At 38.2% G+C, this 576716-nt stretch overlaps 3 protein-coding genes across 6 annotated transcripts; 1 reads left to right on the top strand and 2 right to left on the bottom strand.

The window, feature by feature from the left end:
• Window positions 1-4531: 4531 nt before the first annotated feature.
• INKA2 (inka box actin regulator 2) lies at window positions 4532-74223 on the bottom strand. 3 transcript variants are annotated; one of them, XM_088153268.1, is made up of 5 exons: window positions 74043-74223; window positions 57321-57375; window positions 52944-53083; window positions 46304-47631; window positions 4532-9861 (listed from the first exon to the last, which is right to left on the bottom strand). In XM_088153268.1, exons 4-5 carry the CDS (start codon window positions 46352-46354, stop codon window positions 8824-8826), a joined length of 1089 nt encoding a protein of 362 aa, XP_088009394.1. In that variant the 5' UTR covers window positions 46355-47631; window positions 52944-53083; window positions 57321-57375; window positions 74043-74223; the 3' UTR covers window positions 4532-8823. The 3 variants fall into 3 exon arrangements, with proteins under 3 accessions (XP_088009394.1, XP_088009395.1, XP_088009396.1); XM_088153269.1 differs by lacking the exon at window positions 74043-74223 and having other exon boundaries at window positions 57321-57487; XM_088153270.1 differs by lacking the exons at window positions 52944-53083; window positions 57321-57375; window positions 74043-74223 and having other exon boundaries at window positions 46304-48848.
• Window positions 74224-74247: 24 nt separating this feature from the next.
• On the top strand, window positions 74248-87871 carry DDX20 (DEAD-box helicase 20). Its single transcript, XM_007437840.3, has 11 exons — window positions 74248-74540; window positions 77233-77327; window positions 77830-77998; window positions 78681-78795; window positions 79704-79846; window positions 80072-80210; window positions 80955-81013; window positions 81603-81685; window positions 82272-82377; window positions 82465-82566; window positions 83909-87871. Exons 1-11 carry the CDS (start codon window positions 74345-74347, stop codon window positions 84976-84978), a joined length of 2277 nt encoding a protein of 758 aa, XP_007437902.3. The 5' UTR covers window positions 74248-74344; the 3' UTR covers window positions 84979-87871.
• A 9015-nt stretch (window positions 87872-96886) lies between these two features.
• KCND3 (potassium voltage-gated channel subfamily D member 3) lies at window positions 96887-395483 on the bottom strand. Of its 2 annotated transcripts, XM_088153402.1 has the most exons (7): window positions 394378-395483; window positions 161971-162133; window positions 122031-122132; window positions 109994-110086; window positions 104367-104423; window positions 99856-100103; window positions 96887-97088 (listed from the first exon to the last, which is right to left on the bottom strand). In XM_088153402.1, the coding sequence occupies exons 1-7, from the start codon at window positions 395481-395483 to the stop codon at window positions 96887-96889; spliced, it is 1971 nt and encodes a 656-aa protein (XP_088009528.1). The 2 variants fall into 2 exon arrangements, with proteins under 2 accessions (XP_088009528.1, XP_088009529.1); XM_088153403.1 differs by lacking the exon at window positions 104367-104423.
• Window positions 395484-576716: the final 181233 nt, after the last annotated feature.

A 576716-nucleotide genomic window follows, 5' to 3' on the forward strand; every position in this document is an offset into this window, starting at 1 on the left:
CTAAGCCAAAATGTTATTGGTTTGATTTTGGTTTAAGGTCAAACCCAGGTATTATGTAAGTAAACTTACGTTTATAGCTTTTGGTATCATGGAAACCTAAGCAATTATGCTTTAATTAAAAGAATGCTCAATGCATGCCTGTGACAGAAAAAATGGAATACGTCTAGAGGCCTGCATTCTTTATTATTCCACATGAAGACTGTGTGAAATAAGTGGATGAGAAAGGGAGAATGCCTGATAATTAATGGGATAGGATGAGAAGTAATGGTGCTATTGTATTGCAATTCCCATCCAAGATGCAGGAATCTAATGGTGCTTCATTAAATACTTCTTTCAGCCTAATTAGATACCTCCCATTCCTAAAAATGGCAAATCATTTTATATCAGCAGGCAAGCAAGAAAAGAAGGCCATTATTTGAATTTCAGAAAAAGTCACTAAGGCAGCAAGACAGCAATTAATGGTGCCTTTGAAATTCTGACTTGAACAAGATGGTCTGGGAGTCTGGATTAGATGGAATTTGCAAGCATGGCTGCAGCTTGCATTGTGTTCCTCATAATTTGCCTGCACAACATTGTCAATGTTGACTTTCCTCTTATGGGAATACAGCCAATAGTCTAATGCAGATTTTGCCAAAACTGTAACTGTGATTCACAAACCATACCTCCACCAGGACAAGTTCCATGTATTGTAACAATTCTTAGCTCTTTTAATGGCTTAAATGATTGCATTTCTCCTAAATATATGATTTCTGATCATTTGGGAACCAATTTTCATAATCCCCAAATCAGTTCTGAGCATGTGGCAATTTAAAATACATTATGGCAGTCCATCTGTGAACTGTATCTGGTTCCAGCCAGGTCAATTTTCAGTGGGAGATGGATTGAGGAGGGTGCGGTGGGGTTTAAGATTTTTCATACTTTCCTTGGTCATGTGATGGAGCAAACAGATGGCTAGTTTTGTTTCATAGTTATCTGCAGCAGACTTTGAAGCTACACCTTGTTTTAATGTCCACGTACATTGCTCTTAGGCCCATTAAGAACGCTGTAAAGTGGATATTAAAAGAAGTGACCTACTGTTTTCTAAATCTAATATGCTTGTAGCCTTCCTGGGTTCCAGACTTATTTTTAACCTCAGAAACAAGTGGTAGGATCCTTACTGTATTAATGAGGGACACATTTGGAAAAGTATTTGTGGATTCCCCGGCTTTATTTCTCCTCTCAGAGTTACCTGCTGGCAGGAAAGGTGGGGTGGGGACGGTCGAGTGTAACTGGGCACTTAGAATGGCTTGTTTAACCATCTGTCAAGTTGCCAAACTAAGTTGCAGGCATAGAAATGTTCTGCACTTGTGATCTGTCATTTTGGGCTCTTCCTAAATGTGCTTTTAAAAACATAACTATGAGGACTAAATCTGTATCCAAATATAACTCAACTGAGAGATTGTAGGCATGGAGGTGGAGTACCGGATGAAGTGGGAGGGATTAATAAGAAACAGACTGTATTCTCAACTAGTGTTGCAAGGGAATGGTAGAAGTAGACTGTGGAATTGGTAAAAGAGCATAGAACTAAGGAAATTAGCAGCATTCTCCACCAAAGTAATAAAACTGGTAAAATGTATAGCCATGTACTGTAAAAACCTCTCATTAGCAGAAGCAGTGGAAAAATGGTGACAGAACCAGGAACACACAGCTGGTTCTCTTTCCTGATTCACACTGTGCCTCTGTGCAGCGCAGGGCTAGTGTTCTCTCAAGAGAGCACTAAGCCTGTTTTTTAGACACAGGTCTAGCACTATTTCAAAAGATTGCTAAACCTGTGTTTAAAAATTTCTGCAACAATAAGAAGTGTAAGGTCGGACAAGCCCTTCAAAAACTGCTTGTCAGGCATTGCATGGATGGATCCCTCTCCAGAAGACAAGTGTTCTGTCTCTCCTGGAACCCAAGCAAAAATGCCCATAAGGAGCAGTGCCCACTGACTGGAAGGGAGACGTGAGCCTGCTGCAGCCTCATGTTGGCAATAGGAGCTGGGTAGATCCCAGGCCAATTGCATCAACAACCATATCACTGATCAGTTGTGCCAGAACATTCCCATGACAAAAAAACATGTTGGGAGAAGAGGGAAAGTACTACTTAAAAGTTGGATGGCTAAAGACCCATTCCCTGGAGTGTAGAATGAGACATAAGTAATATCATGAAGACAAGTGTCATCAAAAGAGTTACTGGGCAAGTTGCAAGTTTGAGCTACAATTAGGGAATGCGAGGATGAGCTCTGTGTGAGAAATAATGCAGCAGGGATCTTGCATGCTTTTTGTTTATGATGACTACATAGAAAGTTTGGGGAAGCTGCTTAAATAGTACAGATTTTATTCAGACCAGAAATGAAGAAATAATTCAGATTGTACTAAGGGAAATTCTGTGCAGTGTTGAAGAAGATATGCCAGAGCTCATTTTTTTCTTGCTAGCTTTTAATATTTTCCCATAGCAAAGGAAAACGTCATCATTATGGCTCTTTTAAGGGTCTCCACACTGAAACATGGAAATGAGAAGAATTTCTGTGTGAACACTTTTCTCTTTTTAATACCTCCCTTTCACTTATCTCTTTACTCTCCCATCTCATATAAAGGGGACAGTGTTCTGATGCCTTCGGTGCAGCTGTCAGGAAAAGGCAGAAGGGCCAAAGGTCTCTTTCTCAGGACATGTTCCAGTTGGTTTCCTTGTCAGACAGCAGGAAAACAGGGCTGTTGACAGCTGTTGTTCGGGGGGGGGAGCATTAAACCATTTGCTAAGAACCAGGTGTCATGGCAAAATCAGCTCATATTACCTTATTTATAAATCCTCAAGTAGTGAGCTTGAACAGGGCTCTTGTTGCTTGGGTGTGAACAGGCAGGCTGGGGGAGGAGTTTATAGAGATGGAAATATATCAGAAAGCAGCTGTGTGTTGCATGCTTTGTGTTGCAGGATCCTCACATGCATTTGCATGCTGCACATATGGCTCAATAGCTTTCATTCTCTTAGCTGCATTTGTGAATATCTGCCACAACATTATCTTTTATTATGCAGGTAGTCCTCGCTTAATGACTGTTCATTTAACAATGGTCTGGAGTTACGATAGCCTTGGGAAAAATGTTTTATGACCCCTGTGGTCACAATTGCAATTTGTGACTCTTTTTACGATGGTTGTTAAGCAAATCACATGGTCATTAAGCAAATTCTGGCAAAAAAATGTCCATTGGGAAAGCTAGATTCGCTTAATGACCATGTGATTCACTTAATGACTACATGATTCACTTAATGACTGTGATTTGTTTAGTGACCATCATAAAAAAGGTCATAAAATCAGCTCCGATTTGCTTAACAACCAATTTGCTTAGTGACCTAAATTCCAGTCCCTATTGTGGTTGGAAAGCAAGGACTACCTGTATCTCTCAAAGTTTAGAAGTCTTATATGAAGAGATACACCCTCCAGCCATATATTTCCTTCTAATGTATATGACTTACTTGCATAATAGGACAGTTAGTTTCTGTCTGTCCTTGAAATCTTTTCCATTTTTACTAGACTGCCATAGGGGCTGAGGGCACATCCTCTTGCTGCATTTGCACATCACCCCAATAGCTTAAAACTGACTCCTCTTTATATAATCCTCTTTAATGTGGATTCACCCACCACACAGGATATCTACTTCTTTTCTGTTTCTTGGCTTTAAAAAATCACACTATCACACTGCATATTTTGTCTTCTGACTTTCTTTTGAAAAATTATTTTAATTGGCAAAGGACAGGGAGCCATGCAATAGCTGCTGTAAATGTCTGCATTAATTTGTCAAGGATCCAGGATGCCTCCTGTTGCCAATGGCAAATCAATGGGCTTGCCCATCAGATTGTTGACAAAATTTCCAAGTGCCTGCTGGAAACCATCTAGATCCATGAAGTGCCTGGGTCTAGCCCTGTGGAGATTAGGGTGATCATCAATTGCACCTGGCCCAGGAAATGTTCTGACCATGACAAAGGAGTGATGAATAAAACTGAAGCATATGGGAAACTGTGAAATTGCAGTTTGCAGCAAAGAAATTTCCTGAAAGACAGGGCATTTACACATGGAGTTTGGCCACTTTGTATATAAACATGGCAACAGCACACTCAGGAAAGAGAAGAGAACCACCAGCATCAAGGTGGATAAACTCAGTTACAGTGGTGATGGAGGCACTGTTGGAAGAGCTGAAGGACCAAGTTAGGGACAAATCATCATGGAGAAAATCTATCTATGTGGTTGCTAAGAGTTGACAGTGACTTAATGCAAATCAATCAATCAATCAATCAATCAATCAATCAATCAATCAATCAATCCCATGTTCTACATTTGCTTCTTGAGAAATTTTAGAAGCATCTTCTCTTTCATCAAATTGTGCATGTGGATCCCAAAGATCCCTCTGGTTCTCAGTGGCAGTCTGCATGAAATGGCACAAGAGATGCCTAGAGCATTACTGGAGGAAGACAAAGAGAGATTGAATTGAGCACAGATAAGAGCCTTTATTAGGGATTACCTTGTGGCAACGAGGGTGTTGAAATGCACTTATTTCTCTGCTCTTATTGTGTCCATGGAGAGCTGGCTGGTGATCCTATTCCAGATGACTCATCCCTCCTTGGTAAGCAAGGGCCTGGAGGACTTCTGCAAGGTTGTTTTGAGGACTCTTCTAGGCATCCGTTGGATAACATTGCTCAGATTCACTCAGAATTAGATTCTGGCTGGGCAAGTCCTATGGAATTGACTGAGGTATGGCCTTGTCCAATTATCTGGGGAGAGTTTGAGCTTGTCAGTCCTGAGGAGGTGGACAGGGTCCTTGGGGCTTTGAGTCTCGCCATCTGTGTTTTAGATGCATATTCCTCCTGGCTGGTTAAGGTCTCCAGGAGTTGGATCCAAGCAATGGTGAACACTTCTTTGCAAAAGGGGATGGTTCCATCTGCTTTGAAGGAAGCAGTAGTTCACTCTCAAAAAGCCATTGGTGGATCAGTGGTACCAGATAATTTTCATAGTGTCTCTAACCTTCCCTTTTTTAGAGAAGGTTGTTGAGAAGGTGATAGGCTTGCAGCTCCAAAGGGCCCTGGATGAAACAACTTATTTAGACCCTCAAGACAGTTTTCAGGCTGGATTATACTACTAAGACGGCATTGATTGCACTTGTGGATGACCTATGGTGGGATGGAGATAATATATCTGTCCTAGCCCTCCTTGATCTCTTGGTAGCTTTCAATACCATTGATCATAGTATCCTTCTGAACTGCCTCAGAGGTTTTGGAGTGGGGGATATGGGGTTGTGGTGGTTCTCCTCCTTCCTCTGGGGTTGGTTCCAGTTGGTATTGGTAGAGAAGGAGAGGTTGAGTCCTAGGCCTCAGTCTTACAGGATCCCTCTGGGCTCAATTCTCTCCCCACTCCTATTTAACATGTATAGGGCAAGATCATTCATTGGCAAGGAGTTAAGCATCATCAGTATGTTAATGATACTCAGTTATACATCTCTGTTCTGGGCTATCCAAGTAGTGCTGCCAAGTTTCTTTCCCAGTGCCTGGAGGCTGTGAGGCTCTGAATGGCAAAGAATAGGCTGTGACTCAACTCTAGCAAGACCAAAGGGCTGTAGGTCTTAAAGTTCCCTTGATCTGGATCTGATTTTTCCATTTTTAACTGAGAAACACTTCATGAGGAGCTTTGGTTATTTTTAATTATATGTTGCCTTATAGACAGAAAAAAATGCTGGAGGATTTTTCTGCATCATATTTCCCAGGCCATTTGGGGACGGACACACATTTTCTCCCCAACAGATGAAAACATAGGGTGGTGAATTGGAAAATGGGAGCAGCAGTAAAAAGAGTGAAACATGCTTTCTTTATACTCTTTTTCTCTGTTCAGAGAGGCAACCTGTTCAAGCTGCTATGGTTTAAAATAAAATGCAGGAAAGCATGTGTAACTTCTATTGGATTTGTTCATGGAATCTGAGCTAGCAGCCATCCTCTTAACCTAAATCCACTTATCATTATCAGACTGAATTTTGTTGATTTTGAACAAGTAATTTGGTTCTCCTGTCCACAGGAATTGCTAAATCAATGACTGCAATAAAGAAATCACAGAATTATTTCCAGTGGCTTCATATAAATGTTAAATACCGTAACAGAAGGTTCCTCAAAAGCTCTGGAGAGGGGGAGCCAATTCAATGCTATTTACAGAGAGTGCCCTGAGAGAAGCAAAATTACTTACAAAGAATTACTTCCACCCCCAGCTCCTTAAGCACTTCAATAGAATACAGTAGTTAATAGTATTGAAAACTGCTGTTAGATCAAGTAGTATAAGGTCATACTACCCTCATGTCTGTCCATCAGGTAACCAAACTATCTCTGTACCAAAGCTGAGTCTAACCTCAGAATAGTTGTCCACAGGATCCAACTCTTTAATCAAAATGACAAAAGCAGCATCATGCTGTCAGGTGTCAAGTTCTGACTATTTTGTATGTGTATATGACATCATAAGGCATGCACAGAAAGGGCAGAACTGATGGCGTGATGCCGCTTTTGACCCCCCCCCCCCATCCCAACATGCATACACATTCTTTTTTCAACAAAATGATTGTTAACTATCTTCTCTATTAGCTTGGATAAATATGAATATTGGACATCAGCCAATACTGACTACTGGTCTTATAAGCAAGAATCTCACCAACGTTAATGGGGAAGAGATAAAAATAATCTTGAAACTCATTGGCAGGCCAGAGTCCTTTGAAATTCTTTTAAGTCTTCAATTATTTAGCAGTGTTAAGATATAGTTAACAATCATTTTGGAAATATAATGCGATCTTCAATTTACTGGGTAGCTATTCAGAGAGAATAAGGAAAGTGCTTCCAAGTTTGTGGAAAAAATAACGTGTATGCTTGCTTCTATGCCCACGGAAGATCTTTCAGCAGCTTTTGATTCCTTCTAAGGGCAAAAGTAGTGCTTGGGTTATGCCTATGTTTAATTCATTTGCAGGGGTAAAAAAAAACACACCCAACCATCTCCAGATAAGTCTCCTGATGGTCTTTCAAACTTGACTGTTTGTTTTAAGGTAGCTGAAACAGAAACATATTGTGTGTAATTAGACAGCACTGGCATTTATGTTTTTACTTTTCTCCTCCTTCCATGAAAATTATACAGTACCTTAATTGTCACATCCTGAATTATTAAAGGAAATCAACATTTAAGACAGATTAGAGGTTGCATAAATTAAAGTGAACTGTGTTGCAATTTTTTTGAGGGGGTGTTAGATTGTTATACATGCAGGTTTTCAAATTCAGGGTGGGAAAGAATCATAGACCTATATTCCTTTCATCAAACTGGCCCCCACTGGCAAAAGGTTACATTAATTCCAGAATAACTAAAGATTGGGTATTTATCACTTTGATAGGACAGAGTGGTTCTATCAATTGAAATAAATAGGGGCTCCATGGGCAAAGATCTATGTGCCTGGAGAAAGCTCACCCACACAGATCTCTTGATCATATCTACCTCTTGCATTTATATCTCGGCTTTCCTTTCAGAGCTCTGAGTGGAAAGAGTACAACCTTTACTTTATCTCACAACAGAACCCTGCATAGTCTAGTTTGAAATACAGTAACTGGAACAAAGTCACCAGTAAGTGCCATAATCAAACAGGACTCAAACCTGGTATAAAAGCTAGCTGTGGTCATGCAGCAGAGTTCTTATTGTGTTACATTATTTTCAGAATATAAGGGTTCTGATTTGTTTTTAGTGTCTACACGTTTATAAGTATCTCCAAGAAATTAACAATAAATACAAATGTCTTTTGATGTGTATTGCAGTTTTGGACACAATACTAATAAAAGAAAGTCTCACTATATAATTGCCATTATGACTGGGGTTAAAGGTTTCTCAATTTCCCTATGTAGAGAATATGCTAAAGAATGTACAAATAGTCCCATTTGGAGAGAGGAATGTCACTTTTATTAATAAATTCTTGGGGAGATGATCCCTGGAGAAAACTACATTCTTGCAAAACTATGTTCAAACACAGTAAGAAATGCAAAATGAAAATACAGCATCAGGGAAAGGTCTATTAGAACTTGGGACTTCAGTGTGGCATCTACAGTTTAAGGCTTTGAAGACAAAATGAAAGATGAATAATCATTGCTCATCAGGAGGCTGGAGTGATGAGAAGGCTACTAGTACACAGCACTCCTTAGACACCTTCTAGTACAGGACTGATTATGGTGGGTGACCCAGAAGTAATTATTTTTAAAAAGAACAGTTAAAACCAAAGGGATAACTGGCTGTACCAATTCCATTCATCTACGTTCAAGTCCCACAGTCTGTCTCTTCTTACAAACTCACGTCTCATTTTTAACTTCATTGTCAAGTGCTTATTCATTTGCCTGGTGCATAATCCAGGAATTAGTGCACACAAGAAAAAGCAGAGTTTAAAAAAATCCAATAACAGACATACATGTAAGTGCATGTAACACACACTCATACTTGTGACCTAATGTTCTGTTGCTACCTGACCTGGAGATAAAGTGAATACACTTGGCTAACTTGAAGCTTATCCAAATGATCCATCACTGGCAAGCACTACCTTAGAAGACTTCTAGTTCCATTTATCAAATACATTTTGTCATACAAATTGTGCTTGTGGTGGTAATATGTATCTACTTATATGTGTCAACCTGTTCTATAGAGGCCATCTTCTTCACCGTTTCCTCATCCTGGTCTGGGTATTTCTTTCACTGTTCTTCTTTGTCTCTAGTTTGGGGCAGAACAGTTTTGGCAAGTGAGATGATGAGTCTTGGAGTTCAGACCCAGACTGCTGTGTTAAAATCAAACCCCGACTGAGTCTGTTCTATTGTGGTGTGGATCTTCTTGGCACAGGGTTTGGGCTTGGCTTTCCTTCCTTCCTTCTTCTGGCACCTGTCGGCTTTGTCTTGAGAGTCTGGTGTGCTCCCATGAACTGGGAAGTAAAATAGCCCCTTCTGTTTGTTGACTGTTTTGGGCCTTTTTAAGATCTCAGTCTCTTTGTCCTTTGTGGGCAGCCAGCAGGGCTTCTCTTTTAGCAATCTGTCTCGATCTGGCCGGACACTCCTTAAAAATTTCTTGAAGAGATTGGCTGTGAGAGAAAATTTCCTATAGATTTCTTGGGACTTGCTGCTTGGCCGAGATGCTTCATTCTTTTCTGCTTTTCTGTCTATCTCGGGCAAATCCAGCCAGTTCCCAACTAGATCAGCAAAGATGTTATCACCCAGAACCAAAGGCTGTCTGTTCCTACTTTGAGACATTAATGAGGAAGTCCAGTCTTTGTTCTCATCAGCAAACCAACAATCCTTACAAACTGACTTATTCTCAGATAAGCTGCTAGTATCTTGAGAAAGCCAACTGCTAGTTGTGTTGTCACTAGATGACTCCAGCATTCTTGGTGAATGATAATCTGTTGTGCTCATAGTTGAAGAAGGTCCACTGTCATCCTCACTGCCTATGCTGTTCAGGGATGAAGCTATGTGCCCATGACTACTGTCTGGCAAAGAAATATGGTAATATGAGCTGGTAGAGTGTGACACAGGAGCTGAGCATAAAAAGGCTGAAGATCTGCAATTGTCCAAATAACGTTTTCCCAGCAAGGTCTCACTCTCTTTGCTGGCATCATGCTTTGCCTTTGGCATCTCCTTACTGTTTTGACAATACTGATGCTGGCCAATTCCTGAAACTTGGTTTGGGTTACTTGAAATCTCCAGCTGTTCCAAAGCTGTCTGGACCTGGAGCAGTTTCAGTTCTTGCAGAGCACCCATCATGCAGTTCATCTGTTCATGCAGCCCGTCCCCAACCTCCTTCATGGATAACTGTTGTAAAAAAAAAAGACAGAGAATAAAAGGCAGTTTACTAACATATGCAACTGAAATATTTGTGAAATATACATGAAATATATGTGAACATAACTGAAATCCACTGTTATCTACTTGTGCACGTTACATTTACCATAATATTTTCCATTACATTCAACTTTCTTCCTGGTTTTTAAAAGAATGTATAGCTGTAAAGTTCTCACATTATATACTTCTGGTTATTATTATTTTTAGCTGCTCATAATAGATAATAAGTAACATTTTTTGGGAGAATTTGATTTGATTTCATTAATTGATTGCATCAATTTTAGTCTTGTCTTTTACCATGCTTTTTATTATACAATAAAACAAAGTATGTTAAATAATAAGCACATACCACATTCTATTCCTTTATTTTCTCAGAACATGATATATATATTTAATCAAACATCAAGAAACCTTTTAAGAAATTACTCCTATTATCATGTGAAATTTGATTATTTCTTATCAACAAGAGATTGTTAAACTTGTCTTAGTTCTCATGAACCATAAATATAATAGCAAATCCATCTATGGACTCTACCACTTCAGAGTTCAAGAATCACCTCCATACTCCCCCACAAAAAACAAGAATCATTCCATGAATTTTGTACATAGAAAGCAAGAATATGGGGGAAGGCTAGTGGGAATCTTTCTCTCCAATGTCAGCAAGGAATACATTTGTAATGTAAATAACTGAATAACACAGCCTGAGCCTGAATGATGTAGTATATATATATATAACTGTATTTTATCTGCTTTATCAGAAAAAGTACCTTCTCATCAATTCAGGACAAGAAATGTACAATCAAATTGAAAATCGTAATAGTGACTTAACTTAAAAATGAATACAAATGCATTAATTAAAACAACACAACGGGGTTGTTTTTGTTTCAGGTTACAGTATTATTGGCAACATGTCTTTTTGTAACCTAAATAGCATGTTCAGCATGCCAGCTCTTCCCAACTTTTAAATGCTCCACTTTGTTCTTTCTCTTCTGAAGGAACCAGATCTCCTTCCCAAAGCAGCTTCACAAAACAAATTGGGCATACTGTACTTCCTAGCAGCTGTCATTACTCACTCTTTTCTCTCTCATTTCTACAACCGAAGGGAAAGGTGGCATTGTTGGATGTTCTGGCATTTTCAGACAGGTTTATAAAGACACTGAAAAAAACCATTGGCAACCTTAATCTGCATTTTGGTCAAGCTCACTGCAATCTCTTCTGCAAACTTCTGTGGAGTGCTGTTGTAATGCAGCTATACATTTAACACCTGTATGCATGGATTGCAATTATACCTCCAGGCATCATCTCCCTTCATGTTACTAAGTATGTTCTGCAATTTCCATGTCCTTGGGAGCAGAATCTCACTGGCATTGTTTTTCAGGAACCTATGGTTGTATGACCCTGCAGCTATTCCCAACTACATAAGAAGTTTCAAATCTGGATTCAGAAACAGCTGAAGTAGAAGCAAAAATCCACCCTGCCTGACAGAATGTATATATAGCTGCTGAGCACACTCCCTAAATTCAGGTTCCATTTTGAAATTCTCTCTTTAGCCATTTTACAGCTAAATCCAAAGTTCAAATCAATCAACCTTCTGCACAAGCCACAGCCATCTTCTTATTATAGAACAGCTATTATGTTACTCGCATGCAGAACCTCCTGGGGGGCCATCTGTTCTCTAAGCCTCAGAGAAAACTATCACCTTACCTCTTTCCCAGATTTGCAGTACTCTTCCTAATCTTTTCTGCCTTGTAAGTGGAACCCCCCACGCTTTTTATCTGAAGCTTTGCAAAACTGACTTTGGAAACAGCTTGGATGCCCTCATTGGACACTTCCCATCAAATCCCCTTGCAGGCCAAGTGGTGTAATCAAGCCATGATGAGTGACAAAGGATCCTGCAGTAATGACTGTGGCTGATAGGAAAGTCAGCATATGCTGGATGGCTGGGCTGTGCAGTTCATTGATTCAATTAACTCCCCCTTTTGGGGGAAAGGAGGGAGCATCCTCCTAAACCAGGTCTCATGTGACAAGGAGCCATTAGGAATTATTAATATTTCATTCTCTGCTTCTACTGAGAGAGAGAACTGGAAGAAACACAAGACCAAGAGTCTTCCCCAGAGGCTAAGATTCACACTCTTACCATCATGGCCTGAACTTCATTCCCAGCTACAGATAAAATTTGCCTCCAGATTTTATGCCTGGCATATTCACATGAATTATCTTAAGCAGCAGAGCTACAAATTGGGTTTCTCTTCATAACAATCCTGTGAAGTGTGTTAGGCTAAGAGAGAATAAATAGCCCATAGTTATCTAGTAATCTTAACAGACGCCTGGGGATCTGAACTTGGGCCTCCCCAGTCCTAGTCCCACACTCTTATCTACTCTACCACACCGGAAAGATCCTTTTATTGGAAGCCTTACAAACAGTGGGGTGGGGGGTGGAATAGTATTAGATTATTATTAGGCAACAATGGCATTTCCAGGTGAAACTGTATCCCATGAAAGCCCACATTTTGCTTCCACCACTTTTTTTAATTTCCAATTCACTGCTCTAAGACAGGAACAATTCTCCTCTTATCCAGGGAGGACTGGAGAATGGCAGGCCTTTGGATCCAGAGTTCCCTAAACTGCTCCAAGGTATCCTGACACACTTCTTTTCAATCCTCCCATCAGTGACATGACAGCAGTGAGGTTTTCAATGGTGGAACCCCTCTTTCAATTATGGAGAGTGAAGTACATACTGTGATCCAACAGAAGCCACCCAGGGCCACAGAACTATGCCAAAAGTATGCTGTGAACACTTGCTTATTCTTACACATATTAAGTGCTGGCAACTGCACATAAATTAAACATAAGGCAGTAAATTCAACTATTCTTGCAAGAAAGCTTTAAAAATCTAATGGAAGTCAGAGAAGACTATAATTTAGCAAAGGATGTAAGACCATGATGAGACAAATGTCAGTAATAAAAGTGCCCTGTAAAGATTCAGCCTGGTTGGCAAAATATACTGCTATATCACAAATCTTGCTAATGGACACAGGCATCTAGTATAAGCCACAATAATGTCATCGGCATCATGATACTTATGCAAATGACAGAAATTATGTAATGATATCATTTGTCCCCATCTGACCCTCTGCAGACATCCAAGCTAATGACTTATTTGGTACCTAATACCATCCTATGTGCATTTTCTTAGAAGTAAATTAATTCAATAGTACTTACTCCCACATAGAAGCATAGAAACAGTCTTGCAGCACAATATTAACTATGCTTTCTTAGAAGCAAGTCCCTCTAATGGGTCTTACTTTCCAAAGTAGACTTTCTCAGTCTACACTATTGCTGGCATAAGCTCTATTATCAGGAGTGGATGAGTGTTTAAGCAAAAGCATTCGGAAGGCCCAAGATTGTTCTAGGGTACGTATGTTTAGTGTTGTTGCCTTAGTCTAGGGCTATTATATCTACAATTACAGAAAACTCAATTTTGTTGCTGCCATCTAGCAGTTACCTTGATTTTTGCAGCCTAGATTTTTTTATTAGTGAAATTTAACAGATAAAAATGAAACAACAGTGATACAGTACACACACATGCACACATATATATTTTAAACTAAAATTTTTCATCCTACTTCATCAACATTTCATATGGATTCTCTTTGTATATACTGATTGTATTTCAATATTTTTAGAAAACAGAATGGACATGATGCTTCTAGTGGTGCTGTTAGCAAAAGTTACGTAAAGGGTTGTTACATAATCCATGCTGCAGCTGGATGTCTGACGTTACCAGATCTTGGTGTTTCATTTATAAGAGGATTGTGCTGTGAAGTCAGTTAAAACAACACAGTAAGTTGTAAGGAACCTGAAAACAACAGCCAAATTAAAACACATTTTGTTCTTAGAGGCAGTTAAAAAAGATTAACAATTCCTCATGGTTTATACAACCTGAAGAGAAATCAGAATATATGGTGCATTATATAGAAACTTCTATAGGGTTACTGAACTCCAGCATTCAGTTTCAGTTTTGGAAGGACCTGTGGACAAATTGTCATTACTAGGCAGTTCTCCTTGAGATAATCAGTCCTCCTGATTTCTATTTGCTTCTCCCCATGGACCTCATCCCCATCACCTCATAGAGATGTATTCAGATGCTAATGTGTAGATAGTTGGCCACTGTCATATGTGCCTTGGTGATCCACATTTGTGCACTTCAGCACACCAGTCTTTGAATACTGTGCCTTTATATTATCTCATTATCTGTGGTTTCCGAATGATTTTTGAACCTATTGCTTTTGAGCAGCAAAGTTCTAAAAAAGAGTGGGATTGAAGGGATAAGGCACACAGGTCAACTGGTCAATATTGTTCCCAATACTGTACTTTACTTTCTAAGTTAGAGCCAATGTTGCTAATTTTGTCTATACCAATAAATGAACATATGTAAATATCATGCAAATCTATTTTTGCCTTCTTTGATAACACATTTTGTCTTCTTTCAGTATGTAAAAATTGTTACCTTTTTAATACACTTCCTGCTTTTCTGTTTTAAATACATTTTATTTTCAGGTAAAGAAATCACCCAATTTTACTTGTTCGTTCTATCTTCTTTTGGTTTAATTGAGATCCCAGTTTAAGGGCACACAAATATGGAAAGCTACTTTTGAACAACAACAAACCTATAATACAGACTTTAGGCCAGAAAACAATACATAGAAACATACACACCTCCAATTATTGTTAAGACTAAAAAGTAACTGCAAAATATAATAAATGTATGTAACAATAAATTAATATAATAACAATAATCCAAACATGAGTGGTAGTCACCAAGATCAGTGCTAATCTTCAGTTATAGGTGCGACAAATAGAACAAATACTGACACAAAATCAAGCAACTTGAACAGATACATCAGACACCTGGTTGGATAGAAGAAGTGACAGATAAACACTGTGTTCTCTACCAGGGTAGTTTTTTAAAGTGGGATAGATGAATGTCTTCTGAGATTCCCTGTAAAGAGGGCCATAAAAGAGCATGTAGCTTAGGGACTCCACTGAGCCATCCCCACATGGGCATATACAATGCTGAAGAGGAATGTTTTTATTGTCAGGTTCGGTCAGCACGAGGCTTCAGGGAAGCACGGGGCTGCAGGGAAGCTCGCAACCAGACCACGCGGAATCCACCGGCGGTAGCTAGCGGGGAAAAGAGGAACCGAAAGCGCCGCTAATTAACGAGCCACCTGCGGCCAGCTAAACAGGAAAACCACAGCGGAAGCTTTTAACTATGAACTGATAACGGCGCGAGCATGCAAGGAACGGGGCCGCAGGGCAGCGAAACAAGATCGCAACGCAGCACAGAACCCGCGGGTCTGCACGTAGCAGGGAGGGACCAACCCGGCCGGAGGGGGACTGGCAATCAAGGACAATGGACTCTGACCGACCCTGCCATCATGAACAATCAAGGGGGACATTGGGGGGCCCAATAGTCCACAGCTGCAACGTGATCACGAGGCGGGAAAAAGCGCGGGAAGGGGGGAATATAACAAGTGATGCAATTGTACCAAGCCAGTCCTGGCTTTGCTTGTGACTACTACGTTATGCATGAGTAAACCTTCTTTGTGAACCACACGTGTCACGAGAGTTTCTCTGTCGAACGGGGCAAATCTCACATAAAGCCAGGACTCACCGCCAGCGCTACCCGGTACCACCGAGGAGCGTTTTCTTTCTCAATACAGGCATGACCAGCGACGAGGAATCTGTGGGTCAGCTGGAGCGCGAGGGATCCAGGCTCGCGGAAGGGCGGTCAGAGCCGCCCGGGAGCGACGGGGCAGCGGCCAGGGCCGGGCGCACTCCATCCGAGCGGTGGTCGATGGGCGTGAACCAAGGACCAGACGATTCAGGCGTTACGATGACCCGGGGTTCGGGGTTCCGGAACCGTGAGTGGAGCGAGAAATTCGCCCGACTAGAGGAGAGAGTCGAGCGACGCCTAGACGCCGTGGAGGCGATGCTCCAGACCCTACTACAGAGAGTGGGGCCACCGGCGGTGAACGAGGAGGCGAGCGACAGGGGGGGCGGTCCGACACCCCCGCCGGCACCACCCACGGCGCCCCGGTCGGAGGACCAACGGGCGGCAGACGCCCTGAGACTTCGAGGTATCACTGGGAAGTTCTCAGGGGACCCCGAACAGCTGCCGCACTTTCTGACGCACGTCAGGGGGTTCATGCAGAGGGGTGGTCACCTATTCGCTAGAGACGAGGACAGGGTATCCTACGTGGCCGAGCTGCTAGATGGCCAAGCAGCCAGCTGGGTGATCGGGCTGTACGATGCCAACGCGGCGGAACTACGGAGTTTCCCGGACTTCATGCAGGCGCTCCGGGACCGATTTGAGGACACATTGAGCGCCAAGCGGGCAGAGGACGACATCCTACAGTTCAGACAGCGGGGCAAATCGGTATCGGAATATGCCCTGGAGTTCCGGAGGTTGGCCGAGAAGCTCGCGGACTGTCCGGAGTCCCTGAAGGTGAAGTATTTTAAGAGGGGACTCAACCCAGAGATCCTGGAACGGGCACTGGGGCGGGACGACCCGTCCACAGTGAAGGATTGGATCTGGCTGGCCGGAACGGCGGAATCGGCGTGGCGGCAGATCCAACAGAGCACAAGACGACGGGACCAGACGAGGGACCGGCCGAGGGAGAGGACCCCCGAGGAGAGACGGAGCGGTCGACGGCAGTCCACCGGGAGGCGAGAGGCGACCAGAGCCCCGAATCTGTGCTTCCGATGCGGAGGCAGAGGCCACCGAGCGGCGCAGTGCCCGACGGAGCGGGAAGGCGCCCCACCACGGCCCGAAGTCAAAACCCCACGTGCGAACGGGAAAAGGACCGGTGACCGACCGCGGAAGGGGGCAGTGGCGGCGGTGACCGAGAAAGGACGCGGGGGGTGGTCGACCCCGGAGACAGCATCCTCCGGAGAGGACTCGGAGCCGGCGGGAAACGAGGCGCGCTCGCACTGAACGGCGTCCCAGTGCGAGCAGGGGAGTCGAGGCGCGCGGACCCAATAGGAGACGAGGACTGCCCACCGTTCCGGGTGAGGATACACGTCCGGGGGGTGAGATCCGGAGGGGAGGCACAGCTACGGGCGCTACTGGACTCGGGCTGCACCCACTGCTTGATGCACCCAGCGGTGGTCTCGGGGCTCGGGCTACAGCTGAGGCGCCTCCGGGAGCCCATTTCATTCAGCCAGTTAGATGGCACGCTGGCAGGGGGGGGGCCAGCTCAGTATTACACCGAGCCGGTCCAGATGACGATCGGGAGTCACCGGGAAGAACTGAGGTTCGTGGTGGTCCCGGTGGCCGACTACGCGGTGGTACTCGGCTTGGCGTGGCTGCGGCGGCGGAACCCACGAGTCGACTGGACGGCGGAGGCAGTGCGGTTCGGGGTCGATAGGCCGGCGAGGGGCGAGAGCAGAGGGGACCGAGCCGTGGAGACGGAGGCAGCCGCAACCACCGGCGGGCAAGCGGAGGGTCCGGGAGACGGGGCGAGAGCAGATGGGGCCCGAGACCCGGGCGGCAACAGCAGCAGCAGCAGCGCCGGGACCCCGGAGACCCGCCACGATCCCGAGGCGAGGGGAGGCAGCGGCGACTGGCGAGGCGACCGCAAAGCGAGGGGCCGGATCCGGGGAACCCCCGACGGGCGGCGGAATCCCGAGGCAGTATCGAGACCTGGCGGCAGCGTTCGGGGAGAAGGAGTCCGACCAGCTCCCACCACACCGGCCCAGTGATTGCGCCATCGAGCTAGAGCCAGGAGCGACCCTGCCTAAGCCGAAAATGTACTCCCTGTCGAGGAGGGAGATGGGGGCCCTGCGCGAGTTCATAGACAAGAACCTAGCGCGGGGATTCATCCAACCCGCGAAGTCACCATTAGCGGCCCCGGTGTTATTCCGGGAGAAGAAGGACGGCGCGCTCCGTATGTGCGTAGACTACCGGGGGCTGAACGCAATCAGCACGGAGTACAAATACCCCCTCCCCCTGATGAAGGACTTGATGTCGCATCTGTCGAAGGGGAGGGTGTTCACAAAACTGGACTTGCGCGAAGCCTATTTCAGAGTTAGGATCCGCGCAAAAGATGAGTGGAAGACGGCGTTCAACACCCCGCTCGGAAGCTACCAGTTTTCCGTGATGCCGTTCGGATTAAAAGGGGCCCCGGGGGTATTTATGCAGCTAATAAATGAGGTGCTGCACGACCTACTCTACCGGGGCGTCCTGGTCTACCTGGACGACATCCTCATCTACACCGAGACCCTGGCGGAGCACGTGAGCCTGGTGCGCACGGTGCTCCAGAGACTGCTGAAGGCACAGCTGTACGCAAAGCTCTCGAAATGCGAGTTCCATCGAGAGCAACTAGACTACCTCGGCTACCGAATATCCAGCCGGGGAATTGAGATGGACCCGGCGAAAGTAAGGGATGTCCTGGGCTGGGAAGCGCCGCGAACCCGGAGGCAACTCCAAAGCTTCCTAGGGTTTGCGAACTTCTATCGTCAGTTCATCCCGAACTTCGCCCAAATCGCCCTTCCCCTAACCGACCTGCTAAAAACCAAGGGCACTGGGAAACCCCCCAAACCCAGCATGGCACTCGTGTGGACTGCAGAATGCCAGGGGGCGTTTGAGGAACTAAAACGGCGGTTCACCGCGGAGCCGATCCTGCGCCATCCCGACCCAGACCGGCGGTTTATAATCCAAGTGGATGCATCAGACGTGGCAACGGGAGCAGTCCTGCTCCAACCCAGCCCGGAGGGGGCCATCCACCCGTGCGCCTACGCCTCCCGCAAATTCACCGAGACGGAGAGGAGGTGGATGGTGTGGGAGAAAGAGGCGTACGCGGTCAAGTGGGCGCTGGCCACGTGGAGGCATCTACTGGAGGGGGCAACTGAACCGTTCGAGGTGTGGACGGACCATAAGAACCTCGAGGCCCTGAAGACCCCGCGTAAGCTATCCCCCAAACAGGCACGGTGGTCCCAATACTTCGGGAGGTTCAGGTTCACACTGAAACACATCCCCGGGAAGCGCAACTTCTTAGCGGATGGACTGTCTCGCATGCCCCAACACGCCAGCCTACGGGAGGAGATCGTGGACTCCGTCATCCCCGCCAGCAGGCTGGCTGCAAAGGCGGTGACCCGAAGCCAGACCAAGGGGGAGCGACGGGACGCAGCGTCTGAAGTAAGGCAGGGGTTCGCGGAGGCGGCGGAGCGGGACGCTTGGCTCAAGCAGAACCGAGAGGCGCTAACCGGCCAAGAGGGGTTGTGGTGGCACGAAGGAAAGCTGTACGTGCCCGAGGGTTGCCGACGGGAGGTCATGGAGAGAGCCCACGACAGCCGGAGCGCGGGGCATTACGGCTTCATAAAGACACTCCACTTAATCCGGCGGCAGTTTTGGTGGCCCACGCTCCGGAAGGACGTGGAGGCGTACTCGGGGGGTTGCCCGGTGTGCGCAACAGCGAAAGGAGCCAAAGGCAAACCTAGAGGCCTACTCCAGTCGGTAGCGGAACCCGACGGCCCTTGGCAAGAGGTCGCCATGGACTTCATAGTGGAGCTCCCGGAGAGTAAGGGGAAGACCGCCATTTGGGTGGTCACGGACTTATTCTCCAAACAAGCGCACTTTGTAGCGTGCCGGCGAGTCCCCACGGCCGAGGGGCTGGCGAGACTGTTCGTGCAACATGTCTACCGACTCCACGGCGCACCTCGACGTATCGTCAGCGATCGGGGCGGCAACTTCATCGCGCGGTTCTGGCGGGAGTTCCTGAAGCGGGTGGGGACGAAACAAGCCCTATCCTCCGCGGCGCACCCGCAGACGGACGGAGCCACGGAACGCCTGAACGGGGGCTCGAACAGTACCTGCGCTGCTACGTGGGGCACCAACAGGACGATTGGGCGGAGCTACTACCATTCGCGGAGGTGGCATACAACAACGCCGTCCACAAGAGCACCGGGTTCTCTCCGTTCAAAGTAGCCACCGGGAGAGATTTCGTCCCCATGCCGGAGCTGCCTCAGCCGGAATCCCAGATCAACTCCCTGGACGCCTGGTTCGCCCAAATCGACGAGACCCGGCGAGCGGCGCACGCGGCATTGCAAAAAGCCAAAGCCGACTACAAGAAGCACGCGGACCGCAAGAGGCTCCCCGAGGAAAAGTGGAAAGTGGGGGACCAGGTGTATCTGTCAACCAAAAACCTAAAGACGCACCAGGCATCGAAAAAACTCAGCCCGAGGTTTGTGGGGCCGTTCCCCATTTCGGAGGTCATCAATCCGGTGACCGTCAGGCTGACGCTCCCGAAAAGCCTCGGGAAGATCCACCCGGTGTTCCATTGCAGCCTGCTAAAGTTACACCAGCCGGGGAACGCCTGGCACAAGGCGGAGGGAGTACCACCACCCATCATGGTCGGGGGGGAGCAGCATTTCGAAATCAACCGGATACTGGACGCCCAGAGGCACAAGGGGCAGACCCAGCTCCTAGTGCAATGGAAACATTTCCCCAAGTCCCACAGCGAATGGGTGAGTAAAACCCACATAAGGGCACTGGACCTAGTGCGGGACTTTTACAGTAAATACCCCGGGAAGCCGAAATAGGACCGAGGGGGGGGAGTTGTCGTCAGGGGGGCGGCATGTCAGGTTCGGTCAGCACGAGGCTTCAGGGAAGCACGGGGCTGCAGGGAAGCTCGCAACCAGACCACGCGGAATCCACCGGCGGTAGCTAGCGGGGAAAAGAGGAACCGAAAGCGCCGCTAATTAACGAGCCACCTGCGGCCAGCTAAACAGGAAAACCACAGCGGAAGCTTTTAACTATGAACTGATAACGGCGCGAGCATGCAAGGAACGGGGCCGCAGGGCAGCGAAACAAGATCGCAACGCAGCACAGAACCCGCGGGTCTGCACGTAGCAGGGAGGGACCAACCCGGCCGGAGGGGGACTGGCAATCAAGGACAATGGACTCTGACCGACCCTGCCATCATGAACAATCAAGGGGGACATTGGGGGGCCCAATAGTCCACAGCTGCAACGCGATCACGAGGCGGGAAAAAGCGCGGGAAGGGGGGAATATAACAAGTGATGCAATTGTACCAAGCCAGTCCTGGCTTTGCTTGTGACTACTACGTTATGCATGAGTAAACCTTCTTTGTGAACCACACGTGTCACGAGAGTTTCTCTGTCGAACGGGGCAAATCTCACATTTATAATGCCCCCGTAAGACTGAGGAAGGTGGTGTGTCCAACCTGGCCCAAGTGAAGGCCCAGTGAAATTTCAGTTAGAATGGAGGAGACATAGGACAGTGGCATGTGCCCATTTGAGAATAATCCATGAACTGTGGGGCTGGATACTAGACTGGATTGGATATCAATATCCCAGATATCCTGCCTAAGATGACTCTGGGCATTTTCAAACTCTGATGGGCAGAGGCTGCCCAAAGAGAGAACTAAGGACTTGTGATGGAATGTATCTATGAAGAGGAGGAGGATGTGAGAGACCAAGGCTATCAGGAAGGAGGGGGTGCATTCCAGAAAGGGAAAGGAGAAAAATGACTGTCCTCAGGGACAGTGTGGGAAGTGAAAGAGGTTCCGGATAGCCACTCCCTAGAATCTCCTAGGATATATCCACTTGTTGGAATAGTATAGATTTAGTCTGGCAAGATTCTGTCTATAAGGTGTAAACAAATAAAGGAGCTTTACTCAACTGGACTGTTTCACTATTGTTCTTGGGCTGGGCCTGACAGGACAAGAGTTTGCTATTAGCCCTTGGATTTTTTTTTTTAATGCCTTTGAGTCAGTGTTGACTCCTGGTGACTGCCTGGACAAGTCCCTGCAGTTTTCTTGGTAAGATTTTGGAAGTGGTTTGCTATTGCCTGCTTCCTAGGGCTGAAAAAAATTGATTGGCCCAAGGTCACTCAGTTGGCTTTGTGCCTGAAGCAGGACTAGGACTCACAATCTCCCAGTTTCTAACCTGGTGCCTTAACCACTACACCAACCTGGCTTTCATTAGCCCTTGTTAGCTAGGTTGATTTAAAATGGTCTCTGAGAACAAGTGAAGCCAGACCCACAGGGAATAAATTTAATTTGGACCAGAAATTAATAGGATAGTACCAGGCTCTGGTACCTGTGGAAACCAAACCTGTCTCTAACTGTAAGGCAGCATTTTTTATGCATCTTGCAACTGCAAGTATAGCTCTTCTAAACCTGGACTGGAAAGCTTCTAGGGTAAAAGTGCAAATCTGGACACCATAAAGATGAGAAATAACCTTAGCAGGAAAGTTTCAAATTGCAGGAATAAAAAGTACCACCCTTGAATGGAAGAACTTAAGACAGCTGAGGAGCAATGGTGGTCCAATAGGAGAAATGTGTGCTCCAAGAGAAGGAAGATTGGAAGTACCAAGATAATGATAAGTTTGCACCTGCTCTATTGGAGTCCTGTTAATTTGCCATTTATGCATCCTATAGTTGTGTCATGCAAAAACTAACATTTTAGGGTTTTGCTTTTTTTAATAATATATTATCAAATAATAATCTATTATAAGTTGTTCTTTTAGGCAAAAGGATGACAATGCCCTCAAAACTTTCACTACAAACTCCCGGTAATGCTTTTTTGGTAATATTCATTACTTGTATCAACATTTATAAGGGTACTTCAACTTCTGATTCACCTTCTGTCAATATAAATGTCAGTAGAGAGATGAATTCAGGCTCTGCTTTTTGAAATGTTAAAGATATACAGCTCTACTTGCAAATCTTTAACATGAGAATAGTCTGCCTGAAATTTAAACTAGAAGCCAAATAAATAAACAAACACACTGCATCTGAAGAAATCATGCCATATGTAAATTCATGAATTGCACTTTTGTTCAAACACAGCAATTCATTGTATATTCTAACAATTAAGAAATGGAAATAGATGCAAGGAAAAAGGAGAAAAGGTTTAAGAATACCTCTATAGAAAAAGACTATGGTAGAGAACAGTGTTATGCAGGAAAAAAAAAAATCCTGATTTTTTTCCTACTGGTTCTTGTTCAGTTTGAAAGAAAAATTTCATTTGAAGAAAACTGCTTTCAAAATTTATTTCAAAGGAAAAGAGCATTTCAGTGACATTCTCAGACAGGTGTACCAGCTGTGCAAAACCAAACGTGCACTTAAGCGTGCTGGTATTGTCTTGAGCCTTTAGAATCTGGCAAGGTAATATTGTTTAAAAAAAGACACATAGAATATTAATGTATAATTAAAAATGATAATTTTTTTCAGACAGTGTTTTTTAAAAAGTATATGCCCAAGTTTAGCCACAAGTATAACAGAGCTTAATGTCCTGGATGAGAGATGGACTATCCGTTATTTCCCTGTCTTACTAAAACATTTCAGGATATGGAGACATGGTTAAAAGAGGATTAATCTAAATACACTCCATTTCTCCCTCTCTCTCTCTTGCTCAGAGTCAGAGTCGGCAGGGCTCCCCTGGAATTCAGTGCCATCCAATCCCCTTGGGCTACACTTGTTTTCATTTCTAGTTTGTCACCACATCTGCTGTGTTAGAGAGTATGTCCATATTTTGGTACAGACCAGGGTAACGACGTGATAACATAGCCCAGCTGAATGAGAGGCCAGAAAAGAAGCTTCTCATAATTGGAAGGAAGACAGATGTCCTTCCCCTGAATGAAAGAGGTGTCGTGAGGGGAAATTGTTGTTCAGAGAAACCCTGAGAACAGGAAATAAAGGATTGCCACAGCAGCTCTTAACAACAAGGGGGAGGAAACAGAACCTCCAGTGAACAATATTTGGGTTATTGGAAGAGGATGCAATAATCAGCACAAAAGGAATGTATAGAAATTACATCAATACCACTGGGATTCATTCTTTGATAAAAGGGGGAGGGCTGGATGTTAAAGTAATGAATCCAGGTGTTTCTATTCAAGCCATTTTTCCAAGGTGGAAATGCACATACTGCAAAGTTTTAAAAGATGCCTGACGTTAAACATTTTAATACAATATAAGAATAAAATCATAAGACTGAGCATCTTAGACAGAAGGCTGTTCTGCTACAAGGAAATCCCACTGGCCCATTTTAGCTAACCCTCTTCAAAATGGTAGATGTGCTGGAATGTCCCACATCGAAGGTGGCTTTACTCCTGCAGATAATACTGACAATGAAAAACAAGAGCCAGCATATGTTAGACACTTTAAGCTGAGATGGTCACTTCTTACCATTCTTCATTGGTAGCTTTGCTTCTCCTCTCCCTTGGCAGCAAACAGGAGATTAAAATATCAGATTTGATCCTATGATAACTGAAAACCAGACTCTTGGACAGGCCTTGAAAAGACTTCTGATCAAATGGGGATTGCGAACTACCAGAACCATGTGCCCCTCCCCCCATACTACATTTTTGTACCCTTGTCCTAGTGAGAAAATGAATGTAAGTTGGGACTCCTAACATTTTCCTAGATAAATGATCTAGCATAAACTTTAGAGTTCTTTGGTAGGCAGGGAAGAGGTAAGTCAACCCTTTTCATTTTAGCTGTAGTTAATCCAAGTAACTCCAAATGTGCAGAAGGCCTGCAAACCAGATCACTTGGCAGCGCTGCAGAAAATAAAATTCTCCCTAGAGGAATATTCTCTCATTGAATAAATAGGAGAAGAAATACACATTAGCAAATCTGCTCTCTTTTCCAAGCCTTTCCAGATGCTATTTTTTGTAAGATGGTAGAAATGTTAATAATTTATCAGCGGTTTTTATACGTTATGATTAGTTGTTGTACCACATGGCATATTACTACTTGCAAAACAGAAATTAATAATGGACCCATGCTCCCAAGGATGGAAAAGTGGATGCAGCAGACCTGTCTTTCTATGGGGTGGGGGGGTGGGGGGGAGGAGGCGAGGGTTGTGTCACTGTAGGCCTTCCCAGAAACTTACTTACTTTCTTTCTTTCTTTCTTTCTTTCTTTCTTTCTTTCTTTCTTTCTTTCTTTCTTTCTTTCTTTCTTTCTTTCTTTCTTTCTTTCTCTTTCTTTCTTTCTTTCTTTCTTTCTTTCTTTCTTTCTTTCTCTTTCTTTCTTTCTTTCTTTCTTTCTTTCGGGTGCCTTCGAGTCAGTGTTGACTCCTGGCAACTGCCTGGACAAGTCCCTGCAGCTTTCTTGGCAAGGTTTTTCAGAAGCGGTTTGCCACTGCCTCCTTCCTAGGGCTGAGAGGGAGTGACTGGCCCAAGGTCACCCAGCTGGCTTTGTGCCTAAGGCAGATCTCCTGGTTTCTAGCCTGATGCCTTAACCACCACCCCAAACTAGCTCTCTCCCCCAAAAACATACTGGGAAGTTTTGCTGTTGTCACTGATGGGTTGTGGGACTGAAAATATTACACATAGGGGAAGGCCTTGGATTTTCTGGATCCAAAACTCTCTTTGTTGCCCCAACACGTCCCTAAGAAGGCCAAAATATGAGCTTGTCTCTTTTCTCTCTGTCGCTCTCATTTTCTATTAGTTCCAACAGGAAATATTTCCTTTGAAACAGCTGGAAGGAATAGGAGTTAGAAAAATCATGAAAAGGTTTTTTTTTTTTAGTCCTAGTTTGCTCTTTCCTTAAAGGTTTATTTACCAAATTTGTCACTGCCCATCTTGTTTAAACAACTCTGGGCAGTTTACAGCAGGTTTTGGCTAAATAAATAACTCATATATTTTATTTATTGATCAATTATTTCCTGGATTATTACCTCAATAAAAACAGCAGCTCTTTTATTTTACTTATCTCATATTTGCCACAGAAAGCATCATGCTATTAGAGATAATTCATGTTGCATGAAAGAGTAGAGGGAGGGATACTTTAAGATGGAACCTACATCTTCAAATACTTAATATTATTTTAGTCTGCTGTTTGACTTGTTAAAATCTGAGTGAACGAGTTAATTAACAAAAGATTACACCTTTTAATTTTTTTATAATTGAGTTTCCATCTTTTAAAAGTTTGGGTAAAACTACCAAGCTCCTACTTGACACTACTGAAATGTACATCTCTTAGGATTTTCTTACTTTTCTTTTGACAGAAAAAAAAAAAAGAAAGAAAGAAAGAAAGAATGCTATTACTGTATTTTCCTTGTTCCTAAATTCTGTCTTCATCATTGCTCCTGAAGATGTAACAGTGACAGGGCTGGTAGTGCTAATGATTGGCACAGAGGAAACCACAGATTCTTAAAAATCCCCTTCATGAATATTCTAAGGCTAAACTAAAATGTTTTCTGATCCAACCAAGTCACTTCACAGTTCTACAGTTACCCAAATCTGGACTGGTCAGGGAGTCATGTTCCATGATTTGTAGAGTGTTTAAAAAAATAAAATATGAAAGCTATCTCTTGCATGCATTGCTTTTGAGTAAATAAGAACTAGTTTCAAACTGTTTCGGACTAAGTATACTTTGGGTAATTCTGTCAGTTTGTACAGACCAAAGGAATTTATCCAAATGGTACTAATCTGATTTCCCTGCAGGGTAATCTAGCAAAACATTTACCTTTTAGTCATGTGTAAAAGGTATTCTAAAGTTGGCGCCACATGGATAAGCTACAAACCACATTTCCATGTCCTAAGGAAGAATGGCAAAGGCGGAGTCAGTGTTCCTTTTTGCGGCCTTATCCAGATCTTATCTAACTAAATATGCATGCAAAATTTCTACCTATCACTTTTCTACTATTTCTAGTACAAGGGCTCTGAGTTTCCATTTTAGTTCTCTATGTGTCCCCCCACTCCTCCCAGCAGTATTGAATTTCTGTTAGGAAATTGGGGATAACTTTATTTAGAGTGGAACTGGGAGATTTGTATCCTTGTCCAGTGTTTCACTTTGCTTGCTTATTATCCCTACAGCCATCCTCAGTTTGCTGAATATCCACCTTTAAAGGCGCAACTTCTTCATGCCCTTTGCATGCTGGCTTTAGCATAAAGATCAAACTGGCTGTTTTGACTAAGCATGAACACTGTATCTTGTAGAACTACCTAGAATGGTATCTCATTTATAGAATCTATAATGCAATGTGTCCATGCATTGTGGCCAATCCTTTGGTCAGGAGTTGCTATTGATGTCTTTTCAGAGAACAGGTTAATGATACAAAAAAGTCATAATCAGAGGCATTTGATACAAATGATAAAGATACAAAAATGGCAAAACATCTACTGTGATGACGCAAACCTCAGTCTTTCATACTTGTGACTTGTGAACACAAGTATGCAAGTCATGTGGTTTGTAATGGAAGATTGCAACATTTATTTCATTATCTCTGTTCCCTTGGACTCCTACCCCCCCTCCCCGGATACTTATGATCAGTTGTAACTCATACAAAGGTGAAGCCATTTGTGTGTCTGTGTTTGCTTATGAGTTTTTACCGTGATAGAGCTTATGCTATAGTTTCCCACCTCAAAATGGCAAGAAAGCATATACCAATTTTTGTCATTTATGGCCAGAATGTTGCCTGCCTCTGTTCCACAAAGCAAATATTTGGTATGAGGAAAGCTGCTTCTACAAAATCTCAACTAGTTAACTATGGCTTATTGTGAAAAGCTATTTTTCCTTGAAGATGTTCTCCTCCATTAATTCTTTCACTATTAGCCATGTTCCCAAGGATGCCAAGACTTGGATCTCACTTTTGACCTCCATAAGTGCAAATGAAGGCCTGAGAACAGATATGGTGATAGCAGTGGTACAGATGGGGCCATCCATGCTTTGGGAGGCAAGCTATTACAGAAGAGGGGAGCTGCTACACAGAATGCTGTTGGGCTCCTTTCCACCATGACTCCTGGTAGTGGTGGGGAACCATTAACATGTTTCCTAGCTGTTTGGTAGGATGGGCAAACTGTTGGAGAAATGCGGTCCATAAGGTACCTAAGGTCTGTGTAAGGCTTTACGTATAGTGACCTGCTCCTTGAATTGCACCCAAAAACATATTGGCAATCAGTGCAGATTGTGTAGCAGAGATGTAGTTTGGCAGTATCACAAGTGACTACTGAACATGTGTGTCACTGCAGCTAAAGTTTCCATATGGTCTTCAAGGGCAGCCCCATGGATACCAAATTACAGTAATCTAATTAAGAGATGACAAGGACATGAGTGACCATCTTCAGCACAACCTGTTCCAGGTAAAGCCATCACTGGCACACCAGCCAGAACTGTGTAAAAGCCCTCATAGCCATGCAGATTGTAAGCTTGCTCTTTCTGCAGGTGCACAACCGCATCAAGAACCAAAGACGGTAGAGCCTTTGAATCAATAGCCTCTACTTTATTTGGGTTGATTCTGAGCTTGTTTTTCCCCATCCAAACCCTGACAACTTCCAGACACCACACTTCTACTGAATCTTCCAATGAGCCTGAGGTGGAGATACTTCATCCTGAACTCCCTCAGCGGTTTTATGGAGATATTGAAAAGAGTAGAGGGAAAGACTGAATCCTAAGGCACTCTACAATCACACTCTGGACCTGCCTGCTCAGGAAAGAGTGGAACCATCATAATACTACGTCTCCAACTCCCAAACCTTGCAGGTAGTCCAGAAAAGTACTGTGATCAACAGTAACAAAAGTTGCTGAAAGATCTAGGAGAACAAGGATGACCACACCACTTCCACGCAAACCCTGTCAAAGGTCATCCATGAGATTGACCAATGCAATTTCTGTCATATGCCCAGGACTGCAGATTGCCAAGGGTCCAAATAACCAGTATCCTCCAGAGCCCTCCACAACTGCAGCCCTGCCATTTTCTCAAAAACCAGAAAGGGAAGGTTAGCGATAGGCTGACAGCTGTCCAGTTTTGTTGGATCCTGCCCTGGCTTCTTAAGAGGTGGGTAAACCAGAGGCTCTTTAAGGATCTCTGGCATCTCCCCTTCTCTTAAAGGGGGATTAACTACAGCCTCGATTCAACGCCCAGTCCCCTCCCTGACTGCTTTAATTGCCATGTGGGCTGGGTCTAATCCATAACTAAGATTGCAGAGGATTCTGTCCACTTGGGATCTGCAGGCTCAAAAGCCTCCCAGTTGTGATGGAATGGAATTATGAAGGCCAAGCTCAGGGAGATAAACATTTTCTTAGCTCACCAGAACCATGTGGGAGGAACAAGAGGATGAGACTGGCACCTCCTTGAGGAATTCACACTGTTGTGGCTGGAGGACTTTGGGAACTGGGGTTTTAGTCTGGGAAGATTCTTGCTAGAATCTAGAGGTTGTAGCTAATAAACATAGCTGAACTGAATTGGCATTGTCTCTTGGAGTTCCTGGGGCTAGGCCTGACACCAGTAACTCCATAAGTTGTCACCTTTGTGATGTCAATAGATTCTGTCCATCCAGCTTCTACCTCAGAGCAAATGCAAGCGATTTTACCTTCAAAAAGCTCACCCAGATGATCATACCTTACACTGACTGTGTCAGCTGACCCATCTTTCCCCAAAAGTATCTGGGATACTTTAAGCAGCATAGCTGGTTGGCATTCCACAGATGTAGTAAGAATAGTAGTTAGGTTTGGTGCCTTTATCATCACAAAGTAGGCTCAAACTGGTTTCTTACTTGTGCTTGGTTGCTCAGTTCACTTCTTGTTTTCCACCAGTGTCACTGCAGGTATCTCTTCACCTGCTTCATTTCACAAAGCCCCTCAGTAAACCAAGGAGGGCTCCGAAGTGAATACTGTATCTAAAGTATGGCCAGCCATGTGGATTGGACAATGATGAACTGTAACAAGCCATGGTTATCATGGAGGACATGAACTCCCAAGCCACCTCCAATCCCAAGAAGGGAAAGTTAAAATCTCTGAATAGTAAGAGTCTGAGTGACCCCACAACCACCTCTGCAATTAAGTCAAGCAGTCTGGTGCAGGATGTTGCCAGACAACTGGGAGGATGGTACAAAAGCAGCAACAGCCAGCCCCCCAATGATTCATATAACACCATTCAGCTTTCTCTATAAACCGTTATTCCGCCATTGATTGATTATGTGCCATCAAGTCATTTTCAAGTAAGTTATCAAGTATTCCTCAATACTGCCCTCTAAAAGCATTGGACTCCAGCTCCCCAAATTCCCACCAGCATGCTCACTAGGAGTCATGGGGATTGAAATCTAATGGTTCTGGAAGGTATTAAGTTGGGGAAGGCTTTTCACAGAGATGCTCATCATCCATTTTGGGGAATTCAATGCCTGGGGGGGGGGGGACTCCTGCTATTAAGTTACATAAATTGCTGAGAGCTATAGCCACAGACCTGCCAGTACCTGTATTAATTTGTTCATTTTGAGAAATGATGTGATTATAGCAGCATCGGGCAGCCTTTTTTGGGGAGGGGGGGACCTGAGCTCCCTTTGATTCTAATTGACTAAAGTCAGTGCAATGGTTCCTTCAGGAAGTACACTGGAATTATAGCATAACCCCCTCTTCATACATTTAAAAAACAAAAAAATGAACCTCACCCACAAATCTTGATTCTGCCTACATGCACAACATAACCCTGTGCATTTTGCATCAATTTACTCTTTCTTGTCTTCAGCCCCCAGAATGTTGTAATGGCGGGAGGGACACAATTCTCTGGTAGGACATGTGAAAGGCAGGCAAAAAGGTTCCAATTTGATCTACACTTAAAAGGAGCTGAAATAACCCTTGAACCACATGCAGCCCCAACTCAACTTCTGCAATCTTCAGTTCCTTCAATAATCCCAGAGTAAAGGCCCCCAAATTCCCAGGTCTTTTGGAAGGGTTTATAAATGCTTAAGGGACAAAGCAGGGATACCTTCCCTGTTTCGGTGTTTTAAAGGGCAAGGTTTTCTCCCCTTAATCCTTCAAAAAACCTGAAAGATTGCCCCACAATTCAGCATGCCCCTGCAGCCCTCAGAGACTGCCAATGAAAGCAGTAATAGTAGTTGCAGTAATAGTAGTAGCAGCAGCTGCCACTGCCATTTCTAGTTAAAAAGTTCAGAAAACAAGAGATGGAAAATACTTCCACTTGGCAACTTCAAATAATGCTGCTTTTCAGAGAAGACAATATCAACTGAGTGTAAGGAATCTTTCTACAGTCTTCAGGTTATTACAAATGCCACTTGGGCATTCTCACTGAAAACTGGATCAAAAAGTACAAGTTGCTACAAGCCAGTTCCTTAAGGGTGACTAAATCATTCCTCCGCATGCTCCAACTTCTAATCACACCTCTGTAAGTTTAATTTTGTTAGCCTCAGCAACAGGGATGGGCTTGAGGGCTGTACTTGGCCTTGGTGTGCCAGGAACTCATGTGATTACCTATATATTACAAAATACAATTCAGTGGCAACTTTGAAGGGCCTCCAGGGCCACATCCAAGCCTTGGAGGAACACAGGTTGTGTACTTTCATTGTACAATATAGCACAGGATTTCTCAAACCAATAATCTTGTGTAGGACACTTCCATAGGCGAAGACTCCTGTTTGTTTTGTAAATAGGTGGAGAACTTGGATGGACTGTGCCTTAAGCATTTGTTTTAATCAGTTGAGTGGCATTCTCAGGTATCTTGAATAGACTACCCTGACACCAAGATTGGAGCAAGTGTCTACCTGGGGAAAAAAATCTTTACAGGCATGTAGATGTAGCTCATAAAACATTTCAATTATTTTGCTTCATCCCTTTGAAGATGGGGGGGGGGAAGGGAGCAAGGAAGCATTTAATATAGTAACAATCACTTCTCCCTATAGGCACATTTATCCCAGTATTTTCTAAGAGCACATGTCTGTATCTCATGAAGTTTCATGAACAGTGAAGGACAATTTCTATTCTCTGAGTTTTCCCTCCTCTCTCATTCTGTGGTTTCCACTTTGACTGTGGAACTGATTACATTTCAGCTTCAAATTCTGCCAACTGAGGCTGGGATGGTAACAGGTGGTCAGCAAGATAATGCATGGGACATGCTAGAGTTGTGCTTACACACTATTGACAGAGTGGTGAATTTAACAAACAAACCCTTTTGGAACAATGCCATTCAGATAATGTCTCCTCAGGAAGTAAATATTAGGGAGTGCTTCATGTTGTAACAATGTAACCCAGAATGAAAAAAGAAGGTGGCAAGGTGGCAAAGACACTGTTTCTCTGTCACCTGGAAACCCATGCAGGGTGAAAACTAGTGTTTGCAAAGTCATCTTTCTGTCTATCCTGCAGAGAATATGGATGTGGCAATAAGGGTACATCCCCTTAAAGCAAGGGATCAGCCATTTGTACATATAAAAGTTTCCAGGCTATTAACAGAATATGCCTCTGCTTAGGATCTCAGCTTTTCTTTACTCTCTTCTTAAATCCTATGAGATTAAAAAGAACTCACTATGCTTTACCCATCACATGTATTTTAACCTGACTCCTTATATCTATATCCCTTCCTTCACACCAGCATCTATCTAATCACTACAGTCAGGGGAGGCCAAGCCTCTGTCCCTTTATTAAACAGCTACTGATCACTGTCTGTTTCTGAACTTCAGCTCCAACAGTTGGAAAGGACACTATTGATACCCAAATTACAGTTTATTAATAATCTCAGATTGCAGTTCTCATCCTTCAATCACAATATTAAATATTGTTCAGCATTATTTTAGTATTGATTATATAAGTTATCTATTTGTAAGTTGAAAACCCATGCCCTTCCTGGCTGGTGAAAGCAGCTCGGGAGGTGACATGTGGTTGGATCCAGGCAACGGTTACTACATCCTTGTAGGAGGGAGTGTTTCCGGCCGCCTTTAAGGAGGCGTTGGTGCACCACCTCCTCAAGAAACCCTCCCTGGATCCTACCGTACTGGACAATTTTTGTCCAGTCTCCCACCTCCCGTTTTTGGGGAAGGTGGTTGAGAAAGTCGTGGCTTCACAGCTCCAAAGGGTTCTGGAGGAAATGGATTATCTGGACCCCTTCCAGTCAGGTTTCAGGCCTGGTTATGGAACAGAAATGGCATTGGTCGCACTTATGGATGATCTCTGGCGGGAACGGGATGGTGGAAATGCGACCATCCTTGCTCTCCTTAATCTCTCAGCGGCTTTCAATACCGTCGACCACGGTATCCTGTTGGGACAACTCAGGGAATTGGGGGTGGGCGGCACAGTATTGTGCTGGTTCACCTCCTTTCTTCAGGGCCGATCCCGATTGGTGTTGATAGGGAGTGAGAGGTCCCATCCTCGGCCCCTCCTTTGTGGGGTGCCGCAGGGTTCGGTTCTCTTCCCGCTCCTTTTCAACATCTACATGAAACCGCTGGGTGAGATCATCTGCCACCATGGGATGAGGTATCATCAGTACGCTGATGATACGCAATTATACATCTCCATCCCAGGTGAAGTAAGTGATGCCGTGACTGCCCTCTCTCGGTGCCTGGAGGCTGTAAGGGTCTGGATGGGGAACAACAGGCTTTGGCTGAACCCTGGTAAGACGGGATGGCTGTGCGTTAATGGCTCCTCTGTGGATGAGCCAATCCGGGACTTTGTCATCTTTGGTGCTCGTTGGGGTAGCACTACCCCAGACAGACCCGGTGCGTAATCTGGGGGTCCTCCTAGACTCACGGCTCCTGCTTGAAGAGCAGGTGGCAGCCGTGGCAAGGAGGGCCTTTGTACAACTTCGGGTTGTGCATCAGTTACGCCCTTTCCTGGATCAGGATGCCCTTCGAACAGTCACTCATGCCCTTGTTATCTCCCAGATAGACTACTGCAATGTGCTCTACATGGGGCTACCCTTGAAGAGTATCCAGAAGCTACAGCTGGTCCAGAATGCGGCTGTGCGGGCTATTTTTGGAGCCCCAAGAAGGGCCCATGTAACACTGTTGCTCTGCATTGGGTACCAGTTTTCTTCTGGGTCCAATTCAAGGTGTTGGTTATTACCTTTAAAGCCCTACATAGCATGGGGCCAGGTTACCTAAGGGACCGCCTCTCCCCTATGACTTCAACCCGTCCCACCCGATCACACAGAGAGGGCATGCTTCGGACCCCCTCAGTAAAAGAACTCCGATTAGCGGGGTCCAGAAGGCAGGCCTTCTCTGCAGTAGCCCCTGCTTTTTGGAACATTCTGCCCCCGGAGATGCGATTGGCACCCTCAATCCTGGCCTTCCGAAGGGCTTTGAAGACCTGGTTCTGCCACTTGGCCTGGGGTGGGGAGGGAATACTTCAATCAGGGGAATGGCTAGCCTTATAGTGGCCAGCTGTCCGCAGCCTGATTTTCCATCTTCTTGGATTTTCCTTTTTAAGTATTGTTCTTAATTCTGGATGTACTATGTATTTTATATATATTTATAGTTTTAATGTTTTCTGCAAGTCGCCCAGAGTCCCCTATTGTGGGGGAGATGGGTGGGGGAGAAATCCAATGAATGAATGAATGAATGAATGAATGAATGAGGGATATAAACAATTACAATTAAAACAAACCACTAATATGAGTTTGCTATTATGGCTACCTATAACTATGCACTTAATGCTGTTCTAGCTGATTCAGGATGATAACCAGTGAACTCTCATTCTGTCCATCAATGAAAGGGTTGTGCCTTTAATGAAACAAAACCAAATAACAACAACAAAAGCATGTACAAAATTCATAGGGTATACATAGCATGCTTCAAAGCCTTTCTCATATAAGTGACCTTGATCTCTTAAAAAAAAAAATTGTAGGTTCCTTGAGATTAAAAGACAGCATCTTTTCCAAACCTGCAGGTTTATAACAAATTTTAAGAGAAATGTCAAAAACCATAATGGGTGTTTCTGTAACCAAACCTACAGATTCTTTCACAGAATTCCATCGGCACCCAGGGGAGATAAAGGTGGACAAATTAGGACATGTATATGATGATGTAAATTATGGTATGTATAATAGATATTATGCAATTTTCAGATCCTTGCCAAATTATGTACCAAATCCATATACTGAAACACAATGTGCATGTTTTTTGTAAACACTTAATTCAATGGACTTTGTACATTTTAATGTGCATTTTTCTTTAATAAACATTATGTTTAATTTTTACATTGCTATAATTTAGAAATTAGGAAAAGACATAATTTAGGGTATATGTGTGTCTTCAATCTCCTATAATTCCTCACTCTGTGTACATGAGACTGGCAAATATCATAAAATTTCAGTTAGAACTAATTTTTCATCCACACACATTTTCTATTATCATGTAAAGGGTATTTGCCTGTTTTACCAGGTCAGAGAGGGGGAGCATGCTCCAGGTCCCTTCCCCTAAATGTTGTCATCTGGTGAAGAGCTGGCTGTTTCCCCAAGAGTGGTGTTAGGGCAGTTTAAAAAACACTGGGTTAGGGTGAGGCTGGAGCCCAGTGAATCTAAATGTTGCTGTATGGAGTATTTGTTTTTGGAGCACTGGAAGTTTTTGATGCTGGCTTTATTGCCTTTTTATGTTTTTATGGCTGTTTCTGTGAGTCACTCAGGGTTACTGTATATAAGATGAGTGGCCATATAAGTCAAATAAATAAATAAATAAATAAAATTGCTGCTCTTTTCCTGAAGCTTTCAGAACACATACACACACACACACACATAAATACTGCCTCACCATTTTAATTCCAAGCACACTCCAAGCACATAATAAAGTTTTCCAATACAGCAAATAGTGGCATATAGTTATTCACCTGCAACAGTGCTAGCAAATCTCTCTTTTCTCTTGCTTCACATTTTCAGTATTTTCAAATTATCAAGGAAAATTAATAAATTTCCATATGGTACAATAGGTCAAATATGCTGGCTTTTCATCCACTGAGCTTCACGAGTCTAACTGTATCTTTTTTAGTGAATGAAAATGCCAATTGAGAAGAGCACAATTTATATTTAGGCAGTTCAAATTATCTGAATGAAAGCTGTCCCGAAAGAAATCTGAATGCATCAATCATTATTAGCTGTCATGGAAAAAAATTCTCTCAGAATATGAAAGGTATTCCATTCATTCCAGCTGTATTTATTTTGACTAGATGTGATCAAGCAGGTGTTTGAGAGGCTAAATTTGAGAGTTGCTATGAAACTCAATGTTAGTATATTTATGTTTAGGGTATATTTATATAAGCACTGGTTAACTTATGGTTCAACACATATTGTGTGAAATTTATATACTCACAGATGTTGCCTTTAAGCCACTCATATGCATGAACAAAGACCGTCTTTGCAACACTCTAGGATGCTGAATGTACCGTAAATAAGTCAGACTGAACTGTAATAGCTTGTTTTCACAATTAGTTGCTCAGGAAAAGCATCTGACATCATAGAATAAATCCAGGTCCATTCACAATGCACTTTGTTAGTTGCGTGTTTCAATAGGATAGTTTTCAATCATCCCAGGTGTGACTTAGCAGCATGAGTCAACAGCAATTTCCATGATTATGGTAGCTGTATTTTAGAAAAGTAGTTCAGGTGCTATACTTTTCCATGCAGTCACATAAATGAAAATTCTTGGGAGCAGCTGCAGTGGAATGTTAACTAATAAGATGAATGCATGTAACAGACTTTGGCTTGTGTCATGATCAAAAGTGAAATATTAGAATGATGGGAGATAAGATAGAAATCATTAAAATAAACTGGATGCTTGGTTCAGAACCCTTCATTCCAGAAAGAATAGCTAAGCCAGAGATATGGGAGATGGCTAAGAATGTAGGATGCCCACTCTTAAAGTGAGATGACCAGAACATTTAATTCACCAATTATATATAAGATTTGGAAGGTCTGCACACCATTAATTTATAACACAGACATGTGCTCATGAAGAAAGCCTATAAGGAGGATGGAACTATATTAAGGTAAACATGATTACAACTGTCAAGGTGGGTGAACTCTTGAATAACTGGGGATTGTACTCCCATGGAGGGTCGCAACTACTTCCAAACATATAAGATAATATACTTCCTACAGACTTCCCTTATCAAAATGAAGTTTGTGGGGAGGAGGTACAGCCACAGAACGCATCCATATGACTTTCATTTCTTCTTAAAATATATACGTATATCAAGGAAGAGTAATGAATCACTAGTATGCTACTAAACAGTAATTCAAAGTGTGGACCTGTGTGTGAGTATGCAGGATTTGATTTTCCTGGAAAAGAATATTTCCAAAACTGGAACTATTTGACCACTCTAGATCACTTTTAAAAAAAAAATAGTTCAAAATATTTTAACTTGTTGAGTGGAATACTCAACCAAGTCCATGTTCCACCAGAGTTGAAACAACAGCCAGTTCTTAAAGTGTTAGCTAGGACTAGAGGAACACAGGTTCAAGTCTTCCCTCAGCCATGGAAGTTCAGTCATGAGTTTGGGCCAGGCACTGCCTCTCAGCCCAACCTGCCCAAAAGAATAATTATTGTGGGGAAAAATTAGAGAAGCAAATGCACTCCTTGAATTCCTGGATGAAAGGCAGGATATGAAGCTAATTAATAAATAAACAGCAGTGACCATGGGGTAGACAAGAGGGAGCAGACTGGTGTCAGCACTGTGATGTTGCAATGCCGCTTTTGTCATTCTGATGTTGCTCTAAATAAACTATAGCCTATTTGCTATTGAAAGAGCAAGGTTCAAGGTTTTAGAACCTTGGAGAATAAGATCAAATTTCCCAATATAGATCTGAAAATATGTATGAATATTTCAGGAAGTCCAGCATGTTTTGCTAAACCCACAGACTGCCATCTGGCAGTCACACATAAGGAAGCTTTTGTTCTTCCTTCTTACCATGTATAATTCCACCTCTTTTCCCTCAATGTTTTAGTTTATTACAATCCCATTTACTTGTATTTTAATAATATTTTCTCTCTTATTTTAATTGTGTTTCACGGATGCTGCTTTGGGATGTTTGAGATGTTTGAACATAGGAATGCGATAAAATAAAATAGATAAAAAGAATGAATAACCATCTAATGTAAGAGTTACCAAGACTGACAGTGGAAAAAGGTTTCATTCAGAACTAATCCCTCTATGTAAAGTGCAAAAAGTGCAAGTTTCATCTCCACCATCATCACTATATGATGGCTGAATAATAAAAAGTTGAAACATCCCATAATACAAAGGGAAGCAAAACTCCTAAAATTCTGACTCTGATTAGCTGTCCCATTCTTTGCTTTGACAGCCATTAAGATTTGCCTCTTTAAATGAGCCAGCCTTAGATCTTATTGTAATGTGACATTTATTCTCTTCTTGTTCACAGGGAAAAGAATCAGTTTTTCTGTGTATATTACGCAAATCAGCATTTTGTTCAATGCAAACTGAGTTCTTAAAATCAGACTCCTACTTAAACTGTGCACAGACTGTTTATTGTTATCTGGAGATACAGAGAGAGGGCTTTGGCCTATGGCACATTCATAGCTTAAGTCACGATAGGGCTGGTCAAGAGGAAAATGCTGAAAAAGAGTCAATCCTTCCCCCGCCCCAAGATGCCCAGAAAATTCCAGCTGTCTATTATACCACTTGCCCTTTTTCATCTAAAGCTTCATCTCTTTTAATGAAGGAAGTATTGATTTAAAATATTTTACATCAAGACCTGAATATAGGACTAGAGGTGAATGTAAGATTGTTTCATTTAATTTATTTCTCCTGTCTTGGCAAATTTATGTTGCCACTCAGGTGAGGTATGATTGATATATACATATACAGATGATAGCCCCAAGCTTAAATCAATGCTGAACATAAATCAAGCACCATATCCTGAAATTCTAGAGCTTTTATCTTATCTAAAGCAATTACACATGTGTTCCTAGCCTTCATTAGCAATCTCAAAATTTAATATGTGCTTTAAGTACCAGGCTAGATATTAAACTTCCAGAGCTCCAGCTTTAGCAGAGAGGAAACACATATGCCTAAATGTTAAAACAGACAAAGAGAGAAAGGGAAGTGTGATAGGGTGGCATTCTGGAAAATTAGACCATGATTAGCTAGATTACCCATGACCTGATTGCTCGAGGTTTGATAAATGTATTTTAAATTGATCCAGTCCTAGAAAAATCAATGAACAAACTTCCAAATAAATGCAGTTATGACTGGATGGTAAGAACACAATTAAGTTTTCACTAAAATAATGATAACATTTTTACAGAATGTAATGATTTGAGGTTGCGCTCTCAGCTCCAGTTTGCTATACTCTTTTTTTCCCCAGCAGTTCCTGGTGCACATAACATTTGCGTAACAGCGGCTAATATTTCAGTAAGTGAAAGTTTCCTTATCACTGCATCTCCAGGCTTTCTGTCTAGCCTTGTCTGCCTAGCCCTGTCTCGTCCTATAAAGAGAGTTGGAAATTTAGTTTAAGGTTGTATTTGCTACCCTTGAGTACTTCGGCGTGTCAGTGTTTAAATGAATGCACAATGATGTGAGTCCAACCTGCACACTTTGAACAATGCCAGACAGCTAAACTTCCGAGGCGAGGCTATAGGGTTGGGTGTGGTGTTGGCAGATAGCTACACTGCAGGAAGACATTTTCCTACTATCAGTCAGGCAAAACATAGACATAAGCACAGACAAAACCTGATCTACTGTCCACAAGTCCTGTCAGAATTTATCTGAAATCTTTCTTCCATATTGAAGATTCTTGAGTAGTTTAAAAGATGCAACCTCTGTTCCATTTTGAAAAAAGCCACTTAATTTCATTGAGTCATAGGGATTCTTGAAAAATAAGCATTGAAAGCACACTGTCTGAATGGATATTATCAAAAGTAAGCAAACATACAATCTACTGACAATTTACATCAAATGGCAAAACTCCTACCGATAGCTATGACTCATGGATGCAAATTAAATGTTTTCATATACAACTACAAGAAGAATTGGCGAATAAACAAACATACTTAACCTTATGTAAACCATAAAGTTAGCCCTGTTGGATCAGGCCAAGGCGCATCTTAATTTAGCATAGTGTTTTGAATGCTGCATGCTGGCTGGGGAATTCTGGGAGTTGAAGTCCACACATCTTAAAGTTGCCAAGTTTGAAAAACATTGATCTAGTACAGTGGTACCTTGGTTCACGAACTTAATTCGTTCCGCGACTCTGGTCGCGACCTGAATTGGCCACGACCCGAATCAAATTTTCCCATAAGGTTCAATGTAATTACGGTTAATCCGTTCTGAACCATATGTATTTTTTTTTTTAAACCACAAAAATATGACACAAAGTACAGTACGAAGAGAGAGAACGCTAACCTTGCTCGACGCGACTTCTGGCGTGGAGGACAGGAAGGCGGGTGGGGAGGCGGTTATTGCTTGGAGGGAGAGTCCCCCTCCCTACAGGAAGCCATGACCACGTGTCACAGCAGAGAAAATGGCTGCGGATCCTGTTCGTCACCCGATCCGGCGTTCGTGAACGGAAGCAAAATTTTGCGAATGGTGCTGTTCGTGACCCGAATTGGTCGTGAACAGAAGCGTTCGTGACCTGAGGTACCACTGTACTTTGTTTCTTCCTGTGGTCAACTTTAGTGGATATCTATCCCTTTCAATCTTTTCCTTTAAGTCTTCCCCCCAATTCAATCCTTATAGTCTACATGGATTTGGAAACATACATCTGTGAAGACCATACAGAGTTTTATCTCCCATAGAATTTAGTCATTTAAACCATAAAACTGTTAGGTACTTCAATTTCTCTTTGGCTTTTGTCTTCATCAAGGGGGGAAGCTAGGATGCTTTTAGTTAAAACCAAGACATATAACCTATGGCAGAACCACTGGGCTTCTACTTTTAACTATATTATCCAAGAAAATGGAATTTATCTTTTCTCAGCCACTTTGCTGTTCATCAAGTATGACATACCAGGAACAGTCAGATGCATTAAAGCAATGAAAGGTGACCTCTTTTATTCTGTTTTTATTAGGTACAGAGTAAGCTTACTGTAAACATGACTGCAATTCTTGAATGTTGCCCCCAGTTAAATCCAGGAGAACTTATTTCTGAGTGAAAAATGCATTCGCTCAGGATTCACATTAAATGGCAAAGGATCTGATGATTTGCTAATTGTGGGAAACACTGGGGGATGGGTAACAACACTTTAAAACTTTGGCAAAATATTTGTACCCTTGTATGGTGAATAGCAAAAAGTGGCAATTCTGGCTGTCAGTTCATAAACTCTGCATTTTCTGTTTAGAAAAGCACAATTCTACCCATCACCACTATTGCAAAAGAAATTCTCAAGGTGTGATGGCAATGTACCATGTCAGAGGAGATATGAAATAACAATGTGTATACTTTCAGAATAAATGCAATCTTAGGCTGACAAGTAAAAAGCAGGCAAGAGTTGTTCACATCTCTTGTCTCATTATTTCATACTTCGATGCACAGAGTGGACTTGATTCTCCTCTTGCACATCTATGGAATCATTGTTTCTCTTCCTGACACTTTGAAACAGCTGTGTTTCACTGACCTGTACCACCTCTGCTATAGCAGAAATTCTTCTACCACATTAAAAATATGCTAGTAGAAAACTCTGGATAGATAAAAACTAATTATCATGGAAAAGCTAAAATGCACACAAGCAGCAGAGATGATGAGCACACGTGTTGTATCTTTCATTGCTTCAGTCTATAACCATGTCCTACTCACCATATCATTCTAGATCAGAACTTTCTTCCACTGAGCTAATAGCTTAGAATTCAGTTCCCTTTCCCTCAGTGCTGGCTCAAGGGTATTTGGCATCCTAGGCCACATTGACTGATGGCGCCACCTCCCACCAATACAAAGATTTGCATTTTTTGAACAATTTAGGAGGGATGGGGTTGATGCCCCCTAATCTTTGGCACTTTAGGCCAGTGGCTACTCAGCCTTAGCCTAAAGCTGGTTCTGCTTACTCTACCTGATCAGTTCAGCTGGCTCCAGAGAGGACTCTGCAGGAGGCAGGCATGAAGGCAGCAGGCCTTTCTATCTCATTAGTACCCAATTATTACAAAATACCAAGAATACTTGGGAGGGATGTTCCTGCTGGGTTTATGAGACTGTTAGTTATTGAGAGAGAAAAAAGTAAGACAGACAGAGTAAGACAGAGGAACAAGAAACTCACTGGGTCACTGTCCAATAGGATTACCCCATTAGGTAAACTAGTGTGACATTGATCATAATGTTGCTGGAGGGAGAGAAAGGGACTGGTTACCTGAAGCTGGATCAGGGTGACTGCTTTTCCTGATTAGCTCAGGTGTGTCTGGATATATGGAGGAAATCTCCTCACCTTTTCTACTGTCAGATGAACTCAGCACCCTGGCAAATATATGAGTTGTTCTTGGCTTGAATTCTTCCTGCATCTATAATATGGCATTGGAAAGATAATTACCTGATGATATATTTAATTCTTGTTTGCTGATGAGACTGAATGATTAGGCTTCTGTGGAGTCTGCAGGGCAAATATTCTTTCTCTTAAGAACATAAGAAGAGCCCTGCTGGGTCAAACCAACAGCCCTTCTAGTCCAACATTTTTGTTTTGGTGGCCAAAGGCAATACCTCTTTTCCTCAACAGAAAATATTCAAAGTATGCTACTTGTAATTCTGGAGGTAATCAGCAATCATCAAGACTCATAGACATTAATAACCCAGTCCTCTATAAATCTGCCCAGTCCTCTTTTGCAAGTGTCTCAACTGGTGTCCATCTCTACTTCTGATGGAGTGAATTCCAGCTTATTCATTGTATAAAGAAGTGCTACTTTGGTCCCATATTATGAGTATTGGCTCACTCCACAGTTTTGGGAAGTCTGAGTGCGCACGCACACACACTCAGAAGGAATTATGGCCCTATTCACCCTTTTACATGACTAGTTAGCAGAAAATAGTTTTATGGAAATGGAGATAGAAGTCCTTGTGTTCTAACATTGTAGGAAGAGCTACAGATAGGAAGAGCTACACTGTAGGAAGAGTTTTACTAGTCATGTAAAAGGGTGAATAGGGCCATAATTCCTTCTGAGTGTGTGTGTGCGCGTGCACTCAAACTTCCCAAAACTGTGGTGTGAGCCAATACTGGATGATGCTCACAGTATAAGTCTGTGGCTGCCCTTTAGGTGCCTCCTGGCCCCCCCACTAAGCATTCTGAGGACATCCGGTCCAGGGAGCCATGTAGGCGTTTTGTTGAGTGCCTTCTTCTTTTCCTTGGTACAAACTATGTTCATAAAATGGTAGTTGTGAGAAGTCCACAAAGAATCGAATCATGCTAGGACGATGGCCTGGGAAATGGTGGCAGCAGCAGCAAAATTATTACTGGCCACACTGTTGGAAAAAATGGAATTAAGATGCGATGGTATTGTTCTTTGTACACATGAAGATGTGGCAGGAGTGTGCCAGGAACTGAAAGACCATCTCTGACATAGTTCATTGGCTGTCTCTGCATGAATGGCACGGGACAGTTGCTAGTGGCACCTACACTTACTGATGGCTGTAAAGATGCCTCGACTAACACAGTAGCGGGTCACTTTTTATTCCATTCTTGTACATCCTCATTGGGCATTTCCCACTTCCTTTCCTGGGTAAGCACACACACATAAGGATAAGGAATTTGTTCTGCTAATATTCTGTAACTCCAGCCCTAGAGTGAGCTTAGAGTTGCCCTATGAAGGCTGGAATCCTTTACATTCCAGGATTTTGCACTTCTCCTAAGTAGTATCATGATTTTTTTTTTTTTTTTTTGTAATGGCCACTTCAGTTGTGCTGCATCTACCTTATTTGTTTTCCTACTGGAAACTGACATTACACTGAACAGTCCATATTCTGTGATATGCTCACAAATTTCATGGCTTTATCCCAGGGATGTTAAGAACTGCAAAACAGGAGCCCATGGCCTGTGAATTGCCCACCTCTACCTGATATGCTTACTTGGAAGCAAATCCCACTCTGTTATAGGCATACATCACAATCGGTGGTAAATGGGCCTGTAATTCTTTTGCACCCTTGCACAAAAGCACCTATAGACTGTGTGTGACAGAAACACACTCTCAGAATCACTGCTCTGAAAGAAAATTACTTTTATGGTCTACGATACAATTAAAGCTGTAGCAGCTTATAGTCTTAAAGCACTAAAATCCATTATGAATTCTAGTTTCATCCAGCTCTGCTTGGAGTTGTTCTGTGGTGATAGTAATCTTTTGGATTGTAAAGCTCTTCCTCTCATGACTCCTGTGTGACCTTCTTTTAAAAAAAACAAAACCTGCAGTTGCTATTATTTATTCATTTGTGACATATACTTCCCATGCCTCTTCTTCGTCATCATTTTCTTTTGGACTTGCAAATGCTTTATTTAAAAGCATCCTGAATCTTCATTACTAATCCATTAGAACAAAAACTAGGGCACCAGAAGGAAGCATCTGCTGGCGGGCAAGCCTAAGCCTGTCACAGCAAGCAAGGCTTCCGTCTGAGCAGCAGCAGGGAGAAAGGGTAGAACCTTGACAGGCAGAACAAAACATCACATTTGCCGGACTCTTCCCAAAGGGGCTCTTCTTTCCACTGCAATGGAAGCAACAACTGGAGCCCAGGCAGTGCAGTCAAGTAACATCTGTATGCTACTTGGACTAGGAAAGTGCCTCACTTCCACTCACTAGGTAGATATCAATCGGTACAGCAGCCTTCTCCAAAGTGATGCTCTCCAGGTGGACTAGTCTTCAACCCATCTGTTTCCAATTAAAGTGCCTGACAGGTTATGGGAGTTGATGTCCATGACATCAGGAAGTTATCAGACAAGGACTTTTGTAGGTGGCAATAATGTAGAAGTGATCTGCCTCACACAGTTATGGTGAAAGGGCTAGGAACAAGTGATTGTAAAATAGTATCTACATCAGAAGTGTTATAGAAACAGCACTATGACTGTACTTCAGATGAAGATGTGCAAGATTTTGCAAAGCAAGGTAGGCAAGCCCTTAACAGAAAAGTCTGGGTGGAGAAAAAATTAGTTGACCGGCTTCCCTTCAGAAGAATAAATCTGTCTAAAAGAATATGGATGAAACAGGCAAGAACAAGCCAGGTAAGAAGTTAAAAATGATTGTGGGGAAGCCAAAATGCATTGTAGGGTACAGTGATGAGTTTCGAGCAAACCTCTTTGCAAATAACTCATCATGTATGCATCTTCCTTTTGTGGAAATTTACTGGCATCCCAGAGTTCTTTCATTATAATGTGTAGCTGGATTAATTCAATGCAGTTGGATTAATTCAGTACAGATCAACGTAACTATTTTCAAGTCTGTTAAGAAGGACTTCAGCTATGAAATGGAAATGCAGCCCACTGCAAATCTTAGAAGATTACACTTCAATATTGTATCCAATTTACTGGGACAATTCAGTTTTTCATCTATAAAACAGGATCATAATAAAGCCAACTCAAATGGTTGGGTGTGGGATAATGAAATTTACCTTTTTTCAAAAGTGCAACTGAGTAGAGGCACTTTCTAAATATGTCGCAGGATACCAGTCAAGTGGTATTTTGTTTCTTCCAGAATGGGTACTTAAACAGACTTAGGTGGCTCCTTTGCATAAAAATGACACTACAGAAACCGATGCAATATGAAACAAAAAAGGAAACTTATGAGAGGCAGCTAATAATGAGAAAACATCACCTGGATTATGTAACTGTCTCAGAAATGTCTATAAAGGATTTGTAGAAACCCCTATAATTATATGAAGTGTCTTGCAAAAAAAAAAATGTCTGCAAAATATAAGCAGGCATATCTGTGCCCTGGAAAAAAAGGGTCATCTGATGCAAAGAAAATTGGAAGCGGGTGTTTTATAAACCTTCATAATGCATCCATATCAGGAAGAAAGGAATGAAGTGAAGTAGGGTTATTTAGAGAGATGCCTTTTTCTTTCTTTTTTTTTTTTGCTTCGAGTAGAACTGCTTGTTAAACATGCACAAGACTCAGAAATGACTGGGATATGATGTCAATTTATCATCCTAGTCAGATACTTTCCAGTTTACGACTCATTCAGTATCTGAATGGATTACCAAATCAGGCAAAGGGTGGGGATGGTGATTATACTCTGAACAGGAAAGTTTAGGATACTGCCTTTTTGCAGAATGCTAACACATTTGTGCACTGCTACCCACTCCCTCCCCTGCTCAATACGGTTCACCAAATACCTATCAGGGGCAAATAGATTTAGTTTTCATGTCAGAGGAAAATCCAAAATGTGCAAATAGATTTTGAAAAAAAAAATCAGTAATGGGGTTGAGGATGTACCCCTCTTTGCACACCTGAGATAAAGGACACTGGAAGGTTTTTCTAACAAAGCCTGGAAAATATGCATTTTAATGAAAGGTGTGCGTGTGGAGGGGGGATTTACAGCATCAGCCAACTATTGTTGGCCCGATATAACAGTAATTAAAGCAGCGTTTCTACTGCCACAGTGTTGGCGTGGCTATTGATATTGATCTCTTGTCAGGAAAGTGCCTGAAAGTTGCGAACCCAGGCGAAGAACTCGGGGGGTTGCGCGCGCCAAGTTTACAACATTTAATCAGAATCTCCTTCCCTTATTTCCCCCTTAATGCCTTACCAACTCTTGCTTCAGACGGCGTAGATAATGATCCATGTTTTTCTTTTCCATCCTCCCATCCGAGTGCAGCTCACGAATGCTTCAGCGGCAGCGCAGACGCCGCGCCCAGCTCTTCTTCCTCAGCCGCGGCACTTCTTTCCCGCCCCGCCGGCTTAATCCAACGGCCCCTTTAAATGCCCATTTGCCGCTTCACCGCTACGAAAGCGCTCCCCCGCAGAAGATCGTAAAAACTTTTTTCCGCGGGGAAACCGCGACCGTGGCACCGACATAAACGAGGAATCAAATCGCTTTCTTGAAAAGTTCAGTGTGCACACAGGAATGTCAGGGTCTGGAATGGCAAGGCGCGGAGAGCTGCAGACAGGCGGGCGCGTTTGCTCTCTGGCGCTGCTCGCGAGTCCAGCCTGCGTTAGCGTTTAATTGCAAGAGACGCACGGAGAACCCTTTGCTTGGCAAAGCGCCAACCCCAGGCTAGAGAAGCCGCGAGCGAAGCGACGGGAAGGATAGCGCCAACGCGCTGGTCGGCAACTCGAGGCGCTCTAGCACGTGGTAGCAAAGGCGAAGCCTCGAGGAGATTTGGCAGCCAAATTAAAGGAGGTGCTGCTGTTTGCGTGCACCGGCGAGGACGTCCCACCCCGGAGGGTGGATGGAGTTTCGTTTGCAGTCCCGTCATCGTTGGGACCCACGTGCAACCGGGAGGCTGCTTCGCACGGACAGCACCTTCGCTATCTGAGGGGCAACTGGCTGATTTTAGATCCCGGACTTAAGGGCGTTGTGGTGAAGCGCTGTTATATGGTCGCATAGATCACTGTGAAGCCTACAACTGATTTTTCCCCATTCTCCCGCCATGCCAGTCTATTACCGCTGCTTGTCATTATTTGATATCCTGGGTTTTCAAAAAGTACTCTGAACAAGTGGTCTTTGGCATCCCGAATTCATCGCACAGCACCGTGACAACAGGAATAAAATGGAGTCTGCTTCTGCGGTTCTCATGTTAGAGAAATTTACTTGGGTTTTGTGTGTACATATACATCATCATCATCATTAAAAAAAAAACAACTGTACCAATGTCCAGCCACCTTCTGGGGTGGGATGTCCTTGCCCCAAGTCTAATGGGTCCTAGGCCTCCACTGCGAGGTCTAGCTGTAGCTGCGCAGAGGGTCAAGTCCTGAGGATTGCAGACGTTCCACTTCGAGTAGCAACTTGCATGTGATCCAGTTTCCAGGACCAGGGCCATCCTCACAACTACTGTACACCCTCCAGCACTGCCCAGCTGACACCAAGGACATTCTTGAGGATATAGACACCCTGGTGCAGGATCAGTTCTCACACTAAAGTAAGTAAGTAAATAAAATACAGTAAATCTCACTGCTACTTGTTCTTTTTATTCAAAGTCTTAGACACGTAGAATCAAATGCAGGGTTATAGTTCACTTTCTGAATTAAAAGCTTAATATTTGTGCCCTCATGCATACCTATACCCAACTCAAAGTTTAACTGGCCGGGCTAAGTTTGAGTTCCAGAAAAATTGAGGTGAGATGCCCATCATGCACGGTTCCTCATTCCATCTGATGGCTCCAAAGAACTGGCATACAGCTTAATAACATACACCTCAGTAACAAAAAAGCTTGGTTCATCCCACCGTGGGCTTTTATTCTAGTACTTGTCCACAGGAGTGCCATTGCCTGATCTGTGGGAACTGGCTGCTGTTTTGGGAATTGTCTTTTATTGTAAGAACTTGTCTTTTGTTGTCTTTTATATCTTGTAGTGTTTTTTTTTCCAGTCATTATGCTCCACATGTTGTACAAACTAAATTCTTCCTAAAACCTACATGGACTGTATTAAGTGAGTCTCATGGCCTTTCATGCCTTTGCCCGCATGTCAATTCATACCATTCAAATACGTGGTATAAAGCTCCACCCTGGCAATATATAATTATTGACATTACTCACTAGTGGAATATATTGTCATTAATACGTTTATACATGGTTAGCATATGATCTTATATCCTTACTGCATTCTTTAAGGGTCCACACAGTTTCAGCTCTTATAAACTATTGCAAATTTGTTTCTTGGTTTTCAGAAAAGGGATCTAGACTCTGGGTGCACAGTTCAAAGGAGTTAGTTTGGCATTGGGATTTTACATTGAAATCTACTCTAAAGCACAATCAGGCTCCAGTCCCTAATTCCCAAGATACTACTAGTTTCTTGGCCCTGAAATTTCTATCCTTAGAGTATTAATTATCTAGATTTTTTTTTTTTTGGTCTGCGCTCAGTCATTGCTGACCCTGCAGTGACTGCTTGGACGAGTCCTTGCAGTTTTCAAGGCAATTGTTTTTCGGAAGTCGTTTGCCAGAGCCTCCTTCCTAGAGCAGAGCCCAGCTGGCGAGCGCAGGAGGCGGGGTTTCCGTTGCTTCGCGCTCTTTTTGGGCGCACACGGTTTTTCGCACTTACCGGCAACTGCTCCCGACTCCTTTTTGCAAGGCGCCGCCAGCATTTTTCCTCCCACCGGAGTGAGAGTCCCCATTTATCTACTCACGTAAGTTTTCGAACTGTTGGGTTGACAGGAACTGGGGAGGAAACAGGAGCTCACCCTGTTTAACGCGAAGGCTGGACTCGAACCGCTGAAGCGTCGACCATTTCTGGCAGGCAACTTTCAGCTTCATTAAGCCACTGCGCCACCATGTCCCCCAATTATCTAGATTAGTGTTTCTCAACCTTGGCAATTTTAAGATGTGTGGACTTCAACTCCCAAGATTCCCCAGCCAGCATGTCTGGCTAGGGAATTCTGGGAGTTGAAGTCGATACATCTTAAAATTGCCAAGGTTGAGAAACACTGATCTAGAAGTATCTTCCTCAGGGTAGATTCCTAGACCAACACCCAACAGTCAAAAAAGAAAGGCAGTCTAGTAGGCAGAGGGAATCTAAATATGTATGTAGGCAGCCTGCTGTTACTGTTAGCAGAGAAATACATCAGAAACAGTCACTTTATCAGACTGTGGCAAAAGGAGAAAAAACAACAACAGTCAGATCTGTCAGGCTCCTCCTTCCAACAACTGGCAGCAGCTCATCCATCAGCCCAAGGTGACAGGAAGAAATAAGAGAGCCACACCATTAGTACAACTGTGAGCTCAGCAACTTGAACTCCTCTTATCCTTGAGCTGTTTTAATTGCTACTTCTTTGTTGTTTAAAAAAAACCCTTAAAACTGAGAGTTAGTGTCTAAAACTGCTTTTAATTCTGCCCTCTCTGTTTGTCTTGTATGTTTGAGGAAGAAGTCATTTGATCAGAGAGATTTGTAAGTTGCTCTGTGGATCTTTTCAGCTGAAAAACAGCAAAACCGCTTCAGCGAAGATAAATCTGTCAAAAGACATGATGCTATATCACTAATCTTCCACACGACCTCAGACAACATTTCAACTGGGAAATAGTAGAAAATTTTAGTACAAGCCACATCAAAAATGCTAGAGAATTCTTAAAAGTGTGATCTCCAACCAACCTACAATCAACAGACATATCAATGTTTGGTTGACTCTAACGCCACTGGCCTTTAGAAAGGCTTTAAAAACATGGTTACTTACCCAAATGCTAGGGCTGAGATGAATATTGAGCCAAGATGCATATTAATGACTACAAATGTTAATGGTGCTGTTGGTAATTCTTATTTTGATTGATTTTGGGGTGGTTGGGGTATGCCTTACAGAGTCACAAAGCTGGATGACCATATACATTATATAAATAAATAAATAAATAAATAAATAAATAAATAAATAATGTTTAAAGCCTATCTATGAACCTATCAAAAAATACAACCAAAGACTTAATTCACATGCAAATTAACACCCAGAGAATTCCCTCTCCAAAGCATGGACGTAACTGACATAATAGAAAGATACATACAACCCTTGCTAGCCGAGGAATCTCACTTCCCCACGTCTCCAGTACTGACAATGTTATCTAGCATAGTAATGAAATGTTTGCAACCTTAGAGAATTCGAACATTATGCCAACCCTGAGCTACACATATTCTCTACTATCACAGATAATACATAACTAGAAACAGTGATACCATACTTGTTAAAGTTTTCTCCTCTGTATCAGTAGATAGGAGACATGTTGCATGTTAAACTGTAATCAGTAAGATAATTTTAGATTCTAGTTTTAATAATCTTCTAGGGTCGTCTTTGAACTGGCAGTGGTTCACTTGTGGTAAACCAGATCTATAGTATTGTTGGGGGACCATTCTGATGAGCACGGCTCTGGATATCCTGTCACTAAATATCACAGCATATTTTCTGATATAAAACCTCTGGTTGCTGAGTGTTAGGAGTATGCCTGAATTTGTTAATGGTAACCTTCCATTATTTATTAGCAGGAAATGCATGCACTAACTTTGAGTCAAAGAAACCAACATTCTGTTTCAAATGGTGTCAAAGAATTTGTGAACATCAGAGAGAAAAGGACTACAGGAACAAGAGGAACAAAGACCAGCCATGGCTTAATGCTATGCCTTATCCTCTTAGGCATATGAAACAAGAAAGAATCTTGCTCTTGTTTTCAAAGTTTGTTTATTTATTGCTGTTAGAAATAGAAATGTAAATATTTAAGAAATGAATGGGTATACAGGCATGCCTTTTACTTGAGTCCTCATCTTGCAGTTGCACAACTTTCAATGTTTCTATTCTGAGTTGATAGTCCACTCAAATTTAAATCTTTAAGCTAGAGCTACCACATCTGGGCTACAAAAATCCAAATGACCACTAGATGGCAGCAAAGCTTAGGTTTTATCTACTGTATCTCTTTGCTGCCATCCATGGTAGTCTTGTTTAAGGTACAACAAATCATTTCCTGGTTTTTGCTATACGAAACTATCATGGCAACTCTGGAACTTGCTCAGTCACCCTTACTAACTCACGGCAAAATATATGGATTCCCTCTGTCTGAGGTGATACAAGATGCTCTATTGTCTTTGATCTAGAATGGCATATTGTACAGCAGCCCAGTTATTTTAGGTACTAAAATCATTTTACCGGTGATTTAAAACACTGAAATTATTCTAGGACTTGTTTGTTTCACTGACATGCTCTTAGTCTCTTTTATCTAAGCCCACATTTGCCCTCACAGCTGGAATTATGTTTTGAGAGACCTACATCTTTTCTTTTTTTAATGATCTCTTAAGGGAAGGGAGTGGGAAACCTTCTGACATTCACAGCAGGTATTGTCTTTACCAGTGGCTTTCAAATAGGAACATGCTGTGTGAAAGCCTTTCCTTCTTAGATAATGGAAAAAAATCTTATCCAAGTCATCTCTTTGGCATTTTTTCTTAAAATCTGAATGACAACACAATATATAGATTCAGCATTATATTCATAGTAGAACTTGTTACTATAGTAATCAGTGAAAAGTAATATTTATGTTTGTGAAACCTGAAAACCTGTTGTGATACACACAATTCATAGATCTGGCAGAACAAAAGGATGACTGGATGATAATAAATAACAAGGTAGAAAAATACATCTAATTTCTATTTGATTCTCTAATCCTCTGGAGCAATATCAAGGTGACACACAGATTTGGGGATTTGTACTCCACACACAGAAAACGCCACATTTGGGAAGGTTATGCTATATGGTATTGTTTTAAGTGAGATGAAATCCAGCTGTTGAAAAACTGGGTTCTAGCAGGGACTTCACGGATACACATACCTTGCTTGTAGAAGCCAATTACTTCTTTGCCACTATCCCTTTACCTAACTATAGGAATAAAGAGAGGCTGGTTGACATTCATTGACATTTGCATGAACTTACTCAACTGATACTTGGGTATTTTGCAGTGGTGTTCAAGATAGCAACTGTGCTTTATGGTGAATGGCTACCCATTTGCTAAAAGCAAGTTGCTGCAATGGGCAAACAGGAAAAAAATATGTTACCTAAGGGACCGCCTCTCCCCTATGACTTCAACCTGTCCCACCCATTCACACAGAGAGGGCATGCTTTGGACCCCCTCAGTAAAAGAACTCCGTCTAGTGGGGTCCAGAAGGTGGGCCTTCTCTGCGGTAGCCCCCACTCTTTGGAACACTCTGCCCCCAGAGGTGCGATTGGCCCCCTCACTCCTGACCTTCTGAAGGACCTTGAAGACCTGGCTCTGTCACTTGGCCTGGGGTGGGGAGGGAATATCTCAAGCAGGGAGATGGCTAGCCCCATAGTAGCCGGCTGTCCCCGGCCCGATTTTCCATCTTCTTGGATTTTTCCTTTTTAAATATTGTTTTAATTTTATATATATTATATATTTTATATATATTTATAGTTTTAATGTCTTTGTAAGCCGCCCAGAGTCCCCTATTGGGGGGGAGATGGGCAGGGGAGAAATCCAATAAATAAATAAATAAATAAAATAATAAATAAAAATGACTGGCACAAGCAAAGCAAGTGGGGGCCTATGATGTTTGTACTGATCTGACGTGGATGCAATGCTGCTGTGTTCCCACAGTGTTGTCCTCCTTGGACAGCCAACGTAATTCTCTCCTGGCTAGGTTGAAAAACAATTCAAATTACAAAACTTTTATTTTGCCATTTGCAGTGCTGGAACTCTGTAGGGTTTGAAAGTAAGTTAATTTTCCCTTTGCAGAAACCCCTACTACCTTACCCACTTTCCACTGCTTGAATTTGGAGCTTTATAGTCAATTTCAAAGGGAATCTTCACAGTGAACCTGATCTCAGTTTTTCCTGCTTGTGTAAGCGGCAGCACCTCATCAGATGGCAGCAACTGGGCCAACCTTGTGTGGTCTAGAAAGCAAAGTAGAATAAGATGTGGTTAGTACTTGGATGGGAAACACTAGGCACTTCCAGGGCTATAGGCTAGAATGGGAAGTTACAGAAACATCCTGAAAGAAAGGTATGGCAAGACAAGAGGGGTCCATGAAATAATAAGTCAAATTAATTCTAAGGACTTAATTTATATAAGCAACAATTAATCAGCAAACCCAATTTTAATCATTCTAATCAAATCCTAGCCAGGTTCACAATTCCATATAAAGCATTTTAGCTTGCCTTTCTGAGTTACATCCACAGCATGCACTAACTTCCAGCTTTTATGATGGCAGGTTTCATAAGAGCATGGTTATACAAGGGATCAACATGTGCTGAAAGGTTTTAAAGATTTTTGGAATAATAACGTTTTCAAGCTTTTGTGCAATGTTTGCTACACTATGAATTAGTTAAAGTTGTATCTTGAATAAGAGCCAACACCAAAGAGTTTGCCTCCATTTATGCAGTTTTAAATTTTACTTTTCCCATGGATGCTTTTTGATAGAGAGCCTGTCTTTTTATTTTGAACTTGTGAATATGGTTATTGTTTAAGCTTAACTCTGAAAGGAGGAATCATGAATGGATATAAATATTAAAGTGAATGAGTCAATTGGAACTATTGTAACATTTCGAGACCCACTGCTATTACCACGATATGGAGAAGACCAATTGTATGGGCCTATCTCTAGACACTGAAATGCTGCTGATCTTAAAAAGAAAGCTATCAAGGTACTAGCTAACATATTAAACATATCCAGTATGGCTCTGGAAAGAAGAAAAATACACAGAAAAGAAGTAGTAGCTGGATAAACTTTCCATTGTTGGCATTTCAATATCTTTCAAAACCTGCCTATTTAAAGATTATGTCTGTTCATAGGTGCTCATTTGTAACCACAACAACGCCAAAATATACATCACAACATTTTGACATAAGTTTTGCCCTTTCATACTTGCATCACAACTTTGTATGCAGGTATTGAGGGATGAAGTTTGCTTCATAAAGTTGCAACACATGCTCTGTCTCTGCCCCCCCCTCAAACACCTATGCAAACACATTTAAAACACCTATGATCTTCTTCCCTACTATTTTTATATATGAGTGAAAGATAAATATCAGATATTAGGTAAGTAGATAGGTGGAGCAGAAAAGTAACTATGGAGACATATTTCAATGTTCTTGTTTGTTTTAATACTAGTAAATAAATATGTGGCATCTGGAATGGGCTGCAGCTATAAGTTACATATTTAGAAATGACTCCCACATACAAGGTATTGTGGTATATATGAAAATGTGATGGGAAAACCTGCTCTCACAGTCATAACTTCCTAAGCTGCCTGTCTGTACTCTCCAGTGATGTGACAATGATTTTCCTCAGTTGTGTCAGTTTCAAAAAAACAGGGTGAAGGGCACTGAACAAAATAGGCCCTGGGCAGCCTAGGATTCCTTTGGGAATGAACCTGGAATAACATGGGCCAGCATCTTGGGTGGGCATTATAGCCTTTTTTCTCACATTAGCAGGAAGGTGGGGAAGACATTTAAAACAAGAAATGCATAGCTAGTGAGTAGTGATAACTTCCTTGTGTAATAATTAACAAGCTTTAAAGTGCATGTGGTTTTGACTGTGCCTTCCACTTGGACAGTAGAAGATGAAGGAATAGCAGAATGAGGATGGAGAGCTGGAGCCGTTCATCTTTCTTAGAATACAGATTTCAGAATTTTGGCATAGAATCCTACTGCATATTTAGTGAAGCAGTTTATTCACCTGAAACCATTGGGGCACACTTGGAAGCATGTATATGGCTTGATACTTTAATTATGCTTTAGTAAATGCCCAACCTCCAAAGCCTAAGGTTTTCCCTGATTCCTACTTTCTTTCTATCTCACAAGTGGGAGATTTCCCAGTTTCAACTACTGACCAAAAATCAAAGTGCAGAAGCCACAACCCCACTTCCAGAACCCATCTGATTTTCCTGGCCAGCTGAGCTTTCCCTATAGTTCATTCAGATTTGGGTACGTATCTTCCCTGGCTTTGAAAGGATGTCAGATAGAATGTGGCAACTTTGAAAAGCAACTAATTAGCTGCAGTCACATGATGCTTCGCTTAAAGACCACACCGCTTAATGGTAATTTTTTCAGTCCCTATTGTGGTCATAAGTCAAGGACTACCTGTAGTGAAAAAGGTGAAGTCTGTTCCTCATATTCTGAAGCTGTAGCAAAGCATGCTAAAGGTGAAAGTAAGGCCCAACCAACACAGTGAACTCACTACTGAGTAAATATGCATATGACTGTTACTTTCTAGAAAGTGGTTGTGTATGCATACTGTATATTTTCTCTGTATCTTGGATGATAACTTCTGAGGATGAGGCATTTATTTAAAGAAGGTATATCATGCTGAATGGCAATATTTTTTAGTTTACTGAACAATTTATCCTCCTCCTCCTTCTCTTCCTGGCAGACTTACTTTACACTATTCTCTGTGTTGCTGAAACCATTACTCATAAATTTCATCCTGAAAAGCACTCAAGATTCTGATACAAAAAATGAGGAAACAGATGGATATGTATAAATTGAGGATGCACTGAACTCATGTTCTATATTGAGACCATTAGGTAGTACCTCTTTAAGTGAAATTCATAGATATCCAATAGAGGCCACCATGGCATCATGTGAGTGCTGACTTCCCTTGATCCTCTGTGGACACCCATGACACAGCTCCCTGAATTAGCAAAGATCCTGAAAGTCCAGTCCTCTTTATATCAGGAACTTCATACTCCCCTGTGCTAGGCAGCAATGCAGCCAGTGTGGAAGGTGAGAGTTAAGAGGGGACAAAGGCCTTTAGGATTCTCTGGTTTCCAGAAAGTGGCAGAATCTGGGAAAGACAGTGCATCTTCCCCTGCCAAGGCATATTATTTGCTGGGAGCTGTCCAGTGTCCTGCAAATCCCACCTGAACCTAGTTGCCAGGCTAAGTCAACTTGGGCTGAACATCTGTCATGGTCATGGTCATGTGATGTCAGTATTATCTAGTGGATCTATTTCAGACATACTCATTAGCAGCAAGTAGGAGAATGTGGCTGAGAACAGAGAGAGAGAGAGAGAGAGAGAGATCCTATTGCGTTAGGTAGGGATTCTTGCATTTTATGTTATAAAATATCAAGGAATTTGATCTTAAAATATACTGGCCTAAAGGTTCTTTAAAATATGCTTTAAAATGGTGGTATGGTCATCCTAATCATTAAAGTGTTTATATGATGATCCATTTTCCAGTATCTTCAAATACTTGGATTTGTCAAAATATCCAAATGATACAGAAGGGAAAGTGGTAATGGATAGAAATCAATGGTGACTAAGTAATACGGGTGGCTATATTCTTATTTGCCTGCCCCAATAAAGTTCTTGGGTTCCTATGGAATAATAAGGATCCTATGGGGCATCCTATGGGCTACTGAAGGCAGGCTGAAATGATGTCAAAATATCTGTTTTTCTTTCTTTAGAAAGAAGAAATGAACCTTTTCTCCCTTACCTTTACAGATGAAGAAAGGAAGGTATAGCATAAAGCTACAGCAGAGGGAGAAGTGGAGGGGCTGCACTACGCCTTTAGATTTGCTGAGAAATCAGTTCCATTTTCCTTCACCATGAATACTTTAATTCAAACTAGCCATTTGGAAAACTTCTGCAGGTTTAAGGATTAGCTTCTTAAGCTCACTCTCCCCCTCCACCCATTTCTTTCGCTATTCTTTTTTTTTCTATCATGTAAACTACAAGCAAGGGCTACTGTATTTTGTGCATTATTCATCTTATCTAAGCAGCTTTGAGAGTTTTTCTGGCAAAAGAGGATGAAAATGTTTTTAACACTAGGTAAAAGTTTGTCAGTAAATAAATAAAGGTGTAGCTTGAATCCTATTTGGATTTCTATAATGGCAGATTGAGAAATTATGTGCAAAAATCGTTCCTGAATAAAAAATATATTTTAAAAAAGTACAGACACATAATCTGCGTCCCTGGCACATGAGTCTTGATGCAAAAGCACTAGCATGACTGTATCTTTATGCAACAGTGGTGTTTGCCATGCTGCTTTTTTAGTTAAAACATTTTCTATGAAAGGGCTGTTCTCTCTGGTTCCATCTCCCACAACGCATATGGGGAGTGGCACATGGATTAAAGGCTGTAAAGGTGATCGTGCAGCTATAGATGGGGAAAGGCAATTCTTTACATACTTGGATCCAAGCCAGATAGCTACCAAGCTGTTGAGAAAGTGCAGCTGAGAAAAGCCTGAAAAAAATGACAAAACATTAATCAACTATAATTTCTATCATGCATTGTTAAGTCTTATAGTCTGAGTTTGACTGTCACAGTCTGACTAGTGATATAATTAACTGCATAATTATTAATCCATTTTCTTGCATTTCTGTGGAATATTAATAAAATGGAAATTGGCTGCTTACCAGGATGTTAACATTTCATATTCAAACAACACATATTTATTCTAGTGATTGGCCAATTTGCATTTTAGATTATTGTTATTTCATTTTACATCCCCCAATTTTGCTTGCAGTGTAATTTCAACCAGTACTTGGCTTTCATATTTAAAACTATTATCATTAGTTGAATCATTGCAATGTTTTTGATACACATATCTTTTACGTACAATGTTCTAAAGTTTTCAAAGTTGCTGCAAATTACCAGTCATGACAGAAATAGAAAAGCCATAGATGAATAGTAGCTCAACAAGGCAAACTGTGCAAAAGCAAACATTTCTAATATTTTGAAACATTTTCCCAAAATTAAAAATAGACTGTTGCAGGATTTTATCACTTCCAGAGGAGTTTTTAGTAGAAATTAACATTGGACACAAAAGTTGTCAAAACACGTATGCTTTAATTAGTTTGAGAATCGGACTATGTCCAGACTTTGGCTTTCTTCTACATTTTTTTTTTAATTTTCAAGTTTTGTTGTCTATAGAACATTGATGTAACATCACAATTTATCTGTATAAACTAGATTACTGCAAAGAAAACTTACAATTTAATCTAGTAGGCAAATTGTACCTGGATGTCCTCTAACTTCTACATGTTTGTCCTGTCCATCTCACCTTCATTTCCCTTCTATCTCTCTCCTGTTCTCTCCTCTTAACTCAGTGTTAATAAGCAATTTGTATGCATTGCTTTATTCACCTGTATGCATATTTTTCCAGGAATATGAATGCGCGCACACACGCGCACACACACACACACACACATATATATAAAACACTATTGTGTGTTACTTGTTTAGTCCTTTTGGTATCAGCATTCCTGTTTAGGTTGTGTTTTTGTTTGCAGTTTTCCATAAAAAGAATAACTTGGACATTATCTGCTAAAGATGGGGAATCTCCTACTTATGGGTCTAACACAGCCACCAGGAGTCCATTCAGCCTGCAAGCCAGACCTCAACCCAGCCTCTTTACACCCAGACCAGCAAGTATTATTTGTTCTTTTCTGTGATAAGGGAATGGAACTCTTGAGAGAAGTGGTTTCTCTCCTTAAAGCACTACTCCCTGACATCATCCAACTCACTGGAGCAAGTGTAGAACAGAATTCTATCTTTAGATACAGTTCTCCATCTCTGATAGAAGACAGGAGATTTTGACTGATTATAGATTTTGATACTACCCCAGGATACTGAAGAAACTAGGAAAGATGATTGCAAAGACTGCTGTCAGTAATCTTTGAGAACTCCTGGAGGACTGGTGAAGTCCCAGAAGACTGGGAGACAGCAAATGTTATTCAGATCTTCAAAAAGGTGAAGAAGAAAACTACAGATCTGTCAGCTTGACAACTATACTGGGAAAAGTCTTCAGACAGGTTATCAAGCAGGATGTTTGTGAGCACTTGGACAGGCTGGAGTAAGCAGGAACCAGTGTGGGTTGTCACAAACAAATCATGCTTGTCTCTGATAGAATTACTAGCTTAGTAAATCAAGGGAATGCCATAGACAGTGTACTTGGACATCAACCAAGATTTCACCAGAATCCCTGATGATATTCTCCTTTATGAAATGGTAAAATATGGAGTATATGATACCACTGTTAGATGGGCTCACAGTTGGCTGAATGATTGCATCCTAAGAGGGCTTACTAATGGCTCCATTTCATATATGGCACAGTGCTATATCTTAAGCCCTGTGCCTCCATTTTTATCAGTGACTAAGATGAGGGAGTTGAGAGGACACTTATAAAGTTTGAATATGGCACAGAACTAGGAAAGGCGGCTAATATTTTAGATGAAAGAAACAAGATTCAAAAAGTTTTAGATAAGCTTAAGCAGTGGCCGATGTGAATAGGATGGAATGAAACAGGGAGAAATGTAAACTTCTGCATCTGAGTAACAAAAATGTATGGCATAAGTATAGGATGGAGGAGACCTAGCCTGGCATTAGAAAAAACAAAAAGGATCTGGGTGGCCTTGTTGGCCACGTTATACTGTCTTGAAGTGCATTAACAGGAGCATAAAGCCAAATCATGAGAAGTAATTATTCAACTCTGCTCTGCCTTGGGCACATTTCAAAAAGTTCAGTGACAAATTGGAGCAAGTTCAGAGGAGGCTACCAAGATTTTTAAGGGTCTGGAAACCAAGTCCTATGAGGAACATTAAATTATCATGGTATATTTAGCTGACAGAGAAGATGACTAAGGGAGGATATGCTAGCAATCTTCCATAACTAAATCCAGGTGCCCCCTCCATACTAATGTTTTTTTAAGTTCTCTTGACTGCATTCATATTTATATTTAATTTTTTGTGCTGTTTTAAATGTTGGCTGTTTTTATTGCTGTTAGCCGCCCAGAGTCACTGATCTGAGATGAGCGGCTATAGAAATTGAATAAATAAATAAATAAATAAATAAATAAATAAAATAAACAGCTGTACCATCAAAGAGGGTGTGGACATTTTATCTATTGCTGCAGAGGGCAGGACAAGAACCTTGTAAACCTACAAGGTAGGAGGTTCAGGCTAGACATCATGAGGAACTCCTAACTGTATGAGCTGTCAGCTGGTGAAACAGGCTGCTACCTGACATGGTGAGTTCTTTGCTAGAGATTGTCAAAAAGAGGCTGAATGGTTTATCAGGGAGACATGCTATAACAGATCCTGCTCTGAGCAGATTAGACTAGATTCTGTCCATCTCTTTGATTCTATAGTACCACTTTTCCTTTCTCAGACCTAGTACATTAGAGCAGTTTCTTTCAAGGAATAATTCTAGCAACCAATGTGATTTTACAAATGTGGGCTTTTTGGGATGCATATGTCATCATAGGAGAAGAACCATTCTGTTTAAAGAATCAAAAACCATTCTTAACCAAGATAAAGAAAAAAACAAATCAGGACAAGCCTTTTCTGCCTCCTTTGGGAATATGGTCCAGTGCAACAACAACAAAAGAATCCATTGAACTGTTCATTGGACAGAAGGGTGGGTTAGCTCTGCTTCTGGAATATGTATAGTGGGCAAGGTTCATTCCAGGAAAAGAAGAAACAAAACTCTTTCTTCAAAGAGACCCTTGCTGCAGTGGGCACATAAGTCATTTTTACAATTATAAGATGGACAGTTGCCACCTTAAAAAGCAAGTCCAACCTCCTCTGTTCCCAATATAGATTTTTTGCTACCACTGGAAGATATAGCATAGCAGAGGTCATTCCTAACTTAGGCTCATCATAGATTCATTGAGACTGAAAAACCCAAATTCACTTACAGCAGTACCTATGGCAGAATTTTTAATCTCCATTTAGGATGTGACAATTCTCATCTCCAGCATTTTTTTTTTTTTTGGGTGGGTGAGGGGATAATCTGCCTTCTGGGATGGAAATTCTAGCAACTGTATTTCTAATTCAAGTTAAAGCTGCTTTAGAACCTAAAATCAATTGTATGATTCACTGCAGTCAGATGTGAATATATTTTCTACTAGCATAACAGCATGAATTCTGGGGACAGCATTTCCTTCTGCTGCTACTGGAATTTTAAAAAAATTGTAATGGTTTTTCCTTTTTTATTTTTATTGAAGAGTATTGATGTTTGCTTGTTTTTGTTAAATATAAGTAATACCTTTACAATAGAGTTGTCATCCTTTCCCCTTTTGACAGGTGTTATAATACTATTAGTTCACCATCTTATATTGTATTATTGGGTCAGTAGAGTTATACTATATGTAAAGCTCATTGTTCACATTTGTAGTGCCCCTCAAGAAGGATATTAATTAAAAACACTTAGGGATTATTATTATTACTATTACTATTACTATTATTATTATTATTATATTTTTGTGGACCCTTGAAATTTCCTTCCCCGATTTCCTTCCCTACCCCCTTCTCTCAATGGAAGAAACACACTTCCAATGAATGCCTAAGAACCTATTTATACTGTAATCTGTAGCAGTTCGTTGTATCAGTCCTGCTGGGAAAGATGAGATACTCGGTCAATTATCAAAGCAACTAGGATGTTAAGTGCTGCCCTAAAACCTTGTCAACTGATGGGCAAATTACAGTCTTTTTCACATAAAGAAAATGGATGCCAGCAATGCTCTAAGATACTCATTTTGATGATGAATATGGAGGCAGCCTTCCTGCCAGAGTCAACAGCCTCTCTTCATTCTAGTGCTTTGATTTAGGAAAGCAGAAATAGTCACCATGGAGATATAAAAACATATATAAATACTGCTGCCCTGTAAATGACATCTATCAGCTGAAGAGGACTAATATTCAAGGGTGGAGACAGTGGCAATTAACTCCCTTTAAAATATACGCTTAGGGTTACTATAACCAGACTGTAAAAATCCTGAGGATCACTAGATAGCTGCCAAGAGATTCAGAAAACCCAATTTCTTTGTTGCCATCTAGTAATCTGGATTTTTGCAGCCCAGATCTGATAGTACCATATATGCCAACCAAATAAACCTAAATTCAGGAGGTACAAAAGGATAAACCTCTTGATGCTGTGCATGCCGAGCAGATACCAGATGAGGAAACCCACAAGAATTGGCTGTATCAAGCTGGGGGGCCTTGGTTTTTACAACTATGAAATTGTGAAAGCAATATATTCTAAAGCAAAGAGGAAATTATGTCTGCAAACATAAATGAAGAAATTCTTTCCAGAGGCACCTACACATACTTGAAAGGAGCCAAGGATAGTCACACCAAATATTGATTTGATTTAGATTTCTCTTCTGTTCACTCACTTTGCATTTTGTAAACTGATAAACATAAACAATTACAATATATACTTCTGAAAGCATTCCTACTTTACAGCATTTTTTTCACACCTGCCTAAAATTTTTGCACACTACTGTATATATATTCGTAATATAATTATACATATACTGTTTAATTATATTAAGAATTTTGATTATAATTGTAAAATCTGATACAAACTAAACTTAAAGAGGAAGCGAATAGAAGTAAAAAGTGCAAGAGAAAAAGAGAGAAGAGAAAAAAGTAAGAATATAATAAAGAGAAAAGAAATATATAAAGTGAGTTCTGACCTTCATCACAAGTATAAATAATTTTAGTGACTCTTCACCTCCTCTCCCATCCCTTATCTATAGACAAATCCACAAAACATCATCTTTTCAGTCCTGGTGTCAGCACAAACTCCATAAAGGATTGCCAGAAGTAACAACACATCCTGTTTTAATCAAATAAACCAACTTTATATTCCTTCCTTTTACTTCTAACAGTCTTAATCTTTAGTTCATTCAAACATTGTCCTAGGATTTGATTTCTGTTCATTTATTCTTTGTCCCATCGCACAGAGTTCTTCAAGGCTTTAACAAGCCTCTTTTGTAAATCCAGTAGGAAAAAAAATTGTCCTGGATACTCTCTTGGTTTATCATTTGTATTTCCCTTTTGAATTTTAAAACATCTTTTAAAATTTTTCTTTTGTAGATCCAGTGAAACATCCTTTTTCAAGTCATTCTCCTGGCCAGGCAGTTGTAAATCTACTTTCAATACCATCTCTATCTTGTCAGATAAAATTTGTTCTACATCCGTTATTCCTTCAATAACATCTTTTGGACATAGTCTATCTATAGAAGCAGACATCATTACTGACATTGTTGATACTGTGGCTACTAATTTCTGACTCCATTCTTCAAAAGCCGCCTTCAGTATTTTCATTATTAACATTTTGCATTTTATAGGCTTTTTTCCCCTCTACCTAAAACCTTTACACCCCTCTAGTGTCCAGTTTTTAAATCATGAACTGCTTTATCTATGTTGTGTCTTCCAAAAACCAAAACAGATCTATTTCCCATGAGAAGCTGTTGGTTCTTTATAATTAATTCCAAAATCTTATTGTAAATGTTTCAATATTCCAAATTTATCTGGACCATTAGTCCGTTTATAACTTTCTAAGATCAAACTCTTATTTAGCTTTTTGCTGTTTATTTCAGATTCTTTAAGTTCTTAAGCTTATAATTAATTTTTCTTTTGTTCAGAATTGAAGATAAACTCACCCAATGAAGACTTTTCAGACTTGTTGTTCTGAAGGTCTCAGACAGCTTTAAAATGATTAACAGGCAATTTCTGAAAGTGATTAGAAAGTGAGGTTTGCAAACTTAGTGTCCTTTAAAAGGCTCCACTGCAGTTGCGAGCAAGTTGGCTAATCCTTTAGTCTCCTGGTGCTCAAATCTGTGGAAAATGCTGTCCTGGGTCTCCTCACAAGCAGCAGTCTTCTGAAGCACATGTGGGCAATCTCCCACCTTCTCCTTATCCAGAGAGGTTCTAAGGAACCAGTCTACTCATCTACTTGAAAACAATGACAGTATTCTTCAGTGAGTATTTGTAAGAAGGTTGCCTCAGCAATTTGATCAAGTTCTCAAGAAAGCCTGTTAAAAAAACAGCAACAACCCTCCCTCCTCCCTCAGTTCCCTCATATTTCAAGCTAACACTACTGTTCCTCACTGTGTGCAAAAGCTGTGCCTGGAAATCTCATCTCAACTTTTGTATACTTCTCTGTAGTCTCCCTATGTCCAGAACATCTAATTGATTTTCATGGGGTTCTTTGATTATATAGATTTGTGTAAGCATAGATCAATCAGGCATCTGGAATCAGCAAAAAATAAATAATAAACCCCTCATAGTTTTCTTTTTACTGTGGTATAGAGACAACTGAAGAATTTCTAGTCTGTTTTATTTTCATTTAAAAGCATGCTAACTTTAAACAAATACAAATGGACTGACCTGATTACTAAGATTGATTAAAATCATATTATTTTCATTCTACCCTGGGTCAAAGCATTTTCTTTCTTTTCATATTCATAGCTTCTACCCAGCTTTGTGTGCAGAAAACTTAATCACCTTAACCCATTATCTAGCCCCTTGTTGCTCCCCATCCCCACAATAGTATGGAAATAAACAATTTGTTCTGCCTTGGCTCTAATGTTAAGAACATTTCTTAATAACATTAAGAAATGTTTTCACACCCCTGTCCCTCCAAAGCAGTTCAAAGTTGATCTGTGATCATCTTAAGGTCTGCCAACCATGAAATGCCAAGAGCATGCAAAAATCACATTCAGTGTTTCCTTCAGCTGACCAATAGGAGACTACAAAAAATATCCTTAAGTCATTCTCAGTTGCTGCTGTTTCCTGAAATAACAAATATCCTTTAGTTACACTCCACAGAAAAGAGGAATAAACTAATGGCTTGTGCTCCCCATCTGTGTTTTTGAACTAAAACTGTTTTGCATTGGAAATTAAAGATCTTGGAATGTTTGCTACAAGGGCAAATTTTCTGACTATCAAGCTAGTCTTCCTTCTTTATTTAATAAGCTCTTTGCAATCTGCAATCTGCAGTGTTAAACTGACAGCATCACAGCAATTTTGCAATATGGTACTTTGTCCAATAGCTGGGCCATGGATTCATGATGCTGCAATGGCTAGAGCAGAGAGAGGAAGATACATTCTAGACAATACCTACAGGTTTTGAGCCAATGAGCCAGAAAACAGGGTGTAAAGGAGTGCATTTCCATATTCAGATATGGGGATTGAGTGGTCCGTGCCTTGGTACTCATGAAAGGGGTCTCTAAGTCCTTCAGCCACCACCCTCCTACTGCACCTCCCCATGCACTTGGGAAAGCTGGCTAGGTATGTTCTTACTATCTATTCTATTCCAGAGCAAGTAGTACCAGTTTAATTCAAGAGGAGCAGAGTGGCCGATCTCTGATTTTCCTCTGTAGCTTAGCCTGAGGAGGAAAAGTGTGCTAAAGTTAATCATTTCTAAATCAGTGTGCTGATTCAATAAAGAAATGCAAGCCCTTCATTATGTATATATCAAGATAAGGGTATTAATGGGACTGAAAGACAAAGAGAGAAGAAAAGAAAAGGGTAACTTAAAATGATTTAATGAGGTTTCTCCTCGCTGGCTGTTCCCCAGCCAGAATTACACACACAAACAAGATAAAATCCCAATAACTCAGATCTGTCTATTAAAAAAAATCCCAAATCCTAATTCACATCTATCTTTATTATTCCCTAGACTGCTTTATTTGTCCTGCTTCTCCAGTACTCAGTTCTCCAAGAACTGGAGCATGTTTAGCTGCCTTTGAACTAGCTGGGAGAGATGTTTCCTCCCCCCATGAGAAAAAAGCCCAGGACAAAGACAAAATGGACCTCCCCAACTGCATTTTAAAAACTCCCCTGAGAATTTTTTTCTACCAATAGGAGAGAATATAAAACACATTCACTGACCCTCAGGATTGATTCTTAGGCTGCAGGAGGATAAAATAATTTGGGAACTACAGTAAGGAAGAAAAAAAGAATGGTATGTATAATAGCTATGTAGAAAGCCAGTTTGGTGTAGTGGTTAAGGCACCAGGTTAGAAACCGGGAGACCTTAATTTCTAGTCCCATCTTCAACATGAAGCCAGCTGGGTTGCCTTGGGCCAGTCATTCTCTCTCAGCCCTAGGAAGCAGGCAATGGCAAACCACTTCCAAAATCTTGCCAAGAAAACTGCAGAGACTCATCCAGGCAGTTGCCAGGAATCAACACCGACTCAAAGGCGCACACGTGCACGCACACACACACACACACATACACACATAGCTATATACTTCTTTACAATGGACATTTTTCTTCATTGTAAACAGTTTGGATGTAAAAGCTCTATAGGATTGCTGTCTTTTTAATATAATATAAAAGAATAACCCTAGCTGATTAGAAATAATCTACTCCATGTGAAATAAGAAATCTCTTTCTCAAATTTCTCTCTTTCTCTCTAAAAAAACCAATATGACTTTCACAGGCCATGTCTTGCAAAATGAGGAGTGATAAATAAGAGATGAAAGCAATCCATTTACAATCTATTGTTCAGTTGATCTATAACATTCCCTCTACAAACAAATGTGGCAGGTGAATGCCAACAGAATTGGAGCCAGACCACACTTGTGTCTGTTCTCTAAGTAGAATTAATAGGAAAAAAAAATCTTTCTGTACAAATTTTTCATCATGGGAGTAATATGCTTGCAGTATGGTCCTATGGACAAACATTTCAACATGATCAATGATTCAGAATTTAGAGCCAGGTTTGGTGAAAAGTTTCAGTAATTCAATGTATTCACTGCTTCATTAGTAAGTATCCATAATGCACTATATAGCCAAAGCCAACATGTGTTAGTTAACAGAACAGGTATAATAAAATATATTACCTTTGCTATGAAATGCTTTGAATATTTGTTAATGTTAGACATTAGTGTTATGCAAACACAATGACAGATGTCATGAGATTGTAATCAGCATGGCTCCAGCCATTAGCCAGATAAGGAGCAGCTACAGGGAATTGGTGCTCTTTTCTCTTTGCCAGAAAGAATGTTAGTTGCCTGGGATGTGAACTCAAAGAAGGAAACTATGGGCCCATTTTTCAGTGGACGGACATCCCTCGCTACCACTCGTCATAGCAATTTCTCAGAAGGGTTTTTTGGGAGGAGGGCAAACCTTAGAGAAATATACAAAAATACATGTAGGCAAATATACTGATCGTGCGGAAGGCAAGGCTAGCAAGATGTTAATGGAGAAAGTGTGTTTATGTTTTGACACATGGAAGCTCAGAAGTTAAGACTTTTAGCTATTGACCTGTTTGGAGGCAGCAAGAATGAGAACTGTTCGGTCAATGTTCTTTGTAAGTTCTAACTCACAAAGTATAGCACAATGAACATTGGCACAGATTGGAATGAAGTAAAGATAACTTGGAAGTTTTTTCTTCTGATTTTGTTGTAGTTGTAAAATATTAGAATACTGGAATACTTGGAAGCCTGATGATCAGTAAATCCCCACAAAAGAGAGTGAAGAAAGAAAACACAAAAGGACACTATTTGGGGACAAGATGCCCCTGTAAGTCAGAAGAAATGTCAAGACAGAATGAATGAACAGTGAATTGTAAAGCAAATACAGTGGAACCTCGGGTTACGAACTTAATTCGTTCCGTGACTCTGGTCGCAGCCCGAATTGGTCTCAACCCGAAGCAAATTTCCCCATAAGGTTCAATGTAATTACCGTTAATCCGTTCTGGCGTGGAGGACAGGGAGGCGGCTATTGCTTGGAGGGAGAGTCCCCCTCCCTTTCTGTGTCAGGGGCGGAAAATGGCCGCGGACCACGTGTCAGGGGTGGAAAAATGGCCGCGAACCACGCTTCAGGGGCGGAAAATGTCCGCAGACCACGTGTCAGGGGCAGAAAAATGGCCACGGACCACGTGTCAGGGGCGGAAAAATGGTTGCGGACCACGTGTCAGGGGCGGAAAATGGCAGCGGATGTGTCAGGGGCGGAAAAATGGCTGCAGATCACGTGTCGGGGCGGAAAATGGCCACGGACCACATGTCAGGGGCGGAAAAATGGCCGTGGACCGTGTCACGGGAGGAAAAATGGCCGCGTATCCTGTTCGTACCCCGAGGTGGAGTTCGCAAACCGAGGCAAAATTTTGCGGCCGGAGCTGGTCGTAACCCGAAAAGTTCGTTAACAGAAGCGTTCATAACCCGAGATTCCACTGTATATGACAAAGAGTGAGAGTGAAAAGCAAAGGGAAGATCAAGAAAGTTGTGATTGGATGGAATTGATGAATTCCTCAGAAAAAGAAAGGTATAAAGAATAAAAGGCAATGTATGAAGTAGTGTATGGGTGCAGTGAAAGCATGGATGGCTTGCAAGGAGAGAGAGAGATGCAGAAGTATAAAGAATGGTGCTGGTATAAACTAAAGTTTGTGGTATTTCCTTTTCTTTTTCTCACCTATGCTTTAATTCCTTTGCTTACTATTTATTCTTCTTCTGCGACTTGCATAATGTCGCTTATCTCAAAAAATAAATGGTGTAATAAGTAAATATGCATTTATAAAACTTTTCTAAAAATAAAATCATAAAAGGAAACAAAGTTGACTAAGAGTCATAGAATGTTGTGTAGGTGGAAAAGAAATGGATTATTTTGGAGTATAATATGCATGGTGGTGTGAAATCCTGAATGAAGGCATCCCTGAGAGGAGATAAATATGCATGTAACATTTTGTTGTAGATCTGGTATGTATGTGTAAATTAAATTAAATTAATTTTTTTTAGGAATTCAAGAGGGAATGAATAACAGCAGTGATTAAATTTCAACAGATATCCAGAAAGTAGTATGCAAATGTCGTGATGGCCTATTAGTATGTGACCAATTTTGTGATTGCCCATTAATACTTATTGAGGAATACTTCTAGATAGGCTTTGTTACTCTACCTCAAGTAGAAGTATAACTAGACAATTAAACTAGAAAGCATGCATTCAAAGGGAGACAAAACTGGGAACTATAATTCTGTTCCCAATTCTGGAACAAACCTTCAGTTCATTGCCTCACATGCTACCTATTAGTAATATGCTAAAACAAGTAATCTGAAAGATGGAGGAAAAGTTGAGTTAAATCCATGCCAAACCAATATATATATCGATTCTATTCATATTTACTCAGGAGTAAATCCCATAAATAAAATGCCCCAGTGAAATGGGACATTCAGGTAAATCATATGGGAATGCAGCTTTAACCATCACTACCACAAACCACCCCAAAACGTCATTGTTCTGACAGTGCTTTCAAAAAGGTGGTGATCAGGCCCACATTTTGGTGGATCGTATTAACTAGAGAATATTGCAGGGAATACTATAAAGACATCAGTCCATATATGTGTAAATATTATTGTGCTGAATTCTAGCTTCTAATGCAAGAAGGAAACCTTTTTCATTATATTTCCAACAAGTCAGGCAGACAGTTATCCAAGTCAGAATATCTTCTATTTTTTTTTTCCTTTTCATGATCCACAGTATTTGATGAGAACAGAGTGGAATATATTTAATAAATTATGGAAATTAGAGAGATTAATTCTGTACAAATAATTTGCTAGATTACAGTATTTGGAGTGTATATTAAGCAAAGTATGTCAACTGGATTTGAGGAGTTACGATTTGGCAACCTTGTTTAAGGAGGAAGCAATTACTTGAATAACCCCCTCTAGGAAGTCTGCAGGGTTGCCCGGCTGACATCAGTGACACCTCCAGTAGAATATCACAGTTACTAAATTAGCTGTAATATCACATGACAGTTTGGGAATGATTATCTTTGTCAGGGCTCACTCTGGCTGCCAGTTTTCTATCACTGTGTCACCATCTCCACTGCAGACACAAATCCATAGACAGAAATATCTGGGTTTAATTTAAAACCTATCTATTAAAACAACAGTTGCCCAGAAATCCAATCTATCTGATTATGGATTTGGATGAAGGGGATCCTTTTAGACTCTCTGTTCCCTATTCCAGTTCTTTTTTTGAAGCTGAAATTATGTTATACTATAAAATGAAATTATAAGAATAAAATTATGAAATGTCAGATTAGGTTTAGTTGTAATACTAGAATCAATTCCTTTCTTAGACTCTTCTGTTCCACATTACAGATTCCTTCCTTTTCTGCAGCTGACATTATGTTATAGTACAATAAAATGTCAGAGTATGTCTAGTTATAACAGTAGAATCAATTATTTTTTGCTGTTGGTTATTACAGCACACTATATTGTATGCGCATACATACACTGCATCACATACATGGACTGGTGAAACATACAATGCAACATATTCTATAATTAATTTCATAAAAAGAAGACTGTAGGACAAATGGAGACACACTGCCAAATATAAAAAAATGTGATGAGGAAATAAAGTAACTCTGGGTTACCCAGGCATCTTCAACATTATGTCTGAGACCATCTCAACTAGCACAGGCAGAACAGCAAGATAAAAACAAAACAAAAAAACCCCCAAACACTAACAATCTCTATCTGTCTATGATCAAAAATCAGGTGCAGGGTTTGTGCTGTATATTACCTGGAACTATAACATGAAAAGAAGGATATCTATTCCTTTGACCAGGTACCAATTCCCTCATTTAAATGTCTCTCTCCAAAGCACCAGTTAGACCCAAAGGAGCTTAAGAATGTTTCCACATCCTGCAGTCAATAATTCTAGCTTTGGATGAGTGCTTTTTGGCACATCAAAGCTCCTACTCCTATCAGTCTAAATTAGAGCTCTCTCACGGTTGCTTTTTATAAGACAAAATAAACGTTGGAAGTCCATGATGCCCCAAACAAGCTAAGGTTTCTTTACTTTATGCTAGTTTAAACTACAGCAATGTTTCTCAACCTGAACAGCTTTCAGATGTGTGGCTGGGGAATTCTGGGAGTTGGAGTCCACTCATCTGAAAGCTGTCAAGGTTGAGAAACACTGGACTAGAGTTTCATCCAAAAGAGTCTAAAGACAATTTTACTATACAGCCTAATCCAATTTCCTGTTTATAAGAAATTAAGTGTTCATTTCTTGATATAATCAGTTCAATTTGTTACCAGAGCATGCTCTTCCTTGTGATTCATTTTTAAGGTTTTGATAAGTACTCCCTATTGTGGGTTTTTTGGATGGGAGGAAGAATCTTATTTGCTTTAAACAGGCGTAATCAGCACATGTATTTAACAGTATGTCCCATTGAACTCAGGGTTTTCAGTATACATAATATTCCTTTTTACTGCTTTTTAAAAAAAATAAAAACACATGTTATGGTCAGGTTGCACTCTCTTCTGGTGAGAAACAGAAAGTGCAATTGATATATTTAAACTGTTTTAGGCCTTAACCTGCTTAAAATGCTTTCCACCTGTCCTTGAGCCATCAGAAAACCAAACCAGCACTAAGTTAGCTGTCCTGCTGTCAATCCCCATCCTTCCTCTCCAGACCCTGTTCTAATTTGCCACCAGATGGTAATATTCCAATTTAAGGTGTATAAGGAATGTTCAGCAAAGCCATTGCCCTCCCCATATTTCTCAATATCACCAGCCAATGGGAAACCATAGCCTAATCACAGTGTTGCTGTGTCTGGCAGACAGTTTTGACCAATGGCTAGACTCACAGCTTTAGCCATCTGTCAAGAAGCAGCCTTTTCTGCTTCACTGGCAGACCACCTCCACGTATCGGGCACAAGGGTTGTAGCTGATCCATGGAATAGCAGGGGCTGCAGGAGAGGTGGCAGCTTTTCCTCTCCTCAAAGGTCACACGCTGCATTTGCAGCCTCCTCCTTAGTGCATTAGTCTGCCTGCCGACAGCTATGGGAAGCTGCTATTCAGTAACCCTAAATCTAACCCAGGGAGCCCTCCAACCATTAGCAGTCCAGCAGCTTGTTTCATGATGGGGGTTGTTCTGCAGCTCCCTTGCCCCAATGATCAGCTGTTCAGTGTACCAAGCAGCCAGTAACCTGCATGTCCTGCTCTTTACCATCCCAGATAGGAAAAAAGAATGGGCCCTGTTGAATGAATGAGCAAAGTTACTAAAAGGTTACAAGCTTCCCCACTCCCCGTCCCTATTAGTCACCTGACTACACTGCTGCCAACTTGGACACGGAAACATGGCAGATGGTCTTCACCTTTAAACTGATGCTAGCTGCTGTCAGTTTTGGGAGAAATACTGCTGTAAAATTAGAACTTCAAAGACTTATCATGGGCTGAGGATGAGACAGAGGCAACATAAGGGGCGCTTGATGGAATAAAAAGGTCACAACATGTTTTTATCTTGGATAGATGCAAATGGGGAAAGGCCCTTTATTAACCAAGAATTCTGATTAATCTCATTTACTAGGGAAAGCAAAGAATCATGTTTATTTTAATTTTTTTTCATATAGATGAAAAATTGAGCACTAACTGGAGATCATTACCAACCACTTTTTTGAAATATTTTTGCTATATGAGCTATGATTAACTTTCATATGATTTTTCACAGTTTAAATAAAATGTGTGAATTTTTAAAAATGTAATCAGCTTTTCTTAAATCTTTAAAGCAGAGTACAACCTAATTGGGACGTGGTGGTGCAGCTGCTTAATGACGCTGAAAGTTGCCGGCCAGAAATGGTCGACGCTTCAGCGGTTCGAGTCCAGCCTTCGCGCTAAACAGGGTGAGCTCCTGTTTCCTCCCCAGTTCCTGCCAACCCAACAGGTCGAAAACTCACGTGAGTAGATAAATGGGGACTCTCACTCCGGTGGGAGGAAAAATGCTGGCGGCGCCTTGCAAAAAGGAGTTGGGAGCAGTTGCCGGTAAGCGCGAAAAACCCCGCACGCCCGAAAAGAGCGCGAAGCAACGGAAACCCCTCCTCCTGCGCTCGCCAGCTGGGCTCTGCTCTAGGAAGGAGGCTCTGGCAAACCACTTCCGAAAAACAATTGCCTTGAAAACTGCAAGGACTCGTCCAAGCAGTCACTGCAGGGTCAGCAATGACTGAGCGCAGACCAAAAAAAACCCAAAACCTAATTAGACATAACTATTTCAGTTTAAATATTTCAGAGTAATCATGCAGGATCCTATCATTTACATCTTTATGAAGAAGTCCTAATAATTTCCATGGGCTTACTATTAATTAACATTTAGGGTTACTACTTGATCTAGCATGTGTTCACGCTGAGCTAAAAATCAAAGGGCAAATTAAGTAAATTGCAGAGGACTTTATGCAATTTCAACCTTTATTTATTTATATTATTCTTTCTATGCCCAGGGGGGCTATACAAAGAATAAGATGAGAGCCCAAAGGTACCTGCAATCTAGAAACAAATACAAGAAGAAAGAGAATGGACATAGAAGTGGGGGCATTGGTTGAATCTCTGATTATTGCAATTTATATATTCAATACTACTTACACACATATAAATTTGTAGTCTTATTAAAGTTAGTTCCAGCAACAGGAAATCTAAATGTTGATTTAGGCCCCCCTTCCACTAGATTAACTAATTTTACAAAATCAATTTTATTCACATTCCTTATTTACTACATAAATCAAAAGCTGCAATCCCAATTTCTTGCCCAAATGTGATTTCTTTTAAAAAATATTATTAAAAGTGTTTTTCTTAAAAAAAAAAAAAAAAGGAAGAATCAAACAACTCTTTCTAGTTATAAAGCTAATGACACAACACCTATTTCCAGGGGAGCCTTCTCCCACTTTGGATCAGTGATGCATTATGTTCTGTGTCCTGCATATTAAATCACTTGCAGTTATTACTTTTGCCTTAATTAATTTGCCTACTCAGGCCTATTTTTTAAACGAGATAATGGAGAAGGAGATAAGGAAAATGTGCAGCCTCTGGCCAACTACGGGTGACCTCGAAAAGCCAAGCAGGTTCGGGCTGGATGAGAGACCACCAGGAAATCCCAGCAGGGCAGGCTAAACTGAGAAGTTGAGAAGATGCCCAGATGATGGCATTGACAAAACACTTCTGTGTTGTTGCGTAGTAAACAACACCGGCAGATCTATGGAGTCTCCGGGAATCGAGGTCTACTTGACCTTTACGTTTGCTTGTGTCAGAATGCATTACTTGTCATTGCGGTGGAATATTAACTTCACGCATCATCAGCACCGTATCTTCTAATTCGATATCCGGCCTCTCTCACCTCACGGTCCTGCCTCCGTTAAGCTCTTCGCGCCGAGCCCTCATTCGATGCCCTTTCTGCAGTTTCTTTCCACCCACCCCCTCCTTTTTCCGCCTTAATGGTTTGATCCTCCTTGAGCGGTGCGATCATTTCCAACCCTCCGCCCTCCCCGCGCCCATTTCGCCTCGTTCTTCTTCGAGCGTACGCTTTCGTCTCTCCTGTTTGGTTGGCGCGCGCATTCTACAGTAACCAGCGGCCGCTCACGTCTTATTTCCAACTCCCGCTTGGTTTCTCGCGAGATATTGAACGGCTCAGTCTCCAAGATGGAAGCGCCGGACACAGTTCCTCCGACGGCGGAGAGCTGGCTGCGTACTCGTGATGTCCTTCTCCAGGAGGGGCCTGAAGATTTTGGGTCGTTGCTGCTCTCGGCCCCAGTTCTGGAAGGGCTGAAAGCGGCGGGGTTCCTAAGGCCTTCTCCGGTGCAGCTCAAAGCTATTCCGCTAGGCCGTTGCGGCCTAGGTGAGATGGGGGGCTGTAGCAGTAGGGCTGTGGAGAACAGCCGCAGCCTAGAAGGGAGGCTTGGGGCTAGAGTGATGCTGCAGCCTAAATCTCCGGGTGGGGGAGCCGTATCCCGTTGTCCGTTCGGATGATGGAAAAAACTTAGGAAATTTGAAAGCTTTTGGTAGAGAGCCGCGCTTATTCTTGCAGGGGGGCTCTCCCCCGATCTCTAGAAAACCTTTATCGTATCAAGGAAGCCCTATCACTTTTCGGATAGCTGGTTGGTATTTAGTGCAGCCTAATTCGCTGGGGGTGTTGTCACCGTTTCCTTGTGCTTCTGCTTGTGTGTTACACTTCCAGAGTTCAAGAGAAAGTAAAGCAGAAGGTGGGATTCAGAGGTGCCAGTGTAGTTGGCGATATGTGACTTGGTGTCTCTTGGGTTTCTTGTTTCACTGCCTGTTTTGAATTTTTATCCTTTAAAAAAAAAAAGTGAGAAATTTGCATGAGGAAAGCAATGCACTACTCTCCACTTTAATCTTTATTTCCCAAAATGCCAGTTCTTTGTTTAGAATTGTCTTGACCAGCCATAAAACTACTAGAGTGAAGCAACATTAGTAGGGAGTATCCTGGGGAAGGAGACAGAGTCTAGAAATCATATTGAGTAGCATACTGGTAAATTGGTGCTTTGTAATTGATTGGGTCCCCTGGGCCAGACATATTGTGAAATGGAAATCCAGCATATGCAAGAGCATTCTTTTGTTCTCAGCAATCCAGATGTGCCAAAATTGGTGCTTTTTACTCATTGTAAAAAGAAAAAAAAAGAATAACATTCTGGTATTACATTTGATTTGTTGTCTGAGAAATTTTAAAGGTCTTGTATTTACCTGCTCAGCACAGGTGGCCAGTAATTCCTCACAAGTGGAATTCCCTCCAGTGAAGTAAGTTGACTTAGGAAGGAGAGAACAATCATTTCTCAGTCAAGCGTATTTCCAATATTGCCTGCATAGAAAGGGCTTCATTCTTTTGTGGCTTGCATAGAAGCAAACTGGCAAAAGATGGGTAGATTATAGTATTCTCCTTCTCCTTTGCCTATAAGTTCAATTTGTAGAGAAAGGTGGTCAAAGCCTTTTTTCATTAATTTATTATGCTTCTAGACAGCAGTTTAGTTGCTACTGAGTAGGACAAATGCTCATCATTTTGACCTGTCCCTAGTAATACCTTGCAGCTCTTCCAAAGACAGACTATAATATCTTTGAGCCCACTGATCCAACTTATCAGTTTTCTTCCCCTTCTGTTCTCTTCAACCTTGTTAAGGATAGTTATTTTTTCTAGTCCATTAGTTTGCTCTTATTCCTAAGAAGAGACCTGGCTTAACAAGCGCTTAATACTTGGTGACATAATCAACTCAAGAATGTTTTAACATCTGAATAGGACCTGGATGCTTTGGCTGCATCTGAGAAACCAAAGATGCTATTATACTTGATGGAGTCGATGTCTGAAATTAAACCTACATCCTTTTTGAATCAAAATTAAAAAAAAAATTAAAGTTGACATTGATGGCTCGTGGATTAAAGAATGTGAACACCCAATAATGGAACCTCAATTGTTGCAGGATTTAAAATTAAAACTAATTCATCAAAATATCTTATTTCAAGTCTACTTCACTCCAAAGAATGTATTTGAAAGGATGAATGTCAGATTTTCTCTGTTGGCAATGTAAAAAAAAATTGAGGAGTCATTGACTCTTATAATTTGGCCCTGGAAATCATTGATACCTTTTTGGAATAACATTTTAGTGTATATAAGTAGATTTTGGAGGGCATTTTTTTAAAAATCTTAAGGATGTTAATGTTAAATTATGTCCCAAAACTTTGGAATCTGTCTATTTTTGAAGAGCAGTAGTTTTATCAGGCCTGGGTTGTTGCTGAGAATTATTGAGAAATTGGAATAGTATTCATAATATTAAGGATTAGATTCAAGAAGTGTGCAATTTATCTGTTTTTAAAAAGGCAGTTTTATCTAATAATCAAAAAATGTTGCAATACGTTATTTTATGGGATGGATTTTGTGATATCTTGTAATGTTTATAAATAAATTTTAATTTTTTCATGTAGATTTAGAAATTAGTTTGACATTTGATTAATATGTATAGTTTCCCCCTTTCCTGCTTTTTTACTTGCTTTTTGTTAACTTGGATAGCTCTGTGTGTTGTAATTTTTCGTGTTTCTCTCTTTTTTGTATTATGTATTCTTTTTTATTCTTAAACCTTTTTAAGATAAATAAAAAATGAAAAACTGAGAAGTACTTAATTTTTCTAGTATTCCTACAAACTTAATGGAGCAGTTCTTGAAGATTTCAATTGTGGTTTTGTTTTTGTTTTTTGTTTTGCTTCAGCAGATTAAGACAGCTAGTCTTCTTGAAATTTGTTTTAGGGTATATAGTCTGTTGCCTGATTCATTGTCATAGGGAATGAGATGACAAAGCAAGCAAGTACATTTATGGCATTTTATTGCAATTCCATACAGAAGAGAAAGATTAGTAAGGGTTCTTATTAAGGAAAACTGGTACACTATGAAGGAGTCCTGGTTGTATCCCCTGTTCCAAATACTGATGAAGGAGCACTGTCCTAATTTATGTACAGTAACCTTTTTGTTCTGACTTTCAAAAGTTATCTTGGCTACTTTCTGACATGTAGCTTTTCTTTGTATTTTAGACCTTATTGTGCAAGCAAAATCAGGCACTGGTAAAACCTGTGTTTTTTCTACTATTGCACTTGACTCCCTTATCTTGGAAAGCCCAGTGACTCAGGTAAGGGCAATAGTGTTTAAATTCTGAGAACAACATCCATTTCCAAAGCAAATTCAACAACCAGCTGTAGTGATATAGCTGTTCTGTATGCTTCTGTTCAAGAGTATATTTCTAATGTGTGTATTTATGACAAAAAATCCTGACCTGAGTCTGCTTCTAGCTGACTATATAAATGTAATTAATTAATTCAATTGCTGATTATCTGAGCTCTTCTAAGTTGAGGGTTATTATTCTAGATTATTAGTGTTTTTGTTTGGGGGTTTTTTTGGTCTTGGCTGATCTCAAAAGCTAGATAGTGTTGGACCAAAATTCTAGAACAATTGGCTAGATTAAGAGTAGACAAAAACATTCAAAAGAAGGCGATGTTAAATAATTTCTATTTTGCCAAGAAAGCTGCATGGATGAATCCATGAAGTCACCAAAGGTTGAGCTTGATGTGGTGTGAAGGATACTTTATTTTTAGTTTAGTTTTTTTAAAAGCATTTAATTATATTTGTTTCAGATTCTAGTCTTGGCTCCTACCCGAGAGATTGCTGTGCAGATACATGCAGTAATTACAACTATTGGGATCAAAATGGAAGGTTTGGAATGTCATGTCTTCATTGGAGGAACTCCTTTAAACCAAGATAAAATGAGGCTGAAAAAGTGTCACATAGCAGTAGGCTCTCCTGGTAAGACAATATTGCATTTGAGATGTTTTAATCCCATTTTTTCCTGTGCTGCATAACTAGCAGATGCTATCCTCTCTGTGTGAAATAAAAAAAGTGTTGATATTCAGAAATTCCAGAAAACAAAAATACTTAGACTTTCAAAAAAAATTTTTAGGATGACTTAATGTGATGTTTTCTTGGATTAGATCACGCAAGTTCAACTCCATTCTTTAACAGTGGAAGGTTGCTATGTTATGCTAGTCAGTTGCTATCACTTGTCCCAACCTACCTCCCAAGATTATTATTTTGGGGAAAACTTGGAGGAGGGAATGTTATATATGCTGTCTTGAGCTTCTGGTGAAAAGGTGATATATAAATTTAGTGAAGGAACAAATCAAAAATATTGTAGACATTTTTTGGAGAGAGTACAGGTAACTCGCTTAGTGACTGCCTTGTTTAGTGACAGTTTGCAGTTACAGTGGTGATGAAAAAGTAACTTTATGACCAATCCTTGCATTTACAACCTTCACAGGTCTGTAAAGCAAAAGAAAGCTGAAGTAAGATCATAAGCACAGCTGCAGTTTCACTTAGCGACTGCTTCATCTAATGACCGAGTTGCTGGTCCTAATGGTGATTGCTAAATGAGGACTACCTACCTGTATATGTAGTTTACACGATAGTGCCTCTTTTTTCTTCATTGAAGGTCGCATTAAACAACTGATAGAGCTAGACTATTTGAATACATCCAGTATTCGTCTTTTCATTCTTGATGAAGCAGATAAACTTCTGGAAGAAGGCAGCTTCCAAGAACAAGTCAAGTAAGTATAATTAGTTACACATAATTTCTTCTTTTCATATGTAACTTTGCATAAATATAATTGGGTCTGAGAAATTCATGAATTGGCTTGGAACAAATGTGGGAGTACAATCTAAAATGTAATCCTGGAAATGCAGAAGTTCTGTGGCCTAGGGATCCATTTATTAATTTTTCAGTATTTGTAAACTGCCCCAATCAAAATAATCCTGCCTAGTAAATAATGAGGAAATATAAAGCCCTTCCAGAACGCAAAGAGGATTGCGGCCAGGTCCCTCTCGGGGCTGTATATTCCACAATGTGGGAGCCATTTCCAAGTAGGCCTGCCTTCTAGTTCACAGCCCTTTTATCTCACATTGAGGTCCTCTCTCCGTACCTGGACATAACAGGATCCTGGTTAGCAAGGTAGCCAGTGATATTGATAATGTTGCATAAATTGTTCTCATTGGGGTTATTGTCTTTCTGAAGAGCTGGCCACAGTATGAGAATGTTATATGAATGACCACCTTCATCAATACTGCATCTGTGCACATCATCTAGGGAGTCTTTGTTTGCCTGTCAGGACTGGTAAAATTGGGGTGCAGTAGAGTCACTCCTCAATAGTTGTTTTTTTTAAAATTTTTTGAAATTTTCTAGTATTTTTACACATTGCTGGTCTACTTTAGTGTTTTGCTTTGAAGATCTTTACTTGAAGCAACAAAGCATTTCATAAAGTAATTGTCAATGTTTCTTCTGATGTGAAGCTCTCTTATACTTCCTATCTTCTTAATTTTTGTATGTTGCACTGGAAGTGTTCATCCATAAAATGCTACTTATCAATATTTGAGGCAATTGAAATTACAGTATGTATACATTAATTGATACAAAATATTTACTGTGAATCATGTTTTCTTTTTTCCACATCTATCTTAGTTGGATTTATTCTTCTCTACCAGCCAACAAACAGATGTTGGCAGTTTCAGCCACCTATCCTGAATACTTAGCTAATACTTTGACTAAATACATGAGAGAACCCACTTTTGTGAAGCTGAATCCTACTGACCCAAGTCTTATTGGTAACTATAATGAGTTCTTTTCATTTTTGCACAAATATCCAGTATTTGTGGAATTTATGATTAATTGTGCATCATATAAGTTATATATTCTGTGCAACTGTTTTGTGTAGTAATGCGTCAACCAGATATTGTGTTGCAAATATGTTAATTGTTAAATTTGTATTCTTCTCTACAAGGCATTTTTGATTTTGCATATGATATATAAGCCTATTCTGTTTTGGTTAGGATTGAAGCAGTACTACAAAGTTGTGAATTCTTACCCATTACCTCATAAGACCTTTGAGGAGAAGGCTAAGCATTTACAGGAGCTGTTCAGCAAGATACCGTTCAACCAGGCCTTGGTTTTCTCGAATCTACATAGCCGGTATTTTGAGGTTTTTTTGTTTTGTTTTTTTTTAATCTAGAAATGCTCAAACAATAGAAATATTTGGGGATTGGTAGTCATATGCATTACATGAATGTCAAAATGCATATGATACTGAGGGACAAGGTAAGAATTAGGGCTCTGCATTCCTAAAAAATTATTTGGAAGAAGTGTCTTAGCCCTCACCCATGCACAGCATCTCTGCTGTTCAGTAAAGCAGCCCACATTTTTTCAGGCTTCTATTTTAATGAGTAGCATAGAGGCTGTGAGGTGGAAGCATGTCTTCCAATCATTTTCAAAGCATGCACAGCCCTAGCAAGTATGGTTAAGACCATTGGGTCCATTAATTTATAGGATTGAGATGTTTGGTCATTGAAAGCTAAGCACATTGCATAAGACTGAATATTCTTCTCTAGAAAACTTTGTTAATGTTTTTTTTAAAAGCCACTTGCTTTTAATAAATTTTTAAAAATCAAGAGTTTATTACTAATGGAACAGATGAAGCAATCAGAGGAAAAAAGTTCACAGTGTAATAATGTATCTTCATAAAAAGCAATATAGTTTTATATAAACATAGCCATTTTATTTAATATTCTGCCACATATTCTTATAAGGCAGTTTGAGTAGCTGACAGAGGCAACTAATAAGATGAGGGGGAGGTCTGTATACAAACACACACGCGCACACACACACACACAGTCTCTCTTTTCCGGTCTTTTTATTTTTGTGTCTCTCATTTTAAAGAGCTCAACACTTGGCAGATATATTGGCATCCAAAGGTTTTCCTGCTGAGTGTATTTCAGGTAAGCTTGTAGGTCTCTGTTGTTACTTTGTTGAGTATTGTATACATAACATTTGTTGTATTTAAAGGTACGTGCATGTGAATTCAGCAAGTTTTGCTCCTGAGTAAATATAACAGTGTGTTTATTTAACTGGTATTGAATGATATTGTACTGTTAATGAATGTAGTTCTCCAGTTTTAATCCCATTCCTATTCTTGTGCTCACCCCTCTCTCCCGCTGTTCCTGGAATATCTTCCTGAGATGGGTGCAGATCTGAGGCATGTGCAAGGCGGTGGAAGGAACCCAATGACAGGAAATTCCAGTGTGAAATAGAAATCTACTCATGTAATGTTTTTGTGTACAGTTTTGTATATCCTTAATTTCTAAGGCATAGCTGAAATGTTATAAATTGAATTCTGCTCTCAGCATTCTTGCCGAGGAATTCTTGCCTGAGAGTTATATGTAAATTCACTGAAATCTGCTGATGACTAAACGTTATTGCTTTCTTCAAGCTTGTGTGTCAGCCAGGTTTCATAGCAATTCAGCTAGTAGATTTCATGTTTTTCTTTCACTTCCCTTTTGCATTATTTATTTATCTTTGTTTTTCTAGGCAGTATGAATCAGAACCAGCGACTTGATGCCATGGCTAAGCTCAAGCAGTTTCATTGCAGGGTGTTGATTTCAACAGATTTGGTTAGTTGTCCTATTTAATCTTAAATAGCTAGTAAAAGTACTTAATGCAAGACTGACTCAAGGAACCTAGAAATGTTAACCAAAGCAAACATACTCTTGTAGAAAACAAAGCATTCCTAGAATTGCCCTTTAACATTAGAGCACCATTATATAAAGAATTCCCTATCAGAAGCTTTGCTATTTATTCCTGTTGCATTTTATTGTACCATGTTTCACAATATTTGTGGGAGAAAGATAAAATACTGACTTTAGATTTAATTCTAATTTATATTCCAGAAAAAATAAATGTATTGAATATTTTTGAATATGCTTGATTTTTTCTGAATTGTGCCTGCTGCTTTAATGGAATTGTTACTAGCGTACACTTTCATAGAGTGTAGCTTGTTGTATTAAGGAAACTCTCTTTGAACTGGAGCACAGGGCTCCCTATTGTAATTATGTATTTGAACTTTCATTTGACCAAGCCATTAAGAATCTTCAGTGTTTTTCCTTTACAACATTGGAACAAGTAGGAAAAAAATCTAGGAAGTTAACTTCTCTAATTTGCTTGGCTCATGAGCACTTTTTGCTGCTGCTTTTGTTGCAGACTTCCCGTGGAATTGATGCTGAGAAGGTGAATCTGGTTGTTAACTTAGATATGCCTTTGGATTGGGAAACATATATGCATCGGATTGGTAGAGCTGGACGCTTTGGTAAACGCTCCTTTGAGTTGTTACTTTCTAGAAGGTAAATGGATCAATAGTTTTGTCCAACTGATTTTCATCTCTGCTTTATTATAGGAACTTTAGGACTAGCCGTGACATATTGCTGTCGTGGAGAAGAAGAAAATATGATGATGAAAATTGCACAAAAATGTAACCTTCAGCTTCTTTCTTTACCAGGTAGGAATGTCTCTTGTACATGATCATAATTTTTTGAATTTAAGAAGTGCCTTTGAGAATGGTGTCCCAGAGATAATCACAATTAGATCACAATTGTGTACTGTTGCACTGTTAATCATGCATTCATAGTCCTATTACTCAGAATCCTAATGTTTAATTAAAAGTTTCTGAATGGAGGAATTATTTCTGTGAAGTTATAAATTTCACATGATGAAGAACTTCAGTTCATATTGCAAATAATTGAGATGTGAATATTTTTCAGTGTCACAAATGCACGATTGTAGAATACGCTAATCATGACCATTCTGGACATTTTGCATTGGTGCCAGGGAAACAGATTACTTTATCTGCTAAAAGTATGTTCAGAAATGGTTTAAAACAAGGTAGAGAGAAATTTAAAGTTGAGTTTAGCAACAGGTGTACTTCCTAGAAGATGGAGAACATCTTCTTTTGGATGAAGTCAGAAGAAAATGTCAGGACTCTTTTGGTTATTCATTATCCTGCACTTTTAGAGGCAGGAGGAATTGAACTGTACCATTGTAATTGTTCTACAGCACTGTGTACCATCATTTAGCTTATGGCAACACTTTTGTTTATCTTTCCTCCTTTTAAAATGAATACTTGTAACAGTTAAAAATATATCTGCTATGTACAGTGGTACCTCGGGATACGAACTTAATCCGTTCCGTGACTCTGGGCGTATCCCGAGTTGGTCGTAACCCGACGCAAATTTCCCCATAGGGTTCAATGTAAATCCGGTTAATCCGTTCCGCCCTCCGAATTTGGTTGCACCCCGAAGCAAATTTTCTCATAAGGTTCAATGTAATTACTGTTAATCCGTTCTGGCGTCCGCGGACCACGCGTCAGGGGCGGGAAAATGGCCGGGCGCGGCGGGGCAGGAAAACGGCCGGGCGCCGTGGGGCGGGAAAATGGCCGGGCGCTGCGCGGCAGGAAAATGGTCGCGGACCACGTGTCAGGGGCGGAAAAATGGCCGCAGACCACGTGTCAGGGCGGAAAAATGACCGTACCCCGAGGCTGAGTTTGCACATCGAGGTAAATTTTTGCGGCCGGAGCTGGTCATAACCCGAAAAGTTCGTTAGTAGAGGCATTTGTATCCCAAGGTACCACTGTATTTGTATTCAAAACATGTTTCATTTAAGCTTTGTGTTTCCAGGTCCTAAATTTAGCACTTTTCTTTACTTCATTCTGGAGGATAGTAGAGCCTGAAAAATAAAAACACAGATTTTAAATAATTTAAACATTGAAGTTATGTTATGCTATTATGTCCCTTAACAGCTGATATTGTCATGCATGGCTGATTTTGTTTTTCTTTTCTTTGGAGAACCTTTGCCACCGGGGCTGCTGGAACATTTTAAAGGAGGGGATGTAGAAGTTACTGCTGTCCCATATCCCAATGCATCTCTTCATACATCTCTGTTGCCAGCTAAAAGGCCAGAAGGGACAGTGCAACATCCAACAATAAGTGCTAGTACACAGATCATTGTTCGTGAAAATTCTCCAGCAGCCAAGCCAAAACAAGGTCTCAAACAAAAGAAGCTTCTTAAAAATAGAGTAGAACATGCGAAAACAATGATAAACAGAAATACACATGATAATATCCCATTGCAAAAACACCAAGTGGAAACTGATTGTGAAACTGCTGTGCATAATAATGAAGAAGTGGACAAAGAAAGTTTAAAGAACATGCTTCCTAAAATCCCTTGCTTGTCTTCTTTTAAGAACCAGGATTCTGTCTGTACATGGAGCATGGTTGAATTTATTGATGATTATGAATATTTCATTAAGGAAGGATTGGAGAGAGATGTAGAGATTATAAGAACATATGTAAATCCCAGAAACCAAAATAAACACTTAAATTCTTTAGATTTAGTCGGGATGGAATCCAGTAAGTATGTTGCAACATCAACTGGGACATTGACTGGGGAATCTGATAATGATAGCAGTTCTTGTAGTTCTGAATCATCCATGTGTAGTCAAGAGAATCAATCCTGTATCAAGGCCTCTTCAGATGTGCAGGAAAGAGATAACAGTATACTGTCAACAGATCAGATACTTCATCAGCAGTTCAGTGCTGCCCTTAAACAAAAGCAATTTCAAGAGGCTTTTCTGGTCCAAAAGAAAATGAAAGAGAATGTGAAACAGAATAAACTGAACAGTCGTAACCACTATTCTCACACCATCCACCCCTTCAAGACCGAACGTGCTCCTTTTCCTCACTATGAAAATCTAAGTCCTGAGGAATATTGGAGAGGATATTACCGGGCATGGCAGAGGCATTATACGGAAGCTTCTTATTTATACTATCAAAGATACCAGAGGCCATTAAACACACTGACTGCTTATCATGCCAACGCAATCTACCTGGAAGAGTTGTTGAAGAGAGATAGATAATAATAAAGTAGTGTGAGTCTCTCCTCATACCTAAATTATATTTTATGTTTAGGTATCTTATTTGTACCTTATATAATTTTCATTTGATATGCCTCGTTTTATATTCATTTCAGTGAAATAATTTTGCTAATAAATGGTACAAGTTTGTTATATAGCTACTGCAATGTTGTCTTTATGTATTAGAATCCACCTGTTAATGTTAGCCATTGTCACATATTGTTCCTACTCCCCTCCTTTATTTTGAGATAGGCACTGGAAATATAATGGTGTTCTGCTGTACTTATAGTTAGTGTTGTGTTTGTTTAAGGTTGACATGCTTATTCTTGGGATAGTCTGTCTCTTAAACAGACCAATTTCTTGTATTTTTCTTCAGACATTTAGATAAAATCAGTGCGCTCTTCCAAAAAGTATGGAAGATAGTCTGTTTTCTCAAAAGACATATTCCTATCCTGCAAAAAATTTCATTGTTTGAATAGTGTTTTGATTGCTTCTAGAGTTCCATAGACTAGAATGCTGTTTTTTTCTTCCTCTGAGTTTCTCCAACTTGCTATCCTTAAATGTTTAGAAGAAGATAGCAGGGGCAGCAGGGCCACTTCTAGTGGGTTTTTTGAAGGTTTAGTCTAAACTTTATAATGTTCTCAAACCATTTAAAGGACTTTAGAAAGCAGTCTTTTCAGATAAGATGTAGCTGTTATGTATGATCTAGACTCTGATAAAACATTGAAGATCCCTCTCACTACAATGTTCAGTAGGTGGTGCTATTGACACTCTGCTTATGTATAGTCCTGTTCATTCTCTGTTGCTGAAAACCACATGAAATATCAATTTTTACCCTTTCTAAAAAAAAAAGCCTCTACATTAATATATTTAACTTATTTTTCTTATTTGTCACAACAATACTTGTATTGACATCTCCAGTTTTACTCTTAAAGAAATTATACATTGATTTAACCTGAGATAGTGTGTGATTCAAGTTCATTCAGTGAACTTTTAGCAGATCTAGTCACTCTACTACATTGGCCCTAGTTTTCAAAATAGTACTAATGAAGAAGCATAACATTTTTTTTTCCTGTTGTCTATTGTCGTGGCTTCTGAGTCATTGATATTGTCCCTATTGAGCTATATATAATGCTGCCTCTTATTTAGAAGTGGCATAAATAGATGTATCTCAATTAATGCATGTTGCTGATTTAAATGAAATTTAATTAAGTAGTACTTCCATATTTAGATTAAGTTAATCATGTCAGGAAATATTTGTAACTATATTAAAAACCTATGAAAAAAACCTATAACTTGACCAGATACACATATTAGATATAATAATAAGCAAAAACTTTAATTAGAAGTAAAATTATCAATTAACTCCAAAATGAATTGCCCTGCTTTGTTTCAGTTGCTTTATATCCTATCTAGCATCCCATAATGGGGGCTGAGTCGGGTGAATGTATATGTTCTGATACCCAGAGAATCTTGTCTCCCTATTCTTTTTCAACCTGTATAGAATCTGAAATGTTGCTATAGCCTTTTCATCCCTGTGCTTTTAGTTAATGCAATTAGTGGTGAAGTTAGAGCTCATATTTTTGCACAATTTTCCTATGTAAGGGTCTGATTTTCTGCTGTCTGTCGTTTTACAGAAGTGACCATGATGAATAGTTTTTGTCATGGCTATCTATGTGCATGGAGTACCATGCTTATTGTATCGAGATACAATGCATACAGTATTGAGCATTGAGAGTTAAACGAATAAAATTTACTGTTTTACTGTTCTTGCAGCTTTTGTAATTTCAGCACAATATGGGAAACAGTTAAAATAGAACCCTTTGTGCCAGAAAAGCAGAATCCATTTTCACTGTGTAACTATTGTAACCATGATATAATTCCCTTTATCAGTTCCTGTTCTCTTCCATATCCATAATTATATATAGTTTTTTGGGAAAAGACAAGACTGCAAGCTTATTTGCTATCTTCAAGGACTATGTTCTATCACACTCTACTGAGAGTTAAGAGTAATGCCATACTGACTTAGGAGTAAGCCACACTGAAGTCCATATAACTTGTGAAGAATCAGGCACAGCTTTGTACAATGCATGATGTAGGAAAAGATCAAGAGCTTTTCTGTAATGTTCATAATGCTAGAATTCAATAACCCAAAATGCTGATGGGCATTAAGTGATGGGTATCTAACGGTGATAAATATATTTCATGTAAAGTGTTTTCAGTTTGTAGAATTCATTGCTAGAAGATGACTTTAGGATGGGGTTAAACAAGATTGATTTATCAAAATTTATCAGATGTAACAACTGAATGGTGCCTCTACCTACAGAATGCCATTGAACACCACTTATTGCTTTCAGGCTCTGCTATAGATTTCCTGGAACGTTATAATTGTCTATGTTGGAAGCAGTATGCTAAACTAAATGGATTTTTGGTTATATCTGGCAAAGTTATGACTGTGATATATCTTGTCTTGGAGTACAGCAGATTATTTAATCAAATAGATGACATCAGTTAAAAAAGTCTACAGCAAGAGTTGAATGCTTTGTGGCACGTAATCCATTTAATCCAGATTGGATACATCAGGTACAGCAGTGGCACAAGACACAGTACTGTAAATGATATACAAGTTTCAACATAAGCACTACAGTTCCAAAAAAAGACAACAAGAAACTAAGGATCCTTTAGAAAGTTTTGTCAAATGAATCTATCTGCAGTTTTGTACAGTACATTTTGTTTCAGGTATGACATTTTGTAGTAAGCAAAGCCCATTTAAAGTATGAAAATAGAAAATAATACAATTGAGATAAAATTCTGGTAACAACGTAAAACCTCTAATGCAAATGTCATTGCATTGTAATGTCTCACTGGTTTATCAAAAATATACCATCACACACGTTCTGTAGTGTATTTTATTGATCTACGGAACTGCTGGAACTCCAGTCATGTTGCAACAGTAATTCAGGAAAATATATGATACAGATTATAATCTCTCACCTGCATGGCTATATAACCTAATGTGATGAGCATTGGTCTTTAAAGAAAGAAAAAGCAATGTGCACATACATGCATATGATCAAATTAAGAAACTATTGACTGCAAGCAAGACCACAGAAGAAGTACTGAATATTTGTCCCCATAACTAATTATTAGAGGATTTTTTTGCCAGATTAGATCAGCATCAAATCTAACTCTATGCTTCTTAAACTTTACATTTCACAATGTAAACACAATGGATGTTCAACTTCATTGTCAAGCCTCTAGACATGAAGATAAAGACATACTTTTTTATTTAGCAATGTTCATTTCTTAAATTGGAGGAACCGTTCAAACATTTGCCACCTCTTCATAAGCTTTAATGTAGCTTTATTGATACACTCTGGTACCTTGATAGTATTTGCATTCAAATGTTCCTGAGGATCAAAGTGCAGACCTCTAGTCCTTATTATTTAAACAAATGTCAGATTTAAGGGTTAATGTTGCTGAGCATCTTAGCATTGCTTGATTTCCAAGATTTTGCTTTGCTTCTTAAAAACAAAACAAAAAGCCCCCCTCAATTAGCAATCATGTACGTATGATGGAATCTCACATACATTTCAGTGTGAATGCTGAGTTCATTATTACTTTTTAAATTGATCACTGAACCAGAGTAGCAGTGATTTTTAAAAGCACTTGCAATTACTGATAAATGAAATGAGACACTAGAAGTAACTTGTAACGGGCTGCATGGACAGGATTCAACATTTCTGATCCATATAGTTACAGCATGATGCTAATCACATTTAATCTAAAAGAAGTTCCATAGAGTTTAGTGAGTCTTAGATAGGTATATAGAGGATTACAGCCTTAATAAATGAGCCAGTATAGGAGTTTCTCAGTTTTGACGTGGCATTTGTATATGGTTATTGCTATTGAAAACCTGGTTACAGAGTGGCAGTTTGACTTTCTGTGCCTGACTTGTTTTTGAGATGGAAGTGAACAATAATTTAATTATGAACTAATTCAAAAAGAGTCCACCCAGGAGAAATAAACCAACCACCGTTTGAACACATTTAAAAGCACTGTAAAAAAAAAAACACCTTCCCATAGAAAAAATTCTGACCATGTAAGAAATATTAATCAGAATGTTAAAGTGTTTCTCTTTTATTGCTTTTTGCAACTCTTTGTTTTAGGATGCAATTCTAAACACAGTTATTAACTGTGGCAATATTAAATTCAGTATCACTATGCTCCAAATAAACATTTATAGAATTACTTTGTGATTGTGAAGCTAAGAAAAGTGGAATTTGGCTGGAAAAATTAAAACACAGTATAGAATGATATTCTTTAATGAAAAATATGATTTCATCCAAGTCTGCTGTACTATATTAGATCAGCTTTGAATTGGTTACAAGAAGGAAAAATTGTCAGTGACAGTAACATGAACCAAATAAAGAATTAGGGATAGAGCCTTTGGTCAGATTAACATTTTGTCTATGTAGCTACTTTTCAATTGGTGGCAAAATAGCTGCAAAAATCATTAAAATAGTATCTTTCTACTTTAAAACATGACACATTTCACATTCCATAAATTATAAAGCACATGGGGTGATGATTTTTCATGGGAGAAAATGCTTAGCCCATTAAAATCTAACCTTTGTTATGCACTTAATTATTCAATAAGAGATTTGCACTTACAAGTACTTACATGATATCCTTTATTTCTCATCATCACTCCTTAAGGGTACATATAAATGAGATCATCTCCTTTCCTTCTAAAAAGAAAGGAATGCTATCAGCATGCAAAAGGAAATTCCCATGTATATTTGTCTCAGTAGAACTGAAGGGAAATGTTATATTTTGCCCACTGATATCAGCAAAATTATGTTAGAACGTGAAAACTATTAGAATTTGGCTTGTGCACATATGGCAATAGAGCAAGATATCATATATACAAAGTGATGAAATGTAAAATCTCTACCTCTAGTATTTTATAGACAGAAATCAAATCCAGTTATACTACTGTATTTTTGAAATCAGTAAGATTTCAAAAGCAATGAGGTGGAACATGAAGAGTCATAAATTATACAATGTCAACTGTTTTATAAACACTTGACATATCAAGAAATAAACGTTCTCCATTCCCAGATTGGCAGAGGGGGGCGGGCAATACATTTTGTCACTAGTTGGTGAGGTGATGGAAAGTAAGAAACCACATTCACTATGACTAGCTATGTAGGCTACATAGTGCCCCTGTTTTCATAAGACAGCCAACCCAATAATCTCCTATCCCAGGTAATTCATTCTTCTGCATGCACAATGAGTGTATGATCTGGGGTATTTGTGGCAGCCGCCATGTTTTAAGTCATTTCAACTGCCAAAGGAGGCTAAAGTTCGCCACTTCTCTCCCCAATTACTCTTCTTTCCATTTTTCCTATTCTTCTCTCTTCTAAAAAGGATTGGCATAATTGAGGTTGGCATAATCATACAGAGTTGGGAGTGTATAATTATACTCATCCCCAAACATATTTCTTCCCATTTTTCTCTGTCCATGTAGTTGTAGGTAAAGAGTATGTGAACACTGAAATGATCACCAAGATGAAATGGCTACATAGGCCACTTTTTGTGGGTGCTCTTCTAGGAATTAGTCTTGATCATGAATATAGGAAAGGGTAGTTTTGGTAAGTATCTTGAATGGCACAGACGTTAGTCAACCCGGTGTGTTTGGGGCTAGATCAAACCCCCACTGGTTTAATTGCCTGGGTACTTTAGAGTTAGCATGACATGCCCATTATGACCCAGTCATATGAAAGAGCCATCAAATATCAGGAAATCACATTTTGTTCTTCAGCCACCAGGTTTTAGAAAAAAAATTGCTTTATCTTGTCTGATTGAGGGACTGGTATTCCTGAGTAGTGGCCAGCTCTTCTCCCTCCCCCAAAAGGAACTTGCATTTATGGAAATGGAATAGAATTTAAAATTCTGTTGAAGTCAGTCTGTTCTCAACAAATTAACTGCACATGGGATTCCAGCCTAATGTTCTGTAAAAAGAAAATAGTCAGAAGTAGTAGTATTTCTGCCTGTCTTGTGCAAAAATTGCAGGGTCCTGGCCCCAAATACACTTCCAAGAGTATCCTGTTATGTTAGATGGACCAGAAGAAACAACATTTGATGACACTGCAAATGGAATGTATACTGTAAGCAAATACTGATAGTTTTACATTTTTCAGTGTGGTTCTGATTCAGACAAATACATTCTGAATTTTTCAAAGCAGGAACACACATTTAGACCTTTAGAATTTTGAAATAAAGAGCCTGCCCAGGTGGACATAATGCTAATTTGGCAATCAGACTAGATATCTCTGTATTCTGATACAGTGAAAGCTTTTTGAAATAGAGAACAGCAACATTAGAAGGGTCAGATCAAAGGAGTAGTCTATTTTTAGAGCTGTGTGGAGGGAATTTTATCAAAAATGTATTTCTTGTACTAATAGAAGAAGATATATGTGAGTTCCTTTCTAGGCATTGGTTAGCTTCAGCATTATAATATGCTCTAGATGTATGGAAATGGCAGGGCTCTTATCTTCTTTGCAACTAATCACCTTTGTTACAATTCAATACCAGTCTGCTATGTTATCTATATGCGTGGTACAATATATCTCAAGTACCAGTGTTTGCTGGATGATAATGTACTATTGGGTAGACATGTCAAGCTATCCTTTGGCTTGTTTTAATGGGATTGTTGGACAAGCCATAGTGGCCTAGTTTACCTATCACTATGACATAAACCATGTTTTAAAACCATGGTTGCCTGGTTCACACATCATTGCTAGGCTAGAGGCAGCAAATATATGCCTACTGCTACACTTTATGTAGCTACCTGCTGTACTTTTGGGGGAGGCAGTTGAAATTTGGAAGGGATGTTGCAATGGAGGGGAGGGGTTTAAAGGATCAAACATTTCCTATAGAAAGGTAAGTTACACTGTGAGTAGATTGAAACTTATTAGGACCAAACTCTTCTCCCAATGTTTGCATAACTTGCCATTTCGAACCAGATAAAGCTTATTTCTGCTAATGGAGTGAAATGTACTGGATATGAGGGAAAACCCATATATTTATAGCTATCCTTTGCACAGAAATAAAAATCAGAGCAGTATGTTAAGGAAAATGGAGGAATGTGCTTCAAATTGCCTAGGTAGGAGCTGACTATTGAAGTATAATGAGGTGTAATGAAGTTAAATGAAGCAAAGGAGAGCTTCAATAAGGCATTTCTGTAAGTTGTATGATCAATTCTCTTAGATTATGTACTAGTATCACAAGAGAAAGATTAGACGCTTAGCCTGTCTGCAACGAATTCAGTCAGCATCACCAGTGAGATTATGAAAACAAGGCAACAGCCCCTCACCCAGAAACCTTTTCCCCTATCAAAGTATATGAGATGGGTGGTACAGTAGTTATTATGCAAGAGTACGGTATATAAATATGAGGTGGACAACTCTGAGATTCAAAAATCAGTTCATGTTTTCAGAGGCTAAGCCAGAAGCATCTGCAGGAGTGGTTAAAACAAAAAAGTCAAGATGGTACAGTGGGGCAAAAAAGTATTTAGTCAGTCACCAATTGTGCAAGTTCTCCCACTTAAAAAGATGAGAAAGGCCTGTAATTTTCATCATAGGCATACCTCAACTATGAGAGACAAAATGGGGGGAAAAATCCAGAATATCACATTGTCTGATTTTTAAAGAATTTATTTGCAAATCATGGTGGAAAATAAGTATTTGGTCACTTACAAACAAGCAAGATGTCTAGCTCTCACAGACCTGTAACTACTTCTTTAAGAGGCTCCTCTGTCCTCCACTCGTTACCTGTAGTAATGGTACCTGTTTGACCTTGCTATCAGTATAAAAGACACCTGTCCACAACCTCAAACAGTCACACTCCAAACTCCACTATGGCCAAGACCAAAGAGCTGTTGAAGGACACCAGAAACAAAATTGTAGACCTGCACCAGGCTGGGAAGACTGAATCTGCAAGAGGCAAGCAGCTTGGTGTGAAGAAATCAACTGTGGGAGCAATAATTAGACAATGGAAGACATACAAGACCACTGATAATCTCCCTCGATCTGGGGCTCCATGCAAGATCTCACCCCGTGGGGTCAAAATGATCACAAGAACGGTGAGCAAAAATCCCAGAACCACACGGGGGGACCTAGTGAATGACCTGCAGAGAGCTGGGACCAAAGTAACAAAGGCTACCATCAGTAACACACTACGCCGCCAGGGACTCAAATCCTGCAGTGCCAGACGTGTCCCCCTGCTTAAGCCAGTACATGTCTGGGCCCGTCTGAAGTTTGCTAGAGAGCATTTGGATGATCCAGAAGAGGATTGGGAGAATGTCATATGGTCAGATGAAACCAAAGTAGAATGTTTTGGTCTAAACTCAACTTCTTGTGTTTGGAGGAGAGAGAATGCTGAGTTGCATCCAAAGAACACCATACCGACTGTGAAGCATGGGGGTGGAAACATCATGCTTTGGGGCTGTTTTTCTGCAAAGGGACCAGGACGACTGATCCGTGTAAAGGAAAGAATGAATGGGGCCATGTATCGTGAGATTTTGAGTGAACACCTCCTTCCATCAGCAAGGGCATTGAAGAGGAAACGTGGCTGGGTCTTTCAGCATGACAATGATCCCAAACACACTGCCCGGGCAATGAAGGAGTGGCTTCGTAAGAAGCATTTCAAGGTCCTGGAGTGGCCTAGCCAGTCTCCAGATCTCAACCCCATGGAAAACCTTTGGAGGGAGTTGAAAGTCCGTGTTGCCCAGCGACAGCCCCAAAACATCACTGCTCTAGAGGAGATCTGCATGGAGGAATGGGCCAAAATATCAGCAACAGTGTGTGAAAACCTTGTGAAGACTTACAGAAAACGTTTGACCTCTGTCATTGCCAACAAAGGATATATAACAAAGTATTGAGATGAACTTTTGATATTGACCAAATACTTATTTTCCACCATGATTTGCAAATAAATTCTTTAAAAATCAGACAATGTGATTTTCTGGATTTTCCCCCCCATTTTGTCTCTCATAGTTGAGGTATACCTATGATGAAAATTACAGGCCTCTCTCATCTTTTTAAGTGGGAGAACTTGCACAATTGGTGACTGATTTTTTGCCCCACTGTATATGTATGTGACCATGTGATCAAAGCCTCACCAGTTTTTTTTTTGTTTTTGTTTTGCATCAGACACATGTAAAAAGGGGCACAGCTCAGATTGCAAAGTCACAGTTGCCATCCTGACTTTTTTAAACCCCCTGCAAATGTCCCCAGGCTTAACCTTGGCACTGACATTTTGGGTGACAAATTAAGGCCTGCTTCAGATTACTAGAATAGTGACAGTTTTCAAGTTTACTGGCATGCCCAGCATTTTCAATCTTTTATTACAAGACACTAAAAAAACATTTTAAATTGCACAGTTCGTGATATGGTTTGCACGCTGTGTTAAACTATGGATTAACACACTTGCCTCCTTAGCACAATGCATGGACCCAGCTGTTTGCACAGGGCAATGGATAGATAATAGAGCAGCCTTAGTTGATTCCTTCAGCTGATACCAGCTCCTACGGTGCAATGTGCAGGAATGCCTTATTTTAACAACTCAAAATGGAGACATTTGCAAAGGTGGGATTCTTCTATAAGCTCTTTGAAAACCAGTTTTTACTTTGAAGCTAGCCATATCCTATTCAAAGTTTTAGTTCTAGACTCACTTCAAGATGTCTTCACATGGGAATTTACTTTTTGGTGGCTTCCCAGAACTATTCATCCAATACCTTTAAATTTAATGTGTAGAAAGCAAACAAAAGCAAAAGCCTTACAGAAGATAACTTTTTCAACAGAGTTGGGGTTTTTTTTCCTTCTGAACAATGCCTTGACTCTGCACAGTCTGTCTCCCTTCTGCAACACAATTTCTAGTTCAAAATGTCTTGGGCTATACTTTGTGAAGATATATCAAAATGAAAGCAAGGTATCAAAGGAAAGCATGATTTGTACATAAAATATGTTGAAGGTTAAACAAATCTAAAATGGTTAATAAATTGCACAATTTTGTAACAAAAGAAGAGTACAGTTCACAGAGCTCTGCAGCAGTGTGTCTTCATGGCATGAGAGTGGCCACACAGGTTTGCCTCCAGAGAAGGACTTTAGGAGAATATCGGTATAAAGCTTTAGATGGTTATACCTCACAGTCCTAAACTTTCTAAACAGTGTAACAACAGTTAACAATTGGTGAGCTATTCTGAAAGATAGATATTTTTAAACCATCTATTAACAGTATTTTATAAATTGATTAGAAATGAAATTCTACTATAAAGTAGGCCCCCAAATCTGAAAGCAACGTCTCCTCATTGAAAAGGACTGATGCTTTATCTAGGGAAAGTGAAATATTATATTGCTGTATCCATCAAGCCAATGACAACCCAGAGAGTTTCACTAAGAGCCACAGGACTGTATTACAAAATGAGATTCACTTTCAGTCCATGCAAAACTTTTGGCTCTTAAAGTAGTCCTAACAAAGGACACACCCACTGACTATTGACTATTAATAGACACTTCCGTTACTATTAAAGAAACACATATAAAACAGAAAAGAAAGCATGGGCATAGATTACACTGTATTTATGAACATCTGCAATAGCTGCTTCAGATGATTTTGCCCTCTTTGAAACTTGTTTGAATAAATTTTAAAAAAATTAAATTTCCCCTAGGCCTCTTTTTTGGACTTTAAAAAATACAGAATTAGTTAATCTAATCACATTCTCTACAAGTCAGTGATACCAAAATAATACTTTAAAAAGCAAAGAATTGTGGTGAACTACCAAAGCCTGTCTTTTTTTCCACAAATATGATTTTTTTTCACAGACAATAATTAGCAGACAAATACACTGTTTGCAACTGCAATTGTTGTTGAATTAAAGGCAATTACAGAATTGTGTTAAGAAAAAGTGCCATCCATAATGAATGTTTCATTGGTGCTTGTGTGTGTGTGTGATTGCATGCAGGCATCTGTTTTGCTACTGTGCACCAAAGGCTGAAGCCTGCAAAGACACACTCATGCAGAAAGGGATGACAGTGGGTAGAACCATTGGATCTACAGGCGTTAGTTAAAGCATGTTGTTGACCATGCAAACAGTAAGTCTTTGCAGGATTGAGCCCAGAAACAGGAATGTGTGCTCAGATCTTTCACAGTTGGAGAATGCCAGTTTTGTAGTTCTCTTGTTCGTTCTTACACACGCATGCACACGTGCACAAAAGAATGAAAATTAAATTCCTGTGACAAGGTGGATTCTTTTTTTAAATGTTTGGGTATAAAAGAAAATAAAGGAGTCCTTTTGGTTGATAAAAGATCCTGCTGCATGAAGACAGAAAAAAAAATCACAAAATCCATTTTGGTCACCTTTTTCAGTCATTTCCTCATGAATAAATATTATCCATTAAAAACCTTTAAAAAGGTGCTGAGATACACAGTGTTATAATTCTGCTTCTTTACTGACTTTCTTGTAGCTATGACAGGACTTATATACCACTACCCAAAAACTATTCTGTGCCTCATGTCTTAGAACAAGGCTTCATCTTGTCAAAGAGAAATCCTTTGGCCACTCTATTCTTTACATGCACACACCCACGCGCGCGCACACACACGTACATACAAACACAGCTTCCTGATTCTTCTGAGCTCGCTCTGCAGCATGAATGTGAGTTTGGAGGAAGCTGCCTCATTCGGCTCTCATCCTTAGTTCTTAGATGTTGGTCAGGTTGGTCCATTGTCCATCCAGCCATTCATCTAGGCACAATTTGCAGCAAAGAAGGACATGGAAGTTGGGGGAGAAGGGGAGAAAGATTGGCCTTCCAATCTACTGCCATTGTGTTTGACCAAGCCAGTCTTACAAAGCCGAAACCTTGACAATGTTGCTGCTAGCCATGGTTGTGTTCATTGAATGGCTGGGGCTGGAGGAGGAAGGCCTGCTTTCACCTTCTGGTGTCAGTGCCGGTGGTGTTGGGATGCTGATGATTGCTGTGGTTATCTGGGCAGCTTTGCAGTTCGGCCTCAGACCATCATCTGATTTCATATTTAGGCTGGAGCGACTATAAGATAAAAGAACATTTTCTTTTAGTTTTAAAGGAGCAGAAGGTAAGAACAGAGCTGCTGTGAACTTTGGATATGGCTGAAATATGGGGTGTCTGGCAAAAAAAGGAATCTGGTGAAAAAGATGACAGTAAAACTAATACTGTACCAAATTTGTTTTCTATTTTCCTGAGAGTCTTCCTCCCTTATGAAGCAGGCTTCTGTTTTTCTATCTTAGGCTCAGAATGCTTCCATAGTCATCTTTTGAACTTTACTGTTGCAAAGCAGAACAGGGCACATGTATGGTTTTCAGTTGCCATCTTCTCATGACTCTGGAGGCTCCCTTGCTGCCCTTGTTTCCTGATCTGAAAAAGCTCCATGGAAGGATTTTCCTCCTTATCTCTTCTCTTGTGATTTATTGAAATGTGGGGATTCAGAGAGTAAAAGGAAGTGCAAGGGCTCTGTACTCAGATACAGCCTATTAAAAGCTATCAGTCCAATAGACTCAGCATTACTTCTAGGTTGGGGGTAATATGTTTCCAAATACCACTTACAGAGGAACAATGGTGGAAGAAAGGTACATCTTCACCTCCTGCTTGTGGGTACCCCAGATGCATCTGGTTGGCCATTGTGAGAAATAAAATGCTAGGTTCAGATGGGCTTGTCCCAATCCAACAGACGGTTCTTATGTTTCTGGCTCAAACTTTTATCTAATGGTGGATGTGTCAAATCAGCTACACAGATGTTCCATCCCTTGTTATCCAGGTCCCAATCTAGGAACTCTCCCTTTAATTTCTCAGTGCCTCAGTGCTCACTAAATATTTCTCTGGAACTTTCTTCCTTCCATCCTGTTATAACCAGGTATGCTTCATGTCCAAGCATCACTTGATGCTAACTCACCAATTCCTTATTTGAAAATATGGCCAAAAAAACAAAGAACAAGCCATCCAAAGATCAAAGAAAACACCTACTCACTGTGGTTCCAAGCCTCCTTCATCATTTATTATTAGTTATCTATGTCAGCGTATACTTCTGAAAGGTCACTGTACTTTACTTAAAAGAGAAAGTTTGACATTACTCCCTTGCAGTCTATAAAGAGCTATTATCTGTACAAGGATATGAGAAATAAAAGAATCCATAAAGCAATATGCCTGACTTGATTTTACTAAGTAAGGTTTATAAATGTAGCTCAAATCTAATTTGTATGAGAATGGTAGGTTACTGAAAGGGGGTGAATTTAAGTTTCCATGGAAAGAGAAGATTTTAAGCAGGATTCTAATTAGCCAGAACATAGTGTAAATTCCAACTAGCAGAGAACTGTAATTCACATTGAATTTATGTGGGTAATTGTCAGGATGAAGTAAAGGCCTGGAAGTAAATGGCAGAGCATACGTTTTGGATTAAAGCCCTAATTTGATCACTACCATCCCCAGGTCAGGATTGGGAAAAAAAATCTTGAAATTTGCAAGATGGACAAAAGAAAAGACAGATTTCTATATTCTTAAGTTCATATGAACTTGATTTGAGAAATTTAGATGCTTTGTTCTAATGGTGCTTCCATGTGGGTGAGTGAGACAATTCCTATTTTTCTTACCAATACTAAGAGATTAGTGCCCTACCAAGGATCTTTTCCCAAGAAGGAAGAGATAGTAGGACTCAGTAGCAGAATACATTTAAAAAGAGAATGGCAGCTGAAGTTTCAGATCCACTAACCAAAATGAAGTTATATTTGCTGTTAACTTGAAGCAGATTTTAAAAATCAACTGAGAGAAGAACTTAACTCATTTGAAACACTGGTATATTTTTCTTTTGCCACTGAAAACTTTTCACAGTAAGGAAGAAAAAATGAATTAGAACCATATAAACTATTGTCAAATCAATATCACATTGCTTTCAACTGAACCATAGCCTAGCCAGAGAGTTTAGTCACCTTTTCTCTGCATTTCAGACAAAATTAATCAGAATTAGCTGCATCCCCTAAAATAGCACCCTGGGGGTGGGGAGGTTTGGTCTTCCAGCAATATACAACAATTTTCTTAAAGTCTGTGTTAGTTCTCATATGATTTTATATTAACAACAAATTCCAGATTTGGTTTTTGAAGGCTGTGCTTCTGTCTGCCTTCACTTTGAGCTAATTCACACTTTTTTTAAAAAAGTGCAAATTTCATAGTAAATTTTGGTTTCTTGCTATGGTTAATCTAAGTTCTGCTAGTAACTTGCCATCTAATGGGCATTCATAAAAACTCATACAACATTTCAATACTCTCTGAAGAAGGATAGGTCCTGACATTTGAGTATCTCATGTTAGTTATTTAAAAGTTTACTGAATGATGCTTGTTATTGTGTAGGGCAACTTTCCCCAATCTGATAACTCCAGAAGTACTAGGATTGCATTTCTGAGAATTCCTACTCAAAAAAGGATATGGTCTGGATATACTGTGAGTTGCAATTCCAAAATCTCGTTGTTTAAGAAGATGTTACTTTTGGTGTCTTAATCTTAGCATTACTAGCCATGACAGTGTAACAAAACACATTTCAGGGTTCCCCCATCCAGCTAAGAGGTTTCATATCTAAAGTTGGAAATGTGGAATTAAAAAATACAGATTCAAATTTTAGAATTCTCTGAACATTTTCAAAATATCAGCTTAGCTCTAGTCTTGACTTTTCTAGAAAATCATCTTGAATGCAAACTCAGCACAGAACCCAGAACCACTTGTCTTTGCTCGGGCTGGATGCCTATGTGCTAGTCCTCTTACCTCAGTGAACCCACCCTCTTCCCCACTATACCTTGTTGTGAGCGAGGGCTGCTCACTGCACTGGATATGTATGGTGCTGAGCTCCTGCATGCTCCGTAGTCGGGTTGCTGGCACGCTGGAATTGGGGAGGTGAGTTGTCTTCTTACTACGCCGAGAACAGCAAGAGGTCGTCAAGCCCTGATGACTTGAAAGGGAAGGGCTTCGAGTTGATGGGTAATTCTGCATCGAGCTCTCCAGGCAGTTTTGTTCAAACATCTGCTCATCAATGAACTCATGGTTCTGTCAGAGAGAGCATCAACAAATGTCATTAATTTCCTTGTATGGTCTTTTTTTTGAAAAAGCAAAAACCTACTACAACTCAACATCTAAACTTTCAGAGAAACACTTTTATGTATTCTCCCTAGAAATCATGGCAGCATTTCCTTTCTTTAAATGCATCTGGCTGTCATGTTGAAAAATAATTTGCTCAGAGTAATATATTCCAGTTATATCCAGTTCCATAACCTGAACATTTTCTTTGTTGCTGAGTATCAGGAGGAAATATCCCAACAGTTGAATGTGGAAGTACTTGCATATCTGATTGGCATGGTTCAGGAAAGAAATAAATCTAAGGACTCTAACCTGATGTTGTATACTTGTTTTAAGATTTTAGTGTATTTTTTAGAAAACTTGAGATTCAAACATATGGATACCATATGCAGAGAGTGCTTTTTGAATTTTTATACGCATGAAGATCAGCTCCAATATAATTGATATAGTTTATTCAGTTAGGATTACTGACTTGACCTGATTTAATGCTCATATCGGTTCAGGACACCAAGATGATTTAATTCAGTTTGATAATTTTTATCAGCTGAAGCATCCAGTTCAATATGATGTTTTGATTTGAGTTTTTGATTTTTACTTGATCAGTAGCTTTGATTTGTAGATGCAATCAAATAATCTTCTGGTTGAATCTTTGAACTTAAACTTCACTGGGCCATCTTAATTTTGTACCCTTATGTGTCCTCTCTAGGCCTAAACTGAAATTCTTTTGATGACTGCAGCAACTCATGAGTTGTCTTTCCATGGCAAATGGTACTCTGCATATATAGTCCAGAATATTTTTATGATATGACTACAGTATAGAAGATTGTTATTATTTGAGTACAAAATGTTTATTATTTAAGCTGTCTTTTAATAGGTAGGTAGATTGGGGTAATTTAAAATACTCATTGTATATTATTATAAAAATAGCTGATTATTAATTTGTGTTTATCATCATGGTTTGAATGGAACATCATTATGCATCCCAAGTCTTTGAGAAAATCCCAGTAGTCTATAAATAGGAGCATATCCAAGAACATGTTCTCCTATAAATACTCATGCACATAATTTCAGTTCATGTTTTGGACATGAGAATTAACTTCAGCAGGTTTTCTTCAAGGGATTTCTTATTCATTAGATTTGAAATGAAGAGCATTTAATTCAACTCTGGTGGGTGCCCCATCAAACTGAGGATAGTCTACTAGCTATATATAATGGCTGACTATCTGAATGTTCAGAATCTGCCCATTGGATAAATTTACACAAACTTTTGGAATGAAATATTATTAATAAGTGATTACTAGTAGTACAGAGTCCTCCCTACCTAATATTACAACATGTTTTGCATAGCAAATAAAGAACCATGTTTTTGAGATTATCTCTTTACAAGAATGCCAAAGTAATGAACCACATCAGTCTTTGTTTAAAATAATTCAGAGGTCTTCAACTCTGGGGGCTATCTAGAATGTTGTCAGCTTCTTATGGGTGCTCTGATTCTCCTGGTGACCTGTCAATTCATAGTATGGCTATCATGGTGGGACAGGTAGCCTGGAAGACACCAAGGGAATTCTTTGGGGGCATACTGGTGTCATGTAGGTGACCCAGGGATAATGCCTTTTATAGTAGTCATGCACTTGTTTGCATGACTAGAAGACTAATGAATCCCTTTTAATCTTGCCCCTTTAAATTAACCTCAAAACTCTCCCCTGAAGATACAAATGAAGGAAAAAAGTGAATTCGGTGATCACTGCATTTTGATAATTGATCCTATAAACAAATCTTTGGGTTTCCATATTTGGAAGAAAGTGCTTTGTGCCTGAGGCAAATGGCACAATGAGAGCTAGTGCAACTACATTTTCCAAGTAATGAAAATAACTTTAAAGAACTGCTGCAATTTGTAGCTTGCTTGATCCCCTGTCCAAGTCTGTCTTCCATGAACACTTCATAAGATATCAGCTCCTTTTTAAAGGGTTATAAACCTTTCTATGGAAAATTTGAGCAACTCTTTTTTTCATCCTAAGAGCAGAGCAACATATTTGTATATATGCATTTCTTCTTCTTCTTCTTCTTCTTCTTCTTCTTCTTCTTCTTCTTCTTCTTCTTCTTCTTCTTCTTCTTCTTCTTCTTCTTCTTCTTCTTCTTCTTCTTCTTCTTCTTCTTCTTCTTCTTCTTCTTCTTCTTCTTCTTCTTCTTCTTCTTCTTCTTCTTCTTCTTCTTGCAGGAGGAGGGAGTGCTAGGGCCAGGGGATAAGACTGTTTCTTGCTTTTTCAAGCTGAGAAACAAGCAGAAGAGTATGTGGGAAATGTTTGAAGATCAACAGTGGATCAATTAACATTTCCTCATTTTTAAAAAACATTATTGTCATTTTTCTTTATCCTTTTTGAAGTGGAGCCATATTATAATCTTTGCATAGGCCATATTAGAATGTTCTCCTCAGTGGAAGTTACATTGACATAAGTGCTACATTTGCATGGCTATTTTTATGCACTCCTCCAAAACAGAGGATGAATAATTTTGTGAAATAATCACAGATTTAAACTTAGGGTCTGCTAAACAAAACTAGTAGATAGAATTAATAAAGTGGCTTATGAGTTTTGACTATAAGGTACAAATTCATCATTAAAAAAACACAAATTAACCAATGCATCTGAGAAGAACAGACATGATTATGTCCATGAAGGCCTTTTGACAAAGAATTCATTGCTTAATTTTATTTTATTGATAATGCCTTCTACAAAAAAGCCTCCTGTTTGAATTACAAACTAGTGACAAACTGAAATGAACAAATTATAACACATAATGCTAATACAGACATATCCTAACTAATTTATAATACAGTACAAATGTATCCTTCTGTTCTGAAGCAAATCCCTCTGGTTACAGTGGGAATTACACTGTCAGAGAAATTGTGCAATTCACATCTATGCAAGCTGCTTTTCATAAAGGCATCTTTGGATATTAAGATGAGAGAGAGAGCATGAAAGATTAGTGATTCTTTTCTTTTTTTTCCTTTCTTTTTTTGCCTGTGTGATGAAAGAAGCAAACTACTGTATTTATCTTCTGCGTGGAGGGATGGATAAACTATAGAAATATACAGGATTATGCATTTCCTAACTGGGGTGTACCTCTCTATTTTGCCTGTTACACAGGAAGTATGTAAAGAAGCCCAGGTCAGTCAAATGTAATGTGTGGCTGCTTCTTTTTCAATGCAGTTATTTCCCACTTGAGTTGCTGCAACGCAGTACATTCTGGCAAGGGAATATATAATTCCATCACCAGTTACTGTAATGTAAGTAGCAGTGTGGTATGTCTGCTTCAATACTGTGAGCAGAGGCAGGTGCTAAGCAAGGCGTAGTTGTGATTACTATGGCAAATGAGTGGAAATAAGATATTTAGGAGAAGGATAATATTTAGCCATGGAGCAATCATTTATAATGGCTAATGAAGTCAGTTTAGTTGAATAGCGTGGAACTACAATTTGGACAGAAAATTTAAATTCTCTGCTGGGATGCAACATGTAGAAGAGCTTTAGCCTAGCACTCTGGAGATTAATAATAATAATAATAATAATAATAATAATAATAATAATAATAATAATAATAATACTGCCCAACTCTCAATGACTCTGGGCGGCTCACAACAATCAAAGAAAGAAATTGTTGCAGATACTTTTTACATGCTGCAAGTGCTTCTTGTCTGTGACTTCATCCTAAGATGAAATGTCCTCATACACTGAGCTCTACCAACTTACCATAAATTTCACCACAAGGTTGTTATAGACTATATTTTATAGCAATCCAGAACATGAAAATAGAAATCTGGAACTAGAATTGTAATGGTTTATAACCTAAAAAAGTAATCATAGGCAGATCAAGAATGCATAATCAGGAATGCAGATCAGGAATGCATAATTCAGCAGAAAGGTGGGAAATGAATGGGATCTTTACTTCTGATAGCAGTTAAAAGGAAAAAAAAATCGTAGCGTATTCAAAGCTGCCACATCCACATCAAATAATTAACATTCACATTTAGCATATTTTGTGCTAGAAAGTATTTAAAAATAGATAAAGCAGTTACTGTTCCTCATCCAATAGCCTTAATAGTGCTCAAAGCCACCAGATAGTAAAAAAGCTCCAACATGCACCATCTGCTAAGAGGATCACCACAAGGAAGGAAGCAACACTTGAGACATGGCACAGAGACTGCGGTAAACAGATTGAATTAAGAAAGAAATACCTTGAAGGTGGAAGTTCGTACAGATAACAGGGGATCATCCACAAGATAGGACAATCCCTACAGGACAACATGTCGACAAAAGATAAAAACACCATTGATTGTCCATTCCAGCATTCCAAAATCCAGTCCCAGCCTTCCACCCAGCATCACACATGTTTGAATGGGCAATGAGGCCTTTCCTTAGGCTTATTTTAGATTGAACTATTCCTTCAAGAAAGAAAATAATCTCACTGGTAACATAAGTCTCCCAGGTAGCCAGGAAAAAGCAAATTATAAGCCACTAAATTAGGTTCTCTGAAATGGAAATACTTAAGCAGCACGAACCATAGAGCTGGATTACAGCCGTTGGATAAAAATTGAGGGTACTTCCAGGCCAAGTCTGTACTATGCACGTGTCCTGCCTTATTCAAGGAAATTTTCAGTGCCAGTAATGCCATAATTTATTTATAACCCACCCATGCTTTCCCATGTATAGTCAGAGGCTTTTAACAGCAAAAAGTTGGGCAAGGACGACTTTGGGATGAGGCGAATTGTGTGGAAATGATTCTTCAAGATATTGTGATGTTGTATTCCCAGGCAATGAACACAAACAACATAAACTTTTGACAAAACCTACTTTCATTTATCAGTTATGGCATAACCTTTGTTCCTTATCTGAGCATTAGTTACAAATTATTATGTAGTGCTTTTCTTAAATGTGTTTCCAAAGTGCAGTTGCACACATAAACTTCTTAATATGATTTCCAAATGTTTAAATTAAAGGTTTAAACTAACTGCTTTCTCACAGCTCCTCCCTCCTTTTCTTTTTTCTCCTGCAACAAGAAAAAGTTTTGGTTACTTTCCTGCTCCCACCAATTTTCTTCTCTCTTTCACTTGGCATGGAAAAGGTTTAAGTTGCAGTGTGATTTTTTTCCCCCAAACCTTCTTTAATAGGTTACTTTCCCCTTCCACTTTCTTTTGTCTTTTGGTCTGCACACTGGTACAGGTTATTCTGCTAGCATGGGAAGAAATGGATAAGGGAAATTGGATACTTGGGAATTGTATTGTTATTCTTTGACTTGCTCAGTTAATTGCTTCCTTCACTAACTGGATCTTTCTTCATTTCTCCACCCCAATCCTCTTTCTGGTTTCTTCTACTCTTTGGATGCTCTAAAAGTCTTCAGTTTCTTCTCCAGGAACTCAGTGTGCTCCAGGGTGGTCCCAAGCCATCTTCTTCTAGCAGCAACCTTGGCAGCAGTAATAACCTTGGCTCTAATTGTGGTAAATGTCAGTAACAGCAATTCAAAGACACACAGAGGTGCAACCAAGGCAAAGAAAAGCTGCCCTGGATTGCCCTGTATCCTGCCTTAAAATGCCCATTCTTGCCACCATGCACCCTTGTGACCCTCAGGTATACATGCAGTATTGGACATTTAACTGAAAGTTCCCTGAATATAACAACTAGTGAGAAGAGAGCACCAGCTGCTCTTAAACAGCTGGGCATCCTCTCACAGAGGAGAAAAGCAGAGCATTACTACAATTCTTTAGCAGCTGTAGACAGAAAGCTGCGCAACTGGGGTATGTGGGAAGATTTATTCCTGGGGAAAGGTGGATAATACATTAGGGATTCTGTTTCTTCCTCTATTACATGATGTATATTTCAGCTGCAAAGCTATTTTGTGTCCTTCTGTATAAAGCAAGCCTTCTTCCTTCTTTAGAGGCTGCTCCAGTGTTACAAAGGAAAAAAAAAATCCTGAATAGTCTTTTTGAATAAAGCCTGCAATCCTCTTTTTGGAGAGTAGAGCAATGAATTAGGGCTGCATCAAGTCTTTGAATGGGGTACTTAGCAGAGCATTGGCTTGAACAAAACATCCCTCCTCCCCAGCTGCTGTGTGAGTGTACATGCACAGCAAACACTTCTGCAAAGGGAAATGGCTGTGTGCATGTACACCTGGTGCAGGCAAATGAAGCAAGCCTTTGGAGCAACTGCACTGAGCCTTCTGGAGGACAAGGATGCTTTCATGTTTCAAGAAGGGGTGCTTTATAAGGTGTCCCGTTTGAATATTTCACACTGCCCTATTCATTAGTGTGCCTTAGCTGAACCTAGCCCTGGCTTTGATAAGAGAAAAAGCTTCACCATTATGATGCATTGTTCTAACTCTATTCACTCTGTACGTCTGGCAGTTCTGGAAAGACTGAGATAAGGCTGAATAAATATTGGCCTGGGGATGAGCAAAGCCAGTATCATGAAGACAAGGATAAAACTAGTGTTCCCTGGCTATTCTAATGATGCTACAATTAACTAATGGAGAAAAGCACTTAAACTCTTGAGGGATTTTCAGTAATGGCCAAAGGCCTGCAGATTATAAACTGCTGATGGAATGGACTCCCCTTTCCAGATCTGCTCCCAATGGTTGGGAGCAGAAAACTCTGGAAAAGATTAATTTGGAATAGATTCCTCTAGACCAATGTTTCTCAACCTTGGCAACTTTAAGATGTGTGGACAAGCATGCTGGGGAATTCTGGGAGTTGAAGTCCACACATCTTAAAGTTGCCATGATTGAGAAACATTCCTCTAGACTACCAGTGGGAGTGTGTGTGGAAGAGGGACTCAGAGACAGGAAAGCTGGGAAAAGACCAGTTACAAGATACAGAAAGTTTGATGCAATATTGGATGGGAACAATGGGAATTGTGATTTTGGCTTGTATTGCTTTTCCATGGTAGAGAAGTCCTTAGCCTAGAAGTACCTGAGAGAATACAGGCTGCATATTCATATAGAAAAAGAATAGAATATTATTTGATATAGAATATTATTTATTTATTTGTTTGCTTAGTTTTAAAATTTATAACAAATCCTTCCCAGCTTTGAATTTGGAGATGATTCATCACCCCTCAGATGTTTTAACACTGAATTTCAACAGAATAGACAATACCAAGAGCATTATTTCTGATTAAGGAAAGGTGAATTGCCCCTTGAAACCTGCTAGCAATGCTTATGTATGGGTCATTCTTCATTCCACTGGCACTAGGGGGACACTGCAAAATGACTCTTTGGTGGCTCCAGAATTCATAGTCTACAATGAGACAATGTGTTAGTATGATGCTTTATTAATCAGTTAAGTATGATGGAAAGGCATGCATTTTCAGCACAAATGCTGAATGAACTGTTCTGATGAATGCACTGAAAAACACACTGAACATGCCGTATGTCAGTCCTTGAATGACAACCTCTCTGTTCAAAGTGATAGATGGCTAGATCACCAGCAGCACACCCTTTCCAATAACTTAACAGCTATTTATCATTGATTGAGATTGCAGAGCCACATCTGATTCCAACCCCATCCCCCAAGTCCTGATGTAGCATTACATGTATTTCCATTAGGATTTCAGGTAAATAGAGATGTCAGCTGAATGGTGAATAATTTGTCATCATTCCTATTCACTCATATTGTATATACTTGGGTCATCAATTATTTTTTTAAACAGTCAGTTTTAAAAGTTTTAAAAACGTATTACCCTATTCCCCACTTACTATGTTGAAAATAATTCAAGAACTAATTATCTGAATCCATAGTTATCCACTGAGTAGATTTGCATTATTCTGACAATGTAGTTTGTTCCTAAAGAACATATACAGTAATAGATAATATAGGGAGCAGGAATGATATTGTGCCCCACAATTCCATCTAAACATAGTATTCAGAAAGCTTAGTTGGGGAGAACAACGTCTTGTTACTCTTTCTCGGTTTGTTACTTGGGATGGGATTACATAATTAGTTTTTTATTTCTATATATTTAATGTAAGTCCATCTTTCAACCATGGCATCCTGGATAACACGTACAAAGATATGCCATTTAATGTTCACAACAGCAGTATTATTTATCTAGTAAAATTCATGGCTAAGGAAAACTTTGAACCCAGGTATCATGGTTCTGTGTGTAACACTTTTTTTTACAACTAGTGGTTCACTATTTATTTATAAGTATTTCATATAAATTGGCAAAACCCCAATTTAATAAACTATCATAATACGTTCAGGAAATACATTTATAAGCAATTCATGCAATGAACAATCTATTTTCTCAAGTATTTTTTTAAATCCTGCAAGGAAATCATCATCATCACCACCATCATCAATATTGGAGATGGAATATGGGATTGAGAGACAGTAATAACCTTGAATAATAATTTGTAGATTTTGTTCCGAATAGTTAAGGGACAGAATAAACCATGGTTATATCTGTGAATCCAAAGGAAAATGATTACATTTTTAATCTTTGCCAGAGTGGACTCCCTTGTTATGGTTTAATCAGGATCAGGCTGCAAATTTTATTACATACTATTTAATATAAATCTGTAGGTTTGATAATGCAAAAGACTTTTGTAGATGACACAAATTATAATCTGAAGAAAAAGCTGAATTTCCTTTACTGATGATGCAATTTCTCCAAATTATAGAATAATTACATGGTGCATTAAATTAAATGTGTATGCATATATCTGTAGCAATTTTAGGGACACACACTTTCCTCCTTTTGTTACTTTCAAATTGTCTAGGAAGAAGATACAGCTAGATAACTGTACTTGCTAGCTGTACATATTCACCTAAGGTAGGTGAATACATACCTTCTGAACTTTTCTGTTAGATCTCACCATAAAGATAGTATTCAAGACATATTTGCAGCATGTATTGCATGTGGTAGAGCATGCTTCTGGAATTCTCCTGTTCTGTGCCTCTGGGTATGAAGGTCTTCTATTTGTTCCTACAGCTGCAAGAATGATGACAAATTCTCCAAGGCTGTGCATTCTGTACCTACAAGTGACCCCCAGTGGAACTTTCACCATGTATAATTCATATATTGCTTTGCATAAAAAGCAACACAGGCAGGATAAAACTGAAAATGTTATACTCTGAAGAAGGGTTAAGACAATAAATAAAATAAAATATTTATTAAGACAATAAAGATAGGGATACTAAGGTAACAGTATTCATTAGTAAGTGGTTGCATGTAGCAACCAGGGACCCTCAATAGGGACATGCACTTCTGTATGCACCTACACTGATACATCTGGCCAAATGATCAGAGGCCAGGGAAGCAAGAGAGAAGTGTGTTTGTATAGGTACTGCTTTCATATGCACATTAATCAGGAATCCACAGAGATGGCCTTCCAGATGTTATTTACAGTACTTCCGAATCCTAGTAGCCTTACCCGGCATAGTCAAGGGGGAGAAATGAGGGGATCTATAATACTTGTAGAGGGGACTTCTAAACAGATAGAGGGCCGTCCATTGTGCACCCTTGTTCTAAATAGTATGATTTTTTTAGTAGCCAGTGATTCTCTGATTTCATAATTCCATTTCAGAACCTATGCACATATTTCCTTTTTCTGCTTCTTCTTTTTTTCCTATTTGTAGTTAACTAGTGTCTATAATAACAGGTTTGTATATTTGCAATAAATCATAATGTAATAACAACAGGGAGGGAGGAAGGAAGGAGAATATGGATCTCCAATAGAAATTAGTCTTATCAAGGCTTAACTCAATATTGCCAGGCTGAATTTAACGTGTCCCCCCTTTTTCTGTTTTTTAAAACTGCATGGATTTGAGTGAAAAGGGATTTTAAGGCACTTCCTGTTCCTACTTACAGTTGTTTTTTCCAGGCAATGCAGCAGGTGGTGGTGCTGGCTTTCAATGATGGATGTGGCTTTGCTGATATTGTGCTCATCTTCCATAGACCCCTAAGCAGACAGAAAAGGCATCCATTAGACCATTGGCACAGAGAAAATAGCAATAGCAATCTTGTTCAGCATCTGAAAATGCAATACGGAAAAGATGAGCAAGAAAAAGACAAATTAAGTACTCTTGAGATGCAAAATCCTTGCCTAATAAGAAGAAGCCCTAGTTCTGCTGCATAGAGTTACTCCAAAACATGCAGTTGAGTTTAAAAAAAAAAGGAGGAAGACAACTGGAAACAAACAGACAAACAAACTGTAAACCGGGGTGAAGGCAGAGAGAGAAAGAGAGAGAAAGAGAGAGAGATTGGCAGGTAAAGCTACAAAACAAAGCTCAGTTGCAGTCCTTTCTAATCCCCAACCTGAACAATGATTGGAAGGTTATGGGAGTTGTAATCCAGCACACCAGAAAAGCAACAGATTGGGAAAATCTTATTCCATGGTAACGAGCTGCAATAGATGTCCAGACTGCTTCTGCTACAAAACAGCAAATAATATTTTACTCCTGGATAATAGAATGAACAGAAACATATCAGATGATTTAAACATTGCCTAAATCTATAATTTAGAGGTTTTTCATTTCTCTCTCTTGATTTCTACCAGCTGCCCTAAACAGATACGAAGTCACAAAGGGGACTGGCTTGCATTCCCCCATTGTGCACCCAAAGCAATTACTTCTATATGTCTAGGGTCGCTTTGCTTCTGCTTTCTTTGACACAACCAGTAACATCTGCAGCTGTAATACAAAACACTGTTTAATTCAGGTTGCATGGTCCTTGAGGAATGAAGAGGCAATGAGAAGGGGCTCGTACACATCATTGTAACAAACACTTTTAAAAAACCCCAAAGAAACTCTGTTGTTTATAGCATAAGCAAGAGAGGATGGAAACTTAACCTCCTCTTATTTGCCACAGCTGCACCACAGCTTATTATCAGCATGGAACATCTGAGCTACTCGTAAACCAGTGACTGAAGGTGTGGACAAAAATTGTGATGGCTCTCTAAATCCTGCACATATGACAAGAGGCTTCATTTCCTCAGAGGTGAAGAGCTGCTGTTAAGCAGATACTTTATCAATAATCAGCATTTATGCAGATTTAATAGTTACTCAGAGAAAAGATTTCACACCTCTGTGCAAGTCATTGGTATTCAACCCTTTCCAAAAGAAACAGGGGACCTTTCCAAGTAATCATTTTAGAAATGAATGGCTGCTGCTTCATCATTGCAGAGAATCAAAGTGTATCTCTCCCCCCACCTACCTCCTAGCTTGTCTTTTGAAAGCAAGCTATATTTTCCCAGCATTCAGCATGAAACCGGCACTGGCATTCAATTACAGTTTTGTGTTTACAGTGTTATGTCCAAAGAAACACTCTACAGCAACAAGTCGAAAGTTTTGGAGCTGTTGCCCTGCACAAATCCTTGACAGGGTCACAGCTTTTGTTTTGACCCACACCCACCATCTGTGCTTTTATGTGTACAGATGGATGTTGTCTTTGTGAATTAAAGACAACGACGAAGCATCTCCCATTACAGTTGGCTTGATGATAATTCAGTCTTATTACTCTTATTTACCTATTGTGGTACAAGAAACACCTATATCATCTCAAAGGAAGTGGAACTTTGTTCCAAGCAGGGCTAAGTTCACAGCCCTATAGCTTTGTCTAACTATTTCCTCAGTTACTTCACTGGCATCCTATTACGTAGAACTAGGAGATGAAGATAGGAATGTGGGAAGCTTCTTATACTGAATCAGACCTCAACTAGAGTTGGAACTATTTGGATTTGAATCTGGGATTTTTGCAAGCAAAACACATGTTGTGGCACCTTAACTTTAGCCACTCTTCTGAAAACTGTAATTACAGTTTGGATTATTTAGGTCAGTGTTGTCCAAACTTGGCCACTTTAAGATGAGTGGACTTCAACTCCCAGAAGTCCCCTCATCTTAAAGTGGCCAAGTTTGGACAACACGGATTTAGGTTATGTTAATGACTCTGTGGGCCATTTTTCTTGTTTTTGTCTCCCTGCTTGAAAAGTCCTTGAAAAGCATATTTTAAAGCACACTGAAGGACCAAGGAATCAAACTCTGTAATAAATCTACTTAATTTTAAGAACTTTCTCAAAACAGTTTGTAACTTGGCAAAACAATAACATTGCATTGCTCCCTTATCTTCCTCAGTTTATTATATTTTGATAGAAATTTCAAAGGAAATGAAGTTCAAATGAAATTTGATGGGCATTTTCATCAACTTGATTAAATGCAGAAAAGGGGTCAGTTTATCTACTGTGAATGACCCATTTTTTTGGAATATAGCTGTAATGCTGATCTAATGAGGACATCACCTATTTAAAGGATGCTCAAGTTAACCTCTGTGGCTGAAACTCTTCGATATACTACAGAGGCCTAGATTTTGTGAATGGGCAGTGCACATCACTAATTTTGTGATACAAGGACATGATTTGCCCAGAACCAGATACATTAGTGACACTGAAAACATTATTTTTAGTGTTCCCTTTTCTGTTACTATGCTTTAGAAATGACATGGCTAAGTATGTGTATGTGTTTAATTTAAACTTCCTGACCCTGAACTCCACCTCAATTTCACAGCATGTCTTCTTTAATCACTGCTATCAGTTTTATTTGTGTTCAGTAGCTGGAATTTTCAAAAGCCATTAGATATGTTCAATCAGTAATTATATGTTCAAAATAGCTCCTTTAACTTGGGCTGATGTTTGACAAGGACGTATCTTAGAGAACTCCTTTCCAGATTGCCTGAAGAATCATTAAAAATATATTTACTGTATTATAATTAATATTATCATTACTGTTATTATGGCATCACTATAGATTGCTTTTATTGACTCCATTCAGATTTTATGTTTCTGAATTCTAGCAGAACAAGAAGGAGAGGATGAGCGGGGACATAATGGTATGACAATTGTGGATACAGAGTTTTTCTTCAGAAGTTATACTACTAAATCATTTAGTCTGATTCTACTTTTGTTATCATTATCCTATTTTATAGTTTTAACTTTTAAATTTTATATGGTTCCATTGGTTTGTTTGCTTGCAACCTGTTTTGGACTATTTTTTTTTTTTTAAAAATAAAATCAATACAATGGAGACATTCAGTACTGATGGAGTTATTTCTTTATACAACACATAGTTAAACTATGGAAATTAGCTATAGCATAGCTAATTAGCATTAGCTATAGCATAGAAATTAGCATTAGCTATAGCGATAGCCATCAATTTAGATGGGATTATAGAGGACTCAATTCATGGAAGAGTAGTTTTGATGCCTGTGTATTATTTCCTGGCTCACAAACAACATATCTTAAATAGCAACTGTAGGGGAGCAGAAAGAGAAGGAAGTTATTGCCATTGTGTCCTGTTTGTGAGCTTCTAGTTGGCTACAATATGACATTCAAGACCAGACAAGAGCCCTTTAACAGAGGTGTTAATCTAAATTATGCAAAAACCAGATCTACCTGAGTAGTTTATACTTTTTCAGCTTGGCCAGTCCATGGAACACTTGTCCTCATTCCCAAACTTTAACAGTGCACACACACCAAAGGGTGCAATGACTGTAAAGGAAGTGGCTGGCATGGGTACAGGCATCATGGGTACTGGAGGTCATTAACTCTTTCCTGAATCCAAGCATACTGGGCTTCAGTCTGTTCCTCAGATGAACAATTGAACAAGATTTGGGCTAAAATGGCAAGATAACTCCATTGCCTTTTGATCTGCAGAGCTCTTTTTATGTTGCTACCAGTAGAAACACTCCTATGGTTATTTTGTGTAATATGTAAAGAAGGATGCCTCAATAAGCCAAAGCTGAAAGAGAAAATTTGTTCCTGGCTTTCTTCTCTGGATTGTTGTGATGGGAAAAAGCCAGAGGTCCTGGTTCAGATATCACACTATATAAATCACAAGAGTTTCCATGCTTTATTTTGCCTCTCTTGTTACACTTGCTCATTTTGAAGAATTCTGGCTTAGTGTGATATCTGAATATGCCACTCTGTCTGCATGTTTTCAAATAAATTGTCATATACATGTGGATATTTTTTCACTTTTAAAATTTATATAGTGCTAAACAGTGCTTCAACTGCACCAGAAGGTACATCTATTAACTTTAAGGACTCACCCATGGGATCAAAACAACCAGAGTTGTGAAGTTTATTCTTCCCAATGGTTCACATAATAACTTTGTTCATAAATTGTTGTGTCATGAAATAACTAAGATGGACAGGATGAGTCTGATGCCCTCAAAGGTTTTGGAAATGGCCAACAATTGCTTGGCTAGGATGTCATGCTGCCTAATCAGATTTTAAAACAATGTTTCACACTTCCCAAAATTCAGGGATGAAACTCATTCCCATCTAGAAGACTGCATGCATTTCAGATACATGTAACACTTCTACTTCACGAGCTGCACTGGTTGCTAGTCTGCTTCCAGATGCAATTCAAGGTGCTGGTTGTTTCCTATAAAGCTGTACATGGGATAGGATCTGGTTTCTTGAAGGACTGCCTGTCTCCCATAACGTTGCCTAGCTAATTTGATCCTCCAGGATTGGCACACTCTGGGTTCCTTTGATTAAACAATGTCATCTATTAGGACCCCAGAAGTGCATCTTCTTTGTAGCAGCCACTGCCTCTGGAATGAGGTCTTCCCCCAAGATCTGGGTGGCCTCTACTCTGCTGTTGTTTAGAAGAGCCATGAAAACCTGGTGCTTCACCCAGACCTTTGGTGAGGGAGAATGAGAACCCTTGCTTCATCATATTTCCCATCAAATCAGAAAAAATGCTGCCTTTTATCTATCCAAGTATATTTCCTTTGCCAAAAGAGGTTGGAGAAAAAAAATTACTCTTCCTAGCTGTCTTGTCAAGGCAAGTTAGGCTGTAAATGCAGATGGAACTGAAAGGGCTGGAAAAATATATACCCATTTTTAGATGCTTCTTTCAGGTAGAATGTATGATAAATTAATCTCTTTACTTATTTATTTAAAAGATTTATATGGCTGCCCATCTTGTAAAACACCATTTTGGTTGGCTTACAACAATAATTAAACCAACTTAAGTGAAAACAAGAAATACAAGAAAAAACAGGCACCTGATCCATCATCTTCATCCATTCATCTATACAGTCTCTAGGCTCCAACTTTACTATCTGGGGGAAACCCAGCCCTTTATGGCTTTCCAGAAGCTAAAAGGGTAAGGGCCTGCCAGATCCCAGGGGAAGTGTGTTTTACAGGGCAGGGGCTCCTAGTCCCCACTAGATGGCAACATTTAAGGGAAGGGACCTGGAGCATGTCCACTTTATCCAATCTGGTGGAACAGGAAGATACTCTCATAGAGAGGCAGTCAAACAAATAACCTGGCCCTGTGCCATGTAGGGATTTAAAGGTAATAACTGGCACCTTGAATTGTGCCCAGTAAGAAATTGGGAGCCAGTGCAGCTCATGCAGCAATGGTGTAATATGGGCAAACCAAGGGGCACTCAGCATTGCGTGAACTAATGTATTCTTGAACCAGTAGTAACTTCTGGGTGATCTTCAAGGAATTACCAAGCTATGAGTGAACATAAGCAAGCCCCCCCCGGTCCAGAAATGGGCACAATTGGGGCACAAGACATATCTGTGCAAGCCCCATGGTAGACATTTGCTCCTTAAGCAGGAGCTGTGAATCCAAGAGGACCCCCAAATTTCACACTAACTAGGGAAGTGCTACTCCATCAAGAGTCAAAGATAACACCTTACCAGACTGCCACTGGACCCATCACCTCCATTCCAAGCCCTCTAGAGGTCATCCACAAGCGTGACCAATGCCATCTCCATTCTATAATCTGGCCTAAACCCAGACTGAAAATGGTACAGGTAATCCACTTCATCCAAGGCCTGAAATTGCAGCTGAAAGCCAACCACCCTCTCAATAACCTTGCCTAGAAAAGGAAGGTTGGAGACTGGACAAAAGTTATTCAATGTGGTTAGACCAAGGATGACCTCTTGAGAAGGGGGGCACCTTCAAGGCAGGCAGAACCATCCCCTCCCACAAAGAGGCATTAACCACCACTTGGACCCAATCGCATGACATCTCCTGGGAGGCCTTGACTAACCTGGAGGGGCATGAATCCAGAACACAGGCAGCTGAGGTCAGCCACAAGGACTTATATTGAAGAAAGACTCGGTATTTTCAACCAACCAAGTAGAATAATAATGAAATGATTAAGGTGGATTTAATTTTTTAATATTGTTTTTGAACTAGAAGCTCAGTACTTTGTCAAACAGAAAAAGATCTGGAATATCTCATCATGGAAGATTCATTATGTAGGCAAGATTTTCTCTTCATTGATTCAGAAATGTACATAGATCTCAGTATCATCAAAAATTTGGTTCATCTTGAAAGGAAAGAGCTCAGATTAAGATCCGGGAAACAGTCCACTTCATTACTTGTAATTCAAACATAAGAACTTTATTGTAAAGATTGATCATGATATAACTCTTTGAGCTTCAAAATTTCTGAACTACAAAAAAACAAAAGCAAAACCCATTGCTGATACCAGAGCAAAGCAAAGCAAAGCAAAGCAATACAGAGCAGTTATAAGAGCAAACCATTCCGTTATAGAACTAATTTCCAAGACCTGGCAACAATGATTGCTTCTAGTGTCCAAACCGCACCTACGGTTGCATGCCTATCCAGTACAAAAGGGGCTAGGGATCTAAGGAAGCCTTGACAATACTCTCCTGGTGCAAGAGCTCATGGTTTTTTATGTACCTTTTCTAATGGTAATTTTTGAGACTGTTAGAATGATTATGTGCTGCCAGAATCATCAGTAAGGACATTTGACCAGGTTTGTGTCTAATAAGGTTAAGTTATCCCATGAACAGGCTGCAATGTTGTTTCCAGATATAGCAAAGATGAATAGCTCTTTTTTGGAACTGGTAGCAGCACTTCAGCACTATTGGTGGCATCTGAAGATCAAAAAGCACATAGCAGTGACACAGCAATGTCCTCAGTGGGGTAGGGCTTATATTTTGTCAAGGATTCTATCTTTCAAATGAAGAGACTTAACAAAAAACTATTTTCCTTGGTTTTTTATGAAGGACAATACATCATGGCTTTAAATTCTGAAATTTACAGCAGAAATTTGGCAGTGCAATCAGTATATTAAGTCAATGAGCTATAGAATTTTTTTAAAAAGCATTAAGTCAGATTCAATCAACTAGATGTCTGCTAAGGCTGAGGATCTAAATGTGTTCCCTGTTCTATTAGATACTTACAATGCATGTACAGCGTTACATATCTACTCAGGAAAAAAGCTCCACTAAGTGTGCTAGTTTAGGATTATACTTTAAATGCAGTGTGGGCCTTATATCTTTTCCAAGAACTGAGATTCTTAGAAAAATTGCATTCCTACTTTCTCCTGAAATGAGTAACTTTGGCAACCTGGCAACAGAGGGCAGCATAGAAGGGCTTTGTGATCTATTGGCTTTACAAACTTGGTTGGTATACTTATTGTCTAACTGGGAAGGGGGAGCATGAAAATGAGCAAACTCAGGGAGGCAGTGAAGGACAGGAAGGCCTGGCGCAATATGGTTCATGGGGTCACGAAGAGTCAGACACGACTTAACGACTAAACAACAACAACTGGGAAGGGAACTAAGCTGCAAAATCTGGTTCTTTTATAGATGGCAACCTGAATTCAAGCAGCTGATACCTGTGTATTACCATCATCTACTAATCTGTAGCTCCCATAAAGTGAGAGAGGGAAAGCAAAAACATCTTGATACGCACAGTGGAAACTGAGAGGTAATGTTGAGATTCTGTCACAGAGGTTAGTATTTAAACCAGGTGCACTCAGGTCTCAGCTAGTGGATTCACTGTGGGCCAGTCTGTAGCCTCAGTTCAGTCCAAGACAATGGGAAATGTCATGGCAAGTAATAATGTTTGTAGTGAATAAGAAACAGAGTAGGATTGCATATCATATCAGATATGCTGCACAAATCATAATCAGAATGTATGTATCAGCTTATTGTTTTCTTCAATATTGCATGCCGTGACCTGATTTTTAATTTATATGAAACAGAAAGGCAGGACGATGATATCCAAATACCAGCAGTCCTTGCTAAACTTCATTTCAGCAACATATTTTCCCGTTTCTTTTTAGCTGTGTGTATTTGTGTACAGGGGGCTGTATTCAGACTGACACTAATTTGTCCAGCAGGACTAATGGAAGGAATTTATGAAAACAACAGGTAAAAGAAAAAAGTAGAAACAAGATCCAGGAAGTTCTGCACATCTGTTTCAAGCAACCATGATGCTATAAAACATCAAACAGTCTTGAGCCTGATTTACATTCCTGCAGCATCTTCCCCAGGGCTGCATAGTTAAATCATAGAATCTTATTAACTCATCGGAGCTGGCACTTGGAGCCAGAGCCAAGTCACGACATTACTGTGCTGTGTTCAAAGGGTGCAATGTGTTTGCCGGCAAGATTTCTAAGATGTATTATTTTTTTAAAAAAGGAAATGTGACTGTTGAATACTTTTTTCCCATTAGGTAAAAGAGGCACCTGGTTTTAATGGGCTATAAAGCTATAGACAGCAATAAATTGAAAAGATATTGATAGTGCCCCTAATTTTAATTCCATCCCTAATTGTTACGCTATCAGATGGAATTCTATTCCCCTGCTCATCCTCCATGATTACGTTTTTGCAGTTGTAAGTGAAAATCAACTTTACATTTTCTTATTATGATGGCTGCTAGCTTGACTGTTAGAGTCACAAACAATCTGAATCAAAATTTGAGTAAGTTAATTGTTCCCACACTACAAACATAGGCACAACTGTAGAAAATATCAAAACAGATACAAAAATGTGTGTGTGTATCTCTGGTGGCAATACACCAGTGTGTGTGTGTGTGTGTGTGTGTTGTGTATGCATATTCTCCCCCCTCCCCCCCTCTCTCACACACCCATGTTATAAATCTTATTAGTAAAGGCATGGTATCAGATTATAGGTATTGAATTTTTTTGTTATTTTTAGTGTAATGTGATGTTTATTGATTATATAGCATTTGTGTAACTTTCACTTTTGTTTTAGCTTACATGTTAATTTTAATTGCAGTTGGCCCAGGGGGCACATTATATTTTGTTGGTATACAAAATTTTACTCATATGTTTCAGTGATTCCCTTAGTGAATAGAAGCCAACCTAACTTCTACAATGGATAAAATTAAACATGACATCGTTTTGCAAATTTGAATGCATACTTACTATTTAGAGTAAGAGATACAACATGAGAAAAAGTACATGTGGTTTTGGAGACTCTTCCAGAAGAGTGCTTTGTAACACTTCCTTTGGCAAAAATAACAGCTTCCAAATATGTCCTGTGGCCAACTAAGGGGCTTTTTATTATTGCTTTTGGATCTTTTCCCCACTTTTCCTTGAAAAACTTTTCTAGCTCAGAAATATTCTTATTCTTCTTGTGTGCCTTGCATGTTTGAGATCTCTCCACATATTTTCAATACTATTATTTCAGTAATGTTCAAGGGAAGACCATTCCAAAACCTTCACTGGATACATATTTTGGATCATGTTATACTATTATGTAGAAGATAGGGCAGAAGTGAGTTGTTCCAGAAGACAAAACAAGAAACCATAGGTTTAAACAACAAAATGAGCAGATTTTTGTTGGACATCTGGGACAGAAGAGACCCTTGAAAAGATGGGTTTGCCGCCTTTGGATCCTCCTTGGAAGGACCATCTTATCAGTATATATTGAGATACAAGTAGTCTTCATAATCTTGCCACCCCCATTCTTAAAAGCAATAAAGATTTATGCCAGCACCTTTAAGGGTTAACTTGGTATCCAATTACTAATTGTCAGGAGATTTAAACCTGCCCTAATTTCACAGAATGTAAAAATAAGAACTGACCCAAACATGCATACTAGATTGAACATCTTTGAATTCAAATTTAGACTGCTAAGAGAATGTAATTAAATTCCCAGTTACGTTAACAAGACCAGCACAGAAAAGTATCATTCCATTTGTATAGGTAAGAATAAAGTTAAAGGTTGTGGCTGATCACATGAAAGAAGCTGAAGGCTAAGAAAATGAATGAAATCCAAATAATGTTAGCTTTGTCCCTTAAAAGTGCTATGACAGGCCAGGAAATGAGGTGATAGAATTATTTGCTGGCTGCTCAGAAACACCACTCTACATCCATAACCTCAGTATTCTCCATAAAAGTGAAGTTGCAACATTGTATATTGGGGAAGTGCCAACCAACCATTCAGGGTTGCTGGCTGGGGAATTCTGGGAGTTGAAGTCCGCTCATCTTAAAGTGGTCAAGTTTGGACAACACTGGCATAGGAGAAAATGAATGCTCTGGAGATAATTAGAATGTTCTATGCCTGCAACAGTTTTGAATATCCCTGCTGTATATTGACTGTAGCAAATCGTGAAGCAGAAGAAAAACCACAAAATTTGTAAAATAATTTCAAAGTTGTGTAGTGTTCTGAAGCCACCTGATTTGATGAATTGCTTTGAAGCATGTTCCTGGTTCAATTTGTGAATTTGCTTTGATGGGTTGATTCAATAAAGGGTTTTAAATCAAAATATTCCTTTGAAGCTTTGAACAGCTATGCTAAATAGCAGCCTTTCCCTTTACTCTCCAATTGTTTTGTGCCTGTAATTTCTAGAATTCCTGGGCAGCAAGGAGAAAGGAATAGCTTATCAAGTACTCCAATACCAACTTCTCTTCCCAAATGATTTGACTTAACACCTGCCTCCCACCCTAACATCACTATTTCATAATTAAAAAGTAGAAACAAGTAGAAAAGAAAATTAATAATTTTTAACAGGAAATCACATTAGGGTGGTAAAAAGCTGAAATCCTTCCAAAGAAAGATGAAACAAGGGGCAATAGGGCTGATTGATTTACTGTTGTTAAACATCATCTTTCAAATATTTTATTAAAAGGCAGTAAAATGAACTTGGTACAATTAATTATAGCTAACTTATTCTTTGCAAACTGAGTCTGCAACTGTGTTTTATTAAGAAACAAAGAAAACAGATCCAGTTTGGGGAAAAAAATCCATAATTCAGAAAAACACAGGGTTGCAGTATTCTGACAATGTTATCATGATATTATGTTTAAAAAAAGCCCTAAAAACCCAAAAATCTTTGAAATTAAGAAGATAAAATCCATCCATCCTTATTCCCAATCTAGTTAGTTATTAATTCTAGCAAAATTTACCTCTTAACATTGTTTTTGGCAAGCCTTCTCCTGGGCTTCTAACAAAATTGAAATATTTTTCCCTGAGGCTGATACAGAGATTGGAAAAGCTGCTGATGAAATTTGCTTCTCTAAGTTCCATCCTACTTTATCATATTTAGCTTAATTCCATTGAATTTTAGGATTCTGATTAGTCAAGATGAAATATTTCAGTGGACAATGCTAAATATTTAAGTCTGAGTCCAATCCTTTGTACTTATAAAGGAAAACTAAGATTGTTACTATTTTCAGAGATTCCAAGTAGTAGAATTACTGCTGAACCTGTCCTGATAATCTTGTTGCTTAAGGAATTTAAACATTTTGATATATAGAAATGGATCTAATTACTTAATAGATCATGTCTATACTTAAACAAAAAATAGTGGAGATAGATTACCATCCAAATGTTTAATCTGAAAAGAATGGTTTTGTCACTCTAATGGAATGCTTACTTGTGATCGGAGGTCTGAGCTTATTCTGTTAACATTAATATTCATAACTTAGCAATTAACTTCTTTTAACATTATTAAAATGTGTATGTTACAGACATGTATATTTAACATATACCATAGAATTAAAGTCTAATTATAGCACTGTTCAAGCCTACCTACAAAACTGACAAGGTAAGATACCTTCAACCTTTCTATAAAGACTCTCATTTTCCAGTTACATACCGTCAACTCCAATGCTTCATTGAGAAGGCCATTGCGCTTACTGTGAAGGTAGGCATTGGAACTTCCTGTTTTGGCCACACGAATCCTGGCCAAGCGGGCTTTCTGCAAAGGGAAGCAAAGAGGAGATAGGTTAAATTTAAATGTTAGTGGGTGATATCTGAATCTGAATGTTTAAAACTTCATTATGCTGGACGTGTAAAATAGTGGAGGTTGACATGGGCTTGCCCTCCTTTTATTTTGCTTTGCTTTATCATATAGGTCTGCAAAAATTATTTTGGGAAGAGTAATAAGGCTGAGAGATGTGAATATGTTTTGAATGATATACCAAATATTTGGAATCTTATATAAAGATTGGATTTACTGAGATAAGGTATAGCAAAAAAGCAACAACATTGTTTCATAATGGAAAGAATGTAGAAATATGGACTGATATGTGTTTACCCTCTATTAATGAATTGGATATGTAGTAACGTAATGGAGGGTTTGATCAATTAATTCACGTAATCAAGATTTAATGCTGTGTTTAAAAATTGAGCTATTTTCTGTAGGTATTCCATATTTATACTTTTCTTTCACCCCATTTGTTCTTCTTTTTATATTATTGTACTCTTTTTTATTTCTATATATTAAAGCAAATATATTTTTTTAAAAAGAACCCATCATTATTGAACTACCTTTCTTTTTACTGAAAACCATTAGATAACTTCAATATTTCATTCTTCAGAAAAGATATATTTCTCTTATCAACTGATAATTAAATTACTTCTACATTAACCGCCACCCCCACGCCCCATTCAACAGATTTTTGTTTCTGAAAAAGAAACTCTGTTAATTTTTCATTTCAATATTAGTGATCATGGCAGAACCACGCAGCTGAAACCAAGCCTCAGTATTTACTATGGAGTCAAGAAAAGTATAATATTCATGAAAGTTATTCATTGCTACTATTTGTTATTTCTATTCCTCGTTGGTTAGACCTGGATTTAAACTCTGAAGTCTATAGGAAAAATCCTGCTTCAGTTTTATATCCACTCAGGGACTGAGGTAAAAATCATAAAGTTCTGCCACACACAGGGAATGCTCTACCTCTGGAGCTTGACTCCCCGTTACCACCACCACTTGTTGATGGAGCAGCAGAGCACATCTGATGCCCAGTAAATTTCTGAATGCCGTATGTCTATGCTGCAATCCTATCAAATTAAACTAAATTCAGTTAAACTGCGTTTGGTAGAAACTACTTCCAGGAAAGTATATTTCTCTACTGGAAAAGAAAGTGAAGGGACTTGAGGAGTTTTTATACTGCAACACTTCAGAGAAAAACTGCAACATTTCAGAGAAGAGAATTTCCTGGACAGGACAGCTGAAGTTCTTCAGGAGGGGCAAAGAAGTGAACAGAACATCAGGTAACAAGAAAAAGCCCCTTTGGCAGATGCAAAGGGACAAAACAGTTGACCACCCCCAAAACACAAGTGGATTGGGGGTTATCCAGCAATACCCTCAAGAACTGGTTTTACACATTCGCCCTAGACAAAAAAACATAGCCACCTGAGCAGTCTTGCTGTGGAAGACATTTGAGTAACCATGGATAAAAAAACTCAGAGCCACCTTGAAAAAGAAGAGGTGTGGTGGGGTGGTGGATACTTCCTGCTGACAGGAATTGGGGCAGCTGTGTGTAGACCTGACATGACATCACAGGAAATGTGGTGTATTCCAGTTTTTCTCACTCAGGACATGACAGAAATTACCAAGACTATTCAAACCTAACAACTTCCAATTTCTCTTGACTATACAGACTATAATGCCTTAGGCAGGAAGGTGAAGGAGCTGAAACCACAAGTAATTTTTCTATCAATCCTTCCAGCTGTGGTCATGGCAGATGAGGAAAAAACAGGATCCTGGAAATCAAGTGGCTATGCAGATGGTGTTATCGAGAAGTGTTTAGATTCTATAATAATGGCTTATACAATCCTCACAAAAGATTCCTGAGTTTTATAAAGGCTGGAAAGAAAGTGTTTGGCAGGCATCTTGCCCATCTCATTGGGAGGGCATTAAACTAGAACAAAAGGAGGAAGGAGGCAAAAGCGCAGAATTGAATAAGCAGCCAAGAACTGGGACCAAGAAAGCAGAACACCAGGGGAGAGGCAGGAGTTCAAGACAGGGATGCAGAGTTTGGCAGGAAACCACAACATGAACCTAGTAGGTGTGCCCTCAAAATCCCAGATGTCTTGTCTCTATGCCAATGCAGAAAGTATGAAAAGTAAAGAGGGTAAATTAGGGTTCCTAAATCAGGAAGACAAATATGAAATTTAGTAAGATGATACTCATGTTTGGCACACAGCATTGGAAGCCTACAACTTATACAAAAGGAACAGACACAACAGAAAATGCATGGATATTGCACTACATAAAAGGAAAATGTATACTTGTACAGAAATCCAGGAATTAAAGCATGAAAATCCTGTTGAAAATATTTGGGTGAAAATAAAAGAAGAGAGAAAGAAAAGTGATGCCACCATGGGAGTTTATTTTAGACCACCTAGGCAGACAAAAGAGACAGATGAGGTCTTTCTGTGTTAAATGACCAGTCTTTCAGAATCGCATGCAATAATGGGATAATGGGAGATTTCAATTATCTTGACATTTGCTGGAAATCTAAGTCTTCCAAGAGTCAGAGGTCCAACAGATTCTCTTTTGCTGGCAGCTTCATCTGTCAGAAAGTAGAAGACAGAACAAGGAGGTCTGCTATTCTAGACTTAATCCTCTCCAGCACGGAGGAATTGTTTGAAGGAATAATGGTAGCTGTTACTTTAAGGAAAGTAATCATGGTATCTTTGAATTTGTAATATTCAGGGGAGGAGAAACTAAGATCTGCATACTGGACCCTGGAAGAATGATTTTTGATGAATTCTGTGGGAATGTGGGCTGGATCCTACAGGTTGAAATCCTGAAGGAGAAAAAGCATCAAGAACAGAGGAAAATCCTATAAAATGAGAGACTGCAAAAGACACACTCACAAACAATATCTACAAGGAGCAGATATTGGAGAAACCTAAAGAGGCCAGCATGAACAAAATGCTGAAAACAAAAAGGGATATGTATAAGGAATGGAAGGAGGGATGCATAAGCAAAGAAGGATATAAGGCTGTTTCCCCAAACTGTAGGAACTGTGTTGTTAAAACTGACAATGATTGAGGCTTGAAAGAGATACCACCACCACCACTGGTTCCTTTGGGTAGCTAGAAACAAAAGGAAAGCCCAAGACAGTGTAGGTCCTTTACAACAAGAAAATGATGAATTGGTAAAGGGTAATGGTGAGAAGGCAGATCTTCTTTACTCCTATTTTGCCTCTGTCTGTAGCTACTTTAAATGAATTAGATAGTTACCTCAGTAATCTGGGATGTAATCTAACAGGGGGTTTGCAGAACTGCTGTTGATAGGCTTTGAGTATTCCTGGAGGACTTCAGAAGAATGGAGAGAGAGCAAATGTCATTCCCACCTTCAAAAAGCAGAAGAACTTAGGAAACTACAGAACTACCAATTTCATGTCTATAAAGGTAAGGCCCTTAAACAGCATGCTTGTGAGTGGACCAGTTTGATAGGTTACAGCTGATTCTGATGGTTCAGAACTGCAGATAGGCAGAAAGCAGGAGTTGTCTCAAAATGTTATAAAATGCAACCTTCAAAACACTGAGCTAGAGTTTGAATGTCATGGATGTTTTTAAAGGGAGAACAGCCACTACTATTTTATCCCATAATGCTTTGCCTGGCAAAGTGACTGATGAACTGACATTTGTCCTTTAATGAGATGGGTCCCTCTCACACTTTGCTGTGCCTGGAACATCTTTTAGCCATTTATTTGTTTATTTATTACAAACATTTGTACACTGTCTATTCTCACAATTCTAGGCAGGTTACAATAAACACAATAAGCTATCTATGAAATATTAATAAATCAAACCCATTAAAAGCCAAAAAATACTATTAATAACAACTGCCAGGTTTTGGGCTCTCATCATATGAATCTGTGCTCACTTGCTCCTGCTGATTACTGGCTGAGATCAGGTCCCTCAGCCTCTGACTCTGTCATCCTGTCAAGGTAAGCCAGGTCAAGAAACAGACCCAACAGGGACTCCAGGAATGTTCTTTTTTCTTTTGGGTAGAATAACAGGATCTTGAAAGCCTGTCAACATTTTTCTTTACTCCATCTTATCCCAAGCAAAATCAAGGCAGGATTATCTTGAGTTTCTTTCTCACACTTTCCTCTTCTTCTACTGAATAATTTTTCTGAGACTCTTCCTTTAACAGTTTGAGCATTCCTTTTCCCTGTCTCAAGACCAGATGCCCCATCTCTCACAAAGTTAGAATAGCTCATAGCTGTGTGCAACAATGAGCTTTCGTGACTTCAGTATTTTGTGAAACAATGTTTCAAATTCAATCAAACCTTGTTGGGCATATGCTGTGCCTGTGTTGCCAAGGTTACAAAGCATCTATCTCTGCTGATTGTGAGCACAAGTCTCCTTTTGGAGAGAGGTCAGTTTATGTCCACTCTCCACCCTGGAAAAGTATGCAGTCAAATATACAGTACACTTAAAACAAATCATATAAACAAAAAACCCAATATTATTTGCCACAGATTAATTAATTTCAGATAGAGAAGTATATTTTTCATGAGGAAAAACAATGCGACATCTTCACGCAATATTTGACATAATAAAGAATAGCAATTAAATCTTAATATTTCCAGGAATTCATTAAAAATAATTAAGCTATTAATCCAGTTTAATATATCCATGTTGACTAGTAGATGCTATTACGGTATTACAGGTACTGATATTTCTAAAGCTGTTCAGCTTAAGATTTTTCAATGGAAGCTTGATGCTGGAACTTTATAAAAACAATACCTCATATTATACCACTAGTTCTATCCATGCAAATTGATGTTGTGGTACAGTCTCAGGGTGCTAGGCCAGGCTGTACTATTTCATGTGCCAGATGGGGGCATAACATTAAATGCTCTCCATACAAAAACAAACCAAAGAAAACAATACTGAACACATAAAAGAATTGTCCCTCCCAGAAAAAAAAACTTAGTGTGTCAGGCAGAAAACTTTTAACCAGTTCTGGTGGTTTCAGCTTTCAGGTTTAAAACAAGTGAGAGAAAGATTTTTAAAGCTACCCCATTTTAGTCTGCTGAAAGGGTTCATTTGATCATTTCAGGAATCCACTGCCTGCTGCCTCTTGGTCTTTGTTCAGTCCATATGGTGCATATCAGTATGTTATATGCTTGCTAGCAATGAAACTCAGCTTTGAAAACTTATCATGTCGACTGTTTTAGAATCATTGTGGTTCAAAGTAATTTTGTTCATTTGCAGTTAGCATAATGAGGATGTGGGATGCACTCAAACTAATTTCTATAGGCCACCTACTGGAGTTCAGTTTTTTTGTACTGCCATCCACCCCCAACAACTGACATTATAACAAGCTGGTTGCTTCTGGTTTCACAATGGTGCCTGGCATAAGAGATCTATAAATCAGCCAAGAATATACACTTGAGTCCCAGTACACTTATTGCATTCAAAGGTCCTTCACAAGCAGCAGAGATGGCATGTGAGATATCTTGCATACATACATATCAACAAATACTCATAATGCTATTCACTTTCAGGGTAAATAATGAACACCCACTCCTCGTTTAGTGACCAAGTTCTGTTCCAATGACAAGGTTGTTAAGCAAAATGGTTGCTAAACAAACACATGAGAGAGAGAGAGAGAGAGAGAGAGAGAGAGAGAGAGAGAGAGATGCTGCAAAGATCACTGGTTGCTGCTGTCTCATTCAGATAAAGTTGTCCCATACAGCTATACCAGCATTACTCTCACTCTGGCATGCATTGTTGTCAGGCACACAAAATATGGTCATAAATGCGTGCATTGGTTGGAAAATGAATTTTTTAATTGCCATTGTATTTGTGAATGATTGTTAACTGAGGTAGTTGCTAAACAAGGAGTGGGTGTAATGCAAAACGTAGAAAGTGAGTAAAAAAAAAAAAGCCAAAAAGAATTAAAGACGTGAGATAGGAAAATGGAAATATAAATATCTAGTTTATATGACCACCCTTCTCTGTACCTCCTTCATTCTATTGTCGCAAATCATCTTTGCTTCCATCACATCCATATGCTGTTTGTTTTTTGTTCTTTAAATGACTCACCTCTCCTTTTTTCAGGATTTTATCAATTCCATCCAGTCACAGTGTTCTTAATCTTGCACTTCCTCTCAGCTCTTTCACTTTTCCTCCGTTGCGATTCTATCCTCACTTATTTTCCCTATATGACAAAATCACCTATACATACTTTTTTCATTCTGGTCACTCACTTTTGCATTCAATCAACATTCATTTTGTACTCATTCATTCTTAACCCTATCACTTCTTGTTTTACCACTCACAATTCTTAAGTACCCCATTCCCACTAGATCCAGTTTATTTTTACATTTCCCCTGACCTATCCAAATCTCACTTCCATATAACAAACTGGACAGAGGCAAGTTCGTATACTCACTTTCATTGTTTTCAACAAACATTCTCTTCTTGCAACAGACCATAATTAACCACTAACTTCCTACCAGCATTTACATATCTTAAAATTACTCCATCCATTTCCTTGTCTTTAGTACACAATTAAGGGTCACAAATTCATATTCTTGCTCTACTTCTTTGCAATTTATGTATAACTTATAATTGTTCGTTCCATATTCCCTGTGAAACAGAACTCGTTTAGTCTTTGACAGATTAATTTTCAGAACCATACTCTTTTTGCATCATACAATCTATTTAACATTTACTCCAGATAATCTGAATTCTCAGCCAACAACACATCATCTGCCTACAGAAATACATATATACTCACATTCCCATCCAAAACACCTGTACACACATCACAAGTATTCTTTTTCAAACATGCCATTAATGTAATTCCGTGCACTTTCTTAGTATTCTGTGGCAAGTTCTTTTCACTCTGTTCCCAACAGCTTCTACTTCCTTTTGTCTTACATCCTCTTTGGAATCATTCTGTTGGGAGGTTAATCTATCCTCCAATATTTTTTCATACAGGATTCATGCTTTCTTTTTCTGCAGTCATTCTACTGTCATGCTAGTTTCTTTCATTTCTGTCCTTTTTTTCCCTGTCCATTTTTTCCTGAACTCTTAACACTATAAATTGTCTCACATCCAGAACCTCTTATAAGTTTTTGTATGCTTTACTAATTCTCTCAGTCTTACAACATAAACAATAAATCAAACGTGCTATCAGTTCTAGATTCATTCTTTGCCATATGTCTGTATGAATAGACCTATGTTTAAACCACATATCTGGGGGTGGGAAACAGCCCATTTTTTAAGCAGATGTGCACCAGTCACCATTTTAATTCATCCTTGGGCCTCTGGTTGTCCCAGGTGCTTTTTCTATACTCCCTCATCTGATTTTCATCAATTCATTTATGACACTCAGAATACTTTTTCCCTTGGATTATTTCATACAGAATGTTGCCAATTTTTCTCCAAACTCACTTTCTTTCATTGTCTGTGAAGTATAACTGTCAGCCCTTAGGGTAGACCAGATCAGGAAACAACTCAACTGTAAGAATCGAACTATACTTTACTTAAATAGGCTATAATAGCAAAATCTTCAAGCCCGATTGTACTTTACCTCCTAATAAATCAGGGAGGAGCCTGCCTGAGTCTCTTCCAAATACTGCCTTGTATCTCAGGACTTAAGGAACATTTCAGCCCTCTTTGCTTATATAATGGTTCTTGCCTATTACCTCAAGGTCACCTACACCAACTTTTAATTATGACCAACCAACTTCATCCAAGACCGTACAACCTTGTTCAGAATTAAAGATGAAATCTCACTAGAATTAGTAGGCCTTTGAACCCAAAGCCACTCCATATTTCTGGGACTGAATCTCAACCTGTTCTTCCCTATAAGACCTAGACAGCTTGCAGACACCTGGACAGCAGTTCCACAGCATCAGTTATTCAACCAGGGACAAGATGTACAGTTGAATTTCATCAACACACCAATGAAAACTGTCCCCATACTGATGGATAAATCCACCTAATAATTTCATATAGGAGTTGAATAGCAGTGGCCTCTGCATGGCCTTACAGATCCATGGCTATCATGGTTGCCATGAACCACCTCTGACCCTTTTCCTAGGGAAGGCAATTTGAATCCCCAAGAATAATCAGCCTCAGGAACTCTACCACCCACCCCACAATATCCTCCAGAAGCCTAGGCAAGGAAGTCACCCAGCAGCAAGTAGGATGGTAGAAAAGTAATGTCCTAACTTTGTCCTTAGAGTCCAGCTTCCCTTGAAACAAAGACCTACAATTGGGCTGGTATTCTTGAAAGAAGCCTATTTCTAATATTGGGGAATATTACATAACTCAGATGAATTGTTGCTGGTACATTACACAGCCTGAGGACCTAGGGCTGCCTAAGCCTTGGAAAGCTTTGGATGCAGCTGCAGAGACCTCTAAAAGTTGTTACCAAATTGTAATTTTCAAAGGGACAGAAGAGAGAAATATTTCAACATAAACCTGGAGAAAATCATATTATCTATTGATTATGTGCTATCAAGTTGTTTTCAATTCTTAGCAACCATATAGATTTTCTCCATGATGATCTATACGTAACCTGGTCTTTCAGTTCTTCCAAAGGTGCCCTCATTGCTATTGTAACTGAATCCATTCACCTTGCTACTGGTCATTCTCTTCTCTTTCATTCCACCTTTGCCAGCATAAGAGCTTTTTCCAGAGAATTAGGTCTTCACATAATCTGTCTGAAGTAGGATCATTTAAGCCTGGTCACTTGCGCCTTGAGTGAGAACTCTGGTTTGCTTTGTTCAATGATCCATCAATTTCTTTTCTTGGCTGTCCACAGTATTCTCAGGAGTCTTTTCCAAATCCAAAGTTCAAAGACGACAGTACTCTGGTTTAATTAAATGCAACTGAAGTGAAAGCAGATTCAGTTTCAGTTCTAGCTCCATCCACTCCTTTTTGGAGTGTGCCCCTGGCACATCAAGGTAAAATTCAACTCTTAATGCAGAAAAAGCTGCACTCCTTTGGTGCATTGACGTATATATATCATTTAAAAGAAGCTTCTCTATAGATATTTCATAAATGTATATTGTTTTCTCTTCACTCTTTAAGCACATTATTCTCTTTACTGCTAGAGCACTGAAATCAGTTTAGGGAAAGCTGACACCATGACACCGATAACTGGATCCCAACTCTGGAAGTTAGCTAACCAAATCTGCTATATCCTATCCATATCTGCGATAGATTGGGAATATTGCACACAGAAGCACTCAGGTGTTCGAACTGCAGTTGAGTTAAGGTTTATCAATGGCTCTTCATAAACATAGAACTGCACATACATCAGGCATATACATATAGAGCCGTATGATAATAGAGACTGCTTCCACAAAATAAAAATGATGTGATTCCAATTTTCAGCAAAGACCAAGCAAGTATGACTGTTCAAATATCTGGAAAACCTGTCATTTTAGCATTCTGTATGAATTACTTTCCAAATGTGGTATGGTTCATGTCAACAAGCTGTAGTTTCCTAGCAACCCTCCTTATCATTTCCATACTGACATCATATTTGCACTCATACACAAAGTGAAGTGCTCATTGTAAGGATGGCAGGAGGGGAAACATCTGTGTCAAGAAAACCTATGTCCAGAAATAGACATGGTGCTCTCTATCATGCTAGCCTTTGAGAATTACTGCCATGAAATGTTTAGGGAGAATTGGTTTTCTTCAGTGCACATGCAGCCAGTTAATCAACACACTGCTCATCTGCTGCAAATCTGTCCTTCAAGAAAATGACTAGTCACCATGACCTGGAAAATGGCTGTGGGGAGTAACACGACAGATCTAAACTGTATATAGAAGCTGTATCTATAGGTGCCTAACTTGAGGCACCAGAGTCAAATGTGTTTTCACAGATCTGTCAGTGCTGCAGCAAAATTGCTACCAAATTTAAGACTTAATGTGAAAGCAGGGGAGAATATTGCATATATGGGAAGTGAAATATGCCCACTGTGTTTAATGTTAAGCAAAGGCAGGTCTGGGCCCTGCCCACGGATGCAACCCTGGATCTCTGACTGAAATGCCAAGCCCAGCCCTTAGTCTGAAAAACATTCTGCAGCCCTGTTCTAAGGACAATAATTAAAGTTGGGCCAAATCTTGCTCTTTGCATTTGGGAAGTTTTTATTCCTTGCAAAATAAAGCAAGAATGTTTCTGCTTTTTTCTTAGGGGCTAAGCGGCTTTTAAAAATTGTGGTGGAGGCAGGAGAGATCATCTTAGCTTGCAGCTAAGAGAGATCTATCTGTTGTTTAACTTTATAAAACTCTTCACTTGTGTACTTGCTTTCGGTGATGTGGGGGATTCCTTCTGCATTTTTTTTCTTCCATGAATGATCAGGTAACAATGCAGTATAAAAAGGAGAGCTCCCTAGTAAACATGCTGATGCAGATTAAAAAAAAAAAAAAATAGGCAGCCCACCTGCTTGGCTATGATACAAGTAAGAGGATCTTGTTCTCCTGCTGTCCCCATGGAGAATTTTGAAAAGGGATTCTCATTCCTGCATTTCTGCTCACCCTCCTTTAAAATTTCCACCCTCTTTCGCAACTGGGAGTGAACAGTTCAATAGAACAACAAACTGTGGCAAATTCTTAAAGAGATGGGAATACCAGACCACCTTACCTGTCTCCTGAGAAATCTGTATGCGGGCCAAGAAGCAACAGTTAGAACCGGTCACGGAACAACCGATTGGTTCAAAATAGGGAAAGGTGTACGACAAGGCTGTATACTGTCACCCTGCTTATTTAACCTATACATGTATGCAGAGTACATCATGAGAAATGCCAGGCTGGAAGAATCACAAGCCGGAATTAAGATTGCAGGGAGAATCATCAACAACCTCAGATATGCGGACGATACCACCCTAATGGCAGAAAGTGAAGAAGAACTAAAGAGCCTCTTGATGAGGGTGAAAGAGGAGAGTGCAAAAGCTGGCTTGAAACTCAACATTAAAAAAACTAAGATCATGGCATCTGGACCCATCAATTCCTGGCAAATAGAAGGGGTAGAAATGGAAGCAGTAACAGACTTCATTTATTTGGGCTCCAAGATCACCGCAGACGGAGACTGCAGCCATGAAATTAAAAGACGCTTGCTCCTTGGGAGGAAAGCTATGGCAAGCCTAGATAGCATATTAAAAAGCAGAGACGTCACCTTGCCGACAAAGATCCGCATAGTCAAAGCTATGGTTTTTCCAGTAGTAATGTATGGCTGTGAGAGCTGGACCATAAAAAAGGCCGAGCGCCGAAGAATTGATGCCTTTGAACTGTGGTGCTGGAGAAGACTCTTAAGAGTTCCCTGGACTGCTAGGAGGTCAAACCAGTCAATCTTAAAGGAAATCAACCCTGATTGCTCATTGGAAGGATCGATAATGAAGCTCAAGCTCAGATATTTTGGCCACCTAATGCGAAGAGAGATCTCTTTGGAGAAGACCCTGATGCTGGGAAAGATTGAAGGCAAAAGGAGAAGAGGACGGCAGAGGATGAGATGGTTAGATAGCATCACTGAAGCAATGAGCATGAAACTGAGCAAACTCAGGGAGGCAGTGAAGGACAGGAAGGCCTGGCACAATATGTTTCATGGGGTCACGAAGAGTCGGACACGACTTAACGACTAAACAACAAAAAATAAAAAATGAACATGTAAATTCCATGCTGATGAGATTCAATTTGCGTCATTTGCATTTACCAAAGTATTCTAATAACACTTTTGGCTTCAAAATGGAATCCAATAATAATATTTTGCATTGGCCTAAGTATTAGACACCTTCTTTGTAGCTATTACAAAAAGGAGAATCAATTATATCATATGTGTTTGATGCTAATTCCCAGGCAGGCCGTTTTTATTACCATGCTCCAATCTATAGAATTTGATTTCATGCTCTTGGCAAAACCCAATACTCTGCATATTTAACAGCTGCTTCAGATTTTTTCTTTTGGTAATTAATATTCTGAATATCTGCAGTAGTCACATCTGCTCTGTTCAACACTGCATTGTAATTCCTTACTTATGAGTTGCTTGAAATTAATTCAATATAATATAATATAAACCACTTATAACCAGTTATATGTGGGCATTATCTATGTACATCCACTAGTTTTAGACTAAACTGGACTAAAACCTAGTAGGTACCTCAGGGTTCTACAAAATGCTTTGCATTTCCATTTCTGAGTGTCTGTTCATCACATGTGATGTTGGAAGTTCAAGTGTTTCCCTTCCCTATATTTTTTCTATCAGGAATGAAGATTTGGTTATTAATCTGTACCATGTACTTTATTTCCCTTTGTTCTGTGCCAGCATTTACAAGTGCAAGAGGCCAGACTTAGACAAAAGGTCTTTATGATGGTTGTAAATCTCACCACAGTGCGAGAATGCAAGAGTTCAGGAAAAAGAAACTATTGCATTTCAGAAGCCAAAGTTCAATGCAGACAAATCCAAGATCCAGGAATCAGAGCTAAGTGTAGTCTTGTACTACTCTAGAGGTAAAAAAGGGAATCAGAAGCAGTTCAAGAAGTCAAAACCAAGGATGGAAAGATTTTGCCAACAGAAGTCTGACTTCCAAGCCTTTATTTTATGGCCCTGACTCAGGCATCCTGCTTTTCTTGAGTCAATGCATTTTTCTTTCAAGGAACCTCTGAAGGTCTTTGTTCTGCTTGCTGAAACTTTTTGCATTTGGGAGGGCTAAGGGTATTTTCCTGCTCAGATTCTAAGTCAGCAACCCAGCCTGCTTGTGTGCTTCTACAACAGGAGGCTGATACCTGACTGCTTCAAAACTGATGGCTCATCTTCCAATCCACCGTACTCTTTCTGAGCCTCATCTGACAGCCCACTGACTGCCGACCTGTAAGGTCAAAACCTCTCAAATCCTGTTTTTCCAGTTCAGAGTCTAGCTTGTCAGATATGCCCATGACAATATTACTATTCACCAGTATGGCAATTTTTTTCACGTGGACTGGTTCTTGAACACTTTAAAAGCATACTGTGCTCTTTTGTTCTTTCATCCCATCCATCACAGCTCCATGGTTTAAGTCAACAGCAGATATCTAACCTTAATTGTATGTTAACTATGGATACTCAAGTGCCGTATAGGAGAACATATGTTTGCGTGGATCCTGCCAACTGATATACCATTTTGTGGCTACATTTGCCTCTTCTAGATCCAGAGGTATCTAAATGGGGTACTACAGTTTTGTAGTATATGAATATTCAGACATTTCTGTTACTCATGCTGTTAATATATCTAATCCAATATTATCTATTTTAATCAGCAGTGGCTCTCCATTAAAATATAAGTATACTGTATGAACATGAGACCATGTGAAGTTCTGCCAGTTTCCTTTGTTGAATTTCCTTGATGCCAATTATTGGAGCAGGGTGGTGCTATGACATGAAAAAGCAATAGAGATAATGAAAGTATCTTCTATACTAGTGAAAATAATGTGTTTGATGCAATGCAACAGCTCTGCTGTGATGCCTGGAAACAGAGAACTGCTTCATTATGCAGAGTGACATCAAAGGGACATTTCAGTGAAGGTTTGATTTAAGTAAAACTCTACTAACCAATTTTCAGAGACATTCTGCATACATAATTCTTGACTGGTATTATATGATTGATTCATGAAGGAGTAAGAGAAAACACATTAGGCGAAAAATAGCCTTAGTTAAACTATTGATTTCAATGGGAAAAGTTAACTATGAGTTTAATTACATTAGTGTCAGTCAGAACAAAGTCCGGCTAACTTAGACTGGATCTCATCCAATATATTTTGGTGAAATATTTCTACTCACTCAATTTTTAATGTAATACTTTTCAATATATTAAGAACAACTGAAGTATACTTGGGCCCAGTTCAGTATAAAACAAAACCAGATGAAGTTAGCAGCACATACAAGTTAACAATAGTAAGCTGAACTGTTTCTCTCAAGATGGTTCCTTGGTAAATAATATCAGTTCCATTATTGGCCTTAACATTTGCATTACCTTCTTCTGAGCTATCACTTGAGTACTTGCAACTAGTTTTTGCATGGAAAGGCAGCAGTTTCCATTAGTGTATGAGTGCCTGCCTGCCTGCCTGCCTGCCTGCCTGCCTGCCTGCCTGCCTGCCTGCCTCCCTCCCTCCCTCCCTCCCTCCCTCCCTCCCTTCCTTCCTTCCTTCCTTCCTTCCTTCCTTCCTTCCTTCCTTCCTTCCTTCCTTCCTTCCTTCCTTCCTTTTCTTTCCTAAAACCCATGTTTGCAAATAAATGTAGATTAACATATGTGTTAAGCCTATTTTAGGATTTTTACTACAGTTTCTGTATGTTTCTCACCTCAGAAAATTAGAAAAATGTTCTCACCTCAAAAAGTTTGAAAAAAAATTCAGCCTAAAAGGGATTAAGGAACTAAACTAGTTTCCTGATTACCACCCCTGTGCTATGAGAAGATGCTGATAAAATGTCAGCTGCTCAGCTATAGGACAAACCACTGAGCATCCAGGAAAGTTGCTGGTTATGGTGAGATAAGTAGTAACTCAGGGAATAGTTAACAAGCTTTCATTTTGTTCTCAAAGAGAAGAAGAAAAAGGAATACTGTATTTCTTTCTGCATCAAGTAGAGTGCTTATTTTGCCCATGAGAACAGTAGTATGCAGAGTCTTTCCATGCTTCATCTGCCTCAGTCAATTATAAAGATCAAATTGTCTTAGTATTAGAAAGCAGAGTAGAAGAGAATTCTGAGAAATCTTCATATGACACAAGGAGAATCACTGTGATTCTTTTTGAAGACAAAAAATTGAGGAATGCATGACTGCTCATGTAAAGGTTCATGTCCATCTCAGAATAACTAAAAATGGTAATACTGTGCACATTTGTTCATGTGCATGCCATTCAGTATCTATTAAACCACTTCCCCATTTAACAAAGAGATAATCTTGTAGTGAACTGGGAACATTTGCAGGGTATTTGTGTTTGTAATGATAGTGTAGGGATGAAGGACAAGACCGTACATTTTAATTCATTTAGAAAAAAAAAAGATGCATGTAAATTTCTCTATCAAAGTTTGCTTGTGCTCTACCTTTTGAAGAGCTGAGGGAAGATATTAATTATGCACATGGAAATTTAATTGGTTAGAACTCATTATATTCCTCCATAATTTAATAAAATTGCTAACAGTATGGAGCTACACTTTATTCCGTATCTATCTTCATTAGTTTCTGAAGATGAATGATTCCATTCTCTTCTTATATGGAATTCCTTTTTAATCTTATTTGCCCTTGGCTGGTAAAGCAACTGATCATCACTGCAAATGCAGTGTATCATTTTATCTTCTTCAACACAGGAGAACATAATTTCCAATCTATTTATAGAACAATGACCAGAATATGGAACTCAGCAAGCACAGACATACAAGATGATTAGAGAGGCAGATAGCTAGACTGGACTGGATTTAGTCACTTTTAAAACATATATAATCCCTTTCAGATATACTGCAGTGCTTCCCATTCAGTTAGATTCAAATCTGTATTAATCAAGCATGGTTTCTTCTACATATGAATTTATATTCATGTAGATTTAAAAAAACAACAACCCTTCATATATTAATGTTGGGCTAGTTTTCTCTGTGCAATACATTATTCATACGATCTAGAGTGGTACAGATGGTCCGGTAGCATCATATTCTTACAATAATAAGATCTGAACAATTATTTCTATGAAAGTCAAATTCTTTCAAGCCCAGCTGAAAATCTACCAGTTTCCTATCTGGCTTGAACCCTGACTATCGCATTTGTCTATACCTTTAATTTGCTAGATTCAGTATTGATCAAACCTCAGAGCCAAAGCAGACATTTGGATTCCTAATTTATTTGATATAAGCTATATATGTTTTCTGTCACATTTAAATAATGCAGCTGGCCAACTTTGCTAAAAGTTAGGGAGCTGTATCAGCAGCAACATTGATTGCCAGGATGTTGCTAAGCTCAAGTGAAAATGCTGGCTTTATTCTTGGAAGTCTTAAATAGTTTGGGGACATGTTATTTGAATGTCTGCCTCCACTTATCCCTTCTTGCCCACATGTTAAAGTTTGCAAATAAGGATCAATGGGGAGGGCCAGTTCCAAGAGTAGTCATATTGGTGGCATACAGGGGAGAGCCTTTTCTACAAATGCCCTTTAGCTCATGAACACACTGGCAATGGTGTTTGTTGTATAATTTCAGATCCTTAAGAAAATTCTGAACATGAACTTATTTTTATGACTCTTCTTGTTGTGATTTTACGGGATTGCAATGGTGTCTGGTCTGTAAAGGTTCTGTTGCTGGTGATTTATAGCATCTTACAGCATCACCCAGCCATTGTTATGATGATCTACAGCCTGTCTTATTAATGATTTATTGTTACAGTGATAGCCAGGTTATACTATAAATCATTAACAAGGAAACCCACTTAATATTTTGGGTAGGATTTTTTATTATCATAGGGGTTTATTAATTTTCTAATTTCCTGTTTGTATGTTTTATCCTCTATGGCATCCTGAATAGTGGCCTAAAGTGTTTTAAATATAATAATAAGCCAGTATATCAAATGTTATAAGGATTTTTCTAAAAATCTGAGTGTGTTCCTTTTTTACTTTTTATTAGTTCACAAATATATTAAGTCTATCTCTCTTAAAGATGCATGTATAACCAAAATTTTATATAAAGAACACACAACCTTATACCAAAGGCAGAAAGACAAAACTTGTCCATGCCAATCTTCTGCCAAATATGGAATAAGAATCCAGCACATTTACTCCAGTTGTCATGGAGACTTGTTTCCCTGGCTCATGGTTCCACTTAATGGCATTGTTACACATCTCAACTAGAATGGCTTTAATTTGTTGCAACTGATAGCTTATGAAGCTTGAGAAGTTTTCTTTATGCCACATGGTATGAGGCTGCCATACTAGAGAGCTGTCAGGCTACATTTTCTGAAATTGTCTCTTTGTTTTTTACTTTTGGTTGATGCTGATTTAGGCTTAAAACATCAAACATACATGAAGAAAAGGACTGCTTCAAAGACAATCTGCATGACTAAAATACTTTTGATAGAAAGACTTTTGTTGATTTTGATAGAAATTCTGGCCATGAGAAGCAGTATGTGCAGCACCAAATTTTGTGCCATTTTTGTTTAATCTTCTGTTAGTCTGTATGTGATTTTTAGATATCCCAGGACTCATGCATTTTTTTATTTTGTCAATTCAGTGGGTCTTGTGGTGGGTCAATCTTGACAGTGAAAACGTTTTAGATTGAATCATAGATGACTTGGGGATGTAAATGGTGTTCATGGCTGACACTGTGTTGACCACAGAGGCAGAACTGTGTGCAACTTTATATTCTGTGAGTGCTTAAAATAGCCCATTTTCAGACACACGGTAATCTTAGTGCACAGTGGACTAAGTGCACAGTGCTGGGTGTACATTAAAGTTATTGCTTTCAAGAGGAAGGCAAGCAACTATGAGGGAGAAATGAAGGTAAGTGAGCAAGGGGTGAAAAAATGGGACATAAAAGTAAAAAGACCTGAGGCTTGATCTCTCTTTCAAAAGAATCCTTCTTCAGATTTTGCTACATACACAAAATGCCAATGTATACAAATTAGGAGCTTATTCTCAAAGACTCCCTCTTGAGCCTCTTTGAGCTATGTTCAGATTTGCTCATACGCTTCCTTCAAAAGCTTCCGATTGGCCCATAAGCTCCTCGGCTGGTGCTAAGGCCACCTTTAATTCTTGGTTTCAGCCTTCTTACCCAGCATCTTTCTTAGGCAGTTTTCAAGTCTCTGTTTTCAGACTCTGAATAGTTCCATTTTATAATTCTACAGGCAGATTAACATGAACTGCTATTAGTTTTAAATTGATAATATGAGGCATGTTATATTTAGGTCAATATACAATCTCAAAGGTCTATCCTGGGATTTTTCTTTCTTATTAGTGTATTAGGGTGATGGAGTGGGAGTTCCAGAGAGTAAACTCTGAATTATTCTTGGCATCCAACAGTGATTGTGACAGTTTCATCAATTATAATAGGTCCCGATATTTTCAAAAGGTGAGATCTTACTTCCATATGCTGTCCCACAAAACTCTGTTTTTGTTTTGTTTTGGGCATTGATTTTTTATTAGATAAATGAATATTTTTAGAGTTTGTCAGCCTATCTGTTATGTTAGTGACATCTTTATTGACAGATGTGTGAGACATCTTTCTCAGAGGCAATATAATGCAATAAATCTAGTGTTAAACATTCATCTCATCATCACTCCTCATTTTTACCCTTGCCAGCTGCCATCTCATCTCTCCCAGCCTCTGGGGACATGGATTGTAGAGCTGAAATATTACTGGTTTTCATAATCAGGAAATAGACAAAAGGAAGAAAACACTGATGTTATTTACTGGTATTATTGTGGCATTTCCATATATCCTCACAACTTTCCCTCAGTGTTACAATATCATTTATGGTTTCAGATCCTTCTTCAACTTCCATCTCATTCTAAGAACATAATATAATATAATATAATATAATATAATATAATATAATATAATATAATATAATATAATATAATAATGTCCTTAGAATTTAATGGAAATTGGTGCACAATAGTCTACCAAGAAAGTACTACAGACTCAAAAAACTGAAGTAGCCAAAGGTTCTGCTGCTTCACAATCAAAACTGGACCAGTTCAACATTTGTTTTTCAGATGTATTGAAAAGGAGGGCCAAGTAATGCTAACAAATAAAGAGCAATGAGAAACATTTATTTGTTGTTGTTGTTGTTTAGTCGTTAAGTTGTGTCCGACTCTTTGTGACCCCATGAACCATATTGCGCCAGGCCTTCCTGTCCTTCACTGCCTCCCTGAGTTTGCTCAGTTTCATGCTCATTGCTTCAGTGATGCTATCTAACCATCTCATCCTCTGCCGTCCTCTTCTCCTTTTGCCTTCAATCTTTCCCAGCATCAGGGTCTTCTCCAAAGAGATCTCTCTTCGCATTAGGTGACCAAAGTATCTGAGCTTGAGCTTCATTATCAATCTTTCCAATGAGCAATCAGGGTTGATTTCCTTTAAGATTGACTGGTTTGACCTCCTAGCAGTCCAGGGGACTCTCAAGAGTCTTCTCCAGCACCACGGTTCAAAGGCATCAATTCTTCAGCGCTCAGCCTTCTTTATGGTCCAGCTCTCACAGCCATACATTACTACTGGAAAAACCATAGCTTTGACTATGCGGATCTTTGTCGGCAAGGTGACGTCTCTGCTTTTTAATATGCTATCTAGGCTTGCCATAGCTTTCCTCCCAAGGAGCAAGCGTCTTTTAATTTCATGGCTGCAGTCTCCGTCTGCGGTGATCTTGGAGCCCAAATAAATGAAGTCTGTTACTGCTTCCATTTCTACCCCTTCTATTTGCCAGGAATTGATGGGTCCAGATGCCATGGTCTTAGTTGTTTTAATGTTGAGTTTCAAGCCAGCTTTTGCACTCTCCTCTTTCACCCTCATCAAGAGGCTCTTTAGTTCTTCTTCACTTTCTGCCATTAGGGTGGTATTGTCTGCATATCTGAGGTTGTTGATGATTCTCCCTGCAATCTTAATTCCAGCTTGTGATTCTTCCAGCCTGGCATTTCTCATGATGTACTCTGCATACATGTATAGGTTAAATAAGCAGGGTGACAGTATACAGCCTTGTCGTACACCTTTCCCTATTTTGAACCAATCGGTTGTTCCGTGACCGGTTCTAACTGTTGCTTCTTGGCCCGCATACAGATTTCTCAGGAGACAGGTAAGGTGGTCTGGTACTCCCATCTCTTTAAGAATTTGCCACAGTTTGTTGTGATCCACACAATCAAAGGCTTTTGCATAGTCAATGAAGCAGAAGTAGATATTTTTCTGGAACTCTCGTGCTTTCTCCATGATCCAGTGAATGTTGGCGATTTGATCTCTAGTTCCTCTGCCTCTTCGAAACCCAGCTTGTACATCCAGTAGTTCTCGGTTCATGTATTGCTGAAGCCTAGCTTGTAAGATTTTGAGCATAACCTTGCTAGCATGAGAAATGAGTGCAATTGTGCGATAGTTTGAGCATTCTTTGGCATTGCCCTTCTTTGGAATTGGAACATAAACTGACCTTTTCCAATCCCGTGGCCACTGTTGCGTTTTCCAAACTTGCTGGCATATTGAGTGCAGCACTTTAACACCATCGTCTTTTAGTATTTTAAATAACTCAGCTGGAATACTGTCATCTCCATTAGCTTTGTTGTTAGCAATGCTTCCTAAGGCCCACTTGACTTCACTCTCTAGGATGTCTGGCTCAAGGTCAGTGATCACACCAGGGTGGACATCAGGGACATTAAGATCTTTCTTGTATAGTTCTTCTGTGTATTCTTGCCACCTCTTAATCTCTTCTGCTTCTGTTAGGTCCCTGCCTTTTTTGTCTTTTATCATGCCCTTTATCTTTGCACTAAACATTCCTTTCATATCTCCAATTTTCTTGTAGAGATCTCTAGTCTTCCCCATTCTATTGATTTCTTTGCATTGTTCATTTAAGAAGGCCTTCTTATCTCTCCTTGCTATTCTCTGGAAATCTGCATTCAGTTGCTTATATCTTTCCCTTTCACCCTTGCTTTTCGCATTCCTTCTTTCCACAGCTATTTGTAAAGCCTCATCAGACAGCCATTTTGCTTTCTTGCATTTCTTTTTCTTTGGGATGGTTTTAGTTGCTGCCTCCTGTACAATGTTACGGACCTCCGTCCATAGTTCTTCAGGCACTCTGTCTACCAAATCTAATCCTCTAAATCTATTCATCACCTTCACTGCGTACTCACAAGGAATATGATCTAAGTCATACCTGAGTGGTCTAGTCGTTTTCTACATTCTTCAATTTAAGCCTAAATTTTGCGATAAGAAGCTCATGATCTGAGCCACAGTCAGCTCCTGGTCTTGTTTTTGCTGTCTGTATAGAGCTTCTCCATCTTTGGCTGCAAAGTATATAATCAATCTGGTTTCGGTATTGACCATCTGGTGATGTCCATGTGTAGAGTCGTCTCTTGTGTTGTTGGAAAAGAGTGTTTGCTATGACTATCTTGTTCTCTTTACAGAGCTCTATTAGCCTTTGCCCTGCTTCATTTTGTACTCCAAGGCCAAACTTGCCTGTTATTCCGATTACTCCTTGACTTCCTACTTTAGCATTCCAATCCCCTATGATGAAAAGGACATCTTTTTTTGGTGCTAGTTCTAGGAGGTGTTGTAGGTCTTCATAGAAGCGGTCAACTTCAGCTTCTTCAGCATCAGTGGTTGGGGCATAGACTTGGATGACTGTGATATTGAATGGTTTGCCTTGGATACACATGGAGATCATTCTGTCGTTTTTGAGGTTGTACCCCATTACTGCCTTTCCCACTCTCTTATTGACTATGAGTGCAACTCCATTTCTTCTAAGGGTTTCTTGCCCACAGTAGTAGATATAATGGTCACCCGAATTAAATTCCCCCATTCCCGTCCATTTCAGTTCTCTGATTCCCAAGATGTCGATGTTCAATCTTGTCATCTCATGTTTGACCACATCCAGCTTGCCTTGGTTCATAGATCTTACATTCCAGGTACCTATACAATATTGTTCTTTACAGCATCGGACCTTCTTTTCGCTTCCAGATACATCCACAGCTGAATGTCCTTTTGGCTTTGGCCCAGCCGCTTCACTCTTTCTGGAGCTACTTGGAATTGCCCTCTGCTCTTCCCCAGTAGCATATTGGACACCTTCGGACCTGAGGGGCTCATCTTCCGGCGTCATATCTTTTAGCCTTTTAACATTGTCCATGGGGTTTTCTTGGCAAGGATACTGGAGTGGGTTGCCATTTCCTTCTCCAGTGGACCACATTTTGTCAGAACTCTCTGTCATGACCTGTCCGTCTTGGGTGGCCCTGCACGGTATAACTCATGGCTTCACTCAGTTACGCAAGCCCCTTCGCCACGACAAGGCAGTGATCCATGAAGGGGAACATTTATTTACCAAGCAGTAAAGTAGGCCTGTACTGTTCTAATTTCATTCCAATGACATTATAATTTCATTTCAATGACCGATCTTTGTTCCTTCTTCACATTTATCTTGAAACAAAACTAGAGGGAGGTATAGTAGATTGAGGATATTGTATTTACTTCTATTCCCATAGTCAACCATGAATCAAAGCATACACAGTGGAGAAGATGAATGAATGAACTATAAGTAGTTCACAAAACTATTTTACCTCTTCTTCCTCCATGGTGTAAGAAAGCATGGTATAATAAAAAGAACTATTGAAGGGTTAGCTGCAGCTTTGAGGGGGCATCAGAAGTGACATGTACTGCACCCCACACCACCCTTTGTCACTAAGCCTGACAGGGCAGGAGTTTGAACCTGGGTCTAGCCATCCTTCCATTTTCTGTAATGCCCTGGGTGACACTGGAAAAGTAACAGGAAGGCAAGGTCTGAAAATAGATTAAGGGTTCCCAGAACAAGCATGTAATAAACTTTGAACATTTTGTTCCAAAATAGTTTTGAAGAGAAGTTTTTGCAACATTTGAAGGCTGACGGGCAAAATGCTTTTTTCCTCATGAGTAAAAGCAAATGCTCAGTGTGATGTCAGAATCAGATCAATACCCTATACTGCTACCAGAGTTTCTATTCTGTACAATTTTTTAATGTTCTAAGTTTAAGGTTATATTTATATTTTATGCTTTTAAGTTCTATTTTGAGAAATGACCACAGAGCTTCCAGTCGTGAATAGCCAAAAGGTGTAATAAATACATGAATAAAATAAAACAAAACAAGAATTATAGAAACACTGTGTTAGAAAATGAATGTAATTGAGCATATGGAACAGCAGAGGCTCCTTTGCCATCCCAGAATCATCAGTAGTTTATCTCAAGTGACAGAAAGTTTTATGGGGTGGGGATGGGGGTGTGGGATGGAAGGATGGGGAAAACTCTCCATCACTATAAGTCAAGGAGACAGTTATCTGATTACATAAAATAAAGAATAGTGAGTTATGTAAAGGCTTTGCAAAAGAAAAGATATGAAGAGTACAGTGGAATTGGCCTGGTAGATAGTGTATGTATTAATCCATTTCTGAAGCTGGGAAAAAATCTATTGCTGAGCAGCTATTTTATATGTCAATTTAAATATCATCATCCCACAAGGTTTAACTTTTACTCTTTCATAGATTGACATCCAGCATGTGCAAAAGGCTTAAGATGTACTGCAAAAAAGTGAAGATGGATCCAAAATTTGTGATGATTACACCTTCAAAATCACATAAGCCCAGGACATTGACAAATAAATGGAAGCGTGCAACAATGAATTAAAAAGTGCAATGGCTGAGAAATGCATTTCATCCATGAGTAAAGAAACACTTTTTTTTTTAATAGCTCTCCAAGTTTTATGTTCATGGAAGGCATTGCTTCAATTTTGTTCCTGTAAAATGCATAGCTAAACCCAGAGTAATCCCTCAAAGATTATCAGATGTTATAATATCTTTGCTGGCATCACAAATCTTGGCATTAATCATATCTGCTTTAGCAATGTTGCTAACAAAATCTATTGGCTGCCTCATCCAAGGTTCCTTTGTGTTTCGCTTTGTAGATAAGGATCCGTTCTTCAGCAAAAGAACATCTGCTTTCCATGCAAGCCTGCCCCCCCCCCCCCAATTTGCCATTTCAGGAATATCCTAAGAGATTTCTCTTTGAAATCCTAGAGAACTACAGCTAGTGAGTGTAGGTGACATTGAGCTAAACAGTTTGATTTGGTATAAGGTAGCTTCCTATATTTGATGGTTTTCTTCATCTAGTTTAGAAATGCATAACCTGAGATCCCAGGATCCTGGAAGCTGCCCAAACTAAATTTTTAATATGACAGAAGAGGGAAATTAAGTTCAGATGGGGAGTATACTTATTTATCCTTATTTATTTAATGCAAATTAATTTTACATTAAGGTCTTTTATTCTGGCCACATCTGCCTACTTTTGGAAATTGGTCCCCAGTAGGCTCCTTATGGCCCAGTTCAGCTATTCTTCTGAAAAATGTAGCTAATCTAATCCAGCTGTTCTGAATTAATTTTGCAAATATACTTTTGCAAGAATGCTAATCTGTGTTTGAACAGCTAGAAACATTTCAAGCCAACAGTAGTAGTAATAAGAGATTTGAAGACAAAGGGAAGGAAACACTGCTTCATAATTCCTTCCCAATAAGGTTGTCATCCATATCGCCACGTCTTGCTGAAAGCAAAGAAATATCAAAGATCCCATTATAATTACTTTCCCTAGAGTTTTTTTGGCATCCAAACCCTGATGGGAAATTGTTCAGAAGTGGCAGATAACTCTAGGGCACAGCTTGAGCTGGATATTCTTCTGGTAAATAATTTTGGAATAAAAAAGATCTGTGAGATTTGTTGGGGGGTGGGTAGTTTTTTCAGGTAAAGTTATAATGATTGAAACAGGAGACTTTGTAAAACTAAACATAACATAGTGCTTATGATATTTGGAACATTTTCATTTATAGCTACTGGTTTAGTACAGTTTTCTGTTTTAAAATCATTTTACTAATGGTATTACTCTGACTGCTAATTAGATTTTGCTAGGTGACAATATTTCTGAGGTCTAACATAGCTAATGCATAGTGAAAACAATGCTTCTTAGGAATCCTGACCCTGACTCTGAATTGAATTTGTTAGACTTCATCAAATCTTATTGGCTATGTAATAATTTCATTATTACTAGGAAGAAAGAAGATGGTTTGAAACATCTTTGAGAATTTGCTGGGGGAAAAGTAATGAAAAATCATTTACAATTAAAGGCTTTTTGACATAAACCAGCTATATATTCTGAATTCTTATATATTCTAGATTCCTATGTATTCTGAAATAACTCATAACACTTAGATAACATTTTAATCAATATTTCCTTCATTGGCTGGGTTTATGCAATATGCTAAGCAATAGCTTGTTTTAACCATGATTTGTTGAATAAGCCTCAATGGTTGGATAAATACAGCATGCTAAACCAAAACCCTATAAGCCATGCTGTTTAACATGGGATTGTGATTACTTATGAGTTCACATTTCACCTCAGCAAAATTATTTATCACACAGAGTAGCTATGAAGCTACAGTAAGTTATATTATGATTGTTTCAGTTTTAAATTCATTTTTCTTGCAAGGAACTCAAAGCTGAGAAGTAACAGACTTCTCTATTATATTATAACAAGAATCCTCATGAATGTCAGGAGAACTCCTGACTAGCCCAAGGTCATCCACTGAACTTAACTGACAAGCACATATTTGGATCCAAACTTCCTGGTTTACTACAGCATACTTGGCACCTTAATGGCCAAAGTGGTAATGCCAGTTAAATTAGTTTTGTGGGTTGAATCTCCTCCTTTTCTCCTTACCTCACTTATCTTCCTTAGTCAATGAACTACTAACTAGAATTTGTCACTTACCTTGATTGACTAGAAATTCCCAGGATATCTTGCTCCAAAGTGTGGCATTTTGTTGGAAATTCTACTGCACATGGATTTTGTCTGGGAACTGTCCCTAGGCCAATCTCAATACACATCTCTGACTGGTTTCATGTATCTCTCTAAGCATTAATGTGTCTTGTTTGGTTTCAGATTAGCATGTTATATGGATTTAGCCATTGTGGTTTATAAACCATGGATGATGGCTTACTGTGATGGGTGAGCCTAGGCAGTTGTGGCCCTTTCAGCAAATTATGACTAAGCAAACTACAGCTTAGCAGAACTGTAAATGCAGACAATGTGAAACCTAATAGCTTCCTCTACAAATCTCATAAATATGTTTTTTTACACTGGCTTTTATGGACTCTCTTCTTCTGAAAGTGATTTTTTTCTCTTCAAGGAAGCAAAGCCTAGTTTAGACTTATTGGTTTGGCTGATGGACCATCTATCTCCCATAACATCTGCCTGGCCGATTCGATCCTGCAGGGTTGGTGCGCTCTGGGTTCCTTTGATTAAACAATGTCATCTAGGGAGCCTGAAAACGCAACTTTTCTATAGCAGTGCCTGCCCTCTGGAATTAGGTTCCCCCTAGATCTAGATGGCCCCCACTTTGCTGTTGTTCAGAAAATGCATGGTGAGGGAGAGTTAGACCCCTTGCTTCATTGCATTTGCCACCCTTTATTTTTTATCTTTTCTTGATTTTATTGTAATTTCTTTGTTTGATTTTTGTAAGCCACCCAGAGTTGAAAGTGTGGGGGCATACAAGTTTAAAATCATCATCATCATCATCATCGGAAGAATATCTGAAGAACAGTGAAGAAGATGCACTGAAGCTAGTACACCACGAAAGCTTACTGAATACTGAAGAGACCAAACTGGCCTATAAGAAAGAAGAAATGAAGAATAGAAAAGAGACATGGCAAGGCAAAGTCTTAAATGGCTGGTACACAAAAAAACTAGCAGGCAAAGCAGATAACAACAAGACATAGCAATAAGAGCAGGAAAGATGAAGAAAGAGACAGAGGGTCTACTTCTGGCTGCACAAGACCAAGCCTTAAGAACACATGCATACAAATCCAGAATTGAGAAGACAGCCACAGACAGCAAATGCTGCCACTGCAAAGAACCTGAAGAAGCAGTGGACCACCTAGTTAGCTGCTGCAAGAAAATCACACAGACTGACAGATCATGCTGACTGACTACAAACAATGGCATGACAAACTAGCAACAATGGTGCATTGGAATATCTGCAAGAAATACCATTTGCCCTCAAACAAGAACTAGTAGAACCACAAAACAGATGAAGTAATAGAAAATGAAGAAGCTAAAGTGCTCTGGGACTTTAGAATTTAAACAAGAGACAAGCACCTGCCACACAACACCCCAGATTCAACAATTGTTGATAAGAAAGACAAAAAAGTCTCGGATAGTGGACATTGCAATACCTGGAGACAGCAGAATAGAAGAGAAAGAACTGGAGAAAATCACAAAATACAAAGACCTGCAAATAGAAATAGAATGACTGTGGCAACAGAAACCAAAGATAGTACCAATGATAATAAGCACCTTGAGGGCAATCCCAGAACATCTGGAGCACCACTTGAACACCATTGGCACTGACAAATCACCATCAGTCAATTGCAAATTACCACCAGTCAATTGTAAAAGGCAGCTTTACTTGGAACAGCCTATATCCTGCAATGATATCTTTACCATCAAACAACATCTGCCTATCCCAGGTCCTTGGGAAGGACTTGATAGGTGGATAAAAATGCCCTCTGGGATAAACATCTGGCTGACTGTGCAATCAACCATAATAACTTTTATTTAGACTAAAGTCACTTCCTTGGGGTTTTCCTCACTTTTAATTTGTTTGCTTGTTTTCACCTTCAGGCATTTTTCTTTTTTAATTCAATATAACTTGGTTCAAAGTATTTCAAGGCTGTTTCCTCCCATTTATATGGTTGGTTGCTTGTTCTGGATGGAGATAAACAGACCTGTTACTAACCCATACCATGTTCTAAGGCTAGCCCTGGGCTACTCAGCTGGCAGCCAATTTTACAAGATAAATTTGGTATGTAGCAATTCTGAAACTCCCTCTTTTAATTTTTTTTAAAGGAGAGCAGAATTACATTGTGCTGTTATGTATACTCTGCAGGTGCTCATTATCTGCATTGCTGCACAGCTTCCTTTTGTTTTCTACCACATGAAACCCAAGTCAGTGAAATGAACTTCCAGGACTGGTTTGGTTATTATATTTGATCGTTCATATTAACTGGAAAGCAAAATAATTAATGTGTGATATCATTACTTCTCACCTTTTTCTGCGTGCATTAGAGCTTTTGAGAATTATATGGAATTATTTTAAGATAATGTAATTGATTCTTAATGTATAATAAAATTTATGGAGCTGCTCTTTGTAGACTGAGGAAATTGCCTTTTTGCTGCTAAAGATACGATAAGTCATCCTTCCTGGAGTTCCCTATGTTTGGGTTTCTGAGGCCATATCTACATGGATTTCCTAGAATACTTGTGAAATGGTCCCTGCAGACAAGAAGGATGCAAGTGATTAGCAAACAACAGATAGAGGAGAGGCATTAGAATTAAAGGTCTGGAAAAAAAAATCACTCAGCTACCTTCTTGATGAGTTGTAATTAAAATTCCCAGCTTCTTCGTTTTTTATTACTTTGTCTGTTTTGTGGACCTACTAGTTCTTACTTGCAGGCAAATGGTATTTCTTGCAGGTATTCCAATGCACCATTGTTGCTATTATTATTATGTATTAAATTTATATGCCACCAAGTCCCAGCAAGATACAATGCCACAGAGGTAGGTAGGTACAGAGAAAAAGATTGGTATAGAACAAGTGACATTTGTAGCCTTGCCACCTCCTGTTTTGAAAAAGGGTGAACATTTAGGACAGTCCCTATAAGTATTGTCAAAAGACTTAAATTTATCCTGGTCATGTAAAACTGAAATATAAAATTTGATGCAAGAGTGCATACTACTTTGATCCAGTGTACATTGGGCTGATCAGGCTTGAACCCATATAAGCAGAACTAAACTGGCAGCTGTGTTGGTAGGATCAACACAGAAGTACAACATTCAATTAACAAGTTAAGGGTTATGGCTGGCAACATTTAAGAAGCTGAGAAATTAAGGGGAAAAAAAAAGAATGAACTCCAAAGCAATTTTATTCTTGCTATTCTAAAAGACTCTTATAGTCTTGTAGACTCTTAACGATGTTATAACTCATTGGCCGATTGCTCGTAGTCAATGTCAAAAAGCCCATCATACCATTCAACCCCCCTCAGTGTCATCCATCCATCCATCCATCCATCCATCCATCCATCCATCCATCCATCCACCCATCCATCCACCCACCCATCCATCCATCCATCCATCCATCCATCCATCCATCCATCCATCCATCCATCCATCCAAATCTCACAAACAGCAGAAAAATCACTGAATCAACAAAGCACTCTGAACATCCATGTAGTCACCTCATTTTATTTATTGCTTTGAAGCAATTCCTGTAACAGAGATCTCTGGGGCTGGGGAAAGTGGGAGTATCTCAAAACATTACTAACAATGAGCATATTTCAGGGTTAGTCATATCTGGGAAAAGGAAAGTTAATCCTTTGATCTTGCACTCTGGGAGAAAATAAATTCAATTGGCTAATGAATCCACTAATAAATGGATGCTACAGTTCGGTTTCCAGAATTCTGTATGTTAATCCCTTACCTTGACAATAAATCTAACTGATGAGACTCACTGTAAATCCTCACTGTGAATCTTTCTGGATTATACTCTACTGTTAGGGGCTTGATAGATCCCCACTTAGATTTTCAAATGTGCTTTGATGGGGTGATTTGACTGTAGCTTTATTGAATTCAAACATCCCTTCAAAGTTAATTCAACCTAATGCATTATGGTTTTGCTTTCTTTCCTTTAGCTTTCTCTTGCATGCTTCCTGGATTCTGACCTTTTGTATCTACTCTGACATTGCTTTGAATTGCCAACTGTTTCCTGACTTCTGGCTAGCAAAATTGATTTTGTTTGCAATATAAATGGTAGGCTGCTATCTTGCAGACCAAAGTACAAACATTTTACCACTTGATTTCATTATGGATTTTATTTTTATTGCACCTAGCCTTAAGAGGTTCTAGCTGTCAGACAACTAATACATTTCAGAACTATATAAATAAAATGCCAAAATAATTATGGCAAAGCAGATGGATTTTCTTCTAAATCACAGTATCCCAGGGAAATGATGAAAGGTCTATACTATAAAGAAGAATGGAGAATGGGAAGCATAGACATTAGTGTATTCCATAATATCTAAAATCTTTAACTTTGAGTGTAGCAATACCTCTGGTAGTAGTAATCATCATAATGGTCTTAGCAAAGGTGATGAATTCTGCCCTAAATAATGTTGAACTGCATTGTAATTTCCTTAAACTAATGGTAAGTTTAAGCAATAACAAGTTCTCCCCCGTCATTTATTTTTACTGTCTTCTGAGAATGGCTGCAGTCCTTGCCACCAAAGTTATCTTCAGAATAGCCCTTTGAGATAAGGCTGCAAGATAGTCAAGGGCATAAATTATAATGGATCCTAGCTCTCTCTGATTCTGTTCTGACATATTAACCACTTCATTACACTAATAATGTTTGTTTTATTCAAGGTAAGATTACTGACTAAATTGCAAAAACACACCTAGCTTTTTGTATTACACATTCTACATTTCTCAACGTTAGGTCTCAAGTTTAAAAACTTCAGACTGTCCCAAAAGAGAGTGTAAATGAGTTTGTAGAATCAGAATTAGTTTGTAAACTGAATCAGCTGTGAAGGAACCCCTTGGTGCAGGGCCAAATTAGGTGAGCCATTTCAAAAATGTTTGTTGCATCCTTTCATTTCATGACATTCATGAGTAGCAAGCAATAGAGATGGTCTATATTTAACTCATACAGGGGTCCTTTGCAATCAGTATTAACAATATGGTTTTTTCCCCTCTTTCTCTTGTAAACTCACCAACCTGGTTTATTCTCTTCAGCAGTGCTAAAGAGGATCTATAGTCATTCAAAAGCCTAGTTTCAGTATAGAAAAAGATTAATAAAACAAACAAATGTGATTTGTTACACCTAACAGAATCTCCCTGCTCAATGAACCATTTCAACCTGGTTATTTTAAAAGGAGAGCAATCTAAGTAATACAAAGGTTAATATAGTATATGTATCAGTATGCTGGGGAGAAAGAGGAACCTGTTGTATCAATGGGGATTGGGTGAGTGGAACTGGGAAAAAATTCTGATAGTTTATTTACTTTGAACACATCCCTTCAATCACATGTTTCTTTATCTTCAACACTTCAGGTACAAATCCCTTGTAAGAACTTTTTCTGGTAAGGCACAAAAGTTGGGCATGTTGAAGCTACCAGGGCTGTAGAAAACCTTCAAAAGAGTTGCTTTGGACTGTATGGGTAAAACAATATTTTGGCATTGTTAAAGCACTGCATCTTCCTCCAGGCTTGCAAGCAGAGACAGAGCTGGGATCAGCTTCTGAAGCAGCCCAAACTACTTGAAAATAGGTGTTTTGTGTACACTCCTATGTATTTGAAAGAACCTCTTTTGAAGGATTTGCACAGGCCTAGAAGTTATTACAATATTCTTCTAATTTATTGGCTTAATACCAGGAGGGCAACATTGGCAGGGAGGTGGGGTGGAGGACTGGAAAACATTTGGGAGCACAACTTATGTGTGGGGGGGAGGCTGGGTTTTGAGTGGGAGGACTTTTCTATGCTTTTAAAAGTGTTCTATGCCAGTCTCAGGTCTTATGCCCCATTTTTTTCATTCTTTTCCACCTCAGAATAGTGGGAATCTATACTTTCTGCTTTCATCAGCTGGGGTGGAGTGGGAGCTCCAAAAATTGGGAGCCACAAGTTGCCCATCTCTGGCTTACCATATTGCTTTCATTGCATGTGATGTTTCTATTTATTTCCCACCCACCTTTTGTCTATGTGCCAGCAACAGAAAGAAGATATAATTTGGAATTGGTTCCATAGGAATGAATGAAGTTCCAACACAATGGTTATTATATTTATATACATGAGCAGGAAAGTAGCAGTTCTGGAAAGACAGGGAGGAGAAAAGACTTGACTCCATAAAATAATCAGTCCCACAGACTCTCTAAGTCCAGGTTTGATTTGTTGCAGCTTCTCTTTTTGTACTACAGGTTATACAGTGGGGCAAAAAAGTATTTAGTCAGCCACCAATTGTGCAAGTTCTCCCACTTAAAAAGATGAGAGAGGCCTGTAATTTTCATCATAGGTATACCTCAACTAAGAGACAAAATGGGGAAAAAAATCCAGAAAATCACATTGTCTGATTTTTAAAGAATTTATTTGCAAATCATGGTGGAAAATAAGTATTTGGTCAATATCAAAAGTTCATCTCAATACTTTGTTATATATCCTTTGTTGGCAATGACAGAGGTCAAACGTTTTCTGTAAGTCTTCACAAGGTTTTCAAACACTGTTGCTGGTATTTTGGCCCATTCCTCCATGCAGATCTCCCCTAGAGCAGTGATGTTTTGGGGCTGTCGCTGGGCAACACGGACTTTCAACTCCCTCCAAAGGTTTTCCATGGGGTTGAGATCTGGAGACTGGCTAGGCCACTCCAGGACCTTGAAATGCTTTTTACGAAGCCACTCCTTCGTTGCCCGGGCGGTGTGTTTGGGATCATTGTCATGCTGAAAGACCCAGCCACGTTTCATCTTCAATGCCCTTGCTGATGGAAGGAGGTGTTCACTCAAAATCTCACGATACATGGCCCCATTCATTCTTTCCTTTACACGGATCAGTCGTCCTGGTCCCCTTGCAGAAAAACAGCCCCAAAGCATGATGTTTCCACCCCCATGCTTCACAGTAGGTATGGTGTTCTTTGGATGCAACTCAGCATTCTCTCTCCTCCAAACACAACGAGTTGAGTTTAGACCAAAACATTCTATTTTGGTTTCATCTGACCATATGACATTCTCCCAGTCCTCTTCTGGATCATCCAAATGCTCTCTAGCAAACTTCAGACGGGCCCAGACATGTACTGGCTTAAGCAGGGGGACACATCTGGCACTGTAGGATTTGAGTCCCTGGCAGCATAGTGTGTTACTGATGGTAGCCTTTGTTACTTTGGTCCCAGCTCTCTGCAGGTCATTCACTAGGTCTCCCCATGTGGTTCTGGGATTTTTGCTCACCGTTCTTGTGATCATTTTGACCCCACAGGGTGAGATCTTGCGTGGAGCCCCAGATTGAGGGAGATTATCAGTGGTCTTGTATGTCTTCCATTTTCTAATTATTGCTCCCACAGTTGATTTCTTCACACCAAGCTGCTTGCCTATTGCAGATTCAGTCTTCCCAGCCTGGTGCAGGTCTACAATTTTGTTTCTGGTGTCCTTCAACAGCTCTTTGTTCTTGGCCATAGTGGAGTTTGGAGTGTGACTGTTTGAGGTTGTGGACAGGTGTCTTTTATACTGATAACAAGGTCAAACAGGTGCCATTACTACAGGTAACGAGTGGAGGACAGAGGAGCCTCTTAAAGAAGTAGTTACAGGTCTGTGAGAGCCAGACATCTTGCTTGTTTGTAGGTGACCAAATGCTTATTTTTCACCATGATTTGCAAATAAATTCTTTAAAAATCAGACAATGTGATTTTCTGGATTTTTTTCCCCATTTTGTCTCTCATAGTTGAGGTATACCTATGATGAAAATTACAGGTCTCTCTCATCTTTTTAAGTGGGAGAACTTGCACAATTGGTGGCTGACTAAATACTTTTTTGCCCCACTGTATAACTTTTCATGAAGTAAACAGTTTTTTGCAGCACTGAAAATTAGCATAAGTCCTTTTTTTGTGTTTAGGAAGCTTTATTTAGGGAGTAACTTTGTGCCCTCTAGATGTTTGGGATTTTCAACAGCTCCTGCCAGCAAGATCAATTGCATGAGATTTTGGAAGTCATAGAACAAAATATCTGGAAGGCATTTTATTTCCTCATCTCTATCCTCTACATCTCCACTGCATACTAAGCTATACATTCTAGTTTCTTGCCCAATTCTTTCTTTTTCCTCTCTTTTTATACCCATACTAAAAATTCAGATCCTGCACCCAAAATTAATTACCTAGTTTTAGCCTGGAAAGTCATTAAATGATTGAGCTATTAAATATATTCCACAGAATAAGAGCCTTGACATTCACTCAAAAGGAGCATCCTATCAATGTTCTATTCTTAGAAGAACATGTTAAAAAAATCACTATGAAGGGCCTTTATCCTCAATTTTACTGAACCTTATAAAAGTTATCAACCCACTGTGATTGAATGAGCATATTATTTATGTCTAAACACTGGCATGAAATTGGACAATTTATTTAATTCAGGCAGATCATTCGCTAATTTATTTCCACCGTATGTCAGTTTGGGGAATAGTCGTTTCATATATTCTCTGGATTTCCCTGACTTATCAGTGTATCAGCACTCAGTGTGCAGTTTCAAGTCTTCTGTCAGAGTAAGGGCTCCTGGATCAGGTCTTGACCCATACTGCACCCATGACAGCAGCTTATTTTGAAGGCTGAAGCAGCATTTTTTTTCCCGGGCTTAGTGCTACTTTATCTGAAACTAGAGCAACACTGGAGGGGTTGGGGGGGGGCGTGTATTTCTAGGGCTGCTGGTTGTCTGTTTTACTCTTGATTTTGCTCTTGCTTTACCAGTCTCTCAGCTCCTGGGTGCAAGCAAAGCATTGGTCAGCATTCACTGCATCCTAATCATGCTAAGGCAGGCATAAGGTAACCTATTCAGGGAACTCAATCTTAATTCTTCAAGTCAGTCTCGAATCTGTTGTGCAATTGGTGTAAAATACTATTCAGATTGATTTTTCCTGCTTATATATAAAGGAAATTATATAGTATGCAATGAACTCTTGTCTCATTCTGCTTCCCAGCCTCTGGACTCAAGAAAACCATTATCCCCTCTCTCTCTTCCCCAACATCCACACTCACAGAGGCTTTACATCATAACATCTGCACACACTTCTATCTCTCTTTTGTTTTGCAAATGGCCAAATACATATAATATGCACTGAAAATGTTGATGGTGGAGGAGTGGTGACACATCTTCTTTTTCATGGAGTGTAGGCATAGGGCTTTACTACTCTTGGAGTTGTGGTGGTTCATGGAACAGGACATTGTCTGAGTTGATTTTTAAGCTCTTCATCATCATCAGCTGGAGGGACTGATGCCCTACCCATTTTCAGAAATGTTGAGGGCTACAGAAGTGGAGGTAATCCAAAGTTAGTTTCAAAATAATTATGAGGGAATGAGAGTGTGGAAATAGAATGAAAACCATGTGGTGTAGAAATGCCTTATGAATACCATGAACTCTGTTTTCAACTTCATGATCACTCAATTGTGGCATTATGGATCCTTTTCTGAGCTAGCTTGCTTTATTGATTTGATTTGTTTTGATTTCTATCTTGACTTTCTCCTCAGCTGAGTCTTCAAAAGCCAAAGAACAGCTTCTTATTATATTTCAGCACCTGCCACTTATTCCCATTCAGAGTCCCTGCTTCAGCCCTCCCTTCACCTCAGTGTCTGGATCTGAGCATCAGCATGGGCAGTTCTTTGCTGATTTCCATTCACATCAAAAGTAAGCCCTTCTCCATTCCAATCTTGAATTCACAGACTTCTGGCTTTGCATCTCCCCCACAGATTACTGCAAAGAACTTTAGATGAATTCAACCATGAAATGAAGTCCCCTTAATATATTTAATAAGGTAAGCATCAGCCTCTGAATGCAAAATTCCTTTCAAGCTCTTCCCTCTTTCACATAAAAGCAAAATCTTTCATAAGCAAGGAAGAATTCATAGAAATGCAGAGACAAAACTATGAGATAAAGCAACACAGACTGCTTTCTTTTCACTGTAAGAACAAAACAATCCAAAACTACAAAAGAAAAGGACATCACTTCCAAGGTTGATACGTGAATAAATAATATCATTTTAAAAGTAATTGTTAGCCAACCATTCCAGAACTGGTAGCAATATGGAACTAGCACTTTCCCAGTTATTTATCAAATTCCAAATGATGGAAAACATAATCATTAAAAAGTAGTGTGTAAGATTTATAAAAGCTTCTCAACTTTCATGAGTACTCTCCACAGCATCTTCAAATAGGTTTAATGAATTGGTGTGCTTGTATGTTTAGTACCCCTGGAATATATGCTATGTGAAAATGACTTGCCTGTTTACACTTAGTATACTTTATTTAATTCAGACATTTATTTCGGCATAGTGAGAATTAGAAATTCAAATGTGATGAGAAAATATAATTTGTGTGTGTGTGTGTGTGTGTGAGAGAGAGAGAGAGAGAGAGAGAGAAACAACAACAACAACACTAATCTGGTAAGACCAGCAATAAATCACCTTAGCATGAAGTTAGTAACAAATAAAATTGAGTGTTGGAAAGTGTGTGCTGGGGGTTTATAAATTACTGACAGTTTTAGATAGAGGAAGAAGCAGGTTGGGGAATCCATTTTTGTTTCATCTAAGCACTAAAATCATATTTCAAAGGTTGATATTACTTATAAATTATATTGTAAAAGATACAGGATTTTTGCTCTGATATGTGCTGGGTTAAAGCAGTATATAGTAATACTTAAGTAGGAGGAACTGATAAAGCTGCCCTTTAAGAAATAGGGAAAAATTTTGAGTGCAGAGATCATTACTAAAAAATAATAACCTGTGGAATATTAGGACTTAGAATATTGATCTTGAAAAGTTAAGCAGGGTCATATGTGTCTATGACTTGATGGAAGACCACCAGGAAATGCCACGGCTGCATCTTGACTGGGATGTTGAAAAAACATCCTAGAGGAAGGCAAGGACCAACCATGTTCATATTGTTGACAAGAAAGCCACAAGTCCATGTCGTCACTCAAAGTAGAGTTCAACTTAAAAAAAAAGTCACCTTTCCTTAGGTAAATAGTTGCAATAATTGCTACTTTGGGGCTTTGGTGTAAATATCCTTGGATGAATTCAATGGCTCTCTGGACAGCTGGTACAATGGTATGTCTAAAATGACCTACTGATCCTGGGAAAGTAAAAGAGAACATACAGGACTAAACAAAAGATAAAATAATGCAAATCATAAGGATTTGGAGGTATTATTTCTCTAGAATAAAATTGTTTTCTGTGAAAAGTATGTGTTTATTTTTAGGGTTTGTGTGATCAATAGGGCTATTTTAAGCAAGTGAAGTGCTATTTTTGTTAAATGAGAGATATGGAGGTGTGGATATTGCTGCTGATGATAGCAGAATAAGGTTGTGCTCATGGGCATTTAAAATGATCAGAACTATCTGGAAGATAATAAGATTTTGTTGTATTTTATGAATTAAAACTGGTATACACAAAGAACTGAGATAAGAATATGGGTAAGTTTTCTTTTTTTATTGTCAAGGTTACAACAAAGGATGGTAGTATGCTGCTAGTTGAATGTGCCATTGTTAAGACAAACTAGAGTAGTTCATAACTTGTTCAGCTGCAATTTTATATCCGCATAAAGGGCTAGTGAATATCACATTATTTAATCAAGAATGATTTTGGAATGATGGAAAAAAGTACTGAAATGAAAGCACTATGTATCCAGAAATCCTATCTAAGAAAGTGTGAGAAAGATAAAAGTGTCCTTAAGATAATTCAGGGGCAAAATAATGGAGCTGAAGGGCTTTCTTCTACAGTTGAGATATCATAGACTCACATATCTTTTCAAAGTGTCACAAAATTTAAGATGTAACAGAGAAGTGTGTTTTAGGCACAAGCACCTTCATAATGATGGTTTTCTTCCAACAAGGCTAGTGAACTTCAACAGCAGGGTTGACTTGCATGTAGAAAAAGCCCATTACAAATGTGGTGTTGAACTTAGGACACAGGAGCCAGTTAATATTCATGGGTGGAATTTCATTGTCTTTAATGAGGCTATAGGCTTTTTGAGTATAAACCAGCATGCAAGTGGGAGGCAACTTGAATTGATCTTATTAATAATTAACATTATACATTTGTTAGCCACATGAGGTGGATAGGCTGCATAAACTATGCCAGATATCTGGTAAATGAAACAAACATGTTTCACAGACGGCCCTTTTAGGCCATGGCTAGATACATACTGATTCTGTATCAGGTCTACATAAGAATGACTAACATCAAGAGAACCACAGCAGCTATATTTCTCTTGATGACATATGGTCTACCTTGGTCTCAGTCTTCATCCATTCCTCATATGCTACTGCCACTAGTTTCCAAGTTATCTTCTGACATCACACTATGAAAACCTGTACTGGTCCTAGCCTAGTTACTGAAATGGAGACTCATTGGAAGCTCCTTGTCACTGAAGCTGTTTGAGTTTTCTTAATGGAAAAATGAGCTCTGGATGCAATGTTTATGTAGCATAATAGAAACTTATTTTTAAAAAGTTGCTGGATAGCGAGTGGGGCAAGGAAATTGGCAGGTGTTTTATTTTTTCACTGTTTCTTACAGCTCACTCATTTCCATTTGTTGCCTCCTTTTGTGTTTTAACAATAGTTTGTTCCTCATTCTTTGTTGCAGGTAGAAAAAAACTTCCAACCCATTATGGCTGATGTCTCTCTGTCTGTCACTTGGATTTACCAGCCAATACTGTGATGTGCAAGAGGTCTGCTTCAGCCTTTTCTGCAAAAGAGAGGGAGGTGCTGAGGTGCTATTAGAGCTAATTGACTTTCTTCTAATTACCAGAGATTTTTCCCCAGAGGCTTAAAAATGCCAGACAGCCACATCAGCTGTCTTTTGTTTTATTTGCAGGTTTACTGAGAACAACATTATTTAATGCTTACTCCATGTGTGTGTATGGGAGCTTTCTTGGGCTTTGAAATCCAGTGTTTATAGACTAGCTAGTAAAGGGCTGATTACAGTGCAATCCTATCCTCAGATGACACCTGCAGAGTCTGCTGAGGATCATGGAAACATAGAATTGTGGAATTGGAAGAGACTATGAGGATCATCTAGCCCAACCCTCTGAGTGTGCAGGAAAACCAGTTAAGCCGTCCAGCTTCTTCTCTGAAACTTCCAATGAAGGAAACGCACAACCTCAATAGGTTGACTGCTCCACTGTTGTACAAAACTTACCATTAGGATGATTTTCTTTATATTTAAACAGGATGTAAGCACCTTCAAATGTATTCATTATTTCTGTTCCTAGTTCCTGATCATTTTCCCCATGGTATCCTTTTACATACCTGATCTCATGCCTGCCTTCAGTCTTCTTTTCTTCAGACTAAACATCATGTTCCTTCAGACTGTCCTCACAGGATATGTCCTTAAGTTCCTGTATCATCTTTGTTGTCCTTCTCTGACCCTGTTCTAACTTGCCAATATCAGGATCACTACTAAATTCCAGCAGAACAAAATATTATGCCAGCAAGAAAAAGTAGCTTGAGATGCATAGATAAAGACTCTAAATCTTAAGAAAATTGGTCACACACCTCAGAACCTGAAGATACACATTTGGATATGGCATAAAGATGAATACTTTTTCAGAGTGGCCATTCAGTTACTTCAGATGATGGAAAGCCTTGGAAGAAAGACTTGAATAATGAAATGAGGGCCAGGAGGGGTGGGGGATGGATTTGATTCAGTTCTGGAGAAGCACAGTGGGACATGCATGTGAACAGAAGATAGAGTCAGATTCCAAAAAAGGATGGTACTTCCTCCTGTTTTTTGCACAACACTCTCACACACACACTTCTCATGACTAAGTCAACTGTATTTGATCTTCCTATTTATTGTCAAAAACTGTAAGGGCAACTGGAGCCTTTGGTAACCTCTACCTGTCACTAAGACAGCTCGCCTTTGCATTCACTATCTGAAAATTGTGACATTTCAGAATCTGATGTTAGGTAATTATGGTAATGATAATGATGATAATAGATGCAGGGATACAAAACACCTGAGTTCACCTTTATGAATGCCCACAGCAACTGAGGTGTTTTTGGAGATTTATTCTTCTGTTTAGGGTCTTTCTGCCTGAACAAATTAACTTAGTTAAGAGAAAAAACAAATGGAAGAGATGAAAGGGAGATAAAAACTGAATTGATAAAACATGGACTAAAGGATGATAATTTATTCTGGATGCCCCATGATATTATCATAATGAATAATGCATGATGTTCATAGAAAAACCAGTGCAAACCAGTATCAGTAGAACTGAACTAAAATATGCCCATTTATTGTAGCTTTCAATATATCTTACCTTTTGTGCTCGTCTCTTATCAGCTCTTTGATTCTGATGGTAAATTCGGCTGAAATTGGAAACAATAACTGGGACAGGAAGAGCAATGACAAGCACACCACTCAGTGAACAAATGGAGCCAAATATCTTGCCAGCAATTGTCTTGGGCACCATATCTCCGTAACTAGTATGGAAGAAAAAGGAGACAAATAAGATAGCAGTATTAGTACTAAACTGAGCATGTGCAAACACTGGCCAATCTGATAATCTAGAGCAGTGTTTCTCAACCTCAGTAACTTTAAGATGTGTGGACTTTAACTCCCAGAGTTCCTCAGCCAGCATGGGGAATTCTGGGAGTTGAAGTCCACACTTCATAATGTAGCTGACATTGAGAAACACTGATCTAAAGCGTTGTCTGGCTTTGTTTCTACTTGGAAATTATTCTCGGACTTTTTACTTGAGCCTCACAAAAAATGAAACTTTGATTTGGGGGGTTGATAACTGACTTATTTTATAACTATAGAAATACTTTGTATTAACTTTTTTTATATTTGTTATTGATATAGATTTATTTTGTAGCTTTTTAAAAATATTATAGTAAGAGGTGAATGTATTTTATATATGTGCCTGTACCAAAGAAAGTTGGAAGTTACTTTTCAAAAAAGAAAAGAAAAGAAACACTGATCTAAAGCAGGGTTTTTCAATGTGTTCCATGGAATTCTGAGGTTCCACAAGAACTTGATGGGATTCTGTGAGAGTACTACACTCAAAAACAATCTAAAGGCTTGTATTGGGTCATATTAATGCCCCAAAATTGCCTAAACTGGGTATGGGCAGCTCACTGAACACTCTACTAACTTAAAAGCTCTGCCAAATCTACTTTAAATTTCCTGCACTCCTTACTAGATCTTAGCTTCCCTTCATTTAGTGTGGTGACCGCTTACCTAGGCAACAACCTGCTTCATCAGATGTTCCATTTAGCACTTCTGCAGAATAAACCCCTGTGGCCCAAGATATAAAAGCAATCTAGAGCTCTATAAAAATGACAGATGATGCATTATCCCACGTTTGCTTAGTTTACATTAACAACAATCTCATGGTGATGGATGTGCTATTTAAGCTTTTACCTGCTTTTCTTCAAGCCACCCTGAATCTAGTTTTTAGCAAAAATGAGATGACTTTGGGTTTTGCATCAATTTTTCTAGCCTCATGAATTCTAAGCCTGGGGATATGTTACAGTTTTCAGTTAGTTTTAAAAGTCACTGGGATCAGACTGCTTTGTACCTGTAGTTAAAAAAAAAAATCAAAATCCATATGCACCCCCATGCATGATACGTACTTACCTGTCCTGTACAACATTAATCTAATGCGCAAATGTACAAAAGCAAGAATATAATTCCATCTGCAGGTAATAGTTCAATTGCATCTACTGTAGATAGTTCATTATAATGACTGTTGTAATACTGAAGTCTAGAGATAATTTTCCTATTTTCATCCATGTAGTAAACAATTGGTACTGACCGCAAAGCAAGAAATAAAACCTGGAAAATCTAACAACAGATCTAACAACTGGGTATGTATGGTGGATTTTAATTTCTATAATCTGTAGACAGTACAAGCAGTAAGGGAAATGTAGTTAATAGGAAAACTTGACAATAAAAATCACTCTTCTCACGTCAATTAGACAGGCTGTGAGAATCTTTGATCTGAAGGTAGTTTGACTGAGCTGCATCTTCAAATTGAAATTTCCAATTAAATTGCCAAATAAGTTTGCTACCTTGAATGAAATCAAGAAATTCCAAATAGGATCAATTCAATCTGATAGTTCAAGCTGAAAATACACATCATATTAAATTGAATTAATGACTCATGTAAGATTTAGGGGTATTTGCATATCCCTATTAATTACTTGAGTGAAAATAGTAAAAAATACATGCACATTTTAAAATAAATTGTAAGACTAATTCTTTTTGTTGTCACCCCAGTGTCAGCCTTCTGAGGAAGACCAGGTCAGGAAACCACAAAAATAATGTATAGATGGCATTACACCATGCTCAACTGTAATGTATTAGCTGAAATATTTCTAGATTTTTCTTGAGGGCTTATAATCAATGCCTATTTTGGCTGAAAAAATTTGGGGAGTCTATAAAAAATGTTTAATACTTCTTTATAAAAATCTAACCATTAGTTTACTGACCTCATTTCCCAAGACTTATAAACCATCGCAAGACAATTATCTGTCCATCTATAGATATTATCCTTTTTGGAAATATATCTCTGTTATAAATAAAAAATACATTTTGAAAGAAAAAAAAGAGATACACTTGCTTGTAAACATAAAACACTGTCAGGCTCACTAGCTCCTTGCCTAAAGCAGTTGGAGGGACATATTCCTATATTAAAATTTGAGTTTTTTTGGTTTGGAACTTGTATAGGAGCTTCTTTCCTGTTCTACCCCATGAAAGAGGCAATTGTGGCCCAGGGTTGCCTGTAGCCTTTGGGAACCCTTTTAGTGACTGGCTGGACCCGCTCTAATCGAAGGCATGTTTTCTTGCCATTTTGAGGTGGAAAATGTATTATAAGCCAGACAGTTCTGGTGAAACTATGTCCATCAGGTCACAAAGAGTTGGAAGAGTCTGAACAAGAATAATGCCCTAAAATAGGCATGCCATTTAGATACAAAGAAATCCTCAAAATCCTCCTGCCCTCAAATAGCTCTGGCCGTTTGTGTGATGTGGTCTCACACACTTCGAGGTTCTTATTTTCGCTAAAATATTAAGTCTTGCTCTTGCCACCAAAAGATTTGTTCAGAAGAATTGCACCCTCCCCTCAATCCTTATCTTGTACATGGAGGATCTCCAAGTATAGTGAGATATATATCCTGAGTTGTTTTGATTTCATTTTTACCCGCATTAACTATTATTAGTACCAGGACATAATGATTCACTCTATTTTGTGCCCAGACATAGTATTGGATTGGATATATATTTATGATAGAATATCATGAAAATGACTATCAATGCAAACAAGTAAGAACGCTGACATAGCAAAGGAAGTTTTCAAGAGTTCTAGATATATTGCAGGATTTTTTTAAAAAATGCAACTGACCTTATTAAAAGTTTGAAAATGAAATTTACAGAGAGGGAGACAGACTCATTTCATACTATAGAAACTGAAATATTATAGTGTTTAATGACTGTTACCTTCATCCATTCTAACAACTACTGGGGTAAAAAGCTTGTTTCACACTGAATTGGATCTTGCAAATTTTCATATGTTGTTTCTTATGCTAATCAGGTTGCTCTCACAAAAACAATTTCTTCTGCAATTATTTTAAAGTTCAACCTTACTTTTACTGAACTAAATTCAGGTGGTAGTTGATTGCTTTGATAATATTAGTGTCTATGGATAACCCTCTATTTTTCACCAATACATTAAGCAATTAGAAATAAAAAAGTAATAAAGAAGACTCTGAAAGCAGTATTTCAAAGTCAGCCAAGACAAATTTTCCATTAAACCTAAAATAGTCCTGTAGCATATATGAAAGAAGGGGACTTCTGAGCAAATACTTCATAGACACCAAGAAAACTCTTCAGTTTTCTTTGTTTCTTTTAGTGGCTTTATAACCTAAGAGTTCTGGGACATCTTAAAGTCTAATGGAGATCCAGTACGGTATTGCAACCCGAGAGGCCCAGAATTAATCTCCTATTTGACTATGGATTTCCATTTGACCTTAGTGACTGTGGGCCAGTTACTATTTCTCAGTTCATTCTATTTCCCAGGGTTCTTACTGGGAAGCTAAAATGAGGACTGAACCCATGTTTGCCATCCTAATTTCCTGAGAGAAAAAGTGGATTATTTGTGTAAGAAATCCATAAATAATAAATGAGCAAACAAATGTATTATAGCTTTAATATTCTTTGTAGAGTTTGCTATAATGGCTAGCAAAGCTACTGTTTTGGAAATGGTTATGAGCTAGTAACATTGTATTTAACTGGAACTATCTAAAGCAGAAGTTGGCAATTTTTTCAGAGGGTGGGCATCCCTGTACCCTCTAATGCGACTTGGGGCTTTTTTTTAAAAAAAAGATTCATTTTTCTTTAATTGTAGTATTCTATGTATGCTATCTAGAGATGCCATGGACAACTGTGAGTGTTGCTTTGCCACCCCTGGTTTGACATGCAAAGATCAGTGAGGCCAGATCCTCTAAATAGAAGTGTGTGTGTGTGCGTGTGCATGTGCATGTGTGTGTATTCTTTGATGGAGTAATAGGAGTATATTTTAGTGTATCTTAGTGTATGCCTCTTCCATGTGGGTGAAATGGAAATTATTTTCTGCAACAATTATTAGGACTGGGGGTGGAAGCATAAGTTGATTAAGCAGGGATCAGAGCAATCCATCTCTTTCAGAGCACCTACAGTTAGGAGACTGCAAACTGCATGATCAAGAAAGACTCAGGGAAGGGGGATATTTGAAAATTACACTTATTCTGGTATTCAGCAAAACATCTGTGAAAGGTCATTTGAGTATCAAATTAGAAATCCCCCTTCCAAAATATTCTATGCCCTTTCCTCTCTTGATTAACTTTGTAAAATGAGGCTAGATGAAGCACAATGTACCTGTCTGGAGTATATGTGAGCAGGGCTCCCTTTTGCCAGGGTTTAGCCCTATTCTATGTAGGGAATCCTAAGAGGTGTAAAAGAGTCTGTGAACATGTGCAAAGTGCTGCTCCTGCCTATACATTCCCACATGTTCAGGGGGAAAAAAAGTTTAGAAACTGGCAGCATGGATCCCATTCAAAGGTATCCCCCCAGTACTTGTCATATTTGAAGTTATGTAGTACAGTTATCTTTTTATTTGAGGCAGGGCTACACATTCTCTTGTATAGCCCTGGCTCAAATAAAAAAGTAAGTTACACTATATTCAGTCTGCAAACTCAGCCAAGCCAGCCCTTTTTTCTTGTTTTGCAAACAAAAGCAGGGAAAAAGCAGGGATAAAAAAGCTAAACTGCATCAGCATGAAACTCTAATGCACTGAAGTAATATGACACTCTACATAAATAGCATTTTAGAAATCAACAAACATGCCCACAAAATACCCAGTTTGCTAGGACAAATAACACCACACAATTTTCAAAGAACATATCAAAATAAAATCAAGACAAAAAAGAAGTCAGGAGCATTTCTAGAGAAAGAAAATGGGTTAGGTGAGTATTCTAGCATGGGAGTATATTTTTCAAAGCTCATGTAATGGCTTGGATAGAACAGGAAAAGCAAAAGATGCTATTTGTTACAGGCAATATCCAATCAACACCTATGATACTCAGGCAGGGGGAGATTGCAAAAGGAACAGAGGAAGTAAGGGAGGCAAAAACAGCAAAGGGAAGCACAGAATAATATTTCCTTGAAGGCAGATATTGTTGGACACATGTAACTTCCTTCAAATGGACAGGTTTGATGAAAGATGTTTGATCTCCATAAAACACTTTTATGGCCTAATAACCATCCTTGAAGTAATCTGGTCGAAGAATTAAAATAGTGAAGAATCAAGGCTAACTAACCATCAAACTTGCATCATGTCTATCAATAGCACACAAAAAGGAGTAATGAAAATGATTTTCAAGGTATTTCACACTAAACTGTGAACTCCTAGCTTAAAGTGCACTTGTGTGTCTGCCTATCCATATGGGTGCACATACAAATGCCTCTCAGGTTTAACTTCTAATCATACAGAGAATGGTTTACCAAAGTACTAATATTTCTGGATACTTTCACTCCCATCCTTTATGCTCTGGTGCTGGTACCAGAACATCGAGCTGCCATGTCTGCAGTCAGGGGAGGCAGAGGCAAGATACTGCTGGCTGTACTTCTTGCTGTCAGTGTCATATGTTTCCTTCTGTCATCTTGTCACTGGGGATGTTACCAGTATGTCTTTTTGGGAGAGGATCCACTCCAAACCATGACTGTCTCAGCCAAATCAGAACAGATGGCAGGTCTGAAGCAAGTTGTGCCTTTATTTTTCAACTTCTTCTAAATCCTTACCACCATTTCTAGATTCTTTATTTCAGGGTGGGGCACAAAACATCCTTATCTCTACTACAAGGAAGCATGAAGATGGCCCAATTTCCTCCTCGTGACTTATAGTGTCTTCTACTCTCACCCAGCAATGAGGTGATATAAAGCCTGTCCTCATTACTCTTTTATAGCACAATTGTGGTTTGAAGACTCTGTAAGATATTCTAAGTCATTATTGGGGAAATGGTCAATGCAAACATTCTCTGAGAATATAAACAGGGTTATGACCTGACTTTTGAGTTTTCAAAGCTACCTTGCATCAACAATTCTTTCCTGATATGGGAAAGTAGTATTTTATTTGCAATCATGAACAAAGCCATTTCTTATTGGGGGGAGGGGGGAGGGTTAAAGCTATATTCAGAACTTGTGATGGATCTAGAACTTAAACCTGCAGCCTGAGGACTGAGATCATCAAGGGGGAAAAAAAGCCAAAAGAAATATATCTTGTTAATCTTCAAAGCAGCACAGACTGTGTTTTTCTTAGACATGACTAGGCTTAATTTTAAAGAAAATGTTCATCATTGTGAAGAGTTATTGCAGAGGTAGTTCACAAAAATAAGCAAATTGTCAATAAATGGGGTAGCAGAAAATGCCAGCTCCACAGGAAATGCAATATTGCTGAGTTCTAAATGAGTAGCGGATATCCAAGAGTGGTGCCATTATTTTACTGGAATTATTTGCCCAGACAGCTAAAATGCTCTGAGAATACTTAGAAATTATCAGGAGATTAAAAAATATATATGATCAGTGTTGTGATACAGCTACCAGTCCCCCCACCCCAATATAAAAAGGGCAAGGTAAGCTAGAGGGCTTAAAAATACTTTTTAGATGGCAGGCTCTGGAATCTTGAATCTGCAGATTTTGGCTGTCTGGAGACAAAAAGTGCTTCTGCAACTGCAAAATATGAGTCACCAGATGATTTAATTCACAATACTATCAACAATCAATAGAATAGAAGGAACCAGATGCAAAAGGGGCTTTTCAGGATGCATCTTTGAGGGAGGAGCCACAGTTGGGTGTGGAGAACTTGCTTTGCAGGTAGATATGTTCATCCTCTGCTAGTATGGACTATATTTAGCTAGATGAAACAATGGTCTGATTTGGAATAAGGCCATCCTCTATGTGGGAAGGAAAAGCATATGACTATAGGCAGGGACAGGAACAGAAGCAACAGTGTAAAAATCATTTTGGGTGGAGACATTTCCATTTTTTCAGGTTTATAAGGGTGAGTGGTGATTGGTATTATAATGAGCTCTCAGAGTCAGGTCAGCATGTAATCCCAATCCTCTTTTTTGCAGCCATTGTAATCCCAAACTGTACATACACATTGAATGTTCCTTTAAAAAAAACAAGAGTCCCACAATTTACTCCCAGGCCAGAAGATCCTATCTGTCCCCATGTAACTAAGCAACATCATCACCCAAACCCAAAAAATTAAGCACAGTATCTCTTTAATACTGTTTGATTGTTTCATTTGGCTAGAGGGTTCATAAATGAAAGGCTGGCAAAGGAGAGGCTGTGCAGTTGAGCGGTGAATATTTTTCAGAGGTACTGTGAGTGGCACAGTCTGATATTTATCCTTTCCATGTGGGTAACACAACTGTTACTGGTAGTCCACAGAAATACTGTAAACCAAAGTACAAGAATGTGTGAATCAGTCCACCCTTGAAAGCTATTCCATTGTTTGAATTTTCTAACAGGATTGCTAGCATAGTCTGTTACAGTTTTAAAGGCTGTTAGTCCCCTTTTGAGCAATACATTTTTGATCACAATTCTGCTTCCTCCTCATCCTTGACATGCCACACCCCTTATGGATAGTCCCCTAGAGTGGTTTGACCTTTAGGTAACTAAAGAAACAAAACAGAACCTGATTTCTTCTTTCTCAATGAATTGTGCTAGAAATGTTTGTTTCATGAAGAAAACTTAATGAAAAGGAGTTTGTACAGAAACCCATGACATTGAGAATGGTTGAAAAAGGTAATCCCTATCAAAATGTGTGTGTGTGTGAGAGAGGGAGAGAGAGAGAGAGACAGACAGAGAGAGAGAGAGACAGGGAGAGAGAGTAGAGTGAATAGGTATACACATGTGTAAAATTGGAATGTGTATGGGCAGCTCCAGGAAAATGTCAGTACCCAATAGGATGCTTCTACTGACTTGGACATCGGAGTCCTTATCTGTAATTACTTGGAATTAATTTGATTCATGCATTAGAGGAAAGGCATACAAAAATAAGCACTTATGTTTGGACAATTCACAGAAATGATGAAGATAATGACACTGATGTGAGAACAGCATGGAAGAAATTTATATCTGAAGTTCATTCTCATTTCCTGTTTTATAATATGGATTCGGATGGTTAGTTGAATATGAAGAAATACGAAAGCTAGTCTGCAATGACTTCTTCAAGTGCTGAATATTCTGATGCAAACACAACCTGAAATTCTGATCTGTACTCTTTGCATGACAGATTCGGTCTCAGAAGATAGGTCTAAAATAGCTTATATTACAAGTTACCCAAAGATAGTGTATTCTTTGTTTCAGGCAGAAGGACTGTGGTCATAGATTGAACTCGGGCTTTTACTTAAAAAAATCAGATATCTCTGGTTTCTTTATTTTATTATTTCAAGGAAACAGTCAAGCCCTTTCCAGCCCAATTAAAACTTCTGAAACCAAGACCACAGACACATGTTTCTGTAATTAAAATGTGACTTTGTACTACTTTCTCACCCATTCCTATTATTTTGGCTTCAATTTCTAGGCTATCTGTGGGTGAAGAGCAAGTTGATTCATTCGTTGTGATAATGCAAAGCATTTGCAAGTTGACTTTGAGAAGCTTTAATTCCTAATAAAGGAGACAACCAGGCCTTGATGAGCTATAAAGCTAGTCTCCAAAGTAGATGGTCATTAAAAATTTCTTCTGTAACTGTGGATTAAACACAGTGAAATTAAAGTACCTGTCATTGTATGAACTACCTTGGGGAATTTTAAATTGCCAGCTTGCTCTTATGGATGCCAGTTTGCTAATTATCCTCAGAGAGGAAAAGCCCAGTAATTGGCCAGAACCATTTTCTTTTACATTATGTATTCTAGCAGCAAAGATCTACTGTGCATTAGAAGATATCAAGTTGATGCCAATCTGGCAATTCTTTCCAAGTCTCATGAAAGTAGATGCTTTTGAAAATTGTTCTCAGAGGCATTGGCATATAAAAAATAGGAGTGTAACTTCCCAAAAACTTCTCAACAGTATTTTTTCCGCTGTGCCCTAAATTATTCTGAAGTTTATCAGGGTGTCTCCTATGAGATTAATAATCAGGGACAACTTTGGACTTCAGAAAAAATGTAATGAAACCACTCTAGTCAATGATGGCAAATGGTAGGCACTGTTTGAGTGTCATATTTCTATGGTTAATGGTAGAAAACCTTCCTTGAGGGAGAGTATCTGACTTTCCTTATTATTTCCCTGAAAGATGAAGCCAAGAGAATTAATGGATGTGAACTATGGGTCATTCTCAGTTTCCTCAGAGGAAGAATGAGGCTCAACTGATCTAACCAGAGTTCTCTGAGAATGGAATAGAGTAAGTTTCCTTCAACGTGAGCTCAACTACTGGTGATTTCATGGACCCATTCATCTTGTTTTCTTGGAAGTAGTTTACTGTTGCCTTCTGGGACTTATTTCAATTTCCCAGTGTAGTACAGCTCTGGAATTTCCTGGTAGGCTCCCATATAATCACTAACTATGTCTAACTGTACTTAAACCTGTTGATATCAGTCCAGGTCAGCTTCACATTCTCATGTTTTCAATTATCATTTTTATTCTACTGTATATTTCACATGCTTTAGTTCTTGCCATTTCTGCTAACTGACAAGATTATATAAATGATTAGTAAAAATAATACCCCCTTGTTGGCAGTAGCACATAAAGTCAACAGGATGACATTCTCTTAATTTATTAAATAGGAACTAAGGAGACACAGTTTTTAATGACTGAGTTTATAGAATAAATATCACAGCTTTGTGGTATTCCTTAATCTTTTGAATGTCTACCTGAAAACTTGGCTGTTACACTTCTCCTAAATTCATTGATGCATGAAGATCGGGGGTGGTGGTTAACCTCTAAGAGTAGCACATCTGCAGCAATTCAATATGCAGCAACTGATGGGAGGGCATTGTCAAGATCAGTGACCTGGTGGAGGAATTCCTGTGTTGGCTAAGAGCTTTGCTCTTAAGATGCATCTGTTCAGCCAGGCATTTATTGCAGCTGATGATTCGTACCTTCTTCTGAGGTGGTTAGGCACTGTTCTGTATGGCAGTATTTAAGCTGTTTATGGTTTTAAGCATGCTACTTTTATACACTTTATTGAACTGCATATGTTTTAATTATTCTTAATGTCTTGTAAACTGCTTTTCAACTACTGTGGGTTTTTTAATGTTGAAAAATGAATTAAAATTTTATTTTTAAAAATGTAAAAAATCATAGGAGTCAGTTAATTTGCACACTCCTCCCTTGTTTTTATCTTTAATCAATTGCATTTATAGAACTAATTGTGTCATAGGACATGTATAATGAAGAACATGACTAGCGTTCAAAAATATTGTATTCCAATGAGCTTTAATTGAATGTTCTTAACCCAAATATACTCTAAAATTTTCTCTCTCCACCAGGACTTGGAGACCCATAGAAGACTCCAATTATTTGTTTTTAAAAGGTAACTAATCATCCTGAAAGTTTTTTGTTGCTGTTAAAAAAGAAACCAAACAACCAATTAATGCTTCTAATGAATGTATACTTTAAGTAATTAGTCAATAGTCTCATTAGTGTGGCTGGGAGATAAAAGAACGTCTTATGATAAGCAACCTGAGGACCTAACTAGCCCTGTCAACAATATCAAAGCAGTCGAGGGAAAGTTTTCAGTGTTCTGCTTCTGCACCCAAATTGGGGGGGGGGAGGGGGAGCAGGGCCAGGGCTAGAATCTCCTAGTTTTGTTGGGCTGGGTGAGATATAGTGGGGGTTGCCAAGTTGGCTGTTCCAGGGGAAGATAGGTCTCCAGTTTGGTGGTGGCCTCCTCTTCCAAGTCAGCTACCCCTACTTGGGGGTCTGATGGCCAATTTGTTGTGGCACCTGGCCTCAAGCTGATGCTGATAATGCCAGGTCTGTTTGTAATAAGTCCATGTCCATCCATGATTTGGTGGTGAACAAACAAGCAGTTCTGGCATGCATTACTGCAACTGGGCTGAGAGAAGGTTTTGATGTTGCCCTCTTATAGATTTGCCCAGACAGGTTTTTGGGTCCTGCACCAACTTTGACATCAGGACTGTGGAGGTGGGATGGTGATCTATTGTGATACTTTGCCTGTGGCCAGGATCACTGTTTTAGAGGTAGCTGGGTGTGAATGCCTATGTGTTTGGTTAGGCCATGGGGACAAACCAGGGATCCTTTTGTTATACCAGCTACCCTGGTGCTCCTTAGGATCCCTTCTTGAGTTTCTAGACCTGGTTGTAACTGTCTATTGGTACTGGGGGACTTCAATCTCCAGGTGGTTGAGCCTGGGTCCTAGAGCCCAGGAATTCATGGCCTCCATGACAGCCATTGGCTTCTTACAGGTTATCTCTGCTCCAACCCATATGGGCAATCATACGTTAAAGGTTGTGTTCACTTCCAAGCACTTGTATGATCTGGATGTGGAGGGTATTACCGTATGCCCTTTGCCATGGTCAGATCACTTCCTGCTCCAAATGTGTCTGCCTGCTGGTCATTTCCTCTGTAAAGCTGGATCCATTTGATGGTCTGCAAATGGAGTTTTATGGATCTGGCTTGATCTCATGGATCTTGCAGGCAGATTAGCAAGAAGTGGTATCTTGGACCTTGATGATATTACCCCAAGTGGCCTCTCTGTTGGCCAATCCCAGGTGGATAATTGGTTTTCTGAGAACCTCCAGGTGGTGAAGTGGCAGAAGTGATACTTAGAGTGAAGGTGGAGAACAATGAAGTCTGAATTTGACCAAGTACAGATATGTACCTATGTTCACACCAACCCTGTGGCAATAAGAATAGCAAAGGGCTTTCACTGTAGTAACTGGGGCATCATCTTGCCCTGTTAATCTGGTCTTCTTTGAGCCTGTTACCTCTGAGGGAGTTGATAGGGTACTCTACTAGTTGTCTTGACCAAATGTGGGCTGGATCTTTGTCCCTCCTAGCTTTTTCAGATGGGGGAGGTTGTTTCCTGGACCTGAGAGGTTGTGAACACCTTGTCGCAAGAGAGGTCAATCCTGGCAGCCTTGAAAGAGGCATTGGCTGATCCCGTCCTAAAGAGGCCTTCCCTAGATCCAGACCTATTGAATAAATACTTTCCAGTCTCCAATCTTCCCTTTTAATGAAAGTTATTGAGATAGCAGTTGAGGACTAGCTACAGAATGTCCTAAAGGAAGTGGATTATTTGGACTCTTACCAATCAGGCTTCAGAACTGGGTATGAGACAGAGACAGCATTGGTCATTCTTATTGATGACCCTGTCTGGGCCTGGATGGAGGTAGTGCATTTGTCCTGCTCCTTTTGGACTTCTTGGCAGCTTTGATACCATCAGCTATGGTATCCTTCTGGACTGGCTGCAGAGGTTGGGGATTGGAGGTATTGTTTTACAGTATTTCTATTCCTTCCTCAGTGGCTGGTTCCAATCAGTTGTAATTGCGGAAGAGAGATTAGCATAGTGGAGTGCTACAGGAGGCAGTTCTCTCTCTCTCTCTCTCCCCCCCCCCCCACATTATATAACATCTACTTGAAGTCACTGGGAAAGGTCAACTGGTGGTTCAGGGTCCAGTATCATTAGTATGCTGATGATACTCAGCTATATATTGCAAACTTGGGCCACTCTGTTGATGCTGTCCTGGTGTCTGGAGGCTGTTAGAGTCTGGATGGGAGACAACAGGCTCAGTTTCAGTGTCATCTCTTCATTGGAGTTGGTCCAACCATTTCAATTGTGCTGGGAGAAGCAGCTAGTTGTTTCCCATTTTGGGGAGGTCAGGGGACCAAAGCCTGGAGGAGTTCTTTCTCTATAATGGAGGTGGCTCTCTTGAATGGCCTCCTGTGGGAAGCTTGTTTGGCTCCAGTGTTATCTGTCTTCTATAAACAGGTGAAAATAGAGCTTTTCTTGAAGGCATTTTGGGGGTGGAGGCCAAGGTACTATTTTGAGGTTGTATCTTTTATTATGTTTCATTATGATAGTTTTGTTTTATGAGTCAGTAAGACTAGTCTTCTGTCTATATCTATCTTCTATCTATCTATCTATCTATCTATCTATCTATCTATCTATCTATCTATCTATCTGATATGTTAAACCAATTAATTGAAAAAATATACATATTTATAAAAGCATTAATACAATAATATAACTTCAGAATTAATATTTTTAATGCCCTACTATGTGAAACAGGAATGATGGAGAGGTTCTAGGTTGTGGAGAATTTTGATACTATTCAGCAGTGTTTTTCAACCTTGGCAGCTTCCAGATGTGTGGACTTCAACTCCCATAATTCCCTAGACAGCCTTGCTTGGGAATTCTGGGAGTTGAAGTCTACACATCTGGAAGCTGCCAGGGTTGAGAAACACTACTATACAGGATTCATGACTATGGTGGAAGCAGTTGCTGACTTTCAAGCATTCCTTGCTTGTAGCTGGAACTTACTCTATATTTACACTTGCCCAGATAATTTGGGGAACCACTTCCCAGTGTGTTCTTGTTATTCCATATATCAAAATTGCTGAAAATATTTCATACAGATCTGCCACATCTACATGAGTTACCTAAGGTTTTCCCAGGGAAATGGGTTTCTGGTGCACTCATTCATAGTTATTACAATGATTCCAAGTGTTTTCCTGCTGTGAGCGAACTGTGTGAGATACTACAATCAAACTGCAGTCTTTTGCTGATGGAAATATGTGCATGGAAGTGAAAATTGTGTGTTTGTGTGCAGATAGTCCTCACTTACTGACTGCTTGTTTAGTGACTGTTTGAAGTTACAATGGCACTGAAAAAGGAGATTTAGGACTGGTCCTTAAAATTGTGGCTGTGGCAATTTCCCCATGGTCACGTGATCACAATATAGGCACTTGGCAACCAACACAATTTATGATGGTCACAGCATCCTGCAGTCATGTGATCACCATTTGCAACCTTCACATCTGGCTTCCGGCAAGCAAAATCAGTGGGGAAGCTGGAAGGAAGTCGCAAGTCACAGTCACATGATGTGCTCAATGACCACAGTGATTTATTTAATGACTACAGCAGGAACTGACATTGTAAGTTGGGTGCAGTTGCGTGATATTTTACTTCATGGCCACATTACTTAGTGATGGCCTGTCCCAGTTGTGGTTGAAAAGTGAGGACTATCTGTGTGTGTGTATAAATATGTATCCTCACAGTTTTGTACAGATATGGAGTTGCGCTCCTGAGTAAATATCTCCTCAGAACTTTACTTTGGCTTAATCCTTGAAATGTGCTCTGTTAGAGATATTTCCCATGCAGATGTTTCATACTTTTATTTTTCAGTGTATATAGAATTCAGTAAAAAATGAGGGGGAGAAAAGTATTTTACAAGTAATATAATATTTATTAAAACATTAAAACAAATAAGAACATCAAGCAAAACCAGCAGATTAAAATCCCCCAGCTTGTTAATGAAGGAAGCCTTTCCAATAAAAGTTATATATTGCCAAAACCTGGAGATTTCTTGATGTGTTGTGAAGAGAGAAATATTTTGCAATCCAAAATGCCAAGTTTTTATATGTTCTGGGAGACCATGGTGCATAAATGAAAAGTTATTCTTAAAGCTTGTTAGTCTCAATTGCATGAATATCTTGCTAAATAACATTTTAAGCAAGACAAAACCTGTTTTTTTTCCCAATCTTTCACATAAGAGTCTGTTCAAATTGTTCTTGTCAATCTTTCCTCCTTAGTCTAAGCCAGTGTTGTCCAAACTTGGCCACTTCAAGATGAGTGGACTTCAACTCCCAGAATTCCCCAGCCAGCATGGCTGACTGGGGAATTCTGGGAATTGAAGTCCACTCATCTTAAAGTGGCCAAGTTTGGACAACACTGGTCTAAGCCCATTGACAGCTGGGCATGCAACTGAGAACAATACTTTGACTGGTTCTTCACGTGTTGGATACCTTTTAGATATCACTTGTGACATCACTAGTGATATGTGACTAACCTTCCCAGTATTGTTTTGCCATTTTTGTACCATCAAGCATCATTTTAAAATAACACCTCAGAGCAAGGTAGGGGCATCCACAGTAAGCCACAGTGTTTGTTACTGACAAAACATTAATTTAATTGATTTGATTTAGATGCCACCCAACTCCAGAATGACTCACCCTGCCAATGCAAAAGGGGCAGAGTTTGTGTGGCAAAGATGCAACACACATTTTGTCCCCCCCCCCCCTTGTTGCCCCCAAATGCCTCTGGAGCAAGGATGAGGAACCAGTGGTCTTCCAGTCATCACTGAATTACACCTCCCTGGAGCCATTGTCCGAATGTATATCCTGTGTAGTGTAACTGAATAGAGTGCATTTACAGCTCCAGTTTGCAGAATCATAGTAAAAAATACAGCGTGGTCAGGATATGCTTTATTCCACTGTGTTCATAAGCTACCCTCTTAGCCACCAGGCACAACTTGAGATGCCACTGCAACGTGAATGTTATCATGACTATTTCAGAAATACAATTTAACAGAGCCACATAGAAAACAATGTCGATCTATGCTGAACTGCCTGGTTGTTGCATGCAATGCATTGCCTTTCAGCTCGCAGCAGTCAGGTGGGATGAGCAAACAAACTCTTGGCTGACTGGATTGGCCCATCTGCTTTCTTCCTTTCAGCAACGCTTCCATGCAAGCCAAATATAGCACATTGTTGCATCTAAGCAGCCATATATAAAATGTATTGCTTCCCTGACAAGATAAAAACATTTTTTTTTCTGATTGAAGAGTTCTTCAGAAAACATTCTGAAGGCAATTAATTTCCTATTGCTGCATACAGCTGTAGGGAATTTCAGCTTTGTTTTGATAGATTAATATCATGCTATGGCATCAAACAAGGACCTCAGTGTCTCCAAAATGAATGCACAGTAAATCATCGGGGACTAAAAATAGCACAATAAAAATATTCACTGTTATACCACAAAGATATGGCTTACAGGTTTGTTCCCATGTGATATTTTTCTGAAGGTATGGGGTTCAGCTTAATCTCCAGCATTATTGCTATCAAGAGATGACTGCGAGAAACTGTATTTCTCTGAAGAAAACTTGGAGTAAATCAGTCATCTCTTGAGTCAAATGGGGGAAAGGTGCTGGAAGACACATTGGTTAACATTAACTGAAATTTTTTTCTTCTAATATGAGGCATAGGAAACTGCCTCGTGTCAGGTCAGACTTTGACATCTAGTCTAGGGATAGATAATTAGTGGCATTCCAGTGTTGCTCCACTGCAACTCCCACCATTGGCTATATTTTCTAGTAATGTTGGAAATGATAGCTCAGCACCCTTTTCCACAGATGAGTTTCCATATCATATACTATTCATATACTATACTATGGTGTAGTATGATACTGGGCATCTTCTGTTCCTATTGTACATATTATTTCCTTTCAGTGTAAACATCCAGATTGTCTCTGCGATTATTCCTTAGTATCCCCCCCTTTCTTTTTTTTCAAACTGCTGTAAACTTCATAAATCCACTTTTAGTGAAGATCTGACCTCAGAAGAAAAATACTGTTCTAAGGTTTCAAGAGGCATGTCATGACGTATGATTATATTGCTGATTAATGGACTTATAACTCGGTGTTATTTATTCTCTCTCTCTCTCTCTCTCTCTCTCTCTCTCTCTCTCTCTCTCTCTTTTCAGATGGAAATATGATCAGAGGGAGATCACCTCCTCAGGACTTTGAGCTAAGCAGAGAAGTTGTCTGGACAGCGCTTGAACTCTTCCAGCTGGTAATAAATAAGGTGCTGAGCAGCTCATCGGGTTCTAAAAATAGCTTTTCCAGCAGCCTTCTCTGATGATTATCTCTCTATCACACACACTCTCTCTGTGCAACACACACAGCCCTAAAAATAGAAAATGATAATCAGAAGGCTGAAAGCCCTTTAACTACAGTGTAGAGACATTAGCAGCTGCAGAAATAATGAAGATTTTGCACAGTACAGTTTTTGATTAGATTGCTGTTTTCTACTCGGTTGCTGTAATTTTTAGCTAATAAATCAAATCCATGACATGGAAGCCCTGTGCCTAATGCCAAATGTATGTATTCAGAAAGATGGGATTATTTAGCAGGTGGGGTGGGGGACCTGCATTTTCAACATGTCTAGAAGAACCATCCCTTCTCTTCTTACTTTGCAAGGCCTAGGATGGACATGAGAAACTGGTTCTGGAACAAGTTTATATTTCGACACTCTAGAAAGCCCAGGTTAAACTACCACTTGGTTGCCCTACAGACTGAATGCATTTATTTAAGAGCTTGGTGAGGTAATATATATCTTCTTAAAGATACAGTAGGACTGACAGACTGATTTCCAAAGATCTTCTTTCCATTTACATATCAATGTATGCCTCACAGTTTGCAAAACAACACATCTCCTTTGTCATTTCTTATTAGATTGGCTCCCCCCTTTTTTTTTCCTGAAGAATTTGCCATTGTGGGTAAATAGGCATTTGTATATTCTATTAAGATTTGCCTGAGATAAGTGACGTAAGCTGTTGTTGTTAGTGTTTATTAATAACGCTGCTAATGTGAAATAAATATTATCTTCTAGACTTGAATGATGCTCATTACCACTATTAGATGAATGGTGGATATGATTTTCCAGTGATGGTGTGATGCATAATGAAATTATGTTTCTCAAGATCATTGACAGCCTAACTGCATGATTATTTTAGTCCATTGCCTTGAATCAGAAGTCATCTAGTACATTCTTGGCACATTTTAACCAGACAGATGCAGTTCAAACCTACTAATGGCATTACAAAATCTCTTTTTCATGCCAGACTCTCAGAAATGTAGCTGGTCATTTTAGATTTCTCAGCAGAGAAAGAAAAAGAAGACCTTCCTCTTCTAGCTGGTTGATCTTATCTCTATGACAGAATACACATTTTGAAGTTAAGAGACCTCTCAGTTCAGTTTCTGGCATCTTGGAACAAGAGAAGGACCTTGGAAAGCAGAGATCAGAAAGATGCCTACATTTACAATCTCTGTTTGTGGATTCCAAGACTTACATGAACACTGGCCAATGACAGAGTGTTAAAAACTTGTTTTTTTATTTTATGGAATCACACTGGGACTAAAATGAGAGAGGTCCTAGTGCCTGAAGTAAAGTGTTAAGATGCTTAGCTAAATAGACTTTTTCAGAATTCTCAATATCAAATGGCTTCCAAGCAGTTCTTCTGAAACATAAATCCTGCTAATGATGACAGGTGGTCTATGTACAGTCCATTTTCTTCTTTTCTGTCATCTCTTGGCAACAGTATCTACAGCTCAGAAGAATAGTATACCCACCTTCCACAATGGTCTCTAACTGAATTTCTATCTGTTTCAGTTTAGGATAAACTTTTTAAAAGAGTTGAATTTACAAATGTAAATGTTAGAAGATAAAATATTCAAGTGATATAACCTGACATACCTTTTACATTCCAGTCTTACAAACACCTAACAGTGTTGTGATTGAAGTTTAAATCAAAAAGGTTAAATCACTTACAAGTTTTTTTCTCACTTTTAGTCACACTGAATTAAATGACAAATAGATTATATAAGCCTTGGAATATGGCAATTCAACCTTTTAAGCAAGGCAGATCTAGGCAAACCAGCATTAAAAGCTAAACTGATTTTAATCCTGTAGAAATTCCTTGCATTCTTTCTGGAATATATTTAGAAACTTTTCTCTATTTGCCTCTTTCCTAGACCAATACTTAGGGTTACAAATATTGGCTCTTAGATCTTTAATTTGCTTTTAAAGAATGTTGGGTGTTAGACAGACAGTTGCTTAGGAAATATAATCTCATGAGAAGATCACATAGATCTAAATCATATAGTAAAAGTAGTGGAACAGAATATTCTGTCTTTACATCTCAAATATCATATTTGCATTCTGAATTTTGCACTGATTATGGTCTACAAAAATATATGGCTCTAATGCACAAATTATTTATTGCAAGCAATTCCATAATGCTCATAATCTGAGAGCAGATAGCAATAGCCCAATATGTTTTGCTGCCTGTCCAGAAAACCCACATTTGCCACAACGGAAATTAAAAAAAAAGAAATGTGAAAATAATAGGGAATACTGTTATTTAATAGTATCCCTAAGTCTACTTCTCAAGTTGAGCTGCCTGCTTAATGAAAGGAACATAAAAATCTGGGAACAAAAATGACTCAGTTCATATTTTTTATTAGCTCCCAACCTGGACTCTTTTTGGTGATATGGACTGTGATCTTTTCAGGTCTCACATGGAAAGTAGAAACAATACAAGCAACTATGACGTGCCTGCACAATCTGTTTTATAAGAAGTGGCTTGGAAATCAGATCACCCTCCAAATGAGAGTAGCAGGATGAAGATTGGGATGAGGTCTTTTGACCTAGGGAAGTGCTGGTGGGGGTCAGGGGGTTGGGGGCAGGTGAAAACATAGTTGTGATTACAGACAGAGAGAGATGAGGCAGGAGGCAGGCCACACTCGGGGAGCATGGCCCTGGTGTCTTGTACCAGTTCTGTATTCCAACTGCTCCCAATCTCTTCCTCAGTGCCTGGTCATTGGACCTTCAGGGGTTCAGCTGCTGTTGCTAAATGCCAGGTCAGCCTGTAATAAAGTCTCCCTCATCTGTGACTTAATTATGAATGAAAAGGCTGACTTGGTGTTTATTACCAAGACCTGGATGGACTCAAAGGGGTTTGCTCTTTTGGAAATGGCCCCATCTGGGTTTTGAGTCTGGCATCAGGTGAGATTCCAGGGCATGGGTGGTGGAATAGCTATGATCACCTGAGATGCTCTGATTACTTTCAGAAGCACTGCCCTGCAGATTAATGTATATGAGATCCCACTTGTAAAGTTTAGCTCTAGGAATCAGTTGGGATTGTTGCTGCTGTCTACCACCCTGCTACATAGCAACTTCCATGCCTGAGCTCAGTTCTGTGACCAGGTTGGCAGTGGAGTTCCCTAGGTTTATGATCCTAGTGGATTTAAACCTGTCTTCCTTGATTTCAGATTTTGATGTGGCTTTGGAGTTCACAGCCTCCATAGCAACCATAGACCTGACCCAGGTCATCAAGGGCCCGATACCCAGCAGTGATCACATGTTGTATATAGCTGTCTTGGGGCAGGGATGACATGATTTAGTTTTGGGGGGAGGCTATTGTAGAGGGAATAGGGAATGGCCTTGAAGGACAGGCAGAAGAACTGCTACCAAGGCAAAGATCAGACAAGCGGGGCTTGAGTCCATTCCAAGAAACTAATTTGAGAAAACATCTCAGACAAGCCCCTTCCTAATTCACATGAAGATAAAGTGAGGGAGGGGGAAGTATATTCAGACTTGCGGGATTCTGTTATTATATCTGTTCTGATAAAATAGTTTTATTCCTATATGGCATTGGTTTCTTGGTCTGATCTACCTTATAGGACTGATATCCTATAAGGTAGGATCAATCCCTTGCCATAGACAGATAACTTTCTGATTGCCTTGGAATGCTCTGATGCTGCTCTCTGCTAGGGAGGGAGGACCTATTTTATTGGTGTGACCCGGGCACCTGATGGACCAAGTTGAGTTGCAGAGGGAGGTTGGGGAGGGATAGCACAATCAGACTTGCAAAATTCTGTTATTGTAGCATATGTCAAGAAAGCATTGTTCTAGTCTTCATGTGGAGTTGTTTTCTGGTCTGGTATATCTTGTGGGGCTGACAGGAGTGGGGGAAACAGTATTGCAGAGCCTCCAAGGCCAGTTCCAGTTGGTGTTGATAGGATGGAAGAGATCTAGTCCAGAACCCCTTTCTTTGTGGGATCCCTCAGGGCTCTGTTCACTCTTCCTTCTGTTTAACATGAAACTGCTGGGTGAAGTCATCTGCTGACATGAGGCAAGTATCATCAATATGGTGTGTGTGTGTGTGGGGGGTCTGGATGGGGAAGAACAGACTTCAGCTCAACTCTAGCAAGACCAAGTGGCTTTAGGTTTTAGGCCCCCCTGGATCTGGGAATTTTCCATCTTTAGTTTTCAGTGGAGAACTGGTGCACAGTTTGGGTTCCTCCTAGACTTGTAGCTCCTGTTCAAGGAATAAGTGGCAGCCATAACCAGGATGGCTTTTGCATAAATTTGTCTTCTGCACCAATTGTGCCCTTTCCTGGATTGGAAGGCACTACTTACGTATGCTAACTCATGACTTGGTTACCTCCCTAATGGATTCCTGCATTGCACTCTACATGAGGTTGTCCTTGAAGACAATTCAGAAAGTATAATTGGTCCAGAATGCACCAGCATGGCAGTTATGGGTACGCCTTGGTATGCCTATGTCATACCACTGCTCTGTGAGCAGCACTGGCTCTGAATAGACTTCTGGGTACGATTCTAAGCATTGGTTTCCACATATAAAGCCTTTTGTGGCATGTGGCTGGGTTATTTGTGGGACTGCCCTTCTCCAATTATTTCTGCCCATTCCACTAGATCAAGCAGAATGGGCATGCTTCTGGTCTCATATATTAAACAGTGCCACCTGACAGGATCCAGGAAATGTGCCTTCTCCATCACAGCCACAACCATTGGGAACACCATATACCCCAAGATTTGCTTGGCCCAACCCTGCTGATATTTTGTAAATCCTTGAAGATCTGGATGTTACCTTGGGTATGAGGAGTGGGGCCTGTTAATGTGACTTTTTTCTTAGTGTGATTGCTGTTATATGAGTTGGCCTAGGTTGTCCTCAAGTGCTAGTATGTTATTATATTATTGTTATTATTTGTGTGTTTTTTTTAAACCTAAGTTTATTGCCCAACTTTTCAGTTTGCATGATGTGTGGGTATATCAATCAATGTAAATAAATATATCTTCTTAGTCATCTTTTTTGTAGGCTAAACATACACAGATCCTTTAACTGTTCCTCATAGGCCTTGGTTTCCAGTCTCTTCACCATCTTGGTAGACCGCTTCTGAACCTGCTCCAATTTGTCACTGTCATTTTTGTAGTGTGGTGCCCAGAACTGGGGACAGTATTCCAAATGGGATCTGAGTAGGGTAGGGTAGATGGGAACAATTTCTTCTTGTGAGCTTGACTCTTAAGTCCCTATTAATGCATCCAAAATAACATTTGTCTTTTTAGTAGCTACATCTCATTGTTGTCTCATGTCCAGTTTGTGATCTACTAGAACACTGAAACCTTTTCACATGTACTATTGCCAAGTCAGGTGTCCCCCATCCTACACTTATATCTTTCATTTTTTTTCCTCCCCAGTTGCAGAACTTTGCATTTCTCCCTATTAAATTTCATCCTATTCATTTTGGCCCACTACTCAGCTCTGTCTAGATCTTCTAAATTTTTCTCTTTCTCTTCTAAGTGCTTACCAGACACTTCTAGTTTTGTGCATTCTACAAAATTGATAATCATCCACTCAACTCCATCTCCTCATTAATAAAAAATTTGAACAGTATGGAGCATAGAACCATGTGCTTCGGTACTCCACTAGATACTACTCGCAAAGGCTAATGAGAAACTGTTTACAAGTACTCTCCAGGTGTGGACATTCAATTACTCATTAATCCTTCTAACAGTTGTATCATCTATACCAACTTTTACCATTTTATTAGTGAGGATATCATGAGAAACTTTGCTGAATTCTTAGATATCCTCTAGTCTTCTGAGACCTTGATAGTTCTCCAGGCAGTTCTGAAAGATTACAGTCAGTAGTTCTCCAATCACTTCTGCTAGTTCCTTCATTAGCATTAATTAATACTAATATAAAAATGGGGTATTTGTGTCTCTGGGGATATCGCCATAATCTCCTAACTCTACATCTTTGTTTATGTTTTATGATTTATATTTCTACAAGCACTACCAGTTTCTTTCTATGCAATACAGTGGTTAGCGTGTTCCACTAGGAAGACAGAGTCAAGTCCAATTTGACCATGAAATGTATTGTGTGACTTTAGGGCATTCACTATCAACCTACTTACAAGATTGTTGCTTAATAACAAGGAGAGACAGAATATGAATGTCATCATCATCATCATCATCATCATCATCATCATCATCATCACCACCACCACCACCACCACCACCTTAATACCACATCTGCCCTATACTTAATTTCTTAGTTAATCTTCTTGGGTCATAGCTATTACTTTCTGTTTTGGAAGAAAGAACTGGTTCAACAGAAGGGCAACTTCTACCTTGATTTTGCCAGACTGGCTTGGCATCACAGCAGCCATTTGTGAAAATGACCATAACACATCAAATTCTAGGTGTGCTCATGAACCACATAAGGTTTGAAGCTTATATTCTAGAAGGTAGATGATATGTGGTCACACATGCAGCCATATATAGAGATCCCCTAATACATTGGTCTGTGTTCCATGTTTCTATAGCTTAGCCATGCACCTAACACCCAAAAACAATATAGAAAAAGGATGTGCAAATATTTCCAAATCAGTATTTTTGTTATATTCTATTTCATTTATCTTGAGCAAGAGTGAAGTGAGTCAAAATCAATTTCCTATAGGCAGACTAGGTAGATTAGGAAAAGGGCATCAGTAATAAATCCACTGAATATCAGAGCATGCTCTTCATAACCTTGGGACCTTAGAAAATATCTAGAATACATTAGGCTCCCTGTAATGTAACTATCTTTAGAGTAGGGGCCCTGCTTTCTGGCAACTGTTGCTTGGCAGTGGATGCAAAGGCATATTGTCTCCATAGTGGTGTCTCCCCTGCAGAATGCCCTCTATGATACACCAGAATGGCATACCATTCTTGGAAGTAATTCAGGCCCCCATTCTAATATGTTTTAAGGGCCTTTTAAAAATGCATCTTTTTATGGTGGCCATTCCTAGCCATGAACTTCTCCTAACACCTCTCTTCTTCATGGATAGTTTTTAGCCTGGTTGTTGTTGTTGTTATTATAAACTATCAGAATTGTCCATGTTAGGAAATGGTATATACATATTTTAAATAAATAATTGAAAAATAAAGTATTTGAGCTACTATTTTGCTGCAAAAAAGTTGGAAAGGCAAGACAATTAGCAAGAAGAATACAATAGGAGAAAAGTGAGGAACAAGTCAAGCCTCTTAAAATTAATGAGGTCCAAAAAAGCTTCAGTGGATCTAAAGAACAGAACAGCAAGAGCTATCTAAAAGTCTTGTTTTTACAGCTTGCAGAATAGCTTGCATTACTCTTTAATACTAGAAGCAAATTAATTTTTACTGGGATTCAGGAAGAAAACATTTGAAAATCTAACCTTAAGTCCCATAAGAGTCTTTTACTGTATAATTAACTGTCTTATTCATTTTTCTCCAGGTGCAGAAGAGACAAGCAGGAAATTCTATCCTCCCATTGCATACATGTAAGCAAATAAATCAGAGGACTGTTTGCCTACAACCCCACCTTCTTCTCAGGGCAAAGTAATACTATGGTCCCTGTGCCATTTGAAGCCATTGCCTCAGCAAAGTACCATCAGTATCACTGCAGTAGAAATTTGTGCATTTAATGTTTTTCCTAATATGAAGACAATAGCAGTTTAGCCTGTTTTTTCATGCTAATTAACAGACCACTGAGGGACACTGATTTAAGTATCCTCAGTGTGGCAAATCCTAAAGTTATTTGGAGTGGGAAGATTAATTAGTTCAACTGGCCAGACTGGCCATTGGGACTCATGTGAATAATCTGAGCAGTGGTCTAGCAGGGACTTTCAAACCTAGTTTCAGATCAGAGATTTTTTCAAGCAATCTGTGTGATCATCATAATGTTTGAAGTACTGGAAAAGGAACAGCAATGAATGATTCCAGGAAAGCAGAAACTCAGGATTAATTTCTCTGTAATGATGCATAGCAGAGATAACCCATGGTGGAAACCTAATTTAGCAACCCTGAATTTATATGCCTACAAGTGGGAAAGTGGAGATTGCTAAGAAGGTTTTCTGAGTCTCTTGTGCATTTGGCAAACTGGTGATCTCCATATATGGACAATCACTGGCTGGGAATTGTTGGGAGTTTTCAGCACATATGGAGGTTATAAAATTGACGATGCTTTAGCCCACTGCATTTAATCAGCTCATTCAGACAGTCTGCTAACTAAGTAGATTTGTTATAATTTAGACCACTTGAAGAAGACTGCTGCTAAGTGAAAAAACATATGATTTGCAAGTTCATCCATTATTTTGAAAAGCTTCTTATATGATGCAGTTGTTGATCAGTGTAGATCAGTAAGCAATATTTTCTGAAAGGGAAGGGAGGAGGGAAGGAAAAAAGGGGATCTTTTGTACCAGATCAAGTGAAGCTTTGGAAATTAAACATTATTTTATTTTATTTTAATTTGAGGTGGAGATGCCTTGAGGAAGCCAGGTAAATGCTTTGGCACCTCATGGGCATTGTGTGGCTGGTCCTTGGTGTAGACTATACTGAGCTAGATGGACCCAAGGACTGATTCCATAAAAAGCAGCTTCAAGGCTAGGCAGTTGTGCAAATTATTAATTTGCTTAACAAACTACAGTCTTAATTGATTAACTCTGTGTAAACATCATGCAAATTTTGTAGCTAACAAACTAGGAGTGTTGAACAAGATATTTTGATGTATGCTAATGCTTTGGCTTATAATTCCTTGAATCTTATCTTCATTAACTCCCTGTAAAAGTAGACGAGACATAGACACATGTTTTCTTCCTCTGGTCCTTTACTATTTCCAGTAGCAGCTGAGCTTCCTTATGCTGTACATATTTACTTGAGCATAAGTCCCATTGATTTTAGTGGGAATTACTTCTGTATAAAGATGTTAGGATTGCAGCCATAACCTAAAACACTCAAGCCAATAAATAGAAGTAAGATCTGTTGAAATGAATGAGATCATTTTCTGGGTAATCACATATTAGGATTAGCTCTGTTATTCTATTTGGTGTATATTTTTTAATAAAAGCCAAGGGGGAGTCATTGTAAAAATATAATATTACAATTTAATACACACACACACACACACACAGACAATTGAGTCTTGTTCAGAAATGCATTGTTATTCTTATGACTGTCTTGATTCGTACATGATGGAGACAGTCAGGAGCTTTCTATGGCATCTCTCAAACACTTTAACCTGACAAATGACAAGTAAAGAGCAAGTGAGAACAGTATCCTCAGTAAAGACTGTCAACCAACATTTTGCTTAATGGAACTGAGTCAGTTACAATTTTCCCTCCCTGTCTTCAATTTCATACACATCTTAAAATGTGCATGTGGGTGGCATGCTTTTTTATTTGTTAGTGGAAGAAGCATCAAATGAGCAGCGTGGTAGGCCAGTAAACCTTTAGCATAGTTCTACCATTTATTTTTGGTTATTAAAACTGTAATTCTCTTCACTTGCATCTGGGAACAAGCCCTTCATGCACAAGAGAATTTACTTTTGATTAAACAAGCCCAGGACTCCACCATGCAAAATTCTAATCCCTAAAACATTTGGCATGTTGTTTCAAGGGGACAATGACAAATAAGAACAACCACACTGCATAACCAAAGCCATGTTATGCTTAATGCTTTTTGAAGCTATTATAGCATTACAATGTGATCTCTATGAAAGTCTAGGGGTAAACAATGTGTTTTCCCAGCTGTGGGCTACACTTGCACTTTGAGTCACATGCCAAAGGAGCATGATGGTACTGGGGCAAAGAAGTGGGTGGACCAGAACCATACCACAGTCACCCAAAAGGAAGATGGCTTTGAACAGCCATGAAGTTAACATAGACATGGAAGAGTGAATATAAAGAAAACTGGCAAATGCATGCAAAAACCCTTTTGTGCAATTTCCAGCTTCCCCACTTTGTCAGCCTACATTACCGACCTCACCTGAAGATCCTGTAGATTTCTACACCCCATAAATGAGTGCATTTAATAGATTTGTGTATGCAGACTGTATACATTTGTGTTAGAACCCACAATTCAAGAAGAGCTAAGGCCAGGATGAAAAAACAAATTAATTCAATTAATAGCTATGGAGTAAAACTGCCTATAAAATAAAGAATTCCATTAATTTATTCCCTGTTTTCATAAAACACTTTTTCACAAGTTCACACATTTTCCTTCCTCCCCCCAGCAAAAATAAAAAAGTGGAAGACAAAACTGAAGGAAGACATAGCTATACTGGGAAGGGAAAAAAAGAGGAGGGGGGATAAATTTGGAGGAGGAGGAGACAAGGAGGTTGAAGGACAGAAATCCTGCTTACATGTTAGGAAAAATAAACAAAACTAAGCAAGCAGTAGGAAAGAGAACTGACTCTCCTATTTTAGCTGGTGACAGCTACTCTAACTATCTAAGGCAAGTGCTAATATGTTTCATTTGCACCTTCTATCCTAAATAGGATGAAAAACTAAAATGCACACAATAATGCACAAGTATACACCGAATAGACACATCATTTCTGTGCTGAAAATATTAGGCAGATTCTAGGCAGATTTTAGGCTGATTACAAAAGACATAATAAGATCCTCTATGTTGCCTTAGATGTACTGTGATTGGTCTGGACAGGGGTGATGGTAACTGCATGGTTCATTCATAGTACTTTGTGACCCTTCCCTCACTCAATGATGAGACCTTCAGAGTCTAAGTTTTTAATTTATTCTGGCCCACCTTACCAAGAGAACTCAAAAGTCCACTTTATTTTTTACTTTTCTCACCCAACACAATTACATACTTTTCTTAGACTGTTCTCTCATTTGTATGTGAATTCTGATTTTGAACAATCCTCCCTTCCCCATGACTCATAACTTGGTTTTGAATGTTACAAAATATTAGTATTTTGAGGCCTTGAGAGTTAGAAAGAGGAAAAGGTTAACTTTTATTTAATCTTATCCATTCCTTTATGAACTTTAAAAATCTGATTTAATGTCTGCAAGCCTCTCATACTGAAGGGTATTTAAGCATCTGACTTTTATTGGACAAGTGGCTATCCAAAGTCTATTTCTGTTGCTAAACGGGGATGTTCTTAGCACTAATTTAACTTATTGGATTTTGGAGAGATGAAATTTATAAAACTGCAGAAGTGAATATACTCAGAAATTTGGCATGCAAATAAAGTTGCATCATGTTACAGAAGAGCTGGCAATTTCCAAATCCATAATGTGACAAACACAGGCAATAATAAGAGAACTGTCAAATGACAATCTTAAATAGCAAATCAAGCATGTCTAGGGAAATACAGAGACCAGTTCATGCAAGAATTCATTTATATTAAGGATACTCATTTTTTATGTTCCATGCTCATAACTGTTCAACCGTGCTGAGTTTCTGCTATATTAGCTAATATTACTTGCATGGGGACAGTCACTTTCACTAGCTATGCTATCTGAAATTCATATATCAGCTAAAGAACTCATAAGAGGATAAGAAAAGATACGTCCATGTGCCATAGATATTTTTCAGAAGTTAAGCATTGCTACAAAAATATTTTTGTTCATTGTGAAGTTATGAGTAGCTATTTATTAACAACAATATATATATTGTTAGCACGCACGCACACACATACATATATTAACAACAATATATGTTTGATGAGTTTACATTTCTATGTTGCAAGCCTTCTGTAGGCATTGCTGAGTCTACACATATAAATTCATGCCCACGTATGGGAGAGAGGGAAATTGAGCTCATACCCCCATGCTGCAAATGTACTAGGTCTTCTTTGCTCATGGACAGGCACATAACAATATTTGTACTCTCTATTTTATGGAATATGGAATGTGCATAGGGAGCTTGTCCATATACATAGTTCTGTTGAAGAAAAATCTTTTATAGATAGAAATCCATCATGCTGTACTCTGCTCTGCTCTGCTTTGCTTTTTGTGTTAACACTCTGGTCTATAAGAAACTAAAGCTGTGGGAAAACAGGAACCAGTGGACAAGCAGTTGTCTTAAGCAACGTCCTTGCTGTCAGTAAATACTAGAAACTGGACATTGTTAATAAACCTGTTAGCCAACATGTTTGTTTCAGTAGACAAACATCTAGACTGTGTCAGACTGCTAAGCCAAACCCGTGTGCAGTTGTTGCCAGTCCCCAGTCAGTTAGTAGGTGATTTGTTCATGTGTGTGAACTTTTAACTCACAGAGAGTAACAACTCCAAGAGAGTCTAAAACTGGTCTTAAATTAGTTTTTGAGGAAAAAAGCTAAGCAAAATACCCATGCTTAAAATATGTACATAATTGAGTTTGTGTGCATGTTTAATTATGTAACTGGAATGAAAACACTGATGTATATAAACAGAGAAGTCTGTTAGCTGAGTCATTCACTTCACTTCTGTGGTTAGAGGTTGTTGCCCCTTGGTGCCAAGTAAAAGAGAGGTGCAGCCAGTTCTCTGTAGTTGTGTCTTTACTGGGTGTAGAAGGAATTCCACAGCAATTCCCTTTGCTCAGGGGACCTTGAACATTTGAGGCTGTACCTAGTGGACATGGTTCTAATCCTCTCTTCACACATTCCTTTCTAGAAGAGGCAATGTTCCTCACATGCATTTAATAAAAGGACTTTGTTTTTTAACTTTAGCTTTCCTTAGGAATTGTTAGAGACAGGACTAATGTGTGAACATATTTTTTTCTATACTCAATCATTTAAAGTTGGTGAAAATAGGTGACAGAAAAAGTCCATTAGTTATTCTTTTGGGGGGGATGATCCATTCACACATGTAAATTCCATATCACCTACCTATGTATACATATGTTTTGTGGCAGAACAGACCTAATCCAAATGTATAAACTATATAGATTAATAGTCAATATGACCTAGACTTAGATGTTCAAAAGATTGCTTATGCTTATGGTAGGGCAATGCCATTCCTTTTAATAACAAAATATGTGGATGCGTGCTAACCAGTCTGTAGCCAGCTTTGGCCTGCAGAAAAATAGAGTCACACCAGGCTGCTTGAGAAAACCTAATGTTTTCCCAAACAAAAAACATCTATCTATATCTATATATCTACATCTATATCATTTATATTTATATCTAAATCTATATCTGGAACCTTTCACTAGTACATTCAGTCAAGATTAAATGTTAATTCAGAATGTTAACTCACTGTTTGAAAAGAAAAACTGAAAACTAAAAAGGGGATGGATTAGTCAACTGGTACAGGACATGACTGGCTGATTGCCAGCACGTGCTCCGAACATGAATAGTTCTAATACATTGTAAGATTACATGGCAACTTCATATTGTAGGGATCAGTTGTAATATCACTATACAGTAGGCCCTGGGTTAAGAATGCCTGGGTTACAGATGACCCGTTGTTAAGAACAGAGCCTATTGTAGCAAAATTCATGTTAAATACACAATGGTTTGAGTTAAATACACAATGGTTTGAGTTCATTACACAATACTACTTATACAGTATTATAAAATAACACTGTTCCGGCTTACATACACATTTAACTTAAGGACAGACCTTAGGAATGAAACTCATTCTTAAACTGGGGACTACCTGTACAAGAAAGCAAAAAGTCAGCTTATTTTATTCTGCACAGGGGCATATAAGAATTTTGCCATGGATTCTCCACTCCCACAGAACTTCACAGCAAGACAGACACTAACATTAAATGAAGTCCAGCTAGTCTTTCTCTTTCCTGAATCAACCCTCTGCAAAGACCGATATTGAGACGAAAGTACACAGTCGAAAGTTGTATACAGACAGTAGTAGTAGGTAAAAGAGATTACCTCAAGTATATGTACATTAAAGAGCATGAGTCAGGAACATGTATGTGCCAGATAGCATTAACCCACTTTCATTTAAGCTTAGTTAGGATTTTGTTTTGGATTTTTTAAATGGAATTTTATAACAGAAACTATTTCGCTTTGGGAGGTTTGTTTGTTTGTTTGTTTATTAAATTTGTATCCTGCCCCTCTGCCCCAGAGGGTGACTCTGGGTGGCTCACAATTTCCTCACCACTTTTTTTTTTTTTTCTTTTGCTGCTATAGAGAAACTGCCATTTATGGCTTTTGTCTTTCACTCCATCTTTGCTCATCTGTAATATTAAATTAAGTAATAATTTAGTGTTCCCCCTCCCTCATGGCCTTCAGGAAAGAAATCAAATCCTGGCTCTGCCAGAAGGCCTGGGGGCCAGAGGGGGGTCCGCACCTGTGGAGATGGCTGGTGGGGTGTGGGGTTGTCCCCCCCAGCATCTTACAGGTTTTTAGGGCCCAAATTATAGGAGGTTTTTAGGCCATTTTTAATATATGTTTTTTAACTATTTATAGATTATGTCCATGTCTGGAGAGTCCTGTGTTTTTTCTTCTTTTTTATTATTGTGAGCCACCCAGAGTCACCCATTGGGGGAGATGGGTGGCATACAAATTTGAAAATAAAATAAATAAATAAAATATTACAGTAGTAATAAGGAGTTGGGTTGCTTTTTTCCCAAATCTATAACATTAAAGTGCAAAAAAACCCTCAGTTTAAAGTTGTTTCTCTCTCAAGGTATTACCAGAAGTAGTATTTATGGTCTCCTGCATCTGAAAAGTTGGGGTGGGGGGACACTTTAACTTCCCTTGAAAGAAAAGAAAGAAGCCCTTACTTGAATAGGTTGGGAACAGCAGATGGCGTGAGAATGAAGTGAGGGATTCACGGTTTGGGTTCAAAGTCTGTTAGGAATGAGCAGGATTCAAAGAACAACAGCAGAATAATCTGGATTTTTAAAAAAATGATTCTTGTGTTCCTGAACAGAGAAGGGCATTTGCCATGGATGCAAAAACAACAAACAGACCCATGCCTTGAAAGACCTTAGCAAATTTTCATCGAGTACTATTGCATGAATTTTCACAGTCTATTTTTTTTCCAGCTCCCTCTGAAATAATTGCTGAAAACTGGTGATGTATTTCACTACTATTTTGAGGCAAGAAACATGATTTTAACTGGAGAAATTGGTAGAAGATGGAAGGGGATCTCATTTGCACAATACTTTGTATGCTTAGACTGAATTAATTATATAAAATAGCCCAACAGTGTTATATGCAATTAACTGAGCACAAAAATCAGCCATTTAAGAATATATTAAATACCTTTGATTTCAGGGAAAAGAAAATAAGTACTGAGAACATTTGCCTCTTTTTTCTTTAATTGTGTACTATTACGCCTTCAAGCTTAACTTCATCAATATAAGAGTTATATTTTTTAAAAAGAGCAAAAGTATAGATATTTCCAGGATTCTATATGATCACATGACATCTGATCATTGACTGTAATAAAGAGTTTGACTGATTGATATGATCACACGTTAACTATGGTTTCCTTGTTTTTAATTCCTTTCTGGTAAAATTACAGGACTGACATAGTACTGTGGTTCAGGTCTTCCTCTCCAGTCACAGTAAACAACATATCTGATTTTTGCTTTGCTATAAGGAAGAAACAATATAATTTTAGCCCTGGCTATCACATATCAAAACATATTTTAAGAACATTTCTACAACAGGCTAAAAATATATGCCAGCTAATTTAGAAATTTTAGACATGAAATGCAGCATAAAGTGATACACACTTTTGCAAACTGTTTGTTTCTTCCTCGACCTGGCCATCTTCTCAGACTCAAGGCTCTGGTGTAATCTCAAAGAAGAGAACGCCTTCATCTATAAATGGCATTTTTCTGAGAAGCAAGCAGGCCAGAAAGCTAAAACTGAACAGCTAACAGCCTATTTCCATTCATTAAGTACAAAAGAATGAGACATGAATTCATAAATAAGGGCATATAAATGTGGGCTATGGAGTTCCAACTGTAAGAAAAATATCGAAATATAAGAAAATTAATTCATAGCCATTATAGCATTGGCAAAAAACAAAAAACAAAAGCACCAACAACCAAACACTAATATTAGATTCACATGAATATAAAACACTTTACTCTTTATAACAAAAATAGTGAGAGAAAGTCTGTCTTCCTAATTTCTTAATACTGTATATGGTTCTCATGATAATCGTCTCAGTTGCCTGATGTCAGGCTGTAAAAATTCCCAATTCCCACAAATTGCCATTTAGTCCTTGCCTGCACTAAGTAAAGAATCATTCTATTATACATTTAAATTGAAAACCTCACCTATTTTTCATGAATCACATAGCAGAACATATTTTTAAGCACTTTAGCTGGAGAACATGATTGCTATAGGACAAAACATCTCTTGGGTCTCATGAAGCTGCATAATATGCTATGTATGTTGCCAGATGGTGTCATAGTAATGAAAATCCACATTTGTTTTGAAACTCATCCTATGCCATGTGCCTTTTTTGATTTACAATTCCTCTCATATTTTTTTTCCCCTCTGGGTTTAAACTCAGGAAAACATCCTTAAAACTCACTAAAACTGGACAGTATTTTAGAATAGGTTTTCATTGCACTATTGTGCATAAAAGTATTTTCTGATCCAGCAGCAGCAACAAACAAGAGCTTAAGAGCTTTTTCAATCTGTACACTTGTGACTTTCAAACAACTGCTTGCTCCATTGAGCAACTTTATTTTGCCTGATCAATCTATCATTAGGACATTGTGCTTTTGGATGTACCTTTTTCTATAGGACTGAAAAACCAGGTTAGGGACAGATCATCATGGAGGAAATCTATCTATGTCAGTGTTGTCCAAACTTGGCCATTTTAAGATGAGTGGACTTCAACTCCCAGAATTCCCCAGCCAGCATGGCTGGCTGGGGAATTCTGGGAGTTGAAGTCCACTTATCTTAAAGTGGCCAAGTTTGGACAACACTGATCTATGTGGTCGCCAAGAGTCAATACCGACTTGATGGCACATAATCAATTTTCCTATTGGAACTATAAATACAGATCAGGGTGTTGTTGCTTACATTGTGCCACACTGACCAATAGGGCACTAAGAACTTCACATTCTAAAAGGTATGGAAATGTTATAGTGCTATAGATTTAGGCATTATTTAAAAAAGAAAAGGAGAGAAAAGAAATTTAACTCCAGGGTACAATCAATGTGAGGAATGCTGAATTGAACCTTCCAGGGGAATAATTCCTGATATAACCTCTTTATCTTCTTTTTATTCACCATATTTATTTATGATTCTTCCTTTCTTAATGAGTATTTTTTTATTTTCAATAATAGTACTTCAAATGCACCTAGCAGGGAAAAGACAGTGTTTTGTCCTGTCATATACCTTCCCAAGCAGCCAAGACCTCTGAACTTGGTGAACACTGTTCCAGTGATGATGAATGCAGTTGATGTGGTTTTACTGGACTTCTTTTCCTGAGATTGGAAGTTCAAGTAAGGGTACTTGTGTTAATGCAGAAAGAATGTCTGTGTTCTATGTTTTCTTAAAATACTTTTGACTTTGAAATGCCTGGTGGGGAATTGATAACCACTTTGGTCTAGTGGTTAAGGCACTGGACAGGGAATGGTGAGGCCTAAATTCTAATCCTGCCTTAGGCATGGAAGCCAACTGGGTGACTTCAGGCCAGTCACTTTCTCTCAGTGCTAGGAAGAAGCAACAGCAAGCTACTTTTGAAAATGCCTCAAAAACTGCATGGAGTTAGGGAGTCAAGACTGAACTGAAGGAAAACAAACCCAAAACCTTGCAACATCAAGCTGGTATTCTAAGCTGACTTAGGGGAGGGGCTAGAATATCAATAAGCATGGATGGCCATTGCTCCTAAAAGGAAATGACAATTCACCATCTGATGAATTAATTTCATAGCAAGAATATATTCACCTAGGGTAGAGGTGTTCTTGAGCAGGATCACCATAGTCCCATCTTCAACAAGGATTATGCCATCCCATCCTAACAAAATATGAACCTAAGCCCTAATTTTCATTAACAGTTGGTTTTGGAACAGGTATGACGTTGGGCTCATCTTCATGAGAGGTCATCTGTGTGAGAAGCTGTAGTGAGCAATGTAGTAGGGCCTGGGCAGGACCCATGTATGTAAAAACACCATTCTGGACTAGGGATCCCACCAAGACGCACAGTGGGAAATTGAAAACAGGAAAATGCTGCCCCTCTGAGAGTTCAGGTTTGAGCTCAGCCAGCAAGGATCCCAGATATTTTTAGCTAGCTTTCCTGAATCAAATTCAGCACACTTTGATATCAAGGAAGACTATTTCAAGAAGTCAAAAATCCTTAAGCCAGGGGCAATTCCTTAGTCACTACACTGATGGAAGAGAGCTGCTAGCATCAGCTTGATCTTTTGGCCAGCAGATACCATCTGTTTTATAGGACATGCGTAAGCCAAAGATCTGGGGATGATCAACCAGCCACAAATCAACTGCCTGCTATACAGCATCCACCAGAATGCTTCAATCAGTGCAAGTTATTACTAAGGGAAAGAATTCTTTTGCTTGACTGCCACACTATCTCACTTGCTGAGTTTGGCTTTGTATTGGACACTCTTATCATTTTACCTTCTGACTCTGCCTGTGACCTTTTGACTAACCTTGACTATCTCACTTGCTGAGTTTGGCTTTGTATTGGACACTCTTATCATTTTACCTTCTGACTCTGCCTGTGACCTTTTGACTAACCTTGACTAACTTCATAACATTTTGCAGAGAATAGTTTGCTTTCCTGAAGCTATCTGTCATAGCTGGAGCCTGACACTATCAAGGAAGCTAGTAGAAGTGAGTGACATAGACTGAAGGACATAGATAAATCTCATTTCCATTCTGTTATGACCCTTCCATCAAAACAGAATACCAGTTTTCATCTGCAAAATAGATGGCAAATCCATGCAACATGTAGACATGGCAGAATCAACATTGTGTTTACAGGCTTTCTGTCCATCCAATTTGATATATCCCTAGAGCTAGCATTTGTTTCTTCTGAAGGTAGAAGTCTGTCTGATTCTTTTCCTGTAGACTCTTGGTTTTTGATAGTTGAAACTTTTCATGCTAATACTGGAAGCAAGCATTGCACAGGTCAATATTTAATTCAGTTTAAAGTCCATTGCAAGTTCTAGCAGATAAATCCATTAGTGCAAACTGATTCACAAATGACTGTGCCTGCATTCACATGTTATACTAAATCAAAAGCAAGCAACCACATTATGCCTTAGCGAGTATTGGTGAAATTAGCCATACTTTGATAGCTGCTTCAGAAGATTTTTTAAATAGTTGCTAATGTTAGAGTTGGTAAATTTGATTAAACTGTTCTATTTCTTACTTTAAAAAAAAAAGTTTTTAGGAAGACTTCTTGTTTAAATTCCTAGGACATACAGCAAGAAACTCATCTCAATGCAGAGTGACATTAAATGTGTCTTGCATTTAGTGGATTTTAAGAAATAACATCAGGGGTGGGGTCAAATATACTTGGGGTTGCAGTTGGGATGCAAATGGAATTCAACCTTTCTTCTCTGTGATGTTGGTATTTGCTTCAAAGACATATAAAAGAAATTTGCTGTGGAAGTATTTTATTAAAAAATTGGATAATCTGCTCATATGGACCCTGTGGGGCCTGGGCAACAGTTAACACCATGCATTGCAGTTTTTCTTCTCCTGTGACAGAGGTTTTTATTTCAACATTTCAGGGTGCTTGAGAATTTCTCTCAATTTCTTTTCTTGGGGCTGTTTTTGAGTGTACTTTGTGGTTGGAGGTGGCAAAGGATGTTTCTGCTGTGGGTGCTCTTGTTTTCTCTCATGCCCATTTCTATCATTCTGAAACCTCCCTGGCTGCTGCTCAGAATTCAGAAAAAAACCATGTGGGAGGAGTTTCCTTCAGTATATTTTTCCTTGGGTCTCTACTGAAGTATGAGAATCCATGTAGGCTGCAAGACTATTGAAGAGATAATTGTATAATGAAAGAAAAGAAATTCACATACATTTCTTGGTCACTTCATATCTAAGTATGTGCAAGAACACAGAATCTGGTTATGTCTTTCATTCTTAGTTTAAAGTGCTTGATCTATATTTGTGTATTTATATATATGTATATATGTATGAAAGTGTATATTCCAGAGATAGGTATATTAGTGATTGTTGAATTAAAAATTAGATTTATTATAGAACAATCCCCAGATAATTTCACCGAACAGAATAATAAGTGTATGTTTGCCACACATATCTCTGCCAGGATCAAGTAACATAGAAGCCTTTCTCCTGAAAATTTGACATTCTAGACCAGTGTTTTTCAACCTTGGTGACTTTAAGATGGGTGGACTTCAACTCCCAGAATTCCTCAATCCACCCATCTTAAAGTCACCAAGGTTGAGAAACACTGGTCTAGACAAATAAAAGCATGTTCTGATGGTTGAACATAGCAAACCCCAGTTCAAAATCAGTCCTGCTTATAAACATAACCTGAGATTTGTAAAATACATGGCAGATTTACATATTCACATAAATTGTAATTAAATAGGTCTAGTATTTTATTATTTAGTCATCCCTTTTACTTTTTCATTAGAGAATCACTGAGTTGGAAAGAGCCATTTAGTCCATGAAATACAAGTTTCTGTTCAGTGCAGGAATCAGATGGTTATCATCTAACCTCTGCATAAACACATCTGCAGTGTTCTGCTGGAATCTATTCCCAGGCACTAGCTGAGTTTTAAGAGATACCTGTTTAGAGAAGTGAGCCAGCCCATACTTTGAATTAACTGGTGAAAGGAGGCCAGGAACCAGCAGGAAGAAAAGTATAGCACAAGGCAGAAAGAGATCCTTGCTGCCCTTCTCTGTCCTAGTGCTGGTATGTCTGAATACTTCTCAAAATGTGTGACTCAGAGTTGGACACATTCCAAGGTGGGAATTGAAAACATAAACTAAAGTGAAATTGCACTTCTATTGATCAACCCAAAAATTGCATTTGTTTTTTCTTAAAGTATCACCTAATAGTTGGAATAGCAGTTAATTACATTCTGTAATTGCACATTTGATTTCTGTTTCTTCAGAATCTTGCATTTGTCTCTGTTAGTCTATTATTTTCAGTCCATTTCTCTAACCTAACAAGACTGTTTTGAATGTTATTTCTGTCTTCCAGGGATTTAGCTATCCTGCCAATTCTGTTTTGCCTGAAAATGCGATAAGCATTCCCTCCATCTCTTCATTTAAGCTGTGAATAAAAAATAATAAAAAGTATAGGGCTCAGGACTGAATCTTGTGGTACCCTACTTAGTATCTTACTTCAATTTGATGAGGACCTATTGATGAGGATTCTTTGAATATGATGATCAAGCCAGCTATTTTCATTCATTCCATTTAGCTGTCATAACATGCAGCCCATAAATTACTGGCTTATAGTATTAATTAAAATGTAATGTCATGTGCTTTGCAGAAGACAAGATATATTATGGCTTCAATTCAGAATTCCCACAATCTACTAAGAAAGGTATAAATTAAAACATGAGAAAAGGTTAGTCTAGGAATACTTACGATATTCATAATAAAAATATCCCATTCTTATATATTTCTCCTTGTATAAGTCTATTTGAATTTTAAAAAGGAAATGGAGTCTCAGTGTGTTGTTTAAAGTATAAACAAAACAAAAGAAAGAATTATATCCCTTTTGATAGAAAGGGGTTATTTTTCTTCTGGCTGTGCATTCTGAAGGATTCTTTAAATGATTCAATCTGCTATTCACTCTGGCAGAGTCATCATGTTGGACAGAGCTGAAAACAGTCTTAAAATAGCCATCAGTGGATTCCATTTATTTGAAAACCATAAAGTGATATGTAGAAGAAATCACAGCTGGAAATTGAAAAAGGGGTGTTGATCAGTTAATCTTTTCAGCTGAAATGATGGTTAAAGGCACTGTAACCTCTGTCATATATTCTTAATTATGGTGTCAGAGCCAAGCGAAGCTGTTCTATTTTATCTCTACTTATTCTTCCCCTTATTTTTATTATTATTGATTTTTTTAGGGAAAAAACCCACAGCTTCTGGTGTCCTTGCTGAGCCATGCCACAGTTAAATGACACACATGCTGTGTATTTTAATGAGCTGCTAACACTGATTATATGAAAAGCAAGCCCTGAGACTTGTTCAGGGTCCAAAATGCTCCTACGAGGAATAAATTACCTTTTTAAAAAGTCCTCAGCTTTGAGGCAGGTTTCAGTCCTTCTGAACTATTGGATTAGAAACTGCAGGGAGTTAAGAAGACGTCACCTTTCATGTTAACAATGAAGCTGAGGAGATTTTGCTACTACCCTAGCAGTGGCTAAGGCAACGTTTGAATAGGAGAATTGGTTTTGGTCAGATAAGCCCAGGGCCTTTCAGATTTGGTCCCAGGCTCATATTTTGGGTTGCAAAAACATGAATGATCACTAAATGGCAACACGAACCAATAGCTTTCTGAATCTGTTTGCTGCCTTCTAGTGGTTGCCAGATATTTGCAGGTAGTCCTACTCCTATTGCTTCATGTTCGAATTTGGTAAATGTTTGTTAGGAAGTGAAAAAAGAAAGTTGGGCAGGAAAGCCATATCCTCTAGTTTTTGAATAATCTCTTAATATTTAAGGGAACCTTCTTGCACATAAAAGTAATACATAAAATGTGTCAGGGAGAAGTCTTACCAAACCCTTCTTTCCAACAACTAGTTTTCTGTATGCAGAGAACTTTAAAAAAAAAAATCAAAGGTCATTCTATCATTAGAAATCCATCAGAACTGCCAAAATCCAGAGGACTCCAGTTTATTACTATGCCTGAATTTGAATTTGGTAGATCTGAATGTGTGTCTGTAGAAGATTTTCAGACTTTGTTACACTAAAGGCAATCCAATAATTATTTAGTGGCCAGTGTCTTCTTGCTGGATTCAGATTTGGGTTAGCCTTTAAAAAGGTATTGTCTGTGAGACGACTGAGAGTTGAGGTCCCTTCCTTGGTCAGGCCTCAACTATTGGTATGTATTTGCTTGCATCTTCCTCTGGACCTGCCATCAGAAAGAAAGGCAGGGAAAAATGGAAAAGGGGAGACTACTATTTATTCTTGCATCTCTTACCTATTATCAGTTGAGAGGACACTGGGACAGAGATAACTGCAGGGAACAGAAGAATGGGCAGTCAGGTTGCACTGGGCTTATACTGGAGTTGGTAAGCCTTAGGCAGGTACTGATGCTGCCAGTCCTTGATAGCAGGTCTCTCCCCCTTTGCAAATCCTCACTATTCTATCTTTTAGATGAAGGGTTAAGGCACCAGGCTAGAAACCAGGAGACCATGAGTTCTAGCCCCACCTTTGGTGCAAAACCAGATGGGAGACCCTGGGCCAGTCACTTTCTCTCAGCCCTAGGAAGCAGGCAATGGCAAACCACTTCTGAAATCTTGCCAAGAAAACTGCAGGGACTTGTCCAGGCAGTCACCAGGAGTCAACACTGACACGAAGGCACACACACACACAAAACCCAAAACCCTAGAACATCATCTGTTGGCAGACTGGTAAGATCAGGAAGGGATGTAATGTTGGAGTTTCTCTTTTTAAAAAATCCTGCAAACTGCCTCAGAAATTGTAGATTAAAACTACAGTTTTCCATACTTCTTTAAATCCTGAAGTATATATGACCTTATGCTACTGCTGTCCATCACCTCTAAAGATGCAATCTGTGGTAGTTTAAGAGTTTTCAAGGCCAATCCAATATCGAACATTGTGTTACAAAAATTCCAAGGATGAAATTTATAGTTGTTGCTGCTGAGCTTGAAAGTAAGTGGTTAGAAATGGACTGGATATTTATTTGATGGCCCAAGTAGGGCCACACCGCCCTGATAGGGGTGTGTGCATATGCATCGTGTATGTGTGTGTCTGTTCTTAGTTGGCTGACTCCTCTCAGACAGATGCAGAATTTCTGCCATGTTAGGAAATCATACTCATGTCAACACATTGATCAACATCTTCTTATTTAGAAGAGGGAGAGCAAAAATACCTGCTTATTTTTGTGTGCAGGAAGAATTTGAAGGGGGTCATAACTATGACAGTCTGAAAAGCAATCAGGAAATATAAAAAGAGAAAAATATATAGAACTGAAAAATTATGTTGCCATGTACAGGATATTGCTCAGATGTAGACTAGTTTGAACTAGTCAAACAACTCTCCATTTAATCATAAATAATGTTGGATGCATCATGAAAATGAGCACAACAGGATATGGCGAAAAGCTCCAGTTCCTCCATCTTGAATAGCATCCAGTATGATAGAGGAGGTGGAGAGCTGAAAAATGCAATTTCATTTATTGCTTTCTGCTCAGTAACCTTTTTCAGTTTTCCAAAGTCAGGACAATATAAAGAGAAAAATCACTTGGCTCTAAACTTTCAGTTATCCCAATAAATAATGCAAAATGGTTCTACCTAGGGACCTGTCCTCCAAGGGAAACCAAAGTTATGTAATATCAGACCTGTCAACCCCCAGTGTGGAAGGTAGACCATGAAAGTTAGGGATAATCTAATGAAATGAAATCATTAGAAGCCTACTGGACAGGTAAAAGGGAACTCTGTAAAACCAATAAGTTTAGCTATCTTTTGAATTTTTTGTAGTTCCCATGGGTCTAAATAAATACAAAATAAGAATTAAAGACTCAGAAAATTACTTTTCTACAATTACTGCTTCTATATATGCAACATGGAGTTGGGGGAGGTCTATTCCCCATTGTTCCACTCCTTGACTGCAGAATTCAAGAGCCAACATTTCAGCAAAGAGAACTCAGTAGTCCAGAACAATAGACATACAAAATAACAGACAAGTTAGGGATTATTTTAACTGCTTTTTTACTGTCTTTCTCTAATGTTCATTTGCTTTTCAAGGGAGCATAAATTAATTCCAGAATTTGGCTAGTCAGTTTGCCAATGGAGAAATCTGCCAATTAAAAAAAAAAAAAAGCGAGATATCTCATCTACCCTAGAAATTATGCCTGTGCAATGCTTTGAAGAGATGCTTTGCTTTAATGATATTTCTTCAAAAGCAATCCTTTGAAGATGATTGTGAAGCAATGCACTTAAAAGCAAAGTGAAGTGGCCAGGTTGCTCCACTTTGCCTTCATTCTGAAGCTTCTCCTGGCTCAGGGGGCTGCGGGTTGAGGCTTCAAAATGTTGCAAAGCATCCTAGTAAGGCAAATCATGGTGCTTTACCTTCTTGAGATGAATCATGTTGCCTCCATGATGCAAAGTGCCTTGCTAAGACAAATCATGGTTACGGGGTTTTTTTCCCCCTCTCTCTCTCTGAAATGCTTACTTGCATTATTATACAGAAGGATCACTAACAATATGATGGCAACCCAGAGGTCTGTAAAATTCCCTTCCCCGTGGTTTTTAGAAAATTACTAAAGACAACTTTGCTTCATCAGGCCTTCAATCCTAGCTGAGTTTATTGATGTCCATATTGGGGGAGAGTTGTTTGGTTAGTAAAGCTGCTCTTTATAATTTTGATTTATTTTTATCACTGCTTTTTACCATTTTAACATTTTGTACTCAGAGACTTCTGATCTGAGTGGGCTATGAAAACGGTGAACCAACCAACCAAACAAGCAAACAAATAAAATGATCCAAAAGTAATTAAGTGGCCCTAAACAACAATAGGACTTACATTAACAAAGTGGGGAAAACATGAAGGTCAGGGCTTCTGGAATTCTTTCCAATCCCTTTATCAAGGGTTGTGTATGTGTGTGTGTCTAATCATGGCTGATGAATGTGTGCTTCATCTGCTTCTGGTCTTCCCTCATATTACTGTCTATGTTTGTGTCAGGGAGTACCCTGGAGAGCCCAAGGTTCAGCTCTGATGATCAGAAGGGGAGAAAGTAGGGGGCTTAAGAATGGGGCAGTTGGCAGCATTCCCAACTGCTACCCCATAGCCTCTCCTATAGGGATGCATTGGGAGACTTTTTTTTTTCTCCTCAGCTCCCAGCATGATCCAGCATGTCTGAACTTGGCCTTTCTTTTCCTGGCTTTTCCCACCATGCTAAATCTGGCCCCATTCTTTCAGAGAATTATCCTACTGATAGACAGACAGATGAACAGGTTTACATAATTTATTTCCAAAACTCTGTGGGATTAGAAAGAACAAAAAGTGAATCAGCTACCTAATTCCATGATAACTCTGCTAGACCAGGCCAAAGTCATTATAACCCAGCATTTTGTTTCTTAGAGTGGCCAACCAGATAGTTCTGTACTGCTCATAAGTAGGAGATAGAGACATTGACACTGTCATTGATCTTCAGAAACTGGAATTTGGAGGCATGCTGTCCCTAATCTAGAGATAAAACTGAACCTTCAAGACTAAAAGCTCTCAATAAATCTGGTTCCCAAAGTATATTCAGTTCCCTTTTATAAACTTCTAGATTGGTAGCCTTTGCCATATGTGGCTGCCTTGTACAATTTTCATAGGCAACTCCATCAGTGTGCCTTTTCTTTCAGAACCTCTCCACTCTAGTACTGTTCAGTAAAATCTTTACAATTACAGCTGTTGTTTCTTTGCCATTGACAATCTTCTCCAGCTAGATACCTTTGGTAATCACATGCAGGAAAAGTAGCAGACCTTTGTAAGATGCTCTCTTCTTGTGGAAAAATCCTTCTCACTATGAAATCTCCCCCTTATATGATCAACACATGCATTAAAAAGTCCAGGGGGCTATAATCCCATGTGACGTATCTTGTTATTTTTGTTATATGCTGGGATTTTCTAGTGTCAGTTCCATGTACTTCATTCATTGTCTGGCTCTAGAAAGATGGGTGTGTGTGTGTGTGTGTGTGTGTGTTTAATTTAGTTTTGCTTTCCACTGGGACAAAAGGGAAAATGAATCACTTCTTTTCTCATTATTGCTCCATGGTAGTTTAGGGACTGGAAAAGGAATTGAACAGAAGGATATTATGTAAATCCATTCCTTCCCTCCTCCATTTTGGATCCTCTGCCATCAGTCCACTGGTGTAGGGCTGGGCAGTGGTTCAGCTGGCAAGCACAGGCTTTGTGTGCCAACTTGCCAGATGAAATCTCTAGCATCTTCACATAGGGCTGGACTAACTCCTTCTTGGAATTACAGAGAATCACACGCAATCAACATCAACAATATTGAGTTAGATGGTGCAGTGGGCCACTCAGTTGAAGGCAATTTCCTATGTTCTTATGCTGAATCATTAGTAGAACTGTACTGCAAGAAACTCTGGGTCAGAGGGCTTCTCCTAAGTCCTTTTTCCCCACTCATCCATCCAAATATCTATATCTAGAATCCTTAGAATTCTCAAATACGCCTACATATCTTTAACTGCATAAAGAAACTAGTAATCCAGCAAAACCTCAACTCCTGACAGTTTTTTGAAAAATGAACACAATGGATTATTGTGCTTCCTGGTAAGCCCTACCCAGATTGTATAAATACAACTCTATGCTTGACACATCTGATCAATGAGTACCTCAATAATTCAGTAAAGTTAGAATATTTTTTTACTTCCTTAATCTACAATTATTCCGTAAAGAGTCATTGTCTCTGTCCTGTATCAAAAATGACACTCTTTTTTAGTTCTAAAGGATAAATGGGGAATCTGGGAAATCTGTTGCTTAAATAACTATTCATGATAGTTTGGATAACAGATGCACAGACTATGCCATGAGAAGATTCCATTATCATTGCAGAACCATTATTACACTTTATAAATTATAATCTCACCTGCTTATGAGAGGCAAAGTGCACACTTGTGTCTAGTTAGCAACAGACTAATTGACTTCAGCATTTATTTGCCAGTCCTATCAGAAACTCTGATCTTTGGAAGTCATATTTGTTATGTCAGGGAAATGTATAATAAATATACTACTTGGATTACATGGCAGTCACTGAATGGAATGTGAAGCCATAACATATCAGGGAGCTGGAGTAGAAGGGGATTGGAAAACCTCACTGATTCCAAGCTAGAAATTTTTTTTTACAAGCATGGATTTTTCCCCAGAAACAAATGATCTAGATCAGAGCCATACAACCTTTTGGAATGAAGGGTTACCTTTGATATTTAAATGGGCTCCCAGGGGTGGGGAATTCTAAAAAAGTAGGGATTTAAATTAGTTTAAATTTAATTGTTTTATTTTTATGCCTTCAAGTCAGTGTTGACACCTGGTGACTTCCTGGGTAAGACCCTACAGTTTTTTTGGCAAGTTTTTTTCAGAAATGGTTTGCCATTGCCTCCTTCCTAGGAAAGGACTGAGAGAGAATGGCTGGCTCGTGGTCACCCAGCTGGCTTGATACCCAGGGCAGGACTAGAACTGGTGCCTCGTTTCTAGTCTGGTGCCTTAAACCACTACACCGAACTGGCTCTCTAATTAAATTTAATTCACACTGAATGGAGACTTAACAAAGGGAGAAAGAAGAAAAATGCAGGAATTCTTAATCTGATGATTGAACAGAAGAGAGAGAAAGGTGTAGGCTGGGTATACACTGTAGTTTTGATGGGTGGCTCATTCAGGTTGGAGGGGAAAAAAATGCCCCACTCTCATCATTTCTGTCCTCTTTCCCAAGCAAAGTCTTCCTTCATTAGTGAGAAGATGACAAAACACATCTGAACCCTGGCAGCTTCTAGGTGAAAGCTTTGTCAAATCTAATGAAAAAGAGGCCAGCTTATCACTTTCTGGAAGATATGCATACATCTGAACAATATGGCTGCTTAAACTCAACAAGTAAATTAGTCAGCATATGCATTCCAACTCATAGATATTATTATAATAGCTAGGACTACTATTCAAGGTTTTCAGAAAGTACTTTTCTTTGTGCTGTATCATTACATATATAAATATGTCCTACAACTTCTGGACAGATACTTTTCTTTAGCAATACATAATTCCTGAGAATTCAGGTGAATAACATGGTCAATATGAAACTGACAAAAACAATATACTGGCATGGATAACTTTTTCAAGCTTCAGCTGTTGACAAAGATTTCTTTTGCCTATGCTGACACAATGCTGCATACTCAAGACTAAGATAAAATTATACACACTAGCATAAAAGGAAATGGAATTTTTCCATTTGTTCCTTTGTTCCTTACTATTTAGCTACCTTTTCATTTTCTGTCTTTCAAATTTCATGTCAAAAAGACAAAGTCTGAAACACCAGCTCCTTAATGTGAGATGAGGAATATTCCATTAGGTTCACAATAGAACAGTAACTTGAGAAAAATATCTATTTTTCCCCTTATACTGTATCTCTCACAACAAGCTGACATAACTGTTTCTAAAGTACGCCCTCATTTTAGTTCAGCTTTCTGTATTTCTGCATAAAAAAGAAAGCTATCAATTATTGTAAACTGCGCTGAGAGTTTAAATTCTAAGCAGTGCATGTCAAGACCAATATTAATATATATCTGATGTCTCATTATTCAGTGATTCACAGTTCTGTATAGATGAATCTCCTCTTTTGAAAACTTGATTATTTTTGAGTTTGACATTGAGAGATATGAGTGCTCTACTTGAACTGCAATGGATTCATTCACATATCACATGCAATTCATAGCTTAATTTGAATGACAAGCATGCATATGTAAAATAATCCTGTAAAAAAGAAAGACCCCCCCCCCCAATATTTCTTTACCAATCATTATTTTTTTTAGATTGTTTCTTTAATTTTATGGGTGATAGTTTCCAAAGATAAGGAATAAATGAATAAGTAGGGCCTGTTAGATCTCTCTTGGCTAGCAAGGCAAAAATATATTTCCCACAGCACAAATCTACAATAAGTAGATTTACTGTAGCAAAGTCATTAAGCCATTATGAAAGTATTCCACCAATTGTTGTGTATCAAATGTGTACTCTATTTGTATTACAATCAAGTTCAATTTTTTGTGACTCTTTTTCCTTTTTGTTGTATGTAAAGAGCTGGAAGACACAGTTTCCACTTGTTCCTTGTTCTGATAATGGCTAGATAGACTATCAGACTAACTGTCATGGTCCCCATGATTGACAGCATAATATAGAGCAGAAGCAGGAAGAACCTCATCTCTCTCTCTTTTTTTTTTTTTACCTCTGTGAGATAATAGGCAGATACATTCAGTTTGCCATCACTGCTGCATTAGGGATGAATTAGAGAAAATGGTAATTTCTTTAGTTTACACATCCATTAAGTCAACAGCATCAGCATTCTTTTCTATCACTGCCATAAGGGTATTGAGACAAACCTTATTAGGACAGCCTAGAGAGATGGCTGTTTTATGAGTATATGGATATTGCTTGACCAGATTTGTCTAAGCAATTGTTTGCTTACCCCTTGCACCTAATGAATAATCATAATAAGAAGGGCATGTCCTGAAAATATATATCCCTTTTTAAGAGAAGGTGTTCTTACCTCCTTAAAGGAGATGATAGTTCAACCAATCCTGAAAGAATCAGTGCAGTCAGAAGATCTTGATAACTATATCTAATAATACTAGTATCAAACTACCCAAATTTATTGTGATTCGGCAGATCCTGGTGGTCATAGATGAAATGAATTTTTCTGGATAAATTTCAAATGGGAATTGAATATCTCAATTTTTAGCTGTGATTGACATTTGGTGGAAGCCTTAGATTGGGTTCCAGGGGGAGGAAAAAGGGATTAAGGAAAATGTGAGATATTGTGCTGATGGTACACGTCTCCTTGATCTGTCATATTGAGAGGGGTCATTTGTCTATTATTATGGAAGAAGCACAGTTTATTATTAATATAGGGACTGGCAACTTCATCACTTTGTGAAGTGCTCATTAAACAAAGCATCACGTGACCACCCCGCTTGGTGACAGCAGTTCAGGAAGTCCTGGTTGCGATTGTTAAGCAACTCACCTGTGGTCTTTAAGCAAGACATCACATGATCACAGCTTGTGACCTCCTGCCAGTTTCCCCATTGACTTTGCTTATCAGAAGCTGGCTGGGAAGGTCACAAATGGCAATCATGTGACTGTGGGATGCTGTGACTGTCATAAATGTGCAATAGTTGCCAAGTGCCTGAATCGTGATCATGTGACTGCGGGGATGCTGCAACAGTTGTAAGTGCCAAAGCCAGTCATAAGTCACTGTTTTCAGCACCATTATAACTTCAAATAATCACTTAATGAATGGTCATTAAGCAAGGACTACCTGTAATATTTTGTGGGTAGCTTGCCTGCAGTCAGGATTTAGGACAATCCTGGAAATAGTGATTACAAAAGAATTTGGTCTCAGATATTTTTATTATACTAAGAACAGAAGAGATTCTGAATCATTTACAACAGTTGCAAGTTGCATTCATTTTAATTTATACTTAATAGTTGTTAACTGAGAAGCAGCCCTCTGGTTGGTATGAATACATTGTACAAACTGGTCTCTAAAATTTGAAATCCAAACCTCTGACAATAAATGTGGCATTCAGAATACATTAAAAGATGAATTCCTCAATGAGTCTTTCTCTGTTTCCCCCTTCTTTATAAAGTTAGTTCAGGATTCCATGAAATCACTTTCTATATTGGTGAAATAAGGGGAAAATAGGAATATAGCTTTTAAAATAATGTGAGGAGGAATGAAGCGCTATATAACTACTTACCTGGAGAATCTATCTATCTATCTATCTATCTATCTATCTATCTATCTATCTATCTATCTATCTATCTATCTTTAAAATTCTTCTCCACTAATTGTATAGATAAAGAAGTAATGAAGTATTACATGCTATTTCAAAATATCTATTTTAATATATAATAGATTGCATATTTTGTAAGGATACATATTTGTTTTTGTTAATTTATTTTCCTCCAGGTATGTGGCCATGCAGCATGATAAACTGCTTTGATAAGTACCTTGAGATACCCAAAGTTGAAGAGGAACCACCCCAACTGTTTTTTATTGCCAAATGGCTCAAAAATTAGTGGAAAGTTTACTTCTGATCATTCTAGTTCATCAAATTATGTTTGACAAGGATGAGGTCGATAGAGTCCTAATAGCTTTCCTCTAAGGAAATGAGTGTTGAAAGATGTAGATCAGTAGTCTTTAATTAATTGATTTAATTAATCAATTAATTAAGTTGAATTAATTCCTCAATGCACTTCCTTGTTAATGCATTAAGTTGTAGTGCTTAGAGCCAAGCAGTGTTTGTGTCTCCATCTGAGTGAGTAGGCAGTGAATAACACATTTTTTAAAAATCTACATTTGAATAAGAAGCCCAGATTCTGCTCCCCCACAAAAAAGCAAAATGAGATATTCCACAGCTTGTATGAATGGAAATGCATTCCATCCATACACATTACAGTAATTCTTTGTATATTTTCTCCTGCATTACTATTTGAGTATTAATAAAATTAGTAAGCCAAATTATGCTCCTATGGCAGAATCTTGAATAGCTTCTTGAATTCCAAGATTTGGAAACAAGGCTGGGGGACAGAACTGAAGTGGAGGAAAGAAACCATATTAGGGCTTTCTTATTCCCTCTATCAAAGAAAATTTTGTTCTTTTTCATCTTCCCTTTTGCAAAAAAACAAACAAACCTTCATGATACATGTGTTTTAGTCACACCTAGTCATATTTCTTTTCACTTTGGTCTAGACTAACAGTTAGCCAACTTTCTTTTCTATGGGGGGAAAAATCTGAGTAGAGATGACAGTGGCCATATGGCAAAGTTGAATTAACACAGGAAACATTGCATGCTATCTTATCAAAGCAGAAAGCATAGGTCTTATGAGTTTTGAAGAAGAAAGTGGGAAGAGGCTGATTTCTGCACAGTTAAGCAGACATCAACTATTTGGTACCACTGATGAAATTCATTGATAAGGGAACTGAAGATCTCTTCTTCCTCTTCATTTCCCATATCACCCAATAATAGGAAAAAATTGGAAACTGCCTTTATGGCTTTGGTCTGGGATGAAACTGGAGACATATATTTCCTTGCTGTGGTAGTTTTACTGAATATGCCAAAGACTGTTGCCTCAGTGATACTCGAAAACTGCAAAAAGAGATTCAGCAATAGATAGGAAGCTCTCCAGATTGCTCCCTTTGCCCACAGAAATGTTCCTTAAATACTTCAATTTTATTCATGGAAATGGAGTCTCTATCTTAGATGGATATCACCCCTTGGAAGTTAAGTATTTACATTGTGTCACTGTGTATGAGAGCATAGTGAATATATCAGATGTACTTGCCAGCATCCCATGAAGGGCAAATCTCTTTCTTCATAGAAGGTACTAGAAAATTTGGAAGAAAATATTATTCCTTTATAGAATAGTGAATGACAATGTGTTATCACTGCTGCAACTTCTAAATGGAGATACACTTCCAATGACTTGGAGATAAAACATACCCAAGCACAAGAAGCAACATTTGTTCCTCTGTCAAATCCTCAAATAAAATGATATATGTAAAAAAAAATAACAGAAATGTGCCTATATAGACAATTATGTAATACCGTGTAGATAAATGCTATTATAATGAATTATTATAGCATTGTGTCTGAAGTCTCTGGCATTTTGATGATAACATCCATCCATCCATCCATGGCCTACATTAATTCCATAACAGTTACACTAATAAGAGCTAATAATAATAAGTAATAACAAGTACATATATTTTCTTCCATTAGTTACAGTAATAATTTTATCTAAAACTTTCGATAAACAAAAACAATGTCCTAAATATGAATTATTATTAAAGTACATTGTTAAATCTGAAAAACTAAATTATGTAAACTTATGTACATTCTGTAGGTATTGAAAAATAAAGTTCTATCACAAGTAAATTTAGGAAGAAACAAAACATATAAAAAGGAGTTTTGCTGACAGCAGCAAAATCATATCCCAAAGCAATCTAATTTTCAAATTTATCTTGTCAAATACATCTTTCAAGAGCTACCCATCAAGTTGAGCCTGTAATATCTCTTCTTCTCATCAACACAAAGAAGACGTAGAGGCCAAAAATTCCTTTATAATACATGGTACGTTATATAATAACATAAAAAATCCCCAAATTTCAGCCACAAATAATTAGAATTCTGATTAGAATAAAAAAAGACATCTTGTGTAAACTACACAGGACCCACATAGGTTGCACACACAATAGCCTATTATTATTATTATTATTATTATTATTATTGCCATTTTTTCACCCTTGAGATAGATCCATTGGCCATTCCATTTAGGAAAGGGCTTTTTCCATTCATCAGGATCTATGGAGGCTTCCATTTGGAGGAAGATGACAGAGAACAGTTCTTTATTATTCTGCTTTCTCTCTGAAGCCCTCTGTGGTTCTGAAGTCTACTAGTGCTCTAGATATGCTTTTCCAGAGGCAGAGGGATCTGCAGCACATGAAGGAAGAACTGTGATGATTGCCTGTCCAATCCCATTCACCCACTCTACTTTGGCTCCAAATGATGAATTTTATAAGGAGCTTAGTTGTAGCCTAGTGTTTCACGTACTCTCCCCATTTTTCCCCTAGTGCCATGCAAAGAGAGAGAGAGAGAGAGAGAGAGAGAAGAATTTTTCAACCATTTTCATTTATTTTGCCACAGAATTATCTTTTTCAGACTTGATTGCTGTCACACAATGCAGTTTAAGTACTAGCCTGTTCACCCTTGAGGCTAGTGACCTGATAACTTCATAAATCTGCCATGTCCATTTTCCCTTTCATTTGTGCCTCTAGGTGTATATCCCCAGTCTTTCATATTTATTACTGCCGAGCAGGGTGTTCCATAGGCATACCCCTAGATCCACAGGAATACACAGGAATGCTCTGCCTGCTTTGCTCCGTGACATGTTGGAAGGGGTACCTCAGCTTTTAATTTCTAAATTAGTGAAAGAATTTCATCCTTTGAACAGTTCTGAGATCAAGCAAGTGATAATAATAGGTCATGTTAATATGTTAAGCCTCTGTGCAGGTGTACTTCTCCTTAAGATAATTGTAATGCCATTGCAATGCCAGTCTGCCACAGTTTGTGACATTGCACTAGTCTAGCAGCCAGTATAGCAAGGCACCTAAAGAATCAGAGGGTTACAGGAACTATAACCCTGGGCTATGTGTGGGGAAAACAGACTTTTTAAAATAACTAGGGGATCAGTTAGCTTAGCTTCAAACATACAGACTAAAGAATTTTGAAACCATGCTCAGTCGTAGCATGGCAACATACCTTATATACTTTCAATATTGTGAGAAAGCAAAAGAGAATAAGAACCCTACCACAAGGCAAGGCATATGGTGGATCCTTTATTTTTTTTTAAAGAAACCCTAACCCTAACCCCAAAATAGCTGTCTTGGTTCTTAAGAACCCCTTACCCCACCTTGCAAACTTACAAATACAACATTTAATTCTCAGGACCAACCCAAACATCACAAAACAGATATTTTTCATCAAGCTGGGTGAAACAAAAATTGGGACTGGGGAAAAGAAATAAAAGTAGGCTTTTATAAGCAATCAAACAAAGAAAGGGTACAGAATAGATGTAGCCCTGAAAGAACGCCCGTTTTAAGGATGACCCATAGTTAAGAATGAAGCCTACTGTAGCAAAACTCGAGTTAAATACACAATGGTTTGAGTTCATTACACAATACTACTAATACAGTATTATACAATAATATTCTTCCGACTTACATACAAATTCGACCTAAGGACAGACCTTGGGAATGGAACTTGTCCTTAAACTGGGGACTACCTGTACTGCAGATATCCAGTTATGCCTAAGCCTAAATTGTTTAAATTAATTGTGAGCCACCCAGAGTCACCCTCTGAGGGAGGTGGGTGGCATATAAATTTAATAAATAAATAAATGAATGAATGAATGAATAAATAAATAAATAAATGTAAGAGGAGAGCCATATTAATCTATGATGGCAAAAAAATCAGGAAGCGTCTGATAGTAGCTTTTTCGACCAAAAAAATTTTTTTTTTCTGATTTTTTACCTAAACCTAAATGGAGATTTTGTTACTCTAATAACAATCCTAACATTGGAACTCTCTGTTTTTTGTACCACTAGCCTGATAAATAGTTTTCAAAAACTCATAACTTTGCTTACTGTCTTTCATCATCTGAGTTGACTGTATATTTTTAAAATACATGCGAATTCTTTTCTGTTTAAAATTTTACTCCAAAAAAACTCAGCCTGTTTCTGGGCCCTGGAAAAGCCATCTCTTTCATTTGTTCTTGGTTTCAAGTGACATTCAAGATGCCCTGAACCAGAAGTTTTCTGTTCTGTTTACGATCCTCTCCTAGGGACAGGTTTCTCCTTTAAAAAATCATGTTATAGAAGATGTTCCATTAGCTTCAGAAGAGAGTTGCTGAGTTAGACCTTCTAGTTTAAAGGAAAATCAGTGATTCCTTTCTGGCAGGCATATGTTCTGATGCATATAGGAGTACAACTGATCTACTATTTTATAGTCAAGTGATGAAGGAAAGACCCCTTGGACTCAATCTTTCCCTGATTCTTCAGATAATCTGTACCTTTGTGGAAGCCATTTAACACTTCTGCTCTTCAGTTTACATATCAGATTATTTTTAGGAATTCAGGTATTTGCTAAGTGCACTGACACCCTTGACAGTAAGAGACTGTGAGGGTAAATAAAGATGATTATGCTAAGCTCTACACAACAATAAAGCAACATGTATTGTTCCACTTGCACAATATGCACATTGGCAAATTGCAGATTTCATTTTTAATAAGCCAGAACATTCAGTGTCTCCATTTTTTAAAAAAAATATATATATATATATCAGCTATTGTCCACGGTGTTGTAAACAGCGATGACTGCAAGAACAATGCTTCATCATGTATAGGCACTGATGGGAAAACTATGCAGACTTGTCTTCTTAATGACCCCATTCTAAATATTTACCCAGAGTCTTTGAGGCAGGCAGTGAGGCAATTGCCCTGGAAATGGAGGAGCAGCCATTCCAAATAAGGTACATATTCAGAAGGCTCAGATGGACTGACACTCTTCAAGGCAGTAAAATTTATCCTTTAAAATATAATTAAGTCAATACCTTAACCGGGGATAGCGTGAGTCTTTTGCAGCAAAAACAACAGTCTTGGGGAATTTAAAGTCTAACCCATTTGTTATCATGTAAATTTTCATGGATAAAGTGGATCATGACTCATTTTATCATAGATCAGATGGACACTGTGATCTATGAAAGTTTATGTAATAATAAATCACCTAGTCTTTAAGGTGCCACAAGGCTTTCTATTGTACAGCATTTTGTATACACTATTTTCTGGGTCGTTGATTTCAATTGACAAAAAGCAATAGGAAAAAAAATCATTGTATGATGCAGTGAGAAGAAAATGATGTGGGTGTGGGTGGAATCAAATGAATGTTGTGCTCCTGATCCTCTCAGACTTAAAAAAGTTATCACCATAAACAAATTCACACAGGTCCAGTCACATTTCTTCCAAATACATGACAGGAAAAAAAAAAAAGGGGGGGGGAAGCAGATAACTTTTGTTAGCCCTGGTTCCACATTCCTGTACATGCAGGCATTTTCTGGCTTTGTTGTTTAGTGAGGCAAGATCTGGCTGTAAGAAGGACTTCCATTCAGAACTTGCTATATCAAGTGGCAAGTAAGACTAGTGTACATGGAATTTAGGAGAAGAAAATTCAGGAACTATAGACATCATCATGCATTCAGGAACAGAAAATGAATAGGCCTTCAGAGACAAATGAAAATTCCCATGAAAGTTTGTTTATTCTATTTTGAACCTTTCCAGTAATTGAAGTTTCCAAATTCATGCCATAATTTTCCATTACCACCTAGCAACCTCAACGTTTGGTAGGAATTCTGGAAGTTAATGCTTGAACACATTTGGAGGGCACTATTTAGGAAAGGTCATTGAAAGTCCTTCGCTTAACTAGGATGCATGATAAACATTGATACCTTAACTGATACCATTGATACCATAAATCATGACTAATCTATAGAAGCTAGGACATGTGATTGAATATCTGAGATATGCTAGCAGTCATTTATAGTGTTAGTAATTTAACATTAGCTGTTCATTTTTGTTGACATGTGGAAATAGGTTTTCAATCCTATTCTTTTACTTTGATCTTATGGAGGCAAGTCAATCTGTCAGATGCTAAAGCCAACCTATTTGATCTATTCATTGGCTGAATTCACATATAACGCTAATCCAACATTTTAAAATTATGGTAGAACAAATGTTAGTGGCTTTACTGACTTCATATATAGGATCAAAGCAAAAAGAAGCAATATTATGATACAAAGCTAGCTGGGTGACCTTAGGCTAGTCACTGTTTCTTAGCCCTAGGAAGAAAGCAATAGCAAGCCACTTCTGAACTCTTGCCCAAAAAACTGCAGGGACTAGTCCAGGCAGTCACCAGGAGTCAACACTGACTCAAAGGCACCAAAAAAAAAAGTTTAGGATTATGTTGAAAAACCATGTTCCTCTCCTTGCTGCTCATTATCTAAAATCACAATTCCACTGTTTAAACGCCCCAGTATTGCTTTTTAATTATGAATTTTGCCTAAATAAACTTCTGTATCTACATGTATAACTCCACTTGAAATTAAAAGGCCCTCTTAAATATTATACTGAATATATCAGATGGATCAAACTCACTTGAAAATCTTAAATAAGCATAAGAAGATGACTTGGAATTTGAAATCGATGAGTTAGCTCGGAACTCCTAATGGTATGAGATTCCTTTTACATATATTTCAGCATCATACTTCAGCTATAAAACTAATTAATAATGGTACTACACCCTCTTAAAATTGGATTATATTAATTATAGTCTTTTTATATTGTGTTGGTACATATTACTGTCTCTGGTGGCAATGCCCATTTAATTACTAATTTTGGCTGAAGGAATTTGAGGAAACTGGAAAATTTCCACAACAGTTATTAATAATTAATGCCAAAGTAGCTTTATTGTCTGTTTTCCAGGACACAGAAAACTGTGCAATACAAAAAATGAATTCAGTTTTTGTTGTTAGATGCCAGATTACTCTAACAAAACACTGGAAAGCTGAAGCATGTCTTTCTTTGGATCACACATGCAGAAAATTGGCTGAAAAATTAACACAGCAGCAAAGTATCTTGAACAATCCTTTAATTAAAATCATCCAAATCTGATCTCATTTTAAAAACTATTATCAATAAGGTAATTCCTAACATATTACTTCCAATCTATATAAATATATATTTTAATAAAAATATTGAACGTTCAACTTGTTGTATCTTAGTATTATAAATATACAGTAGATGATAGAAATAGAGATAGAGATAGGTACAATAGTTAAATCTTGCTTTTGTGTGGATCCTATTTGCTGTTTTTCTTTTTTCAATGTTTTGTTGATCACTATTTGTCTGATTCTTTTTAATAAAAAAGAAGAAACTTGAGAAATCTGAAAACATGCATTCAATCTAGTTAGTGCTTCAGCAAGTACTTGGTTTTAATTCTGATTTTATGGGTCATAAAAATAATTTCTATTAAAAAAGCTTCCAAGTTTATAAAAAGTAAACAAGATTATTTTTTTCATAGCTGATACTGATGAGTAAATTGCTTAGAAGAATATTGTATCAGATTGTAATTCAGAACATCAGAGGTAACTATATATTCTCTGTCAAGATAATTAGCTGGAATAGTGTTATCATTATAAAACTATGAACAGACTTCATACTGAGTCTAATGATTGCTCTACTGTATTGTATTGGAACATCCAATTTTGAACTGGATTTGCTATCTAATTATTCTGTAGTATGTTGGATATTTATTTATTTTACAGTTTTTATGGCTGTCTCAAACCAAAAGGCTGTAAACAGATCACAAAGCATTAAAACGATAAAAGCAACAATAGTAAGAAATCAAATTATTTTTTAAAAAACCAACAGTAATGATAAATCAAATAGGAATAACACAAATAATAAATCAACACTCCCCACAAGATGGATGCCAATGAACTCTAGCTAGGTTTGAAGGCATGGTAAAATAAAACTGCCTTTAAAGGTCTTCTAAAAACCATGAGGAAGGGAGCTTTACAGGCCTCTGGGGCTAAAGAGTTCCAAAGTGTGGGGGCAGAGAAGCCTCATCTAGGCCCCCCTTTAGATAAAAGAGGGACTCCTAACAGGCCTTCCTGACTGGATAGGCAGATTCAGTTCTGTCAAAGCAGTTCTGATATCACCCAGTGTTATGGCTTTATAGGTTATTACCATACCAGCACTTTGAACTGGGCCCAGAAGCTGACTGGCAATCACTGGAGAACCTCAGGAGGGATTTTACTTTGATGGATTTTACAATGATGGGATTGATCTGCCAGTACTTTTGTGCCACATTCTGGAGCAGTCATAACTTCTGGGTCATATCAAAGGTTGCTTCACATAGAGTTCCTTACAGAAATCGAGCTAGTGGTGATCAAGAATTACTGACGGGGTCACTGCAACCCACTGTGCAAATTCTGCACCACACAAGGGCACCACATGAGGGAGGGCACCAGTAGCAAGATGTAAAAAAATGTTTTTAATGGCATATGAGTGCACATGGCCATAGCTAGAATATAAAACAATTATTTTTTGCACAAAGGTGACTTATATGACTGCTAAGACGTGACTGTTAATGCTCTGTAAATGTGAATATATGTTAGATATTAGCTTTTCCTTTTTAAAAATGAATATATGTTAGTTAATAGCCACAGTACTATCTTTCCTCTAATTCTCCTCTTCTGACTGCATAGTTTTTTAGTACAATGTTGTTGTTGTTTTTATTTATTTATTTATTTATTTATTTATTTATTTATTTATTTTAGTATTCTTCTTATTCTTGATGCTATGCAAACACATTGAGAGCTCTTTGCACTGAAGTCAAATTCCTTGTACATCTCATACTTGGCCAATAAAGTATTCTATTCTATTCTATTCTATTCTATTCTATTCTATTCTATTCTATTCTATTCTATTCTATTCTATTCTGTTCTGTTCTGTTCTGTTCTGTTCTGTTCTGTTCTGTTCTGTTCTGTTCTGTTCTGTTCTATATAGTATCAGGGTCCCTGATTAGCGCATCTTGGTCCAAGGAAGGTTGTAATTGGTGCACTAGCAGAAGCTGTGCAAAAGCTTCCCTCACCACAGCTTCCTCTTATTGTTTAAACAGTAGCTGCAAGTCCAGGAGGACTTCCAAGTCATACTTTGGGGGGAGCATGACCCATCCAGAATAACTTCTGGGAGTAATGGTCCCAGATGTTTACTGATATACAGCAACTTAGTTTTAGATATATTTAATTTGTGTGAATGTTGCCCTTCCAAAGCCAGACAGCCTCCAGAGCACAGTTCAAGCTGCTGCTATCTAGTCCAGTAATGTTTGCTCCAGAGTTTCAGACCAAAGTCTTTCTTAGCTCCTTTCAACTTAGTCCTTTATGTGGCAATTTCTCAAACCTTGGAGAGCCTGTGCTTTACTTGTGTCCTATGTTTGCTTTCTTTTAACAAGAACAATATGAAATCCTTGATTTACAATCTCATTAGTCATATGCATCTCGGAACTGGTGTGCCAAAACTCACTTGGATTATATTTTCTTGTGTTATGTGAGTGAGTGAGTGAGTGAGTGAGAGAACTAAATATTTCATTTCCACAAATAAAGTATTAGGTCACACATTAAAGAGCCTGCTGCATTTTTTCCCAAATGTGCAAATCACTTTTCCTCTTAGTTCTGAGAAAGGAAGTATCTTCTGCTTTAATGGAAATATGGTATACATTACTGTCACAGTTTTGAGCCAGTGGAGTGAACTATCAATGTGCATGAAATGAAACCCAGCAGTCAGGGCTGATGCAGGGCAAGGCACTCAGCCAGAAAATGTTCGGTTTGGTGATTGCTGTAGTCTTGCATGAAATACTCATGGATTTTCACTCTCCTTCTGAATGATGTCCATAGTTCCATAAGTCAAATAACCAAGTCACCAATAAAAGTGTACAATTATTTTTAAAGTTTGTATTAGATTAAAGACCCCAACATCTGGCAAATTCTTTATTCATTATGTTTTTTTCTCTGAGTAAAAGAATTTTGGGATGAATTTGGACAATGGAGAAAAGTTAGCATCTTATCTTTCTAACTTTATTCACAAAGCAGGTTAATCAGGTGAAAAAGCAATTACCTCACTCATTTTTTAAAGAAATGGGAGAAATGGCAGAGTTCCTATAAATTTACTACCATTTCAGAAGTAATTTCAGGCCTAATCTATGACATATTATTCCTGTTTGATTTTGCCTTATTCCTTGATGAATGGGGCTGAAATAAAGCAGGACTGATTGCTTGGCCCATAGCTAGTCCTATGTCACCTCCAGATATTTCTGTGCCTTGAAATGAATATATGATGAGCATTACTTAATCCTATTTAACATATAGGTTGAGACAATGAGGACTGCCAACTCAATGAAATTCAACTTTCTTTTCAAAAATACAGTGATTAAAAACCTTAATGGAGTGGTGAACTGTTTCTGTCCTTTAATCTGCAAGGAAGATGGGAGAAGATGAATTTAAATAGGAACAAATCTAAATGGAGGGGGTGAAAATGAATTTGGAGATTTGCAGGGTGTGCAAGAGACGTGTCTTTACATGGAGATGATTAAAGCATATGTTTCTCTGTCTGTGGGGTATTTGTTTTTGTCATTAAAAGCCTGCTGCTTCTAGGATCTCTAATATATCCAAATGCCACAAATCTCCAATATTAGGAATGAACAGGTAATCATGACACTGTGATTAGTGATCCTAAATTGTGTGTTCTTCTAATCTATGATCCTTTTGTAGATAAATGGGTGAGATTATGCAAATTGATAATGGATTTCAGTGGTTTCCATTTGGTTCTAAGGCTCAAGTATGTAAATTTAATTTTGGAGACAGCAGAAGGGGATGTAAGAGGGTACCCCACATAATGTAACAGATAAGGCATTTCCCCATTCTGTTTTATTACAATTCACCTTTATTCTCTGATATCCAGATGATTAGGAAGTGAAATTTGTCATTTTCTATTTTGGGGAGAGAGCTGGGATGGAATGAATCTGCACTTTAGTGGTATCTCAGAACAGAATAGGAAGCTCAAGGATATGGTTCATGCTTTGCATACACAAGGTTCAATCTGCAACCTGAAATTCTAGGGAGTTGCTGCCAGTTAGTGTTGACAGTACTAAGTGAGGTTGATCAGTGGTCTGACTCCCTTTGTCATTCGAAGGATGTTGCCATTACATTTCCTAATTTAAGCACTGAAGTGACAACATTCGTATATGTAGAGGAAAAGCTCCTTCACAGCTCTGAATGGTTTAGCTTCTACTGACAGTGGAATCAATCTGTCTTTGCACAGATTTACAAAAATCAAGAAATGGTGTCATCTCTGGTTCTTATGACATAATTTTTTTCCTCTAATCTATAAAATCAGTCTCTTGGCTGTAATGCTTGGCATTTTGCTTTATCTTCAAGTGTGCAGTAAGCAGATATAAAACGCAACAAATGTCATAATTATCCAAGGAAACAAGTAATTCATTAGCTAGTTTTTTCCATCCTTCTCCTTAATTTATTGGATAGATTTGATCTCCTGGATAGTTGCTTGGAAAAGCAATTTCTTTTCATAACTGGAAATAATTCTTTTCTGAGAGAATTTCATCCTAGATTAGCAACTATGTCTCATTTACAGCCAGTTAAATAAATTGATGATGGCTAGGAAAGTGTCTTGATCCCTGGAGACTTCCACTTACTTTATATTGGTTTATTGATACTGAGTATATTCTGTTTTTCATCTTCACTTTCATAACATGAGTAATAGCATTAAAAAAAAAAGTCCTCAGCAAATCATAAATAACAACTTCCAAAAAAGATTAAAACCCCACTTTTGCTAGAACCATTATTTCAAAATCTAATCTAAACATGACAATTTAGTAGGGCTATTAGAAGACTTCTCCTAGAAGCTTAAGATAGTGTACCTAGCATTCCCTCCTCCAACTTACCACCCTCCACTGAGGAAGGTCATAAAGAAAATCATTATAACACCCCCACTGCTATTTATTGTTTTTATTTATCCTGAGATTTTGGACAGGTAGAATCAAATGCAGGTTTCCAACTCATTTTGAGAGATAAAACTCAAAACAACATATCTATCATAGACACATGTCTATCCAATTGAAAACCCAACTGGCCTGGCTGGGTTTGAGTTTTAGAAGAATCAGAGCAGGACATCTATAGGCATGGTACCTCATTCTAGTACCATATTGGACACCTCAAAGAATGAAAGATATGAAATGATAGACTGTAGATTTTCTTTGTTATTGATGTAAGAAATGTGAGGGTACGTTCACTCATAGGATTTAATAATTGTTGGTTTCTTTTGGGAGTAATATGGTCACCTACATAAGTAGATTTATGAGAAAATGTTTCATGTTAAAAATGTGAATGCTGTTTTGAATTATAGTCCAAAATAATAGAATCTGACTATTTTTGAGGAACTTTGGTTATATCAGATATAAGGAACAGCCAAAATAATATGTTGAGAGACTGGGAAATACCTACTACTATGGACATCAAGGACTAGATTCAACAAATGTATCACCAATTTTGAAAAGGCATTTTTTTTCTCCATACTAATCAATAAATGAAGCAACTTTCTAATTTTTCTTTGGCATAGATTTAATAATATTTTATAAGAACAGACAAGTCTTTATGTGTAATTTGATATATAATTAGATATGTGATATATTTAAGTGATTTATTCATTTTTATTGATTTTTGATTAATAAAAGTGATTTATGCCAATTTAATATTTTAATTCTTGGGGGTTTTGTTTGTCTTTTTGTTTATTTTTCTTTTGTTTGCTTTGATAATATAGTTTAACAATTCATTAGATGATCTGTTGGATCAGTGTATATTACCTTTAATAGATTTTTTTGTTCATTGTTTTCTGTGCATTTTTTTAAACAAACATTTGCAATAAAAAATAAAATGGTACCTCATTCTATGTGACAGCCCCTAAGCTGTACTTTCCATCCACTTGTATAAGTTCCAGTAAGGAAGCACTACTTTAAGCACTACTTAAAACTGGAAAATAAAACTGGAGGAAAAGAGTAATGCTGTGAATCTAACATTAATTCACAACCTAACAATCAACCCAGTAAAACCAATATTTACAGTTAAATAAAATCAAACACAACAATTATACATATTTAAAGGAATGTTGTATAATACAGTACTGCAAAGCAAATTTACATCCATAATTAATATGAACCAAAGACTAACCTGAATACTACGAGTCTTAATGAAAATAGAGTAAAATAACAAGAGCCCTCATTAAGCTGCTAGTCAAATAAAAAGTCCTTTAAACCCCTTTTAAAGGCCATCAAACTTTCACAGAGGTGAAGGGAAGGAGGGAGCTGATTCTAGAGATGTGGTGCCAGACCCCTAAAGCTTATAATGTTGTCTGAAACAGAGTACTGACTTCTAGCTCTATCCAGTCATTGTTTTTGGACTTTAAAGTACATATGGGATTGCAACTTTCTACACTTAGACAGAGACCCTGTTGTGTATATGTTTGTATGTGCATTCTTCTGTGTCATGTTTACACGGCATCATTGGCATTTAAATGGGGAAATAACAGTGTGCCAAAGAAGTGCTAATTACATCTACCTGCCTGCATTAAAACACTTAAAAACAATATTTTACTGCACATTGAAATGATAAATTTAAAAACCAGTTCTAAAATTACAATTTTCCAGGAGTATAACAGTGTGTTGAAGTGAAGCAGCAGGGTGGTAAGGCTCAGCGTCTTCTAAAGTTATTGCACACATCAAAACAGCAATTCTTTAAAATAAGAGAGATAGAAATGAAGATGTAGAAGAAACTTAGAGGAACACAAGAGAATGAACTGATGGCTGTAGATATATGTCCATATTGGGAAAAGTGACTGAACAAAGAAAAGTAATAGCAGAGGCAAAACTTAGTATAAAACCCACTGGCAAAGCTTTTCTTGTAGATTTGTTTCATTCATATTTCAAGTGGAGAGAGAAGGATAGGGGTGGTTTAGTATCTAGATCAGTGTTTCTCAACCTTGGCAACTTTAGGATGTGTGGACTTCAACTCCCAGAATTCCCCTGCCAGTATGCTGGCTGGGGAATTCTGGGAGTTGAAGTCCACATTTCTTAAAGCTGCCAAGGTTGAGAAACACTGATCCAGAAGAACTTGAAAGAATGGCGTTTTGAACCCTTTTGATATTCCATTTCTTACACATCCTGTGTACTGTTGCCCATATTTTTTTCTTAGGTTTTTTTGCCTCACTTTCAGGAATGCATTTGGGCAGGGAAAATTGGGTCTGGAACTTCTAACTTTTCAGAAGCAAAGAATGGAAGAAAACGTAATATGCCTCTCCTGTGCATTATCTCTTTTAGTGTTCAAGTAAATGTCCCAATTTCCTGTGTGAAAGGGGGAATGACAAGTAAATAATCCAAACACTATTTTACCTAAAGAGGCTGGGAGAGTTAGGAATTGCCTGGAGGTAAAAGATCAGCTGTTTGCTTTAGGCAACCTGAGGCAGGATTAGAGGCACTGTATTTTGTGCACAGAAGTGTCTTTGGTTCTGTCATGTTCTGGTTATCTTTCTGTAAATAATTTTAAATTTGCAAAACTGTACTAAACTTCTCACTTTCTCTGATCCAAAGGATCCAGAGTTTTGTAGCACTGACCCTAGAAATGGATACTGCATAACAGCAGTTTCAGGTATGCCAAAAATGTCCTTTATGCATTCATTCACTACTTTTCTTCTTTATTTTTCAGACATAATGATGCGACTTCAATATAGAACACAAACTTAGAAAACTAAAATAGTTTAGGCCACACATATTAGGAAAAGAGTGATATGAACATCTGTAAAGGCCGGTACTGAAATTATAAGGTACAAAGCAGGAAGAAGGAAACTGATGGGCCATCACTGAGAAAGCTTTGCTCTTGGGTTAATTACTCTGTCTAATGATGGGTACATGAACAGAATCTTTAGCAATGACATAAGCAGATGGACAAGATTCTGGTATCAATGGTCCTTTAGGTAACCTTTCTCAGGCTATTTAACATGGTCAAAGTAATACCTAGCATTTTGAAATTAGCCTAGAAATGTAATTATCTTGTCCCCTTTCAGTATTCAGCCAGTCATGTTTCCCACCGATTGGAGTTTCTGAGCTAACCTCAGAAGTAATTCAACTCAATGTATTCAACATTCCAAATTAGACATACAAGGAAAGGGGCTACCAAGAGTAGGCCTGACAGATTAAAAAAAAAAGAAAAAAAGCCACAGATAACATATCGTCGCTAGCTGGCAAAAGTTGTTCTTCATAATTGCCAACATCACTGTGACCAGTGGTTGAGGTGAAGATAGAGCTAACTTAAAGAACCCCAACTGGATTGCAGTCTTCAAACCTCAGAGTAAGTCTATCAGAAGATAACCTGAAAGATTTATTTTTATGTCTTCAGCTCCTTAGACTCAAGTGTTACAGGAAAGCCTGCGTTGCACTGCTTGGATGATAGTGGAAAGAATAGATGACGTCCTCTATTATGAGAATTTTATATGGATTGGGTGAAGATGGCTTGAAGGCTTTACATTTTTTCCACTTAACATTTTCCTTCTATAAACTCCAGGTTTTGAAGTAGGAGCCAATCATGCGGATCTCACAATATTAGCTCAGAATATTTTGGTGTGAAACCACTGTGAGAAACGGTCACCTTTATTCTAAGGAAAAACTTTCAGTCTGCCTAATGGGAGAACTATATAAAGTTGTGCAGATTATGATGTTAAGCCAATGTACACTGGTTAATTGGTTCTTATAAACAATCCCTAATACCAACAACATTCTCAAGACAGGATTTTAGAGATGTGCAGCTATTCTACTCTGAAGTAGAAAAAGCATTATGTCCCCTCTTATCTGATAGTTCCCTAGGCAGCATCTCTTCCCCCATCTCCCAAGGCCATTCCCACATATTATTACCCAAGACTATTAGAGATTTCTCCATATGCATGTCATCACTGGGTATAGAGGTTGGGGCAATTAAAGTAGCCCGTACTCATTAGTAACCCTAGGTGTTCACTTGAGCTTTGGTTCAGGCTGAATCACATCCTGATGAAAAGCACATTTCTAACACTGAGACCAGATCTAGTAATCAGGAACACCTGAATCCAAGAACTTTTAGAATAAGGTTGTAGCTGTATTCCAGAGACAAATGCTTCTTACTTTTAAGGGCCTTGGTTGTCAAATTTGCCCTTCTTGACCCCTTTGACTCCCTGTGTACATGCCATTTTTACCTACCTATGGCTACCTTTGCCACACTCTAATCTGTTTATCCCAGATCCTCATGTTTTTCTTTGTTTGATACATTAAGTGGATTCACAAATCATGCTTAGCCATGGTATGTCCAACCATGGTCCTGGTTATCTGTGGGGCCACCTCTCTTCAATAGTTTCTGCCCATCTATATGTTCAGGTGGAGAGGGTGCACTCCAGGTCCCCTCAATTAAATGTCGTCATCTTTTGGGACCAAGGAAGCATGCCTTCTCTGTCAGTGTCCCTGCCCCCTGGAACAGCATTTCCCCAGACATATGCATGGTGCCTACTCTCCTGGGTTCCTGAAGGCCCTTAAGACCTGGCTCTGTTCCCAGCCCTGGGTTTAGAGTGTTTGTGGAGCCCCTGTTCCTTCCTTCCTTCCTTCCTTCCTTCCTTCCTTCCTTCCTTCCTTCCTTCCTTCCTTCCTTCCTTCCTTCCTTCCTTCCTTCCTTCCTTCCTTCCTTCTTTCTTTCTTTCTTTCTTTCTTTCTTTCTTTCTTTCTTTCTTTCTTTCTTTCTTTCTTTCTTATAATGGTTGCTTTTTAGATGGTCTGTTATGTTTTGTCATTATGTTTTTAATTGTATTAATTGTATAATTGCAAAGTTTAAACCTGCCCAGAGTCTGTTGGAGTAGGCGGCCATAACAAATTTAATAAATGTAATAATATAATTTAGCTTGCTATAATTGGCAGGATTCACAAAGTATACTAAACATAAACCATGCTTTACAAACCAGAGTGGCTAGGTTCAAAGACTAAGTCAAAACTGTACAAACCATGATATGGTTGTTCAGCCATTATTTAGGTCTGTGTATGTCAATCTCATAAAAATGCTATGCGGAATCCATGCAGTGCTCACACAGGTACAATTTGCATGATGACATGCACTGCTTTTTTTTTTTTTTTTAATATGATGCTGCTTTATTTAGAGGCTCCATCAACATCTTACAGACCCAGTTTCAGCATCTGATCTGTGCCCAAGCTTGCTATTTTGGACATGTATTCAATATTCATAAAAATCAGATCCATTCCACATCTGTTTCAGACCTAGATTCTTTTGTGATTCTTTGGGAAAGGAAATTAGATTGACTCTGAGTGGTTTTAGATGCATAGTTGACACAGAAATAAAAGGGGTAGCATTCAGGGAATTAATATTTAAAGAGCTGATTTATATTCATGAGACCTTTGATAGTATTTCAAAGCTTAGATTTTGTTTAACAAATGCATTTGAACCCGCACTCTGATTTTCAGGCCCAGTGGCTTTGTGTTAAGGACAGTTTTAGTTTCATGCTACAGGCATTTTATACTGAAGGGCATTATTTTAGTATACAATTTTATATTCTCTATATATTTTATAGAGATATAGATATGTTTCACATAATGTATAACTATACCTGTAAGAGTGCACTCTATTCTAAAGGGTTAACTTACTTTATAAAGAACACACCATTCTCCTACCCCATCTCCCTTAAAAGCAATTAACCAGAGGCCTGTAGCCATAAATTAATTCCGTACCAGGCTGGTGTTAGGCCGATGTCCGGAGAGAAAGGTTTGGGATTCCAAAGGATAGATAAGAAGGAAAAAAAGTTAAACTTAGATTCAACTTTCAGGGACCACCTCAACCCCTCCTTAGACCATCCCCAAAACCCCATGTATGGATATAGGGGAATGTATCACCTGCATACATTAATGGATGTCTATAAAACTCTGATGTTTGCTTTGTGAGGTGTGATTCCCTCAACATTCCTTTCTAATGGGTGTTGATTGGAGTCACCCAGCTGTGTCTTGATCAATATACATCTGTTATCTTAAAGAAGCCTCGTCTCAAGTCTCTTTATTTGGCTTTATTGGAACTTGGGAAATAAAAGGTGCCATACAATACAAAGGTAAAGCTATATTGACTTTTAGACCTCCAAATTTGGATTGCTTTCTGGACCCAGAACCATTCTGATTCCACTGTGATCATTTATTCTCCTAAATACCATTTTGTTTTGACTGATTTCCTCTCCCAAATATTACAATGCCATATTTATATATGTGTGGGGGTGTTTGTGTAACAAAAGTATCCATGTTGAAGTCAAAGTTCATCTGAAACATTTCCACCTTACAGAGAAGGAATACTTCTTGGTCAAAACAGCTTTCATTTGCTGAAGATTAGCCTCCTTGTGACTATGATCACAGAGAAATTCTCCAAAGGTAATCATATAACACAGCTACAATATTTGGGAAACCTTTTTTGACTTTCATTTTGAAAAGAGAATAATGCTTTTGGGTCTTGAAATTACTGGGGTGGGGGGTGGGAGTGGGGGATAAATGGTGGTTCAATCAATTTCGTTTTGTTATTATTAGTTCAGTGTCACAATAGTGAAGCCATAACATAATATCATATGTAGCATTACTATCTAGATGTCTCTTCCAATATTTTATCTCACAGGTTATTAGATTCCAAATCCCATTATTAATATTAGATTTAAACACCCATTAGTTGTCACTAACCTGGCCAATGGTCAGAAATGAAAAGAGTAATAGTTTAATAACATCTGGAGGAGGGTCACAATTTTCTCAATAGTAAATTCAGACATCATTTCTTTTCTGCATGCGGTATGTTTGATTTTTTTTTCCTCGCTCATTTGTAATGAGCATCTTCTGACTTTCCACTCACTGTCAACCATGGTATCATTGCATCCTTCTCTACTGTCACACTGTTATGTTTTTTACCTTGTTGTATTACATATATATTCATTCTATCTATCTATCTATCTATCTATCTATCTATCTATCTATCTATCTATCTATCTATCTATCTATCTATCTACCTACCTACCTACCTACCTACCTACCTACCTACCTTCTCTTACAAGCATTGCCAGAAGCACAATATAAAAGAAGATATGTAGAATTTCCCAGACATTTTATTAAGAAAGTATTTTGCAGAATGTGTCAAACCCATGAAAAACTTGGGGGACCTTTTTTAAAGGTCTCTCTCATTTTACTTTACTATTTACTAAACTCGGTTGGAAACAATAAGTGGTTTTCTTTTCAAAAACACTAGATAATCTAGGTGAGGCATGCAAAAATGTGAAGTCTAATACATTTAGATAGAATATTCTAAGAATATAAGAATAGAATTCTAAAAAAGGTGTGTGAGTCACTTAAGACAGTGATGACTCTTATTATGTTACTGTTCAATTATTTCTTTGATTAGAATAGTACTCTATTTTATACAAGCATAAGCAAGGAGATTTAGACTCTCTTCTCCCTGCTCTTAAAAGATATAAATTAGGTATAGAAGGAAAGCACAGGAATAATTTAAGTTATCTCAGAATGTAAAACAGAAGGATGCCTCTCCGATCCCAATACCATACGTTCATCTCTATTTACACCAAGGCAGGCATATGGAAGCAAACACGCTTCCCTTCGGACGTTCCTGCTCTGCTGTTTTCACACCTGAGACCTTCCTAGTCTCCAAAAGATACTCAGTAAGAACACCCAGAGAATCTTTAGGGCCACAAGTGTGATAAAACACTCTAGGTCTTCTATATGTCTCTAACAATAGGAATGCAAGGTGTATGATATCAGTGCACAGCAGGCTCGGTATCATTATAAAGGTATCACCTATCTTTTTCATCTCCAGCTTACTTACATACCACATTTCTAAACTGCCTGACAACCTCGGTTCCCTGAACCTCAGTTCATAGATGATCACTTCATGTGCGGCTGCCATCATATGAGCGGGTGTCTCTGACCTTGATAAAATGTTCTGTTTACAGCAGAGGCCACACTTACAAAGCCACCTTTCTTTATTAAAATACTTCTGCTGTACACAGCTCAATCTCTGCAAGAGATGATTTGACCCTGCTCTATCAGACATGTGCATTAATACCACTTGAAAGCATATGCAAACCCAATTTCCCATTTTGCAGTCTGATTAATTTGAGAATTCTCTTGCTGTTTGAATAGCGCCATTTATTTCAGATAATAACAATTGCCTTATGTTGAGTCAGGCAGGACAGTATTGTTTTACCTTACCAAATAGGGATGTTCCCCAGTCCAACCTGGAGTTTTCAGGAATTGAACCGGAAAGAAGAACATGTGCTTTATGACTGAGCTATGTTCCATTACACAATGGCACAATCTGTTCTCCTCCCCCACCCCCAAAAATGTAGTGAACAGTCTAACAAACTTAGATAATTCAAAGTAAAAAATTACGTGTTACATTTTGGAAGAATGCTTATGCCAAGATGACAACCATGACTTTTCTACTTGCAGAGAGTAGAAAGTGGGGGGGAGGGGGGGATGTCCTGGGTTATAAGGATGATTGGAAAGATACTAGGAGGAGAAGGCTAAAAGGTCTGCAAAGAAAATCATTGCTGAAACACATCCCTACAAAGCAAAAGTCAACAACAAATAACTTGTGACCTTGTTATTTGGATAGTCTCATTTCTTTGCTTTGTTGTTTTTAATAAACCATGACTCAGCCTCTCTACTTTTCTACAGATATTACACAGGCTCTCCATTTTTTTAATGTGACTGTTACATTGATCTAAAACTTTGCCTGTTAAATTCTAGTCTTTCTTACTCCATTATATATTGTCCCCATGTTTTTCTTCAGATAAACATCAAATTTGGAGAGGCAAAGATCCTAGACTATAAATCAACCTAATGCTATTCACGTTTATGGAGCAATTCATTCCACTGGGACCAACTGAACCCTTTGCTCAGTTGGATTTTTGTTAACCGAACTCACACCTTAGATCATTGACTGTCTTCTTGCAACACATGGGCTGTGAAGAACATTTGACACTCAAAAGAAGCTACTGTTGCCCAGTATTTTTTTTTCTTATGAATTATACTTAGAGCATATGAAAAGAGGGAACTGATGTTGCACTAATGTTACATTAAACATGACTTACTTCAGTTATCTTCGCTCTGTGTTTTGTTTCGAAGGCACTGATTTCATTTAAATCCAAGAATATGTGTGGGTAATATATTTAATTTATTTGTGAACTCCACCACTGAACTTGCATAGATAATGCTGAATGGATGGTAGCAAGATGAATCATTTTATCCAGTTAGCACCATTTCTGACTTACCTGCCCCCTTCTCCTATTCCAAGCAGAGATTTTTTTGCACAAGTATTACATTTCATTACCTAGGTTTGCTTGTTACTAGGGACAGGGTGGAGGGGGCAGGAGAATGGATGTTGATGCAAGTTCAATTAGGTTTTAATGCCAACTTTCCAAATTCACAGCTGAATCAATAGGAAGCAAACTAGTAAATCCTCAGAGAAATTTTCTTAAGTGAAGAAGGCAGCATAGCATACACAATGGTTAGAAGAGTTGGTACTTTTTAAAGAAAACATCATTAAAGCCAAGAGAAACAACAAGTGCATTTAAGATACAAGATAGGTTGTAATACTCAGTTTATTCAGTTACTACCGCTATAATATACCGGACAAATACTATAACTTGACAGCTGTCTTGTGAACTACAGCTGCAAAATGCGAAGGCATTGAGATGCATTTAAAAAGATGCATTTTTTTGGTAAACTATTTTGGAAGATGTGCATTCACAAGTGTAGAAAGATAAAAAACATTTGCAAATGGCTAAATGGCACAGTACAGTGCACATTAAGCTTATTGATATAAAAGAGAGATACTGGCTTAGATCCAGATACTAGCTTGGGGACTTGCAATACCCATCTCAATGAAGACGTGAACACTGCAGTCATCTACATTCACTGGCTAAGATCAGAGTTATTAGCACATTAGAAGCGAAAGTAAAGAAGAAAATAGATTACTGTTTTTTTTCCACAGAGTGAAATGCTGTTGCTAATATCCTGGGGCTTCTATATCTGGGCTATATCCATATGATCATGAATTGTCATAAAAGAGACATAGAATAACTCTTGGCAGCCGTGTAATTCTACCAATGCTACTTCTCCACAATGTTCATTACAGGAAATATCCAATCCATATTTCAGAATCCAAGATCCCTGTTTTCAGATTTCCCTTCATCTCTGACCAGACTCCTGTATCAAGAAGCATTCACTTATACTAGAGCAATGTTTCTCAACTTCAACAACTTTAAAGATGTGTGGACTTCAATTTACAGAATTCTCCAGCCAACATGCTGGCTGGGGAATTCTGGGAGTTAAAGTCCACACATCTTAAAGATGCTGAGGTTGAGAAACACTGTACTAGAGAGATAGATTTGTCTTCTGTAGTGCCTGAGTGATCAAAAGCAGAAATTACTCAAGACTATTATGAGGCCTCATGAAGGCAATTAAACAGGGTTATATGAATATACTAAATAATGGCATTCTGTGGGAACCCAAAATGTATTCTATTTCTCTCTTTCTGATATAGCATTTCATCTATGGATGAAACATGATTTTTAAAATGTCTTATTTCAGTATAAGAATTTATATTCTGTTCTTCTAGGGATACCAAAAGTGGCATATTGAATCTCAAATAAGGCAAGAAATAAAATTGTTATTCCTTTTAAAACAAATGGTTGCCAAAATAAGAAAGTCTCCATAAAATGGTGAAAGGTTATTAAAAATGGTACCAAAAGCAACTCTTGAGATATTATGTGCTACCTCCAAGAAGACCTTTTCTCTCACTCCCATCAATGAAGCCTCTTCTACAAGTTGGGACATAAAGATATGGCTCTCCAATAGATCTTAAATAAGTAGATGTTATACTCCATTAGCATATTCTACTATGAACCCTTCATGGTGAAGCAAGGTCACCTGGGGAATACTAGGACGCATGCCTAGTGCTGCTTTATGGAACAACCTTCCCCAGAGATTCGAATGGTCCCATCATGCTGGCCTTCCAGAGTGCTATGAAGACCTTTTCCTCCAGCTGCTGGGGCTAGAATGTTAATGAAGCCTAGCATGTGTATGTTTATTATGTGGGTCAGGAGTTTTTTACAAGGGCATCTACTTTGTTATTTTATTTTATTTTAATTTTGATTTTGACTGTGCATTGTGTTTTTAATTTTCTTTTCATGACCCTGAGTTCAGTTGGTTAGATGGGTGGCCATATAAATGTTTTAAATAAACAAATAAGTAAATAAAAATAAAAATGACTAGAAATGTTGGTTGTCTTTATGCACAACATATTCTTGCAATAAGAAAATGCTACTTTAGCTAAACGTGGTCACATTAGTTGAGTTCTGTATTCCTGATAGCATACTATGAAGATTGATGCATAATTTTGAAAAGACTTTGCTAGAAGAATTAATCTATTTTAGTACTGAAATCCCAAAAGGGGACTGATCATAGACAATTTACAGAACAAGCTGGCATACTCATGGCCAAGACAAATTCATGGAAGTCTTTGCACATAACCATAGTTGGAATAAAACAGTAGAAACAATAAATTAATGTAATGAATCAAACATGTCAAAGCATATATCATGCAAGTTAAGCAAGAGATCAGAAGAGCTTCCTTATGAGGAAAGGTTGTGACATTTGGATCTTTTTAGTCTAGAAAGGAGTAAATGAGAGGGGACATGATTGAGATATACAAAATTATGCATGGTGTGGATAAAGTAGACAAGGAGAAGCTATTTTCCTCTTCTCAAAATATTGGAACCAGAGGTTGAATTCTAGAAGACAGGACAGGATAGAAAACTGGAAGAATCAGGATAGAGAAAGGGATTGTTTTTTATGCAATGCATAGTTAAACTTTGGAATTTGCTACCACAAGATATGGTGCTGGCTACCAGCTTGGTTGGCTTCAAAAACTGGTTGGACCAATTCATTAAAGTCATGGGGATCAATGGCTATTAGCCTTGTTGGTGTGACTGCCTCTGAAGACCATCTACCAGGAGACTAGTGAGCTTCCTTGTGGCTGTAGACAGTAAGGAAGTTGACCTTGATGGAGATACGTAGGAACTGTTACCTAGGCAGAGGTGGCCGAAGCATTTTTTAAGACCAGCATTTGGAAGCAGCTCAGGCAGACACCTCCCTAATTCACTGAACTATAAGGAGGAGGAGGAGGTACAGCACAACCAGACTTGCAAGATTGATGTCAGCCCCACTAGGTAGACCACACCAGGAAATCAACTCCACAGGAAGGCTAAAACTACTTTTATTGAGACTGGCTATAAGAATAGACTCTTGCAAGGCTGATTGTGCTGTATCTCCTCCTTCTTATAGTTCAGTGAATTAGAGAGGCATCTGCCTGAACTGCTTCCAAATGAGACATACCATATTAGGACTGCAAAGATTATTTTTTAAAATATCTCTTTGGTGCCAATTAGTGATTGCTTGGATTTCTGCAGCTATATCAAAATAAACTAAACGTGCAGCTACTTACTTTTGCAGCAACTTGAGAATGGCATAGCTCTGTATTTGCTTTCATCCTAAGAAATGACCTTAGCATTTGTTTAATGCCATTTGAAATGTTCTGTCTCTCATGGCTTGGCTGCTCAAGAACTAGGCCACTACATCATTCACCAGAAAGGTGTGTTGTTCTTGAACACTCCAGAGTCCAATATGACCTACTTGCCATTTTCAACTCATGTCAAATCAGCAAGAAAGAGATTGGAAAAAAAAATAGAAGTAAATGTATGCTCTATTTGCGCATGTCAATTTGGGAAATGATAATTAACACTTCTGATTACCTGTACATACCTGGCTACTTCTGAAGGTCTGCCATAGTGGGACTGCACAAATCTAGATGACTACTAGATGGCAGCAAAGAGATGAAGAACATTCCAAATCTTTGCTGTGTTCTACATTTTTAAAGCCCAGATAGGATAGTTCTAATTTCTGCGTATAACTCAATGAATATTTCTCTCTTTCCTTTAGTGTATATAGTGAATGGTATGGAATTGTAAATCAAGTGAATCATCTTTACATGGAGATATGCCAATGACTGCTCCTTCCTTCCTTCCTTCCTTCCTTCCTTCCTTCCTTCCTTCCTTCCTTCCTTCCTTCCTTCCTTCCTTCCTTCCTTCCTTCCTTCCTTCCTTCCTTCTTTTTGACATTTCCGTAACATGTTAAATGAAGAATCACAAAACACACTAAGGCACAAAGAAATTAATGCAACTTATGCCTTATGGCTTATGTTCGCGCAAACCCAGAGAAATGGGGTTTGGCCAGTAAAACATGGTTAAACAAATCACAGCTAAGCATAATATGTAAACCTAGGCATGTGTATCTGTCATAGAAACCCTTCATATTGTAGAGGATTCTGGGAACATTTTTTAAAGCTTCTCAGTGGAACATGGCTACCTATTGAGCTTTATTATCCACAGATATGAATGGAACCTATTACCCAGATTTCATCCAGTTCTCTTCAGAATTTCCACTTTGCAGGGGAAGAGAGGTGACGGTAGGTAAATTGTATTTCAGTAACACAGTTTTAAAACTGCTAGTATATTTTAATGGCACAATCAAGAGTCCAACTGATATCTCAGGGAGTGTTTGTTTTAGAAACTTTTTCAAGGAAGATCAAAGCTGGATCTGCAATACTTCGGAACATGCAGTGCTATCATTCAGTATTGTATTTTTTGTTCAATTTCATAGAACTAATATATAGACTTCGTTAGAGTTCCAGTCATAGACAATTTTAATAATAAAATATGTTAGATCCAGTTCATTTCCCCAATACAGAGCTTCTCTATGAAGCAAGAAGAAAAATAGGCTGGTTTCTTTTTATACTGGCTGGATCTGACACTTCCTGGGAATCATAATAGCTCTATTACAAGTCTCACTAAACTGTAAACTAGTAGTCTCATTTTAATCCAGTGTGCTTGTGTGCTTCTGATTCCAGTGTGTTATGAGAATTCAAAAACATGGATCGTGAGTGTGATGCAGTGGTTAGGTCAAATTAGAACTGGGAGACACAGGTTCAGCTATAGAAAAAAAAAACATGCACTTCTAAAAATGCCACATAAGAGTTAAACATACTGAACTACTGGTTCCCTGCTTTCCTAACAGTTGAACTCCCTTGGTATCTTTAATTAACTGCTCATCACATGGGATAAGGCTGGAATTGACTATCCAGAGCAATGTTGGCTGGGGAATTCTGGGAGTTGAAGTCCACACATCTTAAAGGTGCTGAGGTTGAGAAACACTGATCCAGACCATCTAATCCAGTGTTGTCCAAACTTGGTCACTTTAAGATGAGTGGACATCAACTCCCAGAATTCCCCAGCCAGCATGGCTGGCTGGCAAATTCTGGGAGTTGAAGTCCACTCATCTTAAAGTGGCCAAGTTTGGGCAACACTGATCTAATCTAACCAGCTCACCTGAGTATTTGAACACCTTTGTGTTTTACTTATGATGCTGTTCAACCTCAGAATTGAGGCCTGGTTTATTTGACCTCCTTTGGTAAACTGTTCCACTGTTAATCAGAAAGTTGTAATACTTGCCCTTCAGTTTCATATTTACTAATGTCTCCATTCTGCTGCTACTTCTGCAATGGGGAAAGTTTGATATTACAGTGATGGAATGGTGTTTATTTTCCCAGAAACAGCAGAAGTGCTATTGATCATATCCACCTCATATTATATCAGACCCCAACAACACATTATTCATGGCAAAGTGACATTATTGGGTGGAAGAAATATTATGGTTTTGTCTCACAGCATTTAGAAGGCAAAAACTAAACTACAAATCCCACCTCTCCCCACTCCAAAAAGAAAAAAAAGGACTTGATCTAAAGAAACTCAACATTTCTGAGTTGAAAGCAAGCTTTGAAAAGAATCCTCTTAAAAATGGCAACGCATTTTTAAAAAGAAAAGCACACACCTATATTTCTTCTTATGATCATATTTATTCAGTTCATTCCTTTTGATGCTGATAAGCAGCTTTTGTGTGAAGAGGAAAATTCAGAGCTGTGTGAACATTACAAATACAAAAACATTAACTAGCAGAGTCAGTGAGTAAAGAATGTGCATAATACCCTGGATCATTGTAAAAGGATTAAAGCTTAATCATAAACTCTGACTTGAGTTTCACAGATTGGTCTCTTTCCTGTTTCCTTGCTGTGCAATGGGCCATCATTGCTATGATGCACCATTGAGATGATAATTATTTTTTTAAAAAAAGCTAAACTGGTTTCATCAATTACACAATATTATTAATTTTCAATCTGCTTAATTGAGGGAGTCTTAGAGTCTTGTGACCTAAACCAGAGAGAAGATTTTGGTTTTGGCTCTCTTTTAAAAAGGCTTATTTTCTAATCTGGCATGTGCACGCTGTGTTATTAGGGAAATCAGATCTCTGCAATGAAAAAGGAAGTTGATTTTTCTTTAAGTAGTAAGCCAACCATGATGTAGATCTAATATTGGGTTATAAGTTCTGAAGTTATTTCCTTTAATTTTAAAGTCTGATTCTTGGAGACTGGTTCATACTGTACTTCATTAACTAAGCAATAATCTGTTTTATGTTTATATATAATCTTTCTGGACTGATAAACTAGTTTATGAAATTGGAACCAATAATGGGCTCCTTGCATCACTAAGTGGATCCTATGTTAAGGAAGGAATGATGGTTTAATGCAAGCTAGGAAAGAACTGCTAAAGCTATTGTATAAGTAGATGTGTGAAATCGAAGATGAAGGTATGAGCAGGTCTGATGGTCATATTCGGCTTTTTAAATATAATATATGAAACCAAAATATATTTGCTGAGTTTGCACATCATGCTTTGGCCATTGTAGCCTGTATGGCATGGTTTATTAGTTAATATTATCCATGAACAAGCCCCTTGGCACTTATTCACAAATCATAGTTAAAACAAGATATGGATCAACCATTGTCTGAGTTCTCACTTTAGGTCCTATTGTCACCTCAAGGACCTTGCTTGGTCCTTGAAATGACAACAATGATGCATTAAGTGTACTGTGATTAATTGTGAAGCAGAGACAATATCAAGACCAGGGAACCAGGTGGGTGTGGAACAGTGCTACACTAAAAATAATTTTCAAACTATTGCTTGACCAATTGATTATTCTATTCTGCTTTGCTACTAAGAGAACTCTGGACATAAATGGCATTTTAAACTCTATTCACCAGAAATTATTTCATAATATGTTTGGTATGTACCAGAATAGATAGATGAGACAGACAGACAGACAAACAATCAAGTTGTTGTCAACTCTTAGCAACCAAATTAATTGATATTCTCCATAATGATCTGTGTCCCTAACCTGGCCCTTCATGTCTTCCAATGGTGTACCTATTGCCACTGTAATTGAGCCTGTCCACCTTGCTGGTAGTAATTCTCTTCAACTGTTCCTAGCATTACAGCCTTCCCATAATGTTTCCAAAATAGGACAATATCAGCCTGGTCATTTGTGTCTCAAATGAGAACTCTGTTTGATTTGTTCAACGATCCATTTGTTTGTTTTCTTGACCATCCATGATATTCTGAGGCATTTTCTCCAACACCATATTTCAAAAGTGTCGATATTCTTCCTATCCTGCTTCTTCAAAGTCCAACTTTCATTTCCACAGAGTGTCACAAGGAATACCATTGCCTGCACTACTCTGATCTTTGTAGGTACAGACACATCACAGCATCAGAATATCTTTTCCAAGGCCTTCATGTCTACTCTACCAAGTGCTAGTCTGCAGTGTATTTCTTGACTGTTTGTTCATTTACTGTTGAGGTTGATTGTAAGTAGTAAATGCTTTCTATCACTCCAGTATCTTCATTGTCATTTGTGAGGTTGGTTGTTATACCTGTTGTCATTAGTATTTTAGGAATTTAGGAATTTCATAGTGATCACATAGTTATCATTAAGATAATGGCTTCTGGTACTTTGAAAATAGCTATTATCAGTAAGAATGTCTGACAGACTCAAAGATGTCCATGGTGATCTTTACCCAATGCAATAAATAAGCTGAATGCAACTCTCATTTCTTGCTCTCTGAAATATTTTGGGGTCCACCAACCATGAAGAAATAATTTTTTATATGATTAAGTCACAGCACACAAAGCATCATTTTCTGTGGTGTTTTAAAATATATATTTCTGACATTTGTATTTGAAGCCTTGAAACATTCAAAAACTAAACCAAACCAAACTTTGGTATAACAAAACAATTAAGAAGGAATGTGAATTTCCAAGAGATCCATAACGTAAACAAGACATATGAGTAAAATCTAAAGAGAAATTTGAATGGAGTTCATACTTGTCTAATATTGGTGGACCACCTAGAAATGGCAACTATCCATTTCATTAAGTCCTGTGCTACAGAAAGTGATTGTTTCAATAAGCTATTATTGTCTGACATAATCCAAAACATCTAGCATGGTATACACATTACAGTATTCAAACTGCTATCCAGTTTGCTAAAAAAAAAAAATTGGTGTCTGCTCCTGAAACTCTTTGGCATAAAGTACATATCTCTAATTTGTAGATAGGAACAGGTGACTGGCAGATCCATGATGGGAAGGACTTGGTATCTAAATGCTAGTCTATCTGTGTTCTTGGCCCATTATAACAATACACATAGTAATGGTTTATTCTGTGCTGTGTTCATGGTCTTTTAATGGAGTTAATTTTATTTCTGTAGGAAGATCAGAAGATCAGCTTTTTGCTCCACAGGAGAAAAGATACAGTCATTCACGGCTTGGTTGTTGTTGTTGTTGTCTTAATCATCTCTGTTATCTGTGACAGATTCCTCAACCAATTCATGCTTTTAGATAGAGTCCTCTAAAAGGCTATTTTTCCCCTTTGGTCTACAATAGAGAAGTTTAATTGCTGCATCTGCATGGATATACTCTGCACACCCAGATGTCCAGTCATAAATACAATGAAGCATAACATCAACAGGAAATTCTCCTGAAAATTGGTTTTTGTATTTATCATGTAAATTGGAAGTTTCTACTGTCTTCTCCAGTTGAATCCAAGTGCTCTACTAATAAATAGAACTTTGTTGGGGCTTCAACTGTTTTATTTGTTTATGTAGCCAATAAGTTTGTAGTTTTCCAATTTAGGCTGCTGCTGCCTCAGTAAGAATGCAAGATCACTTCTACCTCTACCCACTTCAGCTATAATTATATTCCAAGAATAGTTGAAACTATCTGGTCCCTGCAAAGTCACAATCCTCTTTTGAGGAAATGCATTTAAAGCAATATTAAAACTTCCATTTTTGAAATGTCAAGTATTAAGACTGTGGTCCTATGCTAAAACATTTGGGCATAACTCCCACTGGATAGAACAAGACTTACTCTTTGTGATTATACTTGCACAGAATTGGCCTATAAATCTCAGAAGGGGGGCAAGAATAATGTATTGCAAATCCCAAATAAATAGCAAGTACTGTTGAGAGTGTTTTAATTTTTATTTTATGATTGTAATCAGATCAACTGAGATATTAAATATTCTAAGGGGGACCTTTTGTTGCTAATTGTATGGAGCAAATTCCTTCTGTTGAGATCCATATGCTGGTGGTTGGCAAGGTAAAAGGTAATGTCAGCCCCAGTTTCTGGTGACTGAGAAAGGAATAGATTGTTCTGGCCATAAATCTAAACTGATCCCTAGCAGAGATATTTTGGAATGAGGATTGTTTCATGTAGAGCTGGGCTTTGAAAGTTCCAGCAAATTTGTAGGAAATAAATTGGATGAATTATTTCTCAGTATTTCTCAAGGGGAAGGAGAAACTCTTCAAGAGTTTTTAAGGGCAGGATTGTCCCTTAACAGGGAGAATAGTGTTGCTATTGGAAAACCCAACAGAAAGTTTCCTCATGGTGTCTTCCCTTGGGATTAAAACAAAGAAAGCTGAGGAGTGCTTGAGAGAAGATTGTATAATGAAAGAGAGGGTATTTGTATACACCTCTTTGGTCACTTGTAACACAAGCAAGTATATACCTCTATAGCTATGAGGATGCCTTCAAAATTTCTTTTCCTTTGAAACACACACACACACACTCACTTTTTCCTTTATGAAACTAGGAACTAGTAAAACAAAAGTGTAGGATAATTTTCTGCACCAATTATAAATGTTGGTGAGTTAGTTCAATTCTTTTCAAAAAGAAGTTTGAAAAGGCATACCAGCAGTACAGTATACTGTATGAGAAAAAGAATGGCAGTAACAGCTATGAATGTAAGATGGGGTTATTTAGGGAAGGGGCTTCTGAAGAATTCTATTCAAAGTGCCTCCCCAGAAACAGTCATTTACAGTGGGTTGAACTATCAGAAGAACCAGAATTGTTTTGAAACAACTGAAGAGCTTTGAGTATTTAGAAGCATCGGCAAAACATTTTTTTAAAAAAAAAAGGTTTCTTTTTTTTGCCTTTTCTCTTTTCTTTGACATTACCATGCAGTATTTTCCCCACCCCTTTTAGTTTATGACAATAACAACAAAAATGGGTGAAGCAAGAGATGGCTGATGACATTCTGCTTCAAAGTCTATCCAAGAATTGTTCCCTGGGATCAAAGTAACACTGACTGTTTTGTAGTTACCCAGCTCCCCCTTTTCTACCTTTTGAAGATTGGCACAAGCAATATCTGGTTTTGACTTTGTATGTTTTGGAAATATAGGCATTATGGCTTAAGGGTTATAGTTTAAAGCTTAGTGTATGGTGTGAAGCCAGACTATGGTGGCATTTTCAATAAACTATGACTAAGAAAAAAATGCTTTAGTACATTATGTGAAACCACATTTGTACAACACATTAAACTAATTTGGCTAGCTAATGTGATTGCAAGACCACCTCCTTATCTCTGTCCTGTGGATTTTCTTAAACACAGGTAAATGCAAGTGTGCAGTATTCATTGTGACTTGTGCAATTTGTTTGTTTAAAGAATGTATGTGGATCAAATATTGCAATTCTGGGTGACTAATAACAAACCAAAGAACATCAAATAAAAAGAACAATTCCAATTAAAAACCAGAACCAACATTTGTTAATAAGTTACCAGGATTCATATTGATACCTATCTCCAGATGGGAACACTACTCATTCCAACCCTAATCCCTAATTTTTAATAATCATATTTTTTCAGCCTTTCTGAAGGCCAACAGGGTTGGAGTCAACCATATATTGGGAGGGGGGGGCGGTTCCAAAGAATGTAGAATGGATATGAATTCTGAGTGGTGCTAACTAAAAATCAGGAGTGTCCATGTGTGAACACATAAATCTGCACATAAAAAGGGAGGGGGCCTTGAAAGTGTAGTTATGGCCACCATCTTGGAGCTGGGTAACTACAAAACAGTCAGTGTTACTTTGATCCCAGGCTAAATTCTCAGATAGATTTTGAAGCAGAATGTACGGCAGTCATCAGCCATCTCTTGTTTACCCCATTTTTTGTTGTTATTGTTATAATCTAAAAGGGGAGAAAACAGATATAAATTATAATGGAAATGCTGCATGGCAGTGTCAAAGAAAAGAGAAAGACTCTTTCTCTTGCCTCAATTAAATTTGACAAAGCCCTCCCCACTGGGGTGTTACATGCAAGGAATTTCTTAGCAGATAAAGGACTTCCAGAGTGCAGGTAAAAAGGTTCAGTTCAGCTCAAAATTTAGCTGATTTGTTTAGTTAAACATGCAATTTTATTGTTCTTACAGAGAAGAATATAGCATTTCTGGAGTGACAAATGCTTTTTTAAAAAATAATACCCACATGATCATACACATACACCTAGAGCACCTTGGTGCCCTTTTATAAATAGACTGAAGAGGTCTTTCTAAACAAATATCATAGTTATGGTCACTGTGGGTTTTTTCTCTTTCTGTCTTTCTTTTGGAAGGGGAGAGTACTTCATTTAAATGATTCATTATCTTAGTCTCATTACTAGGATAAACACTTGGCACTAAGCTGGCAGTCTGGCTGGCCACATTCCCCAGGCCAGACAAAGAAGTTTATTAGATGGAACATATACAGGCATAATAGAGGAGCTGTTTCTACTTCATTTATACATGCCGGAGTCACGTTGTCACCTAGAAATGCTTATTAAGAGCATCTCCCCACCCCACCCCCACTCTTGTGAACATTTACTATAAATGGAGTGCTGAAACATGTATATGAAGCACAAATATATAAGTGGATTGGCTATTCATCAAAGTCAGGTGTCTCATACCTATAAAGTGTTCTCTATTTGAGGAACGTATTAAATATATGCATGCGAAGAGACAAAACTGATGTTATAAATAAACAATGTAAAGGATGCATCAGTCACCATCTGGCATACAGGAACAGAACTAAAGAGTTGAAAGGGGTCATTGAGACCATTGAATCCAACATACTCTGTGCAGGAATCCAAATGAAAAACTTCCAGCTAAAATGGTAGAGACCTTCTAAGTCAGTGTTGTCCAAACTTGGCCACTTTAAGATGAGTGGACTTCAACTCCCAGAATGGCTGGCTGGGGAATTCTGGGAGTTGAAGTCCACTCATCTTAAAGTGGCCAAGTTTGGACAACACTGTTCTAAGTGAAATACCTCTTTGAAGCAAATTGAAGAGGTGATATGGCCATCTGCTTCTGAATAGCCACTGGAGGAAATGGAGTTCTACTCATGTGCCATGTACCATCAAGTGTCCACTTGTAACAAAGGGAAGCTCTGAAAGGGATGCTTCATGTCATGAGAAATACTGGGAGATGGGTTTCACATAGTTCCTCCAGCACACAAAATGTTTCAGCAAGAGGAATCATCTCTGTCTCCAAGATGCTGATTTGCCACAAATGACGGTGCAGATGGGCAGTGTTTCAGTCTCCAAAAGGTGTTTCAGAGTGCGCAGGTACTTCAAGATAATACCTGTCTGCAATTCCTTAAAGCAGCTGCACCTTTCCGTATGATAGTTTGCTAAGGCACTATCAGTGCTTTCTTCTTGTTCCTTTCTCAAGCTTTCACGCTAGCTGAGGATCTGCTGCCGATTTATTTATTTCATCACTGGTATCCTGCCCACTTCCAAAGGCTGGGAATTAGGCTTCTCTTGACTGTGTTAGGCACAAACAGGCATTCAAGGATATGAGATTCTGATGAAGGATCCCAGGAATTGCAATGTCTCAAAAGTAAGCCCTGTTTATTATGAAATTGAGGTTTAAATTCTTGAGCACTTTTCTCCTGCCCACATGAAGACTTTGAAGCCATTCTCTTTTGGATGGGAGGAGGATTTATACTGTCCCTTGTCTGCCCACCCTCCATCCATGGCAGTTTACAAACAAATAAAATACTATAAGAAAAAAATAAAAATAAAAACAAATCTAAAGCAGTCCATCTACCACATTAAAAGCTTGTCAAAACAATATTCTTGTGAAAACTGAGTAGAGTAGGAGGCCTTCAGATCTCAAGGGACAAAGTGTTCCATAATGTGGAGATCTCAACCAAGAAGGCATGCTTCCAGGCTATCTATCTATCTATCTATCTATCTATCTATCTATCTATCTATCTATCTATCTATCTATCATCTTAAGCCATCCTTTTCAAGATGAACACACACAGAATGAGCTAGTTCTGTGTGTGAAAGATAGACCTTTAAGTATTGGGGTAATAAAGGAATGTAGAGCTTTATAGAGAACATGCAGCAAGTTGTATTGGACCCAGACACCTATTGGAAATCAATGCGACAACTGAAGAACAGGTGTAATCCTACTAAACATACTCTTTTCTGTAAATAGCCTAGCTGTGGCATTTTGGATCTATTGCATCTTCCAAGGAATCTGGATAATCAATTGCCTCTAGAATCCTCTGAAACTGAAGCCCGACAACCTTCTCCAAAATCTTCCAAAATCCAGTTTGGAAAGACTGGAGATTGGATATAAGTTATCCAAAACATATGGATCAAGAGATGGACATGTTGCCAAGTTCAGTTTCAGATCTGTGCTGAAGAAACCATTGGCATGGCTAGTCCAACATCAGCAGATACGAACTCTCTTCCCCAGCCCCGCTGAGAAGTCATTTCACCAGTAAATAACAACTATGGAACCTACACTCTATAATGACAGATACTGTTAATGTCTCTGTAATTTAAAGAAGAAATTTTGGGCTGACATTTAAATGTGTGTATACATACACACTTACTGACCACATGCATTGTTTCTTTGCTGATTTATTTCTATCAGTTAACAGGTAAACAAACAAAAAGGGGAGGTGATTGTTGCTTTTATACATCCACAGCGCTCATGATGCACTCCTACACTTGTTGACTCAGATATGAGTCTTATTATGACGAAGAGGTAGGTCTGCACAGAGTTGCAGCTAAATACGTGTGCATGGCAGAGTTGGCAGGAGTCAGAAATAAATAGAAATTGTCCTAGTTTTAGAAACTGATGTCTTTGACACTTGGTGAAGTGGTGCGTTAATACATATATATGAAGGCCTATCTGCTTAAATGTAACCCTGTATAGTTCTTGGCTGGTTCAGAGCAGTGGTTATAACAGGGTCCCTAGTCCAGAACTGTGCTGAGCTACTTGAACAAGCACCCCTGAAACTTCATGTTCTGTGGGGAAGTGTTTTCATAAATATAAATTGTGGGACTTTTGCCTAATAGTGTGTTCATAGATCAGTTTATGAAGCAGATGGTTAGAAATGCAGCTGTGCTATGTTAATTAACTATATGTGTAGCATATGACAATGCACCCTGAATCCAAGCATCATGCAGAACTGTGAGATGCAGTTAGCACTTATGCATAAAAAGTAGTGAAACAGTCAAAAAGACATATGTCATAACCTCTGTTATAAAGCCTAATAAAGGCTTCATGAACACTTTCAAAGGCCTAGAATCTGTCAGTCAGATTATAACTTCTGGCCCTTTTTATTTTGTTTTGGTTTAATTTGCTAAGAAGGATGCTATGAAGTGAAAAAATAGGGTTCAATTTCCTTTTATTTCCTTTTATATTTTTCAGATTTCCTTTGCTATCTCTACATTGGTTTTCAACCCCATAGGAATGTTAACTGGTTATAGACATTACAGCTGATGTATGGCTAAAACAGCAAGGCCACATTTTTTCTTCATTCTCAGCCTCTGCTAAAGTACAGTGTTACCACTCTGAGTGTGTTCCAGCCAGTAAAACAGCAACCAATAAAGTAATGTAGGAAGGGAGAAATATTCAGTGTGTCAGTATCTCATTATGCATTTTGCATTGGGAAACATCTTAAGAAGGGAGAAAATCTGCACATCCAAATCTGCAATGAAGATCTTACTGCCACATCTGTTTTGTGGGGTAGATATATTGCCATCACCCAGTTGATTTACAGTTATTAAACCTTACCTAGTACACAGGGGAATTCAGGTCATACTTCCAGAACTTTTCTTTTCTCTCCTTAAGAAATAATAAATATTACTTCTAGCAGTATGGTATATTGGTAAGACACTTCTCAAGGTAGGTAAAAAGATAAAGGTAAAAAGACGAAATCAATTCCAATTCCCAATTCAGTAGATTTATTAAAGAACTCAGCAGCAAGAAGTCAGACACATTTAACTGAAGTTTAAAATAAAATGAAACAGCAATTTTATTCACTTATCGGATTTAGCTATTTAATTTCATCAGGAACCTTAACCTTTGACGGTTCCTTGGGACCCCAGACAGGATCTTGTATTTCCTGTTTGCCAGACTTGGAAGTCAAACCAGCCTCATCAAACAGAAGGTTCTTGAAGGGAGGAAGGGAACTTCAGCTGATCAGTCAGAGCCTTGAATAACCTAATTAGGTTTCTTCTATGTGACTCCTGCAGTACAGTATCTGTTCAGCATCAGACTGAGTCATAGGAAAATCAGACAGGGATGTGAGTTCAAGTAGGTCTTATTCCTGCCACATTTGGACATATTCTTTGTTTAGAGCAAAAGCTTAGAAAGAGGGATGAGAAGTCTGGATCCATCCCACTACCAATATCTATTGTCCATTAAAAAAAAAAATGAAGATGCTTCCAGCTTGAACTGTACTTCCTTTCCTGAACAATTATTGTCTCATAGCCATGTCACTGTCACCATATACTTCCAACCCATGCATCAGCTCCTTCATGTAGACTCATCCAGCCACAAACTGTCTGTCTCCTTTGATACCCATCTAAATTTCCACAGACACACGCTCCCTGCCCATCATGTTATAGATCCATCATCAAAGATTTTGTCAGGATTTTCTTTCTCATGGGAAAGGATTCATCCCGTTATCTTTACAACAATAACAAATAATATTTTGACTACAGAGATCATGTGAAAAACACCTGTTATTGTGTGTTGTGTATTGTGCTATTTACTGCCACCTACTGGCGTGTGTATGCTAGGTACCCAGTGGGGGTGGCATAGAGCTATAATACAAGGGGAGGAAAATGTTCAGCTTCTCTGAGTAGTTGTTAGTTGTTTTAGTGTTAGCCACTATGTAGGTTTTATGGGCTACGTAGTTGTAACAAAGTACCAAGTAGCGTACCTCTTCTCTAAGAGTTTGTAGCTAGAGATTTTGTTAAGCTTGTGTTGCTAATAAGTCTTGGATGCTACATTAAATGAGAAGATGTGTTTTTCTTTATATTTTGTATGATATTTGCATTTTATGGAATTTTGCATTTTTATCAATAAACACCAGTTAGTATATATTTTCTGACTGGATTTCTTTGGGAAACAAGAAATGGACATTGCATTGTGTTTGCTGTCATGGCTAATATTTTCCTGGAGTTTTTGCTGCGCTTTGCACAAACAGGAGTGTTTGTGATTATCACTCTGCCCGACAGATTTACTTCTAGTTACGCTACACATATACTGATGCTCCCAGAAATGTATGAAAATAGGGAACCTTGAATACAAATAGCCAGACTTTGTAGAGTTCTTGGAATTTGAACGGAAGTGTCTTCATAAGCAAAGGATTTGGATTCTTGGGCAACTATAATCATCCTGCTCCTTTGATTGGATCTTCCCACTGCATGAATTGAAATAGTTAAGAACAGCTCAGATTTTCAGTGTATATATTTTTAAACAATCTTGATAAAAATTCTGTATAGGTTGGAACAATCTTATTTTTAATTAGCAGTAGGTTTAATCTTATTTCCTTTGAATTCTGAAACAATCTAAACCAGCCCATAATGAATCACTTTAACCAAACTACAGTAACCAGATTTGTAGAAAAACAAATCTGGATTAACTAAAATTGTTAATTTGGAAAAACAAATCCTGCTTTAGATGAACACAAATGAATGTAACTAAATCTAAATTAAAATGTTCTGCTAGTCAGATTATTTAGACCCTTCTCATTTTGATTGGAATTGCACACACTAAAAACTTATGCCAGCTAAAAAACCTGAGAACAGTAGTGCCATCAGGTTAGGACTTTAAGGCAGATGTCCAGGGCCAGAAGGATAAGCATTAAGATCTCAGATTGCATCAAAACCTCATTTTGAAGTAATTGCAGGAATATATATTACCATTTAAAGCAGGGGGGCAATTGCAAGTCCATTAAGCACAGGCTAAAAAATGTTGATTGCATCATTTTAAAAAAGTGGTTCCTTTTAGCAGAAACAAAGAAGGTACCTATAGAGCGCCATGTGTAAATTATTTTGGATTAAAAATTATAGCTATTTCTTCAAGGAAGGCAAAGATTTTCTGTCTTATTTTCTTAACATTGCAATACCCCTTCTGTTTACCTTTCTTTCCCTTTATTGATGCTAATCAGCACCTGTTTTGCATGGCCAAAAAACATCTACCCAACAGGGCCAGAAGCCTCACAAATAACCGAAGAACAGATGCACGGAAGAAAAGCCACATTTGGTCCAAACCTACACAACTTGGTGACTCCTGAAACAAAAGAAAGGCCAGCAGATGTTTCAGCCTTCCTTTGGGTTATCGATGTTTCTGAACTCTATACGAAACCGACAGTGAATCCTGTATTAACAATTCCACTCAATTACTAGGCTACATCCAGCGAGTTAACAAGCTTGCCATTTAAAAGCTCAACAGGCTAACTCAGTTTTAAAAACATGTTTAAATGAAGTCTTCTCATAGTATAGCAGAGAAATTCAAGACAGACTTGTGAGAGATATAATAGATGCAGTATTGTTGTTGTTGTTGTTTAGTCGTTAAGTCGTGTCCGACTCTTCGTGACCCCATGAACCATATTGCGCCAGGCCTTCCTGTCCTTCACTGCCTCCCTGAGTTTGCTCAGTTTCATGCTCATTGCTTCAGTGATGCTATCTAACCATCTCATCCTCTGCCGTCCTCTTCTCCTTTTGCCTTCAATCTTTCTCAGCATCAGGGTCTTCTCCAAAGAGATCTCTCTTCGCATTAGGTGACCAAAATATCTGAGCTTGAGCTTCATTATCGATCCTTCCAATGAGCAATCAGGGTTGATTTCCTTTAAGATTGACTGGTTTGACCTCCTAGCAGTCCATGGGACTCTCAAGAGTCTTCTCCAGCACCACAGTTCAAAGGCATCAATTCTTCGGCGCTCGGCCTTTTTTATGGTCCAGCTCTCACAGCCATACTTTACTACTGGAAAAACCATAGCTTTGACTATGCGGATCTTTGTCGGCAAGGTGACGTCTCTGCTTTTTAATATGCTATCTAGGCTTGCCATAGCTTTCCTCCCAAGGAGCAAGCATCTTTTAATTTCATGGCTGCAGTCTCCGTCTGCGGTGATCTTGGAGCCCAAATAAATGAAGTCTGTTACTGCTTCCATTTCTACCCCTTCTATTTGCCAGGAATTGATGGGTTCAGATGCCATGATCTTAGTTTTTTTAATGTTGAGTTTCAAGCCAGCTTTTGCACTCTCCTCTTTCACCGTCATCAAGAGGCTCTTTAGTTCTTCTTCACTTTCTGCCATTAGGGTGGTATCATCCGCATATCTGAGATTGTTGATGATTCTCCCTGCAATCTTAATTCCGGCTTGTGATTCTTCCAGCCTGGCATTTCTCATGATGTACTCTGCATATAGGTTAAATAAGCAGGGTGACAGTATACAGCCTTGTCGTACACCTTTCCCTATTTTGAACCAATCGGTTGTTCCATGACCGGTTCTAACTGTTGCTTCTTGGCCTGCATACAGATTTCTCAGGAGACAGGTAAGGTGGTCTGGTACTCCCATCTCTTTAAGAATTTGCCACAGTTTGTTGTGATCCACACAATCAAAGGCTTTTGCATAGTCAATGAAGCAGAAGTAGATATTTTTTTGGAACTCTCGTGCTTTCTCCATGATCCAGCGAATGTTGGCGATTTGATCTCTAGTTCCTCTGCCTCTTCGAAACCCAGCTTGTACATCCGGTAGTTCTCGGTTCATGTATTGCTGAAGCCTAGCTTGTAGGATTTTGAGCATAACCTTGCTAGCATGTGAAATGAGTGCAATTGTGCGATAGTTTGAGCATTTTTGGCGTTGCCCTTCTTTGGAATTGGAACATAAACTGACCTTTTCCAATCCCGTGGCCACTGTTGCGTTTTCCAAACTTGCTGGCATATTGAGTGCAGCACTTTAACACCATCATCTTTTAGTATTTTAAATAACTCAGCTGGAATACTGTCATCTCCACTAGCTTTGTTGTTAGCAATGCTTCCTAAGGCCCACTTGACTTCACTCTCTAGGATGTCTGGCTCAAGGTCAGTGATCACACCAGTGTGGACATCAGGGACATTAAGATCTTTCTTGTATAGTTCTTCTGTGTATTCTTGCCACCGCTTCTTAATCTCTTCTGCTTCTGTTAGGTCCCTGCCTTTTTGTCCTTTATCATGCCCATCTTTGCACTAAACGTTCCTTTCATATCTCCAATTTTCTTGTAGAGATCTCTAGTCTTCCCCATTCTATTGTTTTCCTCAATTTCTTTGCATTGTTCATTTAAGAAGGCCTTCTTATCTCTCCTTGCTATTCTCTGGAAATCTGCATTCAGTTGCTTATATCTTTCCCTTTCACCCTTGCTTTTCGCATTCCTTCTTTCCACAGCTATTTGTAAAGCCTCATCAGACAGCCATTTTGCTTTCTTGCATTTCTTTTTCTTTGGGATGGTTTTAGTTGCTGCCTCCTGTACAATGTTACGGACCTCCGCCCATAGTTCTTCAGGCACTCTGTCTACCACATCTAATCCTCTAAATCTATTCATCACCTTCACTGTGTACTCACAAGGAATATGATCTAAGTCATACCTGAGTGGTCTAGTGGTTTTCCCTACATTCTTCAATTTAAGCCTAAATTTTGCAGTAAGAAGCTCATGATCTGAGCCACAGTCAGCTCCTGGTCTTGTTTTTGCTGTCTGTATAGAGCTTCTCCATCTTTGGCTGCAAAGTATATAATCAATCTGGTTTCGGTATTGACCATCTGGTGATGTCCATGTGTAGAGTCGTCTCTTGTGTTGTTGGAAAAGAGTGTTTGCTATGACTAGCTTGTTCTCTTGACAGAACTCTATTAGCCTTTGCCCTGCTTCATTTTGTACTCCAAGGCCAAACTTGCCTGTTATTCCGATTACTCTTTGACTTCCTACTTTAGCATTCCAATCCCCTATGATGAAAAGGACATCTTTTTGGTGCTAGTTCTAGAAGGTGTTGTAGGTCTTCATAGAAGCGGTCAACTTCAGCTTCTTCGGCATCAGTGGTTGGGGCATAGACTTGGATGACTGTGATATTGAATGGTTTGCCTTGGATACGCACTGAGATCATTCTGTCGTTTTTGAGGTTGTACCCCATTACTGCCTTTCCCACTCTCTTATTGACTATGAGTGCAACTCCATTTCTTCTAAGGGTTTCTTGCCCACAGTAGTAGATATAATGGTCACCCGAATTAAATTCACCCATTCCCGTCCATTTCAGTTCGTTGATTCCCAAGATGTCGATGTTCAATCTTGTCATCTCATGTTTGACCACATCCAGCTTGCCTTGGTTCATAGATCTTACATTCCAGGTACCTATACAATATTGTTCTTTACAGCATCGGACCTTCTTTTCGCTTCCAGATACATCCACAGCTGAACGTCCTTTCGGCTTTGGCCCAGCCGCTTCACTCTTTCTGGAGCTACTTGGAATTGCCCTCCGCTCTTCCCCAGTAGCATATTGGACACCTTCCGACCTGAGGGGCTCATCTTCCGGTGTCATATCTTTTAGCCTTTTAACATTGTCCATGGGGTTTTCTTGGCAAGGATACTGGAGTGGGTTGCCATTTCCTTCTCCAGTGGACCACATTTTGTCAGAACTCTCTGTCATGACCTGTCCGTCTTGGGTGGCCCTGCACGGTATAGCTCATGGCTTCACTGAGTTACGCAAGCCCCTTCGCCACGACAAGGCAGTGATCCATGAAGGGGAGATGCAGTATACTATATCCTACAACAGAGTATGTTATCTGTTATTTTCTGTGGAAGCAGATCAGCATCTTTGGGTCTATCTGGTTACAATATAACAATAGAAGGAAAACTCCCAATTAGGTTTGCATTCTAGACATTGTAGCAAGAGAATCAGGGTAGTCTATGATGGCAAAAAATCAGGAGTCTGGTAGCACCTTTTTTGACTAACAAATTTCAGCAAAAGGTGTAAGCTTTCATGAACTGCAGCTCACTGCATGAGATGCCTTAATAAAGCTGTTAGTTGGAAAAGGTCCTACCAGACTCTTGACTGTTTACATTTCAGGTAACTCTTGCTATTATATTTCTAAGAGTCTAATTCCCTGCCATCACAATTACAACAATGAGACTGTCTTTGGCCTTGGGAATCATAACCTGTGTTGGCCTCCACTGATTCTTTTACTAGGCAACTAAAAAAAAAAAAAAAAAAAGCCTATTACAGTACTTGTTCCCCCACCAAAATAGCTTCTTAAATGTTTTGAATTATTGGAGAAAATTAATGAAATGTAGACTTCACACTCTCTGATTCTCTACAGCTGTAATCTATTAAAGCTGCTGCTAAGGGGCATCACAAAAGGATTCCTCTTCACCAGTAATTTAAGCTTCCAAGCTATAAAGAGGGTTTTATAGGAGATATCAAGAGTTTTTCATGACAACCCTTTTAAAAATAAATCCGTTTCCCATTCTTTGGACGAATGTCATGTAATTTTTACATTTGTGTCTGTCTGTGTGCCTTTGAGTCAGTCCCTGCAGTTTTCTTGGCAAGGTTTTTCAGAGGTGGTTTTCCACTGCCTGCTTTCTAGGGCTGAGAGAGAGGGACTGGCCAAACAAGGCCACTCAGCTGGCTTCATGCCTAAGGCAGGACTAGAATTCACAGTCTCCCGGTTTCTAGCCTGGTGCCTTAACCACTACACCAGACTGGCTCTAATTTTTACATATTCCTTTAAAAATGCTCTAGTGTTGCATATTCATAAAAATGCTGGCCTATTGACAGGGATTAATAAATTTTTCAAAAACAAATATTGAGGCTTTTATTCCTCAGTTTTTATTGTATTTAGATTTTCCATAAACCGGGCAGCTAACCAAATCTAATGACAGAAAAGATAGGTTGTAATTATCTAGCCCTTTGCTCGAATGCCATTTTAAACCTAAGAGCTAGTCATTTATCAATCATCAGTTAATCTTTCCACTGATTTACATTGGAACAGAGATTAAAATGCCTTCCATAGCAATAAGAGCTCAAGTGGGATTTTAATCTGCCTGGTTATGGGTTGATTAAATTGGGCAGTAAATTTGCAAAGAAAAGTCTCTTTTTGTTAGGGTCTGTAATTAACTTCCTCAGGCAATAGTCTGTCCATCCAAGGCTATAAATTAAAACAAAATGGTCCATCCCATTTTTCATTTTCTATGTCACTTTCTCAATATTGGTAACTAAATCTGTACAACTAAATTTTCCTTTCCAAAAGGCTGATTATCTACCTTTGTTTTTTCCCATCATTAATCTGCCCTCCTTACTTCAATAGTATATTCATTTATTAATCCCATCTGTCATTTACATTTGGTAAGAGATGGAAACATAATCCCAATGTGACTTTAATTCTCTGCATAATGGGTACTCGTATAGATTTACATGGCGTCAATTGCTCTAAAAAATTCTTAGTGAAGTTGGATGCTTAAATAAAGCCAATTTGGTGGCAGAAATTGCTGTTCCATATACAATCTGTTTTTCTGTAGCAGAATAAAACTTGTGTTATGTATCCATGTGAATATAAATCAGAATAAAAGTGTGTTCTATCCAGTTATTTACATTTAATTACAGTAAAACCCAGGCTTAATGCATTTTAGAAACAATGGACAAATTTTTTATTTGTTTACCCCATGTCGGTAATTTTTATTTATTTTTTATTTATTTATTTGTCACATTTATATAGCTGCCCATCTCACAAAGAGCAACTCTAGGAAAGTTTTCCTGCAAATGATGTCATTTATGTCTGTTATGTAATTCTGTAATTGATATAAACTGATGCAAACAATATCAATTCAGATTTAATGGATATTTAGATTAACAGGTACTTCCTGTTCCTGAATGGTCTCTTAAACTGAGATTAAACCAATATGGAAGCAAATTATGTTCTGCATTATGGGAAATGAATTGCACCATGAGAACTAGTTTGCATAATCACCACCTCCAAATGTCCTGGCCACAGATGACAGGAAGGTAAGCAGATCTTCATATTCAGAACCAAGTTCTATTAAATGATTTTCAGAATTCTTTCTGTTCCTACCCACTCACCTTTCTGGTTGTGATAGGGATTCCAATTTGATTCAAATAATCTACATTGTTTACATCAATGATGTGCTCCAGTTTGACAACCCAAACTGATTACAAAAAAAAAAAAAAAAAAGCAACAAAAACAGCCAAGTTGATTTGATTCAATACAAACAAAAAACACCTAGCCTAATAAGAGGCTAGTTTTCTGTATATCTATGCTGACCACTGAAGGATAGAAAAGCTCCTTTCTGAAATTCAGATGGATATACAGAATCATGGAGCCTTATCAAGCAAATATAGAAAAAAATGTCTTGAACCAACTAGTGGAGAGTGAATAGATTAAGTTTTCTTCATCAGTGTACTGCATTTCTGTGCTGGTCAAGAAATGCTCACTCATTTCTTTCTGTACTCACACGTATGAGATTTTTAATTTCTTACTACAGGAGTTGGACAGATACCATTATCAATAGAATTCATCCCACTGACTTATCTGATCATTAGATAAATCACAAGAGAATTTTTTGAACAAAGCAGTACTCCAGCTTATTCAAAATACTTTTCACTTTACTAACCAGGTGAAAGTTAAGGAAAACCTAAAGGCAATAAATGATCTTCACTCTGTCACTTCCTAGTAACTGGCATGGAGTAGAACTTCTATATAATCATTATAACCATTTGCCATTGGTGAAGCTATATTCAATTTGTCCAATCCTTTTTTAAGCCAATGGTGATCACCAGTTTTATGGCAGTGAATTGGTATGAATTCTTTACTGGGTCTGCCTCAAACTACCACCAATCGGTTGCTTTGGATGATTTCAAGATACAGAAGAGTTAGTGTTCTCACATCTACATTTTATCAATGTTAATGTATTTACCTGCTAGACCATTTTTTTAAAAAATGGTTATAATCAAAACACTCTACTTCAGTCATTTCTTGCAGAGGAAGTATTTTAATCAGCTAATCTGTCTGGTTGCCCTTTGTAGTGTCTTTGAAATACAATAAGTATTTTGAGATATTTGCCATCTGGACTTTCCTGGCCTATGTCATCGGAAGTAAAAGATTTCCTTAAAAATCCTGTTTGAGGTCTCTATATGCCATGGCATTAACAAACCAGCCCTTTGATACTTCTTTCCCCATATTACTCTGCTGTCTTTAACTCTTGGCAGCAGTTGAAAATAAGCCCCATACCAGATCTATCAATGTTTCTCTGGATTCTTTTTCATCCAAGCTGACTTTGAGCTCTTCTAATATCTCCCTAAATGAGTTTTTTTCTCTCTCTCCAGCTTTTATCTTGTAGAGCATCCTGCTCTCACAACCTGGCTCTTATGTTCTGAAGTTATTGAGCAAAACACCTCCTGGCCTTGAGCACCATCCACTGAGATTGCCTGCCAGATTCACTTACAGACTCAGCTTGCTAGCGACATCTGCCCATGTTCATTCAAGATGGCTGAGGCTTGCATGAATGACTACCAAGTTAGATGCCACCCTGTTGCGAGACATCTGGTGTCTAGCAGACACTGCAACCTCTCAGTTTAACACCATGCCAGGCAAATGCTTTCAGAAACCTCGAGAAAAGGGGAGAGAGGCAAAAGAAAGGCTCACAAGCTGATAGACAGTTGCTAACATATTAGCTTAGAGAGAGAGTGGGGGCGGGGAGACTGACAACCTCCCAAACTGTGCAAACCTTCTATCATTTGTGTCTGAACAGGGGCATCAGCTGAAAACTGCCTTTATTTTATTTTATTTTATTTTATTTTATTTTATTTTATTTTATTTAACTCAAGGATAGTTACTAAATCTTAGTGTAGCTCATGTTTATTCATATACTTTTGACTCATCCTGAGTTATGTGCTTTGGTGATGGTATTGACTCATTTATTGTTATTAATAATATTATTTTAAATATACTGTGTTTATATTTCCATCTGTACTTGCTGTTTTTTTACATGTCATTATCAGAAGTTGATGATATTAATATGTATCTAAGGGGCAGTTTAGGTAAGACATTTATGCAGATGTGTGCATTGGAATGTCTCTGTATCTACACAAATGACTACATGTAAAGAACCAATCTAACTGAAGATGAACAGGATAAAGTCCCATCAAAGCAATAGCCAGGCTTTTCCAAGGTGGCAACCTCCAGATCTGTTGACTGGCTGGGAATGATAGAAACATCATGAGTATCTGAATTTGGGGAAAGTTACTTCGAATTATTTTTTAAAAATATAAACTTTGGCTTTAAAAGATATATATATATATAGGGTAGCTTACATGAAATAGTACAATAGAAAATGAAATTAAAGTACAACCTAACAAAAATGATTAGGTGAAATTTCATAATTTGAACGAATGGAATATACAATACAATGTAATAAAAACTGTGCCTTAAAATTGTCTTCCTAGATTGAAGCAGAATTGAGTATAAAGTTAACAAAGGATTCTGCAACCACCATCAAATGTCTACATTACTTTGTAATGTCCATTAAATTCTTGATTCTCTGTTAGGCTGAAAATTAATCATTTAATGAGGTTCAATCCTGTCTTCAGTTATTACTACAGGATTGTTATTCCTGTTTAGAATCTATTGAAAATTAACAAAATGCTGTCGAAATACAAGCCACAGCATGCACATGTTATTTCTGCCATGAACATAGAGTTACATTAAAGGTCACCTCATCCAATCATTTTTTATTTAGATTTATCTACCTCACAGGATTGTTATGAGATTATAATGGAATAACAGATTTTTAGAGGTTGGGTAGGGTAATATTTAATGTTATTTATTAAGACTTATTTTCCCTCCTTCCTCCTGGAGTTTAAGGTAACATACATAATATTCCCTCCTCTAATTTTGCTTTCACATGTGTGTCAGATGTTAAAGAGAGCAATAGTGATAGCTACCCAATATCTTCATGTTCATGTACTGTAGGATCTTGAACCTGGATCTGCCAATCTAAGTCCAACACCACAACCACTGCACCACATTCGATTTCAGTGGGTGTATTAGCACAATATGTAATGATAAAGACTCTGACAAGTAGAGTTCTACTCCTGGGGGTTTGATATGTCCAATTAGTTTTCTTGGCAATAATACTGAATGACAAATTTCCCATCCACAATGTACCATAATGTACTGTTGGAGCTCAGTCCATGTGCTTAGGTAATATCTCATGTGAAACCAGAAGATTAGATTAAATAATTGCTCATATAACGTGGGTAATATTGTAACCACACAGCTACTGGCATTAGCTATGCCTATAATGAAGATCACTTTCTGTAATAATAGCTGTTTGTTAAAACAGTATAAATACATTATAATGTCCTCTTAATGTTTCAGGGGAAACTCTGCCCAACACAGGTGTAACTTGTCTAACTTTGCACTTGCTTGAAATGTCCAGATGTTACTATCTTTGTCAGCAATGAAACTTGTGAATTTATCAGTCCATTTACATTTGCTCCCATAAGTAGTGAATTTTGTGCTGCCTGTATCAGCACAACCTGTGAACTAGCCCAGGAGCAGTCTTCTAAGATATGAGTCATGTCCAAGTGCATCACTGCATTGCCCCTGCAAAAACTGACAAAGAATTGAGAAGTTCAACATCACAAATGCGGGTGGAAAAAAATCTGTTGTGTTTCTATGACTAATACCAATGAGATTTGCTTTTTATTCTCTATCCTGCATGAATCTCTAAGACAATTTAAATTACAAGTCTTGCTTTCTTAGTAATTAAAGTCTCATGGGGCTCACGCAAACTGATTGTACACACATATGTCACAGATGTGTATTCAAAATTGTGTTAGCATTTCTGCATATTGAATTAAAATACTAATTCAGGGACCGTATGCAGCAAATAATTGTGCATCCTATTCCTATTTATACAAGCACGCAGTGCTAAAATAAATAACATTGTAGCCATAGGCTTCTCTAACAAGCAACAATAATATGACAGTGATGACAAATGCATCATGATGTCACTGCATGATTGATGCAATTATATAAGTGTCATGATACATTTCACATTATTTGTATGATGATGTCATGATGTGTTATCATTTCCTTTCCTGCCCGCCCCCCATAATCACCTATGATTGTAACATGTGCTGCATAATATTAAGCTAATTTAGGAGGAAATAGAGAAAAAGCTAGTTTGGGAATATATGCAAGACCCACTTTGGGTGTGGCAGAAATGTGTGGGGACAGAGATCAGCAGGAGAGAGAAAGAGGAAAGGAAGAGTGAAAGTAAATGGAATTGTGCAATTGCTGCTGAAGTTTGATTTCTACCTACGCCAGAGGTATTTTGTGGTAATGAGAGCTATCTACTGGTTCGGTTCTTGCAGATTATAGTTAGATTCTGTATCCCAACTGAGCCACTCCCTGCACCATGATTACCTTTGTACTTTCTTTGATACTTTTAGTTGCAATGTTTTGGTTTGCATACTTCAGATATTTATTTATGCATGCGCTGTGTCATAAGCAGGCTGGAACTGCTGATATCTCTTTGAGTATGAGAGCCATTGTTCATATTCTATACAAAATGGTAATTTGTGTGGCCTATGAAAAATATACAGCTCAATAAAAATTACAATTTAATAGCACTAATGATCAGAACTCTACTCCATATGGTCCTGATGCAATGCCCAAGGTAGAAAAACTATAGAGTAGTTTACACTGAGGGGACAGTGAACAAATTAAAATGGATTGTAACTATTAAAATTATGAGCAGTTCTCCTTGTCAGTCTCTTTGCATATAAGCTTAAAAAAAAAATCAACATGTTCTTGTCTCCACTAGATTGCTAGAAGAAATTACCTGAAATGCACATTCAACAAATACCTCTGCTGCTAGAACAGCCTACCTGAGATACCCATCCAATTCCATAGAAAGGCTGCAATGAAATTCAGAGCACAACCATCCATTACATTTATATTTTGCTTTTGGACCATGGCCACTTTTTGCCATTATTATTATAATACAAAGCAAAAAGAGGAAAACTGAAAAAAGTGTGAAAATGAAAAGTAAACCAAGAACAATAACGAAAGGAAATAACATAAATTAAATGTGTGTGTGTGTGTGTGTGCACGCGCATGCTAACATTTCAACCCATATTCAGTATTTTCCCCAGAATGACATCTGGAAAAATGAATATTTACTCAGAAAGCATTATTAGTATAGTAAAAAAATGGCAAATATCAGCAAATATGTTCTTAATTTCAAAACTCTTTGTTGTATTAATTTTTTAGCCACAGCAGTTTCTGATCCTTTAAATATTACTTATCCGATGGAAGTTCTGGCAGCTAACAACAACTGAACCATATTTTAATGTGTTGATTTAATATATAGATTATAGGAAATTTGGACAATAGACCAACAGCAGGATTTAACCAAAGGGTGGAAAATAGTGCATGGCCCCAAACCAACCAGTGAATGTTGGGGCTTAGTGGGAATTTGGTGGAGACCTCATTCAGCTTAGGTTAATGCTCTAATCCCTTGACCCTACAGACTCTAGAAGGCAGAATGGTTTAGGAGATGCATCATAAGCTATTAAGAGTTGTAGAGTTGCTACAAGAAAGTAGGGAGTTGTGAACCAGGAATTGTGGCACTGAATTTACTCACCTCACTTCATCATTGTACTTGAGCATAAAGAACAAGGCAAGACAACACAAGAGGAGAATGGGAAAAAGGAAAAAGCGGCAATCTGTGCACCTTACAACACAGAGCCTTCCGAAACCATTGAAGCAACAGGAACTGGATGAATATACATCCAACAGGGAAGCTGCTCAAGTAACTCGACTCTAACCTCTTTCTCACATGGAGTTAACACACAGAGTTCATTGGAATAGGACTTACGGGCTGAGCTGGGAAGTTGGCAGCACTCGGAGATTTCCTCCCCCTGTGTGCGGGATGCCTCCCCATCCCAGTTTGTGGCAGCCGGCGCGACAGCGGCTGTGAGCATGCAGGAGGAGGATGTTGCAGACTCTAGAAAGCAGTTGAAGCTAACAAGAGCAAGTCTACATATGTAGGTCCAAGGTTTCACTACAGTTTGTCTACTGGAGCTGTGTTCATACAACATCCTTAACCAAGTCAAAAAAGTCCTTGCAGATGCATTTATGTATTGTACTAATTTAATTAATGCTCACTTTGATTCTTTGTGGCTTAGGATGTTGTGTAAAGCCAAACCGTTTGATAGGTTTATGGTTCAGTGTATTGTGTGGTAGGCAAGAAAGCTCTTGCATGCTACCCCATAAAAACTTTAAATGCCTGGGTTGAGTGTGAATTAGTCCAAAAAGTGTTGGATAGTATATTGAGAATCACATTTCAAAAAGTAACCTAGGGTACTCCAGTCTTATACTGATGCAGGAAGCCATTTATGCACACATGCCACCCTACCAAGGCACTCCTTCATGCACTAAGGCCATGGCTACATCCAAGGTCTATCATTAGGCAGAGTCTAAAATAGGTATTTTAGTCTAGATTGCAAACAAGTGCTACATTCAGCCTTCATTAAATTAATAGGAAAGAAACTGCTGGCACTCCATCTCAATCCTATTAGGCAATTGAAAGTATTTCTTCGTTAATGATCAGCTCTATTAGCCCTTGCCATGGTTGTCCTTGACTTTTGTAATACGTTTTAACTCGAAAGTTGCTGGGATGGTTGTAGCTAGGTCTTCCTAGAAGCATCCTAGAAAAGTAATAAATCTTCCCTTAGGAACCAAAGAGCATCATAAGACCCTTTTTCTGGTTGCTGCAAAATGAATAATGAATGTGAAAAAAAGATAAAGCACCATGGAGACAACTGCAACTGAGAATGATACTTTCTCCTCTACTTAATGATGCCTTAAGTTTTGTGCTTATAAACAAAGTGGATGGACTTGTAGAACCATATATCATGCAAACGTTTCTGTCCAGTGTTCTGGATTCCTCATGGTTAAGGTGAGTAAATTAAAGTTTTACAGGCTTTCCTGCCAAGTTGGCAGACTGAAATCCAAAGAGAGAGCAGCTTGCTTCAATAACAAGATCTAGAGGCTGCCCTATTAAGTGAAAAGAGGCCTATTTCAAGGGAAGACAGTGTGAGTGGTTGTTTATATAGCATATATGACATGGACAGCTATATAAATGTGATATATAAATAAATAAATTTTATATCTATCTATCTTATATGTCCCTGTTGTTGTTATTATTATTGGACCCCTTTTAGTCAGGATTCAGGCAGGATATGGGACTGAGACGGCATTGATCACACTCTTAGATGACCTCTGGTGGGAGTGGGATGGGGGCAGTGCTTCCATCCTTGCTCTTCTTGCCCTCTCGGCAGCCTTCAATACCATCTATCATGGTATCCTTCTGGACTGGCTTCAGGAGTTGGGGGTGGGCAGCACTGTGTTGTGCTGGTTCTCCTCCTTCCTCTGGGGTCAGTTCCAGTTGGTGTTGATAGGAGGGGAGAGGTCCAGTCCACGGCCCCTACTGTGTGGAGTGCCACAGGGCTCAGTTCTCTCACCACTCTTATTTAACATCTACATGAGGCCGCTGGGTGAGGTGATCTGACAGTTCAGGGTGAGGTATCATCAGTATGCTGATGATACCCAGGTTTATATCTCTTCCCCGGCTGTCTGAATGATGCCATGGATATCCTATCTCAGTGCCTGGAGGCTGTAGGAGCCTGGATGGGGTGCAATGGGCTTCAGCTCAACCCAAGTATGACTGAGTGGCTTTGGGTGCTTGGGCCTTCTGATACCAAGGTTCTTCCATCTTTGGTTCTGGTTAGGGTGGCTCTGCCCCAGACAGACCTGGTGCGCAATCTGGGGGTCCTCTTGGACTCACAGCTCCTGCTGGAAGAGCAGATGGCAGCCATGGCTAAGAGGGCCTTTGCACACCTTCGGGTTGTGTGTCAGTTGTGCCCATTCCTGGACTGGGAGGCTCTATTCACTGTCACTCATGCCTTCATGACCTCCCATCTGGACTATTGCAACACGCTCTGCATGGGGCTGCCCTTGAAGAGCATTCGGAAGCTTCAGCTGGTGCAAATGCAGCTGTCCAGGTTGTAAATAGTGTCGGCTACTCGGCACACGTAACACCACTGCTTCGGGAGCTGCACTAATTGCCAGTGTGTTTCCGGGTGCAATTCAAGGTGCTGGTTGCCACCTATAAAGCCCTACATGGCTTGGAACCAGGTTACCTTAAGGACCGTCTTTTCCCAGTTGTTTCCACCCATCCAATCCAGTCCGGCAGGTTGGGCATGCTCTGGGTCCCGTCAGCCAAGGAATGTTGGCTGGCAGGGACCAGGAGATGTGCCTTTTCTGCTGTGATGCCTGCCCTCTGGAACATCCTCCCTCCTGAGATAAGGATGGCCCCAACCCTTTTGGCTTTTCAGAAGGCCTTGAAGACCTGGCTTTATGCCTGGGCCTGGGGCCCCAAGTGTGTGAAGGGCCCCGTTTCGTGGTTGTGATGATACTGACAGTTTTTTAAGATCTCTTGGCTGCATCTATATTATATTTATTTTTTTGTATTGTTTTTAATGTTGATTGTTTCATTGTTGTTAGCCACCCAGAGTCACTGGTCTGAGATGGGCGGCTATATTGAATGAATGAATGAATGAATGAATGAATGAATGAATGAATGAATGAATGAATGAATAAATAGAATTGAGTAGCCTGTGATATAAAAGACTTCCTTTGCTTAAGACTCTGAGCTAAATCAGCATAGTGCTTTTGAGGCTGAGGGCCAGATTGGGTCTGCTTGATATCTTGGGAATGACATATGGATATGAAAAGAGGGAAAGTGGGTATGCTCTCTTAACCCCACCCATTTACTTTCATATATTGACTTCGCCTGTCTTACACTATCTCTCATCTTATCCATTTTCAAAATTACAAGATTTAATTCTAGTTTATAGAAAACTGGCGACAACTGAGAAGGAAGCCAAACCTGAACCAGCATAGGTTAGTAAAGTTGCTGAGAATAGGATCTGGTGCTTTTCATATGAAAAGTAGATGCTCAGCCAGGCTGTTATGGCTGCTTGTTTGCATTTGCAAACTATGACAAGTTTTATGGGAAACTGATTTCTGCAGGAACCTAAAGAGCTAAACTGCAGCCTTTTAAATAATGAGCTTATGTCTAATATGTGTCTGTAAGGGTTGCACGCCATTCCCTTCCCCATCTTGACATTTGCACCTTGCAAATGGCATTTGAGCACTGACATCGACAACTTGCCATGCTGAGAGGCTTGTCACTGACAAATATTATTACAGGACTGTGTCACCTTGAGAAAAAAGTCTCAGCTCGTGAGACAGAGCATGAGTTGCTTTTCTTGGGAGAAGAGCTTCAAATTATTAATCACCAGCCACTGCTGAGACCTTATCTATCAAAATGTGTTTATAAAATTATACAGAATTAATGCTCTGTTTACTTTCTCATTGCAAGCATATTTGGACCTCAAAATGAGAAGAATATTAGACGTATGTGTGCGTGTTATGTACATCAACAGTTAAACATCCTGATTCAGTTGTGATTGCTTAAGTCCCGCAATAGCTAATGGTCCTTGTTTCCACTAAATAAGTAATGTAATGTAAATTTAGCCTTTGCTACCTTCTCCCACGCTCAAATTAAGACATATTGATAATGCTCATTCATTATCAACATTCTTCTGACATTTTTGGTGAAGAACAGCTGTGACATTATGGCAGATTTATACTAACATGACGTAGAAGTAATAAAGACATGTGGAATCTGTAATGAACTCATATTAGTCTGAAATTTCATGCTGGGGAGAGAGAAAAGGCCAAAAAAGAAGAAGGTGAGGAAGCAAGGAAATTTAGGCCTGGAAAAAGTATCCTTGGGTAAGGATTTTGATCAAGATTAAGTGAAGGGCAAACTGCCATGTGTGTTGATGTGGTGGAATGTTAACACGAGAGTAACAAAAATGCTCAGAACGTTTCAGGATTATTTTTTGTTTGTTTATTAATGTATTGCTCAGAAAGCTAATTTCCCATTTTTTCTCCTGTTTCTCCCTCAGTCCTTCATTAATTTTCCAAAAGTGTATGTCACACCATTAATTTTAAGACTATGTTTAAGTTTACATTCCTTCTTTTCTGCTGTGTAAATATCCTTTGTATGCTGTTTGGCAAATATGTTTTCAAAGGACTCTAGCTTTTCCCACATATAATCATCTGTGTGTATATACTGATTCTTGCAGATATAATCAACATTATTCAATACTGTTTGTCATTCTGAATGCTACCTTTGTAGGAAATTGTTGCCTTTGAATTTTGAAAGCCAAAGAAATGTCTGAAGGAACTAAATCCAATCTTGGAAGTAATATGTGATTCCTATTAATGTGTGTTCAATACTTGTAGCCATAAACTTTTTTAATTATGTATTTCTTAGGAAAACATTACAATTGCACTTTTTAATTGTATTAAAATAATTAAATATTGGATTACTGTGATAGTAGTTGCTCATTCCTAATGAAAATGGAAATTCTGGAGATCTTTTATTCACTCATCAGGGTTTTGTGTGTGTGTGCATGTGTGAAGGTTCTGGTATCTTCTGATTTGCTGTGAAGATGATAGTATTTAATTATGCAACAATGGCTTCTTTTAAGCAATTTGTACCTTCCATACTCCCACCTGCATCTTCTTCACTGAGTTGTGTCTCACATTTCCCCCCTTGGTTGTGATCTCATGTTGACTGATGGGCAAGAAGAATCTTTGATTAGAACTTTGGTTTCCACATTCTGTGGTTTTTAAATGTAGGTTTTCTCTGCTTGCCGGGGTGGGGGTGGGGGTGGAATTGGATTGATTTTAGAGGGATGGGGGATATGCTTTTTCCAAAAGCTAATATTTGATGGTTTACTTTGAAATCTCTATCCCTTATCTTCAAATGCCTCTCTGCTTTCTCAGGCGCTCACAAAAGCTTTCTAGGTATGTCCATGCTCCTTAGCAGTTTAGTAATGTATAGGTTGCATTATATTTCAAACACAAGGAAGTCTCATAGTATTGGAAGCAGATTGAATGTGGTAAATAATATTGTGTGATGATGGAGACAGAGGCTGTGCCTCTGAAGGTAAAACACACCTTACTAGAAAGGAGTAATAGAGAACCTATTGTTTCATATGAGAGAAAAAGAAACTATAAAACTATACCTTCTAAAGTTTTATTCAGTTTGAAAAATAAAAATTGGAAGTGCTACATGAAGATGATAAACACCCCACCCCCCTGATTGATTTATACTTCATATTCATGCATAGCCACAGACTGACAAATTACTGAGTTAATCAAGGCATGTGGGCCAAATTATCCATGGCCATAAATAAGCTATTGGCTTCAGAGCTTTATTAATTTGTAGCAGCAGAAAACATGGCCTTTCATATCTACTGGGATGCTCCCTGCTTTTCATTTGTTGATTAAGAGGAAAGGTTAATCAATGATGTTGCTTAATCCAACTGTCCTTGGCAATGTTAGCAATCAGACACAAATGGTTTGATGGCTGAAACTGACTTTGTGAACTTGCTCAAATCCATGGATTTCAGCAAATTCTGTGGGAATCTACACATTGATTGTAAATATGTGAATACACTTATTTACTTATTACTGCGGGCCAAGTCATTAGCGCAACTCCTTTATGGGACCTCAGTGGGCCCCTCCTCCTCCTGTTTCACGCCACTGGAAAAAGTGCAAGCCAAATTTATTAGAGCGCTTCTTCATATGCCTAGATGCATGTCAAATGGTCATCTTTGACTTGAAACTGGTATGATTAGGGTTGCAGCTAGAGTGTGCTTAGCCTCTCTAGCCCTTTGGTTAAAGTTTAAATTGCATCCCCAGGGTCTTATACCTTTTATCTTTCAAGATAACTTTCAGTCATCATGGATTAAGGCCATTAACGCAAATCTACTAAAATTAGGATACTCTCCAGCTACTCTCCTGGAGATGGATTTTCATCGTGGAAAACAAGAATTAAAACAAAGAATAAAGGACATTGAGAGGCAAGAAGATATAGGAAAGACACCACTCTTCCTGTCCCCTGCATCCAAGAAATACACAGTTTTGGTCGCCAGCTATCTTGACCACCTTGAAATCACCTGCCATGGGAGAGCTTTCTCCTTAGCACGCTGCCACGCCCTCCTCTCTGCTGTCTTGGAGGGAAGGCATAAAAAAATTCCACTGGCTGCTAGATTATGTCCATGTGGCTCAAGGGAGGTTGAAACTATAGAACATGTCCTCCTGCACTGTGCCTTTTACGAAGACCCCCGTGTCAAATTTATTACGCCATGGATCACCAAGCATCCCGGATTTACAGACCACGAGCACATGCAACTGCTCATAGATGAACATCCTTCAGTAGCAGAGCAGGTAGCAAGATTCTGTGCAGCAGCAATGAAGATCTGCCTCACCAAGAGACCAAAAGCTAAGAAAGGCTATCCTCTGTAATGGCTTGTATACTATAGAAAACTTTTTATAATTTTGCCTATACTTATTTTTACATATAGCATAGTCACAATGTAGACTTTTAAGTTGTATACTTTACATTTAATATATTTTTAATCCATACATAGTCAGTACATAGTTAGTATAAACAACATAGGCTATATCCTAGACCTCACTCGTTGAGCTGAACAGATAATAAGTGTATCCTAATATATATGCCCCCCACCACAAGTTGTTAACATTCCAAGTTTGACTATGCTTGTTTTATAAACTTATGTTTTGTACTGGTCTATGACTGTAATAAAGATTGATTGATTGATACTTATTACTGACATTTACATCCTACCTTTCTCTAATCAAGGTGGTTTACAAACACTTAAATACTTTTCAGCAACAATAACAGCAATTAATTGAAACCACCTAAAAAGTGCTACAGCAAAGTTAAGAGCAGCAGTAGTGATATAAAGCTCAGGAAAATTAATACTCCAGAACAGCTATTCCAATAAAACAGTATTTGATGTTTTGTCTAAAATAAGCACAGTTGTTTCACAAAATTATTTTGGATCCTGGCTAGTCCAAGCAAAAGAATGATGTTATGACTCCAAATTCAAAATATAAGGACTCAGGGAGAAAAAGAAGCTGGGTCAATTTGGAAGTGCCACATATGGAAGTATGATAACCAACACTGAGCCTAAATCTGTTGTCTAGGAATCCTGGGTTCTTAATCTGACATTATTGAAAACTATTCTCCTGGACCCAAATTTCTCTGAGAGCTGCAAGCCAGACACCTGATCTCTGACACAAGGAATGTACCAAGTAGGAAATTCTGGAGCAGTAATGGAGTTCAGGCATGTGGGTTTCTCATTTAGGACCTTCTCACCTTAACAAAGGATTCGTGTCTGGGATAAAGTTGAAAGTAAAGATGGCCTTTAGTTGAGCTGAACTCTTGATGACTACATTCATACAGTTTTCATGACAATGTTCTGGAAGAGGTAAGCTGTTGGCTTCTTCTGGGATTTTTTTTTTTTTTAAAGTCCTAGGTTAGTCCATACTTCTGGAGTTCTCTTGTCATCCGTCCTATTAGCTTCTGAACCAAACAAGTCTGACTAGCTCAGGGTCAGTAAATATTGCCACCTCCATGGTTGCATTATAAATCATCATGCTCCAAATTCAAAAGCAGCCAAATTATACCACTTTCATGATTAATTAAAGGCTCTTTGGGTAGAAAACATTCAAAAGGTATTTCTGAGAATAACTTGGTGACTACTAGCTGGACATTATAAAGGCAGACAATAATTTCCATCTCTGTTTCCCTTTAATCATCTACAATGGCCTAAGCATGGCTGTATGTGTGTTGCTTAAGAGAGAGAGAGAGAGGAAGGAAGGAAGGAAGGAAGGAAGGAAGGAAGGAAGGAAGGAAGGAAGGAAGGAAGGAAGGAAGATCATCAAACTGAGGACAAATTTGCAAATAATGTAAATAAGAATTAAGTACATATCACTAGTGGAGAGACGGAGCTGATTTGTCTGTATTGTTTGGGTGACAACTTTTGATAAACAACTGCTGTTCCTATTTATATTTCTTTGTTCATTCCACATCTGGTTTAAAAACAATCTTTCTTTAGAGAGCTATAGAAGTGACCTTTAAGAAACTGTAATGACAGTTACAAAAGCATGCTTTAATCCCAGGAAAGGAAGAAACCACCCAAAGGAATTCAAACTGGGTCTGTGCTAACTTCCTGGAATATAAGAGGAAGGGAAGGGAAAGCACAGTCAGGCTTTCAAGATTTGTTACTAGAGCCTATCTCAATAAAGTATAGTTCTGGTTAAACTTGTGGAGTCTTGTGGAGATCTCAAAAGGCTGACACTTTCAAATAATGGATGGATACCTTTAAATTGGGATTGTCTTCTGATAGCCCTTTAAACAGAAAACCATTATCTGTTCAGTAGGACATAGAGCTATCCTAATGTTTTGGCTGATACCTAAATTTAATCCTGCCTCAAACCTGGTGTATGCACGCATCAAAATAAAGTAGTAGAACACTGTTATAACTGCAGGTATGAAATCCATTTTTCCCCATTACCATGTTTTATGTATTTATTTAAAACATATGGAAAAGGGGTATTCTGTCCCAGCCAAGTCCTTTCAGTGATACCTTTCATTGCTAAATTTCTGATTCTTTTTTTTTTAAGTATATTGCTCCCACATTTGCAGTTTTATATGAGGCATATTTTTTTAGCATTTCAGTAAGCTTCAATCTCATTCATTGCTGTGTATATATGCAGATATTAGCTTGTGCAGGAGATGCAAGATAATTAACTCTGAATTTGTAACGGAATCTTCCATCCATGTATTTCTATTTTTCATTCCCTACAGCCTCATAAGACATTCCTGATCCAAGAGCCATAAGAAATTAGCTGGGTCTTATAGACTTTTAGCTCAGATAACTTGATCATGTATAAATGTTACTGTATCTGCCTATCACAAAATTCATGCAAAGCTGATAGATACCTAAAATTTAATTTATAGGATTGTTCTAGATAGATTTTTCCTCAATCTCATTAATAATCTAAATGATTCATATCAAGTTTCATTAGTTGACTAGACCAAAACTCAGCAATCCTACTTAAGCAGGAAAATTGGATTCTTAGCATCTATTTATTAAAATAATCTTATTCCAACCTTTCAGGATAACAATCCTCTCAAAGCATCTTGTAAGCAATATAAACAAGCATAATTAATTTTGTAATGAATGTATTCAAATACAGATAATACACTTTTATGGTCCTTTCAACATGGCAGTGGTGGTAGGGAGGTGGTGTCAAACATTTTCTGTATTGCTTGTTGTCATCTTCCTCTCAAGAAGATTAGAGTATACCTGAGTGGTAAAAATTTGCTAATTTTTAGAAGCTTTGTTCACCTAAGGACTAAATGCCTGTTTGTGCTTAAAGAGAGACTAAGCATCTTTTACATAAAAACAAACCAAAAAACCAAAAGAAAATAAATAAGAAGAAACAACCATTTTGGTTATTATAACAGAGTACATATAGTCTCTAAAGAAGTAGTATGAGGTCCAGATTTCAAGCCAAAATCTCTTAAATGTCTGAAATAATTTTTTAAAGGTAATCTTCAATATCTTGACCTTTTGGTGATAGTTTCATCAATCTGGGAGTTTACCTCAAAAATCTGGGTTGTTGCATGTACGGATGGACATTTGTGGAGACGGAATATGTTTATTCCTCTCCACTTCTATATTTTTTAGAAATTATTTTTAAAAAATCTGCACCAATATGTGTATGTATTTTTAAAATCCCCTATAGCAAGCATCTGCTCCTTTCCTCCTAAGTATGTGTTTTATCTGTAACGATTGCATTCCTGTACATATTTTTTTGTGGGGGGATCAGAGGACTGCATCACAGTTTGGGAGAGGTTCAATGATAAAAAAATAACTGTGTTTCAGTTTGAGTACAAACTGGAAAGTGCTTAAATGCATATATTAAAATACAAACCAAATGATGGCTGGTGTGGGTCTTCCGGGCTGTGTGGCCGTGTTCTTGAAGTTTTGTTTCCTAACTTTTCACCAGCACCTGTGACCAGCATCTTCAGAGTGCAGGAGCACAGACAGGAGCAGTTCTCTCTGTGCCCGGAAGACCCACACCAGCCATCGTATGCCGGCCATGAAAGCCTTCGATAATACATACAAACCAAATGATTTCCTTCCCTATCTCTAACAGCTTTGCATACAAAGAAACTATGAATAGTTGTTTGATGAATGTATTGAAAGAACACACCCATTCTGATTCTCCTCAGTCTATGTACACATCCCCAGCTGGATGAAAAACCACTTTGGATAAATGATTGCTTAATTTGGTTTTGCCAGTTAATGATTGCCATACAGGAAGTCCTTGTTTAACAACCCTAATTGGGAGCGGAATTTCCATCACTAAGCAATGTGGTTGTTAGATGAAACATCATATGACTGCACTGTTCTGTGATGGCAGTTCCAATAGCCCTGGTTGCGGTCATTAGGCCAGCACTGCGCCATCATCAGGAGAGGACCTCAGCCTTCTCCTGCCTTGCCATGCTTGCCTCTGCTTCAACTCCCACCCACCCACCCATCTCCCTCCCACCTCTTCCCTTTTGGCTCCCCTGCACTTCACTGCCACCCCCAACTGACCTTCGCCATCTTCTTCCTGCTGCTGCTGCTGCTGTGTGCCTAGGTGAGGCAGCTGCTGGCCTTTCACAATGCCTTCATGAGGCCTCTCTGAAGCCTCACACAGCCTCCCCAAAGCCTCATGAGTCTTCTGGAAGCCTCGCAAGGCTTTGGGGAGGCTGCACAAGGCTATGCAAAAGACCAGCAGCTGCCTTGGCTGGCTGTGCCTTGTCAGCAGCAGGAGGGAAAAGATGAAGGTCAGCTGGAGGCAGCAGGGGTAGACGGCAGAGTGCAGGGTGGCCAAAGGAGCAGAGATGGAGGGGAGATAGGTGGGGGGTGGGAGTTGAAGTGCACACTGCAATTGTAAATGTGAGTGGACTGCCAAGCACACAAATTTTTATCATGTGTCTGTGAGGATGCAGCAATGGTCGTAACTTCAAAGACCAGCCATAACTACCGCTCATTCAGCGCTGTCATAACTTTGAATGATCGCTGAACAAATTATAGTTAAGCATGGACTACCTGTAAAGTCTTTCAGTAATCTTGAAAGACAGCTTTTGAAAAGATCATCAGGTTCTTTGAACTTAGAATTTGGAGTTTTGAAACAAGATTTCAAAGAATAAATCTGCCTTTGGTGGAAAAACACTAAGTCATGATTTAGCAATCACCAACTGTAAATGTTGCACATTGGATTATAAGGTAGGAAAGCTTGTGGTTCCTCTCTATATACTATTTTGGCTGACATAAATTTAATACTGACCTTAGCTCTGGCCATGTGTGCTTTACAAGGATTCTAAGCCCTCATACAATGCATCTGATCCTTGAAAAAAGGCTTATGGAGATTAATTTTTAATGCAAAAAGCCAGCAGGATGGTAGAGTCCATCATAGTTTTATCAGTTTCTCTTTTCTGACCGTGCTAAATGTTGATGTAGAACCAAAGCCTTTTATTTTGAGATCAGGAAGTTTCTTTTTTTTTTTTTTAAGTCTTCTCTTTGCTTTGTTAGATTTCCCTCTGAAAGTTGCAGCCTTTATAACTACAGAAAAATTATAGAGCTAAAGAGCAAATGACATCATTTAATTACTGTCATCCTTCTACAGTATGTGTATCACTGGTGAAAACTGTTGCAGGAAAATAAATCCTCTAAATCAAAATGGAATTATTTTTATAAATGTGTATCCTATGTGTAAAAGATAATTATTTTTTTGTTAAATATACTGAAGAGCTTCACTGTACCCTCTCAAATAAGAACTTCAGTAAACAGCTGAAGCTACCGGGCTAGTCCATTTAAACACAAAAAGAAAAGCCCTGTGATTACTGGATTGTAGACATCTGATTTAGAATAATAGTGTTAGAAGGGAGTCCAGCCCCTGTCCAGTGCAGGAATCCCCATACCATCCTAGACAAATGGTTGTCCAATCTTTTCTTGAAAACTTCCAGTAATGGAACACCCATAACTTCAGGAGGCTGGCTATTCCACTGCCTTATAGCTCTCACAATGAGGAAATTCATCCTTATTTCAAAAGGAACTTGATAGGCCTGAATATTGGGCCCTATCCAACAAAACGTTGTTCAGTGGTGAGAAACGTAAGGTTCCGCACTTAGGCAGGAAAAACCAGATGCACTGGTTCAATACAGGTGGTACTTGGCTTAGCAGCAGTACTGGGGAAAGGGATCTGGGTTTCTTGGTAAACCATAAATTAAGCATAAGCCAGGAATGTGCTACAGCTGGCAAAAGAGCCAATGCAGTTTTGGGCTGCATCCATGAATGTTTAATGTCAGGAAGATGGGAAGTATTATACCTGAGCATCTGGTTTTTCCTGCCTAAGTGCAGAACGTTACATATTGAATCTTGAGCCTGTCTTCTGGGACACTAGCAATCCCCACCCCTCCCAGCTTTGTTTTCTCCGCAAATTTTATGAGCATTCCTTTTATTCCTTTATTTAAGTCAATTATGAAGATGTCAAAGAGTACTAGGATCAGGACAGAGCCCTGAGGTACCCCTGCATGCCTCCTTCCATGTGGACATAAACCCATTAAAGATGGAAGTTTGTAGTTGACATGAAAAAAGTCCATGTTATCTGTTTTTATGGATTTATATATATTTGTGTGTGTATGTGTGTGTGTGTTGTACACTGCCCAGAGTCCATTGGAGTTGAGTGACTATAATACATTTAAATAATAAATAATAATTAAAAAGGACCACACACTGGCTATGGTTGTTCAGCCAACTGTGAATCAATTTGGAAGTGGGACCATCCATTCCACATTTATCAACAAGGAGGCTATAATCTACTTAAATGCCTTAAGTATACTACATCCACTAAACTAGTCACATTGTCAAAGAAAGCAATAAGATTTATTTGGCATAACTTGTTTTTAACAAATCCATACTGGCTTCTGGTAATCATCCTGTTTATTTCTAAGTGCTTGCATACCCAGCAAAGATCTATTTCCCCATAGAAAACTGGTACTAAACCAATGCAGAACTTTTTCAGCTTTTCCTCCACCAATTTAAAAAACAAAAAAATTCATAATTTGTGTGAATTGATTTTCAGGACTATATATAACATTGGATGGATGGATAGATGTGTGTTGTGTGTATCTATTACATCACACACACAAACACACACACACACACTCACTCACTTTAAACTGCTTATTCTAAAAAAAAATCACCTTGAGTTTGAAATTGGATATGTCCTTTATGTCTTTAGAAATATGTATTTCAGGTTTTGCTTTTCTGCCCAGAACTACAGTGCCAAACTTAACCAGGCATAACATCAACAGGTATTGAAGAACACACTTCCCAGTATATTTTACAGTACACATATGAAAGCATGATGTCTACATCAAACTATGTATAGTCTAGCTGCTTTAAAAGATGCTCTCAAGTATTGTTAAACAAGGAAATGGAGCGAATAATAAAATTCCAGTAGGGAAGTTGGAGAAAGTCATGCGTGATATTAAAAGCTACAACATTGCCTGTACAATATTGCTTCTTTTTCACACACATTTGAGTAATGAAATGTTTTCTCTCCCTTTCACTTTCTGTCTCATACTGCCAGAGTATGCTGGCTGGGGAATTCTGGGAGTTGAAGTCCACTCATCTTAAAGTGGCCAAGTTTGGACAACACTGCACTATGGCCACCTGTCAGGGATGTTTTACTTTGGAATTCTGCAGTGGTCTTCTCAACTCTATGAGTCTCTAATTCAATTAAAATTAGATGCCTCAGAAATGTATTGTATCTAATTCTCAAGCATCTATTGTATCTAATTCTATTATACATGACTGTAGAACAGAAATTTAAAGGGGCACTACACACTATCTGCCATCATGTTTCTTTTTGACTTCATTATTATTATTATTATTATTATTATTAGAAGTAATAGTAATAGGAAGCATTTTCTGTGTTTTAATTTTCTTGGTTTAGCATTACACCATATCTATCAGCACTGTACCCTCTGGATTTGTTTTCTTGTTAATGTATTTTTTACGTTATTTGTTTGATCTACAGACGACCTCCTTGTTTTAATGCACACAGGCACATACACATTTTCATATCATTTATTCAGGGTAAAATAAATAAATTGCTTACAATAATTTTTTCATGGTAAACTAAATATTTTTGCCTTTTTCACAATCAGATCAACAATTGTGATCTTCTTTTTAAATATTTTCCTTAATCTCAATACAATGCAAAAAGAAACTCAGGCACATTTAAAATGAAAACACTGTAAAATTGCACCATTGGATACTGGAACTTTCTACCTTTTAGAATGTAAGTTTTAAAATTTTAATGAAGAATGAGTTTTAACACCAAAAATGGCTATATATATATATTTGTCTAGTACAAAACAAATGAAGAATGTATCTTCTCATTGAAATAGCAAGTCATGTCATTCTATAGAAATTAATTAAAAATCTATCCATCTATAGTGAGTCAAACTGGGCTAGCCAAAATTAAGAATGTTACTTTGGTTCTTTCTACCACTATGAAGATGTTCAGTTATGTTCCAAAACATTTCTCCTTTTAATATCTCCTTGAAGATGACTCCTACAAAGTTAGCTGACAACTCTGTGGTTTGGTGGAGAGGGTATGGGAGAGGGAGAGGGTATGTCTGTATCACATCAAAACCCTAATAGGTGTATATCTGATCACTTCCACTATTGTCATCTGACATCATCTTTAGTGTAAGGTGTGGTGGACATAACCTCAAAATTGGCACAGGAAAATATAGGGATAAAGGGAAAAATGCTACTTAATGACAGTAGAGTTAAAAATGAATTAAGCCTGTTTTGCTCATGGGATGGGGATGAGATGAAGGCAATATTGAGAGAAAGTATTGTCAAGCAATGGATATATTATGGGTAAGAACAAGAAGGCAATAAGGCCTAAGGGAAATATGTTTTGTAAGTACAAAGTGAGGATCTTTTGCTGGTGGTACCTGGAATGTTAATTTGCAATATAGTAGTTTGACAATAACTACATTTAAGGCAATAGGATTATTTTGTATTAATAAGGCAATTTAATTTGTTTACAACACATGTGATTGGAATCATTTTGCAGATTTATGAGCTGATATTTTATCCTTCCCAGTTTTAGAGCTTCATGTATATTGTGTTTTATTATAGTTTATTTCATTTTATAGATGTTTGCTGGAGTCCATTTTCATGAATATAACAGTCCAGAATTTACAAAAATAAGTAAATCCCACCCCAAAATAAAAATAAAAGCAATCAATTAACCAATTCATTGCATATAACAATCTCCACATATACAATGTCCCTTACTAGTTCACTTTTGATATAGTAAAACAGCCCAATGGCATATCCATTCTTGTCCCATACTAAGCATTTGTAGTTTCTGATAAATGTTAGCTTGGAGAAATTCCTTTCAGCTTTTGTTACAGGCACTATTTGCTCTAGGTACACCTTCTGTTGTTCCAGTCACTCATATGAACGAGACGTAAGGGAGATTTACATGGATATGAACATTCTAATTACTTTCACAACCCTAAGAATGTCTGCCTGTCTATCTTCACTGTACTGCTGACATCCGGAACAGAACTTGTTGGACTTTTCTCATGTCAACTACAAACTTCACCTCTGCCCCTCCATTTACATTACCTCTTAATATCCTTCTTTTCTTCTGTTATTGCCCTAAAGATTAAGTACTTTAATTTCTCTACCACACAGGCCTTTAGTCATTAGTTATGTGTAATGTCCACCATTTTATTATTTTGATGTCATAAAATGAGTAGGAGATGCAATTTGGTTGAAGGATGTGCTATTTAAACATTTGTGTGATCAAGGCTGCATTGCAGAAGACTGATTATTGTAATCGAACTATTTAGGAAATTGCTTTACTGGAAGAGAAATTTTGTTCAGTGAAGAATAAGTTTTCTGTGGTAAGATACCAATTACATGAAGGTCACATGCAACTTCAGAGTGAGTTTTCACTCCACCCACTGCCTCCTCTGATAGATGTTTCCCCAGAGGAAAGCACTAGACCTAGCTGGTACGGGTTGTAGCCATTGCAAGCGGTAAGTGGTTATAGTCATTGCAGGACCAGAATATTTTTGGTGGCATGGTACCCCATTCAGGCAAGGATGGAAAGCATGGGGAAATAATTTGTTGCTCTTCCAGTGTGTCATTGAAGAAAAGATTCCATTTGTCATATGCAGGGTTAGTAGGCAACAGTCCTTTCTTGTTGAATGAAGATGGGTGATTTGTACATCAGTATTAATAATCTTCTCTATTTTATTATGCATCTGTGTGCTTAAATCACTCTCTTCCATTGAACTCCATATCTTCAGTCTCAATTCTGACTCATGTGAAATGTTCATTTTTTAAAAAAGAACTCTGAAAGCAACAATTTACTGTTTTTGAATAGTTACTCTTTTAGGGGCTTTTCTTCTTTTCTCTGTCCCTTCTCCAGTCAAACTCCATCTTTAAAGAGACATCTATCATCACAATCTATATTTAGCCTGCTAGAGCATAATGGCCAAGATGTAATAATAGTATTGTGAAGGAGATTTTTTTTTTTTTTTTTTTAAATCTCCAGAATGCCACAAAATAATTTCTGATGAATGTTCAGAAAAGCAATGGAAAATCAGTGGCCCATCAATGAATATATTCATTGTACAAATCTTATGTACAAATCTAAGTCTTAACATTTTCAGGCTTTTAAACCTGTTTGTGACCAAAAGTGTAGGAGGACCCACACACACAAGAATTAACCTCCCTGCGTCTCTTTTGACAATACAGGATGCTGTAAATACATTGTGCTTCACAGCATTTGTATCAGAATTTCTGTTTGTTTCTTTGTTTCTCCAAAAGAAATGTGTTTTTTTTCTAATAAGTATTATGGGTTTCTCAAAGGCTAAGAAAGTGAGTAACAGTTTGCAAAACATTACTAGTTTGGAATATCTGCACATTCTTCCCTTATCAAAAAACAATTAGCACCTCCCCTGCCATCAAATGATTGTTAGAAAGAGAATTCAGAAGTCCTTGGCCTAGTGAACTTAGAGAAAAATTAGTTGCTAAAGTTAAAGTATTCAGTTGTTGAGATTTCAGTAACTAAATCTCTTTTCTGTTTTAATAAATATGACTGGGGCAGATTTTGTTAGAATCTAGACAGTACGTTTTGTTGTGCTGGGCTGTATTCCTAATGATACAATATTTTGTAAAGGCCTGGTGCTTTTGAAAGCATGACTCTTGAGCATATATCCTTAGTGACCCAAACCATTATTTAGAATTTAAAATGACTAGTTAGACATCTGAACAGTTTCAGGATACTAAACATGAAAATATTCTGGATTGGGGTCTTGAATACAAAGTAATAAGAGGAATCATATGAAATGTGAGATTGCATCTATACGACAAAAAAGTTTTCTGGGGATGATTCTGATGTCTCTAGAGATGTACCATCTGGATTCCACTTGTTGGAAACATACATGTTCTTGGTACATTTTCTTATTTTTGCTCTGGTACCCCCAATACTTTAAAATCCTTCTTTCTCCCTCCCACAAAATAAAAACAAAAACTCTATGACAGTTACATATCTACAATTTTAATAGAGCTATACTAAAGCAAATCCACAAATCCACAAATCCACTCCAGTCCCAATCCCTTTCAAAAGCTGATTGAACTATAAATCATACATTGCATCAATGGATAACAAACTTAGTTAGGGAAATGCAGATCAAGCTATATGGCACACAGCCTGGTTCTCCAATGTTTTTCTATGCTCTCACAGCTCTGCCTGGAACCTAATTGCTGCCTAGGTTAATAAAATGATGCGATATACTGTAGAAACATAAGAAGCAAAACATGTCTTGGCAATCTGTACTACATGCATGCACTGACATGAATTACATCCTCTTCATTCATAATACCATTGTCTGTGATATGCTAGAAAACAATGAGCAAGAGAACCCTCAGACAAGGCCAGCAAAAGCAAGTGTCACCATTACTGGTAAAGTCATTTAGCAAAGTTGTATAGTATAAGCACCTTGGATTCAGAGGCAAAAATATTTTTCAGAGCACATGGGGCCTTCACACAGCACCTACAATCTACAGTCCCTTAAACAAAATGCATCTTTTTCTAGGATCATGCTGTAGCTGTGGAGGGCAGCTGTGTGATCCTAGGAAAATACACAGTTGCTTTAAGAAGTTGCAGACAGGCCCTACAGTAGATGAACATCCCTGTGCACTTTGAAATACAGGTAGTCCTCGGTTAACAATCATTTGTTCAGCAACCATTTGAAGATATGATGGCATCGAACAAGGAGATGTACAACTGGTCCTTGAAGTTGCAGCCTTTGCAGTGTCCCTGCGGTCATGTGATTATGATTTGGGTGCTTGGCAACTGGCTTGCAATTATGATGGTTGCAATGTCCTGTGGTCATGTGATCGCCATTTCTGACCTTCACTGCCAGCTTTTGACAAGCAAAGTCAATGGGGAAGCTGGCAGGAGGTCGCAAATGACATTCATGTGAGGTTGCACTTAACAACTGCATGGGATTTGCTTAATGACTGCAACTGGAACTGCTGGAACTGCTGTCTTAAGTCAGCATCATGTAACATCATGCTTTACGACTGTGTCGCTTAGCAATGGACTTCCTGATCCTAATTACCATCATCAGCCAAGGACTGGCTGTACCTTCTTTTCTTCAGATCTGAAGCCCTGCACAGCTCTAATAAGAATATAATTCTTGGATTAGGTCAAAGGCCCATTTAGTCCAGCATTCAGTGTCCCATAGTGCCCAATGAAATGCTTAATCTTGTGGAATTGCTATATAAATATAATACCCAATAACCCAATGTACATGCTCCTGGTATGCTTGAGAGAAGGCTAGAATGCAGTGTAATGACTAAATATGTGAAGCCACTCTTTGGAATGAATCTAACTGGCTCTGTTTCCTAGATGCCAGTGTGCGTGTGTGTGCACTGTACATGTATCTCACTTGTGTATGAATGCCCCACATTCATTGTAGATTGCACAGTCTACAATGTAGTAGATTGCACAGTCTACTAAATCTGCACAATGCAATCTTTATTCTCCTGGAAATGGGCAAGGAGTAAATATATGACATTTTCTTAGTCTATGCCTTGTTTCCTAGGGAATAGGTCATTTGAAATAAATTAGATCTGATTCTTTTTGATGGCCAGTCAAATAAAAATACAATTAGCTGTCAACCTTATAATTTCATCTTGCCTTCTTCTCAGTGTTCTAGTTAGGAGAATGAAGTCACCCCTCTACTCTGGAAAGCTTTGCTACCACCAGTGCCAAGCTGGGATATGTCTCTCCTTACAGGAGATATATAAATCATTTCAATTATTCCAAAGAAGTGGGTGGGGGGGGGCGAGACCCAAGGAAACATAATTTGCATCTCTTTCCCTTCCTCTTTTCCACACAAGTTCAAAATGTCCAATTGCATTATGAGGGAAGGCTATACATAGAAAAACAAATCTTGTATTTTTTTGAAACTTCAGTTAACCGTACAGCCATAATAAAATACCAGTCTCCTTTTCAGGAGGGATTAACTTGACCATAGCAATTTGCTCAACAAAATTGAGGATTAAATATAGCTGCTCAGAAAGATTTCCATTTAATTTATAAATCTGAACTGAAGCCCCAATCTCTGCTTGTTAATTAGAGAGAAACAATTCATGGATACTGCAATAACAGCAAGGAAATGTGTACACTAACCCTGTAATACTGTACACACTTGCCATCAATAATTCTTGATGGGATTGGACTTCCCTTGAAGCAGATGTACGATCTTCTCAACTTCTGGCTCCTGCTAGACTAGCAGATAGAGGTCATGGGCAGGACATCCTTCAGCCATCCATTAATTGTGATTCTTCCTGACCAGGAGCTGCTGAAAGCTGAAGTTAGACTATCCTTGAAGGCAATATGGAAGTTACAGCTGGCTCAGTTTGTGGCTGCTCACTTGCTGACTGACATTAACCAGTTCATCAGAGAGACAACTATATGGTTAATGGTTCTTGCATAAGTAAAAAAAAAGCTTACAAGTGATGAAACTTCATGTTTTTATCCATTGTAATATACTGATACACTGGTTTTTGTTTCCTGTTTTTTGTTGTTGTTTTTATACTTCCAAGCCTAGTAATAGGCATTTTTATTGCACATGGTAAGGAGTTTTAGGAATAGATAACTTTGTCAGTTTTGGCATACTTCAGTGTCTTAGATCTCTAGGCTTGGTATCTTAAACTTTGGTGAGAACTCCAAGGAATCCAAAGGCCAGTCAACATGAGATCAGCAGGCTTAATACTTGGAATTCATTTCCTTTGTTGAAAAGTTCCTTCTATTAAAAGTACTGGAAGGGAAATGAACTATATGAACTGCAGTGCTGGCACAGTTCATCTTCCATCCTGTCACTGTATTGAGATATTCAAGAGCTGAAGAGCTTCTGGATCTATAACCTCCTCTGGAATGTCCTGCCCTGATCTGTGCCCTTTTTATTTATTTATTTATTTATTTATTTATATGTCAAATTTGTCACTGCCCATCTCATTGAAATGACTCTGGGCACTTTACAAAACAGTTAAAATCAATTAGAATTACACCATACAATACTCTTAATAAATAGAAAATAAATAGATCCAAGAATAGATATAAAATTGGCAGCCACTCAGGGAGTGTCATCAAGGTTCCAGCCACCCCCAGGATTGGGTAAGATTGTTAACACACTACGCAAGCTGGCAGAACCAGGTCTTTAATCCTTTCTGGAAGGCTGGGAAGTAGAGGCCTGCCACACTGCTGGGGGAAGAATATTCCAAAGGGTGGGGGCAATGGCAGAGAAGGTTCTCCTCCTGGGCCCCGTCAGCTGACATTCTCTCGCTGATGGGGTCTGCAACATGTCCTCTCTGCCTGACTGGGTGGGATGGGTTGATGTGGTGGGGGTGAGATGGTTCCTCTGGTAACCTGGACCCATGCCATTTAATGCCTTTTAATCTCTTCAGTTAGATGGAAAAAGGGATGGTAAACAGCTGGGAGACTACCTATGAAGGTGGACTTCTCTCTCCACCTTTGTTTTATCCTATTTTTACATCAGTTTGGTAACTGTCTTAAAATATCAGATGAAAGCTCATTCATCTTTGCTTGCATATTTCTGTTTGCATCTTTTGCAAGTAATTTTCCCAAGATAATGTATTTTCATAGGTTATTTTTCCTATCTATATTTTTCTATGCACTTTCCCCTAATAAATGCATTTTTTGTGCACACCTTGTGATTAGAGATCTGCATTACAAAATTGAGAAAACTATTGAAGTGTAACCTCATTTCAGTTTGTGTACTGGCTCAATAAGTGTGAATTAAGTAACTGTATTAAAATGCTAACCAAATTAATTTCTTCCCTGTTCCAAAGTAGAAATAGTAATGGTGCCATGTGAGATCTGAATATCAGATGTCAGTGCAATCAAACAGCTACCATGGTCTGTTGGTGTGCAACATCATGATTATTACTGTTTCTGTCAAAATCAGAAAAATAAAACAAACCACACTGTGGTAGCCTAATCTTAGTGAGTTTCATGGTTCTAACAAAGATACTTTCTGAGTGTTTTATAGGTTCATTAAAATGAAGTTAAGCTATGCTCCCTAACCTCACAGGATTCCTAAGGCCTTTATTCATACATAGATACACACCCATCATGCTATTCCCTCCGGGTAAGCAACATTATGCAAAGCACAGAAAAGGAATAAGAAATAATAAGCCAAAGAAAGTAAAGGTGCAAGGTAGGAAAAGAAAAGGAAGCATATTTAAAACCAGTTTATACCAACACTATTTACTACAGCTCTCCATAACTTTTTATTTTTGCAAACCATCTGTACTTCCTCTGTGTCAATACATTGTTTAATACATTTCATTTTGTTCTTTAAACTTCTCACCTCTTTTTTCAAGGTTTTCTCAACTCTATTCAGTCATGACTTCTTATGTCTTCCCCTTCCTCTCAACCCATCTAATTGTCATTCAATCCCTTTCATACTCTCTGCATAACCAAAGCCACCTTAATGTATTTGTTTTGTACCAGTGACCCACTTATATATTCAGTCCTTTGTATCCTTCATCCATTCAGTCTTCTTGTTTACTACATATATTTCTTACCTACCCATCCCCACTGGATTTAATTTACCTTTATGTTTCTCATCATATACCCAGCTCTCACTTCCATATAATGAAGTGAGCAGAAGCCTGCTGTTACATATAACCATTTTTACTTCTTTCAACAAACATTCATTCCTCGCAACAGACATTTCACCCAATGTCTTCTTACAGTGTTTGCATGTCTTAAAATTTCTCCATCCATTTTTTCATCTTTAGTAAACATTCCATCAAGATATCTTCCTCTAGTTTTTCACAATTTATGTATAAATTGCAATTATTTCATTATTTCAATCTAGCATCTTGGTGTAGTACTGGTGGTTCCACCAGAAGATTGGCAAAAAGGAATTAGATAGTGATGTGTACCTCTCTCCTTTAGGTGTATGGTACATAGAATTCTACATGATTTTATATTTTCATATAATAATTCAGTATACAATGCAGAATTAAGCAAGCATTTATTTTACTCACTAAAGGTCATACTTGGGTCATGCTTTATTTTGCCCTGTCCTTGATAAGGCACCTGTGCAGAATAGAATGAACTTTCTCATCTTCAATTCCAGCCACCTGGTATAAAATACTCCTTAACCTTGATGGTTTCATTCTTGGCAGAACTAGACAAAGTATTCTAAGCACAAGTTAAGATAGACTTGTCCTTAGCAAACTCCAGTGAGATGAGAATATCAAAAATAGATGTCAATAATGGTGGTTCATAGCCTGTATAAGCCAGTCAGAAACCTCCACAGGATGGAACTTTGATGCAAACCTAACCAGGGGGGTGTTGCATATTTGCTGGCTTTGAAGGAATCTACCTGCTGTCATCTCTTTGGGGTTCCCTGACTGGTAGATGGAGCATAAGGTCTTTCTTTTTTTGTCTTATTGTCTTATTGAATATTCTTTGATTGCTGTCTTGTGTTAATATTCTTTGATTGCTGTCTTGGGTTATGTTACATTCGTCACTATTGCTGTATGTTCTTTTATTGTTGTCTCATGTTATGTTATGGTATGGTATATTTTCTTATACCAGTTTAGAATAAAGCCTTAAGTACTCATACTAGTGTGGTCATTGCTTCTGAATTGAAAAGAACCTGTGACCCAATCCTGCTGGGCTGAGAACACAGCAATACACTTAGTCAAATGTAACTATCTTGATCTTTAATACATTAATTTTCAAAACCAGGCTCCACATTGTATCATACAATTGGTCTAACATTAATCTGGGGTTTCAGCAAACAACATAGGATAATCTGCATACAAAAATCCGAGTACATTTACCGCCCCCCTGTCACATCTTTATCATCACTACAAGCATTACTTATATATTTATCCATGAATATATTAAATAAATAAGGGGACATCATCATATCTCCTTATTTATTTTCTGCTCAATGTTGAACTATTTACTAGGCATTCAATTTATTTTCCCACATGCTTTACTTCTGTGTACCCCTTTTTCCCATTTAGCAATCATCCTTCAACTCAATATTCATACAAAATGTTCCACTGTTACCTTTTGTACCCTTTTGATCAGAATTCTGCCAAACATCTTCCCAGACACATTTAACAAAGTCATCTTCCTGTAGTTTTTGCTACCTTTCTCTTTGTATAGAGATATAATAATAGCATTTTCCAGTTCTTAGGCAAAGATGCAGCCCCCCCCCACACACACAAACACACACATAGAAACACAATTGGTTACAACAAGGCATTCATATGTAAACCACTTCCATATCTTTTCTAATTCCCCAGTTACACCATCTACACCTGCAGCCCTAATATTTTTCAGCATTCTCACAGCATTTATGACTTTCTTTTCATCAATTTTTTTGGACACTAATAATTATAGCATTTGTTTCAGTTCCAGTCTTTGACACATGACTGTCATTCCTATTATTAATCTCTAAAATACTACTTTCAGTATTCTCTTGCTTCAGTTTCACCCTACCTCATTTTATCACTTTAATTTTTAATTCCATTCAGTATGCTGGAGGCTCTTTGTTTAGGCCTCTTGATCTACCTCCAGAATTTTATATTTTCCTCAAAATCACTCTGCATAGTCTCTCCTTTTTAATCTTAACTAGTCCTTGCTCTCATTCACTATATTGTTTGCAACTCTCTTCTTCTCTCTATGCAATTATATTTCTGTCGACCTCATTTTTTTTGCAGCAACTATTCTCTTATATGCATTTTCTCCTAATCCATAGCCTCTTTCCCTTCATTATTACACTAAACAGTGTTTTTCCCCATTAGTGTCACTCTGCATACTTCTGTGATACAGTATAACACAATTATTTTCACTCTGTTCCAAGTACCTTCCATAACCCTTTTCCTTATATCCACTTTCCTTTAATTTTGTTGGGAGTGTGATCTATAGCATCACACTATAAAAAGAAAGTGAAATAAATTTTGGGAGACAAAAGTATGAGTCCTGTATGAAAAAGTATTAGGATCTATAGCATCTTCTAATACTTTTTCATACAGAACTCATACTTTTGCTTCCCAAAATTTATTTCACTTCTTTCTTTTTCTTCCATGTCTATTTTTCTCAATGGCCACTCTTGAACCTACCAAATAATGATCTATCCCAAAGTTAGAAGTTCTCTTCAGCCTTATATACTTCACAAATTCTCTGTCTTTTATTATAAATAATCAAATTAATTGTGTTTTTAGTTATATATCCATCCTTTTGCCATGTTTACATATGAAATATATTTACACTTAAACATTGTATTTAAAGCACACATCTTTTCTAAGCAAATATCATCAAGCAAACATTCTTAGATCTTCAAATAGACCAGTAATTGTTTCTGTATGCTTTAGTCTTGTTCCTACCCATCCATTCCTGTCACCTAACAAAATATTTGTTTTCCCCTGGAACACATTTATTTAGAGTGTCGCACAATTTTCCCGCAAACTGATCTCTGGTTCTACTATTATCAACATTCACTAGAGCATAATATGCAACTATCATCAATGTGTGAAATCTTACTTTCATATACACCCCCCCCCCAACAACCTAGAAAACATTCATACTTTTTGACATAATTTTTTGCTCTTTTATTCATAATTAAACCTACATCTTCACTTCCTATAGAGGAGTATAGAGATGGCATTGGAGAAGGAATTCAATGACCATTGTAAACATCACCCAGATAGACAGAAGGGGGCGAGGAAAAACTTGCCCCATCTTGATTGCCTTTGGTATAAGAGTGGAAAAGGATAATTTCTGTTAGGCTTTCAGGATTCTGTTGTTATAAAGTAGCAATAAAGTAGTTCGTGTACTGTCTTCAGGAATGCATCGTTTTCTGCATATATTCATCAACTTGAACCAACAATTTCAGGCCACTTTCATTCAAATCTATCATACTTGTCACCTTTCTCTTATTTTCATAGATACACAAAATATTTAATTTCATTTATTAATTCATACTTTTTGCCATGTACTCGTCTTCTAATCCATGTTGCAGTCTTTTATATCTTGTAGTCATTGACAGATGAGCCATATATATTAACTTCTACTGCCCATCGTGACCTTGGTCAATGAAGGCATTCACATTATGCTTTTTAGTAAGGAAAAAAAATAGGTCTGGACTATGTTACTATCCTTAGTTGAATCTGTGCTACATGCAGCATTCCCTACTAACATAAATTACAGTATATGTGATCAGTTTTGACACATTTTGGCCAGTATGTCACAAGCTCAATCATAACCTAGGTTTATTCCAAGCATGCTCATATTATTCAATGCAAGCCCTCTAATTTCGGAACTAACTTGCAAGCCAACATACTGTTGCCCATATCTCACCAGCTCAGAGGTAATGCAATGTACTGAAACATTCAGGATGCCTAAGTCAGTGTTGTCCAAACTTGGCCATTTTAAGATGAGTGGACTTCAACTCCCACAATTCCCCAGCCAGCCATGCTTGGACAACACTGGCCTAAGGCAAGTAGTTCATTTGTCATTAATTGTCAATTCCGGGTAGATTATTCTTTCCTGACCTGTCCCCAACTTCCTTCACACTAGCCAGCAGAGCAGAAGCCTGGACAAGATACTCTTAATAATTCTTAAAATATACTAGTAGCATTTTACCTGTAAAACAGCACTGCTATAAAAAAAATATTGAAAACAAAATATGCTTATTTTCAAAAGTGAGATTTAGTTACTTCATCTTCTCATTCAAAGGCATTTTTCCCAGTTAAAGATCTCTATAACTTATGCAATACTCAGCATACGCTGAAATGATTTGTATTAGTACTTTCTATATCCCCTGGCTGCATCTCATTTTATGTCATTTTACATACATTCTCTGGCTAAACCTTAGGAAGCACTGAGTCAAGCTGTGGCAAGAATAGTAAAAGATAGTAGACTGAAATATTACATTCATTTAATTTTCCTGCACTATGTCAAAAGCAAAGCAAATGCAGATAGTTTATGATGTAGTCTCCCTAATGTCTAGTAAATTATTTTCCTGCAACAGGAGTCCATTTTCAGCCCAAACTGGGGTGTTTAAAAAACATTGTAACAAATTGCTGAACGTGTCATGCAAGTATTTTGTTGGTTCCCTGGATCTGCAAGACTGGCTTCATATTTGCACAAGTATTTGATTAATAAATATATATGCAGCTCACTCCCACTTCATAGTCCTAAGTGGCTTACAACATTTAAAATTCAGTATAACAGATAAAGTAATTAAACTAGCAGCATGAAAAACATCTTTTTAGTGAATGCAATATTTAGTAGTGTAGTGGTTGTAGGACCCACAAAAAGAGGCTCAGGGAATGCGTACAGCCCTGAGGACACAGGTTTCCCACTCTGGGATATATCTTGAATAAACACACATGTGATCATGCATAGAGTGCCTTAAATAATGAACAGATCAAAGCAATATTCTATCATTTAAGCCTTATTGGAAGTTCTATTGCACATTCATCTATATTTATCTATATTTTTTGCTTAATGGGGTTTTTTTTGTTTTTTGTTTTGTCCCCCAGGTGACTGTTTTTAAGAGATTAATGCTGATGCTGAACAATATCAGATTGCTTTCCAATGGCTAAGTAATTACAACAAATTTCAAACTAAATGCAAATAATTAACTGCTACTTTTTAATAAAGGAACATATTTCCTTAAAGGGTGTTTTAACAGGATCTCATTTGTCTTACTTTGCAGCTGAAAGGTAGAAGTGCCATTGATTCCCCTCATTGTTCCAATTACTATTTCTTTCTCTACCCACCATTACAAAAATCAAGTAGAATTTCAATCCCTTCAAATACATTGGCTATAGCAGTAAATATCTGAGACAACTATATATCTGTCTGCACTAGTTACAGAAGCAGACAACTCATTTTCTGCATCATATAAGTGTTATTTTCATGGGTTTCTCTCATTTATCATTATTTTTCTAACATAAGTGCTGACATGATAATCTGGCACACACTCCAAAGCTGGTAATATGAAAAATGCTTCTTTCACTCATTACCACCATATGATCCTTCAGTTCCTAGGAGAGGAACTGCTGTAAGTGTAGGGTGGTGTTGGCTGTATCTGCATATAGCTGCTGAGAGTCATTAGGTTACAGCAGGATACAAATTGAATGAATGAATGAAATGTCTTTGCTAGCCATTCTATAATATGCAGCAAGACAATGGCTGGAATCACAGAAACATAAAACCATGACTTATTTATCCCTGGTTTGCTGAGCTTCAACAATTATTGCCTGGGTTCACACAGCATACTAAGCCACAAGAAGTAAGACATTTCATAAAAAGTATGTTCATGATGCTTACAAAGTTAGGGAGCCATTCGAGTTTGTCAGTAAAAGAAAATATGGATTACTCTATATCAAGACAACATATTTTGGCAACATCCTCATAGATGCTTTGCCATGCTTTCCTCCTTTCTTAGAGCCATCAAGAAATCATACTACCCAAAATATTCCTTACTGCACATCCAAAATGGGTCTGTCCTATACTGCTGGCCATACAGCTTTAACATGCAAATTTCCAAGTGCTTTGGTGGTTTTCCTGGCTGAAATTCCAGCCCCACCCAACATTCACCCACAGGAGAAGCCTCCTTCAATTGGCAGAACAGTGCTCTGGTTACTGCATTTTTTTTTTCTTTTGAACTTCCGTTTATTCCTTGAAACTATGGCCATTCAGCCTATTGGCCAATTGGTGTGTTTTGTAACTCTTGGCTACCATCCAGTGGTTGTCTGGATTTGTGCAGCCCCTGGATAAGTGCTATTGAAGACCTGGAATCTGAGAAAGAGGTTTAGCCTGTGGGGATCAGTGTGGGAGCTGTAAGCTACCCTAAGAACATAAGTGAGGAGAGGAAGTGAGATGTTTGGGCTCCTGGGAGTAGCTGCTATTGGGAAGGGAATTCCCTGCTAGATACAAGAGACAGGTCTTTTCAATTACACTTCTTATTACATGCCTTAAGCTGGAGACAGGCTAGTCAGTTTCAGGCTGTTGCACTCTCTAGACTGAACAGTCAAGAAGAAATTTGGGTTCCAGTCTCATTCACAGCCAGCAGAGGGTTGAGAGACTGGGTGGATGAAGATGGTCATACAGGAAATTGGCAGAACCAATTGGAGCCACAGGTTTGCTGATTCAGAACATGTTATTTCAAGTTGTCTCCCCATAGGCATCAACCAAGCCTACATAGCTGGCATGGAACATCTGGAGACAAAATAAGATGGAAACAACATTTCCAGAATGGATCACCTAAAGCTCTCCTCAGGCTGTCTCAGCTGTGGGTAGATTATGAGAGGCAGGTGGTGGCATGAGGACATGTCCTCTGGAAATGGTTACTGGCTGTCCTCATGCCAGAGCAAGGAGGCTGGTAGTTTTGTTAAATTGCACACCATTCTGTGTTAGAAAAGAAAAAAGAGACTGCAAGACAATCAATACACTTTACACATGGTTTTGCATAATACACTATTACTTATATGCACTTTTCCCATATTTATCTATATCTACATCTATATATCTATTATCTCTCCACATGGTAAAATCTTTCCACATTTTATAGTTTCCTAAACATGTATTTTGTACATAATTTGGAATTGTTTTTAATTATGAAAAAGCAAACTAGAAAATGTATGAATGTATGCATGAATAAATGAATAAATGTTTGAATTTAGAAATACTCCAAGATAGAAGCTGGAATTATATGACTATCCATACCACAACTGATTCGGTACAACAGATCATCCTATTATGTTGAATAGAAAATCAGGATGGATTCCTATGACATTCCTAGAAAGTATGGCAGGAAGATAGTAATTAAGCACATTTTTTAATTCCTTGTTCTTACTTTCTTATTAAATCTGTATCAAACACAACTGATTAAAAAATCATTATACTAAAAGATGTGTTGTGGGAAAAAGCAACTATAAAATCACCAGAAAATTTTGCTTTATTTTATTGCTACCTGCCACAAAGCATATCTACTGCTGGATGAAAATTAAAACTGGATCTTTTATTCCACATTAAAAGTAACCTTTATGCCATTCAACAGAACCTAGTGTTGATTATGAAGCAAGTCAAAAGCAGCAGAAAGAGTAATAATGCAGAGAAAGGTGTTGATTAATTCATTATACTGGATAATGTAAATAGCAATCTTAGAAACTTCATTACTTGTGAATTGGTTAAAATGGGAAAATGGTAATGAACTCTCTGGAAAACCATAAAGCTTAGAGTTAAGTATTTTCAAAGTTACAGTTGATATATGGAGAATTAAAAGAGGAACATATTCAAAATAAAAATAGAAGAAAATCTTAGATAATAGATAAGCAATAATTGATAAGTTCCTTTTATTTGAAGTGGACTGTATGCATGTGTGATAAATAGGACACTTGATTTTACATAGATCCTTGACAGTATAGAATTTTAAATTCAGTAGTAACATATGAATAAGAAATGCCAAAAGTAAAATACTGATTATATCCATAAAGCTAGAGGTTTTCTTATAAAAGGCATTGTACTTTTTAAAAAGGAGGTAAAAATCAGGAATTTGGTAGCACTTTTTCTGACTAACAAATTGTATTAGAAGGCATAAGCTTTGGTGAGCTGCAGTTCACTTTATCAGTTGCATAGAGTGGCTAGACGGCTGCAAGATTTAACTTGGATTTGGGGGGAAGTGGGGGGGGGGAGAAAGGGAGGGAGATAGATCAATCTAGCCCAGTGATTCTCAACCTTTTTGAAGCTGTCACCCCCCTAAGGAGCGGAAAATTTTCCACACCACCCTTTGTGAAAATCCTGTAATTTAGGGTATGGGGGGGGGGGGTTACTGAATTATAAAAGGCAAAAATTTTAAGTAATTTTTTTCAGTAGACTTACACACCAAATTTGTTCCATTTAACTCGATACTTTTGCCCCGGAAGGTAATTGCATTCCTTTTATTAAAATTAAAATGACTAATGCAAAAAAAATGAAGCGAACGAAAAGCAACTCAAGAAACACGGGTCAGATCAAACATTCATATTGAAAGGATGCTCAATGCACACACTGCGATTAATTGCGGGGGAAGACAGCTGATGCACGCGCTGCGACTAATCGCGCGGGAAAACAGCTGACACATGCGCTGTGCTGGTTGGGATCGGAGAAGAATTGTAGTGTCAAGTTCTTCAAGGTCATCCTACCTAGAGTACAAATTTGTCTCATCATTCTTAGAAGTGCGTGAGGGCAGCCATTGCGTAAGTTCGTTTTATTGCTGGTACAAATGGTGTAAACTGGATAATCGATTTAATAAATTTTGGGGGGAGTTTTAAAATTAAGTTCGAATGCCAAAACATGCTCATCGCCCCTCTACCACCCAAAACATGCCCACCGCCCCCCTACCACCCAAAACAAGTTCACCGCCCCTTAGCATCCTCCCACCGCCCCCCAGGGGGCGGTACCACCCCCGTTGAGAACCAGTGATCTAGCCAATCTATGCATCTGATGAAGTGAACTGCAGCTCACCAAAGCTTATGCCTTTTACTACAATTTGTTAGTCAGAAAAGATGATTCCTGATTTTTTGCCACTATAGATTACTATGGTTTTCTCCTACAAAAAAGGGGAAGAATTCTAAGGAATTATGTGAACACCAAAATTCATATAATTCATTTTGATGGATAGCCAGTTTCTATCAGTGGTCCAACCTCAGAGTAACTAGTACACTTTGATGCACCCCACCCTATGAAGCTAAAACAATAGTACAACTTGTGAAGTTATAGCAACATCAGAACCTGGCACTAATCTAGCCATTATAAGGGCACCCAGTTTCAAAACTGCACATCAGTTAACTGTCTTCAGAACTAGGAGCTGGAAAGCAAGGTCTGAGATGCAAGATGCAATTTTCTGATATTATATAGTTACTGTACAGAAATCATTAAGTTTAGTTGTTTTTTGCTCTGCATTGGATCAAAGTGATACTGTTAGAGTTGCTTGTGGTTCTGTTTTAAAGATCACCTTTTTCTCAACAAAGAAGGCTTGATTTCATCAACCATTAAAAGCCTCCTTTTCTGTCTCCAAGCAGGTATTAGCTAAGTTAGTCACTCCTTTGGAATGTAAATTTCTGTTATCCAGCTTCTCCTGACAATTCTTTTTTCCTCTGATTAAACTTGTAATGCTTTCTTCCTCGGTGTAATTGATAGCTCATTCCTTTTAAGCACCACACTATTAAGTTTCTGCCAGACAAACTCCTACTGAGTGGGGAAAAAGGTGGGTTACTGTCTATATTTTCTACTTAAGTCTTTTACACATAGCTAACTGATTTTCAGGCCTCTTTTGAAAACTAAGAATTCTTAAGAATTCTCCAACTCAATTGATTTGCTTTTGTTCAGGTTAGAAGTGGCATATGGCATGTACCCTGTAGGTTTCAGATCCCCAACATCTTTGGGCTCATGGATATACTTGGGATTTTGAAAACATGTTGTTGGAATTCTAAGTAGCTGCTAGGGAGGTTTAATAATTCATAAAATTGCTGCCATGGGGACATAATCAGTTATAAAGCAAGTACTTACACTGATGTCCCACTTTCTTACAGGACACTTACTACTACCTCTATTTACTGTGTCTTTCCTATTTTTCAGAGCCATCGTTCCAAACACATCACTAAGCTCAGTGACCTATTATTTTCTAAGAAAGCTAAAGAAGCCTAATTTATGCCTGGAGTCATCTTTGGAATTCATGATGATTCTGAAAATTGATGCTTTGTTTTATAGCATCCCAGCATTTCTATTTTATTTAATGATTATTTTTTTAAATGGGAAGTCAGTTGAAGCTGGGAAACTGATGGACATGAAGAAAGTTGTTTGTGAGCAAGCTGTATAAGCTCCAGATCTTATACAGTCCTGTCCTTACATGACTATTCTGTATTATTCAAATCAGGTTCCTTCAGTCTGTGACCTCCAGATGTGTTAGGGCTACAAGTGTCACATTTCAAGCTAACACGGTCTTTGGGAATTCTGGAAATTGTAGACTCACCAGGCTTAGAAGGCACCAAGCTGGGGAACACTACTGTAAAGAAAATTTTATGCAGTAAAATTTATCCAGCTCTATAGATGTGTTTGATCACAACTGTCATCATCTGAACCATGCTGGCTGGATGTGATGAGAGATACAGTCAGCATGGCAAGATGGGGAAAGATGAGTCTAAGGACACAAAAATGTCAAGATACAGTCTCTAGATATTTTATGCATTTTCAGTGGAATTAAGTCAGATGATACAAGTACATATCCAAACCACATTTCTCCATTGCCCTTTAAAGACTGGATTGACATTGGTACAAGGGTAAATAATCCATCTGATTACTCTTCCTAAAGGTATCTTTAAGTTTCTCTGTAAACTAGTCATATAACTTGACTGAATGTATTTATTGTGAACAAAATACCAAAGGGTTGTTTTCTCAGTGGTTCTGTGGGAATTAAAAGTTATTTGCTGCAATAAACAATTATCTAGAAACAACAGCCAAAGAAGTAAATCTAGTTAAAAGTTACAATGTGATAGCTTTCCTCATGAGTTAGGTAAGGTTGCCCTGCAGGGTTGCACAAGATTATGATGTTGGCATCCAACAAATGCTCATTAAATGGCAATATTTGCAAAGGAACTTCTGGAACTTGGCACCCTCACAAAGCTAACTTCCTAATTCTTTTAATTGTTGATATTTTACCCAGGGTTGAGTTATACAGGTTATGAGACCCATAGGACCTATTTACCCTTGAATATATAGAAAGAAAACTTTGAGAAAGGGTAGCAGCAGTTAGGAAAAAAGCCTACATTTGCATAAATCCATAAAACAACCCAAATACTCACATACGGTATTGCCAAAATTAATAAAGACACCTCTACTGTTTAGAATGGATAACCAATCAAAGACTCCTCCTTGCTAATCAGTTACATGTTCATTAATGTTATTAATGAAATGAAAAACAACAATGAGCATGAATGGTGTTTATTTAGTCCACAATCCCCAGTCTCCATTAAAAAAAAAAAACTGTAACTTTGCTTAAGTGATTGAAATAAGAATAAAACCATTTTTACCCAACTGTTACGCTTTTTGATTCTGAACATATTTGTACATGCTTATGTCTTTTAAAAACCTATGTTTAAATAGTCCTTTCAAGTATTTCTCTTTTTCTTCTTTTTGAAAACATTTAATAGGAAATTGATTCTGGATGTGACACACTAACGTGTGTGTGTGTGCGTGCACACACATTCTGATTGAGATTTAAGGCAAAGTCATAGGTGATTAGAACATAATGTTAAATACAGTGTGAACAGATAGTGGTAAAAAGGTACTTTCTATGGGAATTCAAAGTGAAAGTTGCTCTGAATGAGTCTGCAGAGAGGGTCTTTTCCTGAGAAGATTCATTATTGTTTTTTATTAAGCTTTAACTGCAATAGGTCAGGAGGAAACAAAGCCCAGACATGTTACAGAAATAGCAAGCATGTTGAGAGTTCTGTTTAACAAGGGAAAATACAGGACAAAAATGTACTTTTAGGTTAGCTTGGACATGACTCTCAGGTGCCAAAGAGAAATTAGAGCTGGCTGTAAGAACCAATTCATGCTATGTGAAAGCTTATCCTAAATGGTGCCAGTGACAACTTACTTTATGAGGACACATGCCTAGGGCACATGCACATATAACCCCTCCCCTCATGACCAAATTTGTTTAACAATACTTGTGCATGCCAGAAACATTGCTTACCACAGCATACTTTCTGTTTTATATATTTTATAAATATTTCATCATCAAAGAGTGTTTGGCTAGATCAAGCAGAGATACTTATTTTATTGTTTTTATTTTCAAATTGATTAGTATTTTATGAAATAAAATGATGCTTATTTTCAGCTAAGATGCATAGCCATCTAAAGCAGAGGTGGGTAACCTTGGGCTCATGTAGCCCTCAGGCTAATTGAATTTGTTTTGTTTTGGAAGGACCAACACAGCAGATCAGTTCAGGTCACTGGTGACAGCTGTCTGTCCTTTCTCTGGAGCCAACTGTTGGTGAGGCAACAGTGAGAAAGGAAAGAGAGTGTCAGTGTTGGGGGGAGGGGCAGGAAATGATAGACTGCATAAATGTCCTCACCTACTTTGGGTTTGGCCATGACCATTACTGACTTATTCCATACATGGCCAAAACTTTATTTTTGAGAAGAAAGAATGAGCAATTCCTGATCTAATGAGAAGATCACTTAACCTAAGTTTTAAAATGGTCTAACTGCACCATTACTAACCTGTATGGAAAATGATGCAAAACACAGAGGTTTGCTCTTTTATTATAGCAGAGGAAGATATAGATACATGTATTATTTCTGAAATAAATATTTGCAATTCCTCCATCAAGATTTATGGTTCCCTGTACTTTAGCTCACTCAATCTGATCTGAGATCTGAGATGTTATCTATCTATCTATCTATCTATCTATCTATCTATCTATCTATCTATCTATCTATCTATCTATCTATCTATCTATCAAATATATGTATGGACTGATCATTGCAGACTAAGGGCTGTGCTATGCCAAGACTTTATATCAGTTCAGAATAAGCTTCTCAGAAATCTGATCAAATGATGTTGCAAACTATAAAGTTATGAGGGGGAGATGAAAAGCTATGGCTGAACCATACGAAGTAGAGAGAGGATGGTTTGACCCATGGAGTTGGGAGGCTGGGAGAGTCAGGTTCCAGCAAATGGAAAAACACTTGCCTACAACCTCTGTAGAGCAGTAGCTTTGTAAATGGAAACATCATTTTTTTATTGATTTTGGATGTATTGCAGCTAAGACAGAAATACTAATAGTGTGTGATCATACAGCTCAAGAGTTGATTTTAGCGCAGTGCAAAGATGGACATAAACAAGGCTGGAACTTTGATCCCATCATCATGGCCACCATCTTTCTTTTTTTGACTAAACCCTGTGGACACCCTTGAAAGTTACTGTCACCCAGCTGCTGGCTCTGTTCTGTAAAACAACAGCAACAATAGCAGCAGTAACAACAACTATAGTGTTAGGCAAAACAATATTGCTTGAAATTAATGAAGCCTAAAAGGCCCCTAATAAGATAGAGAAAGATGGAGCAAGTTCCGGGTGTTTTCTTTCTCTTCTCCTTCTGAGCCTGCCACTTTTGTCCACAAGGCGTAAACATGCCTTGGCAGGCTGTGGAAATGCCTGTCACATTTAGTTAGTGGCAGATTTAGAGTTAAGTATTTTCGGCAGTTCTAACTCAGGTTGACTACGTCTACAGAAGAAAATAAAAGTGGTTGTTCAAGTGAAATAGCTAACTATTAGTTCACATCAGTATAAAATAGAGAAAAACCCATCCCAACAACCCCAGCAGTGTACTTGTGAACACCTATTTCACAAGCATGAAATATTTACTGTTTTCTTCCTCCCCAAAATTGGCCTTGTTGAAAGGAATTCTGTGAGCATTCACCATCTGCATTCCTGAAGCTTATTGAGGCAAGGATGTAAACCTCTAGTTATGTATGAATCTGGAAAAAATGTTATCTCTAGAATGCTATGAACATAATACTATAGCATATATAAAATCTATTTTTTGAACTAATGCTTTGTTAACAGAAAGGCCTGGCCTGTGGGCATATGGTTTTTATCTTAATTAAGATATCATTTCAGTTGCAACTAATTGGGAAATAGTTCTCGACTTACTGCTACAATTCACCTATAGAATGTGATGTGGTAATAAAGAACGATGTTTTTAAACATGTGCAGACTTCATTTCACTGCTACACTACATAAATGTAAACTGAATAACAGATTACAAGTACGTTTAAAACATTGCTTGTTTACAAATTAAGCCAAAGACGTGCCACCTAAGGCAGGGCTCCTCAACCTTGGCGACTTGAAGATGCGTGTACTTCAACTTCCAGAATTCCCCAGCCAGCCATTCCTTGAAGAAGTCCACACATCTTCAAGTTCCCAAACTATATGCAAACTGTTTAGATATCTGATCCTGCTTGTTACCTTGATGGATTTCATTGCATTGATCCTGGCAAGTAAGTGTACCATTTATGCCCTCTGTGGAACACCGTCATTTTATCCAGCTGTGTGAGGACCCTGACCTAAGGTCAGTCTGAAAGACCTAAAATGAACAGGGTAGTGCCTCATTTAACCATTACTAATTAATGATCCACTGAGGTTTTTTTTTTTTTAAAGTACTATATGGATTTTTAATTTTAAAAACCACAGAAAAGATATTGAACAATATTGGACTTACCCAGTGAAGAAATGGTCAGGTGGTGGGTATTCTATTTTTTGTCCTTTACCATGTAAAATGCAGGGCATTCTCAAGAGTACAAACATCTTTATAAAAAGTGTTAACAATTCTTACAACATTTCTTGGAAAGACTATGTACATAAAAAGGTAGCTGATATAGGTAGGTGGATGGGTAGATAGAGAATAGATTTGCTTTAAGATCTGTGCATTGTTTAAGTTTTATATATTGAATTATTCCCACACAATTGTATACAAATTGTATCTCAACTGAAAACAGACCATGAAATTGTGACAAGATGGACTGCTGAAACTAAAATGACAATTTAAGACCAATGATGTACATTGTTTTCACAGACAATTAACATCAATTTGGCCCCTCTTCTAAGCAAGGGGAAGCCATTACATTTCACTATGGCTGTGTGCTCTAGGGACTGAATGTAATTTGTGTCCTGTCTAAACTATATGCAAACTGTTTAGATATCTGATCCTGCTTGTTACCTTGATGGATTTCATTGCATTGATCCTGGCAAGTAAGTGTACCACTTATGCCCTCTGTGGAACACCTTCATTTTATCCAGCTGTGTGAAATTCCTCTAGTGATTATACCAAAGCCTCTGTGTGAGCCTCTGTGTGTGTATGTATGTGTATTGTCTACACATGAGTCCTTCCTTCCTTCCTTCCTTCCTTCCTTCCTTCCTTCCTTCCTTCCTTCCTTCCTTCCTTCCTTCCTTCCTTCCTTCCTTCCTTCCTTCCCCTCCCCTCCCCTCCCTCCCCTCCCCTTCCCTCCTTTTTCAGGCTGGTCCCTGCTGTGATGGAAACTGATGAAACATTACCTGAATATTAGCAATGAGCACAATCTGATGGCTAAATATAGAACTGACAAAGGCCCTCCCTTAGGCAATAGCAGCATAGGGGAAATCAATATAATTTCTGATATGGCAGCCTGACAGACATCCTCAAGAAGAGTTTTATCTTCACTTATTGCTGATTCACAGATATGCCTTGCCATTTGATTATAGAACATATCATCACTCAATTTTTATTCTTGGGATCTTTTTTGTTTGCTTTGCTTTGCTTTTTTGTTTTATTCCACAAAATATGCAATTCAGTTTTTCCTCTTCTCTTGTTTCATTTTTAGGATAGTTTCATTTCTTAGACATACTTTTGGCACCTGTTGAAGGTAGATGTCTTCACTCAGAGCTTGCATTTATTTGTTTGTTTAACAATGCTTTAACCCATCCCAATCCCAAAGGACCCTGGATGGCATACAACAGCAAATGAAGAGAATAACAGCAACAGCAACAGCAACAACAATAATAAAACCACTGATTAAATACCCAAGATATATGTTGTCCTCACTCAAATCGACTAGGGTCCAAAAGCTCACTGGAACAATGCAGTTGAAATTAGTTTATGGAATGCTGACAAGGCAGGACAGGACAGGACATATTTCTAAGGCGAGAGAGTTCCACAGAGTAGAACCTACTATGGAGAAGACCTGTTGTGAGGCCCACATCCCATAAACTTGCAAAGAGTGGGGAGTCTCAGCATACCTACTGTAGATGACCACACTGGATGATCAAAATTTGTTCCGACGAGATCAGACATTGCTTGATCTGTCTCCTCTCTCTCTCTTTTTTTTTGTCTCACTTTCAAGACTGTCATATGATCTTCTGAGAATGTAAGCTGTGTCAGGTATAGTTTAAACATCAGCCATATTTCCATACATACATCCTTTTTTGCTTGAATTTTAACCAACCAAGTTCCATTTCAGAGTAACCCTATATTTTCCGTAACCCTATATTATTCATAACATTTGGGGCATCTGTATGTCTGAAATCATTTGTCTAGTTGCAGAATATCAGCCACTGAATTATTTTGAATCAGACAAATACCCTCAAAATTTACAGAAAGGAAGCACTTAACCCAAAATAGAGCCAAATTTTACTTAACATTTAGATTCTGGGATCCTGTGGTTGGCAGGATATAACCTCATTTCATACTTGCTTCAGTAAACAATGCCAGTTCCCAGTTGCTGATTTAGTATATGCGTGCAGTAGTGTGCTGATTGGGACTTATAAGAGTTGAAGTCAAATGCATTTGTAGGGCATCAAATTGAAGGGTAGCCTTATGCATGTCACTTATAAAATATGTGGCTGTGTTCTTTTGGCAAAAGTAGCCATTCTGATCAGAAGTAGCCTTGGAATCCTTTTGGCATTTCCAGAAGAATAAGACAAGATGAATAATTAATGAGAGAAGTAGGTGACATTATGATCAAGCTGTAGTAAAGCATATTTAGGCCTTTTTTAAAAAAAATGGGATGAATCAGTAAATTCTCATCTGAGCTTGTCGTGCTCTACTTAAAATAACTAATGGTGGTTTTTCAAAAATAACTTCTAAAACAATTCTTAAATTAAAGTCTTATAAACTATGTAACCAATGCAAGATTAATGTGTGGAAAGTTATTAACTGTTGCTAGATGGGAATTCTGTCAATTAAGGCCGACAAGGACAACAATTTCCTGGTCATGGCTGAATTTTTCCCATTGTTTTTCGGTCTCTGAGGGTCTTAGCATACAGTATGTGGTGGTAGCATAGCAATTGCTCTAAAGGAGACAAAAGCAATAATTTATACTTTGTCTTTTTTTTTAATAGAGCTAAATTGGGGTCATTAAGCCTAGTATCAAATTTCAAATGGCACAAGCCTATGAAAGATAGGACTTCCGTTCAAAGTTTAGAAAAGTTATAACGGAAAGCAAAATGACAAAACTGTGGTCCATAGAATCCAATCATGCTGATTTCAGTAATATCTAATTGAACTGACAAAATTTAACTGGCAAAAATTTTAAATGACCTGTCCATTTTCTTAGGTTCAGACAGGCAACTGTTATGCTGAACATGAAAGAAAGCCAAATATGCAGGTTTTTATTAAAGCTAATCACTTTTTGTTAGCACTTTAAAGGTGTTTACATTTATTATGGCACGAATCTTTATGGACACTTATCCACTTCATACTAGCTCAATTTTAAGATATTCCATTTTAAGATATTTTGAGTCTTTACACTAGCATGACTATCTGTCAGGGTTGTTATCAGTTCTAATTTTCAGTATATATTAGTTTCAACACAATTTAACTACATGTTAAAAAGCTACTTAACATGTTGCAATACCCACATTTTGTGATATGAACTCGTAACAATAATATTTATAAGAACACTTGTAGCTCTTACAAATGCTTATTTAAAAATAAGATCTACTAAGTTAAATCCCCCAAAATTAGTAGGAAAAAATGTCTTCCTACTGATGTGCTCCCAAATACTATTAAATAAGATTGCAATATTAGTGGTATATACCACATTTCAGCAAAGTACTTTATTATATATGCTACCTCAATAATCTGTAGTTCATGAAGCAACCCTTTTATGGTGAAAACTAAAGACTTACAAAATAGTTGCAAGAAAATCCATGTGTCCATATAAGAAGAGAGACGGCTGATACTGAAACACTTCTTAGATGAATGATTGAGAGTCTTCAGACACTTCTATTCGTTCATATTAGGTACAGAACTGGTGTTGATTTGCATCAAGCATTCTTACAAAGCTGGCTGGAAAGAATTAACTGCTCATCTCAAGGACTGCCCTCAACGCGTGGAGAATCTCCATGACATGTATTAGGAGAGGAGGACTACAGAAGATTGTTTCCTGCTTCATTAATTCATATATTTTCCTCATCTTGTTCTATACTAACTTAAGCCTTTTGAGTATGTTCCTCATCATTCTTACGACATGGTATTCTTTTCTATCGTATTTCTGACATTTTTATTATTTTCAGAAAGATATGGGCTAATAAATGAGCTGGTTCTTAATTTCAGTTCATTTTTCTTGTTACCAGGCCTTTGTGTAATGTTTATTTTATTTATTTATTTATTTATTTATTTATTTATTAATCAAATGTAAATAGCCACCCATCTCATGAGAAGTGACTCTGGGCAGTGCACAATAATCAAATAAAAATAATACATATATAAAAAGCAATTAAAAATATAAAAAATCAACATTAAAATAGAGATTAATTAAAACTAAAATATACATACAAACCACAAGCAGAGAGATAATGAGTACATCCACTTCAATAGTGGACCCATCTAGACAAATCTAGGTTCCCTGGGACCCCCAGGCCTGATAACATAACCAGGTCTTGAGGGACTTCCAGAACATCAAAAGTGACAGAGCTAACCTAATATCCGGGGGTGGGAGGGGGAGAATGTTCCATAAGGTGGGCACCACGACTGAGAAGGCCAACCACCTGGGACCCACCAAATGTAGGTCCCTGGTAGATGGTATCCACAGCATACCCTCTCTGCTGGATCTAATGGGGTGGGCTGATATAATCGGGGAGAGGCAGTCCCTCAGATAACCTGGTCCCATGCCATGAAGGGCTTTAAAAAGTTAAAACCAGCACCTGAATTGGACCTGGAAGCAAACTGGCAACCAGTGCAGCTCACAGAGCAGAGGTCTAATGTGCTATCCTAGGAGCACACATACCTGCCCCTGCTGCTGCATTCTGCACCAGCTGAAGCTTCTGAATACTCTTCAAGGGCAGCTCCATGTAGAGCACATTATGAGAGTCCAATCTGGAGGTGACTAGGGCATGAGTGACTATGAGCAGACCCTCCTGATCCAGGAACAGGCACAATTGACACAGAACCCAAAGCTGTGCAGAGGCTGTCCTAGCCATGACTGCCACCTGCTCTTCGAGCAGGAGTTGTGAGTCTAGTAGGATCCCCAGATTGCACACTGGGTCTGTCTGGGGTAATGCCACCCCAGCACCAAAGATGGCATAGCCCTAGAACCAGTAGGCCCCCAAACCCAGAACCACTCAGTCTTACCAGGGTTCAGCTGAAGCCTATTGTTCCCCATCCAGACCCTCACAGCCTCCAGGCACTGAGATAAGACATTCACAGCATCACTTAATTTGCCAGGGGCAGAGATGTATAATTGGGTATCATCAGCATACTGATGATACCTCACCCCATGGTGATGGATGAGCTCACCCAGTGGCTTCATGTAGATGTTAAAAAGGAGAGGAGAGAGCACTGAACCCTGAGGCACCCCACATATTAGGGGTCGAGGGCAGGACCTCTCCTCCCCAATCATCACTGACTGGAATCGACCCCAAAGAAAGGAGGCAAACCAGCACAACACCATGTTGCCCACACCCAATCCTCTGAGTTGATCCAAAGGATACCATGGTCAATGGTATTGAAAGCTGCCAAGAGGTCAAGTAGGGCAAGGATGGATGCACAACCCCCATCCTGCCCACACCAGAGATCATCCAAAAGCGTGACAAATGCCATTTCTGTCCCGTACCCAGGCCTGAATCCTGACTGAAAGAGATCCAGATAATCCTCTTCATCCAAGGTCCTCTGAAGCTGTTGCACAGCTACCTTCTCAACCACCTTCCCCTTCTAAGGGAAGGTTAGGTACTGGATGAAAATTCTCCAGTGTAGTTGGGTCTAGCAATGTCATCTTGAGAAGGGGACAAACTGAGGACTCTTTAAATGGTAAAGGTTCCTCATTCAAGAGTAGAATTTAAGAGGTAAACTGTCTCACTCAAAGTAGAATTAACAACCACTAGAACCTATTTACATGACACACACCCCAGGGCTGCTTTCACAAGCCGGGGGGGGGGGGCATGGATCTAAAGAGGAGGTGGCTGAGCTCACAGTCCTAAGGACCCTGTCCATTTTCTCAGGTCCAACAAGTTCAAACCATTCCCAGATAACTGGGCAAAACTCTGGACCTGCAACAAAACTGGTGTCCAACTGTGGGCAAATCCAAGCAATTTTGTCTGACAGATGCTGAGCGAATTCCTCTGCATACCCCTGCAAAACGTGCTCTGGGCCGCCTTTACCCAAGTGGGCTCATGTCACCTGAAACAGGGCTGCAGGGTAGCAATATGAGAACACAATAAAGGTTGAGAAGTACTGTCGTTTCACCGCCCTTACCATCCTTTGGCCTTAATAGTGGCCCTAACCTGTGTTCAGTCGAGATTGTCCTTGGCTGAATGCCAGAAATGCTCTAGGTGCCTCTTCTCTCATTTCATCCCCCTCAATGCCTCCATAAACCATGGACAGTGATTGGACTTCTGAGAGGGGGAGGCTGCATGGGCGCGATCCAATCCAACACCTCAGCCATCTCCTTGTTCCAAGCATCAACCAAGGCTTCAGATGGACCATGCAGCAGACCAACAGGAACAACCCCCAACTCCCTCTGAAACCCATCTGGGTCCATCAGTCACCAGGGATGGAGCAGTCTAATAGGTCCAGCCTCCCTGCAGTGGATAGTGGCACTGGAAAATCCCATGGAAATCAGGGAGTGATCTGACCATGACAAGGGAGACACCAAAGATCACATAGCCACTGCTCCAACAGGAACACCAAATCCAGAGTGTGACCACTGTCCTGCATCAGGCTCTGGATGACCTGGGATAGGCCCATAGCTGTCATGGTGCCCATGAACTCCCAAGCCACCTTAGACCTCATTCCCAGGGAAGGCAGATGGAAATCCTCCAGAACCATAAGTCTGGGGAACTCCACTGCCAACCCAGAAATGGTGTCAAGGAGCTCAGGCAGGGAGGTTGTTATGCAGCAGGGAGGCTGGTACAAAAGCAACAATCCCAAATGATCCCTAGAGCCCAACTTAACAAACAGGGTCTCACATCTGGAAACCTGTGGTGCTGTACTCTGAAAACTGTAAGGTATTCCCAGATGACAATCACCACAACCCCACCCCTGCCCCAGAGTCTCAGCTGCTGCCACACTCAAAACCCAGCTGGTCACATTTCTGAAATGACAAACCCCCTTCCAGATCCAGCCAGGTCTCGGTAATACATGCCAGGTTAAATCATGAATGAAGGAGGCCTTATTACAGACTGACCTGGCATTCAGTAGCAGTAGCCAGAGGCCAGGGCTGCTGAAGGTCTGCTGATAGGGCATCAGGGCTGAGATCAAGGAGCTGGAATGCAGAACCATTATGAGTAATGTTCATACAGGAACATGTTGCATTTCATTTTGAGCAGGAAAAACGTATCATAAACAACAGTGAATTGATTAAAAGGGTGGTTATCATAAAATGGTAAGTGCCAATTGTTATCACAAGACAGCAGATTCAAATATTCAACATACAAAGCTGACATAAAATCAGCTGTTGCTTCCTGTAACACATATGCATGTAACCTATAAATACTTCTCTAGTGGAATGATGCACTGGATTCCCACATTGTCAGTGAGGAAAAGCACTGATCATAATTCATTCAACCACATTGGCTATCAAAGGCAACATTATAGCAGTACTAATTTGTTTCATATGGTAAAAACAGACAAGGCACCAAAGTATAGATTACTCTGATTTATTGCTTAGTAATGAGCAGGGTAGTCTCTGCATCCATTTTAAAGAAAAGGATAGAGACTTCTTTAAGACTGCCTTTTATTAATCTAAAATTGGGCAGGTAATTAGCACTGTAAATGAAATATGGATACTCAAGTGTGTCATCCTTCTGCCTACAGTTAGAAAGAAAGCAACTTCCTCCTTCCTTCCTTCTTCCTTCCTGCCTTCCTGCCTTCCTGCCTTCCTTCCTTCCTTCCATCAAAAGATATGAAATTGCACTTAGTGGCCTAATAAGGCTTCAGGAAAATGAAGCCCCCAGATGGTTCCTCCTTAATGGTTCCATTATTAAGTTTTCTATTTTTAGTCCAATTCTCAGGTACCCTCTTTCCTGCAATCCCCCCACACCAGTCAATTCTTTAGCTATTCAACATTTCTTATCACAAAAGAAGATGGCTTTGTGCTTTGTTGCCATGGCAACTCCTGCTGTCACCCTACAAAAGTATAGGGAGGGAGCAGAGAATCAGGGAAAGGAGGAGGGAATCAAAAATCAAAAGAATGATTTTCATCGTATTTCACGGCCATGCCTATTGTACAGCCATATACAGATATGCTGGAGAAGAGTAAAACAAAGAAAGAAATACTATGGAAACTTCAATGCACAATGAATCATAGATTACTTTCTACAGTAACAATGCTCCTTCCTTCCTTCCTTCCACCCACCCACCCACCCACCCAAGATAGCTAATAAAGATGGCCAGTTACACTGAACCTTCCTTATCTCTCATTGTACCAGAATCACTTTTTTTCACTAGTGCAAAAGTAAAGTGATGGGATGTGGGCATTCTTGCAACAACTTTTCAGGTTTCAAGAATTATGGAATGGCTTATATACTTTACATTTTCAGGCAATATTGTAATCATGAACATTCTCCATGCCACTATCATTAGACCAAGGTTTTTCTCCTTCATGAGTATTTAGAGTTATAACAGCAATACAAATCTTTTGTCTTCTAATTTTTTTATCTACCTTTGACTTTTGCCAGACACAAAATCCAAACAGTAACTCCTAGTATAATTTGTATTCCCACTTTATCACAGTTAGAAGAATTATCAATTGTAGTATACTCTCAGCAATGGGGCTAAACCCCAAAAGATATTCCCACCAAGAATGTTGACATATAGATGCTATTTCATGGGAGATTACAACATGTCTGAACTGTCATACTGCAGATTGATTCATGACTCATTTCCTTGTTCTACAAGATGTGCCAATGCTTGATGAAGCAGCTTCAGATCCATTCTCAACATAGGTGGGGAAAGATGCTGCTATATGGCTGGGTGACTCTGACGCTGAGTCACTGACCAGCTGGACATTACATAGTTAAAATCACATCCACAGACACTACAGATGGTACAAAGAAATTGGTTAATTAAGGGAAGGATGTTCTGGGGCTCATGACCTTTTAACTATATCAACCTAAAACTAGTATGTCCTGCAAAACTAGACAAAACACAAGCAAGCTGAGAAAAAGAAAAAGAGAGAAAATACTAACAGTGCCTAAAATAAAATCAATAATGTTGTCCAGGTTCATGCAGATTCTGTATGGTTGCCTCTTCTTCCTTTAGCTAATATATGAACTGAATCTCCAGCAGTTTAAGGCTATCAGCATTTTCTTATTCTTCCTGCAAAGAGTTCATATATGAAGATGCTGAGACTGTTTTTCCCATATCATCTCTTTAAATTGCTGGGATGGACTAAAGTTATGTGATGTGGCTTGATGCAAGCCACAATCCAATCTTGCAATTGTCCCGTTTCCATTTTTCCTCAACCAGGGCTTCCTTAGTTTCATGAAGCTGCTTCTTAACATGATCTAAAGCTTGCACCACTGACCTTATTGTAATTACAATAGTTTAGGTAATTTCTCAAGGATATCATTCACATACCCATCCTGGTAAGGGGATGTAACAGTCTCCCTTCCCCAAGGATTGGATTCCACAGTTTCACAAAATGTATACAACAAGGTTTTAGAAGGTAGTTTTAAGTCAGGATCAGAAGAGGCATTCCCTTCCCACTGGCAAACTACCCTGCTTACAACGCAAACCTGCCTGAACTGTTCCATATAGAGAACTTTTTTTTTTCCTCTTTCAGAATCTTTTTTCTGATGGACACAATCACCATAGCAGACAACAATATAGCTCAGTAACTGCATCTGTTTAATACATTTCTCAGTTCCAACACAACTAATTACAAGCACACATTACTGATCAATAACATTTTCCCAACTAATGTAAGCAGAGGGGTTATCTAAATTAGGGATCAGATACTTACCAAAAGTTGTCTTGATTCCAGAAAGATTTCCCAGTGTGGAAAAGATGGCAAGAGAAGCAGCAGGCAAAAAGCAGCAAATAAAATAACAAGCTATAGAATGGAGAAGCTCTTACACACTACATATACGCTCTTAAACACTTCTTCCCACTTATATTCTTCTCCCAGAGCTCCTTCTCATCTCCTTGGAGTCCAATCAGCTGGCTTTCATCAATCATGTCATAGAATATTGTCATAAGTTAGAAGGCACTTTGAGTCTTTAGCCATTCAGCTATTTTTGGACAGTTATTGATCATGGAAATTCATGTCCTGACTCTGGCCATTTTATCTATCAGTCATACTTAGATCTTCTGGAATATCATTGTTTTAATCTACCCTAGGATGCTCTTACATTTCTATGCACTTTTTTCCCCCTAACAGACTGTATATAGTTTACTAGACTGAGTATTCTAATTTAGTTCATTAAGTCCATTATCTATTTTGGGGGGGAGTGGTTGCCTTTGAGTTAGTTTTTGACTCCTGGTTACTGCCTGGACTAGTCCCTACAGTCTTCTTGGCAAAGTTTTCCAGAAGTGGATTGCCATTGCCTCCTTTCTAGGGCTGACAGAAAGTGATTGGCCCAAGGTCACCCAGCTGGCTTTGTGCCTAAGGTGGGACTACAACTTATAGTCTTCTGGTTTCTAGCCTGATGTCTTAACCATTACACCAAACTTGCTCCTCATTATCCATCATGATTACTAGAAAAGGTCATTTGCCAGGAAAGCCTACAAAGTTACATTCTGTTCAAACATGGATTTTCTTTGATTCATCTAGTCCTTAGATTCTGCATTTTCAAAGTACCCTTCTAACATGCCCAGTTGGCTGCTCATGTAAAAGTGAAAGCCATCATAAACCAAGGAATAGAAACATGAATTTGTATTCAGTCAACTCATAAGAATTTCATCATTTTATCCCCTTCCCCTTGGCTAATACTAATACTAATAATAATACCACCGAATGTGAATGAGCGGGGGAAAATTAAAAAAAAAAAAGTAAACTAGTTGAGGATTGCTGAAAGCACAGAGACACCTGCAAGATGTGTGACTTTATGGCACAAGCTTGTACTGTGGCTCTCTGTTTGCCTTCATTTTTTCTTTTCTGTTTCGGAATGGCTGATTCATCCTATTCACTGAACTTGGATTTCCTTCCTGGAGCTTTTAAGTTACATATTTTGTGAAAGACTTGGACTGCTCTAAAATGGTTTCTATAAATTTTATTAATTCAGTGATAATAAAGGGGGGAGGTGCACAAGTAACTACCACTGCTCTCTGTATGCAGAGTACAGAGGTAGAGTACTGTAATGTGTAAATGTTCCCAGGATTTATACAAACCTTGTTAGGGAAAAAGTATGGAGCTTGCTTTTAAGCTAATGTGGTATTAATAGCTGTTTAATTACATTTCATATTTTAGTTTGATGAACAAATTAGAGCATGTGTTGTATTTTGCTTGTGTTCATTTGTGATTCTGTTCTTATCAAATCCAACTTTAAAGTAGTTTGGGAATAACAATAAACAGCTTCACATCTGTTATTTTAGCACTGTTGCTGCCACTTTAACTTTTGGAGATATATTAATATTATACATTTTTAAATCAAACTGCTGCTGCCAAAACAAAGATTTGGAGTCAGAACACTATTCCTGACTATAGCCCCCATCATTCCTAGCCAACAATTTATCAATGACTGTGCTAGAAGAGTACTGTGGAAGTTATAGTCTGATACATTTCAAGGACATCAGGTTTGGAAATGCTGCTTTACATGTTAATCCTAAACTAGCTACTAAATTTCTTGGTGTGTGTATGTATGTATGTGTAAATGGATGGATATATATATAGTGGTGCCAAGTGACAGCAACATCAGGAAGAATGAGAAGCTGGAGAAGTACCAAGGCCTGAAGGAGGAACTAGAGGGGATATGGAAAGTAAAGGCCAAAATGGTCCCAGTGGTGGTAGGAGCACTCAGGACTGTGACTCCTATGCTGAGAGACCGGCTCCAACAGATCCCAGGAACAACATCAGAGCTCTCTGTCCAGAAGAGTACAGTGCTAGGAATAGCTAAGACACACTGCACAGAACTCTCAAACTCCCAGGCCTCTGGTAGAGGACCCAAGATTGAGGAAGACACATACCGCCCATAGGGGTGAGAAGGGAATTTACATACATACATACATACATACATACATACATACATACATACATATCTCCACCCATCTCAAGATTTGTGACTCCAGGTGGCATACAATAAAAAGCAATAATAAAAAAACTAACAATTAAAAAATTCAGCCATTCAATCACTAACCAAAATCACCAATCAAAATCATCAATAATAGAGTAGCAGACAGAGTCATTGTTAGGGCAAGAAAGCCATCTCACTAATTCACCACCTCCTTGAGATCCCCAATCCTGTTGGCACAATCATGTTTTAAGGACTTTCCTGAAGGATATCAGGGATGGGGCCGGTCTCACTTTGGGGGGGGGGGTGATGTTCCACAGGGTGAGTGGCATGCTGGTCTGGTCTGTAGCCAGTGATGGAGCCACTGCCTGTAGCCTCTCAATTCCACATTTCTAGCTTCTCAGCATTCTGAGAAGTGGTCCAGGAAACAAGTTTTAATGCAATGGTAGTTATTAATTTAGTCACTACATGAGATTAGATACCTTGATGGCATACACATGTTATATCTGCACAGTTCACTTTTCTTGCTTGTGTTTAACCTCTTTGCCATCGTTCACTGTTCAAGGAATAGAAACTATTCAGGTTAATTTACCATTCCATTTGTGAACTCTTATGGCACCATTTCCAATGTTAATGAGACTCTAAATATACAGACACAAGTACCTCTGCTAAGTCAGTTTTGTTCATATAAGCAGGGAATACAGGAAGCATTTGGCCTAGTAATTAACATTTTCGAGCACTTCTGCTCTAAAGTCCTAAATTTAATTCCTAATATGATTATCTCTGGCACAGGGCCCCATCTATTGTCATTTAACCCACTTTAATGCCTTTCATTTTTATGAATGAAATATATTTGCCAAATTGATCGTTTTATTGTCATTTTAGATTTCAGATATCATGGTGATAAGTGCTGTGTTAATTCCTGGAGGGAAGCAGAAAAATGAAAAGGCAGAATAAATTAATGGGTATCTAGATGACTATTGATGCTGATGCATGCAGCAAAAGGCTGGATGGCTTTTGTTTTGAGTTAAGTAGAGATACACGTCAATTAGTTCTGTGGGGCAGGGAAAAGGAATGGATGTAGACTGAAACAGTAACCTTGAAGATTAAAGATAGAGGAAGACAGGTGCTACATTGGCTGCTGAAAGTAGGCATTTAAGGATGCTAGCAGACAAAGCATACATTGCTGATTCACATTTTATAATAGGCTCGTTCAACACTGTCATCTATTTCTAATCCTCTTGAGTTTTCCTGAGCATTGCTTCCACCATTTTTCTACTTGTTGAAGGTCCAATTCTTAAAGAAAAATAAAAAGAGGCAGAAGACTAGATGCCCTTTGTGCTACTGTTCAATCTTGTTAGGGAGACATGGGCAGTTTGAACATTAACAGCTCGTAACATTTTATCATACAATTTGTGACAGATACCATACTGTTCCTTTTTTCTTATCAATCTTTTAAAGTAGTTAAGGCTTTTCAGCTATGACATTGGTTTTGTGTCCATCTGTGTTTGGGTCTATGCAGCATCTGATGTAGCCTCAGAATTGGAGTAGGAACTGAAGTAATGCTTCTCACTCACTTGAATAAGAAGGTACCAGGAAGCACTAAATAAACAGTTCTTGATAGCAACATAGAGTGAGAGCAGTGCTATCAGTAAGTCAGCAAATATTCTGCCTTTGTTTTAACAATCTCTACCCCAGCATTCAAACATGTTCCTCATCTTAGCATCATTTTTTTTTAAAAAAAAGTGATGAAGGAAGAATACTTTCTAGTACTATGGCCCTGTAGATGTTATTCAACTACAGTGCCCAATATTCTTCACCATTTACCACCCATTTTGAAGATTATAGCTAAGCAGTATCTGAGAGTCATAGGCTGTCCACCTCAGTACTGGTTCCTCATCCTTGGCCTATTTAGTCCTGCATACTATTTCTTACCGTTCCAAACAGATATTTGTGGGAAGCCCTCAAGAAGAATTTCAAAGTCCAGTTAAACACATTCTTTTGTTAATTGGTAGTAAGATGAATTAGACTTTGATAGTTGGGGGGGGGACATTAATTTTAATATATTAATAAAATTGATAAAGTTAAAACATGAAGGGGAGAAAGGCATGGAGGTCTTTGCCATCTAAGATGGGGTATTGTCTAATTCTACTTAGGTAAAACATTTCTGAAATGTGACTGCCACCCTGACCAATTGGATATTAGTATCAAAATCCTACAATTTCTATTGATAGCTTCATCTGTAAAATGAAAGTGAAATTCTAGCACAGCTTTCCCTAATCTGGTGCCCTCAAAATGTATTGAGACTGCAACTGTTTGGTAGGAATTGTGATAGCTGCAGTTACAGAATATTTAGAAAGCATTAGATTGAAAAAAAAAAAAAAAACCTGTTTCTGAGAGACACAAGCATATCACCTGCAATTGCTGGTGATGTTTCTGATCTGATGTGAACATGTCTGTCTGTGCTACATTCTCAATCCAATGTGTTTGGCAAGATGCCAAAGGGACAGCTTGCATACATCTATGCATTCAGTACACATTAGAAAACTTTTAATGAAGGTTACAGAAATAGTCCTAAAACATACTGATTAGTGACATGCTAATTTTTTGCCTGCTTGTTGCATTTTGACGGTATCCATAAATCTATATCCTTAGAAAGGGCACCTCAACCTTCTGAATGGATAGAATAGCAGGGATAAAGATACTATAATGCTCTTTTAATAACAGAGTTTGCTTTATATTAACTGTAAAGCTTGTTTGGTGGGCTCCAGCAATATTGAAATATTGAACAACATACTATTTTCCCTTTTCTTACTCTGACATTTTAAAAGAGGAACCAGTTGCATCATGGACCACAGAAGGTTGCTCTTAGCATATGCAGCACCCAGCTGCCAGACTTTGACATTTCAATTATGCTGAAGAGAATCATAAGGGTCTGCTGTGCCTAAATCCCTGCAAGTTCCACATGTTGCATTTGAGTTGCCTTCACTACAGGTTTCCATCAGTTGTGATTTGTGCCTTACTCAAAGTCAACCTCCTGATGGGCAAATATATCGTTTGAAAGTTCTTTTCTTTTTCTGGTTTGCTTCTCGCTTTGGGAAATGCCATGTAGATGAACAAGAGGGTAAAAATAAATGGAATGTTTGGCTAGAAATATTAGAATATATAGTGAAAATATAAAGTTATAGGAATAGGTTTTTAAAACTTGTTACAATAAATAGAGGTCACTAACAATGTTATATTTATTTCCCTAGAAGTACTATTTTCAGTCCTGACTCTTGGTTACACATTTTCCAGTTCAAGGGACAAGTTCTATACAACATCAAACATTACAAAATGACTTTGTGATCTTCCCCAAAATGCATGTGCACAAAATGAATCTTTCCATATATCTGCTTGAAATGATATGTCTAAAAGCTGCCATTCCTTCTTTCTAATCCAGATAGGAAAAGTGGTGCACCAGAACAATTTGAATGGTTACAGAAAACAAACTCAGGCAACCTTACATATGTGTTAGTCTCAGGATGACTCTCCTGCACCATTTCATGAATAGGACACTTCTCTACTTCAGAAACAACCAATTTGCATAAATCAAGTATTCTCCAAATCACGCTAGTAGGATAGCTCATTATCCAAAAATATGATAAAAAAAACTGATTCAACCCTTTCCTTTATCTCATTTGTTATTATTAATATTAATATTATTGTTGTTAATATGACTTTCTCCAAAGGTCAAGGAGGAAGGAGTGAGTTTTCAAATATTTGCTTATTAGTTTGGTACCAAAAAAAAAAAAGAGACCAGTTTCTTGAGAAATAATATTCTGACATCCTTGCCCAGAAATAGAATATATTAAAACACTCTAAACTTTGAGAAGTGTGTATAAAATTAGGCATTGTGGAATTTATATGAGAAGTTGATGGGACAGACATAAGATAACAGAATATTAAACAGCATGCATGCCTGTGCAACATTGTTCTCTACATATAACAACATTATTATCAAACTTGACTCAAATTTGACTCAGCTTCTCATCCATCCAGAAAATAAACACTGACAGTAAATTGGGATGTATGAATCACTAAAAATCCTCTTGTTTTTACTTTCAACATCAACAGGGCAAGTCTGCTTCTTGCTTGCTTCCCCTAGAAACTAAAGAGAAGCATAGAAAATTTCATTAACTGTTTATACTCACAACATCCCCTAACATATGGAGACTGGAGCCTTTTTAGATACTTCTTCCCCAAATTTCCATAACTGTTAATGTAAGTTGTTTATTTCAAGTTTTATTACAGTATTTTTAAACTTAAATTTCTCTAATACACTCTTTTAAAGTGCCAATTTCCCTGCGTAAGGCTCTCTTTCCAAACAGAACTTCTGCTATTTGTATTCTTTTTTTTCAGACACTAAGCAAAGAAAGAGGAAAACAAGCATGCTTTATTTGATGCAAGTGTTCATCCCGTCATGAAGTCCAGCAGGAGAGAAATACTCGCATTTTCTTTCCATGGAATCTGTGACAATTTTTTTTTTTATTCCTACTTGAGATACTCTATGATGCAAAGTAGACAAAATGACTCTAGTAATGAAGATACAATGATAAACTTTACATTTCAGGACCAATAATACCTACCAGTGAGCTAATTATCTGCTTGAGTCCCCAGAGATTGGCAGTATAAAATCCTGCCAATCTCTGGGGACTATTTCCTTTGAAAAGGAATAATAACAGTATTTTACCTGCATATACTAATGGGATTCCTATGGTATGGTACGCCTGGATTTTGAATTCCAGCAAGTGAGGCTCCTGATGAGCAATTAATATATAAGCCAGCAGGGGTGATTTCAGCTGCAGCAGCAGAAGGCTTCACTGGTCACACGTAAACCTCACCAATAAACCTCATCAATCAGTTTAGATTTCTTGAGTACCAGCTTTCAGAGCTCCCTAACTGTTCCCCTGTTTTTCAGTCCTTTTTATTTTGGTTAAAGTCGACAGTGTCAATAATAACATGGTACACAGCAATGAATTACATCATTATGGCCGTTTAACCTCATTCTGTGATGTCTGGCATTGCAGAACTAATATGAATCAACAAGGGATTGTTCCAGAAATAATTGTCCCAGTGCAGGTAAGGTAGGCAGTTCTTATTTGCCATTAGGTAGCAAAGGAAAGGAGGAGGGAAATGAGCTGTTGGAAGAAGGCTAGTAGTTTGGGCTGGATATGCAGCAGTGTAACTTGGCTGTGGGTTCTAGGACCCTGTAGATCTGGTGACTTACCACTGTTAACCCTGAATGGGGCTCTGAGAGGGCTTCCCCCTCTCAAAGATAGGGTGCAATCGGGGGTTCTTCTTGGACTTATGGTTCCAGTTCAAGGAGCAGGTGGCAGCCAAGGCTGATAGAACTTTTGCAGAAATACAACTTGTGTGCCAGGTACAGCCATTCCTGGATTGGGAGGCATTGCTCACAGTCACTCATACCTTAGTCACCTCCTAGTTGGGCTATCGTAACATGCTGTACATGGGGCTGCACTTGAACAACATTTGGAAGCTTCAGCTGGTCCAGAATGCAGCAGCATGTACAGTTTGGGGCACGCCTCAGTACACCCATGTGACACAACTCCAATGTGAGCTGCACTGGCTCCCAGTAGGCTTCTGGGTGTAATTCAAGGTGCTGGTTGTCATCTTTAAAGCCCTATGTGGCATGGAACAAGGTTATTTGCAGGACTGTCTCTCCTTAATGGTTTCTGCTCACTCCACCAGATTTGGCAGAGTGGGCATGCTCCAGGTACCATCAATAAAACAATGTCATCTAGTGAGTCCCTGGAAGTGTGCCTTCCCTGTTCTGGTGTCAGCCCCTACTCTATTGCCCTTTTGCAAGGCTGTGATGATCGGGCTCTTTCCACAGGCATTGGGGACAGATGCTCAGAGCTCTCAGAGGAAAGGCAGGGTACAAATCTAACAAAATAAATAAGGACTGTTGCTGTGTATTAGGGATGGAGATGTGATCAAGTCACACCTTTTCTTGATCTGCACAGCCCACAATAGATGTCTCTGGCCAAAAAACCTTAGAGACATTGCTAAAGCAATCTCCCTGCCTTACAGAACATTTGGAAACATTCAAAGGAAGGAGCACAGCTGAGACGTACTCCAATTCTTCGACACAGCAACACAGAAGCAGCAGATCCTAATGCTTGTGGGGTGGAAGACTCAGCAAAGTATCTTGTTCCAGTTTGCTGATTCGTAAGGGGTTTGAAGAGAGCCCAAGAGGCTTGCAAGTCACCTAGAAGGGCTCTCAGTATGTATTGCACAAACACACTGAATTACAGCAAGATACCTCGGCTTATTTTGAATGCCAAGCAATGCAATTTCGGTGACTGTTCCTATTTGTTTATGTGTCACATTGCAGCTATGGATTTGAAATCAGTTCCAAAGTGGTTTTGATCACAAAGAGAGGGGGTGTCTTGTACAAGAACTCCCACCACTCAGACCAGCTCCCTCATCCTCCATTGTTGGATTGCATGACCCTCAATATTTAACAGCCATAATATATCTTAAAATATATTAAAGTTAAAATTTGTATCTTTATTTTGTAATGATTAAAATATATTATATTTTAAAATATAAAATATTTAAATATATTAAATTTAAAATTTAATAATGTATTTTAAATATTTTATTATATTTTAAAATATAATAAATTTTAATCATTACAAAATAAAGATACAAATTTTTCAGGATACCAAAGACAGTAACAATTCTTTCTTCTAAAGCTATCATAGGTTTTAAAGCTGGCTATCATAAACCAAATTACTCATCACTTCTTTTATTTGTGGGATTTGCATGAACAGAATTCAGTTAATTTGACTCTTTACTGGGAAAAAAAGAGAACCCTTGAAAACATCTTGGCATCTTCTATATAAGAATCTGATTCCATAATTCTTTAATTATCTAACTAAACAGCTTGTCAGAGAATATCACCCAGGTAAAAAAGTTTTCAGTAAAATCAATTCCAATATATTCAGGTAGCATAACTGGTTCACATGTGTACTGATTCCTATGTGAAGAACTGTTACCTCCATTCATTGTCATTAGCTGGTGCATTATAGTATCACAAATCTCAAGAATAACAGGAAGGTAGAATGTTTTCATCACTTTTTTTTGGGGGGGGGGGGAAATGCAGGTTGCAAACTCTGAAGGGAAGAATGGAAAAAAGAAAATACTTATGATTTTAAGAGCATATTGTTTTACTCTACACAAGTCTTCAAAGGGGACATCTGCCAGACAGAGTATTTCAGCTGAAAAAGCTAGAAATCATGAAATCCTTTTCCTTTTCCCTCCCATCCCCTTTTCCTTCTTTGCCATGTCTTTTTAGGTGGATGTCAAGGACTGCTTGTTTTTTTATTAATCTGTAAATAGCTTTAGGAACTATACAGGCTGGAAAGTGGCACAGGTGCTATAAATAAACCTCTGTGCCCATTACCAGTTGATAGCATCAAATAATCTCTTGCTTGTGTGAATGAAAGGTCTGTAGCTCCATGTGAGCTAGGTGCAACAACTGTTTGACTTAGGATAAGCCAGATTGCTCTGTTCTTTTTCATTCAGAAGAATTATGCTCTTGCAGAAGACAATCTCATTGCATTGCTTTTAAAAGCTAAAGGAACACATGTAGCTGTCACTTTCTAATCAACTGTACCTTCAGACATAATCAGTTGTACCCCCAAAACAAAATGGAATCAAAGAAAAGGCACGTTATAAAATGTGTCTTTGTACTCTGTCTCTTTTTCTCCCTACAAAGTGAAGCTTGTGCTGAGAGATGTGCAGTATTTCCATGGAAGAGCTGCCTGTGACAGTATCCAGACATCTTTGTAGATAGCTCCAGGTCTTTTATTTTCAGAGACACAGTGTGACTCGAATGTGACCTCTTTAAATCCTTTGGGAACATATGGAGTTATTTCTTCCCATAATTCAGTCTCTTGCTTGAATGAGACAGAGGTATGATTTCAGACCAAGGTCTTAATTCAGAAAAGCTAGTTTATGGTCCAAGATGGATCCATTTGATATTTACGTACTTCCTTGTTTTAATTTCAGGTTTTATTAAAAACTTTCCCTCCTTCCATTCAAAGTGGAGCTGATTCAGCTATAAAATATTATGATAGGACTTATTGCAAGTAAAATTTTATATGGAATTTTGGAGTAAAGTAGTCTCAGCTTAAATTACACCCCTGAATTTTCCTGGCTCTGAAGAAGGTTGCAGAAATCTGCATGCAAACCAACACTAAAGAGTTCATGAGCCATCATTTGGTCTTGAACGATTGCTCTATCCCCACATTAAAACATGACACTCTCAAGCCAAGTGCCATTTGCTTGATGCATAAATTCAGGATAATTCATGGATTAGTAGCATTTCAGGTATGCAGATATTACAATTAATTGTGCCATCAGATTTCAAAGATTTTAGGCAGTGAAATAATCATTTTTTAAATCCCAATAAAAGAATATATAAATAGAAATGAGAAAATGGTATAGATATCACAGAACTACAGCTAAATTCCACTAAATTCAGATGCATATAAATAATCCATAAATAAGCCACCTTCATCTCCCTCACAGAGACTAGGTATTTTGCATAGTATAATTTCTCAAGAAATACTGTTTACTTCCTAAATTTTATTTGTTATTTGTAAAATACTGATCCCATTTTTTCATCATTTAAACAATCCAATTGTGGGTTTCAGTTGTTAAGGACAAACTTACAATAAGTTTTTTTTTTTTTTTGTCTGCGCTCAGTCATTGCTGACCCTGCAGTGGCTGCTTGGACGAGTCCTTGCAGTTTTCAAGGCAATTGTTTTTCGGAAGTGGTTTGACAGTGCCGCCTTCCTAGAGCAGAGCCCAGCTGGCGAGCGCAGGAGGCAGGGCTTCCGTTGCTTCGTGCCCTTTACGGGCACGCGCAGTTTTTCGTGCTTACCGGCAACTGCTCCCAACTCCTTTTGCAAGGCGCCGCCAGCATTTTTCCTCCCACCGGAGTGAGAGTCCCCATTTATCTACTCACGTGAGTTTTCGACCTGTTGGGTTGACAGGAACTGGGGAGGAAACAGGAGCTCACCCTGTTTAACGCGAAGGCTGGACTCGAACCGCTGAAGCGTCAACCATTTCTGGCCGGCAACTTTCAGCGTCATTAAGCCGCTATGCCACCGCGTCCCCCTCTTACAATAAGTTAACAGCACTTAAAAAAAATTAAATAAGGTGTGTCTGTTTTTAAAGTCCTTCAAAAATCATTAAGAATTCTAAAATATGGTCAAAAAGTGCAGCATCAGATTAATATAAAGCCTGGGTGCACAAGTATGTCTTAAACTGTCACCAGATTATAAACCATCTCTAAACCATAACTAAGCAGGGAAGGACTTTCACAACCAAGATGCTTATATAAACAATGTCCTTGGTGGATTTTAACTGATGGGAAGTACATTTGAGAGAAGGTGCTCTGCTGGGAAGCTGTATTATTACATTGTAAAGGAATAAAGTCCACTGAGGAATATGCCACATATTTTAAATATGTAGATGATGAATAATACAATTAGCTGATGAAGAGATACATACTTCGGAAAACGTTGTGTTCTTTGTCTAAATCTATAAAATGGCTCTGAGAATCCACAGTGCACCAAAGCAAGCCCTTTGCATGCTGATGGCCTGCTGTTTATACTATTGACTAGCAAAGGAAGAAAAACAGCATTTTAATTAGCACCCAGGGAACCTCATTATTTTGGAGGTCAAACCTGCACCTGGATTTTGCTCACAAAGTAAGTTCATCCTGAGGATAAATGAATTCTTCAGCCAAGAGTGAATATTCGGCTGCTATCTGAGAGCTCACTACCCACCTCCTACATGAAAAAGCCCTGGGAGAATAATTCTGAGGGGGGAAGTTGCCGAAAGGGAAAGATCTTCTCTTTATCTACAATTCTATTAATTAAACTTCTGTGGGCCAACACCCCTCCTTAGCCCCGCAAACTGCTATTTGATTTCCAGTGTTTCTCAAACTTGGCAACTTTGAGAGGGGTGGGCTTCATCTCCCAGAATTGCTGGCTGGGGAATTCTGGGAGTTGAAGCCCACCCCTCTCAAAGTTGCCAAGTTTGAGAAGCACTGAAAAACAAAGCTATGTCAACACAAATACCTGACAACTTCACAACTTAGAAATTGTGGTTAGGCCTGCTGTCATTAGTTTTATGAGAAATACAGATTGCCTAGGGTATCCACATATTTTCCTACTAATGGACTCCACAGTGGGAAAAGGAAATAGTTGTCCCCATCAACTCTTGAAAGATATAGCATTAGATAAATAATGGAAGCTCAAATTTGGAGACAAGAATGCTGCCACTGGTCTGTAGCACTGCAGGAACCATGAGGAAATATGCTGCTACTCTGTGGCGTTTGTGAGAGGAGCAGAGCCAGCACTAAAGTGGGATGATTAACTCATGTAGCAGATTTTGGTAATGAAATACCAGTACATCGTTAGTTATTTAATTTGTTATTGGGGGTGAGGATCTTTCAGACAGCCACGTTAAGGTGCTATCTACTAGTCCCTGGCTGGCAGAAAAGTATGTCAACATAAATCGTGCTGCTCCCAGTGCTGATCCTTAGTAATGGGGCCGTGAAAGGTGCTGCCCTTTTGCACACACTGCAGGCCTAGTTAAGGAAAGGAATTGATGGATTCCCTGATCTTTGTTTTTCCTCCTCGCTGCTGGCAGGAAGACAACGATCAATCATTCTTCTTAATGTGAGGTGGGATGGGGAGGAGGTGGGATGGGGAGGGGGTGGGCTGGGCAAAAGTAGGCAGGTGGGATTTAATGCACCTGGAAGGGTGTGAGAAGTAAAGTATGAGGGAGCAGCCTCTGAACTCATGTAAGACCCAGTTTTACAGCAAAAGAAGATCTGGAACTGTAGGCCAGTCATCCCTCTTGGTACTGAGACCTATACATTTCTTTTCTTAATGAAAAGATAAGGACAACTATTGTCTCCTCCATGGTAAAGTATTCTGAAATTAGGAAACACAATTGATTTAAAACAGAGAGAAAGACATCAAGAGAGCAAAATCATTTTAATATTGAGTACATGTGAGCAGTTTGCTGCATTTAGTGTGAAATTTATGTTATTTTGCAGCTGTAAATGTACCACCACCACCCTTCTCCAACATAGTCTCCCTTCTACAGGGAATCTTTCTGCACAAGTTGGTTATAATGAAGTGAAATTTTTCATTAACCCCAGATTTGCACATCATTTCCATGACAGAGCCAGCAACCCATGCTTAAACTGAGGTTAAGTCTCATCAATCACAGTATAACCATTACTTTTATTTTTACCTTCAAAAATCTGGGCATCTATTCATTTTCTGGAGAGCTTTCCTCCAGTCAGGTGATGTCCAGTGAGTTCCCACCCAACTTTCTCCATAGCTTTGCAAGTCTTCAGTTGTATTTCTAGGAGCTAACTACCATGCTGGTAAGATAACAAAGTGCTACATGGCCTTTATTTCCTCTTCTACCCAATATGCACTGGTTCTGACACAACTCAGAATATGTTATATGTTAGCAATCATATAGACAGATGTTTTTAAAATGTCTGTTGCAAAGATTGGGTAGTGCTTGGAGTATTTTATGTGGAAAACAGCAGAAATTCAATCTGTGTTCAAACTGGCATAGGAAGGAAGGAAGGAAGGAAGGAAGGAAGGAAGGAAGGAAGGAAGGAAGGAAGGAAGGAAGGAAGGAAGGAAGGAAGGAAGGAAGGAAGGAATTGTATTCAACATAACCAACCTGGTAGAATTGATGAATGTATTTTGCCCAGCTTTTACACTTTCCTAATAGGTGGCTTCAGAAGAAATAATTGAACTAATTCAAATCCTCAGTAAGAAGCCATCTTAATTTCTTCAGTAGTGGACATCCTTTGTAATTATAAAGAGCAGATTTGCAGCCTTTCTGCAAATGGAGTGTAATGAAAGGCTTGGTGTATAGATGAGTGGGTGCAGATACTACCTTTTTACCTTAGAAACAACATTTGCTTCCCCCCTCCCCTTAAGCAGATAAATTATTCTAATCCCAGAACAGTGTAGCTATTTTAGCACAGGAAAAATATATTCTGCTTCATGTGCTCAGGCTCTATATTAGATAGAAAGGCTGAGTACTCCAGGTTTGTTTTTTAAAAATAAATAAAACTAAATGAGAATTAGAAATGTGTGCAATTTGTTTGTTAATACTTCCGGGGGTGGGAAGGGGAATCATCTGTTCTAAGAGCTTGGATAATGTCTGTAGGGACATTACAGAACATATATTCAATATTAATTTTATGGAGACTGCACATAAACTTAATGTGCAATCAAACAGGTTGGTTTACTGCAGCATCCCTAACCAAAATTATGCAGTAGAATCCCCAAACGTTTCCTCCCCCATCTGGTTTGAACTAGCAAATTAAGTCTATCCCCCTGCTCCATGCAGGAACTCAAATTAAAGCATCCATAACAGATGCCTGTCCAGCCTTTGTTCAAGCATACCCAATAAAGAAAGCCTACCACCTCTCTAGATAATTGGTTCCATTATCAAACTGCTCAGATTGTACTATTAGGAACAATACAGTCATATCATTTATTCACCATTTCCAAAATCACTACCTAAGTAGAAAGCTGCATTCTCAAGCCGTTTATTCACTAGTGATTTAAAGCAACTTCCAGAGTCATCTAACTATTGTACTCATACAGCTGTAATAAGAACAGCTTTATATCACTTCAGCAATGGCTGGGTGATGCAAGAAGATGGTATAAAGCACTAGTAAGGAAATGGCCTACGTCTATGTGAAGTGATTTGCTTCATTAAAGCATTTCATGCCACAGAGGCAAAGGCCCACATTTATCTCATTGAACAATTTAGTTCAATTGCTTCAAAGCAGAGCTGCAAGAGAAGGATTCTCCTCAGCCTTCTCCTCCAGTGCTGGCTGAAGTGCTTTGAGGTTGGGTCCTTTGGAACTGCCCACAGCATGTTGGGTACTGCACAAAGTGGATGGCCTCTGGTGCACCTTGGGTTACTCCAGGCAATTCTGCAGCCTATAGCTGAAGCTGTTCAGGTTGGATGCATTTCAGCTGCTGAGGGTGAAAGGTCCTCTCAGCCTTCTCCTGTAGTATGAGCTCTGTGGTGAGGGGCTTAGAAAGCTGACAGGACCTCCAAAGCAGAGAGAAAGACAAGCAACACAAGGAAACATTTTGCTTTGTGAAGCAGCTTCAAGGGGGTGCTTTGTTCAAACCTTTGTCAAAGAAAATAGCCCCTTTGAAACTTCACAAAGCCTGCTGTATTCACAGTTACATTTTGATAAAGAATGATGATGTGCCTGGTACAGAATCTTGTCTCTCCCAAGGAATTTTTTCAAAGAGTGCACACAAAGAGATACTAGGGGAGACTTTAAATCTCCAGATCACATAGTTAAGCTTGTACTCCAATGAGCTGTAGGTCTATCAATTGATCTGCTTCACTCTCCAAATCTATTAGGACTACAGTTTTCAGAATTCTAAAATTAGTTCCTGGGGCTCTAGAATTGGAATTCTTTAAAGAGATGAGCTGCTGTGCCAATGTGTTTTGAATAACATTGACAGCCTTTTTTCTCCAGGGGTACACAAGATGGTCACTATTTGTCTTCGTGTGGCACATTGCACACAGAAATAATTTTCTTGGTTCAGGTGAGGAGGTAAAAGAATTCTTGTGGAGCTGCTTTGGATCACATCAAGGACTCATCTGATAATTTGATAAACAGGAGAAGCGTCTTGTCTGCACGGTGGTTAACTGGAAGCCCCTGGATGAGGCCTTTGAAGCAAAGCCATGTGGCCACTTCACTTTGGTCTTGGGAGCAGGGGGAGTTTATGTCATATAAAATGTCAAAGTGAAACACCCTTCAAAAATGTTTACAATAGTAAAATTATTTACCCTCCTCTGTTTATGTATTGTACGATAATCAGATTTAGCGTGCCATCACTCTGTTTTATTCAGAACAGATACGCTTCATTAAAGCTATTTCATTTATGCTTGATACCCTTGTCTTTCTATTCCCATTATCCTCTGCTCTCATTTTGTTAGCTTACTTGGTCTTTCCTTGTATTTCAAGTTCAGCCTATGCTGTTCAATCCCGCCCAGACTTTTCATGCATCTGATGAAGTTAGTTCTTAACAGGCTACACAACTCACCTCCTCAGCACAGCCTTTCTCCTTTTTAAATAGGTCAGAATCTTATACATTAGAATCAGTTTTCATAACCCTGAAAAATGTAGGCTTTGTAGTGAAATCCAATCCATTACAGCAACTGCTTTCCAAAATGCAGATCAGCTTCTCCCCATGGAAATTAACCCAAGGTATTATCCAAGCTCTGCACCTGTATTGTCCAAAAAACATCTTTTAATACTTTATTGTCTTACTTTCCTTCTAACATATTGTGAAAAGCCGGAAAGGAAGTATATGGAAATTTGTAGTTTCCTCCCTACCTTGTAAACTTTTTAAAAAACAAGGCTTCGTTGTTAAAGTATTTCTGAAATGCCTCTGATGAATGATAACAGGTAGATTTGCTTATTATCTTCAATAATCTGCTTGATATAGAATTCAAAGGAGCTGAAGAAGTGGGGAGGAAAAAACACTCTTAAGAGGCTATGGAAATTTAAATTTAAATTCATTTATGCAGCAGATCCTGTATTCATTTAAAAAAAAAACCATTAGATATTATCCTGTGATAAATTTAGCAAACACTTAGGTGAGTCTGCCCTGGGAGCTTTTAATCATTGTATTAGGAAAGAAGAGAGCTAATTAGGTAGACAAATTTAGGAGGGTGCCATGGATTAGCTGTTACTCATTTAAAAAACAAAGTGCCTGGCAAGGCATGTGGGCAGGGTGAGAGATAAAATTTCAATATCTTGATGTGCAGTTCAATGCTGTGCATGTCTTATTTGCAAGGAAATGTGTATACAATGCAACCTTAAAAAAATAAGTAAAACAAATGTTGAAAAATATTTATAAGAATATTTAAAACTAATTTTTTTCCCTCACAGAAGTTAACCTTGGTCTTAAATTGTTTGCATCTGAGAACAACCATGTTGGCCCAAGCCAAGATCCACCAAGAATCAGAATTTTCTGAACATGGGACTTCCGGAGAAGAAAAGGCAAACTGAAGATAGCTCTGCTAAAAGCAGAGCCGATGACCATGGTGGAATAAAGAGCCAGCAAGTAGACCAGCTCTTCCTAATTTCGCTCTGGACAAGGAGGGGACTTGAGATTGCCCAGAGGTGCTCCAGACAGTTGCTCCTCATGAAAAGACTGCAAGACAGCAGTCTCCAGTGGGTTTAGAGCTCTGGGAGACAAGGGAATAACCATCTTGCTCAAACCATGGTCAGCACCTTTGAAAGAACACTGGGTTGGATACTTCCTTTTCTAAACTTTCGGAAATTGCTTGCTAACTGCTTTTCAGCCATTAGGAACACTGGGTTGGATACTTCCTTTTCTAAACTTTCGGAAATTGCTTGCTAACTGCTTTTCAGCCATTAGGAACCTTTGTATCATTTGACCGCACTGGGTGAGTTTCCTTCTAAAAGAAGTTTTAACTACAAGTTTAAGGATTTTGTAAAAAAAAAATCTTTTGGAATAAACAGCAAAAGAACTTTGATTTTGGAAAGTTACAAATAGGCTAACGGTCCAGATGGATTTGAAATAAGATTTTTGAATTAATTATAAGACTCCTTCCCATAGGAGATGCTTTTGTTCTGAATTCTCTTTAAAAAAAAAAAAATGATAGGATGAGACTTTGAAGGTTGGAGGGAACCAGAAGGAACTAAAGATTACCATTAAAGGAGAACAGCACCTAAATTTGTCTTATTAATACAGAATGAAGCAAAATATTTTAACATTGGACATATTGAAGGATATTTTTGAACAATGGACCCAGAAGTTAATTTTAAGAGTGTCTGCCTCTATAGATAGACTGTGTTTATGAGAAGTTATAAAAGAGGAACAAGTTTTACCTGACAAGATTGAGACTGATCTGAAAGTGGATTTAAAAATGACAGGCTACAAGATTGATCAGAAAAATGATGCTATATTGGACATACAAAAGAAACCAGCTGATGTCTTAATAATTAAAAGGGATATACAAATAACAAACCAAGAGAGTGACCTGGATAATTTTCCTATATGGTATTTACAAAACAGGCTTGTTAAAGCTTTGAAGAATTTTGTGAGAAGGGATAAAGAAAAAATGAAAAGAAATCAAGCTCTAGGACATTATTTGAAGGGACTAAAGATCAAGATTGTTAAAAGTAAAAGGAAGGAATATAAAGTTGGTTTATTTCATCAAGGTTAAAATAGATTTGTTGCTATGTCTGGTAACCCTTAATGGACTTTTGCTGACCAGGAGTGAATGACGAGGTGTTAAGATTTTGTTTATAGGTAAGAGATGGGATATGGGAAAAAGAGATCATTTGTGGTACTTTAAGAAAAGGTGATGAGTTATTAAAATTGTTTAAACTTGCTGTGTTGAAGGGGGAAGTCATTTCTTTATATATTTCTTTTTTTTTCTTTATTATATTCTCATTTTTCTTTCTTTTTTTCATTTCTGCTCTTCCTATTTTTTCTTTTTTTTTAGTTTGTATTAGTTTTTATCTTTTTAATTGCTAATTTTAATAAACTTATTATATATAAAAAAGAACTTTCTGAACACATGCTTAAAACCATTTTGATCATACTATTGAAATAATTTTGATCATACTCTGTATATGCTTGGACACGGTATGTGGCGGAAAACATTAGGACCACTAGTTCAAGTAAATAACTAACTGCACAAAGGATCTGACAGGCTAAAGCTCTGTGGGCCACATATTCCAAATATTCTAAGGATTTTTCTGAATCAAGAGGCAAAAGAAAATTGGTTTTTTGTTTTGCTTTGCTCAGTTGGTTCTTATTTGCTTCCTATTCCTATATTGCATCTGATCATCTGTAACTATTGGGTGTTCTCTTTTTATCTTTATTGATAGTGGCCATCAATACTCCAGTCCTTCTTAAAAGATTATCTACAGCCCTAGTCACCAAAACATCCTACAGTAATACATTTTGTAATTTTATTATCAATTGAATTGTGCAAAAAGATTTCTCTTCTTGGCATTTCAGTTTGCTTCTTGTGTCTGTTCTCTGTGTGTATTTGTTGGAAAATAATTTGCATTGATTCATTCTCTCTACACTGTATATATTGTTTTCAAACAATTTTTTGTCATTTTCTTTGAATTAACTTTCAAACTAAAGTATAAAGTTTAGCTGTCTTAACTATACTATTCTGTGCTCTTATAGAGGTACATTCTACTGAAAATATTATAATGTAGTGCTAAGGAATGACCTGCACATTTTATGCATTTCTACAAACCTGGCCCTGTTATTAGGCTGAGTGAAGTGTGTGGCATAGACAGCAGGAACAATCATCCAGCTGTTCCTTCTTCGGTTTGAGCTCCACTTCTGTTTGAACTTGCCTTGCACACCTCTCAACTGTCTTGCTGTCCACAGAGTAGTGCTGAAATAAAAAGCAGCTTCTGAACATGGAATGGGGACAGCTTGTTCTTCTCACTAGGCAAAAAATGTGATTGGACATAGCCCTGTACTTTCATGACTGGTCTATGCTTTCCAAACAGAAGCATTTGTAGATGACAGAAAGCTTGATGAGTAAAAGATTCATGTGTGGGGGAAGAGGGTTTCTTCCTCTGACTCACCACCCCAGGAGCTTTCTCCACCTATGAGAAAAGGATATACTTTCTCTATCTGAGAAAAGGTTTTGAGCAAACAATAAGTGATTAAAAAGAGTAAAACATCCCCTCTTCTTGTAGTCTTCTACAAGAAATAAAGTTGGGATCTATAATTCCTCAGATATTGCTGAACAACCCATCTTGGTAACCGCTTAACAATGGCCATCTGTGAAGGATGCTAAAAGATGCAGTTCAGCAACATCCAGCCCATGTGGAGGATTGGGGCACCTAATCTGATGTCTCCCCTAAAATCTAGTTGGCTCATTTTTCTCTGTCATATTGACTCTGCTTATCCTGAATCTGGCCTCCAATACACAAGCCCGAGTGGACAGCAACCACCACCTAGCCAGATTATCTCAGCATCTCTGTCCCTGTTCTGCTTGGTACTTTAGGCCCATTAGGGCTTCTTCTTTAAACAGTGTAAAACAAGTCCAGAAGAAGGAACTGTCTGTAATGTGAAATTACACTCTAGAATAAATTATTTGTACATTTCAACTGAAAATTCTAAGACAGGCAGCCAATTTTGCAAGCAGGTGCAAGGGCAAGCTGTAAAAGAAGCAGGTAAGCAACAGCTGGAACACTTTCAACAGTGGTTTTAGATGTTTGGCTATTGTAAACATTGTCCAAAGTTTGAGCCATTAACTCATAAGAGAAGAGAATTTTCAAGAAATTCTCATAGGTGATAAGCTATTTAATTGGAAAGTAGCCAGTCTCTAGGAGTTTGCAACCTCCCTGGCTTCTCTTGCTTCAATTCAATCTTAAGAGAATACATCATGAGGAAATTCCACCCATTAGAGCCTTTTTAGTAGCAGTACTGTTTTCACTGAAAGGAGCAAGTCCCCTACCTCAAAAGAAACTTGGGGAAATCATTCACTTTACTGCTTAGATTTGATGGAGTAACTTAGAAAGGTCATTTATGTCCAGTTCTAGCTCTAACAATAAATGCAGGCACGTAAATCATTGATTTTTTTCCTAATGGCTGAGGGCTACTGTAGGCCTCTGAGTGTCATAAAGAGAGCCTTACTTCAAAAAGCAGTGGGTAGGGTCAGGACAAAAAGTAAAATTTATTTAATTTGAATTAAATTTAAATATAGTTGATACAATGCAATCTTATATCATAATTTCCCTTTATTTTCTCCAGCTGACAGGGGATTCAAGTACCAATGGATTAAAATGATTTCCCCAAATATTAAATATTACAATTTGGTAATAACTTTGGGGAGGCCTGGGGCCTCATGTTGCGAACTACATTCTCCTAGGCAGAAATTCTGCCTTTAGAGAATACCTGCATGAAATTACCTTCTTTACTTTGGTGAATCTGTAAGTAGAAAGTGTTCTTCTAAGCTTCTTTGTCCATAATGGGAACACCTGCTAAGGGCTTTTTCTAAGTCCATTTCCCTTTTAACTCTTTCCCTAATCCATCCTCCTCCCCCAGCTTTTCTGTCATTCTGTCATCTGACAGCCTCTACTCCATGGCCTATCTTTTTGTGCATTCTCCATCTCCTCTAGGGACTACACAGAAGAGGTGCCTTATAAACAGTACCTAATGGAATTCAGCTTGCACACTGTGAAATACTTAATGCACAGGCCAGAGAAAGTAATGGACTGTCTTGCTACTGACTGATGGAAGCTCTGGCTCAACGTGGCCATTCATTTTGGAGAACATTGTTTTTCTTTCAAGTTGTTAATTGAAAAGAAAAAGAAACTGTCAGGGGACTCAAGTGACAATGGATAAAGATTAAAAAAAAAACGCATAGACTTTGACAAATTGAATGGAATGGAAACGAAGATACTTGGGAATGTAAAAAGTAGAAAGAACGCAAAGTGTCAGTTTATAGGACTGCAATAAAATCAAGCTTTACCAAGATAGCTTATCATGAGACTTGTAAAGAGGCATTCATAAATTGTTGTAGAATCTATAGTCTCTTGGTCCAATTTCTCCTTTAGTTGGTTGAAAATCAATCCAAATTCTGAGCACTCAGGAATTTCTTTCTCTGGCCTTCGCTGCCAAAAATTGTATGCACCACCAAAGAATAGATGCAGACAGTCACTGATTTCAACCATATGCACCCAAGCATGAATAAAAATTCAGTTAGCCCTGCATTTTAATTTTATATATCATGAAATGCTCCTAAATGAGACCTAAGGGATGGTTATACATATGCATATACTGAAATGAAAGAGTTATATGCTATGGATAGTAGAATGCTCTGCTTGTATTTTAGAGTAGGGATACATGAGTTTCTCAAACTGATGGCTATGCTTGATCTTTGATTGGTATGATAAGCCCATACTCCAAAAGGAAAGGAGGATAGAAAGAGTTTTAAAAATAACTTATATTTAAATTATATAATAAATTAGATGCTTATTTCATTCATTTTGTGTGCTGCCCTTTCACAACTGGATTAGTTAAATAAATAATTTAAATAATATACTGTACTTTCTATATATTAAATATAACTTTCAGGAAAAGTTTTATAAAAGCTCTGAGGGCTGTATCCAAAAGTTTTGGGACCATGTACAGCCCTAGAACTTCAGGTTCTACATCCCTATTCAGTAGAATAGCCATTCTTGGTGAATTCTAAATGAAGCTTAGTCTCTTGTGAAATCTGAACTCAGGGAATCATGAGTCTGGTTAAATCTAGTTTGTGAATTGTTGACCGTTTAAGCCTGATTATTGTTCTTCAGGAACACAAAGGTGAAGGAGAGATAGATAATAAGATATGAGAAACAGTCTCAACTGTGTTATGATAGAAGGAATTCAGGGAAGGATTAAGCTTGTCCTCTCAGCACTTAAAGTGTAAAAATAATGAGAAAATGAGGCCACAACTATATTGATGGAACCACAGAAAATAAGGTGTACTACACATTTAAAATTAAACCCAGCTCTTCAGGGATTGCAATGCTGATCTCCAAAAGAGGCTGACTGTCATTATAGTAGTGGAAATGACTTGGTAACCCAGGCCTCTGTCATTGTGCCTATCAGCTGTGACACATGGGCTTGGCACTGTGAAGGATCTCTCATTCATTAGTCCATTGAGGCAAGAGAAGCACCAGCTGACTGCCTTAACAAGGCAGGTATTAATAAAATCACAGATCATAGAGGTAAATAGTTGGAAATGGTTATTGAGGCCATCAAGTCAAACTCTTGTTCAATAGAGGGAGACAAATTAAAGTATCCTCCCAAAAATACATCTAGCCTCTGCTTGAAAAATCCAGGGAAGGGGAATCTTCCATCTCTCTGGGTAATTGGTTCCACTGCTGAAATATTCTTACGATTTTCTAATATTTCTTTAGAATTTATGTCTGCTCACCATAGCTTCTGCATAAAATGGGAAAGCACGGTCTCCCACAAACTCTTGAATCACAACCAAGCTCTGTCTGCAAAAGAAAGCAAAATTTATTGCACCAAGAAGGTTCTATGTTCTCACCACCACCATCAATAACACTGAGGAAAATCAATTTAATGGAAACCTTTTACATTTTATAGGAATAATTAATTAATGTAATATCATATTTCATTTATGCTCATATGCCCATCTTACAGACTAGTTATGGAAGATTTCCAATTATTCATTGACTCTATTATTGTAATAAACAAGACAAAGGCCTTAAGATTTGCTTAATAAACAAGAGACTCAACATATTATCCTGTCTGGTGTTGATTTATCTAGAAAACCAGTAAGAAGGGTTTTTGTTTTTGTTGCCTTCTAAAACCACATTTATTTTTATTGCTTATATAAAACCCCTTATTATCTACATCTTACATATTCTCCACCATTACTTATCAGCAGTTGAGCCATCTAAAGGAAGGTAAAGGAGGCATTTGCACTCATCTCTGCTTAGAAGTATATTCAGTGTCAAGAAGACACTGGTAAGTTAGCCACTGAAGCTGACTCAGAATAGTTATGCTTCAAGAGGGGAAAAAGAGCTTAAGAACTCACATTCTTCTTATCAAACAGCCTAAGTTACTTAAAACTGCTATACCAAGAATGATGCAGTGAGGCAAAATCAACAAGCACAGGAGCCGTAAAGGTGTAAAACTAGGTGGCAATATATGTGGATGGATTGTCTGAAAATTTCCAGGATAATGTAATCCTGAGATCCCAGAAAGCCTTAACTAGTCAGTCTAGAATCTATATCTTACACACAATACTGGGATTGATGGCCAAAAGTTTAATCTGATACAGGTTCTGTTCCACAGAACTTATCCCAAACCATCTCTGAACAGCAATTCAAATAAGTCACTCCAAGATATGAGGGATGTGTACACAGGTATGATATATCAGGTCTATTAATGGATATCTTGTTTGGAAGTTCACCATTCATGGTTGACTGTAATGTTGGAACACTAGGCACCTTCAGTGAAATGTGAAAGAAGGGTTGGTTCACAAAGATGGATATTTTCATGTAAAGCAAGATGCAAACAATATCAGTCAGCTCAAGGATTGCACCTGACAGTATGCTGAGAGTCGCTTTCCCAAAGTGGGCTGGGCTAGGTTCTGTATGTCTTATGAAGGGGCTCAGGAGTTCTAAGGGCTAAAATGAGTTCCTTAAATACCAGCAAGTTTTAAGGTACCCATTTTACTTCTTAATCGCTTCCCCAATATGTTAAAAAGTTTACAAGTTTCACCTCACCAAAGTTCCAGGAGAAGTATGGCGAGCTGAAGATGGCTCTGCAAAAGTGGAGCTGACAAATGTGGCAAAGACCAAGGAACTGATGAGTAGACTGGTTCCTTGGAACTTCTCTGGATAAAGAAAGGACAGGAGATCATTCACATGTGCTCCAGATGACTGCTCCCCACAAGGAGACAGCAGGACAATGGTTTTTCATGGGTCTGAGTGCTGGGAGACGATGGGATTAGCCATCTTGCTTGCAACCACAGTGGAGATTTTTAAAGGACATTAAGTTGGCAAACCTCTAATCACTTTTGGAAATTGCTTATTAACTATTTCTAACACCTTCAGAATAACAATTTTGAAAACACTGGGTGAGTCTGCCTTCAATCCTGAACAAAAGAAAATGTTAATCATAAGCTTAAGAATTTAAAGAATCTGAAATAAACAGCAAAAAGCTAAATAAGATTTTGATCCTAGAAAGTTATAAACAGACTAAGGGTCCATATAAAATTGGAATATTGAAACATTTACAATAAGATTTTGGAATGAATTATAAAGTACAAACAGTTTCTCATGAGAAATAAATTCTGTTTTGGTTTTTACAAGACATAACATAGATAAAGAAGTTCATGATTTCAAAAACTGGACACTAGAAGGAACTAAAGATTTTAGGTAGATTTTAGGTAGAGGAAAGATATACAGGCCTGCAAGATGTTCTAACAATAAAAATACTGAAGGAGACATTTGAAGAATGGAATCAGAAAATAGTAGCCATAATATCAACAATGTCAGTAATGATGTCTGATTCTATGGATAAATAAAAGATGCTATTGAAGAAATGTCAGATGTAGAACAAATTTTATGTGACAAAATAGAGATGGTATCAAAAGTGGATTTACAACTGACAGAACAGGAGAATGATTTAGAAAAGGATGTTTCACTGCATCTACAAAAGAAATTGGCTGAGGTTTTAAAATTTAAAAGGAGCATATAAATGACAAACCAAAAGACTGGCCTGGATAATTTTTTCCTACCTGATTTAAAAAGGCTTGTTAAAGACTTGAAGAACTCTGTGCAATGGGACAAAGAAGAAATGAAGTAAAATCAAACCCTATGACAATATTTGAATGAACTAAAGATTAAAACTGTTAGGAGTAAAGAAAGGAATATAAAGTTGGTTTATTTGATCATGGTTAAAACAAAATATGTTATTACTTCTGGCAACCATTTATGGACTGTCTGCTGACACCAGGACTGAAAAGACTATGTTTTATGGATTTGTTTATTTGTTAATTTGTAATCTTATAGATTAGAGATACGGGAAATGGGATGAAGAGATAAATGTTTATAACTTTAAAAATGGTGAAGAGTTACTAAATTTGTTTTTACTTCCTGTGATGAAGGTTGGAAGTCACTTGTTTATATATTTCTTTTCTCTTTTTTATTATATTCTTACTTTTCTTTTTCTTCTCTTTTTTTCCCTTTCTTTTTCCTTGCACCTTTTACTACTTCAAAGTTTAGTTTGTATTAGATTTTACTATTATAATCAAAATTCTTATATATATAGGAAGTAAATCATCCTAAGCATCCCAGGACACATAATGGGCATTCTATGAATTATACCTCATCAGTTCATTCCTGCAGCATCCTTTGGGAGAAATCATCTCCAAAGATAAAATCACACAGTCAAGATATCTGTCTGATAACTTACTTCATCACATGTGATGTTCAGAAGGTGATACTTGTGACAAAGCCCTTAATGCTATGACTAGCTGAATACTAATCTGTGTCAATTTCCAGGCAGAAAGCGTAAACCTCCCTTCTTACCATGTTTGCTGTCTATTTGCTACTGCTATTCATTTCTCCAGGTGATTGGTATTGCTGTACCTTATATCTGTTACCTTCCTGGGAATATGATTCTAGCAATTTGAAATCCTGTAGTGACTGAAATGGCATCACAGTCCTGGGCAGCCAAAGAGATGTGGCCATGTAACTTGGGGGTGGGAGGAACTGTGCTAGAATTCATTTGTCATGCATTTCAAAGGTAGCTACATTTCTACCATTAATGATCAACTTTCTGAATCCACAGAAAGCAAAGAAACAAGCAAGCAAGCAAACAAGAACCACCAAATCTAAGGATGCACTGGCATACTGCATAGAGGGACAGATAGTTTTCCTCTTCCTCTTCCTCTTCCTTAAGAAGCAGGTATGCACTGGTGCTCAGCAATTGAACAAATAGGTAAGATCATTCCGTAAGTCAGGCAAAAGATTAAATCAACCCTATTTTCTTTTTTTATAATAATTTTTTTGAACATTACAATTAAAAGGATAAAAGCTAATACAAACTAAAAAAACAAAAAAGAAAAAAGAAAATATAAAAAGTGGAGAAAAGAAAAAAAGAAAAAGAAAAAAGTAAAAAATAGAAAAATAGAAAAATAGAAAAATAGAAAAGAAAGGAATAATAAGAATATAGTAAAGAAAAAGAAAATATATAAAGAAATGTCTTCTCTTTTTGTCACAAGTATAAAAAAAATTAATAACTTATTACCTTCGCTTAAAATACAAATGATCTCTTCTTCCCATATCTCATGTTTTACCTATAAACAAAATCTTAACACCTCATCATTCACTCTTGGTCAGCAAAAGTCCATTAAGGGTTACCAAACATAGCAACAAATCTATTTTAACCTTGATCAAATAAACCAACTTTATATTCCTTCCCTTTACTTTTAGCAATCTTGGTCTTAATCCCTTCAAATAATGTCCTAGAACTTGATTTCTTTTCATTTTTTCTTTGTCCCTTCTCACAAAATCCTTCAAAACTTTAACAGGTCTTTTTTGTAAATCCAAATATAGGAAAGTTATCCAAGTCACACTTCTGGTTTGTTATTTGTATGTCCCTTTTAATTATAAAGACATCAGCCAGTCTCATTTGTATATCCAATATATCACCTTTTTCCATATCATTCTTGTAGCCTGTCATTTTTAAATTCACATTCAAATCAATTTCAGTCTTGTCCCGTAGAACTTGTTCCTCTTTCATAACATCATTTAAACTGCTGCAAATGAACATTTATAATATATAAAGAAATGTCTTCCCTTTTTGTCACAAGTATAAACAAAATTAATAACTTATCACCTTCTCTTAAAATACAACAAATGATCTCTTCTTCCCATATCCCATATTTGTTTATTAAAGAATGCTGGATTCTTTAATAAACAAACATAAATAGAAATTAAAGTTGACTTCTGGTGAGGACATGGTGAACTAGATGTCCCTGAAGGAGCAAGGACAGCATTATGGCTGAGATTGGTGGGCAGATAGGGGATCCTGGCTGATGAAATCTCTCCAGAGAAAGGAGAGAGCATGAGATCACCCACAGTCCATCTATAGCAGACATTCTTAAAACTAACTTCTGAGTCCATCATTCACAAATATCCTTCAATACATCCATTGTTAAATTATTTTGCTCCATTCTGTGTTAGCAAGTCGAATTTAAGTGTACTTCTCCTTTAACTGTAATCTTTAGTTCCTTCTAGTTCCCTCTAGTATCCAACCTTCAAAGTCCCATCCTATCTTGTTGTTTTTTAGAATTTGAAATAACATTCCCATGGGAAGGATCGGTATAATTAATTTCAAAATCTTATTTCAAATCCATCTGGACTCTTAGTCCATTTATAACTTTCCAGAATCAACAGTATAATCACCCTTTGGTTGTTTATTCCCAATTTTTTTCCCCTAAGTCCTTAAACTTGTACTTAAAAACTTCTTTTGCTAAGGATTGAAGGAAACTCACCTAGTGAATGCCATAAAACTTGCCATTCTGAAGGTTCTTAATATTTGAAAATCAGTAAAAAAAGTAATTCCAAAAGTGATTAACAAATGAGGCTCATCCAAACTTTGTGTTCATATAGGCTACATTATGACTGTGAGCTTAGTTGGAATCCCTTGTCTCTCAGCTGCTCGACTCACCAGCAGACTGCAAAAACCTCAGTTCCTGTAGTCTACTCATGAGGAGCAGCTATCCAGAGTACACGTGGGCAATCTCCCAATCTCTCTTTTCTCTGGAGAGATTTTGCTGGCCAGAATCCCCCATTTGGCCACCCATCTCAGCCGTAATGCTCCTTCAGGGACATCTAGTTCACCGTGTCCTCACTGAAAGTCAACTCTTAATTTCTAATTATGTTTGTTTATTAAAGAATCCACAGAGAGGATTATAAATGGCCAGTTGCAGCTGTTTAAATTGTTGATGAAAACATATCTGATTGCAGCTACCTCAGTTTGTCAGGAATCATAACCTTTGATTACACTTACAGAATCATTCTCTTGGGACTAGCTCTCATTGTATGCCAGCCACTTGAAAACAAAGCAAATTCACCTAACATGGGGCATTCTAAGCAGGCTGGAAGTGGCCTCAAGAAAGGGAAATTCAAACAGAGAAATCAAAGTCTTGGATGACCTGATTAAGTGTTTTCTATATCATTCATATTGAGCTTAAAATTGACCTATGAGACAATCAGGCTGGAATGTGGGTTTATGTAAGCTTTGGTCTGCTCAAGAAGCAATAATCTACTAAGAAGAGAAATAAAACCTGAATCCATTGGGGTGACAGTGCCACAAAGCCAGTTGAGAGGACAATGCCAGCAGAGAGGACCAATATTGCTATTACTCTGAATGGAAGAGTTTTGCCCTCTTCTACTGTGCCCTTCAACCACTAAAGATGGGGTGTGGCAGCTTTTATTACCACCCCAAATTTCTTTTTTTCAAGTGCACCTATTTTTGCCTTGATGCTTCACTGGATGTGATTTCATATTGGGGTTGTTGTTTTTTTTGGTTAATTTGTTTTTGTTTGCTTGTTTGTCTTTATACTGCTAAATTTCAAAATGTTTTGTAAGAACTGCCGTGAAATATGCTCTTCGAACCATTGATGACATTATATACTACCGATAAATTCAGGAGATATGATTCATTTTAGTTCCTTTATACCTGTTTCTTTCACATTATAAAAGACCAACACAACCAACATTTCTAGAGAAAGTGTGTTCAGTTATCTAATAAAGGGAAAAGGTGAGTACAGTGGTACCTCGGGTCACGAACGTTTCTGTTCACGAACAATTCGGGTCACGAACAGCACCGTTCGCAAAATTTTGCTTCCATTCGCGAACTCCACATCAGGTGACGAACAGGATCCGCGGCCATTTTCCCTGCTGTGACACATGGTCGTGGCTTCCTGTAAGGAGGGGGACTCTCCCTCCAAACAATAACCACCTCCCCACCCGCCTTCCTGTCCTCCATGCCAGAAGTCGCCTCAAGCAAGGTTAGCGTTCTCTCTCTTCGTACTGTACTGTACTGTACTTTGTTTCATATTTTTGTGGTTTTAAAAAAAATACATATGGTTCAGAACAGATTAACCATATTTACATTGAACTTTATGGGAAAATTTGATTCAGGTCTCGACCAATTCGGGTCGCGACCAGAGTCGTGGAACGAATTCAGTTCGTGACCTGAAGTACCACTGTACTAGCAAAGTAGAAATAACATTGCTAATTTAATCAACCAATAATAGTAAAGGAAACATCTGCAAATATCACATTGTATTTGTAACTTCACTGTCATAGTCTTTCAGCTTGACGTTACTATCAAATATAGCTAGTGAAGCCCAGACCAGTTTGGTGTTTTGCTCCCTCTATATTATTATCAGGAGAATTAATCAAGAGCTTGTTTTACACCAAAGCACATACTAGTTTTCTCTCCTTTAAAGCAAATTTCTTTCTCATCTTTCTGAGGGCACTCATTTAATAGCACGTGAAATGAAATGTCAACATGAATTAGGACAAATAATATAGCATTCACTATCAGACGTTAGGTGCTTGTTGAGAAATAAACTCCATAAGTCAACTGGTCAAGAGATGGGAGGAATGTTACTGGTTGACTGATCTCTTGGATATGTCTTCATGGTATCTTGCTAACAGTTATACATTCTTAAAATCCATTTTTTAGTGGGATGATGTGCAATATATTGGAACAGTGGTGCAGCTATGGACCATGATCTAGTATTCTACATTAGCAGCATGACAGCCAGAGTTCTCATGCTTAGTTGTGGGATAGGAAGGGCTTTCAAAAACAGAAAGAACAAATTATCGATATCAAAACTGGACCACTCTAGTTTATAAAACATTTTTGTTCCTCACTAAGATCATGGATCTTTCAAATGGTTTTTATAAAATTACTTTCCCCTAATATCGTTGATGAATAAAATGCTTTAGTCTAGAACTCCCACCAAATACTATGAGATCTGAAGGGTCAAAGTGCAACTAACCAAAGAGTATCTCAATGGCTTGTTGTAGGCTTGTATATAGGGAAATTCTCTAGAAGCTAGTTGTTCCTGGAAATACCTGTAGACAATCAAGATAAGCAAATGATGGACAACAATTTAGGTGTGTCTGTCTGAGGAAGGACCTAGTTCAATAATCGGCTATATGGGTTAGACTTCCAGGAGCTGTAGTTCAACACATGTGAATGGCAACTGAACATTTGGCTAATTTACCAAAAAAGTTGTCACATTAATCTGAAGAACTCTCCATTTTGCACACAAATGGATATGAGAGATTTTATAGAAAATTAACATAAGTGAACATGTTATATTATGTGATCCATCAAATCAAGCACATTACATCAGAGTCATATGATGGCTCTGCAGAGGATGATTAAACCTCAGTCTGGTGATTGCAAGAACAGGGGATTGTTAAGCAAGTGAAATGTTACACTATCTGGCTGATGGATTGTATTTGACTTGACGAGACATAGCAAGCCCTTTCAGCCTATTACAAACTGGGAAGAGGGACTGTTGAAAATTTCACAGAGAGGTACCTTCTCTCAAGGTCTGCAATTATGATAGGCTGTCACCAGTCAGGTTGAAACTCCTGACATACCCTGTCAGTCTACCTGGGAAATATTTAGCCCTTCCATCAAGGACTTCTCCCTTTAGTTCAGCTGTAAGAAAAATAGAAGAAAGATATTTTGGATTTCCTGGCCAAAGCCTGGCAATATAAAACTGAATGAATCTTGTACCAATCTTGAAACATAGCAGATACCTGTACAACTGCATAGTCTTAAATGTGGAGAATTTTAATAAGAAATGCCTTTTAAACCAATGAAGCCAAATCTCTAGATGTAAAAACGAGTGTATTTTTGTTGCTTGCTGTCATCAATGCTGTCTGCATGGTTCTTCATTTCATGTGATCTTTCCATATATTTGATCCTCACTTTTGTATTACTGGTTTCCCATGAGCTGAACTGATGGGGATTTTTGTGCAGCTTTTACAAACATCAGGGCTTCAGGCAGAGCTGTGTGCTTTTCATGGGTCACTTGCCTCCAAAGTAGTTCCAAATGAAACAAAAGGCTGCTGGATAATTGGAGGCCATCCATTGTGTTTGACGATCCCATTAGCTCCTGTAGAGAATGCCAGCCTCTGATTCTCAGGTACCTCTCCCTTGATTGATGCCCATTTGCATTCTGCACAGAGGCTGCAGAGCTATTATTGTGATACTGTTTGTTACACAGAGCCCAATTAATGAAAGGTTAGGATGCAATTAAAAACCATAAAGTGCTCTTTATCTCTGGATGAGGTTTATCTGGCTACTTGAAATCCCTGCACATCTATATGAAGATGTTCTCAAAGGCCCAGGCATCTTTTGTCTCTCTCTCTCTCTGTCTTTCTCTTGCTACACACATGTTTGATTTTCTGGAAGAGGTAAAACAGGGATGCAGGCTCAATTTAAAGGCTAATTTATTGACACTCATGTTTTATATGTATGTTATCATGCTTTCTGAGCCTGAAGGACATAGTATGTCAACTGTGTTTTCAAGTTCACACACAGACTGACAGAACTAATGTCAATCTTAGCTGTAAATCCATGGGAAATTAGCCCATTTGGGTTTGGTACAATGGAACAGCAGAATCAAGTAACCTTAGACTGGCCATTGTGAGGCACTAGTAAGAGTCACTTGATAGAATTTATTCAAAGTTTGCAGAATATGACATTTAAACTGAAAGATAAAGAACCTTTCTTGCAAGTCATAATATGGTTAGCTACACACACACGTGCACACACAAGTGAGCAAGCCAAAAAAAAAAAGTTTCACTCCAGTTTGCACAGCTGCAGAAATAAATAATACAGTTTTCCTTGGAGAATAGATGAAATAGAATAGAAATTGTTTGCTGACATTATTCCTTAGTTGGGGAAGAATACTCCTTGCATGTGAAAAAAAGCTAACTAGAAGAAGCTAGGATGAATAATTTGTTAGAATACAACTTTGTATGCACTGGCTTCCTGAACCTGTAAACCTATCGATCACCGGTAGAGACTCTGCCTTTATATCTCTTTCCTTGCCTGAAAGACCTACTTTGCCCGTCCTTATGTAACATGCTTCCTATTGGCCAGACTGACATTCTTAGGGCTTCCATTCCGTCCTCTCTTACTTCAGTTCCCCTTTTCTTTTCCAAGTCTGACCTGTGCAGTTTAGGGACTTACCCGCCTCACTGTCCCTCCATAATGGAGGATAGCGCACTACAGGCTCTAGTCATACACTATACACACTACACTACACTACACTACACTACACTACACTACACTACACTACACTACACACTACAGGCTCTAGGCATACCTAAGTCACTCAGGCTTTCCTGTCACCAAGTTACTTCATATTATCTTTAATTTTCTTTCACAAAAGCACCAGCTTCAAGAATATTTTCTTATACAAGTCATATTCCTAACTTTAATGTGTTTTTTCTCCACACATTCTCTCCAACCTATAAATCTACCTGCTATCCAACACAATTCTCCCTCCACCCCCATGCACAATATAAAAAATTTAACAGCTTATCATTTAAACATCCAGGATCCCCACACAAACTTCATGGCTTACCTCACTCTTTTATACTTGTTAAGTTATAAGCTTACACTGTGTTCAGCAAAGGAAAACAAACCTAAAACTGCTGTCTCCTATCACATTTTTTTTTCATTGCCTGGATGTGCTAAGCATATTTCTCTACAGTGTTGTGTGTGTGTCTTTCTGACATCTGTTATTAAACTGCCTGACCTTTTTCAAGAGAGGGGAGAAAAATGAGTGAATAAATTAGATGCCAAAGTAAATCTCATACAGCTTTTCCATGTGTTCGTAGTGAGATGGGGGAGCATAAGTCTGGAAAAACATCCCATGTCAGGGCTCACAGATACCAGCTGTTGCCTCTGTGGAGTATTTGTTGAATTACAAGCTCACAGGGGCCAATACAATTTAGTGAGACTTCTCCCAGTCTAAGCCTTCTATAAAAGGCAAAGCACACCTGTTCTTTAAACAAAAGGTTATTTAAAAATAACCTTCACACCTTCAGATGACTTAGAGAAAGTTCACTGCAGCCAATTAATAAATGCCTACCACAACTATTTTAAAGGGCTGTCAAGCATACAGAAGCAGCAACTGCTGTCTTAGCATGATCTACCATACCATTTTTCTTCTTGTTGTGTTAGTTTTCTACTTGCAGGAAGTTTTTCATGAAATGGAATATTTACAAATAAGTTGTCCTACCATCTCATCCCACTATACCTGTGGACTATAACTTTGTTCTTTTCAAAGTACCTCTTTGTCTGTGGAGAGACAAGACAATTCTTCTGTTTTGTATATTACTCAGAGAAGCAAATTTCAGGGGTATCTGAAATAGCTTCAAATACCTCAGTGAGTAGACCAATGACTCTTGCAAGATGACCAAGCACTATATCTGAACTTAGTACTTTAAGATTTAATTTCAAAATCTTGGTGCTTTAAGATTTTATTTCACCAGCATCATGTAGAAAAATTAAAAGGAATACTGATATCAAGACCTAGAAAGTTTTGAGGTCAAGACTCAATCATGGGTCAAATGCTGAGGAACAAATGCCATGCCAGTCTAAAAGTGAAGTCAGCACTCAGCTGGAGGTCACTTCCTCAGCACTTCAGCAAAGGTTTAAAGATTCAGCTCAAATCTCTACTTATCAATAAAGTTCACTGGGTATGACATTGGTCTAGTTATGTTTGTCAGTCTAATTGACCCCCCTCTCCAAGCATATTAAAAAAAAAAATGAAAAAGCAGAACTTGAGCTTTTTAAAGGAAGGAAAAGATACAGTATAAGAAAAAAATTAACCACAGAATCCCTTGGCAAATGTTTGCTACTGAACACATGGTGCATTTCTATTGATGACTATCCATCCTCCTACATGAACATGATAGTGCCTTACATGTTTTGTTAGTATGCCAAGCTTGATGACAAATGTGGGTGAAACACAGTGCCAGAATTCTATAGTGTTTTCCTTGTCCTCAATGCTGAACTGTTCCTGTTGCTAGTTCAGTCACAGAAAATAAAAGAAAAATGCTGCCCACTCCTTGAGGATTGGAGTATGTATGTATGGCAGTATGAATAAATGAGTATGTGCATAAGGGATATGTAAATATTCAGTTCAGATTTTCAATTTGTAGATGATTTGATCTAATCAAATCCTTTTCCAAACTGAGTTGGCAAGTCAGTTTGAATCAATAAATTGAACTGGATACCTCCACATTAATTCAGATGATTCAATGCATGTACAGTAATACTTTTTAATGAAACAGCTCAAAAATCTGAATTTTATCAGATTACTTTTCCAAATAAGATGTTTTCCTAATTCACACATCTCTGTGGTATGGTTCTATATAAACATATGTGTTTTTTATGCCAGTCCCTTTGACTATCATTTTTATCTATTCCCATTATCATTAGATACATTACTGTGCAAACTAACAAATATTAGGGAACATATGCAACAAAATTCCAAGCTCTTGTTTTAATAACACTTTTTTACAGATCACTGGTTGCCCAGCTCTTTGTTGTTGCTCATATACATTGTCTCAAAGATAATGTCTTTAAAGGCTTGTAGAGTATTTCTGCACTAAAGTTGAAGAAGGCTCTAGTTAGTCTGATTTTGACATGAGGTTTGGGTGATTAAAAAAATACAAACAGAACATTTTAAGAGTCAAAGGGCTCTATTCATCATTTTAATCTCTGGAACTTTCAAGGATCATCTCCCTGTTGGATACGCAATGGATGGCAACCATGAATTCCAAGCTTGGTGTGTCTGATTATACTTCCCAATAGACTTTAATCATAGAATCATAGTGATGGAAAGACCATATAGTTCAACCCACATTCAGTGCAGGAATCACTTAAAGAATATAGGACAAATGTTTATCCAGCCATTATGAGGAGGGGTATACCATCTTCTTAGGTAACTGATTCCATGATTGAAATACTCTTCCTATTAAGTTTAATTTACATTTATTTATTTATTTAATTAATTAATTTACAGTCAATGACCACACATCATGTATTATCCTAAAAGCTACATTATAAAAGCTAAACTTACAATTCAGGGTAGTGCATCTATATCGAGTAATGCACAAAGCAGTATCTATAGAATCTTGCACCAAATTGCAATAATGATTGAGCAAAATTTTATAATGCACCTAGATATCATAGCTGAGTTGTCACTAAAAAGAGAACAGGGTCTCTCCTGTGCTTTGGGCATAGCATATTGGTAAGAGACCCTGAGAAAGGTCTACAAAATAAAGCAGATAAGCCTAGACCAGTTTTTCTCAACCTTGACAACTTGAAGATGTGTGGACTTCAATTCCCAGAATTTCCCAGCCAGCCATGCTGGCTGGGGAATTCTGAGAACTGAAGTCCACACGTCTTCAAGTTGCCAAGGTTGAGAAACACTGGCCTAGACCCTTTAACAAGGAGTTGGATACACAGTGGATGTACCTAGCAGAGTCTTTAAGAATTTTGATTGGGCAATTTCAAAAGAGGCCACAGTACAGGATTTATAAACTGTGCTCCATAATCAGACAGCTTATGATCTTTCCTCTGTAGAGCTTAATAGCTATTGGGACATGCTTGTTGCCATTGTAACAAACTCCAAAATAGTGTTTGCAAGGCATTAAACTTTCATAGACACAACCCTTTTCTATTCTTTCCAGGATGTTGAGGCAGAGAAGGCTCCAAAGTATTTAAAGGAATTCACCTGGTTGATACTGATACTGTCTGTTTTGCAGGAGTGATGGTACATACTAGAACTTCTGAGAATAAAATTATTTTGGTTTTATCACAGTTGATGAGGTTGTTTTTCCTCATAGGAGGTAAGAGCCCTGAGACACTTTCTCAAACCTACTTAGGGTATAGAGGGAATGGCTGTGTTATCTCCATAAAGCATAATTTCAAATGTTTATTGGCTAATGAGGGAGGAGGTGAAACTCTAATCTTGGCAAAATTTGTACCAATGAATCTATTTAACAGTTGAAAAGTATGGGCTCCTAAATGTATCCCTGTTTCACCCATTTCAAAATGGATATGGGTTGGTGGATATCCTTGAGGGCTGCAAAGGACATACATTGTATTATTCTTGTGAAGAGGTCAGTGAAAGAAGTGAGCAGTTTCTCCCATAATTTGTTTCTGGGAATTGAATCAAATGCTGCCTTCAAATGTATGAAAATGACATGATTTCCCCTGAGGGCAGGTATATTTCTCTGCTAAATGCTGGAGGACTCAGCAAAGATATAATTTGATATACTTTCTGTAAAATCAGCTTTTTCCTCTGCTGAGATGTTAGCTAATTGAACAATTTAGGGGGAGATGGGCAGAGATAAATTTAATAAATAAATAAATAAATTTAATGTAAAGGTGTCTGGCATATAGTTTACTACATTATATTCGGTAGGCTGATCAATGGATTATTTTTGTCACCTCTTTTGAACAATGGGCAGCTATATATTTGCACCAATATATGGCTCCTGAAGTGTGCAATCGGTATATGTAAGACAGTGGTGGAGAACACTTTTCAGCCTAGAGGCTTCACTTTCTTTTTGTATCCTGCCTGAGGACCAGAGGAAGCATCATAATGTTACCAGAATATAGGGAGCAGAATTGTTTGGCCCTTTTTGTGTTCAAGGAAAAGTTGGATGAATTTAAGAGGCCTCCTATGTTGTGATCAGTCTTATAGATCTTGAATTCCCATCATATTATTATTCATCCAATCATACTGATCATGATTAATCACATTGGTTCTGCACAATCATTGAGTTTCAAGTAAAATTCCTTGATAATTTGTTTCCTGTTTAGTTTTGGTCTTTGCATTTTAGACTATTTCCTGCAGGCAATCTTAAAAGAAAGTAAGTATGTAATAGAAATCAATATTACTTTGAAATGTAATTGTTGCATTTCTGCAAAGGCCTGACAGAGACTTATTAGAATCATTTAATGAACAAGATCTCACTTTTAGAAGTTATATCAACAGTGTATGCTTGCCTATACTTATGATCTATGATATTAACTTGCATTAGTTGTAACACCATATAGATAGATATTGGTTCCTCTAATGTTACATGTAAGTAGGTAGAGGTATCTATCTGTAAGTGTAGCAATGATAGTATACCTAATTTCCTTATCTCACCAAACTTGCCTCAGAAGCTAAACAGATCAGATCTGGTTAGCATTTGGATGGAAGACAACCAGAAATTCTCAAATCTGTGAGCTAGTGGGAAATCTGAACAAATAAACATCTTGGAAGGTGGTCATGGCAAAGCACTTCCATAATTTTGGCAATAAAAAGATATGGGCTTGTCCATGGAGTTGTAGGGAGCTGAGCTTGACTTGAGGGAGACTTTACATATCCACCCCTTTTGTTAACTGATCACACAAGCGATAGAGTGAAAAAACATGTATAACAGTGTCACAGTCTGTTGAGATTCACTGCACCATCAGTCCTTCCATTCTCCCATAATGAAGAGACTGAGAGATGTTAATTGTTGGACATTTCATAAGCTATCAATCCTGTCCAGACCTCTAAGGTCTCTTCCAACCTTATGATTCTATCTCAGAATATTGTTTGCTTGGTCGCAGGCCAGCCTTGGAATCCTTGCTAGGGAAGGCAAGTGAGGAATGGGAAGGAGAAAGCTAAACAGAAGGATTATTTGAAGCTAGTAAATAGACTAAGAAACAACAGGGTGATGGAACATGAAAGGAATGGTTGGATAAACTCAGTCATCTAGAAGTATTCCCATGGACTTTGAATGTAAGCAGAGAAAGAACTGTGAAGAGGGAGAAGCCCAGGGAATTGGGTAGAGAAGATAATCTTTTTGTTAAAACAATTTTTCTTTAAGGATTCCTGCAGTACTGATCTCATCACTCTGGAAGTATTTGCTGTCCATGCAAAGGAAGACCACATTTGATTAAATATTGCCCAACTATTTCTACTTGTAATTCTTTTCTTGTTCTGAATTTTTCTAGAATCTTGATGCCTTATTTAGATGCAACCTCAGCTAAATATCTTATAATCAATACATAGTCAAAAGTGAGAATTAAAAAAAAAAAATCCCCTCTCACCCCTATGAGTGGTATGAGTCTTCCTCAATCTTGGGTCCTCTACTAGAGGCCTGGGAGTCTGAGGGTTCTGTGCAGTATCTTAGCTGTTCCTAGCACTGCACTCTTCTGGACAGAGAGCTCTGATGTTGTTCCTGGGATCTGTTGGAGCCATTCTCCCAGCTTAGGAGTCACAGCCCTGAGTGTTCCTACCACCACTGGGACCACTTTGCCCTTTATTTTCCACATCCTCTTTAGTTCTTCCTTCAGGCCCTGGTAATTCTCCACCTTCTCATGCTCCTTCTTCCTGATGTTGCTGTCACTTGGCACCACTACATCTATCACCATCACTGTCTTCTGGTCCTTGTCTACTACCATGATGTCTGGTTGATTGGCCAGTATCTGCCTGTCCATCTGGATCTGGAAGTCCCACAGGATCTTAGCCCTGTTCTTCTCCGTGACCTTCTGTGAAATCTCCCATTTGGCCTTGGGAGGGTCTAGCCCATACACTATGCAGATGTTCCTGTACACAATGCCAGCTATTTGGTTATGCTGTTCAGTGTATGCTATTCCTGCCTGCATCTTACATCCTGCCACTATGTGTTGGACTGTCTTGGCCTCTGTACACAGTCTGCACCTGGGATCCTGTCTAGTGTGGTAGACCCCTGCTTCTATGGATCTGGTGCTTAGTGCCTGTTCTTGTGCTGCTATGATCAGTGCCTAAGTGCTGTCTTTTAGTCTAGCCCTTTCCAACCACTGATAGGATTTCCCAATGATTTCCCAACAGCTATCTGTTGATGGTACATCCCATGCAGGGGCTTGCCTTGCCATGATACTTCCTCCACTTGAACTCCCATGTCTGCTGCTGCCTGAGGCATTCTCTCAGCAGTTCATCTTTGGGTGCCATCTTACTGATGTACTCCTGGATGGTACTCCGGTTTTGTCCAGGACAGTGGCTCTGACACTTTGACATATATATTTGTATGTGTGTGTGTTTGTGTGTGTGTGTGTGTGTATGTATATATACAGACATACATACATACATACATACATACATACATACATATACTTGCCTGCCTGCCTGCCTGCCTAACCATGGCATATGCTTTCAAGATTTCTAGTCTAGCTAGAAACTCAAAAGCTTACAACAATTATAAAACTTCAGCATAATAAAGTTGTTGTCTTTATGGATTTGGATTGCTTGTTCTCTTCTTGTAACATGTGTGTGCACTCTTTAAAATGTGTTACTTCAAAAAATGGAAGAAAGGAAGGAAGAAAGAAAGGGAACATTGCAAAGGTACTGAATGGCATATCTGGAAAGAAGGATCTGTATTATTTCAGTTTCAGGGCAAGATGTGCAGTACAATCTTAAATATGCTCACTCCCAAGTAAATTCCTTTGGCTGCAGCATCAAGCATACATGGGCCAAATATGGAAAAACAAACATTGTGGCACATACACATATTGCTTTTAACTAAGTCATTTATTTAGTAAAATGCAATCTTACGTGAAGCTTATTCTTCAGTTACTGCTGTGTATTGACTCAGAATATTGGTACAAAATTTGATGCAACCCAAATGACCTCCCTTTAGTTACAGATGATTAGATGATTATTTTAACTTAGTTACAAATATAGACATTTAATGTTCAGTTTTATATGTAACTATCATCCATTTATTCATTAAAGCACTCAAATTTTAATCGGATCTCTGAAGCCTGGGACAGAACTCAATCTAATGAAAGAAAATCGGATGATCCACTAGTTATCCTGTTGATCTAGGATCTATGTAATGGCCTTCTCAAAGCCTAGGAAAGGGGACAACAGTTTGCAAAATATTATAAATGCTGAACATCTGCACATTCTTCCTTTATCAGGAAAATGGGCAGCCATCTCCACAATCCATTAATGGGTGATTAGCAAGAGGATCCAGAAAGCTCTAGCCTAATAAACATAGAGATAAACTGGTCACTAAAATAATGTATCTAGTTGCCAAGTTTAATGTTAAGCCCTCAGCAGTCATTCACAGAGTAAATTGTCACAGTTTTCTTTAATGAGATTTATTGAAAGAGAAAAAGGATTAGGTTGCACCAAATTTATTTCTAAGTTCATTTGCAGCAGTGTCTATAGAAGCAAAACAAAGGGGTTCAGTGATTTCAGCAATAACACAACATTGTGATACAAGCCCACCTGTTTTCTACATGTGTTGCAACATTACAACAGTAAAGGGATGGAGTTGTGGTGCAATATCAAAACACAGATGGTTGTCAGGGCAGAACTTTTCTTGCCCTCTTGCTAACCACCTATTGATGACTTGCTGGTTACCAAATTTTCTTGACAAAAGAAGAGCGTACAGATTTTCTATGCTTGTAATATTTTGCAAGTTTCCATGCTTTTACTCAAGCTCTGAGAAATCCATTGCCATCATAAAAATAGTTGACTCTGAGTAAATTTCTTAGCCCATAAGGTTAATATCCTGCTATACAGAAGTGTTATAAGAACAGTCATGATGAAGTTGCAATGCACTTTGTGTTAATTTTAAAAGCTTATATCCTTCATTAAGGTAAAACAACACAACTGACAAAATACAACTATTTCAATAATATTCCTCCAAAAAGTAAACGTAAATATAAATATAAACATGGAAAAGAGCTGTTGTAAATATTATGTTGAAGTTGATATTGTGGGTTTTATGTATTTTAGAGAGTTTTTATTTTTATTGTGAACTCCCCAAAGTTTTTAAATTGTGCTAGTTTGCAATTACTAAGGAATAACATTAAACTTATTACAAACAAAAAAAGCATTCCATCAAAGCTGTGAGCAGCCATGTTTTACTCAGGATCCTCATTCAGTGTTTCTCAACCTCAGCAACTTTAAGATGCATGGACTTCAATTCCCAGAATTCCCCAGCCAGCATGCTGGGGGGAATTCTGGGAGTTGAAGTCCATGCATCTTAAGGTTGCTAAGGTTGAGAAACACTGCCTTAACAATGTAACATTAGCACATTTAGAAGGTACCCCAATGACTTCTACTGAAAACAGTTACCAGTTTTGCTACTAAAAAGCTAAAAGATGTGCAAAATTGCTAAGATATTGACCAGGATGTTTATTGTAAACCAGCGTTTCTCAACCTTGGCAACTTTAAGATGTGTGGACTTCAACTCCCAGAATTCCCCAGCCAGCCATTCAATTCTGGGAGTTGAAGTCCACATATCTTAAAGTTGCCAAGGTTGAGAAACACTGTTGTAAACCTTTCTGCCTGCAGCCCTGAATAGTTTCATTCTGAGAAAAGGAGTTGTATTTAGGAGTTGCTTTTGTTATGGCCTTGATCCCACGGAACTCTTTCTGGTAGACAAAAAGAATCTCACAAATCAAGCAGCTGTTGAGATTAGCTTCCCAGCAGTTTTCACCTGTCCCCATCCCACCAATATTAAAGAGACGTGGTTACAGAACTATGGTGTATACATCTAACTACGGTTGTAAATTAGTTTAAGTAACTTGGCTGTCACAATTGTAGTTTTAAAAAAGTGAAAGAGTAGACAAGTAAGATAGAAAAGATAATGGAAGTTTCTAGCTGAGAATTTATGTGAATCGTGAGGACAGAACTCCATGCTCTGACTGCATGAAGATGATGTAGCTTAGCAGAGAAAAGGCTGAGCCTGAGAAATCAGGAATCCCTTGTATGAATATGGATACTGCTATCTATTTTTCAGGAGCCATTCCTCATAAACTCATCCCTCTCCCTCTGCATAGGTTGTAGAAGAAGCCACAGGAAGATAATGCACTGTACAGATGTTACTGTTGTTGTTCTCTGGATCACATCCTTAGAATGCTATGGAATTTCTTGTTATGCAAATATGATAGCAGATTGCCTGTCCTGGTCATCTTCCTATGCTAATTGGAATGAAATAAAATACATTACAAATGTAAATGGCTGACATCCCATGACATTTCAAGAGTGTCTTATCCAAGAATTACAATATCTCCAAATGCTTGAGGTGAGATTTCTAAAATCTCAGGTCAGGTTTCAGGTGATTTTCTGAAGTGGAGGGCACCTGGGCAGTTATACAATCTAACATGATGGGCTAGTGATATTTTTTCCTAATCTGGAAAGGCACCATGGGAAGATGGCTAAAATAAAATTCTATTAAATCCCATGGTATCATCTCTTGTGATTTAATTGAAGCTTCAGGCTACTGTTGACTTGATTGTAAAATTAAAGGCAGACACTTAGACTCCTTGTTCATGTAACCCATAACCCATGATTCCACACATCTCACGATACTCAAACCCACTGAAATATTTATCACTACTGAGCAAATCGAATGAGAATATTTTTAAAATGTAGGGAAAAAAAACTTCTGTCACAGAATAATACTTAAAAATAGCTTACAAATGTTAATTATTGCAATGATGATAAATATGGGACTAATTTTAGGGACTGCCTGCAGAGTTACTGTAAGGACAAAGCAATGTGGAAATTTTACAAATGAAAATAATAAAATAGCAGCTCAGTATCCAATAGAGACATTGTGAAGGTCTAGGATATATACTGAAAAATGTCAGGATGCGTCGATTATGATTCTATAAGCTTCATTCTTCTTCCTACAAAACCAGCTGAAATTATTTTGTGACAAAGGGAAAGCAGAACATAAATTTGCATACCCAGTATTTTTATTTTAATTGGACTGTGGACCAGGTCTAGAGGTTCCAGCATTCCTGATATAAAAGTGATATTATACCTGCCATTTCCACTGAAGAAAAAAAAAAAGTAAGAAGTGTGTTTGAAGATTGCAGGGAAGTTTTCTGCTTTGTTCTGACAGGTTTATATCTGATAGTTCACGGAATATTTGAAATGAATTTGCTGTCTGTTTAGATGCTGAAGGTGGGATTATTTATCATCGAAGATCTGCAAATTAGCCAAGGCATTCAGCTTTTCCTTTCTGTTCCCAATAAAATGGTTCCAAGCAAACACTTTCTCTCTCTTTTTTTCTTCACAGCCAAATAGCCATATGCTCACATGATGCTGTGAGTGCACAGAGTGTTCTTGATGTTCGAACAAGAGAAAAATCAAGAACTCCTACTATCTTGTACATTTTCAAAAGGGAGATGGATTTTTCTTCTTTTTCTGGGGAAGGATGCACACTAACATCATTCCTCCTAATATTTTGCTGCCATGAATCTTCTGGAAGCAGCAACCTGTTCCTAACAAGATCTGTGGTTAAATGCTTTTATAACATTACTTGAAGCCTTCACATGTATACATTTGGAAAGCCATGGAACATGTCATCCAAATACATACAAAGACTTAAAGAACCAGTCCAAGGGTACTTGTACTGTATATTTTTCGCTTACCTATTCATTTCTGAAATGTGCAGTAAAATTTACTCTTTATCATGGTCAACACACTGACAGTGTTCTCGCCATTGTTCTACAGCACAGGCTACTGTTGTGTGGGAAAGAGAATATGGGTACATTTCCTACATATGTTTGAGAGAAGAGAAACTTAACCCAGATCTATTCTTTTTTAGGCCTATGCAAGAGGGCCATATTTTTCTTGTGGAGGCATTTTGCACTCTGAAGGCAGTGATTTGCTTTGTTTTGGCACAGAGATGAGGTAATTCATGTCAACAGGGTGTTTCACATAATTCCTAGGGACTTATTTGGGCTTTATAGTAATTGACCGTAAGACTCTTCCACCTACAAGAACTGCCAGATATGTTCTCAGGAATGTTGTAAAGGGAGCCAGTGCAGCAGTTTGCTTCACTTTTACAGAGGGGATGAGTATGACTTTGCAAAGCAGCTTCGAAAGAGTGTTTCACATCAATGTTTGACAAAGCAAGGCACCTGTTCAAAAATGGGCATAGCCCTAAGATTGTAGGCAGCAGCATGGTGTACATTATAGCAAGTTTTAGCAGCAAGGCTTCCAAAATGTAAATATATATAATTTCAGAGAATGGGACAGAATGTGTTGGTAAAAGCAGTGGAAGAGAGAATGCACTTACACTTATAGCATCTTTAAAAAGAGAAGAAATCCATTTTTATCATCAGCAAAGCCACGAGCTTATTTGCCTCCCAGTAATAAGTTCAGAAGGCAAAATTCTTACTGTTTCTGATTTTCATATTTTATGTATGATTCCCACCCCCACTCCCCCAATGCCTGGAAGCAACTTTGAATAAGGAAGGGGAAAAAAAACATTTTGAAGACGGGGACTTCTATTTTTCCTCCTTCAAATGCTATCCCATTATAATATAAATTTATATGCCACCCAACTCCCAATGTCTCTGGGTGGTTTACAACTGTTAAAATACAGTGATACCTCGGGATACGAACGCCTCTGCTTGCGAATTTTTCGGGTTACGACCAGCTCTGGCCCCAAAATTTTACCTCGGTTTGCGAACTCCGCCTCGGGGTACGAGCCATTTTCCGCCCGTGCCACGTGGTCCGCGGCCATTTTCTGCCCGTGCCACGTGGTCCGCGGCCATTTTTCCGCCCGTGCCACGTGGTCCGCGGCTGTTTTTCCGGCCCTGCCGCGTGGTCCGTGGCCATTTTCGCACCGCGCCGGGCTGTTTTCGCGCCGCGCCGCGCCAGGCCGGGCCGTTTTCGCGCCGGGCCGCGCCGCGCTGGGCCGTTTTCGCACCACGCCGGGCGGTTTTCACGCCGCGCCGCGCTGCACCCGGCCATTTTCGCACCGCACCACGCCGCGCCCGGCCGCTTTCCGTGTGGTCCGTGGACGCCAGAACGGATTAACGGTAATTACATTGAACCTTATGGGAAATTGCCTCGGGTTGCGACCAAATTCGGGCGGAGGGCGGAACGGATTAACCGGATTTACATTGAACCCTATGGGGAAATTTGCCTCGGGGTGCGACCAAATTCAGAGGGCGGAACGGATTAACCGGATTTACATTGAACCCTATGGGGAAATTTCCTTCGGGTTACGACCAACTCGGGATACGCCCAGAGTCACGGAACGGATTAAGTTCGTATCCCGAGGTACCACTGTATTTAAAAACAAAGAACAATACAAACAACACAAAAATGACACAAGACAAAAGGGGAACAGAAAGGAAGAAAAGGGCATGAGTTGTCCTCTCCAAAGGCCTGGGAGAAGAGCCAGGTCTTCAAGGCCCTTCAAAATACCAGTAGGGTGAGAGCCATTCAAATCTGGGGGAAGCCTCATTCTAGAGGGCAGAGGCTGCTACAGAAAAGGTGCAATTCCAGGGCCCAGATATCGCATATCCCATTTCTAAAACATCATAAAGATTTCAGATTCAGAGCAAATGTCATGAAATGTGTTTTCTTGAGAAGCATGTTTTCTTTCTCTCTGACACTAGACTGATCTCTGCTTCTGATATATTCTCCAGTCTCTCTGATTTGCTCCTAGCCCATATTGATCTGGACTTGCTGTGTGATAATTTCACAGGAAGGGGCTCAGGAGTTCAACCACTGGGAAGAAATAAATCTAGTTCTGGAAAAGTTTTGCGTAACACTTGCCTTCCATAAGTATAAACATGCAGACTGGAAACATAATTGTGAACTTTTTTGTTGGTTTTGCTTTCATATTCTCCTTTAAGCCAGTGTAAATGATACGATGTAAAAACATAACTTTTATATCAATGCATGTGATATATGAGATATTAACAGGTTGGTAATAATTCTACTACTTCCTGGCATCCAGAAAAAAATACAAGACTTAACATTTTAATCCTTTGGGTGTTCTCCTACTTTCACAGTATATACAGTATTGGTGAACACCAGGCCAGGTGAATATGGTCAAATCTGCTAACATTAAAACTAAGAAAAATCTAGGAATTTTAGTTTCAGTTTGATATAAGAGCAATGTAAGGGCACACCCATAAGTTTATTATTAATTTTGTATTATGAAGAAGAAGAGTTCTTAGATGACTCAGAAATGAATATGTTAACAAATATTCACTATTTTGAAACTAAGAGTCTTCTGTGTGTTTTTTAAAAACTGTAGGGTAAATGAATCCAGGATCTACATATGGTGATAGAGAAACAGAAGAACCAGCTCCTTGTTTTCTACTATGTAGCTTATTCAACATTATCAGAAGCAACATATTGTACTCTTCTTTAGCTATAGTTCCATCATATTAGCTCATTCAGCCAAGAGTTCTTTCTTCATATGACAAATAGAGAGGTTGCATCTAAACCTGCTCATCCAACCTCCATCCATCCAAAGGTTTAAGCCATAGGTATAATTTGCATGCTTTGCAGCAACAAGGATGGTATGCTTAGCCATGCCATATAGATGCAAAGTACATTTGTGTTAGTATAGGTGTGGGATGAATGGACCTATTTAACTCAATTATACTTTAGCCAGAATTTCATCAGACTTGGCACTCATCCTTTCTTGTTTGGGACACACTATAAGGTTTTTCAGATGTTTACATCTAGAAAAGCTTTTCTAGGTAGTAAATTAGCTAAGCTTGCTAGCATTTGTTGAATAGTTTTGGGCATTTTGAGTATCAGTATTAATTTAAACAGGAATAGATTGGTCCCAGTATGGCGGATTGTGCCCATATACTTCCATGAGTATAGATTTGGGTGGAGATTTAATGGACCCTGGAAAGGGCATATTAAATATAATAGGGAACTCTTTGCTCAGGGAGTCACGTGGCAGGGGCTAGTTCCCTTGAAGGTGATGGTTGTTACTTGTCTAGTGCTGTGGGGATTAGGGAATGCTTAATGTGGCATCTGGGAAAGAAATTGCGAGCAAGTAAATAGTTCCAAAATTACAGAATGTTGCATCTATTAGTGAAGCAGAACTTGTTAGGATCACATTCACATCCTGTTTTACCCACAGGTCTGTAACTTTTGGAGACGCTTAATTGGCAGGTGAAATAGGAATATACATGAAAGCTCTATCCCCAGAATGTCCACATACCTTGTTTTACTGCAGATCTTTGTATGATGAACATTAGGAGGATAATAAATTTGTTTAACTGAAAGCAGTCATAAAATTCTCTATTCATGTTACAATTGATTGTGCATTAATCCAAAAAGTCATTGGATACAACTTAGAAAAGAAAATCAAGGTATTCAGATCGTATTTAACCTATATGTAATTTAATCCAAAAGCATTTAAGTGGTTGGATGGTTTATTGTACTTTATTTTTATTTTATTTTCCATTTTGTTTCCTAACAGATGCTCAGATTATTCCAATGGTCAGATTACATCAAGGAAAGCAATGCATATACACCTTTCCAGATTCACCTTGCTTGGCTAATGAAGGAGAACTGGAGATTCATCCATCATAACAATATGGTAGGCCCCTAAGCTGCTTTCTCTATTCAAATAAAGAAGAATGTTTTTCTCTTCAGGCTCCTTTTTTCCCCTTAAGTGAGATGACTTCATCAGTACTACTAAAGAACCTATATTAATATCATCTACTGAGAAGAGTAGCCTAAGGAAAGCCCTTCAGCATTTGGCTGTGTTGGAATACTGAAGTGGGCGTCTAGAGTTGTTTTCAGTCTGTCTATCTGCAAAACTTCTCTGACCTTTATTGTCATAGGTTGATTCCGTAGCTGTATTATTAGTCTGCTAAAATGTCGCTCATCCAGAATCAGCCACAAGCACAGTAAGAATTAGGGTTGCATACTGCATGGTGCTGGCCTAAGACATGTGGCTGGATGAAACAGAGCATTAAACGGAATTCACCCTCTACGAACTGAGCTAACATTTTAAAGCAATTCTTGCCTTCATTCTATCTCCCACTTCTATGGCTGAAGCAATCTACTTCACCTTGGTGTATGTTAAGGCCAGTCTAATATTCATTTCAGTGCCCATCCCCTAGGCAGAGGAAAGCTTTGCTTGAAGGTGAGTGTGGCCCTACAGTAAGATCATAAGAATTTTTTCCCCAAAGCTACATTCAGAGGATTGGACTTATTTTCTGACAATAAAGGAAGCATGCTCTGTAGTCGTTTCAGGCTGGCTTCTTGTTTCTAATTACTTGAGTGTTTGCTCTTCCCTAAGAATAAAGGGAGAAATTGCACTGATCGCCATTGAGGAACATTTAAAATAATATGCATGGGTATAAGTTAGTCTGCATGGCCAAAGGATAGTTTGAAATAATTCCATATCATGCAATGGGGTTTATGCTTTAGGAAATAGGTTTAGGTTTTGTCCCTTTTTTTGATGCAAAAAAGAGAGGAGTACAGTGGTACCTCGGTTCACGAACGCTCCTGTTCATGAACAATTTGGTTCACGAACAGCTTTGGCCGCAAAATTTTGCCTCCGTTCGCGAACTCCGCATCGGGTTACGAACAGGATCCACGGCCATTTTCCCTCCCGTGACATGTGGTCGCGGCTTCCTGTAGGGAGGGGGACTCTCCCTCCAAGTAATATCCGCCTCCCCACCCGCCTTCCTGTCCTCCACACCAGAAGTCGCGTCGACCAAGGTTAGCGTTCTCTGTCTTCGTGCTGTATTTTGTTTCATATTTTTGCGGGTTTTTTTTTTTTAAAAATATATGGTTCAGAACGGATTAACCATAATTACATTGAACCTTATGGGGAAATTTGATTCGGGACGCAATCAAAAATAGGTTGGCGACCAAATTCGTAGGGGTCAGAACGGATTAACCGTATTTACATTGAACCTTATGGGAAAATTTGATTCGGTTCACGACCAATTCGGTTCGCAACCAGGATCGTGGAACGAATTAAGTTCGTGAACCAAGGTACCACTGTAGTTGCAGTGATGTTAGTGAAGCAATGGTAGTACTTCAGTTGGCACAGATTCTCTGTTGGATGGAGATACAACTGCACCCATAGGTAGATAGGTATCACTTAGCACTCACTGCCACTTTTCCTTCTCCAAAAGGTTGTCCTCCATCATTTTTATTGAACCAGGAAGATATTAGTGCTAGACCTAGTGGAATGGGGGGGGGGGGGGGAGAAAACAAATGATGTTAATAGCTTTCCTACTATCCGGGGGAATGCCTTGTGACAAGGCCACAGCAGTGGAAATGCCTTGACTACTTCTATCAGCATCACTTCTAAAATGCAAGCACCAAAGGCAGCAACATATCCAGATGGAAACGAAAAGTTGCAGCTGAAATGCTCATTGGGCAGCATATACAATATTATTGTTCTTTTATTATTTGGTGCCTTTGAGTCACTGTTGACTTCTGGTGACTGCCTGGAAAAATCCCTGCATTTGGGGGGGGGGGGGAGTGGTTTGCCATTGTCTCCTTCCTAAGGCTGAGAGAGAGTGACTGGCCGATGATCACCCAGCTGGCTTCATGCCTAAGGCAGAACTAGAACTCACGGTTTCCTGGTTCCTAGCTCAATGCCTTAACCACTACACAAAACTTTTATATTGAGTGTTTTTATTGAGGAAGCAGGATCTGGAAGCGACCCCTAATAACAAACCAGGAACTGGTGGAATAGCAACTTTGTATATAACATTGCTCAGCTAGAGCCTAACCATTGCTCAAGCATCATCCCACTTGCTTTGTTTCTGTTCTGTTAACTTAGTCTTGACCTACAGGACAATTGTTAGTTAAGTAAGATTTGACTATTTCCCTACTGAGCTCATTTAGGCTGCATAAAGACTTAAAAATAACTCTGTGTTCACTATTACACCATTTAATATTGTTAATATGTTCTATTCCAGTTTATTAAACATCAGCTACAAGTGAGAAATAAACAAAAAGATCTTTTGCTTCAACCAGCGATGCAATGAACAATAAATCTGCAGTTGCTTCATATTTAGTGTACATTTACATATATACTCTCTTGAGAATCCATCCCATTGGATTCCTCCCAAGTGTTTTGGACTGCAACACCAATAAACTTCATATAGCCGTCCACTGGAGCACCACCTGGTATATATGTTTTAGGTAGTAAACATATCTGGAGGTCACTATTTCAGGAAGTTGGCCTTAAGTGCTTCTTTTTCTAAGAACTTGCTGGAAAGAATGTCACAATCAAATAATTTTAGCATAAAAATAAAACTGATTGACATGTAGATACACACAGGGAGGCATCCTGAAAAGCTTGTACCTTCTCTCACAATTATTTACTCTTGCAAAGGCTGTTCCTGTTACTTTGAGATACATATAAGGATATATTGCAATTGATTTCAAAAGTAACTTGCTTTCTTGCCATTTGCCCATTCATTCATTCATTCATTCATTCATTCATTCATTCATTCATTCATTCATTCATATGCTTATATTCAGCCTTCAGTTTAGAAGCTCAAGTTGGTGTACATAGTGGTCCCTCTTCCCATTTTTCTCTGCAACAACCCTGTATTACTATTGTGTGCCACTGTGCATTACATGAAACTTAGATGTTTTTTCATCAAATGTAATCTTTTTGTCGTTCATCTCAGATAAATGTATAGAGCCAGCACTGAAGGTGTCATAAAATAGTGTTCAAAGGCCTCCTATTTAAAGATTATTTCTGCTTCTTTCACTTACTCATTAAGCCTCATTATCTATAACAATGGTAATTCACTAAAAAGCTGATACTTTGTTCATCAGAGTTTCTTGCTATGAATCTTTCCAGTTCTTTTTTCAACCTGACATCAAACTCTTTGGCTTCTGGCATTGTAACTAGGTTTTAAGGCATTGTAAATAGAGAAGACAGTCTTGATACTGGGAATAAGTACTGGAAATGAAGAATAAGGAAGAACCAAGGTCCCCCCCCCCCCAATAAGGCAGGTGTCGTAACCTGTAAATAGTGAGAATAGAAGATTCTGCTCAAACAGTATAAATTCACATAACTGTCATGTTTGGAGATGTGACATATTATTGAGTAAATTAGTTCTCTGCTGCTTAAGAAACTGCCAAGAGAATGCTACTGTAGACATGAGGCAAATGAGGGACAAAAACAGGTTAAATGATGGAGACCATAGCTGAGACAGGGGGACGTGGTGGCGCAGCGGCTTAATGACGCTGAAAGTTGCCGGCCAGAAATGGTCGACGCTTCAGCGGTTCGAGTCCAGCCTTCGCGTTAGCAGGGTGAGCTCCTGTTTCCTCCCCAGTTCCTGTAAATCCAACAGTTCGAAAACTCACGTGAGTAGATAAATGGGTACTCTCACTCAGGTGGGAGGAAAAATGCTGGCGGCACCTTGCAAAAAAGGAGTCAGGAGCAGTTGCCGGTAAGCGCGAAAAACCGCACACACCCGAAAAGGGCGCAAAGCAACGGAAACCCCGCCTCCTGCACTCACCAGCTGGGCTCTGCCCTAGGAAGGAGGCTCTGGCAAACCATTTCCGAAACACCTTGCCTTGAAAACTGCAAGGACTCATCCAAGCAGTCACTGCAGAGTCGGTAACGACTGAGCGCAGATTAAAAAAAAAAAAATAGCTGAGACAGAGAGAGAGAGAAAGAGGATGGAGAAATTATCTTGCACCTAGCCGGATTATTAGTTGGGTGCTCTAAAAGCCTGTCTCAGGTGTGGGTTGTTCTCCCTGCTCTTAGTTATCACAGCCTCAAAGCTATTCTAAAAAGACATTCTACACTAAAGGAAAAAAAAAAGGAGGAAAAATGCAAAGAAGGTGAGAACCATTATAATCAAAGATCTCAATAACCTGGAAATGCTGTTACTGCTCCAATGGAGGAAAGATGGACAGGGGAAAAAAAAAATAATAGGGAGGAAACTAGAAAGGTACATGGAAGCCATTTTCTTATCCAATGGATTTTAACCATAGCCATTCTGATTTAAATTAATTAAACTAAACTTTATCTAATACCATCTCAAAATAATCACCAGTATAAGCTGGGCAAGATAGAACAGGTGACAAAACAGATAACAAATTTGTTATCACAAATTTTGCATTTCAGAATAGATTTCATATCTTGCAGAACAGATTTATTTAAGCTGGCACCCTCCACATATGTTGGGACAATTTTTTACACATGCTGGCTGGAAATTTTGGGAATGACAGTCAACATTTCTTTGTAGAGTGACAGATTGAAAAGACTGTAGTAGATGAATTCAAGGTCCATTTAACCTGGTCTCTTTTTCTCTGAAATGAGGTACTCATACCACATATATCTAATATGTCCTTCCTCTAGTTTCTAGAAAGCTTTGGCTAAATACCAGATTGTGTTTAATGTTTTCCTTCCATTTCATATAGTTTATCAGATCAGAATCCAACCATCTTATGTCAGTCTCTGCTTTCTAAGTACTAAACAACTTCAAGCTTAGGATGTAATGCGTGAGTTTGATCTTCTAACCACATTCTTCTAATCTAGCATGAATCTTAGCCAGTTCCGGTAAACAGAAGAAAACTTAGCAGCAATTACATTTTATTTTTTCGACAGTGTTTATATTGTTACTGACTTCCCCATTGTGCATGTAACTTGTAATTGCTTCAGGATAATAGTCATCCTGAGCTATTTTATCATCCAGTAACAGATGAGTATAAAGGAATTAAAAAAAAAATCAAGTGAATAACAATTAACCAGAACGATTGTCTTAAAAATTCCAAAGCTGGACGCTGTCCATTGCCTAAGTAAACAATTTGTTGCATTCATTATATTTACTCCTGAATATCAAAGAACAGCACCTTATTAGCTGACATTATGACATGAAAATAAATGAAGTTAATTGTTTTAGAGAGTCATTACTCCCCAGTTGCAAATGTTCAGAAAAATAACTCATTGCATTTTAAATCATCGGAAAGAGAAACAAGTTTGACCAACACGTTTGGACATATTACTTGAACTCTCACCTAAATTAAGCATAGCACATCACTTATCGCTCAGTGCCTTTGATTCTCTTTCATTTCACATTTAGTTATTTAAATAAATATTACACATACCTGATGATGCTAGGCAGTTTATAACAAATACAATATAAACATCCCACAATCTACAATAAAATCCTTTAAACACCTTAGTGAACTAATATAAACTGAACAAAAAGAACCTGGGAAAAAAATGGCAGCTTAGTACCACTCTTATTGCCCAAACACTTGCTGAAACAAGATGGTTTTCACCATCTTCCAGAAAACCAGGTGGACAGGAGCCAAAAGAACCTGAGGACCAACATGGTTCCATAGTGTCGAAGCTGCTACCTAGAAGGATTGTGTCTGAGTTCCCATTGCCTTCACTTCACATGGGGTGAGAGCCCTGAACATCCCCTTACAGGATATACACCCAAGGCAGGTATATTCTAGTTAGGGGAAAGAGTTCTGAAAGTACACAGCCACATGGGGTTTAAAAGCTTTAAAGTTGGACCAAAAAAACATATGGATAAATCTGTGCAGTGACCATAGCACTAATGTTATGCTGCTAAAGCAGCCCACTCCCACTGTTAGCTGGGCATCCAGATTCTAGATCAACTGCAGTTTCTTAATTATATTCAAAGTCAGCCCCATGCAGAGTGCCTTGTAGTAGTCTGAGTGTGAGGCAATAAGGGCTTGAATAACTATTTTAAGGGCCTTTGGTCCAAAAAGGGCCACATCTGGTATGTCTGGCAAAGACTCTCCTGGCCATGGTTTCCACCAGCTGTTCTAGCAGGAGTCACAAATATCAAGCCAAGCTGCAGACCTGTTTCTTCGATGGAAGCCCGCCCAGAGCTAGCCTGGGAAGCAGAAAAAGGCCCGATCATTTAAATATGAACAGTACTTCCAAATTGCTGGGATTCAGTTTAAGCATACTGTGTTGTTTGTTATTCACAACCTACAGAAACCAAGTAAAATGCCTTATACATGAAAATGCCTTAAAATGTTGTAAACAGGAAATATTACTATTCTTAATAGTCACTCTGATCACATGGGGAGAGGGGGGTAGTTTGAATCTACTGCCTTTGAAATCTAGTCACTAACATGAAGGTGACCATTAAAAATGAAAATTAAAATATCAGTCTTCCATAATTGATATATGGCATATGATGCTCAATTCTTTTTAATTGCTGGCAGAATTGCAATGGTTTTAATTTGCTGGAGGTCTTCTTCTGTCTTTGATGTTTGGGGTTCAAGCATGACTCAGGATAAGTTATGAAGATGCTACAGTCTCCTTCTGGAATGAATATTATTTACACTGTGTAACATTAGCTCTGCATTTATTTTATGTGTGAAGCAGTTATGCTCTTATAACAAGAAGAATGTTATTAACTATTGCATTGTGTTTCTTGCATTGGAATAATTACTGTATTATCTGACCTAATTTACAAAACACTTTCTATTTTTGCAAAATGGATCCTATTTCCTGAGCAATTTGGCCCCTGTTAAATAATTATGCCGTTACATCATAAAATTTACTATAAGAATTTTTCTGTTATTGCCATTGATCATGATTGCAGGGAAGCACACTTTTATGTGGTGAAAGGTGAAATAAAAGTGCATAAAATGTTCCAAATGGTGGTTTATTGAGTCAAGCTATAGGCTGATCTCATCTAGTGTTATGCACAACAGTGGGTAATAGCAGCAGTTGTGATCTGATGAGAGTCAAGCATTTGGGTTTCAGATCAGAAGCTACAATGATCTCAAACTACAATACATTATGAGAACCATAAAAAAATTAAAATAGAGGTCATTTGCAGATCTTGCTGCCTATGAACACCTGCTAGGATCTGGAGGATGGGCAAGCTATTAAATTTTCCACCCACTCCCTTTCCAACACCAGATGCTTCTTCTACCCCACTCCCCTTACTAGGCATTGACATGGTTTCTTCTACTCTTTTTCATTTTGTGGAAAGGCTTTTAGAAGAGGAAAGAAAAGGGTAAGAATAGGGCATCTGCTAATTGTTTAAAAAAAGTGTATGCAGTGCTGAATTGGGAAACTCTGTGGACCTGCTGGTGATCCAGTTCTAGTTCATAGTAATACTGCACTTGATATGTAAGATTCCAGCAACTAAACACACAATCATATGGATGTAAAATGTTTCTTCTGCTATCAAAGTATATCATCACTCACATTATATGTTTAAAAATACTGACATGTCTAATACTTTCCAGTTCATGGAATTATACTGAGGGATTAAAACATTCACAGCTTTGCTAAGTATTGCTAAAGTATTACGGAAATTATAAAACATAATAATTTTCATAGACACAGATATTATCTCCAAATGGAAATATTTTTGAAGTGATCTGCAAATGTGAATTAGAAATAGGGGCTTTGGGCTATGCAAGGATTGTGGAGAGGGAAGTGCTCTTGATCTGACACTGTTACCAACTTGAAGAAAGCATCAATTTTACGCCAAAGTTTAGCAAATAGCTGCAGTATTCTGTGAAGCCTAGATTTAAAAAAAAGTTTTCTACATTCAGTGTTTGAGGCATATTTAAGTAAGATTCTCTAGAAAATCAAATTTGATTTTACAGTAGCAAATGCCTCAGCAAGCTAAGAGAGATTATAGGAGATTACTTTTTCAAATCTGAATTCTTTTTACCACTTTATCTTGAACATGCACACAGCTAGTGCAAATGTAAAAGTTAAGCCAACTTCCAAACATAGGAGAAAAGTATTTTAAAGGGTTGGTAATAAAATGGGGCCAAACATGGGCAGTACCCCATGCCTGCACTCCATTCCTGAAATATAACATTATATTTAAATATAACATTATGTGGGACAATAACTGCACCAGTGCCTAAAAGTTCAGATCTTTAACGGTTCCCAAGTTGTGAAGAAACATTTCCCACTACTCACTTTATTTGTGGGTCTCAGTAGAAAAGGTAAAGACAGCCAGCAAGATCCTGTGCATGCCTACATCATCCATGACAATGAGGCCCATTTGCCCTAGATGCAGCAGACATGCAGACAGGATCTCATATTGTATTCCACCTCTTCCAGGTTAGTTAGCACAAAAGAAAAGCTACAGCTTCTTCTTCTCAGTTTCACTTGTGATGATCTGATGTAGGCAACAAAGAAAACAAGTGGCTTAATATTGGGGAGACCCAGAAGTAGAACCTATGGATTTCATTAAGGCACTGGCAAAACCTGTTTAGTTTACCTGGGTAGCATGATTTAAGCAGGATGTATTCCCCAAAATCTTGCTATTATTCAGCCTGCACTGCTGATCTGTGGCTACATATGGTCTAGAACACAGGAGTACAAGATACTATAAACATTTCTAAGCAAACAGTCCCACTAGGATGTGTGTGTGTGTGTGTGTGTGTGTGTTTATTTACAGTCTACTTGTAAAATAAATCTTAATTTATAGGCAGATATAAAGTAGGTATGACTAATGTAGTAATCCATTAGGAATCATTCATGTACAGCATTAATTGTACTGAAGAATGCATTTAGTGAAACCTGGAGATATGCAGTATCCCTGACAGAATGTCAAATACACATTAATTTGAGGTATTTTACGAGGGAACTGTACATTAATTTTGCAGGACGGCTAAATCATTCTCTTAATATGAAACATAAACTGTTACCTTCTTGGCTCCACGTTTTCCCTGCCTTTGCATTCTGACAACTGAAATTGGATTCAGGGTTAGCCTTAGGTATTGTTAAAATGCTGCACTCAATCCACCAAGCAAGACACCATTCATTCTGATCAGTTCTTGCAGGTATTTGGCATAATGCATTGCACTGTTAATAAATGCCACTATAACATTAGGCCGTTTGGCGGTAAGCTCAGGGGAGGAATCAACCCTAGGCTATGAAAAATGGGTCGCACAGCTCAATGAAATCCTTTGAAAAGGGAACACAATTTATATGACCACAGGTTATAACAAATGCCACAATCTGATGTACAATATGCAGAATTTTAAATCTATAGCCATAGATCATTAAAATAATCCACCACGTGCAAAGAAAATGACACTCCTGTTCTGCTGCAAAGGTGTGTTTAATGCACCTTTTTGGATATAAATCAGTTGCTGTTCCCTGAAACCATTCCAAGCATCTGTGTCCTCCCCTTATAAAAAGAGCAGCTGAACAGAGAGCAGTGAAGCCTCAGCTACCTTCTCCCTACAAATAAAATGACTAAATCAACGATGTGCTAATTTAAGTAATTGCTATGGCAACTATTTATATGACACATACCATTTGTTGGAACCTCAAAAGACCCAGAATCTTCTTACAAAGCAGAAAGTCTCTCTCACAGGCAGAATTTGAGAAGGTTTTGCTTTATTGTTATGCTGTAATAGTAATCAAGAGTCCCACTCCGGGCAACATCATGGATGTATCCATAGTTTTCTTGACATCAGTACAGATATTATTTGTCATTGTCATCTTCCAGCATGCTTTTTCAGCTTCTCTAGCTACCCTACAGCTTTTGTATGCCCTGGTGGTCCCCATCCAAGTAGTAACCAGATCCAAGCTTTCTTCATTTCCATGCCCAAAGTCAGGGAAATGTTGCTGTCTGTTGAGATACTATTACGTTAGGATGATTATGTACCATCAGGTCAGTGCTGACTCTTTGTGACCACATAGACAAACTTTTCCAGGATGATCTGTCCCCAATCTTGCCCTTCAGGTCTTCAAACATTGCCCTCATTGCTGCTGAAATCAATTCCATCTACCTTACCACTGCTTGTTGTCCTCTTGTTCTCTTTCCTTCCACCATTCCCAACATTCTCAAGAGAGCTGTGTCTCCACAGAATATGGCCAAAATATGATAATTTGAGCCTGGTCAGAGTGAGAACTCTGGATTGATTTGTTCTATGATTCATTTGGTTATTTACTTGGCTATCCACAGTATTTTCAGGTGTCTCCTCCAACACTAAAATTCAAAGCATCAATACTCTTCATATCCTGCTTCTTCAAAGTCCAACTTTCACTGCCACAGAGTATTACAGGGAAAACCTTTGCTTGGATAATTCTAATCTTTATAGGTATAAACACATTGCAGCATCTGAATATCTTTCCTAAGACCTTAATTGCTAACCTACCTAGTGCTAATCAGTAGCATATTTGTTAAATTATGTTACAGTACCTTTCTATTAGTGATGGGCAACCTTGCTCTCTGCTTTATTATTTATTAGGCCACCCACTCAGGAGGGCTCTGGGTGACATCAGATTAAAAAAATAAAAAATAAAAACAACAATAAAAATCATAAAAAGGTGGCCAAACAGGGAGACAACAAACGCAATAACAACCAAGCCAAACCAAACCACTTTTCTGTGCCTGACTGCCAGCCATCAGGGTAGCAGGCTGGATGCCTGCACAGTCCAGTGATACAGGCACTCAGGCAGAACAGTTTTTGAAAGCAAAAAGTCCTCTTCACCAGTATCTTAGAATGCCAGCTGTAAATGTAGTCAACAGGCTTACCACAATTTGAGACCAGGAATCCAATAGTCAAGCGGTGAATCCGAGGGGAGAGACAGGAGACACAGTGGGGTGGAATCCAGGGTTCTAAGTATGGCATAAGCAAGTTAAAGATGACAGGGCTGAAGCTTGAAAATGTGTTCCCAAGTGTCTTCTTCCAGGCAATAAGACCAATAAATCAGCCATGCCAAGCCACCACCCAAATGCACAGCTGAGGTACATTACGGTCTACTCTTCTGTTGAACTGCTTTATGGCAAGCCTCTCTGACCTACAGAGCTCATCCCTCTGCTGTTGCATCTTTACTACATGTCTCTGCTTAGCACTGGGTGGCTGAACACCTGAGTTTGGGAGGCTGCCAATAGGTATGGGCAAGGAGTCCTGGGGGCTTGCTGGATCTGCCTCAGCCAGAGTGGAGTTACTGGCTCCCACACTGCTGGAATCATCCACTCCAGGACCGTTGTCACTAGACGCCCCTGCCTCCACTTCTCTCCTTCCTTCTCATCTGAAGACATATCCAGCCATGACACCCACAGTGAGCCCACACCATACCTTAGACCAATACCTAGGGAAAGTGCATGGTCCTTAAAGCTCATCTAAAAGGCAACAGGGTCAAGCCTGTTTGATCTTGGGGCCCAAGGGGAGGGTGGATTTTGGGAGCTCTTTTTTCTCAGTGTAGGAAATTGTTTATCTCTTTTTTGATCAATTCAAATTAAATTAGACTTTAGAGCACGTGCCTTCAATTTTCTCCAACCCTTACTCCTTAAAGCTTACCTTTATTTACCCTTGGTATATGGTTCACTGTAAAATTATCTGAAGGAGAAGAAGGGGAGGGAGTAAATTGTAACTATTTACTGTTAAAATGATATATTATGTTTTTTTTCCTTTGTTATATTTTTTTTCACTTTTTTAAAAAGCACTTTCTATATTTTTATTTCTTTCTTTGACAACGTATGTATTTCTAGTATAACTATCTTTGTGTTTGTTCTTTTTCTTTTTTCTTTTTGTCATTATTTTAAAAGCACTTTAAAAAGTGCTAGTCTATGGTATATTTCTTGACTGCTGGTTCCTTTATTATTTTGTTACTGTTGAAAAAGCTTTGTTATAAGCATATAGTCACTTTACATTCTTCAAATGTTAAAAAATAAAGAATATAGATACAAAAGAATGAAATACTAAAAGCAAAGTAAAATAAAAACAAAAGATCATAAGGAGGGACTTTTGATAGCATGTCTTCTTCTTCCCTTCTATTGCTCCCAACTACTAACCACTACTTAAGTACTGACAGTATATTTTTCTTTGAACATTGGAGATTATTGCTCGTATCTATTTAAATAATTTCATCTATTGTTTTTGATTAGTCTCTTAATTCATTTTCTTAGAAACCATTTAATTGTTCTTTGCCAGTCCTGCAAACTTTTATCTGAAATTTACTGTTGATAGTCAGTCCTAAAAGCAGAGGCTGTTCACCGCTTTAGTTCCTTCATTGTGAGTTCTAAGGCTGGCTGCTGTACCTGTTGTCATTAGTCTTCTTTATATTTAATCATAGTCCTGTTTTTCACTGTGCTCCCTGGCTTTCATTACTACAGCTTGCAGATCATTTGCATTTTCAGCTATCAGAGTCATGTCATCAGCTTAGCACAGGTTTTTTTTTATGTTTCTTCCTCCAATTTCAAAATCATACTCATCTTTTTTCAGTCCAGCCTCCCTCAATATATATTCAGCATATATGTTTAATAAATAAGGAGACAGCATACAGCCTTGTCTCAGTCCTTTACCCAACGTGGTGCCAGAATGTTTTACTAAATCCTGTCTGTACCTTGACTTCCTATCCTGGGTACAGATTTCACATGAAGAAATGAGATGATTCCAATACAGGTACAGAATATTCGTAGCTCAGGGTTGAACTGTGGAGTTCTTGGTGCTCTCCAAGCCTGGTTGTTTTCTTGCAGACATTTCATTACCTGACTAGGTAGCATCATCAATGCAAGTGAGTGTGGGGTTTTCTGACTATTTATGTGTAGTGGCTTTATGTGTAGCTTTACTGCAAATATTTGGAAGCAAACAACCAGGCTCAGAGAGCACCAAGAACTCCACAGAAAATAAGATATTCTGGAATTCCCATTTTTCTAAAGACATTCCACAGCTTGATGTGGTAAACATAATCAAAGGTCTTTCTTTAGTCAATAAAGATATTTTAGGATAACCTTTAATGTATGAGTCACCCAACTTCTGGAATCAGCATCAGTTTTAAATGAACAGCATGCATCAAATACCAGCAAATTATTCTTTCAGATTTTAAAACACAATTTCACATAGGCCGATGCTAAGAATACTGTTTAACTGCTGATTTGGTTCTATGCAGTAATATGGGACTATATTCTTGGCAGTTAAGAAAAAGAGTCATGTAGCTCCACCATTCCCATAACTGAAAATCAAAATCTTTTACTCACCAAAATTAAGGAGCAAGAGTACAGTCTGCCATAAACGCTGAGGTTGCCCACCGGGTATTCCATGGTTCTATAGGTGTTGTATGGGGTAAAGTTTCTGCCATAATTCCTCTCAAGTCCTCTTTTGAACCCAATAGAACTGCTAAGTTTTACACAACATCCACATTGCTACAATGGAAAGTACTAGCAAATTGCTTGTCAAGGCAGAATCATGGAACTCTTAGGCCAGTGTTTCTCAACCTTGACAACTTTAAGACATAGGGACTTCAACTCCCAGAATTCCCCCCTCCCAGCTATGCTGGCTGTGGAATTCTGGGAGTTGAAGTCCACATGTCTTAAAGTTGCCAAGGTTGAGAAACTCTGTAATTGGCTATAGAATGCCTCTGTTAGGAATTGCTTTTGGCTCCTTTTCTCACTGTTCTTCTCTGTTCCAAAGCAATGGGAACTATAGGTTTTGAACATGTCCTCTTTTTGCCCCACTATTTATTTTTTTAAGTCTCTGTGTTATTTTTTAAAATCTGTATATTACCCAATATAATATTACTGAAGTCAATGTAGTTTAATTTGCATTTAACAGGAAAACTACAAAGGATGTCCACAATGGTGATGTATGACTTCTTAAAATGAGTAAGCTGTAGTTGAAAGGAAGTCAAGAGGCTAAAACCTCTCCAGAATGTTTGGGGATTAATCAAAACCACAATAACAGAAGCTCAGTCAGACTAGTACACCATAGGTCTGGAGCAGATGCTACTAAGTTCAAGAGGTTGTCATGACTATAACACCAGATTTATTTGGCCTACAACATTAGCATTGGTCTTTCAGCCTATAACAAGAGCTTCTTTTAAAAAATAAGATTGTATAACTTCCTATAAATACTTTTTAATGTAGTTATTCTTTTCCCAAGGAGAAAAAAGGAAACACACACACACACTATCATAATATTCACTCAGCTAAAGGCAGGATGAAGAAAAGTAGAAATGGAACTATCTATACAGGGTCTCAAAAATCTTAGTATGGTTTAAAGCTTTAAGACTTTTGGGACACCCTGTATTAATTCCACAATTAGAATTCACTAAATTTGTATTCTACAGCTGTATTGGATTGCAATTATGTTTTCCCCACATAGCATGACATTGGAAAAATGGGAATGACAATCACATTTATTTGGATGACATACACTGGAGAAGACTCTCCTAATATCTTCAAATATCAGTTACACAAAAGTTCTTAAGCAATTTGACATACCAAGACAAGGATAACTAAAAAGAAAACAAAAACATACTATGATATATATGTAAAATCTGTTTTAAACAAAAGACTGCTTCCAGATGGTGTTATTGAAATCATAGAACTGAACCAGAGACTGAGCAAAGTAACTGTGGCTTTAGTTTCTTCTTGTGACTGCCATGTAAAAACTGAGCTTTTGACAAGCATCCATGTATTGTTACATGTAATTAAGCATGACTTGGGGATATGATTGTCAAATTCTTATCTTATTTCTTTTTCACTTTGCCTGCAGCTGCAAAAATTATCATCTGTGTGATATGGAACAAGTTGCCTGCAGATATTACAGTTTTCTTCTTGTCTGTTGTCAACCCAGTGCACTGGTCTCTAGATGTTTGGCACATACAGGCTGCATTCCCACAGCCAGGATTTTGAACTCTAGTTTGCTGAACAAGCTGTAATAGTTGATTCACACATAATGCTAAGCCGAAACCAAAGCACATTATGGCTTACTAGTGTTTGCTGCCTTTCTTAGGAATTAAAAACGCAAAGTAGGTAAAGAATTTTATAATTTCTGGAGGTCAATTTCCACAGCTATCAACATAGGAAAGAAACTTTAGATACAAAGAGCCCTGAATATTATTACATGAACAGAACTGAAATTGAGATTGGCATCCCATGAAATTTTAAATCCCCAATATTTGGGATATAATTTTTAAAAATAAAAAAGTATATTGATTCATCAAGGTTTAAATCAAAATACCCAGTCTGAGTGAAGCCACAAGTGGAGGGGCACTTTGTTTTTCTGTGTCAAGTTGGAAAAGTCACACTGCTTTACTCACTAACACCAGCATATGCTTATTTCCCACCGAGGCACTTTGTTACATCAAGGCAGACTGAGATGCTTTGTTGAGGTGGATCATGGGTGGTCCATACACAAGTAGCTGCTGTAATTGTCCCTCCAACAGTGATTAGTAGTGCCACAGTTGACAGTTGATAGTGGTATAGAAAAAAGTCCTCTTGCTTATCAACTCTTTTCTTAAAGGGGACAGCAACAGTTCTATCTACCTACCTACCTACCTACCTACCTACCTACCTACCTACCTACCTACCATCTTTCACAAAACTCTTGTGGTGGTGTTAAGACACGGACATAGTTTATATACTGTATAATGTCAAGCTGTAATGTGATTGTTTGCTCTTGTCTGATGCAGCCATTGTAATTTGTATTCAGCAAATAAACCATATTTGAGCTGTTATACTTTTCCTTTTCAAAATCCCTTGGTAAGCAAATGAGTTCTGGGGTACTGCTAAAGCAAAGTAGCAGAGAACCAATCAGCAAACCACCCTCCTCCTGCCTTTTTTTCATCTCTGCTTGACTAGATTATCCAATCACTAATGTTTAATGAATGCTTTCAGTGATAAAAGATCTTTCTAATGAATACCATGCTAATGATTACGGATTCACTTCTGCCACATTTTTGATTTATAGCAATTATAATGATATTAATTTCTTAGCTCAAGGATTTTGTTCATTCAGCCTGAGTACAGCTGAGAGGAAAGGCTCTATGAATATCACTGTATATTTTTCACAATATACTTTATTCTAATTCTTTTACTTCCTCAAGGTGTGAGACTTTCTTAAAGAAGTGGTACACAATTGTTATTTTGCTGAAGGCCACATCCACTTTCAACCTCATGTCAGTTGCTGCTGCACTGCAAATGGAACTGCCTGGATAGAAAGTGGATATGGACAAAAATGGGATGCAGTGAATGAAATATGAATATTATTACATATTTATTTATTTATTTATTTATTTAGTTTATATGGCTGTACATTCAACATGTGACTCAGGGTGGCATACACAATTAAAAACAAATAATTAACAAAACAAAATATGTTAAAATGTTCTCTGCCAGATGTGATTTGAACAACCAGAACAATCAAAATGGGCTCACAAAACCTCTTGACCCAGTGCCTGAGGGAAAATCCAGGTCCTCAGAGCCTTTTGAAAATCAGCCAGGGTTGGGGTTGCCTGGAGCTCAAGGGGAATGCTATTCATAGGGCAGTTGTAGCAACAGAGAAGACATGTCTCTTTGGCTCCACTACATGACATTAGTTGAATGATTGAACCTAGAGGATGCAAACCATGTCAGATCTTGTCAGACAGCTAGAGGTAATCAGAGCCATGTAGTCCTGCAAAAAACCAAACCATGAAGGACTTTATAGGTGACAACCAGCCCCATTAATTGCACCCAGAAGGCCATTTGCAACCAGTGCAGCTTATGAAGTATTGATGCTACACAGGAATATTGAGGTGTGCTCATAACTACTTGCACTGTTACATTCTGGAAGCTTCTGAGAGATTTTCAGGAACAGTCCAGTGTAGTATGGTACAATAATCCAGATTAGATATGACTTTAGTATAATAAACATTAGTATAACTCACTAAATTCTAATGCACAGGCATGTTTACAGTGACACTCATCCCTTCCCTTACATATAAATTGGTTCCCAAGTTTACAATATCTTAAGAAGTACATAATTTTTTAAAAAATGTGTTTTCTTGTACACATAAACACATTTCATAGACCAAGGAGGCAGCAGACAGAAGTCAAGAGAAGCAAAGTGGCATGGTGATTTGCTTGTGGTAGGAATCTGAGTGATGTTCAGTCTAATGAGCCATACACAAACTCGGGATCCCAGCTGCGTTCCTATGCCTAAGAGAAGAGATACTCACATACACACACCCATATATACAAATTATTACATCTCCCCCATTTTAAGAATGAGAATTCTTCAGAAGACTTAGCCCCAGATTCATTGTCCCTTGGAACAATACTACTGGAGGAAACTTTAGATACTTTGTTGTATATGAATTTATGAACATTAGGATATATATGGACAGTGACAAATTCCAGGATCAAATCTGAAGAACATGAAACTATCAGCATCCCCTGATGTTCTTAGCCTCAGATATGTAAAATCTCTGAAAGCTTTGAAGCCAGGATGTATTATTATTATTATTATTATTATTATTATTATTATTATTATTATTATTTTATTTTTGAAGCTTAGCTTATTATTTTAGGCATTATGTATAGAGGAATTACCACATCAAGCCACCCCTGTTAATTATAAATTCAAAATTGAATTTGCTTAAGAAATATTTCTGCTTTACAACTGGAATCTTAAATTGCTATGAATTCTCTGGAGTCTGGTATTTCTTAGGGATTTTTTTTGGGCGGGGGGATAATTTTTCAGAAGAAGGAAAAGATAAAGCTTGAAAAGAGAAAAAAATCATCAACAGTATAATGAAGGAAGTTATGTATTCTGGAGGGGACACGGTGGCGCAGCGGCTTAATGACGGTGAAAGTTGCCGGCCAGAAATGGTCGACACTTCAGCGGTTTGAGTCCAGCCTTCGCGTTAGCAGGGTGAGCTCCTGTTTCCTCCCCAGTTCCTGTAAACCCAATAGTTTGAAAACTCACGTGAGTAGATAAATGGGTACTCTCACTCCGGTGGGAGGAAAAATGCTGGCAGTGCCTTGCAAAAAAGAGTCGGGAGCAGTTGCCGGTAAGCGCGAAAAACCGCCCGCGCCCAAAAAGGGCGCGAAGCAACGGAAACCCCGCCTCCTGAGCTCGCCAGCTGGGCTCTGCTCTAGGAAGGAGGCTCTGGCAAACCACTTCCGAAACAATTGCCTTGAAAACTGCAAGGACTCGTCCAAGCAGTCACTGCAGAGTCGGTAATGACTGAGCGCAGATTAAAAAAAAAAGAAAAGTATTCTGAGTAGGATATGTTCTGAATCAGAACATCCTTTTTTCATTGTTGGAATAGTTATACTGAAAAGCTATTTGTGAGACAAATAGTGGAGAGCGACCTCTTTAATTTGCCTTCTGATAAATGGGCTTTTGTGATGGGCCACACCTCCCATGGCTTCTGTTTAATGAGAACTCTCTTGACATGGCTTCAGCGTTCCAAATATAGCCACCAACCATTGTTTTCCTATCTCTGATATAGCTCTACATTTGAGGAGATAGAACGAAGACTAATATATTGGGTTCCATACTTGTTTCTTAATATGCAGGACAAAGTCTCTTCTAGCCATTGATGTTGAACTGAAGACATTCTCTACTGCATTTAATCATCTTCTCTCTATATAATGGATGATCAGAACTGGGATAGACGGAAATGACATTGCCCTTCTTATCCCTGTCTCCTCTCCTTAATATAGAGCATATAAGCTTTAATAATGACTTTTGAAAGGCTGAATTCTGCTAGTTTTATTTCCAGTGCAATAACTATGAGCATGATTTGTACTAAGAAAGAAATGGCTCCCCGTAGAAACACATTTCACCTGTAATATCTGTAAGTGTATTATTCTGGGAGAGGTGGTGTCCTTTTTCTGAAGGAATGCAATTAGAGTTGTACAGAGGTAGGCTCAAGATATGGTTTCTTTATACTGTGCCATCAATTTATTGTTTGATTGGGCTCGCTATATTAAATTCAGGATGTTCTTTGGGTTGCAAATATTAAACTGGTTGGCTGGGTAGGAAAAAATGAGGTTGATGAAATGTAAAAGCGGGATCATTACCCAGATGCTATATTGCATCTCATCTATCTTTCTATCAACTAGGTTAAAATGGGAAAGCTACATTGACATTATTGATTTTCTTCCTGATGGAGTTTAAAGACACTTATTCAAGTTATGACACATACAATAAGATTGTATGGATAAACATCTCATTTTAAAATAAGAGATTAAGAAAAGATATAGCCTACAACTGATCTCTGTCCTTTTCTCCTCCTCCTTTTGTTTATATTGAGTGAGGAAAGCAAATATTGAAATCAATTGCACTGTAATGCTGCCTGCACAAACACCATTCAATGAAAGAAAGAACATTTGTGTACTTCCCATTGTTTTCTATGTCATATGCAAACAATAGGATTCTATCCTTTCCAATTGCAAGAAAAGAAATCATATATCTTTTTCTAATTATGAGGAAAGATAACACATTTGAAGGTTGGACAGGAATATGTTTGAAGATCCTCGTCCTTCTGAATCAGACCAAGGATTTGGTTCAGAGGTATAAAATCTAAAGCCCTGGGTCCTTCAATCATAAACCTTGAATGGGCACAAGCTCTCCAAAAACCATTATCGGGTGTTGGTTTTTAATGGAAAAGAAGTGGAAAATATATGACTATTGACTAATTATGTTAACCATGTTTTATATGCATAATATTTAGCTTACTTGATTAAATTAAATTTTCAATCTTGATCCATCCATAACTTTTTGGTATAAGATCTCTGGCGTGCTATTGAAAGGTCAAGTGTGGTTCTTGCCCTGGAAAAAAATGTGCTTCCTTGAATGGCATAACTTCTTCCACTGGTTATGCCATTCAAGGCAACCTTAAAATCTTAAAAGTCCCTAAGGAAAGAACATGGAGGTGTCCTGTTCCCTTGTTGTTGCTCTCCAGAATTGACAATGGTACACTACCTCTGAACATGGAATGCTCTATAGTCATTAAGTAGGATATGAAATAGGAAACATAGACTTACATTACCCATATCTCATTTATTTTATCAATATTAGACTAATCAGTGTTTGATGAGTCAGATCTGAATCTGTTCAGCTGAAGAGCATTACGTCTCAGACAACTCTGGATGATGTAAAAGTATGTATGTGATAGACTGCACACTCTGTTGATATTGCACTAATAAATATGCTAGTGTGAAAGTCTAGAGTGAACATCATATCCTTAAATCCTACTGTATTTCTCACAACACTTAAAAGATGAACCAGAATAACACAAAGCATCTCAGACTAGCAGATCATGCTGAAGTCCTGCCTTTCGGCTCACCTCACAAATAGCTCTGTCTTTCTTTTGCAGTGACTGATGTTGCCTTCCAGATTTCCCAGGAAAGGAAAGGACTAGTTAACAGCTTGTTTTGCTGATTTCTATAAATGACCTTCAACTACTGCTCTTCGCATTACCTAAATTTCTTATTGTTGCTTGCAGGCTGATGCTTTTCCCAAATTAAAATAAAATGCACGTTTCTAAATTATTTTCATTACATACCAAAATCATCTAACTCAAGGCAAAATTCTGAAATGTGCCAGCAACATTGCAACACACATAGAAAAGGTGGGGGGGGGGGGGTTGCACCATCATGCTATTCTAAACAGGCTGACCTTCCTTGTTCTGCCTTCCCCCATGGATGACATTGCCCAGAGAAGAACCTATTCATTTACTTTAGGTCGGTTTTTTTCAGACTTGGACACTTTAAGATGTGTGGACTTCAGCTTCCACAGTTTTGAAGTCCACACATCTTAAAGTGGCCAAGTTTGAAAAACACTGCTTTCGGGTGACACGATGGGTAGGGATGAAGCAGCAGGCAGCCCCAGTGTGTACTGATTAGGGCAACCACCAGATGGCAGCAAAACAATGAACAAAATTCTCTTTGATGTCATCTAGTGACTTCTGGATTTTTTTGCAGACCAGATCTGGTAGCTTTAGCTCTGATACTATCTTTTGATCTCTATACCTGAGAAATACCTCAGGCTGCCACTATTGCTTTCTCCCCAAGAGCATCTTAGTGTATAAACCGCTGGCATCAGAACAACTAGTGGCTTCCCTTGAGTATAGCCGCTAGCTGTGTAACTAATGAAAGAGTTGGGGAGCCCATCTGAGAGGTGTGCCTTGGTGCTAGAGCACAATATCCATAGCCTTAATTATGGGCATATCTACTTAACTCAGATAAAGACCTAATGGTATTCAAAAACTGAATTGAAGCTCCTTAACCTACTGAAAATAAAAGGAGTTCTCATTGGCTGTTTATCATTTGTCCACCTTTCACCTATGTTTACTTTGGAGCAAAAATTTCTTAGCAGGAGTTTCTCTCTCTCTCTCTCTCTCTCTTTAGCCAACACATTTCAAATACATCAAAATTAGAAACTGATATTTCAGTTTAGAAAGATCAAGAAGGAAAAATTGTGAGTGCTATGAATCAAACATTCTGGCAGATAAAAATAAACCCTCCCTTTTAAACTCTACTTTTGAGAGTGGACAATGAGAAACCATATTTTGGGGAAAAAGGAAATATTTTTAAGTCAAAAACTATCTTCGGTAATAAAGTCAATTTGCTACCCTAGACATACTGATAAACTGATATGAACCACGAATAAGACTCACAGTTGAGGTTAATATGCAGCTTTGTTTTGTTGTTTTTAAAAGAGGAAATGTGTTAGTTTTTACATTAACACTAGCCTATTTGTGTTTATGACTTCCTGATTCACTGTTACACAACTAATTTATATTATGCAATATTAGATATGTCACCCCTTTTTAACATCTTTCATGCCCAAATTTTCATGCCCATGATTTTATGCCCAAATTCTAAAAGTACTGTTTTTCATGTTTATTTTTATGCTAAACAGAAATATTTCTTAATAGACTACAGAACATCTTTTGCTGATTAAAACTTTTTCTTAACACAGCAGACGGGAACAGTAAATTTCTAAGATATCTGAATTCTTTTTTTTTTTTTAATCAATATACTGAGAACATAACAGGAAGGAATCAACTCATTTCTAATTTTTATAATCAGTTTGGAAGAAATGATACAAAACAAACAGTTAAGTAGAAATGATGCACAGACATACCTAGATATAGAACTCAATGAACTCACTAGGATAGATTTCTAAGCAGTGTATAAAGAGTTTCTTTGCAATAGACTCATACAAATGCTGTTTATAGAAAAAAGCCATGTATGTAGGAATTATCATAGCAGGCAGCTGCATTTAGCTGAGGTTGGTTACTTTGTTTCTGCTGCCTTCAAGTCAGTGTTGACTCCTGGTAACTACCTGGACAAGTCCCTGCAGTTTTCTTGGCAAAGTTTTTCAGAAGTGGTTTGCTATTGCCTCCTTCCTGGGGCTGAGAAAGAGTGACTGGCCCAAGGTCACCCAGCTGGCTTTGTGCCTAAGGCACTAGAACTCATGGTCTCCCAGTTTCTAGCCTGGTGCCTTAACCATTACACCAGACTGGCTCTGACCTTGGTTGACCTCCTTAAAAAATAAGCAAGGACAGACTTGGTTAGTACTAGGATAGGTAGATGATCATCACCAAATCCCAAGGTTAAAAGCTAGATTAAGTCCCAGAAGAAGGCAATAGTAAACCGCTTCCATAATGCTACTGAAAAGAGTACATGGACACATTTATGAGGTCAACAAAAGTTGAGCTTCACTCATGGAAGGGAAATAGAACTTCCTATCTATATCCAGCAGTATGAATTGGCCCAGTCCTGATGGACTATACCACTTCAAGCTGTTGACAGAGAATGTTATTTCTGAATCCCAAAATATGCACATACGTGCACACACACACATGCTCACGTACACATCTGTAAGCAAAAGCCAGTACATCCAAGAAAAGTATTGTAAGTTAGCTTATTTACTAATCCCATGGCTAGGTGCTGCAAGGACTTGCATGCCCCATAGGGAGGGGAAGCAAGAGGAGACAAGTTAAGAAACATACATTGTGATACAAATTCTGTTCCTAACATATTTGTGTGATATTGCAGTGCAAATATGAAAGAACAGAGCTTGCATTATGATGTTGTGACTCACTTTCCATCACTTAGCTCATTATGATTAGGAACCAACATCTCTGTATCTGTGTGCAAGCATTTAGAAAAGCATTAACACTGTGAACCACCACTAAGAATTTTTAAAGTTCTCCAGCAATTGCTCCACCTAAAATCTATAATACCTCGTTCCCATCTCTAAGTATAAATAAAGCCAAATATTAATCCTTCAATAGAGGTTCACTCAGAAAAACTAAAACGTATGATGGCAGTGTAGTAGCACTTCTTTATTTAAGTTGGAAAATTGTAGCTAGATATTTCTGCTAAGGTTTCTCGGATATGCTAGAGTTTACACAAGCTACAAAGCCATCGATCACGGGTTTTTAAACCATACTGGCTGTGTTTACGACAATGCATCTTGAGTTAATGTGACATGTGAATGCATACATTTGACTTTGCCTGGCAAGCAGATAGTTGCTTCTTCAGGTTTGTACAAGTAAGCAAGCCAGTAGCACCTTTGACATTTATAAGAACCAACGCTGAATACAGTAAGGCACATAATTTGCAGAAAGGTAAATAACTAAGGGCTTTGTGCAAATAAGACAGCCAAAAATGCCTGTGATATAAAAATGGCACAGCAGAAAAGATTTTAGCAATTCTAATTTTTTGCATCACTGCATGACAAGTTGCACTTGTCCCTATTCCCATTTTAAAACTGGTTACAACCCAGGAAATAGTCCTTTTCCCAAAGATTGATTCCCATGTTCCACTGTGGGGTCCCTGGGTGATATTGAGCAAATCCTTCTGAAAAAGCATTCTATAAATACACTGGGCATATATAAAAAACCTCTAATTTTAGGCACAGGAAACACACATTCACAAACAAAATATTTAATTACATTTCCCAGAAGGATGGTGGAGGCTGCCAGCCTCCAGAAGAGAATGTCTCTGCTAGAAGCGGGCAGCTGATTTGAAATTAATTCTGAAGAGCCATTTCAGTAATTCAGATTGATTAAGGATGCACCCAAGAATAACACTTTCATTACAAAACCTCCTGAGTAAAATTTAAATGATGCTAAATTAAAAACAGTCTCTGTTAAATCAGAAACTTATGAGCACAACAGAGCTAGGAAAGATGTAGGAGTGCTATAATTTTATTTGTTTTTTTCCCTCCAAAGATTCATGCAGGATATTCTGTTCCTATTCATGCCACAGTTCTGTACGAAGTGATTGATTCCAGGGGGGCCTGCCCTTAACTGGATCTGGTACTCTTTGGAAAAAGTCACAAGAGGCGTACGGCATTTTATAATCCTTCCATCAATTTGCAAACATATGTAGAATATACACGTGCATAATATGTTTTACATTAGGAATTCTCAACCATTTGGGGCCAATGGTATTTTGGGAGTTATGGGCGCTGTAAGTGGCTGCCATGATGACTTTGACTAGTCACCAAATACCTTCAGAGCAAAAGGCATGTAAAGCACTAGGCAGTGTAACCCTCCTCCCCAGTTTCATATTCTAAGACTACCTCCAAGGTATCTGTGGGAGGGCTTTCTTCCATTCCTAGACTGCAGTGAAGAATTTCTTTCTTAGTCCTTGTAATAATGGGAGAAAAAAGCCTATGTTCCACTTGGCAGAGTAGAAAAAGCTTGTAGAGTTTTGAATTTCTCAGAGGCTTTGATGTTGGAACTCTGAAAGTAGAGGTAGAATTGCCTTGTCAGTTGGCTTATTTGCTTCAAGGAGCTGATGGACTTGGATTTTGAGTTCTAGTGATGGACTCATTTTATTATACTGTATTCTGCAGCTTGATTCCTTTCTCTGAGTGATCTGCTTTAAATCCATTAATTGTTATTCTGATTATAGACGCGTAAGCCCAATGTTTCCCAAATATCTCTAATAACACACTACCTATAAAATGTCAGTGCATATGATATTGTGAATGGGCAATTATCAAAACCTGGGTTGTCTGGTTGATTTATGTTGGTCTGGTTTCACAGATTATTTTTATTTATTTCAAAATTCTGTAAGTCATTTAGTATTGAAAAATAAACAGTGAATAATTTCAAATGTAAACATAGCCAAAACGCATTTATAAATAATAATAAAACAGATCAAGAAATTGAGGACTAAGCAGAGAGATGCATCTTCAGAAGTCACTGGAAACATAGCACAGAAGAAACTTCATATACCACTTACTTCCAGCCACCATATTCCCCAGTTTCCGGCAAACTCTTCAGATGTTACTGTCCTTTTAAGTCTTATTAGCCTTAGCCAGAGTAGCTAATTGCAAGGGATGATGGAAGTTGTAGCCCAGCATCTGGACTACATGGCCCATTGGGTCACTACATGACCATGGCAAATTCACTACAAATGGAGATGTGACCTTTCATGCATAGAATAGATGCATTGGTGAGTAAGGGCTTCTTAAGCTCAAGTAGGAACAATGTACACCTGACATGAAGTGAGCACTTGTGCATTTGCCTTTGTACTTCCTACTTTTAATCCACTCAGGATTCAGAATTTTATATTTTAAAGTTGTCTTTAATGTTTACAATCCTAATTTTGATCCACAGAGAAATATTTCTTTTGAAATAGAGGTGTTCCAGAAGTATAATGCACTAACACAGTCTAACCCACTGTTTCTCAACCTTGGCAGTTTTGAGATGTGTGGACTTGGCTGAAGAATTCTGAAGCTGGAAGTTCATACAAGTTCCCAAGAGTGAAAACACTGGTCTAACTTATATTCAGATCATCCCTTAGGCAGGAATTGGTAAGGCTTGATTAATCACATCACTAATTGCCAGCTCTTTTTCTCATTTGTAAAATGAGACTAAGAGCAGTCTACTTCACATGGCATGTCAAGCCCTTTATAAATAAAAAATGTTGCATTTAGGATTCATTAATAATGCATTTAGAAGAAAATTTGCTGTTCAAAACCAATTGTGGTTTTGATTTTTGTTTTTTAAAGAGAGATCTGCAGACACAGACTGCTACGTTATATGAGAGTATAAGACTCTCTCTCTTATATTCTGGAATGAACTTCACTTTAATGGCAAAGTATTTCACAACATCAACATTTTGAATCTGTTGCTCCCAACTTCTTAAAGGTTACTTTCATGATGCAAAGATTTTACTCCAGTTATTAAACTAGATGCTATCATCATTATCATCATCATATTTCATTCTTATACGTAGTGGTAAATGACATTAAACTCAATTAGACCTATTTCTAAGTAAACAGGCTTATGACTCTATTGAATTCAGGTCATGGACCTTGTCCCATGCTATTCTTCTTTTAGTTGGACAACCGTAAAAGAACTGCACCGAGCAAATAAACTAAATTTCTTAGTATTCTTAGTATTTGTTCTGAAAAAAAGTCAATGATTAGGAATTAAAACATGTGCAAATATCCAATTATTGTTTTGTCTTACTTACATTTTAGCAAACCTTTTTCTCTGCCTCAATGAACCTAATGTAAGAAAAGTTAACCTACATATCTCCAATTATTTATAAATCAATCTGGTTTACTAACAAGAACAAGGGCAGTGATTCCATTACTCAGATTAAATTCTTCGATGCGTAAAATAAACTAACATTCTCTTATTCTTATTTTAAAGCACACATAAAGTTGGCTGCTCCAAAACCGTTTCCAAAATGCTAATTGGGCAGTAAAGTGCAACTGAGCCAATAATTTTGAACTGTTTATAAAAGCTCAGAGAATTATTCAGATGGAAACTGCCACATCACTAACTGGGCAAGGTACAAGCCTATTCTGTGATCCACTAGAGAATAGGGCTGGATGTTTTGGCAATGTACCACAGACAGAGAATTGCAAATATAATCTAATTAGAAATAGACTCCTGCCAAAATGGCATTGGAAGCTCATTGTATAAGTTTGCCTGGGCAAAAAGAGACTGCCAAATAACTTGGAAAGTAGCATTTAGCCTATTCTCTAAGAACACTGAAGCTCAAAGTTGGGTAGGGGGGAAAAAACTTTATTATAACATTTATAATAATTTTATAAATTTATTTTTAATCATTATAAATAATTAAATAATTAACAGTAAACAGCAGACAAAAATGGGTTCTTTTCTTTTATTCCAGCATGTGGAATTATTCACCTAAATAAAATCTTATAGGAAAGGTTCGAAGTATGTTATTTATGAAATCTTTCAACCAATTATTATGGTCATCAACCAGGATTGCCATCAAAGAAGGTAGCAAGCTCTAGCAAAAACTAGAGTCCTCTTGGCCCTACAGTTTTTTTGTCTGTTTTCCTATTTTTAATGGCATACCAGTGCAATTCTACAAGAGTTAGGTTCTATCCTGAGTTTGGGATCAGAGGTCTGAGACCAGAGGTCAATCCCTTTTTCATGACAACAACATGGTCAGTATGCTAGTAACCAGGATCCCACAAAACTAGACAGGGCCAGGACCAAGAAGCAGGAGAATAAAAAATACAAATGCAAACATTTTGAAAATAAATACAAGATATATCCCACCCCCAGCCCATTTTGAAGGCAGCCCCAGCTAAATATGGATATCGGCAGATTTAAGATCTTTGTCTTCTCCCAGGATAGAAAGTGCTGCCTGAGATTTTGGCTGCTTTACTTTCTACTGTCTAACTGGTAACAGAAAAACTCCTCTTGTCTTTCTTGATTCATTATGGACCCCAAATCAAGACAACAGGAAACAGGGTTTTCTTCTCTTCTTCATCCTACAGCAGTGTTTCTCAACCTTGGCCATTGTGAGACGTGTGGACTTCAACTCCCAGAATTCCCCAGCCAGCCATGGGGAATTGAAGTCCACACATCTCACAATGGCCGAGGCTGAAAACCACTGTGCTAGAGGCAGGCTGAAGAAGCTTCAGAGCAGCTAAGTGAAAAAATTACAAAGAAAGAAAAGGTAATTGCAACAAAGTTATGTGGAGTTGCTTACCACTTGAAAGCTCTTTTCTATGATTTATATACATTTAGAATTAGTGAGTTCTTGTACATATACATTTTTGAAGCAGAAGCTGACATGTTAGATCAGAATGATTTAGATGAAATAAGAATTACTCAGATTGAAAATTCTGATAAACAACATGGCACAGTATGTAAAGTGAAGAAAGATCTGTAAGATAAAATGGCCCATTTACAGGGTCTACACCTTAAAAATATTTTTATTTTATCTTATTTAGCATTACCCAACACCAGAACGACTCTAGGTGGCTCCCAATGCAATGAACAGAATAAAAAACAAGATAAATAAGAACAAAATCATATGCAAGAAAAAAACTAGAAAAGAAAAGGAAAAAACAAGATGGCAAATCTGGTTGATCGCACAAGAACATATACATCCAGCATGGGGCTCCAGCTGCCCTCACTTAAGACCTGAGAGGTCTTTAAGGTCCTCTGGAATGCCATCAGGGAGGGACTCACCCAGATCACAGGGGAAACCTCATTCCAGAGGGCAGATACCATGACACAAAGTTGCACTTCCTAGTCCTAATAGCACTGTTTGATCAAAGGAATATGGACCAAGCCTGCCAACTTGTATCAGTGGGCAGACACCATGGAAAATACACAAAGATATACTGTGCAAATAATTTATTATTTTTATGCATTCTCTGTAATGCTGACCAGGATCACTTTGTAGCAGTTTTTATGGATACATTTATACACAAGATTTCACTACAGCTGAATAGTGGCTTGGAATTGAAGTTGTTTATCATGTATGTTTTCGATTTCATCCAACACAAAGACCTAATCCTATTGTCCAATTTTTGAGACCTACAGTACAAGATCATACCCTGCATTTATCTTGGCAAACAGGATCTAGGGAGTGAAATGGATAGAAAATCATGATTTTCTTTTCCAGCTTTACTTTCATAAATTATTCAGAAGCAGAAGATATTTAATAAAGCTCGGCAACTAAACAAGAAAGGAATTTTTCCTCAGTAATTTCTTATTTATCTTTGGGTTCTGGCATAAAGAAATGTTTTCATCCAGAGAAGGCAGATAGATTTTCTGAGAATATCTGAAGCAAAGAAATTCCAATGTTTTTTAAAGTTGATTTTTATAAAGTATTTTTATAATACTTTTGTTTGTTATTTTATAGGAGAAGGGCTATCTTGGCCTGCTGTGGAATTTACAGTACTATTTTATTTAGAAGTCCTAATAGCAACAGGCTGATATTTGGGGTGTGGTGGTTTGTTTTGGGGGGGGGTTTTTTTTTTTTTGGCATTTTTAGTTTTCTTTTCAGATTATATCTTATTTTTTTCATGGCTCTCTTTCTACCCTTTTTTATAATTATTTTTGTTGTTAATGTATTTTATTTTCACCTTTTTTATTACCAAGTATTTTATATTTTTATGCTTTTCAGTTTTTTTAAATGCTAGCTAAATGAAACATTTTATTTTTTGTTTTGTTTTTACCTAGAGGATCTTATTTACAGATATATTACTTCTTCTTATTATTATTCTTATTCTTATTCTTATTCTTATTCTTATTCTTATTCTTATTCTTATTCTTATTATTATTATGTTATTAATAAGTTACACTTTTTGTATGCTTTTTCTTTTCTTTTTTCTTCCTGTATATTAAAGCAATTTAAAAAAAAAGAAGTTATTTTAAGTGTCACTGCTTCACAAACTCTAAATGTGCAAAGAAATTATGCTACTCAGCTGAGAAGAGAACGTGGAACGTGGATATGCTTGGAACTATAAGAACATGGTGTTCAGCTCTCATATAAAATGGGTGCCCCAGTGGGCATGGTCAATAGCAAAATACCACTTATGAATATGCAAACTGGTCAGGTTGTACCTCACTTTCCACTTTAAACTTCTAGGATGCTCTTTGCCATCTGATTGAGGCTGGTGCTTTGTCAGCATCATTTTTTTTTTCAATTTTTTAATTAAAGTTTTTTTAAAAAATTATCAAGTGGGTAGGATGTTGGCAAGTGCCAAGGTAGGTATTAGCAGTACTTCTGCTAATGGGCATGGCATTATAGAGTCAGGCCGTAGTATATTGCCTGTCTGCTGTTTCTCAAGGTCTTCTCTTTAGAAAGTGAGCATTCTGGTTCTCCTTCATGTGGGGTCAGCTCTAAACCACAATGCCTTCCAGTTTAAACCTCATATTCTTCTGGACTTTTCTTTCCCACACACAGCTCCCCTGGGCTGCTCTGCCCAAGGAGTTCCATTTTGGGGATTCACCCCCTTTCTTCCTTCTGAGACTTCTGCTTCCTGATTACACCTTCTCAGACTGCAAGCAAGTGTATAACCTGATGGCAAGGATGGGTAGAGTTTTCATAGCATTCAGGCTGAAATGGCTGGGGTTAATCAAAATGCCAAGTCATTGCTGACTTCTGATATGTGATTCTTAGTAAATTTGGAATGTTTACTGAATCTCTTTAATGGCAAACTTTTACAACATTACTGCTGGAAGTATTTATTTGTCTATCTTAATTAATGGTTGACTATAGGGATCCTACAAATGGTTGCAATGAAAATAATTGCCATGGCAGATAATATAAAAATGGCTATTTTAAAATTTTGGAAAGGATAAGCAAGTGATTTGTAAATGGCTAAACTTCATGAAATCTTCCAGTCTTAAACACTTAATTTTGATAGATTTGCACATGTGAGCTCTCTACTTAGCAAAAGCTAAGAAGTCAAAATACAGGATAGAATATCACACTTTTAAACACCCATCAGATCTGAGTAAAAATATATTTTTTGTTTGGCAAAATAACTGAAAAACTGATTCTATTTAAGATTGGTACTATCAACATCAAATGGTAGCATCTAGCTGACCTTGATTAACCTTGAAAAATGCTAGAGTTGGACCTAGTTAGTTTTTAGATCAACAAATAATTAGAAATTGTACATTAGACTATGAATTTGGGGCGGGGGGGGTGAAATCCTGGAAGAAGGCAATGGCCACAAATGTATGTCCATGTAGTCGCCAGGAGCTGAGCTCATCCTGAGAGATTCTTTACTATCTAGCGCACAAAAAAATTAAATGTGCTTTTTTCATGCATTACATTAAAATTACCTTTGAATTTTCTACATATTTTATGTGAAAATCACATTCAATTTGGCTGGAAAAAAAAATAATAAAAAGTTAGATATCTTCTGCTTTACATATAATCCCATATGAGTATTCTTGATATATGGATGCATCAAGTTGACAAGACTTTCAATATCATTGCAACCTCAGAAACTGAGTTAAGAGTTGTAAACAAATTCTGCCTTGATAGGTTAGGGATGCAGTGAAAAGAGAATGAAGGTCAGTCCTGTTCTACTGTAATCGTTTTATACAGTTCAGCATGTGTACAATTACATAGCATTCCTATGCTGACTTCTGAATATGCAGGACTCAATTCTGAATACATATGAATGTATACAAGCTTGGGAAAGGTGCTATAGATATAATATCATGTGAGAATTTCTTAAACTTGGATTTAAATAGTTGCTTCTTGTATTTGTTAATATACATTTCCTTCATTAACTAAAAGGCACATCTATTTTGAGATTTGGAAAATCTTCATATTTATTTAAAAATATTTATCAGGTAGTTACAGAATTACAGTAACTAAAGCAACTAAACATTCTTTAATCAGATTTATTTTATTTTGTACAATCCTATGTCTCTGAGGTGCTTTAAAAATCAGAATAATACATCTAGTTTAATTTTGGACACTGAATGCTTTCCCTTGAAATATGAGGATTAAATTTCTTTCCAATAAAAGTACTCTGGTATTCCAGTCTGATATTCCATACATTGCTATACATTAATGCCAGGAGATACAAATTGATTGATTAAATGATTATGTGCCATTGACTTGTTGTTGACTTTTAGCAACCACATAGATAGATTTTCTCCATGTGTATACCAATACACATATTAGTAGAGCTAAAACAATGTCAGGTAAATCTAATGAAAGACCAGTAATTTTTATCCATTTTCTGTACTCTGTACATTATTTTAAAATGTCCAAATTGTTTCATGGTTCCTCATTCAGTTATAAAAACAAGCAGTCCACTGGTGGGATAAAATCCCGAGTCTATACAATTTGAAATAATCTCTGGACTGGAATCTTCCTGATATTAGTTGTAGCTGGTTTGCGAAAATGCTCCTATTCAGATGCTAGTGGGATTCAGACTCAGAGTGTCCCAAACCTGAAACGTAAGGAAAGTTATGGGTAGAGATTCATCCTATGAATCAGTGCCCATTTCTAACTAAAGGTGGGGATTATTACATGGGATTCAACAAATTAATTTCAATTATTTAAGACAATGGTATAGATTTTAATTTCTGCAAGTGCAAATGCACTGATGTTACTTCAAAAACAAATGTTTCCATTTCATCTTTGAAGGAAATCCAAAATAGAAAATGTCATAATAGTTCCTTCAGAAGTTCATAAATGCCATGGCAACCATCATGGCATAGAGTTGCCCTTTACAGATCTTAAAGGACTAGTGCACTACAAGACAACATGGTAACGTCTCAAAAATCAACAGCAACACATAGGTTTAACAGCTCCTGGGGCAGAGAGCAAGTAATGACATATTAACAGAAAAGGTATCATGGAAAGTGAAGAAAGTAAAGAAGTCTGCCCTCCATATATTATTATCTGCTGTTTGACCTTATCATAAAAAAATGACCTTTATGTATCAAAAAGGTCTTTAAGATATGTCAGAAATGTACACTAAAGAGCTGATTGTTTCAGCAAATTCTTCCATTTAAAAATCATCCCAGACAAATAATACAAGTGGGTGCATGCATTAATCTCTGTTGGAGGACAGCAGTTTGCAAAAAGCTTAAAGTGATCAGCCTTAAATGTTAAATATTCTATTTTAGTGTCTGCCATTTCTTAGCCTGCTCAGTGAGCTTAGCACCACTGCTATAATTTATATGATTAACCTTGTCGGAGAACACTTTAGAGTGCTCAAGAAGAGTCACTCTGGACTATCATTATGTGCAAAGAGAAAAGGTGCTTTATGTCTGGGAGCATTTCATTTAGCTAAACACAGAATTAATGGTACCATGGAATCATTTCCTGTATATTTGGACAAGTTAGTTACATTTTATTTCCTGTCCTGCCATTAAAAAGGAGAAACAATAGAAACCTCAATAGAAGAGTGTATATGTAGCTCAGGGATGAACTGTGGGGTCCTTGGTGTTCTCAGAGCTTAATTGTTTGCTTGCAGACATTTCATTACCTGACTAGGTAACATTAGTGCAAGTGAGTGTGGGGTTTGCTCCCTGTTTATATACAGAATCTGTGAGATGTGAAAGACTTACGAAAAAGCTTGGACATCTTATAAGGGGAACAAATATTCTATCAACACCCTACTACAGTGTCCCCAGAAAAATCAAAGACCTAAAAATAGAAGAAGATGAAACTATGGTTTCATTCAATGTCATAGCATTTTCTACGTCCATAGATCCACAACTAGTGAAATAATCCATGGCAGCAGTACTACACAACACCCCTGACCTAGCCAAATACACTAAGATCGAAATCCCCAGAATCATGGACCTCATCAACCTCTGCCTCAATGTCTACTTTCGGTTTGATGGACAAATATACTAACAAATCAGAGGCACACCCATGGGATCACCATTGTCAGGACTCATAGCAGAGATTGTAATGCAATGGCTAGAAACTCTAGCACTTCCACACATACAGCCTAAAGTATGAATCCGGTATGTAGACGACACCTTTGTTATAATAAAAAAGGAACAACTAGAGAAGACACATGAAACTATCAACAACATCTTCAAAGGAATAAAATTCATCAGACAGGAAGAAAACAACAACATGCTACCCTTCCTGGATATCCTCATCAGCAAAGGAAACAATAGCAAATTAGAAATGCAAGTCTATCGAAAAACAACCCGCATTAACCAAGTGCTCCATTACCAAGGTAACGACCCAACATCCCACAACAGGAGCTGTGTAAAAACATTATTCAGATGAATACAAATGCACTGCAGCAACCCAGAACACCAGAAAAAGGAAACAGACCACCCATACAACGTCTTCCAACAAAATGGATACCCATGCAATTTTATCAAAAAATGCCTAACCACTCAACCCACTACAGCACAACCACCACAAGCTATGAAAAGGATAACATCAAAAACATCTCAGAAACAACCAGCAGACCATTACAACTACATGGCATCACTGTAGCACACAAACCAACTAAAGTCCTCCAAAACATCTTAAGTAAACCAAAAGACCCAGTAGCCCAAGAAGAAAAAACAGGAGTCATCTACAACATAGTGTACTGTACAATATAGTGTAAGGACTATAACAGCCACAATGTAGGACAGACAGGTAAGACGCTAGCAGAGCACATCCATGAACACCAACTAACAGTCAGAAGACACGATGAAAACTCCTTAATCTCACAACACATGGACAGACTCAACCATAATTTCAACAGGGAAACTGTGAGCATCCTAGACTAAGCTAAATCCAGAAATGCTAGAGAATTCCTGAAAGGTTGGTATTCAGACAAATAAGCCATTAAGAGACACATAGATATAAACCACATTTACACACTATTCAAAAGAGACAATAAAAAGCTAAGAAGGAAACAAAAAGACCAGAATGCATCCCCTCCAGCAGCCTACACCAGATAAGCAGGGATTAACACCAGACAAATAATCAAGCAGAATATAATACCTTAATCAAGGAACTACCAAGGAGAAAACTACACCTCCAAAAACACTGCCAGGACAAGCTGCTGTATATAAACAGGAAGCAAACCCCACACTCACTAGCACTGATGATGCTACTTAGTTGGGTAATAAAACATCTGCAAGCAAACAACGAGTTCAGAGAGCACCAATGACTCCATCAATATAAATGCTTTTCTTTCCAAATGCTGTTTTTCAACATCCTTAAGTCTTCCTTTCTGTACTATGAAAAGGAGCTATGTAGCATGGCATCATTTTCAGATGCACCTTTACATTCTATGAAACTGAAATGAGGTATATGGAGTCTTAAAATGTAAGCTTCATATAAAACATATGGTGCCTTATAATGTTTACTACAGATGGCCCATATGCTTTCCACATCTTTGTATTTGTAAGAATTTTCAGCTACACATGTAATATGTATATTTGCATAACATCATTAAATTTTACGAATGTTCATGTTCATTTTACATCATCATCATAAAAGACAATAACATGTCCTTTAAAAGTGTCACCTTGTGTGAGATGGGTGGCTATATAAATATGATAAATAAATAAAAATAAATAGATAAAGCATCTCTTTCTATTGAAACTAACATTTTAAATTATGTGCTACTTTGGGTTTACATTTCTGTTTTTGTCCCCCCCAACCCCTTGCAAATGATTGCAACCAATGATTTTTTTTACATATTCTTACAAAAGAAGCCAAAATGCAGTGATAATAAATTCTAGGATATCTTTCAAATTCAGGGTCCCCAAACTGTTTACATCTTTATAGCAATGTTTTGGAATGGATTTTTTTTTAAAAAAACAAACAAAACAGAACATGACGTGTCAAAAGTTCATTAATATTTTACATTTTTGTATTTTCCAAATATCTTCATATCACCAAATCACAGCTGATTGTCCTTTTAGGAGATGAATTATATTTAATCATTTCAATTTAAGTAGTTGACTTCTCCTTACACACAGTGAACACATTTAAATATAAGAAGAATGATATGCAGTGTCTGGTGATCAAATATTGGAAAAACAATACTTGAAGTATGGTTAAAAACCAGGAGCCACAAATCTTACAAACAGACAAAAATTCGATTTAAAAGTTTTTCTCATTTTCTTGTCTGGTATACAAACTTCTGATGTTGTATGTAGAGGTTACAGAAGGTTGAACTGATTTAAATGGCTAGGGAAGAAGCAGCTAAAGTTAATTCGTTATCCTATATGAAATAGTGTTTTTCCACTTAAAAAAAAAATTATAACTAGCATCAAAATGCCTTTCGAGACTTAAAGTTGCAAAAGCTGAAAATTCAACTGATCCCTATGATGTATAAAGACAGTGGAAATATCCCTGGGGTTATGTGTCCCTGCTTTTTAAAACAGATTGCAAATGTTTATACCAGTCCATAACATTTGAGCATATGGGATGTGATTCTATCATCAAGGTTGGCGAGTTTAACATTCTGTAATTCTTGTATTATGGATATCAAAATACCATTACCCCAAGTCTTTTTTCTTGGCACACACCCATCTATATATAGTGGTTTCCTGTTAAGCCAGCCCTACCCTCTGAATTCTTACCAGTTCCAGAATACCATTTACAGTACCTGTTTGGATTTAATCAGGGGCCAAGGGAACAATTAAGGGTGCAAGAACCATAAGAATTAAACTTTCTTATAAATTCAGTTGATAAATATTATCTATCATATTCTTCCTCTAAGATGTTTGCTAAAATAGAAAAAGCTAACCATTCATTGCTACCAACAATAAAACTGAAATAAATATCCTTGACACCACTAACAGTAATGGTTTAGTATTTGTTGTTTCATTTTCCTCCCTATCAGTTGCTCCAGAGTTTTTGTATTTTCTTTCTTAACTCAGTTCCTATATTGAGCAGAAAACAAATTGAGTGAAGACATTCTAAAAGCATGAGAATGCCTCTTGTGTGAAATATGAGAAGAAAGTCAGAAAAATTTATTTATTTATTTATTCATTCATTCATTCATTCATTCAATTTATATAGCAAAATATATTGTTGATGACATTGTTATTGTTAACAATACAATACAAGGGTAAATACTGTCAGCACTCTCTCAAGCTGATATCTCTGAGAGAGACTCAAGATCTTTCAAATCAAATATTTGACTTTAAAGAATGTTAATGTATATTTTTGTTTGCTTTTTAAACATTTGGGTTGTGTCCTCTCCCTCTTTCAGTTGAATTAGACCATATTCTTTTGATTCCAGTTTGGATTAATCACCATTTCATCTTTTCTCAAAAACAACGTAAAGAGGATTTCAATAATCCCATACTAGAAAAGCATTATTTAAACCAAAATAAACTGTTTCTATAGGCTGCTCATATCCAAAGAACAGGAAGAAACTTATGAGATTCCAAATTAAGATACTAAGAACTGACTTTCCAGACCATTTTGGCCTAACCTCTGATGCTATAAAGTAACCATGACCTCTTCTACCTGAAAATATGAAATGCTGATTTGTTGGCACTAATGTACTTGGTATAACAATCAAAAGCAAAATAATAGTAATAATAATAATAATAATAATAATAATAATAATAATAATAATAATAATCTATTCTCTGGGAAGGGTAGAACAGATAGGCTGCCACAGAAAATTGTGAAATCCCACCAATCAATGCCCCTTTTCTTTGCTCAGGAAAGGAAAAATATAGTACTTACCCAAGAGTTGTCATGGTGACAATAGTATACCAAAATGATGCTGGAATGCTGGTGAACTTGCTGGCTGAAGATCCTTTCTCTGCATAAAACATCACAGTAGCAAAGATGATAATTGCCATCGTGAGTGAAAAGAGAAGAAAACCAAGCTCAGAGGCACAGCTCTTTAGCGTGTACCCCAAGATTCGTAAGCCTTGGGAATGACGAGAGAACTTGAAAATCCTGAATACCCTGAAAACCCTCAAAGTCACAAAAGCTCCACTGACATCCTCATTGCCTGTCATCACCAAACCTATATAGTAGGGCATGATGGCCACCACATCGATGATACTCATCACACTCCTGATGAACCGGTAGCGACTGGGAGCTGCAAAGAGTCGCATCAGGTACTCGACTGTAAAAATCATAACACAAGCTGTGTCCAAGCAGAAAAAAGCCATTTCGTACCTCTCCCCACATGGCAATTCTTTGTTGCCAGGTGTTGAGCCACACGGTACAGTCTCCACCACATTGGTGATCACGGAAACAGCAATAAAGAAGCCTGTGACATAGTAAAAGACTAAGGCTAAGGTGCTAGTATGAGGGTTCTCAAAGGCTCGCCACATGGTCTGTCGGAAGCTCAGGGCTGGCATAGACTCTTGGTTATTCTCAGAATCCCCATCATCCATCAATCGCTCAGCATTTTCCCGTTTTCTGTCCTTGTACTCTTCATAACAGCAGTCCCCAATGATATCAGGCAGGATCCCATAAAAAGCGAGCTCCTCATCATAAGCTGAGATACACTCATACCTTGGATAATGTAGTTTACCAGTTCTGTAAAAGTTTAAGATACACCTAAAGACATCAGGATCCCGGTCGAAAAAATATTCCTTGGTGTCTTCATTAAAGAAGAATTCTTTTTCTGTGCTGCCAAGTAGTGTGTCAGGGTATCTCTCCAATGTAGTCCTCCATGTCTGGAAACGCCGGCCGCTCACATTAAGAATGATTAGCTCGTCTTGCCGTTTGTTTTTTTCTGATGGGGCTAGTGGCATGGGACAGTTGGCCACTGGCATCCAACCTATGGCAGCTGCCCTGGCAAAGGGGAGCCATGCTGCTACACCTGCTGCCATGATGGATCTGGTCAGGATGGAGGAAAGCAGTTCTTCTAAAAAGTCCTTGGCTTCAGTTCAAATCCATCTAAAAATACAATTAAAAAGACAGTGCAAGATAAGTGCCACTTTTTGCCATCTATGTAATGGTTTACGTAACTCTCTCTAACGACACTTAGTCATGGTGAAGGGGAAGGAGGTAAAGAATGCAATAGTGCTCCACAGACTCTTTGAAATACATGAGATGATTTTTTTTTAGTGATGATAACAAATGCACCTCAGGCTTCGTAACAACATCTTCAAAAGAACTCCTGGCATCCAACTGAAGATTCAGGAAAATCAGCTGCCTGGAAGCTTGATGCTCTGGATAAGTACTCCAGCTCTGAAGTGCAAAAGCATTAAGCATATTGAACATCATGACTTTGGATTAGTTTGTCTCATGCCCCCATGCTCATCTACCCACAGGGAGTATAAAGGAAGGAGTGGGGGTTTTCACACTGTAAGAAATACAGTCAGTAGCTGGGTCAGGCAGTTTCTCCCTGCCTTCCCTTTGCAGATCCAAACCTTGATAGTCAAAAGAATGATTGTTTAAAAATACACATGATAATCAGCGTAAGAAAGTTGTGTCATTATTATAGGTAGATTTTTTGAATAGCAAATCATTCCTCATTAAATGCATTTTAAAGTGGCACCAACATGTTAATTTAAATTTGCTTACTTATAAACAAGCTTAAAATAGCTTTCCCCAAGAGTAAATGCTGGGCCCTAATTGAAAAATACTGCAACTAAGCAAGACATTCCTTGAAACTTGCAATGTGTGTGGAAGAACCATTCTTACTACAATGTATATGTATGTATATCTAGAAATAGGTGGGAGAATTTATTCTATATGTTAGGTAGGTGAAGGTCTACTGCAATTATATTCAGTGGGATTGTGCATATGTAGGACAATTCTAAATTACCTGCCAATTATGTAAAGTAAAATAAGAGGCAAATCATATCTGACCACTCCAGATATTCCTGTCAGAAAAATTTGGAATTGCCTAATGATTTTGTGCAACTAGCAATTTTTCAAAATGACCAAGGCAAAGATGGATTTCTAACAAATATAGTGAATATCAACCAAAATTGTGAGATGATATGAAATAAGGGGTTCACTATTGCTAGGTGCTATTATCAATTTAAGGAAGAGTGGGCAGGTTTTGGGGGGGAGCAACATCTATGGGTTTTTTTACATCTGGCTGATTGGGTGGTATAACAGAGTTACAGTGATGTCGCTGGAATGGGTGGGGCCAAATATTTGGCTGTTGCTTTTTCAAAACAAAAAATCTTGGGGACAAAATGTCAAGATGGTAGTTGTAACTACGCGATTGAAGTGCCACCCCTTGTGAAATCAAAACAGGTAGGGCTTCAATCACACAGTTGCAACTGACATCTTGACTGTTTTTACCTCTCTGCAGATGCCCCTGTGCTAGATGCTCTGCACCCCATGAATTGCCCATCTCTGATGAAAGCGTTTATCAAAGCTAAATGCATTAAGCAGCCGCTGATGTAGACAATTCTGGAAGCTAACCATTGTAATGAAACAATCTGGCATTGTTAGATGAATTCCTATTGATTATTGAGGAATAATATATTTATGGAAGGGACCATTATTTGTATAAAGCAAACATCTTCATTGTTCTCCAATCCCTTGAGATCCAGAGCTAGTCTAACAAATGCCAGTCTGCCTACTGACTTGCTTATTATAATGATGGGCATATTAATACTGGGCATAGGATACTGCATTATACATTTAATAGAAAGAATATACATGGCAAACAATACAATCTGGAGCCATTAAAATCAGCAGAGTTGTTTGTTATGCTTTCCATGGAATTGAAGTGTGTCCAGTTGCTTATTTTCAGAGTTTAGGTAATTATCAAATCATTCGAACTAAACATATCAGGGTGGAAATTGAAGAACCTCAAATCTAACTCTATTATCCTGGAAATATGACACAGTCCCTTTACTAGTCCTTAATGCAATTCCGTTTTGCTTTGTTTTGGTTCAAATCCACCATAAAGGGTTAAGCATAAATGTACTGAGAGTAATTATAACAACTTAGAAATTATCCAGCACATTGTTCATTTTAAACAACTAGGTGAGCAACGTTGCACTGATTTTTGATCAGGCAATTGACTTTTGCTGGCCATCAAATGGTTTTGAACAATATTTGAAGCAGACTGTCAGACCATTATAATAGACCAGAGTATCAGACTGACTTCCCGAGAGCTTGGAAATGTCCAAAATTTCTGTAAACAGACTCTCTGAAAAGGGCATATGTACTCATAAGCTCATACAAGTCATCCTTGTAGGCTTTATATCAAAATACAGGGTTGGGCTGGGTTTTGTTTTGTTTTCAGAATATACACATGCAGATGGCTACCCAAATGCCAATATCTGTCCAAAACTCCATCTCTGGAGAACGGGGAAAGAATGTTTAAAACTGTTCCCGTTATTGAGAGGCCCGCAAAGAAAATGCATAGTCTATATCTTATGTCTATTGCTGATTATCCAATTACATAGACTTAACCTTACTAAAATGTAATGTTAAATCTTCTGTTAAAACTGCAGTCAAACCATTTTCATAGTTCACCCTTGTTTTCCTTTGCATTTACACTCAAATATATATGGTCTGTTGGTTTATTTTATGTATTTGGATGTCACATATCCACTTTATGGTCTGTAAACACCTGATAACCTATCCATCAATGACATAATGGTTCATGGAATTAACATTTCAGAGTTCTGGGCATTTTGTTACTTAATGTATAACATTCAGTGTTCCATGCTCAGGTAACTTTCTGTTTGGATTATTATAATGTGTTACAAATAGGGTTGTTTCTGAAAATACTGCAGCAATTTCAGTTACTATGCAATGTAACTGTAAGACCAAGTATGTAGAAATCAGGGCAATATTTTGATAGCCCTACTGGCTTCTGGTTCAATTGCAAATCTAATTTGAAATATTGATTTCTTATTTTTAAAGCCTTTCTTGACTTCAGATTTTAGTATCAAAAGAAGTTTCTCTTTCTACATGTTCCCATCCAAATCTTGATATTACTAGTTTTTTCAAAAGCAATCCTATTGGCCAAACATTAAGATTCAAGCCTTCTCTTCACTATATGGTTTACCTCTCCATATTTTTTGTTACTAGTTTTTTCATGCATGGTGTATGCTTATGAAAGAAAAGTAACCACTTAGTTATGGAATATCCTCCCCAGAGAGCCTACCTGGTACATACTGTAATATCCTTTTGGCACTATGCACTTATTGTTAAATTTTCACAGCACATTCCTGAGTGTTTTTATAGTGCTTTAGTACCAGGCATTTTTTATCACTCTCTCTGCTTTTCAAACTATTGTAATGTTAGAGTGTCTCTGTCCCCTAATATAACATGGGCTTTTGATGTAGTATTACACTGGCTGTATTCTAGGGATGTGAACATATGCAATTTGAAGATTTGACTAAAATTTAATGCAGAGCATCAAATCAGCTTCGATGCCATTGAATTAATTCAACAATTCAATGGACTTTTGGACACTTTTTTAAGCAAATCAACAATCCAAATGGAATCTATCTGTTTAATGAATGAAGTTGGCTATCCAAATTGAATTGACTTCATTTTCCAAATCAAGTTAACAATTTACATCAGATCATACCTAATTAGCATGTGTTTACTATATTAAACATTTTGTTTATTCCCATATTATCTCCTTCCCTAAGCATGCATAGCAATTTGGTCCATTATTGGACCAAACCAATCCATCACAACCTCATTGTCTAATTAGCTTATTTATCTAGTATCATTTTACTCTGAGGCATCTTACTTGTATATAGAGTTCTACAACCATCTCTTGACACTAAAGGAACTGACATCAACATATCTCTGAAATGTTAAATGAGAACTGAAAGTGTCAGCCTTTGCTAAATCCCTGCAAAAACTGCCTTTAAACAATGATCTTGCTACTAAGCAATTCAATGATATATTTTTTCTGAAAAAATCAGCTAAAATCTAGAATGGAAAACTAGTGAAGGAAAGCTAAGCCAAGCCCATGATTTAATTGCAATTGATATATACCATACAATGCATATAGTTATTTTAATACAGTAAATCTTTTGAAGATTGTAATATTGGCATAGTCTTGAAATCTCCTTGTTAAAAAGAATTTGTGTCCTTTCATGCACAATGCAAGTTATCATATTCATTTTCAAAATAAGAAGGAAAATGAAAAAATAAGAATGAAAATGAAAATGAAAATAAGAAGGAGAATGTAGGCAATTCAAGGCCTACATTCATTATCAGGCATAAACAAAGGGAAAAAAAAGCAGCAGCAACAACAACAAAACCCTGAAAGATAATGAAATGCTGCATTTACCTTAAAGATCAAGGTATTAAAATAAAAGGTGATGTCCGTATTTAAACCATTTGTTGGATATTTAGATGAATCTCAGTTTCATGCCAATATGTATTTGTGGGACACCACATATACAAGCATAATTTGGTATTTCTCTTAACAATTAAGATAATACAATGATAGTTGATATGGATTCAGATATGGAAAGACAGAGTTTTTAACCATGAGCTGCCCAATTCTATCCTTCTTTCAAGAGCAATAGGAGTAAGGAAAACCTCTGAAACACTGTGTTCTACTCCTTACAACATATAAGATAAATTCTAAAATGGCAACAGCCACAGAATTTTCAGATTTATTTCTTAATACATGAACTTTGTTCTAAATTTTAAAAAATAGGCTTTTAGCTTATTGCCAGAACATAATCCTAAATAGAGATGAGAGCTGAACGCAAGCAGAGGTTGGAAAGTATGAGTACCAGAAAATTGTTATGGAGCTTTAGAAATATACGCCCTCACTAAACTGAGAACATTAGCAAGATATGAGAAAAATAGTGAAACAAATAATCTACTTTCATCACTAAAAGAAGAAGCCCCCTTTGACACAAACACTTATAGGTAACAGGCTGTACCAGCTGGAATTCTGCTGTGAAACAAACAGAGAAAAATACCAACACACCAAAAGTTTAATTCAATGTAATTCCTAAGATAATTCCATCAGTTAACTGCAGTTCCAGTATACTGTTCAGTTATAGGATAACTAAGGGAAAAGAATAACAACAAGGCAAATATTTACTTCTTGCAATGTTTCCGCTATGACTTTACAACCTACTTTTTTGTTGACAAGGTCTGCAGGTCAAAAAAGAAAGTAGATCTTCCACTACTATTCAACAATAAAAATAAATAAATAATGAATGAATGAATGATTGAATGAGCAGATTTAATACAGAACTAAGCTTTAAATGACTGAATTTTGAGATCCCCTAGTCTACTGTAGAAGACCTATAAAAAAATCAAGGTTAGTAGCTGGCATCTTATCTCCCAAGACAAACATGGCAGAATCCTGTAAACTAATATATTGCATTAAGTCTTTCATCAGAAGACAATATTAATGGATTGTTGAAACCAGTAAAAGAAGTTGAGCATGATCAATCGCTCCATTAAATATGTCATGAATTCATGTTATTTAAAAAGGAAAATACTCAGAAAATGTTTCAACTCTTTTATAAGGTACCCTCCTGATGCACAATCAATGTATATTTAGCAGCAATTCAAAACTCGGTTGATGCTTCTGATAACATCCAGGGAGTACATAAAACTACTCTGGCTCACAGAACTAAGTGATTTTTAAAAGAACACTTAGGCTACCTGGATGATATTGTTTAGAACATCTTGGAATGGAATGGAATGGAATGGTGCTGGATTTATCTGGTAATTATACACTTGAAAATGAAATTGAATTTTCCCCCAAATTCATGAAAGGCACCAGAATGCATTTCTATAAATTCTTGCAATGTGTGCAACTTGATTCCACACTACTGTGACAAGTATGCTAAAAGTGTCCCTTAAGTTGTTATTTGTCCATAATTGATCTTACATAAGTTACATGTTTTAAAAGCAATAATTATTTCTGTTAAAATGGATTTCAGACACAGTCCAATGGTTATTCTGAAGTAAATTCCACTGATTTAAGTAGGATTTATTGCTATTCCAAGTAAGTGCAATGTCAAAATTCAGTGCTGTATTCATGGTAGTAAATCTTTATTGAACTCAATGAGCTTTTGTTCCTCAAAGACATTTGTTGGATTGTAGTGTCAATTACCAATTGCAGGACATGCAAGAAAGTTTAAAGAAATATATTGATTATTGACATGCCCCAGAGAACAAGTTATGTTTATTAATACGTTTATACTAATAAAAAATAGCATGAAACGTGGTGCAGTTCACTGTTTCCAATACAATTTTAAAATATGTTTGAGAATGTGGATACGATTCAACTATTTGATTCTGAATTAGTTTAAGTGCTTTCTAGAGGCTAATTTGAAGTGGGCCAAAGGCTGCATTTTATTATAACAGTAAGTCATAATACATGGAAAATGTACAGTATGTCCAAGGTATTCTAAGGTAAAAGGAAGAACTTTTCTCATTGAATGTGATCTGCAATGACAGTTCCACACATAAACATTAGCATGCTATGTTGAAATAATTGAGCGTTGAATATATAGAAATGAATTTGCTGTAGTCCCACTAGTAAAATAATTTATTCCCAAATGAATGTACAATGTACAGACTTTATATGCTCGCAGTACTTTGTTTTGCCAATGGTTGGCAAGGTTCCATAAGGTTGTTCACCTCACTGCATCAATTTAACATAATTTGCTGTCAATATATTTGAGCCAAATGTCACTCTAGGATACCAATAATAAACAAACAAACGAATGGTATACCACTATTTTAGGTAGATGTTTTGATAGCAATAGATTATCACAAACAATCCTCTCTTCATAGAAACACATGCAAATATATAATGCTGACAATAATAGAATATTGTGAATATTGTGAAATAGAATAAGAAGACAGTGCATTCTACAAACAGTTTTTCCCAGCTAGCAAATGCAACAGAAAAAATGCAGTTTGGATTAGACTCATATGAACATCACTTGAGCATTTAAAAACAACAACAACAACTAGGCATAGTATATATGCACCTGCAGAATCAGATGTAGATGATTTGTCAGATGGATTTTTTAAATCTAGCAGCCTATTGATATTTCTGAGTACAGAAACTTATCTATATGATACGATCCCTTTGACTTAAACCAAATGTTAACCAACTGCAAAGCAAACATTATGTTTTTCTCTCAGTAATGAGTATCATGCCATCATAAGTATGTGAAAAAGCTCTCAAGAGCAAGCAAAAGCTCTTTGTTTATTTCAAATTACCTTTCTTCAAAATAATTTGTATTTTTTGCCACTCCATCCATTCTTAAATAGACATGAGTCATCTTCAAGCTAGGGCTGTTAATAACTTGATTTCTACCTTGAAAATATAAATCCACACTCTTTGCTTAGATCCATGGAACACTGGAGAAGAACTTTATGGGACACTTAGCATCCATGAGATAAAGGAAATAAATGATGGATTCTCATTAATTTCTGACAGTAATTAAAAAATTTCTGGGTGTCCCTGAACAGCCTTATTAAGATTTTTTTCCCTTTTACAATAAATATATTTTATTTCTAAACAGACAAGGATAATCTAAAAACAGAAAAGCTGATAAACTGCAAAGTGGGAGTTTCATGCAATAAATTCCAGATATAAAGTAAGACAAACACATACATTAGCCCCCAGCTTTTTTTTTTTGTCTTGATCTTTTTTTTTAAAAAAGGGTCAAGCTTCAGCTTTAAGTATCATTTCATTTAAAATGCAGACTGTGCTCAGATGAGACTTTTGCAGTTAGATTCCCCTCCTTCTCTTCCCAGCTGATAATACATCTGCTTGCAAGGGTTTCCATTTATCTTTCTATAACTGATGTGCCCAGTATAAGTACAGTTTAGAGCAACACAATAAAGATATGGCAACTTTCATCTCTCCAATTTTATCCCACCCTAAACTAAGCACTACACAGAGATTAAAATGAGCTGGATATATTATATTGAAAGGAAATATTATATTGAAAGGAAATATTATTATTATTCCCAGATTATTTGGGGGGGGGGTGGCAAGATGTATATACAAAGAATGACAGAATATATATATAGATTTGAATGTTCTTTCCTACCTCTGGATTCTCCACATGCAGGTTAAAGAAGCAGGAAATAACAGTACAGGAAAAGTAAAGAAGGAGGCTACTACTAAACTGCTTAATTAGTTTTGCTCAACCTGCTGGGTTAATATAGACAGGCGGCCAACTATTCACCTTGGGGGTATACATTTTGAATTAATCTGGAAATCCTAGCCAAGCATTCTTATTTCCCTCTCTCTTGCAGGGAATCCGTCTTAGAATATCTCTCTTCAAAGGCAGCTTGAAAAGCAAGGATTCTGGAAAGAGACTGTGTGTCATAACTCCAGTAAATAAAGTCTTTACTATATACAACAGCCTAGACACAGATGGGAGACTGTGGAATGAGGACAGAAATAAGTTACCTGTTGGAGCCTTCCCATGTACTGTAACTAACCAGATTTTTTTTCCTGCAGGCATCTCTTGCATCCAATGTGCCTGATTTTCCTCTTCAGCCCCTACATACACTTTTTCTCCCAAAAGCAACATTGCTCTCCACATAAGGAAAACTCCATTTTTTTCACCTCCTTTTGATCTTTCTAGCGATCTAGAAATTCGAACATCCTCACCCTCTGAGCTAAACAAGCTCCAGGGAAGTAATGTATGGGCTATAGCAGAGCTTGATGACTTTGAGAAAGTAAGACACATACAATATTTGCGATACAGGCACGCTCAGCTGCTTTTCCCCGGTGTGTGTGCGCCATCTCTTTCGGAGATCCAGCTTATACTTAAGCAGCGTGTGTGTGCGTGTGCGTGCGTGTGCACATGAAGGAGTTAGGCAGGAGGAGCTGATCGGGTGTTAGGAAGCAAAATTAGAAAAACAAAACAGAAGGGGAAGAAGAAAAGACACTGAAGGGAAAGAATCTTGTTCCTTCGAATCCCTAGTTTCGCTACAGTTTCTAAACGCATCCATAGTCCGACAAGCAGGACTTAGAGGGAGAGATAGAAACTGGGGGGAAATAGGTCCCTCCGCTTGCTTCTCTCTCTCTCTCTCTCTCTCTCTCTCTCTCTGTCGACGACATGCACACCATTTCTCCTTGTGCGCCCATTCCCTTACCTTCTGGGTAACGAGCTCTCTTGCCATACGACTCCATCCTCTTCTCGGGTGCCGGTTCAGCAGATGGGCTGAAGGATTGTCATCCAGATGCTGAAGGCGCTTACTCTAGCTGCCCAGGCAGGAGAGGGCGGTCCCAGGAAGGAGGAGGCGCTTGGCAGGGGGCTCTTATCCCATTAGCTCAGCAGGCACCAAGAGGGCACAGGAGCTGGGCGTGCTCTTGCGAATGCGCGTGGATGCCCCCTCCCACCCTCGTGTTTCTCTGCCGTTTTGAGTTAATCTCCGCTCGGTTCCTGTTTAACAGAAAGGTGGCGCAGTCCCACCAAGCTTCCCTGGCGCTTGGCCCGCCAGGGCTATCACTGCCCGTTCTCCAGAGTTCGTCGGATGGAGCAAGACCCTTTCAGTACCACGAGATGCTGGACAGCTCCATTCGCCGAACCGCCCTCGCCGCCGAAGGACTCTGCTTCACTCCACCCCCAGTCCATATACTTCTTTTCCTCCAAGATGTCTGAAGCCATGTTTTGAAAGGACGTTCAGAGGAAAGAGGGTGAAATCGAGAATGAAGTAGTAGTTAGCAGAGAAACAGACTGAAATCTCAGAAGAGTAATAGCAACAAGGAGATCTCAAAGGTCTTGCTTTGGCGCTAAAATAGGAGTTCAATGTCCGCGAACAAAAGTTGATTCTAGAATTCCCAGCAACAACATTCTTCTCTCCGTCTACACTGCCAGAAAAGAGACAGGTTTGATTTTTAAGCTAATATACTGAGGCAATATTCCGCTAGTAGAAATGGTCTGAGTTTTAATAGATAAGATTGCAAGCATGTTATTTGCTGCTTTAAGATAAAAGCAGTTTGCTGACACTTCAACCTGATTTTAGGTTACTTGGTAGCAGGAAAGTAAGAGATTCTGATTGCTACTTTGATGTGGCTGATTGAGCAACATATGAATGTAATCTAGGCTGGGTAAGTGGTAATCTTTGAGAAGCAACTAGTGACAAAGATTTGCTGAGCACTCATTTTTCACCAGTAGATGTCACTCAAGATAAATTGCTCTAAGATGGGTTGGTCTGAAAAAGTGAGTTGAAGCTCATGGAAGCTTATGCCTTTTAATAAAATTTGTTAGTTGGAAAAAGTGCTATGACATTCCTTTTGATTTTTTGCCACCATAGACTAAGATGGCTCTCCTCCTACAATGTTTAAGTAAGGAGTGTTGTTTTCCTCTACTTTTCTAAATGTGAAAGCTGTAGGTATTGTTGGGTGACAACGAAGTGTTAAGACATTCCTTATCCTCTTGCCAATGCAGGACATTGCATGGTTTAATTATAATCTAAGGTGAGAAAGAAGACCATGAACCTGAGGAGCAATACTGAGCAAGACTATATTACTTTCTCCCCATTTTATTCACACAACTAAATGATCTGGAATCTGCATAAACTGAATCCGGGTCAATGCTGCAACTTTTAATTGATTGTCAGCTGAACTTGAAAAAGGCAACCTAGTTCAATATGGTAACTTAAAAAACAAAACAAAACAAAACTTGTTTTGAATATAAGAAAGGAAACTTGGGGCTTCTTTCTGTAGAAGTCATCCTACAAGGTTTTAGTCTTACATGAACTTATCTGTGAATAAGCAAAATTTACTTACTGTGGTCATCTGGAAAACTGCATTGAAAAAGAAGCATGCACCCCCGTCTCATTCACAGGAAGAAATGCCACTGCAATGTAGACATGCATCACCTAAAACAAAGAATGTATTTTTTTTCCTCCTCCTCCTCCTCCTCTTCTTCATGGACATTTTCTTCCTCTTTTAAAAACATCTGAATATTTATGAGAATGTAAATGACTGATGAAAGGGGATGATAAATTGGGATTTGGTGATGGTAATACATTGGTGGAGGGAAAATAAACTGATTGTAATGAGTTTGTCTGTCCAGGGAAATGGTGTGTATAGACACACACGTAAGTGTTCATGCATTTTTAAAGCCTGAAGAAAGCATACACATACACAATTTCTTCAGGCTTTAAAAATACATGAACACTTATGCAGATTTAAATGACTAATGAAAAGACTGATATGTGGAGATGGTAATGGATTGATTAAGGGTGAAAAAACCCCAAACCCAACCAAACAAACAAAAACCAGCACCAGAACGATAATAAGGTTGGGTAGTTTGTCTGCCCAGGGAAGTGATGTTTAGCTATATCAGATGGAATACTTTTTTTTTTTTGAAGGAACAGATTAACATCTTCTGGGTGCTCTGACTCATTGGTGTGTCTAATGGTACAGGCTGCATCCATGACCCAGAAGGTCTTTTACCAGTCGAAGCTGCTGTGAGCCTGCTGGAATATAGATAATCTAGGCTCACTTACTTATGTTCTGCTAAGTACGATACATGGTTTATGATACATAGAGATGATTTGCAAAGTGTAAATAGTTCCAAATGTGGACTAGCATGACAATCAGAATTATGCTTATATTTTACTGGCTGACAATACCATTTCAAGTCCCAATAGGAAATATTAGTTTGAGCTTTAAAAAATGTAACTTTTTTTTTATCATAAACCATGTTTATAACTAGGTTACCTGAATAAATTCCTTCTCTGCATTTGCCTTTTTGTTGTATATAGGAAATTAGTGCATCTAAACAATGAATGGATTATTAAAGCTATCATTACATGATTCCATTTTCAGCCTGTTGAACTAAAATGTGTTTCAAAGAAGAAATGTAACATAGAAATCTTGTTTGTGGCTGGACTTGTAGTGTTTCTTTTGCTGAATAAGGTTTACAATACTTTTGTGTGTGTGTGTGTGTGTCTTCAAGTCAGTCTTGACTCCTAGTGAGTACCTGGACAAATCCCTGCAGTTTTCTTTGCAAGATTTCAGAAGTGGTTTGCCACTCCCTTCTTCCTAGGGTTGAGAGAAAGTGACTGGCCCAAGGTCACCCAACTGGTTTTGTGCCTAAGGTGGGACTAGAACACACAGTTTCCTGATTTCTAGCCTGATGCCCTAACCACTACACCAGACTGGCTCTCACTGCAATACGTTAGGTCCAGAAATAAAACTACAGAGCCAATTGTACCACAATTCAATTATTACACTGTTTGTTTCACTCAATATATGAGGAAAGAGTGAGCCTGCTTCATGTAGTTCTATCCCTACATCACATGTGATACAGCCTCATCATTCTACAATGGTAGAATGGTGGGAAGCAGACTTCACACATATAGCCCCATGGTTTTGAAGCCTGGGCATGCATGCATGCATGCATGCATGCATGTGTATGTATGTATGTATGTATGTATACACACACACACACACACACACACGTACCTGGGGGAGGGATTATGTCATATCTACAATGCAGGAGATACATACATACATACACATGCATGCACAGAAATCATGTTTCTAAGGATCAGAGGTTTTCTACTTACATAGATCCAGTAGACAATAGGACTAACTGTGGCTTAAAAGCACATGACACTTTGTTTGTTCCTCTATATGCAAAATCAGAGAAAGATTGACATTGTTAGTTGGAAAAAGTTGCTACCAGACTCATTCTGACTTTTTGCTATTCTAGACTAAAAGAGCACTTCTCTTACAATGTCTGGTCTGATGAGACTCCTTTGAACTTGCTTATTCTCTCCCTAACTGTAGCCCAATGTTTTGTTCTTATGCTTTCTGTAGCTAGATTCAGGGCAAATGTGCAAAAGTGTTGAAAGTGTTTTGAAAATTGCCTGGGGGAAGAAATACCAGAAGTCTTGATAAGAAGATTAATTACAGCCTGAGAAGATTCTGGAAGTTGAGTGTTTTGATAAACAAGGAGCAGGACAACCCTCAGAATAAATTCAGAGAGAACAGGCTTCTCTCTGATATGTGGTAATTTCTATAACTGAACTGACTGTTGGCAAGATGACAAGAAAGAGAACTAATCAGAAAAGGTCAACTTAAATATTATAAGGTGAACATTATGTGCCTGGCCTGCCTTTCAGGAAGTTCCTAGAAGGTAGTAATGCCAGACAACTATACAAGCCATGACTTTGTAGAAGAATTGGGGAAAGAATCATTTTGCAACGACCATCTTGGCTAGGTTACAAAGTCTTACTTCTCCGATCCAGCACTTCTCAGCATACTTCATTGTAGGAGGAGAACCATGTTAGTTTATGATAGAAAAAAACAAACAAACAGAAGTCTGATAGCACATGTTCCAATTAATCAACTTTATTAAAAGGCATAAGCTTTCATGAGCTCCATCTTACTTCATCAGAAGTATGGTGTGGCTAGAGTGATGTAGGATTTAAATTGGAATAAATCTGAAATCTTACAATATAAACAAGAGATTGAGTTAAACAATCTCTTGCTCAATAATGCAGTTAAAGTCTCTGTTTCCCAAAACTGTCATTTTGATATCTGCAATAGAGTATCCTGGGAAGTTGAAATGCTCTTGTATTTTGTCCTTGTTTTGAGTCCTAATGTCAAACTTGTGTTCATTAATTCTTTTGTGCAAAGTTTGACCCATTTGTCTTTCACAGAATCCAGAGAGGCATTGCTGGCAGATGATAGCCTATATCAGAATAGAGGAAGAACATGTGAGGAATAATCTGTTTCTGGAGAGACCTCGTAAGTGCAGTCATGGAAAACTCTTCTACCATTATACCACTGGAAGCAAGGTTATGTTATACAATGTATTGTACTAAACCAATTTAAAGGATTTTCTTAAGAAGAAAGAATGATCAGGTATGAAAACAAGAATAAACCTGTACCTTCTGCCATTGATTACATGAGCCTTGATTATATTATCAGCGGGCCCAGATAATATTCCAGGGTGGGTACTGAGGGACTGTGCTGAACAGCTGGCCAGTGTCATCATAGACATATTTTATATTTCCTTGCACCAGGCTGTGGTCCCAGTAGGCTTTAACACTGCGACTATTATACCTGTGCCTAAAAAATCTACGATCACGTGTCTCAATGATTACCGCCCGATAGCACTCACTCCCATTGTGATGAAATGTTTTGAGAGGCTGATGAAGGATTACATTGTTTCCAGACTCCCTCCTTTGTTTGATCCACTTCAGTTTGCTTATCAACGGAATCGCTCTGTAGAGGATGCTATCTCTTCTGTTCTCCATTCCAGTCTGCTACATCTTGAGAAGAACAATTAAGTGCAATTGCTGTTTCTAGATTTCAACTCAGCATTCAATACCATGATTCCCCAGCATTTGGTGGACAAACTGGGTTCTCTGGGTTTCAGTACTCCTTTGTGTAATTAGCTACTTGACTTCCTTACTGAGAGGTCTCAGTTGGTGCGAGTTGGAAATAATATCTCTATCTCTATCTCTCTGAGCATCGGCTCCCCACAGGGCTGTGTCCTGAGCCCATTGTTGTTCACCCTGATGACCCATGACTGTTGTGTCAGGTTCACCACCAATTCCGTTGTGAAATATGCAGATGATACAATGGTGGTGGGTCTTATCAGGGATGACAATGAGTGGGCTTATAGGGAGGAGGTGAAGGGCTTGATGGAGTGGTGTAAAAAAAAACAGCTTGGTCTTAAATGTGGAAAAAACAGAGATCATTATAGATTTCAGGAAGAATCAGTGTAGTCACACTCCACTTTTTATTAATAACATAGCTGTGGAATCAGTCAGTAGCATTAGATTCTTAGGGGTGCAGTTAACAAATAGTCTGACCTGGTCCCTTAACACCACATTTTTGGTAAAACAAGCACAGCAACATTTACATTTTTTGCCCCAGATGAGGAAAATACATCTCCCATCTTCCATTCTCCTTACTTTCTATAGAGGCACTATAGGGAGTGTACTTACCAACTGTATTTCCATCTTGGTTTGGAGGCTGTAGTGCCTCAGACAGAAAGTTGGTGCAAAAGGTAGTAAGGGCAGCAGAGAAGATCATTGGGATCCCTCTGTGTCTCATCCAAGATCTAGCATATGCACACTGTTTGTCTAGAGCTCAAAAGATCATCAGTGATGCCTCCCATCCTCATCATGGCCTGTTTTCTTTGTTACCTTCTGGGAAGAGGTTCCGCTGTATCCGATGTAGAACAGCCAGATTGGGAAATAGCTTTGTCCCCCAAACTATTAGATTCCTGAATGTTTAATAAGTAAATGCCAATGTGTATAGAATGTATATTTTATAGTAATTATGGTATCTTGATTGTACTTTTAGTGTCTGATTGTAATTGTGAGCCAACTGCAATGGAATTTCATTTTATTATGCACTTGGTGTATAATGTATAGTGGAATGACAATAAAATTGTTGTTGTTGTTGTTGTTGTTGTTGTTGTTATTCTATTATTCCTGGCAGAAGTTATGACCTTTTCAGGATAATCTAACATAGCTATTTGTGACTTGTATAAGGCTATCGTAGGGAGTAAGGAAGATAACCTAGATGGAGATATGCAGGATCTGTTGCCTAGACAAAAGGGGCTGAACTATTTTTTCAGTTCACAATGAGACAACATTTGGAAGCATCTTCCAGGACCATCTGTCTCCAAGTGTTCCTTCTCACAGGGCAGGCATGGTCTCAATCCCCCTTTTCAAGCAGTGTCATTTTGCAAGTCCGAGGAAGCATGCCTTCTCTGTTGCAGTTGTCTGACCTATGGAACAGCCTGTCCCCTGAGATTTGGATGGCCCTGACCCTCTTGGTCTTCCAGAAGACTGTTAAAACCTGGCTTTCCTCCTAGGCATTAGGGCCAGGATGTTGGAGAAGCCCAGTATGTTTGTTTTTATGGAATTGTTATGTGGTGCTTCAGGTTTGGGTTTGTTTGTTTGTTTGTTTTTGGATTGGATTATTTTAATTGGTTATGCCTTTATGTATATGTATATGAATATGTATATGTATATGTATGTAAATATATATTATTTTGGTATGGATTGTTTTCTGTCCAGTTATGTATTTTACATGGGTAGCTAAAGAAACAAGCAAACAAATAAACATAGATTTCTTTCCGCAAATAGGAAGTTTAAGAAGACAAATGTCAAATTACATGGAGGTTTGAAAGTGAATGTGAATTGAAATAGAAGCCCCATGCAGACCTCCTTGTTTAGGCACAGAGAGGTTAGAGATATTGGGAGTGGGGATTATGTTTGCAAGGCATGCTTCTTGGATGTTTTTGCTCTCCCTGCTCAAGCTCAATGCCTCTGGAAGGTTTGCTTTCTAAAAGTCAAGCATTCAGAAGAAAGCAAGGACTAAGGAGAATAGTTATATCTGGGGCCAGCTTGTTTTTTTTGGAAAGATGCATAACCATAACTTTATTTACTTTATAATATGGGAAAGCACTATTGCTGTACTGGGACTTTCATGTTGAATAGTCTCTGGACATCTGCCCAAAGTCCTACCTTGATGGTACCACCTGGCTAGAAAAAAACAAGAATGCTTGGATCTATTATGCATCCATATACTACTACTACTACTACTACTACTACTACTACTACTACTACTTATCATCATCATCATCATCATCATCATCATCATCATCATCATCATCATCATCATTTTATATGACCACCCATCTGAGTGGCTAACAATACAATTAACATAAACACAATATGGGCTCAACCACACATCCAGGGCCCCAAGTTTATGACAAAACCAGGTCTTCAAGGCTTTAGAAAAAGCTGGCAGGGTCAGGGCAAGTCTGATCTCTGAGGGAATGATGTTCAAGAGGGTGAGTGCCATGACCAAAAAGGCTCTCTTCTTGGTTCCCATCAGATGACACTCCCTGACAGGACCCAGAGCATGCCTCTCCTACTGGATCTAACAGGACAGATAGATGCAACTGGGAAGAAATGGTCCTGCAAGTAACCTGGCCTCAAGTTATGAAGGGCTTTAAAGGTAACTACTTGTACCTTGAATTGAATTGAGAAACATACTAGCAACCAATTAAGCTTACAGAACAGAGGTGTCACATGTGTTGAACAACAGGCGCCCATAACTGCCTGAGCCATTGCATTTTGTGCCAGCTCAAGCTTCTGAATACTCTTCAAGGACAGGCCCATGTAGACCACATTTCAATAGTCCAGTCAGGAGGTGAGCAAGGCATGAGTGACTGTGAACAGGGCCTCCCGGTCCAGGAATGGGTGCAATTGGTGCACAACATGTAGCTGTGCAAAGGCCTTCCTGGCCATGGAAGAGACCTTCTTGGGACCCCCAAGTTGCACACAGGTTCTGTCTGGGGTAGTGAATCCTCATCCAGAACTAGAGATGGAAGTTCTCTAGAGCCAGGGGGTCCTAAATCCAGAGCCACTCAGTCTTGCTAGGGTTGAACTGAAACCTGTAGTTCCCCACCCAGATCTCACACTTAATTTCAGCACCATAGAAATAATTATCATGATTATGCATGTTATTAAAGGTTGCCTGCAGTCTTCTTAAACTATATCAACATTTTCTAGTGATGGGCATGATTTTTATTTTGCTCATGATGCCAGCACAGACCAGTTATGTTCTTATTTTCTGGAGGCTTAGCTTCATCTCTCTACTAACTGCAGTCTGGTTGTGTTTTCTCAGTATGTTTTTTCTCATAATGTGACCTTCCTTCCTTCCTTCCTTCCTTCCTTCCTTCCTTCCTTCCTTCCTTCCTTCCTTCCTTCCTTCCTTCCTTCCTTCCTTCCTTCCTTCCTTCCTTCCTCCCTCCCTCCCTCCCTCCCTCCCTCCCTCCCTTCCCAGTATTTTGCTGCTGTTACAATTGTGTACATTTAAATAGTTTTTTTTTTTTTTTACATAATCACAGCTTGATTTGTTAGCAGTAAATCAAATACCAAGTGACACAGGGAATATCTTCTTCATATCTTCTTTCATATTTGTATCTTCTTTCATTGTTTTCATTTGATTACTGTCTCATAAGTATTTCATTTCCTGTCTTACCCAGGAAATTCATGCTTTGTAAATTGAACTGTGAACCAAGATATTCTCTTGTCCAAAGTTTTCTTTCTGTCTAATCCAGTCAGATATAATCAAATTCAAGTGAACAACACATCTGCATGAATATATATATATATATATATATATATATATATATATGTGTGTGTGTGTGTGTGTCTGTGTGTGTGTGTGTGTGTGTGTGTCTATACACCATTTTCACATCTGTTACTCCATTCTCATGAGAATCATTTTTTCTATATAACTTTGCTATTAACAGGGTGGTAGTGGGGAGTGTGTTAAAAAAGGCATGATGGTAGCTTGTGTCACAATGCAAGCCACCCCTTCTGTATATGTTTATGACACTGACACACATACAAAAGAAGTGTGGCTCGCATTGCAATACCACATCCACCACCTTGCCTTTCTTCACCCTTCCAGCAGATACCACTGCCTATTAATAATAGTAATTCTATTTTTCCAGAACCTAATCCTTATTGAGGAAATGAAAGCCTTATCACATAGAGCTTGGAACACCTGCTGGCCCTCATTTATAAATTGCTGGTGAAAAATGTCTCAGAAACTATACAAGTTAAAGATTGTATGATTAAATGGATGCAGAACTTGATGGATAGAACAATCCATAAGCAACAATGGAAATATCAATGGAAGAAAAATATTACATTTAATTTAATATCACACTTAGAGGAAACTGGCATAAGATGTTTTACAGAGAGTATATCACTTCATTACTGAGTGCTCAATTTAATAATTCATTTTATAAAAACTTGGAAATGTAACAATCAGGTCAGATCATTCTTATACATTTGGTAACAATGTTGTAAAGACCAAACATTTTAGAAAATAATTTATAACACAATGAACCAAAGTCGAAAAATTGAAGTCCTTTTCCAAAATTTGAATGTCTTTCCAATCTGCCTTTTTCCTATTAAATGCTACTAAACTTTATATTTTTACATAGTATACAAAATTAGCTTTGTACATGCTGACAGTTGCTAGAATACTCTATGCATCTCATTGGAAAGTACATACAATTCCTTCAGCAGAAAAATGTCAAATTAAGTTGTGAAGTATGCCCTAAAGTCTAAAATAACCTCATATCTGAAAAATAAATCAGCACAAAATTAATTGAAATTCTACCCACAGGCATGTATCATGTCTGGAATTGGATTTCTCTTAACATAAAGTTTTAATCTTTAAGTAATGGATAATTTGTTAAATAAGGCTAGATTTCATTTTAAGTTGCATTTCATATGATTACTGTCATTCCTACTTACATGTTAACTTTTTTTTATTAATGATCAGTAATTTTAAAATGACACAAGGCTTTTAAATACAGCACATAGAACTGAATAAACATTATTCTGAGAATTTGTACTTAATTTACTTAATCTTATGATGCTTGCAAACTTCTTGTTTATTTCTTTTGTGTCCCTTTCCCCCCTTCGTTTGCTTCATCTTTGCTTCTGCTTCTTTTTCCTTTTAAAATTTTCAAAAAAATTGAAGAAAAAGAAAGAGAGAGAGAAAATAAAGGACCTCTGAATTAAGTGGATCCAAGGTCAGCATACCTGCTTCATCTTAAGAATGCCATGTTTTTGACCCTACCCTTGATTTATATTGTGATGGCATCAATTAGAATTAATGAATTTATTATGTATTTTGTTATTTGCTGCTTTCATCTTTGTAAGTTTTAAGGGGTGCATATCTCTAAAAGTTACTTGGAATCAGAGTTTTATAAGCCTAAATAAATAGATAAATAAAGGAATTTCCTGGGAAGGTCATTCGGAATAAATAAGTAAAATACCAGCAACTTCTGCAGTGGGGGAGACGCTGCAGCTATATGGCTCTTTAAGACTCCTTGAGGCATGCCCTAGTTGGACATTCAGCTTTATCCCTTTATCTACATATATTCTCTTCTATTAGCTTTATCCCTTGACAGAACTGTATGCCGTGTCACAATACTGCTTTTATGATATCTCCCCACTGCAAAAGAGGGAAGCCTGGAAGAGCAATGTTTAAGCAGCTCAAGTCTGAAATTCCCTTAGTTCTGAGTGGTACCCATTCATGTTGTGCGTGCTTTCGTACATGTTTGTGGGTTCTTGATTCTAACGTAGCTACATCAGAACACAATTGACTTTCTGTAGGACACTAGAGTGCCCCATAACTGACAGTAACCATATGGGAAAATTGTCAAAAAAATAATTTAGTTCTTTGTAGATTTCACAAAATAAATGAAAGCCAAGGATGTTGGATAGTCAGTTAAGCTAGCAATTGGAATGTTAGGTGCATGAATAAAACTTTTCAGGCACAATTTTTTCAGTAATAAGTGACTTACTTGCTCTATTTGTTTTGTGCTTTTTAAAAAACTTTTTAATAATGGTGTGATGAAGAAAAAAATTGCATCAACTTGAGAAATATAATTTATCTACTTAACATATATCAAGGAAGAAGATAACTTTCACTGATTTCTTTTTTATATAGTAATTTTATTAAAGATTATAATTACAACAGTAAAAACTAATACAAACTAAGAAAAATTAAAAGAATAAAAACAAAAAGTAGAAGGTGCAGAAAAGAAAGGGAAAAAGGGAAAAAGAGAGAGAAACAGAAAAGAAAAAACAAGAATATAGTAAAGAAAAAGAAAAGAAATAATTAAAGAAGTGACTTCCCACCATCATCACAACAAATATGAACAATTTTAGTAACTTATCTCCTTCTCTTACAGTACAGCAAATGATCTTCTTCCCATATCCCATCTCTTATCTATAAACAGATCCATAAAGCCTCATCATTTCAGTCCTGATGTCAGCAAAGTCCATTAAGGGTTACCAGAGACAACAACATATATATTTTAACTTTGATCAAATAAACCAACTTTATTCCTTCCTTTTACTTCTACCAATCTTGATCTTTAGTCCCTTCAAATAATGTAGAACTTAATTTCTTTTCATTTGTTCCTTATCCTTTCTCATAAATTCTTCAAAACTTTAACAAGCCTCTTTTGTAAATCCAATATAGGAAAAGTATCCAGGTCACTCTCTTGGTTTGTTTGTATATCCCTTTTAATTATTAAGACATCAGCCAGTTTCTTTTGTATGTCCAGTGTAACATCTTTTACCATGTCATTCTTGTATCTTGCCATTTTTAAATTCACTTTCAAGTCAGACTCAATCTTGTCAAGTAGAACTTATTCCTCTTCCATAGCATCTTTTAGACACAGTCTATCTATAGAGGCAGGCACTCTTAAAATTAATTTCCGGGTCCAATGGTCAAAAATATCCTTCAATATGTCCAGTGTTAAAATATTTTGTTTCATTCTGTAATTATAAGTTGAGATTGAGTGTTCTTCTCCTTTAATTGTAATCTTTAGTTCCCTCTAGTTCCCAATTTTTAAATCTTATCTTATTTTTTTTAAAATCAGAACAAAAGCATTTTCCCATGGGAAGGATTATTTATAATGAATTCCAAAATCTTATTTCAAATTTATCTGCACCTTTAGTCCATTTAGAACTTTCTAAAATCAAAGTTTTAATCACCCTTTTCCTGTTTATTCCAAAAAAAAAAGAAAAAAATGTTTTAAAAGTTTTAAAACTTGTAGTTAAAACTTCTTTCACTAAGGGTTGAAGGAAATTCACTGGGTGGTACAAAACATGTCAATCCAATGGTTCCTAACAGTTGAAAAGCAGTTAACAAGCAATTACTGAAAGTGATTAGAAAAGGAAGCATGTAAACTTAGTGTCCTTTCAAAGGTGGTGACCGTGATTTGATCAAGATGGTTATTCCATTGTCTCCCAGAGCTATAAAACTGTCAGAGACTGTTGTCTTGTGGTCTGCTTGCGGGGAGCAGCTGTCTGGAACACTTGCAGGTGATCTCAAGTCTTCTCCTTGTCTGGAGAGGAATTATCGAAGAGCCAATCTACTCATCAGCTTTCATTCCACCACAGTCATTGGCTCTGCTTTTCATGGAGCTGTCTTTAGTCTGCCATTTCTTTCCCAGAAGCCATCCTATCACTTATTTCTAATGTACATGCATATATACTAAAAAGTATACCTAAGTCCAATTCACATTAGCCTTTTTATTACTGATATCCTGATCCCCAAAAATTGTTCTTCTGGAAAATATCAGATATTATGCCAGGCTGCTATTGCATGCCACCTGTTTCTCTGTACCTACAAACTTCCATACCTTATGCATGAGCACAACATTGATTGCCCTAAATGAGAGTTGCTGGCTTATCTTGCTATGATTTGTAGGACCTTGAAAGATAATAGCTTTTAGCTTTTGTTATAGTTTTTCATCTGTGCTCAATCTTGAGGGAAAAGAAATTAATTGGTAATTGGCCTGGTAACTTCCAAGCATTGTCTAGGATAGCCATAGGTGTTATAAATGACCTGAGGTATCATATGTGACCATGAGAAGACAGGCACCAATTTACACCCAAATAAGATCATTCAATTATTTTAAGACAGTAAGAGTCTAGGTGAGTAGGTGTCTGGAAATAACATCACATTCCATTAGAAAAGGAAGTATGCACTTAATGACAAACTATTTAACAATAACTTTCATGGGAAGTGAGGATTTACTTAAGGGCAATAGAAGATCAATTAAAGGAAGACAAGACTCATTGGAAGGCTTCTGATCCAGGTCATTCACCTACCGCATGTAATGTCTTCTCTAACACCCTACCAAACACCCAATCAGCCTGGTTGAAGGATGGTATGTAAGAGTCAAAGAAAGAGAAAGTGAATGGGAACTGATTATTGAAAATATTTAAATAAACCAATTTTTATTATTTAAGTTTGGGCCTATGGTCTCATACCTCCTGTTGCATAAGATCCCAACCCTTTTGACATTGATTCCTGTGTGCAGCCACCCCACCTCTTGAAGTGAAAAAGCAAGATTAGATTTCAGAAATTCTGTAACACAGGGAAAGAGTTAGAAAAAAACAGAAACCAAATTTGCCATGAAGCCCTGGCTGAAGCAAGACTTTTATTTATTTATTAGTCAGTATAACTTTTGTGGCGAAATTGAACAGGTTTTCTTATGCTTTCTCCCCTTGAATAATGGTGACTTCTTGATTATATTTTTAAACTAACTTGCCAATAGCTTTTTAAAAATCATTATTTAATTCAGTTAGAGTTCACCTTCTCTTTCTTTTTGTGTTAGTCGTCCCGTCATGAAATAGCTAATGTCCAAGAAGCACTTTAAGCACAGCACAATATTGGAACAAGTACAAATATTACATAAATGAGGAAGAGCTGCTGTTATCCAGCATGAGGTGATATTTGAACATGATGGTCAAGAACTGAATTACAGCTACTGAGATGCTTTCCTTTTGAACTGAACAATCATTATTATGTTGGGCAGCATATTTACTGTACAACCCATTATTAAGAAAGCCATTTCAAATCTAATAATATATGGAACTACTGTAGCAAATATAATGAGTTATTTTAACATCCAACAAAGAATTACCTGGGTTCAATGGTCTTGTCATAAAGAAGACATGATAACTCACAGAAAGACACAAATTCAAGAATGGAATAGAATGCCATTCTTTGCTGAGAGGTAGACATTAATGAATAAGTCTTCCGTCATTCAAAAGCTACCACTGCAGCTTTTTCTTAAAGCTTTGCTAGTGTAAAACATTTACAGTTTTATTAAGCTAACATTGCTAAAGCCAATGAATACCTTAACCTTGCAAACCTTAAACTATTATTCTAAAACTCATTCAGGATCTTTATTAACTGTATTCAATTTTATCTCAGCTTTCTAACCATCCAAGACTCAAGGTGGCTTGCTGCAGTTAAAAATGCAAAGTATAAAATAGGAATGAAAACAATGCAGTTAGAATCATGCATCATTAAAATCAAAATCAGATTATCATATAGCCTACGATACTCCAACTTCTTGTCCCCTAGTGAACTGAATTCCCATAAAACATGGCAAAAGCATGCTGACTGGGACTGTCTGACTGAGATAGTCCAACATATGTGGAATTCATCAAGGGATGGCCCATGGGATTCTAAAAAGTGTTGTCTCTGCAAAGCAGTGGAATGAATCGGACTGCTAATCAAGTTGGGCATTCCAAATAGGCCACTGAAAGCAGGGTCCTGAGGCTAGAAGATTTCATGTTTGGAACTCAGGCAAAAATCCTGTAATAAAACAAGAGCCCGTTCAGTGATACCTTTGAGTGGTATCACTCCTTTCTCTTAATCCTTTAGCGCAGCAGACGGACAATTCTGAATGCAGAGGCCAGGATTCACCCAAACTAAGTGTAATGCCTTCTTATGCCTAATTCTAGGATGCTATCAGGAAGATAAAATTGAAACACATTGTCAAAACAAAACAAAAATGATTTATAGGTTTCTAGTGCAAATTTGAAGCCCAGTTCCTCTTTTGCTCTTCAGGTCAAATCACGGGCCATATATAAATATATTGTTCTGTTGGAAACTATTAATTCTTTTGTTTCCATGTTTTATGTATTTATTTATTTATTATTAAATTTATATGCCGCCTATCTCCCCCAGATTTGTACTCCTTTATAGCAGTATCACTAACCTGGTAAAAAACCCCAAACAATAATTCATTCAGATGCTGATGGATCACCAAGCCTAGCAAGACAAACTGAGCAAAGTAGTGATGAAAAAAACATACAAGACACACTAGAAATATATCTCATATTGATTTTTTTTTTAAATGCTCCCTGCAGATTTCATGTGGTGGGATTATCAAAGCAATCTGAAGACTCAGTTCTAAAATGACATTTTAGTAGAAGTCTACAAATATAAAAATGTATATAGGCTGTTATTAAATTGTCATAAAAACATGTTGTAACCCACTAGTGAAACAGTACAACTGAAATGATGTTTCACTATGAACCATTCATTCCTTGTCGTCATCTAACTATATTTCTATATTTCTAATCTCTCCCTAACCAATGTACTGTAGCTATTCCTGAGAAATAAATCTAAACTGAAAGTCTGTGTTAGTTCTGTTGCCTAATAAATCTGATAACACCTATCTATTCCTTTCTTTCCAATAAGCAAGTACTGCTAAGCCTAAGGCATGCCGCAATATGGAGTTAAAATAACTTGTAAGCTTGTATATCCGTCTAATGTATATAATTTATCGTTGCTACAGCAGGACCCTGGATCTGACAGAAATTCAGCTCTTGATCAAACAGCTGAGAAATACATCCTGACTGTATATTTTCTCTTTGTGATAAGACAGCTTACTTCTTCAGTGCATCCTGACAGTTTCCCCAGCCTTTTCTTTAAGATGCTGTGCCTCAGCCTGTTCAGATTAGCATTTTTGGGCAAAGCTCTTTCTATTTAGCTGTTCGAAATATCTTTTTCAAATCTCTTTTAGATTAGATTCTATCGTGATATGAATTGGATTTGACCATATGGCAACCTATCTATTACAACAAGGGTGAACGATCATAGAGCATGACAGCTTTCAAATGTATTTTGGAGCCCCTGGAACCCTTCCCACTTCCATTGCTGCAATTTCCCACCACCACCACAATCAAGCAAACCATAAACAGGCTTGACAAAGTTAAAAAATCCCAGCTTCAGTCATATGCATGTTGGCCATATGTCACCATGTTAACTGAGAATCTCGATGACCAAAATAAAATTATAGTAGTATATCCCAGTCAAAAGCCTGTTTCAGATGGGCCCAGGCAATCAGTATCATTGGGCATGGAACATTAATGGAAACCAGCCCAATAGCAATAATTCAATTATAGGACATTCAGCAATAATAAGATTAGAAAAACAATATTAGTTTGAAAGATCTGCAATTCTCACTCATTGTTACTTGTTAAGCATTGGTTATAGTTTAGGAAGTTGTGCTCTGGAAATATGGCTTTCTTTGTGCAGTGATAGTCAATCATTGGAGCCTTCAAAGCCTTCCAAGATTTTTAAGCTTTCTAATACTAATTTGTAAAGGGCCATATATTCTTAAAAATGCTGAATTGCAACTGGGGGTGAAAAAGTTACAGTGCTGTTAAAGTTAGTATTGAACTGAAGTTTCTAAAACATGCTGAATTAGCCTCAAGGTGAAATTTTCCAACCTTTCAAACTACATATGGCCATTTATTCTTCAATTGTTAGCTGCATTTGAGTCAAAGAGGGCTGCTGTAATCCTTCATGCCAGATGGTTCCTGAATAAATCGAAAAATCAGATCTCAAATCATGTCTAAGAATAGTTTATCCATGGCAGTCTAGTAGACTTTTTATACCTATAACTCTCTCTCTCTCCCTCTCTCTCAAAGGCCCCCACCCCTTCAAATAGGGGAAAATGACCCAAATATTCCAATCCTTCCCATCCAGTGACATCATTCCATCAACCAAACATCCATTGCTGTGGGGGGGAAATTAGTAAGAACGGTGTCTCCTGCCCTAAAATATTTACTTGCCTCCAATACTATTTGAAACCTTCCCCCAATCTTGTCAGGTTTACAGATGTTTATGTGTCTGTATGTGTGGGAGAAAGGTTATGCTTGGGCTGGATTTAGACTTTTTTGAGGATTTAAAAGTCAGAGTATTAAGATCCTGATCTCATATAATGGGTTTTAATGAAGAGTTTAAAGGCTTTAAGTTGCATGAGCAGCTTATAGGTAGTATACATAGCAGTCTCCCTGCTGAAGACATTTGTCATCCCCTGCGAGTAGAATGCAGGGTGTTGGTGATGGGGGTGTGACAGGATAAGGCAGGGCCTGATAACATACACTGTATGTATATCCTTCTGATAGAACTCTGCTAAGTTTTAAAGATCTGAACAGAACTAAGAAAGTTATTGTCCCTAAATCTGTAGCTGAAGAGAGATATCAAGGGTTTTTTGCCTCACAGTTTTTTTTTCCAAAACAGGAAAAGGACCAGAAAAGCTCAAGGGTTTCCACAAGAGGGGTCAAAAAAGTCAAGATGGCAGGTAGGACCACATGATTGAAGCTACACTCCTTATTAATGTGTGCAATGCATATTAAAAGGTCATGTCTTCAATTACACAGATAGACTTTTTGACCCCCACCTGCAGGTCCTCATGGAAAAGCTATTTCTACTGTTTTGGGGGAGGTCCCTCATCAAACTTTTAAGTTTGCTATATATCTGTTGATACAATTTAAACCAAAATTTTATAGTGTATGAGGAATAATCATGCCCAATGGACCTAACTGATTCTATTTAAACTTTAATGAATCAAATCAATTTTACTTTTTTGTCCTAAGTTTTCCCACTCCTTTGTCCTGGAAAGGTTCAAACATGAGGTGCTGGCCTAGCCCGTAACAAGTGGTACAACTGTGACCTATGTGGTTACAAAAAGCTCCCATCGACTACTATTGCTTCTGCTTTCCCAACCTTAGTGCAGCCCACTGAAACAGGATGGCATGAAGATCCTGAAAATAACATTGGATTAACAGGATGATTTATTATGTTCTGCACTGGCTGTGCCAATTTCCATCCTGATGCATTGGGGAATGCCATACCTCATTGACGAGTCACTTTTTTCTCTGTGTGTAAAACTAAAGGGAACTTAATACACCATCCCTGGAAATACAACCCAGAAGCAGCAGCTCTACAAACTGTGCCTTAACAGCCTGTTCCACACACAGTCAGACATTTAAGAAATAAAAGCATTTATAGTGTTATCATCCCTAATTGTGTACAGGATTGTGTGTAGGTACAACTACTTTCCAAAGACATACCTGTTGGATAAAGCTGCCTGTATTTCTCACCTGTGAAGAAGGTGGAGAGAGAAAGACCCTTGAGGAAGTCTAAAATGAGAAGACTGGAGGCCACATGGGTAGTAAAAACTGTGGTTGCAATTTACCTATAATCCTGAGCATGTCAAAACATTGCACATATTTCCTAGCTGGAGGAATGTGTGCTGGCTTGCAAAGTAGTCTTTAGATAAGAGATCCTGGCTTGCAGAGAATAGCCTGAACATGCTTGGAGTAAAATTGGGGCTTGTGACATACTGGCCAAGAAATTAATGAGAAAGAATGTTTATTGTGCAGTGGTTGGATTTAGAGAGAGTGTGTGCTAAAGTAGATAAGGTTGAATTATGAAATGTCTTATATGAATATGGAGGTGAAAGTTGGCTGCTGCATGTGATAAGAGCAGTATATGAGGAAAAATGTCATTGGGTATGTCAGGAAAAACATAAAGATAAATACTGTGAAAATGGGGCACTTAAAAAATGGGTGTGGTAAAACCAGAAGAGTCAGGGTCAAGAATAAACAGGGACTGAATAATATAGTTGTATACAAAAATGAGTGATGAATGAGATACAGTGAAATAATTTAGTGATACAGAGAAAACTACTGGAGTTCAAATTGCAGCACAAATATGTGAAGAAACAGTGAATAGACTGAGAGAAAGGGAAACACCATGAAACTTTCCTTTGGGAAAGAGAGAGAGAGAGAGAGTGGGCAGTTTAAAGAATAAATGGCAGAGGGTGGTCTGTGAGCATGATGGGAGATGGATAGAAAGGTATAGGGAATGTAGTTGGCGTAAACTAGATTGAACTATTTTCTCTTCCTTCTCCCTTTTAAATTGTGTACTATTGCTTACTCATTTTCTCTACTTCCATAGTTGTTTTACCTTAAAAAACATAATCAGTTGAATGCATATATTTTTATTATTATTGAGTAAGAATGAAAGTATATATGTATGGGACTGCTTAGCCAATAAAGGAAGATACCTGTCCAAAAGATATCTACCCTGACATGAGGATGAAAAGAAAAGAAAGGATTCAAGCTGGGATATAAATTTATATTTCCTAGAGAACCAGATGAAAAGTCAGGACATTCCAGTTCTGCTTTAGTCAAGGCAGTACAAGTTTAAAAATGATTCTCCCCACGAAGCAAGAACAATAAGAATTGATGGCATGTCAGGATCCCATTGTTAAGGGGACTGTAGAATACTAAATTCTAAGTAGAATTAGAAATGATTCATTCATGGAGTTGAAGCTGGAGTGGAGGTGGTCCTGCAGGAGTGAGAGGAAATAGTTTCAATAACTTTAAGTCTTTAAAAATGATGAGATCTGTGTACTTGAAAACACTTCCCCTTCACTTTCATGGTAAAGCAAGATTTTATGTTTTTGTTTTTAAGGCTGGCTGCTTTTAGAAATCCATTTCTTTTGTAACATTCCTCCTGGGAGTCAGCTGCTTTGGGCATTCATAATGGCAATGAATGAAACAAAGTCTTTAACAGCACTACCTTGATCCCCAAGCTACCAAGTAAGAGAACATCTCATAGCTTCTATCTAGAATTAGAGGATCTAACTGGAATTAGAATTGAGTAGGGGGAAGGCATATTCATGAAAGCTGACTGATGCTTCTAAATATACTGAATAATATCACAGACTGTAGAAATGTAAATACTGCAACAACTTTTATCAAAATTGCTATAAATGGTCTTTATTGATTTCTTGCCCCTTATAGGTAATAGATCAATGAAACTGTGTGTTTACCACAATTATTTTCAAATAAATGAACTGCATTTTCAGCTCAAGCGTGTATATTAAAAATTATCTTCAAAATCACTATAATGGAGCCAAAGCAGTTGGAATTACTGTGTGCTATTAGGCAGAGGTGGGCAGCCTTCTTTTCTGTTAAGGACCACATTTTCTCAGGGTCCATCTGTTGCAGACTGCATGCAAACTGTGGGTTGACATTAAGCAAGCAGTAGGCAGGACCAAAATTAAAGTAGATAGAATCACCCATTCTTCCCTTGAATATCCCCTTTCTACTCTTTTCCAGCAATCTAAACTGCTTACAGAAGGCTTTTGACCAAGGCCCATATGCAACTAGGCAAAAAGCCACATGTGGTTTTAGGGCTATAGGTTGCTAACCCGGCTGTAAAGATATACTGAGCATTTTGAAGTTTTAAAACTGTTTATTACTGAACTTAATCTGATTACATATTTAGGCTGGACTACTACAGTCCTCTGCTTAAACCCAATTACTTCAGCTGGATTGAAGACCATGTATATGTATTGATGCACAATTGGTCAAGCATTTGTCCAGTACGTTACTGTACAGTAGACCCTGCAAAAAGTCAAGGATGTCTGAGAAATCAGTCAACCACATTTATTTCTACTAATTTTAACAGGTTTAAAATTTAAAGAGTATATATACTGCAAAGGATCTAAGAGCTGCTGTATAAATTTAAAATTTTATGTATTCCTTTAATGTACAGAACACTGTAATGAGTCAACAAGTCTGCAGTATGATTAAAAACAATGTTCGCAACAAAAAAGACAAATACTAAAAATAATAATTACATTGCAACCTTGGTGCCAACCACAACTCAGTAATCTTTTTTAGATAGATTGTTAGTTATTGTTTTGTCCTGCTTTTATGCTTTTGTAAACTATGGAAATGGTTGTTATATAAAACCACGTAATAAATAATAGCCAAAGCAATCAAACCATAAAGGCCCTATTGTAAAGCTCTGTGTTTATAGCCTTGCAGAGAAAGTGAGGAGCTGGTGCAGTTTGAACCTCTAATGGGGGGCTATTCCATAAGAATAGGAAAACATTGATCAGGCCAGGCTTCTCTTACTTCCCATATATATGGGGAAGCCAAGGCATACCTATCCAGGACAGTAAAACAAGCACTGTGTGAAGGATATGGTCCAGAAAATATCTAGGAGCCAAGCCATGTAGAGCTTTAAAAGTACAATGGAACCTCGAGTTACGAATTTAATCCGTTCCGTGACTCTGGTTGCAACTCGAATTGGTCGCAACATGAGGCAAATTTTCCCATAAGGTTCAATGTAATTACCGTTAATCCATTCCAGCGTCCGCGGACCACGCGTCAGGGCGGAAAAACGGCCGGGGACCACGTGTCAGGGGCGGAAAATGGCCGCGGACCATGCGGCAGGGCAGAAAAATGGCTGCGGACCACGTGGAACGGGTGGAAAATGGCTGCGGACCACATGGCACGGGCGTAAAAATGGCCGCGGACCACGTGGAATGGGCAGAAAATGGCAGCGGACCACATGGAACGGCGGAAAATGGCCACAGACCACGTGGCACGGGTGGAAAAATGGCCGCGGACCATGTGGAACGGGCGGAAAATGGCCATGGATCTGGTTCGTAAGTCGAGGCGAGTTCGCAAGTCGAGGTAAATTTTTGGGGCCAGAGCTGGTCGTATCTCAAAAAATTCATAAGTAGAGGCGTTCGTAACTAGAGGTACCACTGTAAAATGCACACGCACGCACACACTTTGAATTAGACTTAGAAACATATTGGGAGCCAATCCAGTGGCTGCAGTACAGGTGTCCTATTGTTGTAGTGGTTCTTACCCAGCACCATATGAACTGCTGTATTTTGTGTCAATTGTAGTTTTCAGGTAGTCTTCAAAGGAAGCCCCGTGTGAATCTTATTCTTATGATGACAATGCATGAGTCACCATCACAAGGGCCTACAACTCCAGGTAGAACTGCAACTTGCCATTGGCTGAACCTGACTGAAAGCTCCCATCACTATTGATTGGTTGATTCAATTTGATTTATATAGCTTCCCATCTCAATTGCATGACTCTGGGTGGCTTACAACAATTAAAAACTACAAAAAGAGCAAAGTACAATCTTAAAACGTATGAAACCATAAAAAAGACTGAAAACAGAATCCATAGCAGAGGTAGCTATATGCAACACAACCACTGTATAGTCCCTACTGCACATTCAGATCCACAAGCCCAGTGACATACTCTCCATCTGTGAGTCCAGCAGTAGCCATGAGTCCAAGACAACTCCCAGGTCATGGACTTTGGCCTTTAGGAAAAGCGTCACCCTCTCCACAGTTAGAGCCAGAACATACAAAAACAGATATTTTCAAGGGGGAAAAATGATAGAAGAGTGTGGGATATCAATTTAACAAATAAATAAATACAGTGTTGCAGGAAAGATTTGCATGTATTACATAGATACAAATCTGTTCTGAATAGTGGTGGATTGGTGGAAGAGACATTCAATTGTCGTACCTTTATTCCTTACATCAGAAACCCAACCATAAGGAGTAGAAGATTCTTGTTAATTGCATTTGAAAGTAGTATCTTGAGAACAGTAGCTCTCAAAGTGTAGGGTTGTGATGTATTACCATACATCTGAAAGGACAGGCAAGAAATAGGAGTAGAATCTGGAGCCAGGTAGAGGCTTCATTCTCCCAGCTGGGACTGCATGCTTACTTAAAATCTAAATAAAACAAAACAGGATGGATTTTTGCATTATGGTAGTAATCTGAATCTGAAGTTCTATGAAAATATATTTTTTTTTAAAAAGCCAGTATGGATAAATATATTGTTCTTTGGATCTTCACATACCATAGCAAGCTGCATATAGTTAAATTCAGCAATTTCTAACCATTGGGCAAACAACTCTTCTCCTTTTCCTTTTCCTTCTCTTCCTTTTCTGTACTTCAGTATTATTACTTTTATAAATGAGTCTCCAGCTCTTAATCTTTAGGAAGAAGTGAAAGTAGAGAGTAGCAAATCCAAAACAGTATGAGAAACAGTGACCAACAGACATTTCCAGATTCCTGAAATCTTAATATTTGAACGATTTGATCCAGTAAGACTGAGAATTTAGTGTACTTACTGAGACATTAAACTCAGAGAGTAGACAATCATGAAACTAGGCTATTAGTTCATTGTTTCTCCTGCCTCTCAGTGCTAAGAGACTAATTCTTTTATGTATTACTTTTTTTTAAAGACAAATCTTGACTTTGAAATGAATGACTTATGAAATATCTTCGATATACAAAGAAGGATTTAATTACATTACATTAACTAAAATGTACTTAGGGCAGAAGGAGTGACAGATAACTTGAAAAGGGATTAACTTAGTTTCTTTTGGATAAGTTCACATTAATTACACAGTTCCAGGAGTGGAAATATTCTTCTTTAAGTTTCTTAATTGACATAGAGAAGATACTGATGACAGTAACTTTATGAATCCTTTCAGCAGAACTTCATTCTGAAGTTAATGTGATACCTATGGCACTGACCTTTAAAAGTCTTGGGAACCCATCTTAATGCCAAACAATTTGAAATGTTTGGCTACATTCACCTTTGTGTTTGGATATATGTTGCTTTGATTGCTTTTGGACTTCAGGATCTTTTAGTGGATATGCATCCATGTGGAAATCATTGTTAAGAGATGTATACTGTACTACACTGAATTGTCACATAACAATAACAACAAGTGAGGTTTATAGAAACACTGAACTAGGTTGGGCATTCTCTATATTCCCTTTTATTCCTTTTGATTATGATTTCAAAGATCTCTGGGCCCAGAGATCAAATGCATGATTAGTTAAGTAAGCAGAAATAATCTGCTTACTTATCGAATGGACTCCATCCATTAAAGAGGTGGTTGGTTAGGGTTGTGCTGATCCTATTTCCACTTCACATATGTAATAGCTCCACCCCAACATGCATTAGTTGAGTATGGATAACTGCAGCAGGGAAGAAGATAAATATCTTTATTTAGAGATCTAAGAGAGGGTGTTTTTGCTACAAGAGCAAAACTCAAAGCATAGAAGTTGTGAGTTACTTGATGTACACTATATCAGAGGCAGGATCAGTAGTATGTTCTTGCAGCTCCTTAAAAATGTGGAGTCATGTGAATAACATATAAAGGAGCTCATATGTACTTCATTTATCTTCTAATTTTCTTCCAAGGAGCTTAGTACCAACTTAATGGGGATTACTTCATTTTGTCCTTACAACTACCCTGTGAGGTAGCCCCAGTAATTGCCTCAAACCAAGTGAGCTTCATAGTGTATCTTGAAGAAGCACTTTTAGAGCTAGGTTTATTGTCTACATCATACAGGAATTAACAGTTGCTCTGGGAAAGTATGATTGTGATACATTATTATATCCTGTTGAAAACCTGAACAAACTGGAAATTTAGGTGACGGCAGACTGAAATTTAAACGGATAATCCTTCTTTGATCGAACCAATCAAATAAAACTGAAGACCCCAAAAGCAGAATAGGATGGAAGTGGGAGAACTGCAAAGGCTATTCTCAATGATTTCTTATAATCCTGACAATGTTGTGTTCTCCTTCAGAGAGCAGCTGTGACATTATGTGCCAAAGGAACATTGTTTAATGTTCAACATCATTGATTCCTTCTCCACCAGCTGCTTCTGTACTTGCTTGTTAGCAGCAACATTCATGTCAGAAAATATAATTGTTCCTTTTAAACATTTACTATGATTTAAAAAAAAACACTCAAGAATGACTAATCATGAAGATTACATAAGCTTGGATCACAAAATGCTAACCTTCACCCCACATCTTCCTGGGTTCAAGTTGGGACAAAAGCATAAGTGTATCAGTAATGGATAATCTTTACAATTTGGGACATCTTAAAAAAAAATAGGACTTAGATAACTTTTCCTCCTCCAGTGTCAGTATCAATGTGTTGTCTAGTTGGGTCCCAACAGAGACATTTAATTCTATAACAAGACAGATACTGACTTTCTGTTGTCAGCTGTTTGATTCTATTCAGCAAAAGAAAATATCAAGAGATCCTTCCCTCCTTCCTTCCTATAATGCTTTTCAAGTAAGCACTATAGCACTCAAAGACCTTTATGTCCAACAAGGAGACTGATGATATGCACCTTATTACCAATAGGCACACTTCCACCACTAATTATTGTGGCTTTAAATCACAACAGTTTAGACTTCTATTTCTGTAGAAAAAAATGGGCATTTTGTGTATTGTGGATGTGGTTTTTCTCTCCTGCACTCTTTTTTTATAATTCTATATATCCAAATTGGATCTCAAAAATTTTAGTGCAATCTTTAATTATGTTGAGGCAAATTAGTTGAGTTGAGTTGAGAAGGGTTTGAAGCAGAACATTTGTCTTACATTCAGAAGGTTTCAGTTTCAGTTAATGACATCTCTGTTTCAAACATTTCTGGAAACAAATGATGGGAAGGACCCTTCTACCTGAAAACCTGTACCATTACTGCTGGAGTCGAAAGTACTGCATGGATGATGAAATAGTTAGTTACAGTATAAGTCAGCTTCTTCAGTGTAATGATATATAGCAAGAGCTGAACCTTTTAAGAAGCCAGGACACTCAGGCGCTAATAGGCATACAGGTGAAACTTGAAAAATTAGAATATTGTCCAAATGTTCAGTTATGTCAGTATGGCAACTCAAAAGGTGAAACCAATATATGAGATAGACGCATTACATGCAAAGCGAGATGTGTCAAGCCTTACTTTGGTATAATTGTGATGATTATGGCGTACAGCTTATGAAAACCCCAAATTCACAATCTCAGAAAATTAGAATATTACATGACATCAATAACACAAGAATTGGAAATAGAACAATATCGGACCTCTGCAAAGTATAAGCATGCATATGTACTCAGTACTTGATTTGGGCCCCTTTTGCAGCAATGACTGCCGCAATGCGGCGTGGCATGGATGCTATCAGCCTGTGGCACTGCTGAGGTGTTATGGAAGACCAGGATGCTTCAATAGCGGCCTTCAGCTCCGCTGCATTGTTCGGTCTCATGTCCCTCATCTTTCTCTTGGCAAGGCCCCATAGATTCTCTATGGGGTTCAGGTCAGGTGAATTTGCTGGCCAATCAAGCACAGTAATCCCATGGTCACTGAACCAGGTTTTGGTACTTTTGGCAGTGTGGGCAGGTGCCAGGTCCTGCTGGAAAATGAAGTCAGCATCCCATAAAGCTCGTCTGCGGAAGGCAGCATGAAGTGCTCCAAAATCTCCTGGTAGATGGCTGCATTGACCCTGGACTTAATGAAGCACAGTAGACCAACACCAGCAGATGACATGGTTCCCCAAATCAACACAGACTCTGGAAACTTCACACTTGACTTCAAGCATCGTGCATTGTGTGCCTTTCCATTCTTCCTCCAGACTCTGGGTCCTTGGTTCCCAAATGAGATGCAAAAGTTGCTCTCATCAGAAAAGAGGACTTTGGACCACTGGGCAACAGACCAGTTCTTTTTTTCTGTAGCCCAGGTAAGACGCTTCTGACGTTGTTTGTTGTTCAGGAGCAGCTTGACAAGAGGAATACGACATTTGAAGCCCATGTCCAGGATCCATCTGTGTGTGGTGGCTCTTGATGCACTAACTCCAGCCTCAGTCCACTCCTTGTGAAAGTCCCCAACACTTTTGAATGGCCTTTTCCTGACAATCCTCTCCAGGCTGCGGTCATCCCTGCTGCTTGTGCACCTTTTTCTTCCACACTTTTCCCTTCCACATAACCTTCTATTGATGTGGTTTGATACAGCACTTTGGGAACATCCAACTTCTTTTGCAATTACCTTTTGGGGCTTTCCCTCCTTATGGAAGGTGTCAATGATGGTTTTCTGCACAACTGTCAGGTCAGCAGTCTTTCCCATGATTGTGATTCCTACTGAACCAGCCTGAGAGACCATTTAAAGGCTCAGGAACCCTTTGCAGGTGTTATGGATTCATTAGCTGATTAGAGTGGGACACTTTGAGCCTAGAATATTGAACCTTTTCACACTATTCTAATTTTCTGAGATTGTGAATTTGGGGTTTTCATAAGCTGTACGCCATAATCATCACAATTATACCAAAGTAAGGCTTGACATATCTCGCTTTGCATGTAATGCGTCTATCTTATATATTGGTTTCACCTTTTGAGTTGCCATACTGACATAAATGAACATTTGGACGATATTCTAATTTTTCGAGTTTCACCTGTATGTGTTTCCTTCATGGATTTATTATCTCTGAGTTTTTAGAACAGGACACAGATATCTGAAGAAAGAAATTTTTCAGAGCAAACATGAGATTTTTTTTTTTTCAGTCTCAGTGGTAAAGTATTATCCTCAATTGTGTTTATACAAGTCATTGAATGCATGTGACTGACTGCTGGAAAGAAATAGGGCAGGGTGGATATATCCTACAATTTAATACATTCTGAAGGGCAGGAGAAAATTTATTTATTTATTTGTTTGTTCAATTTATATAAACCCTTGGCCCCATTCAGGATTGTTTAAATCTAAAAGTGAAAGAGACTTTCAAAAGGATATGAGTTAAGATTGGTCTCTGCCCCTCCCCCCAGCAACTTCTTGCATTCCTCCCCTGTTGTACTTATTGACACACATGGTTCACATTGCTTTCTCTCCCTTATTCTGTTTATAGCTTGCATTCACCAGTCAATATAAGCAATATAAATAGGGACTGAATTATATTCTGCATTTTATTCCCACAATTTAAAAGCAAATGTGCTTTTAAAATGTCTTTCAAAGGAGGCATTTCGTCAAACATAATTTTGATGAAATTTTCATGGATGGGATCCAGTGTTGCTAAAAGGTGGACAGATACATTGTCTTGGTTTCACTGTACAATCATCTCTTCAACAGCCTGTAGCCTTTCTAACCTTCCACACTTCAGTCACATCTTGTGATGGGATGTATCTACGAGGAGGAGAGTGATATGGGAGATCAAAGCTATCAGGAAGGAGGGAATTCCAGCAGGGGAAAGGAGGCAAAAGACAACACCTTCTGTGCGGGGGAGCACGAAAAGAGTAAGAGATTCAGGATAGCCACTCCCTAGAATCTCCCAGGGTATATCCATTAGTTGCTATAGTATAGATTTAGTTTGGCAAGATTCTGTCTATAGAGTGTAAGCAAATAAAGGAACTGTACTCGACTGGACTGTTTCATCGTTGTTCTTGGGCTGGGCCTGACATATCCCAACAGAAGACATGATGCACTCTCCCCACTGGATCCCCCCCTTCCCCAAACTGGGAGATCTGAGCAACCAGTGAAGCTTTGGATGAATATAAAGATGAGTAACAGAAAACAACAACACGAATGATAGCAACTCCTGCTCCCAGCAACAAGAAAATAAGCTTCAAAACACAATTAAGAGAAATTTAAAAACATATCCTGAAGTACCCTGAAAATAAGGTAAAAAAGAGGAGTGTGTTTTGTGAGGCACATTTCAGGACAGCATTAAATAAATAAATAATTTTTTAAAAACCCTAAAAACATAGCATTCCAAGGAACCAGTGCAAAGATCTTAAAGACTACAAGGGGGAAAATGCATTGTGCCTGAAAGGTGATGGAGATAGGACCAGGGAGAGAATCACCATATGTGGATGAGTGTTACCTCAGAGAAGCCTATTTCAAGAAGCAAAGAACTTGAGTTCATATGTTTGACAGAAGCATCTCTATAATGGCATTTCACAATGGTCTCAACAGGAATCAGGATTGTACAGAATGAAACATCCTTCAGATACCGCAAGCTGTTTTGGATTCATTCTGCAGGAGGCATGTACAGTATGGAGACTATTTTGCAGGAACATGATCCTCTTAGGAAAAATAGGAGATGTGAATTATTTTCAGTTATGAAGCCTTCCTTAACAATGAATGCATATAATGCTGAGACTGAAAACCTCTTTCTACTATAGAGGCAAATTTGGTTTTTTTGCAAAAAATGTTCACAAAACTTGTTTATTTATTTCACAAACTGCACTCAGCCCCATGTCTATTGCAAGAGATGTTTTCCTTGAGCACTTATTTGGAGCATTTCCATTACACAGTGCATAAAATAAGCATGATAACCCTTCATATGCTGGAATTTTCTGTGCCAAGGAATAGCTCATGGCACTTTGCAGAGAAGGACCTGATTTGAAAACTGTTGACTATAACTTAGTAAAATAATGCACATTTTACTTGTTATTCTGTCCTCTGGTCCTCTTTATGTTATACTTCATTTCTGCAGAAATGTTGCCAAATAGAACTAGATGCTCTTAATTTCTAGATGAGCAGATGTTCTCTGCCCCATTTTGTTTTTATTTCAGGGGATTAATACGTTGTACCTTCTCCTCTCTGTTCCTTCTGAAAACTTCTGTATTTAATTTCAGAACTGACACATACACAATATTTGGAATTCTTAGTAGACAGCTTCATTTTTCTTACCACCTACCATTACACATTAACACACACACACACACACACACACAATCTCTCTGTGTGTGTAGTTAAACCACCACAAAACATTAATTAAATCACAGTAAAGCAAGAAAAGATGATGCAACTGCATCAATATACTGTATCCTTTTTCCATATTTCATACTATGCATTGGTGAATTTATCCCCATGCCTTCATTGGAGGAAAAGAGAAAATCCAATTAAGCAGCTATAAAATAGAAGAGAGAGAGAGAGAGAGAGATGAAACACAGGCAAGAATTTACATTGTTTATATCTATCAAAAGGGTAGAAACAATACTGTGGATAATTAGCATAGACAGTCTTAAAGGGAATGACCGCTGCTTTTTTCATCTTTAACCCTTTAATGCACATAGCAGAAGCAGAGTAGAGGTGGAAAGATGGATACCAGGTGATCTCTCCTCTATTCTGCACAGTGGAAGAAACTATTTGGTGGACTCAGATGATGTGTCCAACAGTGAACAAGTGGCTAGAGAAATTACCTTAAGGCACAATATTTCTACAGAGTGTACTGTTCAAAATAGAAAGTTTTTCATCAGATATTCTTTTATATTAAGCCAGCTCTACTTAAATCAGTAATAATTTTAAACACCATTGACATAAATAAATTCAAGATTTCATCTAAAATGGGAGGAAGGATTCCTGATTAAGCCACTATATAGTAAACTGTTTTCTTGAAACTGCCCTGAAACTGTTCAGGTCCTAAGAGAAATAAGGGCTAATTAATAGACTATTTCAGCAAAATAGAATAATTTATTTTCCAGTTAGTCTTTAATCCAACTTGAAATTACACCAGAAATAATTTCATGAAAGCTGAGGCATAACACTGCTTTCAATCAGTTCAATTCCAATTTTTTATTAATTAATTTAGAAATGAATTCTGAGCTTGTTAATTCTTTAGATAGCATAATGCTTTATTTTAAAAAATCAATAGGGAGATCAAATTAAAGAATTAATGGCTAATCCTATGAAATGGCTCATTGGAAGAATTAATGAATGTGTCTCAAATGTCCAGTTGTGATGACAATATATCAAATGAAAAAAGACAGAGAGTGCTTGACTTCTAAAGTGCTTGCCATGAAAGACCATTTGCCTCATCATAGACACATCAGAATGAGGATAGAAAAAGTAATTATAACATATAATATACTTCAGTAGTCCCTGTCCCAAAGACTCATTTCCGTTTCTAGTATATAGTAAACTGCAATAACTATTTTCTCTTTGTGTTGCCTTCTGAGGAAGATTTTGGGAACCACAATGTAAAAACAAGAAATCCATAGCCAATGGAAACTGGAAACAATATCAAATCAAGGATATTATGAAATTGTATAAGAAGTTTCAGTTCAGTTCATTAATAATTAAAGCCTAGCCAAAAACAGTGTAATGACATGCATGCAGTATTTTTAATTTTAAGAATATGACTCTGATTTACATTGAAAGGAATTTAATTCTGTTTAAGTGTTGTTTATTTACCACTAAGGAAGACCTCAAGGTTGAATGTGTCTGGCAGCTAGATGTAGTATGTATACTGATGATTAGATTTAGTATTCTCTCTTGTAATATAGATACTGTCTTGTAAATAATGCATTTTTAATTTTAAATATCCTTTTTTCTTTTCAATGTTTATTTAAATAATTGTCCTGATATGTAAATGTATTTGATATATTATACTTTATTTTTAATTTTTTATTGTTAGTAATATTTGGAGGTAAAATGCCTTTGAAATATTTGTGCACATATGCTCTTATTGGAGACAACTTGCCATCTTTAACCATCCATTATCAAACATTTCAAAGTTAGGAGACTGGAAACATCTTCCTTCAATTGTAAACCCAGATATAAGGTGCCCTCTTCTTGCCACAATGCTGAAATAAATGACAAAATGTCATGACATAAACTCCAGCCTTGTGTGCTTGCTTGTCAACATTGGACACAAGTACATAAGTCATGGGATTTCCATTGTGACATCACATACATGTTATACTCCTTGCCCTTCTTGCCCCCATCCACAAATTTCTGTGGGCATGAACCAGGGCAGATTAAGGCCAATTTATGCCCAAATAATGGTGCCCTTTAGCCCTTCCATTGATTAACTGACAACACATTAAGACATAATAAGTGCTGAAAACTAAAGTTGAGTGTGGCAGTGAAAGAGTTAAGGGCATGATAGCTGGGGGGAAAAAATCCTGTGGGTTCCCCCTTTCTGTTGGTGTCTTAAGCACGTGCCTATTTTGCTTAATGGTTAATCCAGGGTTGACATGAATGCTAAAGCACCATACAGTTAATGCAAAGATAGCAATATTGCAAGTATATTTTAAGATAGCCAAAGTCACTTCACATATTTTAAGTTTAATATTGTACATTGTTGCCTCTTGGTCTTGAGGGGAATTATCAACCTGCTGAGCAAACTCTGAAGAATCCATCTATTGACAGGTATTCACCGTTCCTGGGTGATTCTGCCAAGATTAGCAATATTCTTTCTTGTCTGCCAAACAGCACCTGAAGCTCGAAGGACTTGAAACAGGCAACTTCACTGGTCCCAGATGTTTCCTTTACTGGTATTGCATCATTTCTATCTGGCTGCTTTTGTTTTATCTGCCTTGCTTGTAGCGCTCATGAAATCAGGAAAGGTTGCTTGAATCCAGTAAATGAAACTTCTGTGGCTACTTGATTTTCAACAAGATTTATGTTTGCAAAAGAAGCTAAGTGAGTGGAAGTCAGTAGTGTATAGTCTTAGCTGAATCATCTTTGAAGGCAAATAATTTGGAGTATAAACTGTTATTTATTTGTTTGTTTGTTTATTTAGGGATCGCATTTATATAGCCACCCATCTTGCACAAAGCGACTCTGGGCGGCGGTGGACTCTTGTTAAAATAAAATAACAATTGAACAAAAACAAGCCTTATATAAAAAGTTATTATTAGAATAAAATCATTATCACAAATTTTTAAAAAAGATTTTAAAAAGATTTTAAAATATACAAACCCCATGGAGAGAGCAGAATATCAGTTACAGTAGAGCCATCTAAGAATGTCTCCGGTTCCCAAAGACCTCCAGGCCTGATGACACAACCAGGTCTTGAGGGACTTCCTAAATGACAGCAGGGAAGGGTGAGCCCCACTTCAGAGGGGAGAATGTTCCACAAGGAGGGAGCCACGCAGAGAAGGCCCGCTTTCTGGGACCCACCAAATGCAAGTCCCTGGCCAATGGAATGCGTAGCATACCTTCCCTGCCAGATCTAATGGGACAGGCTGATGCGATCGGCCAGAGGCTGTCTCTCAGATAACCAGACCCATGCCATGAAGGGCTTTAAAGGTCAAAAATAGCACCTTGAATTGGACCCGGAAGCAAACCGTCAGCCAATGCAACTCACGAAGCAGAGGTGTAATGTGTGCTCTTAGATATGGCAACCCCTTCTCCTAAACAGTAGTAATTAATCTCTAAGTTCAAAAAAATAAAAAGACTGCATAGAAGAGTAAGCCTGTAACAATGTCACTTCAGTAGCTTTTTATTCTTTTTACTGGCTAATCATTCAAACCCATATCCTTGTTAGTGACAGTATTCATGCATCACTATCATGTATTCAAAGTTTCCATTAAAAAAGAAAAAAAATAGAAACTTCCTCACTTCAAAGCATAAGAATCAGAGACTTTTTAATAGGCTCAGAAAAATGGAGGCTTTCACTTAATGCTTGTCACTAAAATAAAGAAAAGGTAGATTAGGTAATCATCCTTAATTATAGCCATGCAACATACAGCATTCCCTGCTAAAAGTAAGGCCACAGTTCCAGTCAGTTTTGGCACATTTTGGCCAGTATAAGTGCCCACAAAGTCCAATTTTACTCCAAGCACGCCCAGGCTATTCTAGGCAAACTAAGATCTCTAATGGAAAGACTACCTTGTAAGCTATGATACTGGTGCCTGCATCCCAACTACTAGGAGATACATGCAACTGTATGGCATAACGCCAAGCAGCCAGTGCACAGATTAGATTTTTGCTCTTTAGCAGATCATTGAGCAGTGTATGAATGTAAGAAAGAAACTTTATTATATGTTTATGGGTTTAGAGCAGGCCTGCACAACTGGTAAAGGAGAAAGGGCCACACTGATCAATTAAAAATAATTGTGGGCTGCAAAGGAATAGCTGGCACACCAGTCAGCTGTTTGGCAGCTAGCAGAGCAGCAGCAGTGCTGTTGCTGGCAGTGATGGTGATGGCGAGGTCTGGAGGCAGTGCATCTTCCAGTGCAGTGGCAGGAATGCTTAATTTATTGAAATTTTAAAAAACACTGGTGGGCCTTGCAAGGCAGTCTGATGGGCTGCATGCACTCCACAAGCCATGTGTTGTGCAGGCCTGGTTTAGAGGAAGCATATGATAAAGTGAATAGCCTTGAATTATGGAATGTTGAACCCCAACCATGAAGTTGGAGGTTGGTTCTGGAATGTGATAAGAGTTATGGAAGTAAATTGTATTAGAATAAATGGAATGTTTAGCAAATGTCAACACTGAACAGGGATCTGTGATCTTCTACAGTTATTTAATGTATTTATGAATAAATGTACGAGGTGGATATTCGAGTTGTATTGGTTGGGGACATGAATACACATGCACTTTTGCATGCAGATGACATCATGTTATTAGCTGAGAATCAGAATGATTTGCAGTGAAAATTCAAGAGATTATATGATGCAACCAGGAATATGGCTCTGGAAATTAATGTATTAGAGATCAAGATAGTTGTGTTTGATGGGGAAATGGAGTAAATTGTTGCCAATTATGTGTATCTGACAAAAAACTGAAGCAAGAAGATGAATGTATGTTCCCTGGTAGAAAACTACAGGCAGGAAAATGGAAGGAGAAATTTTAAGAATTGGGTATTTTAGCAGAAAATCATAATAAGCTGAATGCCACAGGTAGTAAAACAAGAAGGATTAGGATCAAGAATGAATGAGTAATTAATGAATGTGGATTGAATACCAAACTGGGTAACCAGAATGAAAGAAATATGTTGAGGTGTTTGGGTCATACAGAAAGAGAATGAAGATGAAATTGCAAAACAACAATATGAAGAAGAGTGAATGGATTGAAGGGAAAAAGTTGTCTGAGAAAGGTGAGTTGATGAGATCCTTAAAAAGCGACTCACAAAAAGTTTAAAAAAACAAAAGAAATGTACAAAGTGGTATATGCACCACTGGTTTGCAAGGAAATAATGGAGTGAGTGGTGCTAGTGTACCTTAGATTTAGTTATATTTTTCTCTCATCTCTTGCCTTTAATGTCTTTTGCTTACTACTCCTTACTCTTTTTCCGAGCTTTAAATAATATTGCTTACCCCAAAAAGAGAATAATGTGTGTGCATAAAGTAGTAGGCACAAGTGAGGGAGAAAAAAGGGGAATCACTTCTTACTCCCAAAGTACTCTAACCCCCATATCTATTGATGAAAAAATAATCTAAACCAGAACTCTGGGGAATGAAATTATACCCTTCCCACTTCAACTTACATCTGAACTGAGTTTTAGTGATGAATTTACATGAGATGAATTCTTAAATGAATTGCTCACATTTGATTGGCTTATTTCTTGTCTTAAATATAATCAGGCTTCTGTTTGCCTCGTATAGGTAAAGGAGTTTGCTTATAAAGGTGTAAATGAGTTTCAGGTGTAAACAGTTATTCAAACTCCTGACCAGGAATCTCAGGTGATATCAGAGGGCTACTGGGCTGCTGTTGGGTATGTGTTCAGCTGAATGCTCGAGGATAACAAAGCGGGCACAAGATTCCCAACTGCAGAATACTACTAAAAGTATGCAGAAATGGTGATATTCCCTGCCCATATAGTCCCAACACAATTAGTTCCATTGTGCAGTGGATCTCCTGAAGCATGTGACCTGTTCACCAAGTTCATCAACTTTTCTAGGATCCAGTCAATTTGTAGAACCAGACTACTCATCCTCAGCCAACTAGCTTGTCTCATCTACACCACAGATTCTATTTGCCCTTGTATCTGACAGTAGTTCTGGCATACATTCCTATGCTTAACCTCACCCAGTAAGAGGAATTACATATGAATATCTCACACACATATTAGTAAAATAAAGCCTTTATTTTTATTGCTGGTTAATGAAGTCAGGAAGTCACTTAATCTGTCCTAAAGGCTCAAAACATCCTATTGCAGTTTGATGAAAGGTGTATATGCAGGTGGCAGAACTTGGCAGTCCTTGGACTCAGGAGCTAAGGAGAAGTAGACCTGATTATCAGGAGTGTAGGCTACAATAATGTCCTGGGAGAAGTGATGGCAAGCCAACTCTGCCCTGATGGCAAGAAAAATCTATGGCTGTAACTATGTAACCACCTTAATTTGAGCTTGACTGTTGAGGATGTCTTATCTCTTGCAGGGATTTGTGCAATATTATTTTGTGAATCATGATGACTACTGTAAGCTATTTCACTAAAACTATTTGAAAAAGAGAAAAAAAAAACTTGGACCAATTTTTATCATTAAAATCACCGTCTCTGTATTAGGGATGTGTAAAGATCATTTTTTCCTTTTGGACTAACAGGAACTCTGGAAATGATCTCTCTGGATCATTTAGAAGGAAACTTGATTCAACTCAATGCCTGTGATTCCGAAATATGGAGCTTTCTTCTTTCACGCTCCGGCATGAGGAAAGAAAAAAAAAACCCTAATGGTTATGTTGTTTTTCATCCAATAGGATGAAATTTGCAGAGAAGGAAAGGTTGAATAGTCAATTTCATTGACATTGCTGCAAGTGTGTAAAATGCCTCCCACAATCTTTTATTTTTGAGATGATTTTCCTCTTCCTCTTCTTCCTCCTCCTTTCCTCTTTAATCAGGATTGTCCTTGGTGTGCAGAAGAGTAAAATGACCTTCAGTGTCATGAGGAGACAGATGAAAGAAGGATTACTATCTAAATGGTGCATCATGATTTTTTGAAATGTCAGTCCATGCAGGACTCTTCCAGCCAGCAAAATATCTTACTTTTCACTCTTTATATTTAGGACTGATTTTTTCCTTTATTCTGCCATCAAATTACATTCATTCCCACCTCCTATAATATTTAATGCTGTAGCCGATGGGGAAGCAGAGATCTCTTTTCCTTCCATGCTACCCTCTCACCCGCCCCCCCCCACCCTGCCCCCTGCTTCTTACAGGATTTGGATGACCCATCATTTGAAGAAAGAAACATAACAGATGCTTTAATTTACTTTGAAAGGAAAAAAAGAAAAACAACCCTCTGTTGTTGTATGGTGGAGGCACACATGCTCAACTGCATGAAAGAGACTCAGAAACCCTGTCCCTTTGAAAGGAGTATTCATTTTCTGTTCAGCGTGAAATATAAATGCATTTGTATGAATCATAATGAGTCAACAGGAGCAACAAGAAGAGTTACATCAAGTAACCACAGCAACTGACCCCTCATTTACCAACCTCACTGTTTCAACAACAAGAGAGAAATAATAAATTAAACAGATGCTGTTTCAGAATGACAAAGCTACTTAATTGGTCTTCACTATACTGCACTGTAAATAATAAATCAGAGTGCTATGAACGTGACCTCCCTTTCTGCTATCAGCCTGATCTTCTCGAAGCAGGAGGACCAAAGCTAACGGTATCCATGGTAGCAGTGTCAGCATTTCAGACTTACAGGCGAAATGTAGACTTCTGGATCAACAGACATAATTCAGGCAGAGCCCTGCACATCTGGCTTTTCAATTGGTTGTTTGTGCAACACATCCAGCTCTATCATTGTTTTATTTGAAAGACAAGGGGAATGACAACCAGTTGTCTTGATAAAACTAAAGCCATGAATTACACAGGCAACATGCCAAATATTTTCAGCAGTGAAGGATGGAAGAGTCTGTTTTGGTAAACAGATATAAATATTTCAGATGAGGGATAGAAGATGGTCAAAGCTGGCCACTTGGTGCATTTCTTTATTTGTCCAAATGTTTTAATGTATTAATTGATACCTTTCTCCTGTGATTACTGAGTAGTTTGCAATTAGTAAAAGAAGAAATTCATTTCTGTCAAGGAGGTGGAGGAGGATACATTATTCTGGAGGAGAAATGTGGCGTCCCCTTCTTTTGGATTAGACAAGTCTTCAAAAGGGTGTTTCACTTTGACAAATGTTCAGATGCAGCTGCTCCACAAAGCAATGTGGCCTTAGTTTTGAGAGTGAAGTGAACCACTGTGTTGCCTTATAGCCCCACTAAGCCTTCTCCCACAAAGGAAAAAGAAGGAGAGGAGGGTTTTCTTGCAGTGCTTCCTGAAGCAAAGTTACCAAATCTGGAGCCAGAGATGTCTGAGGACTGTCCATCCAGAAGTCACATGATCAACACACATAAAAATGGGATGAGGCTTTGTTCACATGATCACAGCTGCGAATATTATTTTTTTAAACCCCCTCTGCAGATCCTGCCTGTAGCTTCCTTGGCAAGAGATGAAGGGTTTCCAAGCTGGGCAGATTCTGCACTAGATACATCTTGCAACATACTAGAACACTTCCATTTGGGAAGGTTTAGCCTATGCTGAGGAAGGAGGCTGAGGGAAGGCTTCTCAAGCAACAGAGTACTTCATTGAGGTAAACTGCATCACCACGTCATTTCATTGAAGACAATCATGTCACTGCCTATGCTTGAGTCTCTTCATCAGAGCATATCTAAGTCACTTTGCATGAGGCTAGCAAGGAAGAAACTTTTGGGTTTGTACATCGGGAGGTTATGAAATAAGAACTGGAACATTGTTTAAGGAGAAAAAGTACAAAAGTATGTATGTTTGATTTATATCCTGCTTTTTCATTCAGACCTCAAGGCAGTGTGCATAGTGCTACCTCCCCCACCCCCATTTTAAACCCACAATAATCCTGTGAGATAGATTGGTATGAGAAAAACTGGCCCAAAGTCATCCAGGCATCTTCTGCAGTTGAGAGTAGAATAGAAGCTGGTTCTCCCTAATATCAGGACAATCCTTTGACCATTGCTCACTCTGGCTCTTCACTGGCAAGAAGTTCCACAGCATGGGGGCAGCTGCAGAGAAGGCATATTTGGGGGGTCCCAGCTCCCTAGTCTTCATGTGGGATGAAGATCCCTTCATGAGAGCTGCAGAAGAAAGAAGGGCTTAAAGTAGAACAATGCAGAAAAAGGCAATGGCAAACCACTTTGCTATTGCTATCAAGAAAACTGCACATACCTGATTATGAAATCACCAGGAATCAGATTTGTCTCAAAGAAGACATATAAGCTTTTTGTTGATGCTACAGGAAATCTTGCCAAGATGCAAAGTTAAGGAAATAAATGATAACAGAATATTGACATCTGCAACAGCTACAACATCGTAAAGAGAATCATAAAGTTGAAAGTGGTCACAGAGATCATCTATTCCAATCCTGCTTAGTGCAGGATTCATTATAGCATCTCTGACAGATGACAGTAGACCTTGTCTACAAACCCTTAGTAAAAGCAAATTCACTACTTCATGTGGCAGGTTCTTTCACCAGCTGACAGCTTGTACACTTCTTTGTAATTCTGACCCATTGGTTCTAGCCCTGCTTTTGGGCAACAGAAAATAAGTCCACTCCTCTTTCTGCTATCATATTTCTCCTCAGCCATCTTTCCTGTAAGCTAAGTATGCACAGATCCAATAGTTAGATCTAAACTGCTCCTCATTGAACTTGGTTTCCAGAATCTTTAGTAGTCTTCCTCTGAACTTGCTCCACTTTGTCACTGTTCTTTTTGAACTGTGGTGCCCAGAACTAGGTACAATATTCCAAATGGGTTCTGTCCAGGGCAGACTAGAGTAGAACAATTAATTCCCCTGATCTGGACTCTATGCTTTTAGTTAAAGCATCTCAATATGGCATTTGCCTTTTTAGCAGCTATATCACACTGCTGGCTCACATTTACTAGGACATCCACATTTCTTGCACGTGTACTACTGCCAAGCCAAATCTCCCCATCTTATACTTAGTCCTTGCATTTTCCCTACCCATATTCAGAATTTTATATTTCTGTCTGTTGAATTTCATCTGATTCATTTCAGCTCACTGTTCAAACCTGTCTAGATCATTTTGAATCTTCTCTTTTATCTACAATATTGGCCACCCCTCCCAGCTTGGTATCATCTGCAAACTTTGAAAATGTCTCTTTAACTTCTTCACCCAAGTCATTGGAATAGCACAAGGCTTAGAATAGAGCACTTTATTCAATGCTTCTCTCCAACATGAAGTGGAGCCATTAATTAGCATTCTTTTGGTGTGGTTACCAGCCAGTTGTGTGTCCATCTAAAAGTAGCACAATCTAAGCCATATTTTACCATCTTATGAAGAAGAATATCATTTCATCAAAGGCTTTGCTGAGATCCACTTACCTTATGTCTTCATTATTCCTGTGATCTACCAAGCTAGTAATTTTTATCAAAGAAGAGATAAGGTTAGTCTGGCATGATCTGTATGTGAAAACCCACCCTGGCTCCTGTTAATTGTAGCATGCCTATCCAAGTGCTCAAACATATGGTACTTCATACTCTGAGGACCTCGCCCAGAATTGACATCAAATTGACAGGTCTGTAGTTTTCTAGGTGCTCTTCCTATCCCTTTTTGAAGACGAAGATGACCTCCAGATGTCAAGGCTATGGAGAATCATCCTGTAACCACCTCCACTAGTTCCTTTGATACCCTGAGATGGGATCCATTTGGCCCAGGAGACCTGAACTCCTCCAGTGGTATAATGGTGGCCAGCTAGGGTTCCTTTTCCCTTGCAAGAGAAAACAGACACAAATAGGAGTTAAGAAGTTCTGCTTTCTCACCATCATCCAAGCAGAGGATTTTAAGAGAATAGAAATGTTTCTCATTATGTGGAAAAAAATGAACTTTGAAAATTGTTTCTGTAAGTGTGATTTAAAAATACTATATTTTATGTCTTATATTTACAGTTGTTGTTGTTGTTGTTGTTGTTATTATTATTATTATTATTATTATTTCTTTATGTGCCATAAAGTGGGAATACACTGCCAGAACAGGAAAGAATCTATTCATATTCAAAGAACTAGTGACTTTGATTTAACTAGGCTGCATAAGCACATTGTCTCACATTGTTGATTGCGACACTGCCCAGTTCAGAGTTGGACAGTTTGAGGCTCCACCCCAAAGCACTTCCAGATGTTGCTGCCAAATTGTAAAGCTTAATGTAATTAAAGGGGAAATGAATAATAATTGGAAAATATGCATATTTAGTTGTTTGTTTATTGCAAGATTTTATATGCCATCCATTTCCGTAAGACTCAAGGAGATTAGGGTTTCAAAAAGCAATGTAATAGGCCAGCTGCATGCTATTGGGCTCTGAATGCTGGGTGGAACAGCCAGGTTTTAAGTGATCTCCAACTCAGAGGCATGGTTAAAATATCCTATATTTCAGGAAGCAAGGCATTCCACAACATGGGGCAGTTCCAGAGAAAGACCTTTCCCTTGGCTTTGCACAGGTGGTGACCCTCAATAAGTAGGGTCTCAGTAAGGGCAAGCTGCATTTAACTTTAATTTATTTTTCATTAAATGTATATTTAAATTAAATCAAATTTAGGATTTGGCCTGTATCTGCCCATTCTTTGTCTTCCCCTCACCTACTTTTAGAAAATGGCATGTGCCCCCAGTATGTGACTCAAAGTCAAATGTGGTTGTTGAGTCCACTAAAGTTGTACGCTGTTTATCTACTTACCAAAGAATTTGTGCTTGCTTAGAAAGGAGACAAATTTAATTTCCTTCTTGCCAAAAAAATTTAGAAGAACGTATGGGACAAGCGTCTCTATACTTAACAGTACATAATCTGCTGACTTTTGTAAGCATAAGCTGTTGTAAACATGGCTTAAACACTTTTTTAAAAACATTTTTCCCTTTTCCTCTTTTTTCTTCTTTAACTATGATGCCTGATGAATTCTGAAAATGTGGAACTTTGTGGGATTTTTTTCTCATAAAAAGGCTCATCCTTTGCTTCTCCATTTCTCAGATAGCTCAAGAGCTATTTTTTATTTTTATTTATATAATTAATTTTAATTAATGCATTTGGGGTGTTGGTTTTAGAAGATCCTTTAAAGGGAACTGAAATATTAATGGGCAAATTAAAAGGATTTGGTGCATTAGCAGGTTTCAGGATTAATAAACAAAAGACAAAGATGTTAACAAAAAATATGAAAATAGAAGATCAAATAGAAGTGATGAATAAAAAGGTTTTAAGATTGAGAAGAAGGGAAAATATTTGGGTATCACTATGACAAATATGAATTATATGTTACTTCAAAATAACTATGTTGAGACATGGAATGAATTTAAAAAAATATGTTAAGATGGGAGAAATTACAATTGTCATTGCTGGGGAAAATTTCTGTGATACAAATGAATGTCTTGCCTAAAATTATGTTTTTGTTTCAGACAATACCTGTTTTGACAACTGATGCACCATTTAAACAGTGACAGAAGGGTATATCTAAATTTGTGTGGCAGGAGAAAAAACCATGAGTTAAATATAAGGTTTACAAGATGCAAAGGAAAGAGCAGGATTGGGTCTACCCGATTTGAAATTGTATTTTGCAGCTTGCTGTTTGGTTTGGATGAAAGAGTGGGTGTTGCTGAGAAACAGAAGGCTTTTAGAGTTAGAAGGACGTGACCTGAGATTTGGGCGACATGGATATTTGTGGTACAATAAAGTCAAGGTTAATGTAGATTTCAAAAATCATTATGTTAGACATGCCATATTGAGAATATGGAATAGATACCAATCCAGGTTGTGCCCAAAAACATCTTTGTGGATCTCAGCACAAGAAGCATTTTATAGATGAGAAATAATAGACAAACAAAGATGATTAGCTTATCACAAGATACTAGAATTTTGTCAAGGAGAATGTAAAATAAAATCAAGAGAAGAACTGGTGGCAGAGGAATATAGTTGTCAATGGTTCTCTTATTTACAATTATTAGACAGATTTAAAGTAGACAAAATCATTTATGGTTTTGAACACTGTAAGAATAGTTTGAAACAGAATTGTGTATAAATGATGAACATGTAATTGTTAAAATGTATAAACTTTTATTGAAATTTGAAACAGAAGAAAAGCAAGTGGAAGAAGGCATGATAAAGTGGGCTAAAAATTTCAGTTATAACATACAGATAGAACAATGAGAAAATAGGTGGCTGAAAGGATTGAAATTTACACTATGTTACATTCTTAAAGAGATTGTTAATAAAATGATGTGCCAGTGCTATATGTCACCAGAGAAATTGTCTAGAATGTATAAAGGTACTTCAAAATGTGAAATGTGAACATCAACAAGGGGCATTTTATCATGTTTGGTGGACATATAAAAAAGCTGGAAAATTCTGAATTGAAATACATACACTGATTCAGAGGATTTTAAAGATTAATATACAACTGAGACCAGAGGTTTTTCTTTTAGGATTGATGGACAAACAGTTGGAAAAAAGTTATGAAACTTTGTTTTTGTACATGGTAAGTGCAGTAAGATTATTGTATGAACAAAGATAGAAAGATTTGGCATTACCTGCAATGGAGGAATGGTTGGTGAAGATGATGGAACTTTCTGAGATGGCTAAATTGACTTCCTTGATCAGAGAAAAGACAATATCTACATTTATTGCTGACTAGAAACCCCTTACAGACTTTTTGCGTGAAACAGAAAAAAATGAATTTATGATTTATGGTTTTGAAGATTAGACAGGATAGATAATAGAAAGAAAAGAATTATGTTGTAACCATAGAGTAAGAGATAAACTTATAATTGTACTTAGGAACATTGGAAGCTACTATGTATCTTTTTTCTTTCTTTTCTATTTTCTTTTACTTTTTTTCTTCTCTTGCACTTTTAGCTTTCTTTTTTATTTCTTTTTCTTTATATTAGTTTGAATTAGTTTTTATCTTCTTCCTTAAAATCTTTAATAAAATTATACATTTTTTTAAATTAATGCATTTGGCTTTCCCGTCCTCCAAGGAGCTCAGGGCACAAAACATGGACTCTAATTAAGCCTGTTTAAATGCTTTCCATAAACAAGAATATACTGTGACATAGCTTTTGTTTGTAAAAAGTTTCTTCTGACAGCCACAGTATGTTTCCATGCAATTTCTACCCACTGGTTTCAGTGCAGCTCTGTGGGGCAACAGAAGAGAACTCGGTTTGAATTCTTGATTTTGTTTCTTTGTTTGTTGGATTTCTCTGGCCACCTGATCAACATGCAACTCTGTGCAGGTAACATGCAATACTGTAAGCACATTGATGGTTAAAAACAGTGAAAAGCAAGCAAACAAGGAAACCAACAAACCCTCACAGAACAAAACCCATCCATCAGTAATTGCCATAACAAAACCAGCTCAACCCATACCTGGGCCCAATGCTGAGCAGAAGAACCATGTCTTGAGGCTTTACAAAAGGCTGGAAAAGTCAGGGCTATGCGGATCATGGGGGTGGGGTGGGTGGGTATGGTGTACCATAGGGCAAACCAAATCCTTCAAATATGTATGAGAAACAGATTTAAATATGTATCTTGGAAAAATGCATTTAAATATACATTTTGAAAGAAGTGGGGAAGGTTTCTTTTAAAATTGTGGAGGAATGTGGAATTAGAACTCCAACCATGCACAGGAGTAGATTTGAATAGTCCTAGAGTACAGATGGAATTTTTAGAGATGGGCAAAACTTCTGCCTCTGGTTCGACGGAGGTTTATTTATTTATCCTTTAATTTGTTTATTCATTTCCCCTATGATACAGCTATTTAAAACACCTCCATAATACCTGTCACATTATGCATCTTCAAGCAGCATACAACAAACATAAGCAATAAAATATTAAGATATTATATTGTATAAAACAGCAAGACAGTATCATCAGGAACTATAATTTGCCAAGATGAATAAGCATGTGCCTAAATTGAAATCAAGTTATAAAATTAAGTTATTGAATAAGAAATAAATAAATAAGGAAGGAAGGAAGGAAGGAAGGAAGGAAGGAAGGAAGGAAGGAAGGAAGGAAGGAAGGAAGTAAGTTATGAAATAAAGTTAATGCATGTTTTATCATGAGGGGCAGAATATCCCATACAATGTGCATCAGAGTTTGGATTTTTGCCTTATGCGTTGTTTGTTGGTTTATTTTTACCCTGGCATACAGCTTCAGTTGGAATTCCAGCTGAGCCAGTTTGGTCTAGGGGTTAAGGCACCAGGCTAAAAACAGGGAGACGGTGAGTTCTAGTCCCGCCTTAGGCATGAAAGCCAGCTGGGTGACTTTGGGCCAGTTATTTTCTCTCAGCCCAACTCACCTCACAGGGTGGTTGTTGTGGGGAAAATAGGAGGAGGGAGGAGTATTAGATATGTTCACCACCTTGAGTTATTTATAAAAATAATAAAGGTGGGATAAAAATATCTAAGAAAAAATCATTTTGTGAATATATATGACCACAGAGAAAGCATGTATAGGTGTTCACTGCATGGGTCATGTCTAAAAACTTTGGAGGTGAGTCCAAGCTACCTCATAGTGGCCTAGAAATTATTTGCTTAAGGGTATGTTAATCAGATGACACAGGTTATACGTAATCCCCACTGAAATCCATAGCAGATTCTAATGATTCTGAGCAATGCTTTTGGTATCTTTAGTGGCTTAGTCAATTTGCTACTTTAAGCATGCTTATTCAGGTATCAATTTTCATGTAAGAAATTTGTCCCCATGATATTGTATAAAGCATTACATTCTCATTGTTGTTAGCAGGAAGATGACATTTTAACTTTTTTATGATAATCCTTAAGAAGGCAAAGGGAAATATCACAACTGCAAGAGTTAATTCTGTTATATAATTATTTGGTTGAGTTTGAAATATGCAAAGTACAAAAAAAAATCGCTTCCATGTCTTCCATCCATTTTTGACAGCACTACCACATATCTGGAAGATCATTGACACATATTGAATTTATTCTTAGTGGAAAATGCAGGATTATCTTGAAAATCTTACTTGGTTTTAATTAGGTTCCATTTTAATCAATGGAAGGTCAATCCCTGAAGTAAATTGTGCAGAGAGGATTAGATTCTACCTTTACTCCATACCCAAACTACATGCACAAAACTGTTCCCAAATAACAACTGCAAGTAATGTTGCAAAGAACATGGAGTACCATAACATTGTATTTTCCAGGAAAGCCTGTAACTTGTAAATTACTCCTGACATAGTGGCTATAAGATGAATGGAATAGTATAATACAGTGGTACCTCGGGATACGAACTTAATGCGTTCCATGGCTCTGGGCGTATCCCGAGTTGGTCGTAACCCGACGCAAATTTCCCCATAGGGTTCAATGTAAATCTGGTTAATCCGTTCCACCCTCCGAATTTGGTCGCACCCCGAAGCAAATTTTCCCATAAGGTTCAATGTAATTACCGTTAATCCGTTCTGGCATCTGCAGACCACGCGTCGGGGCGGAAGAATGGCCGGGCGCCGCACGACGCAGCGGGAAAACGGCTGGGCGCAGCGCGGCGCAGTGTGGCGTGGCAGGAGAACGGCCGGGCGTGGCGCGGTGCGGCACGGCGGGAGAACGGCTAGGCGCCGGGCGATGTGGTGCGGCGGGAGAATGGCCGTGGACCATGTGTCAGGGGTGGAAAAATGGCCACGGACCACGTGTCAGGTAGGAAAAATGACCATACCCCGAGGCGGAGTTCGCACATCGAGGTAAATTTTTGCAGCCGGAGCTGGTCATAACCCGAAAAGTTCGTTAGTAGAGGCGTTCGTATCCTGAGGTACCACTGTATTATCCTCTGTGGAGAGAAGGAGTGAAGATATACTGTACATTTGGTTTTGTATAGTTACATACTCCTATCATAGTGTAGTTTAGTGGCTTAAAGAGCGAATTAATTCTGCTGTTAACTCACGTTTAATCCCACAGCTACAGCTAGGTGATGATGATTGATGATAACAATGATTTCCTACAAACATTACTGAAATTGCAATTCAGAAATGAGTCCTATTAAATCTAATAAAAATTTATTGTTATTTAAAATAACACATTGTGGGGCTAGTATACTTCAAACAGAAGAGTGCCCCATACATAACTGGGGAGTCACCATCAAGAAGGCTCTCCTCCTGACCACTGGTTTGTGAGTCAACCCACCAGAATATCCTGGTCCCATGAACAGTAGTTCATTTCTGTGTTATTGTCATCAGAAATCTGCCAGGCTTACCTTCTGGTCCTAAATTCAGAGCAAGTTCAGCACACAAAAATAAACTCACCAGAAAAAGAGTCAAGAGGAATAGACAAGAGAACAATTAGGAGTCAGAAAACAAACTGAATCAGAATTGGGAAGCTTTGGTTGCCACAAGTTCTGTGATGGAATGGAATTATGAAGGCCAGGCTCAGGGAGATAAGGATGTTCTTAGTTTGCCGGAGGAGTGTGGGAAGTTCAAGAGGATGAGGCTGGCACCTCCCTGAGGAATTTATGGTGTTGTGGCTGGCTGGCTTGGGAGCTAGGTTTCAGTCTGGGGAGGTTTCTGTCTAGAGGTTATAGCTAATAAACACAGTGGAACTGAATTTGCATCGTCTCTTGGAGTTCTTTGGGCTAGACCTGACAAGTTCAGAGTCTGCTGAATTCACGGTAGATATAATTGGGGCAGTTCTTTGGGCCTGGAAGCATAGGACCTGATTCTTGGGGCATTTCCTTCCTTTCTGAGGAGGACCCTTTTAGGACCATGACACATTAGTGGTAGCATAAGCAGGATCCCCTCAGTTGATTATAGGGTACAGGTTGGATAGTATTGGGAAAGCAAGTGTGTACATGCTGCCAATCTTGAATATCACCCTAATGACTTTAATACACAGCTAAGAGCAAAGAGGGTATTTCAGCCCAGGGAGCTGAATGTGGCCCACCAAGCTTTCTTAACTAGCACATAGGTTCTCAGTTGAGGTCCCACTTTCATCTAACAGCTCCACCTTGTCTCTCCATATATGAACGGTCCCTACCTTCTTCTGTATCCAAAAAAAAGTGGGGGGGAAGAGTCCCTTGCTATATAATTCAGGAAAAGAAAAGTGACCTTCTTTCACCTTCAGAAAAACAGTCCTTTCTTTCATAGGTAGGAAGAGGATAGAAACAACTGCATGTTGAGCAAGAGTTGCTTTTCTCTCCTCAGAAGGAGACTGAGAGTATTCCCAGCCATTTATGAGTAGAGGCAAGGGCCCTCAAAGGGAGCTGATGGTTAGGGTTCATGAGAGGGCTTGTCTATCCTCCAACCTCTGCTCCTTGACATCATCAAGCAACCAAGGCAGTGATGAAGAAGGAATCCAGAGACAATGACATGCTCCACAGAGAGACTCTTTCACTGCAGTACAGACTACCCTGTATCTTTGTGGGGAAGCAAGCTATTTATATCCTAGAAACAAGCATGTCCAAAAGTTCAATAATTTAATTCTTTATTTCTTTTCTTTTTTTTGGTTGTAATAATGCAAAATGGGTTAAAATGTTTCTACATAAATCTGTACTGAATATGATTGTATTCTCCCAAAGCTCTAAGTCTGTACTTTGGAGGTAAATATATATCGATGACAGCAAATCTTTCAAGATATCATATCTTTGTTGGTGCTAGATAGCTGAATCATATTACACCAATTCTGAACCAGCCATATTAGTGGCCAAAGCACTATTGGACTCAAAGCATTTTTAGAGCCAAGTGTTAGGCTTAATCCTAGTAGAATCAAACCATTTGAAGGACTGCCTGTGCTTGTATAAAACTGGCAGTGCTTTAAGATCACTTTTACTGCCACTAATATTTATATCATTGTTAGGTACCTATGGAATTCTCTCCATAGCAGAAAAAGAGCTAGGCCCTATTGCTTTTAAAAGGCTGTAACATGGACCTGTTTTTTGCAGAAAAACGTGTATACTATTTGATGTAGGTATTTGAAAATGGTTTTTCTTTTAACTAGCTTCTCTTACAAATATGTAAACTCACCTATCCACTTGAAGAGACACCAATTTTTGGTAAAATTAGTCTGGTTCTCTTTAGGATTTCTAGCAATTTGCAGTTCATTACAATTTTTACCAGTTCAGACTGAACCATTAGAACAATTATGTGCTTGCCTGTAGGGCAACCCCAGGCTTTCACCTGCACGGTGGAATTCAATCAGTTTCATAGAATTCATAGCCTCATAGACCATTCCAGTCTCATTAAGCTCTGCTTTGGGATCCATTCTTTGGTGAAAGAGAAGTATAATACTAACGAGTGATGATTGTACTATTCATTCTGGATCAGTTATACATTTAAAGCAATTCACTATTTTAGCATTTTTATATCACAAATCAATTAACATTACAAGAAATTAATAACACTCATTATTAAGGACAGTGAATGTCACAGACAATATGTATCATATATATCATTGGATTACTCATCTGTAGGGGAAGGGTTTTTAAGCCTTTTAAAGTTTATACTATCTACTGCTTTTCATTTAGATATAACCTTGCAATGAGGTTAATCAAAACATGAAGAGGTGAATTTCCAATGGGTCTTTCTATTGCTGTTCTATTTATATCGAACCATGGCTTATCCTGATTTAGATTCTGGACTTGTCATTCTTAAATTGGAATTACTGAAAAACAGAATGAGAAACAAGCTATTTCCAAAGTAATATACAAAAAAATCCATAAAGTTTCTGACCAGACTATATTGTCAAATTTCATTTAAACATGTTCCAAATTGATCTTTGTGTGTGTGTTTTTTTAAAATTCTATATGCCATCTTAAAAAAAAAAGAAAGAAAGAAAAGTTAAAGTAATGAATGGCTGCATACCTCAACATGCAGGTGAAGTTCATCAATGTTTGTTCACAAGGGCTGCAGTTCCACTATTGGTCCTTAGCTGGATTTAGCTGGTGAGTTTAGCTTTGTTTTATATCTCTTTTTTGAAATAGATGCAAAATGGTCTGCGCTGTAAAGTATATGCATATTTTCCCGTGAAGACACAAATATAATAAAAAACACGTTTGCATTTACATCATCATCTATGTTATCCAGTTAGAGTTTTTGCATAATACTCTTTTAACACAGTAGCTGGTCCTGAGTTTGAGCAGCTCAGCCCCCCAAAGATCTCCCAAGTGTGTTCCCTCCAGCTCCTATCCAGTTTACCTTGATAAGCCAACTGCCAAGTTTCTAACCACCAAGCGGGCTCTAAGGGACAATTTTCCCCTCCCACTGCTATCCAATAAGAAAAATATCCAACTTCTAGTCACAAATAGATAAGAACATCTAAACTTCAGTATTTGCAATAGGAAAATAATAAAAAATAGTATCACATCAGTACCAACATAACTTTAAGGAATACTAGGTTGTTCTTCAGTGGGATGAATCTCCTTGTGTCCTCAAAGACATGCTCATAGCTAGCAATTCATAACCAGCACACCATCCAGGCTTCTTAAAGGTACAGTACATTTCAAAGCATAATATATACATAACCAAACCAACTGCCCCCTATTGGGTCGACATTACACAAGTTACACTCCTTACACAATTGTAAGCAATGTCACAATGCAAGTAGAAACAAGGAGTTGCATCACAGCATTGCAATGCACATATTATCATTTTATCACTTGACCCCACCTCCAGAAACTGATGCTTTCTATCCCCATTGGCTGAGAAATTAACCAGTCTTTCTTTGCACTCCCTCTCAAGCTGCTTCTTTCCCTCTTGTTAGCTGCAGGGAATGGATTTCCAGGTGGGCAAAACATTATAGGAAAAAAACCTCATGCATTTTCCTCTTTATCACTTGTTTATAAATACAGTGGTACCTCGGGATATGAACTTAATCCGTTCCGTGACTCTGGACGTATCCCGAGTTGGTTGTAACCCAAAGCAAATTTTCCCACAGGGTTCAATGTAAATCTGGTTAATCCGTTCCACCCTCCGAATTTGGTCGCAACCCGAGGCAAATTTCCCCATAGGGTTCAATGTAAATACGGTTAATCCGTTCCGCCCTCCGCCCGAATTTGGTCGCAACCCGGGGCAATTTTCTCTTCAAAGCCTTACTCCCGCCAAGCCTGCTCTGCATTTTCTTTGGAGCCATGCTAACATGTACACCAAAAACCTTCGCAAAACACCACAAAACACACCACAAGCCTCACCGAACGTCTCCTCACCGAGCGACCTCGCCCACAGGAAGCCGCGACCGCGTGGCAGCAGGGAAAATGGCCGCGGATCCAGTTTGTAAGTCGAGGTGAGTTCGTAACCTGAGGTAAATTTTTCCTGCTGAAGCTGGTCGTAACCCGAAATGTTCGTTAGTAGAGGTGTTCGTAACCCGAGGTACCACTGTAAATAGTTTTCTTCTCCCTTAATTTGAACACTTTGTTTGTTATTGTATTTTATCTTCTTAGTTTGCCTCTTATTGGGCTAACTATCTTGCTCCTACACACTTGTAGCCATGCCTCAAGGCTGTTGGCCTTTCAATCTTTGTGTATGTCTATATATTTGTGTGCATCTATGTATGCTCACAATTCCACCTTTTTTCCCTTTCCCAGAACTCTTTTAAGTCTCATTTGCTTGCCTCTCTATTCTTTGGAACAGAGATCCTTCCTTCTAATGATTGCCAGCCCTGATTTCCTTACTGCTCCCACAGGGTGCAACCAGAAGCAACTAACCATTTTCCTTCTTTGCTACCTTTATTTACCTCAATATCTCTCAAGATCCTATTTCTCAGCCTCGAACTTCTTGCAGTTTTGAACCTGTGCAACTAGTTCCTAGTTCTTACTGGAGATTGTAGCGATGAGACATTAAAAATAGCTACAGGAGCATAGGAAACAGACTACTCTTCCACCTAAAGATATATTCTGTGCTGTGAATCAACAGTGGCTTTTCTGAGTTTCATACAAGAGCTTCCTGGCTGTACTTCAAGATGCCAGGAATTAAACTGATTTTTTTTTTTTTTTACGGGTGAGGCATGAATTCGTTCTCTGAGCTATGGTCCTTCCATAAACAACAGGATGCAGTTTAAATAAATAAGTAAACAAATTAAATGGGGGAAATTTCTCCAATAAGGTGCTTGATATCACCAATGGGTGCCTGATGGTTCCTGAATTCAGCCTACTTGATCAGTAGCCATGAGCTTGATATTTATAAGGCTTACTGCAGTCATTCTCATTAGAAAAGTATTACCTTGGCATATATTTACTTAGTACAAATTATGAATTATCTCATAAGCCACTCACCCATTCCTTTCCAGAAACACCATAACTTGATGTATGCTCACCTAATCACATCTCTGTGTTAATAGGTCTAATTGATCTTGCTCTTTAATATTGCACACTATTACTTTGCACTATGGACTGTGTTCCCTTGTATGCTGATATTAAGCTTTTAAAGACATGATGACCCTTTAGAGAAAGCAGTAAATGACTGTGCCACATCTTAATTGTACTTGAGAGGAATCCAAGTACTACTTAGGACTTTCCCCCTTGCTATTATTTAACTTTTTTACTTATATAAATATGTTAGAGATGACTATTTGAGAGCTGGAAATATTTAGTACAAATTCTTGCTCCAATTGGCAACATAACTTATACTTTAGGCACAAGCCGTTGGGAACTTATTCTTTGTAAGGTCTATTAGATTACAAACTTAAGCAGCTGAGCATGTTCTGAATCTGATACTGGTTCACATTTTCCAGATTTCTGAGTGTGTTTTAAATATCAAATTAATTCAATCTCTCAATACATTTTAATAAATACATCAGACCAATCACATTAATTTAATGAAATGCATGTATTTTTAAAGTTTGACAAGAACAATAAGGTAATATTAATGAATAAAGAATATTTTATAAGAGATTTGAAATGTTGCAGGTTTGATTCATCTTGAATTAATAAAGATAATTACTAAAAAAAAAAAAAACCTCAGAATGAGTAATAACCAAAATGAGAAAATATATGTGATGGCAAATTATGAGCAATTATAGTAGTTGGGGTATAGAAAATGAATTTAATTAATAAAATATCCATGTAGAAATAAGAAAGACATCCTCAATCTAAACTTTAATTTATATTGGAGTTGGCCAGGCAGAAGCATTTTTAATTGCCGGTTCCAATAGACAGCCATATTTTTTAAAGCTGTCTCAGCTGCCTTCTTTTTTTTTTTTCCTTTCAAGTAACATTATCACCGGTAAGAACACACTTCAGGAAACGTTGGAGAATTTCTCCTTCCTCTGGAGAACTGCAGAAAATTCATTAACCCAATGTCTTTGTCCACAAATGTGAGGATAATTCTGAACCACAATTTGTGCCCAGCTCAAATAAAAACATATAAGAATCCAAGGAAGCCAGAAAAACAATGTGAACGAAGCAGCATTTAACATAAAGTTGAAGGAGATGAGAACTTCTGTTTATTAATGGGGATGACTGGATGACTCTGGCTTTAACAAAGTTGTTAAACTTTGATCTGAGCTAGTCAATCAATCCAAGGGACCAAATCATTTGCTGTCCACAAAAAACAATGAGAATAATGTCATAGCTCCAGTTTTCTAATCCTCTGTAGCAATAAATATTTTCAGAACAATACTACACTTGCCACTTTCTGCTTACTGGATTGCTGTGATGAAGGTGAACTACCTTTAATTCCTAATTAAAGATATGCCTCTTCATCATGTAGAACAGCTTTTCCCAATTTGGTGCTTTCTACATATGTGAACTTCAACTCTCAGACTTCCTTGGCCGGCAAGATCATTGCTGAGAATTCTGAGAGTAGAAATTCACAATTTTAGAGGGCAGCTGGACTGGGGAAAATGGCTCCATTGCAACTCTAATTTTAAAATCCCATTGGGAGAAACCTAGTTAGATCTTCCTAGGAATTTTCTGCACAGAGAGAAATGAATACCAAATAGATATCAAAACTGTGTGTCACTGGAAATTTCTTCCCAAAGAAGAAAAATTAAACATTCTAGATAAAAAGGATATTGGTGAAGCACTGAATGTCAGTAGCACAACATATTCTGTCATGCATCATAGAACAACATCATGATGAGTTGATAGAGTACAAGGGCATGAATCATGGTCAATTGGGAGTGAAGTTTCAGAAGCAGTAGATTTACTCTTGAGGCCCATATTATCAGTTAGCTTCAGAATGTGGACACTTGGCATTGAATATAAGGCATACTTTGGAGCTGGTATGATTACGTGCTGTATAGCACTAGGTGCCTGGTAGCTAAACCTGGTAGCTGAAAGCTGTTAAGAAGAAACTTAGTCAAACAGACCTCTATTAGTTATCCTAAATTTGCTTAAAGAATTTGCCTTATCAGTAGAATATTGCCTCTTTCCAGACAAATCATTCTTTGGCATAGAAGCCCATCCGCATGTCTCATGAGAGTAATTTGCCATATGGAGCAGCCATTTTGAGTGAAGCACTTCTTGTTCAGAAGTTTCAATGAAGCTAGTAATTCAAAGAGCTTCTTGGCCATGGCTAAATCTTCTAATGGGAATAAATTTGCAAAGCACTCAAGTGAATTATTTCCTGATCAGTCAAAAGTAAGTCCTTTGCCTTCCTGAAGCAAAGATTAATTCATACATTTATTCAGATAATATAAACAGCTATTTAACTTTTTGATATATTAATGCATAACCATCACTTGGTACCAGAAAGAAAATTACATTCTAGCTTTGATCATCCTGATGTCCATCTTTAGTACTGTATTTACAGTCCTTCTCCCTTAAGCTCCCATATCAGAGAGATACAAATGTTACATTATCTCACCTTCTCATGTACAAGCTTTTACATGACTTCTACCCCATCTTCTTGGGGTCAAGGGGGAATTTCTATATTTTTATTTCTGTTGACCAAAAGAACGCAGTACTGATATCTAATGTCTCTACCTGCTAGGTAGGTTTGGGTTTGATGCTCTTCAGTTCATTTGACAGACAAGTCTATGGATTAAAGTTGTGGTAAAAAATATGTAAGATTATAGGCTCCTTTCTGAATTTATAGCATCCTAACAATCTTTGTATGAGACTGAATTTCTGCTTCTGTAACTTGCTAATTCCCCATGCGACAATCAAGTAATGAGTTGAATGAAGTCAGTAGAGCAGAAATGAATCACCAAGCATTGAACTAAATAAAATACATCTAAGGAGGTAGCTGAGCAGGAAATATCCTTTTATAATGGTGGGAAAGATGGAAGAAAAAAGAAGAGAAGGACTCAGTGACAATGGTGATGGGTGCACTGTTGGAAGACCTGAAGATCATCCTAGAGAGTCAACACTGACTTGATGGCACATAATCAATCAAGGAAGGGTCAAAAGAAAGAGAAAATATAGCCTAGAACCAGTAAGGAATATACAAGCTTGTACTCTTCATGATCTGCCTTTAAAGACTATCCAGGAACCTCAACTAGTGCAGAATGTGGTTGTCCATTTATTAAAGTTTCAACTTGCTACTTCCGTAGAACGTTCATGCTACAGAAGCTACACTGGCTACTGGTTTGGTTCTGATTTGATTCTGGGTGCAATTCAAGATATTGGTCCAAAGAGAACCTGCCTACCTAATGCATGTTAGGCAACATCTCTAGAGTCCCAACCCACTGAGAAATCTAGCAAGAGGAGAAATAAACATTCTTTGTGGGACCCCCTCCCTATGGTATAGTTTGCCCCAGAGGCAATTTTAGCTCCTTTACTGATTATGTTTAGGAAATTTGTACATTTTTGGCTTTTTCAAAGAGGCTTTGGAGATGGTATTGAGGATGTTAAAAAGATTCTCCTGAGAGTAAGAGATGGTGCTGGGTCTAAGGAATACATATCCGTAATGTTTTATTGTGTTACTGCATTGCTTCTTGTTGTTTTAGATAAAATGTACATTGTTTAGAATCAGTTCAACTGAAGCACCACAGAACTTACACTAAGCAAGAGAACGCTTCCGGTGAAGCTAGCGAACTGATGACCCATGCTCTGTGAGAGACATTGCAGCCGAAAGGCAGCTGGATGTGGATCTAGACAGCCAATAATTCTCTCTGAATCAAAGAGAAATCTTGAGATTACCCTCATCCATTCCAGACAGCTGTTTTTTGTTTTTGTTTTTGTTTTGGTGAGTTGGCAGCAGAAACTGGTGTTTTTGCAGCCGCTTGTGGTCAGCTGGGAGTTGTGGGTTTCACCATGCTCTGAGCTGTAAATATAGTCTTTCAGGGACTCAAAGTTTGTCTAAACCTCATCTTTTTAATCACCTTAGAGTTTGATTTTCTTTTTACTGCTTCTCTAACATTGAAAAACCTTCAGAACAGCAAGTTGGGCATTCCCTGGGTGAGTACCTCTTCAATCCGTTTAAAAAGAAAGAAAACAATGTGTTTCCAGCTTTGTAAGATCTTTATTTTTTGCAATATCTAACAAAAGGGGACGATGGTGTTGTTTTTTGGAAAGTTTTTGAACTTTAAGGATTTGGATGAAATTGATTTAAAGTTAAGACATTGGAAGTTAATTAAAAGGAGCCTCTTGTGTAGGAAAAAAGATTTCATGTTTATATTTTGCCCCAATAACAAAGTTTTGAAGGTTAATCACCAGAGAGCACCAGATGGCTACTTTAAAGGAAACGTTCTATAAACTGGCTCAAGAAACACTTGGATTATTTAACCCTATATTGGAATGAAAAGTTGCTATTGAAGAGAAGCGCCTTGGAAGATAACTGAAATGGATTTTAAGGTGGACTTAAAAATTATAACCTATAAGAAAGAGATGGAAATATTGGATTTACAAATGGAATTGGATGATCATTTGAAAACTAAAAGAGGTATATAAAAAATGTATCAAAAGAAGGATGTGGATTACCTGTTTAAATTGGAATATAAAAAACTTACAGGACTACCTACATTTCATATGGACTTTGACAAAGATGACAAGGATTTCGAGAGAAGTGACCAGGATAATAGAAGAAAGCAGAAGCTGGAATTTTATCTGTGGGATTTAAGGATTGATGGGAGACAGAAGAAAAAATACAAAAATGGTTTATTTGATTATGGTTAAGTAATGGATTGTTATTTTTAGTGATGTTTTATGGTTATTTTGACTGGATAACTCTGTTTTCGAAATGTCTAATTGGGTGTAATGGATTAGTTTGTAATATCTCTGTTACTATTTTTGGCATACAAATAAGGGATTATAATTTTTGGTAATGTTTAATATTTTTTATTTTTCTGTAATGTTTAATTGTTAATTGGGATTAATAATGAGTTGCTCCCTCTGGTGATGGATGATTATTTTTTAATCTTTTTATATTGTTTGTTAATTGGAATTAGATTTTGATTATTAAGAAAGGGATCTAGGGGTTATGTTTAAATGGAAAGGGGGACTAAATGTTTAAATTGTTAGTTGTTAATCTTTATACCTTTTGTTGATTAATAAGAAGAGCTGAGGATTTAGAGGTAGGTCTATAGAAAATCAGGTGAAGTAGGGAATGAAGATGTACTTGGTAATATTTTAAGAGACAGTGATGAGTTGTTAAAGTTGTATATACTTGCTGGGGATGAAGGGGGAAGTTTCTTCTTTTGGGGGGGATTTTTTTTCCTTTTTTCTCTGTACTTTTTAATTTTTTTTTTTTTTGTAATTTTGTATGAGGTTTTTGTATTAATTTTATCCATTCTATATAATCTTTAATAAAATTATTGGAAAAAAACTTATACTAAGCAATTAATGAACAAACAAACAGGGAGTTATATGTCCAGCTTGTTTGTAGCAGACATGCAACATGATTTTGATGAGAAGATGATGATAGAGCTATGTGATTTTGACACCATCAACATAGGGTATGGGAGGACAATATAGTGTTTAATTAGCAAAAGTAGTTAATAATCTAGGATAGAGGAAACAAGAGACAGAATGAAAATAAGAACTTTAGGTTTGGGTCATGTCTGGCTATTTTTACTCAAAAACATATTATTTTCCAGGGAAGACTGTCTTAGTTTAATCTTGCTTCTGAAGTTCACTAAGCAAGATAATTCTTTGTTCATAACTGTTCACAAAGAAAAAGACTTCTCTATTTTATTATTCCTTTATTTCTATTCCTATAAAGGGAAGGAGTACTGTTTACAAATGCTTCCAGTAGTTTGCTAGTGATGTTGCAATACCTACCCTTGCATTTCTGTTCATGAAAGTTGTGTTTGTGTTTTCTCTCTCTTTCTCTCTCTCTCTCTCTCTCAAACCCTATGAAGCCCTTGTTTCAAGAAAAAGCCTTGAAGTGGAACCTCCTTTAATGACTAAGCACCATTGGAACAGGCAACAGATGGACAAAGCCAAGGGGTGATAACCCTTGAAAGTATCAGGAAGTTTAAAGTGGTAATTTGGCACTGAATCACTTTAAGGAAAATGTGGGTGGTGGGCAAAGGTTCAGGGCTGTATCCTAGTGAAGGAGCAGATAGTGTAGAACTTTGGGGATAGGAGAGGCTTTGGAAGAAGTAATTTGTAGTCCTCTCACTGTATATTCAATGGATGACAATTGGGACTATTTCAGTCCATGGAACAGAGGTTACTCAGATGTAAGATACGACACTATGGAGGCTTCGAACTCCTGGGCAAGCTCTTCTATATTTGAAGATCTCAGATGTTTAAGCACTCAAGTCTGTTTTAATTTGGTAGGCCACGTCATACAGGCTGAGCCTTCAGGTACTTTCTTCAAGTGAAAGAGGGTGCACTACAGAATCAGTTTTAACAGTGACACCTTCCCACCAAAGAGAAGTATGTGGATGCCACTTCTTTCAGCTATGCTACACATAAAGTCAAGTACTTAGATATTTTCTCCATTTTATTACTTGGATCCTTTAAAAAATTTGTCCCCTAGTTTTCATAAGTAGCCTATGCCATTTTCTCATGCAATTAAATTTCCTTCCTTCCTTCCTTCCTTCCTTCCTTCCTTCCTTCCTTCCTTCCTTCCTTCCTTCCTTCCTTCCTTCCTTCCTTCTCCTTCTCCTTCTCCTTCTCCTTCTCCTTCTCCTCCTCCTCCTCCTCCTCCTTCTCCTTCTCCTTCTCTTCTGCCAAAGCAGCAGCCCTGATAAATTGTAGTAGTAGTAGAATAGTAATACTGAATACTAAAACTATTACATACTTTTTAAAATAATGAATACACAAATGTAATCCATTTACTGATATGAATATGTAAACTTAGGATATTTTTACCCAAATATACTTGATTAATGAATTATAGCATATTATTAATCAGTTAAATATTTTTAATCAGCCAACAGTCCTAAAATATGTTGAAAATCATTGCATTCACCAAGCATTGTTTATCCTGGGGGCGGGGGTGAGTTTACAAAAATGGAACTTGAGAAGTATTAAGCAAACAAATTACTTAAATCTCCCTTCTTTTTTTTGCAAAGACTTTTCTTCAGCATTTTAAAACTTTTTAAAAATTTTAATTTGATAACATTCTTTCAAATGAGAAGATAATTTTAGTGAATTCCCTTGGGTGGAACATGGTGTTCTTGCACCTATTTAATTATGTAAGCATGAGATAAGCATGTCTGATTATTATTCCAATGGTTTGGAATATTTCCTAGCTTGCTTTACTTGAGTACTTGCTTTACTTTGCTCAAGGAAAAGGAGGGAATTTACTCCTTTTTTTCATAGCAAATCTACTATCACCACTGAGGGGAAATTCAAGTCTTGACAAATTTTCTTGACAAATTTTGAGAGAATTTCTTCTACCCCTACAGAAATTTGGAATAACTATATATCTATTTTCTCTACTCAAATTTGATAGAGAATTTCAAAAAGACTATTTCTCCCCAGTTCTAATTTACAGCACCAAACTCATTTTATGGGATGTAGAAAGAGCACTTTCAACACCCTTTTCTCATAAACTATCTTGAAAGCCATCAAAACAAATGACCATCTTTGCATCTTGTGACAGTGAAATTCATTGGCTTAATTACAGAGAAAGGCTCCCTCTCTCCTTTCTATCTATTGACCTTGAGCTGTTTAAGAAAAGACTCACTGTTCCCCAATACAACCTCAACATGCAAGTATTAATAATATGATAGAACAAGACTGGGCATGCTCCCCACAAATTATAGTTAATCTTCAGAGTCTTATGAGTAGGACAGGCTCATAGCCATAGCAGACAAATGTGCCCTTGAAGAACATCAGTTAATGCTTGGAAATGTTTAGAAGTACCTGCATCTCCAGAGACATTGGAGCTGAATTTTATATGCATGTTTTCTCCTATGGTTCCAATCCTCATGTGTATTGGCAGAACAATTCATGGAGCTACTGTTTTCCTATAATCAGAGCTCTATTTAAGTGGATATTCAGTAATTGCATTCCTTTCTAAAATAAGAATTTTAGTGAGTTTTTTAATGGTATGAATTAGAAATTAAGCTGAAACAAAACTGAAAATGTCACTGATACATCTTTGCAATAGCTAAATAGTAATTGTAAACAGTTGTTTGTACTGTAGAAGATGCACAGACTTGACGTTTGGACAGATAGAAGTTGACTATTCTGCCAGTGATTCTGTTTTCACTAATGAAAATAGTTTAAAAAGTTGTTTAATATTACACTGTTGGAATTAGTTTAGTGCACAATAATTCCAATAAAATGGTCCATGAATTAGTAATAGGATGAGATTGCTTGAGGAATAGCAGCCTTGTCAGTATGCATGGATTCAGTAATAGTGGTAATTATAATGAAGGAATAATAAAACATAATGTCTTACTCTTTTCATTTAAGGATAATAAATATTAATAATAAATTCCTTTCTGACTTCTTTTTAGGTTTTTCCCCCCTTTTAATTATAGACTGAAACAAAGGGTTCCCTGAATGCAGAAGTGGGAATGTGGTGAGTTATTCATGCCTCAATAACTTTTTATGCTCCCAATTATTCATTGCAATGCCAAACTATGAGTACAAGAAAGTACTCATAGTACTCACTTTTATCATGATCATTAACCTCTAAGTCATTGTCTGAATTACTGGAAATTCCTGCTAACTATTGACTAAGCTTCTGTGATTTAATGGGATGTGGGCAAATACTGTAAGAGCTTTGAAAAAGAGTAACACATGTTATAGACTGTTAGTATGAAGGAGGAAGACTTCCTATCCAACTTTGATTTGAAAGTAGAAGGGCAGGAAGTCTAGGAACCAGAAGAGAAAATGGCATAGCCACTAACAGGGGTATTTGCAGTGGGGTTCAAAAAAGTCAAGATGGTGGAGGCAACTGAGCAATCAAAGCCCCTTCCCTTTTAATATTGTTTTGCTAAAAAGTGGGGCAGGGTTTGGTGTGGTTATCCCTGATGTCTTGACTTTTTAATCTCCTCTCTGTAGATGCCCTGGTCTCCAGATTTAGAAACAGGATGTAGGTGGAAAAAAAATCAGAAGCAGAGTGCTTGGCAAGGCAAAGAATCTGTTTGGAGTTGGCTTTCTGCATATACTTGAGTAGTTGTATAAAATTAGGGTTGACTTGACATTTTATACAAGGAGAACAATTGTTTAAACCAATCTAGAACCCACTGGAAAGGAGCCTATAGAAGCTTATAATGTTAAACTGCATGCTGCTGGTGGGAAAGGAAGAGAAAAATAAAGGAATTCTGTCATTCTGAAGTATGAAATGATAGTTAGGCAAGGAATATGGATCCTTATATGGTTATTTATTTCAATGAATGATCCAATCTGGGGCTACAGGTTTCTAAGTAAGAAGCATTTCAGTATCTAACAAAATGTTTATCTAAGCTTCTGATGCAGCCAAGGATTGCTTGAATTATTAGCTTTGCTGCTGCTGCTGCTGCTGCTTCTCCTCCTCCTCCTTCTCCTTCTTTTTGCTTAGAGACTATACTTTGTTTGGCATTCACTATTTCTCCTTTCACTTGTTTTCCCAACATCTGGATGAAATACTGTATATAGTTTGCCAGCAGATCATGTGTATTATATAGGTACTTAGATATACAAATTTGATCATTCCAATCTCCTTCCCTTTTATTCTGCTTATTGTTTTTTAGAACTATCTTTGCCAAATCCATTTGATTTTTTTAATATAGCAGATGAAAAAAGAAGAAAAACCCTATGATTCCAAAATATTCTTTTGATCCTCCATCAATTACATCGTTGTACAGAAGTCAGATCAGAGTGCCAGAAAAAGCATCCAGGAATTGTTCTATGGAGATATGTCTACCTTTTTTAATGCTGCCCATACTCATGATTTATCACGTGCTTGAAAAAGAAATGAAAAAGTGGATGTAACAAGCTGTTCTCAGTCAAGGAAATCTCAAATGATGAAAAGGGAAGCATGTAGTACCAGGTGAATTTTGAAACACATTGTGAAATTTGGAAACCAATCCATTAAATATTTGTGGTCTTGTCTTCTCTTCACTTGCCCTGCTTTATGCCTGGTGACTTTTTACAAATAACAACTAATGGTAACAGCATCAAGAAAGAAGCCAAGTGTATTTGTGTCAGCACCTTTTGTGAAATAGTTACGCAGCAGCTTTATGGCTCTTTATGGTTTCTTGTCTTTTTTCTTTGTAGTGGATTCTAAAAGGTATTGTTCTAGAGTATTACTCTGGGGGGTACTTAACTCTATTCCCATTAAAGTGACTACAGTACCATAGAAGAGAAAAAATGACTTCTTTAAATCATAGCTCAATACAAAAAGAATTTTAGCAGGTACTGTTAGCAATGGGATGGAAATAGCTGAATATATCCAAAGTCTTTTCTAGCCCTATATTTCTTTAGCGGCGGTAAGGAATTGATGTCTGTGTGTTGAACTGCAATTCCCTGCATATCTGACCATTGACCATGCTAGATAAGAGTTCTAGGAACTGAAGTTCAGCAACATCTTGAAGGCCTTGGGCTTCTTACCCTGGTTTATACCTATAACAGTTCTGATCCCTTTCTGGTTATTTTAACTTAATTAATAATTTATACCTGAAGAGGTTTTTTTTTTTTTTTAAATGCTGGTGAATGTGTGGTAGCTGAATCAATTATTATTCCAGTTGATATTATTTCTCATTCAGAGTTTGTCTTCATTGAGAGATTATTTTAAATTTCATAGCTAAAAGTAGCTACATGTTTTTAAAATGTTAATTTTGTATCATTAGCTTGATATTTACTTTTAAACAGATGTTCTCTCTTTAGTGCTTTTCAGTGGATGGGGTTGACTAATAGCTTTAGCCGGATAAGTTGTTGAAGAGAGATACAAGATATAGGATTAAAGTGTTTTTACAACTGTATGCCCAATTGTGTGCCAATCAACTTTTCTTTCCATGGTTACATGAAGCACCACCAAACAAACTAAAACTTCAGCTTTTCAAGGACAAATGTCTTCCTGTGAAATGATTTTCTTCAATGTGGTGTCCTCTAGATGCATTGAGATGATGATGACTCAGAATTCCCAGCAAGATAGCTGGGAGCTAGAAGTCACAGCAGATTAGAGGGCAGCTGATTGGGGAAGGTAGGCTTTTTCTTTCCAAAAATATCTAAAATATTATATTACAATCAAAATATTACATTAAAAAGCAAAATGTTCAGTGATTACTATATTAATGAAAAGAAGATTAAATGCTTCCTACCATCATCATAACCGATAATACATCAAGTAAATCTGCTTTTTCTTGTTAAGAATATTGATCAACTATCCAGTAACTGCAGTCTGTACTCCTCAAGACTTCTAATTCCACAGTATTTATATTAATTACAGATTCATCATATTACTTTGGAGCTACATTGGTTTAATCAGGGACTAAAACTTCATAGAATTTTATTAGATTAAAAAAGAAGCTAGTGCAGGGACAAAAAGAAAAAAAAAGTGACTGAGATGGCTTCTTATAAATGAAAAATGCTATAGATAGCTTATCAGAGTACATAGTATGAGCCAAGTGGTACTTAAGAAAAAGGAACATCAGGCCTAAATGGGACTTTCTGTCCAAAAAAGAAGAATGTTGGGTCTTAGTTATTGAATGCCCAGGAGGACTATAGGAAGAAAAATCTGTTTCTATTCCTTTAGTTTGTCCAGCAACTCTTCATGCATTCCAGAGAATTCCATATAAGGGAGAATGTATGAGAAAGAATATGAAATAATTACCTACAATGTATTCCAACTGTAAGGATGCCTGGGTTCCATGAGGGCATAAAATTGTCCTGCAAGGTCATGAAGGCCAAGATGTTGCCAAAAATCCTCCTCCTCTTCCTCCACTATTTCACATGTCAAAGCTGTATGTGGGTCTCCATAAAAATTGAACCACAATTCCATCTGAACAAGGAATTCTATGAGCCATTCACAATGAAGCTCTCAAGAATATAAAAAGTGCTTTATGTTTATCTATAGAGCTTAAGTCAGAATAATAACAAATTTGCATACCATGTAACAGGTGGCTAATGGCCTTGGCTCTACAATTTTTGTTGCACTTGGGATATGAATATTGTCATTGTAGTTAGCGAAATGCAAAATTGTGTTTGAAAGTATATGAGCCCTAGCAGATGATTCTCCCTTTGCTGATGATTCCAGGTCACTGAAGCTTGGAAAAAAATGCCCAAATATTTAAAGGCCTTAATTTGATCAAAGGTGACTAGATTAGTTTTATTGTAGTTTGTGACTAATTATTCCTCACTGCAATTAATGGACAGAAGGACAAAGTCTCTACCTCCACTCCACCGGCATTACAAAAATTATTGCTGCACTTTCAACATATAGATGGATGGAAACAAAGCTCTTGCTTAATGTGGATAGTGTGAAATTCAGGTTTTGTCAAAGCTTAAGCTAGCAATTTAATATAAAAGTTAAAAAGTAGAGATATCAAAATGCAATTGAAGCCTTATGAAAAAGGGCTCCCAGTTTCTCTTATCTTTATTTCCTTACATTTGAAAACCAAAGGGATAACAAGGAAACTGATGTTCATGAACCTTCACACATTTCCCTCATTTCTGTTATGCTGAAAGGCTTTCGGCAGACATCCTGTCTCCCAAAGTGTCGAGGCCATAAAGATATGGGAGAAAGTGACCCCGATCTGCATTCTAGGAAACAATAAAATTCAGAAGATCAAAGGGGGTGCCTGACTAGTAACCAATAGGTCATCAGGAAGATAAGTTTCCCCAAAAAATAAGGAGGATCCAAAACTTATGCCAATTTCAGCCAATCATTTGTTAATTGCTGTATCTCTTTGTAAGAAACATGTATAAAATCTTCTTCTTTGGGTGCGATCGGGGCTCTTCTCTGTCTTAAGGGGAGAACCCAGCTGACTCTATTGGCAAGCTTTCAATAAAACTTTAAAATCTCAGCTGGTACTTTCGTGTCTGATCTTTCGTGCCAGACTGAATCCTAACTGGGGAGAGTCAGAAACTCTCAAATTTTGCTAACACAATCCTACTTTCCATTTGTGAACATGGATTATGGGTGAAAGCTACCCTGAATCAGCAAAGCTGCATTGCACTATCTTCATGTAATTTCATACAAGCAGCTAGTTTATCCCAGAGCTTAGTGATAGGAACCAATTCAAAGTTGCCTTTAAATCAAGATGGGAAACCTAGAGGATGTCTCAGATATCTGATATATTTTTATATTGAAAAGTCAAAAATAAGGCATTGAACATTAGTCCTCTGCCAGGATATTATCCTGCATCATCCAATCTATGAATTTCCTGTGGAGGTCCCCAGTTTACATCTTGTTTATAATACTCAACAAGATGATGGATTGGAAATTAGCCATCTCCTTCTTTGTATATTGGGATAACGATGGATTTATTTCAATCTTCATTGATCTGGAAAAATAAGTTTCTATTTGTGAACAGGGATGCCAGGGTTGGGGCCCATAAGTCCACAAATGCCTTTAGTATGACTATTAAGATCAAATTAACTCCAGCTACTTTGGCATTTTTTAGTTGTGAGGCAAGTTTAGCTCAAAGGAAGACATTGTGGATCAGTTTACAATGGCATTTTGGCAGTGATCCAGCATAATTGGGACCTTTGGCACATTGCTAAACAAGGCATGAGAATATTCAGCTCACACCTCAGGAACAATCAAACAATGAGGCTTAGTAGAGGCTTTTGGAAAGAAGTGGGAAACCAAGTACCAGAAAGCAATTAAATTCTTTTTTCATTTTTCCCCGTTCTGACCCTGTAGCTAAATTGCTTAGAAAGCATGGAATCTGCAGGGTGTGTGTGTGATAAAAATGTGCAACATAGCAAGTTCAATGTTATGATCCAAGCCCACCCCTTTTTTACATGCAGTCAGTGTTGATGCATGTACAAAAGTGTTGGAGCTTGGATCACAACAGTGTAGCCTCCATCTTGCAAATTTTGACCCTACCCTGCAGATGACACTGGTAGAAAGATCATTTTGTACACAGTGGGCTACTGTCATGCTGTATGATCATGAGGGAACTGAAATGTCAACTAAACATGAGTACAGTTTTGGTGCAACTGTAATCCTTAGCTGATGAATATGAGCAAAACTCCCCTTCAGATCTTTCTTCTCAACAAGGAATGATCTGGATTTAAAGGGGAAGGATGTGCACCCACAGAAGACTAAAGGGACTGGCCTTAAGTCTTTGGCTCCATTCTCCTACATACAGTATTTTTCAGCTTCAGCAGCTGCCAGATTTTATGAAGAGGTGTTTTACTTACAGATGTGGGCACAGTGAAATATACATACAAATTATAGTGTTTTTATATATGACAATATTTCACAATCATTCCTCCCCTAATGACGTTTATTGAAATAGAAATTTGTAAGGTTTTCATTCATGCAAATAAATGTATCTAGCATAATGCTTTTCTTTTTTCTTGCTATTCCTACTTTTTCATACAGAATTTTATTCCAAATCTGGTAAAAAACTATTGCTCCCAAACCTTTGCTAAAACATTACAAGTTTGGCCACATCAAGACAATTCTCTAAAGGAAAAGCAGTCACTGTGGCTTCTAGGGTCCTTAACATTCTCTGTAGCAGAAAGAACCCTTTTATCTCTCTAGTTCATAATGGGATAAATTACAACATTTTCCCATTCAATAAGGAAAAAATGCCCGGAATCTATTGAATGCCAGCTTATAAAACCTTTGTCTGGCACATGTCTGGTTCACAGAATTGCAGAATGTATGAGTTGGGTAGGACTTATAGGTCATCTAATCCAACCGCCTCCTAAGTGCAGGAATTCATTAAACTATGGATTAAACTATCTGCCATTGGAAAGCAGCAGTGTGGAATATCCAGTACTGATCTAGACAGACTGCTCTACGGTTAACTGCTCTTACCATCTGGAAATGTTTCCTAATATTCAGCCAGAATCTCCTTTCTTTTAATTTCAACCTATGGTTCCTTGTCCTCCTTATGGTTTCACTTCCACATGACTTTTAGAAATGTGTAGACCTCTATTATATCGCCCTTTTGTCTTGCAGACCAAACAAGCCCAGCTTGAGTCCCTAGCTCCTCATCTTCCTTAGTAGCTCTCCTCTGAATCTCTTCCAATTTCTCCATGTCCCTTTTTAGGTATGTTGCCCAGAACTAGATACCGTATTCCAAGTGCGATCTAATGACTGCAGGGTACAATGGAACAATTACCTCATGGAATCTGGTTGCAGTGCAGCCCAAATAGTACTGGTCTTGTAACCTGCTTGCTCATTTTCCACTAGTGGTGCACTAATATTCTTAGTTCCTTCTCTGACACATGGCCACCAAACCAGATCTCCTGATTTTGCCTACCCAGATGCAGAATCTTACATTTATCAAAGTTGATAACCATCCTGCTGAATATGCCTAGTGGTCAAGCCTGTTGAAGTTGTTTTGAACTGTGATTTTGCCCTCTAAGGTGTTAGCTAATCATCTTCACTTGGTCTTTTTAGCAAATTGGATAAACATCCCTTCATTTCATCTTCTAGGATCTAGAGTCTAGGTCATTTATGAAGATGCTGAATAGCATTGAGCCAAGGATGGAGACCTGGGGATCCCAGAGATACAGTATTTCTCTCCAGGATGTTGCAGCACTAATTATAATCAACCTTTGGATGCTGTTGTTCAACCAGTTGCAAATTCATTGGGCCACAATATTGTCTAGCTCACATTTATGTATCTTGTACAATGTACAGTATGGTATGTGTAAATAACCCTTATTTAATGTAAATATTTCTTAGCATTTGGCCAGTGCTTGATACACTATCAATCATTGTAATAGGATGTTGCTTTCTTATGAAACAAATTACAACAACATATCTGGCCTTATGCCAAGCTAATTCTACTAGATATTTATGCAGAGTTCAACCACTCCAGAACAAATAAAGGGAAACAATATGGAACTTCCATATAAACCTCTGATAATATTTATCCCATACTGAAAATGTAAGGAAGTCAGCTCTGCAGAAAAGTTAATGGCATAGTATAAACTATTGCCTTTATTTCAGTCTGGTATGTCTCTTACACAGGGATCCTCTTTATTTTACCCCACAACAGCAATCTTTTGAGGTAGGTCCAGATGAGCAAGAAAGATTGAGTAAATTTCCATGGCTGAGGGCAGTCTTTCTCACACTTTAATCACTACACAACAATGGCCCTCTTCCTACTTATGCAGCATATGGGCTAGGATCAGTCCAGAGCACTCCATGACAATTACTGGGCCAGTCTGAAAAAGAATGGAAAACAACATTCCTTTTTGATTCACAAATTGAATTTAGCAGAAGCAGATAGACATATGATAGCAAGTCCGTTTAAAAAAAGTAAAGATTGCTTTGTAAATTTTAGAAAGAAGCAAAGCAGAACGGTATGTATGAAATGCCAGCTTGAGCTTCAAGCACATTCTAGTCCTTCTGAATGCTTTAACCTCATTTATCCTTTAGGTACTTACAGAATCATTTTACATTTGAGTACTTAAAGGATTAAATGAACTACACGGAAATTATTATTACTGCATACAGCAAAGCTAATGTTTAAGGACATGCTGTTTTGCTGCAAACTAGAACTGTATTTGCACTGTATGGAGATGCTTAGCTTTTCAAAGGAGGTAGTGATGAATCACACCATCTCAAAGACTCTGCTGCTAATGAGAAAAGCAGCTAGTAATATTTTTAATGCGCTACAAAAGTAACTCAAATGCTGACTCCCTTTGCATTTAATCTTTAAAGTTAAATAAATTGAGATAAATGCTGTCTAATCTTAAACAATAGTGAGGTTGATGGTTTACATTAGTCTCTAAATGACTTAAATGTTTTGCTCTGATAACTCTACATAGTAGTATTTAATATTTATTATGGCAAAATACAGGATACATTTTCAATAGTACAAAACTGAAGAATCCCCCTTTGATGCTTATCTTGTTAAGGTATACATAGAATAATATTAATAGAAGAATAGATAACTATTAGATGGTTGACTATACAAATGTGATAGATAGATAGATAGATAGATAGATAGATAGATAGATAGATAGATAGATAGATAATCAAATCTGTCATTATGCCAATAGTAGATATAAGCTAAACATATCTCTAGAACATCACTGACTAAAAAATGCAAAGTGTAATCATAAATGCAAAATATAATCACCTCAACCCCCTGTGATAAATTGATTTAAATTTGCCTATTTAAAGTTACTCGTACATGTAGCTTTTAATAATTAAATTTAAATTATGCCCATAATTTATTCATGGGGGTGGGAGGGTGTCACCCAAATTCATTTATCATCTTAGAGGGTTGCAGTACCACAAAGTTTGGGAGCCCTGTTTTAGGCACTTCCATCGGGATCTGCTGCTTATACTCTGTTTCAGTTACTGTCACATGTGTGTTGTCATCACAACTTCTAGGAGTTTCAAAGAGCGAGAAAAGGGGAGGATGGAAAGGCCACCTGTCTAGCCAATGGCAATAGGAAAAAAACAGTAATAATAAGGCTTCAGCCAGTGCCCTGCTATTTGCTCTCTTTTTTCTTCACTGCTGTTGCACACTTTTCAGAAGATGTCCCATCTCTGCTCCTAATTTGCACATACTTCCTCACCAGTAATCAACCGTATCACTGAAATGGCCTGATGATCTCAAATTTACCTCCTGCTCACATGATGCCATGCTTCATTTATTCCTAGGCTATGATTCACCTGGTATAATATATGATATATTAAAAAATGGTCTGAAGCTCTTCTGAAGAAGTCAACATGTAAAATTAGTATTAAAAATTACACTGCTACTAAGAACCAATTCAGGGAGATCTGGGTTGTCTTTATACATTGTGCCTCATGAAGGCAGTAAAGAAAAAATATTGATACCTAAAGCTTTGGAAATCATGATATGCCCTCTTCTGGTTGATATATTTCTAGATCTTTTTCTACAAATTTATTTTATATATTCTTTTGTAATTTGATATAGATATCTTCTTGTCATACTGCATTGTAAAGATTTATGTTTATTGTATCTTTTCACTATAAAATGATTACAATATTAGAAGAGGAGAGAGCGTCCACTGGGAGAGTCAAAAAAGCCAAATGCCAGCTACAACTGTGTACCTAAAGTCCAGCCCCATTTTTAACATCTGTCATCTGCAGTGCACATGTAAAAGAAGAGTGGGGCCTTGATCACATTGTTGTAGCCACCATCATGACTTTTTTGACCCTCCACTCTGATCCCCATGCAAGCTTTAGAACCCTTAAAAATTATTTTTGAAGTATGCATAGAGCTAGTATACTGTACCACATCTGATCATTTGCTTCTATTCTTTCTAGATGGGACAAACTTCCAGTTACCAGAGAAACACCCAGCAAGGAAACAAGGGCTATTTTTCATCCTCCTCCCTCTGCCCTTAGTAGTCAAGCAGCTGCTGCAAACCTACAAAATGTGCAATTCAACAGTGCTCTCAGATTGTTGAACTATAAATCAAGAAAGATCAAGTTGGAAAAGGAGGGTATATTTCCTCCTTCTCTTTCTGCTTTCCACAGTCCATTCCTGTCCATGTTTATTCATATATGGATGAAACTTCAATTTATGTTTAATGGCATAGGATTCTCGCCCAACTAAACTGTGCATAAGTTTGCAGTGTTAGATTACCTGGCTTCCCCATCCTTTAGACAGACAGACAACATATGAAAAAGTTGTTATTTTCACAGCAACTCTGTGAGCTCCATGCTCAGTCCCCTGAACCCTACATGACAGGAAATAATTGGCCCAACATCATCCAGTGAGGTCCATTATCAACTTGTACAACCTTTCTTTGACCAAAGTCCACCACATTCATTCACACATAGACATAGGTACAATTTTCAGAGATATATTTCCCATAGCCCCTGAACTGTGGCCTCTTTGCTGCTCAACCCCAGTAGTTGTGGTAGTAGTAGTAACAGCAACTACAACGATGGGGGAAAGAGGAGGGCTGGATCTCAATCTAGAGGTGGTAAGAAAGAATGAACAGAACTGGGTTCTGAACTGGGAAAGACTAGATACTGGAAAGGGGGCGACAAGGAAAGAGAAGCAGGGGTGGATTCTGAGAATAGGGCAGAGAGGCAGAGAAAAAGAAGGAAAACTAGAGTAGAGAATTCCCTGAAGCCATACAGAACATACTTGAGGGAGTTGAGGTCCCTCAAGAGGTAAGGTTTGCTCTGGCAAAGTGAAGATCAACACTCTATTATTCTCTAGCATTTCCTGACCTGTTTTTATGCTGTTGCTGCTGCATGTCTCTGTATTAATAACATTTTTGTTGGTACCAAAAAAGATGGTAAATGTAGTCCTGTGCTCCTATAAAATCTGAAAATAAGACTGATTGACTGACACTCAGTGGGCTAAAATCCCACTGAGTCACAGTAGTTTATAGTAAACACAATAACAATTACCATTATCTGAGTGTTGCTACACTTCAATGATGTTAAACTGCATTTGCTTTGAAGTACTGGTGATTCAGCTTTAGCTCATGGACTCTATATAGCACTTAACTGCTGAACATTTAAAAGCTTGGACTGAGGGCTTATACTGAATTCTAGACATTTTTTATTTTGAAAACTCCCACCAAGAATAAGAGCTAATGATTGGGAAAGTCATTCATGTCCAAGAAAATCTGAAGATATGGCATCCTTATTGATATATGTTTTTTAGAGTTGTACTATAGAATTTTGCAGTCCCGTGTGGAAGATTTGGCATTGCCCAATGATGTTCTTGGCTTGCCCTTTCTGGTCAGTTGTTCAAACTGAAGCTGGAACAAGAGCTCAGATAAACAAACAACTGCAGCAACCAAAAAGAGAAAATTGAGTGAGGAAGGGGAAGCTCTCTGAGAGCACTTGCTCAAGAACATGTCAACTGCTTGCCAAGCACCACAGCCTCCCAACTTCCATGTGCTCCAACTATCCAACCGACTAATTCTGAAGAGGCTGTTTTAATGGAGTACCAATGAAGACACTAGGATGTGCTTTACATGCGCTAAACCTTTGCCGATCACATTTTAGACTTCTCATAAGGAGTCATAATGTCTGCCTATGGTTACAAACACTGAATAGAAATAACAATATCACAAGTAGAAGAATCTTGTTAATACTTACAATATTTTACAGTTTTAAAGATAAAAGTGCCTTTATCATTGGTTTAATACTGTGTATTCTATATTTGTTGTATAGTTACCTCCTAAAAGGGGTTTCCAACTAAAATGCTATGAACCTTAAAAAGCCCAATTCTTAGATATATTCATTCCCTGTGTTTTCCTTAATCTCACAATACATGGACAGACTCAACCATAGTTTTAACTGGGAAACTGTCAGCATTTTAGACCAAGCTAAATCCAAATATGCAAGAGAATTCTTGGAAGCCTGGTATTCAGACAAGGCAGCAATTAACAGACACATAGAGATTAACGGCATCTACATACTATTCAAAAGAGACAAAAGACCAGAAGATCACCTCACCAGCAATCAATCACCAGCAATCATCACCCAGATAAGCAAAGGTTACCACCAGGCACACAATCAAATAGCAAACATATGCCAATCAAAGAACTACCAGAGGAGCAAAACAACACCCCCCCCCCCAGCACTGGCAAGGCAGGCCACAGCACATAAATAGAGAGCAAACCCCATCCCATTTTAGCACTGAAGATGTTACCTAGCCGGGTAATGAAACATTTGCAAGAAAAGAACCAAGCTCAGAGAATCCCAAAGACTCCACACACCTCTTTCTTCCAATTCAGACAAATGGAATTAATTATGCATATTGAATCAGGACTTTGGGTGTAATTTTAACATCCCTGGGAGACATCCCAAGGACCCTTAGATATTTTTGACTTCCCCTTTCAAAGATGGAGATATGGTGTTCCCACTGATGATGGGGAATCAAATGGCGTACAGAAGCTTCTGCAAACAGAAGCAGAAATATTGCTTGCCCAAACAAAAATGAAGCAATAGAAAGGAGAATCAAACTACTCTCTAGCATCCTTGTGTTCTGATTCCTTGCCTGTGGTGAAGAAATAAAAAGCCATATATTACTTGACTGGGAATTACATTTTGCTGCAGCTGGCACTGTATTAGAAAGCAAGTTGATGCTGTCAGTTAACATATATGCTTGATACAAAGTGATATTTTCTCCTTAAAGTAAATAAGCTTAGATACCTCTCCTCTTTCTGCTCCTTGAGCTATCTTTAGATAACATGCTGTTTTTCTATGTAAAGTTAAAGATCTACACCAGTGTTTCTCAAAGTTGGCAACTTAAGATGTGTGGACTTCAACTACCAGAATTCCCTAGACAGCCATGGCTGGCTGGGGAATTCTAGTAGTTGAAGTCCACACATCTTAAAGCTGCCAACTTTGAGAAACACTGTTCTACATGATTGAAGACCTTTAAAGAACTGTCACAGAGATAAAATAAAACTGAGCAGCAATGCAGATGGAATTTTTTTCTGAAAGTTTCATCAAAGCATTTACCCATTTTAGGTATTTTACTGACACAGTTTCTGAAGCATATGCTAAAATATAGCTGATAACTATAAATCTTCAGATGGTTCTTGAGGCAATTAAAAAATAGCTAAAAGGGTTTTAAACTCAATTTCCTGAGGTCATTGCAAAATCAAAGTTCAGCCAAGAAACTTATGTGAAGGATCAACAAAGGAATATATTATGTGTGTGTGCATCTGAGACAAAGCAGCACACAGAGCAATAATGCTATTCCAGAATAGCCTATACAATCTTCCTTGCTTCTTTTTTATTTTTTGGGGTGGTGGTGGTGATGGAAGGGTAACATTGGATCAGTACAGCTCATTTGTGAGCTGTAGACCTCAGACTGGTGAACTGAGATTGTCTCCCCTTCCTGTTCACATCTCTCTCAGTTTCTAAATAAAGAAGTGCCATAAAAATGGAACAAAAAGACAATATGGATCTTTAGAGCTTTATAAACAAGCTCTAACATTAAATAGAAAAATAATGTATCTCACCACAGTGGAAACATTGCCATGTTTATTGCTAACTCTACTTTGTTTTCTGTCTGGTGCTGTCCATTGATGGATAACGTTAAAGGGATGGTGTTCTTCTTCTTCCCCATAGTTATTTAAAGCACACTTGTAGTGAAAAGCTCTTCAGATAAAGCAGGGATAGCTTAACCGAAGACACCCCTAAGATTTTGGAGATCCCATCAGGCCTAATGGGCAGATTTCTACTCAGAAGCTTGAGCTCGTCCAGGATGCAGCAATGTAGACAGTTATGGACACACTTTGATATGCTCATGTAACACCTCTGGATTGTGAACTGCACTGGTTACCAGTAAGCAATTCAAGGTGCTGGTGAACTACAAAGACCTTCATGGCATAGGGTATCATTATCTGAGGGATTACCTTTCCTTCATTGTTTCAGCTATTCTGATAAGATTTGACAAAGTGGTCATATTCCCAGGTCCCATTTTTAAAACAGTGTCATCTGATGGAACCTAGGCAGCATGCCTTCTTGGTTGTGGTGCCTGCCCTCTGGAATAGTTTCCCTTTGCCAAAATTAGAATTTGTACCTGGAATATTTTTTCACTATTTAATTAAAGCACAGTGAAATGCATGAACAGATTTATATTTAAAGCATATTTCAAACCACTCATATTTCCCATTTAAGAAGCAATAAAATTTTGGGAAGAATGAGATGAGACTAGGAAAAAACGAGTTTATCCCCAAGTGTTGTTGTTATTGCAAATCCTACAAAATTTTATATGATTACCCACAGATATAAGACAGAAATCAAAATCAAAATGATCTTGATATATTAGAAAAGTCAGGTGGAAATAATAGGATAAAATTGAGTAGTGACAAATGCAAAGAGCTTCACTTTTAAACAGAAATTAAATGCAAAAGTTTAAAATGAGAGTATTTTGGCAATTCTGCTGTGAAAAAGATCTTGCAAGAGTTATTGATACCAAACTGAATATGAGGGAGTAATATGATGTGATTGTACATGAGGCAAATGTCATTTTAGGCTGCATCAACAAAAATAGTTTCCAATCACAGGAGATAATAGTTCCGCCTTATTCAGTTTTGGTCACTTTCCACCTTGAGTGCTCCCTGTTCTAGACATTTCACTTTAGGAATGATTTGGACAAACTGGAACAGGTTAAGAGAAGGTCAATAAAGATAATTAGGGAACCAGAAACTAAACCCAATGAAGAAAAATGGAAGAAGCTCCATTTAGCCCTGAGAAAAGATGGCTGAAAGGGGACTATTTTAGCACATTTAAAATACTCAAAAAAAAAAAAAAAGTATCATAAAAGAAGGTCAAGATATATTCTCTAATATTCTGGAGAACAGGATGTGAATACTGGAAGTTACAAGAAGACAGATTCTGTCAGGGGAAAAAAAAGAAAACACCCAACAGTAAGAGCAGTTCAGCAGTGGAACCAATTACCCATAAAGGTGGTCAGCTATCCTTCATTTAGATGCTAGGCAGCCATTGGTCAAAGGTTATTTTATTTCAATTTCTGCACAGAAAAGATATTGGAGTCAATGGCCAAAATGGCTTCTTCCGTATCTTGATTCTATGATTCTAAGACTCCATCCAGATGAGAGCATGAAACAAGATCAAGCTCATTTATCTCTTTTTATAATATGGCCATCTTTGGTGTGCCTGGTGCAGACTTGCTTCCAACGTCATAAAAGATGGATCCCATTTTTTAAAAAATACTCAAGTTCAACAGGGAGTACCTTAAAAACAAATTAATTATAGCATGAACTTTTAAGTACTTTTCAACATCAGATGCTTTTAAATAACATCTTCAGTAAGCCGTTATTTATGCAGATGCAAAGTATGCTTGTTTTGTGTGGATTTAAGCTTTAACTTTTGCTTTTTGTTGCCATCTAACCTTTCATTGTGTGGTTTTCTACCCTCTATCAGCAACCAGGATAACAATCTGTACATCTAGCTATGAAAGATTGTATCAAATTTCTGTTCTACAAGACTTTTTTTCCCCAGACCCCACTAAAACAAGGCCTACCAGATCTGGGTAGCAAGAATATGGATGGCCAATAGATGGCAGAAAAGCGGCTAGTGGCTCTCCAGATTTTTGCAGGTCAGATCTTGAAGCTGCAGTTAATACTATAGTAAAATGCTGTATTAGTGCTATGGCTATGTCTAACATCACAGTGGATCTCTGTAAATATAATTTCCTACAGACAGGAGACTTGCTTTTTGGCTTCTATTGGAATTGCATTTCAAATTTATGAAAATGTCAACATTTTGTTGGCAAAGTTGAGACACTCTCCCTCCCCCTCCCTGAAGCATCTTTAATCCAGTTATCCTTAGCAAAAGCAAGGGACTTTTTTTTTCCTAGATAGAAAAGAGATTATTCCTTCTGGTTGTCCTTACAGTAAATACTATAGCTTCAGGCTACAATACTTTCCTCTTTTTCTGTATTTTAATTGCAGAGATTTTTTACTCAGGCATTCAAAAAACTGAATCATAACTGTCTTCCACAATCTGTTTGTCTGTGTGTGTGTGTGTATTTTCATTCTTCTGTGGTTTAATAATTTAAATTGCCCCTAACTTTAAACAGGGCAATTATTAGTTAAACGGTATTAATTCAAGAGTATGGGTATTTTAAATTAATCATGCATTTTACTTACACATTATAGAATATTTCTAATGAAAGATTTATTCGTGTCTTTCCCCAAAGTTCTTTAGAATCATCTGCACAGAAGATAGTATTATCTGTAATATTTTCCAGATATAGTTAAAATGATTTTGCTATACATCTGTTTTCCAAATTCCAACAGCAACTTTGCCACTGAACTGAAATGTTATGAAAAGTGCTGTTCAACAACAACCCAGATATGATACCCACCTAATGCAAAAGAATTCTTTGAAAAGGAGAGTGGTATGGTGCATGAACTGGTCCTTTAGATATAATTACTTTCGGCATGTAATTACTAAACTGAAAACTGTTCCTGTAAATGCTTGATTTAATACAATGTGAGTCTTGCCAGTAGTATGTGTTATAACAATATGCTTGTTAGCTTTATCCTGAATATACAAGCCAATCTGGCTTGCATTAAGAGTCCTGTTGGATGAAGAAGAGAAAATAAGTTTCTCCCAGTACTGTATCTTAGGTTTTAAAACTAGCTAAGGAACAAAGGATGATGAAGCACAGTTTCAATGGCCTATTGTGAATTCAACCCTTAAGTAGATCCTTTGCTCACATGTCACCAGATTTTAAACATTTATTACTGATTGAAGTTGTGTGAATGAAGATAGGGATTCTGTTGTTACACCTTGCTACCCTGCTTTCCATCAGTCTTCCAACATAAGGTAGCTAGGATGTTCTCTGGCATGACTATGACTTAAGTTTTAAAACTTAAGATCTGTCCATCTTAGGCTTTATTACATTTCTCTGATATCTGATATTCTGTTGTCAAAACAGAATGGCACCTATCCTGTAAGCAGATCACTCACTGCATACTCAACAGCCCTCCTTATGGAAAAATAAGTAATAGGCCTATGACAATAGCCTTGTCTTGGTTATTGTCCAATTTTATTTCTGTTTGGTCATGCTATCAGAACTTTGAGCAAAAGGACATTTCAAAATGTGTTTGTATTTTAGAAGTGTAGTGTTCAACAAGCAGACACATCAATTTTTCTCCTCACTGACACTTACACAGGGAATCTGCAAGTGTCTGGAATTATCAAAGTAAAATTCTGCTTGAATAATGTGTTAATTATAGGTTTAGAGAGATGTGTGCAATATAGATCATATTTGTTTTAATTTGCTTACATTCTATCATTTCTGTCTTTAGATCTTTGTCATTACTGATGAAATGAGCAGTTAACACTCGGCAGGCAATTCCACACATTCATTTAACCTATTGTAACTGTTATTTTCTCTTATTTTTCTCTACATAGAAGAAGAGTTACAAAATTTTAGGCTACAATCAATTAAACTGCTTTGAGACCAATAACGCCATTTAAAGAAATTAAGTGTAATTGTTCAAAGTGTAAGAGTGGAGAGGGCATGGGAACCCAAATATTGCCCTCTTTCAGCCCCTCTTAGCCATTTTGTGCGGAAAGATCAGAAAGAAGGTTATCACTTCTTGCAGTCTGTTGCACAATTAAGAAGCAGATTGTTCTGACAACTGTAACCACATTCAGATAAAAATAACAGTCTTCTGGTTCAGCCACGGAAAGTACTAAAAGATGGGAAAGCAGTAGTATGGCTGTGTTCCTGTATCCGCTCTACTTTATAGGTTTGAAATGCCTAATTATTCCAGGTGACTGGAAAAAGTTTGAAACAATTCAACACTGGAGTTTCTTTTTTAAAGAAAACAGATGGAAAATAAGCTTAGTACAAGAAAAAAGTAATTAAAAAAAGAGATTTCTGCTGTTAAAGCACTCATGGTAAGAATGTGTCTAAAAGACAATGGAGAAAAAATACAGGACAGTCAGAAAGGAGGTTTAAGGCTTCTTAATGTAACTGCATGTTTGTACATTTTGGTGCCTTAATTTTACATTTATAAACTCTATATGTGTGTGTGTGTGTGTGTAGTATGTGATTGTTGTTTTATTATTTTTGCTGCATTTATTAATTTTAACTGCCCAGTGCCCAGAGTTTTTGAGGCTAGATAGAATAAGTGCATTTGTCCAGGAAGATGGACCCACAGCAAGGAAAAGAGGGAGGACGTGGCAGTCTGCAGTTTGGAGAGGATACCGTGCAAATTGCTGCCAAAGTGTCTCAGTCCAGACCAGATTTTCTTAAAATGGCTTACAGTCAAACTGACATGAGCCAGTATAGGAGCAACGTAAATGGTGACATCATTTACCTTTGATATGACATTGATATGACCAGTGATATGACATCAGTGAGTTTCTTTCATTGCTTGGATGGGTCTGTGATTGTATATTTTTAACACCATTTGTTCAATAAATAATAATAATCTCTCAAAATAAGAAATATTTTTATGGTCGGAAAAGAAACCAGAATATATCTAAAATGTGTTATCAAAGCAAAAAATATATAATAACATTTAATAAAAATTAAAACAAATAAAATATATTACATCATTAAAAAGCCAGCACATGGCTACTGTTAGCTGCATGAGGTAGTCCAGACAAGAAGCACAACCAGGAGTCTATCTTAAACAATAAAGTCTATCTTTATTGTTAGGTTACTTTAACAGAATCTTGCAAGACTGAAAGTATTTCTTCCCTCCTTTCCTTTTACTCTCTGGAAAACTAGGGAGGGTCCCTTTTGAAATGCTTCCCATGCCCTCTGTCCTTCTGTGGGCTGAGATATCTTTTACACATTGATTGTCCAGTCTGTGGCTCTCCCTCCTGTCTCCCAAGGTCATTCCCATATACTATTTCAGCTGCTTAACATTTCCTATTCTTCTATGTAGATGTTTTTGAAGTGTGCAGGTTCATAACTAGATTGAAATAATGTGGGAAACCATAATTGGCATAGTTTCAATTATTAAACAGGAATCCTCACACAGAAGTGAATATTAAACTATGCATGTTTATTACTATTAGTCTTTCACTTCTGAGATTCAAAGACTCTGAATCAAAAATTCACAAACATGTCTTCTAAGGGAGTCTCCAAACTAGGTTTAGCATGGTGATCCAGTGTAAGAGCTCTTTGTTTTTCACCTGATGATACCACTAATTTGGCTGTCACAGAATAAGCCATATGAGTTATAATGTTAGTATAAAAACAGAAGACACCTACAAAAAGATTAATAAATGATCAAATGAAGGAAAAAAACACATCAATAATATCCAGGAAAAAAATGTAATAGAATTAATTATAGTAGAATTCAGTCTACTCAGGAACTGAATATCAACAACAAGAGATTTTCTTTTGTCCCTACTACTCAACATGATTAAATATCTACCAAATAGGTTTTTTAAAAGATTCTTTAATAAATGAAAATACAGCATTGTTTCTAAAATCCAAATTCGACATAACATGGATTCTTATTAGACCATATCCCATTTGTATGCCTCCCTGATCCAGACATATTTTTCTTTTGGGGTGGGTGGGGTTGTATTGGTGTGTGCTGTATTCTTAATTATCTGATTCAATTGGAGACTAAAAAAAAAAAAAAATTTCATGGCACAATTTAACATGAGTGGAATGATTTGTCCTTCAGAATTTAGCATCAGATCCCTCTATAGTAATAAAAGAAGTAAGTCTAAGAAGATTAGGAATGCATTAATTCCCCAATTAAAAATAGATTAAGTCTAGAAATCCAATGCAATACAGCAAAATATAGATTACAGAAATTTTGGAAGAATGCTACCTTATGGGATATAGTACATGAACAGAATAGAAGAGTACCTGTCTTCTACCTGTTACCCAAGGTTCATAAAATATTCAGCCCATATCTGGTCATCCTACTAGCTTAAGAAATGATTTTATTTTGGAATCTTTATCTCAATATGTTGATAACAGGAACTCTGATAATTTCATTCAAAAAATTTGATCTCCCTAGCAACATAGACAACTAGTTACATGTGGTGTACGTTCCTTAAATATTAGTGTACTGCAAGATAGGTTTTTGGAAATGATTACTCATATCTTGAATTAATAATATTTGTCTTCTTTAGCTGAAATAGTGTTGGTAAAAAATCAGTTTAATTTTTTGGACCTAGACTCTTCAGCCAGACAGTTGTTTAAAAATATTTCATTCCAAAACCCAGCAGACTAGAATTCATCATTCAAATATATTTATCATTGTAAACAAGTCAGGTATAATTTACTATTAGGACAATTTATAAGAATCAGATACAATTGGTTCTTAGAGGCCAAATTCAACTCCAAACTGATATTCTAATGCAGTTTGACATTTCATCATACAGCAAATGCATTACATGGGACTGCTTGTAAACACACGAGGATACAATATACAACCATATAAACTATCCAAATAATATACTTTTAGAAATAATTTAGGCGCAATAATGTCCCATTACTAAACAGAACTATTACAGGATCTTCCGATCCATGTAGCTACTTCCCTTGTGGCCAATGCAAAACACTTTTTTTTCACCAAAACTGCAGCTGGACAGAAACATTATTTACAAAGTTTCACCACATGCAAGGGTATGAATTTTCAATGTATAATACAATGTAGGGCTTCCAGTGGGAAAATGGTGACTTAAACATCTCTCCGTGACAAGAAAATCAAGGAAGTACCAGTGGAGGGTTGGGAACCACCAACACAGGCAGGGCAAGCCACTGCATATAAACAGAGAGCAAACTCCACTCCCTTCTAGCACTGAAGATGTTACCTAGCCAGGTAACGAAATGTTTGCAAGAAAACAACCAAGCTCAGAGAACCCCAAGGACTTCACAGTTCAACCCTGAGCTACACATATTCTTTTCTATTGGAAACAACACCGTAGCTAGATTGGTGGCTAGCAGCAAGCGCTGGCCATCCAACCTGCTCTAGATTAAGGAGGAAGCAAGGAAATCAACCCATATGGTCTCCGGACAGCTGCTCCTCAAAAGCTAATTGTGGAGACGGAAGTTTCTGTGAATGGTTTTCGAGTCGAATGGCTGGGAGGTGGGGGGCTCATCTTCATTCAATGCTGTGGTGCAGCCTTTAATGGATGCTAGAGCCGACCAATTCTCATTTCTTAAAAACCTTGGATTATAACTATTTTTCAGCTTAAGAGAGACCTTACTTCACAACAGATAAGTAAATCTCTTGGGGCTTATCCTTATTTTTGGGATTATATTTTTAAATGAAGAAATAGAGCTTTAAATCAAGCTGATTAATTCACAAAAAGCTGGAGGAAAAAATGGAATTTAACAGAGGCTTAAAATTTACTTACAGTGAAAAAGGAAGTTTTATTAAAAGTTAATTTTTTTATGAAACTCCATTTGCAGCAACGAAGTTTGCCTTTTCTATGGGAAAGTTTCTTGTTTTGTTCAGTTCTGCCTGCTGATTGGTGGTAAAGTAGACTGTAACTTGATTCCTGTGTGCTCCCTTTGAAGCAAGTATGCACACCTGCAATTTCAGCTTAAAAGACACTAGAGGGTCTGAACTGCAGCTTACTTTCACTTGTAATTAATTATATCCAGTTATACATTTTAATTGTCTAAACAAACAAACAAAAAAGATGAAATGACTAAAAGAGGTCTTTTGGAGCAGCTGTTAGACGATATAATAACTCCTTTAAGTTTACTCCAGTCAATGTTTGATGAATTAGGAGCTAAATTTAAGTCCCTTGAGAAAAAGATAGAGGAAAGAGTCAATAAGATGATTAACTTTGAAAAAGAGGTGGAGACTGAATTGAATGTGGAATTGGAGTTCAAAAAAATGTTGGACTATGAAGGTGTTATGAATAAGAAGTTGTGAATTTAAACATGGACTTAAGATGGCCAAAGGATGATATGGAAAAAGATGCCAGAAAGGAACTATAAATGGAATCAAGTGATATCATTTGTATGTTCAAAGGGGACATACAGATAATGGAGAAGAGTGGTTTGGAAAGATTTTTTATCTTGGAACTGCAAAAGGAATGTACTGCATCGGTGAGGCTGTTCCTGGGAAGAGACAAAGAGAAACTACTGGAAATGTTTCTGGGAGAAGACAAGGAGATGATGGGGAACCAACTTGTGGGACATTATATGAAAGGATTAAAGTTTAAGCTTTTTAAAAGTAAACAGAAGGTTTACAAAATGCATTTATTGGACTATGGTTAACATATATGCTGAAGTTCTCAGTAGTTATTGATGGGATTTGTTTTTGTGACCAAGACTGAATGACAATGTTTTAAGAATCTTAGTATAAAATTTAACTAAGATTAAAATATTGTTATTAAATTTATGGAATTTCTGTTCTTATATATGACAATAGTAGTAAGGATTTTATATGCATAAAGGTGGTAGGATATGACATTATAGTTTTATCTTTATATATGATAACAGCATAAAGGTTTTTAAATGTATAGAAGTAGAGAGATAAGACATTATCTGTAGTGGAGAATGGTCTGTGTGGTCGATGCAGTTGGCTGAGATGGCAAAATGTATGGTTTTGCCTCAAGATTGTGTAATTTTAGTGTTAATCGGTTTTTTTTTTTTTTTTTTTTACTTTTTGTGGGACAGAGAAAAATGAAATTATGTTGTATGAATCTGATGCTTAGAAATAATATGGGTTAATAGAAATAATGGAAGGTGTGTTGTAAATTTAGCAAGAGTTTGATGTATATTGTTACTTGTATCAGTTGTGGGGCAGGTGGGAAGTCAATTCTTTTTTGTTTGCTTGCTTTTTTCTCTTTTTCTTTTCTGCACTTTTTCTTTTTACTATCTTCTTTTTTTCCAATTTCTTTTTTTTTTCTTATTTTCTTTCTTAATATTAGCTTTGATTAGTTTTTACTATTCTTTTAAAAAAATTAATACAGTATAAATTAAGAATGTGTAAGTTCATTTTATTATATTAGGATGTATATATAATATTTTGTGTGTGTGCACACACACACACATACACAACATGCATGTCTCCAAATGTAAATGGGCAAGATTATTATTTACTAAAACATTTTATGCAAAAAACCCACAACACATTTCAGAGCTATGATTCTGGGTTATAGAACAAAGTAAGAGTACTAATGAAATTCCTTTATTTTAAAAAGAAATAAAATGTAGGTTGTGACTGAATAACTTAATCCCCAAGGAACAAATTAAGACATTCAATATTTACCATTGATTTGATTCTTGAAGATTTCCCTCTTTCCCCTCATTTCCTGATATATTCACCAGAAGCAAATGCATTTATTCTTTTTTCCAAAGCTTATTATTCTGTTCAGCCAGATACATTAAGTTCATTTCCCTTTAAGAATAGAACAACACTTTTTCATAGACCAAAAAAATCTCATTAACCTTAGAAGTTAAAACAGCTGTTCTTTCTCAAAATAAGCTTTCTAGTGACTTGTAATTGGCATGTTTTAGTTGGTAATTACAGGTAAAATAAATTTATTGTTGAAAACAAACCTTTCTTCTCCCGTTTTAAGTAAAAAAAACCCAGCAAATCTATTGAGGCATTTTTGAGGGATCTGTTAAAGAATGTGTAAGTTCATTTTATTATATGGGGAATGTAAAATTTTTTTAAAAAATGATAAAAGAAGATGACCCAAGAAGATGGTTTTAAAGCATGGCTTTAATTAGCTTAGACTTTTGCTTTGCATAAATGGTTGTTCCCTGTATTAGTTCTAGGTTATTTAACATGCATATTTCAGTATTTTAGAGATAAAAATTAGTAGATTTATATGGTACCATTCATTTCATGCTTATATGACTCAAATGATATATTGTGCTGAGTGTTGAGCCTTTATTCCATTTTAGACTTGGGTGTTTTTACATGGATAAAACTGTATAAGCCATTCTGCAGTGCCCTTGTTTAAAAAAATATATATACTGCCTAAAAAGTCTTTGGGCTTCTATGCAATAATATTATTTCCTACTGACACTTGAGATATTTTCTCCTTTTTTGGGGGGAAGGAGGAATGAAAATTCACATTATGATGATCTTCTGTCCACAAGGTGAGTACTCCAAGAAGATATACAGTCAGGTCCAGAAATATTGGGACATCGACACAATTCTAACATCTTTGGCTCTATACACCACCACAATGGATTTGGAATGAAACAAACACAATGTGCCTTAACTGCAGACTGTCAGCTTTAATTTGAGGGGAAGTACATCCAACTCAGGTGAACGGTGTAGGAATTACAACAGTTTGCATATGTGCCTCCCACTTGTTAAGGGACAAAAAGTAATGGGACAATTGGCTTCTCAGCTATTCCATTGCCAGGTGTGTGATATTCCCTCAGTACCCCAATTACAATGTGCAGCTAAAAGGCCCAGAGTTCATTTCAAGTGTGCTATTTGCATTTGGAATCTGTTGCTATCAACTCTCAAGATGAGATTCAAAGAGCTGTCACTATCAGTGAAGCAAGCCATCATTAGGCTGAAGAAACAAAACAAACCCATCAGAGAGATAGCAAGAACATTAGCCGTGGCCAAAACAACTGTTTGGAACATTCTCAAAAAGAAGGAACCCACCGGTGAGCTCAGCAACACCAAAAGACCCGGGAGACAACGGAAAACAACTGTGGTGGATGACCGAAGAATCCTTTCCCTGGTGAAGAAAACACCCTTCACAACAGGTGGCCAGATCAAGAACACTCTCCAGGAGGTAGGTGTATGTGTGTCAAAGTCAACAATCAAAAGAAGACTTCACCAGAGTGAATACAGAGGGTTCACCACAAGATGTAAACCATTGGTGAGCCTCAAAAACAGGAAGGCCAGATTAGAGTTTGCCAAATGGCATCTAAAAAAGCCTTCAGAGTTCTGGAACAACATCCTATGGACAGATGAGACCAAGATCAACTTGTACCAGAGTGATGGGAAGAGAAGAGTATGGAGAAGGAAAGGAACTGCTCATGATCCTAAGCATACCACCTCATCAGTGAAGCATGGTGGTGGTAGTGTCATGGCGTGGGCATGTATGGCTGCCAATGGAACTGGTTCTCTTGTATTTATTGATCATGTGACTGCTGACAAAAGCAGCAGGATGAATTCTGCAGTGTTTTGGGCAATATTATCTGCTCACATTCAGCCAAATGCTGCAGAACTCATTGGACGGCGCTTCACAGTACAGATGGACAATGACCCAAAGCATACTGCAAAAGCAACCAAAGAGTTTTTGAAGGGACAGAAGTGGAATGTTATGCAATGGCCAAGTCAGTCACCTGATCTGAATCCCATTGAGCATGCATTTCACTTGCTGAAGACAAAACTGAAGGGAAGATGCCCCAAGAACAAGCAGGAACTGAAGACAGTTGCAGTAGAGGCCTGGCAGAGCATCACCAGGGATGAAACCCAGTGTCTGGTGATGTCTATGCATTCCAGGCTTCAGGCTGTGATTGACTGCAACGGATTTGCAACCAAGTATTAAAAAGGGAAAGTTTGATTTATGATTATTATTCTGTCCCATTACTTTTGGTCCCTTAACAAGTGGGAGGCACATATGCAAACTGTTGTAATTCCTACACCGTTCACCTGAGTTGGATGTACATACCCTCAAATTAAAGCTGACAGTCTGCAGTTAAAGCACATTGTGTTTGTTTCATTCCAAATCCATTGTGGTGGTGTATAGAGCCAAAGATGTTACAATTGTGTCGATGTCCCAATATTTCTGGACCTGACTGTAGAAGGGCATAGGAGGAGCAGCCCTCTCATTCTTTCTACTGAGCTTCTTGAGTGAACTCAAATGTATCAATATTATCCAACTTTTAATTTAGATTACAGTGGTACCTCGGGATACGAACGCCTCTACTAATGAACTTTTCAGGTTACGACCAGCTCCGGCCGCAAAAATTTACCTCGATGTGCAAACTCCGCCTCAGGGTACGGCCATTTTTCCGCCCTGACACGTGGTCCGTGGCCATTTTCCCACCCCTGACACGTGGTCCGCGGCCATTTTCCCGCTGTGCCGCGCGGTGCCCAGCCATTTTCCCGCCGTGCGGTGCCCGGCCGTTTTCCTGCCGCCCCGCACCGCGCCCAGCCATTTTCCCGCCCCTGACGCGTGGTCCGCGGATGCCAGAATGGATTAATGGTAATTACATTGAACCTTATGGGAAAATTTGCTTCGGGGTGCGACCGAATTCGGAGGGCGGAACGGATTAACCAGATTTACATTGAACCCTATGGGGAAATTTGCGTCGGGTTACGACCAACTTGGGATACGCCCAGAGTCACGGAACAGATTAAGTTCGTATCCCGAGGTACCACTGTACTTCACTTCTTTAGTGCTTTCTAGCAATTTGTCTGCAATCTTTATAAATAGTTTTGTTTGCTTTATTTTTCTTTTGTATCATCTTTACTATATGGAAGTTTATCAGTTGATGTTAATCAGTAATGGTAACATTACCAATAACTGCGGTTACTTTTCCCTATTAGCTGTATAACAGTATAAATCTGCATCTTTTTTCTCCTTTATAAAGATGGATTTCCCATACCCTACTTGAACAGTTGTATTGATAGACTTGTTACAAGTGTACATATCAATTACTATTTCATTCTTCAGTGACTTAGCATGTCGCGGGTTGATGTGAGAATTAGCTCCTTTGAAAAATATGGTGCTCTTTAACATGATATGACTGAGTTGGTTGCCCTGTGATAATTAATTCATGGATAGAAGCCATCAGTTGATCTGATGGTAAAACAGTAAAGTGAGAAAAATGTATGATCTTGTTCCAAGATTATTTTGACAAGAACATTATCTGTATTCAAACCCATACCTACACAATTTACTAATTCATAAGAATGCTCTCAAATTATAATCAAAATATTTGTTCTTACAGGAGAACCACTAAATGTTAATAATCTTCCTATGGTTTTAACATATCTCAATGCCTTAAGGAGGGTTCAAACTGTGTTCTCTTGAAGAAAGCAATCTATCAGCTATGATCTCATTTGGAATTACCTTAACTCTTGTTCAGATTAATGTAATGCCAGAATAGTGGTTTTCTTTTAATTAAGCTCCATCTGAGATAAATGTCTCAGTTCTCTTGAGCTAGGTGACTTTTTATTGCATAATTGTATTTGTTCCTTTATTTTATTCAAAGTTGATTAAAAGTTGACAGATTGCAGAACCAATCCACCTGTTTGAAATGAGAGAGCTGGATTCTTTCTGTGAACCCAGAAATGTATAACATTATGTCATTAATGACTATTGGCATAACATGATAGTAGTAGGATTTTATTTTTCATAAAATATAGGTGCAAAATATTGCACCCGTAAGAAGGCAATATTAGTTGTTGTTGTTTTTAATCCAGAGAGAGGTAAGCCATTACAATCTTCTGTATTCAAAATAAATAGAGTTTGTGATTTGTGGGTAAATATCTGTACGTGTGAGCTTCTTTTCAAAAACCTAAAGCTCAGGTTAAATTGAGATTTTAATCTGTGTCCAAGCATCCTTTTTTCAAAAGTTCTTTACTATTTTGTATTAGGCATCTTTCTCTTTCTTAGAATGATCCCTGGTAGCCATGCATATCTGCAATATATGAGCAGGGTTATGGCTATACAGTGTACACTAAGAGTGAGAAAAACATGCAGTAAGGGATGAATGAAGACTTGAATCTGATTGAAATTCTTCAAGAGTATTTACAACATAAAAACATCCATTTTATATAACAATTTATTCAATTTATTTATTCAAGGTTGTGACATGATAAGCAATGCAACAGTCACTAAGTAAGCCTGTTAATGCTCCAAAATACTTCTCTTGTTGATAAATGTCTCAGGTATATCATTTATTATACATTAAAGTGCAACCAAAATCCATTTGCTCCTGGGCAGTCAAGGTGTTATTACTGTTTAATGGTACACTTACTCTGCAGTACAACTATATAAAGGAGAAGTTCAAGAGCTAATTAAAAAAAAAAAAGTGGTATTTGATGTCTCCATCATTTTGGGAAAGAGGTACTTCAAAGTATATGTAAATTTATTTATTTATTCATTTTATTTATATGGCTGTCCATTTTTTTATGGAGATAACTCTGGGTGGCTAATAAGCATAAAAACAGAAACCAAAATGTAAAAATAATATGAAAAAAATGCCAGGTAAAAAGTAAACTTCACAATTGGCACAGATCAAAAATACAAAATTGATTCTACTAACAATCTGATTCTAAAGTCTAAGGTAAAAACCAGGTTTTTAGGACCTTTCAAAAGATCAACAGGGTCAGGTCTATCCAAACCTCAGAAGGGAGTTCATTTCACAGGACAAGTGCCATGACAGAGAAGGCACTTTTCTTAGGTCCCATAAGTTAACACTATTTCAACGAAGGGAACTGGGGCATGCCCACCCTCCCAGATCTGGTGGGATGGGCAGAAACCACTAGAGCCAGGAAGCTCCTGAAGTATCCTGGATTCCTTCTAGTGAAATTGCAGGCCTGGGCACAGTACTGAGATGACACTTGATACCACTTGTGGATGACATATAGTAAGACCAGGATGAAGATAGTGCATCCATCCTGGACCTTCTTTATCTGTTGGCAGCCTGTGGTATCATCAATCATAGTATCCTTCTGGACTGCCTCAAGGGGTTAGGAGTGGAAGGCACTGAGGTAATTCTCCTTCATCCAGGGCTGGTTCCAGTCGGTTGAGTGGGCAAGGGAGAGAAAGGTCTAGCCCTTGGCCCTTGCTTTGTGGTGTGTCTCGGAGCTCAATTTTCTCCCTGCTCCTATTTAACATTTATGTGAAGCTGCTGGGTAAGGGCATTCATAGATGTGGGTTAAACTAAAATAGTCATTATGGCTATTTATGGTACTACCTGTCTCTGATTACCTCTGCCCATCTGATAAGGTCTGACAAGTTGGCATGCTCCAGGTCCTATCACCTGAATGAAGTAATCTGGTGGTGTGATGGAATGGAATCATGAAGGCCAAGCTCAGGGAGATAAGCATTTTCTTAGCTCACCAGAACTGCGTGGGAGGAACAAAAGGATGAGACTGACACCTCCCTGAGGAATTCACACTGTTGTGGCTGGAGAACTTTGGGAACTGGGGTTTTAGTCTGGGAAGATTCTTGCTAGAGGTTGTAGCTAATAAACATAGCTGGACTGAATTTGCATGGTCTCTTGGAGTTCCTTGGGCTAGGCCTGACAGGTGGGCCTTCTTTTTGCCACACCTGCCCTATGGAATAACACTACCCCTGAGAACCAGATAGTCCTGATTCCAGCCTGCCTTCTGAAAACTCTAAAGACTTGGCTTTTCCACCAGACACTGGGTCAGTGCCAGATTGTTCTGATTGTTTGAATAACCCCTGGCACAAAATATTTTAATATATGTTGCGTTGTTTTTTATTTGTCAGTTTTAATAGTGATGCTACTCTGCGTCACATATTGAGTGGGCAGCCATATAAACTGAATTAACAAATTAATGAATAAACATATATGATGCAATCCATCATGGTACAGCTTCACCCATACCAAAGTGAATTTGAAACCCTGTTCAAATGGATAATTAGCAAATTTTAAAAAATCAAGTTTGAAATGTTTTTGAGATAACTATCAGATATTAATGATAAAAGAAAAATGCTAGTATTCCAGTTCTAGTAGAATCAAGCAATATTCAATCAATTAAAAGTTGTTTGAGTTTACTTAGATATTCAGCAAATATGCTTAAACTTTTTCTATTGGAATTAATACACTTTAATAGTATTTTTCCACTGACTAGCTCTGGCCAGGATATTAACTTTCAGGGTAGCCACTGAAATTAATATATTAAGAAAGGCCTAAATCCTTCCAATGAGGGTTTGAATATATTGCCCAGGACTGATGGAAGTAAAGAAATGGGAGGGGGAAAAAAAAAACTAGTGAGCTGAAATAAGGAATATTTTCCAAAGCTTTTTAAACTGCTTCTTTACAAAAATATTGCACCTCATTTTCCATGACTTTTCACATTTGAAAAAATGTAGGTGCCAAGGAAATAGAAATAAAATAAAGGAAATCCTCATGACTGAATTCAACATGTCCCCTTCTGGACTCATTTAGTAAACTAGCTGAAACAATATGCAGTTGGGGATGAGTATTTTAACATAGTCCTTCTATACTCTTTTCCAACTGTGTTGGCTAAAGTGAAATGCAATTCATATCATTACATCAGCAATGACACTATTAGGATGACAGGCCACAATAAAAACATCAGTTGAATAAACCCATCCTCTTCATTAATGATATATCTCATAATTAAAATCAATGTCCAGGAAAATAAATCAATACAGAACAAATGATTATAGAGCACAGGTCAACACCTTTTCATTTTCCAATCAATCTTTTTTTCAAAGTTAAATATTTATCAAAATGACCTAAAATCTCATGTAAAAATAGATTTCTTGCATTTGACTATTCCATCAGTTTTGACTATTTTCTTCATCATTTATTGATTGACTCTGGAGATCACTGGGTATAAAGGAGTGTAGATATGACCCTGGAATGGAGGATCCATTAAGGGAGATAAAATGGCAACTCAATCCTGGGTAAGTGGAAAGCATAGAGAAGAAACTCAAAATAACCCCACTTTGATTTTGTTTGGTATCAGATGGGGCAGAGAGAAACTCTGAAAGCCATTCAAGATTCTGTTATTATACCCTATCATAATAAAATAACAATCTTGAAATCCTTGTATCTGTTTCCTGACCTGGCCTACCTTGAAGGACTGATACTAGGTGCCAATTAAGGATGTTGTAGGCCCTGCAGTACCCCCAGGTGCTTTGTTGCTGCCCCTCCCATTTTGCACTTTGCTAAAATAGAGCAGGACATAAATTATTCATGACAATAATTAAACTGGAATTGATTCTTTGCCCATCAATGGATCGCATCAAAAGAGATTGCAGTTTAGGATACAGTGGCATCAAGATGATGATACAGATTCACAAGTCTATATTTCAAATTAACCTATAGGGTGACCCATTCATATAATCACCTTCTGAAATCTAATATGTTAATGCCAAAGTCGGGCTGATAGAAACCCCAGATAAAATTCAGATCTCCTCTGATGCCTTGCATCTCCCTTCTTCAAAAAGCATATGAACCTAGAAGCCATTCTGACCTTAGGTGAGCTGTACTGGTAGCCCCACCACTATTTTTATTCACTTAGAAGAAAAGGGACAAAGGAGCATAGAGATTAGTTGGAGAAATAGAAATAGAAGAAGCATGTGAGTGTAAGGTGGGAAAAACTAAAATGATCCTCGTATTTCAAACTGGAAAATATAAATGGCTCCTGAACACTGAAAGAATGAAGAGTTTCATAGTTGCTGTGGGGCTTTTTTGATAATGCACAGCAAAGGCAGGAATATTTATGGAAATGACCCTCCTCCATATGAAACTTGAGTCATAGGTATTTCTACTACAACTCCTGTTTGAGTCATCATTTCTCAACCTTTCTTGGCATGTGAATAGAAGAAATGGAACAAGTCATATGGGGAAGATTACTTACAATCCGTTAGCCACCCCATTGCTTACAGTTAGAACTAATTTTGTAAATGAAACCTCTGAATTAAGAAAAAGATTCCCTGAGGAATTTCTCATAATGTAGATCAACTTTGGGTGACAGATTGAGATTTGGTGTCCCTCTTCCCCCACCCCCCTTTTCGAATCGAAATGCACAAACAATAGTTATGTGTGTATCTGAAATGCTCTTTCTATATGAAGTAAAATATAACAATGTTTCTAACTGTATATAGCTATGAATGACATCCTTCAGGAGCTGTTGTTACTTAAATAGTTGCATGGCAGAAATTCTGTAAGTAAAATTTTCCCATCACTACATTATGCCAGGGAGATAAAAATCACACCGGATTCTGTGTTTTAGGACATTTCTATAAACTAATCCTTATTTAGGTTAGTGCAATGGTGAAAATTTCTAATGTATACATTTCAATTTAACATATCCATTCAGTGATTCAGTGAAATTCTTATGGTGGAGATGTAAATCTCTTTCACTGATTTTAATTATGAGCTCGCTGAGGGGTATGAACTGTTTTCCGCTGAACAGTAAACTCTCCAGAGGCCTACAGACTTTCTGCTTCAGTCAAATCCAAAAGGAAAACTTTGTGAGTCAAACTCTTGATACCGCTGTTTCTCTCCCCACACCACACTGGAAAACAGCTAAAGAAAATGCAAAGCAATGGAGAGACACATAAAATGAAGTGTTCACTGCTAACTGCAAAATGCCTCCAAAATAGATTCTAAATGAGAAAAAAAAATATTTTTTTTTTGGAAGGGGGTGGCAGAAGAAGAAACCTTTCAAGAAACAGGAAAGAGATTGTGGCATAATGCTGATTCAGAATGTTCTACAAGTTTGTTGCCATTTCTACTTGGCTCTTGGGAGATTTCTAGCTATTTCTACTTATATAACATTCTCATTGACCATAATAGACTATTATGGACAGGGATGTCCTTAAGTTATAGTCAAAAAGGTCAAGTTGGCAGCCATGACAGTGCAATATACAGTGGAACCTTGGGTTACGAATTTAATTCGTTCCATGACTCTGGTCACACCCCAAATTGGTCGCAATCCGAAGGAAATTTTTCCATAAGGTTCAATGTAATTACTGTTAATCCGTTCTGGCGTGGAGGACAGGGAGGCGGCTATTGCTTGGAGGGAGAGTCCCCCTCCCTACGACCACGTGTCAGGGGCAGAAAATGGCCACGGACCACGTGTCGGGCGGAAAAATGGCCACGGACCACGTGTCAGGGCAGAAAATGGCCGCGGACCACATGTCAGGGGCGGAAAAATGGCCACGGACCACGTGTCAGGGCAGAAAATGGCCGCGGACCACATGTCAGGGGCGGAAAAATGGCCGCGGACCGTGTCACGGGAGGGAAAATGGCTGCGTATCCTGCTCGTATCCCGAGGCGGAGTTCGCAAATTGAGGTAAATTTTTGCGGCTGGAGCTGGTCGTAACCCGAAAAGTTCGTTAACAGAGGCATTTGTAACCCGAGGTTCCACTGTACATTAAAAAATGTGTAGAGTTTCAATCACATCATGATCAATCTGATTTTTTTTAACCACATCCTGTGGACATCCCTGACTCTGGAAGTAGTAAAGTTGTGGATTGTATAGGAGATTTAAGGGAGGAGAAAGAATCATATTTTTATTACAACTGTCTTTTTATTGAACAAACTAGTCATTAAAAAAATGCAGTTTCCTCCTATATTGTAACTTTATTTCTTGTTCCTATTCCCCACCTATAAACCAATAAAAAATAATAAATTCAATAAAAATTAATAAATAAAAAATTTTAAAAAGCATTTTTATATTAATTCAATAAAAAGTAACAAGTCAATGTTAAAAATCCAGGAGTTTCTGATGCTTTTTCTACTGAAAAACTGCTGTGATTCTGAGATTTTTTAAAATTGTCAAAATTAAAACAATTGCAAGATCCAAAAAGGTATTCTCAACATAATTTGTATTGATCATTGGAATGTATACCTTCAAAAATGCTAGGTAACACAGGGTACATTGATTGCTTGCAAGACTAGGGTGAGAGAAAGTAAATGAATATGCCCCATTTGTTCAAGAAGGTCATCTGTATTTGAACACAGGAAGCAAGGCGTCAACCCTCTCACCTCCCAATCGGGTGCCCCCAACCTGGTCTTATGCTTAAGGGTTCATATGATTCAGATTTTTTAAAACTTTGAATTGTTATTTAATGTGCAATGTATGGCCACAAACTGATCATAGCCATGGAGTTGAAGACCATGATTTTATAGGCAAAGTGTTTCTTGAGTAGCAGTACTTCTGGCAGGATGCTACAGGCTATTAATGGTGGGACATGCTACTGGCCACCAACCGCAGCTCCATCCTTCATGTGGTAGTGGAGCAGGAAAGGTTAACAAAGATTTATTGAAGAAAAAAAAAAGACATTGTTTTTTTAAAAAGGCTCTTACACTTGAACTTTTAATGAATTTCTTTTCTACTATTTTCCTAGAAAAAAAAAATAGCCAAAATGCTGCAAGGAAAGCTTTCTCTCATACTCTTTATTAGAACTTAAGGTGACCTTTAAAAGCCCTTTCCTGGGTACCCCTGCTACATGAAGTATGACATGTGTCTGCTTGAATGAAATCCTGTCAGTGCTAACAACCAGCCAAGGATAGTCTTGCCTGGATAGATTTGTGATCTTTTCTGCATGTCTTAAAGAGAAGGAGGAGATGATGATGATGATGATGATGATGATGATGATGATGATGATGATGATGATGATGATGATTCCTCAACTTTTAAAATTAAACCCGCTAGTGCTTATAGATCCCTTGATTTTTGTTTCTTTTTACTTTTATCTATGAAGTTATAAAGCTTGATGTGCATTTTGTTGTGCTGATTTGCCTTCTGTTGTTGGTTTTGTTCTGTGTTAGATTGCAGAGGCATTTTCAAAAAGTATAGAGTTCTGTCATTCTGTATTCCTGGTCCCAAAGTACAATGGATTTATACAGTGCTTCAGGGATATACTTTCAGAGCTACTGCTTGGCATTATGCTGATAATGACCAGATCTGTATTTAAAAATTAAATAAAAGTGATCTCGGGGTAATCTGATTTATCCGTGCTATCTGGAATTTTATCTCTTGTATCAAGGGATTAAGTATAATCTTAACTATGGGAGTTATGTAACTGGACCTTTTCACATTGCCAGGGCTATGAACCTCATATGGTTTTGCTACATGAGTATGGCTGTGCTGAGCAGTAATACATAGCAGGAGGGAAAACTATACAGGATGAGATTATAGAGGGAATGCTAGGACAGAAATTCCTTAAATTGTTTGCAAGGAGGTATGGATATATTTCTGGATCTTCTTTGGAACATTTCTTAATGCATGGTAGGTGGCCGAGCCTTCTTTTGTAGAAGTGCTTTGCACCATGCAAGCATTACATTTGTCAAGATTTCAAGGCAATGAGGTTTGCCTTATCAAGGTGTTTTGCATCATCTTGAAGCTTCTTCCTTCAGAACGTCCATTAGCTGGAAGACACTTCCATTAGATTATTGGAAATGGTCAGAAGAGGTGTGGCACATATGCTGTATGTACTCAAAAGCCTTTTCCATCTGTTAGATCCCCAAGAAGGGAAATGGAGCAGGCAAAGTGAAGGGGCCACTTTGCTTTTAAAAGCAAGGAGCGGGGGTCACCATGCCTCACATAGCATCTTTGAAGGGGTGCTTTGCTCAAAGGATTATCAAAAGCAAAAGACCCCTTTAGAGTTTTGCACAGGCAATTTCTGAATGCTTGACCAAAGATTTGAACTTTGATTGACAGTATGGAGAGGAGTACTGTATTAGAGAAAAGATAATGTTCTTTGCTTCTGACAACCTTTCAATAAATGTTGATAAATGTTGGACTGTAGTAATGAGAAATGCCTGGTTCTATAAATTGTGTGTTTATATGTTATTTTATTATCTGTGAATAAACTATTTAATAAAGACAAGTACTTAATCTGAATACAGTGAGCTGCCAGCAAAGATGCTATATTTTTTGGTTTAACATTTTTACCTTGTTTTTTAGCCTGAAAGGTCCCTATATCTGCTTATAACTCATTAAAAACAGTAAAGCAAAAAATCTTGCCCTTGATCTTATAATTTTAAAGGTAGGACAGAAAAGGAATAAGTTGAGAGACCAGCTGGAGTGCAGGCAATTTCAGGTAGGTCAGACTATTCAATGCACCAATGGAAAATTCCTCTTTATTGCAGCATGAGGATTGGCTGAAGGAGAGCCAGCAGGGTTGATGGGTTATTTATTTATCTGAAATGAAATATTTATTAACTGCCTACCTTGCCCAACACCTCCAGATGATGCACCACACAGAAGTACTTTACATACAATATACAGGTAGTCCTCGAGTTATGACCATTCATTCAGCGATCATTCAAAGTTACGATGGTGCTGAACAAATGGACTTATGACTGGTCTTCGAAGTTCCAGCAATTGCAGCGCCCCCGTGGTCACTTGAGCAAAATTTGTGTGCATGGCAACAAGCTCACACTTATGATCAGTTGTACGTGATCACCATTTGTGCCCTTCCCTGCCAGCTTCCCCCAGGCAAGTCAATGGGAAGCTGGCAAGGAAGGTTGCAAGTCACTGGGGTAAGTCTCCCCACCATCTTTCTTCATCTGCATGCACCATGTCTTCCTTCCCCCCCTTCAATTGCACATACCCTGTGCCCTCTTTCCCTGGCCCCCCTGCATTTGCACACACATATACATGCACCTCACACCCTCTTTCCCTGGCGTCCCTGTAATTGCACACATGCACCCCCACACCCTTTTTCCATGGCCTTTCTGCAATTGCACACACACAGGCACGCACCTCCATGCCATCTTTCCACAGTAGTAATTCGAGGACTACCTGTAAAATCCAATAATATCTATATAATAAATTCATAAAAGTATAAACAAGGAGCTATAAATAATGGAACTGCACATCATGAATGTCAAATACATCATCAGGTGAATAAAGATACTGTCCACATGATTTTATTCTTCTAACTGTAGCCTGGTCTTACATCAGGTGCAGACTTTTCCAACAATGAGAAAAATTATCCAGTTGAATTCCTGCATGTAGCACTTTTGCTAAAGACACAGTAAAAGGATTTCATTCCAACAGATGAACAATTAGGAATCAACAGCTACAGAATCAGCTTTAAGGATTTGTTTGCTTATAAATGAATTAAAGAAATGTGAATTAAATAATATTCACTATTACTTTTACATTATCTGTCTTGTTTGATCAGATAATGATTCTTGACCATTTTATTAGTATCAGATTTGCCAAAGCATTTGGTGAATATATAATATATAGTCAGTGATATTTACTGAATATCTCATGTGCCTAGATAGAGGAAGAGAAAAATTGGCTAGCATTTTCAATTTAGATTTAAAAGAACAACAGCCCCAACTTTAGTACTTTTTGTATACTTTCAACCAAAATATAGTGTTTATTGTTTCAAATAGTTGTCACAAAAAATTTCCTTACCTCAGATGGTCCATTTAGCTAAGTATTTCTTGTACTGACTGACAGTAGTATGGCTAGATTACTTGGGAATATAAATTTAAGGCTTTTATATGGGGTGGAGGGTAATTTTTAACTGTCTATTTTTTTTTTAATGGTGAAGCATTCAGTTAACTTGGGAACTATTTGGTTGTGTGTGGTGTGTGTGTGTGTGTGTGTGTGCACACCTATGTATGTATGTATGTATGTATGTATGTATGTATATGATGACCAATATCTGACTATACAATGCTTTTTAAACATGAGATGTGCTTTTTTTTTTTGGCTCATTTGTGGATCTCCCAGGGTTAGAGGCTCTAGAATTTCAGTCCTAAGGTTCTGCCCTGGCAATGGGTCACCAGTGTTTCAGCCAGGGCTCTTCCCCAGTTCTGCTAGAAGTATTCAAGACCAAAACTGTGGCTTCTGCATGAAAAGTATTTACTGAACTTGCAGGCGGACAGCCATATTAGTCTACAATAGAAAAAACTCAGGAGTACTAGTAGCACTTTTCTGACTAATAAATGTTATTAAACGGCATAAGGTCTTTTAATAAAATGTAATGCACCTTGTTAATCAGAAAAGGTGATACCAGACCCCTCCTGATTCTTCACTGAGCTATTTTACTGTACTAGTTTATGGTGCTGATCTATCTACGTGGGTCCATTTTCATGCTAGTACAACTGTACAGTTAAGTACTGTATTGAAACTGAAAGAGAGAAACTCAGTGTTGTAGTCTTGCTTTGCTAACAGCCCTAGTGTTTGCACTGTAAACAAAGTGTAACACAAATTGAAAAATGTATGCATTTGAGAGATGTATGCTCAGAGTATGATCTCCATGTCTATGCAAAATATAGCTCTCATGCTCATAGTCCATGAGTGCTTGAGTCAGCTACCCTATGCTGATTTTTTAAAAATCTCATTGTTTTTTAATCTCATTGATATTCTCTGTGCACTTAAGACCTCCAATGATCTTGTGTGGAGACATCTAGAGTAGGAAAAGTAAGGAGCTTAGCTCTTTCCTTGTACGTACATTTGCCCACTGAAAATGCCCTCAAAAGCTACATTTTGTGCCAGCTGGAAAAACCGCCAAGGGGAAATAAAATCCCATATCATATTTGACCTATACAGGGCTCTTAAGTTTAGAATGTTGCATACTTCTTCTGTAATCAAGTGTATACTTCACATTTTCAGATAAAATATGATCATGAGAAGAAATATCAAGCAGCAGATAAAATTGATTTACAATTATTGTAAGAACATTTTTGTACATACCTTTAAACTATGCTACCTTAGGTTGAGTGATAAAGTCCATTTAATCTTTGAATGCCACAAACATCATTCATGGGTACATATGGCTTCACTTCAACTTTAAAAGGGTGATTTTAATGATATATTATACCGAAGAAAACAAAGAGAAATCCAAGGGAACTGTCAAAAGAAGCTGGGTAAATTTATTCGGTTGTTTATTTTACTTTACAGTTTTTATATGCAGCTGAATCACTAGCACTCTGCATGGTACACAATAAGCAAAGCCAGAAAAACACAAAGAGCATAATAAACAATAGTCATCCAACAGTTAAGCTAAGGGCCAAAAGCTTGTTGGGATAAGAGTCTTCAGGCCATTTCTAACCAGAAGAGGATTTGAGGCCAGCTGCACTTCTTGAGGCAGAATATTCAGCGGGGAGTGAAGTAGTTATTGCCAGGTATTGTCCTCACCTCATGGATCTCTTGGTGCAATACAGGGATTTTCGATAATCCCTCTCTTGAGGACTGGACTGGAAAGACAAAATCACATTTGGTAGCTTTATAGATAGTGGCCAGCACTATTATTTGGACCCAGAAGCCTACTGGCAACCAGTGCAGTGACCTAAGAATAACTGTAAACCTGCTATAATGAGTTTCTCTGACTATCAGTCTGGTCAAAGCATTATGGACTAGTTGTAGCTTCTGAATCATCTTGAAAGACAGCCCAAAGTAAGTATGTTGTAATAGTCCAGGTGTGTGATAATCTGGGCATGAGTAACAGTTGCCAGTGCATTCTGGTCCAGGTAGGACTGTAACTGGCAAACCAGCAGAAGCTGGGTAAAGCCTCCCCCCATCACACTGAGCCACATCTTCCACCTGGTGTTTTAGCAGGAACTATGAGTCCAGGAGAACTCCCAAGTCACGGATTAAAATCTTTGGGAGGAGAGTGAACCCATTAAGAGCCACCACTGGTGCTGATATTCTTGGATGTTTACTAATGAAAAATTACTTCATCTTGGTAGAATTTAATCTGAGCTTGTTTCTTGCCATCCATATTCTTACAACCTCTGGACATGATTTTGCAGCATCTGATGAGACCTCAAGCTGAATCAATGGGTAACCTCTCCCAAAAGTTTAAGATATGTGTTAAATAACATAAGGGTTAAGACTGAGCCCTGTGGCATCCCACACTGGACTGACCAAGTTTTAATCATTCATCCTCTACAACTACAAACTAGAATCACCCACTCAGGTATGAAGAGAACCACAATAAAATGGTCACTTTTTCCAAACTGTTGTAGGGAGTACAAATGCCACCAAGAAGTCCTTTGAGATGAGGAAAAGGATACTCCTTCATCCAAGTCCCAATGAAGGTTTATCTAGTGGAGTGACCAAGGCAGTTTCTGTTTCATGCCTGGACTTAAACCCCAATTGAAAGGGATTCAGATAATCCATTATTTCTAGGATTCTCTGTGGCTAATTTACCACCACCTTCTCAACAAATGGAAGAAGTTGAAGATAGGGCCAAAAGGTCAAGTATAGCAGAATTTAAAAATGCCTCCTTTAGGAGAGGATTAATCACTGCCTCTTTCTGATGTGATGGCATAACAACTTCCCTGAAAGAAGCATTAACCATCTCCCAAATCAACCACTTAATGCCTGAAGGAGACAAGTGGGATGTGAATCAAGTCTACAGGTGACAGAGCTCATACTACAGAGAACCTCATCCACTTCCTCAAGTTCTATAACATTAAAACCTCTCTGTTCACTTCACTTGGATTTGCCCAACTGCCAAAGAACCAGAGCTAATATGAGCAACTTTATCTGCAGAAAACCTACAAAATCATCTGAACGGACTGAACATTTTCTCACCTCTTCCCCAAAAGTATCTAGGTTACCCTGAATCAAGCCATCATTTGAAAGTTTGTAGATTCAATAAACAGAGAAAGGCTGATACTACAGCTCATATATTCACTTAATGGGTTCCAATGTGATTTTGTACCGCAGCTTTAGTCACATTCATTTTCAGTTTTATACCATCATCACTGTAGGCATCTTTTCAGGGAAGCTACCAGTGAGCTACTGGAGAATGGCTTTGCTTGGCCACTCTCCAGTCACCAATCTCATCCAGTGTCTGAGTTGACTACACATACCAGATATCTACCAACAGTGAGATAGAGCTGCCAGCCAAATCCCGAAGAAAACTTTGGAACTTAAGAAGAACCATTGGGCACCCGGGGTAGACTGTTTAATAGCTTCTCTACCCTTGCAGAGGTTCAGGGAGGCTACAATCCAGTTTGATCAGAAAGCAAGAGACAGTTGCTATTGTTCCCTATATCCAGATCACATATTACCTAGTATGAAGTAAAGAGCAGATCAAGCTTGTAACTGCCTGTAGCATCAAAGCTACAATTACTTGTGCCAAACCCATAGTTGTCACAGAAGTCACAAGCCATCTTAAAATCTTCTCCTAGGGTACGGAGGTTTAAATAATCCCAAACAACAAGCCTCAGACACACCAACACCATCCCCCAAGATGAGGTCCAGGAGCTCATGCTGGGCAGCTAGTCAGTCAGCACGCCAACATGCAAGAACTCACAACCGGTCACCCCTGGGGCAGTGCTGTTGGCGACTGCAGTACTGCCATGGAAGACCACAGCACCCCTCCTATCTTTACTGTGGGAAGATACACCACATTCTATATCTATCTATGAATATACAGTTCATTAAGCTATTACCATACCGTTCATTAAGCTAAAAACAACTGTATAGTTTCCAAACAATTCATTAGTCTTGATGGGATTTAATAAATTCCTAAGTAAAAGTTCAGCAGAGAATTAATTGCAATATACTAATTAGAGAAAAATCCGGTTTGCCAGTTAAATTTATTTATTCAATTCTGAAGGCGGGAAGCATAAATAATTTCCCAAAGTAACTCTTCAGCAGGCACCGTTGTCTCATGCTGCAAAACCTTGGTGCTTCACAAGCAGTTTTCTATTGATTTATGAAAGTATTTACCAAAACAAACACTTTCATTCCTCATTTCACACTCACAGATCTGAAACCAGAGAGATAATTATGTAGAGTTTTAATAGAATGAAGTCTTGTGGTTTCTCCTGATCCTGAGATGAAAGAGACGGCACATTAGAAGTACAGTATGCTAACTGAAAACGCTTTTTGTTTTTATAGGCAGGCATTTGGTTTGACCGGGCTTTGAATTTATTCTCCCTTGATTTTCCTTGTTGCTCCTGATTTGTTTGATTTCCTTTTAGCTGCAATGTTTTAAAAGATGCTATTAGTCATTGCAGGAGAAATGCAATTAGAAGATATGCATGCAGAAAATACATAAATCAACAAACCAACCTGTCAGTGTGCAAATATGTAATGTGAAACGGAGTATATACATATTTACAAATACATAATTGAAACAAATATGTGGTCAACGGAGGAAAAATAAGACGGTGTCTGAAATTATATAAAATAATTTTGATGTGAGTCCATGGGTTGTCCAAGAAACCTCAATAAAAGAAAAATGTGTAATAGAAAAACAATATTCATTCCCATCTCCATCTCAGGATGACAAGCTAAGTTCAAGAGCCCTCCGAAAATGAAGCAGAATACGAGTAGCCTTTTTTTGCAGGGAAAGAAAAGGTTTGAAAAACTGGAGAACAGATTTCAATAATGCTTGGTACAACATGAAAAAAATGATGACATCACATTATTTATTTCCATATTTTCATCTTGTCCGAAATAAGAAGGGGCCTCTAGTGATGGAGGTACCAAATTATACATACTTGACCCTGCTGCTTTGTGAGCTGCACTGGTTACCAGTTGGCTTCCAGGTGCAATTCAAGGTGCTGGTTACCACCTTTAAAGCCCTTCATGGCATACAGCCTGGCTATCTGAGGGTCTGCTTATTTTCAGTTATTTCTGCCCACCCAGCATGCTCAAGCAATTAAGCATGTCACTGGATGCAATTAAGTAATGTCATTGTGAAGAACCCAGGAAGCGTGTATCCTCTGTTCTAGCCTGGAATTCCATTCTCATTCCATTCTCCTCTGGAATGATGTCCCCCTAGAGGTTCTTATGACTCCCACACTTAGGTTATTTCAGAAATTATTGAAGACCTGGATGTTCTCCCAGATCTTGGGAGCAAGATGATTGTGGAGCCCCTTCTGTTATAGGTGGCTAATAGTGGGTGTTCTGCTCTTCCAGTCAGGTGTATATGTTTGTGTGTGTGTTTTCTTATACATATAGTTTCTATTTATAAGCCACCCAGAATCCTAAATGAGTTGGGTGGCCTTGAAATCTGATCAAATAAATAAATAAATAATAGTCAAGATTATCATTTTCAGCTTTGTTTTTTAAAAGGAATGGGTTGTTGTTTAGTCGTTAAGTCGTGTCCGACTCTTCGTGACCCCATGAACCATATTGCGCCAGGCCTTCCTGTCCTTCACTGCCTCCCTGAGTTTGCTCAGTTTCATGCTCATTGCTTCAGTGATGCTATCTAACCATCTCATCCTCTGCCGTCCTCTTCTCCTTTTGCCTTCAATCTTTCCCAGCATCAGGGTCTTCTCCAAAGACTCCTCTCTTTGCATTAGGTGACCAAAGTATCTGAGCTTGAGCTTCATTATCGATCCTTCCAATGAGCAATCAGGGTTGATTTCCTTTAAGATTGACTGGTTTGACCTCCTAGCAGTCCAGGGGACTCTCAAGAGTCTTCTCCAGCACCACAGTTCAAAGGCATCAATTCTTTGGCGCTCAGCCTTCTTTATGGTCCAGTTCTCACAGCCATACATTACTACTGGAAAAACCATAGCTTTGACTATGCGGATCTTTGTCAGCAAGGTGACGTCTCTGCTTTTTAATATGCTATCTAGGCTTGCCATAGCTTTCCTCCCAAGGAGCAAGCATCTTTTAATTTCATGGCTGCAGTCTCCGTCTGCGGTGATCTTGGAGCCCAAATAAATGAAGTCTGTTACTGCTTCCATTTCTACCCCTTCTATTTGCCAGGAATTGATGGGTCCAGATGCCATGATCTTAGTTTTTTTAATGTTGAGTTTCAAGCCAGCTTTTGCACTCTCCTCTTTCACCCTCATCAAGAGGCTCTTTAGTTCTTCTTCACTTTCTGCCATTAGGGTGGTATCGTCCACATATCTGAGGTTGTTGATGATTCTCCCTGCAATCTTAATTCCGGCTTATGATTCTTCCAGCCTGGCATTTCTCATGATGTACTCTGCATATAGGTTAAATATACAGCCTTGTCGTACACCTTTCCCTATTTTGAACCAATCGGTTGTTCCATGACCGGTTCTAACTGTTGCTTCTTGGCCCGCATACAGATTTCTCAGGAGTCAGGTAAGGTGGTCTGGTACTCCCATCTCTTTAAGAACTTGCTACAGTTTGTTGTGATCCACACAATCAAAGGCTTTTGCATAGTCAATGAAGCAGAAGTAGATATTTTTCTGGAACTCTTGTGCTTTCTCCATGATCCAGCGAATGTTGACGATTTGATCTCTAGTTCCTCTGCCTATTCGAAACCCAGCTTGTACATCCGGTAGTTCTCGGTTCATGTATTGCTGAAGCCTAGCTTGTAGGATTTTGAGCATAACCTTGCTAGCATGTGAAATGAGTGCAGTTGTGCGATAGTTTGAGCATTCTTTGGCATTGCCCTTCTTTGGAATTGGAACATAAACTGACCTTTTCCAATCCCGTGGCCACTGTTGCGTTTTCCAAACTTGCTGGCATATTGAGTGCAGCACTTTAACACCATCATCTTTTAGTATTTTAAATAACTCAGCTGGAATACTGTCATCTCCACTAGCTTTGTTGTTAGCAATGCTTCCTAAGGCCCACTTGACTTCACTCTCTAGGATGTCTGGCTCAAGGTCAGTGATCACACCAGCGTGGACATCAGGGACATTAAGATCTTTCTTGTATAGTTCTTCTGTGTATTCTTGCCACCTCTTCTTAATCTCTTCTGCTTCTGTTAGGTCCCTGCCTTTTTTGTCCTTTATCATGCCCATCTTTGCACTAAACGTTCCTTTCATATCTCCAATTTTCTTGTAGAGATCTCTAGTCTTCCCCATTCTATTGTTTTCCTCGATTTCTTTGCATTGTTCATTTAAGAAGGCCTTCTTATCTCTCCTTGCTATTCTCTGGAAATCTGCATTCAGTTGCTTATATCTTTCCCTTTCACCCTTGCTTTTCGCATTCCTTCTTTCCACAGCTATTTGTAAAGCCTCATCAGACAGCCATTTTGCTTTCTTGCATTTCTTTTTCTTTGGGATGGTTTTAGTTGCTGCCTCCTGTACAATGTTACGGACCTCCGTCCATAGTTCTTCAGGCACTCTGTCTACCACATCTAATCCTCTAAATCTATTCATCACCTTCACTGTGTACTCACAAGGAATATGATCTAAGTCATACCTGAGTGGTCTAGTGGTTTTCCCTACATTCTTCAATTTAAGCCTAAATTTTGCAGTAAGAAGCTCATGATCTGAGCCACAGTCAGCTCCTGGTCTTGTTTTTGCTGTCTGTATAGACCTTCTCCATCGTTGGCTGCAAAGTATATAATCAATCTGGTTTCGGTATTGACCATCTGGTGATGTCCATGTGTAGAGTCGTCTCTTGTGTTGTTGGAAAAGAGTGTTTGCTATGACTAGCTTGTTCTCTTGACAGAATTCTATTAGCCTTTGCCCTGCTTCATTTTGTGCTCCAAGGCCAAACTTGCCTGTTATTCCGATTACTCCTTGACTTCCTACTTTAGCATTCCAATCCCCTATGATGAAAAGGACATCTTTTTTTGGTGCTAGTTCTAGAAGGTGTTGTAGGTCTTCATAGAAGTGGTCAACTTCAGCTTCTTCAGCATCAGTGGTTGGGGCATAGACTTGGATGACTGTGATATTGAATGGTTTGCCTTGGATACGCACTGAGATCATTCTGTCATTTTTGAGGTTGTACCCCATTACTGCCTTTCCCACTCTCTTATTGACTGAGTGCAACTCCATTTCTTCTAAGAGTTTCTTGCCCACAGTAGTAGATATAATGGTCACCCGAATTAAATTCACCCATTCCCGTCCATTTCAGTTCGCTGATTCCCAAGATGTCGATGTTCAATCTTGTCATCTCATGTTTGACCACATCCAGCTTGCCTTGGTTCATAGATCTTACATTCCAGGTACCTATACAATATTGTTCTTTACAGCATCGGACCTTCTTTTCGCTTCCAGATACATCCACAGCTGAACGTCCTTTTGGCTTTGGCCCAGCCGCTTCACTCTTTCTGGAGCTACTTGGAAATGCCCTCCGCTCTTCCCCAGTAGCATATTGGACACCTTCCGACCTGAGGGGCTCATCTTCCGGCGTCATATCTTTTAGCCTTTTAACATTGTCCATGGGGTTTTCTTGGCGAGGATGCTGGAGTGGGTTGCCATTTCCTTCTCCAGTGGACCACAGTTTGTCAGAACTCTCTGTCATGACCTGTCCATCTTGGGTGGCCCTGCACGGTATAGCTCATGGCTTCACTGAGTTACGCAAGCCCCTTCGCCACGACAAGGCAGTGATCCATGAAGGGGAAAAGGAATGGGAGGGATATATAAATTTTACTCCCAATTTCACTGGAATTGAAAGAACTGTTTTAGTTCTACTTATGAGACTTATGAACATATTCAGTACGATTTTTTCTTCTTTCTTCTTCTCTTAATAGTAGATATCCTGCAAATTATTGTGTTTCCACAAAAGAAAGGTGGCTATGAGTAAGAGATAGGCCTTCCTCCCAAAAGGAAGATTAGATGGGGAAAAAAAATATTCTGGCTTGATTACTATATTAGCCACATATTTAAGACTTGTTCACTGTCCTGAACACTTGACACAGTAGAAACAGAGTATAAATCAATCAAATAAATAAATGGCTCTCTTTAAAATAAATATATTTTGGAAAACCAATTTGTCTTCCAGGTAAAAATAATATTTTTAAAAAATATTTCTGATTTCAAAGCCATTTACTATGAATTTTCAAATGTTTATTGCTATGTGCCACGTGGAGCTCTTTGATAAATACTGCAGTCCAATTATGTAGAATATACACTCTGTGTATCAAGTAAATCTGTTGATTCTACCAGTTTCTTTAAGTTTCTTATGTAGGATAACCTCCCAGCTTTAGACGGGTTAAGTTGACTACCACATGCACAAAACTGGCATATTGAATTTCTTGGAATTCTGGCTACAAAATAAACTTCTCTTTAGCTCAGGTTTCTTTCCTTCTTAAAAATAATTTTACAAAGAGGAATAGCATGCAGATATTTTAACCTAAATAGCAAATAATTAATCCTATAGAATCCAGTTTGGGATCATCAAAGGATTTAAAATCCACTCAGATGAGCAAGGTATGAGAAAATATGGAATGTAACTAAACGTGTTACAGAATTAGGGTTATCTTTTCTGGGCTGTAAAAATGCCAACAACCACTAGATGATAGGCAAGGGTTAGAATTTTCTGTATCTCTAGCTGCCATCTAATGACTATCTGGGGTTTCACTTCCTTGGTATGGTAGACCTGAAAGAATGATGAACAACAACAGTAGTTAAATTGATTTATTTGTGACACCAAATAAAATCAAAACATTTCATAACATTTGAACAACAAAGATTATAAACTGTGCAAAAACCTGAATTAATTAAGTACACCTATTTCAGGTGATTTTAATAATTAACATGGGAATAACAGGGCCTGAATCCTAATCAATGTCCAAAGTTAAGAACTCTCTCAATAAAATGAATAAATCGCTGGATTACTCCATTCTGGGTCCATCATCCAGATTCCTGCTTAACCTGACCCTTGGAATCTGAAGGCTATTCTTCCTAAGTAAAAAAATCATCCCTTTGATGTAGGTACACTCTGAGAGTAGATTGTCATGACTGAACAGTGATGCAAGAAGTTTTCATTGGGTTTTTCAGTGTCTTCACGGCATCTGTTGTCTTTTATCTTTCTAATAATTGAATTATTTCCATGTACGTAAATGAACAATCTGAATATCACTCTTGGCTTTCATTTTGAATTATGCACTGAGCCTGTTATTTCTATTTCTTATTATCTATGATGTAACTTTCTGCGAAACTGATTAAATTATCAAGAACCATTTGCCTTAAGCTATCAAATAAAGGATCAAAATAAAGTCTGGAAGCACAGTTTTTCTAATGCAAAGGATTTAAAATTGGAAAATTTGATTTACCAGAAGATCCAATTATTATGAAATAAAGTAGAAGAACCTAAGAAAGTGAAACATTGACTAATAGATTTACCTGTAGAACAATCTATTTTGTTTTATTTTTAATCAAAAAGAAAGATCATTGTGAAGGTTAACCATGTCTTAAAGGAAAATAGTGCTGAACATAAAAGATGAATTTAAAGAAAAAAATTGCACAGCTTGTATGTAATTTACTGGTTTGGTGAGAAAAATCCTGATTAGTCAATAGCCATCTTATTAAGCTCTGAAGAGCAAAAATGCTGTAATTAAGGATAAAGTTGAATAACATTTTTTTTCAGGATAACAGTAACTTTGAAGTGACTTCATAATGGAATCCCAGTAGAACTCATACCCAGAAATAAAAAAGACAGCATAGTTGAGAAACTAAAGACCATGAATTAATTAATTACAAGAGTGGTCTGCAATAACTGCTAAGGTTATCTAGCAAGACTGTTGCTACACTTTTAAATGTTAAGTGATGGTTTTTTTGAGCTCTAACTTTTCAGCCCCCCAAACTAAATGTGATCCATTCAGGACCTAAAAACTCACTTTTTCTCTCAAACTCCACAATTCTAGATAGTAGAAATGGGGAACCATCTTTTATCATAATGGTACCTCCAGGCATTCAACAGAGCTCTGTTCCCTACATATCCCATTCTCATTGTCTGCCATAAGGAAGGAAAAGATTTATTCTTCTTCCAGCTACCAAATAGGACATTCTGCAGGCACTACTGCAGATGTCAAAGAAAAAAAAATAACTTTTTTTTCATATAATCTTTATCATTCCAAAGAAGGTACAGCCAAGAAAACAGAACTTTGATGACTCCCAGGATATGGTTATTTTTTGTTCCCTACATAGGATTTATAAATTCCTTTTAATATTACTAACCCCTCTGGCCAATAATTTGGGTCGGAAGATCACCACTGACCAACTGTCCTGAATTCTCCTAAGGACAGAACATGCCTGAAGAACTAAGGGTTTAGTAGAAAGAGTTGGTGGGAAGGCAACTTTGCACTATTATTTACTACAATGAGAACAGCAAGCATCACATTTTTTTGCCATGCCTGCTTATGAATTTAACTGTGGAGAATTTGCTCAAAACCCTAACTGTAAAATGTATCAGAACTCTGATGCTTCCTACTTACATATTACAGAATTACTGAATGATTCGTGCATTCATGACAAATGTGAATGTGTGCTAGATGGCAGCCCGGAAGTGTTGAGTTCAGAGGGGCTTGCTGAGTTTGTTTGCTTTTTGAGGTTTAGATGCTGTCTTTTACTTTATATGTAGATTTTGTAACTGCAATGTCATCGGGATGAATGTTTTAGTTGGTCTGTTATGTTTATTTACCCAATTGTTATGTTTACTCACCTGTAACTGCAACTAACAAGATTGACTGGCTGTAGCTGTTTGGACACCCTGGGTCAGGGATATCACCATCTTTGGTTTTGGATGGGGCTGCATTTCCCCAGTCAAGACTGGCATGCAACTTGGGGGGGGGGGGGGTCCTTCTGGACTCGCAGCTACTAGATGAAGAGCAGGTGGCAGCTGTGGCCAGGAGAGCCTTTGCACTGGTTCATCTTGTGCAACAGCTGTGTTCTTTCCTCGATTGGGAGGCCCTTCAGACAGTCACTTGTGCCCTGATCACCTCACAATTGGATTATTGCAATGTGCTCTACATGAGGCTGCCCTTGAAGACCACCCAGAAGCTACAGCTGGTTCAAAATGCAGCAGTGCCATCAGTAACGGGCACCTCTCAGTGTGCCCATGGGTCACCACTGCTATGCAAGCTGCATTGGCTGCCAGTTGGCTTCTGAGTGCAATTCAAGGTGCTGGTTATTACCTATAAAGCCTTGTATGGCATAGGGCCTGGACATCTCAGACACCACTTGTCTCCAACTGTTTATGCCCACCCAGTTCAATCCAGCAGAGTGGGGGTGCTCCAGATCCCCTCCATTAAACATTGCCATCTTGTGGGACCGAGGCAGTGAGCCTTCTCTGTTGTGATCCCCACCCTCTGAACAGCATCCCCCCAGAGATAAGGAAAGCTTCTGTCTCCTAGAGTTATGGAAAGCTTTGAAACCCTAGCTTTGGTCCTAGGCCTGGGGTTGAGGTTCATTATTTGTTCAATGGCCCCTGTTTTTGTTTCGTTGATTTTGCTGTCTATTAGATTATTTTAGCCTGGGCTGCCTGTGCGATTAAATGTTTTAGCTGTTTTTATGTTTTTCCTAGTTGTGTATGTCGTCCAGAGACTACTGAAATTGGGCAGCCAATAATTTTTTGATGATGATGATGATAATCTACCTTAGTGCTAAGATTAAAATAGCAGTTAATATAAATAAATTAATATTTTTTCCTTTCCATATCAATCCAGACATTTCTTTTTTCAAAGCAATGGTCTGAAAGTGTTGGAATGATACCTTCTACCACCTTTTATCACTCATCCTGATACCCAAATATATTTCAAAGGAATTGTTCCTTTTAAAAGAAATGGATGTTAACAGTGGTTATTCAGCAATATTCACATCTTCCTTATTCATGGGCTGGTACTGGTAATTTGTGAATGGGGTCTCATTCTTGTGTAAAAGAAAACTATTACTTTTCTGTTTTCAGCAGTGGTTCTAGGGCCTGGAATGGGTATTGGTCATTGAGTGATAAAGACAAACTTATCTTGTTTCTATAACATGCTTAATTGGGTCAATTAAGAGGTTTAGTGTGTTCTGCGTATTGACCCAGAGTCAACTAGTCTCAGATCCTGACATACACAGGATTAAACTAACTCCACTCAGTCATGTTGTCAAAATATTTAAGTCCAGTCACTTTTCCTGCTTACATATCTTGCACCTAAGAAAAAGAGCTGAGGAGAGAAACTGGATGAAATGGCAAACCTCTCAGTTACTGAATTCATTGTTGAATAGTAGCAGCCTGAAACATTCCTCCCAAACATTTTTGCCCAGCCAGTGGGGAAGGGGTTAGTCAGGCCAATACTCTCCAGGCACAAAAATGCATGGGATGTTAGGCACTCAGAGAAAAAGAGAGTGGGAACTGTTTCTCTCAATATGGTGAGATGACAGATAGATAGATAGATAGATAGATAGATAGATAGATAGATAGATAGATAGATAGATAGATAGATAGATAGACAGACAGACAGACAGACAGACAGACAGACAGACAGACAGACAGACAGACAGATAGATGATAGACAGATATAGGCAGAACAACAGTCCCAGTTAGTGTCACTCTGTGTAGCAAATCCTACAATAAGAGGATTTGATCTGATAAGTGAATGACTGGGTTAAGGATATTGAGGAAACAGGACCATGCTTCCCAAAGCTGTTAGTCTAATTTTAAATACTGCAGGGTAACCAGATTTGGGGCAGCCTTCTGTGAAATGTATATCTTCAAGCTAGATGATATACTGTAGCTGTTTTAGACTTGCTAAGGGTCCTCAATCTAAAGGCCCTCTAAAATACGACCAGAAACAGCAGCAGAAAAAAAAGAGACTTGTTGAAGGCTTAACCATTATATTGCCATACCTTTCAGCATTTTTTGCAAGATGTATCCCTGAATGATCTAGAACTCAGAGTTCAGCTTCCTTAACACTTTAACATCTCTGATTGTGTCACCCAACTTTTGGGACCAACTATTATGGAATGTGCAACCTGATCTGCTCCATGAAACTTCTCACAGTTCCAGGGTAGTCATCTAACAATAAAAGACATACAGGTTGTTAAAAATTGGCAAGCTCTTTGCAGATCCTTCTGTAACTCAGTAAGTGTTGGTACCAAATAAGTCTTACGGCTTTTGCATTTTCAGCCCTCCTGTTGTTTTTCATGTAGCTGAGGTAGCCAACTTCCTAAATTGCTTCATGTGTTTGTAAGAGAGTACATGAAAAATAACACTATGCATGCATAGATTCTTATATATGAATAAAATAATATTCAAGTACTAACACTAGAGAACTCATGCACTAACCAATCCTCTCTCTTACCTAAATACATAAATTAGGAAATTGGTAATTGGAAGGGGTACCTACACCACTCCCATCCTGGCTCTGCCAAAGGTCATCAGCAAGAGTGACCAACACTGTCTCTGTACTGTACCCTGGCCTGAGGCCAGACTGAAATGGGCCCAGATAATCCATTTCCTCCAAGATCCTCTGTAGCTGTCATCCAACCACCTTTTCTACAAAACAACCAGGAACTGGTTCAAATTTTAATTCAAGATTCAGAGATGGTGACTTTCAAACTGAATTTGTAGTTCAATATTTGTGTGTTCAAAGGAGAACAACCATGATAAGAGCCCTAGAAGAAAAGAAAAAAAAAAAAGAGGAGTGGTTGTAGGGGTTGGGTATGTTTAGCCTGAAAAAGAGAAGTCTATAGGGAGACATAATGGGTGTCCCAATAGAACAGAATGGCTGCTTTGAAGTATCTGAAGGACTGTCATAGAGAAGACAGGCCAGAATTGTTGAGAGTTTTTCAGAAGGTAGGTCAAGAAACAATGGGAGGTTAAATGAGAAGGTGGGAGATTTCAGTTGGACATAAGGAAAAATGTCCTAATGGTAAGACCTGTTCCGTAACAGAACAGATTGCTCTGGGAGGTGGTGGATTTTCCTTCACTGAAGTTGTTTAAACTAAATCTGGATGGCCATCTGTTCGGAATGCTGTAATAGTATCCCTTCTATTTTATAATTTAATGATAGGAATTTTTGTTTCATTTAGAGATGCAGCATGCAACATTCTCTAAGTCTGAACTGGAAATCCAAAAGGTATATTTTGCTTTTCATTTTTTTTTTTTCATGGTAGATATGATCAAATAACATCTATGGTGCTGGATTTTACTGAACAAGATAAAGTTTAATTATGCATAGGAATTATGCTAGTTAAGAAGACATACTTTATACTTACTCTGTAATTTATGATTTCAAATGGAATTTTCCTGGGGAAATTAGACACTATTTCATTTCAATATACTGAGAGCCTGATTTTTTAAAAAACAAAAATCATGTTTCTGAGCAAAAGCTCTGGGCTGTTTGTGCTCATCCCATAGATACTGTCAATGAGAAGCAGAAGAGTAGCTATTGTTAATGAGATCCTTTGTGGCCAGTTCACCCTGGGAGCATTCAAGAGTCCTGCATAATACATCAAACCACTAAATCAATACATCATAATAAGGGGGTGCAATCTACCCAGCTGGTTTAGGCCAGAGAATGAAGCTTCCATCCCTGTTCATTTCAGACAGATGAAACTGATCCTGAAGCTATTCTTCGTATGCTTAAAATGGCTTAACGTTTTCTTCTATGCTGGCCGATGGCTTAACTTTCTCGTATGTAGATGTGCTGTATATCAAATATCAATCCCATTGGTATAGTAAGAAGAATTGTAAGGATTAAGCACAGCTCCCTTTAATTTAATAGCAATTATACATAATATTTTATATGATAGTTGTCCTAATCTCCCCTCAGATGGGACACTACCAGAGAGTTTCAGAACCATAGGCTAGAAGAAGAAGTTAAAAAAACAAACACACAAGCAAACACACAAACGTCCCAGAAAAATGCAGTGGCAAACTTCTTCTATATTGTTGCCAAGAAAACAACAGCATCCATGAAGTCACTAGAAGTTAAGCTCAACTTGATATCTTTTTATTTTCCCAACTCAGCCTGCATTGCATAATTGTAATCCAAAACCTTGATAATATGGATTTGGTGATACTCAGTTAAATGAAAATATATTCCTCTACTCTGTAAATTTCCCTTGCTATAAGATGCTACAAAGGTATCTGTGTCCTTCTTGATCTCCTGTTACTGTAAACAGCAATGAATCCAATAGTACATCTGACAGCCAAGCATTGTCTGTATGCTCTGTGCCTGAGGGCAACTGGGCAAAAATAATTAAGTAATTAATCCTTTGGTCTTTTATTAACAGGATTGGTTTTTAACAGACATGTATCAGGAGAGTTAAATAATTGGTATGAACCAGATGTTATTGTAAACTTCCAAAACAGTGGCTACTCCAGGTACTTATTTTAAGCAACTACTTACCAGGATGGCCATATATTCTCATCAAACACTGCAGCACCCTCTCACACTAGCATTCTAAAGGGATCCAAAGATATGAATGTGTTTATTAATTAGATTAAAGTATGAGAATTGTGCTGGAATCATTTAGCCACAATACACAAAGCTGGATGCTAATCTCTCTGTTGGATCATAGGGTCAGTTGGGCTATAGATGAGACAAAAATGAGAAGAAGGAGAAGGAGATATATGAGAATAAGTATATATTTTGATTGAAGACTGAACTATTGGGCTGATTCATGAATAAATAGAGTGCCATAAAAAGCTTAGAAAGCTGCAGCCTATATGGTAGTTTTCTTTTTTATTAGTTGACAAGAAACAGGATGTGTAGAACAAAGGAAAGCAGACCCCAGCGCTGAATGTCCTTTCTTATCATTATAAGGAAAATTACAGGCAGTTTTAATCTCCAGCAGAGACAGCCTTTCTTCCAAACTTCACAAAGTGTCGGATGTGCTGAGAAAACTACTACTAAGTTAATAGGAGCATCTTCAAGCAATTTCCCCCAAATTTATGGAGAGAGGCTAGAAAAAGTAATATAGAAATAAGGACTACATTAATAGATTCATTCTAACTTCATACTTCACTAGGATATGAAAATATTCTTATTGCTGTTGGTAGGCAGACTTAAGGTTATTGGATCCTACACTGAGTATGATTAAAAATTGCCATTGGAGAAAAGAAATGATGGATAACATATACCGTATCTTATAAAATATTGTAAATGTAGAAAGATTTATTTAGCCATTTTGACTCCCAATATTTTAAAAAGGGAATATATCTACCTTTTCCTTTTCCTTGTATATAGTATGGATTTTTTTCTTCACATGCTAATAGCACAGGTAATAGTCAACATTCAGAGATCTATAGTTTTTCACTAGAGAGGAAGTGGCAAGAATGTTCTTATATTTATCATATGCAGACATGCTACTGTACAACTTTCTAATCTAACTGGAAGGGGCCCAAAGAATCACTGGATTAACATTAGTTTGATATGCTTTAAAGATGGGGGTGGGGGAGCCACACCACTTCACCATCTTCCATTGATTCAGAAAGTTTTGATTTAAAGTTAAAAGAAGGTAAAGTTTTGTTAAAATGTTAAAATGATGAAAATGATGAACATTTTTAAAGTTATGAAAATATCATATTTCATATTTCATATTATATTATTATATTTCTCCTTTAAATTACAGCTAATTATTCAAATAAAAATACCATAGTGAGATGATTAGCACTACTAAAAAGGATTTGAAAGATGGGAAAAATTAAAACTAGCTTGGTTTATGAAAATATAAATATTGTTTTACTCTTAAATAATTCTAACAATTTTTGAATTACTTGATAAATTTATATGGAATAATTAAAAAGGCTGTTACCTTTTACATTGGTTACAGAGTATAAAAATCAAAATTGGTGGCTATGTTTAAAATGAATACAGAATATTAATTGTTGGTTGGCTGACTTTGTATGTAGGATCAAGCATATAAAATGATTTGGAATTTATTCCCATCATGACTAAGAATACCATTTTCTTTAGGCTTGGATTGATGCAGGATGTAAATTCCTTCTAGTATGAACAACACCTTCAGACTTTTGGAACTCGTTTGTAATTATGCATTTTACCCATTGATTCAGGAAAAGAACATCTGTAGAATGCAGTACTGCATGTTGTATCAATAAAGGATAACAGTGAGATATGCAAATAGACAAGACAACTGCCATGAATTTTCTGATTTTAATGACAGTCACACTTTAATATAGAGGGGCAAACTGTCTTAATGAGTTCATGACTTCCTTACCAACATTAAATCAGCCATGTTTCATTAAACTACCACACAGATAGCAAAAGTCACATATCACTATTTTTTATACATGATTATCTAAGAATAAGGCTGTCGCTTGGTTATGCAGGGCTATCAGATCTTGGCTGTAAAACTGTAGACAACCATCAGATGTCAGCAAAGTGTTAGAGTTTTCTACATCTCTGTGCTGTCATCTGCTGGCCACCTGCACCTTTGCAGCTTATCTGTTATTCTTGTTATGGCAAAATAAATCCAGGTTGTCAATCAAGCTTTTAATATTTTAATCAAGGAGCTATATGTCAAGGGATATTTTTAATGTGAATTTGTAAAGAGTCCTTCTTTCTGTTGTTAATTTATTTCTCCCCACCTATCAAAATACAGACAAATGTAATTTTTCTAAGGAAGAAATAGACCCTCAAAATTATGCAAGTTCCCCCCCCCCCCCCAGTAGTCTTATCCACTCATGTGAGAAGATGGCAGTGCAAATATTTTGGCTAATATACAGCATCTGAGGTTGTCTGATTCCTAACTGTAGTAATAGAAATTCCAGAAAAACCAAACATAATTGTGTCAGTCAAATAAAAAAATCCATAATCTATATTAGGCCAATATTCAATAAACTAAAAATAACAAAATATGGTGGTGTTTTGAGTTCTATGGAACTCTTCACCAGGCAAGATGATAAACAGAGTAGTAGTAGTAGTAGTAGTAGTAATAATAATAATAATAATAATAATAATAATTGTAGCATTGCTATACATTGAACCCATGAGTTCTTACCTGCAGTCTTAAGATAAACTGCAGATGTGCTAGGGATTGTGAAGGCTTGCCACACCATCATCCACTGCATCAGAAGGCCAGTTTGGTGTATTGATCAAGGTGCTGGCCTAGAAACCAGGAAACCAAGAGCTCTGGGACTCGCTTGGGCATGAAAGCTGGCTGGGTGACTTTGGGCCAGTCACTCTTTTTCAACCCAACCTACCTCACAGGTGGTGAAAATAGAAGGCAGGAATATTAGGTATGTTCGCTGCCTTGAGTTATATATATTAAAAAGGAAGGAAAATAATAATAATAATAACAACAACAACAACAACAATTGTTGATAAGCAAGACAAAAAACTCTGGATAGTGGCTGTTGCAATACCTGGAGATAACAGATTAGAAGAGAAAGAGCTGGAGAAAGTCACAAAATATAAAGACCTGCAAATAGAAGTAGAACGACTTTGGCAAAAGAAAGCAAAGATAGTACCAATAGTTATAGGCACCTTAGGTGCAATCCCAAAACATCTGGAGTACCACTTGGAAATCATTGGCATTGACAAAATCACCAATTGCAAAAGGCAGCTTTACTTGGAACAGCTCATATCCTGCAATGATACCTCTAACACCGTCAAACAACCACATCTGCCTATCCCAGGTCCTTGGAAGGACTCAACAGGTGGATAAAAATCCCAAATCCAGTCTAAACATCTGGCTGACTATGCAACCAACAATAATAGAATTGTCCCAAATGGAAGAGCAACATGCTTTGTCCCAATTTGTCCCTTAACATACCTCCTTCTGAAATCTGGAGTTCACAGAGACAGAAGTTTCAAAGCAATTCAAGACTTCCTCAGGACAGCCAGGATGACAGCAGTCCATGCTTTTCAATAAGTCGCCTATGTGTGCATGTGTGGCCAGTGTGCGTGCACAAATGACAGAGCTGGTACAAAAAAGCACGAGAGGAGTTTGAAGGAAACTCTCCATCCAGGCTGCAAGGCTTTGTCTTTGAGACACAGGCTGAATTTAGAAAAAGAACAACCTTTCATTTTTTTTTAGCAGAGCTGTTCCACCATGTCTTTTTGTCTATCCTTCCCTTCTGCTTGCTGCTATTATATAGAAAATATATAATTCCCCCTTCCCATTCATAAACACTGGATAGGCTTGCTGGAAGGTGAGTTTCATCCATGGCTGATGGATTTTTTTTGCTTTCCAAAAAGTTGATAAGGATGGACAGCTTTGCAATCATACAATGCTCTGATTGAATATAGGCAGTGGTTGATGCATGGAAAGCAATCTGTGTATCGCCCTCACTATCTCCCCATTACTGACCAACCCACCTCCACTGAAGAAGGATATTGCTGGGATGGAAAAAGAACAGAATACATTCTCAAACAAGAAAAGGCTAAAGCATTTAAGTAGATTAGAGAGAATATCACATAGGATTGGTAGGTGCTGTGGTGGATTGAATATCATTAAGGGAAACATAAAGCAGAAGTCTGCTTTGTTCTCTATAACTTGCTTAGCGTGATGCAAACTTGCTGAGCAAAATTCTAGGTTTATATTAGAGCCGCATGTGAGAATCTGAATCAGATACCCTCCTTTGTTTCCAAGGGATTAGGTTTCCATGTGTCATTCTGAATAAAAGGGGAAATGTTTATTCTCCTACCCATGTCTGCTTAATGCTTCTCTGAGAACAGAATGGAGGCCTAACTATTAGGTCAGCTTTTGGCATCCGGAAGCCTGAATAAATACCTCTCAGAACCTGGGAATATGGAGAGGGAGGCAAACATAATACAAGTTTATGATGCTATATAAGACAAAAGCAAAAACAGCAGTAACAATAACAGACCTCCCTTTCCAGACTAATGGACCTCTGGCGAAGAAAAGAAAATGCATTTTCAGACAATGCTCAGCATAAATTATGGAACAAACTGTTCCAGATACTTGTAGAGTTTAGACAGCATGTATATATATTGCTATGTAAACTAGTATCATTGAAATGATATCATTAAGGTTTAGAGAAAGGACTCATAAATGTTTATTGGTTATGTACATTTATTGTACTGGCTTGTGTTTTTATGCAATAGATAAATCCGGTGTAACATCAGTATCTCATTGGGCTTTTTCAAATTCAGAGTACTAATCTCTATGATAGTGTTTCTCAGCCTCAGCAACCTGAAGATGTGTGGACTTCAACTCCCAGAATTCCCCAGCCAGCATGGCTGGCTGGGGAATTCTGGGAACTGAAGTCCACACGTCTTCAAGATGCCAAGGCTGAGAAACACCGCTCTGTGATGAGCATGCCAATATTCTTTCATGTCCTTAGCAGGGGAAAAATAATTAAAGACAGCCAAGGCCTTTTGTGCCATGATACTGATAAAACTTTGGGGGAACGGAGTGAAATTTGCTGTGGGATAAATAATCTTTACACCACTTAATGATTATTGGATTATATTTCATAATCTAAGAAATTGCTTGAAAGACATTGCAGCTATTAATTGTACACCTGAACTTTGCAGGAGGGGATGGTGGTCATCATTATCATTTTAACAACACTGGAGCTTAGAAAAGATCTTACATCTTTTACCATAGCAAATCAACAAAAAAGGAATACGGTCCTTTATATTCCTAGTGAATTACAAGAAATGTAGATCTTGCTATGTTATCTGTATTACCATAGTGTTTTATAGTAACAGGACAGTAGATTGTTAATGGAGATAAAGCCGCCAGTATGCAAAATGTTAAGGATGTTATTATTGGCGAAATGTCGTCTTGTGATCATGCACACTTATCACCATGGTGTACATCCAAAATGGCTGTGCAGATCTTCAAGCAAATCCTTCGCTTCAGCAAAGACTAAGCGCTCCCTCAAAGCTGTTTTGGAAAACAGTGCAACCTTCTTGCTTCTAAGAGCAAAGCAAAGCCAGCAATTCCACTAGCTGGAAGAGGATTCAGCATACTGCAAGTGCAAGTGGAAGCTGCAGTGCAATGCAAAGCACCTTGTCAAAACAAACTGTATCACCTCTTTGCCTTAATGGAGAGAATTACATAGTCTTCAAGTCACGTCACAAACATTCCAGTCTCTAGCAGGTGTCAGGAATAAGGCATCCAGAATGTGTCTCCCTCCCTCCATGGTGCTGGTACTCCATGGTACAGTGATACATTGTAACTTGCTCAAAAAGCAATCTGCAATAGGCACGTTTTATAAAGACAAGCAGACCTACAGATGGACCCACTGATTATTAGGTTGATATCAATTAATCTAACTACAGAAAGCTGATATTAGGAAGGAAGGAAGGAAGGAGGGTGATGACAGGAGTGAGTCTATTAAATTTGTCTCCAGGCAGAATTCTGCAGTGAATTTACAGTTCTGTAAATGTCAGAATTGCTCTGTAGAGACGTATAATACAACTGAGTGGAATTACCAGATACTAATAATTTATTCCCAAAATAGGGTTCTCTCGAATCAAAATTATCAAAATCTGCAAGCTCTGACAAATAAGCAAAGTGGTTACCAAGCCCTATGGTACCACTGAAATATAGTTAGAATGGGAGAATTTACTCTTAATGTATTTAATAAGCCAGAATGGTTCTTTTCAGCAGAGGGGGATGAAGATAAATAGTAGGTTAATAGGGTCCAATGGTTCTGTCCTTGAATTCTGGAGAAGTCTAGATATCAGCTACAGTATGGATGCAGTCCCCAAATCTTTAATGCCCTGTAGTCCCTTCAGTTTTACCTGCAAAGGGCAATATTACAGCATTATAATGTTAATTATAATTTGTTTCTGTTCTAGCCCTCTTTACTTTTTGGAATTCACTCCTATTCCATCATCCAAAAGTCTTTGGCAGAAAAACAGTAATGTACCCCCTAGTTTAGAGTTTGTTTCCATCTATTACACTTTGTCATCTACAGGTGAAGTACTATGGCTTTAGCCTATTAGTTGGGAGTGCTGAAATACATAATTTGGTTGCAGAATTAGGCAGGTCATTATAGCAGTGTCGAGGAAGCAACCCTGTGCCATTTTAAATGAGCTATTTTGTGAATGGTGTTCAATTTTTCCAGGAATAGGAAGCTTTCCCTTGTGCTTTAATTTGCTTGTCTGAAATAATAATAAGCTGCCTCGCAATACTAACTCATAATAGAATAGCCTTAATTAACAGATAAAGACCAAAGTCATAATACTAAAGCAAAGAGATTTCCAGCTTTTCTTGGGGGGGTGGGGCAGGACTTCTAGAAGTTTCAGAGCTTCTAATTTGCAAATCTATCCAACTATATTAAGATTTTTTTTGCTGTGCTACATATGACTTGGCTGTTACATAGTGTTTCTGAAGAAGGAGAAATGGATCAACAGTAATAATTATTTCCAATGAAAAAGGTATAAAATATATGTACACAGTGTTAGACAATATAATTTTGTGCTTGCACCTTTGAAAAATGCAAGAATCAAGGATAGTTTAGTATCCCTAGCAGTGAGGGCAACTTCTGGAAGACTCCTAGTGTTGGAACTATAGTTCCCAGAATTCCTAGCTAGAATGGGCAAAGGCTAACACAAGACAAACTCTGTGCATGAGTATTAACTGGAACCACTATCATGAGAGGACAGCCAGAGTGTTACAGTTGTTAAGACATTGAACTGGGATCAAGAGATCCAGCATCAACTTGACACTGAGTCCTGGAGCTCACTGGGTGACTTCTTTCTCAGCCAACCTATCTGACAGGTTAGCGGGAGATCCTCAGGTCTTCTGCTTTTCTCTTGGAGAACAAATGGCATACAAATGGAAGATAAATCATCTTAGAAATCTGTCCAGAGACTAGGGCTCCTAGAATGATTATAGGAAGCAAACCATGCAACCTCAGCATGAGCATTCAGTTGTAACTTAGGTGGTATTAGAGAAGTAGTTAATAATAATTGTTAAATTCTCTGTCAAGAGACATTTGTTTTGTAAAGTTGGAGAATTTTTGTAAAAAACATTCCTGTGTCATTTCTTATTCCTGGTCATTTATGACCTTTTTGAAAAGAACCATGAATATCAAAATGCACCTACAGAGATCCTTTGAGGAGGAGGGGGTTCTGCATTCTCCATATGGTCTTAAAATCTTTAAATTTGAAATTGTAGATATTTTGGCGAAGGCACACACTTGACTGGGTATCAAATCAGAGTACCAAGATTACACATTATTTCTGAGGCATAGTGTATAATTTCAGTTCAAATGAAACCCATTTTAACAAAGATTGTGCACAGTATTTATCTGCTAAAGCCGATGCAGGGGGTTCCCATGGAAATAGCAAAGCAGCAGGGAGGTATTTTTGTTCTGGAAATAAAGTGTTACCAAAACTGAAAAAAAATATATTCATGTCAGGGGAAAAAGACTTATCATTTCATTGAAAGAGCATTGAAGTCACTGTAAGGCCTTTTGTGGGTGTCTGAATACTCAAAACCTCTTTTTTAGTCAATTAACTGAAAATTGTAGTCGACATTTGACAAACATTTTAGTTAACATCTGAAAAAATTCTAGAAGTGGAAACTGAAATGGAAGAGAACATTTTTGTAAGAGGCTATGTTCAAGTAAATTTGTTTGGGAGGAAAAACAGGAATGGTTTCCTCAGTGTGAAATTAGCAAATACCTCTCTAAAGCGGAGGCTGGCTGAATGCTCCTTTGGCCCCTGTTACCACATGGAAGAGGGTTTTTAAAAAGAGCAGTTAAGATTAGTCTGACAATCTGCTGCATTAGCATTCCTCTTCAGTGAAATCATGGAGTGTTTCTGTTTTCATCAGCCTAACTGATGTAATGTTTTACTGCTCACGTGCATAGACTATAATTATTCCCTTATTTGACAGAATTTATGAGTAATTTTACTGACAGTTCTCTCTGTTCTGTGCTTGCCTAAGAAGTCAGTTAGTTAACAGGGAATGTTAAACCAGGCAGGTGGCAGCCAAACACGTGGGTTTGCACTTGCCACCTCATGGCCTTCATCACTGCAACTTTTTCAGAAGCATGAAGTAGCCCCATGGAAATATCAACATGTAGGATATCCGAAAGCATTTCTATCTGGAATGATTTTAGACCGTTTTAACAACTTCTTTGAAATAGCTACATTAGGCTAACTTTCCTGAGCAAAACATTGCAGACATTGACACTTATATGTGTTCTTCATTTCTAGGAGAAGGACAGGGGGGTTAATGATAAGTTCAAGAAAGGCGGTGTGTTAGGATGACCACAGATCCCCTGCTATCTTACTTCTTCATGGTCTGTTATCCCAGTTCATTTCCTTATATTCAGGCTGTGATGCTGAAGGTAGCTAGGCTGAGAAAAAAAATGATCATACTTAAAATATTGATAGGTCATCTATTAAAACAAACACCTTCAAAAAGTGTAGTTTATCATTATACTAGAATATATCAAAGGAAATTGTCAAATATTATAATAGTACCATCTAACTATAAGAACAATAACATAACCATCATAAACCATTAAAACCAGCTAAAATGTATAATGCAGTTTCTGCATCAATATGACCCTATAAGGGGTCAGCAACATACACTTGAGAGTGTCAAAGCACCCACTGAGCCAGTGAATGGTGCCCACTGACCTCTATTTTTTTTTTAAAAAGAATAATAAAGAGCCACTATTTAATGAGATAACCAAATCTCATAATATCATGATGTCTTTGTGTTCTTGCTATTTTGAACTTTTAATTTTTAAATGTTAAATATTTTTATACTTTGGGTGTGTATGTGTGTGTGTGTGTGTGTGTGTTTTGAATGCCCATATTTCCTTTTCTCACCAGAGTGGTGTTATCCATAAAGCTTATCTTAAATCACTAACAAATTGGTATGGATGAAAACAGTCCTTTCTTGGCTATTTTGCCTCTGAATTTCAATGGCCTAGTCTGGGCTCCCAAAAATTATAATACAAATCCATAAGAAATACTTAAGAGATCCATTCCTTGCATACAATAAAATGTCATCATTGTTGTATTTGCCTGAGAAGAGTACAGGAGATGTACAGAGTAGCCTTCTCAGTCAGGCATTAGTTGTTACAGACAGGTTAGGAAAGTCCAGACTGGACAATTTTCCATCTTCTCCTTAGTGTAGATGTATCAAGTATCCAGTGAAACATATTCATTTACTATACTGTATATATGAAAACACACAAATATGATGCTAATATTATATAATGGATGTGCATTTTTTGTACTGCTTATAACATACAACTGGTTCAGAATAAATGTAGCCTTAGATAATTCAGATTACTTTTAACGTGGTTCGATAGCTCTTCATGTGAAAAGCACTTAGATTTGAACATTTGCTCTATGGGAATGCTTGTTATTAAAACAAAAGAATAAACAGTACTAAGAGTTAGGTATGCAGGTATGATGTTGAATGTGTCAATATCTTCACTTCAGTGAGAAGGTTTAAACCTGATGCAGCTATTTTCCAGAATGCCACTATAGAATGTCAAATAATCAGTTTTCTTGGTGTGAATATTGAATAGGAAAATGAAGGTGACATACTTAATTTTGCTGCCAGTGTGCCAACTAAGATGCAAGGTCAACTGTTTCATTAGAATATTTGTATTAAGGAATGAAGGTTCAGCTTGGAAAAAAAATATGAATCCTAGATATCTAAAGCCATTAATCACAAATGCACGAAAAGCAGACACACTACAGTAACTCAACATACAATGTTTAAGGAATGCAATTTCAAATTTAGGCTGCCTCTTAACTTAGATGGTTGGAAGCAAGAAACAATAGAAGGGGAGGAGGGTGGTGAATTGCTGCTAACGGCATGTGCACACCATGTCCTTGAGATGTTCCTGCCCCATGCTGATGCCAGCTGGACCCTAAGCTGGTTAAAGGAAATCCTGTCTTGATTCAAACCCTTCAACCGCAACTTGCCAGTTGTTCAGTCCAGACAGACAGTAACTGCAGGCCCCCATTGGCACTTCTCCCACTGCTTTGCCCTCCCAACTTTTGGTACCAGGAAAGCAATTAGCAATCACTGTCCTTGCCCTGGGCAGGTTTTAATGGACATATATATTTTTGCATGTGTGCATCTATGTACGTGCGTGCATGTGTGTACACAGACTCACACCCACATATACACGCAGGCACATACACACACACACATAAAATACTTGTAAAAAGTTAATTTATGTATGCAAGGGTAAAGCATCAAAATGTGTACATATATAGGCCCAACAATCATCTTTTCTTTTTCTCTTTTCTTTTTTTAAATGATTCTTTCTTGCATTCTCCCTGGTTTGGCTTAGCATATCTACAGTACTGTACAGCAACTTCTCTTATAGAAGTCATTTGGCTAATTAGCAATGGTGCTCCAATACTCTAGTGGTTGTAGCATTTCTCTGACACTCAGAATGTCACTAATTTGAAAGCAGAAGAAACCCCTGTAATCTCTGATGAAGCTGCTGCTGGCAATGGCGTTCCAGTACTCTAGTGGCTGTAACGTAACATCGAGGATCACCCAGCAGATTTTTTTTTTAATTACTATTTTCCTTTCCTTTCCCTGAGTTACCTATTTTGCTGCTAGAATTTTAAAAAATACAAATAAAAAATAAGTCCACCAGCGCATTATGGAAATGCTGGAGCTTTTTTTTTTTTGAAACCCGGCTGCCAAATTGGCCCCTTGAGTAAGTATTATGGTACTGATTCATCTCAGCTAATTGGTTTATTGGGGGTGAAACCCTTCTACCTCAAAGACAGGCAAAATAATGAAATGAACTTTTTTTTTTTTTTTTTTAAAGCAGCAGTATAGGCAGCTTTGGGAGAGAAATACTGGTTAAAAAGCAAGTTTCTTCTGATTTCTTCTTCATTCACTGAGAAGAATACTGAGAACTGTCAAAAGCAAAGGAATGAACAAATGGTCCAAATAGCTGCACATGCCACGACTCCAAAGTCTGGATCTCTTTGGGGGAATACCTATAAAACCTGGTGCTTGAGAGGGGCCACATGTTTTGTGAATGCAGCTCCACCCAGGGCTTTTCTCTCTTCTCCCTTTCCCTGCCCAGCAGCTCCTCCTCTATCTTGATTCATCTGCATCTGGCTTTCTTCCATTTTAACTTCTCTTTCCTTCCTTTCTTAATGTAGGTATCCCTTCTATTTACCACATCTTTATCCTGCTGGGTTTTTTGCTGGAAGATAATCATTATTATTAGTGTAAAGGTGGTTTGGTGGATGTGAGACAGAATTGTTGGTATTGGCAGACTGGGATCAATTTTATAATTTTATAAATAGTGTACCATACTTTTGATCATGTGTGTCTGTGTATTCCCTGCACATTTTTGGAGAGTGGCTTATTGGGGAAAGGGATATCTACAGTTAGTTTTAGTTTCTAAAATGGATAAAAATGACAATTTCTTTGAAATTTTCAGTTTTCTAGGCTTAAGGGTATTCTATCCTTTTTTGAGTTTCTGTTGCCACACAAAATTAATAAGCCTTCTCTAAACATGCAGCATATTGTTCCTAACATATAGGTTTTTCCCAAATATTTTTCCCTTAATATCCTGCACCTCTTATTTTGTAAAAATACTCCTGAAAGCATCTTGCACTGTTGTGTTAACAATATTTTTAAAAATGGAAGCAAGTTCCTTACTGTCAACTCATACAACTTTTAATTTGAGTTATATTCCCTCCTGCCCTGGAATTTGTCTGCTGAATTTCTGATTTAAATTTTAAGAAATGCAGCAATTTTCATCTCCTTCAGTTAGAAGCACAAGGAAGCCTTAAGGGAATGTCTCAATAGACTCAGTTTTGCTGGGAGGAAAAGGGGAGTGAGATAAAATGATTTTGGTAAGTATAATATGATGATTCAATATAATTGGATGGAGAAAAGATCTCTTTCATTAGGCTGAGGATACAATCCACTTGTAAGTCCAAGTCCTTTTACATGGTTTGAATTATTTCCTGCTCTTTGGGTTTTGGCATGTTTGGGTTTGTTTGTTTGTTTGTTTGTTTTTTTAGTATACAGTGGTACCTCTAGTTACGAATGCCCCTCCTTATGAATTTTTCAAGATACGACCAGCTCTGGCCCCAAAAATTTACCTCGTCATGCGAACTCCGCCTCGAGCTACGAACTGGATCCACGGCCATTTTCCTTGCTGCCACGCGGTTGCGGCTTCCTGTGGGCGAGATCGCGGTAGCAAGGAGATGTTTGGTGAGGCTTGTGGTGTGTTTTGTGGTGTTCGGAAGGTTTTTGGTGTGCTTGTCAGCATGGCTCCAAAGAAAATGCAGAGCAGGCTGGCAACTGACTTTAGACAGGTTTTTCCCCAGAACTGAGCCTGCAGCTAAGAGGCAAAGAAGAGAGGAAACCCCTGAAGGAGATCTCCCTGATGTCCCTTTGGAGGGGGACTCTCCCTCCAAACAATAACTGCCTCCCCACCCCATTCTCCCTCTTCATACTGTGCTGTACTGTACTTTTTTTCATGTTTTTGAGGTTTAAAAATAAAATGCATATGTTTCAGAACTGTTTAGCCGTATTTAAACTGAACCTTATGGGGGAAATTTACCTCGGGGTGCGACCAAATTCGGAGGGCAGATTAGCCATATTTACATTGAATCTTATGGGGAAATTTGCCTCGGGATGCGACCAAATTCGGAGGGCGGAATGGATTAACCGTATTTACATTGAACCTTATGGGAAACTTTACCTCGACTTGCAACCAACTCGAGTTGCAACCAGAGTCACGGAACGGATTAAGTTCATAACTAGAGGTACCACTGTATCTATAATGGATAGTTTTGCTATGGATGAGAGTGGGAGGTAATCACAAATATTTGTTAAATGACCTGAAAAAAAAAATCAGATCTTCTCCATGTAAATAATTGAAGTACCTGCCAAGTCAAATATTTAATTTTCCTTGACAACAGTGTAACGTAAGGTGAGGCAAGGAGGCAGTTGAACACAAGGGGAGCTGTTTGCACATGTAAATTGGATTTAAGAGTGAAAATTCTGTCAATAACTCTGATATTGGATATTATCAGCAAGATCTCTCTGGTGGCATTAGTCTGATATTATTTTATATGTATGCCATCTTACTAGGGATCTATGGACATAATGCTTTACATAATATAAAGCAATAAAGACAGCTCTGTTTGACTATTCCTCTAAGAGAGACTTATCAATCACACAACTTCTTTTTTCTTTTCCCCCCTTTCCTTCCCATCCTGGTATTTTACACTGTAATAGAAAGGTGTGTTATTGAAAGGATTGGTATTTCTGTAAGTGGATGGGGAACACCATTTTTACATGCTTTATTTATTTATTATTTCATTTTCAAGGCTGCCTGACTCCATAGTGACTCTGGAGAGATAAAAAAAACTCAAAGAAAGCAAGGTATATCAACAAAAAGAAGACAGCTGACCAGAGACCAAAACCCAAAGAACCAACCAAACAAGCAAACAACAATAACAAAACCAAAGGAGCTCAGCCACCATCCTGACCCAAGATCTGGGACAACAACCAGATCTTTAGCAGTTTGCAAAAAGTCAAAAGGATGGAACACTATGAATCTCTAGGGGGATATCATTCCACAGGGGAGGAGACTGGGTCTCCTCCCTACTTGCAGATGGGCACTTTTCTTTTCACTTGAAAGACATATGACAAAGACTTCTGTCATAAAGGGTTAAGCAACCCAATGATACGCTAGCAGGAGCAAAGAAATCCCCATTCTCAGTCAAACCATTAATCCATCTACCTCATTCAATATCCATTGATTAATAATGGGTTTCACATAGTTTTTTTTTCCCCCAGCTAAGAATAGGTGAATCTGTCACTGTCCAATTTTCATAATCTAACCACACAGTTGGTAAATACTTTCCTAGTTAACGCATGCTTTTTGTCTACATTTTACTTAATATTTGCATTTGATGAACAATTTTTGAGTTGCAAACCACACTGAAAACTTTCAGGGTACAACTTGATTCAGTTCACATCTAAGCTTTGGAAACACAGCATTTATTTGGATTAATTTAAATAAACATTTGCAAGCATCTCAATCATGCTTATTCCCAATCCTATCTACAAAGCCAGAGACTGAACCTGGGAATTTTTCACATACAACATATATGCTCTGCCACAAGATATGCATACTATGACGGCTCCCCAGTTGGTCGTCCTCGTTGGTTCCCTGAATGCTGCATTTGTTAAAATACTCAGGATACTGAATTTGAAACTTGTTTGTTCAGAGCTTTATCCTTTTTGATTCCAGGTCCAACTTGCAAACAAGACAAGGATTTAACCAATCAGAAAAAGGTAAAAGTATATCCTTCTCCTCTCTTACCATGCATTAATCAAATCCACATATTAATCAGATACTATCATTATAATGATGACAATACCATTTTCAGATCACCAAATGTGGATAGCAAGGAAGGTTGATGGACAATAAACTCACAGCATCCTTGGTCACCTTGCTGCACTCAGATAAACTTCAAAAATATCAACAAAGAAATCTGTTCTAAAGCTTTCCGACAAAGAGATAGAAAAAAGGGAAGAAAAGAAAATGCAAGAGAAGAAAATGTTCAGGAGATTTTGATACATAATTTTCAGGAACTTCAGCTGTCTTTAGAGATCAGAAATACCAAAAGGCAAGCAACTAACCCTTTACCTAGTGAAAAATGGTCTATAGGCAGATAGTGGTAGGGAAATCAAATGAGGAACAGGAGGAAAATGTAAATGAATGTAAACACTACTGGATGAAATTCCCAGCTGAAAATAATTATCATTCAAAAGGCAAGAAAATAATCCTACACTTTCTAATAAAATAATTAAGTGCAATAAACCTGGGATTCATTTTATATATTAAGTGGTTATGCAGAAACAGCATCTTTCTGGTCAACACAGCATGGCTGCACATATCTGCACAGCAGAATATGAAAACCTCCAGCCTGACTACTTAATGCTTTGGAAGAATGCCAGTTTTCTACACACATCTCCTTGGTGAGTGTGTCAGAGGGTGCTTTGGTCATTATTTAAAATGAAATGGCCTTTCATAGCTTTGAAACATTTGGCATTAAGTTCTGAGCTTAACCTGGTTAGAAAATATTTGATTTTTCATTACAAGGGAGCATAGGTATGAGAAAGTAAAAGAATGTTGGCACATTCAACATTATGAATGTGTGTGTGTGTGTGTGTACACATACACATACATACATATAATGGTACAAGAAGAATCAGACATCTGGACTATGTGATAAGACTTGGGTTTTTTTAGTGATATACATGCTGGTTTGAATCTTGTTAGTTAATATTCCTGCTGGATAAAACAGTAAGGATCTACAGTCGTAAGAATTAAAATTAAAGAGGTGCAGAGACAGAGAGTAGGAGTATATTATATTTTAATTTTCTGAAGGGCAATATGTTATAGAATAGAATCAGGAGTTGCAAAGCTTCAAGCTATAGTATTTCCATCTTTTTTTATTCTGGAGAAACTTTGCAGTGGTGCATTAGACTGCAAAGGACACCTGTTCTCCTTTCCTCTACTATTATCATGATAGGGAGGCCCTGCACCAATATTCTAGAGTATAACTATCTCTTTTTAATCAATGGCCAATTTACAGAAATGATCTTTTGACAGACGTGAGGTACTTTCATTGCATATTGATTATCCTGTCTCAGCTCATCAGAGATGGTAAACTATATCTTTCACCACTAGTTCTCAATTTAGAGTAGATTCACATATTACATGAAACAAATGCATGAATGACTGTGCCATTTAATTGTTATGCTTTGAGCATAAAGCACCAAGTGGGAATGTTTTTGCCATTCATGCACAGTAGGGAAAATGGTACAAAATTTGAACAGTTAAAACTCACATAATTCTCCCTGGAGAGAATGGGTACATTGATTTCCTCAATGCACATGGCATTGGAAATACCAAAAACAAATGTACAACAAACCACTCGCATCTCTACATCTTGCTGTCTACTTGGAAATGCAAACCCATCTTTTCTGGGTTTCCTTCTGTGGTAACAGTAATATTCTAAATCAAGGGCTGATTTCAGAACAAGTTCTTCAGATGTCCCATTCTGCATCATGGGTCCAGGCTAACCAAAATAAAATTACACTTGATTTAGAGAACCACTGCAAACTGACCAGACTCAAGTTAAGGACATAAGAGCCCTGCTAGATCAGATCAGAAATGTATGTAATTCACCATGATCTCTCCTACATTTGTTTATTAAATGCCTCCAAGATGCCCCAAAGTAGTGTATCATTGTTTTTTATGCTATTGCCCATCCTCTTAGAAACTTGGATTCAATAGCATACTGCCTCTGAACAGACAACCATCAGGGTTTTCATTTACTCCATTTATTAATACTGACCAAAAGTAAAATATGCAATCCCATGGGAGGATGAGTGAAAACTGCTTTGAGATCCCTCAGAGAAATTATTGTCATTGTTATTCCAAAGCCTTGACATATAAAGATATAGCAGTACCTACGTTCTCTGAGAATATTAGAGGGGAAAAGCATTTAGATGTGATACAATATGTGCAAGGGATGGCTCTAATACACTTTTTAGGGTAAAACAAAATATTTAAAATGTTCTCTTTGGGCATTCAGAATCCTAACAGTGGGGAAGAGATGAGTCCACACTCTGTAGCTCAGCTTCCTCCATTCCCAGAACTGTGTTTAATTAGCCGAATGAAGTTATAGTATTCCACCTGATTGAGAATCCTGTTTGCGCAGAATCCCTCACTGAATGGAGTCCTGTAACTAAAATCACCTGAGTGTGGTTACAGTCTCCAAGCATGGATGAAGTTGCTAAAAATGTTCCCATTATAATAAGACTAATCAGGCCACTGCACATATCCCATCTCCCCTCCATCACTACAAGTATGAATATTTGAACAGAGCTTTGGGGGTGTTTTTATGTGCTGAAGAAATATGCACATTCACTTGCCCTATATAAATACAGATATATCGGTGAATCAGGCTAAAATGAGGAAAGATGTGGGGATATATGGAAGCTATGTCCTGAACATCTGAAAAATCTAAATATCTGAAAGAAAGCTATAAATGTGTTTGGCTGAATGTGCTTACAATAATAGTCACATCTTGGAATTCTTCATACTTGAATCACAATATATATAGTATACTGTGTATGTATGTATGTGTGTGTATGTAAGTATGAGTGCGTGTGCGTGCGTGTGGGTGTGTGGGTGTGTGGGTGTATATAACTATGACCACATTACTTTATAATCTGGCTGATTGACAAACACATCAGCTCTTCCTTAATAGCATGTTGAGTAAAACTTTATGACTTGGGTGACTGCTGGGATAATACAGTGGTGCTTAAAAGTTTGTGAACCCTTTTGAATTTTTGATATTTCTGCATAAATAAAATGTGATCTGTTCTCCAATCAAGTCCTAAAACTAGGTAAAAAGAACCCAATTAAACAAATGAGTCAAAAACATTATACTTGTTCATTTATTTATTGATGAAAGTGATCCAAAAGCTACAAACTTTTCAAAACCACTGTATATACTTGGCATATGGGGACTGCCATTTTCCATGGTTTCTACCCAGCCAGTAACAGCTGATGTAGTTGGTGCACTCCAAGTCCCCTTGATCAAACAGTATCATCTTTTGGGACCCAGGAAGCACATCTTCTCTGTTGTGGCACCTCCCCTCTGGAATGAAGTCCCCCCTGAGATCTGGATGCCTCCCACCACAATGACATTCCAGAAGATCTTAAAGACTGTCTATTCTCCCCAGTCTTGGGGTAGGATTAGATGGAACCACCTTGTTAGATATGTTTATCATATGTTACATATATTTTGATGTTAATTGCCATTCTGTTTATTTCTCTTACTGTATTTCTATTTATTTTGCTGAATTGATGTTGCTTTTATATTGCGAGTCTCCTGGAGTTGGCTTGGAGTCAGGTGGCATTTAAGTAGAAACAAACAAACAAACAAACAAATAAAGTTGGGTATCATCAGCATATTGCTAAACCTTTACCCCAAACCGTCAGATCACCTCACCTAGTGGTTTCATATCGATATTAAAAAAGAAAGGAGAGAAGACTAGCCCTGTGGTACTCCACATCTCAGAGGTCATCAGGCTACCCTTACATTCCCACCACCACTGACTGAAACTGTCCACTAAAGAAGGAGTTGAACCACTGGAGAACAGTGCCAAAAATTCTCAGTCCCTATAGACAGTTCAGTAAGATAACATGGTCAATGGAATGGAAGGCTGCCAAGAGATCCAAAAGGATGAGATGGGGTGTATTACTCCTATCCAAGTCCCCACATAGGTCATCAAGGAGAGTAACCAATGCCATCTCTGTCCCATGTCCAGGCCTGAAACCAGATTGAAAAGAGTTCCAGATAATCCACTAAATCAGCATTGACAATCTCCCAGATCCTAGTGATAACCTCTCTACCTGCTCCTTGGAACACCAAGGATGAAGATCCAAGAAGCCAGAGGCAGAAGACAAACAAGATATCACCCTATCCACTTCCTTGGATGTCACAGACCTAAAGGAGTCCCAGGTAACATCATAAAACTAAGGATTCTGCCCTGACAGAATCATACCATTGGTGAATCTGAGTGACCTTATCAGTGAACTGCTGTACAAATTGGTTAGAGTCGCCAGATGGAGAATCTTCTTGTTGTCTCTTCTCCAGAAGGGAGCTGATCATCCTAAATAAGACCATTGGATTACAGCCTGCTGATGCAATAAGGGAGTAGCGCTAAGCATGCTTTGCCACCCTTATTACCATGGTACAGACCTGAATTGTTACTGTACCATTATGGGGCTGATGACTAGTTCTTTAAAATAAAATTTTAAAAAATAGGTTAAGAGTTTTCAAATGTTTTTATGTAATGCATTAAAAAAAAGTTCATCAGAGGCACTGTAAGAAATGTAGGGGGAAGTGAACCCAACAATTGAATGGGACCCTGCCAGCCATTAAAAAGACCTGGCCTTTCCCCCAGGCACTTGCACGTGGGTTGTATGTCTGGCCCCCAGTGAAGTGTTACTATTTTATCATTTTCTTTGTATTTAAGTTTTTATTCCTTGTTAGCCATTCAGAGTTATCGGGCAGGTGGGCAGCCATATAAATTGAACAAATCAATAAAGACTTTTTAGTTAAATTTAGTCATAACAGAGTTTGGTTAGTCCAGCAAAAAAGAAAAAAAAAGCCTTAGTTTATAGACAAGGTTGCATGGCCCATTGTTCCCTGATATCTCCAAATAAGATTGGAAAAGATTTCTTTAACTGAAATTCTATTTTGCACATTGACCTAGAGAAACTATTAATCTAGCTTGGTACAGGATGGTTTCCCATGTTCCTGAATTGGAACAAAATGCTGTGATGAGGGGAAAAACTGCATTTCAGTTTACTTTTCCCTCTCATTTTCTATTTTTACCCCAACAGTCAAGCACTATTCCTTCCCTGTCAGAAAACGACAGACACGGGTTCAGTTGTCCAGTAGACAGAAGTTTTTATTGGGCACGTTTGCAAAGGTGGGTCCCTCCCGCAGCAATGGAGGAACCCCGAGACAAGGTCTGACAGGTTTTTATACCCCCTATCTGTCCTCCCCCTCCTAGGAGGGCTTGGCTCACAATCTCACCTTTTTTTTTTTACCGCCCCGGAGCGCCGCTAATTAACTGCAAAACCCAGACATTCCACTTTCCTAATCCAATCAGCGCAATACACATTGTAATACCCACTTGACCCAACAGCCGCCCCCTGCCATCCCTCTTCACTCTGGTGCGAACGTGCCTTCTGCCCATCCTCCCTCCTGCCGTCCCCCCCAAGGCTGCCCCATGGTGCACAGCGCTCTCCCCTAGCAAACATGGTTTGTTTGAGGCCCTCACTTCTCCCTGCCTTCTCACAATCCCCCCTTTTTCTTTTCACGCCTCTGTTGGGCCTCAAACCTGGCTAACAGGATTGCTCCCTCGTCCCGGACCCGGGGCTTCACACACTGGGACAGGTAATTCCCACAAGCAGGGAGGCATTGCATTAAGCAACATACTAGGACCAGTAAGGCAATGAAGCCAATAGCTAGCACAGAAAGTTGTTTTAACCAAGCAAAGTTAGGTAACCAACTAGTGAGCCACGACCAATTCCATCCCTCTGGATCCTCGGATATGCGAGAGGCTAAGGTCTTTAACTTGGCTAGTTTTGCTTCAATATAATTCTCATTGTTGGTTAGGTTAAAGCAACAAAGACCTTGAAAAGATTCACAGCCTTGTCCTGCCCTTAATAGAAGATAGTCTATAGCTATCCGATTTTGAATGACCGCCCTCCTGATCTCAGTGACTTCTTCAGTGAGAGCTGCAATGAGAGAGAATGTAAGGTTGACACTTTTAGCCAGGAGGCAGGCCACCTTCCTTAGGTCCAGATAAGCTCTTCCGCTTAGTGCAGGAACCCCTACTAAGGAGAGGGCCAGAGCCATGGCTTCTGTTTCAGACAAGAGTGTCACATCACTCTCACAATCAGATGGCAGCTCCCTTTTTCTTTTTTCTTTTGATGGGTGCGCTTGCATTGGAGGCAGGGCATATAGAGAGGTCAGGCGCTCTATGGCACAAGGGCCCCCTGAACTATAGGCTGGAACATAGGTGTAAGCTTCATGTCCACATAACAAAAAGAAACCTTTAGGTAGGTATAGAGGGGTTGAGGCGTAAGGGATATTATAGACCCCTCCACAAGTGAAAGGAGGACCTTTGAGGGCAGTGGGTGGGTACGGTTCTGGGTATTGTTGAAATATACACATTGAGTTGCATTGGTTATCCCCAAGAGATTTAGAGCCATTTGCCTTTGATTACTCCAGGGTCTTGGTGTGGGAGAAGACCCAAAATGATAGAACATCCCCCCCCCACGGGGATCATCCCCAGTGATATCAATATTCGCTATCTGAGAAACATTCTTCAGTGCTTCCAAGCTGATGGGCATTCCAAAGAAACAGGTGGAAGTGACACCATTCACAGTCAAGAGTTGCCCCACACAAAAAGTTGTGCTGTTCAAAGCTGTCTGTGCCAATTCTACAAAAAAATTGTTGTTAGAGCTGTGCTGTAGAGCATCTAAGCAGTGACATAACAGAATAACCTGGATGCAAGCCTTTATGTTGGTCATCTCCTCCCCTGCCCTTCCCCTGAACTAAAAGTTCAGTTCCTTTTAAGTTTTACTTTGAGTCCGTCTCCCGGTTGGGCAGTCCACGGTCGGGGGTCGGGAGCTCGCTTAACCCGATGGTAGTGGGTCCAACCCCCCTGTCGGGTCCGAACCGCTGATTCAGTTGTAAGGAGAACTTGGTATGGTCCCTCCCAAGACGGTTTCAGCTTCTCATCCTTCCACGTCTTTATGAGGGCCCAATCCTCTGGCTTGTGGGGGTGTTGGTCTTCCAGCAAGGGGGCCGTTGAGCGAGGAGTCCCTGTTTTCTTAGAGACAAGAGAGATTGTGACAGTACCAAGAGATACTTTCTTAGGAAGGCATCCTTTAGCTCGGGGATAGGCTCTCCCATTGGAGCCAGGAAAGGTCTTCCCATCATCAACTCGAACGGGGAGACCCCCACATCCTTGCGAGGGGCTGTCCGCATTCGAAGCAGGGCAACCGGAAGTGTCTTTGTCCAAGGTAGCCCTGTTTCCAATCCCAGTTTGGTGAAATGTTGCTTCAACACCCCGTTGGCCCTTTCCACTTTCTCACTGGAGTCAGGATGCCAAGGGGTGTGGAGTTCCCATCAAACCCCCAGTTTTAAAACCATGGCTTTACAGTGTCTACCAAAGCCTGCACCCCCCCGTGAGACCCTTCATGCAGTTTCTCCACCATCCCCCTCATGTCAGCACGGCTCACTACTGGGGTCCCCTCAATTGTAACCCAATGACCTGCTTCCTCCCTGTAACCTTCCCTTTCCAGCAGCTGTGAGTAAACCCCGTTCCAGCCAAATTTTCCCGAAAGTGTGCACTACTCCCCAGGCGTATCGCGAGTCTGTGTAAACAGTCCCAACTCTAGTGCCCGTTTCAAAGTGTGCACTTCACACAGCTGGGCCGACCAGTCCGCTGGTAGTGCCCCCTTCTCTACTGTCTCTCCCTCCGCCGCCACTATCGCATACCCTGACTTCCTTTGTCCCTGCTCTACTCGGCTAGACCCATCCACAAATCAGACCTCACCCTCCTCCAGCGGGACCTCCTGCAGGTCCTGCACCAGCCTGTAACTATTGTCCTCCTTCTTCACAGCTAAGATAGGGGAGTTGAAGGGGGACATAGCCGGTTCCAACAGCTCTTGCCGTCTCAGCCCATCTATGATGGGCTTCAGCCTGCGCCTCCCATCCCGGGACAGTGGGTATTGGGCTTGCCGCAAACCCGTCACCCCCGGTTTCAAGGGGATGCTAATTGGGGCGATGCGAAACCGACCCGCCGCCCCCTCCCCTGCCCATACCTCAGGGTTCACAACCTCCACATCCGCCTCCCGCAACAAACACATCCTTTCTGCCTGTTCCACATTCCACAACTCCACTCCTAGACTACCCATTAGATCCCTTCCCAGCAGGTTCACTCCCGCCTGTGGGATCAGTAACACATCTGCAGTTACCTCCTTCCCATTCCACTCCAATCTTACTCCCTCCAGTACGTCTGCCTTGACCGGAGAGCCTCCCACCCCCATCACCGATACCGACGCGCCCCGGGATTTCGCAATCCCTGGGATCGGTTGGCACAGCGATGTTCGAGAGGCTCCGGTGTCCACGAGGAACTGCCGTTCCTTGCCGGTGGGACCCACCATGATGTTTACCAAGGGTTCCCAGTGGGTCCCGGTTGGGGAACCATGACCCCCCTAGTCGTACAGGGGGAAACTCCTCTCACCCGTGGGGTGATCCACCTGGCAGTCCCGAGCAAAGTGTCCTACCCGCCCGCAGCAGAAACAACCTTGCCTATCCCCAGTCCACCTCTCCCTTCTGGGGTCGATGCCACCTCTCCGGGGCCAAGGTCCCCGGACCAGATGAGGAGAAGGTCACGCCTCCCTCAGTTCCTCCCCCTTTGTCTCATTCTTGGCCGCCGCCTGAACGGCTGCCATCATCATTTGAGTTTTCTGCCTGGTCTTCGCCTCCTCCCTCCCCACATAGGTCTGTTGAGCAATCCTTAGGAGTTCCCCTATCCCCTGTTCGGTCCAACCCTCCTGTTTTTGTATCTTCTTCTGAATGTCTGGCCACGCTTTGGTGACAAACTGCATTTTTAACAAGGTCTCAAAGGCTGGGGTGTCCGGAGTCACGCCCGAGAATTTGGTCAGGCCAACCCGGATCCTCTCACAAAAATCTCCGGGCAATTCATCCTTCCCCTGGGTTACCTCAAAAGCCTTGGTCAAATTCTTCCCCTGGGGCACTGTTGTTCGGATGCCCTCCAAAATCATCTCTTTCATGTCTCTCATGTTCTGCTGATGTGCGGCATTATTGGGATCCCAATTTGGGTCTGCCAGAGGGAATTTAGTATCCGCGGCCGGGGCATTCGGGACATTTGCATTCCTTCGCTCCCAAGCCCCGAGCGCAGCTCGCCGAATCTGGCCCCTCTCTTCTGGCGTATAGAGGTGGGCTAAAATGTAATTCAGTTCCCCCCAGGAGTATTCCACCAGGCCGAGAAAAAGTTCCAATTGTTCGGCAGCGATATGGGCGTTCTCTTGCATACGAGGGAGGGTCTTTTTTAATTCCCTCAACTCACTGGGTTTGATGGGAACCGTTACGTAACTGGTGACGGCCACCCCCTGTGCGTTCGTTCCGTTCGGGACCTCCCGGACGGGGAAGGCACTGGCCGACCTTAGAATAAAGGGCAAGTTCTGAATGTCTTGGTTCAGCTGGTCCAGCTCTTTCCGCAGCCCGGGATAGGGTGGGGGTGCCGGAGGGGGAGCGGTAGGAAGAGGAGGAGGAGGAGGAGGTGGCGGCCCCCATTGGGGTCCAGTCAGCCAGAGGTCCTCCTCATCCTCCTGTTCTTTTTGGACAAAAATTTTGGCTAACTTGGGTCGAGGCCCCTCCCAATGAACATGGAACCAGACTTCCACATCCTTGGTTAACAATTTATGCTCCACAATGTAGTTTTTTTTAGTTGGGTCACCCAGTAATTACTGGGGATTCCAAGAGTATCCCAATGGTAGGGGAATTCGGGGTCCACTAGTGGATATTTCGGCCATTCTTTAGTGCACAAAGTTATCATGGTTGGTTTTTCCAGACCCCTGGTGAATGGACACAACCAGGGTGTCTCCCATTGTTGCAACAATTGTCCTAATGGAGAATCCGTGGGGATTCCCCCTACTGCGTTTTTCCCACTGGCCCCTGGCCTTACACTCTTACTCTGCGCCTTACCCATCCTTCCTGACTACGTTTCCCACCTTACAAAAGGTCCCGGACTCTTCTGTCCCCTTGCGGCATCCAACGCCTCGTAACCACGCTAATCTCCCCAAGATTATGGGTAGGCTGTACTCACCAGACCTCCTGGAGGTCCCCTCATCGGCCGACTTCCTCTTTACTTCTGTCTGACTGGTGATTGGAGTCCCGTCCTGGACCCGACTCCGGGGAAAACGGGAGACACCTCAACAGGGTGTTACGGCCGATTACTCACCGGTTCCCCACAGTCCGGTCCACGTCGAGGACTCCTGCCTGGCTCGCCAATTTTGTCAGAAGACGACAGACACGGGTTCGGTTGTCCAGTAGACAGAAGTTTTTATTGGGCACGTTTGCAAAGGTGGGTCCCTCCCGCAGCAATGGAGGAACCCTGAGACAAGGTCTGACAGGTTTTTATATCCCCTATCTGTCCTCCCCCTCCTAGGAGGGCTTGGCTCACAATCTCACCTTTTTTTTTTTACCGCCCCGGAGCGCCGCTAATTAACTGCAAAACCGCAGACATTCCACTTTCCTAATCCAATCAGCGCAATACACATTGTAATACCCACTTGACCCAACAGCCGCCCCCTGCCGTCCCTCTTCACTCTGGTGCGAACGTGCCTTCTGCCCATCCTCCCTCCTGCCGTCCCCCCCAAGGCTGCCCCATGGTGCACAGCGCTCTCCCCTAGCAAACATGGTTCGTTTGAGGCCCTCACTTCTCCCTGCCTTCTCACATTCCCCTTACACTAAACAGTCTTCACTGAGGTGGGTTTTGAGCTAGAATTCCAAAGGAGACATAGGAATATGTGCAAGTTCCCTGAGTCACCTAATACTTCAGGAATTCTGCTGTTTTGGTCAAGGACTGGCACACTGTGGATTGAAATTCTGTTGTTTTCAAAAACAGTAATTGGTTGAACCTTTTCTTCGCTGTTTTCAAGAACCTGGTCAAATGTCGTATTGCTCAATTCAATGTACTGTTTATTTAGCTGGAAATTCAACAGAGCATCAGACTGCAGCCAAATTGTGTTTCTGTTTATTTTTACTCAGAAATCCTCCTGCACGCTATGAAGCTTCTTACAGAGGTAAGGTTTTGAAAGACTATAGACCATGTTTTCATACCCTTCCCAGTCCCTTATGCCCAACTGGTCTGTTCCCAAAGTTTGGGCATCAGTGCAACACTTACAAGAGGTGCATGTACAGTGGTACTCAGGGGTCCAATTCAGGCATTTGGACTACAAACATTTAGAAAGCCAACAGGACACATGTAACTGTACTCCATTTTTCTATTCTGGCATTTTCTGTACCTGAAATGGGTTTTGAACTACATTTGACTGAGTATGCTTTGAACCTTCAGCAATTCAATGGGATCCAATTGACAGGACTGAATGACTCAGAACATCAAAGTGAAAAATAAACTCCAGCACAAAGATTGCAAGACAAATCCTCATGCAGTTAAATCTTCATGCAAGCAGGTTTCTATCCATAATTTCAGTAATAACAATAACAACAACACCAATAATAATGTAATGTGAAAGCCGAAATAACTAATTTTAGGAAGAGGCAGAGGGTAGCCAGAAACATATAAAAGCCCAGGCTGAGATGTGCCAAGACAAAGGGAATGAGAGAAAGGAAGAGCATTTAGAACCAGCAGAGCAGGGATGCCCACCCCCCATCTGATGGCAGAAAGATTACCTGTGAGTAAGCAAGAAATAAAGGGAGAAAGCATGAGGCTCATCTCCCTGCAGATCTCTGCCCATCAGGCATCTCTTCAGCTATCAAGGGGAATGAGGCAACTTGGTGAAGAAGGGAAGGTGGTAGGTTATTTTATTTTCCTGGGCTCAGTGAGAAAAATAGTCTATGTGCTTGAGAAGTAAAACGAAGATGAATCCTATGAATCTATGAATTCCCCTATGGGGGAAGGGAGTGGCAAATGTAGACAAGATCATGACAGCAAAGATCAGAAGAGTTAAAATAATGGTTGGTCCAGTAGTAATGTACCGCTGTTAAAGATGGACACTGAGAAAAAGCAAGAAAAAGAAAATAGACACTTTCAAATTGTAGCCCTGCAGACAATTACCAAGAGTACCACTGACTTCAAGAATCAATCTTGCATTTAATAAAGACTGACTGCTCACTCTAGTGTGGCAAACATTTCTTACTCAGTCACCAGAACTCAAGCCCTATTCAATGGAATCTATAGGGCTATCCAGATCTGCAATACTCCAAGCAACCACAACATGGCAGTAGAGGGATTCAGAACACTCTTTTTCTTATCATATGATGAACATCCAATATTTTTGCAGTCCAGGTCTGCTAGGCACCTAAATAATTGAAATGTACTACAGTTGCATTACAGAAGAAATGGGTCAAGAGAGAAAACCAAAATAGGAAAAGAACAAAAGTTTGGTTCTGGCTGTCTTAGCCAAGATGTTTTTGTCTGCAGATTTGATTCAGACTATTTCACTAATATGAATATTTCAGTTGCAGTCTGAACAGGAGTTGTAGTTGAAGTTCTGTTCTGGAGTCTGGAGCACCCCTTTAAGGGCTGGATGGAGAAGAATAGTTAATCCTAGCAAGAAAGAGTTGCTGTGGTTTGAAAATCAGCTAATACCAGTTAAGGTTCCATCCTGAATCCTGGATGGGATTACCTTCCCCCGTACAGAGTTGGTTCACAATCTAGTTTTCTTCTTGGATGCATGGCTTCTGCTCAAAGAACAGCTGAAAGCCATGGCCAAGTAGTACTGTACAGCTTCATCCTGAGTTCTAGAGATAGTCATTTCTGGATGTGGAGGCCTTATTGTCACTCATGTCTTGGTTATCTCTTATTTAAACTATTGCAACTAACTATACATGGGACTACCCTTGAGGACTACTCAGAAGCTACAGCTGGGCCAAAATATAGTAAGTCAACACAATTTGCCCATATGACACTTCAACTTTGAAAGCTGCATTGTTTGCCAGTGGACTTCCTGGTGTTATTTGTCACCATTTGTCAGCTGTTTGAAGTGGGCCAGCTCAAGAAACAGACACCACAAGAATTCCAGGAATGGAACTTTATTATTGTAGGGTATAATAATAGACTTTTTAAAGCCTGTCCCAATTTTTTGCTGTCTTATACTAAACAAAAACAAGGAGAGGTTACACTGACTTTTTCTCACACTTGTTTTAGTCTCTGCGCTGTATAATATATTCTCCAAGGTCCCTCCATAACAGTTCTTCCACACCTTCTCCAAGATCATCTCTAAATTCCTTTATACCATTTGTTGTTGTTGTACCTACATGGCCCAACTCAGGACCTTAGTATCTCCAAGGCCCCCTATTCCAAATGACATCTGCTTGTCCATTGTGGGCTGGAAGAAAAGGCTCACTTTTTGACATGTTCTGTCATCAGCTGGGACCATGGGGCTGGGCCTTCACCATTGCCGACCCACTTCTCTGGAGTACTATAAACATGGAGACCAGAGCACCCCAACCTTGCTAGGGTTTTGGACAGTTATTAAGATCTCTCTCTTCAAAAGGGCCTTTGGGAGTTGATGTGAATTTTAGTTCTTCCTGGCTCCTGTTGATTGTTGTGTTTTGATTTGTCAGTTGCTGATTATTTCATGTTTACCTTGTTACTCTATACTGGTGTCATTCAGTACCCTTTTACTGGAGTAGGATATAAGTATTGGCAGGTAAATAGGTAAGTTAGCAAGTAAATATTGACAGTTACCTGTCTTTGAATAGCTCAGGTAAACCACTAAGGGTCATATTATGGGGTAGGTCCAAGGGCTATAATAAGTGGGATGATGAGGGACACGGGCAGAACCATGCCATGGGTGGGGCCAAGTTTGTTTTTTGTTTTTTCCTTCTTAGTCTGTAGATCAAAATTATTTTAAGATACATTTAAGACTTTAAGGATGGGAAATTGTGCTGCCAAATTTTGGCAGAAACAGAGGAAATTAAGAGGTTGCAAGAGACAGAGAGAGAGAGAGAGAGATCTGAGGCCTTATGCAAAGTGGTGCTCAACTGCTGAGATACAAGCCTTCTCTCTTCTACTTTCTACAGGAGGTGCATGAGTATAGAGGAGTAGAGACAAACAATATTGCGGCATCTTACACATATTGTATTCGTGCTCCAGGGAATACCCAGCAAGTCTTCTTTCTTCATAAAATACTGAGCTGAATTATTTGTATACTTGATAAAGCTATTTCCTTGCAACGTCACATCATTTCACTGAAAAAAATAATCTCTTAAGAGCAAATCAAAGTAGTAAAAGCAGAACAGGTGTTTAATTTTGAAGTAACAAAAGAAATGAATTGTCAGTTAACTTCACCTCTTTAATTCCCTGCATTTGCCTGTCTTAATCCTTGATTAATCCTTGATTACTTTTTGTCAGGTTCTTTAATGATGGTTCTTCTATTGTTTTTGGTTGGAACCAATTTATAGCAGTCTACATTACAGCTCTGTATACCTTGACAGTTTCCTGCATATACATATACAAAGACATACACTTTTACCTTACTTGATGCCTTCCATACTAAGCAATGTATTGGCAATGTTTTACAATTTGACAAATAATTTAGAATTAATTGATCTTCCCATTGGATACTTGCCAGACCAGGTGAACTCCTGCAAATTAGCCATATGTTTAAATAAAATGTAATAAGCTGTATAATATTAAGTCAGTGGTGACAAGGCTCCTCTCTGGAATGAGAGGACAGGGGTTATAGTTAATAGTTGATGCATGGTGGGAGGTGTATGGCTAGCAGGTTGGGGTCCTTGTTGGATTGTGGTATCTAATGTTAGATAGGTTTAAGTTAAGTAATTGTGATAATGTTGTGTAATGGTATGTGGGAATAACCTTGGGAGACAAAATTTCCTCCTTTCTCCCAAGATCATTCACACATACCATTACATGATGAGATCGAAGGGTACTGGAAGTTGGAAGAATAAAGAAGAGTTCTGATGGGTGGCAAGCAATGTGATATTGTGAGTGGTAGGTAGGATTTAGCCTTCCTGCTGAAGTGCCCTACAGATAGCAATCAGCAGAATGTATGAGTGACAAGGATTGGATGGGACAGGTATGAAGGAACCCAGGATAGGACTTTGGAGTGGGAAGGTGACTCTTCCTATTAAGAGTCTTGATGGGTATTAGGAGTATAGTGGGGATCTATAGTGGGGATCTATAGTGGGGAGGTATAGTGGGGAAGCTGCTCCAAGAGAAAGGGAATCCACATATTCATTCATGCATGCATGCATGCATTTATCAATCCCATATTGTTTGGCTTGGCTACAAACTTTCAAGTCCTTGCAGGATGATTGCATTAGCTCTAGACAGCATCAAGGGTTCAGACACTCAACTCATTTTCTTAGCATATAACATTGTGACTTCCACCCTTCTTTCTATCAAGTAGTTACCATGTTAGTCCTTCCCCTGCCTCTTTAACCCTTTTTAATCCCCAAATCCATAAATCATCAATTCAGTGTTTTCTTCTTTCAACAAAAAAATCCATATAAGGTTTCAGTCTTTCAAAAAAGTCTTTATCGTTTTTTCCCTGACCAAACTGGTCAGCTTTGCTATTTCCACAAGCTCCATCAATTTTATAATCTAATCTTCTACTGTGGGTATTTCATTATTTTTTCATCTTTCTGCATACAATAATCTTGCCACAGTTAACATATACAATATTAATTTCCCATATTTCTTTTCTAGTAAATGTTCATAAAACCCAGTGGAAATAATTCTGGTTTCATTGTAATGTTAATCCGCAATATCTTTTGCATTATTGTATGGATCTGCAACCAAAGTTTCTTTGTTTTTTCACAAGTCCACAATGCATGATAAAAAGTCCCCTCTTCCTTTTCACACTTCCGACACTGGTTTGATATTCCCTTGCACATTTTTGACAGCTTGACCAATAATACATCATTTTATAAACATTTTCTCTTAAATTATGACACATTGTAAATTTAACACCAGTTTCCCACATTTTCTCCCATGTATCCATATTTACATTATAACCAAAATTTGCAGTTCAGTTTTGAGAGGAATATTCTCAATGTTTCCATTCCCAGAAGATCTCTGGAAACCTGTGAAACTCAATGGAAGGAGTCCTCAGCTCTTTCAAAGTTTCTATTAGCATTACATTCACCAAGGCATCTGCCTTCTTCTTAGCCTTTTCCAGGATACAAGACGCAGCGGCAGATGGTCCACAAGAGAAAATGGTTGGGGACTGGCTCATAATAAGATTGATTTGCCACTATTTATTGGCACCAACCTGAATGATTATGGCCATTCACCTTCCTTTAGCAAGAGGGCCATAGAGAATTTGTAAATATATAACCAACAACCCTAGATCTTAGTAAAACCATAAATTTTGAGCCATTTAGATGCCTCCATGGATCTAATGCATCAAAAATTTGTGAACAGCATTCTACCTGTCTTTGTTGGGGCCGACAGCACAATTTAAGAACCTGAGAATTCATCTTCAACAATCTCAAAACACCACCAGCGCAGGCAGTGGGTATATATAAATTCACCCCATACCCAAGAGGAAGACTTTGTATTGTTTAATCTAGCCAGTCTCTTGGGCTCTTCCTGACTGATCAGGATAATTTCCCTCTCCAATTTACAGCAAGAAGGAAGGAGCAAGAAATTTACTCCTTTAGAATTGTGACAGCCACTTCAGCATTTATTAGAGATTGCTTGGAAGCTGCATTCATAGCATTGGGAAATGGAGGACCAAGCTGTATGGTACATACATAGGACCCACATCAGCTATGCAATGCATCACTAATTTGTTCCTCTCTTAGCAGCCCCCAGGGAAAGATCATATGGACATAGCTGTTTTCTGTCTGGGTGAGTATAAGGGCTAGAACATCCCAAACTATGGGATCATCATCATGGGTCAGGTTTGCAGGTGTGGAGGATTAAGTAGAATGCCAAAGGCTGCAAGAAATTGGTTAAGGTCGAGCAAAAACAAATCAATAAAACATGCTCTGTATTTGCAGGATATTTATAAGGTACAGAAAATAGGGCAGTATGGATATTTGTAGGGACACTTTGCTTCAGCAGGAATTCAAATGAAGCACCCCTCTGAAAAGCAAAAGAAAAAAAAATCCACCTGTCTTCTACTCTGTAGAGTGGAGTGGCCACACCACTTGACATAGCAACAATTTATGTGCAAGAAGAAGTGCCTATTTACAATGCAAATGAGCTCTGCCTCTACTCTTCATCAAGATGGTGAAGGCATTTTGAAGCACTGAGGCACAATGAAACAACTCCTTGAGGTGAAACACATCATGGAGAAGAATTGCTCAAAATCTGACCAAAGGAGGCCATTTTTCAATATGAGAATATGATAGACTGCATGCAAAGTTTATAATTGTGGTATATTCATGCAATGGCAGGTTTGGCAGAGAGCTGAGCCATTCACATAGCCTGTCTCTTTTGCTTTTAAGAGAACTATAGTGGTGGTTGTGGTGGGTATACAGTGAGTGTCTGAAACTGAAACAGGGACATAGACTGCTTCTCCCTCCCCATCTTTAAAAAAAAAATGATGGCAGATAAATAGTTGCAGTATGCTTACAACCAGCCAGTCCTTACGATCAGTAGATGGCTGGCTGAACAAAAGTTATATTGGGGCCAAAAGTATAACCAATAAAGTCCCAGTTTCTGAATCAAAGTCAAATGCATTGTTTGACATAGTATTTAACACTTCTAGGCAAAGTACATGTGGGATTCCCCTTGCCCCAATAACCTGTGAAGGAATTAACATCAGCTTCGCACAATTTTATTTGCTATGATTATTCTTTCATAAAAGGAGAGAATGAAATTAAATTCAAAGTTCTTGTGCCTTATGTAAGCAGCTCTTTGACATTTGGTTTAATTTATTCAGGTGTAAAAAAGGATTTGTTACTGAAGTTATAATAATTTATAGCCCCTTATAAAACATACTATACTTTACAGCTTAGTTTCAAGACAGGCAAGGGGATGAGAGTTAATTGGTCGTATTAATATGTGAATTTGTGAAAAAAAAAGGAATTTATATATATTTGGCAAAGTGGCATCTGCCTTAGTTTATATTTAATATAATAAAGTAGATCTTGAAAATATTAATTCTTTTCACAAATAAAAAAAGAAAAGAAATGGAATATATAACAACATACAAGCACACTGAAAGGAGAGGAGATATTTAACAGATAACTCATTTCTGAAATTAACATTTTGACACTTATCTATAGTATCTGTGCCACAGTTATGACAAGCTTGAGATAATATGCCATATTAAATGTCATCACAATTCTTTTTCATGGATGAGAAAAAAAGAGAAAGAAATGAAATCATTAAAATGGCCTAAAAATAGAAGCCAAGTAACAAAAGATCAAAATGCCAAAATGTTGCAAGAAGGAAGAAAGGAAGGAAGGAAGATGTATATCTTTGGTACTTTTAAGAGATTTCAGTCCTTCCTTGCTGATTGCTCTTGCAAGACCATAAACTAATATGAAAATATTTTAATGATAAAAACATTAAATGTATGTGTCAATAGCAAATACATTTCTTTTATGATTTACTGTAAGTTCTTCAATATAGTTTACACCTCCTGATAAACAAAGATCCTATATATCACAAAGCAGGAGGATGAGAATAAGGTTTGCCCAGACACTAAATCCTGAGAAGTTGGTTATATCAGACCAGAACCGTGATGTTTAAGCAAAGAGAAATCTTTATGAAACAGCTCAGATGAATCAGGAAGCCTTGTGCTTTATAGCACAAAAAAACTGTGCCTGAACCCTGGAATAAGGGCTATTTTGCTTCTATCTCCAATTCAAAATACTTGCCCTCAATGTTACCTATTTATATTTTTGGAACCTTCCTGAAATAAAAATATTTGCACTACATAGTGGCACTTAATTGTGTCCCATGTCCTGTAATGGTGCCACAAACAACAAAACCCTCCTCCTTTTTCTATGAATGGGTTATTAAAGAGGTATCTGCCTTTTTTAGTTCAAAATCACTATTGTCAGGCCTCACTTGCGTGACAATTTAGTTATGCATGTACCATATGATTCTGAGATTATCAGAAATCAATAGAAATCAATGAACCAATGCTCAACACTGCTGAGAAAAAAACAATGGGACAAACAAGGGAATTAAGAGAGGGAGGCAGGAGGTGGCTCCCAGGCCCCTCCAGAAACCAAACCTGATTCTCAAATTTTTATTGATCATTGGCTTCTGATTCAAATCCAGCTGTAAAACTCCCAGAACAGAATCATTTTCTGAATCGCTCTGTCTCCTATATAAGTGCTTGTTTGGATATTTGGAGTGGTAATCCTAGATTTTGAAAGAGTGTCGCTGATTCCCCTCCAAAATGTGAAACAGTTGCTCTTTGGTAAGACTTCATATGACTGTTTACTTTGTTCTCTCCCCACTGTACTTGTGATTTACTGATAGGGGACGCTGGTGTCCTTACTGCAAAAGACACTGAACTCTATCCTGCCCTGAACATTTTTCCTCTTATAGTTGCTTCTTTTGATATTGGAAAGATTTACGAGAGCACCTGATCAATATCATGATTTCTCTCTTGAAAATCTTTGAAGAGTAACACAGAAAATCACTCGCTGTGAGAAGTTTGGAATAACCAATTTCAAAATCACTTTGAGAGTGATCTGATGGTGACTCCAGTCTCAGGAGAGCAAGAGCAGGCATAAGAGTAGGCAATTCCAAGACAATCTGACTTCTTCTTGTAGCAAATAAATCAAAAACACTCCCAGAGGAACTTTTACTAGCCTAGAGATATAAGGGTAATGTCCTAAATAATTTCCCTTGGTTGTAAAGATCAAAGAACTCTCCTCTTTATGAAATTCTTTTTCAGTTCTGAAAGGCATACATAGAATCAAAACTGTTTCCATTCCTTTAAGGTTTTCCTCAAAAATGACACATTTATATAGAAAAAGAGGTGACACTAGGGTTCTTTTTTTTTTTTTTTTCCTACTGGCCAGTGGAGATGTGAGGCCTGCCTAACATTTTATTGGAATATATTTCAACCTTTAGGGATAGCGTAAACACATAGGAAAATGCTGTGAAAGAGAGGAAAAATGCAAACTTAATTCAGAAATTGGTAAACCCAAGATCAAGATGAAAAGCATGAGCAGAATTCTTCCTTGGACTATCTTCTTCTTCTTGTGGTTTTGATGCCCTCCAATATGGTGGCAAAGATAGCATCTGCCACAAATAAGTAAAATAAGCAAAGTAAGGACCCAGGTTCTAGTAATGAAAAAATTGAAACTTCTGTATTGTTTGACAGAACAAAGAAACATTAACTCTCCAGACTGATCAAGCATAGAAATTTATCTCCATTCATAATGAAAACTAGCACTAGAATTTCCAGTTGCAAATCATATATTATTTTAGACAACCATATTCAAAAGCATCCTGCTCAGCTTTTGAATTCTCACTTTTTAACTAATATTGGATTCTGGGGCACCTGGATCTCACTCTTGGGGAAAAGCAGTGTTTGTGACAGATTGAGCCTAAATGTTTTTAATTGATCTAATCAGTACTATCAAAAAAAAAAAAAATACTGCCCATTGTCTTGCTGTCTCACAGATAATCAAGATGAGTGTCTATAAAAAAATAACAAGCTAGCCCATATGCTATCTTTACCTCTGGCAGAAGTGAACCTAATATCCTGGTATGGAGATGGAGGCAAAAAGCCTCTCTCCTGCCACTTATACTGAAGTTGTTACTGACCTGATCAAACATAGCATAAATAATGGCAAGGACATCTCATTACAATTCGCAATCAATAGAAGTTGGTCAATAGTCCTCTTTGTGTGTCACTTATATGAAGGGATAATGTTTCATTGTTGTCCTGGCCCTGCTCTGAATGTCCACACACTGACTATTGTATTGTGGGTTTGTTTGTTTTTGTGCCTTCAAATCAGTTTTTGACTCCTGATGACTGCCTGGACTAGTCCCAGCAGTTTTCTTGGCATGATTTTGGAAGTAGTTTGCCATTGCCTCCTTCCTAGGGCTGAGAGAGAGTGACTGGCCCAAGGTTACCCAGCTAGCTTTGTGCCTAAGCTGGGACTAGAACTCACGGTCTCCCGGTTTTTAGCCTGATGCCTTAACCACTACACAAAACTGGCTTTCCAACTGATATTGGGGATGATAGAAAACCTATGCATAAATATAATTATGTAGACTTCCAGAGTATCTAGAATAATGATTATGCAAGGTGTCAAGTCCAAGAAAACCTTCCATTGGTATAGAACTCTATACATAAGTATTTATTTGGATGATATTTCTGGCTGGTAGATATTGGGGGAAGACATTAACATTCTTTTATGTGACTAATGCACAAATCCTCAGGAAAGGCCCTTTTGAAAATATCCCTGCTCTCAGAGGGCGATCTTGCTGTCATGTGGGTGAGGGCTTTTTATTGTGAATTTTAATCTTTTTATATTCCAATTTTGTTTTTAATTTTTATTAATGACTTTGAGTACTTGTCAGAGCAGAAAAGTTAAGTATAGATCAAATAAATAAGGAACATAACTGATGTTAGGAATTTCAGTGTATTTATTTTAATTATGCTATAACACTATGCCTTGTGTTATTTGTGATATTGTGCTATTTATAGAGGATAATTGATTAATCCAAATAGTTTTTAAGCAAGCTCACCCAGAGTTGCTGAAAGTGGAATATACATTTTTATTGGCTTAACTATACACTGTAAGGCAGATGGATATTATTTGATTTTTGCCTCATATTCTAAATTATTGAGTTGGTATTCTGCAATCCTCACTACTCTTCTAAATATGGAGTTTGTAAAAGTATTGATATAACAAAGGGTTTGAAATTATTCTAACGGGTTTCTGTGATATAAAAATGTACTCTTAAGCCTTTGTATTTTTATTTCTTAAAGCCATTATCCCAATGCAAAAAGCATAGCATTCTCTCTACCTCCCAATATTTTAGTTAAGAAATCGGTGATGTTATATGTCATCCAAACATTATTCAAAAATGCCCCCAAAATGCCCTATATCATTTTGCTGGAATCTCAATTCCAATTATTTAAACTCAGCCTGTATTTACAAACACAGCTTTTATTATTTAAAATATTCAGAAACCATCATGATCATAGCTTTCTCAAACTATGTCATGTACTGATATTTTTAGTCAGATCATTTAGTCAGATCAGTGAGGATGCAACACTAAAAATGCTTTAATTAAATATTCTCATTCAAGGTTCAGACCCAGGCATGGGACTGAGATAGCATTGGATGACATTTGTTGTGACCTGGGTGGAGGAAGTGCAGTTCTCTGGTTCTTCTGAACCAATTGCAGCTTTCAGGACCATTGACTATTCTCCCTCCACCTTCTTTAGAGCCCAAGAAATTAGGGAGGGTCTCTTCTGAGCCTCTTGCCCTTCCCTATATCCAGCCATGGGCTATGCTGTCTCTTACGTGACTGTTCCTTAGGCAGCATCTCTTCCAATCTCCCAAGGTCTTTCCTACAAGGGGTTAGGGATTGGAAGCATTGTTTAATAGTGGTTCTACTTCTTCATCAGTGAGCAGTTCCAATTGGTAGTTTTGAGAGAAGGCACCAGGTAGCCTCTCCTTTATGGAGTGTCACAGGATTGATCTCGACCACCAGACCTACTTTTTACTATCTACATGAACCTGCTGGAGAGGTCATCCTTTGGTTTGGAGTGTGGTATTATCAATACACTGATGATACCCCAGCTGTTTATCATACCCCAAGCTGTGCAAAAGACTTAGTGTCTAGCAGCTGTGAGGTCTGGATGTGTTGAAGCTGATCCCAAGCAAGATAGAATTGCTGTTTGTCCACCATGGGCTTCTGATACCTCCAAAGGTTGTCTTGTGTTGTAGTGGCAATACCCTGAAAAAGAAAGTTTACAATTTGGGGGTCCTCCTCAACTCATGGCTATTGCTAAATGGACAGGTAGAAGATGTGACTCGAATTGTCTTTGCCAGCTGTTGCATTAGTTGCAGCCTTAACTGGAATATGAGGAACTCCCAACACTGACTCTGTCAGGATTTTCATTCTCATGGGAAAGGATTCATCCCGTTATTTTTACAACAATAACAAATAATATTTTGGCTACAGAGATCATGTGAGAAACACCTGTTATTGTGTGTTGTGTATTGTGCTATTTACTGCCACCTATTGGCGTGTGTATGCTAGTTACCCAGTGGGGGTGGCATAGAGCTATAATACAAGGAGAGGAAAATGTTCAGCCTTTCTGAGTAGTTGTTAGTTGTTTTAGTGTTAGCCACTATGTAGGTTTTATGGGCTACGTAGTTGTAACAAAGTACCAAGTAGTGTACCTCTTCTCTAAGAGTTTGTAGCTAGAGATTTTGTTAAGGTTGTGTTGCTAATAAGTCTTGGATGCTACATTAAATGAGAAGATGTGTTTTTCTCTATATTTTGTATGATATTTGCATTTTATGGAATTTTGCATTTTTATCAATAAACACCAGTTAGTATATATTTTCTGACTGGATTTCTTTGGGAAACAAGAAATGGACATTGCATTGTGTTTGCTGTCATGGCTAATATTTTCCTGGAGTTTTTGCTGCGCTCTGCACAAACAGGAGTGTTTGTGATTATCACTCTGCCCGACAGACTCATGCCCTCATTCACATAGACTGCAATACATTCTACATAGGGTTGCCCTTGAAAACCTTCTGGAAGCTTCAGCTTGTCCAGAATGCAGCAGCCTAGCTCTTAGCTAGTTCACACTGGCATAAGCATGTGACACCTATGCTTTGGGACCTCCACTGGATTCCTGTTGGCTTCCAAGTTCAATTCAAGTGTTGTTTTTGACCTTTAAAGTCTACAAGATTTCAAGGTATCTCCAAATATATTTTCCTACATGGATGTCCAAGGAGAACCTCTTAATGACTCCTCACTTTCTGTTGCTGTGCCTGCTTTGTGGAATACCCTACAATCAGTCTCACTTTATTAACATTTAAAAAACTGATCAAAACAGAGTTCTTCAGAAGAGCATTTGAATCCTGAATATTGTCATCTACTTTTTTATGTTTGTGGTTGTTTTTAGGGTATTTTGTTATATGCACATTTTTACTTTTATTTTACTATAATTGTACCATGGATGTTTTAATGTATTGGATGATATTCTAAGTCTCCAATAATTATTTGATTGCAGTTGGCAACAAGTTATATGAGTGAATGAATGAATGATTAGTCACTAGTTTCTTCTTTTGTAGATTTCAATCCTATAAATGCTGAATTTGTGGAGACTGCCACAAAATGCAAAACCAATTTAATGAAAAGTTACCCTGCTTTTTAACTTTATAAAAGAAGAGGAGGTCTATGGTGATAATGGGGAGAATAGATCTTGCAATTGCAATTAATTGTGATTGCTTGATTATCTCTCCATGTTCAGAGTCTGTATGTATCACTGAATATCTGCTTCTGATAACATTTCATGGAGAAGTGTTGTTGCCCTCATATTGATGGCATACTGCTTTACTGATTTGCAAGAGGCTTCTTACTTGCCACCTTTGTTGGAATAAGACACTGGAGCAGAATGTTCTTCTTAGCATCCTGGGTCCCTAAAAGTCTAAGATGTCTATAGTCAACCATAACTTCATTAAACATTCATATTTCTGTATTGCTGGAAATTCAGTTCTACAACTTATTTTTCCTTCTGATACGTTAGTTTGTTTCAGGCATATAGATAACTTTTGGAGAAAGTGGCTTTCTTCCATTCTCCATTATTTGCTTCTGCAAATTCCATTAAGATTCATGCTTAATTCTCTTCACTTCTTTTGCTTTATTAAACAGTTCTTGGTCCAGTCATTTCACAAAACCTGACATTAGGAATATGGCTAGAGTGGAGTTCTGCTACGAACCTATTGTTGGAATTGGTTTCTGAGTTCCACTGAAATGAACTAAGCCCTCGGGGTAGAAAATACTTGTCATAGTTAACATCCACACTTTCTGTCTGAGAACTACCCAGCAGATTTTTATTTCTTCCAAAGAAATCAATCAACTTTTCACATTTCCCTTTTTAATCATTAGTAGTTTAGTTCACTCTCTAAACAAAACGGGTACTAGTTTCTTGGTATTGATGTTACCAGAGCATGTAGCTACTAGATAATTCAGTGGTGCTAGGCAACTGGCTGATCACCTGTGTAAAATAGAGCTCTTTTGAGAGAACACGGTATTCAGAGCATAAACTATGCTGAACTCTCCACTCCCGTTAACCTTTTGCAATTCCTGTGCTATCGTGAACTATGTTTTTTAAGCATGTGTACTAAATAATCTATAATTTGGAAAATCACAAACTATTTGCAACACTAAAAACAGAAAAATTGGCACAGTATATGAAACCAATATTTCATCAAGTCATTGATCTTGGGTTGGAAAGCTGGGATCTATAAACTGGCTGCTTTAGATTGTTGCTAAAGGCTTTAATATGTCACCATATACTGATGTCAGAATTAATCATGCCTTTTCATAATTTAGCTCAATAGAATGGCCAAGAAATAGGTACAATGTTCTAGGAAATCAGTGGGATTTAAGTATGTTTGGACTGAAACTATCTGATGATTCACATTGAAAAATGTTCAGAGAAAAATAAATGTTCTGTCTTCCCTCCATCCATTTCAGATTTTTTCCCCCTAGCTGGAAATTCAATTTGACTAGGTTAAAAAAAAAAAAAAGATGCTTCTCTCCTATAATACTCTAGGTAGTTACCAAGCCAGATGTGTGTGTGTGTGTGTGTGTACCTTCAAGTCAGTGTTGATTCCTGTGACTGCCTGGACTAGTCCCTGAAGTTTTCTTGGCAAGATTTTGGAAGTGGTTTGCCATTGTCTCTTCCCAGGGTTGAGAGGGAACGACTGGCCCAAGTCACCCAGCTGGGTTCTTGCCGAAGGCAGGACTAGAACTCCCAGTCTCCTGGTTTATATCAAATGTGTGGCTTCATTCAGATTTTTTTCATTCTCCATGTTATAAAGTAAACCAAGTCAGCTGATACTCTCATCTAATGCAGAAGAGAAACTTCTTTCACTTTTGTGGCTGAAATGGCCAGTGTTAATTTTGCCAAGCCAGGAACCAAACTAATATTGGCCATTTCTGCCACCAAAGTGAAAAATACACATTTATGACATCTACATAGTTTCTTTTAATTTGTCTCCTTGCCAAAACAAAAAACAAAAAAACCCTCCCCCCACAATTCTACTTATTGATCTTTATTTTTTTTACTTGTACTCCGCATTTTTGTTCAGGAGCTCAAGTTGGCATTGTACATTTATTGAGCAAAACAGAAAGGGGAACTTAGAGCTCACAATCCAATTAATCAAACAGTCACAAATAATAAGTTCATGACAAATATTTCCCTTGTTCAGTCTGGTTCTTTAGCTGGCTGGCTGTGCTATGTGAATCAGCATTGTATCCCAACATGCTTTACAATATAAATGTACTGAAACATGCTTTAATTTTAATTATCTTCCAAAATCACTTTCCTGGCCAATTAATTTAATTATGCTTTGGATATTTTTTTTTTTTAATGAATGTTGTAGCAACTGCAGACTGTGATAGTTTATGCTACAATAACAGAAGATGGAGTGAGATTGACATGAATGACACACTGAATGTTTCAGCCAAAGGCACATTTATAATGTCAACACCTGAATTAACGACTTTCCTTCTGTAAGAAATGGGGCAATTCATCCTCTGAATGGAACAGGATAAAAAAGCCTTGAGTTAAAACATGTCACTTTCATCTTTCCCTACTGGATACTGTTGAATATCCATAAGAAGTTCAGATGGAAGCACAAATTTACAAAAAGTTTATAGACAGCCCAAACTTTTAATTTCTACTACCATGCAGTGCTGTAATATTATATGAAATTCAAGTAAAAGTTATACTCTGAAGAAGCAGGATCAAAAGAATGTTGATATTTTTGAGCTTTGGTGTTAGCAAAGACTACTTAAAATACCATGAATATCCAAGAAAACAAACAGGAGGCACACCAATTACTGAAAGCAAAAGTTCACATGCTTTTGCTGCACACAAATATGTAGCTTTGGATCACTTTCCTCAATAAATAAATGAACAAATAGAATGCTTTTGACTCATTTGTTTAATTGGGTTCTCTTTATCTAGTTTTAGGACTTGCGTGGAGAACAGATCACATTTTAGGTGATATTTAGGTAGAAATACTGAACATTCAAAAGGATTTACAAACTTTTAAGCACCTCTGTAGCTCTCAAAATATTCATTCATTCATTCATTCATTCATTCATTCATTCATTCATTCACCTGGTTGTTATATATATTTTTCTCAATAAGGTATCAATATATACATTGATCCTTTAGTTCATGCACATGCAACTATTTGCATTAAACATTTGAGATTCATTCAAAATAAAATAGGTTTTACCCTTATTTGAACTCAGATGCACAGTCTGGAACAGTCCAGAAATGTCTATCAACATTGTTTGTTTGTTTTAATATATTTTCATTTTTTGTTAGCTCTGGAAATTATGAATCTATTTGATTTTCTGGTGAGACAGAGAATCATCAGGAACAAATGATGGTTCTTGTGATACTCCAGGCTTGGGACAAAAAAATAGAATTATCTGCCATCCTGCATTGGAAAGACTGGTTCCTGGTGCTGGGAAAGACTAAACAATTAGTATAATGAAGCATTGGGACTAGACCATCTGCTCCAACTATGGCATAATTACTGGACTGCAGAAATCAGAAATCATGGCACAGTATTTTTGTTTCATAAATTGAAGCATGTCATATTTGCTTCATTTGAATGCAGGTAGCTTTTCTGTTAAGAGGTAAACAAAAACTAAGAATCATTTTGGTCAAAATTAACAGCAGCAGAGACAGTAGCATAATTCCAGGCCAGTAATTTTGGTCACTGTTTAAGAAGGCATTCATTTGGAAAATGATTTGTATCAACTGAAACAATGTAGCTTTGTGGCACCTTAAATATTAACATGAGCATGCTATTGTATATGTTTTTGTGACATAGGCTAGAGTCTACTTATTCTCACTTATTCTCAATTGAGGATCATAGTTCATGCATATAAAGGAGTGGATTCCAATCCGCAAAAGCTTATGCTATAATCAAGGTGTTGGTTATCACCTTTAAAGCTCTATATGGCACAGGGCCAGGTTATTTGCAGGACCACCTCTAGGGAAGATAGGGTGGCCATGGTCCAGGCCCCCTCCCTTAAATCTTATCATCTGGTGCAAGCTCAAAGGCACAACTTCTCTGTAGTCACCCCAGCCCTTTGGAACAACCTCCAAAGGGGTCGAGGGGTCCCTACACCTTTATTCTTGTGGAAGGATCATTCTATGAGATAGGCAGCCATATATAGTCTATGAATGAATGAATGAATGAATGAATGAATGAATGAATGAATGAATGAATGAATGAATGAAGTAAAAGTTTGGCAATATTTTAAGACCCCTTTTCCTTTTGCTACAATACCCCCTTCATCTGTCTATCTACTTATCTATCCCGGCTACTTCTTTTACACATGTACTAGCCTGCTTATTCAACTCCAAGCTGCTAGATCAGACCTTCCCAGTCCACATCTTCTAAAGGGGGAGATTCTTTCTGTCATGTATACAAATAGCTCAGCCCCTCCCTCTTCTGACCAGAGAAACGTTTGGTTCCTTTCAAAACCATGAAGAGGGACATCTGTGTAGCAAAGGTGAAAAGGAGTTGGGTTTACCATATGTCAGCAACATCTGATTAAAGTTTGGAATTTCCAAGAAGTTGGGAACTTATGAATTGAAGCAAATGATCAAATGTTTTAGGTAGAGTGATTTAGGTAGAAATACGTAAAGGGCTACCTAACAGCTCATGTTAGGTTTTTAATTTGCTTTTTGAATATAAGGTGTATGTGTGTCTGTGTGTCCACACACTGAGGTAAATCTCAGTCTAAATGTTCTTTATTTCTCCATATAAGTTAATGAATTATGTATAATTCAATTTTTAATATTTTAGACCATATTCATTTTTTTTTTTTTTGCTTCTAAATCTTTAGATCCTAAATTTTATGTAGAATATCCTGGTGGCCTGCCACATTCTGACAAAGAACTCTATTTGTAGCAGACCATCACCATCTTGTGGTCTGTCTAAAACACTGAATTAGCTTTTTGTATTTTTTTTTAAGTGCTGCCCTGATCTGATCAGCACTATAATTTATCTCTCTCAAAACAGAATATTTGTCCTTTTAATATTTAAAATTAAAGAGTCTGTACATTTTATCTTTCATTCTTTTTAAGTGAAAATTGTTTATTTCTCATGAGATTGGTCTGTCTCTAGAGGAGAGAAGAAAGAGCTGAATCATCTAGTCACATACCCTTATGCTACATGGTCAGGGGATTGCACTATTGGAATTCTTTCTTTTTTTTTTTAATATTTGCATTGACAGAAAAGAACAAGTTGTGAGAACCACCAAGTTGCTTCTCTAAACAAAAGGCAGGGCCAGAAGGCTTCTGGGAAAGGAAATGTGATACCTCAAGACCTCCTCCATCTGCTACAACATCTCTAGAAATCCCATAAGCCTCACTTTTTAAAAATGCAGTCATGATTTGCATCTATATATTTAGTGAAAAGAGGCAGAAGAACAATTATTGAATTTATAAAGAGTAACAACTTTATTTGTATTATGTGATGGTGAGTGAAATTTGCAAAGAAGACTTATTTTGCAACTTCCATGTGCACCCTTAAGCAGTTGTTTGGCACACCCTTGTAGAATTAATAATCCTACAGTGGAGACCACAAGACTGCTGTGATAAATTTGCAAGGAACTTTGATCATGAAATCACTTTTATGAATGTTAACCAGGAGACTGTGAGTTCTACTCCCACCTTCAACATGAAGCCAGCTGGGTGACCTTGGGCCAGTCATTCTCTCTCAGCCCTAGGAAGCAGGCAAAGGCAAAACATTCTGAAATCTTGCCAAGAAAACTGTAGGGACTCATCCAGGCAGTTGCCAGGAATCAACACTGACTCAAAGGCACAGACACACAAGGTCAAGGTATTTTTGAAGTGCTGAGCAGAAGACACAGACAAGACAATTACAGCTGTCTGGCCTGCAGTTTGTTCCTTTGGCCCTAGTCCATCTTGATTTATTTGAGCTAGCTGAGGAGGGATGACTGGATGGATCCAGGGAGTGGTGAATATATATTTGTATGATGGAGTGGTACCACAGGCTTTAAAAGAGGAAGTGGCGTGCCCACTCCTGAAAAAGCCTAAAGTTTATGATAATTACCTTGGTCACATTGGCATGGCAGTCATCAGACATTTGGGACTGTAGTGCTCTACTTCACCCAAACACTGACTCAGCAGAGGCTGTGCATATCCTGAACAGGTGTCCAAATAAGGACAAATAAATTGCTGTTGAATGTAGTAACTGGGGACTTTTCCTGTTCTAAGTGATGTTACAAGTACACAGTTTGGGTATATTCTTAAAATCATGGTCTCCAGGGGCTCAATCTCTGAAACTATTTGTTAATAACTTTGTCTGGATTACCAGCTGTACCCTTTCCTGAACAGAGGTAGTCTAAACATTGTCATCTATAAGTTGGCAATTTTACATTTGGATTAGTACTATGTGTTCTACTGTACATAGACCGACCCATGTATCTGCTTCAGTAGCTGCAATTGATGCAAAATGAAATGACAGCTTGGTCAGCTGGTCATCTTGCTATGTACACATTGTATTTGTGTTGTTGCACTAGCTACAACTGAGATAGTATGCTAGGTTCAAGGTTATCCTATTGGCATATAAATCCCCAAACAATTTGAGACCAGGATACAGATATAACACTTTCTCCATTATAAACCTGCATGATCAGTAAGATCACCTGCTGAGGTTTTATTGTGGTTGCCATGACCTGTGGATTTCCATCATGTGATAACTTATGGAAGGACCTTCTCAATAGCGGTGCCTGCTTTTATGACTTCTGTCATAAAATTCAAAGTGTGTCAACTATTATACTGTTCAGGTATCAAGTAAAGATGCATTTTTCACCCAGACTTTTCTCAAGGGAGTGCTGCTGCTGCTGCTGCTGCTGCTGCTGATGATGATGATGATGATGATGATGATAATGATGATTTCCCTCTCATCCATTATAATGTATATGTTTTATACTAACTGTGTTGTTTTTATTTATGTGAACTTGTGTTCTTACTCTTGCTGTCTCATCAGTGCCTGTTACATTCTGAAAGGTGAGATCCCAAGCTTTTTTATTTTTAACCTTTATCCGTGAGCCTACATAGAAGACAGATTCTCTGATTCAGTCTTAGCCAAATAAAGATTTCCTAGACAAATTGGTTTTCTTTTCTCAGTGTGTTTGGGGGAAGGGGTTAGAGCTGAAGTCAAGCTGTAGCTTAGAGCTGAAGATGAAGCCATGAAGGTCTCTGAAAGATTTATCAAGACAGTTTGTAATGAAGCATTAACAATAGAGGAATAAGACATTTCCTGAGGATTAATGACTGTTCAGGAGGGGTTGATGGCTAGAAGAGCAGCAGCTAAGGGTCATTAACCCCAGATGGCAATTAATCTCTAGGAATTGCCTGGCAGCTGGGTTGTAATTGTGGAATACTAAAACAGAAAAAGAAAGATGATGATGATGATGATGATGATGATGATGGCAACCATGCTAGGACAAAAGAATTTTTCTTAGGTGTGCACTATTAATTGGCATTTATTAGAAATGGCTAATGGTCTAATAAATAAAACTTTTACATTAAGAAAAGGAAGGGGAAAGAAACTCTTGTATAATACTCTCTTTCCAACAATTTTATGTACTTTTTATTGGTGCCTTATCATTTAGAACAGCATGTCAATTTATGGCCCAAAAAAGATACCTCAAATTGAAAACGAAGAACTGTTTTATTCTTTCAAAAACAGAAAGTATGTGGTGGTAATGATACATATTATTTTGTAGCAGGAAGCATGTTTTTAATTTTATTTTACTTCTACTGAAGCATTAGTCCTCTTTGATTGTTTTATTGCTTTTTTTCACTGATGCATTAGCAGAATCTCTCTTTGACATGGGGAGATGAAGTTAATTATGTATATGTATGCATATATTTGGGGTGTTTATTATTTATTTCATATATTGATGTATGGTTTTTTAATGTTCTTACTGGAGACAGTATTGTAAGCTGCTCATAGTTTTTATTGATTGGTATATTGATAAGATAAGATAAGATAAGATAAGATAAGATAAGATAAGATAAGATAAGATAAGATAAGATAAGATAAGAAGATAAAGCAATATGTTGTCATCTTCCAGTATTGCCAACAGATTGGCTTTCTTCCATAATCCACTGCTAAGCAGGGAGCTTTAATTAGGCTACTTCTAATTAAACTCCCACTCCTTCAATAAAACTTTCACTTCTACACCCTGCTCTGCAGGGTGCACAGAAAGAAGGGGGAATCTTTTCTACTAGAGGAGCCAGTGGAGGCAATGGAATACCCAATCTGTGCAATCTCCTTGTTTCATTTTCTTAAAGGATGTCTAGCACTCACAGGGCTTTCAAGATCCATTCACAAATGTGCAGTCAATGCAATGGCAACAAGTAGCTGGAACTGAGAGGTCAAGAATCTGAGTCATACACAGTTATTTGATTCTCACATAATCTCCTGTTAGGGACAGATGACTAAGTCTATTTGCAGCCTTTATGTGTTTGCCCTGTTTCATTCTGAATTTCCACATTGACTTCCAATTGTTTTTAAAAATAGGTTTTTAAATTTTATGTATTTTTATATATATTCTTTTTTTTTTCATGAAGTCAGTTGGTATTGGATTTGCAAAGAACAAACTCCACAAGCATCCCAATCTCCAGTTTTGCAATTTTGCACTTTCACTTTGCTTACTATGATTATTTTTTCTCCTGTAATAAGAAGATAAAGACAGCTAGACATCCATGACCCTAAATCTGCTGGAATAAATTGTGGTCTGAGTTACTCTTTCTTACCACTGAGCCATATCATGCATTTAAAAACTAATTCTTGCATTCCATTACTAATATTTTTCATCGACCATAAGAAGCTAGACTAAACTATGATTTAGTTCTGAAAAAAGCTACTCTTAAACAATTAAAGGATGCTTGCTTTAGATGGTACTTAGAACTGAGTAAAGTCAGGCTGCCAAGATCAGCTTTGAAATGGTAGAATTTGATTCAGGTGAAGAAGGTAAAGGTTAATGGAATGGATATGTGATATAACTAATAACAACAACATGATTCATTTAAATGTAGGAAAGAAAACCAAGAGATCCCTTCTATTATAGTCTTTTTCTTTTTTACAGTTCTGAATTAATTAATCAAACAGGTCTTTTATGTTAATTTCATAAAAGTTTCACTTGAGTTATAAGAATGAAATTTAATAGTGAAGGATTCATGGCAGGCCAAAAATTATACTTCTTCAAGCAATAATATTTAAGCTAAAGGTTGTTTTCTCAAAATATGACAATGGCCACTAATTTAGAAGTCTTCTACAAAAGGAATTAGACAATTCACATAGGATAAGGCTAATCATAATTACTCATCACCATTAGCCTGTATCACCAATATTAGAGACACCATGCCTTTGATCAACAATTGCTGGCCCTCATGTCATGTTTGCCAACCTCCCATAGAAATCTGATAGCTCTGCAGCTGGAAAACAGGATACTAAATGAAATTATCCATGAACCAACACAGTTCTAATGTTTTCATGATGTTCCTATACCAAGATTTTCACCTGATAGCTTGTGAATGCAACCCAGTGGTTTGCACAGAGGTTCTAAGCTAAATAGTTGCTTAGCGAGATGCATTATCTTTTAAGATGGATAGATAGGTAAATGGAGGTACAGATTTTGAGAAGAAATAGAAAGCTCTTCATCCTAGACATGCTGGCTTCAGGTTATAGTTTTAACTATCCACAGTCCAAAGGGATAAGATGGACGAATGAAAGAAAGCTAATTTCAGAGGGGGCATAGAGAGAGAACTAGCTCAGAAACATATGTATATATGGCCTTAACTTTTAGTGTAGTGGAAGGAGAAGGAAAGAGAAGGAAAAGAAAGGAAATGAAGGAGACAAGATGAATGAGAGAAAGAGGAAAAGAAGATCATTTGGAACTAGCAGAGAAATCCTTCCCACCTTTTTTTTTTTTTTTCTGTCATAACAACTACTCAGGAGCAAGAGATGAAGGCATGCAAGCACAAGGTTTTGTGCAAAGAATATCAAACCAAAGATTTACAGTTGAATCGATGTGGTGTGAAGAGCTAGAAGTTCAGCTGTGAAGAGAAGCTGAGAAACACTTTGGAGAGCTGACCCAAGAAGAGAATGCTGGGATGAGAGGGAGAGGCAAAAATAGATTGAAGACCTGCAGCCAAGAAGAAAGTATAGGAGGGAATGAAACAGAATAAGCTCCTTTTGGAAGGGTGGGGGAAGAGAGTTGTTTGGGTACAGAGCTGTTAATTTAGAATCTTAGCCTACAATTCCAGTTGCACCAGTGGGCATACTATTTGTCATTGTTCCTTAATGATTTAAGTAAAAGCTGTAAAAAGTTCACACTTAGAAATAGGATATTCTTTTTCCTACTGGGTGGCAGAGGAGGGAGGGAAGAAATCCCTTAGAACTCCCCCTATCCTCTGAAGGTTGGGCAGTAGGATTGATGAGAAGAGCTAGAAAAGTGTCTGCTTGGCAAATCTCTGGGGGATTCAGCTCCCATCTCCAGGACTGCTTCCAGTGTTATAGGTGGGGGTACACAAGCATTTTACATGGAGAAGTCATTTTTCTATCTGAAATTCTTCCCTCCCATGGAGACCATAATCATAGCATTTCTTATTCCATGAATGATTTTTCAACATCAGTTGGAGGAACATCAATAACCTGCATTTTGCTGATGGCACAATTCTGATAGTAGAAAATGCAAATGATTTGCAAGCTCTAGTAATGAAAGTCAAGGAGCACAGTGAAAACCTGTAACTAAAATTAAATATAAAGACAATCAAATAATGACAATAGTTATAGCTATCAACCTAACAAATGACAATGAAGATATTGAAGTGCTAGATAGCTTCTTCCTTTTAGGATTAACTATCAATATTAAAGGAACCAGCAGCTAAGACACATGCTTCAGACTAGCACTTGGCTGAGTAGCATTGAAGGCCTTGGAAAAGAATTCAGATGCCATGAAGTGTCTGTATCCACAAGGATTAGAATCATGCAGGAATGGTTTTCCCCATGACACTCTATGGAAGTAAACATTGGCCTCTGAAGAGGAAAAATAGAAAAACTATTGACACTTTGAACTTTGGTGTTGGAGAAGATTCTTGAGAATATCATGGATAGCCAAGGAAATGAACAAATGGATCATAGAAAAAAGCAACTCAGAGCTCTTGAGCACAAATGACCAAGCTCAAGTTACCATATTTTGGACACATTACATGATGACCTAGCTTTCTGGAGAAATCTATAATGCTGGAAAAGGTGGGAGGAAAGAGAAGAAAATGGGAACTAGCAGCAAGGTGGATGGACTCAATTACAGCAGCAATGTTTAAAGACTTGAAGAGTCTAGCTGAGGTCAGATCATCATGGAGAAGGCCAATCTATGTGGTCAGTACTGACTTGATTGGTTATGCTGTCTTTCCTCCCTTCCTGCCCCTGCTTCATCCCAATTTAAATCCTACATCAGTCAAGCTACTAATGAAGTGAGCTGTAGCTCATGAAAGCTTATGCCTTTCAATAAAATTTGTTAGTCAGAAAAAGTGCTACCAGACTCCTGATTTCATGGTTCAGTAATGTCCAATAGCATCCCGCAGCAGATATTCTGAAGCTCAGTTTGCCAATGAAGGTGTGTCAGCCCTCTGTGACAAATGAAGCTGAAATAATGAATGACATCTGGGACTCTCTGCAAATGGGCAATGTGAACATAAATTATAACAGCCACCTGATGGAACTTTCTGACATTTTATTCCAAGGTGAAACTACAGCTGATCAAGCAACTTTATTCCAATTCTTACTGAATTAGCTTTACTGTTCAAGAAAAGGGAGAGCAGAAACTTCAAGAGAGACAAAATTGAGAATGGAGAAGCCGCTCTTGCGTGGCTTGATTCTGCCTACATATAATAAATCCAGGCATCTTTGTATCCAGCACATATTGTTGACTGCCTCACTCTGCTCACCTCCACAACTATTTTCAGTGTGTGTGTGTGTGTCACAGAGACAACCAGGGTTTCTATTTTCTTTATTTTTTTCTCTCACAAGAAAAATATATCCAAAGTTGTACAGCCTTGTGCATAATTCCTTTTTCTCCTTCTCCTTTAAGCTTGTGCACGGTAGTATAAATCTCTGTCAACAAAAGATTTCCTGTTCCAGAGGAGACACAAATCTCATCATCAGACAAAAAGGCAACATCATTTACCTCAGTGAAGCACTTCATGTCACCTTGAACCTTTGCCATGCTCTCTTACTTCCCTCAGTTAGTCTTCCCATCACTTGCAAAAGCTGAAAGAGAAGCACTCTCTTCCACTTTTGCAACTGTTGGATGATCCTAAGAGGAGAATATTGACTCACAATGGCCAGTTCTTGAGTGCTTGCAAATGCTGGAGGAGACTGTGGAATATCTGTGAAGCAAACTGAAGTGAGGCAACTTGGTCATTTCTCTTCAGTCCTAACATTTCAGGGGGAAGGGCATGTTGCTTGGAAAAACAGTTTAGGGAGGGGCTTTGCTTGACATTTCATCACAGCAAATCACACCCATAAAGATTTGTACAGTCCTGTTCACCTCTATTGCCTCCTCCTCCTCCTCTCTCTTATACATATAGAATGTCCAATCCCCTAAAGCATTTAAAGCTTTTAAATCTGCCTTCATGCATGAGCTCAAAGGGGTTTAAGATTATTTCTTCATACTATCTGTCCTATACCACAGAGTATATAATCTAAAGTTCCAGGAATGGATGTATACCCCAAAAGCCTTCCCACTGACAGAGGTCATCCAAAAGGGAAAATATTTACATGACTGGGAATGAACACATGAATTATATTTCAAATAAATTGCTGTTACAAATAGCTCAAATAGATGGGATTAGTGCTGTGAAATTAATATCTTTAAAATGTATGTTTTGCCATAGGTTATTTATCCTATGTGTGGTCTTCCTTTATGTTTGCAGAAATGCAAGCATTGCTTCAGAGGTTACCTTAGATAAATTTTCATCCTCATTTTTAATCAGGAAGCTTCAACTGTCAGTTAGAGGAAGCTTTAATTTTCCAGATTTAAATTATTACCATAAGGCATATCTTCTTGTTTGAGATTAGTAAATGGCAAGTTTTGCCTGCTGGAAACTTGCCCTCGTGGGCCATCTAAAATCAAAATATTTGACACTCTTCATAAGTTGGGGGGTGTTAGGATCTAATTACTTTAGCAAGGATGGAATTTTCCCTGCATCTATATTAGCTACTAGGGCAACATGATTTTTAATAGCACATTGGTTCTGTTTCTGAATCTTATGATCATACTAAGGTAACATTATGAAGGCACCCAAACTTGAATATAGGGAGACAAACCTTCTACTGGAAAACCTAGGTAGAATAGGATTGAATGATGACTGGTGGTTATTTGAAGAATAGCAGCTTAGGTGCAATTTAAACAACAACAACATGTAATATTAATATAGTCCATTAAAACACTTTTAACATCTGGCTATGGGCCAGCAGTCCTAACTGTTTTAGAAACTGTATTAGAGGATTTAATATGACTTTTATAAAATAATAAACCAATAATAAGTATTTATAAATGTTTGTTGGGGAATACACTAAATTAAAACCTACTAAATTAAATATTCAAGCATATAGGGATGCATAGAACAAATTGGAGTGTCTCATATACAAACATTAAGAAATATCAATTTGGCATCTGTGAAAAATACAATGAATTTGGCAAATCTTATTACTCAATACCAGTGCATCTTTTTAGGAAAAAAGGATGGTTTTACATAATTGTTGGAGATTTTGGGTGCTCAAAATGCAATATTGGTTCATATGACAGAGTCATAAACTATAGAAGCTCTCTTTTGGATAGAAGCTATTTTACATTGTAACTTTGCTCTGGAAGACTCATTTGTTTTTGTTGATGTTCAAGTGCCAACAAATGATGTTCATTTTTATTAATATTGTTCATATTTACAGTAAATTTCATTTTTATATAGGATACACCCAGGGTTTATTTTAGTGCAACCTCCATTTTTGAGAGTGTAAAACCCGGCTTCCAAGGGAAGTTCACAGCCCTGAAACAGTTATGCACCTCTCCACAATAAGTGCTAACTTTCTTACTACTTTTTCTGTTTTGTTCTGTTTTCTTTTTATGTCAGATCATTAATCAAACAACCATAAGGTAAATGGGAGAAGCAAGTCCCTCCCCACCCCAAAATTGAATCTGATGGCTAACTTCATGTTTCTATTTGTCAGTTATTAAGTTGGCTGTTTTCAGGTGGCACCTTTACATTAGCTGCCATTTTCATAACAATTCCTACAGCTAGTCCAAAATGCAGCAGCATAGGCTGTGTTGGGCATGCCTCGGGATGCCCATGTGCCACCTCTGCTCTGGTGTGAGCTGCACTGATTGTTAGTGGGCTTCCAAGTGCAATTCCAGGTGCTGGTTATCACCTAGGAAACCCTTCAACAAAACGTTGCAAATGCTCAAGGCACCCATTTTATTCCTTAAAATGTATGAAAAGCTGTAGCAAAATGAGCCCTGGCACCACCCACTTTTAGAATGTGACCCTCATCATGCCATGCAAAGCATAACCCTAAGTCCTGAGTCAATGGAAGTTGTTCATCTCTTACATAAGAATGCACGTATATATGAATCCAGTAATGTTTTACCTCCACTGAATTGAATAGTACAGATATGGATATTTAATTCTGCCAACAAAAAACAAATAACAAGTGATAGGCACTATAATGTTTTTTAAACCCCCCCAAATTTAAAGGTAGCTAGCTCCAAAATCTCTGAACATATTTCCTCTGAAATTTGGCAGAATGTAACCCATCAGAAAATTCTACTGTCAGATCATTTCTTCCAATTCTTTTAAAAAGTTTTTAAAATAATGTTATAGCTATATCGCACACTTTGATTGACAGCCAATAGGAGTTCAAGTACTCTGACTTTTAAACTTCTCTTTAGATTTGACCTCAGGTTGAATCCAGCAGTCCCACCATTAGTCCAAGGTGAATTAAGCTATTTTCCTAATTGAAGGTCTGAGCAGAATCTGATTGTCAATATTGTTAGTAAACAGAGAAATCTTTTTTCAACTCCCCTATGTTTTTGACAAGGGCCTTTTTCAACATTTCATTCTTAAAACTTTTTTTTCAGTTTGTTTTTCTTGCTGTTTATCATTGAATAGATAGAAAATAGAAACTTGTACATCATTAGATCAAAATTTGGTTTGGGAAAGAAACTATGATGACAGAGTAATATACATGAGACTACCCCCTGGCTGAATACTTAATCTGAGGTACTTTCTGGGGAAGCTGATTTTCTTGATTTGTTTCCCCAAGGAAAAAAAGTAAATTAAAATATTATCAGTTCCTGCCATGCACAGAGAGAGACCTTGAAGGCATTTCAAGAGCTAAGAAAAAAATGGCTAGCTTCAACACTATTAGTTCTAATTACCCCAGAATAACATAGTGGAATGCTCTACTATTTGAGAAGGAGTTAGGTGATATCTTCACAGAAATTTGGGGAAGATTATGAGTCTAGAATACTGGTAGATATAGATACAGATATAGAGATATAGATGTGGATATAGATATAGATTTTACATAGACACCCACACCCACATATATATATTAGAATCAGCATGTTGCTTTCACTTCCTGAAATAAGAGAGGCTTACTCACTGTTGCTCTTTGTTTAGGAGAACAGGCTAGCACTAAAAATAAAGAAGAAAGGGTTCAAACTGTATAGCAGATATGTGGCAAGCTATATACAAAAGTGGTCAATTTGAAGCCTTCCAGGCCTGTTGGACAACACTCAAAATATTTGGCTGGGAGCCATTACAGCTGGGACAAATGGAACTGCAGTTCAGTACATCCTCCGTGCATGAAGTTACCAACTCTATATTAGGCTATGTTTGGTGAGCAAGCTGCAAGCTATGTGTGGCAGATTCATACTGACAATTAAAATCAGTTGGGAGAGTCCACTGAAATAAGAAATTATATTGAAATGAATTTGCAAGGTATCATTTAGCTTATTTGTTTACAAAAACATCCAGGTATGTTGTAATGCTTTCCTTTCACTCTCTCTTTCACACGACAATTTTAAAATATTTGAAATGCATTTTCCTTTGAACGTTTCAGTTTCAATTGGTTTCAGTTAGGCCAGCATAGAAAGCCTCAAGCATAAAAAAAAAAGCATCCAACTTTCATATTTTTCACAATACATGTTTTGTACCTAAAAAACATTGACATCTTGGGTATACCCTTTAGATTATGCTAATATTGACATATCCCAACTTCTATCAAAAGAAGTTACTTAATTGAGTCAATGCTTTAGACATCTGCTTTCTTCTTGTGCAAGAGAAAGCAGAAAACCTGGTCAGCTCTGGTGAAAGATAAAATATATAAAATTCAATGACCTTGCCTGACACATTCAATAAATGGTTAAACATATTTTAAATACATTTCCCTTTGAATGCTATTGAGAAAATAGTCCAGTATGAACACTTTTGCCTTTACTTTTGGAAATATGTGGATCTTTTATTATTGGTTTAAGTTAGTAAAAGGCAATTACTCATAATTGGAAATGGTGATCTAAATTTGTGCTCATATATGCTATTTTGAGTATCTCTGTAATAATGTATCAACACAACATTAATGGTCTAAACACAACTTTGAAGTGGTTGTTACCCTCCCGCATTGAGTTGGCATGTAGGTGTGATTGAAATTTCTGTTTAATAGAAGTCAAAAATTAGGAATGTGAGGACTGAACACAAATCTCGCAGGAGAGGGAGGCAAACAGAAAAACTGCCATCAGAAAGTAAGATATTTATTTATTTAATTTTAAAAGCTTTATTTGAACCTTTCAGTCAAGGTCGGTTCAGTTGCTGCCAGTTCAGCCTTTCCATATACCTTTCTTCTAATCTGTTTAAATGCTGATATGCATCATACAAAGTAAATGGTGTGTTTTATCATTTTCTTTCCAGAAGTTAAACCACTCAGCAGTTCCTGAGTTTATCCAAAACAGTTTACTGGACATTGTCCTCCAAAAGCTATCTCTTACTACTCAGGTATCCTAAGTCATCGTATGAAAGTATAGGGAGGGCTGATCAATTTTTGCTTTTTTAAAAAGGTGCAGATGTATTACATAGTATTGTTGTGCATGTAGAAACACAGTTTTATTATTTGTACAACAAGATGTAATATCTATACAGGGGCCCAGAGGCCAAGAAGGCACTCAAATCTGGTTTTAGTAAATACAAGATGCTGAGGTTTCTCTGTGTGAAAGTTGTGGGCCAGTCATTTCAGGAATCAAATCAATATGAGTAAAGGGTAAAGCAAATACAGAGAAAAACAGAGGTAATATTTAGGGGCCAAGAAAAACAAACATAACTATGAGAAATCCAACTTTATCAAGCTTTTCTCAATTGATGTCTTAAGTGGAAAAAAATGACAGGGGATATTCTCTGGACAGCAAAATCAGTGTATAAAGATAGGTGATAATTCTGTAATTGTAATCATTCTCTTCATCCTCCTCCTCCAGCAATCTTCCGTTACAATAGGAAGAAACCCAGAAAAGATCACTTTATGGCTAATGGATAAAACAGGATGTTAAGAAAGCTAATGTGAAAACCAATTCTAAAGCTAATTTGCAAATACTTTAAATCATATTCTGAGAGTGTCAAAAAGCCAGTACATAATTTTCAGCTTCTTGCTGTATATGTTATATTTTTCTTCCTAAGCTTCGTAGTTCTTAGGCCCAGTTACTTACATAACTATTTTACTGTATTAGTTGAGGCAACGTTTGAGACTTTTATTACTTAATTTAAAATGTTGCATTTGATGTGATATAAGAGGTCAGTAGAAGATAAGTTGGCCACATAATATCACTGATGACACAAGCATGTTGCTGATAGACAGTGCTGGTAAATGAAGCCCATCAAATCACAAGGACTCAGAAATAAGTGAAGAACAAAAATAACCATTTTGGGAGCTCACAAAAACACTACATACTTTGCTACAATCACTCTGATTACTAGAATTATGTAGGACATAGAGCCAAAGATAGTTAGAAAGGAAGAGCAATGGTGCTAGGAACAAAAGGGGTTCAGGCAGAACTAACAGCCTAAACAATGTAGTTTTAGTCCCACTGTTTGGCTGCATTGTGCAACTTTTTTTTAATCCAATATTGAAATTAAATATTTAATACAGCCTGAGACAGTATTAAACTTTGACTCTCTAAATTTAATTGTTGTCAAGGAGGATCTTACTCAAAAGGATCCCCAAAGAAGCAAACAAATACAAAAAGAAGGGGGGGGGGGAAAAGTGGCTTTACAGCAGAAAGTCCTAATCTAAGGTGGTGCATAAAATCTAGAGATACAAAATGCTCATACATAACCGTTTGGCCATCAGTCCCTTTTTTCTGCAAATCTGATCACTGTGATTTTAGTCTTCAGAAAGTGAGGACATTTTGAAACTGATTCTCTTGCCAAATGCCAGGA

This window comes from Python bivittatus, unplaced genomic scaffold (genome assembly GCF_059951505.1).
Source record: "Python bivittatus isolate LINGU-HERP-01145 unplaced genomic scaffold, Pbiv_v1 ctg000700_np1212, whole genome shotgun sequence".
In the NCBI taxonomy this organism is placed as follows: Eukaryota; Metazoa; Chordata; class Lepidosauria; order Squamata; family Pythonidae; genus Python; species Python bivittatus.

What these genes read in the sequence shown, in the direction of transcription:
- INKA2 (XM_088153268.1), bottom strand. Translation starts at nt 46,354, where the DNA reads ATGGAAAAGAAAAACATGGATCATTATCTACGCCGTCTGAAGCAAGAG. An exon ending in GCCGTCTGAAGCAAGAGTTG is followed by an intron (nt 9,862 to 46,303) that starts GTAAGGCATTAA and finishes TTTTTACAACAG; the next exon opens with TTATCCATGAAGGAGGTTGG.
- DDX20 (XM_007437840.3), top strand. Translation starts at nt 74,345, where the DNA reads ATGGAAGCGCCGGACACAGTTCCTCCGACGGCGGAGAGCTGGCTGCGT. An exon ending in TGGTAGAGCTGGACGCTTTG is followed by an intron (nt 82,378 to 82,464) that starts GTAAACGCTCCT and finishes GCTTTATTATAG; the next exon opens with GAACTTTAGGACTAGCCGTG. An exon ending in TCAGCTTCTTTCTTTACCAG is followed by an intron (nt 82,567 to 83,908) that starts GTAGGAATGTCT and finishes TTTTCTTTGGAG; the next exon opens with AACCTTTGCCACCGGGGCTG.
- KCND3 (XM_088153402.1), bottom strand. Translation starts at nt 395,483, where the DNA reads ATGGCAGCAGGTGTAGCAGCATGGCTCCCCTTTGCCAGGGCAGCTGCC. An exon ending in GTCACCATGACAACTCTTGG is followed by an intron (nt 162,134 to 394,377) that starts GTAAGTACTATA and finishes CTTCCATACTAG; the next exon opens with TTACGGAGATATGGTGCCCA. An exon ending in CAGCCCTCGCTCACAACAAG is followed by an intron (nt 97,089 to 99,855) that starts GTATAGTGGGGA and finishes TTTATCTTATAG; the next exon opens with TCGCTCCAGCCTAAATATGA.